Source organism: Ovis aries, chromosome 9, assembly GCF_016772045.2.
Source record: "Ovis aries strain OAR_USU_Benz2616 breed Rambouillet chromosome 9, ARS-UI_Ramb_v3.0, whole genome shotgun sequence".
Taxonomy (NCBI): domain Eukaryota; kingdom Metazoa; phylum Chordata; class Mammalia; order Artiodactyla; family Bovidae; genus Ovis; species Ovis aries.
In genome coordinates this window covers 50,640,902-51,217,617 of record NC_056062.1, presented here as the reverse complement: position 1 = coordinate 51,217,617, position 576,716 = coordinate 50,640,902, and the positions used below count along the sequence as shown (strand labels likewise).

The 576,716-nt window shown below is 38.5% G+C and overlaps 1 protein-coding gene and 1 long non-coding RNA gene across 3 annotated transcripts; one reads left to right on the top strand and one right to left on the bottom strand.

The window, feature by feature from the left end:
* Window positions 1-30,852: 30,852 nt before the first annotated feature.
* Window positions 30,853-67,027, bottom strand: PI15 (peptidase inhibitor 15). Of its 2 annotated transcripts, none has more exons than XM_012183887.4 (6): window positions 66,887-67,027; window positions 66,025-66,364; window positions 41,867-41,985; window positions 40,521-40,653; window positions 40,284-40,399; window positions 30,853-36,974 (listed from the first exon to the last, which is right to left on the bottom strand). In XM_012183887.4, the coding sequence occupies exons 2-6, from the start codon at window positions 66,295-66,297 to the stop codon at window positions 36,839-36,841; spliced, it is 777 nt and encodes a 258-aa protein (XP_012039277.1). In that variant the 5' UTR covers window positions 66,298-66,364; window positions 66,887-67,027; the 3' UTR covers window positions 30,853-36,838. The 2 variants fall into 2 exon arrangements, with proteins under 2 accessions (XP_012039277.1, XP_004011797.1); XM_004011748.5 differs by having other exon boundaries at window positions 66,025-66,337.
* A 162,814-nt stretch (window positions 67,028-229,841) lies between these two features.
* On the top strand, window positions 229,842-509,940 carry LOC132657221 (uncharacterized). The gene is made up of 4 exons (XR_009595070.1): window positions 229,842-229,879; window positions 233,852-233,904; window positions 469,181-469,263; window positions 509,101-509,940. It is a non-coding gene; the product is annotated as an uncharacterized LOC132657221 (long non-coding RNA).
* The last annotated feature ends 66,776 nt before the right edge of the window (window positions 509,941-576,716 follow it).

Below are 576,716 nucleotides of genomic sequence, written 5' to 3'. Positions count from 1 at the left end.
TGTCTGGGGAGGCCTTCCAAATAGCTGTGAAAAGAAGAGAGGCAAAAGCAAAGGAGAAAAGGAAAGATATAAGCATCTGAATGCAGAGTTCCAAGAACAGCAAGAAGAGATAAGAAAGCCTTCTTCAATAATCAATGCAAAGAAATAGAGGAAAAGAACAGAATGGGAAAGACTAGAGATCTCTTCAAGAAAATTAGAGATACCAAGGGAACATTTCATGCAAAGATGGGCTCGATAAAGGACAGATGGTATGGACCTAACAGAAGCAGAAGATATTAAGAAGAGGTGGCAAGAATACACGGAAGAACTGTACAAAAAAGATCTTCACGACCCAGATAATCATGATGATGTGATCACTAATCTAGAGCCAGACATCTTGGAATATGAAGTCAAGTGGGCCTGGGAAAGCATCACTACGAACAAAGCTAGTGGAGGTGATGGAATTCCAGTTGAGCTGTTTCAAATCCTGAAAGATGATGCTGTGAGAGTGCTGCACTCAATATGCCAGCAAATTTGGAAAACTCAGCAGTGGCCACAGGACTGGAAAAGGTCCGTTTTCATTCCAGTCCCAAAGAAAAGCAATGCTAAAAAATGCTCAAACTACCGCACAATTGCACTCATCTCACATGCTAGTAAAGTAATGCTCAAAATTCTCCAAGTCAGACTTCAGCAATACGTGAACCGTGAACTCCCTGATGTTCAAGCTGGTTTTAGAAAAGGCAGAGGAACCAGAGATCAAATTGCCAACATCCGCTGGGTCATGGACAAAGCAAGAGAGTTCCAGAAAAACATCTATTTCTGCTATATTGACTATGCCAAAGCCTTTGACTGTGTGGATCACAACAAACTGTGGAAAATTCTGAGAGAGATGGGAATATCAGACCACCTAACCTGCCTCTTGAGGAATCTGTATGCAGGTCAGGAAGCAACGGTTAGAACTGGACATGGAACAACAGACTGGTTCAAATAGGAAAAGGAGTACGTCAAGGCTGTATATTGTCACCCTGCTTATTTCACTTAGATGCAGAGTACATCATGAGAAATGCTGGGCTGGAAGAAGCACAAGCTGGAATCAAGAGTGCCGGGAGAAATCAATAACCTCAGATATGCAGATGACACCACCCTTATGGCAGAAAGTGAAGAGGAGCTAAAAGCCTCTTGATGAAAGTGAAAGAGGAGAGTGAAAAGTTGGCCTAAAGCTCAACATTCAGAAAATGAAGATCATGGCATCCAGTCCCATCACTTCATGGGAAATAGATGGGGAAACAGTGTCAGATTTTATTTTTGGGCTCCAAAATCACTGCAGATGGTGATTGCAGCCATGAAATTAAAAGATGATTACTCCTTGGAAGAAATGTTATGACCAACCTAGATAGTATATTCAAAAGCAGAGACATTACTTTGCTGACTAAGGTCCGTCTAGTCAAGGCTATGGTTTTTCCTGCAGTCATGTATGGATGTGAGAGTTGGACTGTGAAGAAGGCTCAGCACCGAAGAATTGATGCTTTTGAACTGTGGTGTTGGAGAAGACTCTTGAGAGTCCCTTGGACTGCAAGGAGATCCAACCAGTCCTTTCTGAAGGAGATCAACTCTGGGATTTCTTTGGAAGGAATGATGCTAAAGCTGAAACTCCAGTACTTTGGCCACCTTATGCGAAGAGTTGACTCATTGGAAAAGACTCTGATGCTGGGAGGGATTGGGGCAGGAGGAGAAGGGGACAACCGAGGATGAGATGGCTGGATGGCATCACGGACTCGATGGCTGTGAGTCTGTGTGAACTCCGGGAGATGGTGATGGACAGGGAGGCCTGATGTGCTGCGATTCATGGGGTCACAAAGAGTCGGACATGACTGAGTGACTGAACTGAACTGAACTGAACTGAACAACCATAAATTAACCAAACAGCTATGAAATTGAGAAGTAATCAGTTATGAGTAAGAAAGCTCTGTGTATAGGCTTTATTCTTCCTAATTATAAGCAGTGGACTTAAGATGCATGTTAATTTCCCATCTGTGGTGCAGGGAAGGTGAAAAGGAAGATGAGAGGCATGAGGGGCTATTAAAACATCACTGTCATTGTGATACACACTGTCACACACACACATACACAAATATAATTGTGTAATTCACAACGAACAAATAAGACATAAAAATGAGCATTTTTCTAGTTACTGTATTAAAGGTGACTCAAGATGACATTTGGGCTTCCCAGGTCATGCTAATGGTAAAGAACCCATCTCCCATACAGCGTATATAAGAGACTAAAGTTCAACCTCATGGTTGGGAAGATCCCCTGGAGGAGGGCATGGCAACGAATCCAGTATTCTTGCCTGGAGAATCCCATGGACAGAGGAGCCTGGTGGGCTACAGTCCATAGGGTCCCAAAGAGTCAGACACGACTGAAGCCACTTAGCATGCAGGCCCTCAAGATGACAATAAAATAATAAGTATCTATTACAGAGTAGAGAAGGCATTTTGAAAAACATTTTGGCTGTTTCTTACAAAAATAAACATGCTCTGATCATACAACCCAGTAATCACACTCTTAGATATTTGAAACTTATCCATGTAAGAAGCTACACACAAATGTTTATAGCAGCTTTATTTATAGGTGCCAAAAGTTGGAAGCAACCAAGAAATATTTCTCTGGGTAACTCTATACTTCTTTTGGCCATATTGCGTAGTATTTGGGATCTTAGTTCTCCAATCAGGGATTGAATTCATGCCCTCTGCATTGGAAGCACAGAGTCTTAACTACTGGACTGCCAGGGAAGTCTCCACTAAGTAACTAAGATGATGTTAACAAAGGCCTGAGAGATATCTCTTTGATTATTAAGAAAGATAGGCATCAAACCAGAATATGTTGAATACTTAGAACCTGACATTACTGTTGAGTCTCTAAGTGTGAAAAAACATATTTATTTTCTACACATTTTTAGGCATTTTAAAGGAATTATTTTTTTATTTCTTAATCCATTAGTTTTTTAAAGAGTTTGGTTTTAGACAGTTAAGATACCTTACAACTGACTACACTTCAGGTAATGAAACTGAAAAAGTGAGTGTTAGTAGCTCAGTCGTGTTCAACTCTTTGTGACCCCGTGGACTGTAGCCCTCCAGGCTCTCTCTCCATGCAATTCTCCAGGCAAAAATACTGTAAGGGGTTAACATTCCCTTCTCCAGGGGATGGGTCTTCCTGTCTCAGGGATCTAACCTGGTCTCCTGCATTGCAGGCAGATTCTTTACCATCTGAGGCACCATATTTCTCGTGGATGGGTACACAAATATCTTGTATGAAAATTCTGCTTTTATATACTTGAAAAATGAATGTTTTCATTATTTCATAACCAAAATACACTATGGGTTGCAGATTCAAACAAGGCCATATGGTCCATTGATAGGGTCCTCCAACAATGCCACTATAAAGCCCAATAGTCTACTGGCTTTCCAGTTTTAGATGCCACTTTTTTTTTTTTAAACTGGAGGATAATTAATTTAAAATGTTGTGGCAATCTCTGCCATACATCAATGTGAATCAGTCATAATTGTATGTATGTATATATATGCATATACATATACTCTCCCACTTGAGCCTCCCACCCCATCCCACCTCTCTAGGTCATCACAGAGGGCCAGCTGAGCTCCCTGTGTTGTATAGCAGCTTCCCACTAGCTATCTATTTTACACATGAGAGCATATATGTGTCAATTCTCTCTCAGTTCATCCCACCCTCTCCATCCCCCGCTGTGTCCACAAGTCCATTCTATATGTCTGCCTTTCCATTTCTTCTCTGTACTGGTTTCCATTTCTTCAGTACTGGTTTTCTAGATTCCATACATATACACATAAATATGGGATATTTGTTTTTCTCTTTCTAACTTACTTCACGCTGTATAACAGGCTCTAGGTTCATCCACCTCACTACAACTGACTCAGATGTGTTCCTTTTTATGTAGAAGCCACTTTAGCTTTGTTCAGTGTTAGAAGATATCTTGATCTTTGCTCTTTGGATGTAGTTAGATGTCAGTACATGACTTCCTCAGAGAGAAAACGGCTTTTGGCCATAAGATAACTCTTACCAAAGTCTTGATGAGTTAAACGTAAATGAATCAGGAATGTATTATATTTCCCTTGAATTACACAGGGATTTAAAAATTAAGGGAAAAAATCTTGGCAAAATGTGTTAGGAGGATGTGCCAAACCCCAAACATTTGATATTCTCAGAATCCGAACTGCCACCAATTGTGCTGGTCCTTAAGTTTTACAGAGTCTGACATTTATTCGTGGAATCTGGTAGAACAGTAGTGAAGATTTGTGGGGAAATGGGTTACAAACTAATTTCCATTTAGTCTGTAAAACTGTGTTCATTCTGACCTGGGTTCACATGCTGCTTCTTGCAGTTAGCAGCTGTTTGACCTTACCACAGGGTGACTTAACATCTCCATGACTCAAATTTCTTATCTTTAAAATGAACATAATTATACAATAGTGTTGTTAAGTTGCTCAGCAGTGTCTAACTCTTTTGCAACCCCATGAGCTGTAGTATGCTAGGCTTCTCTGTCCATGGGACTTCCCAGGCAAGAATACTGGAGTGAGTTACCATTTCCTATTCCAGGGGATCTTCCTGACCCAGGTTTTAAACCCACGTCTCCTGCATTGGCAGGCAGATTCTTTACCAGTGAGCAACCAGGAAGCCTGTACAATGTTACCTACATATATAATATATTTAAGAGCCTAGAAACATAAGAAGTATTCAATAAATATTAACAACTATCAGACATCACAACTGCTTTGGTTATTGAAGACAAGCCACTTAAAAACTTTGCTTTCTTAATTCCAGGGCTTTCCCTAGTAGCTCAAATAGTAAAGAGCCTGTCTCCAATGCAGGAGACCTGGGTTCAGTCCCTGGGTCAGGAAGATCCCCTGGAGAAAGGAATGGCAACCCACTCCAATATTCTTGCCTGGAGAATTTCATAAGCAGAGGAGCCTGGCAGGCTATGTATAGTCCATGGGGGTCACAAAGAGTCAGACACAATTGAGAGACTAACACTTGTCTTAATTTCTACTGAAATTATAGAAATTAAACATCCAGACTCTAGTTATGGTGTATGGCTTGAAGCCCTAATCCAGTTTTATTCTAAATTCTCCAGTTCCTTATCTCCACTGTATATTGACACTTTTCTGTGAGGTTGCTCTACCTTCTGTCTGCAGAGGAGGAGGTGTAGGCAGTTGGAATCAGGCACTGTTCCTCTGCTGGGCCATCTCATGGTTTACACTATTGCAACAGCTCCATTCCTGGTTTCTTCTAATGTTCTTTCTGGGAGGAGAGGTGCCATCACAAAACCTCCTCCTCTCCAATTCTTGACATCACCAATAGAAACATCAATACCAGAAAGAAAGTCAAAATCTTATCTTGAGGTGGTAGCTTTTCCCTGAGATGGTTCTCAAGACTGACCTTTTATCATTCATGCATTGAATCATCAAATATGTACTGAGGATGTAACAAATGGTTTGATCTATTTCAGAAACCACACTTCATGAAACACAGGTAAGTTATTGTATCATTGCCATTCAAAATGTGTGATCTAGTGAGGAGATGGCAAGTGGCAAGTGCTCCCTCAGTCATGCTGATTCTTTGTGATCCCATGGATGGTAGGCGTCCAGGCTTCTCTGTCCATGGGATCCTCCAGTCAAGAATACTGGAGTGGGTTGCCATGCCCTCCTCCAGGGGACCTTTCTGACCAAGGCATTGAACTCACATCTCCTGCATCTCCTGCATTGGCACATGGGCTCTTTACCACTGAGCCACCTGGGAAGATGATGGATCCATAAATCTTGATGTCACGGTGCAGACTACCTTTAAAGGTAGACTGAGGCGAACAGAACATAGTGCTGGAGAAGAGGACAGTGAAGGTGCGAGCTTTTTGAAAACTGAAGGGATCCAGAAAGGCCCTGGGAGACGTGAAACTTGAAAGCGAAATCATGTCAAATCAGACAGATATTAAATGGATTAAGGAAGGAAGCAAGGACATTCTGAGAGTCCAGAAGAAGCAAGCTGAGAATAAAGTCAGGGAGTTTACATGTGACAGTAATAAGACATAGCTGGAAAGAGTACAGTAAGAAAGTGTACATTAATGTTTTCTGAGGATGGTCGGCATATGCGGAATATCTATCTATCTATCTATCTATCTATCTATCTATATGTATATAAAGGGCTTTCTCAACGGCTCAAACATTGAGCCGTTGAGAAAGAATCTGCCAACAAAAGAGGAGACACAGGAAATGAGGATTTGATCTCTGAGTCGGCAAGATCCTCTGGAGGAGGCAATGGCAACCCTCTCCAGTATTCTTGCCTGCAGAATCTCATGGACAGATGAGCTTGGCGGGCTACAATCCATGGGGTCCCAAAGAACCAGACATGACTGAGTACGCACACATACATGCACACACATACACACACACACACATAACTTCCTAGTGAAATTGAATGTTCAAGACTCTTAATTTTGATGCTCTGATAGTCTGATCATTGACCTCAACTGTTCCGACATTTGTCACCCAGGGTACAGGGATGTTATGTGCAAACAAACTCCAAATGATCTATCTGACACACTGCAGTTCCCAAATTCAGTATATACTGCAAATACTGACTCCCTCCTGCTTCCTTCTCTTAAACTTCAAATACAGAGAATTTGCAAAAATGATCCTTGGCTCTTTCACAACTCTGGTTTCCAAAACAATTCTTAAACCCTATGAAAATGAATCTCTCGTTAACTATTTCGTATAGTTTCTGAAAGTTTGCTGATTTGAATTAAATTTTTATGGATCTCTTTTCACTAGGACACAATCAAGCCAGAAATTTTGCAATATATGCAATTAAATGCAGAGACGGAGCAAATGAAAAAGGTGGCTAAGGTCAGTTGTATATTGCCAACATTTCTAGGAGAAAGAATCTACTTTTATTAATGAAGAAGTGACATATATCAATTGATTAATAAAAATCAGTGACATGTATCACTTGATTAATAAAAATGCTCTTTAAAATTTTAGTGAGATAAATCAAAGTTGAAGAAATAATTGTTTTTTTAATTTAAACTTTTTATTTTGTATTGAAGTATAGCCTGTTAACAATGTAGTAATAGTTTCAGATGGACAGCAAAAGGACTTAGTGATACATATACATGTATCTATTCTCTCCTGAACTCCCCTCCCATCCTGGCTACCATATAACATTGAGCCGAGAACCCTGTGCTCTGTAGTACGACTTTGTTGATTAGTCATTTTAAATATAGCAGAGTGTACATGTTGATCCCAAACTCCCTAATCATCTCTTTTCCCCATCCTTCCACCTGGCAACCATAGGTATGTGCTCTAGAAGAAATTTTAACAAAGATTTTTCCAAGGTTTGTAAAAGTCCAAGAAGAATTGTATCACTAATCAAAAGAATGTGTTCTGTTAACTTTGCAAATGCATTTGTACACGTTATTTCTTAGTTCTGGAATGCCCTTCCCTTTAACTGGTGAAGTTCTTATCATTTGCAATTCATTTTATTATCTACCTTTTCTTCTCTGATAGCATGCCCATCTATAATTCAGTACAATTCTATGTTCTCATAAAACACTGAGATTTCCTCTGTTAAGGATGTTTTAAATCAGAAACATAACAACTGAAGTCTGACTTTCTCTTCACCTCTATTCTTCGTCACTGGTGGACAGTTTGTCTTGAAATCTGTATGTTTCTTAGCTACATGATAAGGGAGTCTTATTAGAGAGTCACCAATGTTTCCAGGCAGATATGGAAGTTTTAGGATTGGAAATTATGACCACCATCTTTAGACTGAGATATAGGTTGAGATGTAATATGGTCTTTAAGTAGAGATCACAAACGGATTATAAAAGCAACAAATCCAAGGGGAATAAATTAATTTATACATGCTTGCAATCAATCCTTCAGGTTTCGTGTAGTTACCCATACATTGAGATGTGTCAATAAGCAGAATTAAAAGTTATTATAATCACTTAAAAATTATCTAAACATATAATTTAGGAGAGTAGAATTGCCTGTCATTAAAGAATTTGAGAATTTTGGTCAGAATTCTCATGGAAAATCTGAGATCACTGAACAGAGATGAGGCATCTACAATGAAAACATAAAAATAATATTTTAATAGTTTGCTCAAGATGAAAAAGAACATTGCTCTTTCAGGCTTCCAATAGTTTTTCTCACTGGCAGGATTTTTACTAAGAATCTTGCAAGTCAGGTTCAATAATTTCCTATAAAAAGAAAGAAACTGACATTATATTTTTTAGTTTTCATTTATTCTCTTCTGAGATTTTTGGCTAAAGTTGAATTATAGAGTATTGAGTTGTTCTTACTATCACTTTTTAAGTAAGGTTATTAGACTATGAAGTCTTACTGAAATTTAAATGGTTAGATCTAAGACTTTGGGGAATTCACCCCATTGATTCAACCACTTGTTTCAGATTATAATTCCTTTTCCTCCCTAATGATACTGACTATGTCAAATTGGTCCCTGACTAGTGGCTTTCTATCTGGTGTTGCTAGTACAAATAGAATGAGACCTAGTTTTGTTAAGAAGCAAAAGAAAGCTTTACCCTTAAAAAAACACACTAATCTTTATTGGATATAGTTGCTTTACAATATTGTTAGTTTCTACTGCACAGTAAAGTGAATCAGCTATACGTATACATGTATCCCGTCTATTTTGGATGTTCTTCCCATTTAGGGTCACCGTAGAGTGAAGTCGCCTGAGCTATACAGAAGATTCTCAATAGTTATCTATTTTATGCATGTGTGCTAAGTCATTTCAATCCTGTCTGACTCTGTGACCCTATAGACCATAGCCCACTGGGCTCCTCTGTCCATGGGATTTGCCAGGCAAGAATGCTGGAGTGGGTTGCTATGTCCTCCTTCAGGGGATTTCCCAGCCCAGGGAGGGAACCTGCATCTTTTGTGGTTCCTGCACTGCAGGCAGATTCTAAACGCTGAGTCACCAAGGAAGCCCTGTCTATGTCATCCGTGCTATCAAACATGTATATGGGTTAATTCCAATCTTCCGATTCATTGAACCCTCCCTCTTTCTCCACTTGGTGTCTCTATGTTTGTTCTGTATATCTGTGTCTCTATTTCTGTTTTGCAAATAAAATCATCTATATTATATATGTGGAATGCAGAAAGCTTTCTTCTTGGATGAAAGATTGAAGAAGTGTGACCTTATGTTCTAGAGCAGTAGCCCACAACATTTTTGGCACCAGGGACCAGTTTCATGAAAGACAATTGTTCCACAGACCAGGGTTGCGATGGGGGTGGTTTGGGATGATTCAAGTGCGCTATGTCAATTGTGACTTTATTTCTGTCATTATTACACCAGGCTTCACTTGTGGCTCAGCTGGTAAAGAATCCACCTGCAATGTGGGAGACCTGGGCTCAATCTCCCGGTCTGGAAGATTCCCTGGAGAAGGCAATGGCAACCCGCTCCAGTACTTTTGCCTGGAAAATTCCATGGACAGAGCAGCAGGACAGGCACTTCCACAACTCCACCTCAGATCATCAAGCATTAGATCTCAGAGGTTGGGGACCCCTGCCCTAGAGCACACACTTCCCGCTCTCCCTGGCGAGACTGCTTTATACCGTCTTGTCATCCCAAGAGGGGGCGCAGTCTCGCGAGGCTGGCACTGCTGTGCTGCCCAAGGCTCCAGATCTCAGTGCCGGGTACGTTGTCTCTGCACGTGACCCGCCACTGCTATCTTGACTTGAGTGCCGTGTGCAGCGTTTCTGCACACAGCCCGCAAAGCTGAGGTGCTGACACGGCCACTTCCAACCTTCAATGCCAGTCTGAAGTGCCAGATTCAAGGCCTCTGCATATGACTCCCGGTGAGTAAGTGACATTCAGCTGAGCACAAAGGAAAACAAAAAAGACTTAATTTTATTACCCCAATTCTGTTTTTACTCCCAGGGAATTGTTAACAGGCTTTGCTGGTGACACTAACTTTGTAAAATTATTAGAATATTTTATTTTTTCAAAATTAATTGAGTTTACTAGACTAATGACCCTGTATGCAAGACAGGAAAAAAGACACAGATGTGTATAATGGACTTTTGGACTCAGAGGGAGAGGGAGAGGGTGGGATGATTTGAGAGAATGGGAATTCTAACATGTATACTATCATGTAAGAATTGAATCGCCAGGGTGCAGCATGCTTGGGACTGGTGCATGGGGATGACCCAGAGAGATGTTGTGGGGAGGGAGGTGGGAGGGGGGTTCATGTTTGGGAATGCATGCAAGAATTAAAGATTTTAAAATTTAAAAAATAAAAAAACTAATGGAAAAAAAAAAAGGTCTTCTCTTGATAAAACAGGCTTCCCAGGTAGCTCAAACGGTAAAGAATCTGCTTGCAGTGTAAGAGACCTGAGTTTGATCCCTGGATTGGAAGGTCCCCTGAAGGAGGGCATGGCAACCCTTTCCAGTATTCTTGCCTGGAGAATTCCATGGATAGCGGAGCCTGGCGGGCTACAGTCCATAGGGTTGCAGAGTCAGACAGGACTGAGCAACTAACACTTTCACTTTCACTTGGCCATTAGCTAGTTTCTGTATAATTGATATACATGAGGTTTTGCTAGTGACACTAACTTTGCAAAATTATTAGAATTTTTATTTTTTTCAAAATTAATGGACAGTTTACTAAACTAATTATAAGGTCTTCTTTTGATAAAACATGAACATAAATAGTACCATAAAACTCCCTGGATTGAAAAACTACTAAAAATATATTCTTTTCTTGTTTGGCTTTTTTCACTCGGCATAATTATTTTGAGATTCATCCTTGTCATGAATATCATGTATAGCATATAATTTATTTACATAAAACTCTACCAAAATACACACAGAAAGCCAATTATAGGCTGCTTAGGAACAAGAAGTTCAGAGGAACCCAGGATAGAGGAGCAGAGGGAACTTTGGGAGCAATGGATTCAGATGTTTCTTATCTTGATCATCCTGAGTGTATTATATATAGATGTCATTGTTGTTCAGTCACTAAGTCATATCTGACTCTTTGCAACCCCATGGACTGCAGCACACCAGGCTTTTCTGTCCTTCACTATCTCCTGGAGTTGGCTCAAACTCATGTCCATCGAGTCGGTGATGCCATCCATCCATCTCATCCCCTGTCATCTCCTTCTTTTGCCTTCAATCTTTCCCAGCATCAGGGTCTTTTCCAAGGAGTCGGCTCTTCACATCAGGTGGCCCAAGTATTGGAGCTTCAGTTTCAGCATCAGTCCTTCCAATGAATATTCAGGGTTGATTTCCTTTAGGTGTATTCATATGCTAAGTCATCTGCCCTGTAATTTAATTCTATGGTTTATTGTATGCTAATTACAGCACCAAAAAAGCTATTAGAATACTGTTTAAAACATGAAAAAAGTTTTCACACTTTTTAGATAAATTGCACCAATACTTCTTATGGTTCAAGTTCATTAAATTCATTAATGGTGATCTTGTTTTTAAAAATTTCGCCTCCCAGAACCTATAAAAACAATAAAATGCTATAGACAAAGTTTTCACTATTATATATGAGCAAACATGCATCCAGATGACAAAACCTCAGTCCAATTTATGGCTCATTTTTGAGCCATACCTATCATCTGAGCCAATATGGAAGCCATAGCTAATTGTATCCATACTTTGGAAAACATTTTTCAAGAGCAAGATTTAAATGTTGAATGAAATAATCTAAGTTTAAAAAAAAGTGTCCAGTGGCTCTATGTAAATTAACTATGTCATAATGGTAGTTAAGTAATATTTTTTACTGTTCCTTCTCAGCTGTGATAATGGAATTATCATAGCATATTTAGTATATATTTTAGTTATCTTTCTGGTATATGTAAACTGGCTCAGACAGTAAAGAATCTGCCTGCAACGCAGGAGACCCAGGTTTGATCCTTGGGTCGGGAAGATCCCTTTGAGAGGGGAGTGGCAACCCACTGCAGTATTCTTGCCTAGAGAATTCCATGGATGGAGGAGCCTGGCAGGCTACTGTCTGTGGAGTCGCAGAGTTGGACAAGACTGTGCAGCTGCTAACACTGCTAAATTCCTATTAGATTCTGTCCTTGTAAAGTGCGGGGCATGGGTGCTCAGTCATTTCAGTCGTGTCCCATTCTGTGCGACCTGATGCTGTAGCCTGCCAGGCTCCACTGTTCATGGGATTCTCCAGGCAAGAATACTGGCATGGGTTGCAGTTTCCTCCTCCTTTGGATCTTCCCAACCCAGGGATTGAACCTGCATCTTCTGCAACTCCTGCATTGCAGGAGAATTCTTTACCACTGAACCATCAAGCAAGTCCCTTATGCTTGCTGTGCGTGTGTGCAAAATTGCTTCAGTCTTGTCCGACTCTTTGCCACCCCATGGACTGTAGCCCACAAGGTTCCTCTGTCCATGGGATTTTCCAGGCAAGAATACTGGAGTCGGTTGCCTTTTCCTTCTGCATGGAATCTCCCCAATGAGATGAGTGTGGAAATGAGATGCATTTCCACACTTAGGGAAGAAGTTGCATCGATTATAGTGTGGCACCATCAATCCCAATTTTTCCTGGGTCAGGAATAGAAGTTCATTTGACAGTGGATCATATTCTACATAGTGACTTAGGTCTACTACAATGTGACATTGAATTTAAATTCAAGCTCAAGTGTAACAAAGTTAGAATTTGAAATTCAAAAAATCGACAAGATAATCAAATATTAAATCAATATAGAGCTGTTTGAGAAAAAGCCGATTAAACAGTGTTCTGAGGTTTTCCTGAATATCTACATTTCTCCAATTTCCCTCAAAGAAGCAAGTATAACATGGATGTTTCTTTTTTAAATTTTTGATGGTCTTGCAGCATTTCAATATGCATTCAATGTATATCAATATCTATCTGTCTAAAACTTAGTTTCTATTCTCATTAAATTTGCTATCCTGGGGAGGAAATAGACCAAAAAATGTTAACTAGCAAATTACTAAAATAGTAATAACTTGTGCTGTGAGGGGAAAAATAAGAGCAAATATAGAAAGTAGGCAGAAACAACTCTAGAAAGCAAGGCCAAGATGGGTCTAATTGACAAGGTACTGCTTAAGTGGAGTTCTGAACGATAAATGGTAATTCATGCAAAAGTCTGGGAAAAGAGTTCCAAGTTCACTGGATATAAATACAAAGGGGCTTATAAAGCCAGCATACCAATTAAAAGAGAAATACACACGAATATACAGAAACTGTGAATAAGGCATTTCACAGTCTGGTACTTAAAAGTACATCTATTTGTTAGTGGTAGCTTGAGCCAAAAAGCAAAGGAGAAAAGGAAAGATATAAGCATCTGAATGCAGAGTTCCAGAGAATGGCAAGAAGAGATAAGAAAGCCTTCTTCAGCAATCAATGCAAAGAAATAGAGGAAAAGAACAAAATGGAAAAGACTAGAGATCTCTTCAAGAAAATTAGAGATACCAAGGGAACATTTCATGCAAAGATGGGCTCAATAAAGGAGAGAAATGATCTGGACCTAACAGAAGCAGAAGATATTAAGAAGAGGTGGCAAGAATACACGGAAGAACTGTACAAAAAAGACCTTCACAACCCAGATAATCATGATGGTGTGATCACTAATCTAGAGCCAGACATCCTGGAATGTGAAGTCAAGTGGGCCTTGGAAAGCATCACTATGAACAAAGCTAGTGGAGGTGATGGAACTCCAGTTGAGCTGTTTCAAATCCTGAAAGATGATGCTGTGAAAGTGCTGCATTCAATATGCCAGCAAATTTGGAAAACTCAGCAGTGACCACAGGACTGGAAAAGGTCAGTTTTCATTCCAATCCCAAAGAAATGCAATGCCAAAAAATGCTCAAACTACCGCACAGTTTCACTCATCTCACATGCTAGTAAAGTAATGCTCAAAATTCTCCAAGTCAGACTTCAGCAATACGTGAACCGTGAACTCCCTGATGTTCAAGCTGGTTTTAGAAAAGACAGAGGAACCAGAGATCAAATTGCCAACATCCGCTGGATCATGGAAAAAGCAAGAGAGTTCCAGAAAAACATCTACTTCTGCTTTATTGACTATGCCAAAGCCTTTGACTGTGTGGATCACAATAAACTGTGGAAAATTCTGAGAGAGATGGGAATACAGACCACCTGACCTGCCTCTTGAGAAATCTGTATGCAGGTCAGGAAGCAACAGTTAGAACTGGACATGAAACAACAGACTGGTTCCAAATAGGAAAAGGAGTACGTCAAGGTTGTATATTGTCACCCTGCTTATTTAACTTATATGCAGAGTACATCATGAGAAACGCAGGACTGGAAGAAACACAAGCTGGAATCAAGATTGCCGGGAGAAATATCAATCACCTCAGATATGCAGATGACACCATCCTTATGGCAGAAAGTGAAGAGGAGCTAAAAGCCTCTTGATGAAAGTGAAAGAGGAGAGTGAAAAAGTTGGCCTAAAGCTCAACATTCAGAAAATGAAGATCATGGCATCCGGTCCCATCACTTCATGGGAAATAGATGGAGAAACAGTGGAAACAGTGTCAGACTCTACTATTTTGGGCTCCAAAATCACTGCAGATGGTGATTGCAGCCATGAAATTAAAAGATGCTTACTCCTTGGAAGAAAAGTTATGACCAACCTAGATAGCATATTCAAAAGCAGAGACATTTTGCCGACTAAGGTCTGTCTAGTCAAGGCTATGGTTTTTCCTGCGGTCATGTATGGATGTGAAAGTTGGACTGTGAAGAAGGCTGAGTGCCAAAGAATTTATGCTTTTGAACTGTGGTGTTGGAGAAGACTCTTGAGAGTCCCTTGGACTGCAAGGAGATCCAACCAGTCCATTCTGAAGGAGATCAACCCTGGGATTTCTTTGGAAGGAATGATGCTAAAGCTGAAACTCCGGTACTTTGGCCACCTCATGTGGAGAGTTGACTCATTGGAAAAGACTCTGATGCTGGGAGGAATTGGGGGCAGGAGGAAAAGGGGACAACAGAGGATGGGATGGCTGGATGGCATCACTGACTCGATGGACATGAGTCTAAGTGGACTCTGGGAGTTGGTGATGGACAGGGAGGCCTGGCATGCTGCAATTCATGGGGTCGCAAAGAGTCGGACACAACTGAGCGACTGAACTGAACTGAACTGAGCCAAAAAGGGTACAGAATCAATATGAGAGTTCAATTTTGATTCTATGTATATGGTTTCACATATTTTTTTCCAATTGATGATAGCTATAGTCATAAGATGGCTAGAGTTCAGAGATAGGATGTTTTTCAGAGGGCGAATTAGAAGAACCCAGTCAAAGGGGACCTAAGAACAAAGGGACAACCCATGAAAAAAGATGAGCTCAGATACTAGAGAACTGGAATACCAAGGTCCTAGACTAATCAGTAGTATTATGGAAGTTAACCTATTACAGGCATAAGTTTCTTTATTGTCTTCTTGCCTGGGTAGAAGACCTCAGACTTTAAGTATTAGTCTGTGTGTTAACTGACCAAATCTGAGAATCATGCAGTTAAAGACTAAAGAGCAGCTAACAGTATAGGGTACCAATGCAGAGGCTAGTCAATGAGTAAACGTATTTTGAGACCCACCATGTGCCAGGCAATGGATTACTTCCTTTGTGGCCATCTCCTCAGATAAGCCAGTGGAGGACAAAGGTACCCCTTAGACTCTTCTTGACTATTCCTCCCCAAACTGGGCTCTTATAAATGGGAAGATAAGTAGGCACAGAAACTACTTTACTTGCAAATAAACTACAACAACATTGTACACAACTTGTGCTTTCTGTCAGTTAGATCCTCCTGAATGGCTCTTAGCCAAAATTTTGAGAGTATAGAACAGTGACAGAACCAAGATGCATAAGAGCATTTGATAGTGCCAGAACAAGAGGTCATCACGATGTCTCATAAATCTTTCTCTTAACTCATCTCAACTCATATTCCAGAAATCTCCAGTCTATTCTGCTATCACCTTGGCCTGCTGTAGGGGTTGAATCTATGTGGAAAAAAGGACAATGCATTCAAGAAGACAGCTTTTCCCACTTATAGAGAAAATAAGTGTGGCTGACTCTGGAAACACTGCCCTGATTCTTCTTTATCCACAACATCCAAAGAGGCTATGTTTTGTGCTGTTATAAGCTGAAATTGCACAAAGTGCCACAAAGATGTCCCTGAGATAGTTGTATGTGCAAAAAGACAGATGATGAGGACAGGGTATTATTTGTAGTGTGTGGAAAATCTCATGTATTGTACTCCTTAGGAACAATTTGCCAAGACTGACAGTAACACCAAATGAAAAGGGAGACTGGGATAATCAAATCAATACTCCACTCAGGGCCTGAGCTCCACTGCAGCATCATGTTTAAGCTTAGAAACAGAGCAAATTATTTATGCACTGAAACCCATTTCCAATCACTCTTTCAATAAAGTAAATGTCTCCTTAAAGAACATGAAGAGCTCATGAAATTTTAGAGAGTAAATGCTGTCCAGTTTTCCATTCACTGTGATACAGAAAGTGAGGAAAAGGGGGCTAATATATTAAAATCAGGTGAGCCCACAGACATAGTTGCCTTGAGGGGTTGACGGAAAATCCCTTGCTCTTTAGGTTCTCAAATAATTAATGGACTACCAATTTGAATGCATAGAAGCATTATATGCAGGGCAAGTAAAGTGCAAACTTTTCCCCTCTAAGCTAGAAGCTGGTTTTCTACCTTTTGAAAAATTACCGAGTATGAGCAGGCACTAAGACCTCGGCTCAGGAACCAGCCAAACTGCAGGCCGTGGTTAGTAGAAATGCTTATTTGTTCTGGGAAGCAAAACTAGTGGGAGGAAAAAGGGCAACTTTAAAACAAAATACCAGAAAGAAACAGATCTGAGGAATCTGGTAAAACTGAAATTTTAAGTCCCAAAAAGATAATAATGACTGAATGGAAAATAATCTTCATACTCTCATATTTTAATTTAAAACATTGGAAATTCTTTTATGGTCTAAAATTACTGCCATTGTAGTGTATAATCGTGTTCCATAGATAGTTGTTTCTTGGAGTTTTTTCTTCTCTTAACCTCAGGTTAACTGATAGCAGCAGAAGAATTAGTTAAGGGAATTTACTTCAAAGATCATTGTTTCGAATGAGAGGCTGTCAACTCATAATGGTCTCCTTTTGGCTTCCAGTGGCAGAAGATCCTGTTATAAAGTAAGGAAGAAAACTAAGCATAGCATGAAGTGTCAGTTGCTCAGTTGTGTCTGACTCTTTGCAGCCCCATGGACTGTAGCCTGCCAGGCTCCTCTGTCCATGGAATTCTCCAGGCAAGAATATCAGAGTGGGTGTCATTCCCTCTCCAGAGGATCTTCCTGGCCGAGGAATTGAACCACGAATGTCTATCTCAGCTACTGATGGAGTCACATTGGCTATGTTTTAGGGGAAATATCAGTGTAAACATGTGTCCACTCATAATCCTTGTCCAAAAGCACCATGTTCTCGTTTTGGAAAACCCAGGTGGGAAAAAGATATATACTATGAATTAAAACTAGGAAGATAGACTTTCTAGCTTGTTGCTCATACCTGATGGTGATTCCTTGGTTGGATGTTTTTAAAACACCATGATGTGGTTATATATGTTAAGCATGAATTTTAATTTTTATCTAAAGCTCTGTCAATCCTCTATAGAAACATTGCAGACTTTTTTTTTTCAAAGTGAAAACCATAATTGAAAGCGTAATTAAAATTATATCCACATTTTAAAGTGAATTAATGTTTTGTAACTTGAAGTAATGGCAATAGGGGCTTCCCTGGTGGCTCAGATGGTAAAGAATCTGCCTGCAATGTAGGAGACCCAGGTTCAATCCAAGGGTCTGGAAGATCCGCTGGAGAAGGGAATGGTTACCCACTCCAGTATTCTTGCTAATAGCAATAAAGGTATCTTGTGTGATTTCCTTTCATTGTTTCATGAACTATTTGCTTTATCAAAGTATTTATTTGAATTATTCATCAATATAAAATGTAGTATCTCTAATGCCTGTGTGCCTGCGTGCCCAGTGTGCCTTACTCTTTGCAGTCCTATGGACTGTAGCCTGCGAGGCTCCTCTGTTCATGGGATTTTCAAGGCAAGAATACTGGACAGGGTTGCCATTTCCTTCTCCGTGGATCTTTCCTGCCCAGGGAACGTACCAGAATCTCCTACATCTCCTGATTGGCAGGTGGAGTGTCTCTAAGGCAAGTCTCAAATTCAACTCTTTCTTTAAGTAAGGGTGAGTCTGAGATAACCGGCAGAAAAATTATATTTCATCATGAAACAACAACAATAAAGTATTCTAGAAAGAATGTTAACCTATTTGGTGGAACGGGAGTAATTATAATAGCTTTTTATTATAAAAATTTTATACTTTATTGTTGTTGTTTGACTTTAATATTCCCCAACTCTGTCTACCCTTTGTGCAACAGCAGACATCCAGTTAGTCTTTTGGAATATCAATATAGCATTTAGCCAAAAAAACCTAAAGCTGCCTAAATTTTATGCTAATGTACTTAAATTAGATATTATTTCCATTTCTATGTTCTTATTGAAATCTGGTTAATTTCAGCATTTACAGTTGTAGATTGGGCAACTGTTTCTATTCTTTCAAAATTTTAGAATCAAAAAATATATTCAAAGCAACTGAAACCAAATTTTAGTTATGTGCTAAAGGTTTTTAAACTGACACAAATGCACTTTAATTATCATATTAAAGTATTGTGTATTGGGATTTTTTTCTCTACCATCAATCCATGAAAGCTCAAATTACTGGACCATAGAGCACTCTTTTAACCAGTGGAGAAAATCTCTCCTTGACAAGACTATTAAAAATTTGATGAGCTCTCTAAAAGGGAAAAGTGAACAGTAAAATTACCTACCAATATTGAAATGGAGAATGTAGGCAAGTTATGGTAATTTCATAAATGTTTTACAAAATTCAAATTGCCAAAATGAAAGATTTACTTTGACTTAGGAGGAGGAAAGTCAAAATGTAAAAGACATTTTATTCTACAAATAATATGAGTATGTAAGAAGTTAAATTATACATAGTGCCTAGTTTCAGGAAGGATCAAAAATATATCAATGCGTAAGTATTTGATGATTTACTGTCAGATGGTGGATCCAAAAGCAAGATCATTTTTCTTGATGCAATTTTGGGTGAACACATGCAAAATCCATCTAAGACATAGTTCCTTGGTTTTCTTCAAGTGCTTTCACATCTATAATCACTCACATGTTTTTACTTATGATAATTATTGCTATTATTTATAACCAGTTATTTGATCTTTATTAGAAATAATGCCATTGTTCCATATTTATCAACTTTCCACTAATTCATTAGTAATCATGTCAAGAAATCTATATACAAAATTGAGTAGTGGTTGAGAACACAATCTGGAGTTAACTTGTCTGGGTTCAAATCCTGGCTTTGCCACTTACTGGCTGAAGATCCCCTTGCTCATGTTGTGTAACTATTGGTTCAAATCCTATTCAGATTATGCAAAGTTACGACTCTGTTTCTAATAGTGTGGTAAAAGACGTGCTTTGAAAACCCCTCATACTATTAAAATCTTGCATAGAAAATTTATTTGTCTTAATTCATTACTCAGCTGACACAAAAGGAAAAAATAATATGAGGAATGTTATAATAAAAGAGGAAGCAGTTTGTCTCATAGGGGACTTCGCATAAAGCTGGACCCCATAGGTCGGTGTAAGAGAGAAGTGAGAAATGAAACCACCACACAGAAGGGGACAGCTGAAAACCTTGCCTGACTTGATCTTGGCGCTAGGTGATAAGAAAATAAAATCCTCCTTGAGAATTTGTAACCACAACCTAGCCCTTACAGGACAGATGTTTCTAGTCCAAATCCATTCTGTCTTTGTGGTTTGAAAAATCTGAATCAAGGAACTTCATTTAAAGTAGTTTCAGATTGGTAGTATCCCTGTGGGACTAACTGGAGTAAAGAAACTCATCTTAGTGGGACTGGGCTTCAGCCCAGGCGTCAATAATCTACAGATAACCTTCCTGGTTATGTGAGGTGGGGGGAAGGGAAAGAGAGCTTTGTCAACCTCACCTCAAAAACAAACCAGTGAGAAATTCAGATATTCGAATTAGCAGATATAGAGTCTAAGATAACTATATTTAATTTCTTTAAGAAATAAAAGCCTATAAATAAATAAAGGGAATAAGATGTTATAAACACTGACTAAGCAATTTTGAATAAAAACCAATTACATCTTGAAAAACAAAAATACAAAATATATCATCATTTTTTAGTATTATGTCTGTCTTTTTCTAATTGATTTATTCAATAATTCTGGATATAAAAACTTTCAGAAGTGCATTATAGACTGTTTCTTCCAGTTCATGCTTTGCCTGTTCTTTTTTTTAATAATTGAAGTTGATTTACAGTATTATATTAGTTTCAGGTATAAAACATAGTGTTTCAATATTTTAGATTACATTCCATTTAAAGTTTTTACAGTATAATAGCTGTATTTCCCTATGTTGTACAATATATCTCCATAGCTTATATATTTGATACCTAGTAGTTTGTACCCCTAATCCCCAGTAGCTATTTTGCCCCTCCCTCATTTCCTGTCTCCACTGGTGATCACTGGTTGTTCTCCATAAGTCTCTTTCTGTTTTGTTATGTATGTGTGTGTGTTAGTCACTCAGTCATGTCTGACTCTTTGTGACCCCATGGACTGTAGCTCACCAGGCTCCACTGTCCATGGAATTCTCCAGGCAAGAATACCAGAGTGGGTTGCCGTTTCCTTCTCCAGGGGATCTTTCCAATCCAGGGATTGAAGCCCTGTCTCCTGCATTGCAGACAAATTCTTTACCATCTGAGCCATCTTGTTGTGTGTGTGTGTGTGTGTGTGTGTATATATATATATATATATATATATATATATATGTTTGTTTTATTTTTTAGTTCCCACATATAAATGATAACATACTCTATTTATCTTCCTTTGTCTGACATTTCACTAAGCATAGTACCTTCCAGGTCCTTCTGTGCTGTTTGTTGCAAGTGGGAAAATTTCATTCTCTTTTATGGCTGAGTGTTATTCCATATTAAATACATATATATTGAATAATAATATATAATAATTGAATAATAACTGAATAATATATGTTATATATATATTATATATATTTAATTCTTTATTCATTCATTTATTGATGGACCCTTGGCTTGTTTCCATATCTTGGCTATTATAAGTAATGCTGCTATGAATATTAAGGTGCATGTATCTTTTCAAATTAGTGTTTTTGCTTTTTTCAGATGTATACCCAGGGGTGGAATTGCTGGATCATACAGTAGTTCTATTTTTAGCTTTTTGAGGAACTTCCATAGTGGATTCACCAATTTGTTGTACAGTCCCATCAATAGTGTTCAGAGGTTCCCATTCTCTACATCCTTCTCAATATTTGTCATTTGTAGGCTTTTTGCTGATAGCCATCCTGACAGTTGTGAAGTGGTATCTTGTGGCTTTGATTTTCAGACCTCTAATCATTAGTCATATTAAGCATCTTTTCATGTGCTTTTTAGCCATCTGTATGTCTTCCTTGGAAAATATGTCTATCCAAGTCTTTTGTCCATTTTTCAGTTGGATTGCTCGTGGTTTTTTTTTTTTTTATTGAGTTGTATGAGCTATTTATATATTTTGGGTTTTAAGCTTTTGATATCATTTGTAAATATTTTCTCCCATTTCATAGGTTAACTTTTCATCTTGTCAGTGATTCCATTGCGATGCAAAATATTTTAAGTTTATATGTCCCACATGTTTATTTTAACTTTTATTTCTTTTGCTTTACAAGACAGATCCATAAAAAAACCTGACTGTGGTTTATGTCAGAGTGTTCTGCATATGTTCTCTTCTAGGAGCTTAATAGTTTCAGTCCTTACATTTAGGTCTTTAATCCATTTGGGGTTTATTTTCTATGTGGTGTGAGGAAATGTTCTAATGCCATTCTTTCATGTGTAGCTGTCCACCTTTTCCAGCACAATTTATTGAAAAGACTGTCTTTGTCCTTTGCCTTTTCATTCTCTTGATGCCATCTTTTGATAAGAAAGTCTTACTTTTAATGAAATTCAATTTATTAATCTATCGTTTTAGGTTTAACATTTATTGTGCCATGTTTAAGAAATGTTGGTCTACCCCAAAGTCATGAAGATACTATAATAGATTTTCTTCTAGAAAGTTTATTGTTATGCTTTCCGCTTATGTATCTATGAATCTATCTCAAATTAATTTTTGTGTATTGTGTAAGGTAGGGTTTAGTATGTTTTCAAATGGATTTCAGTTTGACAAGGAGCCACTTATAGAAAATATCAACCTTTCCCTAGTGAACTGCAGTGGTGCCTATGTCATACATCAGGAACCATACAAGTTCCTGGATACTCCATTCATTTTGATTTGTGTATCCTTATGCCAGAATCACTCTGACTTTAGAATAGTTGTAAAATTAGTCCTGAGATTTGGCAATGTATTTCCTCCATGTCATTGCTTCTGCATGCATTCAAGAGTTTCTTGAGTATTCCGGATTTTTTGCTTTTTCATATAAATTTTCAATTCAGCTGATAGACTTTCACAGAAAAACACACTGGAACTTTAATAGGGATTGCATTGAATTTCTAGATCAATTTGGAGGGTATCGGCATCTTTAAAACATTAAGTTTTTCAATACATGAAAAAGACATTTACCTTTCAATCAATGATTGAATCAAACTTTGTTCAGCATTTGTTTTATGTATTTTTTTTTACACTAAAGGTCTTACGCATGTTTCATTAAATTTATAGCTACCTAGTATTTTGGTACAATTATAAGTAACTTTTAAAATTTCATTTAGTTTTTGTTGCTAATAAGAAATTCTCACTGTCATTAATATATTATATATTATAATATGTTACATTATAATAAAATGGTATTTAATGGTATGTTGTTGTTGTTGCCCTCAATGGTATTTAAATACTACAGTTGAATAAGATATAATTATTTATATTATGAAGTTATATTTTGCCAAAAATCATTAAATTTACTTAAGGGGACCAACTCTTACATTACAATCAGTTTCTAAATTTTTACTAAATAAAAATTACCTATATCTGATTCAGCTTTAAAAATACTTCTTAGTAAACAGAAAGTATAACAGGGGTTACGTATGGTTGTAGGAGCTGAACCTTAAGAAGGCAGAACGCCAGGGAATTGATGCCTTTGAACTGTGATGCTGGAGAATACTCCTGAGAGCCCCTTGGATGGCAAGGAGATCAAACCAGTCAATCCTAAGGGAAATCAACCCTGAGTACTTGATGGAAGGACTGATGCTGTAGCTGAAGCTCCATTCAGTATTTTGGGGTCATCTGATGTAAATAGATGGCTCATTAGAAAAGTTCCTGATGCTGGGGAAGATTGAGGGCAGAAGGAGAAGAGGGCGTCAGAGGATGAGATGGCTGGATGGCATCACCGATGCAATGGACATGACCTTGGGCAAACTTCGGGAGATGGTGAGGCACAAGAAGGCCTGGTGTGCTGCAGTCCATGGGGTTGCAAAGAGTTGGACATGACTGGGTGACTGAACAACAACAATGTAGCTTTGAGCCATTTTTAATATTCAGAATTCTATGTCAATATTCAAAGTCTTAATTAGTCAGTGTTTCTCTTCAACTTTATTCTGAAATATCTTTCAGAAAATTGCCACCCACTTGCCAGTACACCTGAAGAATGAATTGCATTACTTTCTCAAAGGTTGGGAAACCTAAAATCATTCACAGAGTTTCTGTAACACGCCCTGACTGTCACTTCTGTATTTAATACAAGTAATGCAAGAGAAATACTAGTTGTTCCTATGATATAAGCCTTCTAAGTTCCTGTAAGTTTTCTACAGAAGTGTGCTGCTACAGATAGTTACAAGAGTGGCCTCTGTTGGTCACTCATGTACCTGCGGATCTGTGACTACAGCAGAAATACTGTGGCAATTGACTTGACCACAGCCTTGCTTAAAAGCATTGACTACTTCATGAGTGAATACAAAGGTGACCCTAGCATGGACCTAGGAGTAAAATGAAAAGTTTTTTAGAAGGTTTATAAATATACAGCAAGGGAGGGTAGGAGGTTAAGTGCAACAATAGAAATACAGATCAAGTGCTGCTGCTGCTGCTAAGTCGCTTCAGTCGTGTCCGACTCTGTGTGACCCCAGAGACGGCAGCCCACCAGGCTCCCCCGTCCCTGGGATTCTCCAGGCAAGAACACTGGAGTGGGTTGCCATTTCCTTCTCCAATGCAGAAAGTGAGAAGTGAAAGTGAAATCACTCAGTCGTGTCCGACTCCTAGCGACCCCATGGACTGCAGCCTACCAGGCTCTTCCGTCCATGGGATTTGCCAGGCAAGAGTACTGGAGTGGGGTGCCATTCAAGTGCTATTGGTGCTCAAAAGAGACAGTACAAGGTTTCAACTGTGGGAAACCAAAGATCTCCAAACGAGGTAACATTAAAGCCATTTGAGAAGAGTTTGTGTTACGAAGGACACACATATAACACACATACATACGCATCCAGACAATGTAAACCGCCTAAAACCAGAAAGCAATGTTGGCAAGTGTAGGTTAGGGTATGAGTGATGTCCCTTAGAAAAGGTGTGTAAAACATAGCAGGAAAAAACTGTAAATATAAACCTTCTCCTCTGCATAAGAGAAGTTAAATGAAGGAAATGTTGTTTGCATTTATTCGATAATGGGTAAGATGCAAAGGAAAGTATTCTAACAGGGGAGTTACATGTCAAGGCTGGCCTCAGAAAGACTCAGAATTGAAAGAGACACATGTACCCCAATGTTCATCGCAGCACTGTTTATAATAGCCAGGACATGGAAACAACCTAGATGTCCATCAGCAGATGAATGGATAAGAAAGCTGTGGTACATATACACAATGGAGTATTACTCAGCCGTTAAAAGAATTCATTTGAATCAGTTCTGATGAGATGGATGAAACTGGAGCCGATTATACAGAGTGAAGTAAGCCAGAAAGAAAAACACCAATACAGTATACTAACACATATATATGGAATTTAGGAAGATGGCAATGACGACCCTGTATGCAAGACAGGGAAAGAGACACAGATGTGTATAACGGACTTTTGGACTCAGAGGGAGAGGGAGAGGGTGGGATGATTTGGGAGAATGGCATTCTAACATGTATACTATCATGTGAATTGAATCGCCAGTCTATGTCTGACGCAGGATGCAGCATGCTTGGGGCTGGTGCATGGGGATGACCCAGAAAGATGTTATGGGGAGGGAGGTGGGAGGGGGGTTCATGTTTGGGAATGCATGTAAGAATTAAAGATTTTAAAATTTAAAAATAAAAAAAAAAGAAAGACTCATTTAGTAATAAATTTTATTTTATAAACTCAGTTTAGAACTTCATTATTTCTCAACTGAACCACTGAACATCCCATTCTGTACTCTCCTTGGCCATTCTGTACTTCTCGTCTGGCCTCAGAACCCGAAGAGAAGAGATTTAAAAAATGGAATGAATTACTGTTTTGGATGCAGCAGAAACGTTGTAGAAAATAAGTGCTAGCTATTTTTCAATAACTGTATCACAGAAATCTTCCCCAGGCAGTTTCATCTGATGAAGAACAGACATCATTATTGTACTTCCTCACATTTCACCTCCTCAGTGAGGCCTTTCCTGACCATCATTATCTAAAAACATCTCCATCCTCTCCCTCCTTCCCCTGTTTATTTTTCTTCACAATAATTATCTCCACTGGGATTTTAATTGTGTATTTATTGGTTTGTTTCTTTTTCCCCTTGTCACTGCAATGTAAGCTTCTGGTGTGCGGAACTTAGTCTGACATTTACCTTTAATAGTATCTGACATGTAAAATGTGCCTGATAAATATTTGTGAAATAAATGAATTAAAAGACCTCAAGCATTAAGTCTAGGCTTTCCTGGTGACTCAGATGGTAAAAGAATCTGCCTGCAATGCAGGAGACTTGGGTTTGATCCCTGGATTGGGAAGATCCCATGGAGAAGGGAATGACTACCCACTCCAGTATTCTTGCCTGAAGAATTCCATGGACAGAGGAGCCTAGTGGGCTACAGTCCATGGGGTTGCAAAGAGTTGGACACAATTGCCTGACTAACACTTTTCTTTCGAGGATTAAGTGGATAACCAGAATCTGAAGTCAGTGAATATAAATGGCATATTTATGATTCTGAGTAATGAGGGTCTAAAAAGTGATAAGACAGTGACTGTTGTGTTATCCTGGGCTTGGAACAAGAACGAAAATACAAGAGAAAGAAAGGATGAATGTTCTCTCTGTCTCTCTGACTCTATATGGCTTATTCAAACATAGTAGCCAGAGAGGTCCTTCTGAATGTGTCAGATTATGACACTGTCAATGACTTTCCATTTCATTCAGAATAAAAACTAAAGCCCTTGCAGTGATCTGGCCCACTGAACCAGGGATTCCATGACCTCTTTGCCCTCCTTCCAATACGGCTTTCTTTTTTTACTCCATTGAGTCTGTAGACCAAGCAGGCCTCAGGGCTCCCTTCTTTCCCTGCCTGGAAACTTTTCCCACAGAGGTCCACATAGTATGTGCCCAGGAATAGATTCCACATGGCTATCTCCCTCAAATCTTTTACATTTTTGCTTAAATGTTACCATAGTTGGGCCTTTCCAGACCCCATATGTGAAACTGAGTCCCCTCTCTTCCCACATTTTCCATGCCTCACCCTGCCTGCTCTTTTCTCCAAAGCATTTATTGACCTCTGATAACATTCCATGTCTTATGTATTTGCTCATTATTGATCCTCCTCTCCAGAATGTAAACTGCATAAGGCATGGATTTTTATCTCTTTTGTTCAGTGCATAGCTCCCAAAGAGTATGACGCATAGTTGAAAAGAAAATATACCATGAAGAAAATGCGTGACTGTGCATAATTACAACATACAGGAATGAGCAGCCTATATAGGAGTTTGATGCATCAGTAAGACTTGCTTGGTTTTGATTTTTCACTCATGAATGTCTCTATCAATGATTCTTACTTAGGGGTATTACTCCACCCTTACACCTCCAGGAAGGTGCTTAAGAATGTATACAGGTAATTTGGTTGTCACATTTTGTGAAAACTGGAGAAGATTCTAAAAGGCATTTTGTATTTTGAGGATTCAGGCATGGTAAATGCCTATTGGGAATGGGAGTCCCTCAGGACAAAATATTTTCCCACCCAAATGTCAACATCATTTCTATTGAGAAGCACTACAGAAAAATCATGTTTCCTTATCCATAAAGATAACAGAAGTCTACCTGTTACTATTATGAGGCTGCTTTTTAATAACTAGGAAAAATATTAAAATACATAGACATTATATTTATGAATTATTTATAATTTACCTGAAAGCATTAATATAAATATTATTTATATCATAATTATACTATGTAATAGTATGTCATTTTGTTTTCTATCTCCAAAAAGGCATCTCATGTTCTTAGATTTTTCTTTTCTATATGCCTGTTTAAATTGGTTTAATGTCTTAAGTTCATGAATCCAGTTGAAATAGAATTCTTACTTCCTCTGTGTTATGTGCTCAGCACCTCTTTAAAGCTACAGGGAAAAGACCCAGATTTCAAACACAGAAATCAGTTCTATTATTTCCTGATTTGATGCAAATGGAGTCACTGAGCAAATGCAGCCCTTCACATACTTCTCACTTGTTCTTTTCTTTTTTTCCTCTCTGGCCTACCCTCATTCTTCAGCACAAATGATGGGGGAAAGGCTGAAGAACTCCTTGCTCTTTTCTCAAAACCTGCATAATTTGCCTCATTCCTCTTCAAATAAAAACGAAGCCTTATCTATTTCTGCAATGTAGAAGTTGCCACATTCATTTGACATAGGAGGGTGAAATCAGGGGCCAACATAAAGATGTCTCTTCAAGCAATCCATACCTTAAGTTAACCATTTAGACTGCATGGACCTAATCTTCAAAAGACATTAATTCTGATTTTAGCTTCAGACTTTTAAAAAAGTCATTTAAAGGATAAAAAATACTGCTTTTCTGAGAAAATAGGGTTGTTTAATTGTTTTTGTGGTAAACTAATTGTGTTAGCACATACTCTCTAGGGATAGAGAGCCCATGGATCCCTTGTCATATTTAAGAACACCATGAAAAAATTATAGTGTTGGTAAAAATAATGATTTTTTTTGTTTATTCCTGATCAAGCAGAGTGTGCCTGCAGTGCTTTACATAATTACTTCATTTAACCTTTACAACTGCGTTCATTCATTGGTCTGCCTAACAAATATTTACTGGGCCCTTACCTACTCATTGGAAAAGACTCTGATGCTGGGAGGGATTGGGGGCAGGAGGAGAAGGGGACGACAGAGGATGAGATGGCTGGATGGCATCACCAACTTGATGGACGTGAGTCTGAGTGAACTCCGGGAGTTGGTGATGGACAGGGAGGCCTGGCCTGCTGTGATTCATGGGGTCGCAAAGAGTCAGACACGACTGAGCGACTGAACTGAACTGAACTGAACCTAGGGTCTGGACATGCATCAGTAAATACAGCAATAAGGAAGCAAGTTTCCTTCCTTCAAGAGGCTTTCATTCTAGTGGGAGAGATATGGAGGGCAGAAAAGTGTCAGTTGGAAGGGGGCCCATGTTGAAGTGAGAGAGAAAGAAATCCTTGTGTCTGTCTGGCAGAATAATGTCCCAGTCTGTTTGTAGAACAAGAGAGAAGTCTGAGGTGGGGATGAACTTGGCAAAAGGGAAGAAGGGAGGTCGGTGCAGAGTGAGCTGCAGGGAGAATAGGAAAGAAGGATGTTGGAGAAAGAGGTAGAAGCCAGCCACACCATAAGTGGTGATAAAGCAATGTGTTTTATTAAATGCTTGGGGATGTCTTTGGAAGGTGTTGTGTAGGAAAGTCATTAGATGTGCTTTATTTTCAAAAAGAGCAATGCAGATGCCATATTGTGGTGGGCTTATCAGAGAGAAAGGTGGAAGCAGAGAAACATGCTGGGAGGCTGCCAGCCTTTAGACCTCTTTCCTCCAAACTGTTTGGTTGTGCACCTTTATTTGTAGAAAGTTCTGGATCTTGCACTCCCACTATATACAATATAAACATACCACATGCTAATAGACACTAGACAGTTGTCTATGCACTAGTATGTGTGCACTATGAAACAGAGATAAGTAAAATATTTAAACAAATGCAGGAACTGGAAATCAAATTGCCAACATTCGCTGTACCATGGAGAAAGCAAAGGAATTCCAGAAAAACTCTACTTCTGCTTTATTGACTACACTGAAGCCTTTGATTGTGTGGATCACAACAAATTGTGGAAAATTCTTAAAGAGATGGGAATGCCCGATCGCTTTACCTATCTCCTGAGAAATCTATATGTGGATCAAGAAGCAACAGTTAGAACTGAACATGGAACAACTGGTTCAAAATTGGGAAAGAGTACAACAAGATTGTGTACTGTCGCCCTGTTTATTAAGAACTTATATGCAAAGTACATCATGTGAAATGCTGGGCTGGATTAATCATGAATCACAAGCTGCAATTAAGATTGCTGGGAGAGATAACCACCTCAGATATGCAGATGATACTATTCTAATGGCAGAAAGTGAAGAGGACCTAAAGAGCCTCTTCATGAGGGTGAAAGAGGGAAGTGGAAAACCTAGCTTAAAATTCATCATTCAAAAAACTAAGATCATAGCATCCGGTCCTACCACTTCAAGGCAAATAGAAGGGGAAAAAGTGGAAGCAGTGACAGATTTTATTGTCTTAGACTCTGAAATCTCTGTGGATGTTGACTGTGGCCATAAAATTAACACACTTGCTCCTTGGAAGGAAAGCGAGGACAAACCTAGACAGCATATTAAGAAGCAGAGACATCACTTTGCTGACAGAGGTCCAAATAGTCTAAGCTATGGTTTTCCCAGTATCATGTATGGATGTGAGTGTTGGACCATAAAGAAGGTTGAGCTCTGAAAATTTGATGCCTTCAAACTGTGGAGCTGGAGAAAACTCCTGAGAGTCCCTTGGACTGCAAGGAGATCAAACCAGTCAATCCTAAAGGAAATCAACCTGAATAATCATTGAAAGGACTGATGCTGAAGCCTAAGCTCAAATACTTTGACCACCTGATGAGAAGTGCCAACTCGTTGGAAAAGACTCTGATGCTGGGAAAGATTGAGGGCAAGAGGAGAAGGGGGCGGCAGAGGATGAGATGAGTAGATAGCTTCACTGACTTGATGAACCTGAGTTAGAGCAAACTCCGGGAGATAGTGAAGGGCAGGGAAGCCTGTCATGCTACAGTTCAGGTTGCAGACTTAGCAACTGAACATCAACGGTGAACTGGCCTGGGAGCTCTCCCGTCTCACAAGAGGGAAAATTTGCCTGCTGCAAGGCAGAACCATCTGTAAAACAGCAGCCTTCTTGGTCCAACTAGTGACCAGACATGGTGCATCCCCCACAGGAATGCCTATGGTTTCTCTTCTTGCCCTCAGTATGAAACATGGAAACATTTATGTTTAACTACTGCAGTTTTTCTCAGCCAGAACTTCTTAACATAGTGTTCTGCTCCTCTTTCTCCATGGAAATGTCTTTTGCATTGGGGTCTCAAAATATTTTGTGGAATTAAATAAAAAAAGAAGGGAAGAAGGAAGGAAGGAGGCAGGGAAGGCAAGAAAGTTTTACTATTGTAAAACTATCGAAAATCAGGAAATAATTAAATTCATCATTATGAATTAAAATCTTAAACACAAAACAATTCATTATAATATTTTATTGAAGGAAAAATAATATAGTGGGGCTCAAAAAGCTACACTTGTTATGCTTTATAAAGTCAGAGGTTTACACAGGTTTAATGTATGTACACATTCATGACATTATATCACAACATCAAAGGCACCTTTTACTGCCACAGTATTAGGTAATGAATAAAAAATATCAAATTAATCTTTTAAAAAATCTAAAATGATACAATCAATTTTAGGATTATGTACATATTTGAAACATTCAGATATTTTTAAACATGTTCTATGTGCATCACAATTATCTCTAATTCTCAAAATATTATGGTACCAAAATTCTGTTTGTCAAATAACAAAGCACAAGATACTGTAATCTATAACCAAGCACCAGTTAAAATCAGTGTTAAATGCTCCATCAATTAGTTTGACTTCTAACACATGCAAAGTGAAGTGGGTATTTAAGAATTTAAGATAACCATTGCAAAACTTTTAGGGTCTCCATTTTTTTTGTCTTTAATTAGTTGATTTCTTTGAGAAAATGGGGAGAACTGGATGACTTTGATCAATGTCTTCCTAGTGGTTTTATGGAATCCTAGGCCTCTTAGAAGAAACTTCCAAGGCACTGGAGAAGGTTTTGTCCACGTTATGCATATTATATATTGGAGCTTTGTATAGGGTTGAGATCATACAAAGGGTTTATTGCTTTAAAATAAATTTGAAAATACTAACATGGGAAACTGCTTTAAAATATATTTCATTTGGTTATGCTAACACAGTTTAAGAAATATCTTTGTTGAAACAGATTATCACACTTAGTCAACTGCACAACTCAAGTGAGAGGTTATCTAAAAATGTTGATTTCATTAGTTACAGGGGATATAATCCTAAATTTTTATGTATATTTTTAAGTCCAGAAGGAATTTGAATACAACAATAAAATGTCATCATTAGCTCAATAGTATGACCAAAGAGCATTATCAAATTATAGATCAACAAGTAAAAATGGAGAGAGAATCTTTTGATATATGAAATTGTTTCAATATATAAAAATAAATGATCACTTCTGAAAGTGAAACACAGAGTTCTGTTCACTAGTTTTAACTCTTACCGTATTTATGATGTAAAAAAATTAAAAATATATTTTATTAATACCTACTTCAAAAAAAGAACACTGTTAATAAGCACCTCAGGACTAGAATGCCATAAAAAATTATTATTATTTAGGAAAATGGATGTCAAGATATATGTATTACCCTCCTAAAATTATGTAAATAGAATCAAGCATACTTAATTGCATCAGAGTTACAGAGTATCCAAGAATTTAATATTATGCAACTTCGTTTTTCATTGAACTGAAGAAGTGGTTTTATTGGCAGGCCAAGTTGCCTTCGAGAATTTGTTCTTACAACCACCAGAGGGCGCCAGTGCCTGAAGCACGGTTGGTGTAGATGTACTCTAGTTGATAACTTGAATTTTACATTCCAAGTTTAAAAATGCTTTTTAAAAAGATAGATAACTTCTAAGAAATATATTTACATTCTGTAACACCCAAATAATGTTGGATTATTATATAAAAATAGAGCACACTGGCTTATTTTGATTAAGATTCATTTAACAGGGCATTATTAATATTTCTTAATCAGGAATTGAAAGGACATCATTTGTAACTATGAATAAAAAGAGACTTCTTAACCTGCTAACACTAACAATTCATTTAGCACCACATATATAGCACCAGACTAGATACTGATAGTTCACACTTATTAAAAACCTTAATTGCAAAGAAACTTCAAAATTAAAGCAAGTATATGGTGGTTGTAATGAATTTTCAGCACCATTAATGAGTGAACTGTGTAACTTTCTAAGTTGTTGACTGGCCTCTTATAAGTCAAAGTTAGAAGATGACAGAATTTTAAAAAATCATTTTGCATGTGTTTAAATGTCTTCCCTCACACATATAACAATACAAAAAAATGCAAATATAAAACAAAGATAATATTAGACATTGATAGAAATCTATTTTAGTCTCCCTAAACACTTCCATAGGAAACGGCTTCCTTCTATCCAAGATTGGTGTCCTATGCTACTGCAGAACATTGGGAATGTTGTTATACAAGGGGGAGAAAACAGACCCCAGTTTAAGCATGACTTTTCCTTCCTGAACACATTCAAATGATCTGTTTAACTTATGTATTCACTTAATAAGCAGGATATGAACACAGAACACTTGAACTGGCCTAAAGCGATTTATGGGGTCACAAAGAGTCGGACACAACTGAGCGACTGAACTGAAATATGTTTTTGATTGCTTATGTAGATGTTATAAATTGATCTAACACAAGCATATACTAATGAGAAAAATATATATTGCTTCAATTCAAATATTCTGAGTAAATTATACTGATTGAATTTTCCCTACTGTTTGATCAGCTCTGTGCTAAAACTTCATGGAACTTTCAAATGAGTATCTCCACAAAAGTTTCAAATGAACTGCCAAGTGAACTTGGTAGGGAAGTCCTAACAGACCACGGAAGTGATGCTGCTTAGACTACTGGACAGGGAAAAACAAAACATGATAACAATGAAAATTGTTTCTGCCACATTTTAAAAGCAAACTTACCTACCATAGCCAGGAACATTAAGAGTGTGCCTACACAACTCAAATACAATTCTGTAAAGGAATCCATCAGTTTAATAGATCAACTTGTAATTTTTCCAGTCTTTTGATAACATGGAAGCCAAAAGAATTGATGTTATGACAGAATTTTTAAAAAATTTTTCTACTGAATAAAGGATGTAATGAAAAATCCATACCAAAGATAAAATTCAATGCTGTAGAATATGTATGCCAATCACCATTTCGAATGAAACCTATTGAAATGAAAACCTCAATACTACTTAAAGCTGCTCTCATGAAATAGCTTATGCCCAGACCCTCTTTCCCTCTGGGAGTTACAGTGAGAAATAGCTATCCTAGCACCATTGTTGCATGCTGTGAAAAGTATGACACTCTGGGTTGATTTCAAGCAAATGTTCATTTGGTTTAGCCTAGAAAATAAAACATTTCACATGGCCACTTTATATTACTAACTTTAAGAAACACAGATAGAATAACAAATATACCCGTTACATTTTCAGCTCAGTTGTTAAGTTATAAATAAACTTATATTTGGAAAGGACTGTTGTATACAAGTTTATGAGTACGTCGTTCCTAGTCTTAATCTGATATATTTGGTGCTTTATCTGGATTGTTGATGCACTCAAAGCTTTGTATTTAAGACATTTTTGTCTTAATGAAACATGGAAAGGTGAGGTTCCTCTAATTCTTGCAATACTAGACTGTTGAATTAATTCTAAAAACCCATTCATATAAAAACTTATTATACTATAGCCATTATATAAGAAGCTGGTATAAACACACAAAGATAAGACAGAATTTCTGCCAAAGAGGAGCTCATGAAAGACTTAATTTTATCTCAAATAAAAGCTTCACAACATTAATGATACCTTTAATATTCATGATTTTCTATTAATATGGTAATTTACCTTCAAATGAACTTCTGTGAATCACATGGCAAATATCATTATTCTTTTTGAGACCTGAGAAATCAAGCCACACGAGTAAACCAGCAATAGGATGGAACTGATTATAGCCTTTTTTTGGTTTAATAGTTATTTTACTACTTCTGTAGAACTAGTTTAGGAAACTGAAGAAAGACTATCTAGATAAAGCAAACAAACATCCCACTAATGAGCTTTCTCTCCAATTGCCTGTGTTTATTAGCTAAAAGTTGATTTGAGACCTGACTCTTCCTGTTATTTCTGTTCTTCATATTAGTCTCCAAAAATATTTATTTTTAATAAAGATTATATATGTTCCCACAAAAGCAAAGTCGTTTGATAGGAAAACATTTGGTCAGATCCAGTATGTGAAAGAAATCTGGCCAATTATTTGTCATCATGAAAACCTGAACTCCAGATGCTGGATAATCCCCCATTGGATTTAATTAACTGTCATCTTTCAATGAATCTACGCTAAAAAAACTGCAAATGTGTAGGGAATTTTAAACAAGTAGCTTCCTTCTGTTATTTGTACTCTGGAACTGTGTTTACTGATTCTGTAATTCTACTGCAGCATTATATAATTTGAACCACACACACATACACACACACACACACACACATGCATGCACATGTAAAATGTAATGTGTTGTCTTGATCCATGTGTTGAATTTCTCCTCTCTGAAAGTGATTTGGGAATAAATATTTCCAAAATCACATGAGGGAAATTTTCACAGTGATTTGCTTTCCACCATGCTTCACTTTTGGGGCTTCCCAGTTTGTTCAGTGGTAAAGAATCCACCTGCCAATGCAGGAGACACAGGAGATGCAAGTTCAACCCCTAATCCAGGAAGATCCCCTGGAGAAGGAAATGGCAACTCACTCCAGTATTCTTGCCTGGAGAATCCTATGGACAAAGGAGGCTGGTGGGCTACAGTCCACAGGGTTGCAAAGAGTCAGACAGTACTGAAGCGACTGCGCATGCGCACACGCAAACTTAATGGAGAACTGAAAGATATTCTTCTACTTAGATATGGTAATAGAATTTGGTAATTAGTGCTTAGAAAATCATCTGAAGAGGCCCCTTTCACAAAACCATCGCTGTCTGTGTGTGTACATGAGATTTTCCACATGATGCTCAAGGACCATCATGCTGAATAGACTGGAGAGCAGATAATACACTTAGCACCTGCGTGTTTCTTTCTGGTATCTTTCACCTCCTGCTCACAGGCTTCAAGGTATATTAAACCTTCAGGCTGTGCCTTTCTGAGGCTCTCCGTGTGTATGTGTGTGTGTGCGCACGCGTGCACAGTAACCCTATTTCCGTGGGTTTGCATGCCTGTCTCCTGATTCTTACTTTTCTTGGACCTCGTCAGTTCACTTAGGTCTTGCTTTCCACCTTCCGAATCAACTATTTACACTCACAGTTGTTCATTCTTCCCTGCCTCATTTAGTTCCAAGTACTATAGCTACATTTTCATGCTAAGCAGGAGACTTCTATTACACGGTGTGGCCTATCACCTATTCCACCTACATGTGAACATCGTTGGGTTCACTTCCTCAAGTTTACATGAAAAATCAATTTGTTAACAAATAACATTTTTACAGCAAGATATTGAGTTAGCCAAAAAGTTCGTTTCCCCGTAATATCACAGAAAAATCCGAACAAACTTTTTGGACAACCCATAATTACGCTGCATTATTTCCTGAATATTTTTGTGAGCTTCTTGAAGACAGGAATTATGTCTTATTACCCTAGCATGATCAGAACATAACTAGCAGAGTGCCTTGCCCATCATAACCACTCCACACATGATTACTGGTACAGTAAAAGAGGTTAAGCAAAATAAATGTGTTCAACCTTACATAAATTGAGAATATCTTTTGGTGGACCCAAATAAAATACTTCCATAATGAAATCTGTGGTTCTTAATTATTATATCTAGATATCATGGAGTTATATTAGTAGTTTGCAAATGATCAGTTTTGGGATATTAAAGAAATGGGTGCAGGAGATGTCCTATCACCTAACATATTGTTTCGAATAGGATTTTTAAAAAATTCCTCCAAGTTAACTGCAAAATCAAATTATCTATGTATTACATCGTCTATGTATGTGTATTTATAGGCCAAATATATGTTCTATTTGTTAGGAATGTGACATAATTTCTTTGGAAAACAAGCTTTGGAACTGGATGCATCAACTATGTCAATACTACCTACACAGTATTTTAGTTTAGACTTAGAGGTCAGAAAATAGAAATGGATGTTTGATTACCTCTAAGGATTAAACAAACATACAAGATAAACATTAATCTTTACAATGAATAATAAAAGGAAAACAAGATTATGATAAAATATGTATAATATGTGCAAAACTCAATATATATATATGCCTATGATTCCCAGAAACCATTATATTTCCTGGAGGAAAAGATAAACTTATTTAAACCAATACAGGTAGTTTGACGTTACACCTGGAAAGCAGAGATTGTCAGTACAAGACCCTCCATAACTTGGAGGGCAAGCTGAACATGGTACCCCTACTTTATATGGTGCTTCTCCGATCCAGTTGCCCCTAGGAAAAAAAAAAGAAGAGAGCATAAGTGTTACTTGCTCATTTTAAAAAATCTGATTGTCCTTAAGTACATAATCACACATTGACGTGTGATGACGTTTTCAGAAGTGTGTCATTTTTAGAAAAGCGCTGAAAGTTACATCCATTTCTTATTTCTGTAGCAATTTATTCTATATATCTTACTTTAAAAATGCTTTCTGAGTAAGTTAATATCATGTTAATTTACAATAATTTACAATGCACGGTGACATTATTAGTCAACCCACATCTGACTTGATGCTTTGTCTATCACCACAGCTGCCTCTTTCCTACTGCAGCTTTCCAGAACACATACGCTGTGTCCTCCTAAATGTATTTTTTAAAAACTCATGCTAATGCTATTATAAAGATAGTAAAATATATACAAATACATACATATGTATATATATACACACATATATAAGGGTGTATGTGCTCAGTCGCTCAGTTGTGTTCAGTTCTTTAGGACCCCATGGACTGTAGCCCACTAGGCTCCTCAGTCCATGAGATTTTCCAGGCAAGAAAACTGGAATAGGTTGTCATTTCCTTCTCCAGGGGATCTTCCCGATCCAGGGATTAAACCCTCCTCTCATGTTTCTTGCATTGGCAGGTGGGTTTTTTACCACTAGGGCCACCTGGGAAGCCCATATACAGTATATATACAATTTGGGGAGGCTTAGAAATGGTGACATGAGCAAGAAGTTGTCATAAGCACAAAAAATAGATTTTAAGAGTTCAAAGGATTTCTTTCTAAAGTTGAATAGTTTAGATTGTCAGTATTCATAAAATGAGACACGGAAAACTCAGTAAGAGAATAATGGTTTACTGTGAAGAAGGCTGAGCACCGAAGAATTGATGCTTTTGAACTGTGGTGTTGGAGAAGACTCTTGAGAGTCCCTTGAACTGCAAGGAGATCCAACCAGTCCATTCTGAAGGAGATCAGCCCTGGGATTTCTTTGGAAGGAATGATGCTAAAGCTGAAACTCCAGTACTTTGGCCACCTCATGCGAAGAGTTGACTCACTGGAAAAGACTCTGATGCTGGGAGGGATTGGGGGCAGGAGGAGAAGGGGACGACAGAGGATGAGATGGCTGGATGGCATCACTGACTGGATGGACGCGAGTCTGAGTGAACTCCGGGAGATGGTGATGGACAGGGAGGCCTGGCGTGCTGCAATTCATAGGGTCGCAAAGAGTCGGACATGACTGAGCGACTGAACTGAACTGAAGCAGCCACTAAAGATGATTCCAAAACATTTTCCCATATGTAAACTCACAGTTATAATTTTTAGCAATACTGTTAATTTTTTGAAATAATGCTGAACACATTTAACTGAATGTTGTCAATATTTTCCTTCATCTTGATGGCCATAATGATACACCAAATTCAGCATTTAGGATAAAGACAGTCACAACGTCTTACTGTTACTAAGCTCTTTTAGCTATGACGGAGGAAGCAATGAATTTATTTACAGTAGCATGGTGATTATAACTACAGTACTAACATAACCACAGAGCCAGAAGTGTGAAGGAAACTGAATGGTCAGGAGAAAATGTGGTGTGTTGAAGTCAGGGTTGAAGGAACGCATGTACGTGTGTGGTGGATTCATGTCAATGTAAGGCAAAACCAATACAGTATTGTAAAGTAAAATAAAGTAAAAACAAAAACAACAAAAAAAAAAACAAACAAAAAAAACAGCGGAAAAGCTAAAATATTGAGCCATTGGGGAAGCCCCATATTCAATAGTAAACCAGTCAATGGAAAAACATAATTTACTTTTTATCCTTTCAGGCTAATTCATTTTCATTCTCTCATTTCTCTCTCTTTCTCTTCAACCCCCTCCACCGCACCCCGCCCCCACCACCCAACCCTGTGTTTCATTTTTCCCTGAAAAACAAGTAGGCTTGAGATAACTCCAGGCTGGTATTCAACTATCAGTCAGAATTTTTAAACTTTCTTCACTGCCTGTTTCAAAAAATGCTTCTCTGTCACAGCAAATATACCATACTAACACAATATCTTAATCTCTTAGACATAAAACAATCAGACATCTCATCAATAATATTGCAAAAATCCCATCATTGGCCAAAAACAGAATAGCCAAATGAATGTAATAAAAACCTCTTTCACTAGAGAACTGCCTGGCCTATTTATGTCAGAAAGAAGAGTTAGAGTCTTAATAGGGAAATATAAGGTGCATAACTGAAAATATCAAACAAATGCACAGTTTTAATGCTTTTCATGATGCAGTCACATTTTACTTTCCAAATCTTACTATTCTAATAACTGTGGAGAGGGGACCATTGGGAAAATCGCTATTTTTCTAACTTTGCAAAAACACTGCCCCTGGCATAAGACCATATAAATGAGTAATGCAGTTATTTGTGAAACGTTTTCTCATTCCCTCCCCATACTGGCAAAGCTGGAGAAAAATCTTTGTTTGGGACTTACTTTGGAAGACACCAGGCGTGTCATAAATCCTTTGCACATTTTAGTATTTACTCCAAAAGGGAAAAGACTCATGTATAAATACTGGAACACTTTATCCAAAGAGTCATTGTTATCAAAAAGGCATTTTATCAAATGTTAACAAATGTTTATTTATCCTCATAATACAAAAGAATGCTCATAAATATAAAATACAACTATATTTTACAATATTTGATCAATTTTCACAATATGAAATATACAATTTTATGTGTGCCATAGGATGAAATTACTGAATTTTTTATACTGAAGTTTAAATAATGGCACAGCTTTCATTAAAAAGATGTCATAGCATTTAAATTTTCCCTTCTGATTCTGAATGTCTCCTTAACCACCTATGGAAAAAATAAACTGTGATTTTTAATTCTACCCTTAAAAGAAAGAAGAAGGGCTTGTTTTCTTTTCCTAGTGAAAAAGTTAAGCCAACATTATAGGAATGATTGATGAGAATACTGTGGTGTTGATAAATTCCCTAGAAGATCCTTGTCTGAGACTTTTATATAACCTATCAAAAGCCTGGAAGCATATGTTTATTTTATAATTACCAGGTCTAAAGAAAGATGAGGAGGAGAATTTAGTGAATCTCCAAATCACAAATTGTCTTGCCCAAAATTTTAATCTAGAATCCTCGTGAAATCTTTCAGCTTTTAACTTTTCTAATATATGAGAAGACGGAAGATTTGAGGATCTGAGCTTGTTAGTTAAGTCTTACTCATATTATTTACCTGTTAAAAATATCTATCAGACTGAAGATATTTAACATCATTAAGGATTTCAGGAAGTAGAAGCCAACCAGATACTTACTTTGGGGCATAGTTGCATACCAAATAAACTGCACGGCGCCATAGAGCTCCCCAAACATTCATGTTTTGACAAGTATGAATTGCACATCCTATTCGATTGGAGGTGGCCCAAACCATCTGAGAAAATAAACCGATATATCATTATTAGAATCAGGAGTTAAGAAAATGCAGGTTCACCAAAATAGAAAGAGCATTTTTTTTAAAAAGAATGAATCAGAGCTGAACAAGACAAAATAACCTGTGTATAATGTGTGCACATGGGGCCGAAACATCTCATAGGACATCGGGGATTGCAATCCTGGGGATATGGAAAGGCATAGTCTTTCACTTCATCATACCACGGCTTGACCAACTGGAGAATAGAGCGGTATCTAAACATCAAGAAACACAATGAGAACTCACAGTACAGCGGTGGCAATATATAGTGGGCTCACATTAAATTACAAGTTAATTGTTCTTTTGCAGGCTATTAGTGGCAAATCAAGAGCATATCCACCCCTTCACAATAACCATCACCACCCAGCAGAATCCTCTATTCCTCCCAATAGAGCCAAATAGGATAATGTTCAGGCCTGGAGCAAGTGATCCTGTATTTGTTTAAGTATGAGTCTGGTTGTTTCAAAAAGAGAAATGCAAATCTTTCAGGAATTATCATCTTTACCTTGTTTTTACCAATGTCAGAAATGTCTTCCACTGGAATCTTATACATAATTAAAAAATAGATTAAAAAAAAAAAACTGTGATACTAGACTCAGAGTGTTTTTTCCCCTTAAAGTTGTATCATTTTAATTTAATGAGAATATACCCAGTTTTTCTCCCCTGTATGGAAGGAAGGGAATGAATCTTTGAATGCTGGATGATGACCTCTCACAGTGTAGAAAAATTATCCTGTTGCTGGAAGCAGCTTTATTCACAGTTGCACATACTTGCATATACATATATGTGCATATGTATATATGCATATATGTGTAAACACATTGAATTTGTATAACACGTACATAGGAATATGCAAACATGGGAAAGCTGCATACACAATAATGGCTTCTGCCACTATCAAGGGTTTTTTCTGAGCTAGAAGAGAGAGGATAAGGATACAACCTGATTCTTTCAAAGATTCTGTGAGATTAGTGTAGAATTCACTTTTCACTTTCATGCATTGGAGAAGGAAATGGCAACCCACTCCAGTGCTCTTGCCTAGAGAATCCCAGGGACAGGGGAGGCTGGTGGGCTGCCATCTATGGGGTCACACAGAGTTGGACATGACTGAAGCAACTTAGCAGCAACAGCAGCAGCAGTGTAGCATAGATTAACGGATGGTGTTCCAAGGGTGAACGCTGGGGGTTTTTTTAGAAAAAAATTTAAAATTTTTTAAAATTTAAAAATTTTCTTTTAAAAATTTAAATAATTTTTGAAGACATCTAAAACAGTCATAGGCCAAGCATCAGTGACTGACATATAGTGAGTTCTCAATAAATACTTGTAGATATTACTTGAAATTGGTGCTACTAACACTTGGAGTCCATAGGCAATAAAATTATCAGTAAGGTTATCTGGATAAACAGTATCAGTGAAACTATTTCTTACCTTCCAGTTCGTACAGATAGATTTTGACCTAAAAATCTCAATAAGTAAGAAGGTCCGTGGTCCCAAATGCAGGTAGCTGCCCAAGCCTCTGCAGACTTTGCAAGATTTTCATCCCAAACCTGTGTAAGGGAAAAAACCCCTTCAGCTTACTGGGTTTGCTAGTAACAAACAAAAAGAGGCAAGAAAGGATGCTGCCATTTCCTAAAGTTCTTTCTCTTCTACTTCCTGACTAAAAGAAAGCAAGATTAGACCATTGTTATTTAAAGTTCTACAATACAGTATGGTTATTCCTCACAAATCTTTATTGTTTTAACAGTGTCATCTAGACCCAAAGTCCAGACAAAATATCGTGTCTAGATATAACTTGGAGACAACTACTGACCACTAAAGTTTGAGTCTACCACAGTCAAATGATTTCCCTGGAGTTTATTCAGAGCTATTAATATATCTCAAAAATTAATATGATCAAATTTATTCAAATAATGAACCAAAACTGACAATGTATAATATTATAACTTTTATTGAGATAGAATTGATATGTAACAATATATATTTCAAATGTACAACTTAATGATTTTTATATATGTATATATTGTGAAATTATCATCACAAGAAGTCTAATTAACATTCATCACCACAAATTTCTTTTCTTGTGAAGAGAACTTTTAAATTCTATTTTTTAGCAACATTCAAATATATAATACAGTACTATAAATATAGTCACTATACTGTATATTACATCCCCAGGAATTATTTTATAACTGAAAGTTTGTACCTTTCACCCACCCCAAGCTCATCTCTGGCAACCACCAATCTGTTCTCTAGATCTATGAATTCAGTGTTGTTTTTGTTGTCGCTGTTTTTAGATTTCACATTTATGTGACATCATATGTTGTCTTTTTCTGATTTATTTCACTTAGCATAATGCCTTTAAGTTCCATTGATGCTGTCACAACGGCAAGATTTCCTTGTTTCTTATAGCTGAATAATAATCCATTTATCCCCTTATCTGTTGATGATAATTTAGGCTGCTTCCATGTCTTGGCTATTGTAAACAGTGCCACTGTGAACACTGGGGTGAATGTATCCTTTTGAGTTAGTATTTTAGTTTCCTTCAGATGAATACCTAGAGGTAGAATTGCTATATCATATAGTAGTTCTATTTTTATTTTGGGGGAGTCATTCTATATTGTTTTCCACAGTGTTGGCACCAATTTCCATTTCCATCTACAGTGCTCAAGACTCCCTTTCTCCATATCCTCTCCAACATTTTTTATGTCTTGAGTCTTTGACAATAGCCATCCTAACAGGTATGAGATGATGTCTCATTGTAGGTTGGATTTGCACTTATGCCAACTTTTAAAGGTCAAACTACATTGTGTCATTTGAATATTTTATAGTAATGATAATATTAGAATTATCATGAACTGGAAACACAGATGTATTTAATATAGCAATGAATTTAACTGAAAGGAAATTAATTTAGTGACTTTGAAATAGGAAAAACAATAACTGATGAACCCTTCAAGAGACACCTTCATCCTAGGAAACCATGGCACCCACCCTCAAAAAAGATTTGTGAGTTCAAAAATTGTCTTAAATTAGAAAAATGAAGTTATGTTACATAAATCTATCTAGAATTATACTAAAATATATTCACTCACAAAGTTACGTAAATCAGAACTGTCGAGAGAGGATCTGGAGCAATTCTAGGGTGACAGTGGCCACATCTCCACTGTCTATGTAGAAAGAAAGATCATTCAGAGAGAATTTTCTTTTAATTATCTAGAATATAATCTTCCCATTTAAGGATTAAGTTAAATATGGCAAGATAACACATAATACCCTTTTAATACTTTGGCTACCTGATGGGAAGAGCCAACTCATTCAAAAAGATGCTGATGCTGGGAAAGATTGAGGGCAGGAGGAGAAGGGGGCAACAAAAGATGACATGATTGGATGGCATCACCGACTCAATGGACCTGAGTTAGCAAACTCTGAGAGAGAGTGAAGGACAGGGAATCTTGGTGTGCTGCTATTCATTGGGTGGCAAAGAGTCAGACATGATTTAGTGACTGAAAAACAACCTTTTAATAGATGAATAATCAATGTTACAGACTACCTGATGAACTATGGATGGAGGCTCGTGACATTGTACTAGAGGCTCGTGACATTGTACTGGAAGCAGTGATCAAGACCATCCCCAAGAAAAAGAAACGCAAAAAGGCAAAATGGCTGCCTGAGGAGGCCTTACAAATAGGTGTGAAAAGAAGAGAAGTGAAAAACACAGGAGAAAAGGAAAGATATACCTATTTGAATGCAGAGTTCCAACAAGTAGCAAAGAGAGATAAGAAAGCCTTCCTCAGTAATCAGTGCAAAGAAATAGAAGAAAACAATAGAATGGGAAAGACTAGAGATCTCTTCAAGAAAATTAAGAGATACCAAGGGAACATTTTATGCAAAGATGGGCTCAATAAAGGACAGAAATGGTATGGACCTAACAGAAGCAAAAGATACTAAGAAGAGGTGGCAAGAATACATGGAAGAACTATACAAAAAAGATCTTCATGACCCAGATAATCACGATGGTGTGATCACTCACCTAGAGTCACATATCCTGGAATGTGAAGTCAAGTGGGCCTTAGGAAGCATCACTATGAACAAAGTTATTGGAGGTGATGGAATTCCAGTGGAGCTGTTTCAAATCCTGAAAGATGATGCTGTGAAAGTGCTGCACTCAATATGCCAGCAAGTTTGGAAAACTCAGCAGTGGTCACAGGACTGGAAAAGGTCAGTTTTCATTCCAATTCCAAAGGAAGGCAATGCCAAAGAATGCTCAAACTACTGCACAATTGCACTCATCTCACATGCTAGTAAATAATGCTCAAAATTGCTGAAGCCAGGTTTCAACAATATGTGAACCGTGAACTTCCTGATGTTCAAGTGGGATTTAGAAAAGGCAGAGAAGCCAAAGATCAAATTGCCAACATCCGCTGGATCATGGAAAAAGCAAGAGAGTTCCAGAAAAACATCTATTTCTGCTTTATTGACTATGCCAAAGCCTTTGACTGCGTGGATCACAGCAAACTGTGGAAAATTCTGAGAGAGATAGGAATACCAGACCACCTGACCTGCTTCTTGAGAAATCTGTATGCAGGTCAGGAAGCAACAGTTAGAACTGTTAGAACATGGAATAACAGACTGGTTCCAAATTGGGGAAGGGGTACATCACCCTGCTTATTTAACTTATATGCAGAGTACATCAGGAGAAACGCTGGGCTGGAGGAAGCACAAGCTGGAATCAAGATTGCCAGTAGAAATATCAGTAACCTCAGATATGCAGATGATACCACCCTTATGGCAGAAAGCAAAGAAGAACTAAAGAGCTTCTTGATGAAAGTGAAAGAGGAGAGTGAAAAAGTTGGCTTAAAACTCAACATTCAGAAAACTAAGATCATGGCATCCAGTCCCATCACTTCATGGGAAATAGATGGGGAAAAAGTGGAAACCGAGGCAGACTTTATTTTGGGGGGCTCCAAAATCACTGCAGAATGGTGACTGCAGCTTTGAAATTAAAAGATGTGTACCCCTTGGAAGGAAAGTTATGACCCACCTAGACAGCATATTAAAAAGCAGAGAGATTACTTTGCCAACAAAGGTCCATCTAGTCAAGGCTATGGTTTTTCCAGTAGTCTATGGATGTGAGAGTTGGACTGTAAAGAAAGCTGAGTGCTGAAGAATTGATGCTTTTGAACTGTGGTGTTGGAGAAGACTCTTGAGAGTCCCTTGGACTACAAGGAGATCCAACCAGTCCATCCTAAAGGAGATCAGTCTTGACTGTTCATTGGAAGGACCAATGTTGAAGCTGAAACTCCAGTACTTTGGCCACCTGATGCAAAGAACTGACTCACTTGAAAAGACCCTGATGCTGGGAAAGATTGAAGGTGGGAGGAGAAGGGGACAACAGAGGATGAGATGGTTAGATGACATCACTGACTCAATGGACATGAGTTTCAGTAGACTCCAGGAGTTGGTGATGAATAGGGATCCCTGGTGTGCTAGAGTCCATAAGGTCACAAAGAGCTGGACGTGACTAAACTGAACTGAATCTATGTTAAGGCTCCCTAGGCGGCTTGGTGCTAAAGAATATGTCTGCCAATGCAGGAGATGCAGGTTCAATCCCTGAGTCAGGAAGATCCCCTGCAAAAGTAAATGTCAACCCAATCCCGCATTCTTGCCTGGGAAATCCTAAGGACAGAGGAGCCTGACAGGCTACAGTCCATGGGGTTGGAAAAGAATTGGAGACAACTTAGTGACTAAACACATACATACAATCAATGTTAAATATGGTATATTAAATGGAACACACTCATTCTATAATATTTTAATAAAAAGTTAGTGTCTGTTTTTTTATATAGTTGGTTTTTCAATGAATTGATATAACATTCTTTCACAATTATGAAAAATATTTTGTATTATGTTTTTCACAGTTATTTAGCTCTGTAAATTATTATAAAGACCCTGATGCTGGGAAAGATTGAAGGCAGGAGAAGGGGATGACAGAGGATGAGATGGTTGGATGGCATCACTGAAGCAATGGACATGAGTTTGAGTAGGCTCCAGGAGTTGGTGATGAACAGGGAAGCCTGGTGTGCTGCAGTCCATGAGGTCGCAGAGTTGGACATGATTGAGCAACTGAACTGAACTGAACTGATAAATTATTACTTCAAACTTCTTTGTTTTATCTGCAAAAATCTGCACAAAATATCAATAATACAAAGTAAATTTATATTGAAAATCATAGTATTCTAGGACTGAAATTAACTTTTAAAAGTATTTTGTTTCTCTAATAAAGGATTCAAGTATTTATTCTTCTGATATTTTTAATGAAATATGAATTTATAAAATTTGGATTACAGTTCATCAAAATGCAAAATAGCACAATTACCTCACAAATGAATTATAAATGGAATAGCATCAACAAATCATGTCCCATGAACTAATTATAATGAGTTTTGGGGAAAAAAAACACATGTAAGTATTATTTACACATTGAAGTATACTGTATTCAGGATAATAACTGCCAAAAACACAGTTTTTCTGTGTTTTTATACAGTCATTTGAGAAATAATCTTTCTTACAGTCTTTCTTTTTAAGGATTTTTTTTCATGTGGACAATTTTTTTTTTAGTCTTTATTTAATTTGTTGTAATATTGTTTCTGTTTTATGTTAGGATTTTTTTGGCCTTGAGTCATGTGGAAGCTTAACTCCCTGAGAGAGATTGAGCCCATGTTCCCTATAGTGTGGAAGGTGGAGTCTTAACCACTGGACTGCCAGGAAAGTCCCTTTCTTATAGTCTTGTCTAAAATATCAGAACTACATAGCACAAATAATACTGAAAAAGAAAATATTCTGCATTCTAATTTTAAGTCTACTGTTAAGACCATCTGCAACTGAGGACATATCAGTTATTCTGTCTCCCAGTTAGTTATAGACATATAACTGTCTCCCAGTTAACTCATCTATAAATAAGGAGATTAGATGAAGCCATCTCTACAGTCTCTTTCCTCTTCAGCATCTTACGATTTAATATACCTGAGTAGCCCCAGCATCAGGACCAGGAAGATCTATTATATTGGCCTATGAATTATTCAGTTCTAGCCTTTTCCACATCACAGAGAGAATAAAGCTAGATTCTTCACAAAATAATTCAAAATATTTAAGGTAGTGAACAAATTTAATTTAGCATATAATAATTCTATGTGCTTACTTCACATACTTAAAATGTACATATCAGAGATAAATGAAAGAGTTAATGCCTCAAAAATAACTTACATGAGCACCATTTTTAAATTATTATAAAGGATTTTAATAGGAAGACCATGTATTTGGCATTAGTGATGCCTACATTTTTATATGTTTCTATGTACAGATGTCATAATTAAAAGTTTTGAGATGATAGTTGTGAGGGAAGAGGGATAACCATGTTTTTTCATGTTTGCTTTTAGGGATGGGAAGGATTTCTGTCTGCCCCTAAAGGAAGATGCTGGAGAGCCTGGCAGACTGGCCAGGTCCCACACAGAAAATGGGGTCACTTTGCCTTTCCATGGGAGATTAATCATCTATCTGAGGCCCGCTACAGAGATGCCCACCTCTCACATTCATTCTGAGAGAAATGAAGATCCATGTCTTCAACTTAAGAACTACTTATCTACTGTATTTTACTGTCTCTTTGTCCATTGGTTACAACTCCCAGGAGAATATGGGTAAGCGATGTATCCCTTCAATCTACATTGGCAGTTAAATTTATTAATATAATGAGAGGTCTTTGAGTTTGGAAGACAGCAAATCAAGATAGCCTCTTTCCTATCCAGAGGCTCTAAACTGTGATTAATGTTGTCGGTTTAATCATATGAAAGAATTCTAACAACTTATGTAAGTTTCAGGAATGAAGTTGCAATCATCTAAGCATTTGAGTAATATGTACATTTCTGGATGCTAAATGGGTAATCAATCTGCTGAATTTCATTAAGCATCTGTGATATTTATTTGAAATAATTTTAGTATCATACCCTACAAATGTTGCAAAAGAAAAAAAAGGTCACAAGTGAGCACTTTTTTAACATTCTATGAAATAACTAGCAAATATGCAATATGTGATTATCAGGTGTTAAACTAAACACCTGGTATTTATTTAGCTTTTATGGAGCCAGCCTCAATTTCTGTATTTCTAGGTCTTGTCCCTCTGAAAGTGAATGTATCAGTCTCTTGGCATTGTCTGACTCTTTGTGACCCATGGACTGTAGACCACCAGGCTCCTCTGTCCATGGAATTCTCCAGGCAAGAATACTGAAGTGGGTTGCCATACCCTCTTCCGGGGGATCTTCCTGACCCAGGGATTAAACTTGGGTCTCCCGCATTGCAGGCATTTTCTTTACCATCTGTGCCACCAGGAGAAACCTTTGTCCCTCTAAATGGATAAAATAATGTCATAGATAACTGAGTTGCCAACACTTAAACTGTTATCTTGCCTTCTAAAAATGAGGCAAAAATTAAGAAAATTATGCATGGAGACACAAAAACATTTACAGGAGCTAGTAGAAGTTAGATATTATGATTAAATAATTCACAAAGTAAAGATGGCTTGAAACAGTGTCAGAGCATGCACAAGCGTCTATATACAGGCACTACTGCCCTGCATGGCTTTCTTCCATTCTTTGTGTTACAAGCTATTTAGTTGGTCAGCTTGTAAATTGATTGATATAGCTTTGAACTAAAATGTTTACCATAAGCTACTGTGCTTATAAATAAATTTAGCACCTTGTCTGTGGAAACCACATAGTCTGATTAAGCCAGGAGAGACATCCAGATTTCAAATTGATGTTATTTAATTGCTAGGAGAGTGTGGCTCTAAGAGATAGGAGAGACATGAAAAGAATGCAGATCCTCATCAGTCCAGGGTTCTTCAGAGCTTGGGTCAAAGAAATACAAAATTGAGTCAAAGAATATCTCAGCATGAGACACTGACTTTCATAAACACGAGAATTAGAGAATGATATGATCCAGCCCAAAGATGGGGTTGTTTTATAAGCCATTATCTTAAGTTTTGGTACTCATGACACAGTGGCCACCAGGACATCCAAAGCTCCCTCCTTAAACCCCAGTCACTATTGCTATACATTAAGAAACGTAGACCAACTGAAAGACAACCCTAAAAATTACTTCAGAATGTATACCCAACATTGTTTGAGATACTATATTTTTTCAAGTAGGTAATATATTTTAATTCCAAGCATAAGAACTGAATGTAGAAGCATTTGAAAGAGTTAGATATAAGTTGCTAAAAAGAATAACTATTTCTGGGTAAGGAATCTATACGTATTTGATATTATTTATAGTGGTTAAAAGAAATGTGGCAACAGGTTATTAAAGCAACTAGTTAGCCTTGTAATTGCAATATAAAATGTATTCATGAATAATTATTTATATTTGTGGTTTTAAGTTAAAAATTGTAAGACTATCTTGATATAATTTTTAAGCAGTATTGCAAAATTTAGAACTTAAAAGTCATCGAATGTTCTAGCCTCTTAAGACTTTTAAATATATGGAAATTATTTTCAATAAACCAAGTGAAATACTAAAGGTCAAATATGTTAAATCTATAAATGTAGCTTAACATTTAAATTAATTAGATCTGTAAATAGTAATGAACGTTAAACAAGTGTTATTGCCAAAACTTGCTAGATTTATGCATAGAACAAAAATATGTATAAGTGAAGCTAAAATAGAAAACCATAAATAGTAAATTTGAAAATGACCTCTTTAAAAATCTGTTCTGCACATGGAAACCATCTTCAAAGACATAAAATACTAAAAATAAAAATATCACACTGAAGTTTTGAAGACATATTTCTAAATCAGTTATTGTCAAGGATACTATGATAGCAACAACACTGGAAACAGTATGGCATGTCCTACAGATACTTGTTTTCTTGGACTTTTAAGCGGTTATTTCTCATTTATTTAGATAAAACATAAAGGCAGTTTAGATAGAGAAGCTTTTGGTGTTTAAAAATAATTCAGCTGGGTTTCTTTGTTCTTTTCCTGGGTTAGATTGGGAAAGGAGAAGTGACTTACAGAAGTGAGGAAGAGCCATTGGAAAGATATTAAGTGATGAAAAAATTATTTTCCCTGAGGGCGGCCAAAAGCTTTTAAAAAACACTTCATGGGCATGGTTGCGGTTCTGTTTTAAGTTGATGGGTTTATTCCCCTTAGGTGGAAATGCTTGTGAGGCGGCCAATAAAGGAAACTGTGACCCAGTGTTAAGAATGAGCCTTGGTAAACCTGGACGGGGTGGAGTGGGCAGAGGAAGAGAAAAGGCTTTCACGTGGGGAATTTTTGGCACTAGTTAAATTAATTAAATGCTATTAAACTGATTGAACTTTAAAAGAGAAGTAGTTAAAGGAACTTGATTTAAAAAAAATTCCCTCAAGCCTCAAAAATGAACACAGATATGGGATGGCATTATAACATAAAATATCAAAGTGGGGTCCTGAGTGTTTTTTAAGTGTTTAAACAAGGATAATAAGGACTTTCCTCAGGTAAGATGAGTGCTACCTTTCACATAGGTTGGGAAGGTAAATTTCTATGAAGAGATGATGTAAAAGTATACTTTTTTAGAAGAACTCTGAGGCGATCATTGGCAGCAGCATAAATTTCTTAAAAACTAACAAAAAAGGCCTTTTCTTGACTCCTCTTCATCTTCAGATTCCAATGTATCATTCCTCTTCTTCCTCTCACAATGAAATTTCTTGAGTGTTGTCTTAACAGAGAATTCTCGATTTTTGCTCTTCCACACTCAAGCCCACACCCAAAGGCAGGTTTCCCTTTGTGTCCACTCTGCTCAAACTGATCTCATCAATATCATCAATGTCGTTTCCCAGTCACCATCTTATATGGTTAATCAGCAGCTTTTTAGACTATCTAGCCACTGCTCCGTCTGGACTCACTTCCATTCCTTGGTTTCATGACTCCACACTTGCCTTGTTCTCTGACTGCTGTGTCTCCGTATCTTTGCTGCTGCTTCCTCATCTCCCTGACCTCTACATGCTGAAGGATTCCCAGGGCTCAAGCCATGTCCCTCTCTTGTCTCGCTCTCTGTCTCTCTCCACCTCTCTTCCCTGTTTCATCTACATGCACTGCTTAGCTAATCACATCCAGTCTCATGCATTGAAATACTATTTATAAGCTAGTGGTATTATCCCAAATTATATCTTTATCCTTCTCCACTGAATTCCAAACTAATCTATCCATCTACCCACTTTAAATCTTTACTTAACAAGCCCAAAACTGAGTTCCAATATTTTCAGTCCTACCACTACTCCCTACTCCCTAACCAACCCAGGCAGTCTTCCTCCCATCAGTGAATGGCATAACCCTATTTCTTTCAGTTCAGGGATCACCAAATCTGAACCATTGTTTGCTTATATATTATCTATGCTGTTTCTGTGTTATAGTGGCAGCATAGACCACAAGGGCTACAAAGTTAAACATATTTATTTTCCAGTCCTTTACAGAAAAAGTTTACCAACTGCTGTTATAGTTGCTCAGGCCGAAAAATCCATAGCTGTCTTTACTCTTTGTTTGCTTAATAATCTTTATATGCTCTGTCAGCAAATCTTGTTGATCTTACCATCAAGATCCTGTCTATCCAGATTATACCCACTGATTATTACCATTATTGGCACCACCTTGAGTGAAGCCACCATCATTTTGTTATCTGAATTATTGAAAAAGACTCCTAGCTCAGAGAATGTTTCATATACATAAAACCTTAATATATAAATTAATGAAGGCATGGATAAAATAAAAATATTCAGAATTTGAGGTAAGACTACTTAAACAGGATTGGTGATTAGGAAATAAACGAAGAAATTTTTCAGGGCTTTAATTTATGCATGGCTCATTCTATACTTCAGTCAAGTGCTTTGAAAATGCCAAAGTGCTGTTTAAATGTAATCAACCTCAGTGATTGGTTTCAGGGTTGTTCTAGTAATGAAAATGAGTAAAGAAATGTTGGGTATAAGATGAAAAAGTACAACTGTTGCCTGACATCTGGATGATTATTTGAAAAAGAAAGAGACTTGGAAATGAGTGAATTTTCCTATACCCAAAGATGCTATTCTTTTTAACCGGATGCTGACACGTAGAGAGAGGGCATAATGGCTATAAATGTTGCAGCTTTCCAGGATAATGTAGAAATCCTGATGTGTATATGAAATGTACCCACCTCTGTGCTGCACTTAGTCACTAAGTTGTGTTCAACTCTGGGATCCCATGGACTGTTGCCCGACAGGCTCCTCTGTCCGTGGGGATTTTCCAGGCAAGAATTATGGAATGGGTTGCCATGCCCTCCTTCAGGTGATCTTCCCAACCCAGGGATTAAACCCAGGCCTCCCACATTGCAGGTGGATTCTTGTTCCCGAATAGCTTTTTTAAATGTAAAATTCTCTACAGTTCAACAGTTGCAGAGCAAGTTAAACATGACTACTAATTGGAATGGTTGATGGGCCTATAGTTTGTGAACTCCAATGGGAATTATCATTGTCACCAACACACTTCTGTAGATAAGTGATCTTAGTACACATGAATGGTGGCAAGAAACAGTCACCTTGGAGATACCTTGGCCCCAAACCTCCTTATACCAAACTTCCCAGATGGGGATGCTGTTTTTTTATCAACAGTGGAAAATGTAAGAAATGCAAATTTCCAGATCAACCAATAGTATTAGTTGCTCAGTCATGTCCAACTCTTTGCAACTTCATGGACTGTAGCCCACAAGGCTCCTCTGTCCATGGGATTTCCCAGGCAAGAATACTGGAGTGGGTTGCCATTTCCTTCTCCAGGGAATCTTCCCAACCCAGGGAATGAAACCAGATCTCCCACATTGCAGGCAGACACTGTACTGTCTGAGCCAAGATTCATTAATCTAGGCAGCTAGTAACTGAATATTTATTGGGAGGCACTGGGTATTGTGAATTCAACAGTCAGCAAGACTGATATGGACTCTGCCTTATAGTTTAGGGAAGAGATAGACAAGTTAAAGAATTACTTGTTGTTTAGTTTCTAAGTTGTGTCCAACTCTTTTTAACCCCATGGACTGTAGCCTGCCAGGCTCCTCTGTCCATGGAATTCCCCAGGCAAGAATACTAGAGTGGGTTGCCATTTCCTATTACAGGGGATCTTCCCGACCCAGAGATTAAATCTACATCTCCTGTGTCTCCTGCATTGACAGACAGATTCTTTACCACTAAGCCACCTGGGAAGCCCTACCAAACAAATAAGTGAAAAATCATAAATTACAATACATTATATAAATTAATTAGTATGTAATATAATACATTACCCATTATCCATATACAATGTATGTTATAAAGCCACTTCCAAAAAATGTGCTACTTAAAAGTCTGCTTCTTTAGAAGCATCCTTAGTCAATCATGTATATTCCCAAATAAGTGTCATTCCACACTGCAGACATCTGTAGCTCACCCACAGTGATCACAGGATGTCTTATGAAAATGAGTGCTGAGTGAGTATTCAAGTGAAATTTTGTGATAATATAGAAATTATCACTGGAATAATTCTTTTGGTTTAGCATATTCATTCTTCTAGTCTCTTGATAAATAAATGGATATTTGAACCACAAAATATTTTTCTCAGCTCAGTTTTATGTCCTAAATCATGATCTCGGATATTTTCTCTCACCTGGGAAATCACTCCAGGGTCTCCAATGGAAACTTTTTGAAAAAGCAGATCCCCAGCCCAATCCTGGACTCAATGAATCAACATTTCCGAGTTGGAGACCTTGAATGTGTGCTTACAAAGTTGTTCTGTGTTCTTCCGGTTAGAAATGATAGTTTAAAGCTTATCCAGTGGAGTGTCATTCTGATTGCCGAGGACTTTGGGCCTCCCCTTTTCTATCCCACTCCTACTCACCGCATCCTGCTCCTGCACCCCCATACATACACCACAGAAGAGGTTTGGGAAAAGGGGGACATTTCTAGAAGTTAGTTTTCATTTAAAAGGACTTAGAACAGTGTCCTTCCTCTCTTTGCAACTCCATGAACTATACAGTCCATGGAATTCTCCAGGCCAGAATACTAAAGTGGATAGCCTTTCCCTTCTCTGGGGTTCTTCCCAACCCCAGGATCGAACCCAGGTCTCCCACATTGCAGGTGGACTCTTTACCAACTGAACCACAAGGGAAGCCCAAGAATACTGGAGTGAGTATCCTATCCCTTCTCCAGCAGATCTTCCTCACCCAGGAATCGAACTGGGGTCTCTCGCACTGCAGGTGGATTCTTTACCAACTGAGCTATGAGGGAAGCCCTCCTTCCACTCAGCTCTTGGATGTTATTAATCCAAGATTTGATCAAAAAAAAATAAACATAGCCTTTCATCAGGAAAATGACTGGTTGTCACTGATACTGACTGCTAAGCTCTGTGAGGCGGTTTGCTCTGTACCTTCATGAAAGACAGAATTACGAATAAGAGAGGTAATGAAACCATCCCGTTTGCTGCTATGCAAATAAGACAACATCATTTATTCTGAGCATGACAGTTCCAGGAGGAGGGAACATAGTCCGTGGTGACAAGGATATGAACAGAGAGAACAGATGAGGCTCATGTGGCTTATTCGGAATCAAAGGGAACTCTAAATGCCTTTATTAAATGATATATCAGATGTGACACACACATAACATTCTGAGAGTCCCAAATCTTAGAGAAAGAACAGATAAAACATTTTAAAGGTAAGGCGATCCTTTTCCATGATAATAATGTTGACTCTGTATTTAAAAGACACATTTAATCTATAAGCAGTTTAGTTCGTGAGAATATGAGATGACTCAGCAGGAGCATGTTCTACCTCATCTGCCAGCCTAATGTGAAAGGATGCAGCCACAGAAGTAGAATGAATGGAGACTAACTTGTCATCACTACTCTATGCCGGTCAGGCCATGTCATTTCTATGCACCTCACTGCCAGAAGAGCACACAACATTGTAAAGCAACTGTGCTCCAATAAAAACTAATTTAAAAATAAGTAAACCAAAAGAAAGTCAACCGTCATGAAAAAGGCCAACTATTTATTCAGACATGTTTATTATGCAAATAGATACATCTCTTACAGAAAAAATAGAGAACACACATGTTGGAACCCAACCAAGGACAACAGCCTAGTAAAAGGCATTCCTTGCTCAGAGCCAAGCTGCTTGCAGACCCCAAGATGATCTAACTGGCAGCATTCCTGTGTGTATGTGTAATGTAAGGGGTGGAGGGGAGCGGGGGAGACTTGATTTTCCATTTCCTTAATGGCACAACTTTTTACCTTTTCCAGGATTTTCAAAAGGCAAATATCTTTATGCCACCTTCCCTATGCTGGCCATACTCGGGGTGAAAGAGATAGTGTGTATAGGTATTTAGCACAAAAAGCCTGGAGGGTTAGAAAGAGCTAGGTGATTGGGGGTCAAGGTCTAATGCATGGATGCTCATAACCTTCAAAGACTTGAAAGACTATCATAATACAGTTTTCCTATGTGGCTGCCAAGGTTAGAAAGAGTACAGGAAGCAAGATTTGATTCCACATGAAGAAATACTTTCTAATATTCAGTGATGTCCTCAGATAAAATGCATGTGGAGACATTCCCAAGCCAGTGGGCTCAAGAGCAGGAGATGAACACATGGAGGGGAGTGTGTACTGTATAGTCTCTTAAAGCATGGGCTTTGCTGTCAGACAGAACTGCGCTCTCATCATTTTGGTTTACTTGCTCTGTGACCTTGGGGAAGCTACTTACGCTGCCCAAACTTCAAATTTCCTGTCTCTAAATGAAGAAAATTGTTCCCATTTCACAAGACTGCTCTGAAGGTTAGGCGAGATAGTGACTAAAAAGAATTTAGCACAGTTTTAGCAGGGCAGGTTGTACAGAATGGTAAATATTATTATCGGAAGACCAGACACTGGAAGAGTTGTGGTCTGTGAGCTAGAAAGCTGCCTAAAATGGGAGACAAGGTGAGGTGCATTTTCAATCACGATATCTGGCAGCCTGAAGTTTAAGAGACATCAAACTTTAAATTTAGCAAGCAATCAGATAAGGTGAAAACAGATAAACCCTGAAGCAACTAACTAATCAGAAACAGAACTGTATATAGATAATAAGGACCTTGCTTCCAGGAAAATAACATCAAACAGTGGAAGATAAAAATTAGAGAACATTTCAGAGTTTTAAAATGTAATAACTCCCTTCCTTAAATCCCTCTTTAACGTATGATTTATCTTTAAATTTTAAGACCACTCATTGATGGATTCTAGCAATAGTCCTCCTTTTGCAGGAAGTTACTACCTACCAGCTATCATTTAATACTGTACTTATATGCCAGGAAGACATTTTCATGTGTGGTTAATTTTTTTTTCCAACTCAGTGTTACAGTCATCTAAAACCTGACTTCTTCATTGTTAAACTGTCTTATGATACTCACGTAAACCCTGTATCTTGCTATTGCCCACTTAGTTAGAATTCAAATGCCTTTCCGCCTACCTACTGCTTGCTGAAAACATGCTCTCCCTGGAATGCAGAGGCAGATTGGGTAGAACACTCATATTTAATGAAATTATGAAATGTGAATTTGATGCACTTTGTAGGATAAAAAAAAAGATTGTGCCCTTAAGCAACATTTCTGGACTGTTTCAGTTGGGAGTATGTGATGTGAAATTTTAAGAGTTATGAAAAGTCTAGTCTAAACACACAACTTCGGGGGCATTCTTCCATATTTGTGTCAAAAAATATGCTTTTGGATGCTAAAATCTATCTGATTTTAGACACTATGGGTAACATGGACTGGAAACATTCAAATCATATCCCTCCAAACCTCAGTCCATAATGTATTTTATGCCAGACATTTCTCTTGACCACTTTAAACTGTTAGTCTTTATCTTCCCTGACTTCCTCCCACACCATTCTTTAGAAATTCTCATAGACAATTAAACACCTCAAGTCCATAACTATTTAATGGTCATTGACTGACTATTAAATCATTTTCAGATACATTAAATTCAGTACACCAGACTAGCCAGACTAGTCAACTTCTATTTTTCTGAAGTCCTTTGATTAATTTCCCCCCAAAACCTTATGCTGAGTAAGTCAGAAAGACTAGATGGACCTGGCGCTATCCAGCCCTCCGAAATAGATTTGGATTCATGTTGATGTAAGGCTCAGCACTGATTCTAAAAAACAAACAAATAAATAAATAAAGATACATGAAACTTTCTTGCAAAAATTCTTGAGTAGATTCCCAGACATAAAATCATCCATCCATGCTGCCTCCATGACACTACCCCATTATGTAAAGTGGTCCATTCTGATTACCAAAGCATAACTCCCATCCCAAATTCTTTGTTTTGAAAGAATGTTCCCTCCCACACACTAGCTACTATTTTCAACCTCTCTAGATGTGCATCCTGGATGATAAAACTTCAGCTACCTAATGACTACCAGAAACCTGCACTTTATTTTGTTTTCTCCAACTCAGGGAAACTTAATTATCTTAGTCAAAAACAGAGGTATCCTCCATGGCTGCCCCCCAATATAAACCCTCATGCCACTTCTTCATATAAATCCCTCACCCCTACTGATTCAAGGCCCAAATTCATTTTGTCCCTATGACCTTAAGCATCACTAAGGCCAATTCTTCCCCCCCCGCCCCCAGGCGATTATAATGGTCTCTTGAGTATGCTGTTACTTCTGCCTCTCTCCAATCCCTCTTCCAACCTAAAGCCAGAATGACCCTTCTGAAAGGCAAATTAATTCCATAACTTAAAACCCTCAACCACTTGCCTTGATCTTTGAATAAAATTCAAATTTCTGCTTACCTTCCCAGCCCCATCAAATATCACTTTTTCTTTTATCCTCTACATCCAAGCCACACTGAATTTTATCCTTCAAAGTATGTTCACCTTCTCAGAACACCCTTCCTCACCTACCACCCATTGCCTTTTTCCAACTCCTGCCTGCACAACTTTTATTTATTTTCATATTTAATACTTGAAATCATTTCCTCTTGGAAGTCTTCCCTGCCTCTCTAGCCCAGTCCAAGTTTGGGCTAGGTATGTGCCTTGTGATCCCAAAGTACCCTTTATTTATTCTACTTTAGCACTCAGCTCGCTGCTTTGCCCACTTGCTTGTCTGTTTTCACAGTACTTCCTATAAAAAAGTGTCTTTTTGCTCCCCATTGAATCCCTCAGCCTGTCAGGCACATAAAAACATATCGTGGATGAGGGACTGAATACTGAGTGACTCCTGCCCAGCAGAGTGGAGCGCCATACTTACATGCTCTTTACATGGAATGCCCAGCAAAAGTTAGAAGATGTCATTCAGTTGTTCCACAGGTTTTGACTGAGTGTTCTCTATGGGACAGAAATGATTCTAGGTTCTACAAATAGTCAAAAGGCAAAAGGAGAAGGGAGCAGCAGAGGATGAAGTGTTTAGATAGAATCACCGACTCAATGGACATGAACCTGAGCAAACCTCAGGAGGTAGTGAAGGGCAGAGGAGGGTGGCATGCTATAGTCCATGGGGTCGCAAAGAGTCAGACACAACTTAGCGACTGAACAACACCAACGAATAGCAGAAATATAATAAAATCATTTCCTATACCGTGGCATGTGGTCAAATATTATTTGCCACCAGAAAAAGCAGTGTTGAGTACTAGGAAATATGGTCCACACATATGTAGCCTATATGTGATTCTAAGCTCTTCTACCAAGCATGATGAGGCTCTGAATCACATCATGATAACGTTTTCACATTTGCACTTCTTGGAGCCTGTATTTAAAACAATCACAAACAAAAATGTCCTTGCCTTCAGCTGGCTACACAAGTGCAGAGCTGTACATTCATATATAAGCAATATTAACTTAGAAACGCTACACAACGTGTACCTGGGGAGAAAATTCCTGTAAAATGTGCCTGGTCTCCATTTGAAGCCAAGACACTTAAAAGGTTCTACATGTAGGAGAACAGGAATGTGGAGTTTCAAATGTGCTGGAGAAATGCCTTCCTGTCAGCAGTCTTTCTCACTTCCCTGTTGGCTGGCAACATTCTCAGGAGGCTTTCTAGTGGTCAGAAAAGCATTCATTGAAAAAAAAAAATTGGTTAGACACATCAAGTTACTCATGTTTATAAAGGGGAAATTGAGTTATCCTTCCCAAATGGGAGAAAATGTGCCATCTAGTACAGTATATGATTTCATTAAAAAAGAAAAAAAAAGATAAGGATAGACATCACAGATGTTTAGTCAACTATTGAATAAAGGGAAAAAAGTCATTTATATTATCTACATTTTCTTCCACATGAAGCCCAAATAAACAAAACTTGAGTTTTTCCTTATTCTCAAGACATAAATTACTGTAGGCCAATACTTTATTGTGCTGTTTCTGAGGACAGATTAATCTCTTCTCCATTCACTCATTTGAGTCATGCTTTCTGTAACTTTACCACCTGCTGTGACTTGGAAACTAGTATTTTTCTCTTCTCCAGAAAAATATAGGAAGACTTATTCCCTTAGCTCTGCAAGTAATATTTGCAGGCGCCAAACAAACAAAATTGGCCATATTATCAATTTAGCAACTTTGGCTTCTTGAAATTACATTATGCTTTTTTTAGTTTTAAGGTTTTAGCTTATATCCATCATTATCTTCATGCTGTCCCCTACCTGTCTTTCCACCATTCTCTACCATCTATGAAGACTGCTCCCTGGTGGCTCAGTGGTAAAGAATTCACCTGCTAAGGCAGGATACACAGGTTCGATCAGGAAAATCAGGAAGGTCAGGAAAATCCCCTGGAGAAGGAGATTGTAGCCCACTTCAGTATTATTCTTGCTTGGGAAATCCCATGGACAGAAGAGCCTGGCAGATTACAGACCATGGGGTTGCAAAAGAATCCTGCACCACTTAGTGACTAAAACAACAGCAAAGGAGAAGCCAGACACCTACATCTACACACTTTGACAGGTATGAACAGCTAATGGAAGTAGTTCATAGGCACAGCTCCTCCTTACTAAAAGAATGGCCCCACTGATTCAATGGTTGCTAATTATTGGCTAATCTTCACAGCCAATATAAACTCTCTCAATTGCCAGGTGCCACGTTTCTCTGCACCTTTGACCCAGATATAAGGCCTCCATGGCCTCCCTAATTGCTCTTGTATTAAGTGATCCCCAATCTGTTTTCAAAATCCTTGACAACATGGATAATGTGCTATGCTTTATCTCTCCTGGTGATTTTGTTCATGTATTGATTTACTTACTGTAACAGTCAATCCTGCCCCTTCCTGAGCATCTATTTCAAATACCCTTCCTCCAAAGAGCCTTTCATGATTTTGCAACTATAGATTACCTCTTCTTTCTGTGACTTCTCCATGGTATTTTGGTATTTGTCTGTACTGTTTTATTACATCAATCTTACACAGCAGTGTCTTACACTGATGGCTCAGAGGTTAAAGCGTCTGCCTGGAATGTGGGAGACCTGGGTTCGATCACTGGGTCAGGAAGATCCCCTGGAGAAGGAAATGGCAACCCACTCCAGTACTCTTGCCTGGAGAATCCCATGGAGGGAGGAGCCTGGTAGGCTACAGTCCACGGGGTCGCAAAGAGTCAGACATGACTGAGCGACTTCACTTCACTTCACTTAGTATTGCGTCTTACAGTGTGCTTAGGGTTTTCTTTTTTTTTTTTTTTCCTCCCTGCTTGTTTTTCCTGTTTTGTTTATACTTTAAATACAAAGATTTCTGTTATCTTTGGCTCTTATCCTCTCACAAAAGGACTTCACATTTTAAAAAATTCATTCAATTGACTTAAATTCAAGAAATATCCTACAAATTTTACTCCATGTGTGAGTCTTGTAATCTTATTCTTTTAAGGATGATTCGTATTCTGAGAAACTAGTGTGGTTTGTGGTTTAGAGTCATAGTTTAAGTTGCCCTTAGGAAGAATGAGAAACAGCTGGTGTCCAAGAAGCTCTGGAAATTTGTCAAGAAACTAATTGTAGAGTAGAAGCCAAGAGTTTGACTTGCATATCTTAAACTCTATCTATTATTTTTTGACAGGATACAGTGTTTGGAAAATTAAATATTTCTGAGTATGTGCTTTTCACTAAAATCATGGCCAATATACCCAAAGAAAATATTATACACTATAATATGAATGTCACCAATCTCATGTTCAAATTGTGTCCACTTAATTGACTCAAGTATATATGAACATAATCAACTACTTGAAGAAGATAAAATCAGTTAATTTAAGGGGATTTCTTTTTTCAAATTTTGAAAAACTTTTGTATTTTAGATGCACAAGATAAAATATTATTATAAATGATGAGTGAACTTTAATTATAAATAATAATATCAAAATTGATCCAAGTTATAAGCATATAACAATTCATAGCAATTTCAAATAAATTCACCAAATAATGCTTGATTACTGTTTGTACACAAGAAATGTACCAAGAAAATAAAAGCTTAAAATTAGGAAGTTTGCAGGAAATACACAAATAACTATAAATTGGACCTGATTTTGATGACAGCAGTATGATAGACATAATAGGTTACAGTGACTCAAAGGAGAGATCAAATATGGCTGTGAATATAGGAAGTGTCAATAAAGAACAAATCATTCTTAAAGAACACAGGAGATTTGGGTTTGATTCCTGGGTCAGTAAGATCCCCTGAAGAAGGAAATGGCCACCCACTCCAGTATTCTTACCTGGGAAACCCCATGGACAGAGGAGTCTGGTAAGCTACAGTGTATAGGGTTGCAAAGAGAAGGACACAGCTGAGCACACACAAGTTAAGGAGAAGACAGTAGAAGGTGAGGAAATAGCACGGGAAAGTCTTAGAAAAGTTGTGAATGAAGGTGATTTCAGATCAGGCTGGTGCAATTAGAATGGGACATGAGCTGAAGAACATCCTCTGTGAGGGTCCCACGGTACTATCACCCACCGAGGGGGACAGTTGGAACACAGAGTTTGGAGCAACCGTGAGATAAGTATCCTCAGTTTCTGAGGCCTATATTTGAGGTTAGGAATGGAACGTACTTCCAAATTGTTCACAATCCAAAGCAATGTTAAACAAATTAAAAGTAGCCTTGTTCAACTGAGATTTGTATTTTTCACCTGACCTGGGGGTTAAAGTCGATTACGTTCCTGCTCTGACCTCAAAGTTTTACTTCCCACAAAGTTTCTCTGAGTCTGCATGAGGGATCCAGTGAATTATTTCAGCTGGTCCATTTATTCATAGAGACTTTTGTTGTTATTTATTTGCTAAGTCATGTCTGATTGTTTTGCAACTCCATGGACTGTAGCCCACCAGGCTCCTCTGCTTATGGGATTTTCCAGGCAAGAGTACTGGAGTGGGTTGCCATTTCCTTCTCCAGGGGATCTTCCTGACCCAAGGATCAAGCCCATATCTCCTGTGTTGGCAGTGGATTCTTTAACACTGAGCCCCCTGGGTAGCCCCACAGAGACAGAAATTCACTAAACTGACCATGTTTTTCTAACTGAACTAATCTGCTCCCCTCCCCCCAACCTTGGAGGCTTTACCCATGCTCTTCCTTCTGTCTGGAAGAGTCTTCCCTCATCTATCCTTGTGGCTCCCTCCCTCCCCTTACTCTAGGACATTCTAAGGGAGCCCTTCATGATCACACTATGAAATATCCAAACCTCAACCTGCTTTATTTTTCTTCATAAACTTATCACTTTCTGACATACTATGTAATTTGTTGATCTTGTTTATTGTCTGAATCCTCACCCAGGAGCCAAGGAGTATCTATTTTATTCACAAATTTATCCTGGGTGTTTAGAATAGTGTCTCACATATAGTAAATGCTCAATAAACAAGTAAGTGAATAAATATATGTGTGATGAACTATACGGAGTATTTACATGACAACTTGAGACAATGTTACTTTACTTTATGGTATAGTACTATACTACTGTTTTTCATTCTTTACTAAGTGAAGAGGAAGTGGAAGTGGAAGTGTTAGTCTCTCAGTTGTGTCTGATTCTTTGTAGCCCTTTGGTAGACTATAGCCCACCAGGCTCCTCTGTCCATGGAATTCTTCAGGCAAGAATACTGGAGTGGGTTGCCATTCCCTCTCCAGAGGCTCTTCCCAGTCCAGGGATCGAACATGGGTCTCCTGCATTGCAGGCAGATTCTTTACCATCTGAGGCACCAGGGGCACCCTTACTAAGTGGAGGAAGATTTACAAAGCATTTACTATACAACTAGCATTGTATCTGGTTCTTTAAATCATATATAGTGGCTCCCCTAGTTCAAAAGCAAATAATAATAAAGGAATGTCAAACCAAGTACGAAAACTATATGATTTCAGCTGGCACCATAAAGGAAGAAACAGATATCCTAGCACCTCCAGCAGTTCCCCCAATGTAGTATTTGCTCAATCTAACAAATGGAAAGATGCCCCCCAGTACAAGCATAGGCTTTGAAACTGCACAGACCTAAATTATAATTCTGGTGATACTATTCATTTTCCAAACCACCTTTGCCTAGTCATTAACTTTTCTGGGCCTAAATGATCTCATTTGTAAAATGAGGATCATAATCTTACCCTCATAGGGAGACTGTGAGCTATCAAATGAGATCATCTATGGAAACAATTAACCAAATCTTCGGCTTATAGAAGCAATTTAATAATTGCATGTGGAATCAATTTGTGATCAGCGGGGGAAAACATAACTGGAAAAATATGGCTTTTTAAATGCATTTCCACTGTGTTGTACCTTACATATTATTCATGATCATCCCTCTTGAAATAATAAATGACACTACATATTGATTGGCTATTGTATAAATTGTTGTTCCCGTTTTACAGAGAAGGAACTTCAGTCTTATGTATATTAAGCAACTTGCACAAGGCCACAAATCAAGCAGCACAGTTAGGATTTCAACCAAAATGAGTTTCTCTTCGAAGCCAGTTCATTTGTCTTGATCCTCGCCTTAGTCTGCATAGTGACGTGATCGCCGTCAAGTAGTACTCCCTAAACCTGCAGTCTGGAGAGCACACCTTTCTGAGCTTGCACAGAATCTTATGCATCGTAAAATGTGTGATGCTTGAAAACACGTTTATTCCTCTCCTTCCTGTATCTGGACATCACTTCTAGAAACACCTGTTCAATGTGAGTAACTGCTCCTATTTTTAGATCTTGAACAGGTTTTCACTGGGCACGTTTCTCAGTAAGTTTGCAGGCACCCATAAAAACTAATGTTTCTTGAACATTATTTTTCTGTAGGATCTAGTCTAATTGTTCTACCCCTCAGCTCATACATTCCCCATAATAATCCCTTGTGGCAGATAATACTTTTATCTTCACATTAGAGATGATGAAAATAAACCAGAATTAGGTAATGAACTCATTCAACTTATAATTCCAGGACTGAGGTTCGAACCCAAGCATTTAGATTTCGGGCTCCACAGTCTTAATTATGAGACTACATTGCCCCTCACATACAAGGAATGATATCTTCTTTTCCACTTTCATTAAGAAATCCTAGAAAAATGCCTTTGAGTAAAGTCTGAATCGTATTTCTATGAACCATGACTCTCTTACATTTGGCAAGTCTTTATTTTTCTTGTGACAATGATATCTACAATTAAAAAGCTTAATTAAATACAAGAAAGAAATTTAAAAACTGACAGAAATCCCTAAATTTAGGTCAGCACTTATGAAAAGTTGTTAGTGATACCACCTCCCCCACCCCAGCTTAGAAATACCATATTGGTGGTCTTCATTGCCTTAAACAGGATCCAAGCTCTGTTCTTGGGAGGTGCTGGAAGTTTAACCATAACCTTGTATAAATTCAAAACCAAATATTAAGAAACTTTAAAAAGACATCTACTCTTTTAATATCAACTCAAAAAAAAAACTTTCTAAGTAAAACAATTTAAACACAGAGAACCTATTTTTTGTTTTGTGTTTTGTTTTGTTTTTAAGAGAGAGCAAAGAATGTGTTCAAGGCAAGTTGGAACAGTGCACAAATGTGCTGGCTTCGCCGTTATCTGAACGACAAAGCATTAAATCACAGGGAGGAAAAAGTCAGCATGTTCTCTGAGAATACAAATAGATTAGTGTCAGAAGCAGCTTTGTCCAAGAAAGGGAAGAGACACCTACCCAGAGAATAAATCATGCACACAAAACCTATAATTTAAAAAAATTATTTTCAAGAAATATTTTAGTTGATAAATATGACTATTAGACCAACAAAGCACAGAAAAAGTTCCCTGTGACTTTTTTTTTTTTTTAAGGAGGACCTTCCAAATGTGATCAGTCATCATACCCCACTCTATCTCTTTCTCATATAAGACCTGTTTCATCAAGGTTTATGGAACTCACACAAAAATATTAGATACTTTTCCTCCCTTTTAATTCTGTGATAGAACAGTCTTCAATTTACCAGGCACTTCAGAACCTCCCCTAAGATAAAAGGTACAAAAAGCCCCATATCCTTTAACACACAAACTCTAAATCCTCTCAACATACACCTTAAACAAGGCGTCCTCCCTCAGAATTCAAAGAAAACACATTTCTCTTACCATATATTCCATGTTTGCTGCCGGTGGGAACACTTTGCCCCGAACTTGGTTATGATAATCAAGAATGGCGATCATGTCATTCTGCGAAATGTAGCGCTTCCGCCTGGTTTTGGGGATATCCGCAGAGTCTAGTTGTGCTTCCAGGGCTGCTTCAATATCAGTGAAATTATTGGTTGGCGGGGATGAGTCAGTGGAATTGAGTAAGACGACTGCACTGGCTTCACAGAGAAGGGAGAACAGGAGTGCACTGCTGACGGCAGAGATTGCTATCATTTTGAGAGGTGGAGAGGAAGAGGCCACCAGTTTACTTTGCCTTAAAGCAGAAAAGTAGAGTTAGGCTCTGTAAAAGGAGAAAACAGAACAAAACAACAATAGGGCCAGAGGGTATGAATTTACAAAATCAGTGCTTGATTTGACTGTCTTCAAAAAATCCAAACAAATGTTGAAGCCAAGCCTAGGAGACAACCTGTAGTGGTCTCTATACATTTTACTTGGTGTTATGAGGCAACCCCCTAAGAGGAACTTCCTATAGCTAGAGAAGAATTAACAGCATGGCTACTCACCCTAAACTGAATGTGAGCCATTTACCCCAAATGCCTGAGTCACAGAATGCATTACTGCATATTTATTTTCAGAGGGAAAACTTAAGGAATTGAAACTCATCTTGAGAGTGAAAGGAAAACTGCATCACAGGTAATAACAGAGAATGTGCTGATAATGTCCCCCAAACATATATGGACACCAAGTAATAGAATAGATACAAAAAGTTATAATAACCCAATCTCACTTCTAAAAAAGTAAAAATGTGAGCTACTTTAAAAGCAATGCATGCAAAATAAACTTGTTGAGCTAAATAGCTTACCTCTGCACAAAGCCAAAATGAATATAGTATTCTTCCAAAAATGTAAAGTTCTTTGCTAGGTTGTAGCATGAACTCTTGTGAGAGGAGTGTGTCTTATTACAAATCTCAGAGAGCAAAACTCTACAAGGTTTGAGTGCTGCTGGCTACAGGAGCAGCTAACAGCTTTTATATGTCACAGTCTGCAGCAGTCCAGAAAGGGCAGTCTTTCTTAGGGTCTCTCCTAGCCAAAATCAAAGGGGAGGGGTTTTGGATAGAAAAAACAGTGATTGGGTGGCAACCTTTTTATGTGGGTGGTGAGGAAATTGAGTCACACCCACAGCTTACCAAGTACAAACCATAAAAGACAAGCCTTTTTTTCTCTGGGCTTCCACCTTTTCTGAGTGGTTAATTTTCCTCATTTAATGCTTTCTAGTTCCTGGTTCCCATACAAAAAGGAGAAAAAAAAAAGGGACTGTGAGTTCTTGAAAACACAGAAGGTTGAGTAACAAGCAGTACATTTCTTTTAAAAACAGTAAATGACATGGGAGCTGAAAAGAGCAAGCTGATATTAAATCAAAAGAACAGCTCACAGAGTTAATCTGGGTGGCCACAAATATGATTCAAAAGAGATGCCAGGCAAGTCGGTAGTAGCCAGACTATAGCATATGATATTAGGATAATAGATGCTCAAGTGGTTGTACTTTTCTGTCTCCATGTGGCTTTATTCCTCTAATTTATATATTTAGTCTCTCTCTATCTCTTTCTCTTGTTTCACTCTCTCTCCCTTTTTTCCTTCCTCTATAGAGTGAGGCAACAAATTACCTGCCTTTTATCTATCTTGTATATAATACAAAGAGAGACGCTCATGACAAATGACAGCAGCCAAGATAACATCTGTTTCAGGTTTAGAAGCATATAGTTGAAATTTTAAGCTAAGAGTAGCTTAGCTTCTCAGGAAACATATTGGAGGGCACAGCTTAGAGGCCATGAAGAATTGAAATGCAGCAGTAGCTGCTGCCAACAGTCAGTAGTGCCTTCTTAGAAAGATGCCATTGGAGCAAAATCTATGTCTGGCGAGACAAGAGCCAAGAATGTGACTGTTAAGGCAATTTGTTTTAAAAAGACCCTCACAAATACCCTGTGTCATGATAACATTAACAAAATGTGGGCCATTCAGTCCATGGCAACAGGAATCTTGTAAACCGCACTTTGTTCAGTTAAGAAATCTGCTTAACATACACTGACTCATCTACTTTGCCAACGTGTGTTATCTCCTGCATGTTTCAGCAGGAGGAGTACGATGTGAACTTATATTTGTCAGAAATGATGGTCATGTGGTAAGAAGCACACCAAGACTGTGAGCCAGTTTTCCTGGGCTATACTCCCAGTTGGGTCTCTAATAGTACGTGTGGCCTGATGCACATAGTTTAACTCTTCATGGGTGCATCTAAAAATGGGAGAGCAAAGGTGTGCATCCAATGGTGAGATGAACTTCATCACATTCCTTACGAGAGCAGTACAGTGTTAGAAACTGGAAGTGCTTCTGAAGTTCAAAATTCAGTGGTGAGATATAGTCTTTGACGTTGATAGCATGAGTCAAAGTTCAGGTTTTGCTCTATGTTGGTATTAAGTTCCTAATTAAAGTTGAGTAATTTGAGAAGACTTTAAGGTGCAATACTAAAAGCAGTAAATAGGAATTAACACGGCAAAATTGAAAAGACGAGGACATCTGAAACGAGCACAGAAGGTGAGAGCAGGAATAGTATGAAACATCAGAGCAGCTTCAGGAAATGCTCATGACTGCTCCCAGCTGCAGAAGTTTAACAACTGGAGCTGTCCAGCTAGGATCTCACCCCTACAGAAAGTACTCGTGGCACCTTGACTGAATCTCAAAGATGCTGTGTTAAGGATTCCTAAATCAAATAGGAGGTTAAGCAACATATTTTCTGTGGGCCATCCAACTCAAAGATTCCCAAGACCTTTTCAGAAATTAGTACCACCAATGATTAGTCTATCCTTTTCAACATATCTCTTATAGCTATCTGGCAAAGAGGAAGATAAAGGACTTTCAATGCCTAAGTCCCTCGATGGCTCATTAATAACCAATCCACCTGCAATGCAGGAGATAAAGGAGTCATGGGTTCAATTCCTTGGTGGGGAAGACCCCTGGAGGAGGAAACGGCAGCCCACTCCAGTATTCTTGCCTGGAAAATCCTACGGACAGAGGAGCCTTGTGGGCTACAGACCATAGAGTGACAAAGAGTCAGACATGACTGAGCATGCATGTACCCACACAATGCCTAAGTAGCAGACAGGAGATTTTCTTTCTCCAGGGTGACTGAGTTCTTGCTTAGAATCTCATAAAAATCAATCATTGCTTTCAAGGTTACTTCTTTGTCATGTATACAAAGAGCTATTGTTCATCCATTGAAGTTTGACTTGAGGTACTTCCACAGAGATAAAAATGTGTCCTTTGAAAAACTTGTCTGAACCATAAATGGATTTCCTATAAGAGAAAGCAGAAGGAGAAAGAGAAAGAAGGAATTTCTGAGATGGACCTAAGCGTGCCCAATTACATGAGGACAGAGCTGATAGTTGCTTAATTCTGAGACCCTGAGGCATGTCAATGATTTCAGATGTCTTTCAACACACATGAATTATATTGTGGAATTCAGACTATTAAGAGAACCCACAAGGCTATGGAATCATAAAAGAAGAGACCTGTGGGAAGAGAGTTAGAATTCTGCTTCCAAGCAGATGTTATTGCCAGAAGTATTTGAAATGCTTTGGAAGTAATTTTAATTTTAAAATACTTGCAAAATTAAGAGGCATATGTCCAAGTTGTCAGTAAAAGAACTACTAATGAACAACTAACAATGAGGTGGTTCTTTATGGAGCTCTTCTTGAAAAAAGATCATTGATGTGTTTAGAAACCTTTAGGGGAATGCTTGCCAACACAGACAGAAATGGAATGCACTTATATTACTGAGAATAAACACATATACAATTGGCAGCAACTATTATCTACCTTGAAACCTGTGCAAAAATGGTTGCTGTTTTAAAATTGAAATCAGATATATTATGTGTCCCCAAATGGCACAACTGCTTAAGCACTTTGAGTAAGTGTGTGGGGTACAGATACACATATGGCTTTAGTATAAAACATTTCTAATTAAAATGTATTCCATGGACTAGTAGCATTGACATCACAGGGAGCTTGTTAGAAATGCAGGATTTGGGGCTCAATCCAAGAGCTGTTGAGTTAGAATCTGTACTTTATCAGGATCCTCAGGTGGCTCATACACTCAAAGTCTCAGAAGTACTATCTAAATTACTTTTTCCAGACACACGGAGGCTCAACCCACTATACACATACCCACTGAATAAACTGTTTTAAAAATCCATTTATGCCCACTGAATAAACTTTTTTAAAAATCCATCTGTGTATAATAGTAACATGGGGAGAATCAAAGATAGATATAGACAAGTATGTTTAAAAAGGCAAACACAAATCAACTTCTACTTTATCAGGAGAAAAAGTTGACTAGGAAAAACTAAATAAAGTGTCTTCACAAAGAAATGATTTAGTAGTGGTTAGGATCTTTTTAACATTGCTATACTAACCCTACTTGCTATTTAATACATATTAATTTATCACAAGGTATTTGAAATAACTGACTGCACTACACACGAGTTTTGTAAATTATGGCATGCCATATAAATAGAAATTATAGCTTTATTCTATCATCCCCAGGACAGAACCCCAAATCACCCTTTCCTTATTCATTCTCACCTTGCATTGCACATCCACTAGCTTTACAAAACATGTGGATTTTTTATCCCTGAAAGGTCTTGCCAATATATTCCCCTTTTATCATTATTATGTCTGCTTGAAGTTAATTCCACAGTCTTTCCCTAGTATTACTCTAGTGTCCCTCCTATTGTTCATTATCCACTTTGCCTTCTTAAAAATTGAACTGAATCATTTCATCCATTTGCGTGCAACTGTCTCTTTGTTCTCATTGCCCACAGAATCAAGTTTTAAGTGACTTGATCTGCCTCACCAGGGTCTTGAGAATATAAATCAGTTTACCTTTTTAGCTTTATTTTCTTCAATCAATGGTTTCTATTTCTGTACCCTGACCACACTTTATGTCCCAACTACACTCAACCACTGTTGTTGTTGTTGTTGTTTTTTCCTGTTGGCTTCAGTAAGTTAATGCTGTGTGACTCTGCCATGAATAATTATATATACATAATGTGGACAATGAATAGTGTTATAAAAAGGAAGAAAGAAGTGTGAATTTGTATGTTTATAGGGAAGGAGGTTGGGGCTTGAAGGAGAGCTAAGCATTCACTTTGTATTACAGTAAATATGTAACATCAACTACTGCAAAACAAGTTATTCCAAAGCTTAGATATTAAAACAACAGTAAATATTTACGGTCTCATACAGTTTCCGTGGGTCAGGAATTTGAGAATAGCTTAGTTATTGTTCTAGCTCAGGGTTTCTCATAAAGTTTTAGTCAAAATATTGGGACTAAATGTAGTCAAATGTGGCTGGAAGACTTAAATGGGGCTGGAGGATTAACATCCAAAGGGGCTCATTCACTTGGCTGGCAGGTTGGTGCTATTGGCAGGAGGCCAGCATGTATGGACCTCACCACATGGACCACTGCACAGAGCTGCCTGAATGTCCTCACAGCACTGAAGCTGGTTTCCTCATAGTGAGTGATCCCTGAGTGAGCAAGGTAGAAGATCCAGTGTGTTTTACAACCTATCTATGGCACTCCCACACCAACATTTCCATGATGCCCTGCTGGTTACATGAGCTACTCAGACCTCTTCAAGGATGAAGGAGACTATACAAGACCCTGACCCAGTAGATGAGAATTATTGAGGGTTGTCTTGAAGGCTAGCTACCACAGGAAAATTTTGGAAAATATCTATTTATTTTAATCAAGGAGTATGTATATTAATTGAAAATATGGAGTAAACTATCAAGAAGAAACTATTAAAAGTGGTGAATGTGGGAAGCAACCTAAATGTCCATCAACAGATGAATGGAAAAATAAGTGGTTCATATATACAATAGAATATTGCTTGGCCATAAAATAAAATGAAATAGTGCCATTTGCAGCAGCATAAACATGGAGATCATCATACTAAGTGAAGCAAGTCAGAGAGAGAAAGACAAATATTACATTTTATCACTTGTATGTGGAATCTAAAAAAAATGGTACAGATGAATTTATTTAAAAAACAGAAGCAGACCCACAGACATAGAAAACTTACAGTTTTCAAACTTATGGTTACTAAAGGTGAAACGTAGAGGGGCGGGGAGGGATAAATTAGGAGTTTGAGATTAACATATGAAAAGTGAGAGTGTTAGTCTCTCAGTCATGTCCAACTCTGTGAGATCCCATGGACAATAGCCCACTGGGCTCCTCTGTCAATGGAATTCACCTGGCAAGAATACTGGAGTGGGTAGCCGTTCCCTTCTCCAGGGCATCTTCCCAAACCAGAGACTGAACCCAGGTCTCTTTCTTTGCAGGCAGATTCTTTACTGTCTAAGCCACTAGGGAAGTTCACTATATATTAAATAGGTCATCAACAAGGACCTACCATACAGCAGGGGGAACTCCACTCAATATGCTATAGTAATGGGTATGGGAAAAGAATATAAAAAGGATTGGATGTATGTGTAACAGAACTACTTGCTATATGCTTGGAACTAACATGACATTATAAATCAACTATACCTCAATATAAAAGAAAAATTAAATTAAAAAATAATAAGAGAGGTGAAAGTGGTTGCTTCTGGGGAGCAGAAATATACCAGAAGTGAGGTACTGAGACTAATGCATTTTTATTTTAACTTTATAGAACTATTAGACTTTTTTAAAGTATATACATTTATAACCTAAAGTAAACATTAATTGATTAATACAAATTAATTTGGTAAAGAGTGCAGATTAAAGTATACCTACTGAGCAAATAAACAGATGACAAAAGTGAAGATGGAGATCAAAGTGAAACCACATTTGAGTTTGCTGGGCTCTCTCTCTGGATTTGGTTATGTTACAGGAGCTTCTAACTTACTGAACCCCTTTATCTTGATAACTTAGTAGTGCCACTCCTCAAATACCTCGCCTGTAGGTCCTTGTCTAACTTCTTGTCTGAGTTTGAGGCCGTGTTTTTGTCTTTCTTTGTTTTAATGCAGAAAATGAGGCCCTGAAAAAACATATATGTAGTAGTTGCTTCTGTGCATGTTTCATGGCCCTGGATAAAGAGGAGGCAACAGTAACTCTCATCTCAGGGAATGTGGTGTCATTTTAAAACAAAGTGTGTGAACACTAGTCCTTGGTTTCTCTAGTTAGTGAGTTAGTTCAGCCGCTCAGTCGTGTCCCATGAATCGCAGCACGCCAGGCCTCCCTGTCCATCACCAGCTCCCGGAGTTCACTCAAACTCACGTCCATCGAGTCAGTAATGCTATCCAGCCATCTCATCCTCTGTCATCCCCTTCTCCTCCTGCCCCCAATCCCTCCCATCATCAGTCTTTTCCAATGAGTCAACTCTTCGCCATGAGGTGGCCAAAGTACTGGAGTTTCAGCTTCAGCATCATTCCTTCCAAAGAAATCCCAGGGCTGATCTCCTTCAGAATGGACTGGTTGGATCTCCTTGCAGTCCAAGGGACTCTCAAGAGTCTTCTCCAACACCACAGTTCAAAAGCATCAATTCTTCGGCGCTCAGCCTTCTTCACAGTCCAACTCTCACATCCATACATGACCACAGGAAAAACCATAGTCTTGACTAGATGGACCTTTGTTGGCAAAGTAATGTCTCTGCTTTTGAATATGCTATCTAGGTTGGTCATAACTTTTCTTCCAAGGAGTAAGCGTCTTTTAATTTCATGGCTGCAGTCACCATCTGCAGTGATTTTGGAGCCCCCCAAAATTAAAGTGTGACACTGTTTCCACTGTTTCCCCATCTCTTTGCCGTGAAGTTTCTCTAGGGTCAGTACAAAAGGAAGGCACCCCTTCATTTTCTAATCAGTCCTTGAAATGGGTGCATATTTTTCTCTACCTCCTCTAGATATCCTTCAGAAATCTTGAGTAATAATCTCAAGATTCTTAAGCCCAAAGTGTCTGGTGAATCAAGAAGAATATCATAGCTTAGCTATACTACATCAATTTAGAGACTTGGAAAGCCACATGGGAAGCCCTAGGGTATGAGCACTGGTTATTTAATGAAAGAAAAAAATGACTTGAATATTTGGATCATCCAGAAATTGTGTGCTTATCATATAGAGATGAAAAACTCTTAAACTTCTATTCTATTCTCTCTCTCTCTCTATATATATATATACATACATACATACATACATATATATACATATATATGCACACACATATATATATATATATATTTCTCCCTAATGTTTAATATAAAGTTGATTCTAGAAAAAAAAGAATAGCACAGTGACTAAATGGCAGGCCATTTATTTCCATGTGCCAAGAATATATCAAAATAAAGGCCAGAAGGTCTGTCTGTGCTGTGGGTCAAGTACACTGAGAGATTTTAATGTACTTATTCATGCCATAATTTCAGACTTTGCCTATAGTTGGCATTCGAAAGATGTTTGTTAAATTTGATAAACAAATGCTATATCAGCATGGTCTTTTCCTAATCCAGGACCTCAGCACACAGCCAGAAAAAACTTGCACTCTCCAAAAGCCATCTGCACTCTGGCCAGAGTCATCAATTCTGTTTGGTCCTTTCACTGTGAAGAAGGTCTGGATAAACTTTGTGGGAAAGTCTCATTAGTTGCCCAGTAAAAATTTAGAAATGAGCATATGAGATGGTGGTATTAGGATGCCTTGAGTCATTAGGCAGATTATATATCACAAAGCCCATCATTTGTCATTCACAATGACCATGATTAGAGGTGTACATGATTAGAGGCCCTTGTGAAGGGCAATGGTAAGAGCATTTAAATTATGTCTTGAGCATGTGCCATTCCAGACATTTGATAGTAACCTTCTCAGACTATCCGGTAATCAACAGTCATGAAAAATTCTGTTGAGTAAAATTATGCATAATGGGTTAATATTCTGAAAATAATAAACTGAAATCATTATTATGCTTCCCATAAATCATGTTCTCACAAGAAAAACAAATATTGTATATTAACAGATATATGTGGAATCTAGAAAAATGGTACAGATGAACCTATTTCCAGGGCAGAAATACAGATGCAGACATAGAGAACAGGTATGTGGACACAGCAGTGAAGGGATGGGGGGGGGTGAATTGGGGGATTGGCATTGACATAAAGACATTGCCATGTGTTAAACAGAGAGTGAGTGGGAACCTGCTGTGTAACACAGGGAGCTCAGCTCATTCCTCTGTGATTACCTAGAGGGGTGGGATAAGGGAGTGGAGGAAGGGGCAAGAGGGAGGGGATCTATGTATACATGTAGCTGATTCACTCTGTTGTACAGCAGAAACTAACGCAACATTGTAAAGCAATTACATTCCAATAAAAATAAATAAATCATATCTTCACAAAGTCCGATTGCCACAATGGCCCCAAGGAAAGGAATGGGTTAATGATACCTCAGGGATGAAGATCTTATCACATAGCACAAGTCCCTTCTTGACAGAAGAGGAAGAAAAAGAAAGGATTCCTTGTTCGAGAGAATATAATAAGAGAAACAGGAAGATGGATACAATAGCAGTAACTCATCTTTCCAGGTGACAGTCTTAGAAAATGAAGCATGAGTGGCAAAGGCTGGATAGTTCATGTATACCAAGCAGAGAGAATCACAAGTAGATTACTTACTACTAACTTACTTCTAAACAAGGTTTCTAGGAGGAGAACCACTGCAGGGTACTCCATACCATTATGCCACTCCTACAGCTGAATGGAGCAGTGGCATTGGCAACATGGCATATTTGAGCAGAGAAAAGAGCAGATACAGTATAGCCGGATCTCTCCCTGATCACAGGTATCTCAGAAAGCAATCTTCAGCATGCGTCAGTGGAGAAGATTGGGGACAGAAAGGCAATAACAAAGAGTGAGGTAACCTTTGTAGTAGAGGCTGCAGATGGAGGGCGGGCCCAAAGAAAGATTGGGGAAGAACACCCTGATTGAAAGTCAGAAGCCCTGGAGTGCCGGTGAGAGCGGAGCCAGGGCATGCCAGCAAGGGAGGGCCACTGGATTCTCACTATCCTAAGTGAGAGACTCTGAGTTTCAGCACTGCAATTTCAAGGGCAGATGTTAACATAGTGCCTACCTACAGGACACTACAGAGAGTATTGACACTCGAGCAAATTAACATCCAGGGGTGATAGGCACAATTAAAAAGCTCTATCCTCATGAAACTAGCCAAGATTTTCTCCACCCTCTAGTGTCATCTTGAGAAGGAGGGTGAAGGCGAAATCTGAACTACTGGATATTTGCCGTAGACAGATTGAGTTGAGATTCCCTCTTTTGGAATTTCTTTTGTTCTTGGAATATTTTGTTCCTTTATTAATTAAAAAAAAAATTGAACTAAGTTCATTTACTATATTGTGTTAGTTTCAGTGTACAACAGTGACTCAGATAAGAATATGTTCACCTCCAAATCCCAGCTTCCCAGGTGGCGCTAGTTTCCTGCTAGAAACTGCCTGCAGGAGACACAAGAGATGCGGGTTTGATCCCTGGGTTGGCAAGAGGCCCTGGAGGAGGAAATGGCAGCCCACTCCAGTGTTCCAGAAAATTCCATGGACAGAGGAGCCTAGCAGGCTATAGTCCCTTTTGGGGTCACAAAGAGTCAGTTATTACTTACAGCCAGAGCTTACATGTACATCAAAGTCCAACTAGCTGTGTGTGGGCTCCTGAACTGTGATGTATCAACTTTCTGATACACTATAGATGTTTACATAGGGTTGTTTGGAGGACCTATCTAGATTGCTTAGGTGTTATCTCTGCTGCTGCTGCTGCTAAGTCACTTCAGTCATGTCCGACTCTGTGAAACCCCATAGATGGCAGCCCACCAGGCTCCCCCGTCCCTGGGATTCTCCAGGCAAGAACACTGGAGGGTTGCCATTTCCTTCTCCAATGCATGAAAGTGAAAAGGGAAAGTGAAGTCGCTCAGTCGTGCCTGACCCTTAGTGACCTCATGGACTGCAGCCCACCAGGCTCCTCTGTCCGTGGGATTTTCCAGGCAAGAGTACTGGAGTGGGGTGCCATTGCCTTCTCTGGGTGTTATCTCTGCTTTAAGCCAAATGGGAACAGAAAGCCACACTTTCGGACAACATTTCTTTTAGTGCTACAAGAATGCGTTCACTGTCTTGTGCATTGATACTGTGCCTCACATGTGGAGTGGTGCTGGTTCAGTAATTCCAGGGATATTGTTAAGGGTTTTCCACATCACTTAGTGTTTCCACTTAGAAGTCTGAGTATGAAAAATTTATTTCCTACAGGTAATAGGAAAAGCTTCATTTCTCTACCAGAATTTGTATCTTCTTCCTTTATGGCCATTTCCAACCTTATAACTGATTGTGTTTTCTTTTTAGCTGTGGTTAACAGAACCCAGATAGTCAATCTCAGTGTCCATTGTTGACTGCAGGTTTGCATAACTACAAATTCATCTGATTTTATGTTCCTTACCTATTTGTGTTTTTGGTGGCCATGATTTTAAGTTAATATTTTTCCTTTAATATTGTTCTGTTTCTTTTTTTTTTTACTTCTTGTTTTATATTGGAATATAGTTGACTAACTAACAATGTTGTGATAATTTCAGTTGGACAGCAATTATACATATACATGTATCTATTCTTTTTCAAATTCTTTTCCCATTAGGGTTGTTACATAATATTGGGCAGAGTTTCCTTTGTTATACAGCAGGTTCTTGTTGGTTATCCATTTGAAATATAGCAGTGTGTATATGTCAATCTGTGTATATGTCAATCCTATTTTAAAATGTCACTGAATATTTTTTAATGACAACAAATGATAAAAATAATAGTTGTCATGATATATTGAGACTTTCTATGATAAGAACTTTTCTAAGATAAAATTTAATTAGGTAACTTAATTATGATTTCTCAGTTAGAATGGAAGGATGGATCCACACTCAAAGCTAGATCTTCTGGTATCTATGGATGTATGGTTTTTTCTAGTAGTATACTCCATATTGTGTGCTCCTTGAAAAGCACTAAAAGTAAATGAATAAATAAGTGACTGGGTGAATAAATGAACAAATGGATAAAACTAAAGATGCAAACAGCTTTGGAAACATTAAAAGATAGTTCTGCAAGTTGTAAACTATATCTTGAAAGAAAAATAAGATGCAAATCTTAATTTCTACATAAAAATAAGGTACTTGTCAACTCAAAAAAATTGTCACAGCAAATGATAACCTTTGAGAAAGTTTCCACACATCTCTATTTTACTGTAAAGAAAATAGGCTTATTCGATTAGGCAATTTACTTAAGTATTAAGCTAGAAAAGCTTGAGATACAAACCTATATTTTTCTGAAGACAAAGCATGATTTCTTAGTTGCTGTAGTACACAATCATTTTGGAGTAAAGTGAGATTTATATAAATATATATCATTTATGAAAAAATTATTATAAATTTACTCAATTTTCTATCCTCTGTTGGGGCACTAAAGATAACAATGGAAATATTAATAAAAGCTCAATGACCCTGTGATCTTAAATGTCTTAAATGTCAGTGGCAGAAATAAGACATATGTACTGAATTGTTTAAAATTATAGAAAAACATATCTGGAAAATTTTAAAGAGAAATCTGCAAATGTTAACTGTGGATTTCTTATCAAAAGATGAAAATTAGGCTGAGTATTAAGGATGACTAAGAATACATTGATGTCGGTGAAAACAGAGACTTCCACATTAAAAGAATATAAATTAGACACAGAGATAAAAATAAATATAGCACTCTTATAGGACAGAGCAATTATATACAGTCAAGGAATAGGGTTTAACAAGTAGATCAGTAATAAAACTTAAATGTCCCAAAAGTTCTAATCCTAGAAGCTTGGGAAAAAAAAAAAAACAAAAAAACCTCTGCCCAAGAATTTGTTAAGAAAATCCCATCTGGGGAGTAAAATGAAAAGCTTAATTTGCATGTGTTGAGTTTGAAATGCTATTCGGAAATATCATGCTGTGGAGTTGGAGACATAGTACTGGGAATTTGGTAATGGTCAGGATTTATGGCACTGGGACAAATGGGAGTAGGATTTAGAATATATTGCGGGTCAGGTTCTGTCCAGAAACCAATCAACACTAGAGAATTAGTTAATATGTGATTAAGTACTCTAGTGTAACTTCTTATTTCAGGCAAGGAAGCAGGAATAAAGTTTAATAAGTCAATATAAATGAGAGGAAAAAGTCAAAATAAATCTAGGGGGGAAAATGCAAAATCAGAATATACAAGCTCTGGTGTGAGGTCCCATTATATGTTGCTAGCTATAGATGGGTGGTTAAATTACAGTGTGTTCATTTGGAACTAAATGAAGACTGAGTCCCATGAGACTTAGTAGGCTATCATTATATTAAAAAAAAAAAGTATTACTAACCTTCAAAAATATTCTTAGGAGACTAGAAATAAATACAATCTTCAAAATCTAGATGTGAGTGAAATACGTGAAAATATACTAGCTCTTTAAGGTAGTGATGGTAAAGGGAAAAAAATATACAGTTCAGGAAATAGTCCTTGGAAAATGACAGGTGTTAGGAAGTAAAAGGGGGAAAGTCAAAGAGTAGAGATGAGGAATGGTTAAGACAACAGGAAGAAGGAACTATCCTGGGATGCTTTTAACTCTGGTTATACACATTATGTTTCACCCTAAATTATCTGCATTTAAAGATTACATGAACATGAGTAAGTATAAGCTATAATATTGCTGTTGTTTAGTCACCAGGTTATGTCCAACTCTTTGCAACCCCATGGATGGTAGCCCACCAGGCTCCTCTGTCCATGGGATTCTCCAGGCAAGAATACTGGAGTGAGTTGCCATTTCCTTCTCCAGGAGATCTTCCCAACCCAGGGATCAAATCTGCATTTCCTGCATTAGCAGGTGGATTATTTACTGCTGAGTCACTGCTGCTGCTGCTGCTGCTGCTGCTAAGTTGCTTCAGTTGTGTCTGACTCTGCGTCCCCATAGACGGCAGCCCACCAAGCTCCCCTGTCCCTGGGATTCTCCAGGCAAGAACACTGGAGTGGGTTGCCATTTCCTTCTCCAATGCATGAAAGTGAAAAGTGAAAGTGAAGTCGCTCAGTCATGTCTGACTCTTTGAGACCCCCTGGACTGCAGCCTACCAGGTTCCTCCATCCATGGGATTTTCCAGGCAAGAGTACAGGAGTGGGTTGCCATTGCCTTCTCCGTCAGTAAGTCTTGTGAAGTCACTCAGTTGTGTCCAACTCTTTGCGACCCATGGACTCTAGCCCACCAAGCTCCTCCGTCCATGGGATTCTCCAGGCAAGAAAGAATACTGGAGTGGGTTGCCATTTCCTTCTCCAGAGGATCTTCCCGACCCAGGGATCGAACCCAGGTCTCCCACATTGCAGGCAGACGCTTTAACCTCTGCACCACCAGGGAAGCCTTTAAATACAAGAATCCAAGTACTAACATCAAAGATTTTAAGGGAGGAAAGGAAGCCAGGTTGAAAGAAGTAGGGGGAGGAGGTGGAAGAGGTGGGGTGAAAGGGGTGGCCTTACAGATGTCTCCTGCCACCTACAGATACCCAGGCGTTATGGGACTTTTCCCTGGGCCTCCAAAGAAGGGAGGACTGAAACTCGGCCCTACCAGAAATCAGACCAGACCAGAACCAGAATTCGAGTTCTCTGCCAAAAGGAGGTGATCAGTCTCCAATCCTCAGCTCAGGCTGAGGGCCCTTCGACCAGATTCCTGCGTCCAGGACTGAGGGACTAGAAAAACAGGGAAGGATAGGAAGGGTAAAGGAGAGGAAAGAGAGAGGGAAGGGGAGAGAGGTCAATAAAGTCTCTTGTTACTTACCGGTCGGGGCACTCTGGCCAGTTGTCCACGTCAGGAGGAGACCAGGGACAAAAGGGTCCCAGTTGCGGCTGCTGGGTCTGGTCCATTGGCAGGCAAGCTGGCCCCTAAGTCTTAGTGGTGTTTTATTAAGTTCAGTTTAGTTCAGTCGCCTAGTCATGTCTGACTCTTTGCAACCCCATGGACTGCAGCACACCAGGCCTCCCTGTCCATCACGCTGTCCATATGCAATCTAATGCAATAGAAAATAAAGGCCTTGACTAATCTGAAGATATCACTGGGTAGGGCTAGATTTCTATGAACATATAGAGACTGATTATAGTACATTTTGAAGAAATTTTAAGGCTTTGCTTATCACTTAATTTCCCCACTCTCTACTTCAGGGTAACCTCTTGGCTGTTCTGATAATACCCAAACTAAGGTTGCTAACAAACTAGGTAACAAATATGAGGCAAATGTCTCCATAGGCCCTGGTAACATGCCTTTATGATACCTAAAAACAACATTTAACCTTCTTTCCCAATCAGCACACTCATACAGTAGGCTGATTTTGCTAGATAATCCTTGAGAGATGTAGATTTTCTGCCACAAGGACCTCTCAACTCTCACTGCATCCTACCCCTGGCATGTAATTTGCATATTCCTAATTTTCTCAGAACGGAGGCTCTCAAACTTCAGCAATATTATAGAATCACCCAGAAGGCAGGTTAAACCACAGAATATTGGGACAGAGTTTCTTAGGACAACTGGAATAGGCTCAAAAATTCGCTTTTTTAATATATTCTCAAGTCATAGTGATTCTGCCTTTCGGGGGAACCACTGACTTAGAATATTGTAGGCATTTGTATAATTAGAGTTGCTAGTTAATTTCATGTTGAGCTTTCTCACAGGGTAATGAGGTAAGGGGAGGACTGTCTCTGGTTCATCTCTGCACTCCCACTGGGCTGGCATCCTACCCAGTACAATAACAAACATGGACTGAATGGACCAATTCAGCCTCTCTATTCATAAATTTTGATTACTCCATCTTAGACACTCATGATATGGATGCTCAAATACACGCTTAACTACCTCACTTAAGGTTTTCCTAATGCCTATATAACTAGATCATTGTTTACCAGAATTTTATAAACATTCTTATTTATTATTATTATTAATTTCACAAATATTCCTATCTTATTATTCACCTATTTACAATTACAAAAGCCCTTTATCCTAGGAATATAAATCTGTCTTTCTCCTTTGTACTATCTATTCCTATTCACCATTAGCATTTTGTTAGTGAAGCCAGTTGCTTCCTTATGAAATGATGCTGTGTTTATTGCAGATTTGCTCAGAATTTGTCCCCAGTGGCATAAACTCACTCCCTCGTTACCTCTAAAGATCCTGTCTATAGGCTTTCTAGAGTACTTCAGCAAATTGTCTCAGATCCTTCCAGAGACAAGATAAAGAAGTACAAGCTAACATTTACCTCACCTATAACTGATTCCATTTTTATTCTGTATTAGATCATCTCTTTCATTATTCCTTCTGTGTCTAACATACATGAGTCTTCTAACTACCACACGATCATAAATTCCTTATGGGCAAGGACTTATCATCTGTAGCCCCAGAATACCTAGAAAAATAATTTGTACTGAACCAATTTTTTTGGCTGCTGAGTTATTTGGGCATGTGAAAGTCAAGGAGCATGTGCCTCCATGGTAAAGAATCCGCCTGCAATGTAGGAGACACAGTTTCCATCCCTGGGTTGGGAAGATCCCCTGGAGGAGGGCATGGCAGCCCACTCCAGTATTCTTGCCTGGAGAATCCCATGGACAGAGGAGCCTGGTGTGCTACAGTCCATATGGTTGCTGAAGGTCAGACACTACTGAAGTGACTGAGCATTAAGCACATAAAAGTAAAGAAGAATATGTCTTACCTTAAAGAAAATTACAGATCTTACTATGAGTGGAGGAAAAAACTGTGTAAAATATTTTAAATTGTGATGAATATACACCCTTAAAAACCAAAAAGTTATCTTTCTTTTTTAAGTGACTTCCCTCTAATATTTGAAATGAAATTGTCTTGCACAAACTACTATGTGCAATCCCTATCTCTGACTAACAGTAACTAAAACAAAAAGGACAATTTCCCAACATTGTGGTGGGAAAATTATCCCATAATACCCACTTTTTCTGCAATTTTCTGTTGTTTATTAAACAGGTTTTTTTTTTTTTTTTGATGTGTACATACTCCGACTACAGTATAACGTCAGCCATGTAATCTCTTAACTCCTCCAAGTTCATGTTCTTGGCCTAGGGCCACATCTTCAAGCCAAATTTTCAAAGATCTGAAAAGTAACAAGTGGTACTCAGAGTTGGAAAGCCCTGTGACACAGAAAATTATATTTTACTGTTCCAGAAAGTGGTGGGAATTAATTAGTAAGACAGGCAGCAAGGCTTCTTCCTTTTTATCTTTTCCTATTCAAGACTAAAAACCTCAACCTTGTACAATGCTCACATTTACCACAAGTTTTCCATATATTGTGAGGGGAAAAACTAGACAATACAGTGGGCAGTTGAGAGCATACAGTCTAGAAATACAGAGCCACACTCTGGGAGACATCCTGTTGTACAACTTCCTGGCTCTAGGATTGTCAGCCAAATACCTAATCTTTCCTAAGACTTTCTCCTTAAGGAGGGATAATAATCTACCTTACAGGGTTGTTATGAGAATTAAAAGAAGAAATCTATTGAAAGCATTTAACACACAATTTTATACACATGCACACACACATATACCATAGGATATTTAGGGCATTTCTGCTTACGCCCAAGAACCTTGAGAAGAGGGAGTGGGCAAGCGGAGAGGACAAGGGAGGAAAGGAAGGAGAAAACCCAAACTGTGGATTAAAAGAAAAAAGAATCATCTCTAATAGTTTTTTTTTTTAATCTCTTCAAATAGTATGGAGTTGAGAAGACAATAATAAAAGGTATAATAGAATTAAAGCTTGAGTTGAATGTGTATGACTATAAAATGTGAATTTAATGCAAGAAAAGAAAAACGGTCCAAAGGATACAGTTATAACTAAGGAACACAGTCTCCCACAGCTGTTCGTGAGAGTGATTCTCAGCTTCAGAATGAGGTACTCAGACCAGCTGCCAATGAAGCATGTGCCAAATATCAAGAAAGACTGAGATGGGAAAGGTAAAGATAGAACTAATAGGCAGAAAGTGAGCAGGAATGTGTAGTAATGGGCAGTGATACAATTCATCGGGACGTCTGGGAAAAGCCTGGATGGCTGAACACATGACAGAAGGCTTGATGTCACACTCTCTCAGCACATTGAGTAACAGCTAGGACAGGACAGATTCAGATGTCCTTTGGATTTTCCCCTTGTTCTATTTTCCCATCATAGTGATTGTCTGTGTGCTTACCGAATATCTGTGCATCATCCGAGCTACATGAGTCCATTGAATGATGCACTTGTTCAGAAAGAGATACATGTGACTGTCCAAATGTTTGGGCCAACTTTAGAGGGCGCCAAGCAAGATCCACTTCAACAGATCATAATTTATACTGGCAGCTGGACAAACAAAAGCAGAGTGACGCATGAACCAGCTTAAGAAAATTGCCAACCCTCCACCAACTGCCTGTTATATTACTCTTAAACATTTCTAAATAGGTCAGTTAGAATAACATCATGTGGGCCATAGTAAGTCAGAAGAAAATAAATGGCACTTTTAGCAAGTTGAATTCTATCTCTAACTGCCTTCTCTTTGGTCCTTTTATTTAACCATCATCTGGCAAAGGGTAGAAAACAAAATTGTCATGGCTTTGTAGTGGTCAGCACTTCTAGAGATTCACATTTCAACATGGCCCAGTGACAACTGTGGGTCTTTTCCAGGTGGTTTTTGGCATCACCTACATGGTTGGTCACACGCTGTATTTTGCCTTGGAGACTGGAAGAATAATAACAATGACCCCATCTCTCGGAGAATCACAGCCTCACTCTGGCAGAGATTCTGAGCCAAAAGCTCTGACATTGTGAGCTCTAGGATAGTAAGGAGTTCCAGAGTCTTGGATCACCCAAACTCTCCTTCCTCAATATTCAAAGGACAAGATAATCCCTGGAAGCATCCCAAATTAGTTCTTCTGGCTGAGGTTGGGTCTCATGTTAGAAGTGATCTCGAATAAGATTTTTAGCCAAATGGAGTTCAGTTGATGGTTAAGCACATCTGGAAATGCAAGCAGAGGAAATCTGTCAGCATGATAGCTCTAAAGGGCAGCTGACTTCTTTTTGCTTGTCTGTGATATTGGGGGCAGGAAATTACCAGCGTCCATCTTGGAGGTAAGGAAATGGAAAAGCTGAAAAGGAGGAAAGAAGACTTGAAGTGTCATTTTTTTTTTCTTTTGATGTATTAAGATGGTGTATGGTAATCATGCCCTCTTTTCAATGTGGGAAGACAGTGCTCTTTAACCATTCCTGAATACCACTAACTCAAAAGTTTTACCAACAGTTGTTAAGTGCCAGTTTTCACAGTGTAAACTTTTTTATTCTGTAGTCTATATTTTTGCTAAAAATTCATATGTAAACAAGAGCTAATATAAACCTATAGAATTAATGTAAAACTATGCCTTGTGGCCCCCCCATTGCCTTAACTATAGTATAGCAAGCAATATCAATAGTGCAATAGACTAGGAATAATTTGTCCTTCACAGAGCCTTTTAGGTCAAGCCAAACTTATTAGTGTATCTGCTTTTCAATAGAAAAGCTGTTCTCCACTATATTTCTGATCAAAAGCTTAATGAATATTGAGAATTGGATACTTTTGAACAGTAATTGGAAGTCTATCAGCAAACATGCACTGATAGTCTTCTATAAATCATAAATAAGTACTGACCACTCAAGGTACCCTTGTGGATAGACCCAGGCTATTCTTTTAAGATACTTATACTCTAATAAAGCAAAAGATTGTAACACTGTAGTCAAGCAGAGGTCAGTGTATGAACCAGTAAAAGTACTAACCTAACGTTACCAAAAATATGAGTGACAATTTCTGACTAGGACAGTAGGGATAGTTCATAAGAAAGAAGAATTTGATCTGAATCTTGAGAGAAAAGTAGAATTACAACAAGTAGGTGTGTATACCAATGGCATTAACAAAGGTAAGAGGCTTTAAAGAAGTTGCAGTGTTCTGGGCATAGAGAGTAGAATTATGTGATTAGAATGTAAGGTATATATAAAAGGAGAAGGTAGGAAGCTGAGACTGGAAAGTTGTAACAGGTCCAAATCACAGAGGAACTTTTTCTTTCTCTAAGACATTTTAACTGTATTCTCTACTAAATGAGGAGCCACTGATGGTTTTCAGGAAATGGCATGATGACAGTCATGTTAAAAGAAGATAATTCATGTGACAACATGAACAATGGATTGAGAGAAAGACAAGCAAGAAGACATTTTAAAAAATTATTGTAATAGTCTGGGTGACAGATCATAAATGATTGAACCAAGAAAGTGAGAATGTGCTGTTCAGAGGGACAAAGTCCAAAAAATTTGGTTAACAGTAGATTTGATATAACAAAAAGTTATCTGAATGAATGAAATGAAAATGAAGGAAGAGTTCAAGGAATAGCTGAGTGAGAAGAAAGTACTTCTTAGGTGAAATGCAGGAGAAGCCAGTTTGGGCAGGGGCATCAGAATTTGGCTTTGATCCAGTTGGGTAAGATTTTTAAAAGACAGTTGTGCTTAGAAATAGCATCAGTGAATTAGTGGACAAAAACTAGACTGCAGTGAGTACAAAAAATGAAGAAAAGACGTCAAGACAACAGATGTAGGCTTCTTTTGAGAGATGTACAAGTAACTGGTCTGGTACTGCACTCTCAGACCTGCTTGTCAAATATATTTTGCACTGTTTATAATGACCAAGACATGGAAGCAACCTAAATGTTCATCAGCAGAGGAATGGATAAAGATGTGGTACATATATACAATGGAGTATTAGTCATTAAAAAGAATGAAAAATGTCCTTTGCAGCAGCATGGATGGACTTGTCATACTGAGTGACTTACTTCATACTGAGTAAGTCACTGAAGTAAGTCACTCAGTGTGAAGTAAGAAGTATCATATGACATTCCTTATGTGTGGAATCTAAAAAGAAATGCTACAAATGAACGTACCTGCAGGACAGAAAGAGATACAGATTTAGAGAATGCACTTATGGTTGTTGGGGGGAAAGGGTAACTAGGGACTTTGGGAAGGTCATGTATGCACTGCTAGGTTGAAATGGGTAACTGTTGGGAACCTATTTTATAGCACATGGAACGCTATTGAGTGTTATGTGCCACCCTGGATAGGAGAGGAGTTTGGGGGAGAATGGATACATATATACATCTATATATATATGGCTGAATCCTCCCACTGTTCACCTGAAACTACCACAACATTGTTGATTGGCTATTTGTTGTTGCTGTTTAGTCTCTCAGTTGTGTCTGACCCTTTGTGATCACACAGAAAGCAGCACGCCAGGTTTCCCTGTCTTTCACTTTCTCGTGGAGTTTCCTCAAACTCATGTCCATTGAGTTGGTGATGCCATCCAGCCATCTCATCCTCTGCCATCCCCTTCTCCTCCTGATCAGCTATACTCCAATACAAAATAAATACTTTAAAGTTTGATAAAACAAAAAAGAATAATACAAATATATTTTATATTCTTTTATCTTAAAATTATTTTGAATTGGTTTTATAGGGAATAAGTCCAATAAAATATTAGAAAAAACAATGAGGTTAAATAAAAAGAAGGAAACAGACAAAATTAGTTGAGGATATATATGTATAGCTTAGGAAAATGGTGATATCAAAGTCATAACTGCTTAGCTAATGCTCCTGAACTTGCTTACATGAAATTAGGAATGGAAAAGCATTGTCCTCTCAGAGAAAAGGAAAGGAAACCTACTTTGCATTATCCTTAAACATTTACATGTGAGAACTGGAAATTCAGTTCAGTCGCTCAGTCGTGTCTGACTCCTCGTGACTTCATGAACCACAGCACGCCAGGCCTCACTGTCCATCACCAACTCCCAGAGTCCACCCAAACTCATGTCCATTGAGTCGGTGATCCCATCCAACCATCTCATCCTCTGTCGTCCCCATCTCCTCCTGTCCTCAATCTTTCCCAGCATCAGGGTCTTTTCTAATGAGTCAGCTCTTCACATCAGGTGGCCAAAGTATTGGAGTTTCAGCTTCAACATCAGTCCTTCCAATGAACACTCAGGACTGATCTCCCTTAGAATGGACTGGTTGGATCTCCTTGCAGTCCAAGGGACTCTCAAGAGTCTTCTCCAACACTACAGTTCAAAAGCATCAATTCTTCTGTGCTCAGCTTTCTTCACAGTCCAACTCTCACATCCATACATGACCACTGGAAAAACCATAGCCTTGACTAGACCGACCTTTGTTGGCAAAGTAGTGTCTCTGCTTTTGAATATGCTGTCTAGGTTGGTCTAACTTTCCTTCCAAGGAGTAAGCGTCTTTTAATTTCATGGCTGCAATCACCATCTGCAGTGATTTTGGAGCCCAGAAATATAAAGTCAGAGAAATTACTCCAGCTCATCTTACTTGGGAAACCTGAGGTGAACAAACATCTCTACCCAATGCAATGTAAATTTCTCTTCATAATATAAAAGAAGTACGTGTAATACATGCTCAATAAATGTTAATAAATAGGAAAAATCAATGACACGGAAGTTGCTGAAGATTTGTTCTACTTTTACCTATAGATTGGATAAAGTGACAAGAAGACAATCAGACTTGTGCTGTATCTTATGGGGAGAGAAGAAAACTAAAGATCCAGTTATACACTCCAAAAAAGCAGCAGCTTCAGACAAAACGGTATGACTTGAGAAAATGAGAAATCAAGATACTGAAAGGAAACTACAGTAATTTGGATGACCAGAATTTGTTTGATATCATATGGTGCTGAAGTTTAGTCTAGGAATATTTTAATAAGGATGTTAATTTACATATAGTTTAGATTAATGAATTAGGGATGATTTAGTAATAGGTTAAGGAGACATTCCATACAAGAAGATGGAATGTTTATGGCAAAGGTGGATGGAAAAGGTGAATACTGAGCACTCTTAGTTCTAGATTAGAGTGTGGAATAGAATGTTATAAGATGAAAAGAAATGATTGCTCTAGTGTCAGCATATAGAAAGTTGCTAAGCGTACTATTGGGTTAAAATTGGATATGAAAGTTGCTCATAAATTTTCAACAGAATCATGCTTTTTAATATAAAATCATGGTGAAGGTGGAAATCTGCTGAGTGTGAAAGGCTGCAGAGGAAATTAGTATAAGACAAAGGAAATGTTCTATCAGTTCAGTTCAGTTCAGTCGCTCAGTCGTGTCCGACTCTTTGCAACCCCATGAATCGCAGCACGCTGGGCCTCCCTGTCCATCACCAACAGGCAAAACTAGAAAAGTATCTCACTCTCCAAGGAATCCCCAAAAGCAATTAGAATAAGTCACTTAATAAAGAAACTATTGAAAGCTAATGATAAAAAATGCATTTGATATAAAGACCAAGAAATCTTGACTTCCCCCAGCATCACTGTCATGTTCTGGCCTTCTATCAAGTCACCATCATATACTGAGAAATTGGTACCTGATTTATCATCTTTCTTTCCATTCAAATTTCTGATATATATCCTAGGAGAGTCTGTCATCTTCATAGAAAATTTGTCCCAGTATTTTTGCTTTGTAAAGCATCTTCACTAAATCTAGTGTCTTTACTCCTTGATGTTAGTATCTTTCACCCTTATTTCACATTCCGTCACCTCCCAGTCCCAGAGTCATATTTGAGTCTTGTCATCAAGAGTAACTGTTGCCTGTCAAAAATCATGATCTCCAAATATCATTTTGTGACAACTGTTCACATAGTAAAAACCTGCAAATGTGTGAAACAGAGGGGTTTCTGGAAAAACAATGTTGAAACAATTCTAGATTGCACTGTGAATAAAATGATACACAGACTAAGAAACATAATAGCTTCAACTATTCAGCAATAAAATTATTATCATTTTGTTTGCTGCTGATGATGGGAAAGATCGAAGGCAAAAGGTAAGGGGTGGCAGAGGATGAGATGGTTAGATAGCATCACCAACTCAATGGACATGAATTTGAGCAAACTTCGGGAGATAGTGGAGGACAGAGAAGCCTGATAGCAAACTGTCCATGGGGTCACAAAGAGTCAGACACGACTTAGCGACTGAACAACAACAAGTCATTTAGTTTTATTATGGGACTTATGAAACTAGATTTTTAAGAATTGAAGTTTAGTTTACTTATACTTTTGTATTAGTTTCAGATGTAAAGCATAGTAATTCTATATTTTTATCGATTATACTTCTATTTTTATAGAAAGTATAAAAAGTCATTATAAAATATAGACTATATTCCCTGTGCTGTACGTTACATGTTTGAAACTTATTTCATACCTAGTAGTTTTGTACCTCTTAATCCCTTCACTTATTTTGCCCCTTCCCCCCAACACTCCCATCTCTCTCGTCTGGTAACCACTATTTTGTTTTCTATACATGTGAATCTGTTTCTATTTTTTTATAATTATTTATTTTTTAGACTTCATTATATAAAACACAGTATTTGTATTTCTAAATCCGATTTATTTCACTAAGCACTATACTCTCCAGGTTCATCCATGTTGTCCAAATGGCAGGATTTTCTTCTTTTTTAAGCCTAAGGAATACTCATTATAAGTATATATCACATCTTCTCTATTATTCATCTGTTGATGGACACTTAGGTTGCTCCTATATCTTGGCTATTACAAATAACACTGCTGTGAATATTGGGGTGCATGTATCTTCCCTTTTTGTACTTTAATTTCCTTTGGATAAATACCTAGGACTGGCATTGCTGGATTATATGGTAGTTCTATTTTTAATTTTTCAAGGAACCTCAATACTGTGTTCCCTAGTGGCTACATCACTTTAGATTCCTACCAACAGTGCATGAGGATTCCCTTTTGCCACGTCCTCACTAGCACTTTTTTTTTTTTCCCTATCATTTGAAGATAGCCATTCTGCCGTGTGTGAGGTAATATCTCATTGTGGTTTTGATTGCGTCTCCCTGATGATTAGTAATGTCGACCAAGAACCTAGATTTTTATGGCTAATTCTGGGAAACATTTTGGTACTAACAACATCCCACTGATTATCTAGAGGAGGGGACCAAAATGGTTAGAATGTACTTTGAAAGAGCCACAACCTCAAAGAGCCTCAAGGATGAATATAAAAAGAACCACACATAGTCATAACATAAACTGATGAGAACAAAGATAGGGAGAAAAGTCTTAAAATCAGTCAGAGAGAGAGAGGGGAAAAGACAGTATTACTTAAAGGGAAAATGACAACACTAACAGACCAAAAGAGAAGCAAATGATATCTTTAAAGTGCTGGGGGTGGGGTGGGGATTTATCAACCCAGGATTCTATATTTAATAAAATAATTCTTCAAATATAAATAGGAAAACATATTCAAATCAAAGATACAAGAAAATAAAACACTAGTAGACCTACACTATAAGCAATACTAAAATAAATTATTCAACATAAGAGGAAATAATACCTGATGGAAGCTCAGATTTATAGGAAGGGATAAAAAGCAATGGAAACACAACATTGTAATTCAACTATACTTCAATAAAAAAATAAATAAAAGCAATGGAAATATTCAATAGGGTTCCTGAAGTCTAAGGTCTTGTGATCAGCAATGGTAGAAAAATCATAACATTATAAAGTAATTATCCTTGGAGTGTAGAGTTGGGAAGATTTCTCTTATGGATAGATTACTTAACTAATAAATTTTATATGCAGATGTTCCACAAAAATAACTATGAGATTTAAAAACAGATATTGAAAGTCTGTGGGAATTTCTTTCTACACAGATTGAGACAAAGCCAATCAAAATGATTCAGAAGCTCAACAAGGTCAGGTTAAAGAGGATTTGACTGTTGCCTTCTTAATTTTTGTATGGATAATATTCAAGCTTTCAGAATTCAAGCAACCACAGGAAATGGTTTATACATTATGCCAATGTCAAGGACCATAAAATATCTTATTTTGTGGTGTTTGGACAACAAGATTAACCTAAGTGACCATCTAGAGTCTATAGGAAAAGCCCAGTTTCTAGTACAGAAACAATAGCAACTATGTGTGCTTTGAAATGAGTGCAAAAGATGCCAGAAAATGTTACAATGACCTTTAAGGAAGCCAACTTGAAGAGTTCCTGATACTTAGAGCAAGTAGTATTTGGTAGACTGTTCACACTAGGACCACAGCCTTGTCTAACTCAATGAAACCAAGCCACGCCCGCGGGGCAACCCAAGACGGGTGGGTATGGTGGGAAAAACTGACAGAATGTGGTCCACTGGAGAAGGGAATGGCAAACCACTTCAGTATTCTTGCCTTGAGAACCCCATGAACAGTATGAAAAGGCAAAATGATAGGATACTGAAAGAGGTACTCCCCAGGTCAGTAGGTGCCCAATATGCTACTGGAGATCAGCGGAGAAATAACTCCAGAAAGAATGAGGGGATAAAGCCAAAGCAAAAACAATACCCAGCTATGGATGTGACTGGTGAGAGAAGCAAGGTCTGATGCTGTAAAGAGCAATATTGCATAGGAACCTGGAATGTCAGGTCCATGAATCAAGGCAAATTGGAAGTGGTCAAACAAGAGATGGCAAGAGTGAAGGTCAACATTCTAGGAATCAGCGAACTAAAATGGACTGGAATAGGTGATTTGAACTCAGATGACCATTATATCTACTACTGCAGGCAGGAATCCCTCAGAAGAAATGGAGTCGCCATCATGGTCAACAAAAGAGTCTAAAATGCAGTACTTGGATGCAATCTCAAAAATGACACAATGATCTCTGTTCATCTCCAAGGCAAACCATTCAATATCACAGTTATCCAAATCTATGCCCCAACCAGTAACACTGAAGAAGCTGAAGTTGAATGGTTTTATGAAGACCTACAAGACCTTTTAGAACTAACACCCAAAAAAGATGTCCTTTTCATTATAGGGGACTGGAATGCAAAAGTAGGAAGTCAAGAAACACCTGGAGTAATAGGCAAATTTGGCCTTGTAATGGGGAATGAAGCAGGGCAAAGACTAATAGAGTTTTGCCAAGAAAATGCACTGGTCATAGCAAACACACTCTTCCAACAACACAAGAGAAGACTATATACATGGACATCACCAGATGGTCAACACCGAAATCAGATTGATTCTATTCTTTGCAGCCAAAGATGGAGAAGCTCTATACAGTCAACAAAAACAAGACCAGGAGCAGACTGTGGCTCAGATCATGAACTCCTTATTACCAAATTCAGACTCAAATTGAAGCGAGTAGGGAAAACCACTAGACTATTCAGGTATGACCTCAATCAAATCCATTATGATTATACAGTGGAAGTGAGAAATAGATTTAAGGGCCTAGATCTGATAGATAGAGTGCCTGATGAACTATGGAATGAGGTTTGTGACATTGTACAGGAGACAGGGATCAAGACCATCCCCATGGAAAAGAAATGCAAAAAGCAAAATGGCTGTCTGGGGAGGCCTTACAAACAGCTGTGAAAAGAAGAGAAGCGAAAAGCCAAGGAGAAAAGGAAAGATATAAGCATCTGAATACAGAGTTCCAGAGAATAGCAAGAAGAGATAAGAAAGCCTTCTTCAGCGATCAGTGCAAAGAAATAGAGGAAAAGAACAGAATGGGAAAGACTAGAGATCTCTTCAAGAAAATTAGAGATACCAAGGGAATATTTCATGCAAAGATGGGCTCGATAAAGGACAGAAATGATCTGGTCCTAACAGAAGCAGAAGATATTAAGAAGAGGTGGCAAGAATACACAGAAGAACTGTACAAAAAAGATCTTCACGACCCAGATAATCATGATGGTGTGATCACTGATCTAGAGCCAGACATCCTGGAATGTGAAGTCAAGTGGGCCTTGGAAAGCATCGCTACGAACAAAGCTAGTGGAGGTGATGGAATTCCAGTTGAGCTGTTTCAAATCCTGAAAGACGATGCTGTGAAAGTGCTGCACTCAATATGCCAGCAAATTTGGAAAACTCAGCAGTGGCCACAGGACTGGAAAAAGGTCAGTTTTCATTCCTATTCCAAAGAAAGGCAATGCCAAAGAATGCTCAAACTACTGCACAATTGCACTCATCTCACATGGTAGTAAAGTAATGCTCAAAATTCTCCAGGCCAGGCTTCAGCGATACATGAACCGTGAACTTCCTGATGTTCAAGCTGGTTTAGAAAAGGCAGAGGAACCAGAGATCAAATTGCCAACATCCGCTGGATCATGGAAAAAGCAAGAGAGTTCCAGGAAAACATCTATTTCTGCTTTATTGACTATGCCAAAAGCTTTGTCTGTGTGGATCACAATCAACTGTGGAAAATTCTTCAAGAGATGGGAATACCAGACCACCTGACCTGCCTCTTGAGAAACCTGTATGCGGGCTAGGAAGCAGCAGTTAGAACTGGACATAGAACAACAGACTGGTTCCAAATAGGAAAAGGAGTAGGTCAAGGCTGTATATTGTCACCCTGCTTATTTAACTTCTATGCAGAGTACATCATGAGAAACACTGGGCTGGAAGAAGCACAAGCTGGAATTAAGATTGCTGGGAGAAATATCAATCACCTCAGATATGCAGATGACACCACCCTTATGGCAGAAAGTGAAGAGGAGCTAAAAAGCCTCTTGATGAAAGTGAAAGAGGAGATTGAAAAAGTTGGCCTAAAGCTCAACATTCAGAAAACAAAGATCATGGCATCTGGTCCCATCACTTCATGGGAAATAGATGGAGAAACAGTAGAAACAGTGTCAGACCTCATTTTTGGGGGGCTCCAAAATCACTGCAGAAGGTGATTGCAGCCATGAAATTAAAAGACACTTACTCCTTGGAAGAAAAGTTATGACCAACCTAGATAATATATTCAAAAGCAGAGACATTACTTTGCCGACTAAGGTCCGTCTAGTCAAGGCTATGGGTTTTCCTGTGGTCATGTATGGATGTGAGAGTTGGACTGTGAAGAAGGCTGAGCGCCGAAGAATTGATGCTTTTGAACTGTGGTGTTGGAGAAGACTCTTGAGAGTCCCTTGGACTGCAAGGAGATCCAACCAGTCCATTCTGAAGGAGATCAACCCTGGAATTTCTTTGGAAGGAATGATGCTAAAGCTGAAACTCCAGTACTTTGGCCACCTCATGCGAAGTGTTGACTCATTGGAAAACACTCTGATGCTGGGAGAGATTGGGGGCAGGAGGAGAAGGGGACGACAGAGGATGAGATGGCTGAATGGCATCACCGACTTGATGGACGTGAGTCTGAGTGAACTCCGGGAGTTGGTGATGGACTGGGAGGCCTGGCGTGCTGCAATTCATGGGTCGCAAAGAGCCAGACACGACTGAGCGACTGAACTGAACTGAATCTACTGAATCCTAAACCCAGTTTATCATATATATTGACTTTACAGTGTATTCTAACCAATTCACACATACATGCCATGTCCCTATGAAAGGGGATTGTAGACTCCAATCTGAAGAAATGTGCAATTTACTAATATAAATTAGCTAAATTATATTGCAGCTTCACTCATGGGTGGGAAAGAGAAAATCAGCTTACTGAATAATCTATTTATTGAATGACAGAACTTCATATTGAGAAATTTTAAAGAGTGTCAATATGGCAATAACTCTTTAATTGTCTGATTAGAGAGTTAATAATAATAGAGATAACCAAAAACTTAATTATTACTTAAAAAACTAATATCCTAGAAAAGATAAAAAGAAAGAAACCACAGCACACTCACTTTTAACAGAGAAAGGAAACGTTATGTTTGAATTTTGTTTAGATGATTTAACAGAAAGGTCATTGCTGGGTGCGAAGGCTCATACTGGATTTTAGCAAGCCTATCAGGGCCGGTGGTTTTCATAATGCAATAATTTCCAGAGAAACTCACAGCTCACTTGCTAATTATCTCTTTCAATTTAAGTGAAAAACCTTCAGGCTACTCCCACGAGTCTAATCCACTAGTGGGAGTTCATGATCATCTTTGTTTGCATTGCTTATACTTTTGAATCACTTCATAAATTGATCATTTGGAAAATTTTTAGAATGTGAAATATAGGGTAAACACCTCGGATGTATCACACTGGTTAAGAATATGTTTATTATGTGCTACTCTAGTTCATCTCAACAACTAGGAGGGGAAAATAGAACGCACACAGGTGTAGTTTTCTGCCCCACCGTCCTTCTCTGCTTCACTTGCTAACTTAATCCCTAATGTTGATATTTAGTCTTGCCTTCCCTCCACTGGGAAATTACCTCATGCCTTTTCTGACTCATGAGCTAGTACACAGATACTATAGGTTATTTTCTCCTAAAGTATTTTATTTTGAGAGCAGAATACTAAAAGGTTTAAAATAACACAAGTACGATAGTCCAAAAGTCCGAAATTATCCTTGGAAAAGTCTGTGATATTTTATATTGCAAAAGTAGAGTGAGCGCATTTACTCAAGACTCATGTTAAATGTTTACGTCTACTATTAAGTGTAGTGCATAAACATTGTATGTAAGAGGAGAAAAGCTACCAAACACAAAATAATAATGCAGTGTTGTTCAGTCACTGTAAGTCATGTCTGACTCTTTGCGACCCTATGGACTGCAAAATGCCAGGCCTCCCTGTCCTTCACTCTCTGCTTGAGTTTGCTCAGATTCATGTCCACAGGGCTTCCCTAGTGGCTCAGTTGGTAAAGAATCTGCCTGCAATATGGGAGACCTGGGTTCGATCGCCACGTGGGGAAGATCCCTGGAGAAGGAAATGGCAACCCACTCCAGTACTCTTGCCTGAAGAATTCCATGGACGGAGGAGTGGAACAGGCTGCAGTCCATGGAATCACAAAGAGTCGGACATGACTGTGCAAATAACTTTCACTTTTCTTTTCATGTACACTAGGAAATATATGACCAAGGGCCAAGTGAGCCAGATTATGAATGTAATGAAAATTCGGATGTGCCTGAGAATCTAAGTACTCAAAGTTTTCTTTGAGTAAGAGAGAGGCTGGCTTTAAGTAAAGGTGAAAGTTAAAGTGGATATAATTTTTGAAATTGGAATTAAAGAGGAAGGACATGGCCAGAAAGTGGTTTCAACAATGACATGGGCAGAAAATCACATAGTGGGGGTAGAAAGAGAAGCTGAGAGAAAAATTGTGAAGACTGTATTAAAAGTTTAAGTATGGAAAGAAGAAAGGATAACCAAGATCTGGTTTTAGAGAAACTCAAAAAAATGTAATGAAAAGATTAGACATGCTATGATGGGTCAGTATGAACCTTTTGCACTTCCTGGAGCCAAAAGACCACAAGAGAGAATTAACTGAAATGTAAATAGATTGGAAATGAAAGAAAATAATGACATAAGGTTGAATTTGGCTGTTGTTGCAATAATCCAGATATAGAATTACAAAACTGTGACCCAATATGATGGAAGTGTAAATAAGTGAGTAAATACAATAGACTTTGAAAAGTAAACCTTAACTGATTGGTTGCTGAGATAATAAGATTACTAGTGTGTGATGTCAGAGGAGTTTGTAAAGCCAGCAAGATAAAATGTTGTGTTGTGTTAGTCACTCTGTCATGTCCGATTCTTTGCGACCCCATGGACTGTACCCCTCTAGGCTCTTCTGTCCATGGAATTCTCCAGGCAAGAATACTGGAGTGGGTTGCCATGCCCTTCTCCAAGGGATCTTCCCCACTCTGGGATCAAACCTGGGTTTCCCACATGGCAGGCAGATTCTTTACAGAGTGAGCCACCAGGGAAGCCCCAATAGTGGCACAGATAAAGACACTGACATGGAATGGAAAGTGATTCCAACATTTGTATTCTTTTTATTTAAACATAAGGAACTTATGGTGAACAAAGAATGTGCACAAAGAGGTGTTTTATAGGAAGTAAAGAATATAAGATTGAAAATGGAGTAAGAAATCAGGGCTGCTGATGTTGATTTGAGCATCATTCCCTGATAGCTCAGTTGGTAAACAATCTGCCTGCAATGCGGGAGACCTGGGTTCAATCCCTGGGTTGGGAAGATCCCCTGGAGAAGGGAAATGCTACCCACTCCAGTATTCTGGTCTGGAGAATTCCAGGGACAGTATCGTCCATGGGATTGCAAAGAGTTGGACATGACTGAACAACTTTCACACACACTACCCAAAACTAATTCTGGTAAACAATTCTCTTCCCTGGTGGCTTAGATGATAAAGACTCTGCCTGAAATGCAGGAGCCTCAGGTTTGACCCCTGGGTCAGGAAGATCCCCTGGAGAAAGAGAATGACTAACCACTCCAGTATTCTTGCCTGGAGAATTCCACAGACAGAGGAGCCTGGCAGACTACAGTCCATGGGGTCGCAGAAGAGTCAGACATGACTGAGTGACAAATACTTTTTACTTTAATATTGGATGATACTCCTTAGCTCATGCCGCATTTCTCCCTATAATGTGGTGTGATGGTTAATTTTATTGTCAACTTGACTGGCCCATGTGGTATCCAGACATTTGTGGGTATGTCTATGAAGGATTCTCTTAATGAGGTTATTACTGGAATTAGTAGATTGAGTAAAACAGATTGCTCTTGCTAACAGAGGGGAAACTCATCCAAATCAGTTGAAGGCCTGAATTGAATGAGAGACTGTCCCTCCTCCTGCTAATGAAAACTCCTCCTGCCTGACTGCTTTGAACTAGGACATCAGTTTTTCCTGCCTTTGGACTCTTTGAAACTTTGGCTTTTCCTGGGCTTTGAGCCTGAGGGCATTTAGACTAGACTTATACCATCAGTGCTCTTACATCTCCAGCTTGCTAACTGCAGATCTAGTGACTTGTCAGGCTTCCTAATCATATGAATCAATTCTTTATAATAAATTAACCTCTCTCTATCATTGCTTAGCATACAAGTTAATGTTATTTTATATAAAATATATAGAAAGAAATGATATATTTTATATACATGTATATATGTATATTGAGAGAATATTTGTATATATATATATTCAGTTATTTGGGTAAGATATTTTAATTTCCCTATTGGGCTATAAAACATTGATAAAATCTCTTAATCTTGTGGTCTCTGACATTGCTTAGCATAATAGTAATAACAAATGATCAAGCCAGGTTTAGAAAATAAGTCAGCCAATGAAGACCCAAAGTTGAGTGAGTCCTAAGGAATGGATGGAATGTAAATAAAGATAATATAAATGTGCTATAAAAGTCAGTACAATATAGAAAGTTCTGTGTATTTATTTTTGAAAAATTAGAAGAAACATGAAATTAACAAGAAGGAGAAGGGCAGAGAATAATAAGGCTGGTTGACTATTGGCTTCCTTACAATTGTTCGTTTCATTGAGTTCAGAGGAATAATACTGCAGGTTTTGAAACAAAGGAAGGGAATGGGGGAAATGTGTGAAGAGGAAAAATTAAATATTTGGATACACATTAAAGTCATTAACATTTTCCCATTTGCATTTTAGGCAGGGCTGGATCTAAGGACTTCTTTTAAAATGGGTATTCCTTCTTTTTAGTCTCAGTAAATAAAATTGCCCTGGAGGCTGTCATGATTCCCACTTTATAATGTCATATAACTATCTTATTAATAATAGTCCTTTTTTCTTCTGTTGACATCGCAGATGGAAGAAAAAGAAATTATTTAAAAGCTTCTGGAATTCTGGAAAAGGTAATGGAAAGGTTTAAAACAATAGAGATACTTAGTCATCTATCCAAAACCCATGGGTTTAGATAAAGATCAAACAAATGTTCACTATCCTTAATTTTCCAAACCAAACACGAATAAGTGTTAATTTTGGAATCAAAACAACTTGGAGTATGTTTATATTTATTAAACTTAATATTCCAGATGACTCAAAGTAAAGAATCATACTGCACAAAAAATGAGATTGTGTAATGTCAATCTTATTGGTTATTTCCATATCAATTTGGCATCAGCCTAAGATTTAACTACCACATATTGTGTATCTAATGGAATGTGTTGAAAATTCCCCTTTAAGGAAAGTATTGTTATCCTATATTTACACTCTAATATTCTAAGGTTTAAAAAGGTAAATTAACTTGTCATAGATTAAATATGCTAATAAGTTTGAAGCTGGGACTTCAGCCAAGTTCTTTTGACTCCAAGTTCAGTGCTTTTTCTGATTGTACTTTGCTGGATTGGGTATAACTGGAAAACTATTGTAGATAGCTAGGTCTTTTGTGATGCCAGAAAATGAGATCGTTTTGATATGTTTTAGATAAAGTATGAGAACTTTGCCTGCTAATGTATTCCAAAAAACATCTTTAGAACTCTGCACATTAATAATCCTAAATCTCTACCATCGGGAAGCAACATCTCCCAACTGGGATTTTTGCCTGTGAACACTGATATAAGCAACAGCAGGGTTACAGCATACCGGTTGCCCCTAGACAAACTGTTGGTCAAAGGACAGTTAATTATTTGACAAATAATTCTGGCCAGCTTTCAAAAATATAAGTAAGTTATGAAGTATTGACAATATTTGCAATTAATTTATAACTAAAATGTCTGCATAAGCTTAATTGTACAGGGGTTTAGAAATAAAATATTAAGGACAAACATTTACAATTTGTAGGGACTAACTGTACCAACTTTACAAAATGGTGTAAAGGAAGACTTTTCTTCTTGGGTCTTTTATAGAATTGATTGTCATTATATTCAACAAAATCTGTAAGAGTAATGAGATCAGTGTTCAAAAAGCAGACATGATGAATAGGACACCAGTACCTGAAGATTCCCTAACAGACAATCAGAACAATCAAGCTTATCATAGTTGTTTGTGTGTGTGCATGCTGTGGCTTCAGTTGTGTCCGACTCTGTGCAATTCTATGGATCCTGTAGCCTGACAGGCTTCTCTGTCCATGGGAATCTCCAGGCAAGAATACTAAAGTGGGTTGCCTTGCCCTCCTCCAGGGGATCTTCCCGACCCAGGGATCAAACCTGCATCTCATGTCTCCTGTGTTGGCAGGTGGGTTCTTTACCACTAGCACCACCTGGGAAGTCCCCATAGCTGTTTTGATATGTCAAATTAATCAATTCAAGTTGTTTTTCTGTAGATTCTATTGAGAAAACTAAGTTGGCTGTTTAAAAAATTCAACTCAGGGGCTATAGGAATAAATGACTCTGGGAAAATAAATGGTTGACAGATAAATGTCTCTTTACTTTTAAAACCATCTTCACATATGAATGACCAAATGATTAAATTCTTAAAAACAAGCAAAAACCCTAATGAAACAGATAAGACCAACACTACATTTTGTTTAAAAAATAAAACAAAAAAAAACCTGTTCTACATTTTTAAAATTGGAATATAATTGTTTTACAATGTTGTGTTAGTTTCTGGTGTATGATGGAGTGAATTAGTTATATGTATACACATATCCCCTCTCTTGGACGTCCTTCTCACCCCACCTCATCCCACCCATCTAGGTCATCATAGGAGCTGAACCCCCTGTGCTGTACAGCAGGTCCCCACTAGTTGTCTCCTTTACACAGGGTAGTATGTGTGTGTGTGTGTGTGTGTGTGTGTGTGTGTGTGTGTGTGCTCAGTCATGTCCAGCTTTTTGTGACCCTGTGAACTGTAGCCCGCCAGGCCTCTCTGTCTATGGAACTTTCCAGGCAAGAACACTGGAGTGGGTTTCCATCGCCTACTCCAGGGGATCTTCTTAACCCAGGTATTGAACCCACATCACTTGCATCTCCTGCACTGGCGGGTGGATTCTTTACCACTGTGCCACTGGGGAAGCCCAGCCGTGTATATGGCTATCCTAATCTCCCAGTTTGTTCCATCCTCACCTTCCCTCTCTGTCCACATGTCTTTTGTCTACATCTGCATCTCTATTCCTGCCCTGCGAATAGGTTCATCTGTATCATTTCTGTAGATTCTGCATATATGAGTTAAATGATATTTGTTTTTTCTTTCTGATTTACTTCACTCTGTATGACAGACAAAAATTCATGTTCTACTAATGCAAATCCATTAATGATATGACCATTACATTATTTGAGTATTGAAATTTTCCCTGTATCAGTCTCCTTTAACCTTTTTCTTGGATTCTCTTCCCTCTCTCTCTCTTTCCCTTCAATTGACTTTCTTCTTGACACTGTCTGCTGACAGTGCTTTCTGCCAGCACTTGGGGAAAGCCACATTTCTTCTATACAAAAGCCAATCAGGCAACATTAGGAATTCTCCCTCTAAGAGAGAGTTTCTTCAAATACATGTGACTAAATAAAGGGTGATACCACCCTTAAGGCAGGAAGTGAAGAAAAACTAAAGAGCCTCTTGATGAAAGAGAAAGAGGAGACTGAAAGGTTTGGCTTAAAGCTCAACATTCAGAAAACGAAGATCATGGCATCCGGTCCCATCACTTCATGGCAAATAGATGGGGAAACAGTGGAAACAGTGGCTGACTTTATTCTTTGGGGCTCCAAAATCACTGCAGATGGTGACTGCAGCCATGAAATTAAAAGATGCTTACTCCTTGGAAGGAAAGTTAGACCAACCTAGACAGCATATTAAAAAACAGAGACATTGCTTTGCCAACAAAGATACTTCTAGCCAAGGCTATGGTTTTTCCAGTGGTCATGTATGGATGTGAGAGTTGGACTGTGAAGAAGGCTGAGCACAGAAGAATTGATGCTTTTGAACAGTGGTGTTGGAGAAGACTCTTGAGAGTCCCTTGGACTGCAAGGAGATCCAACCAGTCCATCCTAAAGGAGATCAGTCCTGGGTGTTCGTTGGAAGGGCTGATGTTGAAGCTGAAACTCCAATACTTTGGCGACCTCATGCAAAGAGCTGACTCATTGGAAAAGATCCTGATGCTGGGAAAGATTGAGGGCAGGAGGAGAAGGGGACAACAGAGGATGAGATGGTTGGATGGCATCACCAACTCGATGGACATGGGTTTGGCTGAACTCTGGGAGTTAGTGATGGACAGGGAGGCCTGGTGTGCTGCAGTTCATGGGGTCACAGAGAGTCGGACACAACTGAGCAACTAAACTGAACTGAAATAAAGAGTTTCAGGTGGACACTTTTTCCTAAGGGGAGAATCATATATTTCATTAATTTGAAGGTAAAGTAGAGATATAATTCAATATACTTAATTCTGAAATATTCATATAAAAGAATTGAGCTATAGGATAGCTAAGTCAGGCTTCTCAGGTGGCATCTGTAAAGAATTCACCTGCCAGTGAAGGAGATGCAAGAGAGGTGGGTTCAATCCCTGGATCAGGAAGATCCCCTGAAGTAGAATATGGCTACCCACTCTAGTATTCTTGCCTGGAAACTTTCATGGACAGAGGATCCTGGTGGGCTACAGTCCACAGGGCCACAGAGAGTCAGACACAACCAGCGACTGATCAAGTAGAGTAAATAGTTAACCCAAACAGTGACTAGTACAAAAATAATCTACACTGAGCTAATAATTGACATTTGTTTTTAGTTTGCGGGTTTTATTGTCAAAGTTTATTTTATCATTTCTTATTTCTTATGCAAGTAATTAAAATTCATGTTCACTTCCTGAATGAGGATTAGTTCAATAAAAATTAAGATTTTTCCTGCACAAGAATTTATCCAGTGAGTAACTTCACATACTGGAGTTGAATGTGAAACTTCAATGTCACGGTGCTTGCAGAAGCTCTCAAGAGCAAGTCCTAACATTAGGAGAAGCATTCAAAGACAAAGCCAAAGAAGACCTGTAACCTGTAAAGCGAGGATAACAGAGTCAAGTACTTAATGAGACTATATGAAACTTCAAGGAATAATCAAAATTAGAGACTCATAAGAAAAACCACGAATTTGTAAATATTTTCAAAATCTAGCATGCTCAACTTCTCCTGAGCATTATTGAAAATACACAGAAGATTTATGAGGGGAGAAATGATTCATTCTTTTAGTTCTGTTACTTATCATAAATGGATTAGCAATGTACATGGGAAACTTTGTAGACTTTAAGAGTCAGAACCAGAGTCTATCCATCTACAGACTCCTGATGACAAGATGGGAAAACTCCCTTGGATCTTAGAGTGGTCTCCTTCTCAGCCTTTCAAGGTTACTCATAACCAGGAAATTACACTAGTTTTCTTTTTGTTGCTAAAACTTGGCCTTTAGTCAGAGTTAAGGATAATGTTAGGTGTAAATCACAAGTGCATTTGGTCCAACTAAAATATTATTTTTGAACTGGGCCTTAGACTAGACCTTCATATATATCAGCTGTTCCCAGGCAGAGTAGCAAAAAACATCTGTTTAAAACACATTGTTTATTCTATCCTATCTCCTAATTTTGTCCTTAACAATGATTACAACAATACTGGGGGAAAGATCAGCTTCTCTGTTTTGCATTCATGTCAGGGAATTCTTTAAATAATAAAGCAAAGAAACATAGGATCAAAAGCAGTTCTATTACTTAATCTCTAGGAGTTCTGTACTTTTAGTTTCAGGGACAGGTGGTCTCTGGTATAAGCTGTCCCTTATCTATGAACTTCCTAGGTCTGTTTCCTACTTCCTCTTCATTGTCCCCCACCCTTCGCCCTCCCCCCAACTTTCCCCCAACCCTCCCCATCCCCCGCCTTGCAATGTATCCTTTCCTTTTGCACAGCCGGGTCCCTTCAGTAGGATCTGTCTTTAAACTTGTTCTATCTATGTGCCCAGCTGTATTCCAGACTGGGGCTTTAAGGACGGATGTCAGAAGCCTCACATTTCATATCTAACAAATCTTGACATCGGACCTTGTTGTCTTTAATGGTGAATTCTAGTTACCGACTCTCTCCTTGGGTCTCAGGATTCTGGATGATGTCTCTCCATACCCCTGTGAACCAGGGCACAGTTTCTGTCTTGTGCTCTGATTGACAAGCTCATTCCCCTTAAGGAATGAAAACATCTTGAATGCAGACTGTTTCTAGTTTCGTTAGCCTCCTTCCCTGACAGGCTGGATTCTGTGTCTTGTTTCTCTTCTTATGAGTAGATGGAGTTCCACCATCACCATGAGTGCAACTGGCTGCCTCTGCAAGTGTGCCTGTACATCAGTGCTCTTCCATGGTCTCTGATCTCACCTATATTCATGAAAACTTGAACTAGGTCTGAAACACCTACTCAATGTACTCTGTGCAATTGATCATCCTACTGCTCTTATTAGGACCAGTCCCTTAGATAGGGCAGTTTTTCTGAACCCGCAAGTCTGGCTTCTTCTTTCCTTCCTTCTCACTTCTCTCTACAAACTGAATTACTGATGCCTCATTTGCCAGGAAATGGCAACCCACTCCAGTATTTTTGTCTGGAAAATTCCATGGACGGAGGAGCCTGGCAGGTTACAGTCCATGGGGCTGCAAAGAGCATGCACACCCACTTTCTATAACTTATTCCTTCACGTTCCTGTTAACATATCTACAACTTGAACCATTGATGGTACTGTACAAATATTCATACCTGTATTTGGATAACACATGCTTTATATTGCAGTCCTGCCTCTCCTGCTCCAAATTCAAACAGAATATTTTTCTTTCCAAAGTCAATCAATGATCATAAAGAAAAAGAATTCTTTTTTTGCTCATTTCTTTGTGCTCAATTTCTCTATCACCCACAACAGCAACACACAGTGTCACCTCCCTGCCACCAAGAAGTACAAGCTCTATGTGCTGTGCTTAGTTGCTCAGTCATGTCTGACTCTTTGTGACCCCACACACTGTAACCCACCAGGCTCCTCTGTCCATGGGGATTCTCCAGGCAAGAATACTGGAGTGGGTTGCCATACCCTCTTCCATGGGATTTTCCCAACCCAGGGATTGAATCCAGGTCTCCCATATTGCAGGTGGATTCTTTACCATCTGAGCCACCAGGGAAGAACTATGCAGATAGTCAAATAAATAAATAAATAAGAGAGTCTTAAGGGAGGCCAGAGCAGCTGCAACAAAGAAAAAACAGAACTGGAACTGAGTTTAGGGATTCACAGTGAGGCCAAATAGCCTAAACATCTTAAACCACAGAAATAAGGTGACATATAACTTGTTGCCCAAACAGGATCCATTTGAGAATGGAAAGAAACAGCAATAATTTTACCAGGAAAATTATATAAACTGAGACTACAAAAGACTGATTGGAATATATGGTCAACTTATAAATAAGGGAATTTTGTCTCTAGTCCAAGAATAAGGAAGCAATTGAAGTGTTTCAGACTTGTGCATAATTTGATGTGCATTTCAAGAATGCATCTATGAGAAAAGGGTCAGTCCACCGGAGTCATACATGACTGAGCGACTAAGCGCACGCACACACCCACCAGCCTCTCTCTACAAAATTAATCTTTACCATGGGACAGTCTCTTGGTAATTATCACTGCCACCAACATGCCTGCTCCAAGTTGGGCTACAGTATGTATGAAGTCGCTCAGTCGTGTACGACTCTTTGCGACCCTATGGACTATAGCGAACCAGTCTTCTCTGTCCATGGGATTTTCCAGGCAAGAGTACTGGAGTGGGTTGCCTTTTCCTTGTCTAAGGGATCTTCCTGACCCAGGGATCGAACCCAGGTCTCCCGCATTGCGGGCAGACGCTTTACCCTCTGAGCCACCAGGAAAGCCCCAAGTTGGGCTACTACCTGGTTAATATTCCAGGACCACCAGTGGTATGTGATTTTTTTCCCTTCACACTTCATGGGGCAATTGAGTTAAACCTGAACCACCTAAAGGTGGTATAATGGCAGTATCTTGCATGCATGTATGCTTAGTCACTTCAGTTGTGTCCAGCTCTTTGTGACCCTGTGGGCTGTAGCCTGCCAAGCTCCTCTGTTCATGGGGTCCTCCAGGCAGGAATACTGGAGTGGGTTGCCATGCCCTCCTTAAATGTGTCTTCCCAACCTAAGGATCAAACTGTGTCTCCTACATCTCCTGCATTGCTGGTGGATCCTGTACCTCTGAGTCACCGGGGAAGCCCCAATGACAGGATCTTAACAGTATTTAATTTTCAAGTGAAAAATTATGTATTAAAAAAAATAATTATCATGTTTTTCCTTAAACACTACATACATGTTAAAAGAACTTTTAAAATACAATAATTATAAATATAGTTTGTGACCCTTTTTCACATTACATCACTTTCATTTTCCCATGTCATTAAAATATCTTGGCAAATATTATTTTAATTTTTGCATACTATGCCATCACATGAAGATAACGTATCTTAATTTCTCAATTGTTGAGCATGTTGATAAAAACTTTGGCAAATATATGTATCCATAGTTCAGAACATTGCTTTATAATGGATTCCCAGAAGTAGAATTAGTCTGTAAATGGATAAAATCATGTTGAAACCTCTTGCTGTATATTACTAAACTGCTTTTCAGAAAATTTAAAGTGATATGATTCACAATCATATCTGTATTGTATTAGAAAACCCAAGTCATCACAGTTTTGCCATCATTGATTATGCAGTTATTATGCTTTTTAAGAAAATGCATGGCATATCATTACTGGCATAATTTGAATTTTCTTAATTTGTGGTAAGTTAAAACAGGATCTCAAATATATTAGTTATTTGCCTTTTCTCTTTTGTAAATCATATATTCACAATGCTTATCCATTTACTGTTTTTTTATTAAAGTTATATTTCTTTTGTAATTAATTTGTGTGGGTTTCAGATAAACATTTTCATGAACTTCCCTTTCTTTTGTTTTATACTATTTTTCTAGATCATTGAATAATTTAAAAAATTAGATGGTTTCAAACATAAAAATCTTACCTTATAGTTAAAATATGCACTGTAGTGCATGCTCAGTGAAAACAGTTGAAAATATGGAAGAAAGAATTGAAACCCTCCCCTTATTTTTCTATTTTAGGAATAAAATTATTTAAGATTATAATTTGCTTTCTATGTGAAGCTTTGAGGTGTGGTATTTCCTTGTTATTAATGTGCCATTAGAACTTAATTTAGTCTTTGAGCTAATAATCATTTAAGGTAGTGTTATTTTGTAAAACTTCTCATACTGTTAAATTTATTTGTTTTCTAGTTTTGCTACTTGGTCAGAAACAGTGGCCTTTATCATAACTGCTTTGTGGATTTTGCTGTGGTTTTCTTATGCTTTAGTATGTAATCTAGCTTTGTAAATTTCCCATGAACAATAGAAAATATATTTTTAAAAATTTCCAACTTATAGGAAAAAGCTTATTTCCACCAACCTATCAACTTTATTACATATATGTTTTAAAACTTCAATGATGTCATTCACCTTGTTCTGCAGTAAACTGAAAATAGGATCCATTTTGGCTCTTTGACCACTAGTAAATTAAAAATGCACTCTAAAATCTTCTACCAGAACAAATGTCAGTTTTTCTCATATTTCAGATGACCTTTGATTTGTTCTTGTTTAGGATCTCCTCTAGGGAACATGGACATGATCGTGAGTCTTGAGTCTTCATTAGGAATTTTACCCTTTAACAGTAAAAATATTTCACGTCTATTTTAACAGATATTAATGTTTCTTAATTATTTCACATATCTTTGACTATTTAAATTTTTCCTTAATGTTTCAACTTTATTTAACAGCTTCAAGTTCATTTAACTGGTTCATGCAGCAATATAACACCAGATTTAACTTAACACAATCTGACACTCTTTTACTTAATAATTTGATCCTTTCATATGTACTATCATAATTTTCATTCATGTTTCTATCACTTTGTATCATATTCTCTTTATTAATATTTTCTTTCTCTTCTGTAATTTTTAAATTTCGGTGTGTGCACACATCCAAACTCTTAATTGCATAGCTTGTTCAAAAACATTTAAAATATGTATTTAAACTAAATGTCAAAGTCTATAAAATATTAATTTTTAAATTCCCTTTTAAAGTGGGAGTTTCAATATTTTGTTTTCGTCTCTCTCCTTTACTGGATTTTGTTAATTCAATTAGAGTTGTAAATGCTACCGATTTTCTTTGAAAAATAGTGTTACTTTTTTTAAAGAAAAAGAAAAGCTACCTTTTTGTGTTACTTATCTATAAGTGGTCAATTGCTTCAGTGCTCAGTAAAACCATCTCAAGCATGACTGTCTCATACTTCTGTTCCTCAGTTTCATTTGCTCATCATCTGCCACCACCAGAAACTCATCACCAGTCCAGATCTTCAGGCTGAAACTTGAGAAATAAAATGAGGTTTACCTCTTAACCCATTTAAAATCCACATCTCTCCTGTGGTTTACTGCCCCAGGCTAATGCTAAGAATACATACTTGCTTTAGAAGACATCTCAGTTCAGTTCAGTTCAGTCGCTCAGTCGTGTCCTACTCTTTGTGACCCCAAGAATCGCAGCATGCCAGGCCTCCCTGTCCATCACCAACTCCTGGAGTTCCCTCAAACTCACGTCCATCGAGTCCGTGATGCCATCCAGCCATCTCATCCTCTGTCGTCCCCTTCTCCTCCTGCCCCAATCCCTCCCAGCATCAGAGTCTTTTCCAGTGAGTCAACTCTTCGCATGAGGTGGCCAAAGTACTGGAGTTTCAGCTTTAGCATCATTCCTTCCAAAGAAATCCCAGGGCTGATCTCCTTCAGAATGGACTGGTTGGATCTCCTTGCAGTCCAAGGGACTCTCAAGAGTCTTCTCCAATACCACAGTTCAAAAGCATCAATTCTTCTGTGCTCAGCTTTCTTTATAGTCCAACTCTTACATCCATACATGACCTCTGGAAAAACCATAGCCTTGACTAGATGGACCTTTGTTGACAAAGTAATGTCTCTGCTTTTTAATGTGCTATCTAGGTTGGTCATAACTTTCCTTCCAAGAAGTAAGAGTCTTTTAATTTCATGGCTGCAATCACCATCTGCAGTGATTTTGGAGCCCCCCAAAATAAAGTCTAACACTGTTTCCACTGTTTCCCCGTCTATTTGCCATGAAGTGATGGTTCTGGATGCCATGATCTTCGTTTTCTGAATGTTGAGCTTTAAGCCAACTTTTTCTCTCTCCACTTTCATTTTCATCAAGAGGCTTTTGAGTTCGTCTTCACTTTCTGCCATAAGGGTGGTGTCATCTGCATTTCTGAGGTGATTGATATTTCTCCCGGCAATCTTGATTCCAGCTTGTGTTTCTTCCAGCCCAGTGTTTCTCATGATATACTCTGCATATAAGTTAAATAAGCAGGGCGACAATATACAGCCTTGACCTACTCCTTTTCCTATTTGGAACCAGACTGTTGTTCCACGTCCAGTTCTAACTGTTGCTTCCTGACCTGCATATAGGTTTCTCAAGAGCAGGTCAGGTGGTCTGGTATTCCCATCTCTTTCAGAATTTTCCACAGTTTATTGTGATCCACACAGTCAAAGGCTATGGTATAGTCAATAAAGGAGAAATAGATGTTTTTCTGGAACTCTCTTGCTTTTTCAATGATCTAGTGGATGTTTGGAATTTGATCTCTGGTTCCTCTGCCTTTTCTAAAACCAGCTTGAACATCTGGAAGTTCACGGTTCACATATTGCTGAAGCCTGGCTTGGAGGATTTCCTTTATTCCTTCCAAGGGTGTGACAGAACCCCTAAGAACTCCTAGGGCTGTGATAAGGTGCTGTTTTTATTTTAGTTTTTAATTTTTGCTTAGAGCTAGAAGTATAATGCACACATACAGTTAGAATACAGATTGATACATTTCTTTTGGATTAGAAAAATATTCTCTTCTCCTGAATGCTGTTTTCCTTCCGCTGTTTCTTTCATTTGTATATTGGGTCTTAGGTTGAGCCTTCCACACTCATTAAAATTTTAATCCTATTATTTTAGTTTTTGTTCTAGAAAAACAGCTGAATTTGTCTTCTTGTTTGCTAGTATTATTCTTCACTGTGTCTAATCTGATCCACTGTTTTTTTTATCAATTAACCACTCCATTATTCATATTTCATGTTCATATTTCTCACCTTTCATTGTATCTAATTTTATTATATATTCTTGTTGAGATTTCCATTGCTTTGTTACTGTTTTTTTTAATCTTTTTAAAAACTATTTCTAACACGAAATTCACTTTCCATCTTCTAAAATCTGAAGTCAAAGCCTTTAGACACTAAATGAGCAATGCTGTGCCAGGCTCTAGCTGTGTTTCTTAGGAAATCCTGTTATCTCCAAAGAGAGATCTGCTTTCACATTATTCATTCTTTTGTTCTGAACCTAGAGGTACCTCCTTGACTAGGGTCTTCCCCAGAGGTGTAGAGTTCTGTTAGTCTGCAGTCCCTAACAGGACTCAGCACATTTCCTGTGAAACTTTAAGTACAGATTGAAGATTCATAGATAGATTTCCTTCTTTAAGCATTAAAAAATAAAATATAATCAGCAATATACACCTCTCATGAGAATAGAATTCATTCAAAATGGCCTCTTGCAGTACACAGTTCCCTGCTCAGTGTTGGCAAAATTGCCAGTAGAACACATTAAGACATTAATGTATTGCTGGGTGGCATGAAGTCTAGATGGTGTCTATGTTTTGAGTCCCCTGCTTGATTTGATACATCCTTATCCTTAACGTTGGTCACCCTGACTTAGAGGGGAACTAGCGGGGATTGCTCAACTCCCATTCTTTTTCAGGAGTGCCAGAGTCATTTATCAGTCTTGCAGGGTGATTCTTTCCATCCATCTAATACCATCTGTGATAGTTAAATTTATGTGTTAACATTGCTTGGCTATGGTGGTTTGGTCAAACACTAGTTTAGCTGTTGCTGTCAAATGTACTTTTTAAATGTAACTAACACGATCAATCAACTTTAAATAAAGCTAATTACACTTTGAAGTGTGAGTCTCATTCAATCAGGTGCAAGCCTAAAGAACAAAGACTGAGGTTTCCCAAAGAAGAAGGAATTCTCCCTCCTACTGCAACGTAGAAATTCTACCTGACCTCCCAGCTTGCTTATCTAATTTTAGCATTGCAGGCTCAACTCTGCAACATCAATCCTAAATTTCTAGCCTAGACAACGGCACCCCACTCCAGTACTCTTGCCTGGAAAATCCCATGGACGGAGGAGCCTGGTGGGCTGCAGTCCGTGGGGTCGCTAGGAGTCGGACACAACTGAGCGACTTCACTTTCATGCATTGGAGAAGGAAATGGCAACCCACTCCAGTGTTCTTGCGTGGAGAATCCCAGGGACGGGGGAGCCTGGTGGGTTTCTGTCTATGGGATCTCACAGAGTTGGGCACGACTGAAGCGACTTAGCAGCAGCAGCAGCAGGCTGATTTACAGGTTTTAGATTTCCAAGTCTCCCAAATTATATTAAAATAAAGCCGACTTGTTAAAATACATCTCTCTCTCTCCCTTTCTCTCTCTTCACATACACACGTGCATGTGAATATGCACATATATGTGTAAATGTTTGTGTAACATATTTATAATATAATGCCATATTTAATATAATATGGTAGAAACATGTTATAAAAATATAATATAAACTATATAAATATCATTTATAGTATAATATATGTAGTAGAAATATGTGTATGTAAACATCCTATTCTCTCTGTTTCTCTGAAGAACAATGACAAATACAGACTGCAGAGTGCTGCCCTACTTTCAAGTGCTGAGACTGATACAGATTTTCATCCTAATTCTATACAGTATTGGATGTCTCAGTGGGAATTCGGGAGAGAAGAAATAATTATGGTACCATGCTGATTTATTAGGGCTTCCCTGAAGGTTCAGATGTTAAAGAATCTGCCTGCAATGCAGGAGACCCGGGTTCAATCACTGGTGAAGGGAATGGCTTCCCACGTCATGTTTACCTGAAGAATTCCATGTTACATGCTGTATGCTTGGCACTTCTATGCCATTTTAAAAATTTGCTTCCTTTTGTCAGCATTCAAATATTTATTTTGATCTCTGCGAAAACCAAGTCAGTGGGGATCATAATAAATTAATAGCACCAATATTCTCATTTTGTAGCCAGAGATGTCAGTCTCACACAAGTTAGGCGTGTCCCTAAGAAAATACCCTGCTAATAAAAATCAATGCCAAGCTTAGAAGCTGTATCCATCTGACTCTAAAACTGGTTTATTGTTTTTCTGCCACTTTCCACTATAACATGCCACCTCAACTTGTGCTTAGAATTGAATGTATGATAGCTCATCTCAAAGAACAAGATTAATTTTCCATTTCCTGTACCCCCTCCCTATTTCAGGTTATTATCCCTCTACCTCTGGACATCCCACCTGTCTCTGCGAGTGTCCAGTGTAATTATCACTGCCTTTTGAACTTTTCCTTATCTCCCCATCATCCCTAACCCAGCAGTCATCTCTGAACCTTAATCACAGAGACTGGCCACACCAGTAACTTGGCTGGATGTTTCATAACTAATTTCACGTGCATTAGCACAAATGCTTAACTCTCCTGCTTGATGGTAAGTCCTGGGAATTTCAGGCTTTATGCACCAGTGAAGATACCTTTGGTTATGGAAACATTGCCCCATATGAGGCCTTATCTGATGGAAGGGAACGTGTGAATACAGACAGTGACAATATAAGGTGTTAACTCCTTAGAGCTGGAAAACAGTGGCCCTTCTGCACCTTCAAGAATACCTCACATATAAACAGGCAGTCAGTAACTACTTTTTGAACACAGAGATTAAAACATCCGAGTATTTATTCATGAGATAATTTCTGATAAGTTTCTTGAGAGGAATGCATTTTAAAGGTTGCCACTGGGTGACTCAGACAGTAAAGAAGCCACCTTCAATACAGAAGAACCAGGTTCGATCCCTGGGTTGGGAAGATCCCCTGGAGAAGGAAGTGGCTACTTCTTTTCCAGTATTCATGCCTGGGAAATCCCATGAACAGAGGAGCCTGGCAGGCTGCAGTCCATGGGGTCCCAAAGAGTTGAACACAACTTAGCGACTAAGCCACTACATGCACTTTAAAAATTCAAAATGTGACATGTTTAATTTTAAAAACACGGAGAGACATTACCTTAAACTTTCCTTGTGGGAAAGCAGGAATCGGCTGTGCTTATACTTTCCTTCTTCAGAGGTCTAGATTTGAGATTACCATAAAGTTGGCCTTCATTCTGTTTGCATTTTCCATGCCACTAGAAACAGCATTTTCCTGGTATTTCTATTGAAAATAGTTTTGGCTCATGTTATTTGGCTCTCTGGCCACAGGGTGTATGCATGGAGAGCAGGGGGAGAAAAGGGGTAACTCTACAGACTGGCAACAGAATTCTAGAGGAGAATGCTTTCAAACAAACCACACATGGTATTTTCCCAAGCCCCCAAGTGCCTGGATTTCACCTCAGCTGAGAGTAGGGAAATAAAGACAAATGTCAACACTGCTTGCCTTTAGAAAACAGAGCTTCTTGGTGGTCTCAGTGTAAAGAGTTTGCTTCTAATGCCTTTAGAAAGCATCATTGTAAATAAATACTTTCAAAGGCCCTCCTTGAAAACATTTAGTAACTATACCCATTTATTTTTAAGGAGAGCATTTTAGCCTTACTGACCAGTTTCCAAGATACTAGTTCTTCTAAAAATTTGGCAGAGAAAAAAGAATGTACAGCCAGAAAGACCTTTGTTATCCAAGGTCTTTTTATACTAAACGATGCAGAGCAGAGCACATGGAATGTAGACATCCTTTCCTTCACTATTCAAAAGATTCTTACGTGGCTGGAGAAATATGCGCACGATTCTCAACCCTTTTCTCAGCTTTTGGAACCTGTTCTCTCTCAGCGTATGTTTTCCCCTTGGCCTTGGTTTGTCCTTTAATTTGACAGCAACTCTCAGCCAACAATTTGAAATAGTTTTAAATATTATTTGGTGACAACTTGTTCCATTTTTGAAAACTTGAAAAAAACCTAAAATCAGAGATATAAAAAGATCATATGGTAAGTTACCATCAGAACTAAAGTGTTCATCTGTCTCTAGTATATTATGCCATAACACTGTATATAAATATTATATACACATGTATGAATATGTATATATATTCCTATACATTTAGATATTGAGCTTCCCCAGTGGCTTAGTCGGTAAAGAATCCGCCTGCAGTGCAGGAGATACAGAAGATACAAGTTTGATCCCTGGGTTGGGAAGATCCCCTGGAGGAGGAAATGGCAACCTATTCTAGTATACTTGCCTGAAAAATCCCATGGATGGAGGAGCCTGGCAGGTTACAGTCCATGGGGTCACAAAGAGTCAGGCACAACTGAGCACAGCACAGCAGAAACATATGTACATTTGTATTCAAACAGAGCTGTGGCAAGATAGCATAACCATATAAGATAGATACGGTATTGAGTCTTAGCTCCATTACTTACCACTTGAGCAAGAAATTAACCTTGGAGCCTCACCTTCCTCATCTGTGAAATTTGCATAATAATATTCACCTGTTATTATTAGGATAAAATTTAGTAACAGGTATACTTACCTATCAGAAAACTTGATTCAAATCAATATTATTGTTAATGTTGCTTTTGTTAAAGGTCCCAGACTTACCTAAGAAGGTAACTGTAAAGGTTACCCTAGTTCAACAGCCCAAAAGGATATGAATGTTTTCCTGGTAACGTTCCAATAATTTTTTTTTTTTAATTCTTTCCCTTCCCTTGCTTTGACTTCATTGTGCTCACCACCAGTATGATTCCAAATCAAAAGATAGTTGGTCGGCTGGACACCAGGAGAATAAGCATTACTTCATTGGTTAAGTAATGGCTTTGTCCCAATGTTACTCCTCATGTCTCCCTATATCATGGTCTTTGGTTTTAAAAACCCATCTCAACATTTAGTTAAATCAGTAAGTGAGCAAATCAATCCCATTTTTAAAATCATCAATTCTATTGCTTTACAAAATTATGTCTGTATTTTTTTCATTCCCTTTGGACTAATCAACTAGGTTCTAATAATACACTTCATGCTGCTCCATTACACTAAATTTCTCTACCATTTTCTGTCAAAACAAAAACAGTATTCTTTATTTGACAACTATTAAGAACTATTTTCTTCACTAGTTTGGTTTCCTAGTAACACAGAAATCATGATTAAAGTGTTCAAAAGAGTGACTTGATTTTAAGCAATTATTACTGTGGTAATATCACCAAGCATGAGTTTTGTGTGGACTCACCATCATCTTTCAGTAGCAGTGCAAAGAGCATTTAGGGATTATCTTTTCCTATAGGAACCTGGTCTTTTTTGTTTCAGCTATAGATTTAGGTAATGTGAAAGCTCTTGCCAGTTTATTTTAGTGACAAGGGGTTAGAGGTTTACTCAGCTTTTCACATTTGAGAGGAAGATGTTGGCATGGGTGTTTCCCAGACTTGTGGAATGCTTTGATAAGGACTGGCCCATTAACAAAGTAAAATATTTGCCAAGACAGTGTATATCTCTATGTTTACCTTGTATTATAGGCCTCTTTAAGAATTTTTCCAACACTCCATATTTAATCTACGCTTTGGAAACCTAAAATTCTCATTACTTTTGAGGTCATTGCTTTTGCTCTGTCTATAATCTCTCCACTCTAAATTCAGTGTGTGAGTTTAAAGTTTGTACCTAGAAATCACATGCATTTCTGTGGTTTATTCCAATGGCCTATGGCCAATCAACACAAAGATTAGGCTTGAAATGTAACTTTTTTCCCCTCATTAGCATAATTGGATATGCTCTGAGGGTGGCACTAAATTTCCTTACCTTCCCAGGTTTTTCTTGGAAGAATAAACTTACTAAATACATTAGACAAAATTTAGTAATTGTGCCAGCATTGTTGCTCATGTTATTTCAGTGAGAAAATGCTACCCTTGAGGAAGACTATTTCCAGGAATGGCCAGAAAAAAATAATTAAAATGCTCCTGGTTTTTAGCTGACTTAATTGGGTAATACCAGTAATTCTTTTTGTTCCTCTGTAATATACAAATAATTTCCTTTCTATATCATATGTCATGATGGATGGCACAATACAGGCTTAATTTTTTTGATATTTTCTTGATATTTGGCCGTACTTTCCTGATGTGCTCAGTCACTCAGTCATGTTCAACTCTTTGTGACCCTATGCACTGTAGCCTACCAGGCTGCTCTGTCCATGGGATTTTCCAGGCAAGAATACTAGAGTAGGCTGCCATTTCCTCTTCCAGATGCTTTCTTGATACTCGCATGTAATAAACATTATCCCTCACAATAATGAGGTCTGAGAATCTCTTGATTAAAAACTGATGCCTCCCAGTCATACCTAAAATACAGTGATGAAGGTCATTTCATAATGATATTAGCTGGGATAGAAGTGGGGATTAGTGAGGGAATATTATAAAAATTTTATCATCCTTCGTAGTTGATATTTCCACACTGTGTATCTCTTACTAGGCTATTCCCCACAATCACTAAAAACAATAAGATATCCAAAGAATATCAACAGCCACTCCTTTTTTAAGACTTCTCTTTGGTCTTTTGATGGTGCAAGTCAATGCGGAATCTTGGAAGCCATCTAAAGACTGCCTACCACAGTCTGCTATTCAGTGTCCAAGGTGTCAGTCATCCAACCCTGGAAAGGTGACTAAGAATTCATATAACATCCTAGGGAATTCTGCTTCTTTAATTTAATAAAATTCAGGCAGGAAATTTAAGTAAAATACTTTTATACGTGATTTTCTAAGAGGCTGAAATGGGAGATCCTTTTGAATTTGAGTAGTTAAGGAAATTTTCATGATTGTAATAAGGTATATTTGTAATAAGGTATATTAATGTAATAAGGTATATTAACACTTCTGGCCACATTACTATCTATTAAGCTTAATTTCTACAGTTTGCAAGAGTCCTTTGCATATACTTTTTTTTTTAATATAATCGCACTTTAGCAAATGGTATGTCCTTAGTTATGTGACAATTGATAGCATGTGTGCTCAGTCACTTCAATCATGTCCAACTCTTTGCAACCCTATGAATGTACTCAACCAGGCTCCTCTGTCCATGGGATTTTCCAGGCAAGTGGGTTGCCATGCCCTCCTTTCAGCAGATCTCCCTGACCCAGGGATTGAACCCACGTCTCCTGCATTGCATGCAGATTCTTTACCCCTGAGCCACCAGGGAAGCCCGATACTTGGCTAAAGTTCTTATAATTAGAGCAACAGTTCTTTTTTTTTTTTTTTTTTGTATTGGGGAATAGCCAACTAACAAACAATGTTGTGTTAGTTTTAGGTGAATAGCAAAGGGATTCGGCTATACATATACATGTATCCATTCTCTTCCCAACTGCCATCCCTTCCCCGACAAGCCCCCAAGATGAAACGCTGTTGCTGACCCACTAAAAGATGCCAGGATTCTTGGCTTCTGGAAGAGAAGAATTTAATCTGGGGCCAGAGACGAGGCTTGATCGCTCAGAGCTTTTGTGCAATAGAGTTTTATTAAAGTGTAAAAGGGATAGAGGAAGCTTTTGACACCGACATCAGAAGGGAGCAGAAAGAGTGCCCCCCTGCTAATGTTAGCAATGGAGTTATAAACCTTTTAATTAGCTATTACAATGAATCAAAAGAATGTCTCAAGTTTGTAAAAATTTTACCAGACCTACTCCCACAATTTACATTTTAGGATAACAAGATTAGAATTTAACAATAGAAAGACCCACTCCCATAATATACATTCTAAAATATCAGGATTAGTCAGAAGGTTTTCAAGAAGGAAAAACTGTCCTCCAGCCAGATACTTTGTTGTTGTATAATCCCTAGTACAGAGTTTAAACTGAGTTGGGTAATTGACTAAGGCTAAAGATTGGGGGCAGGAGGAGAAGGGGATGACGGAGGATGAGATGGCTGGATGGCATCACTGACTTGATGGACATGAGTCTGAGTGAACTCCGGGAGTTGGTGATGGACAGGGAGGCCTGGCGTGCTGCAATTCATGGGGTCGCAAAGAGTCAGACACAACTGAGCGACTGAACTGAACTGAACTGAACTGAAGGATTGTAGAGAAAAAAAAAAAAACAACAACTGTTTGTCCTTTTCTCCTCCTTGAGAATTCCAGAGCCCCAATCTCCACTTTGAGAGCCCCAGACCCATTTCTGTTCCTTGGGGACCCCGAACTTCTTATCAATCTGCCTAGGAATTGACTCTCTCACGCTCCAGGCTGCCACAAAACATTAAGCAGAGTGCCCTGTGCTATACAGTATGTCCCTGTTGGTTATCCATTTACAATATAGCAGGGTGTACATGTCAATCCCAAACTCCCTATCTATCCCTTCCCACATTCCTTCTCCCCTCAGGCCTCCTTGGCAACCATAAATAGACTAGCAGTTCTTAACTAGGTTGATATTTTTCTCCCCTACTCCCTGTTCCACTCCAATCCAAGACATTTGGCAAGGTCTGAAAATACTCTGAGCCACAATCAGCTCCTCGTCCTGTTTTTGCTGACTGTATAGAGCTTCTCCATCTTTGGCTGCAAAGAATATGATCAGTCTGATTTTGGTGTTGACCATCTGGTGATGTCCATGTATAGAGTCTTCTCTTGTGATTTTGGAAGAGGGTGTTTGCTGTGACCAGTGCATTCTCTTGACAAAACTCTATTTGCCTTTGCCCTGCTTCATTCTGTACTCCAAGGCCAAATTTGCCTGTTACTCCAGGTGTTTCTTGATTTCCTACTTTTGCATTCCATTCCCCCAAATACCTGTGAAAAGAAGAGAAGCAAAAAGCAAAGTAGAAAAGGAAAGATATAACCATCTGAATGCAGAGTTCCAAAAGAATAGCAAGGAGAGATAAGAAAGCCTTCCTCAGTGATCAATGCAAAGAAATAGAGGAAAACAATAGAATGGGAAAGACTAGAGATCTCTTCAAGAAAATTAGAGATACCAAGGGAACATTTCATGCAAAGATGAGCTCAATAAAGGACAGAAATGGTATGGACCTAACAGAAGCAAAAGATACTAAGAAGAGGTGGCAAGAATACACAGAAGAACTGTACAAAAAAGATCTTCACAACCCATATAATCACGATGTTGTGATCACTCACCTAGTTAGATATCCTGGAATGTGAAGTCAGATTCACAGGCCTTAGGAAGCATCACTATGAACAAAGCTAGTGGAGGTGATGGAATTTCACTTGAGCTATTTCAAATTCTAAAAGATGATGCTGTGAAAGTGCTGCTCTCAATATGTCAGCAAATTTGAAAAACTCAGCAGTGGCCACAGGACTGGAAAAGGTCAGTTTTCATTCCAATTTCAAAGAAAGGAAATGCCAAAGAATGCTCAAACTACTGCACAATTGCACTCATCTCACGTGCTAGTAAAGTAATGCTCAAAATTCTCCAGGCCAGGCTTCAGCAATACGTGAACTATGAACTTCCAGATGTTCAAGCTGGTTTTAGAAAAGGCAGAGGAACCAGAGATCAAATTGCCAACATCTGCTGGATCATTGAAAAAGAAAGAAAATTCCAGAAAAACATCTGTTTCTGCTTTATTGACTATGCCAAAACCTTTGACCGTGTGGATCACAATCAACTGTGGAAAATTCTGAAAGAGATGGGAATACAGACCACCTGACCTGCCTCTTGAGAAATCTGTATGCAGGTCAGGAAGCAACAGTTAGAACTGGACATGGAACAACAGGCTGGTTCCAAACAGGAAAAGGAGTACGTCAAGGGTATATGTTGTCACCCTGCTTATTTAACTTATATGCAGAGTACATCATGAGAAACGCTGGACTGGAAGAAGTACAAGCTGGAATCAAGATTGCTGGGAGAAATACCAATAACCTCAGATATGCAGATGACACCACCCTTATGGCAGAAAGCAAAGAAGAACTAAAGAATCTCTTGATGGAAATGAAAGAGGAGTGAAAAAGTTGGCTTAAAGCTCAACATTCAGAAAACTAAGATCATGGCATCTGGTCCCATCACTTCATGGGAAATAGATGAGGAAAAGTGGAAACAATAGATGACTTTTACTTTTTTGGGCTCCAAAATCACTGCATATGGTGACTGCAGCCATGAAATTAAAGATGCTTACTCCTGGAAGGAAAGTTGTGACCAACCTAGATAACATATTAAAAAGCAGAGACATTGCTTTGTCAACAAAGGTCCATCTAGTCAAGGCTATGGTTTTTCCAGTAGTCATGTATGGATGTGAGAGTTGGACTATAAAGAAAGCTGAGCACTGAAGAATTGATGCTTTTGAACTGTGGTGTTGGAGAAGACTCTTGAGAGTCCCTTGGACTGCAAGGAGATTCAACCAGTCCATCCTAAAGGAGATCAGTCCTGGGTGTTCATTGGAAGGACTGATGTTGAAGCTGAAACTCCAGTACTTTGGCCACCTAATGTGAACAGCTGACTCATTTGAAAAGACCCTGATGCTGGGAAAGATTGAGGGCAGGAGGAGAAGGGGAGGACAGAGGATGAAATGGTTGGATGGTATCACTGACTCAATGGAAATGAGTTTGGGTGGGGTGAACTCTGGGAGTTGGTGATGGACAGGGAGGCCTGGCGAGCTGCAGTTCATGGGGTCGCAAAGAGTCAGACATGACTGAGCAACTGAACTGACTGAAGATACTCTGGTTGTTGCAACTGGGAGGAGCAATATTTCAGTCATTCAGTGAGTAGAATCCAGAAATGTTGCTAAACATCCTACAATGCATAAGACACACACACACGCACGCACGTGCACACACACACGTATCCAGCCCAAATGGCAATAGTATTGATATTGAGAAGCTTAGAGTTAACATAAAACAATAGTATTGATATTGAGAAGCAATAGTATTGATATTGAGAAGCTTAGAGTTAACATAAAACATGGTTAGGTAGTAGAAGAAGTCTTCCTTCCTAAAATTATTTCACTCGATTGCAATTTCACAGTCTCAATATAACCAATGTTCACACTATTCATTGGTTTTATATTATTCCTTTAACAAGATATTTTAGGGAAACTCTACTGTTCCCAGGCCATTTAATGATGAACAAATATGGACTGTGTCCATGCTCTTATGGAGTTAAAGTCTGGGTGAAGAGTCAGATCAAATTATGACACTAATGAATAAGCCATTGCAAACAGGAACCTTTAAAGGAATGAAATTTGATTCTATGAGAGTATTTTAACCTAGGAAATGCAAATCTGTATTGCCAGTGAAAGCCTCCTTATGGAAATGGTGATGAAGCTGAGACCTGAAGACTGAACTGGGGAAACAAGGGGAGAAATATTTCATTTTGGTGACTAGAACACAGAGAAAAGAGGGAGAGGGTCCACAGGAAGTACAAAAAGCCTAGGTAGGCAGTACCTCACTGTGAGCCACGTTAAGGATGTGATCTTTATATGAAGAACAAGGACAGACCAAACAGTTTTTATGCAGGATTCTGGCAAGATCAGGCTTATTTTAAGATCAGTGGTATTTAGAAATAGTTTTCAGTGACCCAATATCAACCTTGAAGAAAGACTGATGAAATGTCACATTGCTTTGTTGCAGTCTTTTCCTATTCAATAATTTACCAGTAAATTGGATGAAAATATAGATGGGCCAAGCAAATTAATAGGTGGACCAATCCTGGGGAAAAAATTCTACTATCATAGACAATAAAATGTTTAAAACCCCAAATTATTTCAACAAACCAGATCATTGAACTAAAACTAGGCAGATGAAAGCTGGAGAGATACAAGTAAAAATGTCAATTTGGTCTTCTAAATAATTGAGTTTAGAGATTCAGTTATAGGGCTGGATTTGGTAGCAGTTCATGTGAAAATATCTAAATGTTTTAACATACTACAAGTTATAATTATGCCATGATTACAGGAAAGAGCCAACCGAAACTTAAGTTAAAATAGGAAAATCAATAGCCTCTGCATTTGCCAGCCCATGTGGAGAATACTGTAGTCATGTCTGAGTACCACATCAAAAGCAGGACATTCAGATACTACAATACATCCAGATAAAGACAAACTGTATGGTGAAGGGAACTGGAAAAATAAAAAAGATATTACTGAAAACCATAACAACATTTTTTGAGCGAGAATTGTGGAGGATTAGAACATATTACCTGGTGGTGTGAAAAGTTCTCCATCATTTGAGAATTCAAGCAGAAGCTAAAAGCTTATTTTGATTGTTTTCCAGAGCCCTCTAAAGGAAACTTCTTAGTTGGAAGGGAGGTTAAACTAAATAGATGCGTTTGGCACTTTTTTCCAATTTGGACAATCACTGAAGTCCATGAGAGTGAATCCTCAGGTTCACTAGTATCTCTGGCTGCCAAGCATCTCAACTCTATGCGTGCGCACGTGTGCTCCCTCACTTAAGTAGTGTCTGACTCTGCGATCTATGGACGGTAGCCCACCAAGTTGCTCTGTCCATGGAATTCTCCAAGCAAGAATACTGGGGTGGGTCACCATGTCCTCCTCTAGGGAATTTTCCCAACCCAAAGATCTCCTGTGGCTCCTGCATTGCAGGTGGATTCTTCACCACTGAGCCACTGGGGAAGCCTGAACCCTCTCTATACATGTGGTAAATGTCTCACTTAATGAATCTTGGTGGGAAACAGAGCCTTCCTCTCACTAAAGAAACTGAAAGTGGCAAGTCCTTGCTTTCACAGCTTCCCTAGCATGGAGGACATAGAGTTCATAGTTTCACTTGAGTCAGTCAGAGCTACCTACACTGGGCTTTGCAGAGTGAGCTGGCAAAGCAAAAGAAGAATCTCTCGGGGGGGTGGGGGGGCTCCATCAGATCGGAAGCCATCACAGCAGCTGAGCCATGGGCAGTGACAGAGGTGCTGGTCTCATCTGAAGCCTCCTTTATGGCCCTGGCTGCAGCCCAGCCTCCCTGGCTCTTGACTGTTTTCCAAGCCCATTTCTGCGCTTTGTCTAAGATTCTGTGATTTTCCCAATATGACTTTAACAAATATCTTTTTTAGCTTAAATCATCCAGATTTGGTTTCTGTTCCTCACAATGGCAAACTTTAATTGGTATAACCTCCAATGTGTATTTTGCTTAATGTTAAAATCAATTTTTATGAGGTACAGAAAGACATGTCAGATTCTATAGTGAGGCCCCCCCAGTCATTACATTCAGTTTTACAAAGAGAATGGACCCCAGGCCTTCTCCCTGACTCTGGGAACCCTAAGCCAGATCAATAACACAGATATAAAACAGAGAGGAGAGGGATAGGTGAGAATATTGTTGAATATATTTACAGTTGATTCTTATTATTCATGAATCTTGTATTTGCAAACTTGTCTACTCACTACAATTTATTTGTAACCTCTAAACCAAGAGTTGCTTCACCTTTGAAATCATTCCTCAAGAAATGTAGAACAGCAAAAAATTTGAGTCAGTTTATGAGCCCATCCCCAGCTGAACTCAAACAAGGCAATGCTCTGCCTTCTTATTTTAACTCTCATACTGTAAACAAGTGTTCTTTTCATATCTAGTGCCATGATTTTCTTTTTTGTGTGCCTTTTGTAGTTGATTTCATTATTTTTTAATTTAAATTTATTTTTAATTGGAGGATAATTGCTTGACAATATTGTATTGTTTTCTGCCATAAATCAACATGAATCAGCTACAGGACAAATATGCCCCCTCCCTCTTGAACCCCCCTATCACTTCTCACCCCATCTGACCCCTCTAGGTTGTCGCAGAGCACCAGATATTTTAGCTCCCTGCATCAGACAGCAAATTTCCATTGGCTATCTAATTTTACATATGGCAATTAAACATTTTAGTGCTTCTCTCTCAATTCATCCCACCGTCTACTTCCCTCTCTACACCCATGTCCATAAGTCTGGTCTGTGTCTCCTCTGCTTCCCTGCAGACAGGTTCATCACTACCATCTTTCCAGATTGCATATGAGATTCCATAAAATGATGGGAGGCATAGCACCAAAGTGCTGTTCATTTTTCTAAGCAGAGGCTATGATGTGCTTTATGGAGAAAATACATGTGTTAGATAAGCTTTCTTCAGGTACCTGTTGGTGGTGAGTTCGACATTAAGGAATCAACGGCATTAAATAAGGGGTCTTTAAACAGAAAAACAAATAAAACAAGTTTATATATTGATGGGTTCATGAAATGTTGTAACAAGAGATTCAGGAACCTAATTCCATATTTCCCCAAGTCTTTGTGCCGTCTTTGTGGAGTGAACACAACCACCACAAAAAATGAGAATTGGCTATATGTATAGACAATATTTTCTGTGCTGTGAGTTCTCATCACACCACCGGGTAAGAGGGAAAGGTGGACTTCTCTCATCTCAAGCCTAGGGAGGGGTCCCTCGTAAGGCTGCCTGAGAGTTAGTTGCGTGTTTCCCAGATCTCTGGGCATGATGAACTGGGGTCTGACCCCAGGACATCAAGACAATAGAGAAGGAGGGCTGGTGACTGCAATGGTGACATGCAGGTGTTGCTGGTTACTGCCTGGTTGGCAAAGCATAGAATAAGTGGGGGTTTCCTTGGAGAAGGAAATGGCAACTCACTCCAGGACCCTTGCCTGGAAAATCCCATGGACAGAGGAGCCTGGTATGCTACAGTTCATGGGGTCCCAAGCAGTCGGACATGACTGAGTGACTTCACTCACTCACTCCTTGTGGGTGGGCGGTGGGCACACTCTAGAGAGAGCTTGCCAGAACGCATCTACCTTAGGTCCTGTCCAGTAAAATTATCTCGGGAATTAAAGAGCTTCTGCAGGAAAAGGGTAAATGTACACTGCCAGCTAGCCCAGGAGCTACAGTGCCCACCAGAATTTAAAACCTACAGGAGAGAGACAGCACAAAACTGCCGGAAGATCCACAAGGTGTCCTTGGACAGAAAGAGTCAGTTTACCAAGTCCAGATAACATCAAGCTCTACTGTAGCAGAAAGGCTTATTCTGTCACTTTCTATTTTCTCCCTCTTCTCCCCTGGCTTCAAATATGGTGGGAGTTTGGAAAAACAGATAGCAAGAGACAGCCAGGAAGCTCAAACGGGGAAGCAGAAAAGCCAATGTAACTTCCTGTTCCCTTAAAATCTCCAGCCCACAGGAGAATTGAGCTGGGGTGGTGTGGTTTAAGACCAAATCTGCAGTTCAGTTTTTCACATGCATGGAAGTAGGCATTTAAATGTCTGAATCAAGATCACGTTTTTGATTTAATGTGTCATTAGAGCTCGCATAGACCTGCCAGAACTTTAATACAGGAACACCTCAGTTGAATGGGATTGGTTAGGAAACAAGGATTGAATTGTGGTTTAAGTTGGGCTTTCCTGGTGGCTCAGTAAAGAATCTGCCTGCAACGCAGGAGACCCGGGTCTGATCCCTGGGTCAGGAAGATCCCCTGGAGAAAAGAATGGCACCCACTCCACCATTCTTGCTTAGAGAATCTCATGGAGAGAGGAGCCTGGTGGGCTACAGTCCATGGGGTCGTGAAAAGTTGTACTTGACTGAGTGAATAACACTTCAAATGTTACAAGTTCATGCCTGTGTAATGAGTTATCTGCTCATTCAAGGCTTTGCTGCTGCACTGTGAGATACCTGAGTGCTGGCTCTAGTGCTGGGTTTGAATTCTGTTTCACCCCATGATCACTGTGGCTAAAGTTTGGTGTGATTAAACACCTCACTAAACTTGAATTTGGTCACAAATGAAGTGGAGATTTTAGAAATAGAGATTTGTTAAGCATTGTCTTCAGACCAAACCCAGACAAAAGGACAGTGGCATGCCTGGAATCTGGCTGTCCTCTCAGATCTTACAGGATATGGTCCGCATGAACAATATCACCAGAAACAACATGCTCTTTAGGGAAGTAAGATCCAAGTCAAGTCAAGATAGAGCCTTCCTTCCTGTGTGGTGCCCTGTTATCAACAGGCTTCTGTGTTCTTGCAAAGTAAAAGGGGGCACTTCCCTGTTGGGCCAGGGGCTAAGATTCCACAATCCCAATGCACAGCATTTGGGTTTGATTCTTGGTCAGAGAACTAGATTCCAGAAGCCCTAACTAAGAGTTCACAAGCCACAGCTAAAAGATCCCACATGCTGTAACTAAGACCTGGTGCTGCCAAATAAATAAATATATATATATTTTTTAATGTAAAAGGAGAATTCAATCTGCACTAACCATGGATTTGTATGGAGTCTCTGCCCAAGAAACCATGACCCCCCTGAGCTGTTGCAAAAAAGCACTCCCTAGGTTAGTGTGAGGATCCAATAAAATAGAAATAATGCATACCAACTTCTTCATTTGCATTTTATGCATTTATTCAAATGCATTTGGCATATAATAAATAACTGAAAGTTAATCTAAAATTATCAATATAATTAATATGATTTTCATATGTTTTACGTCCAGTGGTTAATTCATTTAAGTCCTTTTTCCAGGTCAACTGGTTATCAGAAAATACAGATGAAAGGGGCATGTAAGAACTATTTTTAATAACCTCCCTCCCCATGGCCAAGTTAATTCTCCAACCATCAAAGATTTTCACATTTTATAGTTTACTGTTATTAGTAGTTTTACAGCAATGTTCCTTAATTCTGCCCTTGGATAGCATGAGAAGATATTTCTTATGTCTACCAAATTTTCTCTCAATACAATTTTAATGTGTTACTTTTTAATGCTTATAGGGATATAAAATTGTAAAGCAATGGAAAGATAGGGGCTTACCTCTCCCCACATGCCATTATCTAGACTCTTATGTATGAGCTGCTACTAAGTTGCCGCAATTCTTATTCAGGCTAAGAAACCTACTTCACATGCATGGAAGTAGGCATTTTACTTTACTGATTTTCCATCAGTCTATCCTTTCATTATTCCAGTCTTTTCACTTTTAATTTATAATGTTTTGCCAAACTTGGATATAATACTTTAGAAGTTTTGACCACTGTAAAGGATAATGAAAGAATTATTTCTCAGCATTTAAATAATGTATTGTACTTATTTTATATCTTCTGTATAATAATTGTTAATAGTATTATATGTATTGTAAAATGTTATATTAAATATCATATTTTTAAAAGCAAACATCCCTTTAGCAATCATTAGCTGGCCACACATTCACATGGGTTTCATTAGCTCAAGTCTGAGTTTATCAATATAATGTGTTACACTGAATTGAATATTTAACTTGAATGTTTAATTTTCACTTTAATGGAGTCTACAATTAGGATCCAAAACAAAAAGCATAAACAAAAGAGAAATTTAAAACGCAGTTAAATGATTGAGAAGAAATCAAAATTGTAAATGAGAAAGTATCCAAATTTCACTGTAACAACCTAGATCCAAGAAGGAAGAGAAATGAAATGGGAAAGCATTCATCTTGATTTCTCTGACGTGTGGCAATTCTCTGGAGAGAGAAGCTGTTTAAAGGAATTCAAACATCAAAACACGTGATTTACCCAACATTTAGGTACAATAGGAAAATAACCTTAGTTAAAAGGGAACCAACTTTGACCTTTTGGCTGATCTAAGGGCAATTTAATTTTATAAATGCATTTTTAGTTACAAAAGTTTTAATTCTCCCCAAATTATCTTTTATCTCTTACAAAAATGGAGAATCAAAGTAAATCATAGTTCCTAAGAATATGAGTCTTAGTTCTAATGAAATTTGTATCTGAGACTTGAACTGTCATATGAACTCAGGGAGCCTCCTGTAGTCTGCAAAATCTAATCATCTCCTGGAAAAATAAATGCATTCAGGATTACTTTTTTTAAGTCAAAATTTGAGGTGGATGAAAAAAGAAAAATTCCAAATACTCCCAGTAATCATAGAAACAAATCTCAAGATACTTTAGAAACATTTTTTTAAACTTGCAATGTAGTCCCAGGTCACTAAGGGAACAAAATAACACCGCTGTGTTTTACTATTTAATTGTTCAAAGGCATTGGAAAAAAATGTCTTATATACTCCACAGGCTCACCTCATTCCCCTTTGCATTGGCAGATCAAATACACAAGACAATGACTACATCACACACAGTCAGAGACTGGGTTAAGATTCTTGAAGATGCTATTAAAGAAAAAGAAAGGAATGTTGAGATAAATTTGTAACCAGATCGAAACAGCAAGAAATATCTAAAATTCTTCCATAGTGAAAATGAATGGGTATTTGATATATGGCCAAGGAAAAAAGCTCATCACAAATTTTAATACTGACTTGCAGAAGGGCACAGTATAGTCGGGGCCTCCCTGGTGGCTCAGAGAGTGAGGCGTCTGCCTGCAATGTGGGACACCGGGTTTGATCCCTGGGTCGGGAAGATCTGGAGAAGGAAATGGCAACCCACTCCAGTACTCTCGCCTGGAAAATTCCACGGACAGAAGAGCCTGATACCCTACAGTCCATGAAATCACAAAGACTTGCACACGACTGAGCAACTTCACTTCACTGTATATCAGAGGAATGAAAATTTATTATTATGCATATTGAAGAATATTTCTCAGTGCTATAATTAAAAAGCAGTATTTCTTTATGTAATTCACCTTGTCATCCTCTTTATATAAGTACTGTCTGATAATGAAATCTCGAAAAGAGGTGTTTTGTATAATTCACCTTTTTATTTCTATTTTCTGAAATAGTATCTATCTCAATACATGCTTATTAAATTGACAGTAATATTTCATATTGATATCTGAAATTCTAAAGAGTGTAAATACATTAATATAGAAAAATAGGGAGACTTGAAGCCAGAAAGCCTGGGTTCTAACTTTTCAACAAATGAATTGTATGTCTGTTCTTTATTAAATAAGAATAATAAAAGAGAAATACAAAAAAAAGTAAATGGCTCAAAAAAAAAAAAGAGTGAAATGATAAATTAAAATGTGATGCACCTAGAATAGTAGCATGCAACTTCAAGAAGAATTACATAATAAGGAAGAAAATATAGTTATTTGTCTAAATTAGAAATAGACCATTTGTCATGAAAATATTTATTCTTTCTGGGCTGGAGTTTTGGGATACTTTCAGTTTGGAAATCTTGAGGGAACCTCTTATCACAAAGACCAGCCACGATAACCCAAATCGGCTGTTAGAAACATGAAAGCATGAAGAAAAGGGGTGAAATATAAAATACTGATAGCATCTTGCTTAAATTTTGCTACGGAAAGCTGTTTCTAATTGCCAGTCCAGGTTCAATGCATGATACTGGATGCTTGGGGCTGATGCACTGAGACGACCCAGAGGAATGGTACGAGGAGGGATGCGGGAGGGGGTTTCAGGATGGGGAACACGTGTATACCTGTGGCAGATTCGTGTTCATGTATGGCAAAACCAATACAATATTGTAAAGTAATTAACCTCCAATTAAAATAAATAAATTTATATTTAAAAAAAGAAAGGTAGGATTGTAGGTTCGTGGTTAATTTTTAAAAATTATTTTGTTTTGATTATCTATAATTTATAATTTCTCAATACTAACTACGTTACTTATTTAAAAAGCAAACACAAAGGCATTTGAATAGGGATAATTGTTGGAAGCACCTCCATCTGTAAAACAGAAGGACTTTATTGTTAAACAAGGAAAAGGCAGTGCTATGTAGACCATCTTTTCAGTATAGAGCATTAATATGTTAGGTGTGGATTTGCAGAGAGTTTTCTGGTATGGCAGAAATAACAACTATTTACCAGTATCCATGCCCTCCTCTTTTTCCAGATGTGTGGAAGAATCACACTTCCCCACCCTTTTGAAACTGAGCATGGCCATATGATTTGTTCTGGTGGATAAAATAAAAACAGAGGTCATAAGTGGCACCTCTGGATAGAAGCATTAAGAGCTGATGTGCAACTCTGCTTGTTCTCTTCCCCAGTTCCCGACAAAGAGGCCGAGTTTTGGACATGGTGTAGCATAAGAAGGCAGAGTGTCACTCAGCCTGGGTCACGAGATTGGTATGTAAAAGACTATCGGTCCCACAGCAGACGCAATGTGACCAAGAAATAAACCTTTGGTAGGTAAGCCACAAAATCATGGTGTTGTCTGTAACTGCATCACCTAGACTTATCTGATTAATGTAGCAGGCAGATGTCATAGCCCAAAATATAAAAGGTTTAAGTTTGGAATGAGACCTTTAAAAGTAGTTAAAGTGAAAAACCAATAGATAATCTATGGCAGGGATCAAGAGTAAAGGATTCTTGGCTTACCTGATAAAATGAGTTGTGAATCATATGGTACAGATCAGCCCACGTTTGAGTTCAAGCTTTGCTACTGGTCAGTGTAAGTAAGTGAAGTCGCTCAGTCGTGTCCGACTCTTCGTGACCCCGTGGACTGTAGCCTACCAGGCTCCTCTGTCCTTGGGATTCTCCAGGCAAGAATACTAGAGTGGGTTGCCATTTCCTTCTCCAGGGGGTCTTCCTGACCCAGGGATCAAACCCAGGTCTCCCGCATTGGAGGCAGACGCTTTAACCTCTGAGCCACCAGGGAAGCCTTACTGGTCAGGGTAGTTTTCAGCACGTTTATTTCACATCTCTCAGTCTATTATCCCACTTGTAAAATAGAAATAATAATCTAAGAATAGACTCGGGTTATGCCTCTCTTGAAATGATATCCAAAAAGTTGAGTACAGCTGATCCTCCATGCATTTTTCCTTCTTCCCATGTTTTCCTTCATTAATATGAGTACCTATCACATTCCAGGAAAGAAGAGGTAATATTCTAGGCTCTGAGCCTACAGCAATGAACAAAACAAAAAATCTCTGTCCATACACAGCAATGAGATGTAAAAAGCCACACATTCAATTAGAGGAATTATATATCAGTGATTTCCCTCTGGAGATATTCAATATGACCTTCCTTTAAAAGCTTTTTAACATTCAGTGTAATATGTAGACTAGACGAAAAATTTACCTTTGTTTGGTGGGAAGTAAGACCTCATGAGAAGAGTTGACTCATTGGAAAAGATTCTGATGCTGGGAGGGATTGGGGGCAGGAGCAGAAGGGGACGACAGAGGATGAGATGGCTGGATGGCATCACTAACTCAATGGACATGAGTTTGAGTGAACTCCGGGAGTTGGTGATGGACAGGGAGGCCTGGCGTGCTGTAATTCATGGGGTCGCAAAGAGTCGGACATGACTGAGCAACTGAACTGAATTGAACTGAACTGAAGACCAGACTGCCAGTTGTAGAAAATAAGAAACGGTACCTACACCCTCAGTTATATAGCTGTAGCCTCAGTTCCTGGCACAGAGCCTAACCAAAAGCAGAAATGCTCTAATGTCTTACTTAAGTATACACCAACACAGAGAAGAGAATAAAGTGTGACCATTGCAGCCTATGTTATTCCTCTTGTTCATGCACTCATGCATATAACAACATTCAAGCTCTGCTTTGGGTGTTGAAGGTAGAGCAGTGAATAAAAACAAGTCCTATCACCACGGAGCTTACTTATACTCTCTAGGTCATTAACATTCGTTTTGATGACAGGTTGGTGGGTGGGCCTATTTATGTTGTGAAAATCAGCCTGTTCAGTGATCCCACTTCAGTAGACTCTGGTAAATTGGAGTGTCATCAGAGATTAGTCTAAATACTTATAAAATAGTTGGGAGAATAGCACAAGATTTACTGTGTCTATGGTTTCATTTAAAAAAAAAAAAAAAGAGTGCTGAGATTTGCATTCAAACTACATTGCTACATCTGTCATTTGTTTCCACATTATTAGCCCATGTGTTAGTAATTAAGAATGCTTTGGCTGAAGAGGAAAAATGATTAATCAGGTTTGTTCTCATAACAGTGACTTAATCTTCTGCTTTTGTTGGAATAAACAATAACAAAAGCACAGAGTCAAACCTTAAAGTAAACTACCTGGTGCCTTGAAGGTAAACAAGTCAACTGTTTCAACATAAATTGTGTGGTGGGGGGTGGGGGTGGGGTGGTGGGAAGGAGTGATTTAACTGCATACACTTCATGTCCCACAAATAAGTGAGTTATTGTTCTGCCCTGGATGCTAGATATGGAACTTCCTGACAGGGTTTTGTTTGGCCCATATATTCTCATCTGCTTTGCAAAGATGGCAAAATACTGAGTATAAAAGCTATAGAGAAGGCAGACAGTTTCTACCCATTTTTACTCCAAAAGCATTGTAAAGAGTTAGTATAATATATAGAGTGACTTGGCCACTATTTCTACTAACTATTTTTAACATTTAAAAATTACATTTATATTGAAATAGAAGAGATCTAATCCAGACTTTAAAATATATTCATAAACATAAGATCTGCTAGATGCATGTAGCTAAAAGACTTTTGGCAAAGTGCCAAAACTCTGCATTTATGTAGTAACATTCCAAACACCAAAATATTGGGTTGGCCAAAAAGTTCATTTGTACTTTTCCGTAATAGATTATGGACAACTATGAATGAACATTTTGGCCAACCCAGTATTACTGAGAGATTAAGTAAGGTCCATGCTCAGTGTTTAGCACTGTTCATCACACAAAATGCATAGAACATTTTAAATAGATGTTAGCTATTTTTATGGTCATTAGGGTTCTCTTTAATTATAGGAGAAAGAATACACTAACAAATAAAGAAGTCATGTATCTTATCCGTGATCAGAAACTGAATAATTATAATCAGAGCTGAATTATCTTTTGATGACTCCTACAGCAATACACTAACATTAAGAACTTTTATTACTACTATTATAACAAAGTAAGCTTAGCAGTAATACTTATTTTGCCAATCATTAAATTCTAATCTCTAGTAATAAATGACTTTTAAAATATTCATCTTCTCACTCTGCATATGAAACATCACATTCCAATCTTCAGTCTTATTCTAGGGATGCTAAGTTTTCTGCTTTCACCATTGTTTTTTTTTTTTTTAATGTACAAGTGTAAACCTACTGTGGAACGGTGAGGGAAGCTGCCAGTCAATATCTTTCATATGAAAATTACATGGTTGGTGTCAGATTCTAAGTAATGTAATGGATGGGGGGCGCTAGAGGCTTCTCTACAAGCCTTGTCATCTCCAAAGCAAGGCTTCATGCCACAGAATCTAAGGATTAAAAATGAAAGTCAGTCATGTCAGACTCTTTGCGACCCCATGGATGGTAGCCCGCCAGGCTCCTCTGTCCATGGGATAAACCAGGCAAGAATACGGAGTGGGTAGACATTCACTTCTCCAGGGGATCTTCACTCATCCAGGTATGGGTCTCCTGCATTGCAGGCAGATTCTTTACCATCAGAGCCACCAGGGAAGCCCAGAAGAAAGCAAACCAAATCAATCCTGGGCAAGACTCCAGCATTGCTAGAGCCCAGAATCTTAAACTTTCTGGGTGCAGTAATACAGCACTGATAGCTTTAGATCGTTTGCCCAACTTGAGTGAGCCACTGTCTACCTGTCATATCTGTTGTAAAAGAAGGTGAAAACCTGAGCCCAGCATCAGCTTGACATGCTATCCTGATTTCCCCCTAACTGAGAAATACTACAGATTTGCTCAGTTATCTCTGGGGGTTGAAAATGGTATTTGCCAATGCATCAACTATAAGAATAGTCATTTACAAAGTTCTACTGTACAGAAGACTCAATCCCTGAAGATAAGAGAAATCAAAATTCAGAAGAAGCATGTGATATTGTGTCTGCCCATCAAAATGTATTTCAAATAAAACTTCAGCACTTAAGTACAAAGGGATTAAAGCAAGTTCTTGATGACTAGACTTCCGCAGAGTTAGGTCTGAAACATAATTCTCTACTTAAGCTCATTCATTATTGAAAAGCATCAGCAACCCTCAATAAATATTTCCCATGCCTGTGTTAAATAGGTACAATAAAGCAATAAGTAAGATATATGTTACGAAAGAAAATTGCAATGTCATTATCTAGATCCAGTGGAGACAGACTTCTATTAAAATGTTAACTTTAGCTTTGAAGATTGTTTCTAAATATTGTTAGGTCTGAAAAAATTATTATTTAGCCACAAACTATGTAGTAGCCTTGCCCACAGCTATAATGAGTATTATATGCCTCCCTAACCCTACCTCCCTCCATCTACCATCTGGATTTTCTTTACTCATTCCCCATATCAATATGTTAACCTAAATAGACAAGAGATCCTGCATTGCTATAGGTATTAATAGTTCTAATTTCAGACTGTTTCCCTCTTTATATTTTTCAAAATTAACACATTTTTTTTGCTATTCTGATATTTGATCCCCTTGTTTTCCCATCATTCATCCTCTTCTTTTCTTTTTATATTTGTTTTCTATATTTGCTCAATAAATTGCATTTACTTTCAGTTTCTGGCATTTCTTCTTTGTACCTTAAATTTTCCATTTTCCCATCTCATTCTCATAGGTTTTTTTCTGTGACTCACTTTCTCTAACTTGATCTCTGGATTTTGCATCCAACTGCTTTAGTTACCTAAGACCTTAAGACCCCAGTGAACACCTTGGAAATTCCATATCTCTAGTTTTTGCCATGTAGATAAAATGCGCCGATTTGGAATAACAAGAACACAAGCCTCTGTTCAGAGAGTTCAGTACCAACACTGACCAACCAAACACTGATCCAAAAGTACAGAAAACTTACTACATTTTTGTTAGTGTTTAGGCTGGTTTCCATTAGCACAGCTCTGCTTTCTTTTATGCTTTGCATATTTGGACCAGCAACTATTTTCATAAGTATACTAGCTGTTGCTTACTAAAATTAAATGCAAAAACCTATCACCCATATCTTGGTTTCTAATACTCTCTCCAATAAAAAGAACCAGAAATTCTTGAGGTGTGGGTTGCTTTTAAGGCTACAGTAAGAAACATAAAAAAGTGAGCCTGGACCATTTGTAGTGCCAGAAAATGAAAAAGAAAATCTAAATTAATGGTGCTATGTCAAAGGGACACAGAACCCAGCTAAAAGAGTTCCCAGTGGCCAATAAGAAAGAGCTGAGCAAAAAATAAAATAAGCAGTATTGGATTATAATCCAAAATGTAAAATAAGTATCCATGAGTTCATTGTTGCTGTACAGTCACTAAAATTTTGTCCAACTCTTTATGATCCCATGAACTGCAGCATGCCTCTGCTTCTCTGTCCTTTGCTATCTCCCAGAGTTTGCTCAGACTCATGTTCATTGAGTTGGTTATGGCATCCAACTATCTCATCCTCTGTCATCCCCTTCTCCTCTTGCCCTCAATCTTTCCTAGCATCAGGGTCTTTTCCAGTGAGTCAGCTCTTCGCATCAAGTGAGTCCATAAAAGATGGATTCATGTTGATGTATGGCAAAACCAATACAGTATTGTAAAGTAAAAAAATAAAATAAATTTTTAAAAGATGATAAATAAATGAGGAAAGACAAGTCTTCTATACACGAGAATCCCAAATAATTTATGTACATACTCTGTCCTCAAGGAGGAGGAGAATAACTCTCTGCTATTTAGGTATTAGCTGTGACTTCCTACCAAAGAGTGCAGTATGGAAAGAGGGGAGACAGAGGAACTTTACAATAGAGAAAAGTGACACACATTTCCTCAGCCAAGATCAACATCATTATCAACAGTGATGTTGTATTGTTATTAGCGTATACTCTTGACATGATGTGATGAAATAGGACTTCACCTTTATTGTCTTCTTCCATATATATATATATATATGTATATATATATATATATGATTCTAGTCTAATTGTGAAAAAAAAATCAGACAAATTCCAGTAGAAGGCCATTCTAAACAAACAAACAAAACCTGAACAGTACTCCTCAAAACCATCAAGGTCACCAAAAGGAAGGAAAATCTCAGACATTGTCACAGCCAAAGTGAACCCAGGAATCCAAGAAGACAAGATAAATATGATGTCCTGTATGGCATCTTGGAACAGAAAAGGGACATTAGGTAAAAACTAAGGAAATCTGAATAAGGTATAAATTTTAGGTAACAATCATGTATTAGCATCGATGCATTTATTATAACATACGTGCTGTATCAACACAGATGTTAAATATAGGGGAAACTCTGAGAGGGATGTATGACTGATGCTGTACTGTCTTCCAGATTTTTCTCTCATTCTAAACCTAATATAAATTTAAATCTAGAAAATAAATTCTATTTACAAATTGTTGCACTACCAATGAGGGGTGAAGAGAAGAAGCTTTTTAGGAGTTGTCACTGGGAGACAGTTCAGAACAGAAAAGAGGCATCTGCAACATAGGAGGGATCCCAGAGATGTCCCAGGAGTATGGGGCTGGTTTGCAGAGGGTCTGTACTTTAATGAAGAAGAGGTTAATGCCTGCCCTCTCCCATGGGAGGGCTGCATCGGGGCTGGCCTTCTGTCTACAGCACTCCCATGTCCTGCTTCACAGCTCAACATTACCTTCACATTCTCAGAGCAGCTTTTGCAGACCTTCACGTGAAGTTAGAGCTCCCATATTGCTCCTCAGCACCTTCTACCTCTCTTTCACAGCGTATTTTTAAAGGAATTGTTTAATAGCCTTTCCCATGAGGCTGTAAGCTCCATCAAGGCAGCTAGTACGGAGTTAGGTAAACACTAAACATTTAACACACTTCTGTGTTCACTGATAGATTAATAAGGTGAATTTAAAGGGAAGTCATGCCCATGTCGAAGATGAATGCCCTAGGGATAATCCCAGATTTAGATGTGTGAGGCACAGCAATTTCAAAATATTGGAAATCTCCATTTGGTTTGATTAACCAACCACGTGCTTTGTTTAGGATATGACATTTGTAGTGAAGAACACCTGCAAAAAATTATGGTAACCAGTCTTGGCTTGTCAGGAAAGTATTTGGACCTCAACAACGGGACAATTGGAATCTATGAAATTTTATAATAATAAAAATAATAGTGGCTATCACTTATTTAGTAGTTTATGTGGGCACTGTGTTAAGCACTTTGAAAGTTATTTTGTTTAATCTTCACAAAAACCCTGTGATGATAATAGCTAGAAAATATCCAGCACTTGCTCTTTTTTAAGCACTTTATACATATTAGCTCATTCAATCATCCCCAAGATCCTATGAGATCAGCATTATTATAATTGCTATGTAATAGTGGATGATACCAAAGTACATAAAAGTATAATGACTAACCCAAAGTAACAGAAAGCCACAGAGCCTGGATTTAAAAACAGAAGAGAAAGAAAGGGAATCTTGGTTCTTAATCAGTTTCCTATGCTGCCTTACCATTCATTGCTAGACTAACTTTTATTTTCTGAATTTTTCAGATTAAAAGAAAAGCAAACTGAATTTCAGGGATACTAAGTTATTTGCAACAAATCACATCAGAAGTAACCCCAACCCAAACTCCAGGCCCTGTCTGTCAGGTTCTTAATCATGTACTTCATAATATCTTGATATTATAGTTTTTTGCAACACAAGATATCCACATACTTACCATATATTGTATAAGTCATTCCTTTGACTGCGTATTCTAAATTTACCTCATTCAAGTTTTAATCAGTGTCTCCTACTTAAGAGTCCTAAATAGGGTCAATACACCTTACTGAACAATAAGCTTTACTTTATTCACAGCCATTGGACTCTTCAAAGAATAAGTTAATGGTTTTCTTAGTCTTCTCCTTTCAGGACTTGTGTTCTACTAGTACTAATTACCATTGTATTTATCCCTTTCATCCTTTGTATTTACCAGAGCCTGGATTACTCTGGTGGTTCTAGTTTGTCCTATAAGAAAATGAAGTAGGTCAGACAGAGAAGTGTCATATGACTTCCCTTATATGTGGAACCTAAAAAGAAGTGATACAAATGAACTTACAGGACAGAAAGAGATTCAGAGACTTAGAAAATGAATTTATTGTCACCAGCAGAGAAGGGATAGTTAGGGAGTTTAGGATGGTCATGTACACCCTGCTGTGTTTAATATGGAAAACCAAAAGAACTTATTGTATAGCACATTGAAACTCTGCTCAATGTTATGTGGTAGCTTGGATGGCAGCAGAGTTTGGGGGAGAATGGATACATGTCTATGTATGGGTGGGTCCCTTCGCTATTCACCTCAAACTATAAAGTGAAGTGAAATGAAGTGAAAGTCACTCAGTCGAGTCTGACTCTTTGCAACCCCATGAACTATACAGTCCATGACACATTGTTAATTGGCTATACCCCAATACAAAATAAAAAATTCAAAAAAAGTAAAAAGCGGAAAACAAGAGAATGATATAGAATCATATGCTATATTCAAATCACCCTTGATATATGGCTTTGATAAAAGTACAAACTTATGGTCAGTTTTATTTCCCATGCATTTTCATTTTAGACCCACCAATGGCTAAATGTCTCAGGAAAAAATGTTTTTTCTGTCCCGTAAAACCTTTCACTTGTACTAATACTAGGCAGTCTTGTATAGGCTCATTTTTCTTCAAACTTTTAGAGTGAAAGAGGAATTTCTGTTTATTTTTGTATTATTCATAGTGTCTAGTACCATGCCTGGTATGCTGTAGGTGTTCAGTGAAAGTCTACTTTATGAAAGATGTTTAAAGATTGCTGAGGAGAGAGTCCTTCCTCTTATTGATGGATGGCTCCATGGTATACACTCGAGTGACCTCCATGTTCCTTTCCTTAGCTTAGCACCATATAAAAGATGGTAGCAGTGGGTAAATGTCCAGCAAAATGAATCAGCTGTATGTATACCATATAACCCCTCCCTTTTGGATTTCCTTCCCATTCAGGTCACCACAGAGCATTAAGTAGAGTTCCCTGTGCCATATAGTATGCTCTCATTAGTTATCTATTTAATACATAGTATCAATTATACTATTTATGATTATTGAGTTGAATAAACTGTTGCCTCAAATGATTTGCTGATGCTTTTTTTGTGCAATCCATTGTCACGCAATATACATGGTATTCAACTTAACAAACATTTGACAAAAGAAAAGAAAATAGATAATCCCACTTTCCTTCTCATCTCTATCACTTGATATATAACATTAGAGAAAATAATTAGCCTCTCTGAGTCTCAGTCCCTTCACCTTTAAAATGAAGAGAATAAGATTAGTCACTTTACAGAATCACTGTGAGGACTGTATAAGATAATCAGTATAAATTACTTAGCACTGTGTCTGGCACATAAGTTCTCAATAAGTGTTTCTTAAATTATTTTAATGCTAGGTATTAAGCAATATAAAGATATCACATTTAGAAACTATGGACAAGTAGATCTACATTGGCTGTTGATAATATACATTGGAAGGACTGATGCTGAAGCTGATGCTCCAATACTTTGGCCACCTGATGTGAAGAGCTGACTTAGTGGAAAAGACTGTGATGCTAGGAAAGATTGAAAGCAGGAGGAGAAGGGAGCAACAGAGGATGAGTGAGATTGTTGGATAGCATCACTGACTCAATGGATATGAGTTTGAGCAAACTGCACGTGATAGTGAAGGACAGGGAAGCCTGGCCTTCTGCAGTCCATGGGGCTGCAAAGAGTCAAATACAACTGAGTGACTGAACAAAAATAATACACATATGGATCTATTGACAGTGATTCTGTTGATGATGGCACAGGAAACTCACAGGTCTAGGGAAATGAGAGGAAGACTGCACCAGAAAAGAGCAAATAAGAATTCCTATATAAGATCATTTATTGGCATACAGTGTTAACATCTGTGTCCTGAAAAGGCTTCCAAAGTCAGGTAATGCCCATAGGAGACCTCTGAATTCCTCTCCTCTCTTGCTCACTAAACCTTCCCCTTGGCCTCCTCCACCTTGGCTTCCTGGCCTACTGCATACGATACGAATTCTTTTTTAGAATGGTGTGGGCTTGTTTGTTCAGGCTTAATTCTTAGGTAAGAAATTCCAAATATGTTGCACTTTTCAAGCAATCTGTAGACACTCAAATAATAGAAAGGACTGTGTTGTTCAGCCAAAGAATAGCTTTTTCTTTTGCTTTTATCCATCAAAGAATGAATACCATCTGAGCTGAACTGAATGCCTGAGTCACTGTTAAGTCACACATTCTAAGCATTTTTCCAGGGCCATGAAGGAAGACATGACTGCTGACTTAGAAAAAGCAAGGGGAAATTAGACGCTGTTAAAAATACGAAAACATTTCTTCAGCAATTCTTGTTGTTGTTGAGCATGGACATGTCTGATTAGGTAGATCTTTACCATGTTTATAGAACATTTATTTCTATGGCATAAACATGCAATATAGAATATTACACATTTAAAAATTAAAATATGAGAAAACTATATTTAATGATGTGAAAAATGATATTTTTGAGTCAAAAGTTTCAGTGGGGTTTTTATTTTGTATTTTTTCAAATTGTCAACAACAAACATGTATTGAATGCAAATACTATGCTACTTTGACTGTTGTTCTCTGTCACTTTGACTTTTGTTCAAAAGAAAAACTAAATGAGAAATTGTGAAAGAAATGACAAAACTTAGTCATGCCCAGAGGGGAAGAAAAAATTCAAAATTTAGGCTTTATTGAGGATGGCCAATACATTAATGCCATCTCTAAAATGTGTATAAAGGTAAACTAAATTTCTTGGTAATTGAGCTGAAATAAGTGCAGGCTAACTCTAACTAATGGAAAAGAAGTGTTCTGGGGTAAAAAAAGTTTTTAAGGAAGAGAAAGTATCTGTGTATTGTAGGTTGCTCTCCCCATTGGTTTTCTGTATGCAAGGGAGACATATGAGGAACATTTTATTCAACCGAAATTTTTCTAGCAAGGAAACTACTTTTTCTTGGGAGAGATAACTTGATAGATGAAAGGATATACTTTGAAGAGCCTGCTATGTACCAAAGTCTCCATTAAACTGAAAACAAAGGGAAGAAGTGAAAAGGGGACACAGAAATAAACATGGTAGAAATCTTCTGGCCTGCAATTTGACACTGAAACATCAATTACCAATGATAGTAATAGTAATAACATGTGCATGCGCAGTCAATTCAGTCATGTCCAACTCTATAACCTCAAGTACTGTACCCCGCCAGGGCTGCATGGGATTCTCCAGGCAAGAATTCTGGAGTGGGTTGCCATCCAATCCTCCAGGAGATCTTCCTGAGCCAGCGCCCCCTGCGTCTCCTGCCCTGCAGGTGAATTCTTTACCACTGAGCCACCAGGAAGCCCACGTGCCAGGCTTCATACTAAGTCCACTATGTATGCTAAATCATTTAATTCTCCTAGCTACTATAGACTATTGGATTTACTAACCCTTGTTCTGAGGGGTTAGTATTTTGGATTTTTTGTGTAGATGCAGGTACCTGGACATAGACATAAATATGGGGAAAGAAGCCTGGTGACCACAGACAACCAGGGGAGATCCCTGAAATGTTACACATTTGGGATTGCTGCTGCTGCTGCTAAGTCACTTCAGTCGTGTCCGACTCTGTGTGACCCCATAGATGGCAGCCCACCAGGCTCCCCCGCCCCTGGGATTCTCCAGGCAAGAACACTGGAGTGGGATGCCATTTCTATCTCCAATGCATGAAAGTGAAAAGTGAAAGTGAAGTCGCTCAGTCGTGTCTGACTCTTCACGACCCCATGGACTGCACCCCACCAGGCTCCTCCATCCATGGGATTTTCCAGGCAAGAGTACTGGAGTGGGGTGCAATTGCCTTCTACAACATTTGGGATTAGTTGGATCTAAAAGAGGAAGGAGGTTCAAACCGATATGAGGGATGCACTTATTTGAAAGAAAATCCTGGCTGGAGAATAACCAAAGGAGAAATTTGGCCCAGTTTTCCCACTAGGAGAGACAAAGGGGTCTGCTGAAAAGAATATTGGCTTTGGAGGCAAACATGCATTCCAGTGTTTACTCTGTCCTCCACTGTGTGACCTTGGGCAAATCACTTAACTTCTTTAAACATCAGTTTACCTACATGTGGGTCTGGCTTTGTGTGCATACTCTCTGTGTAATGACAGAGGACCTGTGTTTCAAAGGACCCCTCCCTTGGTTTAATGCTCTACTATCATCCTCTTGAAATTTTTAATAATTTTGAACAAAGGTTTGCACATTTTCTGTTCGCATTAGCCATGCAAGTTTGGTAGACATCCTGACTATCTACAAAATGAGAATGGTAATCCAGCCTCACTGATTAGCATGAAATGACCTGTACTTAAGACCCATCAAGGAACCTGGCATACAGAACTCAGAGTTACTATTTTAAATTTAAGCCACAGAACAACAAAGACCAATGGACTTGTAGGCCCCAGGTTATACTTTGTCAGAAAAACTGATGAGAGGAGAGAGAAAAGAAGAAAAAGACCATGATTATGGTTGCTCAGCTGAACACTTCTGTTCAGCTATAGAAATGGGGATATTCCTCTAGGTACTCAGATCATATGACCAAACACTCCATAAATAAAATATTACAGTATTGCAGAGATTTATTTTCTGAACTACAAACTCTATACCAGGAGAATTTTGCAAATGATGATTACATAAATCCTACTCCTACCCAAGGTTATGGAAACATAGTATCCAAAATCATACTTGTTAATGGGGCCTTGAGAATTGAAGAAGCATTAGGTAGGTCAACCCAACTCAAATCACTTAATTCGTCAAATCTACTTTTAAAATTTATTTTTTTTTTTTTTTTAAATTTTAGTTTTTTTATTTTTAAATTTTAAAATCTTTTAATCTCAATCTGTTATTCTGGAGAAATGCATAGTGAATGGAGATGAAAGAAAATAAGTCAAGAATATGATAACTTTAAAAAAATGGGTGGGAACCTAGAGAGAACTTTGTGTGTCCTGACTTTACACTGTCCAGAGAGCTAAAAACACTTACTTTCAGCAATGTAACTAGTTAGGGACAGGTTAGAAACTAGGATCCACATCTTTTTGCCAACCCAGCTCTCTTTGGTGAGTCTTAGCAGGTCATCCAACGTAGTACAGAATGACCTTGAACAAAAGAGAGAGGCAGTCACTCCACTGTGCGTTATTCAATGGTATGCTCTAAAGAGCTCACACTCAGAAGGTTACAAGAGTTCCCAAAGTCTGATGCAATTTGCCATTCCCTGGTGGCTCACCTGGTAAAGAATCCACCTGCAATGTGGAAGACCTGGGTTCGATCCCTGGGTGGGAATGATCCCCTGGAGAAGGGAATAGCTATCCGTGTCAGTATTCTCACCTGGAGAATTCCATGGACTGTATAGTCCATGGGGTCGCAGAGTCAGACACTACTGAGCAACTTTGACTTCACTTCACTCACTGTATGTGAATACCAATCCTTCTAGAAATAAACCTTATCAATTCTATAACAGGAACAAAAATGTAGGGAAAAAGTGCAGCTTTATTTTCACAAGGGTTTGAATTGGTCACATCCTTTTTTATTGAAGATGGGATATAGTATATTGACTAAATCTAGGACTTGAGATGGTAAGGGTGAGGTTGAGGAAACTTATCCACTCACCTCTTGGTAACTCTACTTCTTTTTCTGTAAATTAGTGACAAAAATATAACAATAACTGGAAGCAAAGAATGATATTCTCTATGTAAAGTATTTAACCTAATGTTAGGTTTTTAACCTAATACCTAAATACCTTTATACCTAAATACCTAATACCTAAAGAATTTAACCTAATGCTCCACAGTAAGCTCTCAATAAATGGAAAAACATATAGTATTACCTTTATTACTCTCACCAATAATGGCAGCTGTGAGAGTAGCTGAAGCATTATAGATCTGGAGAGTCCTGGTAAACAGAAAACCATCCAGAGATTTAACTCCATGTGGGTAGTTAAGATAACTCAAGCTACATAAACAAAGAACGCCCTATATTCCAAGGAAGAACCAGGTATTATGACCATTAAACTTAAATAATTCATTGTGTTCAAGTTTCTCTCTGCAGTTTATTTTACCCTCCTGTCTGGATCTGAAACATGACTAACCATTGTATGTTTAATGGATTTTTAAAGCAACTAATAGTATTCAGACATATGTCTTCTACAATGTAAATATAAATGCAGCCAATGGCAGTTTGAAAAATTCTGTACTGTTTGGGTAGCTGAGAATACCATCAATCTCTCACTAATTTTAATATTTAACTCAAAATTCAGGAATAATGAGGGCACTGGGATGTTTATAAAAGGGTTGAAATTCATTCAATGTTTTCATACTGTTTTTAAAATTTTCTAAAATGCAAGATCATGAAAATGAGTGAAGTTTAGACGATAGTAGAGTATCAAATTCTCTTTCCTAATTTTAATAACTTTACTCTGGTTAAAAAATATATTCTAAATTATTTAAGGGCAACAGTCATCACCCCTGCAATTGACTCCAAAAGAGATCAGAAAAAAAAAAATGTGTACTCACAGAGAACAAAGCAGGTTAACAAGGTAAAATGTTGACATGGGAAATTTAGGTGAAGGGAACATAGACTCTTTGAATTCTTCTTACAGTTTTTCTTTAAGTCTGATTTAAGGTTGAATTAAAAAGCTAAACAAACAAAGAGAATTGACACCAATGGTCTAGGTAGAATGTTATCAAGTAGACAAAGGGAAAAGAACTCAATGGAAGTAAAAGCAAATATCAGGGACCAGGAGCATCTAGAAATATAAGTAGTACAGAAGTCCTTGAATAGTGGGTCAGTGAAAGTTAAGATCAGAAAGAGAAATGTCTCATGGGAAGCTAATTTAGGATGATATAAGCTGAGGAGTGAGAGAAGACGTTTTAGAAATATCACACTAGCAGAAGTTGAACCATTCAGGATGGAAGTCAGGAAAGTCAGTAATTACTAAAACAGTGTAAAGGATGAATATTAGGCTCTGAATCAGTGTAGCAGTCTTATGGATAAAATAGCAAATATCATAAAATGTAGTAGTTGAGAGCACAGGCTCTGGTTTCAAATCCCAGTTTTTGCGTTTCCTAGCTCTGTCATTTTTTATAAGTTATTTATCCTCCCTGAGCTTTGTTTTTTCTCATCCACAAGATAACAAAATAGTAGATAACGGCATTAGGATTAACAAAAGTGATAAACAAATATAAAATACTTAAGAGTCACATACAAAGCACTCATAAATTAAAAGAATGCACATAAAAATGTTATCATAGGCATTATCAAGATCCACTGACTAATTAGTTGGGTTTCCATTCTAGGAGAATGGCAGTACCATTCTCCTGATAGTGCCGTTTCTCAACATGTGTATTATAGGTTATTTAGCATCCTAGCCTCTACCCACTAGATACCAGTAGCTGACTTCCAGTTATGAGTATCAAAATGTATCCAGATACTGTCAAATAGCCCCTGGGGAAAAAGTCATCCCTTGTGAATGAGAACCAGTGACCTAGAGGATGAGTAAAGGAGGAAATGGGGCAAGTTTGGCATAAGACTCAAGCAACAGGATCTTCCACTGAGATCAGCATGTACAGTGTTGAGCTAGAGAAGAATTACTACCCAGAACATTCCTCCTATCTAAGCTACCCAGAATGACTCTCCTAAATAGTGCAGGGGTTAGGTGAATAACAGTCTTCCACTAGGAAACTGCAGCTATGGACAAAAAGAGTGCTTTGCTAAGTTGCCATAGAAGTAACATTTTTAAAAGAATGTTCAAAAATATAGAAAATGAAGAAGGCAAAATATATACAAATAAATGCAGGCATGGAAAAAGAATGGTAGGGTATACAATGACATTTTAATTGTTATTTCCGGGTAATTTTTATTTTTTCACTACAGTATTCAGGATTCATTCATTAAACTGAGGAAGAAAATCTACAAGAGATGTCATTTTTAAGCTGCAAGAGAAATGGAACTTTAAGATATTGGACCATAAAGCGTCTGTCTACAATGCAGGAGACCTAAGTTCGATCCCTGGGTTGGGAAGATCCCCTGGAGAAGGAAATGGCAATCCACTCCAGTACTATTGCCTGGAAAATCTCATGGACGTAGGAGCCTGGTAGGCTACAGTCCATGGGGTCGCAAAGAGTCGGACACGACTGAGCGACTTCACTTTCAAGCAACTTCACTTTCAAGCGACCTCACTTTCAAGTAACTTCACTTTCAAGCGACCTCACTTTCACACAGTAAAGTGAAATATAATTTCTTATGTTTCAGAGTATCACATACTTAAAAGGGGTAGAGTCAGAATTGCATTTTAATGAATCTTAAGCCCCCAAAAGTTGACTCTCTGACCCATGACTGTTTCCTTTGGAAAGGTGAATTTAGTATAAAGCTTTGCTGCTTTATTTGTAATAGACTTAATTAACTGAAAAGTTTATATAAAAATCAGTAGGCCCAGTTATAGATGTATCAGTGTTTATGACACAGTCCCTATCTTGTTATATATTCTTAGTGGTGTCGCTATGTGGATCTTATATCAGATTGTCTAAACATTTGACAAATTTCTCAGAAGGTTGGGCTGACATTTCTCAGTATTTTGGAGAAAGAGGAATAACCTTTCCTTTCTTTCCCAAAGGAACTAGAGAGCTAAAAGTCAGAACCTATTTTAAAAGACACTGAACTACAAAGTAAAAATAACCCTAACCCTGCCTAAGCAAGTACTGGTTAATGGTAATAAAAACTAAGAGTTCTTAAATATTTGTATCAGTTCTTTCTCTGAATGTTCTAACATTCTTACTGAAGAATGGGACCGTTGATCAGATATAGTTTAAAGTTTTAAGACTGCTCATCAGTAGTTATTTGACTTTGGGCAACCGATTATTGTCCCCAAGTCTCACTTGCCCTATCTGTAATAAAGGGACGAAATTGTTTCCCATGATTCAGTTAGGACTTCCCTCGTGGCTCAGACGGTAAAGTGTCTGCTTACAACACGGGAGACCTGGTCTCCCGTGTTTGATCCCTGGGTCTGGAAGATCCCCTGGAGAAGGAAATGGCAACCCTCTCCGGTACTCTTGCCTAGAAAATCCCATTGACAGAGGAACCTGGTAGGCTACAGTTCAGTTCAGTTCAGTCGCTCAGTTGTGTCTGACTCTTTGCGACCCCATGAACTGCAGCACACCAGGACAATAAGTGGTCCATCACCAACTCCCAGAGTTTACCCAAACCCATGTCCAACGAGTCAGTGATGCTATCCAACCATCTCATCCTCTGTCCTCCCCTTCTCCTCCTGCCCTCAGTCTTTCCCAGCATCAGGGTTTTTTCAAATGAGTCAGCTCTTCACATCAGGTGGCCAAAGTATTGGAGTTTCAGCTTCAACATCAGTCCTTCCAATGAACACCCAGGACTGATCTCCTTTAGGATGGACTGGTTGGATCTCCTTGCAGTCCAAGGGACTTTCAAGAGTCTTCTCCAACACCACAGTTCAAAAGCATCAGTTCTTCGGCACTCAGCTTTCTTTATAGTTCAACTTTCACATCCATACATGACTACTGGAAAAACCATAGCCTTGACTAGATGGACCTTTGTTGACAAAGTAATGTCTGCTTTTTAATATGCTGTCTAGGTTGGTCATAGCTTTCCTTCCCTGGAGTAAGCATCTTTTAATTTCATGGCTGCAATCACCAGGCTACAGTTCATAGGATAGCAAAGACTCAGACACAACTGAGTGACTTCACATTCTCCCACCCATGATTAGGTTATTATGTGGATTAAATGAGATAACTCAAGTAAAGGACTCATGCCGTGCTGTGCTCAGTCGCTATGTTGTGTCCAACTCTTTGTGACCCCATGGACTGTAACTCACCAGCCTCCTCTGTCCATGGAATTCTCCAGGAAAGAATACTGGAGTGAGTTGCCATACCTTCCTTCAGGGGATCTTTCCAACCCAGGGATCAAAGGCAGGTCTCCCGCATTGCAGGCAGATTCTTTATCATCTGAGCCACCAGGGAAGCCCAAGAATACTAGAGTGGGCAGCCTAGCCCTTCTTCAGGAGGTTTTCCCAACCCAGTAATGGAGCTGGGGTCACCTTCATGGTAGGCAGATCCTTTACCAGCTGAGGTGCCAAGGAAACCCAAAGGTCTCTTAGACCTTAATAATTATTACTTTTCCCATTATTGTCACATAGAGAGAAAAAAAAAGCTGCCTCTTAGGGCAAGGAACTATTATAACAAAAAGGCTGTTGGAGAGAAGAAATAGTCTGAAAATGAAGATGCCAGGGGGAGTAGCAGTAACTCCTAGGGAGTGGCAGAACTCTCATGATAGCCAAAGAATCTATGTGAAGCAGGACAAGAACTCGTAATAAAGCCAGCTGTCTTTGTCAGCAGTGAGCAAGCTTGTAGGTAATCTTCTCCATCTTTTTTCTTTTTCAAGCCTCATGATTCTGAAGGAGGCAAGGTGAAGAAGAGGATATTATTGAGTCAATGATGCTCATACAGGTATGAGATGCTTGTAAGAGCATCAGAATCTCTAAGTGACCTCCAGAGACCTAAACTATATGCTCTTTCTCTGCCACACAGTCCTCATATTTATGCCTATGATTCCAGCTTCACTCAACCTGAACCCCAAAGTTGTTCATCTTGTCTATAACAGAACTACCAACTTCAAATGCTTCATGCTTTGGAGTCTCTGTACATCCTAGCTTGCCAGGCCCCAATCTCCTCAGTTCATTCTAGGACTGACAACTATTGCTTTAGCTGGATTCATTTGCTCATTTGATAAATACTAAAACTCAACATTCAGAAAACTAAGATCACGGCATCTGGTCCCATCACTTCATGGCAAATAGATGGGGAAATAATGGATACAGTGAGAGACTATTTTGGGGGGCTCCAAAATCACTGCAGATGGTGACTGCAGCCGTGAAATTTAAAGACCCTTGCTCTGTGTAAGAAAAGCTATGATCAACTTAGACAGCATATTAAAAAGCAGAGACATTACTTTGTCAACAAAGGTCCATCTAGTCAAAGCTATGGTTTTTCCAATAGTCATGTATGGATGTGAGAGTTGGACTATAAAGAAAGCTGAGCACCAAACAATTAATGCTTTTGAACTGTGGTGTTGGAGAAGACTCTTGAGAGTCCCTTGGACTGCAAGGCGATCCAACCAGTCCATCCTAAAGGAATTCAGTCCTGAATATTCATTGGAAAGATTGATGTTGAAGCTGAGACTCCCAATACTTTGGCCACCTGATGCAAAGAACTGACTCATTTGAAAAAATCCTGATGCTGGGAAAGATTGAAGGCAAGAAGAGAAGGGGATGGCAGAGGATGGGATGGTTGGATGGCATCATTGACTCAATGGACATGAGTTTGAGTAAGCTCCAGGAGTTGGTGACGGACAGGAAAGTCTGGCGTGCTGCAGCCCATGGGGTTGCAAAGAGTCGGAGACGACTGAGCGACTGAACTGAACTGAATATCTAGAGGGAGTTGGGGTGTACTAGGTGCCTGGCGGAAAGCAACCATCAGTACAGTTACAACATACTCTTTCTTTCAAAACTGATGGACTACCAGGGGAAAATAGACATTAAACAAGTCATTGTAAGTGTGCTTATCTGTCAGTGTGTAAGCATTGTTCATCTGTTTTTCTTTAGAGTAGCAGGGAAAGCATAGCTCTTGAGGTGGACATCGATGGAATCAAATGCTCTTGCATTTGAACTTAGCACGTGATACTACATTTCTCATCTTCAGTTTCCTAATGTTTAAGGTGGATGAAAAAAAAAAGACCTATTGTATGAGATTTGTGTAAACCTAAGTAAGACAGTGCAGGTGAGGAGCTGTGTATAATCAAGATTTTGCCTGTTTTTCCCTCCTCCCCCTGCCAAGGGACAAAACCCTTGGGATTTCCAGAGTGATAGGAATGTCACTGTGGTGAGCCTCTAGAGAGCTTCAGGACAAAGCTGATCTCTAGAAAGGCTAACCACAAAGTTAGGAGTTGGGACTTTCTAGGGAGGAGAAGGAGACTGGAGAATGAGTTCAATCACCTGGCTGATAGTTCAGTTAATCATGGCAACATAATAAATGCTCAATAAAAAGTATAAACACAGAACTCAGTAGGGCTTCCTGGTTGATGAACACATTATTTGCCAGGAGGGTAACAGACCCTAATTTCACAAAGAGGTGACACATAAGCTTTGTATTCCCTCTCAGACCTCATCCTATGTATCTCTTTATTTGACGGTTACTCCTGATTTGTAATCTCTGTAATGAGTTATCATTGTAATTATAGTAATTTTTTGAATTCTGTGAGTCACTCTAGCAAATTATTGAACACGAAGCAGTTGTGGAAACCTTCAAAGCTATAGCCAGTGATTCCAAAGTATATGTGGCCTGGAAACCCCCAGATATGGCTAGTGTTTGAAGTAGAGCAGTCTTTTTGAGGGCCAAGCCCTTTAGCTTGTGGGGTCTGAGCTAGCTTCAAGTGGTTTGTGCCAGAACTGAACTGTTATGCATCCAGTTGGGGCTGAAAAGGAATAGAGACTTAGACCAAGCCACACAGTTGGTCCTTACTAAATGTCAGTTACCTTATGACATCATTCCAGTTCATCAGTGTCCCCCTCCATCCCTATTTCCATTATCTTTTATCTCAAATAGCTCCTTGCAGAGTTCTCAAACAGAATGGCACTGATAGGAAACGTGCTTTATGAGCACTCTATCTTAGTGCATGAGCCAAGAAAGGGAAACAGATGGACAGAATGCTGGGAGACAGTGCATCTGAATGTTTAACTCTGTTTTTTAATTTATTTATTTTAATTGGAGGATATGTGCTTTACAATATTGTGTTGGTTTCTGCCATATATCAACATGAATCAGCCATAGGCAGATATATGCCCCCTCTATGTTGAAAACTCCCTACCACCCCACCCCATCTCCCCCTATCTAGGTTGTCACAGAGCATCAGGGATTTGAGTTCCCTGTACCATACAGCAAATTTCCACTGACTATATGAATGCTTAATTCTTAAAAGTGCCAAAAAAAAGCTTAGAGGCTAGAATGAACAGAACATTTTGTGACTTTTTAATTAACTGTTTAATGTAGAGAAAATCTGCACTGTCAACTGTATCCATCCTATAAATTCAACCATAGTCCTACAAATACTTCATATTGGCCTGTAACCAAAGTATGACTTTCCCAGAGCCAGTGTTAACTACAATGGCTAATATGCTCAGAGACAAATAAATCTTCTGTACTGAAACCATGTATTTGTGGTTAACAGTTTAATCTTTTTAGGAGTCTTTTGGCATTGTTTATCTTCAACTCTGCCAGTGTACGCATAAGCCATCACTTCAAAGATTATTCTACTGCTGTTTCAGCAGCAGATGAATTGTAAATATATAAACGTCATTGTAAAGACTAAAATAAAATTGGGTTTGAATTTTTTTAATCAATTGTATTTTGGAAGACATCTTCAATCTCTACAAATCTTTTTGTAGAAATTATTTATCTCTACAAAATTTATCTCTACATAATTTAGATTATCTCTACATAATTATTTTCTCTTGGGGTCTATTATGATTTAGAAGACGTAGGGGTTAGAGTGGGAATTAGGGACTGTTAGTTCTCATGCTGATTTAGCTGTGAATCCCTGGATGACCTCACTCAAGCTCCTTTATTCCTCTGGTTGTCTTAGAAAGTGGAATAACTAATCACAACATGTCACGCTCGGACATTATGAGAATGAAGAACAGCCGAATTAAAGATAGCAATGGCTCATAAAATTAACAGATAACCCATATCAGTTTAGTTCAGTCGCTCAGTCATGTCTGACGCTTTGCAACCCCATGAATCGCAGCACGCCAGGCCTCCCTGTCCATCACCAACTCCCGGAGTTCACTCAGACCCACATCCATCGAGTCAGTGATGCCACCCAACCATCTCATCCTCTGTCCTCCTCTCCTCCTCCTCCTCCTGCCCGCAATCCCTCCTAGCATCAGAGTCTTTTCCAACAAGTCAACTCTTTGCATGAGGTGGCCATAGTACTGGAATTTCAGCTTTAGCATCATTCCTTCCAAAGAACACCCAGGGCTGATCTCCTTCAGAATGGACTGGTTGGATCTCCTTGCAGTCCAAGGGACTCTCAAGAGTCTTGTCCAACACCACAGTTCAAAACCATCAATTCTTCCGCACTCAGCTTTCTTCACAGTCCAGCTCTCACATCCGTACATGACCACAGGAGAAACCATAGCCTTGACTAGACAGATCTTTGTTGGCAAAGTAATGTCTCTGCTTTTCAATGTGCTATCTAGGTTGGTCATAACTTTTCTTCCAAGGAGTAAACATCTTTTAATTTCATGGCTGCAGTCACCATCTGCAGTGATTTTGGAGCTGCACTCTGACACTGAAAGTCTGACACTCTTTCCACTGTTTCCCCATCTATTTCCCATAAAGTGATGGGAACAGATGCCATGATCTTCGTTTTCTGAATGTTGAGCTTTAAGCCAACTTTTTCACTCTCCACTTTCACTTTCATCAAGAGTTTTTAGTTCCTCTTCACTTTCTGCCATAAGGGTGGTGTCATCTGCATTTTTCTCATGATGTACTCTGCATATAAGTTAATAAGCAAGATGACAATATACAGCCTTGACGTACTCCTTTTCCTATTTGGAACCAGTCTGTTGTTCCATGTCCAGTTCTAACTGTTGCTTCCTGACCTGCATACAGATTTCTCAAGAGGCAGGTCAGGTGGTCTGTATTCCCATCTCTTTCAGAATTTTCCACAGTTTATTGTGATCCACACAGACAAAGGCTTTGGCATAGTCAATAAAGCAGAAATAGATGTTTTTCTGGAACTCTCTTGCTTTTTCGATGATCCAGCAGATGTTGGCAATTTGATCTCTGGTTCCTCTGCCTTTTCTAAAACCAGCTTGAACATCTGGAAGTTCACGATTCACGTATTGCTGAAACCTGGCTTGGAGAATTTTGAGCATTACTTTACTAGCGTGTGAGATGAGTGCAATTGTGCCATATACATTACTTTAAAGATACTTCTGATTATATACATATATTCTTCATTCTCCCACCTGACCTTCTAACAAGTATAAATGTAGCGTGTTAATATTTATTTCTTTAGCTTAGTCTGTGGTAGAGTTGCTGACAATAAAAACTCTTCGGTGGCCAAGACAGAGGCAATGAATAAAATAAATATAAATAATCCAGGTAATTATGGCTTTTTAGCAATTGAAAATATCCTTAATCCAGTACCTCTCCTTTCTTTTCCATGGCCTACTAACTTCAAGGGATCCCCCAAGGACACCCAGCCCACAATTGTCTTTCAGGGTTTCATCATTCATCCTCACCTCAGGATATAAAACCATTCTAAAACAATACCTTTATAGGCTGTAAACCTCTTCAACTCCAATTCACCACCTCTCCACCTCAATCCCCATTCCCACAGATTCTATTTTTGTAATGCTCTCTAAACTCTCAAAATTCTGTGTCCTAAATTTATACCTCCAGTTCACCCTTGATGTATGTCTCTGCCGAATCGGAGCCTGCCATTAGAAATTTCAGTTAAACAGTAAATGCTGAACAACATTCTCAATACCCCATAACTTCCATTGTTTCTTCCAGTTCACTTGCCAGGCTGTACAATTTTACCATGTGAAAGATTTTCTATGGGTGTTATCAACAATAATAAATGCTGCTGAGAGGCTGACAGAGGAAAAAAAGAATGTGGCTCAGGTAAAGAATCTACTTGTAGTGCAGGAGACCTGCGTTCAGTCCCTGAGTTGGGAAGATCCTCTGGAGAAGTAAATGGCAACCCACCCCAGTATTCTTGCCTGGGAAATCCCATGGACAGAGGGGCCTGGCAGGCCACAGTCCATGGGATCGCAAAGAGTTGGACATGACTGAGGGACTAACACACACAATGATCCTATGAAATTGATAGTATTATGTTCTTCATTTTACAGATCAGGAAACTGCAGCAGGCATAAGAAATTGGCCTGAGGTCCTGCAGAAAATAACAGTTTTAAAACACGGGCTGATTCAGAGCCTCTATTGTTAAATCTGAGCTGCTGCTTCTTTGATTAGGCAATTATATTAACTATTTTTTTTTCCAGACAGAAATTTCAACAGAATGAAAATAGATAGAACCTTAAAGTAAAAGGGAAATACTGATAGGCCCAACATTAGAGTTTTATGTCAATAAATTTCTTGTTGTGTGAAAGGAAATACATTAAAAGAAGAGCTTCTTTAGGCAGAAGTTAAGTCAGTAGATACAGATGGAAATTACAAGAAGACAATGAAGAGCTATTGGAATGAAGTTTTAGAAAAAATGAATACATGAGATGACTGAACCCAGATAGAGGAAAAGGGGTGTGGGATGTTGCTTATTCAGCACTTGCAAAAAGGGCTTTTGTTTAATTCTGAGTAAGAAGGATGAGAAAAAGATTGGTTATAGTGGAAAATGTAAGGAGGAGTCCATTCAGTGACAGATGACTAAAAGTATCATGAAGCCAAGACAGGCTCTGTGTGATTAGAATGCACTTCAGTCAGTTTAGTGTAGTCCCTCAGCTCCTTCCAGAAACATTCCTCAATTTTACTATGAAATCGGAAAAGCTCTATGGTATTTTTGTTGTTCAGTAACTCAGTTGTGTCCAAATCATTGTGACCCCATAGACTGCTGCACGCCAGGCTTCCCAATCCATCACCATCTCCCAGAGCTTGCTCAAACTCATGTCCATTGAGTCGATGATGCCATCCAACCATCTCATCCTCTGTCATCCCCTCCTCCTCCTGCCTTCAATCTTTCTCAGCATCAGGGGCTTTTAAATGAGTCAGTTCTTCACATCAGGTGGCCAAAGTATCGGAGCTTCAGCTTCAGCATCAGTCCTTTCAGTGAATATCCAGGACTGATTTCCTTTAGGATTAGCTGGTTGGATCTCCTTGCAGTCCAAGGGACTCTCAAGACTCTTCTCCAACAACATAGTTCAAAAGCATCAATTCTTTGGCTCTCAGCCTTCTTTATGGTCCAAATCTCACATCTGTACGTGACTACTGGAAAAACCAGAGCTTTGACTATGTGGACCCTTGTCAGCAAAGTAATGTCTCTGCTTTTCAATATGCTGTCTAGGTTGGGCATAGCTTTTCTTCCAAGGAGCAAGTGTCTTTTAATTTCATGGCTGCAGTCATCATCTGCAGTGATTTTGGAGCCCGAGAAAACAAAGTCTCTCACTGTTTCCATTGTTTCCCCATCTACTTGTCATGAAGTGTTGGAACTGGATACCATGATCTTAGTTTTTTGAATGTTGAGTTTAAAGTAAGCTTTTTCACTCTCCTCTTTCACCTTCATCAAGAGGCTCTTTACTTCCTTTTCGCTTTCTCCCATAAGGCTAGTGTCATCTGCATATCTGAGCTTATTGATATTTCTCCTGGCAATCTTGATTCCAGCTTGTGCTTCATCCAGCCAGGCATTTCTCATGATGTACTCTGCATATAAGTTAAATAAGCAGGGTGATGATATACAGCCTTGATGTTCTCCTTTCCCAGTTTGGAGCCAGTCCATTGTTCTAGGTCCGATTCTAATGTTGCTTACGGACCTGCATACAGATTTCTCAGGAGGCAGCTAAAGGTGGTCTGGAATTCCCATCTCTTGAAGAATTTTCCAGAGTTTGTTGTGATCCACGCAGTCAAAGACTTTAACACAGTCAGTGAAGCAGAAGAAGATGTATTGGTGGAATTTCTCGCTTTTTCTATGATCCAACAGATGTTGGCAATTTGATCTCTGGTTCCTCTGCCTGTTCTAAATGCAGCTTGAACATCCGGAAGTTCTTGGTTCATGTACTGTTAAAGCCTGGCTTGGAGAATTTTGAACATTACTTTGCCAGCATGTGAGATGAGTGCAATTGTGTGGTAGTTTCAACATTTTTTGGCATTGCCTTTCTTTGGGATTAAAATGAAAACTGACCTTTTCCAGTCCTGTGACTACTACTGAGTTTTCTAAATTTGCTGGTATGTTGAATGCAGCACTTTCACAGTGGTCTTTTAGGATTTGATATGGCTTAACTGGAATTCCATCACCTCCACTAGTTTTGTTCATAATGATGTATCCTATGGCCCACCTGACTTCACACTCCAGGAATGTCTGGCTCTAGGTGAGTGATCACACCATTGTGGTTCCGGGTATTTAACACTTCTCAAATATTGATACATTTATTTTATGATCAAAGATCCTTGAGGTAAACCAAATGAAGATAACTTATATACGATTTACAGGAATAAAAGATAAAAGCTAATGTAGACTCAGCAATAAATACTGAAAACTATATCTATGAACTCACCTACACAGCAATTCATTTCTATATTAAAAGGCAGAGTCATTAAGTTTAGTTAACACAATCACTTTGACTTTCACTTGAGTGCTCAGTTGTGTCTGACTCTTTGCTACCCCATCATCTGTTGCCTACCAGGCTCCTCTGTCCATGGAATTTTCCAGGCAAGAATACTGGAATAGGTTGCCATTTCCTACTTCAGGGCATCTTCCCAACCCAGAGATCAAATCCATATCTCTTGTATCTCCTGCATTGGCAGGTGGATTCTTTACCACTGTGCCACCTGGGAAGCCTGACTTTTACTTAGAAACTTATTTATCTAGATCCTATACTGGACCGCATACTATTAATACTTGGAATTATTTTACTTCATTATTGTTGCTGTCCTTCAGTCACTAATTCATGTCTGATTCTTTGCAACCCCATGGACTTCAGCAAGCCAGACTCCTCTTTGCTCCATATTCTCCCAGAGTTTGCTCAAATTTATGTCCACTGAGTTGGTGATGCTATCTAACCATTTCATCTTCTGCCTTCCTCTTCTTTTTTTACCTTCAATCTTTCCCGACATCAGGGTCTTTTCCAATGAGTTGGATCATTGCATCAGGTGGCCAACATATTGGGCTTCAGCTCCTGTATCAGTTTTTCCAATGAATATTCAGGGTTGATTTCCTTTAGGATTGACTGGTTTGGTCTCCCTGCAATCCAAGAGACTCTCATGTGTCTTCTATAGCACAATTTGAAAGCATCAATTCTCTGGCACTCAAGCCTTCTTTTTTTGACTTTAGGTTACTGTAATTTTAGATTATCTAGTAAAGCAAACCCAATAAACTCAGGTTTCTAAATGTCTTTTAACACTTTTCTGTGTTTAAACAATGTATTTCTTCTGATGAGTTTCATAGATGGAAACTCATTTCTCTCATTCAACAAGTGTTGTAATACAACATGGCAATTCTTTCAGTCTTTGAAGCTACATATTCTCTTGCATAAAGCTGTCATTTCAGGAAATCATGTAAGTGAATATAAGATCCTCAAGGACAGTCTTCAAAGCCAAATAAAATTGATCCAATTTTAACTGAAATTTTTTTCGGCTGCCACATGTTATGAAAATTATGTCTGTTAAACTTTAGTCCTGGCCCGTAGCCAAGAAAAAATTAATCATTGACTTATTCCAATATCATTCGTAAACGACAAGAAAAGGCTGTTGTTGTCTTTCTTATTTACCAACAATCTACCATTTCCTAGCATATACAATCAAAATACATGTTTTTAAAAATGCAACACAAATATAATCAAATGCTTATAGAAGTGGCTCAGGCACTTAAACCACAGTACATAAATACAGAGAAGAGCTAAAAAGTCAGAAAGAAAACATCTTTCCCACTTACTTTCAGATGAACTCTTGAGGAACTCTGTGTAGCCTTTCAAAATTTAATGAGTTTAAAGAATGTGTTGATCTGGTAGCTGGATTGAATCCTGGCCCAGTGCATGAAATTCACCTGACAGAAGATGAAAAACACTCCCAAGCTGAGCCAATGGTGAGGATTACCAGATTCCCTCCGTTGAAAACTATAGTTTTGAATTTCACAATTGAAAATTGATCTTTGAAAATCTTAGATTATTTTTAATAGTAGTTTTTGAAAAGTCTGCTCAGTATATTTGAATTGGGTGAGCCTTTGAAAGATAAGACAGATACAGTAACAAAGATATTAATGATATCATATTTAGTTGAATTAAATCTCTCAATGTATCAGCCCTTTTCATGATATCTCTACAGTGTTCTGTTTATACAGTGTCTCTAAGTAAACTAACAATGATTGCATGTTTCTCAATTACAATTGAGAAACATTTATATCCAAGCAATTGTTTCAGTTCATTTTATCATGATATAAGACATATTTTTGCTTGCATCTGTGAATTACTTGTGGGAAAATATGGCATGCAAGAAGCCTATGGTTTGTGTTTGTGATGTAGTCGATTCTTGTTTTTCACAGCATTTCTCTTCTATGAAGTTACCACAAACACTGACTTAGTGAATTCTGAACCTTTGTAACTAGGAAAATAGAAAGTTAGGTTGCTGAAACCTCCAGTTACAACAATTCCATCAACTGATCAATACATAAGCTCATTTTATGTACATCTCTGTTTAAAGACCCCTTATTTAATACATGTTTTTGATTCATTAATGTTGAACTCATGTCCAACAATGCTATAACTTGTGTCTCAACAAAGCTACCTAACAAATATATTTTCTCTGTAAGGCACATTACAGCTTTCTTGCTGTTAGTAACACTAGACAGCACCTCAGTACTATGTTTTCATGCCATTTTAAGGAGCAGAATCACCAACGAAAAGCACAAAAATAAGGAAATCATAGCACAAAATAGATAGCCAAAAGGATATTTGTTTACAGTTTAAGAGCTGAAACTACCTCATTTCACCACAGCTGAGAACATACCTATCAGGTAACTCACATTTTTTGCCACTTCGGACATATGCATGTCCACGGAGACTACGAAAGCCTCACAAATATTGGTTTGAGGACTGCAAACAAACTTTAGAAAAAGGCAATGGCACCCCACTCCAGTACTCTTGCCTGGAAAACCCCATGGATGGAGGGGCCTGGTGGGCTACAGTCCATGGAGTCGCGAAGAGTCAGACACAACTGAGTGACTTCACTTTCACTTTTCACTTTCATGCATTGGAGAAGGCAATGGCAACCCACTCCAGTGTTCATGCCTGGAGAATCCCAGGGATGGCAGAGCCTGGTGGGCTGCCATCTGTGCAGTCGCACAGAGTTGGACACGACTGAAGCAACTTAGCAGCAGCAGCAGCAACAAACTTTTAACGAGTAGACAAATTTGCAAACACAGAACTCATGAATAATGAGGACAGACTCTATTTATTAAATTGTATCTTGAATATTAGAATTCTTGATAGAAATTCAATAATGTCACCGTGTATAATTTGGAAGAGAAAAAGTCTGTCTTTTTTCTCATTTCTGGAGACAGTATGTATGAGGACTTCCCTGGTGGCTCAGAGGGTTAAGTGTTTGCCTTCAATGCAGGAGACATGGGTTTGATCCCTGGGTGGGGAAGATCCCCTGGAGAAGGAAATGGCAACCCACTCCAGGATTCTTGCCTGGAAAACCCCATGGATGGAGAAGCCTGGTGGGCTACAGTCCATGGGTATGTATAGTACTAGATTAATTTTGCTACTTTAAAAAATTGTTTTAGTACATTAAATTTGTTCATAGAGCCATTCTAAAAATGTACAATTTTTCCTTTTTTTTAAACAAATTATAATGAAACAAAAATTCCCCAAACAGAATACCTGATATTTACAATTCAAAATCAAATTAGCAGAATATTAAATATTTACAAAACTCTATCTTTTAGAAATATTTATAAAATTACATGCAATATTGTAGAGCTGACATAAAAGAATGGCTCAAAAATGGGAGAATTTTCCTTCATTCCTAAAAAAAAAAATTATGTCCAGTAGAAGTTGTAAAGATTCTTAAGTACCTGAAGTCTTCAGTTTTAGTACCAAAGCCTGTCTTTGTGCATCTAAGAACTTTACACACATGAGGAGCTCCTTACAACACTGGGATAGACTGATCTGTGCTCCCCTCCTTCCAATAATGGTGTAGTAACATTTACCTTTGACCTCACCCAGCACAGTACATAGTTTGTGAGTGTTGGTTAGAGTACTCACTTTGGTGGGTAATTGCTTTACAATATTGTATTGGTTTCTGCCATACATCAACATGAATCAGCCATAAGTATACATTTGTCCCTCCCTCTTATAAATTAAGACCAAAAAAAGATACTTACTTTGATTCAGATCCTCAGGACTTCAGTAATTGAACCTCTGCAGAACCATGACAGTAATTATCACCTGCCTCATTCTTTAAAAGTCATCTATGCAAGGAGATCCAACCAGTCCATTCTGAAGGAGATCAACCCTGGGATTTCTTTGGAAGGAATAATGCTAAAGCTGAAACTCCAGTACTTTGGCCACCTCATGCGAAGAGTTGACTCATTGGAAAAGACTCTGATGCTGGGAGGGACTGGGGGCAGGAGGAGAAGGAGATGACAGAGGATGAGATGGCGGGATGCCATCACTGACTCAATGGACATGAGTCTGAGTGAAGTCCGGGAGTTGGTGATGGACAGGGAGGCCTGGCGTGCTGTGATTCATGGGGTCGCAAAGAGTCGGACACGACTGAGTGACTGAACTGAACTGAACTAATGCTTTAGAAAACGTGGCCAACACACTCAGGTGCCACAGGCCTATCCACTGGACAAGCTGAAGAGGGTCACAGTTTCTATTACCACCTTTAAGATTCTTCAAAACATAACATCACCAGTTATCACTGCATAAAACTAGCCAGGCATCAAATAAGCCACCACAGAAGCAAGAATAGTGACAATGACAAGGAGCAAGGAGAGTATAAAGGAAAGACATATCCATCTGAATGCAGAGCTCCAAAATAGAGCAAGGAGAGATAAGAAAGCCTTCCTAAGTGATCATTGCAAAGAAATAGAGGAAAACAAAAGAATGGGAAAGACTAGAGATCTCTTCAAGAAAATTAGAGATACCAAGGGAACACTTCATACAAAGATGTACACAATAAAGGACAGAAACGATATGGATCTAACCAAAGCAGAAATATTAAGAAGAGGTGGCAAGAATACACAAAAGAACTATTCAAAAAAGATCTTCATGACCCAGATAACCAGGATGGTGTAATCACTCACCTAGAGCCAGACATTCCTGGAATGCCAAGTCAAGTGGGCCTTAGGAATCATCACTATGAAGAAAGCTAGTGGAAGTGATGGAATTCCAGCTGAGCTATTTCAAATCCTAAAAGATGATGCTGTGAAAGTGCTGCACTCAACATACCAGCAAATTTAGAAAACTCAGTAGTAGTCACAGGACTGGAAAAGGTCAGTTTTCATTTTAATCCCAAAGAAAGGCAATGCCAAAAAATGTTGAAACTACCACACAATTGCACTCATCTCACATGCTGGCAAAGTAATGTTCAAAATTCTCCAAGCCAGGCTTTAACAGTACATGAACCAAGAACTTCCGGATGTTCAAGCTGCATTTAGAACAGGCAGAGGAACCAGAGATCAAATTGCCAACATCTGTTGGATCATAGAAAAAGCGAGAAATTCCACCAATACATCTTCTTCTGCTTCACTGACCGTGTTAAAGTCTTTGACTGCGTGGATCACAACAAACTCTGGAAAATTCTTCAAGAGATGGGAATTCCAGACCACCTTTAGCTGCCTCTTGAGAAATCTGTATGCAGGTCCGTAAGCAACATTAGAATCGGACCTAGAACAATGGATTGGCTCCAAACTGGGAAAGGAGAACATCAAGGCTGTATATCATCACCCTACTTATTTAACTTATATGCAGAGTACATCATGAGAAATGCCTGGCTGGATGAAGCACAAGCTGGAATCAAGATTGCCAGGAGAAATATCAATAACCTCAGATATGCAGATGACACTAGCCTTATGGGAGAAAGCGAAAAGGAAGTAAAGAGCCTCTTGATGAAGGTGAAAGAGGAGAGTGAAAAAGCTTACTTTAAACTCAACATTCAAAAAACTAAGATCATGGTATCCAGTTCCAACACTTCATGACAAGTAGATGGGGAAACAATGGAAACAGTGAGAGACTTTGTTTTCTTGGGCTCCAAAATCACTGCAGATGATGACTGCAGCCATGAAATTAAAAGACACTTGCTCCTTGGAAGAAAAGCTATGCCCAACCTAGACAGCATATTGAAAAGCAGAAACATTACTTTGCTGACAAAGGTCCACATAATCAAAGCTCTGGTTTTTCCAGTAGTCACGTACAGATGTGAGAGTTAGACCATAAAGAAGGCTGAGAGCCAAAGAATTGATGCTTTTGAACTATGTTGTTGGAGAAGAGTCTTGAGAGTCCCTTGGACTGCAAGGAGATCCAACCAGCTAATCCTAAAGGAAATCAGTCCTGGATATTCACTGAAAGGACTGATGCCGAAGCTGAAGCTCCAATACTTTGGCCACCTGATGTGAAGAACTGACTCATTTAAAAGCCCCTGATGCAGGAGGAGGAGGGGATGACAGAGGATGAGATGGTTGGATGGCATCATCGACTCAATGGACATGAGTTTGAGCAAGCTCTGGGAGATGGTGATGGTTTGGGAAGCCTGGCATGCCGCAGTCCATGGGGTCACAAAGTATTGGACACAACTCAGCCACTGAACTGACTGACTGACTGAAGAAGAGTGCAACCCAGTTCCAACTTGGCATGTTCTCACTAACAAACTGCACTGAATGGACAGATGCAAGCCTTGGTCAGCCTGTGCTCAGATGGGAATGCATTTAGCTATGCAACTTTAGGCAAAGTTACTACCTACTCTGCACCTGTGTACAGTGTGCCATATAAACTATGTGGACTTCTTGGGATAATGGACTTATAATTCTAAGTAGTGAATTGAAATACTGGACCTACTAACTACTATATGAACAAGCTTACTTGTGTAATGTTTTGGAGATTATAAATGATTCCAGTTTTTTGAAACACCCAGTCACATATCTGCTTTCAATAAAATAGTTTTGTCTTTATTATTCTAATTGTTACCTCTCATTTTCTCATTGCTCTTTAGCAATCAGGTTTTTAACATGTCTGCATTCTCCAATTTTTGATACTATCATAAAATAAAAATTAGAACATAAAGTATAAAATTGAATGTTCTACTTTAAACAACAGCAACAAAAGACTAGTCCTTTACCCCAACATTGCATTCTGCTTCAGTCTGTACCAGCAGGAAGCCCTGTATTATACTTCAATCTGTATATTCCACTTTCCCCATTCTTAGAGATGCAAATGGGGTTAGAAACGTTAAAATATGACAGATTACACAGAGCAAAGTGGCGGGTGCTGTAGCATTTGGAAACTGAGTCCACGATTTCAGGAAAATGACGAGTTGAAAGGGTCAGTCTGATCTGTGTTTCTAGCTGATGGGGACGTCCTCTGAGGAAATGCCAAGTTCTCTTCAGGCTCACTAACTGTGGTTGCTTCTGGAGAGAAATTTCATCAGAGAGAATACGTCTAGCAAATATTCCCAAGTTCAAGTATGGGACTCACTTGGGAAGAGGTCTCACGGATTGGTAGCTGAATGCTTTGTGTCCTGTTGGCTAGTGTTTATGCTTTACCATTTCCAACTCAGAATGGCCTCACTGGAGGCCACGCTCCACACACGTACTTTCAAAGACAGCTGGAAGTTTCTCTAAGATCTTTGATGACAGGAGCACAGCCACAAAATGTCTGAATCTATTTCCCTCAAATTGAGTGTCATAGTTCAAATCAAAGCTTTTTAAATTTTTTGTTGTATAGAACACTAACCTGTAATATTTATCAAAATAGTTATAAGGGCTCATTCCTTCTCTGATCCTGTGAAACTACCGTCTCTGTTTGCATAATGGCATGTTGAAGCATAATTGACAGCAAAGGCCTTACAGACTCAGCTCACTTTATCTACTAAAAGCGAGCTTTATCTGTATCCTTAAAGAAGTATAAAGTCATATATAAGAACAAGTTGCAATTGTCCTATGTCTTTGAAACTGTGGGAAGAAACTTTTCTCACACTCAATTTGACATTAGGTGCTCTTTCTAAGACAAAAACTCAGACAGTTTGCCCAAGGCTCTGAAAACACAACATAACTCCTCCTGCTGATGACTGCTTACATATATATATTACACTTAATAGTACTTGACATTATAATCTGACATATCTATCTCTAACCTTACACTTACAAGTCTTTTTCTTACTTTATCCAAGCAAGTATAATATACAGGTTTAGGATTTGCTTATGGCTGTAAAATCTACTATTACAATGTGTCTCAAACGCTGAATCTTTCAGAGAAAGAGAGAAAAATTAGACTTTGAGAAAGTGAAAGCTTTTCATTTGGCCTTATACAACTGAACTATTATCTTCCTTAGGGAATAGAACTTGCTAGCGAAAGTTCTAATTACAGCCTTGATCTTTATTTAGTTATTTAATGGATTACAAAGAAGGCATATAAGACCAAGCTACTTGCTTGGTATAAAATATTATACCACCTCAAAATTTTCAGATACTTATTTCTGAGAATGTTTTGAAACTGATATTATACCCAAAATGAAACAACTATCTTCCACTGTAACATAAGAATAATTTGACAAGCTTGTTTCAACAAAGTAAAATGTCAAGCTGACCGTCCGCTGGGATCTGTGACTCTAAGAGAAAAGGAGAACTAGAACTGGCTTCCATTGTAACTTACAAAGTCTAGGCAGTATAAGAAGGGCATTCTCTGGAATGAGTTTGGTATGGACTATTCAGAAACATTTGAAAATGCTTGTCACAGCTACTCCAAATATAGCCTACAATGCTTATTTAATGTCTTGTTCACTTTATGACATCTAACCTGATAATTATCTTGAGACAATTTCTCCAGCTGGGGAGTCATTTATTTTGAAAATAACTTAACAGCTGGCTTTCATTAGAATTCTACTTCAACCTAAAAGGCACTACATATTTTTTTTACATGGTGATCAAAAGTGATACCATGGTGATTCCCATCTGAGATCCTCCAGAATAGTGATAGATCTTTATGCCCATAATGCAGCTTATGGAGCTTTTAGTCATAAAAGAGAGTCTAAGTAAATCATAGACACTACAAATATTGTTTCATCATTTGGGATTTTTATAGACATGTTTGCTGATTTATCATACTATGCTGCAACTTTAAATCATCTTGTATATGTATTTATTCTAATACATTTCAATATCTCATGTAAATTATATAAATCTTTTCTTTTCTACAGATACATTTATCATGATACAAATTTTATACAATCATCATAGCTCTCAAAAAAGCAAAGCCGTTGAAAATAACATCCAATTGGCATACACAGTTTAGAAAAATTATTCTCCCATGCTTCACGGTTAATGCAGAAAGGACAAACTAACTCATCAGATTTGTAATGTTTTAAAACTCAACAAACCTGATTCACTCCATCTCTCTATAATTAAAACATAATTATACTCTCCACAGAAGAACTTCATATATATGGCTTTTAGAAACTCATGAAAGTGGTAGAAAGGCACCATCCAAATATTTATCATTGCAGAATCTACATAAGAGTCTTCCATGGTAAAAAAAAAAAAAAATTTACATTTAGCCAAATGTAGTGGGTATAGCCAAAGAATGAAAAGAGGAAAAAATCAGGGAAACCATCTCTGGCTAGTCCCTAGGTTGCTGATTTTCTATTCAAGAAGGTATTTTGTAATGTGTTCTTAAGCCCCAAGAGATAGAAGAGTCAAGCTGGCCTTGAACTGCAGCACTTGGTTATATAGTTCCTGCAATCTACAAAGCCATCATAACATGAACATGCGAGTGGAAAAATATTTGATACATTCTAGTGAAGTGGGTGAACTTAGAGCCTGTTAAACAGAGTGCAGGAAGTCATAAAGAGAAAAACAGATTTTGTATATTAACACATATATGTGGAATCTAGAAAAACGGTAGTGAGGAACCTATTTGCAGGGCAGGAATAGAGACACAGACATAGAGAGCAGACTTGTGAACAGAGCAGGGGAAGGAGAGTGTGGGACAAACTGAGCGCGTAGCATGGAAACAGATACCTTATCATATGTAAAACAGGTAGCTGTTTGGAAGTTGCTGTATAACACAGGGAGCTCAGCTCAATACTCTGTGACAACCTAGACGGGTGTGATGAGGTAGGCTGGGGCAATGAATCCTCCAATTAAAAGTAAGTTTTAAAAAATTATTTAAGGAAAAAGAAATTGGTACAAATCCACGAATTGTAACATAGGTACGTTGTGTTTGTCCTTGTTCTTTGTCTCCACTAGTGGTTTTCAACAAGAAAGATTGAAAACACCTACTCCTTCCAGCTCTTCATTGCTTTCAACCCATTTATGGACAGAGCCAGTGCTCATGGACTTTTACCAAACCAGGAACACTGTTTTCTGAACTTACTCTTCTACTATGTTTGATATAGTTGGAATCTGTTTTTCCTCAAAAGTTATTTAACAGGTCCACCAAGTCACAGGCAAAACGCCAACTTCTGACTGAGTTTCTGCTCTTGGATTTTGGCTTCTATTCCAATCTTTCATCACGGGACAATTGGGAGAGTGTACCTCTGAACACTGAAAAAAAAAAAAAGCATAAAAATTTTAATAGACATCGTTGCCTTCTATCAAATTCTAAGTTTAAGAATCATAGAAATAACTTTGACAATGAGATAAAACAGCAAAACTGGTCATGTGTATAAGAATTTGAAATATATACATAGATTTTATATTATATCACATGATAACTATGAAGAACACATATTGTGAGAAAAGTTTCCAGGAGAGGATGAATCTGTAGGACTTGACTGCATCCCAACATAATAGGAAGATAAATTATAGACTAAAGAGAACATAGAACTGAATGGAATCCATTTGGCTCATTTTAAATGCTTTCTCCCTCTTAATATATTATCTTCCAAATTAGAAATAAAAATCTCTTTAAAATTTGCTAAAATTTAGCTTCTGGATGAGGTCTACTTATTTTATTTTATTTTAATTAATTAATTAATTTATTTATTTATTTTTAAAAAATCTTTAATTCTTACATGCGTTCCCAAACATGAACCCCCCTCCCAACTCCCTCCCCACAACATCTCTCTGGGTTATCCCCATGCACCAGCCCCAAGCATGCTGCACCCTGCGTCAGACATAGACTAGCGATTCAATTCTTACATGATAGTATACATGTTAGAATGCCATTCTCCCAAATCATCCCACCCTCTCCCTCTCCCTCTGAGTCCAAAAGTCCGTTATACACATCTGTGTCTTTTTTCCTATCTTGCATACAGGGTCGTCATTGCCATTTTCCTAAATTCCATATATATGTGTTAGTATACTGTATTGGTGTTTTTCTTTCTGGCTTACTTCACTCTGTATAATCGGCTCCAGTTTCATCCATCTCATCAGAACTGATTCAAATGAATTATTTTTAACGGCTGAGTAATACTCCATAGTGTATATGTACCACAGCTTTCTTATCCATTCATCTGCTGATGGACATCTAGGTATGGTACTGGCACAAAGACAGACATATAGATCAATGGAACAAAATAGAAAGCCCAGAGATAAATCCACACACATACGGACACCTTATCTTTGACAAAGGAGGCAAGAATATACAATGGAGTAAAGACAATCTCTTTAACAAGTGGTGCTGGGAAAACTGGTCAACCACTTGTAAAAGAATGAAACTGGATCACTTTCTAACACCACACACAAAAATAAACTCAAAATGGATTAAAGATCTAAATGTAAGATCAGAAACTATAAAACTCCTAGAGGAGAACATAGGCAAAACACTCTCAGACATAAATCACAGCAGGATCCTCTATGATCCACCTCCCAGAATTCTGGAAATAAAAGCAAAAATAAACAAATGGGATCTAATTAAAATTAAAAGCTTCTGCACAACAAAGGAAAATATAAGCAAGGTGAAAAGACAGCCTTCTGAATGGGAGAAAATAATAGCAAATGAAGCAACTGACAAACAACTAATCTCAAAAATACACAAGCAACTTATGCAGCTCAATTCCAGAAAAATAAACGACCCAATCAAAAAATGGGCCAAAGAACTAAATAGACATTTCTCCAAAGAAGACATACGGATGGCTAACAAACACATGAAAAGATGCTCAACATCACTCATTATCAGAGAAATGCAAATCAAAACCACAATGAGGTACCACTTCACACCAGTCAGAATGGCTGCGATCCAAAACTCTGCAAGCAATAAATGCTGGAGAGGGTGTGGAGAAAAGGGAACCCTCCTACACTGTTGGTGGGAATGCAAACTAGTACAGCCACTATGGAGAACAGTGTGGAGATTCCTTAAAAAATTGCAAATAGAACTACCTTATGACCCAGCAATGCCACTGCTGGGCATACACACCGAGGAAACCAGAACTGAAAGAGACACATGTACCCCAATGGTCTACTTATTTTAGACATGCCCAGCTTTTAGCCAAAGATGTCCATCTGCACTTTTCATCTGATTCTTCCATGTACACATTGGTCAAGTAAGTAAAGAAAAAAGATACTCTGAAATAAATTTTCAAAAAAGTAGCATGATTCATTAGTATACTTGCAGCTCTTTAGGATTTCTTGTTATATAAGGACTTGCTGCATTTCTGAAGCTAATGTCCTTTAACTCGTAAAGAAACTTCTATTGTCCTTTAACTGGTAAAAACTTCTATTGGGAGTTTCTCAATCTGTTTTCCAAGTTTTACAGATGAGGGATGGAAGACATAGAGAAATTAATTAACTTCCCAAGTGTCATAAAGCTCATTCAGTGGTTGAGCCAGGATTTGAACTGAGGCTGAACTGAAATATTTTCTTTCCATGAATATGGGCCCATCAGCATAAGTATCTAGATTTCAACATCTGGATTATATGTGGACCAAATTCAAAACCAGATTAACGACTCTTAACGGCATTACTAAAGATCACTTTATTCTTTGGCAATATTTTCCATGTGATTAATAAAAATTTAAAAAAAAAACTCATACAACACAGCTTGGGTGGTAAAGTAGAAAATTTCAAGATCACAGTAATTATTTTCTTAATATTCTCCTTCCCTAGTCTCTTTCCCCCCTTCAATTTAGCTTTTAATTAATACCAAAGCTGGCTGTTTAAGACATAGCTTGGTCATGCCATTCCCTTTTTAAGACTTCCCATTTCTCCTTGCTTCAAACATGATGAAATTTAAAGATTCATCTTGGGCAATAATGCCTTCATAAGCCTTGGTCCTAAATCAAACTCCCCCATGACTTTCTTTTCCTTTGTTCATTTTCTCCTCTCTGCCCAAAACCCCATTAACCATCTTACCCCTGTTTTCCCTACTCTATCCTCACACTTCTTTCTGATTTGCATAAATATACTCTCAATCTCTATCCCTGTCTCTCTGTATCTTGTTTTCCTCTTTGTCTCTCTTTCTCTCTCTCACTCTCTCTCTCTCTCACTCATTAATACCTAAAAGAATTAATTATTTTACAACTTTCCATCTGCATCCCATGGCACTGTAAGTCTCTGTTTGTTACAATAGATCATCTTTTTTTGAAGCTATTTATTTATGAAATTTACCCCTTTCACTGAGATGACAACCCAGAAGTCTAGGGCTGGATTATTTATCTGTCTCTGTCTACCAGCTAGGGCTTGGTATATATTAATAGAAAATGCTTAATCAGTGTAGTTGCATTAAACTAAACTGACCAGTCGAACTGAAACAATTTTATTCCAAGTTCATGAGAGAATTAGAGACCATGCACAGCTCTGATGCTTGAACTGTTTCTACTAGAAATGGATTTCAGTCATTTCATTCCTTTGCATCTTGCACAGTGCTTTTCAGTGCACCATAAACGTAGTATCTGATTTATTTTGAGCAATTAAGCATATCTCTCAGATCTAGCCAATATCTACAGCAAAGTCAAGAATAAACCCAGTTTTTTCAAGAGGCCATGACATGGAGTTCACATGGACTTTGAGGCCAGTCTGCTGTGGTTTGCCTTCTTACTCACTTACAACCTGTGTGACCTTGAGGGAGTTAACCAAGTGCCTTATTTTCTTCATCTGTAGGATGAAAATTACATGAGTGCTAACTTAGAGGAATTATTGGGAGAATTAAATAAGCTTATACATGCAAAGTTCTTAAAAATGTTCCTGGAATATCATGATATTGGCAAAAGGGTTAGCTAAGATTATTGTTTGCTGGGATTTCCACTTTTTTATACCTAACTCTGTACCCCTTTGTATCTACTGCAAGACACTCTCAAGAAAATAGTTGCTTTACCATACAAGGAAACGCCAGAGTAGTCAGAATCATCCATATACAGTGCTTTTATTCCTTAAATTTGAAAGAAAACCTCAAGCATATATTCTTGAATTCCCTCAATGTCCTAGAACACATTTGATTTTCTTTGTTTCCTCTAGTTTTGTTTATTGTAATACTTTTCCAGTGCAAAAAACACTATAATCTAAAAAAGTAAAAACATGATCTGACCTCATACATGAAACTCCTGTTTCTCTAAATCAAAATCTGTTTTATAGTGAGCTAAATAAATATGCAAAATAATTTAAAATGCTAGGCGTTTAATGGTGTCATATTTAACACACAATACTAACATAAGATTTATCATGAAAATATAGTAGCAATATTTCATTTCCATTAGTGCTATTATTTCCTTGTAATAAAGTCTTAAACTACTGAACTTTTCACTTTCCACATCTTAAATTTCTAACACATTTCTAATAGACGTAGAAGCTAACCTATATTTCTCTTTCTCACCTCACTGTTGCTTGTTTGAACTTTTTCGAATTCTCTTTCATTTCCTGACTGGATTGCCTTTCTTTTCTGGTGCAATAGGATTTTCATTATAGTTTTTGGATGGCTACTTGTGACATAGAACCAAACCCAAAAAGATTCATCACGTATCCAAATAAATCTGACTTTCTCAACTTTTCCTCTTAGCTTCTGCATAGAAGACAGCTGTGGATTTCTTTCTTATTTGCAAGCACTCAATATAAGTTGAGACTGTAGATTCTAAGAGTAGGGTATGTGAGCTATTTGTGCTAATATGGTTTTTCTTTTTTAAATGTTTTTATTTAAAACACATTTACTTCTAATCTCTTTCAGACTGTACTAGTATTTTAAGTTTTATGGCATTAATTCATCTACTTGTCAAACCTGCCGACTCTTCCTTATGGTGATTTTCTTGTGAGGTTTGCAGTTTGTTAGAGCGAACTTATTCTTAGCTTGGTTTTTAAAATCATGTTGGAGTTACAAAATGCCCTTTGCTTTGAAATGATGGTTCACAGTTTTTCGCTTTTGCTTGAGACACAGGAGAGTCAGTGATTTTGGACTAGGTTTTAAGGTTAATTTCTTAAATCTTGTTACCTGCACCCCCTAGGTAGTACAATTTAGATCCTGCATCAGCAATGATTCATACTTAATATTTTAATTTCTCATAGTGCTTCAAACACAAGTCCCAGATAAATGGCAAGTTTGTTTACATTTTCCCCAGTTAATTGTTTGAATTTTTCTAGGCTATTAAACTACAAGTCATTGGAGATTTTGTGTTTTATATAAGACTCTTGGATGAAGCTTCTCTTTTTATTGGCATTTGGAATGCCAGTGAAATGACCATTTCTCTAGTCTCCTTTTTATTAAAACGTGTCTCCAGTTAAGAAGGCCTATGTCCTTTCTGAAAGACAAAGTGAAATAACTTGGTATCAGCTTTCTGTGAACTCTCTCACTTTGATTCCTTTCTTTCATGTTCTTATAACACCTGGTGGTTTCTGTCTTTAAAGTCAATTGTAATGTATCATCCAATATTTTAGATTATTTTTAGTTGACTCTCATAAGCTTATTCCATCATGGGGCCAGAAGTCTCATTGCTATGTGTTGTAATTCTGTAGACTTCCTAGCCATCTGTTGGTCATTTTTCTTAGAGCTGAGGGTGCCCTCCATCCTCTCCTGCTGTACCTTGTTCAGCTGCTTGAATCATGTCTCATTTTCTGCCATGATAAAATTTTATACCTTGACACCAGAGGGATTCCAGACCAATGCATGGGCTTTATTACAGCTCAGTCACTGAATAAAATATCTATCCAAACCTCTTCCACTTTGGTCAGATCTTATGGATTTGACAATTGTTTGTCTATAATAGCCAGAAAAAAATTATATTACCAATACCTCGAGATAAGATGACCATAGCATCAAAAGAACCACAGCAAAGACATTGAGAAGAGCTAACATGAAAGCGATTTGTCGAAGAAAGAGGCAGCACACCTAGGGGAGAGCATCATGATGTCAGTGCTTCCACTGTAGATGGAGAGGAGGTGGAGCAACTTCCTCATTAGAAAAGAGATTTGCAGAAATGACCATGAATGACTGCGAGACAAAACTGTAAAACTTATTTATATCTAACATGATTTGGCACATCACCCAGTGATAGCTTTGTGATCTGATTATTTTCAACATTCCTCCAAAGATCAAACAAACAAAAAACCAAGAAAAACCTAACCAGTTATGGCTCTTCATAGGTTCTGATATCAAATATGAAAAGAAAAGTCACCAGCCCCAAACATCCTGTATCCTGTATCGAACCTAGACTGGAGATTCGTTTTTTACATGATAGTATACATGTTTCAATGCCATTCTCCCAAATCATCCCACCCTCTACCTCTCCCACAGAGTCCAAACAACTGTTCTATACATCTGTGTCTCTTTTGCTGTCTCGCATACAGGGTCATCATTACCATCTTTCTAAATTCCATATATATGTGTTAGTATACTGTATTGGCGTTTTTCTTTCTGGCTTACTTCACTCTGTATAATCGGCTCCAGTTTCATCCACCTCATTAGAACTGATTCAAATGTATTCTTTTTAATGGCTGAGTAATACTGCATTGTGTATATGTACCACAGCTTTCTTATCCATTCGTCTGCCGATGGACATCTAGGTTGCTTCCCTGTCCTGGCTATTATAAACAGTTCTGCGATGAACATTGGGGCACACATGTCTCTCAATTTTGGTTTCCTCGGTGTGTATGCCCAGCAGTGGGATTGCTGGGTCATAAGGCAGTTCTATTTGCAGTTTTTAAGGAATCTCCACACTGTTCTCCATAGTGGCTGTACTAGTTTGCATTCCCACCAACAGTGTAAGAGGGTTCCCTTTTCTCCACACCCTCTCCAGCATTCATTGCTTGTAAACTTTTGGATCACAGCCATTCTGACTGGTGTGTATGGCAAAACCAATACAGTATTGTAAAGTAAAAAAAAAAAATAAAAAAATAAAGAGCACAAAATAAAAAAATAAAAAAATAAAATGACATCAAAAAAAGAACAGTCAATAACATATTCAGTATTAGCCTATAACATATTATTGTGAAAATATAATTGATTGACTACTTAGAGGTGAGATATTACAGAGAATATCACTAGATATGGACATCTATATTATCGTTGATCTATCTGAAATATTAAGGTCCCAGTAGAAAAGGTAAGAGTGCATTCTTGACAAAGGAATGGTGGTGGTGGTGGTTTAGTCGCTAAGTCATGTCTGACTCTTACAACTCCATGGACTGCTGCCTGCCAGGCTTCTCTGTCCATGGGATTCTCCAGGCAAGAATACTGGAGTGGTTTGCCATTTCTTTCTCCAGGGAGTTTTCCTGACTCAGGGATCGGACCCACCTCTCCTGTGTCTCCTGCATTGGCAGGTGAATTCTTCACCAGTGAGCCACCTGGGAAGCCCCAATTATCAGTTGGAACCCTGGAAATCAGCATGGCAATTAGAAGACAGGAAGTGACTAGAAAAGGCAGGGTTTCTAATTTATATACAGTGATCCTCATCATCTATGGCTTCCATATCAACAAATTCTCCTACTTTCTAAATTCTGTTTCTAAGTCCCAAATCAATACTAGCAGCACCTTTATGACTATTGACAGAGTAGATTGCCTGTCATGCATGTTCCCAGATGAGGTCAAATAAGGCAACACTCTTCATTCTTGTTTCAGCTCTCAAAATATAAACAAATGTCCTTTTGTGGTCTATTCAGTGCCACATTTTTACATTTTTGTGCTTTTTTGTTGGTGAATTTGCTGTTTAAAGTGGCCTCCAAATGTAGTGCCAAAGTTCTGTCTAGTATTCCTAAGTGCAAGAATGTTGCTGTATGCCTCACGGAGAAAATATGTATGCTAGGTAAGCATTGCTCAAGCATGAATTCAAGCCATGGCTTGTTGGCCATGGTTCAAGGTAAATGAACCCACAATACAATAGATCCATAGACAAGAAGAGGAAATTCGCTGATCTGCATATGTGCATCTGCTCTGGAAAGTGCTAAAGTAACATCTGTAGTGCATGACAAAAGTATAAACTGTCAAAGGTGTGAAAAAGAAGTTGAATTTGTATTTATGACATGGCTACCAATTTAAAAATGGCAGAGTGGACAGCAGTGTTGTGAACTGAAATCCAAAAAAGTTTATAGTTATGTTTCCCAGAGTCAAGAATATGTAACAGGGGTGTCCCTGGTGGCTCAGTGGTAAAGAATCCGCTTGCCAATTCAGGAGACATGGCTTCAATCCCTGCTCTCGGAAGATCTCACATGCCACTGGGCAACTAAGCCCTTGCTCCATAACTACTGAAACTGTGCTCAAGAGCATGCAGGCTGAAACTACTGAAACCCCAGTGCCGTAGAGTCTGTGCTCTGCAACAAGAGAAGCCCCCACAATGAGAAGGCCCCACACCACGATTAGAGAGTAACCCTGCTCACTGCAACTAGAGAAAGCCTTGCACACAGCCACAAAGACCCGGCATAGCCAAATAAAATAAATAAATAAATAAATAATTTTTAAAAAAGAATATGTAATGTCCTTCCAGTCAGTCAGTCAGTTCAGTCGCTCAGTCGTGTCTGACTCTTTGCGACCCCATGAATTGCAGCACGCCAGGCCTCCCTGTCCATCACCAACTCCTGGAGTTCCCTCAGACTCACGCCCATCGAGTCAGTGATGCCATCCCGGCATCTCATCCTCTGTCGTCCCCTTCTCCTCCTGCCCCCAATCCCTCCCAGCATCAGAGTCTTTTCCAATGAGTCAACTCTTCACATGAGGTGGCTAAAGTACTGGAGTTTCAGCTTTAGCATCATTCCTTCTAAAGAACACCCAGGGCTGATCTCCTTTAGAATGGACTGGTTGGATCTCCTTGCAGTCCAAGGGACTCTCAAGAGTCTTCTCCAGCACCACAATTCTTGGGCACTCAGCCTTCTTCACAGTCCAATTCTCACATCCATACATGACTACTGGAAACTAGTGCTGATTACTTTGTGCATTTCAAGAGGCACTATTGAATGGAAAATGCTAAATTTGCAGGCAAGGCAGAGTCTACAGAGAAGTAAGGTTCAGTAAAATTCTTTAATATCTATTAAGTGTTACAAAAGAAAAAGATTATCTGGAAGAGCAGATTTACAATGTGATAAGACTAAATTGTTTCATGAAAACACCAGGAAAGAAATCTATATAAAACCAATGGTCTTCAAAGCCATGAAAAGACCATGAAATTATGGTCTTTCATTCAAAGACCATGAAATTATTTATGATATAGATAGTAACTAAGGAGTCCATCAACAGAGGCACACCTAAAACAAGGTTATATATTGACCATCTGACAGGCATCTAACTCCATATTTCCCCAAGAGCAGTGGTTCTGAATGTCCTAAGTGCTTATAGCAACTTTATAGAATATTACTGTGAATAATGAGAATTGACTATAATGCAGATATTTAATCTGAATTGTTATAACAGTTCAGGAATAGTAAGTTAATATTTTGTTAATTACACTAAATAAATACCTGAAGTATATATTTAGTGTAATAATATATTTAGTGGAAATAATATATCTGAATGTTAAAACCAAACCACAGATTTGAGAAAAATGCCAATATACCTAACTACCAGGTATCTGGAGACCGTGTCATCTACTTGCTAAAAGCAATCAGACTATTTTCTAAAAAGAGTTGATCATATTTTCAGCTTTTCCTCTGATATCTGACATCCAGTGTATCTCATCTACATATTATCATTTATTTCATGAACTATCAATATTTAATAACTTAATTTTACTTAACTGTCTATTGTAACAGATACAGAACTTTATTTTACTTATATCCTTTATGTCTGTTTTTTTTTTTCATATTAAACTATGAGCTTCTCAAAGGCAGGATCCATGTCTTATCTCTTTAATTTCTTTGATGCCTAACACAATGTATGGTACATAAGAACTGCTGAACACATACTCATTGACATAAATCCAGCAAGATCCTCTGTGACACACCTCCTAGAATAATGGAAATAAAAACAAAAATAAACAATTGGGACCTAATTAAACTTAAAAGATTTTTCACAGCAAAGAAAACTGTAAACAAGGTGAAAAGACAACCCTGAGAATGGGAGAAAATAATAGCAAATAAAACTACTGAAAAGGGATTAGTGTTCAAAATACACAAGCAGCTCACAAAGCTTGATACCAGTAAAACAGACAACTATCAAAAAGCAGGCAGAAAACCTAAACAGATGTTTCTCCAAACAAGACATACATGTGGCTAATATTCACATGAAAAGATGCTCAACATTGCTTATTATTAGAGAAATGCAAATCAAAACTACAATGAGATATTACCTCTTACCATCAGAATGGCCACCATCAAAAAAATCTACAAACAATAAAAGCTGGGAAAAGTGTGGAGAAAAGGGAACCCACTTGCACTGTTGGTGGGGATGCAAATTGATACAGCCACTATGGAGAACAGTATGTGTGTGTTAGTCATTCAGTCATGTCTGACTCTTTGCAACCTGATGAACTGCAGCACGCCAGGCCTCCCTGTCCATCACCAGCTCCTGGAGTTCACCCAAACCCATGTCCATTGAGTCAGCGATGCCATCCAACCATCTCATCCTCTGTCGTCCCCTTCTCCTCCTGCCCTTAGTCTTTCCTAGCATCAGGGTCTTTTCAAATAAGTCAGCTCTTCACATTAAGTGGCCAAAGTATTAGAGTTTCAGCTTCAACATCAGTCCTTTCAATGAACACCCAGGACTGATCTCCTTTAGGATGGAGAACAGTACGGAGATTCCTTTAAAAACTAGGAATAAAACTACCCTATGAGCCAGCAGTCTCACTACTGGGCCCATACCCCAAGGAAACCATAACTGAAAAAGACACACGTACCCCAGTGTTCACTGCAGCAATATTTACAATAACCAGGACATGGAAGCAACTGAGATGTCAATAGATGAATGGATAAAGAAGTTATGGTACATATACACAGTGGAATATTATTCATCCATAAAAGAGAAACATTTGAGTCAGTTTTAATGAGGTGGATGAACCTAGAGCCTACTATACACAGTGAAGCAAGTCAGAAAGAGAAGAAATTTCATATATTAACACATATATATGGAATCTAAAAAGATGGTACTGATGAACCTATTTTACAGGGCAGCAATCAAGACTCAGACAACAGACTCAGTCTGTTCTCTATAGAACAGACTTGACACAATGAGTAAGAGAGAGCAAGGGATGAATTGAAAGAATAACTGAAACATATACATTCAGTTCAGTTCAGTCGCTCAGTCGTGTCCAACTCTTTGTGACCCCATGAATCACAGCGTGCCAGGCCTCCCTGTCCATCACCAACTCCTGGAGTTCACTCAAACTAACATCCATTGAGTCGGTGACGCCATCCAGGCATCTCATCCTCTGTTGTCCCCTTCTCCTCCTGCCCCCAATCCCTCCTAGCATCAGAGTCTTTTCCAATGAGTCAACTCTTCGCATGAGGTGGCTAAAGTACTGGAGTTTCAGCTTTAGCATCATTCCTTCCAAAGAACACCCAGGGCTGATCTCCTTCAGAATGGACTGGTTGGATCTCCTTGCAGTCCAAAGGACTCTCAAGAGTCTTCTCCAACACCACAGTTCAAAAGCATCTGTTCTTCGGTGCTCCGCATTCTTCACAGTCCAACTCTCGCATCCATACATGACCATTGGAAAAACCATAGCCTTGACTAGATGGACCTTTGTTGGCAAAGTAATGCCTCTGCTTTTCAATATATACATTACCATATGTAAAATATATAGCCAATGGGAATTTGCTGCATGAGGCAGGGAGCTCAAACCTGGTGCTCTTTGACAACCTGGAGGAATGGATGGGGCAGGAGGCAAGAGGGAGGAGGCACACGTATACCTATGGCTGATTCATGTAAACTGACACAATATCGTAAATCAATCATCCTCCAGTTAGATATATAATAAAAAAGAAAGCACTGAATAAATGTTTATTGAATGTAAGTAATCAACATGAGGGTCTCAGTGGTTAAGAATCAGCCTGCCACTGCAGAAGTTGCAGGTGATGCAGTTTTGATCCCTGGATTGGGAAGATCCCCTGGAGAAGGAAATGGCAACCCACTCCAGGACTCTTGCTGGGATATTCCCAAGGACAGAGGAGCCTGGCAGCTACAGTCCATGCAGTCACAAAGAGTCAGACACGACTGAGTGACTTAAGCACAAGGACAATGAGGACTCAATAAAAACAAAAATGAAATTAAAAATATCAGTAAGTGATAATAATAGATTTTTAAAAACCATGTTCAGAGTTCAATTCAAATTTCTCAGAATTAAGAGTTGGACTGTGAAGAAGGCTGAGCACCGAAGAATTGATGCTTTTGAACTGTGGTGTTGGAGAAGACTCTTGAGAGTCCCTTGGACTGCAAGGAGATCCAACCAGTCCATTCTGAAGGAGATCAGCCCTGGGATTTCTTTGGAAGGAATGATGCTAAAGCTGAAACTCCAGTACTTTGGCCACCTCATGCGAAGAGTTGACTCATTGGAAAAGACTCTGATGCTGGGAGGGATTGGGGGCAGGAGGAGAAGGGGACGACCGAGGATGAGATGGATGGATGGCATCACTGACTCGATGGATGTGAATCTGAGTGAACTCCAGGAGTTGGTGATGGACAGGGAGGCCTGGAGTGCTGAAATTCATGGGGTCGCAAAGAGTCGGACACGATTGAGTGACTGAACTGAACTGAACTGAATTCCGGATAATCCTGTAATATGTGTTTTTAAGTTATTTTAATTATGTACATAATACATGGCTGCATAATTGTATTAAAAAACTAAATATTAAATTTATGTCATAATGAAAATGAAAGTGTGGAATCATTTGTCAGTCTCCCCATCTTACTCCCCCTCCCCATTTTTATATGCTAATTGAGAAAGTATGCAATATCCAAAAGATAAAATTTTACTTTGAGGCATATCTCCCAAGATAATCTATAAATATATTACTTCTGTGCTGTACACTCTCTCTGCAATCTACTCAACCTAAAATGTGTATGATATTAAGTTTTCCTAATCAGTGAAGACATTATTATGACTGTATTTACCTGACCTTTGCATTCCCCATTTCCTGAGAAGTTTCTGGGGGAGTTCATGAATCTGTCATTTCAGTACACTCTAAAATATTTGCTCCAAAGAAAATGTAATTTTATCACCCAAGAAATCTTCAAATTAGAAATAAAAGGTAGATACTTATCACAACTCAGAAGTTGTCAATAAAGTGCATCCAGAGTTTAAAGAGGCTTAGAGAAACCCTGGGGAACAATTCCTATGGCAAAATTTCCACCCACCAGAAGGCTGAAAAGAGCAGCTTATAGTTCATATCTCAGCTTGGAAACAAAGCAGTAAAAAGATCATCTGAAATGCAGAGCTAATGCCAACAAAAGATGTCACCATCATGTTAGCCACACAGAAAAATAAGGAAACATCCCGTGATGCCTTTACAGCTGCTTATAAAGTCTAGCACATCATCACTTGCTGTTACTAACAGCAAAAGAAACACACACTGCTCAAATTTCTTTTTAAAGTTTGGCTTCAAATGTTTGCCACTTTTTCTTATTGACTTCTTCCTTCCTTTATAGTTTTGAAAATTTTATAACCTCAATACTTTTCTATCATATTCATTATTATGCAGGAGGGAAAAAACGTAAACTAGGTCACTTGGCCTTCTTTCATATTGTTTCCTCCAAATTCAATATAATTTTCATCCCTTAATGGTCAACATCCTCTCAGATCAGAGTTAGGCTGAATTCAAGCAAACCTCTGGAGAAGGCATGCATTGGAGAAGGAAATGGCAACGCACTCCAGTGTTCTTGCTTGGAGAATCCCAGGGGTGGGGGAGCCTGGTGGGCTGCCGTCTATGGGGTCGCACAGAGTCAGACACGACTGAAGTGTCTTAGCAGCAGCAGCGAGCAAACCTCTGCACAATTTTCTGTGTGGTTTTAGCCTTCTTCCAGACACTTACCTGTGTCTATCCACTGTAAGAAGCTACTCTACTTTCAATCAAAAACTCCTCTTTTCCCTGAGCTTAAAGTGAACTTATCTTTGGAGTTGATGAGTTTGGGGATAATTCACCATTTTTGTGGAAATAATTTCTGTGTATGGTTCCCAGGTGGCTCAGGTGGCTCAGATGGCAAAGAATCTGCCTGTAACTCAGGAGACCTGGGTTTGATCCCTGGGTCAAGAAGATCCTCTGCAGAAGGGAATGGCAACCCACTCCAATATTCTTGTCTGGAAAATCCCATGGACAGAGGAGCCTGGTGGGCCACAGTCCACGAAGTCATAAGAATTGGACACAACTGAGCAACTAACACTTTCACTTTCATGGAGAACAAGATTTTTAATGTAATCATTCCTTCAACAAAGCTTATTAAGTACCAACTCTGTTGTGAGTATACAATAGATAAATGATGTGAATACCAAAAAAAAAAAAAAAAAAAAAAAGGTGAGATCAGTTCCTTCTACTAAAATGGTTTCTAAATGTAGAGGTCAAACTGTTCTAGGTAGTACTTATTAAAAGGATTAAGTAATTACAGAGAATAAGTACCACCAGAGATTGGGAGACAGGTCATGAGGAATCTAGATATTTGTGGATGCCTGTATGGAAAAGGAAGGATCAGATTCTGCCCTTGAAAGGATGTTAGGAATAAGATTCATGAAAAGCAGATGGATAAAAGGCATGGGAGGCCTTCTGAGTCAGGGGCAGTGAGGATTCCATGACTACTGCTATGATGAATGGAACTATCCTTGTTGAAGAGGAGAGTTGGTAGAAAGAAGAGAAAGGGAAATTATGGTAGACGCAGGAAGGAGGAGGAAGATTGTGGACCCTGGATGTCAAGTGCCTGCCAACTTTTTGATAGATAGATAAACGATATTCACTCCTTTCTTCATTACGTGTGTGCTGTGCTTAGTCGCTTCAGTCGTATCCAACTCTTTGCGACCCCGTGGACTGTAGCCCACCAGGCTCCTCTGTCCCTGGGATTCTCCAGGCAAGAATACTGGAATCAGTTGCCATTTCGTCCTCCTGATGGTCTCCGCGACCCAGGGGTTGAACCCGTGTTTTTTTCATCTCCTTCATTGGCAGGTGGGTTCTTTACCACTAGTGCCACCTGGGAAGCCCCTATTCACTATACCCAACAGAATATTTTTGAACACTCACCAGACTGGCATTCCATAAGTAAGCCTGATTCACTTGGATTGGGAAAAATAGGACAGAACTAAACAGGAAGGGCCAGGAGAACAAGTAGAAAAACCATGAATTTGAAAACAACCACAACAACCAACCCTGAAGATTTTGTTGTTCAAGATAGTTAACAAAAGAGTATTGACCAAATTTAAGAAGGAGAGGTCAAAATCTGGGTGGCTGGAGTGTACGTTCCTGAACAGCAGGCCAGGAAAATGAAGGGTCAGAGTTTGGGCTGTAAGTGATAAGGTCATTAAACCAAAAAGTGTGGGAGCCAAGAGATATGAGGAGGTATGGGTAACAGCTAAGAGGCACTGATGACTTCATACACACAAAGCTCCTACTCTGTCTTAGAATTAGCGCCCGAGGGCCCTACACAGCCTCTGCCTTGGTCAGGTTTGAACCTCCAGGTACAGAAAATGAAGGACCCTGGATGGAGAGAGGAGTCAGCAAGCCGAGATCAAGGTAGTTCCAAATCCAAACATCCAGAAATCTTCTGGAATTTTTGCCATGTATCCAGATATTCTGATGTCTTGTGGATGCATTCAGACTCAGAAAAAAGACCAGCTATGGGACACTTGGGCAATTGTCTTCTTAACAATAATGATTCCCAGTTCTGCTCTTGATTACAAAGTGCAGATCCCATGACTTTCAGGGCCTTCCCTGAGAAAAGCATACACTTTTCTGGGAACTGAAGCTTACCCGTGTAATAAACCTGCATATATTTCTTGTTTGCTTAGCAAATTGCTGCAAGTCGTAGCAAGTTTTTCTTTTTTCCTACCCTACACTTCCCCCCCACCACACACAAAATCTTAGTAATGTTATAAATGGAATTTCATATGATGCTTTCAAACTATTACATTATCATATTATAATAGTGCCTTTCAGACATATGTACACAGCATTTAGAGATCCATAGATAGAAAGAACAAATATTTCTTCCATGAATAGAGAAATCTGTACTATTGGGTCTGTTTTAAATAAATGTAAGAGTGCAATGGAAAAAGAAAAAGACCAAAAGATTATTTTGGGAATCAAGGGACTCAGGGACTGTGTTTCTAAAACTGGTAAAGTTTCACAAATCAAAAGACCTTAATCAGCTAGTGGGTTTGTGAATCTAGATTACCAACTTGGAGTTCCCCACCCCTTTGCTACTTATTAATTATTCATACTGTCTCAGGCTATAAAATTAAAAGATATTCTCAATTATTTAAAATAGCAAAAATACCATTAAATTTTTATGCTAGAATGTGCTTGTTATTCACTACTTGTTTAAAACAGGAAGTGAAGTGAACTTTGGTGTCTAAGGGGCAAGCCTATTACCCACTGTGTCAAATGTTCGCCTTATACTATGAGAGATGCTATAAACTTCATTCTAAACGCAGGGTATGTACTAAACTAGCAATATTCTCTTTTATTTCACAAGCAAAATTTGGAAAGAATATCAGTCATTTGAATCTTGGCCAAATATTTCTAAGTTCCCAGAATTTGAAAGGGTCACCCGGAACTTTTAGTTTTAATAAGTCAAGGAAGTTATGTTTAAGGTCAGTGCAACAAATGGGCCACGCTTTATCATGAATTTCATGAAGCAAAGGAAAAATATTCTTTTTGTGAAACTTCACTGTTAGGTTTCAGACATTGTCCCACTGCTTTTGAACAACAGCTGAGCAGTAGGCTGTGAGACAGCGTGGTACCAGCGGATACATGGGAGCCAGGGAGGCATGTTTCCTTCTAGTGTCTGTGGGATGTTGGCTAATTCATCTGCACTCAGTGGACTGCTTTTCCCTTATTAGGAAATAATGGTTGGGGACTGAATAGTTTCTGAGATCCCTTTCTGTTTTAAAACCTGTGAGATAATAAATCCTTCAAGTAAGAGACCAACAACTTCTTAAGGAGCAGGGTTCTCTCTTATCCTTGTCTATACCCAGCAGTGAGAATGGTCCCTGACAGTCAGATGAAAGGACCCCAGGACACACAAGGGAGAACACACAAACATTTACTATGTGTGTTCCATGTCTGTGGCCAACAACTGGACTATGTATTCATTTTAAACTTAACATTGTGTTTCATCCTCACAACCATCTTTATCTGTAGTGTTTTGATTGCAGTGTTATAGCTACTTCATATATGGGTAAATCGGGGCAGTGTGATGTCAATTAAAGGATCTGAGTTTACACAGTAAGGGACAAAGATATGATATGAACAAAAATATAGATCCAATGGTACCCTTTGCTGTCCAGACACTGACAAGTATACTTTATATAGTATTATTTTGCTCCAAAATAATTTATTTGAGAACTGAACACATACACACCTACACTGGAAAAAAGAAACTAAAATGAGTTGAGAGGATGGATGTGGTTTTCAACTAGGCCCTAAACTTTTGCTCTCTCTTGGATCTCCTCTAAAACCACAGTAAATCAATCATCTGGCATCCTTGCAGGTCTCTCATGGGTCAGTAGGGGCTCCTGTACAGCTGTGTGTTTCTGGCGCAAGACAATAGCAGCTGCTCTGCCGTGGCCTCAGACCTGCTGCTGTAGCTGTGGATGTCACTGCGCCAGTACAAGTCTCCTTTACCTCCTTTGCAACTTGAGATGTTCTAAAATCATACTCTGCTTCATAAGCTTTCATGACCCACAGTTGAGAGGAAGGAGGAGAAAGTGGAAATAATGGCTTTGTTTTGATATCCTCTTTGCAGTGTATCCTAAGCCAAATCTGATCTTGGATATCAGAAAAAGCCAATCCGCACTGGATTTCCCAGAAACTGGTACTCTCTAGTGGATATCACAGCCTTCTTATAGTATACTTTTTAGTAAAGTTACAGACCCATTTGAGAATTATGGAAATACTCTAAAATAATCTTATACAGACACACACACACACACATATATACTTTTCAAAATTTGCCCTTACTAGGGCACATGAAAATTTTTTCTAATTTATTTTTTGAATAATTTTTTCAAAATTGTTATAACTTTTATTGGACTATAATTGATTTACAATGTTGTGCTAGTTTCTGTCACACAGCAAAGTGAATCAGTTATATATATATATGTATATATATATATATATATATAATGAATATATAAAGAAATGTCTGTTTAGATCTTCTCCCCATTTCTTGATTGGGTTGTTTTTCTTTATTTGACATAGAACTACATGAGCTGTTTATATACTTTGGAGATCAATCCTTGTTGGTTGCTTCATTTGCAAATATTTCCTCCCATTCTGTATGATTGCTTTTCATTTTGTTTATGGTTTCCTTTGATGTGTAAAATCTCTTAGTTTTAATGATCAGTGACTTGCACTATTGTATTAAGTTTACACTGGAGAAAACGTTCCCTCTCAGATTAATTGTGGCTTTGATAAATACCAGAAAACAAGTTACCTCTAGGATCATCCTGATGATGCCTTTGGTCTGCTAAAATATTAACCTGCTAAAAATTATCAAAGGCTTTTAAGTTGAATTAGGTTCTTGATAGTTTCCAGCAAGTTGATACCTTAGCCCACCTAAGGATCTTCAAGATGATCCCAGAGATTACTTATTTTCTAGTGTTTGTAGGAGCCGTATCTAATCATACAGGGAACTTTCCCCCTCATTTGAACCTCTAACACTGTGATACAAACCACTGACCGTTATCTCTCAGCCTCGAATCAAGCAGGAGTCACTTAACTGATCCCTTGCTGTGGTCTGTTCTCCAAAACAGCGATCAGAGTGCTTTCTATAAAATGTAAATCATATTGTATCCTTCTCATGTGCAGAGTTCCCTAGGGACTTTTCAGCTTATTTAGGATAAACCCAAGCTCCAGACCAGAACCTACAGAGCCTCTTACCACCCTTCAACTCCATCTTCTGCAACTGTTGCCCATGCATCTCTCTCCCCAGTAGTTTCTTGCTGTTCCTTGAGTGGAATAAGTTCATTTCCTTCAGCAGAGCTTTGTAATTATATCCCCTCTGCATTTTCCCTCTTGCCTTGGTAGTAACATAACACTTTCCCCCACTTTATTCGGGTCACTACAAATTGCATCTACTCGCAGAGAGTTTCTTAATAGCCTGCCCAAAATGACATCACTCCTCCATTCTTCTACCACGTATTCTCTTTCTTCAGCTTTAGTTTTATTCATAAAACTTCCCTTTACCTGGACTTTTTTTAACATAAATTTATAATCTGTATCCCTACAATAAAAAGTAAGTTCTGTGAGGACAGGAATGTGTCTGTCTCATAAATCAGTCTATCCTGAGACCCTTGAAGAGGTTTATTTTTTTTCACCTGAGACATTAAGTAAGAATGTAAAATGTACTTTTTTACATAAGTTCAACATAAAATGTACCATTACCAACACTAAAGAAATATTAATCTTCTTGACATCATTTTCTCTTTTTAAAAATTATAATTACTTTTCAGCTAAAATGAATTCAAACTTGGCTACACTGGTAGTGTAACATACCAAGTAATACGTATGTGTGTGTTCAGTCACTTCAGTTATGCCCAGCTCTTTGCAATCTTATGAACTGGCTTCTCTGTCTGTGGGATTTTTCAGGCAAGAATACTGGAGTGGGTTGCCATTTCCTCCTCCAGGGGATCTTCCTGATCCAGGGACCAAACTCACAACTCTTATGTCTCCCACGTTGATAGGCAGATTCTTTACCACTGTGCCACCTAGGAAGCCATAGAATCGCATGCCTCTCTATCACATATTCCATAATTTCCCATATAGTAATCCTAGCTGAGGCTCTATGGTGGGAAAGGTGAATTCATACCCAGCAAATACCTATGCCTGTAATGGTGAGTTGACAGCCCTTCCATTATGAAAGGGGCCCAATGTATTCAACTTTCACTGAGTATCTGGTTGGTCTCCTGGATTAATAGTGCCATGTCTAGGGCTTAGTGTTGGTCCATGCTGCTGCTGCTGCTGCTGCTAGGTCACTTCAGTCTTGTCCGACTCTGTGCGACCCCATAGATGGCAGCCCACCAGGCTCCCCCGTCCCTGGGATTCTCCAGGCAAGAACACTGGAATGGGTTGCCATTTCCTTCTCCAATGCATGAAAGTGAAAAAGGAAAGTGAAGTCGCTCTTGCCTGATTCTTCACGACCCCCTGGACTGCAGCCCACCAGGCTCCTCCGTCCATGGGATTTTCCAGGCAAGAGTACTGGAGTGGGGTGCCATTGCCTTCTCCCGTTGGTCAGTGCTACTGGCTTGCAAAGGCAATTGTATTGAGCTTGGTAAGGGGGAGTCCCTATGACTTGGCTCACAGATGGTCTTTTTTCTATCACCATGGTCGCTCCATTCATGTATCTATCATTCCAATTTAAGGAGTGCTAATGGCAAAGATGAGAGGGAAAAAGTTGGCTTAAAGCTCAACATTCAGAAAACGAAGATCATGGCATCTGGTCCCAGCACTTCATGGGAAATAGATGGGGAAACAGTGGAAACAGTGTCAGACTCTTTTTTTGGGTTCCAAAATCCCTGCAGATGGTGATTGCAGCCATGAAATTAAAAGACGCTTACTTGTTGGAAGGAAAGTTATGACCAACCTAGATAGCATATTCAAAAGCAGAGACATTACTTTGCCAATGAAGGTCCATCTAGTCAAGGCTATGGTTTTTCCAGTAGTCATGTATAGATGTGAAAGTTGGACTGTGAAGAAAGCTGAGGGCCAAAGAATTGATGCTTTTGAACTGTGGTGTTGGAGAAGACTCTTGAGAGTCCCTTGGACTGCAAAGAGTTACAACCAGTCCATTCTAAAGGATATCAGTCCTGGGTGTTCTGATGCTAGGAATGGTGCTAAAGCTGAAACTCCAGTACTTTGGCCACCTCATGCGAAGAGTTGACTCATTGGAAAAGACTCTGATGCTGGGAGGGATTGGGGGCAGGAGGAAAAGGGGACGACAGAGGATGAGATGGCTGGATGGCATCACTGACTCGATGGGCATGAGTCTGAGTGAACTCCGGGAGTTGGTGATGGACAGGGAGGCCTGGCGTGCTGCAATTCATAGGATCACAAAGAGTTGGACACAACTGAGCAACTGAACTGAGCTGAATGGCAAAGCCTGAGTGATGTCAATTGGCCACGTCATCTAATCTACTCAGTTCTTGATGGTCTCTTCATGGTGCATACTTTCCAGTTGTGTTGATAGGTGATATAAAATTTTTCACACTCTGCACCTACTCCCATTTGTCCATTCCTATGCTTGTAGCCCAGACCTCCTTATCTCTAATCCCCTATGCCTTTTCCTTCTCAGGCCCTTGAGAAGATAGTCAGACCATTGACCATGGCCCAGGAATCTGTATTTATTTTCACCTTGGGCCACTTCTCCTGTCGCACAAGGTCTAAATTCAGATGCACTGCTCACAGCTCCATTCATGAGACAACCCTGTTGTCTTTCAGATCCACTCCTGAATGTGGTAGCATTCAATTGCTGTCCATTTCCAGCTTGGACCAGCACTCTAATAGAAGGGCCATGATCAATGTCACTCAGATGTTGAGTCTGATAGGCTGGAAACAGCTGATTTTTCCTCCTTTCCAGGTGTACAATCACTTGAGCTAATGGGTTCTGGGTCCCTTTGGAAGGACTGAGGGAACTCTTATAGTATATATTTGCCACAGGGTTGCAAATTCTTTCTTCCTTCAGTGAAAATATTCTAGATCTGAACATTAGCTCAGATCTCAAAACTTGATAACCGCATACTGACTTTTGATTGGGGTGATAACTCTAAGCCTCCTGCTTGACTATTATTTCTTATTGTCTCTTTTCTTTTTAATCATAAATGCTAAATAGCACCCTTTCCCCCTAAAGTCTCTTCTATTTATAATCTCCATAGTTTCCCATAGGTTAAGGCCCATTGGTTGTTCCTTCAACCTTGCTGGTCACAAAAGTGATTGCAGTGTTCTGAATTCTGCTGGTTCACAACTGCCACTTGAATTGCCTCTAATATTTGGAGGACATATCATCTTTAAGGATGCTAAAAAGCCCAGCTGTGTGGATTGGCTAACTTTCTGTCATCTCTTGCCTATAGAGGGGGCCATAACCAATATTCTTAGTGATGCTGGTACCTCTCTCTGGAAGAATCAGATCACTATGTAATTGTGACCCTGAGTGAAGCAGAGAAGGGGGCAAGTTTGAGTGGAAGTGCACTAGACTGCTGTGTCATCTAGTAAATGACATCACGGCCATTGGAAAATTTTCAAGCCAAAGCTAGACAACAGAACAATTCCTGTCTCCCAGGAATAAATCTGCCTCCACATCTTTACCGCCCTTAATCACTGGCTGGGAGGAACCCAAGGAAGCATAGCCTTGGTACAGATACACTGATGAACTTTGGAGCATAGCAACTGGGACTCTGGGTCAATTTTGGTCCCTATAGTCAGAAGTATGTGAGCTGGATTCCCATGACCACCATATAACCTAAGTGTTTATCAGCAATAACAGGTATGAATAAACTGTGATACATTAGTTCGGTGGAATACTACACAGCAAGTTACTGCTACACACAACACCATGGATGGATCTCACAAACAGAATGTTGAATGAAAATGGTGGCGCTAGTGGTCGAGAACCTGCCTGTCAATGGAGACATAAGAGATGCCAGTTCAATCCCTGAGTTGGGAAGATCCCCTGGAGGAAAGCATGGCAATCCACTCCAGTATTCTTGCCTAGAGAATCCCATGGACAGAGGAGCCTGGTGAGCTACAGTCCATGCAGTTGCAAAGAGGCAGATACAACTAAAGAGACCTAGCAGCAGCAGCAGCAAGGGAAAAAAAAACACATAGTATATGATTTCATTTATGTGTTCAACAAACAGAACAGATCCTTAATGTTAGAAGCCAGCATTAGTGGCTACTTCTGAAGGAAATAGTAGAGTAGTGACAGGGATTGAGTACATGGGGGTCTTTTGAATTCCTGGTACTTTCCTATTTCTTAATCTACAAAATAATTGAACAGATATGTTCATCATTTTGTGATATTTGCCAAGCTGAATATCTATGATATGAGCTCTTTTTTATGTTATACTTCAACAGAAATTTTATTTAAATAAGATAATTACTTAAATATATCACAACCTCTCAGTTTTAGCTTTAATAACTTTGCTTCAGTGATTATCCTTAGACATATATCCATGTGAACTTGTATGAATGTATCTGCTGATAGATTTCTAAAAGTAGATTTGCTGATCAAAGTGAAGTTTTAAATTCCAATATTAAATATTAAGGTACCCCCCAAAATTCTATACCAACACCTATCTACTTGTAACCACACCTTGACTAATATTGAATATTGTCAACCATTTTAACTTTTTGCTGATCTTAGAGGTAAAATGGGGTCTGGTCAAAGTATACAGTATACTTTAATGATTACTAGCCAAATTAAACATATTTTCATGTGCCCATTGGAAATTCATATTTCTTCATCTGTGAACTGCCTGCTCTTTCTCTGTGTGCATTTTTGCATAGGGTTGTCTTTTTCTCTTGTGAACAGTTAGGAGTTCTTTCCCTATTAGAACTATTTTTCTAAATAATTTTGTTTATTTATTTAACTTTTTTGCTATGCTGGGTCTTCATTGCTGCTCAGGCATTTCTCTAGTTGTAGTGAGCGGTGGCTACTCTTCATTGAGGTGCACAGGATTCTCCTTGCAGTGGCTTCTCTTGTTGCGTAGCACAGGTTCTAGGGCATGTGGTCTTCAGCAGTCGCAGCTCCTGGGCTCTAGAGCACAGGTTCAATAATTGTGGCACATGGGCTTAGTTGCTTCGTGACTTGTGGGATTTTCCCAGACCAAGGATTGAACCCATGTCTCCTGCATTGGTAGGAGGATTCTTTATCACTGAGCCATCAGGGAAGCCCCCCTGTTAGAACTATTTACATTTCATCTCATTTGTCTCCTAACAGCACCCTAATTAATAGTATTGCATTTTTTATAGTCTAACAACAAGGAGGAATACTATCTCTTGCTGCAACATCCAGAGAGCATGTGTCTGAATCTTCTAAAAGTATTTAATAGTATCAGATTAATAAGGAAAAGTAAAAGATAACAGTGGCAGAGGAATAAATCATAGCCTTGGTTTTATACCACTTGAAACTACAACATTTTCTTCTTCCAGGAGTCCTCTACCATCTTGATTTTTGCAGTGATATTAAAGAGATTTTAGGTAGTAACTTTAGAAGGCAGGATGGCCATTAGGCCTTGCACTATTACTACTTAACTTGTCTTTTGCTTAAGAAGCTAGTTCATTTTTTTTGTCATTCGTGCTTGCCTAGTCATGTCCAACTCTTTGCAACTCTTTGGACTGTAGCCCACCAGGCTCCTCTGTCCATGGGATTTTCCAGGCAAGAATACTGGAGTGGGTTGCCATTTCCTCCTCCAAGGGATCTTTCTGACTCAGGGATTGAGCCCATGTCTCCAGAGTCCCCTGTATTGCAGGCAAATTCTTTACTTGCTTAACCATCCAGGAAGCCTCAAGAGGCAAATAATAGAAAATAAAATAAAGTAGAAAATAAAGTAAAATAGAAAATAAAATAAGAGGCTAGTAATAGAAAATAAATCTTATTTGCATTTTTCATTTTTGGTTACTCTTACACCATTTTCCCAAAATTTCTCACCAATTCTTTACTTTCTTACAACCACTTCTCCATAACTGTTAACCTTATACATTTATGACTGTGGAGCACAGAAATCTGTTGGAGTGCTGAAGTTCAAGGAGAATTTAATTTAATGAGATTGTATGACACTACTTGGCAGAGCTAAGAGGAAACTGAAGATGCATGTATCACATTTCCTTACCCATATTGTTATTCGCAGACTTAGTGTTTAGCAAAATTCCTTTAGGTAATGGCCCTTTAATGTTCCAAATGCTCAAAAACTGGGATGTACATTTTAATATCTAATTTTCTATTTTTCTATCGTGTTCCTTCCAACACATAGAATCTGAAACACAAAGGGTCTGACCTAATTTTCTCTTTTTCTTCTTGATTTTTTAAAAATTATATAGATCAACCTCTCCATAGAAATATTTACCATTGTTGACCATAATTCTTCAATTCTATGATACACATTATTTCACATTTTAATATTGCTGAAATTTGAGGATGTCTAACTGTTTGCACATCATCATTGAAATGATAGTTTTTTATTTATTTTGTTTTTAATGTTACATAAAATAACAGTACACTTTACAATTGATACTTGTAAATCTTAAATATGATAACGTTCAGTAATAGCATTTTTTAAATAAAATCCTTGAACTTTAGTTCAAGTTCAGCCTTTCTGTCTAACTTTTGCTCTCGTGATTTGATTTGGGGCATGAAAACAAAAACTTAGAGTCTGTCTAGCAATCAAGTCAAAGGAGCTTAGCTGTTGAAGTTTCTTTGTGGGGTTGTTAAATGCCTGTCTGAAATGTGTGAACAATTATAGAGATGTGATTGTTGGAGCCAGTTATTCGTTTGCAACTTGGGAAAGTATTATTAAAGTAATGATAATATTTTTCTCTTTAATACTTAGAGGGTTTTAAGCCAAATAATCCCTTGAATGTTTTACAGACTCTACAGATTAGAACTATATCTGCTCCTAATAAAATCCATTTACCTTCAGTGACTATTTATAACTACCATAGGCAACACTATATAGTTAGAATAAGTATGCAATAAGGGTTAATTCTGACTAAAACAATAAGAAAAACTGGGAAGAAAATATATATTTGTTATTGGAACTTAACCAGGACAGCATAGCAGAGTTTTATTCTTGACTATTATATCTAGGTTTTTGCAAAACTAAACTCTCTGACTTGAGTATTCTGTTTCTTTCTCCTTTTGTCTCACCTCTTTCGCTTCTTGCATACATGCATGCTCAGTTGCTTCCGTTGTGTCTGTCTGTTTGCAACCCTAGGGACTGTAGCCTGCCAGGCTCCTCTGTCCGTGGGATTCTCTAAGCAAGAATACTAAAGTGGGTTGCCATGCCTTCCTCCATGGGATCTTCCCGGCCCAGAGATTGAACCCACATCTTCTGCATCTCCTGCACTGCAGGTGGATTCTTTACCCACTGACCACCTGGAAAGCTCTTTCACTTGTTAGTTACTGCCGTTTGTCTCAAGTTAACTCTCATTTCTTCTGGATAACCTCCCCAGTTTCTCCCAATCTGTCAACTGCCCCAGTTAAATATTCTCTGGCCTCCTGCACTCAATCTTCAGCAAACTGTGTTGTAATTGTGTGTGTTGCTTTCTTTGTATTCCCCGCTAGACCACGAACTTTCTAACGACAAGGGAGTGCTGCATGGTACCACTGTGAATCTCTTGTCTAGTGCAGACCTGGCCCATATAGATTCTTAATAAATAGTTATGGAATGAGGGAATAAAGTGCATGACTAGCCATCTGATCTGGAGTTCCTTTCCAAAAAAACAAAGAAAAAAAATCTACAACTAACCCTTTTGGACAGTCTTAGATGCTTGAAGCTATATCCACACAGGTCAAGGCAAGGAAAGCAGACCAGGTCGGTTTATCTCAACCTAGCCTCAGTAACCTTAGAGAGTCTTGTAAAGGTAGGCGCTACCTAAAGGTAGCTGACAACACCATCAACCTTTTTCAAACCTTGAGCAAATATTTGGCTTGTTATGACACTGTAAATAAATAACCACCCTAGCAAATGTCAAATGCACTGTTTTCCTCCTACTGATTCTATTACAAAACTCATTCCAAGGAAAGCCCCCTCAAAACCAAGTTTGTATTGCCTAAGCCCCTGCCTAATAGAACAACTGAGAGTGTGCAAGTATAACAAATATAAAAGAAGGATCCAAATCTATTAGTTGGCACTTTATAGGTGAGTAGCTTGTGAGAAAGTTCCTTCTACAATACAGTGAACTCCTGGTAACAGCTGAGGTGAAATGCCATAAGCTGAACATCATAGAAATATAGAACAAGGTCCTTGATAAAACCATGGAGAGAAGCCAGTAAGCATCACCACACCCGGGAATCATAACATTAAAATAATCCAAACACACCCCAGTGCTCTTTAATTTATTGTTTTGTTTTTAGTATTTGCTCTCAGTTTAAAAGAGTCTTTTCTTTTCTTTTTTTTTGGTGTTTTATTTTTTTCAGTTTTACTGAAGTACTATTGACAAATAAAATTTTAAGATGTTTAAAGGTGGTGACTTCATACATGTATATATTATGAAAAGATTCTTACCATCTAGTTAATGAACACAGCTATGATCTCACATATTTTTACTTACATATTTATTTATTTTTGGTGAGAACATTAACATTCTACTTTTTAGCAAATCTCAATTGTATAATACAGTATTATTAATAATCATCACATTTTTCATTAGATGCTCAGATTTTATTCATTGTATAGGTGAAAGTTTTTATCCTTTTACCAATCTCTTCCTATTTCCCCCAACCCCCAGTTCCTGGCAACCACTTTCCTTCTCTGTTTCTGGAAGTCTGACTTTTGTTTAGATTTCACATATAAGTAATACTATTCAGTATTTGTCTTTCTCTCTCTGGTTTATTTCACTTAGCATAATGCCCTCAAGATCCATCCATATTATTGCAAGTAGCAGAATTTTCCTCTTCATGGCTGTGTAATACTATATATTATATTAATAATATTATATATAATATCTTTATCCACTCATCCTTTGATAGACACTTACAATGTTTCCATATCTTTGCTATTGTGAATGAAATAGTTAAAAGGATTCTTGATTTCAGCAGTTAAACAAGCCAGTAGACGCATACTGTTATTAAGTAAAATATTTTTAATATTCAAAACTCCAACACATTAACTTGCCTTTTGTTGTGATAATTGTTCCCAAACCAAAATTCCAAAATTGCCCACATGTGGCAAAACAAATATCTGAACCCAGTGTCTTTAGTAACTTTAGGTTACAAAGTATGTGACTTTGTACAGCATTTTTGATCTTTAGATCTGTTGAGTCATAAAATTAATTAATGTACAATCCTGAAAATAACTGTGATCAAGGATCCATACAAATCCACTATTTAGACATGGCTTCGGTGCTTTCCCCATGAGACTTTCTCAATCAGTATAATGATGACTAATCGGCTGATTGTCACAGAATAATTAAATTCTTGCCAAACATTCAGCACAAGAATATGCTTATGCAAATCACTATTCTTGTTGTATACTCAATAGTTTTACCTTAAAACTTAAAGGAGTGTGTGTGTGTGTGTCTAAGATCGGGGTGGGAGCAATGTTTTATTCCTAACAAAAGGTGTAAAACTTGAAACGACACTTTTTAATAGACATCATCTGTCTCTTCCCTTGGCATCTTGGTTGAATTTGTCCATACGGGCTGGACTTTTTCCCAAGGACGAAGTAACAAGCTGATGTAATGTTCATTTTCAATTCGAACTTGGCATTGGAAGGATAACAAAGTGAAAGCCAGATTCTTCCAAAAACTAATAAAAACATGAGCTGTGCCAAATACCCCTAAAATATACTGGGCAGCCCAAGGACACTGTCACTTAGTGCTATCAACATAGGGCAGATTTTGCCCCTGCTCCTCAACAAGACTCTCTATTTATAGGAAACCTAGGAGGTCCCATCATACACAGTACAGCTCACACAAGCCATACCATCTAACGTCCACTTTTCCTGGTCCACAAATGAAGACAGCAACACTTTGAAGTTTAAAGTCTAAATCATCATGGTATAGGAATGCTATTGTAAATAAATCCAGTCCTATGTGTTTCCTCTACCAAGTTACTGGTTATGCCTTGTATTTTCATCGCATGTATTTTTGTGGCTCTCCACCCCCAACTATTAAATAAAGATTGCTAGACGGAAATCTTGAAATGACACCTGTCTGAGGAGATCTGCCTTAGAACTGAGAGATGAGATTTTTAAGAATCTGGGAAAATGTACTTTGAGAGGCCAGGTTGAGGGGTGAGGACTCCAACCAATTGCCTGGTACTTGCACAACCAGTGATTTAGAAACAATGTTTTTGATCTCAAAGTTATGAAGTTAAAATAATGGGCAATCACACCTTTGAATCTATTTTAGTTTTAACAATATTGAACAAGCTCTAGATGCTCAGAAGGAAAGTGTGGGCTCTGTCCAAAGATGTGTTGAACTAAGTTTGCAAATGTGGTTTAGAGCTTAATTTTTAAAGCAAATTAGAGTCATGGTTTTGGTGGCTCAGATGGTAAAGAATCTGCCTGCAACACAGGAGATCTGCATTCGCTCCCTGGGTCGGGAAGAACCACTGAAGAAAGGGGCTACCCACTCCAGTATTCTTGCCTGGAGAATTCCATGGATAGAAGAGCCTGGTGGGCTACAGTCCATGGGGTGGCAAAGATTTGGACATGACTGAGCAACTTTCACTTTCACACTTTTGGATTGTGTTGATTGTGATTATCAAGATTAAACTTACAGAGAGAATCAGTAAGTAGCTGTCTACTTATTTTTCTCCCCTTGCAACAGCCCAATTGATTCCCATGCTAAGAGGAAGTACTACTTACCCCACCCCCCTGGCTTGAACGAGCATTCCAGGTAAATGAGAATAATACAAAAGACAGGCACGTCATCTAAAATGCACTTTGCAATAAATGCTGGAGAGAGTGTGGAGAAAAGGGAACCCTCTTACACTGTTGGTAGGAATGCAAACTAGTACAACCACTATGGAGAACAATGTGGAGATTCCTTAAAAAACTGGAAATAGAACTGCCTTATGACCCAGCAATCCCACTGCTGGGCATACACACTGAAGAAACCAAAATTGAAAGAGACACGTGTACCCCAATGTTCATCGCAGCACTGTTTATAATAGCCAGGACATGGAAACACCCTAGATGTCCATCAGCAGATGAATGGATAAGAAAGCTGTGGTACATATACACAATGGAGTATTACTCAGCCATTAAAAAGAATACATTTGAATCAGTTCTAATGAGGTGGATGAAACTGGAGCCGATTATACAGAGTGAAGTAAGCCAGAAAGAAAAATACCAATACAGTATACTAATGCATATATATGGAATTTAGAAAGATGGTAATGATAACCCTGTATGCTGCTGCTGCTGCTGCTGCTGCTAAGTCACTTCAGTTGTGTCCGACTCTGTGCAACCCCATAGACAGAAGCCCACCAGGCTCCCCTGTCTCTGGTATTCTCTGGGCAAGAACACTGGAGTGGGTTGCCATTTCCTTCTGCAATGCATGAAAGTGAAAAGTGAAAGGGAAGTCGCTCAGTCGTGTCCGATTCTTAGTGTGTGCGAGACAGCAAAAGAGACACGGATGTATAGAAGATTCTTTTGGACTTTGTGGGAGAGGGAGAAGGTGGGATGATTTGGGAGAATGGCATTGAAACATGTATAATAACACATAAGAAATGAATCACCAGTCCAGGTTCGATGCATGATACAGGATGCTTGGGGCTGGTGCACTGGGATGATCCAGAGGGATGGTACGGGGAGGGAGGTGGGAGGGGGGTTCAGGATGGGTAACATGTGTACACCCGTGGCAGATTCATGTTGATGTATGGCAAAACCAATACGATATTGTCAAGTAATTAGCCTCCAGTTAAAATAAATAAATTTAAATTAAAAAACAAGAGAAAATAAAATGCACTTTGGCCAGTGTGGGCTATCAGAACAACATCAATACAATATTGTAAAGTAATTAACCTCCAATTAAAATAAATAAATTTATTTTAAAAAATAAAAAAAGAAAATAAATACATTAATTTTTAAAAAGGACCTTTTATACCCTTCCAACCTTTAAAACAACTTCTGATGTGCTTAGCATATTAGTAAGTTCAAATGTGGGAACCCTGGGTGGATCTAGTAAATAAGAGGCTTGAGGAAGTTAAGAGGGGCAGGAGAGAGTCTAGCACCCAGCAGACCAGGAACACATGACTACATCAGAATTCCAATGTTTGCTGTTTAGGCAAAGCACCTAAATTGATAGGGTTACGAAAAGATGGTCAGCTCTGTTAAGTATGTTCTCTATCACTATCATTCATTCCAGATTAGCACAATGAGGAAAGTTTATGGCATCAATCTCTCACTTTATTAATGGTGAACTCAAGGCAAAACAGTTATGTGACAGTCATCCAAGGTTGCAGGTTACCAAGAAGGAGAGTAGTAAGTAGGTCTCAGGACTCCTAGAGCCCAAGGTGATGATTTTGTACTCCATTCTTCCTCTCTGTTACCAGGAGCCAGCTGTGAATAGAGGGTCAAAGCTACAAGGGCCAGTAATGAATAAGACAGGATGGTGTGGTTTCGTACCCTCATCATTACAGACAGGAAAACCCTGTTGGTTGATTCCTACATGGATGTGCTTGTTTTTTTTGGTATATTTGTTTTACATATATGTATGCTGTGTATGTATGCTAAATGAAATGTTAGTCACTCAGTTGTGTCCAACTCTTGCAACCCTATGAACCGTAGCCCACCAGGCTCCTCTGTCCATGGAATTCTCCAGGCAACAATACTGGAGTGGGTAACCCTGCCCTTCTCCAAGGGATTTTCCCAACCCAGGGATCGAACTCAGGTCTCCCACGTTGCAGGCAGATTCTTTACCATCTGAGCCACCAGGGAAGCTGGTGTGTGTGTGTGTGTGTGTGTGTGTGTGTGTGTGTGTGTGTGTGTGTGTGTGTATACCTTTACCTACCTGTGAGGTTGGTAGAAACGTTTCTCTTTCACATTCTTCTGTTGTTTTTCCATTCTTGCACCAGGGGATTTAAAATGACTTCTCATAAATGTCATCTACACAGAAGGGAACTTTGAAAATGATCTGGGTATTCTTACCACAGAGAATTACACCTACCTCCATGAAAAATACAGTTTCTAATCTGGACTTACGGTTTCCATGCTTTCCAACAGAAATAAGAAAGCTGAGAGGAGTGGTCCGGGCAATACTAATGCCAACTAAAGTTGAAAGAGGGAAAAAATCCACAATATCATTGTAACACGAGGGGACAGATATGATATTAGAATCTTGAATGTATTTTCATTTTTAAGTCAAAGTCTTGACAGTTCACTTAATCCAAATAAAGAATCAATATAAGAGGAAGTAACTTTAAAAGCAAGAACTAAAAAAACTAGACATTGAGAAATTGGCTCACTAGAACAAGAAATATAAAATTTTGGAGAATTTTAAATTTGTATAGCCTTACAAATTAAATTCTGTGATATATTTTAAGGATTTACCAAAATAACAAAAATGAGATGTTCAGAGAGTTCATCTGTGTCACCACCACATCAATACAGAAGGTGTCACGACATTACCTTTTTGTGGTGCTATTATTCTCTCTGAAAATTAAATGCAATAAGTGCTTAAGTTCTCATATTTAATTCAGATTTCTGTACATGGAATCTCCCTGGCAAAGGAAGATAAGTAAACACCATAAATGAGCCACTGAGAGTGCCACAGATAGCACTTTAAATTAAAGTTCCTTGTGCTAGTGTTCCCTATTATCTCAGGGAAAATGTTGCAAGTGATAGGAAGATATTAAGCAACTGTTCCATTCTGCACCCACTAAAATATATGTTTCTGTTTTTAACTTAATTCTCTTGCTAAATCAAATCTGTTTCACAAATATGGAAAATGGCAAGTCTTGTCTTACTTAACAGTTTATTAGACAATATTTGGAGTTGAGAAATAACTTTTAAAGTGAAACAAGAACAAACCCATAATTTTTATTTAACGTGAACATATTAGAACACAGTAAGGCATAATTAAGACAATGAATGAGAACAGACTGTAAAGAACACAAACTCATCAAAATTTAATTGCTGAACAGTAAAATACCCATAAAAGTTTAAGTGGCACAGAGTCTTAAAATCAACTGGATGCTGAATGAGAAAATGCTAGTATCAATAAATCCACCTTCCAATAAAAATAAGAAAATTACCCCATTCTTTTAATTATTGTTTAGAAATAAGATTCCTAGTAAGCCAAATTCAGGTCTCATTTTATTGAGGCAGATATGAGTCCTCTCTCCATGGTATTATCCAGGCAAGAATACTAAAGTGGGTTGTCATACCCTCCTCCAAAATCTCCAAAGATAGTCCCCAGCAATTCCTTCCCTCCATGTATATGCATGTTACCCCTCCCATCAAAGCTGAAGCCTATTTCCCCTCCCCTTGGATCTGGGTTGAACTTGTGAAATGCTCTGATCAAAATGTATGGCAGAAAGGATGCTATGCAGTTCTAGGCCTAGTCCTTAAGGGTTCTGGCAGCTACCCATTTCATTCTCTTAGAATCCAGTTATTATGCTATAATAAAGCTCTTCTTTAGGAGAGAGAAGCCTCATGAGAAGGCCTTAAAAGATGAGTGCCTTGTGGAAAGAGAGGGTTCGTGGGTGAGAACTAAGGCACTGATTAACAGCACCAATGCCTAGATAATCTGAGAGGACTTTTGGACCTTCCAGCCCAGCCCAACTGCCTGCTGAAAGCAGCTACAGCATTAACCAAGTCAGTACCATATGGAGCCTCCAAAATGCCCAGTTGATTCATAAAAACACAAGCAAATAAATACTCTCATTTTAGCACATTGTTTTGAGGTTATTTGTTACACGGCAATAGGTAAGTGAAACACAGAATAAAGATTATGCTTTGTAGCATTCTTTGCAGCTTGTTTCTGTTGCTTAGTCGCTAAGTTGTGTCCAGCTCTGCAACTCCATGGACTGTAGCCTACCAGGCTCCTCCCTCCATGGGATTCTTCAGGCAAGAATACTGGAGTGGGTTGCCATTGCCTTCTCCAGAGCATCTTCCTGATCCAGTGATCGAACCTGTGTCTCTTGCATTGGCAAGTAGATTCTTAACTGATGAGCCACCAGCGAAGCCCTCTTTGCAGCTGCTGCTGCTGCTAAGTCACTTCAGTCGTGTCCGACTCTGTGTGACCCCATAGACGGCAACCCACCAGGCTCCCCCATCCCTGGGATTCTCCAGGCAAGAACACTGGAGTGGGTTGCCATTTCCATCTCCAATGCATGAAAGTGAAAAGTGAAATTCACTTCGAGACCCCATGGACTGCAGCCTACCAGGCTCCTCCGTCCATGGGATTTTCCAGGCAAGAGTACTGGAGTGGGTGGCCATTGCCTTCTCCCTCTTTGCAGCTAGGTGTAGGCATATGACAAAGTCAGGCTAAAGGGAAACAAATAGAAATAAAGTGTTCATCTTCTGGGACTACTTCCCTTCCCACTGACTGGAGGACATGTTTTAGGGTAAAGTATCCTGCCTAGGCTGACCAGAGCAGCTCCCTTAGGCAAACCACCTGCCATGTGATCTCTGGACTGCTCCATAACATTTTATTTTAATTCAACTACCATTATTTTTGCTCTTTGCTGTAAGAGCCAAGGGCTTCCCTGGTGGCTCAGATGGTAAGGAATCTACCGGCAATGCAGGAGACCCAAGTTTGATCCCTGGGTCTGGAATATCCCCTGCAGGAGAGAAGAATGGCAACCCACTCCAGTATTCTTGCCTGGGAAAGTCACATGGACAGAGGAGCCTGGCAGACTACAGTCCATGGGGTTGCAAAGAGTCAGACACGACAGAGTGACTAACTATAACAGCCAAACCTATATAATAACTAATGTGAATTTTGTCCCCAAAGTAAGATACTTCTACTAAGGTGGATACTTAGCACTGTACTAGCAGTCAGTATGGGGACAGAAATGACACAAACAATGTAAGCTGGAATACAACTCTCCATGGCAAAACATTTGGCAAATACGTCACTTGCAATAACATGATGCTGCTGCTGCTGCTGAGTCGCTTCAGTCATATCCGACTCTGTGCCACCCTATAGACGGCAGCCCCCCAGGCTCCTCTGTCCCTGGGATTCTCCAGGTGAGAATGCTGGAGTGGGTTACCATTTCCTTCTCCAATGCATGAAAGTGAAAAGTGAAGAACTTATCGTCTGTTTACTAACTTTATAATTTTAAGGGAGATAATTGGGAAATTTTCAAACTATGTTGCGTATTGGCTCCAATTTGCCACTTTCAGTGAAGTCTTATGAGAGAGACGAGTTGGCAAAGTCTGGCCAGTCTGTAGGCAGACATTGCAGACAACACCGAGCTGCAGAGTGACTCATCTACTGTGGCCTTAAATAAGCAATCAAAGTTGACTGAGAGTTCAGTAACTTGAAATCTCACAGGATTAACAAAGTCTAACATACTTCTACACACAAATGTAAGAAGATATAAGAAGGGACATGAAAGAAGCAGCCTTATAAGGACTTACGACTGGGATGTGAAGTTTTTCTCAAGAACCTCCTGCTAAGGGTTCGCCATCACATGATAAGAACCAGCTCAGAGATCAAAATGAGACTAAAAATATTGCCTTCAAACGCAAACTTGTTTTTTTTTTTTTTAAGGACCTCAAAGTAGCCACTATTAAGTGGAAGAAGAGGAGGGCTAGGCTAAGTACAGAGGCAAATAAATAAAAGATCAGTGATTTCAGGCTTAAAACTGGTATCTAGAAACTGTAATTGGCTGTGCTTGCTGGTACTTGATAGGGATCAGAAGCAAGTCTGAAGTTGATTTGGTTTTGATGGAAACTGCAGTGCTGAAAGCCACCCAGAGCTCCAATCTATCCAAGCAGAATATGGGATACAAGAGATGTACAGTCTTGAGAACAGTATTCTCTCCATACCCAGTTTAGACATGGCCTGGGAATAAGAATAAGCAACAGAGAACTTCCTCGGGAATAATGTCAGGGACCAGGAGAGACGATTATTCATCCATCATAAAATAATGAGCCAAATTAACCTAAGTGAAAGTGAATGTCACTCAGTTGGAATACTGGAGTGGGTAGCCTTTCCCTTCTCCAGGGGATCTTCCCAACCCAGGTACTGAACCCAGGTCTCCCACATTGTAGGCAGATTCTTTACCAGCTGAGCCACCAGGGAAGCCCAAGAATATGGGAGAGGATAGCCTATCCCTTCTCCAGAAGATTTTCCTTTTCCCAACCTGGGAATCGAACTGTGGTTTCCTGTATTGCAGGAGGATTCGTTACCAACTGAGCTATCAGAGAATGGATTAATCCTTTATACTGGTATACTAGTCTATAAAGGGCCCACCTGTCTATATTTCCATGATGGATTTAAATCTTGCTTTCAAGCCAACTTCTGTCTCATGATGATAAACAATTGTAGCAGCCACTGAGGATAACCTTTATCATATCCAACCAGTTTCCTCACTTCCAGAACACACTCAGAACTTTTAATTGCAAGCACCCATTTCCCTCTGTGTGAGGGACTTGTTTGGTGTATATGGCTTTCATTGCAGGGTAGGCCAAGGGTGTTGGAACATTGGAACCCTCAGGTGTAGCCAGAGCCCACAGCAGGTGGGAGAGGAGACTACCAACTTCTTAAGTGCCTATGAGGTATGCTGTTCACTGTCTTCCAGAGATAACCTGGTGAACATGAGCCCCAGCTGTGCATAGCAGTAATTTGCTTACTAACACATCCTGTATTGGTCTCATTTCCACATTCTCCTACCAGAGAATCCAGGAATCATTTATAAAAACTATGTGTGTTAGATTTCTTTTCTCAGTGTCTGTTTACGGAGGGACCCTACCTAATACCCCAGCATTCAAAAACTCTTTAAAGTTGACAAACCAATTTTGTGTACATTTCTAATATAAACCCATTAGTGGAAGAACTGGAGGACATCATTTCAAAGACTGGGACCAGAGAATTTAAGTGATTTAATTACAACTGTTCACACTAGTTTTACTGGCAGATGGAAAGATTATCTATTCAGAACAATGGGCTATGTTTTTTGCAAGTTGTTTTTGTGGGGTTTTGCAATTTTTACATCTCTCTGGAAGATGAGTTTTATTTTATTTTATTTTTAATTTTATTTTACTTTACAATACTGTATTGGTTTTGGGATACATCAACATGAATCTGCCATGGGTGTACATGTGTTCCCCATCCTGAACCCCCCTCCCACCTCCCTCCCCATATCATCTCTCTGGGTCATCCCAGTGCACCAGCCCCAAGCATCCTGTATCCTGCATCAAACCTAGACTGGCGATTCATTTCACATATGATATTATACATGTTTCAATACCATTCTCCCAAATCATCTCACCCTCTCCCTCTCCCAGAGTCCAAAAGACTGTTCTATACATCTGTGTCTCTTTTACTGTTTCACATACAGGGTTATCATTACCATCTTTCTAAATTCCATATATATGTGTTAGTATACTGTATTGGTATTTTTCTTTCTGGCTTTACTTCACTCTGTATAATCGGCTCCAATTTCATCCACCTCATTAGAACTGATTCAAATGTATTCTTTTTAATGGCTGAGTAATACTGCATTGTGTATATGTACCACAGCTTTCTTATCCATTCATCTGCTGATGGACATCTAGGTTGTTTCCATGTCCTGGCTATTAGAAACAGTGCTGTGATGAACATTGGGGGTACACATGTCTCTTTCAATTCTGGTTGGAAGATGAGTTTTATAATAACAGAAATAATAGAAAATAAAAAGGAGGCCTCCAAAGAGGAGACTTTTATTGGTAACAAATTATTCTAGAATAACCGTCCCAGTCTTCACCTCCTAAAATCCAAGCGCATGCAATTGCAGAAACTTTAAAGGAGTAAAACAAAGACAATGGAAAATCACACTAGCTTTAAACCATAGTAGCCCTTTAGCCATTACCTGTCTTTTTTAATCCTTTAATATAGAGCTGAATTTATTGAGAAGACCCATATAACTTGTATTAACAATCTGTGCTATGTTTTTAAAAATTATTTTCCTCTCTTTTGTAAGCAAGTAAAACCCATGCAAGGATACTATCATACAAAGATGCACACATATATGAACACACACACATGTAATTGTTAATCTTACAACAAGCTAGCATTTGGCAAATACAATTTCTGATTCATGAGATTGTGTTAAGGACCACCCAAGTTTATACTGATACAGTAACCACCCTTTCTCACTGGAAAAAAGAGAAAATTTTACAATCCCTCCACCCTGATGGTGCTCTCTGCCAAGGAAACTTTCCAATTACAGACTCATCCTAGTTGATCCTCAATAAACTCTTATTGAAGTTAATTAACCCAAAATAGTGACTCAATTTTAATCCTTAGAATTCAATTTAAGAATATGATAGAATCTTCAGTTATTGAATGAAAAGGTAAAGCAGATTTCACTATATCTCCTAGGAATTCATAAATTTTAATTAACATTTCAAAAATATACTTTCTTATTATTAACTGTATTCTTTTTATCTCTTCTCCCTGAGTAAAAATTTAGGAGATCTTAAACTTTTGACATTTTGAACTCAAGTTTGATCAATTTAATATGGCTTTTATTTAGGATGAGGCATTTCTCAAAATAGGTCCTAAGAGTGAGTTCACATAAGAATTACCTTGAAAAACATTTTATTTAACAAGGTTGGATTAGAAAACATGCAAACTTTACAACTTAGTATTTATAAGGCTCTACCAAGTAAAAACCAACCAACAAACAAAAGTCAGCTTTGACTTTATCTTTTCCAAAACTATCTTAGGGTAAAACCATTTTTCTTTTTTTAAGTCTTTATTGAATTTGTTACAACATTGTTCTGTTTTATGTTTTGTGTGGGTTTTTTTTTTTTTTTTTTTGCTAAAAGGCTTATAGAATCTTAGCTCTCTGAGCAGGGATCAAAGCTGCACACCCTGCATTGGAAGATGAAGTCTTAACCACTGGACCACCAGGGAGGTCCCCCATTTTCCTATGTAATAAGAATCACACGTTAGCATTCCACAGCATAAGTATCTATGCACTGTGTACAGTGACTTTAGAAAAGGTAGAAGGAGGAGATGAAAGAAGAGAAGAGAGAAAGAAAGAGAGATTATGGAGTAAAGAAAAAGTGAGAGAAAGATGAAGGAAGAAGGGAGAGAAGGAAAAGGAAGAAAGGAAATAGAAGACATGAAGATAAGGGATGTGGGAAGAAGCCACAACATGCAGGGTGTTACAGCCATTAAGAAAACTGCTGCTGCTGCTAAGCCACTTCAGTCGTGTCCGACTCTGTGTGACCCCATTGATGGCAGCCCTCCAGGCTTCCCCATCCCTGGGATTCCCCAGGCAAGAACGCTGGAGTGGGCTGCCATTTCCTACTCCAATGCATGAAAGTAAAATTGAAAGTGAAGTCGTTCAGTCGTGTCTGACTCTTAGAGACCCCATGGACTGCAGCCTACCAGGCTCCTCCATCCATGGATTTTCCAGGCAAGAGTACTGGAGTGGGGTGCCATTGCCTTCTCTGATTAAGAAAACTAGAGGCTTCTAAATAAACTGAGAAACCATTGTGAGTTCTAAGCAGGAAGTTACATTCATTCCATCATTTAATAAATGAATTCTGACTACTGTGTGGGTAAGTCTCCTACTGTGGTAAGAGACAGCGGGCATGGGGGCAAATGGGGACATGACAAATTGTTGAGAAGAGAGATGGTAGTGGCCCTGAAGATGGGAGAGTGAGCCATTTTAAGAAACATTTTTAAACATTTGTATTCAAAATTGATACCATTTTAGTAATGCTACATTTCTTTGTTGTTTGTTAGCATACACAAAGTTCTTAAAACAGCGCTTGACATATAATAAGTATCCATTCATGTGAGCTCTTTAGTATTAATAATGGGTAACTCCTAAACTCAGAGTTTATTTCTAGTGCTTAACACATCCTAACTATTTATTAAACATGGATCAAAAAACATGGGCTACAAAACATATCAAGTAACAACGCTATTCATCCAGTAGTTACTGAAGTACATTTGAATGACCAGAATAAATAGATTTATAAAAGAAGAAAGACAGAAAAATTTAAGTTTTGAATCTGAAGCCAATTGCAGAGCAGTAGCCAAATAGTGAGTATGAAAGCCCTGGACTAGATTTCAGGACAAGTAGGTTCTCATCCCTCATCTGCTGCTTATAGACCATTTGATCTCGGTCACATCACTTAAGTTCTTATCTAATTCCTTCTTTTGATTAAGAGAAATATATATCAGTATTTCTCTTTCTTGCTTATAAGACAGATATTATAACTAAATATGGTAATAATATCGGTGAAACAACTTTGGCACTACAGGTTCCAACCATTATTATTTCCTGCAAATAGTTGAGAAATATAGATTACCCTGAATTCCTTCCTATTTTTCCATTTCTTTAGCCAGAATAATGAGCATTTGGAAATCATGTTCGTCTTATTTGCTTAGTGTTGGCCTGTCACTGTCCAAGTTCCATGCTCTGTGATAGTCATAAGAAAACAATATTTCCTGAACATTTACTCTAGCAAACTCTTCTACACACTTTGCCTGCAATAACTAATTTAACTTCACAATAACTCTTTGCAGAGGGTACCATCACCATCTCTCCTTTAGAGGTAAAGAGAGTTGAAAACACATGAAAAGATGCTCAACATCACTCATTATTAGAGAAATGCAAATCAAAACCACAATGAGGTACCACTTCACACCAGTCAGAATGTCTGCGATCCAAAAATCTGCAAGCAATAAATGCTGGAGAGGGTGTGGAGAAAAGGGAACCCTCCCACACTGTTGGTGGGAATGCAAACTAGTACAGCCACTTTGGAGAACAGTGTGGAGATTCCTTAAAAAAAATTGCAAATAGAACTACCTTATGACCCAGCAATGCCACTGCTGGGCATACACACTGAGGAAACCAGAATTGAAAGAGACACATGTACCCCAATGTTCATCACAGCACGGTTTATAATAGCCAGGACATGGAAACAACCTAGATGTCCATCAGCAGATGAATGGATAAGAAAGCTGTGGTACATATACACAATGGAGTATTACTCAGCCATTAAAAAGAATACATTTGAATCAGTTCTGATGAGATGGATGAAACTGGAGCCGATTATACAGAGTGAAGTACGCCAGAAAGAAAAACACCAATACAGTATACTAACACATATATATGGAATTTAGAAAGATGGCAATGACGACCCTGTATGCAAGACAGCAAAAAAGACACAGATGTGTATAGCGGACTTTTGGACTCAGAGGGAGAGGGAGAGGGTGGGATGATTTGGGAGAATTGCATTGTAACATGTATACTATCATGTAAGAATCAAATCGCCAGTCTATGTCCAACGCAGGATACAGCATACTTGGGGCTGGTGCACGGTGATGACCCAGAGAGATGTTATGGGGAGGGAGGTGGGAGGGGGTTCATGTTTGGGAACGCATGTGCACCCGTGGTGGATTCATGTCAATGTATGGCAAAACCAATACAGTATTGTAAAGTAAAATAAGGTAAAAATAAAAAAGAGGTAAAGAGAGTTGAGGCCCAGAAAGTTCAATCAACTTGCTCAGAAAAAAATAAATAATAAATAAATAAATAATAAGTGACAGGTGTGGGCTTTGAATTCATGTAGTCTGGTTTCAGGATGTCTGCCCCCTAAATCATCTTCCCATAATAGTCCGTGCATGCTAAGTCACTCAGTGGTGTCCGATTCTGTGCGACCCCATGGACTCTAGCCCACCAGGTTCCTCTGTCCATGGGATTCCCCAGCAAGAATACTGGAGTGGGTTGCATGCCCTCCTCCAGGGGATCTTCCTAATCCAGGGATCAAATCCACGTATCTTATGTCACCTGCATTGGCAGGCGGGTTCTTTACCACTAGCGCCACCTGAGGGACCACCAACATGAGACACAGTGAGCTTTTGTGAAACCCTCTGATCTGCAAATTCCAGCTGTAAGCATTATGCAGTGCATTCAGTGCCATTTCAAAAGGCATTCACAGGAGTTCAGCCAATTTCCTTCACATGTTTGCTACACGCCCAAATGGGTTTATAGTTATGGTTATAATTTCCACTTTAATTTAACCAAAGGCAGTCTGAATTTTCAGAAGCAAAGGAGATTATTTTCATCCTTTTAATTTCCTCTAACATCTAGCCATTACTCCATTTGGTTAGCATGTACAAATGTGAAGGCAGATTAACGTGGTCTGGAATAAAGCAAATCCTATGAGCACTCACTGACCTAATACCACATTTGGGAGGAGGGCCTTGTTGTTATTGGAAACTAGCAACAGCCCTATACAAATGTTGAAAAGAAGTTGCTTCCCCACGGAACCGTCACTGGGACTGAACTTCCCACCATTATGCCTCAAAATTCACTTTGAGGAAAGGTCTTATACTGACTTGAGGCATTATTCAAGTCAACATTTATCAAGCCCTTACTACTTTATACCCTATATACCAGCTGCAATTCTATTTATTCCTTAGTGCAAAGATTAACGTCATTATACATGTGCCAGGCATTGTATTAGAAAATAGTTTGAGTTAATGAAACACTACCGCAATTGGCATACCTGGAATTTCTCATTACAAACATGGAGAATTTGACAACATGAGTGACATGGAATACTGTTGGCTCCAAACCATTCCTTGAGGAAAATAAAGATTTCTGATAACCGTAAAAACATGTGGAATGCGGATTGCAGCATTTTTAATTTACCATTGATAGGAAAATATGCACTGCTTCTATAAAAATGTAAGATCCAAAAAATTATTCTTCCCCCCAAAATAAATGGACAGATCTGTCCAGAAATGAAAGGTTCTGTCTTATGCCCAGAGCTCAGCCCAGGTCATTAAGCACACCACACGTGAAATGTTTGAGGAACAAATAAACATCTTCTAAATAATTATCCTAGTTAAGTCAGGCTGCTGTAACAGACCATCATAAAATAGGTACTTTATGAACATCAGAAATTTATTTCTCACAGGTCTTGAGGCTGGGAAATCCAAGATTAAGGTGGCAACATACTCAGCATCTGTGAATAGCCTGCTTTCTGGTTCATAGATGGCCATCTTCTCACTTTGTCCTTGGCAGAAGGGAGAGTTCTCTGGGGTCTCTTTTTTAAGAACACTAGTCACATTCATGAAGGCTATGCCCTCATGATCTAATCACCTCTCCAAACCCCCATCTCCTAATGTCATCCTACTGGAGGTTAGGGTTTCAACACATGAATTTTGAAGAGACAGAGACATTTAGTCCATAGCAATAAGTGGGACACATGAACAAATTCCCTGATTAATCCCTAATGAATCAGATGATTGCTTTTGTTGTTATTTAGTTATTCAGTCATGTCTGACTCTTTGTGACCCCCTGGACTGTAGCCCACCAAGCTCCTCTGTCTATGGGATTCTCCAGGCAAGAACACTGGAGTGGGTTGTCATTGCTTTCTCTGGGGATCTTCCAGACCCAGGAATCAAACCTGGATCTCAGGCAGTTTCTTGAATTGCAGGTGGATTATTTACCACTGAGCCACCAGGTACCCAGTTAATCAGATGACTGTTTGCAACCCCATGGACTATACAGCCCATAGAATTCTCCAGGCCAGAATACTGGAGTGGATAGCCTTTCCTTTCTCCAGGGGATCTTCCCAACCCGGGGATAGAATCCAGGCCTCCTACATTGCAGGCAGATTCTTTACCAGCTGAGCCACAAGGGAAGCCCAATTAATCTGATGCACTAGATTAAATAATAAGGAGAAGGAAATGGCAACCCACTCCAGTATTCTTGCCTGAAGAATACTGTGGAAAGAGGAGCCTGGTGGGCTGCTGTCCATAGGGTCACACAGAGTTGGACACGACTGAAGCGACATAGCATGCATGCATGCATTGGAGAGGGAAATGGCAACCCACTCCAGTATTCTTGCCTGGAGAATCCCGGGGACGGAGGAGCCTGGTGGGCTGCCATCTACGGGGTCCCACAGAGTCGGACACGACTGAAACAACTTAGCAGCAGCAGCAGCAGATTAAATAATAAGATGAGGAAATTTGAGATAACATAGATGTGATTCTACATCTTATCCCAATGCTGCAATGTGATATGCAATAAAAACTAAAGCAAATGAACAATTGAAAATAGAGTTGACTCTTGGTTGCCCGTGCTCTTGGAAGCAAATAACAAGTAATAGGAAAGGAGTAACACTTTCTTCTTTTCCAAAAACTATTTTTGTACATGTAGTACCACCCACACAACCAACAACAACAAAATCAAAGTTTACATGCTGCTGTTTTTAGGGTAAATTTTGTATATCCTGACTTTATAGACTCTGCAAAAGTGGGTCCCTAAACTTTATGTTAGCCTCTCTGAAAGGAACTCTCCATGATATCATTTGGTCTGCTTTCTGACTTCTCCACACATCTTGAGCTTTTCTTCCTCCACATATTCACTTATGCCTCCATGACTTGAGTGCTCTACAATTCACTTTCCAAAATTCTGACCACTTTCAAGCCCCAGCTCAGATCACATACCCTCCACAAATTTATCCTTCCATGCTGGCCAGAACTGACACTTCCATCCTTATTTAACACAGTAATTCAACACTTAGCAAGCATCACTTTATATTGCTGGTCATTTCTTATATGAGAAGGAACACATCATATTTAAATTAAAGAATTTTAGATCTGTAAGAATTTATAAGTCAATTGGGTCAATACTCTCATTATACAGTTAGAGAGATGAAGCTACTAATCTAAACTAATTAGTGAAAAAGTCAGAACTAAACTCAGTATTGCATCTTCAGTTCAGTAAACTTCCCAATATACCATGCATCTTAAAATTAAATACTTAAATTTTAAGCATTAATTTTATTTAAAAAAATTAAAACTTTTTAATATGTTACATACACATCACTACATAATTAACCCAAAATTCTCATTTTGAAAAACTTAAGTTGTCATATAATAGATTTAAATGTTCATCTAAGCTTTGTTTAGCCTAATAATAAAATGTGCTTTCACTTAACAAGTGAGAGAAACAAAAAGGGGTGGGTCCAAGAGTGATGAGGAAGAGACCTCTTGGGATTGAAATCTTGCTGTAAATATTCAACAATCTAGATAATCCACAGAGAGACTGGGAAATTAATCTGTTCCTTTAGAAGCCCCATCTCCTTCTCATCTTCTTGAAAGCTGGCGATTTGGATTCATAGACAAGTGGTGCAGAGCACGCGGGTTTGGTTCTTATGAGGAAGGTTTTCATCTGTTGGACTGGAATGCCCCACTATTTCTAGGAACTGTGTCTGGAACAAAATACTTCCTTGTGATGCATCTAAAATTAGTCATTCTTATTAGACGAAGGGAAAATTTTGCAAAGGTTTTTCCCATTCAGATGATGACTCCCCTGGCAGAGAAGGTTAAGATCCTGTGAGTGGGTTGAGTTGAATGCCAACTCCTGGTGCCAGATCACAGGGTCTCTTCGTAAAATTTATGGTTGGATATATCTCCTGGAGCAAAGTGGTCCATGGATCAAGAGAGCCAAGATCTCTCTATTGAAGAATTTTCCTAGGTCTCCCTAGTTTTTTTGTTTGTTTGTTTTGTTTTGTTTTTTTGCTTTTTTGGGGGATTTCCATTCCTGTTTGGAACCTAAGCAAAGTTCTTTCATCTCATCTTCTTCCAAGGGAAGTTCTCTTCACTGCTGGCATCCTGATGACATTAATCATCGGGAATATCATGATTACCTTCTACACTCATCTAACTCTTTTCAAGACTATTTAGCTTAAGAAATCTATCCTTGACTTCAGCTGATTTCTTTAGCATTAAATTAAGTATCAAATAATCATTTGACTCTTCTAATTGTCCATTGTTTCTCCATTATTCTTTTAGGCCAACTTCTATCTTCTGTAAGCAACAAGAACCACTCAACAGTTTATATTGAGGTTACAGACAAGACTTAATAAGCAGACAATGCCTCATACAGAAAAACACTCCAGCTATATCTGGCCAGAAGTTTTGTCCAGTTAAGTGACAGCCTATGAAATGTAGCACAATAAATGAAGTTGCAGTTAAAAAAAAAAATCTAAAGAATCCAAAGAGTTACATGCTATGAAGACATCACACAAAGCTATGAACCTAGTTGCAAGATCAAGGCTAGACAAAGAATATTTTTGAGTGGCTAAATAAAAAAACAGTTTTGGTTATTTACTTTATCTGAGCATGTAGTTTTCTTGATACCTTTAAGACTCTACCACACCAAAATTACTATTCAAATTGCTCATACATATTTAATTTTTCCTTCTGTTGTTTTATAACAGTGGCTACCTCCATGTCAGCATAAGTATATTTTGAGTAAGATTTCAAGTCTCACTAGGGAAGAAGTGTCACTTAGACTCAATGGATTTTAAGATTCTTTCCAAATTCAAATATCACAGTTTACCTGAACAAGCTTTACATGGTGTCTATCAGGGTATCTTTTACATATTTATGTTAGATAATAAGTGCCTAAAGGTAATGATAGATATTTTTGTTGTTCAGTCACTAAGTTGCATTACAGCTTTTTGCAACCCTGTGGACTGAGGCCAGGCTTCCCTGTCCTTCATTATCTCTTAGGCTTTTCCCACACTCATATCCATTGAGTCAGTGATGCTATCCAACAATCTCATCCTCTGGTATCCCCTTCTCCTTCTGCCCTCAATCTTTCCCAACATCAGGGTCTTCTCCAAGGAGTCAACTCTTCACATCAAATGGCCAAATTATTGGAGCTTTAGCTCCAGCATCAGTCCTTCCAATGAATAGTCAGAGTTGATTTCCTTTAGGATTGACTGGTTTGACCTCCTTTCAGTCCAAGGGACTCTCAAGAATCTTCTCCAGCTGCACAATTAGGAAGCATCAATTCTTCAGCACTCAGCCTTCTTTATGGTCCAACTCTCACATCTATACATGACTGCTGGAAAAACCGTAGCTTTGACTAGACAGACTTTTGTTGGCAAAGTAATGTCTCCACTTTTTAATATGCTGTCTAGATTTGTTATAGATAAATATTTAAATCCAAGCAAATTATGATTCACAATTTCTCTAACTTAAATACTGACTGAAAATTTATAGGCCTTGAGCATAGTTATTTTATAAATACTATTGCGTTTTCACTGGTTATACTGACAATACCATATTGAAAATGCAACAACGTGATGTGTTGAAAAAGCGGCTATATGATATTCTTTATGTTATTTTCTATTCAATACATTTTGGAAAAGTGCACCTGACTTAAAATAGGCTTGCCTCCCTGATATCTGCCCACTTGAAGCTCTCACACTCCCCCTGAGACTTCCTTTCTGCCTAGAACCAGAATATGCCCTCCCTGCCAACAATTTTGGGAAGAAAAAAATTTAAGAGAATTTTCCAGTCCATACAGTAAGGAATCATTTTCCATTTTTTACGTGTATAAATAGATTACTAATTCTTTTCAGGTTTTTCTTGTTTTTACAATTGCTTAAGCATGGATTTTGCTGTCTGCACATCTTTAAGAAGTCATCTTTTAAACTACACAAACAATATGGTTTTCTTTACCTGCTCCAGCTGCCAGCAAGCGTAACCATGATACAAGACGACTGAAGAACAAGGAGGCCCCTGGCGCTCTGGTTTCAGCAAGAACCAACATTGCATGTAATCTCTAGAGTTGGACTAAAATTCCATGTTGTGCAGCTCCAGAAATTCTCTATAGAAAGGACTGAGTGGTGAAAATGTTTTTGGAAGTGGATTCTAATTGGTTTGTCTTAAACCTACTTTGAAGAGCAAGCACACTGAATTTTACTTAGGTTGCTTAGATTGTGCATTTATTAGAGGTGACTTGGAGGAGATTGTGCATGGAAATTTACGATGGGGTCAAACCCTTCTCCCCAAGTGCTACACCTTGGCAATGCCACTGCTAAAGCTCTCAGAAGTACAGCTACTCAAAGTCAGTGTTTATTTAATAAATGAGAGTCAGGTCAAATCCATTGGCCACCCACATGGTTCTGCAATTTCATATTTCCCTGTGAAATGACTTGGAGGTTCAAGCTGGATCCTACCCTGACTCTGACGCCAGACAATAATACTTCCTGTTCAAACCTCTTACTGAGTACAGAGCAGAGCTGCTTTGCTGAAAGTTAACACATGTGATGGAGAGAGTGATTCTGTATTTTGTTTTGATAGACGATCGCTTTCTATGACCCTGCCTTTTCAGTGAGTCATCTTTTAAGACATCATTTCCTTCTAATGCAGTTTTTCTCATGATTTCTTCTTAGTCCTATGGATAAAAATTGCATATGGTGAAATTTTTGCCTGAACATTTTAAAAGCTTAGCTTGTTGTTAGTTTCTGCTTGCTCCTCATGGGCCTAGTTTTCTCTGTAAATATATTTTTATTTGGACTCGATTACATTAGAATCTGCTTCTCTGTAATGGAAAGGAGTTAGTCGACTGTGAACTAAACTTGTTTTGATAGCTGGTAACTTTGAACTAAAGGGACATTACTGTTATCAAAACAGCAACTAGCTTTTCTTGGAAGTAGAAACTGACGTGGTCTTTTTTCCCAGATTTTTTGCCTGAGGTCGTATCCCTTAACTACAGACACACTCTCTGTGCTTTACTAAGTCTCCTCTCTTTCAAATCTCATAGACCAACTATAGAAAGATCTGACTCAGGCAGAGTCCTCAAAAGGAAACAGTCTAGGGCATCAAAAGACCATAAATTCAACCAGGGTCGTGATATTTGGAAACAAACTTAAGTCCTAATCTTGGAAGGAAAATATCTGAATTTCAGATCCAGTCCAATTTTTGAGGCTCTTTGCTTTTTAGATAGGGTGGAGAGATAGGGCTAGTCCATACACTTTCAACTCAAATCATATGGGAGAACATTAAGTTCTTTTAGTTTTACTAGGAAAAAAATGTCTGCAAAAGTATTTTAACTGAGTTATAGCAAACATAAAAACCCAGTTAAATTTTTCCTATGAAGCTTTTGGCATGCCTACATTCTAGATTTTTTTGTAATGTTGTCAGAATTAGAAATTGAAATTGGGTCAGACATTAATAATAGCCAATCAAACTCTGATAAAAATGTAGTCTCATTAACCTTAACAACGTCCATTAAAAAAAAAAGTGGATGAGGGCACTGCAGAATGGAGCCACTATACCATCATCAGCAGTGGAGATGTTTTATTTATGATGTGGTCCTGTGCTTTAGAGTACAGTGATATTATTCACAGTCAAATTCTAAACACATTAACAATTAAATCATTGTGCTTGCTTATCATAGTTTAATAAAAAGAGAACGGCTTGTGAGGATCACAATGCTGAATCTGAAATGTTGACAAGATGTATTTATCTTCTATTCCTCTTGCCCATCTTCCCATATAGCATTAAAGAAATGCAAAGTGTATCAAGTAAAAAATGATAAGGCCTGTAGGAGACCTCAGTGGAGGAGGAAACATTTTAAATAAATTTTTAGTTCAGTTTAGTCGCTCAGTCGGGTCCGACTCTTTGCAACCCCATGAATCGCAGCACGCCAGGCCTCCCTGTCCATCACCATCTCCTGGAGTTCACTCAGACTCACGTTCATCGAGTCCGTGATGCCATCCAGCCATCTCATCCTCTGTCGTCCCCTTCTCCTCCTGCCCACAATCCCTCCCAGCATCAGAGTCTTTTCCAATGAGTCAACTCTTCTCATGAGGTGGCCAAAGTACTGGAGTTTCAGCTTCAGCATCATTCCTTCCAAAGAAATCCCAGGGCTGATCTCCTTCAGAATGGACTGGTTGGATCTCCTTGCAGTCCAAGGAACTCTCAAGAGTCTTCTCCAACACCACAGTTCAAAAGCATCAATTCTTTGGCACTCAGCCTTCTTCACAGTCCAACTCTCACATCCATACAGGACCACAGGAAAAACCATAGCCTTAAAGAAATATAGAAGAGTGATTAGTGAGGTAGCTGAATGCAGGAGCAATAACTGAAAGCTCAATTTTCTGCACTTTCAGTTAGGATACCCAAAAAAATCAAGTTGATTTACTCTGTGGGGAAAAAAATAAAAACAGTATGTAAGTACCAGAGTTGACAGAAGGACAAGTAGAGTGAGGCTCAGAGCTGGGGTCAGGGACAATGAAAGTCTATAAGAAAAATAAAATAAAATAAAATTGTCTATATGATTAGATAAATTCCACTTTCCCAACAATTCTGAGGAAACCAAGTTCTAATTTCTAGTACTTCAGTTCATCAGTTCAGTTGCTCAGTCATGTCCGACTATTTGTGACCCCATGGACTGCAGCATACCGGGCTTCCCTGGCCATCACCAACTGCTGAAGCTTGCTCAAACTCATGTCCATCGAGTCAGTGATGCCATCCAACCATCTCATCCTCTGTCGCTCTCTTCTCCTGCCTTCAGTGTTTCCCAGAATCAAGGTCTTTTCCAATGAGTCAGTTCTTTGCATCAGGTAGCCAAAGTACTGAAGTTTCCACCTCAGCATCAGTCCTTTCAATGAACATTCAGGACTGTTTTCCCTTAGGATGAACTGGTTGGATCTCCTTGCAGTCCAAGAGACTCTCAAGAGTCTTCTCCAACATCACAGTGCAAAAGCATCAATTCTTTGGTGCTCAACTTACTTTATAGCCCAACTCTCACATCCATACATGACTACTGGAAAAGCTACAGCTTTGACTAGACAGACCTTTGTCAGCAAAGTAATGTCTCTGCTTTTTAATATGCTATCTAGGTTGGTCATAGATTTTCTTCCAAGGAGCAAGCATCTTTTAATTTCATGGCTGCGGTCACCATCTGCACTGATTTTGGAGCCCAAGGAAATAAAGTCTCTCACTGTTTCCATTGTTTCCCCCATCTATTTGCCATGAAGTGATGGGACTGGATGCCAGGATCTTAGTTTTCTGAATGTTGAGCTTTAAGCCAGCTTTTTCACACTCCTCTTTCACTTTCACCAGTGTGGATCTTTAGTTCTTCATTTTCTGCCATAAGGATGGTGTCATCTACATAACTGAGGTTACTGATATTTCTCTCAACAATCTTGATTCCAGCTTGTGCTTCTTCCAGCCTGGCATTTTGCATGATATATCCTGAATATAAGTTAAATATGTGGGGTGAAAATATACAACCTTGACATACTCCTTTTCCTATTTGGAACCAGTCTGTTGTTTCATGTCCAGTTCTAACTGTTGCTTCTTGACCTGCATACAGATTTCTCAGGAGGCAAGTAAGGTGGTCTGGTATTCCCATGTCTGGAAGAATTTTCCACAGTTTATTGTGATCCACACAGTCAAAGGCTTTGGTTTAGTCAACAAAGCAGAAGTAGATGTTTTTTTGGAACTCTCTTGCTTTTTCCATGATCCAGCAGATGTTGGCAATTTGATCTCTGGTTGCTCTGCCTTTTCTAAATCCAGCTTGAACATCTAGAAGTTCAGAGTTCATGCACTGTTGAAGCCTGGCTTGGAGAATTTTGAGCATTACTTTGCTAGCATGTGAGATGAGTGCAATTGTGTAGTAGTTTGAACATTCTTTGGCATTGCCTTTCTTTGGGATTGGAATGAAAACTGACTTTTTCCAGTCCTGTGGCCACTGCTGCATTTTCCAAATTTGCTGGCATATTGAGTACAGCACTTTCACAGCATCATCTTCTAAGATATGAAAGAGTTCAACTGTAATTCCATCACCTCCACTAGCTTTGTTCTTAGTGATGATTTCTAAGGCCCACTTGACTTCACATTCCAGGATGTCTGGCTCTAGGTGAGTGATCATACCATCATGGTAATCTGGGTCATGAAGATTTTTTTTTTATAATTCTGTGTATTCTTGCCACCTCTTCTTAATAATGTCCATACCATTTCTGTCCTTTATGGTGCCCACCTTTGCATGAAATGTTCCTTGGTATCTCTGATTTTCTTGAAGAAATCTCTTTCCCATTCTCTTTTTTTCCTCTATTTCTTTGCATTGATCACAGAGGAAGGCTTTCTTATCTCTCCATGCTATTCTTATCTCTCCATGATATTCTTTGGAACTCTGCATTCAAATAGGTATATCTTTCCTTTTCTCCCTTGCCTTTCACTTCTCTTCTTTTTGCAGCTATTTGTAAGGCCTCCTCAGACAGCCATTTTGCCTTTATGCATTTCTTTTTCTTGGGGATATTCTTGATCCCTGTCTCCTGCACAATGTCACAAACCTCTGTCCATAGATCTTCAGGCATTCTATCAGATCTAATCCCTTGAATCTATTTCTCACTTCTACTGTATAATCACAGGGATTTGACTTAGGTCATACCTGAATGGTCTAGTACTTTCTTCAATTTAAGTCTGAGTTTGGCAATAAGTAGTTCATGATCTGAGCCACAGTCAGCTCCTGGCCTTGTTTTCGCTGACTGTATAGAGCTTCTCCATCTTTGGCTGCAAAGGGTATAATCAATCTGATTTTGGTATTGAACATCTGGTGATGTCCATGTGTAGAGTCTTCTCGTGTGTTGTTGGAAGGGGGTGTTTTCTTAGAAAGGCTTTATCTATCCTAGGACTCTCACAAGACTTCAGTGCGTTAAGAGACAGGAAACTACTGTATGTCCTTGGGTCACTTCCCCGAGATGCATTGTCCCTGAACACATGTCAGTGCTTTCATTACCAAGAAGTAAACAGAGAAAATCATGGCATCCAGTCCCATCACTTCATGGCAAATATATAGGGGAAAAAAGACAGACTTCATTTTCTTGAGCTCCAAAATCATTGTTGACAGTGACTGCAGCCATGAAATTAAGATGCTTGCTCCTTGGAAGAAAAGCTATGACAAATGTAGACAGCGTATTAAATAGCAGAGACATCACTTTCCAGAAAAGGTCCATATAGTCAAAGCTATGCTTTTTCCCGTAGTCATGCATGGATGTGAGTTGGACCATAAAGAAGGCTGAGCACTGAGGGAATTGATGCTTTGAACTGTGGTGCTGGAGCAGACTCTTGAGAGTTCTTTGGACAGCAAGGAGATCAAATCAGTCAACTTAAAGGAAATCAACCCTGACTATTCATTGGAAGGACTGATGCTGAAGCTGAGGCTCCAATACATTGGCCACTTGATGCAAAGGGCTGACTCATTGGAAAAGACCCTGATGCTTGGAAAGACTGAGGGCAGGAGGAGAAGAGGGTGACAGAGGATAAGATGCTTGGAGTGTAAGCCAACTAAGGGAGATAGTGAAGGACAGGGAAGCCTGATGTGCTGCAGTGCATGAGGTCACAAAGTCAGACACGACTGAGCAACTGAACAACAACAACAACAAAACAGAGGAAATATTTGTCTCCATAAGGTTTTGTTAGTGGATAAAGGGGCCTGCTTTCCACTGACTCCTACACATTGAGGGATTCCTGAAAACAGAGGCTAAAACACACCCATGTCTACACTTTTAGTTGCCATTATCCATATGTTCCCTTTTTCCTCTTCTTACCTTTCCCTCAAAATCTTACCGGTCTGTATAATTCAAATACCCTCTTACACCCTAGACCTTACTGAAAGGATCCAATCCCAAGTCTGTTAAACTACTGAATTGCTTCAAGTCTAGGATTTCCTATTGTCTTAAGCAGGCAGAACTTAATAAAGCTTCTTATCCCATAGGAAGCACATATTTATTTTTCTAAGGGAATGGAAGTATGGTCAGCCTGAATATACTCTATCAGGTTGTATTAGTTGTCAACAAACTTTTACTGGAGATGTGATAGTATGAGAAGAAACCCCAAGAGAAAACTTATGAGCCTCCATCTGTACTTCTTTCAGAACCCCCAGTATAGCGTAAATTCTACTCACCCTTGATGAACAAGGTCAGTCACTCCAGAATATACCCTGCACAATTTTCCTGTTTTCCAGTAACATGAAACAGGCAACTTGGAAAACAGCTACTGGATGTAGCTGAGGTATTATTTGTCCTACCATGAAGAGGGTATTGGTGGCACTGCCATTCATCGCCAGATCCACTTGTCATCTATGCCCTGCTCTTACCAGTGCTGTACAGGGTCCTCTGACTGCCCAGGAGTTACTTTTTGCTCAGGGCCTATATCCGATAGGTTCTGAAAACATTTGTGTACTTCCTGATCATGAGTACATAATTATTCGGTAAAGAGTTACAGGCTTTTTTTTTTTTTTTTTGAGAAAGACTAGAATGAAAATTCATACCATGTACTAAAGCATCCTTCCATAAGTGTATGTTTATTCTTGGAGCTCTTGGTCTGGGAATTGACTTTGATCTGGGAATTGCATTCTCAGAATTAGCAGCATTCTAGGCATCCTAAAGTTGAGTTGCCCAAGTTACCACCAGTAATATCTGAGAGCAAAGCCCTTTTCATTCCCTATTATGGTAGCTACATCCACTTTTCCTCTGATTGCTAAGACTCCTTAGGTGTCTTCTGTACCCTAGAATGTTTCCACTTCACTGATATCAGGAAGCTCACTTCAACTGCAGAATTTCCTCCATCTGAAACACTGCAGGACTTTTCAGAAAACTTGGCACCCCTTCACCAGTATATTTATCAAGACTTGGTAAAGAGAATATCTGTTTTTTTAAATTTATTTTTTATTGAAGGATAATTGCTTTAAAGAATTTTGTTGTTTCCTGTCAAACCTCAACATGAATCAGCCATAGGTATATTGAACCCTCTTAGCAAACATGATTGTGATGGTGACTGTATTAGAAAGGAAACCTTATTCCAGTAATTCTATCACTCAGAACCTTTGGATCTTTTCCTATGCATTATGCCAAGGAATTTTTGGCCTCTCAACTTTATTTAACATAACCCACCTCTTGATCCAGGTTTTAGCCATTTAGCCAAGAATGCATTCTGATTGAACTGATTGCTAAATTCAACCTGATTTAATGTTATTCCTTTCTTGGTACCTCAGAATCTTCCCATACATCCCTCACAAAATGTTGTTAAAAGGAATTTCCTGATCTAACAATTCCTTTGAGGTTAAAATCTTCTCCTTTCAGTTTAACATTGAATTTGACCTCCATTTACATCACATTCCCAAATTCTGGTAATAAGTTTGCAAACATTAAGGTCCAGAGAAGACTTCAGAAGAAATGGCTTCCTTTGCAAGATTTTTCTCCCTAAAAAATAACTCCATCTTCAAATCAGGGGTGAAACAAGCTTATCAGACGTGGATGATGAGACAGCTATAGCCAGCATGGAAAACCAGTGGGAGTTAGGGTTTGGGGTCCATCATGTCCTTCGCTTCTTTCCGTATCATCCAATATATTCTATTCATATTCTTTCATTTCTTCTTAATAAAAACTCACTATCACATGGGAAATCTGGCATTGCCATGAACTCAGATAAATGAATTTGATAATCTGCATTTTCAAATTTTAATTTGATTACAACACTGCACGTTAAAAAATTATTTTAGCGTGGTGGCAAACTTCCCAAGTTTTCATTCATATCTTGAGCCAACGACTGTGAACCTTAACCTATTCCTCTCTGTCTTTACTCATATCCATTAAAAACAAACATCCTTCCCTGAATCCTTGAATTTACTTGACTTTAATTCTGTTTTATTATGGCATCAATATGAAAATCACAAAGATTTGCTTTTAATAGACATTTTATTAATGATAACCACAGATAAAATGATAAAATAAATATTTTCATAAATGATAAAAAAATTAATGGTAATTAATTGCTTTGCCATTGAATGCCATAAGTTACCAGACATCAAGTGGGCATTAACTGGATTTTGTATCACCTTCAACCCAAGCTGAATCAAAGGTAAGATTCAGATTGCCCTCAGGCTTTGAGGCCGATAACCCCCTTTCTGGTACCAATTTCTATAGACACTGGTAAAGAATATAAATAGTATATAAATAGGCATATTCTTGGTTGTAAATACCTGAAACTGACTTTGGCTAATTGGTTCCAAAATCAGATTAATTTTTAGACTAATAGTAGTTTGGAGAACCAAAAGATTGCTGGAGAATCAGGCTCAGAAAATGCAGGAGGCAAGAGAGACTTGGCAGCCAAGGACAAAACCAAGGTTGAAATTCAGAAAGTCTGGTTAGGATGCCACAACTGGTACCACAAACAATGGACACCATCCATGAAGTTTCTAGGCTCTACCTTGACTAAGCAGCTTATAAGTCCAAATCTTGTCTGGTCAGGAGGATAAAGGAGAAATATTTCTTTTGGACTCATAAGCCCCACACAATGAAGTCCCTTCATATAGAAATGGTATTTTGAATAGTGGATATCCCTGAATAACTAATATTTACTACATTTTAATAAAAGTGAATACTCATAATGTGTAAATAATTATTCCAATACAGTTCTTTTCCTACAACCTCCTTTACTATTTCTATTGGGTAATTAACCAAGTTTAAAATTTGATAATAAAATAGTATTTAATACATACACACTGCTTGTGTCACTTTAAATTTTAAACATACTAAAAACTGAGAATATGTCAAAACTAGAGTTTATGGAAGATGCTAAATATTTACCACTTCCATTTGACAAAGCCTCAAACTTCATTACTTTCAAACAATGGCAACTATTTTCTAAGTCCTAAGTAACTGTGTCTTATCCTCAGGTTTAGTTGGTTTGAAATAAGTAAAGAAAAAAAAAGTACCCATACCTTGTATTTATTTGTAACATTATGGAAACAAATCTCTCATCACATTTTGTTATACATACTTGTGTATTTGTCTGTCTTTCCTCTAGCCTACTTTATGAGCTATATCTGTGAAAGAATTATTTCATAACTGTATCTATAGTTGGCATATAGTGAAAGAAAGTGAAGTCATTCAGTCATGTCCGACTCTTTGTGGCCCCATGAACTGTAGCCAATGACTACACCAGACTCCTCCATCCATGGAATTTTCCAGGCAAGTAGTTGGCATATAGGAGACAATCAATACATATTTGCTGAATTTGAATAATTGATAACTATTCTCCTTTGGAATATAGTTGGATAGAACATGTCTCTAGTGAAGATATGATTATGGGGTGGAAAGAGATATTGTTTCTGGAAAAAATGGAAGAGAAATTCATTATTTATTTTTTCAAGGATTGTACATAAAATACAACTCACTATCTCAAATATTACATTCTTCTAACACAAGGCTGATGAATCATAAGTGCAGGTTGCCTAAAGCAACTCAACAATATCAAAAGTGAAAACTTTTTAAAGATATAATTGACATATAATATTAGTTTCGGTGTATAGCATAATGAGTTAATTTGTATATATTGCAAAAAAATCACCACAATATGTCTAGCTAACATCCATCATCATATACAGCTAAAAGAATTTTTCTTGCAATGAGAACTCTTAAGCTCTATTCCCTTAAGCTTTCAAACATGCAAAATAATATTGCTAACTATGATCACCATGCTGTACATTACATCCCCATGACTTATTTATTTTATAATGGAAGATTTGTATCTTTAGATGCCCTTGACTTGTTTTGCCCACCCTTCACCACCCCTGGCAACCACCAATCTGTTCTCTGTATCTATAAGCTCAATTTTGTATTGTTTTGGTTTGGTTTTGGTTTTTAGATTTCACATATAAGTGAGACCATATGATATTTCTCTTTGTCTGCCCAACATACTTCATTTAGCATGATGACCTCAAGTTCCATCTGTGTTGTCCCAAATGACAAGATTTCTTTCTTTTTCACATGTGAATAAAATTACTCTGAATGCAGAGAGTTTGCACCATGTTTTCTTCACTCATTCATCAATCAATGGACATTTAGGTTGTTTATGTATTTTGGCTATTATAAATAATGCTACAATGAACACGGAGATACATTTATATCTCTGAGATACTATTTTTAATTTTTTTAGGTTAAATACCCGAAGTAGAAATGCTGGATCATATGGTAGCTTCATTTTTTATTTTTGAGAAACCTCCGTACTGTTTCTCACCAACAGTGCACAAAAGTTCCCTTTTCTCCACATCCTCACTTACCCTTGGTATTTCCTGTCTTTTGGGTAATAGCCATTGTAATAGGCTAGGCGTGAGGTGATAACTCATTATAGATTTGATTTGCATTTCCCTAACGATTAGTGATACTGAGTACCTTTTAATGTCATTTTGACTATCTGTGTGTTTTCTTTGGAAAAATGTCTACTCAGGTTCTCTGCCCACTTTTAAATCATACTGTTTGGTGGGTTTTGTGTTTTATTTTGTTTTTTATTGTTATTTTGTGGGGAGGGGTTTGTTTGCATATATGTGTTTTGTTTGTTTTGCTACTGAAGTGAAACTTTAACACTAAAAATCTAGCCTTGATTTTTAAAAATAGGCCAGTGATTTAATTTTTCTATGAATTCTGTTTTCCTCATGCCTGCAAGGGAAATAAGAATTAAAATCACTTGATATACCCATATTGTTACCAAAATTAATTTCAACTGTTTCTTTTGCTCTTCCAATGTAGCTATTACGAAATTTAAAATTACATGCGTGGTTCTCATTATATTTCTATTGGAAATCACTGCTCTGGAGGATCAAACATGGTGTTCTGCACAAAGAAGATTACTTCCAAATACAACACTTTGAAAGAAAGAATGTTAGTCTAGATGCTTATTAACTTCAGTTACACACACCTTCAATGTCTGTAGCTACATAATTTTCTGATGATCAAGTTTTCCTCTTGTACATATTTACTTATGCATGTCTGTGTGTATATTAAGCATGCACAACACATGTTCATGCGTTAACTCCATCCTTGTCAGTCTATACATATGTAATAATATAGGATAATGCTAAGTGTTAGTAGTATATGCTCTAAAGACATAAAGGTATTATCTGCCACTCAATAGATCTTTGAGAGTTATTTTGTTTTTCTAATTATATTTAAGTTCCCTTATCTGTAAAATGGACAAAATGATTTTACCTTCACCCTAGGGTTGTTAGAATTAAATGAAATTATTCTCGACACAGTGGTTGAGAGCAAACACTTAATGAATTACAGCTAAGCAACTACAAAACACAAAGTATTCTAATATTGAAGTCTATTGTTCTAATCATAGGTTGTTTCAAAGCAGAAATATTTGGAGGATAAGCATTACATGAACTAAGAATACAGTTACAACAAGAAATTGTATTCTTTCAATTTTATTGAGATAAAAATAAAACAGGACATAGAGTTACTCATGGTCAGCTTATCAATCTGCATTTCCTGATGATATATCACATGATTTTGCCACTATATTTTAAAGTCTTTTTTCCACAGATAAAATGTGCACCCTCTCAGGTTTGGAAAACTTTCCCTACTTGAATCAAAGTCTTTCTAATATTCCAAGATATATTTTCATTTTTATATGCTATACTTTCTTTTGACCAAGTCATACCCTAGACAGGAAAATATTTCACTCTTGACTTTCTGGCAGTCTTGACAGCTTTCTGGGGTCATAAGACCTTGGCAGATTTGACCCAATAGTTAGAGGTATTCAAGCAATGTTTTCTTAGGTTAAGGCAATAGAAATAAAAGCAAAAATAAACAATGGACATAGTCAAACATAAGCTTTTGCATAGCAAAGGAAATTATAAGGAAAATAAAAAGACAACCTATGGACTGAGAGAAAATATTTGCAAACAATGTGACAGACAAAGATTTGATTTTAAAAATATATAAACAACTCAAAACAAAACAAAAAAATGGACAGAAATCTAAATAGATATTCCTCCAAAGAATATATATAGTTATTCTTTATATATATATGTATATATAATAAATACATATAATAAGACAAAGAATGCATATAATAATGGTCAACAAAAACATGACAAGATACTCAGCATCACTAATTATTAGCTACTTGCAAACCAAAATCACAATGCAGAATAACCTCATATCAGTAAGAATGGCCATCATCAAAACTCTACAAATAATAAATGCTGGAGAAGGTATAGAGAAAAGGGGCCCCGCCCCCCCCCCCCCCACCGCCCCCCCCCCCCAATGGTGGGAACGTAAATTGGTGCAGCCACCATGGAGAACAGCATGGAGGTTTGTGAAAACTAAAAGTAGAGTTACCACATGACTTAGAAATCCCACACCTGGGCATATATCCAGAGGAAACCATTCTTCAAAAAGATACATGCAGGGCAATGTTCAGACCAGCACTATTTAGAAGAGCAAAGACAAATAAGCAACCTAAATGCCTATCCACAATTGGATGGATAAAGAAGATGCATATGGCATACACACACACACACACACACACACACACACACACACACACACACAACAGACTACTACTCAGCCATGAAAAGGAGTGAAATAATGCCATTTGCAGCAACATGTATGTGCCTAGAGATTATCATACTAAGTGAAGTAAGTCAGAGAAAGACAAATATCATATGATATTATTATTTGTGAAATCTTTTTAAAAATTAAAGAAATGAATTTATTTACATAACAGAAAGAGACTCACAGACTTTGGAAACAAATTTATGGTTACCAAAGGGGAAAGATGAAGGCAGAAATAAATTAGGAATTTGGGAATAACATATACACACTGCCATATATAAAATAAATAAACAAGGATGAACTATATAGCACTAGGAACTATATCAATATTTTGTAATAACCTATATGGGAAAAGAATCTAAAAAAGAATATATATAAATATATGTATAACTAAATCACTTTGCTGTATACCAGAAGCTAGAACAACATTATAAATTAACTATACTTCAATTTAAAAGAAAGTTGAGGGCATTCATTTAGAATATGGTCAGAAAGACATCTTACAAATTCAAAGTTTCACTAAGGCAGAAATATTACCTGAACTTCCAAGTCTAAGGTAGGCATGTTACAAAACAGCATGAGTTTACAGGGTAGAAACAACATGCAACTTATCTTTTCTCTGATGTGTAATTGGAAAAAACAAACTCTGAGAAAACTTATGTAAAGAGGTGATGCCAAAAGCTCAACTTAGAGTTTTGAGTGAAGTTGAAAATAGCTTCGTTGCTTTGCCAGTCAAAGCAACAGCAGGCTCAGACACAGCAGGCTCATATTCTCAAAACTGTGTATCCCAACCTGGGGAGGATTTGGTGGGGAGTTATATAGTAATAGGCTTCCCTGATGGCTCAGCAGGTAAAGAGTCTGCCTGCAATGCAGGAGGCACACGAGACTCATGTTCAATCCCTGGGTTGGGAAGATCCCCTGGAGGAGGAAATGGCAACCCAACACAGTATCCTTGCCTGGAGAATCCCATTTTATAGCAATGGTGCAAGGGTAGGGTTGCTGGTAAGGATCAGTGTGTGTGCTGGGCCAGCACATCCTCTGTCGTCCCCTTCTCCTCCTGCCTTCAATCTTTCCCAGCATCAGGGCCTTTTCCAATGAGTCAGTTCTTCGCATCAGGTGGCCAAAGTATTGGAGCTTCAGTTTCAGCATCAGTCCTTCCAGTGAATATTCAGGACTGATTTCCTTTAAGATGGACTGGTTTGATCAAGTAGTTAACATCATCCATTTGTTGGGGGTTTTAGTTCTGCAGAAGAGAACCTCTCCCAAGGCTACACAAGTGTTTCTCGACTGCTCCCCCCTTTTCTCTGCATCCACTCCCTTCTCTGATTAGCAACTATTTGAACCTGCCCCTTGGAACTCTGGGAAGGTCATGGAGGCTGAAGCTTACTTCCTACAAACAAGAAATGGGGACACAGAAAGGCTTCTAAGCCCAGGAGCCCCACAGGGTCCTGCTCAGTTTCAAAGGGAAAGTGTTTTAACAAAAGGCCCAGGAAATAAGCCAAATAAATATATAAATACAAATGGGCTCTAGTAGTTGTGTTTCAGTAATGTACTGAATGTTCAGTATGTAATGTACTAATAATCCATGACATGGAAGTTATGCCGTAGTCTCAAAAGCTCTTCCACACATTTCTACCTTGCAGATTCTGCTTCATTGACACCATTCTCTTCTTTCCATTACTACTGATTCCATTTTAGAAACACATCATCCCTTCCCTGGACTGTATAATTCAAAACGTTTGGATCAAATCCTACTCAGGGCTCAATGATGGCACCGTGGGAGGTACAGACAAGAGTAGATGGCTATTGCCTCAAAAGAATTCAGAGTCAATAGGGAGATACACAGACTCAACTACTAATGATATAAAGTCAGATTGTAATTGGACCCAAAGTAAAATTATAACCAAAGTGTGGAGCCCTGTACCAGAGTCACAGGACAAAATTCTCTGGAACTGACCGAGCCCCACAGCAACTGTTGCCGTGAACCTCCAGATCTAAACCGGCCAGTTCCCTGACCCAATAGTAGGCAAAATGCTAACCCTACTACCCACCCTATAGCAATAGCATCCTAACCAGTCATCTAATGTGACCATTCTAGTAGGAATTTCCTGTCTTGCGGTTATAACAATTGGCTACCAGCCTGCAAAAGGTTTCAGCTCTCCCTTGAGCCAACCCTCCCCCATTCTAACAGTGCCTCCCACTCTAATAAACTTATATTTTCTTTTTATTCTGCCTCATGTCTCAAAACTATTTTCCACTCTGCACAGAGAGCACAACAAAAAGGGCTATGGAAGAACGTAGAGAAAAGACTGTTCTGCTTGGGGAGATTTGGGAAAACTTCTCACAGGTTTGAGTTGGGCCTTAACAGCTACAATAGCCTCCAAACTAATACTTGCACTTGCCAGCCTCTATCACCTTGCCAAATTGCCCATTACATTGCTACAGAAATAACTTTCTTAAATCAAAATCAATGTATGCCGCCTTACCTTCTTAAAAGCTTTCTATCACTATCTACAGCCTACAGCTGAAAAACTAAGGGGGAGCACTTCAGCATGGAGTTGGGTTTCCACCTGCCATCTTGGTTTCCTCTGGAGTGAATAGTTGCTTATAGCTCCAGACTGTATCCATCACTGGAAATCAGCCTCAAGCTGCAGGCAACTGGCTCCCCCAAGGATACACCGCTTCCAGGAGATTCTCAGCTGCTAATAATTGACTGATGCCAAGATACAAAGGTCAGTCCCAATTACTTCAATTAAGCCCATTAATAAAAGAGCTGCCCAGCTCCAAATGCTCTCCGTAGACACAACCAAGTCCTCAGTGCGGATGTATCACAGGTTAGTTCTCGTTCTTTCTCTTCTTTTTATTTCTAAAGAGCTACCCTATAAATCTTCTGCATGCAACTTTCCATCTCAAAACGTGTTTCCAGGGAATTTCATTTAAGAAAGGCCACAAAGAACCAAAACCAGAGGGAAAAACGCTTCCTGGACTGTAAGCTGTGAAGTAGGCCTGCCTATGTCCAAATCCTTTCTAAATCACTCTGTTCAGAATGAATTACTTCTTTCTGTACACATTGTGTGTCCTCTAGCTCAGAATTTCCTTATACTGCTTAAATTACTGTGAGTTAATATATTTGCCTTCCTTTAGACCAAAGCCTATTATTTATTTCCTCCTTACCTAGTAACATGAGGGTATAAGGTACTTCATTTCTAAACAAATTTAGGGATTCAATAAGTAAACATCATACATACCTTTACACACATTTCTGAAACTGCTAGAAATAAACTTCATACCAGTTTCCCTGTGCTTAGCCTTTATCACTCACTTCTGGGTATCTCTCTGACACCTTGGCCTAAGAACGAGGTGGTGGTGGTTGTTGAGTTGCTGTCGTGTCCAACTCTTTGCGACCCATGAACTGTAGCCCACTAGGCTCCTCTGTCCATGGGATTTCCCAGGCGAGAATATTGGAGTGGGTTGCTATCTCTTTCTCCAGGGGATCTTCTCAACCCAGGAATTGAACCCATGTTTCCAGCATTGGCCGGTGGATAGTTTACTGCTGAGTCACCAGGGAAACCCAAGAACTGGGTATCTCCCCTTTATTTTCTCCGATATTAAAGTTTGCTTTTAAGATAAGGCCTGGATTCTTTATTAAATGTTTACAAGGCCTTTCAAGACCTGAAAAAATGCTTTTCTTGGCTTCACACTCTTTCATCTCAAAATCTAGCCTCGTAGGACTATTCACTGTGTGCTGAAGGCCTATACTTTCCTGCCTCAGTAAACGAGTTCACACTGGTTCCTCTGTCAGGAATCCTCTCCTGAAATATTAGAAATCCTTCATGAAGAACTTGGCTCAAATGACGCCTCTCCTCATGAAGCTAATCCTGATGATACCAAGGAGAATTAATTTCTTTTTATATATTCTCATTTCTTCTGTCACATTCAACAAATCGTTTCTCACCAAGCAGCATTACCTGTGCTACAGAATATTGCCTATATTTACATGGTACATAATAAAACTCAAATTTCTGATTATTAAATAGGATGATGGCTGTGCTTTCTCTTGGCCTCTGCTTCCTCCTTCTGTAATGTCCTGTCTACATTTCTATCAGGGCTCTTATCATGAAGCTTAGTCATTGCTTAATTTATGACCCATCTTCTTCATTAAACTGTCAGCACCTGAGGCAGGATCCTCTGTCTCTGGTTTTAAAGTGTTTGGCCCATAGCAAAGGCTCATAATTTCTTGGTAAATATCTGTCAGCCCCACCAAAACTGTGAGGCCACATAACGTGCCTGCTTTCTTCATGGCCGTATCCCAAGAATCTCACATAATGCTCAGAACATGGCAGACAAGTCACACGTGTTTGTCTAAGGGATGAGTAAATCCTAGCTTTTTGTCAATTCTCTGTGTTTTAGATATTGTTCACATTTAATTCTCTTTTCTACTTGGAAAATTACTTACATGCAAGAATTGTGACTCCTTTAAATTTCCTACCCTGAATATATTATAGGCTTTTAATACAGAAGTGTTCAATTAAAGAGTGTTGGTTTTCTACACAAAACAAACCAATGTCCAAAGATTATAGTATAAATCTTAAAGGAATTAAATTCTGATAAGATTTTTCAGACTTAGCAAGCTAATACTTTGAGGCAGAGAAAAAGAAGATTTCAATATTATCACTTAGGGACTTCGCTGGTGGTCCAGTGGTTAAGACGTCACCTTCCAAAGCGGGGTGGGTACAGGTTCAATCTCTGGTAGGGGAGCCAAGATCCCACATACCTCATGGCCAAAAAACCAAAACATAAAACAGAAGCAATACATTCAATTTATTTGAATTAAAGATAACAATTTCAATAAAGGTAACAAATTCAATAAAGACTTTCAAATTGTTCATATAAAAAATTCTTTAAAAAAAATTGGGTAACTAAAATGATTTTCTGAAATAAAAGGGTTTATTACTGCTGATTAATAGAGTTTCACAATCAGACCAAACTAAATTGGCAAGAAGGGAGAGGAGAATCACACAATTCATGGTATAATGAAAATCATATTTTTTCTCTAATTACTTGGTTGTTTTTTATGACTTAAGAACTGATTTCTCAGAAAATTGCAAATAAGAGATGACTTTTCCCATTCTAGTGGTCTTTTTTTCTCCCTACTATTGAAAACCCTCTTCCTGTGAGACAACCCAAGCATACATCATCTAAGACTTTTTTCAGACTATGCAAATATCTGTGGTTGTGTCTACACAGCATCAAAAGAATGAAATAAGCAAGTGAAAAAATCAGTTAATTTAGAAAAGTCTTTCAAGTTCAAAGCAGAGATAATAGCCCATTGACAATATTTAAAAAAATTTTTTTTGATAATATGAGAAACCAATCTTTATTAGCTTCCTCATTTTCAAAAGCAAGATCCAAACTAGTATCCTTCAGCTGTGCAAGGCATGTTGTCCATATTACACAGCATCTACTGAAACAGAGGAAAACTCAATGACCATAAAACACTGCAAAGAGTGCACATTCTCTTGGGCTCTGCTCAGTTCTTAATGCTCTGTATATACGTCTGCTGGGGCTTCCCTAGTGACTCAGAGGTAAAGAATGCGCCCACCAATGCAGAAAACCTGGGTTCCATCCCTGGGTTGGGAAGATCCCCTGGAGAAGAAAATGGCAACCCACTCCAGTATCCTTGCCTAGAGACTCCCGTGGAGAGGGAAGCCTAGCAAGCTACAGTGCATAGGGTCTTAAAAGAGTCAGACATGATTTAGCCAGTAAATAACAACAATATACCTCTTCTAGTATTATCATATATTTAGTAAAGGTTTGTCTCTGAAGAAGAATATGAAGTTCTTCATGTTCCTTGAAGACATGAACTGTCTTCTACATTTGTATCTTGTATATCACTATCCTAAGTGCCTAGTCTATAAGAATAATTGTTAATTTAATAAATTAAATAATGGTTTGTTCTATAGTGTATACAAATATGGTGATACATTTGGATCATGAGGATAGATCTTGATTAATAACTTAAACCATGTTAGTTCTGCCAAAGCACACGCAGCTGAATACTACTAGGCTGTTACTGTTAAAATATTATCATTAGGATGTAAGATTGCTTAAACATAAGGTGAAGAGTTTTAAATATATGGCAGTTAAGTGAAGACCCAGTATGCAGCTCTTAATCCAAAATGTCCTCTAAGCCCCAGAAGCTATAGTGAGCCTTTATGAAGAACACTGGAGTGGGTTGCCATTTCCTTCTCCAATGCATGAAAGTGAAAGTAAAGTCAGTTACATTTTCTAGCTCTGATACAGGGCATACTATAATAAGTGACCCCTTGTAAGTCAGAACTGTAATATGACTCTGACCTTTGAAGTCTATCAAAGAGATCCTATAAATAAGAACCAGATAATTATGAATCTTTTAATTCGTTTTCTGATGTTTGTGACTACTTTTCAATATGAACTCTCCCTCTTGTTTTTTATACTGGGTAGGCCATCTAGTATTGGAGAAGGAAATGGCAACCCACTCCAGTGTTCTTGCCTGGAGAATCCCAGGGATGGGGGAGCCTGGTGGGCTGCCGTCTATGGGGTCACACAGAGTCGGACACAACTGAAGCGACTTAGCAGCAGCAGCAGGCCATCTAGTGAAGGCCAAAGACCAGGACAGGAGTGGTGAGTAGATAGGTCTAAGGGCACAGAACTGTTATGCTTTACAGAATAATCTATGGACCCTCTAAGCAACCTATGTGTATACATTATTTAATTCACAAAACAGGTCTATGACATAGGGTACTATTGTTGTTCTCATTTTACAGATGAGAAAATTGAAGGACACAGTTCAAGGAACTTGACCAAGGTAACGCAAACCGTAAGTAGCAAAGCCTGGATCCAAGTGCTGACAGGCTGGCTTTCTGATCTCTTTTTCTGTCTTCTGGGGCTTAGCAGAATGTCTGAATGTAACTGGTGCTCAGTGGATGGAAGGAAGAAATAATGGATAGATGGATGAAAGGATGGGTAGATAGAAGTTTTGATGTGCGGAAGCTAGAAAGTCCTGTAAATAATGCTATCAAGTCAGAAAAAACATGATTTGGGATTTCCTGAAATAGTATTTTGATTCCAAAATTATAAGTCGTCAGAGGCCAGTACTATTTTACTAGGAAGAGGAGGAGTCAATATCAAGGAGTAAGATAGTAGGAATCAGGGTTGGAATTAGTAGACTGTAGAATACAAAATTCACAAAGTGCCCTACAAGGAGATACAGATATGAAGTTCAGCTTTGAGAATGTTATAATCAAAATATAGACAAAAGAATCAGGGAAAAGTTTAAGTAACCAGTTTTTTGTTTCTTTTTGTTGTTTAAACTAGAAAGGGAAAAGCGTCTAAGAATTAAGTTTGTTTATAAGTTTCTTTCTAGAATCACTTTTTTTTTTTTCCACTTTTCTTCATAAGGGATTGACAGGGCAAGGAAATAGGTGTCTGATGTCAACCCACATCACCTGACTAGCTTAAAAGCTAGTTTGAATGTCTTTAAACCAAACAATTCAAATCATTTAAAAATTGGCAAAATTCATCTGGCCATTTGGAAATTGGTATGTTTTTCTGTATATTGATTTATATATATTTTATTATGCTTATAAAGTCAATGGTTATAAAGTTCATTTGATGACCATAAGCTCACGTGGTCATTCATGTAAAAACTAATTTATATTAATTTTTTGTTTCCTTACTATTCATGAGTGATCTGGCTTTGTGAATTCTTCTAATCCACGAGCAATTACTATGTTTGAAGTCTTGCTGTGTAGACACATTATGGTATGTGGGTTTTTCACACTGAAATTATACAAGTGGAAGACTATAACCAAGATTTGAACAGTTATATGACCCAAACCAAATGCTAGAGAACTGTATAAATTTCCAGAGTGGAAGCAAAAGATAAATGCCAGATTCCAACCACACATGGTTGTGAAAATTTTCAAAGGAAAATTCCAAGAAGCCAAAATTCTACTGTTCCCTTTGTAGTTGTTTGAAAATAAAGCAACCAGCTGGGATCCCTTTATTTGCACATCTGAAAGTATGCAGCAGTGTGGCAAATGGTTTTCTGAAATGGATAAATAAGGTCCTTTTTGGAATCGTTGATTTATAGACTTTGAAGTGTTCTTAGGAGGATATCATCCTATTTCAAGTGAAATTACACTTTAGCCATTTTAGAGGAAAGAAATCCTGTTTTAAAATAAATCCGAATAGGTATAAAATATTCTTTAGAGAACATCAGAAATGTTTCCAGAATGATAACTGTGACTTCTTGAGTGTCAACTTTCAGATACCATGTTAAGCATTTGCACATTTGTTCAATGATATCTCAAGAATGATACTGTCACCATTTTACAGACTAGAATATGAGTCTTAGAGGATCTAAGCAATTTGCCTGCTCAAACCTGCCAATTATTAGGGGCCAGAGTTCCAAACCAGTTACATCTGGTTTCACAGTTAGAGCTTTTCCCCCCACATTACCACTGACCTTCACTCATTAGATAGACCTCAAATTCATCATGCTGCATTTTGGATTACCTTCTACTATGATCAAAATGAAGGAGAATATATTTTGTGTATTGTCACATCTACATTATATGATAATTTAACCTCATTTGAACATAATATTCCTTCTGATGTCTATGCAAATTGAGAGAACCAACTGATATCTATAATCTTAGTGATGGTTTCTAACTAATGTAAAATGAGCTTGAAAGTTGTAACTAAGCAGGAAAAGATAAAAATCTTTCATATTTACTCTTAGAGCTTCATTTTAATCTATTTGATTTTGTATCATATAATGAGTGTTTTTGGTGAACTGGATAATTGTTCTCATTTCTTCACTCACCCATGTGATCTTTGTGGTGTGTTAGAACAGGAAGAGAATATGCCCTCCACATGCACACATATGCCATTGGTGTTGGGTTTTACTGTATAAACTGCTTTAGTGAGTGGAATGTAAGTGACCATGACTATAGCAAAGGCCATAAATGTGTGTGGTTTGGTTTGACTCATTTATACTCTTGTGATCTGCCATGAAAAGAAAAGGCCCAAAGTAATCTCTGATCCAAGAAGAATATGAAGACGTACAGGGCTAAGCTGCTGAATTTGTGGGCTTTTACATGGCATCCTTGTGGCAGTGGCTACCTAATGTGTTCATGATGTAATCTAGCTGGTTGCATTGCTCAGGGACACTGGTACCACTGGACAAGCCACAAGTAGTCCCATTTACACAAGGACCTATAGAATAAAATTTTGAAAGGGTGGGGAATAACTGATTTTCTTACTCCTGAAAACTCAAGAGAAGGAAATGAAGGCTTGCACATAAGGGCACAGCAGGTGCTAACTTAGAAGGCCCCGTGAAGGCCAGGATATCTTGAGGCAGGAGTGAGTTGTCAGGAGACAGTGGTCATAACAGAATCACTGAAATAAGACAAGAAACCCCTAAGTACTGCATAGGAGGAGAGCTGGAACAGCCACAATTTATGATAGGAAAGGACTGTACAAGCTACAGTTGGAGTCCCACAGTAATTTAACCAAAGATAAAAGTATCACACTGATTATAGCACAGTCCTTAGGCATTAGTACCTTGGTTACTGTGGCCTATAGAAAGAAGAGATACAGATAGAAGATGAAAGACACATCAAGATACAGAGAATAGCAACAGCATTCTTTTTCAGCCTAAAGGAACATTAGAGATCCACATGCTAATTTCATAAGTGGGTAAAATAAATCCAAGGAAATCAGGCAAGCTGTCTGAATATTTTCAGGATCCTGACATAAAGATAGACTGAACCCACTAAGCTGATTATTCAGTCCAGTTCTCCTATTACTCCTCATGAGTAAGTAGGTATTTCAAGAACCTCACAATTGTTTGTATTATGTAACTTAAAGTTTGTGTTCAGTTAGAGATAGCATTCAGTCAGAGATCATGTTAGTGAATTCAATTTCCATGGTATTAATGAAATTTCATGGTATCAGTGAAATTCAGGAAGACGAAGTGGGGTGAAAATATCAGTCATCTTCAAAATTATTACCTACATTACTAAATCTTCATTTTCAATTGTTTCTTAAAACTGTTATTTTAAATAATAAATATTTTAGATTATTTTATAAATATTATTTTATAAGTAAAGATATATATGTACCTATTGTGAAGCTAATGGGGTTCCTTCCCAACCCCTCCGCTATTCTAAATTTTGTGTTTTTCAAGCCTTTTTACACTTTTATTGCACATGCATATGTGAACCAATATTTAATAGCGCTTACCTTTGAACTTCACAGAAGTGATATACTGTACACAATCTTCTAAAATTCCTTTTCATTTCTATTAATAAATGGTTATAGGTGGCACAGTGGTAAAGAATCTGCCAGTGCAGGAGATGCAAGAGATGTGGGTTCGATCCCTGGGTAGAGAAGATCCCCTGGAGAAGAAAATGGCAACCTACTTCAGTATTCTTGCATGGAGAATCCCATGGACAGAGGAGCCTGGAAGGCTACAATCCATTCGGTCACAAAGAGTTGGACACAACTAAATGACTGAACAAACATATTTAACCATTTTCATATTCTATGTGTGGTTGTGGTTCTTTGATTTTTTAACCACTGTATACAACTGTATCGTGTGAAGGAAAGGGAAACTGTCAGTCGCTCAGTGGTGTCCAACTCTTTGTGATCCTATGGACTGTAACCCACCAGGCTCCTCTGTCTATGGAAGGCAAGAATACTGGAGTGGGTTGCCATTTCCTTCTCCGGGGAATCTTCCTGAACCAGGGATTGAAGCTGGGTCTCCTTTATTCTCCCATCTATGAATAATTGCGTTTAGTTATGTTTTGTCCAGTCATACTCCTGTACACTTCTCTTGGTGAACATAAATGAGAGTTTCTCAGATTTATACGAATAGAAAGTTGCAGAACATGCAAAATAAAAAGCATATTCTATGTGGTTGCACCAATACAGTCTCCAGCAGTATGTAAGAATTCAAAACACCTGACATCATTTGACTTACTAAACTTTTAGCAATGTGTGGGTGTTGTATCTCATGTGGGTTTTATTTGCACTTTCCTGATTTTTAATCAGATTGGGCATATTTTCATAAGTTTTTTATTTTCCTATGTTTTATATTTTTCCTTTGTTGAAAGGTCTGTTGATATCTCTTGATCATTTCACTATTGGGAATTTTTTTAATTTTTAGTAATTTGTAGCATTTCTCTAGTCTTGAGGCAAATTCACTGTTATATTTCTTAAAAATATGTTCTTTAGGTTTTGATTTGCTTTCACTCTTTTCATGATGTAGTTTGATAAAAAGTTATTAATTTTAAAGCAGTTAAATTTCTCAATCTTTTCTCTATTTTTAGAGATTTTTGCATCTTATTTAAAATCCCTCCATATCCTGAACTCATGATAGTCAACTTTATGTTATCCTCTAAACATTAGAAATTTTCCTTTCTTATTTTAAATTTTTAATCCATTTGGAAATGATTTTGTGTAAACAGTACAGTCAGTTCCTCTGCATAGATAACCAAATGCTTCAGCACCATATATTGAGTATGCATAACTTTCCTCAGTGATCTGTAAAGACATTACTATCAAATAGAAAATTACCATAAATTTATGGGTCTATCTCTTATTCCTATACACTGTTCCATTGCTCAATATTCCTATCACTGTATTAAAACCAAACTCTTAATTATTATTACTTTTAAAATGTCTCATTTTCTGGTGAGAAAATTATTATTTTTATTTTTTATCAGAAATGGCTTGGCTGACTTTTGACCCTGCTCTTCCATATATTTTCCAATAAATATATGAAGTGTTTTAATTTTTTTAAAATAAATACTTTTATTGAATTGCATTGTAACTAAAGATAAATTTTCAGAAAATTGACACTTTGACATTGGTCTTTCTATTCATTGACATGGTTTCACTCTTCCTTTGATTTAGATCTCTTTAATGTTTGTCATGAAAATGTATAACTGTCTCCACAAAAGCCTGAAGTATCCATTTTGGGGTTTATTCCTGGATCTATATTTAGTTCTATGGTGAATGATACACTTCTATAAATTACATTTCCTATTTGTTACAAATGCAGCTTGCTTCTGTACATAGATCTTACTGCATGATACCAGCATTCTAAACTTCTTTATGAATTCTAATAGCTTGTCTACAGATATATTGGGGTTTTTCAAATTAATAGTACCATGATCTGGAAATGAAAGTTTTGTACCTATCTTCCAGTATCTATATACCTTATGCTTTTTTCTTTTTTTGTTTGTTTGTTTACCAAATGGAAAAGTTCATGGTATATCCAGATTTACCATGACAGGCTTCCCACATCTTGAGAGACCATTCTGGGGACTTAGTATCAAAAGAATCAGGTTTAGGCCGAAGGGTGTACTGATTTTGCATTCTACTCTCAGCATACAAACCTGCATGGAAGCTGAATGGCCTAAGTAATTGTCTAGCCAGAGACCAGCCCATGGGACGTGGATCTCATCCAGATGTTGGCAATTGAAAGAATGTGAGTTAGAAAAGCTGCAAAGCGCTATGGTGATAATTCTCAGCCATACCTTCACTTAAGTCTTATGCAGAAGGTCTTAAAAATGTTATTACCAGGGCACTATCTCAGAAAAATTAAAGCAGAATCTCTGGTAGTGGGACCTAGGGATTAGTACTTTGTTTTTATTTAAGCTAAAAACAGACAAAAGCAGTTCACCCATTTCTCCCACCTCCCACTTTCGGCGGTTACCAATCTGTTCCGTATCTATGAGCTTGATTTTGTTATTTGTTTATAGATTCCACATAGGAGATCATACAGTATTTGTCTTTTTCTGCTTGACTTATTTCACTTAGTATAGCACCCTCAAGGTTCACTGATGCTGTGGCAAATTCATTTCATTTTTCATTTCACTTTGTATAGATTTGGGTATCATTTTTATAGCTGAATAATATTTCATTGTGTGTATGTATGTCTATCACAACATTTTTATCCACTCATCCATCAGTGGATACTTAGGTTGCTTCTGTATCTCGACTATTGTAAATAATACTTCAGTGAACGTGGGGGTACATGTATCTTTTTGAGTTAGTGCTTTTATTTTCTTTTGATAAATACCCAGAAGTGGAACTGCTGGGTAGTTCTAGTTTTAATTTTTTTAAAGAAACTCCCCACTATTTTCCATAGTGGCTTTACCAATTTACATTCCCATCAATAATGCTCAAGGGTTCCCTTTTCTCTATATCCTTGTCCATGCTTGTTCTTTCTTATCTTTTTGATAATAGCTATTCTTATAAATGCGAGGTGATATCTCATTGTTTTTTTTTAATTTTATTTGCATTTTCCTGATGATTAATGATGATTATCTTTTCATGTTTGTGTTGGCTATCACTGTATCTTCTTTGGAAAAGTGTCTGTTCAAAATTTCTGCCCATGTTTAATCAGATTGTTTACTTTTGGTTCTGTTATTGAGTTGTCTGAGTTCTTTCTATATACTGGATACTAGCCCCTTATCAGTTTTATCATGTGCAAATATTTTCTCCCATTTAGTCAGTAGCCTTTTCATTTTGCTAATGGTTTTCTTGCCATGCAGGAGCTTTATAGTTTGATGTAGTCCCACTTGTATGTTTTTGCCCTTGTTGCTCTTGGCTTTGGGATAAGATTAAAAATCATTCCCAAAACTTAGGCTAAGGAGCTTACTAATTTTTCTTCTAAGAGTTTTACAGTTTCAGGTCTTACACTCAAGTCTTTAATTCACTTTGAGTTAATTTTTATATATGGTTCAGTTCAGTTCAGTTGTTCAGTCATGTCCAACCCTTCGGGACCCCATGGACTGCAGGATGCCAGGCCTCCCTGTCCATCACCAACTCCTGGAATTTATTCAAACTCATGTCCATTGAGTCAGTGATGCCATCCAACCATCTATCCTCTGTCGTCCCCTTCTCCTCCTACCTTCAATCCTTCCCAGCATCAGGGTATTTTCAAATGACTCAATTCTTCACATCAGGTGGCCAAAGTATTGGAGCTTCAGCATCAGTCCTTCCAGTAAATATTCAGGACTGATTTTCTTTAAGATGGACTGGTTGGATCTTCTTGCAGTCCAAGGGACTTTCAAGAGGCTTCTCCAACACCACAGTTCAAAAGCATCAATTGTTTGGTGCTCAGCTTTCTTTATAGTCCAACTCTCACATCCATACACGACTACTGAAAAAACCATAACTTTGACTAGATGGACTTTTGTTGGCAAAGTAATGTCTGCTTTTTAATATGCTGTTTAGGTTGGTCATAACTTTTCTTCCAAGGAGCAAGTTTCTTTTAATTTCATGGCTGTAGTCACCATCTGCAGTGATTTTGGAGCCAAAAAAAAATAAAATCTCTACTGTTTCCATTGTTTCCCCCCCCCTTCCCCCATCTATTTGCCATGAAGTGATGGGACCAAATGCCATGATCTTAGTTTTCTGAATGTAGAGTTTTAAGCCAAATTTTCCACACTCCTCTTTCACTTTCATCAAGAGGCTCTTTAGTTCCTCTTTGCTTTCTGCCATAAGGGTGGTGTCATCTGCATATCTGAGGTTATTGATATTTCTCCTGGAAATCTTGGTTCCAGCTTGTTCTTCATCCAGCCCAGCATTTCTCATGATGTACTCTACACATAACTAAGCAGGGTGACAATATACAGCCTTGATGTACTCCTTTCCTGATTTGGAACCATTCTGTTCCATTGATCTATGTGTCCATTTTTATACCAATATCATACTGTTTTAATTACTATAACTTTGTTATGTATTTTGAAATCCTAGCATCATGCATCTAGCTTTGTTTTATCTTAAGATTGTTTTGACAATTTGCAGTCTTTTGTGGTCCATACAATTTTGAAGCATTGTTTGTTCTATTTCTGTGAAAAATGCTATTGGAATTTTGACAATATTGCATTGAATTTATAGATGGCTTTGGGTAGCATGGACATATAAACAGTATTAATTCTTCCAGTCTATGAACATAAAATATCTTTCCATTTATTTGTGTCGTCTTTAATTTTCATCATTAATGTCTTATAAGTTTCAGTAGACAGACCTTTTACCTCCTCGATTAAATTTACTTACAGATATTCTTTTTGTTGTAACTGCAATTAGGATTTTCTTAATTTTGCTTTCCAATAGTTTTCTGTTAGTGTATAGAATTGTGACAGGATTTTGTGTATTGTCTTTGTAGTCTGCAAATTTGCTGAATTCATTTATTCTAAATTTTTAGTGGAGTATTTAGAGTTTTCTGTATAAGTCATCTTCAAATAGTGAAATTCTTATTTTTCCTTTCCAATTTGGATAATTTTTTATTCTTGCCTAATTGCTCTGGCTAGGACTTCTCAATAGTATGTTGAATAAAAGTGGTGAAAGTGGGCATCTTGGTCTTATTCTGGATCTTAAAGAAAAAGTTTTAGCTTTAACAATTGAGAATAATGCTAGCTTTGGGCTTGTCATATATGGCCTTTACTATGTTGAAGAACATTCCCTCTATTTCATTTTGCTGGGAGTTTTCATCATTAATCTTGAATTTTGTCAAAAGGTTTTCCTGCATCCACTGAGATAATCATATGATTTATTCCCCTGGTTAAATCTCACTTGATCAGTATATGATCTTTTAATGCAGGGACATTGATCTGTACTTTGACATCTATTTCTTATCTTACTCTACTGGATAGGACCTACATTAAACTACTAAAAAGAAGAGGTTATATTAAATTCTGCTGTCTTGCTCCTGATTTCAGAGGAAAAACTTACAACATTTAACCATTAAAAACTATATTTGTCATAGGCTATTGGTGGGTTTTGGTAAAGATTTTCTCTTCTATTTCAAGTTTGATAAGAATTTTATCATCATGGAATGTTGAAAGTTATGGAGTACTTTACTCCAGTGATTGAAAGAATTATATAGTTTTAGTGTTTATTCTCATAAATGGTGAGTGAAATTTATAGGTTCATTACTATTTTTAAAACATGTATTTTTTTCATTTGTCTTAGTAACCTTGATCATCATTAGTTGTCTTTTTACATGACTTGTCAGATTTTTATCTATATTCTTAAATGAAATTGAAATGTGCTCTCTCATAATGTCCTTTTCTAACTTTGGTATCAAGGTTATACTGACTTCACTAAATGACTTGGGAATTGCTAACATTCTTTCAGATCTCTGGAAAATATGTGAGAATTATTATCTCTTCATTGAAAATTTAGTAGAACTGCTATATAAAATATTCAAGGTGGTTGTTTCCTTTGTGGGAAGATTATTGATTATAGGTTTAATTACTAATTTTAGGACAATTCACGCTTTCTATTTCCCCTTCATTTGGTTTCAGTATTGTATGTTTTCTAAGAATTCATCTATTTTGTTGGTACCGTAAACATTTTCTATTTTCCTGTTGAACTAGTAAATGATCCCATACATATGTATTGATTTATTAATTTTTTAATACATATGTATGGAATCATTTACTTATTATAAGAGAATATAATCTTATTGCTATTTACTCCTAACCTAATTGGACTGAGATGGGCAGTGTGACACCAGTGTGATGTGTTTTGCATATCAGGTGTTTGAAGTTTGCTGAGACTTATAAATTTTATAAGTTAATAATACATACACACATTCCTTGCTGGCTCAGTTTGTAAAGAATTCGCCTGCAATGCAGAAAACCTGGGTTCAGGAAATGGCAACACACTCCAGCATTCTTGCCTGGAGAATCCCATGGACAGAGAAATCTGGCAGGGTCACACAGAGGCAGACACAACTTAGCAATTAAACCACCACCAAGACTTACACAGTCAATTAATGTTTGTATGTGTTTGAGAAGAATGTATAATCTCTTATAATAAGTAAATGATTCCATATATACCTATTGATTTAAATTTATTGATTTTGTGGCTCAACTCTTACAATTATATTTTATTTGTGTGACCTTTGGTAAAGAAGAGTATATAAGCTCTTCATAATGGTGATGTGCTTATTTATCCCTCTGTAAATTTCTTGCAAATATATTGAGGTGATTTTTATTAGGTGCATGTTAGTTTAGAATGACAGTATCTTCCTGATGAACTGAGCTTTTTAAATTGAACTTTTAACATTGTGTGATTACCTTTTCTACTTATTTTGGGGGGTTTTAAGTTATTTTATGTTATTAACATAGTCAAACCATTTCTTAACATCCCTTCATTTTTCACTTTCCCAAGTTACACTTTTCTCTTTATTCTTGGATTTTAAGTTAAAAAAATTTTTTTTAATTTAAGGATAATTGCTTTACAGAATTATGTGGTTTTCTGTCATACATCAACAAAAATCAGCCATAAGTACACCCATGTCCCCTCCCTCCCATCTCCCTCCCCACCCCACCCTTCAGCCTGTCACAGAGCCCCTGTTTGAGTTCCCTGAGTCATAGAGAAAATTCCCATTGGTTATCTGTTTTACACATGGTATTGTACATTTCTATGTTACTCTCTCCATACATCTCCCCTTCTCCCTCCTCTCCTCTCACCTTGTCCATAGGTCTGTTCTCTATGTCTGTTTCTCCACTGCTGCCCTAAAAATAAATTCATCAGTGCCATCTCTTCAGATTCCATATATATGTGTCCATATGATATTTATATTTCTCCTTCTGATTTACTTCACTCTGTATACTGGGCTCTAGCTTTGCCCACCTGCTTAGAACAGATTCAAATGCATTCCTTTTAATGACCGAGTAGTATTCCATTGTATATATGTACCACAGCTTCTTTATCCATCCATCTGTCAATGGACATCTAGGTTGCTTCTTTGTTCTAGCTACTGTAAATAGTGCTGCAGTAAACAATGGGGTACATATGTCTTTTTCAATTTTTATTTCCTCAGTGTATAAACCTAGGAGTGGGATTGCTGGGTCATATGGTGGTTTTATTCCTAACTTTTTAAGGAGTCTCCATTACCGTCTTCCATAGTGGCTGTATCAGTTTACATTCCCACCAGCAATGCAAGAATGTTCCCTTTTCTCCATACCCTCTCCAGACTTTTTGATGAGGGCCATTCTGACTGGTGTGAGGCAGTATCTCATTGTAGTTTGATTTGTATTTCTCTGATAATGAGTGATATTTATAATCTTTTTGTGTCCTTGTTAGCCATCTGTATGTCTGATTTGGAAAAATGTCTCTTCAGGTCCTTTTCCCTCTTTTTGATTAGGTGGTTTGCTTTTCTGGTATTGAGTTGTATAAGCTGCTTGCATATTTTGGAACTTAATTCTTTATCAGTTGTTTCCCTTGCAATTATTATCTCTCATTCTGAGGGTTGTCTTTTCACCTTGTTTGCAGTTTCCTTTGCTGTGCAAAAGCTTTTAAGTTTATTTAGGCCCCGCTTGTTTACTTTTGTTTTTATTTCCATTACTATAGGAGGTGGATCATAGAAGATCTTGTTTTGATTTATGTCATCAAGTGTTCTGCCTATGTTCTCCTCTAAGAGTTTAATAGTTTCTGGTCTTACATTTAGGTCCTTAATTGATTTTGAGTTTATCTTTGTGTATGGCTTTAGGTAATGATCTAACCTCATTCTTTTGCATGCAGCTGTCCAGTTTTCCTAGCACCATTTATTGAAGAGGCTGTCTTTGCCCCATTGTATATTCTTGCCTCCTTTGCCAAAAATAAGGTACCCATAGGTGCATGGGTTTATCTCTGAGTTCTCTATCTTGTTCCATTTGTCTATATTTCTGTTTTTGTGGCAGTACCATACTGTCTGGATGACTGTAGCTTTGCAGTATAATCTGAAGTCAGGAAGGTTGATTCCTCCAGCTCCATTCTTCTTTCTCAAGACTGCTTTGGCTATTCAGGGTCTTTTGTGTTTCCATATGAATTGTGAAAATTATGTTCTAGTTCTGTGAAAAAAAAAAAAAACCATTGGTAATTTGATAGGGATTGTGTTGAACCTGTAGATTGCATTGGATTTTAACTTTTAAGCCAGTTGAAAATTCTGCTTAGTGTGATTATTAATACATTTGAAATATTTTATCAACATTTTTGTGTAGTGTCACAACTTTTCCTATGCTTTCTCTTTACTCTTGTCTTTTTTGGACTACTTATTTTTGCTTGTTTTCCTTTTTTTTTTTTTTTTCTACTGTTCAGAACTTATATATTCTGTTTCTAAAATATTGAAATATTACCATGCAAAAGTTTAATATGTCAATCTATCACATGAATAATACAAGAATCTTATATAATTTTGACTATAATAAAACTAATGCCAATCTATTGGCTAATTTTACATATATTTCCATTATTTTTTATTTTAATCAGAAAAAAATGGACATTTTTATCATTTTATAAAATATTTGTTTATTCCTTTGTTCCTTTGTGCATGTATATTTTCTATTTAAAATCACTTTTCTTTAAAAAAAATGTTGCAGAAACCATTTCCCTGAGTTCACAATTCTTAGTTGAAGTTTATTTTTCTTAACACTTGGAAGATATTATTCCACAGTCTTCTGATTTTAATATTGCTCTTGAGAGATCTTGTATCTGAATAAATGATCTTCAGAGGTGATTTTTTTCTCTCTGGCTGTTAAAAAATAGTGCCTTTTGTTGAGGATATAACTTTTTTATTTACAAGTTAAAATATTATAAAATTTTAGAGGTTCGTCAAATAGACATGAATGACACTTAAGAAGCATTTACTATTGGGGAATGTTTTCCATGTAGAAGGATCATTAAATGATATGATGACAGTCATTCAGACTGTTTCCCTCCTCCCCAAATGCTCTTTTATCTTTTATTCTAAAATTCTACTTAGGTTAAAGTTGTGTTTTTCATAAAATTGTATGTGGCAGAATCTTTATTTTCACTCAGATACTTTTAAAGTCATTCTCCAGAAAGGTCTTTCCTAATCATTTCATCTGGAGTAATTATTCACTGATTACTCATTCTAATTTAGTTGGCCATTCATCACCATATACCCTAACTTAATTCTTTGAACTGTACTCACCACTATCTGATATTTTCTGTTTGCTGTCTTTTCACAGTAAAACATAGGACCTGTGAGGACCAAACTGTTACTCATCACTGCAGCCCTACAGTTTAGAAAAGTATCCGGTACACAAGAAGTTTTCAATATATTTGCTAAATTTCTGAATGAAATACATGTAACATGTATATACTTTCGAAAGATATAATACTTATAATACTTATCTACTACACTTAGTGAGTGAAGTGAAAGTCGCTCAGTCATGTCTGACACTTTGTGACCCTATGCACTGTAGCCTGCCAGGCTCCTCTCTCCCTGTCTATGGAATTCTACAGGCAGGGATCCTGGAGTGGATGGCAGTTCTCTTCTCCAGGGGATCTTCCCAACCCAGTGATTGAACCTAGGTCTCCTGCATTGCAAGCAGATACTTTACCAGCTGAACCACTAGGGAAGCCCTGATACCTGTTAATAGTTCATTCACCAAAATGAATGAACCCTTTAATTATTGTCTAAGATATGTTTTAGTAGCCAGAAGATGAGAAATATAGGGAGGACGGTATTTAAAATATCACTGAAAGATCTGGCTTCCCTGATTGCCCAACAGTAAAGAATTTGCCTGCAATGCTGGAGCCACAGGAGATGTGGGTTCAGTCCCTAGGTTGGGAAGATATCTTGGAGGAGGAATTGACAACCCACTCCAAGTATTCTTGCCTGGAAAATGTCCCGAGGACAGAAAAGTGTGGTGGGCTACAGTCCAGGGTGTCTCAAAGTGTCAGACACAATTGAGCAACTGAGAACCAGCTATGATCTATTGGAAGATCACAAAATGGGGAACACTAAAAACAAACTTGTCCAAATTCTCTCATAATGCTTTAATCTTTGGGAGGGAAAAGTCATTCTGAGAACAAGTTGTTAAAAAACAAGAAATTCACATCTTTCAATATTATGTTAATGTAAAATTCCTTCTCCTGTTTTCTTGCTTTGTTATTTAGAGCTCTAGTTTTTTAAACACTTATTTAATACTTAGTTTTTATTTAATAAGTAAATTGTTACAACTCAATGGTGAGAAGTGTGGCAAATGAGGAATGGAAGTGAACCAGTGTTAGAAATGACTACTCTAGTTTGGGAGTAGCAAATATATAGCTCTTACTACAACTGATACCCATGAAGTCATAACTAATCAATTGTGCACTCAGGCATGGTTAGTGGAGGAGAAAGGGATGACAGAATGAGATGGTTGGATGGAATCACCGTCTCAATAGACATGAGTTTGAGTAAATTCCGGGAGTTGGTGATGGACAGGGAAGCCTGGTGTGCTGCAGTCCTTGGGGTTGCAAAGAGTCAGACAAAACTGAGTGACTGAACTGAACTGATGAAAGTGACCAGTAAGCTATGAAGCTAGTTTTGATAGCCCATCATGGCAGTCCACTTTGGGAGTTGGAGAGATCAGGTAGCAAATCAGATCTATCTGATCACTGTCAGAAGCATCTGAGAAGGCGATTACTGAATACAGGAAGAAAAGAGCAATTTTGTCCCTCCAAGCTCTCCTGAGCTGTTGATCTACTCCCCAGGGACTCATTAAACCAGCAGAGAGGGATTTGAAAGAGAAATGGATTCCACACATTCTTCCATTTCCTTATGGTTATTGCGATCGTAGTTACCCTTCAGACTGGGAGGCCTTGGCAAACATCTGTTACATTCATGTTTAAGAACTTCTACTCTTTTTAATAATACATAATGATTCAAACAGCTGGAGTTCCTTCCTTTCAATAAAAGCCACATTCATTTTTGGTCTCTTCTTCCTTTACTAATTGTCTCATTATTTGATGAGAAGTGTCATTAGTGGGTTGAAAAAAGACATCATCCATCTTGCAGCTGTTTGCCTAATCTCTGTTCTCAGTGATGTTTGTTGACCAAGAAACATCAACCAAGAGGGCTGTCCAACAGAGCATAAAACTTATCCACCAAACTCTGAATAATTAAACTCATTTTGGGAAAAGATAATCTTTTGTTAATGCGATAAACCTACAGCTAAAATGTTTCTGTTTTACTGAGATATAATTGACATTCAGCACTGTGTAAGGTGTTCAGCATAATGATTAGACTTTATGTGTTGTTACATAATCACCACAATACATTTAGTTAACATCATCATCTCATATATTAGATACCAAAATTTTTTTTCTTTCCTTATGCTGAGAACTCTTAGGACCTTCTCTTAGCACTGCTATATGGTATGTTAGAAGGATATTAAGCATAATAATCACATTTTACCCCTAGTGAAGTGAAAGTCACTCAGTTGTGTATGACTTTTTGCAACCCCGTGGACTATACAGTCCATGGAATTCTCTAGGCCAAAATACTGAAGTGGGTAGCCTTTCCCTTCTCCCGGGGATCCTCCCATACCAGGGATCAAACTCAGGTCTCCCACATTGCAGACTGATTCTTTACCAATTGAGCTACCAGGGAAGACCTATATCCCTCCTAATACTCATCTTATAACTGGAAGTTTGTAGCTTTTGACCACCTTTGCTCAGTTCTCGCCTCCTCCCAATTCCCACTTCAGTTCAGTTCAGTCGCTCAGTCGTGGCTGACTCTTTGCGACCCCATGAATCGCAGCACGCTGGGCCTCCCTGTCCATCAACTCCCGGAGTTCACTCAGACTCACGTCCATCAAGTCAGTGATGCCATCCAGCCATCTCATCCTCTGTCGTCCCCTTCTCCTCCTGCCCCCAATCCCTCCCAGCATCAAAGTGTTTTCCAATGAGTCAACACTTCGCATGAGGTGGCCAAAGTACTGGAGTTTCAGCTTTAGCATCATTCCTTCCAAAGAAATCCCAGGTTTGATCTCCTTCAGAATGGACTGGTTGGATCTCTTTGCAGTCCAAGGGACTCTTGAGAATCTTCCCCAACACCACAGTTTCAAAAGCATCAATTCTTCGGTGCTCAGCCTTCTTCACAGTCCAACTCTCACATCCATACATGACTACTGGAAAAACCATAGCCTTGACTAGACGGACCTTAGTCGGCAAAGTAATGTCTCTGCTTTTGAATATGCCATCTAGGTTGATCATAACTTTTTTTCCAAGGAGCAAGCGTCTTTTAAATTTCATGGCTGCAGTCACCATTTGCAGTGATTTTGGAGCCCCCAAAAATAGTCTGACACTGTTTCCACTGTTTCCCCATTTATTTCCTATGAAGTGATGGGACCGGATGCCATGATCTTCGTTTTCTGAATGTTGAGCTTTAAGCCAACTTTTTCACTCTCCTCTTTCACTTTCATCAAGAGGCTTTTTAGTTCTTCTTCACTTTCTGCCATAAGGGTGGTGTCATCTGCATATCTGAGGTTATTGATATTTCTCCCAGCAATCTTGAATCCAGCTTGTGTTTCTTCCAGTCCAGCGTTTCTCATGATGTACTCTGCACAGAAGTTAAATAAGCAGTGTGACAATATATAGCCTTGACGTACTCCTTTTCCTATTTGGAACCAGTCTGTTGTTCCATGTCCAGTTCTAACTGTTGCTTCCTGACCTGCATACAGATTTATCAAAAGGCAGGTCAGGTGGTCTGTATTCCCATCTCTTGAAGAATTTTCCACAGTTTATTGTGATCATGGACAGTGGAACCTGGTGGGCTACAGTCCACGAGGTCGCAAAGAGTCGGACGCGACTGAGTGACCTCACTTTCACTTTCATTTTCACTTTATTGTGATCCACACAATCAAAGGCTTTGGCATAGTCAATAAAGCAGCAATAGATGTTTTTTCTGGAACTCTCTTGCCTTTTCAATGATCCAGCGGATGTTGGCAATTTGATCTCTGGTTTCTCTGCCTTTTCTAAAACCAGCTTGAACATCTGAAAGTTCATGGTTCACGTATTGCTGAAGCCTGGCTTGGAGAATTTTGAGCATTACTTTACTAGCATGTGAGATGAGTACAATTGTGCAGTAGTTTGAGCATTCTTTGGCATTGCCTTTCTTTGGGATTGGAATGAAAACTGACTTTTCCAGTCCTGTGGCCACTGCTGCCTTTTCCAAATTTGCTGGCATATTGAGTTCAGCACTTTCACGGCATCATCTTTCAGGATTTCAAATAGCTCAACTGGAATTTCATCACCTCCACTAGCTTTGTTTGTAGTGATGCTTTCTAAGGCCCACTTGACTTCACATTCCAGGATGTCTGGCTCTAGATGAGTGATCACACCATCGTGATTATCTGGGTCATGAAGATCTTTTTTGTACAGTTCTTTCGTGTATTCTTGCCACCTCTTCTTAATATCTTCTGCTTCTGTTAGGTCCAGACCATTTCTGTCCTTTATCGAGCCCATCTTTGCATGAAATATTCCCTTGGTATCTCTAATTTTCTGGAAGAGATCTCTAGTCTTTCCCATTCTGTTGTTTTCCTCTATTTCTTTGCATTAATCACTGAGGAAGGCTTTTTTTTAATCTCTTCTTGCTATTCTTTGGAACTCTGCATTCAGATGCTTATATCTTTCCTTTTCTCCTTTGCTTTCCATCTCTCTTCTTTTCACAGTTATTATAAGGCCTCCCCAGGCAGCCATTTTGCTTTTTTCATTTCTTTTCCATGGGGATGGTCTTGATCCCTGTCTCCTGTACAGTGTCACAAACCTCATTCCATAGTTTATCAGGCACTCTATCTATCAGATCTAGGCCCTTAAATCTATTTCTCACTTCCACTGTATAATCATAAGGGATTTGATTTAAGTCATACCTGAATGGTCTAGCGGTTTTCCCTACTTTTTTCAATTTCAGTCTGAATTTGGTAATAAGTTCATGATATAAGCCACAGTCAGCTCCTGGTCTTGTTTTTGTTGACTGTATAGAGCTTCTCCATCTTTGGCTGCAAAGAATATAATCAATCTGATTTCGGTGTTGACCATCTGGTGATGTCCATGTGTAGAGTCTTCTCTTGTGTTGTTGGAAGAGGGTGTTTGCTACGACCAGTGCATTTTCTTAGCAAAACTCTATTAGTCTTTGCCCTGCTTCATTCCACATTCCAAGGACAAATTTGCCTGTTACTCCAGTTGTTTCTTAACTTCCTATTTTTGCATTCCAGTCCCTTATAGTGAAAAGGACATCTTTTTTGGGTGTTAGTTCTAAAAGGTCTTGTAGATCTTCATAGAACCATTCCACTTCAGCTTCTTCAGCATTACTGGTTGGGTCATAGACTTGGATTACCATGATATTGAATGGTTTGCCTTGGAGACGAACAGAGATCATTCTGTCATTTTTGAGATTGCTCCAAGTACTGCATTTTGGACTCTTGTTGACCATGATGGCTATTCCACTTCTTCTGAGGGATTCCTGCCCGCAGTAGTAGATATAACAGCCATCTGAGTTAAATTCACCCATTCCAGTCCATTTTAGTTAGCTGATTCCTAGAATGTTGACGTATACTCATGCCATCTCTTGTTTGACCACTTCCAATTTGCCTTGATTCATGGACCTGACATTCCAGGTTCCTATGCAATATTGCTTTTTACAGCATCAGACCTTGCTTCTATCACCAGTCACATCCATAGCTGGGTATTGTTTTTGCTTTGGCTCCATCCCTTCATTCTTTCTGGAGTTATTTCTCCACTGATCTCCAGTAGCATATTGGGCACCTACTTACCTAGGGAGTTCCTCTTTCAGTATCCTATCATTTTGCCTTTTCATACTGTTCATGGGGTTCTCAAGGCAAGAATACTGAAGTGGTTTGCCATTCCCTTCTCCAGTGTACCACATTCTGTCAGACCTCACCACCATGACCTGCCTGTCTTGGGTTTCCCTGCGGGCATGGCTTAGTTTGATTGAGTTAGACAAGCCTGTGGCCCTAGTGTGATTAGATTGACTAGTTTTCTGTGAGTATGGTTTCACTGTGTCTGCTCCCTGATGCCCTTTTGCAACACCTACCATCTTACTTGGGTTTCTATTACCTTGTGTGTGGAGGATCTCTTCACGGCTGCTCCAGCAAAGTGCAGCCGCTGTTCCTTGCCTTGGATGAGTGGTATTCCCACTTCAACTATCCACAAATCGGATCTTCTTTTTTTTTAATCAGTTTGAGATTTTAAAAAAATTTTTTTAGATTCCACCTGTGAGATCAAACAGTGTACCTTTCCCTTTCTGACTTATTTTACTTATCATAATGCTCTCAAGGTCAAACCGTGTTTCTGCAAATGGCAGGGTCTTCTTTTCATGACTTAATAATATTCCATCACACATATAAACATACTCACATACACCACAAATTCTTCATCCATTCATCCATCATCATGCCCTTAGATTGCTTCCATGTCTTGGCTATTGTAAATAACACTGCTATGAACATAGGGATGTAGATATCTCTTCAACAAAGTTTTCATTTCCTTCAGATATATATTCAGAAGTAGAATTGCTGGAATATATGAAAGTTTCTATTTTAAATTTTTTAAAGACTATCCATGCTGTTTTTCATAGTGGCTGCACCAATTTACAGTCTTGCTGAGAATACACAAGTCTTCCCTTTTCTCTGTTTCCTCAGTTACACTTGTTATCCCTTGTCTTTTTAATGCTGAGCATTCTAATAGACCAGAAATGATATCTCACTGTAGCTTTTGATTTACATTTCCTTTTTGATTAGTGATGTTGAGTACCTTTTCATGTACCTTCTGGCCATCTGAATTTATCTGTTCAGGTCTTTTGCCCATCTTTTTTTTAATTTGACTTTTTATTTTTGCTTAGTTCTCTGAGTTCGTAATATTTTGGCTATTAACTCCTTATCAGATAAATGATTTGCAAATGTTTTTCCATAATGTAGCGTGTCTTTTCATTTTGTTTATGTTTTTTGCATTTTATTTTTCTATACAGAAAGAAGCTTTTTAGTTTGTAATCACACCTGTTCATCTTCCATTTTGTTGCTTCTGCTTTAGGTGGCAAATTAAAAATATATATATCATTACTAAGACCCATATGAAGAACCTTTTGTCATGTGTTTTCTTCTAGGGATTTATGATTTCTGGTTTTACATTTAAATCTTTGCTTCTGTGCATGCTAAGGCACTACCATTTCAAATTAATTTTGTGAGTGTTAAGGATCTAGACATTATTTGAGGAGAGAAAAAGATGATGGAGGAGTAGGTGGATGTGAAGTACATCTCCCTCCACGGATACATCAGGAATACACCTTCAGACACAAAAGTGCATCCGGAACACCAGCTGAGAGTGGACAGGAGTACCTGACCACTGGCAAATAATATGTATAACCACGCAAAACTAGAAGGATGAAGGAAATAGGGGGGAAAACAGGAGTGTTAGTAGTATTGGACCTGCCCTCAGCAGGTGGCAGAACTGAAGCAGGGATCCCATCCCCACAGTGGGGCAGTTGTCTGAGTCAAAGGAGAAACATTTAAGGCTGAGAGTGAAACAGCTGATCTGTGGCAGCCTAGATGGAATGAGAATCGGACAGTCCTTGCTGAAGCCATACATACCCCGGACAGGAATGCTGGCCCCTTGGAAGGCACAGCAGCTGAGAGCTGGCGTTTAGGGATTGTGGAGCAATCCCAGGCCGAGGGCTGCTGTTGACGGTGGAGAGACCAAGAGGATGTGGGGCTGGAGATGGTGGTGGGAAATGCCTATGGAGGAAAGCCGGGCCGCCGCGAAAGCAAGGCAGTACTACTGAGTCTCACATAGAGGGTGGAGCCATCACCATAACCTCCCTGTCCCAGCATGCCAGCATCCACAGCTGAATAACAGAGACTGGCCCATCAAATGCCTGACGCACTGAACTACAGGGTAGGACCCCACCTCAGGCACCCCTTTAAGTGCCTGACATGCCTATATACACAGCGGAACCCCAGCCAGGGGGCCCCTCCATGTGCCTAACGTACCAAACAACAGAGAAGGACCCCAGGCAAAGGAGCCCTCTAAGTGCCTGAACAGGCGGAGCTGCAGAGAAAGACTGGCCAAAGAGGCCTTTTGATCGCCAGCTACAAGAGGCTTGAAAAAAGACTCTGATAGGGCCATAACTCCTCAGTGGAGGCAGTCTGTGTCCCTGCACACTTGGTGCCTCCAGGGTCCCCACAAGCCAAGCAGCTATGCCAACTTCATGCTCAACTCTCACTGGGTAGATCTGCACAGGCAAAAAAAAAAAAAAAATGTCTTGCATCTGTGTGCACAGGGTTGCTTTGGTCGTGTCCAGCTCTTTTTGACCCTGTAGACTGTGGCCTGCCAGGGTTCTCTGTCAGAAAGGTTCTCCAGGCAAGAATACTGGAGTGTATTGGCCAATACTGGTTACCATTCTCTTCTAGAGCACTGTATTTCCTGTTGCCCTAGCTGCCAGCACCCCTGAGTACCTGGTGCTGCCAGAACCCCTGTGACCCAAGCAGCTGTACCACCTCCACAGCTGGCCCTCACAGGGGCAAACTCAAGCCCTCCAAGGCAGCCTCAGGAGCAAAACCCCATTTGACAACCCACATGTGGTGGTAGAAATAAAACCACAATTGAAACCCAGGGGCAATGTGGCTAAGGAAGACTCAAAACCTTCCCACGAGCTGTACAAGCTGCAGATTAAATCCACACAATCAACTCAGCAGACTCTGTCTATGGAATATATAAGAGGCCACTGAGAGCTCCCCCAAAAGAAAATGCACTAGCTCTGACAGCTGTGGACATTGGAGGCAAGAACACACAGGAATAGAACCAGATTAGAATCTGAGCTGTCCCCATAGCAGGTCGAGAGATCAGCAGGGTTGGAAGGCATCTTAGGGAGGTGAGGTGGACTGTGACACCCAATGAGGGAAAGGACTCTGACAGCAGTGACTTAAGAAAAACATTTATTACTCATTTTTTGACAGTTCTGTAGATTCTTTTAGATTCTTTTTTCTTTTTTCCCCTCTGTTGTAGTTGTTGATTTTATTGGCATTAACAAATCCAATTAAGCTTTTGAGATTCTTTTTTTCTCAGTCACATTTTTTATTATCATAAACCTCTGCTTCTAGGTTGGGCTTTTGGGGTTCTGTGGAGTTTTCTTTTTCTTTTCTTTTCTGTTTTTAATTGCAATTTTTAATTTTTTAAACCTATTATTTTTCTACATTTAGTCCTTTGTTTGCTTTTCCTACTGTTCTTTTCCACTTGCAGTTAATCTTTAACATATATAAATCCTCTTTATCTACCTCTATTTAACTTTGCATATCTATTCTTTCTTTTCTTTCTCTCCTTTCCTCTCAGCATTTGTTAGTTTTATTTTCATTGCTTTATTCCCCAATTGGCACCTTGCTTTAGTTTTGTTTTCCAGTTTGTGCTTTAATTTTGTTCTGGTAGATATAACTTTTGGTTTCCGTTGTCAGGTCAATATATTGTACTTTATTTTTGTTGGGCTGTTTTGGTTTTGCTTATGGGTGTATATGTGTATATTTAGTCACACTTTCTATTGATATAAACCTGTCTGTACATTGGGTTTTTGCAGTTCTGCAGAGTTTTCCTTATTTTCCCTTTTTTTCTTTCTTCTGTATTTTTTCTTTTCTTTAAAATTTTAATTTTTAATTTTTTTAACCTATTATATTTTTTCTATATTTATTCCTTTGTTTGCCTTTCCTACTGTTCTTTTCCCCTTGCAGTTAATCTTTAATGTATATAAACCTTCATCTACCTCTATTTAACTTTGCTTACCTATTCTTTCTTTTCTTCCTCTCCTTTCCTCTCAACATATTTGTTACTTTTGTCTTCATTGCTTTATTCCCCACTTGGCACCTTGCTTTAGTTTTGTTTTCCAGTTTGCACTTAAGTTAGTTTTGTTATTAACTGATAAATATAATTTTTTTATTTCCTTTGTTCACCAGATCAATCTACCATACTTTATTTTTGTTGGACTGTTTTCACTTTGCTCATGAATGTGTATAATGTGTGTGTGTGTGTGTGTGTTTCATTGTTTTAATTATTACTTGCCTGATTTTGTAACTTCCATTTGCCTGGGATTCATCTTTGGTTCCTTGTTCTTTGAGATCTATTTTAATCTCACCTAATGCCATAACAAACCACAAGATTCTTGTGGAATCTTAAAAAGAGAGAGAGAGAGAGAGATCAAGCCCTGAGCCTTTGGAGTGGGAGCACTGACTCCAAGACCCTAAGCTACCAGAGAACTAACGCTGCTGCTGCTGCTGCTGCTGCTGCTGCGTCGCTTTAGTCGTGTCCAACTCTATGCGACCCCATAGACGGCAGCCCACTAGGTTCCCCCGTCCCTGGGATTGTCCAGGAAAGAAGACTGGAGTGGGTTGCCATTCCCTTCTCCAATGCATGAAAGTGAAAAGTGAAAGTGAAGTCGCTCAGTCGTGTCTGACTCTTAGCGACCCCATAGACTGCAGCCAACCAGGCTCCTTCGTCCATGGGATTTTCCAGGCAAGAGTACTGGAGTGGGGTGCCATAACGTTAGGGAGTATCAAATGGTGAGAACTCACACAAAGGAAGCCACTTGAATACAAGACCCGGCATCACCCAACCACCAGTAGCACCCTGTGCAGAACACCTCATCTAAACAACAAGCAAAACAAAAATATAAACCCAGTCATCAGCAGACAGGATTACCATCTCACTTAGCCTTGGCCAACAGAGGAAAAACAAACAAACGACCAAAAACTCAGCACAAATCTCATGCTATACAAAGCTCACACAAACCACTGGACCAACCTTAGGAGGGCAGAAGCCAAAAGGAAGAAAGAATTCAATCTTATTCAAGGAAAGAATTCAACTTTCCTTGAAGCTTGGGAAAAAGAGACCTCAAACACAATATCTTTAAAAAAAATTAAAATGCAGAGAAATACTGCACAAATAAAGGAACAAACTAGAAGCACAGAAGTCCAAATAAATGAAGAAGAAATAGGCAAACTACCTGAAAAAGAATTCAGAATAATGATAGTAAAGATGACCAAAAATTTTGAAAACAAAATGGAGAAAATGCAAGAATCAACTAACAAAGACCTAGATGAATGAAAGAATAAACATACAGAGACAACACAATTACTTACATTAAAAATACTCTAGAAGGAATCAGCAGCAGAATATCTGAAACAGAATGAGTCAGTGAGCTGGAAGATAAAATGGTGGAAATGACTTATGAAGAGCAGAATAAAGTAAAAAGAATGAAAAGAGCTGTCTCTGAGGACCATATCAAATGCACCAACATTCGAATTATAGGGATCCCAGAAGAAGAGAAAAAAGAAATGGTATGAGAAAATTTTTGAAGAGATTATAGTTGAAAATTTCTCGAACATGAAGAAGGTAGTAGTCAATCCAAGTCCAAGAGGCACAAAGAGTCCCAAACAGGATAAACCCAAGGAGAAACATGCCAAGACACATACTAATCAAACTAACAAAGACTAAACACAAAGAATATTAAAAGCAGCAAGAGAGAAACAACGTGTAACATACAAAGGAAACCCCATACATTTAACAGCTGATCTTTCAGCAGAAACTCTGCAGGCTAGAAGGGAGTGGCAGGATATATTTAAAGTACATAAGGGAAAAATCCACAACCAAGATTACTGTGCCCATCAAGGATCTCATTCAAAATTGATGGAGAAATAAAAAGCTTTTCAGACGAGCAAAAGTTAAGAGAATTCAGTGCCCCAAAACCAGCTTTACAACAAATGTTAAAGGGACTTATAGGCAAGAAATACAGCAAAAGAAAAAATATCTACAAAATCAACCCCAAACAATTAAGAAAATGGCAATAGGAACATATATTCCAATAATTACTTTAAGTGTAAATGGATTAAATGCTCCAACCAAAAGACACAGACTGACTGAATGGATACAAAAACAAGACCCATATATATGCTGTCTATAAGAAACCCACTTCAGACCTCAAGACACATATAGACTGAAAGTGAGAGAATGGAAAAATATATTCTATGCAAATGAGAAGCAAAGGAAAGCTAGAGTAACAATCCTCATATCAGACAAAATAGACCTTAAAATAAAGATTACAATAAATAAGGAAGGACACTACATAATGATCAAGGGATCGGTCCAAGAGGAAGACATAACAATTGTAAATATCTATGCACCCAACATAGGAGCACCTCAATACATAAGACAAACACTAACAGACATAAAAGCCGAAATTGACAGTAACACAATAATAGTTGGAGATTTTAACACCCCACTCACACCAATGGACAGATCATCAAAACAGAAAATAAGCAAACATAAATCTTAAATGATACATTAGATGAGATCTCATTGATATCTTCAGGACATTCCATCCAAATGCAGAAGAATAAACCTTCTCAAGTGCATATGGAACATTCTCCAGGATAGACCACATCTTGGGTCACAAATCAAACCTCAGTAAATTGAAGAAAATTGAAATTTTATCAAGCATCTTCTCTGACCAAATGCTATTGAGACTAGATGTCAATTACAAGGAAAAAGTGTAAGAAACACAAACACATGGGGACTAAACAAGTTTCTAAGTAACCAACAGTTTACTGAAAAAAATCAAAACAGAAATAAACTTTCTAGAAACAAATGACAATGAAAACATGACAACTCAAAACCTATGGGTTGCAGTGAAAGCAGTTCTTAAGAGCAAAGTTTATAGCAATACATTCCTACCTCAAGAAACAAGAAAAACATTGAATAGACAACCTAACTTTACACATAAAACAACTGGAAAAGAACAACAACAAAAACACCAAAATTAGTAAAAGGAAAGAAGTCATAAAGATCAGAGCAGAAATAAATGAAAAGAAATGAAAGAAACAATAATAAAGACTAATAAAACTAAAAGCTGGCTCTTTCTTTGAGAGGATAAACAAAATTGACAAACCTTTAGCCAGACTCATCAAGGGAAAAAAAATGAAAAAGGAAAAGTTACATAAGACAGTGAAGAAATACAAAGGATTATAGGAGACTGTTATAAACAACTATATGGCAATAAAATGGATAATCTGGAAGAAATGGACAGATTCTTAGAAAAGTTCAATCTTCCAAGACTAAACCAGGAAGAAATAGAAACTATGAACAACCCAGTTACAAGCACTGAAACTGAAGCTGTGATCAAAAATCTCCCAAAAAGCAAAAGCCCAGGACCAGATGGCTTCACAGAATTCTATCAAATATTTAGATAAGAGCTAATGCTTATCCTTCTAAAACTCTCAGAAAATTGCAGAAGGAACACTTCCAAATTCATTCTATGAGGCCACCATCACCCTGATACCAAAACCAAACAAAGACAACCCCAAAAAAGAAAACTAGAGACCAATAGCACTGATGAACATAGATGCAAAATTCCTCAACAAAATTTTAGCAAACAAATCAGCAATACATCAAAAAGCTCATACACCATAATCAAGTTGGGTTTATTCTAAGAATGTAAGGATTCTTCAATATATGCAAATCAATCAATGTGATATACTATATTAACAAATTGAAAGATAAAAACCATATGATAATCTCAATAGATGCAGAAAAAGCCTTGACAAAAGTCAGTACCCTTTTATGATTAAAAATCTTCAAGAAATGGGGATAGAAGGAACCTACCTCAGCTTAGTAAAAACCATATAAGCCTACGGCAAGCATTATTCTCAATGATGAAAACCTGAAAGCATTCCCCCTAAGATCAGGAACAAGACAATGGTGTCCACTTTCATCACTATTCAACATAGTTCTGGAAGTCCTAGCTGCAGCAATCTGAAGAAAAAGGAAAAGAATTCGGATCAGAAAAGAAGTAAAGCTCTCACTGTTTGCAGATGACATGACACTCTACATGAAAAGAAAAGAAAGTGAAAGTGAAGTCGCTCAGTCATGTCCAACTCTTTGTAACCCCGTGGACTGTAGCCCTAATAGGCTCCTCCATCCATGGGATTCTCCAGGCAAGAGTACTGGAGTGGTTTTCCATTTCCTTCTCCAGGGGATCTTCCTGACAGAGGGATCGAACCCGGGTCTCCACATTGGAGACAAATGCTTTACTGTCTGAGCCACCAAGGAAGTCCAGGATACTCTACATAGAAAACCCTAAAGACAGTATCAGAAAATTACTAGAGCTAATCAGGGGACTTAGCAAAGCTGCAGGATACAAAATCAATACACAGAAATCACTTGTGTTTCTACATACTAACAATGAAAAATCAGAAAAAGAAATTAAGGAATCCCATTCACCATTGCAACAAAAAGAATTGAATATCTAGGAATAAGCTTACCTAAGGAGACAAAAGAACTGTACACAGAAAATTATAACACACTAATGAAAGAAATCAAAGATGACATAAACAGATGGAAAGATATTCCATGTCCCTGGGTAGGAAGAATCAATACTGTGAAAATGACTATACTACCAAATGCAATCTACAGATTCAATGAGATCCTTATCAAATTACCAATGGCATTTTTCAGAGAACTAGAACAAAAAATTTCACAATTCATATGGAAACACAAACGACCCTGAATAGCCAAAGCAGTCCTGAGAAAGAAGAATGGAGCTGAAGAAATCAACCTTCCTGACTTTAGATTAGACTACAAAGCTACAGTCATCAAGTCAATATGGTACTGGCAAAAAAAAAAAAAAAAAAAAAAAAACAGAAATATAGACCAATGGAACAAGATAGAAAGCCCAGAAATAAATCCATGCACCTATGGGTATCTTATTTCTGGCAAAAGAGGCAAGACTATACAATGGGCAAAGACAGCCTCTTCAATAAATGGTGCTGGGAAAACTGGATAGCTACATGTAAAGTGTTCTAATCCCATACAAAAATAACACTTCCTAACACCATACACAAAGATAAACTCAAAATGGATTAAAGATCTAAATGTAAGACCAAAAACTATTAAACTCTTAGAGGAAAACATAAGCAGAACACTTGATCACATAAATCAAAGCAAGATCCTCTGTGACCCACCTCCTATAGTAATGGAAATAAAAACAAAAGTAAACAAGTGGGACCTGATTAAACTTAAAAGCTTTTGCGCAGCAAAGGAAACTATAAGCAAGATGAAAAGACAACCCTCAGAATGGGAGAAAATAATAGCAAATGAAACAAGGACAAAGGATTACTTTCCAAAATATACAAACAGCTCATTCAACTCAATACCAGAAAAACAAACAACCCAATCAAAAAGTGGGAAAAAGACCTAAACAGACATTTCTCCAGATAAGACATACAGATAGCTAACAAGCACATAAAAAGATGCTCAACATCCCTCATTATTAGAGAAATGCAAATCAAAACCACAATGAGATATCACCTCACATTGGTCAGAATGGCCCTCATCAAAAAGTCTACAAACAATAAATGCTGGAGAGGGTGTGAAGAAAAAGGAATGCTTTTGCACCTTTTGTGGGAATGTAAATTGATACAGCCACTATGGAGGATGGTATGGAGATTCCTTAAAAAACTAGGAATAAAACCACCATATGACCCAGCAATCCCACTCCTAGGCGTATAACCTGAGGAAACCAAAATTGAAAAAGACACATGTATCTCATTGTTCATTGCAGCATTATTTACAATAGCTAGAACATGGAAGCAACCTAGGTGTCCATTAACAGATGAAAGGATGAAGAATTTGTGGTACATATACAAAATGGAATATTACTCAGCCATAAAAAGGAGCACATTTGAGTCAGTTCTAATGAGGTGGATGAACCTAGAACCTATTATTCAAAGTGAAGTGAGTCAGAAAGAAAAAGATAAATGCTGTATTCCAACACGTATATACAGAAGCTAAAAAAATGGTACTGAAGAATTTATTTACAGGGCAGCAGTAGAGAAACAGATATAGAGAATAAACTTATAGACGTGAAGAGAGGGGAGGAGAGGGTGAGATGTATGGAAAGAGTAACATGGAAACTTACATTACTGTATGTAAAATAGATAGCCAACAGGAATTTGCTGTATGGCTCAGGAAACTCAAACAAGGGCTCTGTATCAACCGAGAGGGGTGGGACAGGGAGGGAGATGGGAGGGAAGTTCGAAGGGAGGGGATATATGTATACCTATTCCAGTAGTCACGTATGGATATGAGAGTTGGACTGTGAAGAAAGGCTGAGCGCCGAAGAATTGATGCTTTTGAACTGTGGTGTTGGAGAAGACTCTTGAGAGTCCCTTGGCCTGCAAGGAGATCAACCCTGGGATTTCTTTGGAAGGAATGATACTAAAGCTGAAACTCCAGTACTTTGGCCACCTCATGCGAAGAGTTGACTCATTGGAAAAGACTCTGATGCTGGGAGGGATTGGGGGCAGGAGGAGAAGGGGATGACAGAGGATGAGATGGCTGGATGGCATCACTGACTCGATGGACATGAGTTTGAGTGAACTCCGGGAGTTGGTGATGGACAGGGAGGCCTGGTGTGCTGCGATTCATGGGGTCGCAAAGAGTCAGACAAAACTGAGCGACTGAACTGAACTAAACTGATGGCTGATTCATTTTGAGGTTTGACAGAAAATAGCAAAATTCTGTAAAGTAATTATCCTTCAATAAAAAATTTTAAAAAGATATGGGTCTAGTTCATTTAATTATACTTTAAAGCAATATTTATCAGGATACAAGAAGAATTCAGCATATAATAAGGTATCAAAAATTGTGTTTTAAAGGATCTCCGTAATATTAAGATGATATTTGTATGAATTCACAAATTCTAGAATGATATTTATACCTTGCTGACTGTGATGGTTCTCCTCTCATCCTCTGTGAACCTGTACTGGACATAGCCCCTGACTTCATTTTCCCTTATTGCAGAGCAATTACATATCTGAGAAGCAGTCAACAGCCAAGGCCCCTGAAAACCTATTTAACTATCATGACGTCATCCATTTTAGTACTATTTATGCTTCACCTCTAAAATATCCTAACAGTCCATCCTGTCACCATCACTCTGATATCTTATTGTTCCCATTCACTGGCATGTCTTCCTAATATTATACTGAGCTCCAACGGGCCAACAAAATGCCTTCACAGCAACATAACTGCATTCCTATGCTTTTCTCTGAGTTCTGTGGATGCTAGATTTGCAAAACTCAGAGAACACTGTTAGATAACATATGTGGTATTTTCTAACATCTTTAGGAAAATGTGATACACAAAAGGTCAAGAAATATAAGAAAAGGGGAATTATAAGGATGTTGCTTAATACATATATTAATGTGTGGATAAAGTGGTAATCTTTGCTACCTACTCACATACCACCAAGGCAATTTGGTGTTAAAATTAGCAGGGATTATAGAAGAAGATTGATAGTGCTGTTGACTTAAAATTCATCTATAAAAAGATATTCTACTTAGTGATATTTTTCTCTTTGTGCAGTAATAATCATTTTGAGAGAGATCATTTTTCTTCTCCTGAGTTGACCTGCAAATGTTTGGTTTGGTAGGCCACTGAAGCCATAAAGTGCACTCCTCTTAGTGGGTTTTAGTTAATGGGGATTGAATCTTTGAGCAAGAAAATGATAAAATTCAACCTTAGTGAGCAGATCAGAAAATACAAAGAGTTGATATTGTGCAGAGCACGACTAAATGTTTGTTATCTTTGACCATGAAAGACCATGATTAAGTAAACCTCAACCACCACGCAGTGTACTACTCAAATAGTTCATTTTCAGTCCTCAGTGTTACCAGCAAATTCCTCTTCAAACAGCCCCACATTCTAACTTTGACCAGTTGGACCTTAAGAACATTTTTATATTTCCAAATGGGAAAGAATATAAATTCTACTTTTTGTTACTCAGCTTTTTAAGTGAGAGTAAAAGTACCTAAAGTAGTTGTTTCACTAAACTCAAATCTACCACTTCACTAGAAAATAACCTATCTATTAAGACCAGAATTCGACTTGCAAGAACTACAAAGCAAAAGAAGCTATACTTAGAACATGTATAAAAATACCTCAGATAAAAATTAGTTCTGGTCAACCATAAATAACAGTCTTTATGTGATATACTTAAACCATAGCAAACAAAATACATAGGAGTCTTTTCTAGATACCCCAGAGATAACTGACAGCAAAAGGAAGTAATAGACTTTAAATGCAAATGCCAGAACCATACAGACCTTCTTTCTTCCTGACATAGCCTGAGATATGGTCAGCCTTCAAAACGTGGAGCTTTGAGAAATTTGGATGTGATTCTTGCAGGAGGAAATCAATCAAATTAGGAAATGGACAAGATATCACTTAAGTATCAGATAGGTGAAAGCTCTCTGGCTCTAGTGGAAGACACACTCAGAGGGGCTGAGGGGAGACAAATACATTTTTGGTACTATAGAGTACCATAGTACACAACTGGTCGTAGTATAGATAGGGCTCGGAGAAGGCAATGGCACCCCACTCCAGTACTCTTGCCTGGAAAATTCCACGGATGGAGGAGACTGGTAGGCTGCAGTCCATGGGGTCGCTAAGAGTCGGACATGACTGAGCGACTCTGATTTCACTTTTCACTTTCATACATTGGAGAAGGAAATGGCAACCCACTCCAGTGTTCTTGCCTGGAGAATCCCAGGGATTGGGGAGCCTGGTGGGCTGCCTTCTATGGGGTCGCACAGAGTCGGACACGACTGAAGCGACTAAGCAGCAGCAGCAGCAGCATAGCAGTGGAAATGGTGAGAGGTGATTAGATTTGGGATACCTTGAGGAGAGAGGACTGAGGAGATGTTGGTCAATAGGCTGTGGGTTGTGAGAAAGAGACCAGAGTCGAGGACAATGGTTAGGTCTGAGATAGAAGTATCTAGGTGGCTGGCAGTGACATTCATTGAGTAGGACAGTTCTGATAAGAGGAGTGGTTTTTAGGGACTCAGTTCTGAATATGTTAAGTTTTGAGATGACTTTAAGAAATGTAAGCAGGAATGCTGATTTAACAGTTTGATTTATGAATCTGAATCTCAAGGAAAGGTAAGGTTTGTTGTTGATGTGCAGTCACTAAGTTGTGTCCAACTCTTTGCGACCCAATGGACTGCAGCACTCCAGGCTTCCCTGTCCTTCACTATCTCCAGGAGTTTGCTCAAATTCATGTTCATTGAGTAGGTGATGCCATCCAACCATCTTATCCTCTATTGTCCCCTTCTCCTCCTGCCCTCAATCTTTCCCAGCATCGGGGTCTTTCCCAACGAGTCAGTTCTTTGCATCAGGTGGCCGAAGAATTGGAGCTTCAACTTCTGCATCAGTCCTTCCAGTGAATATTAGAGTTAATTTCCTTTAGGATTGATTGGTTTGATCTCCTTGCTGACCAAGGGACTCTCAAGAGTCTTCTCCAGCACCACAGTTCAAAAGCATTAATTCTTTGGCACACAGCCTTCTTTATGGTCCAATTCTCACATCCGTACATAACTATTGGAAAAACCTTAGCTTTGACTATATGGAATTTTGTTGGCAGTGATGTCTCTGCTTCTTAATATACTGTCTAGATTTGTCAGAGCTTTCCTTCCAAGAAGCAAGCATCTTTTAATTTCATGGTTGCATCCACCATCTGCAGTGACTTTGGAGCCCAAGAAAGATAAAGTTAGAGACGTGAATATAAGAATGGTGCTGGTTGAGTTCTCCAGGAAGCAGATTCTTAGATTTAGTGTGTACAAGGTTATCATGAATGCTTTCCAATCAACTCCTGTAGAAGGGAAAAGAAGAGAAAAGTCTTAGGCAGAAAAAGAGGTTGAACTAAAATTTAAGATCATCAGAAGAGTCCTGAGAATTGAATGATCCTCCAGACGCCTCAGTCCTGGATTCTATAATCAGAAAGACCAAAATACTGCCTCCTAGTAGGTCCTTCTATTTTCTAAATTCATGGCAAACAAATAATCCTTGTATCCTTTTCTGGTATCCCTGAGCAGAGAGAGTTTAAAAGTGGGGGAAATCTTCTTGGCACGTGTAGTTTTAAAAAGTAAAAATTTCAAAATATTTTCTATTCTTATATTTCATGTATAATAGAAATGGGTATCATTTATAAAGAAATTTTAAAAAATTTGACAAAAGCATTCTTTTACAAGTGGTTGACCAGTTTTCCCAGCACCACTTGTTAAAGAGATTGTCTTTACTCCATTGTATATTCTTGCCTCCTTTGTCAAAGATAAGGTGTCCATATGTGTGTGGATTTATCTCTGGGCTTTCTATTTTGTTCCATTGATCTATATGTCTGTCTTTGTGCCAGTACCATACTGTCTTGATGACTGTGGCTTTGTAGTAGAGCCTGAAGTCAGGCAAGTTGATTCCTCCAGTTCCATTCTTCTTTCTCAAGATTGCTTTGGCTATTCGAGGTTTTTTGTATTTCCATACAAATCTTGAAATTATTTGTTCTAGTTCTGTGAAAAATGTGGCTGGTAGCTTGATAGGGATTGCATTGAATTTGTAAATTGCTTTGGGTAGTATACTCATTTTCATTATATTGATTCTTCCAATCCATGAACATGGTATATTTCTCCATCTATTCGTGTCCTCTTTGATTTCTTTCATCAGTGTTTTATAGTTTTCTATATACAGGTCTTTAGTTTCTTTAGGTAGATATATTCCTAAGTATTGAAACTAGATCACTTTCTAACACCGCACACAAAAATAAACTCAAAATGGATTAAAGATCTAAATGTAAGATCAGAAACTATAAAACTTCTAGAGGAGAACATAGGCAAAACACTCTCAGACATAAATCACAGCAGGATCCTCTATGATCCACCTCCCAGAATTCTGGAAATAAAAGCAAAAATAAACAAATGGGATCTAATTAAAATTAAAAGCTTCTGCACAACAAAGGAAACTATAAGCAAGGTGAAAAGACAGCCTTCTGAATGGGAGAAAATAATAGCAAATGAAGCAACTGACAAACAACTAATCTCAAAAATATACAAGCAACTTATGCAGCTCAATTCCAGAAAAATAAACGACCCAATCAAAAAATGGGCCAAAGAACTAAATAGACATTTCTCCAAAGAAGACATACGGATGGCTAACAAACACATGAAAAGATGCTCAACATCACTCATTATTAGAGAAATGCAAATCAAAACCACAATGAGGTACCACTTCACACCAGTCAGAATGGCTGCGATCCAAAAATCTGCAAGCAATAAATGCTGGAGAGGGTGTGGAGAAAAGGGAACCCTCCTACACTGTTGGTGGGAATGCAAACTAGTACAGCCACTATGGAGAACGGTGTGGAGATTCCTTAAAAAATTGCAAATAGAACTACCTTATGACCCAGCAATCCCACTGCTGGGCATACACACCGAGGAAACCAGAATTGAAAGAGACACATGTACCCCAATGTTCATCGCAGCACTGTTTATAATAGCCAGGACATGGAAACAACCTAGATGTCCATCAGCAGATGAATGGATAAGAAAGCTGTGGTACATATACACAATGGAGTATTACTCAGCCGTTAAAAAGAATTCATTTGAATCAGTTCTGATGAGATGGATGAAACTGGAGCCGATTATACAGAGTGAAGTAAGCCAGAAAGAAAAACACCAATACAGTATACTAACACATATATATGGAATTTAGGAAGATGGCAATGACGACCCTGTATGCAAGATAGGGAAAGAGACACAGATGTGTATAACGGACTTTTGGACTCAGAGGGAGAGGGAGAGGGTGGGATGATTTGGGAGAATGACATTCTAACATGTATACTATCATGTGAATTGAATCGCCAGTCTATGTCTGACGCAGGATGCAGCATGCTTGGGGCTGGTGCATGGGGATGACCCAGAAAGTTGTTATGGGGAGGGAGGTGGGAGGGGGTTCATGTTTGGGAATGCATGTAAGAATTAAAGATTTTAAAATTTAAAAAATAAAAAACTAAAATTAAAAAAAAAAAAGAAAAAAAAAATAAAAAGAGAGAAATAAATGCTTTCCAAAAAAAAAAAAAAAATTTGACAAAAGCAAAGCATTGACATCCTAGCAGCACTCAATTCTGTAAAACAACATCAGTGTCCCTCTTTTTGCCTTTATTAACACCTAGAATGAAAGAATTTGTCTGCAGCCACAATAATCCCCATCTCAGCCTACCCAGCTACTCCTGCAAGGGATGTTACTGAGTTTCCTTTTTTTCCATTTCTGTCATTCTCTTTGAACACCTACATCTCATTTGGATTGCTTTCCAGATTCACTAATCTTCTTGCCAGACAATATCTAGACTTGTTGCCCCAATAATGTGTCATACCAATCACAATAAAACCAAACCCAGCATTATGTCAAACCTTAATGCAAAACCATCATTCCCCTTTTGGGGGTCAGAGAGTCCATTTTAAGCCTCCTAGAGGGTTTCAAATCACAATCACGGGGGGATGGTTCTCCTAACTTACCATGTCCACCATTAATGGAGTGCTGCAGCAGCTAAAGCTATGGCTTGAGTACTCAGTAATAAACACAAGAGGCCAGTTTATCTACCAGGGTTTCAATATTATTCCACAAGTTTTAAAAGGAGGACTTCAGAAAAAAACACAATGTCAAAAACAGATCATGAGGATTCCATCCATGCTTGTGGATTTCTGCAGCAGCATGAATGAGATGGAAGATACTTTTAAAATGGAATTTAAAATACCTAGTTAAAATAAAATTCTAAAATAATGATAGGATTTGGGCCTGGTTATAAAATTAAACTTTAAAAAATAATATCATGTTCATATACATTCCCTTTGAATAATAAACAGAACTCCTAGATTATTAGAAGCCAGATAAATTTCAAGAGATCTGTTTTTACATTAATTTTATTCATTGTCTCTTCTCATACCTGTTTCTTTTCTGACTTTGTATTTTATGGTAATGCTCTCCCATGGAACTGGGAATTCTGGTTCAAAACCCAGGTGTCCTCTTTGGCTGTTATCCCTTCCCCCTAGTCCTCTTGTTTAACTTGAACCTGCCTGTGGTACCTAGGCTCCAAAGATGCCTACAAACACGACTAACCCTCCAGCCACTCCTCCCTTGAATCTGGACTGAGCTCTCATTACTTTTACTGAGAGAAAGCAGAGGCAGTGACATTACACAAGCTCCAAGGGCAAGCATTAAGAATGCCTGGCAATTTCTCCTTTCATGAGATTTTTTGAGATCCTTAGCAGTCATGAAAGAGGTCCAACTTCCTGCTGGAGAGACACATAGAGGCATGGAGAGCAAAGATCCTGAGATGAACTCTAGCCCAGATGTTAGGTGAGCCTCCAGATGACTCAAGCATCTGTCTAAATACAGCCTCACAAGAAACCCCAAGCAAGACTAGCTGAAGAACTGCCAGCTTGAGTCTCATCCATTAACACACAGAACCAGCAGGGACAATAGATAGTTTTAATATCCAACTTGAGCAAAAATGTGACTAGTAGTCACTTTCTTATACTATGAAAGAGAGGAAATAATCTGTGGTATTTTCATGGATGGTAGCTTGATATTGTCTTTCAGAATTTTTAAATATAACTTTGAGCAGTCACAGGATACTAGGAATTTAAAGATGCATTCTTTCCTTTTTGGGGAGCAATCAGATATTACTTACCATGAGATCTACTCTCAACAAATTTAAAGTGTATAATACTGTGTTGTCAACTGTAAGTACAGTGTTGTACAGTGTATCTCTAGAACTTATTCATCTTGCTTAACTTTTGCCCATTGATTAGCAACTCTCCATTTCTCCCTACCCGCAGCCTCTGGCACCAACCACTCCATTCCTTCATTGTTTGAATTTGCCTATTTTAGACATCTCATGTTGAGTGTAATTATACAGTATATTTCCTTCTGTGGCTGACTTAGCAAAATGTCCTCAGGTTTCAGCCATTTTGTCAGATATTGCAGGCTTTTTCTTTTCAGGGCTGAACAATATTCCTTTATATGTATATAGTACATTATCCTTATTCATCCATTAGTGGACATTTTGTTTGTTTCCACATCTTGGCTGTCATAAATGATGCTGCAATGAACATGGGAGTGCTAATATCTCTTTAGCATTGAGATCCTGAATCCAATTCTTTTGAAAAAAATTACAGACAGAAAAAACTCAGACCTACAAGTGGCCTCTCTCTCACTTAATGGAGAAACTATCTCAAGTACATCCAAACTTTCATCCTGGCTTACCAGCTGTTTCCTAACTGTGAAATCAATTTTAGTTTTAATATCAGTAGGTTTTACAGATTTGGATAGGTAAAACTTCAACAAACAGTTCAAAATACGGTGTTCTTAAGTTACAGACCCCTTTTTAATATTCATGCCATGTACATCAAATACTCAAAGTCAGAATTATTTATTATAATTATGCCAGTATAAACCCAGTAAACTTTATCATTACTCTAGCTATGGTATGATGTTGATTTTTCTATTCTGGGCAAAATAAGCTGATATCATTTACATCTTCTGGTTACTTTCATTTCATCTAATTTGTGTTTATCATATTGGCACTTCCATGTCACCAAAAGTCATTATAAATAACACTGAAGTAGCTTCATTTGCTATTATTTTCTCCCATTCAGAAGGCTGTCTTTTCACCTTGCTTATAGTTTCCTTTGTTGTGCAGAAGCTTTTAATTTTAATTAGATCCCATTTGTTTACAACTAATCTCAAAAATATACAAGCAACTTATGCAGCTCAATTCCAGAAAAATAAATGACCCAATCAAAAAATGGGCCAAAGAACTAAATAGACATTTCTCCAAAAAAGACATACGGATGGCTAACAAACATATGAAAAGATGCTCAACATCACTCATTATCAGAGAAATGCAAATCAAAACCACAATGAGGTACCATTTCACACCAGTCAGAATGGCAGTGATCCAAAAGTCTACAAGCAATAAATGCTGGAGAGGGTGTGGAGAAAAGGGAACCCTCTTACACTGTTGGTGGGAATGCAAACTAGTACAGCCACTATGGAGAACAGTGTGGAGATTCCTTAAAAAATTGCAAATAGAACTGCCTTATGACCCAGCAATCCCACTGCTTGGCATACACACTGAGGAAACCAGAATTGAAAGAGACACATGTACCCCAATGTTCATCACAGCACTGTTTATAATAGCCAGGACATGGAAACAACCTAGATGTCCATCAGCAGATGAATGGATAAGAAAGCTGTGGTATATATACGCAATGGAGTATTACTCAGCCATTAAAAAGAATACATTTGAATCAGTTCTAATGAGGTGGATGAAACTGGAGCCTATAATACAGAGTGAAGTAATCCAGAAAGAAAAACACCAATACAGTATACTAACACACATATATGGAATTTAGAAAGATGGTAAGGATAACCCTGTATGCGAGACAGCAAAAGAGACACAGATGTTTAGAACGGACTTTTGGACTCAGAGGGAGAGGGAGAGGGTGGGATGATTTGGGAGAATGGCATTGAAACATGTATACTATTATGTAAGAAATGAATCTCCAGTCTGTGTTTGATACAGGACATAGGATGCTTGGGGCTGGTGCACAGGAATGATCCAGAGAGATGATATGGGGTTGGAGGTGGGAGGGGGGTTCAGGACTGGGAACTCATGTACACCCGTGGCTGATTCATGTCAATGTATGGCAAAACCAATACAGTATTATAAAGCAAAATAAAGTAAAAATAAAAATTAAAAAAAAAGAATAAGATGTTAGAAAAAATACACTACCAAATCATAATAAAAGATAACTAGAGAAGCTAAAAAAAGTAAATAACACTGAAGTATTTGTGATCATGTTTTATGGTTTATTAATTCAAGATTAAAATAAGATGTATCTTTGCGTTACTTTATAATATTGCTTGTCACATTTGAGACTAGCATAGCAAAAGTATGTGGTACAATTATGCAGCCTAAACAAGTATGTCTTCCAAAATACTATATAGTGTATAAAATTATATCTGATACATATAAAAAGTGAGTCATTTCTAGAAGGGAAAAGGGGCCTTTTCCACATCTCTCCCTGATTAGAGACTAAAAGTGGCTTGCACTGCTCTAAGCCCCTCCTATTATGAAAGCAACTATGGTAATAAGCTCATTCCTTACTAAGATGTTAAGGTGTTTTCCATTCTATAAGTATCTGGGTCCTTTATAAAAAGCCAAAGAGAAAAATTCTTAATCTATGGAACAATGATCCTAGGACATGGAAATCGTCTCGTATTTCTCAAACACTCAAATTATACCCTGCAAAGGGCTGCCTCTTATAGGGAAGGCTGGCTCTGCTGGGGATCTGCTGTTTCTTCCAGAGACTGAGATTTTACAGTGTCTTTGGAATATCTAAATAGGCAAATATTCAGTGGATATATTTACAGAACTGAACTGATGCCTGTGGTTGAGATTATTGTGGGAGAGCAAATGACTACTCAAGTCAACTACTAAGAAACTGAAACAGGCTCTACTAATACAATCTTGATTCTGAGAGCCATGAAGAAATGCTAATGTTACTGACTGCTTTCAGGGAATTTCTGCTTCAAATTGATACTATCTCACAATGCTGGATTTGCTGTGAGGAAACATCCTTTTCTTAGAATGAATGGGAATAATTATCTCAAAGGTAGGGTACAGTTTTTTATCTATCTATTTTTTAAAGGTTTATATTCATTTAGGACTCAATGGATAAATGTTTCTTTTTGTCACTGGCAATATTTGCCCCCTTTTCCCCCTCACAATTAGTCTCAAGCCTTGGTTTGTTTGTTTTCATTAAGTAACAGTCATCCAGATAGAGTGAGCTTGCATCTCTTTTTTGGATAATAGTTCGTATTCAACATGTGGGTGCATCCGGTTCTATTTTTCTCGGTTAGGGCATAAAATTGTTCCTAACTCGGTTTCTCAATTATAAGCTCAAACTTTGCCATCCGAATCAGATTTTCCATTTTTTAAGTATGAATTAAAGCCATCACATGAGAGAGAGAACTTTAAATTCTGGGTTGAACATAACCCAAGATGTGGGAGAATCCTAGTTTTTTTTAATAAACTTCTACATGAATGTATCTATTCGATAGGACAAAAGGGAAGCGGAAGAATCCTTAGAGTGTTACTTTTCAGAGATGTACAATGAACCGCTCGCACAGCCAAGCCCAGTGGCCATGGATGTCCCTCATCTGAACTGAAGTGTTGGGAAGGACCTGTGTTGGCATGCAGTCCAACATTTTCACATTACCAGGGAACCAAGGCAGCTCAGCTAGTACTGGCAAAGCCAAGGGCAGAACTCAGGTCTGCCTGTCAATTTCCTTTGGTATACTTTCCTATGCTGGTTATTATCTCCTTTTTATGGGTTTTCTAAACTCCAGTCACTGACGCAGCAGATTTTTGTCAAAATCCTACATAAGAATTATATATTATTTAAAATTATTGTTTCTTCTCTCTTCTATTAATAACCTCCTGGCAAAATAAAACCTTTTCCAATTACTATCGAGTTTTCATTGGATCTCCTCCAAGTTTTCCAAGTCTGTCTTAGCTATTTTTCCCCTAATGTAAAGCTTGTTAGGAGACTAATATGTACCAAATCAAAGATGAGTTTTTCAAGGAACATATCAGAAATCATGGGAAAATAGAGTATAACTATATTTAAAACAGAGCAATAAACTATCTCCAATAACACATCCCTAAGTGGGCATGTAGCTAATATTACTGTTGTTTTCTTAAAATCCAAACAGATTAGATAGAATTCTGTACTTTGAAAGCCATCCACACCCTTTCCAATTTTGGCATCCTAAATTTAAAATCTAAAATATTTCAATTCTTGAAAAGAGAATCAAGTAATATTTTATTTCCCAAAGAATATACCTTGCCAAAATATTTTGCTGGAAATTATTTTCCTGCTGGTAAATCGTGAGGTCTGTATTTATCACACTTAAACCTGAGCCACCAATCTTGACACCTATTCCTTCTTGCACAGAAAACCTGGGTTTCTCAGCCACATCAGATTGTACCAGACAGCCCAGACATAGCAGTAAGTGATCAGCAACCTCGTTCAAAATTTGAGCTGGGCTGATCAGAATCTTCTCTCAGGATCTGATGCTATAGTGTCTAAGGCAGGCAGTTGTTGCACCTGAGCTAAAAGATTACAAAGTGACCCAGAGCCACTATGGGTCATTTGAAGCTGAACCTGAATTTACAAAGTCAGTAATCAGCAAAATGAGGTTAAATAGTTCAGATGAACAGAGAGAAGTCACTAGCAAAACTTCATGAGAAAGATCAGCCATTAGCCATTTCTAGTGACTTTCAAATTCCATTTGGCACGATGCTGTGTTATAAAGATTCTCGTGTATGCAGCCATGCTCAAGTATGAGAATGTCTTCCAGTCTCTATATTGTTATAGAAAGCCTATTTCTTGAGCTAGTCTGCGTGCACCTCAGTTCCTTGTAACCAAAAAGATACTAAACAAAACACTAAAACAAAGCTAATGTTTTGTTATCCCTTATATTAGAAGAAAATGTGAGTAAGTTTAGACTATCTTGACTATGTTATTAAAATATTTACCTTGGTTCAGAATTGAGAGATTAGAGCAATTTGATTATCCTGCAAATGTTATGAAGAGGAAGTTTATAAATAGGAAACATTTGCTATCAAAAAGCACATTAGAAACATGATCTTTGAGTCAAAAAATGATAAAAACTAGAAAAGTTTTAAACTATACACGTTATTTTTGTATCTGAGGACACAAAGCACACGTGTTTCACTTGTTTTTCAGATGTGTGGGTCTCAATGGCTATGTAATCCATCTGTTTCTGATTTACTTACACTTAACTCATCGAAATGCTGTTTTATAAAAATTAGTTGTTGTCCAAGAAGCCCTTTGAGTCTCTTCTATGAGCATATTTAGCCTTTCTTAGAAACAGTTCTGTTTGCCAAGAGCCAGTGAGCTCGTACATCAAAACATTCAAATTTGGATAGAAAACAAAAATAAAAAGATCAGGTTAGTTTCTTTGGGGAAAAGGGCAGGACACATAACTTTCAGACACTAGTCTTAATAAAATTGTTAACTGAATCTTTTTGTGTTTCCTTAGATTCTCAGGAGAGAAATTCATTTGGGTAAGTCTGAAAGAATAGTTTTAAATAGGGCTTCCTTCACAGGAACTGTGAGATGAGTTAAAGCTCATATTCTTCAGTGAGAATAACTTTCATATTTTGTTCAGTGGCCTTCTTGGTGAAAACATAAATGCCAATAAAATAATGTCAGTGATTTTGCCTGCCTTATTTATGTGAAGCACTTAGAGAAATTGGTAGTTTCTGAAGTTTTAAATAGTTCATTCTACACACTCATTCAACACATGTATTAAGCAGGTATTATTCTATGAGCTAAGGAAGCATCAGTAGGCAAAACAGACAAAAACTCCAGCCATTGGGAATTATATGCTCAGGACATCAGACAATAAAATGTAATAAGTAAATCCTACAGTATATTAAAAGGTACTGAATATGTACCTTTAAATGTAATTTTAAATCAGACCTCATTTTAAGTTGACCTCGTGAAGAGGAATAAAGGCAAAGGAGAGCAGAGTGTACAGATACTTGGGGAGGAGCATTCAAGGAAGAAATAGTGTTAAAACTCTGAGGCAAGAATGAGCCTGGTGTGTTGAAGAACCACTGTGACTGATACAGAAAAATTGAGAGTCTCGGTAGATGAGTTATGAGAGATAACTAGGGCGAGGTGTTTCTAAGTCAGTACTTTTCAGACTTTAATGAGCATGTGAACCACCTGCTCACAAGACTCAGACTTAGTAGGTCCGACATGGGACTTGAGAGTCAACAGTTCTAATAGGTTTCCCAGGCGATGCTGATGCTGCTAACCCATAGACCATTTTTTGAGTTGCAGGGCTGTAGTCCATGGAAAGGCATTGGCTCTCACTGAGAGAGGAATGAAAAACTGCTGAAGGGTTATTGATAGAGGAGTGATGGGAAATGATGTAGTACACAAAATAACATTCTCAGCTTTGTTTATAGATTACCTTCTCACCCACCAGCCTGGTGCTGCTGCAGTGGGAAGCTCACAGCTGGGAAAAGGAATAAGGTTGGCTTCTTTTCTCTTGACTCAGATAGCCCCTCCTTATCTATTACTTCCCTAAGGAAAACTGATGTTAAAGCAGTAGCATTGACGGGGTCAATGGCACCAGGGTAACTGGCCCCCTCCTTATGTGGTTTAGTGATTGGGCCAGAATTTGTCGATTTACATCCTTGCACGGCCCCACTGAGGAGCACCGAAGTGTTTGCACTTCTCTCGCCTGCTTGTGTGATGCTATGCCTCTAGGTAGAGAGCAAAGAGAGGTTTTACTTTATTGACAGTTTTCAGCTGGCACTGGTATCCTTTAGGATTATCAAGTGTATAGAGCTGATTACCTCTGAACTTGATGGATTGAGCTGATTCTTTTTCTTGGATGTCCATAAAAATTCCCCCACCCCCAGCCACTTAAGATCTCCCAAACACAGTTTCCTTGGTTTGCAGAATGTTTCTCTCCACCATTTGCTTTTATCCTATCCCTCAGCCCAGAAGCAAGCAGCCTTTGGTGGGGTTACCTTGCCCTTCCAGAATATTCTCTTGAGCAGGATAAAAGGTGATCCTTCAGTCTAACAATATCACACAGTCCTCATCTGCTCAATGGAAACATGCATCCTTTGTCTTACTGCAAACATTGAGGCCCATCTTCTTTCCTCCCTAAACTGAGCAGCCAGCTAGTTATAGTCTCCTGTAGATCTCTCATGAGAAGTGTGGTATTAGCCCACTGAGATCCCCAAACTGAGGATTATGCACTGAGCTCTCTCAAGCCTTTCATTTAAAACTTTCTAGAACCTGACTTAAGATGGAGGAAACACACACACACATGTACACTGCTCCTCTGTAGAGCCAACAGTAATTATCTCAATAGAAATGCTTCTGTCTCTAGCTGTAAGACTCCTGGTGGAGTTTATAAAAGCTGGTTTTGAGATACTGCTATTGCATGTGTAATATTGCATTATTACTAAAAGTATGTCTTTGTTTAGTAGTTTGGGATAATCAGAATTTAGCCTAATCTTCAAAGAAAACCATCCTCAACTGATTTTAATTATTTGTTGATGATTCTGTTTGTCTTTTTGATTTGAAGTTAATGATCATATTGTGGTATTATGAGATTGTGTATTAAATAGATACATTTAATTTAATTATCTCCCATGAGGAATCAAAAAACGCTTCATTGTATACTTACCACTGTATTTAGTTCTACTGAAAAATTCCAATTTGTTTCACACTGAGACAGACTTCATCTCTTTGGATAAGCAGTTTGTAAATTCCAAAGTGGCAATTGTATTTGCAAAAAGAAATACAAGAAAACAGGCAAAAAGAAAAAAGTCAAGTATAGAGACAGAGTAAGGTAAAGACCAATATGAGTAGTGAATTGGGAATGCTACTAACCAAATGGAATATGTTATGCCTTGCTAACTAGATTACTTGCAGTTTCTCTGTTTTGAAGTTACCATTTAAGTTTGGCTGTCAATCATGCTGTACTCACCTACCTACTCTATCTAGGTTTTAATTCCTTCTCACTTTACCACCAAAATATACTTGCCTGCAACCAATTCATGTAAACTCTGATCTCTACTGGGTAATCTGACATGCATGAGTATGAAAGGCCAATTTTACTTTGAATTAGGTGTGTGTATGACCAATACAGGGCTTCCCTGATGGCTTAGAGGATAAAGCGTCACTGCAATGCGGGAGACCTGGGTTCAATCCCTGAGTTGGGAAGATCTCCTGGAGAAGGAAATGGCAACCCACTCCAGTACTCCTGCCTGGAAAATCCCGTGAATGGAGGAGTCTGGGAGGCTGCAGTCCATGGGGTCACAAAGGGTCGGACACGACTGAGAGACTTCACTTCACTATGATCAGTACATATTTTATTTGGAGCCCTTTCTCATCCCTACCAACTCCAGAGAAATCTATTCTTCAAATGATGAGATTCCACACTTATTTTTTAAATGAATTAGTTTATTTGGCTGTGCTGGGTCTTATTTGTGGCATGCAGAATCTTCGATATTTGTTGCAGCTTGTGGAATCTTTTAGCTGCCATGCCAGATCTTTAGTTGCAGCTTGTGGGATCTTTAGTCCTGAGATCTTACAATTATACTCAAGTCACAATATATTTGATTGTTCAGTCCTTTTTGAAGAACTAAGAAATGGTGAATGAGTCAGAGTTAGTATATGCTGCTGCTAAGTCACTTCAGTCGTGTCCGACTCTGTGTGACTCCATAGACGGCAGCCCACCAGGCTCCTCCTTCCATGGGATTTTCCAGGCAAGAGTACTGAAGTGGGTTGCCATCGCCTTCTCCGGAGTTAGTATATATGCTATATTAACTCGAAAAATCTCAGCAATAAATTAATTCTCATATATGAATATTTACTGTAGATTAACAACTGGTTTTGTTCCACATGGTCGTCACTCCAGGTCCTAGGCTGATGGAACTCCCTTTTAATGTATACTTCCATGATTGCAGAAGCAATGGCTCTGCTCAGAAAAATGCATCACTTCCACTCACATTTTATTGGCAAAGTGAGTTACATGGCAGCAACTAAACCCAACAGTGCAGAATGCAGAGTGCTACCACAGGTACGGGTACCAAATGGTTTAAACAATAAGACAGCTTTTCTTGCTGACAATTGAGTACAGGGGACCACCTGCAAAAGGAAGTATTTTAGCAACTAATTAGAGATGACACTTGAGCTACAGCCTATACCAATATACCTCCTGATACCTACCATGAGTTGGAGTCTCAGAGGGGTTCCAATAAAGGGCACCTGGTTTCCCATATGGATTCTGAGTCAACTTAGAGATGGACAAAAGAGTCAGCAACTGAAACCAAAGTGTCACTGTTATTAATAATGAAACTAGATAAAAGATGAGGTTCCCCAGTGGCTCAGTGGTAAAGAATCCACCTGCTACAGCAGAAGAAGCAGGTTCAATCAATGGGTCTGAAAGATCCCTTGGAGGAGAAAATGGCAACCCACTCTAGTATTCTTGCCTGGGAAATCCCATGGACAGAGGAGCCTGGAGGGCTACAGTCCATGGGTGTCTCAAACAGTCGGTCATGACTTAGAGCCTAAACAACAACAGGAAACAGTAGAATATACAGCTCAGTAAGAGAACCCAAGTGGGCTTACACTCTTCCTCCCCTCCAATCAAACCTTAGGACACACCCCCACCCAAGAGAAACTCAGAGTCCATCTTTGTGACTATCTTTACCAAAATCTCTGCTTCCCACCAGCCCAGAAAGAGGAGAAAAACCATAATGCCTGTGCTCAAATTCTGTGTTATTTTCATTCTGTCTAAATAAGAAGTAAGGAATAATGATAAATACTTAGAAGCAAAGTAGCTCACTTCATGTCTTTGCAAAGTAGAAACAGGAAGGACTCCAGGAACACTCTTTTCATATGAAAGAAAAAGTCAGGATAGGGAAGAAGTGATTCCTCTCAACTTGAATCTATTTTCTCTTCCATAACATTGTAGACTCTCCTTATAAAACAAGTGTCTTGTTGTAAAATTCCATAATCAAAGCCAGAAATATACTTGTTAAATGCTATACTTATTTTGTGGAAAAAAAAAGACTTCAAAATCATTTGTATTTGTATTGAGTGAAGATAGCTACCTTAACTCACAGAAGAATTCAATATAGGCTTCTATTATCTGTCAAACAGAATTATTCATTTTATAACTTAGTGAAACTCCATCTTTAAAAGTAAAATAAATATTCTTGAAAAGAATTAAAGCTTTTTGACAATGTTATACATGATTAAAAGTAGTTCCCAACAAATCTGGTGGCCTTGAATAATATAGAATTGAAGGTATGCTGAGGGAAAAAATGAGCAAAAGAAGTGCATTTCTGACCCACTCCAAAGATAAGAAAAGAAGAAAGAAACACACAGTCACAATTTCCAACTCAGAAAGGAAACAAAAGTATTTTTATCCAAGATATGAGGGATGACATAGAATGCAATAAAATAGATTTATGATGAGACATGTTAAGATGGAAGTATTTGAATTACCAAACTGAAACCAACACACTTTAATATTTCACTTTATGAAAAGGAAAATATTTCAGTACAATAAAACCAGGGCTTATATATTCTAAATCTGTGCTGATAGCTGACCATATTGAGACCTCAAATAAAGTTTACCTTTGTCTCTTCAGTAAAGAACTTTTTTTAAGTCACATGCTAATTCATAACTTAAAACTAATACCCACCACTCAAACCATCAAACCAGTCAGTCCTAAAGGAAATTCAGTCCTGAATATTCATTGGAAGGACTGATGCTGAAGCTGAAACTCTAATACTTTGGCCACCTGATGCGAAGAACTGACTCATTGGAAAAGACCCTGGGAAAGATTGAAGGCAGGAGGAGAAGGGGACGACAGAGAACGAGATGGTTGGACGGCATCACTGGCTCGATGGACATGAGTTTGAGCAAGTTTTGGGAGTTGGTGATGGACAGGGAAGCCTGTCGTGCTGGAATCCATGGGGTAGCAAAGAGTCGGACATGACTAAGTGACTGAGCTGAATACCCACCAAAATAATTAAAATTAAAATGACTGACAATACCAAGTGTTGTTGAGGATATGAAACCCCTGCATTACTGACAGAATGCAAAGTGGTAGAACCACTTTTGGTAACGTCTCACCTACCACACTGTATATTTTATACACCTGTCATACAACCTAGAAATTCCACCAGTGAGATAAAAAACTTGTCTACAAAAATATTTGTATTATAAATGTACATTCTGACATTATTTGTGTCTGACAAATCAGTTGTGTCTGACTTCTTTGTGACCCCCACGGGTTGTAGCCCCCAGGCTCCTCTGTCCATGGGTTTCTCCAGGCAAGAATACTGGAGCAGGTTGGCATTTCCTACTCCAGAGGATCTTCCCCACCCAGGGATCACACTCACATCTCTTATGTCTCCTGTATTAGTAGGCAGATTCTTTACCACTAGTGCCACCTGGGAAGCCCCTAACTCTGTACAACTGTAATAGTTCATCAGCCTCTACACTTAATGAGTGAGCTTTCTTGTGTATAAATTATTTGTCGGTAACACTGGGAGAAAATGTCACTAATAAAATCAAATGTATAACAATGTAGTCTACAGTAGAAATACATTTTATGTCGTGAAACTAATTGCTAACTTAGATGAGCATATTAACCATACTACAAAAGGTAAATCATATTTCCAAGTATATACAATATAAGAAACATCTAGTGAAAATCATAAAGAATAATGAAGCATAGGAACAGGACCAAAAGGTGGAGAATGACTGATATTATAGATTTCTTTGAGAAAAGCTGAAGGATTATATAAACATACTGGAACATATAAATATAGCAGAACACATCACTTGAACCTAAAAATTCTGTATTGCTGAAATTTGCATTTCTCCAAACTTTGCACATTCATCCCCCATACTACCAATAGGAAACTTACCTAATGTATTTTTGCAAACATAAAATATTTAAAAATGAATTACAGAATGGAAATATTTTTAAAACACATAAAACTAAGGGATTTCTTTTTCTAGAAGATATCATTTTTATTGAAGTATAATTGACCTACAATTATTATATTAGCTTCAAGTGTACAACATGCTGATTCAATATTTTTATACAATACAAAATTATCACTATGATAAGTCTAGTTATCATTCGTCACCGTATAGTTATTACAATATGATCGACTATTTTCTCTATGCTATACATCACATCCCCATGACATTATATAACTGGAAGTTTGAATCTCTTAATCTCCTGTTCTTATGTCATCTATCTTCTACCCTTTTCCCTCTGGAAACCACTAGTTATATGTAGCCTTGAGTTTGATTGTGTTTGTTTGTTTGCTTTTATTTTTTAGATTCCACATATAAATGAAATCATGTATTTCTTTCTCTGACTTATTTTGCTTAGCATAATACCCTCAAGTTCCATCCATGTTGTTACAAATGGCAAGATCTTATTCTTTTTTGTGGCTGAGTTATATTCTATTGTCTGTGAGTATCTATGTATTTACACATACCACATCTTCTTTATCCATTCATCTATCAGTGGACACTAACGTTGCTTCCATATCTTGGCTATTGTAAATAATGCTGCAAAATGAACATTGGGGTGCATACACCTTTTCAAATTAGTATTTTCATTTTCTCCAGTTAAACACCCAGAAGTAGAATTGCTGAATTGTATGGTAATTCTATTTTTAATTTTTTAAGCAACTGACATACTGTTTTTCATAATACCTGCACAAATTTACATTCCCACAAACAGTATACAATGGTTCTTTCTTCCACACATTCCCACCTACACTTGCTATTTTTTGTCTTTCTGATACTGAGATGATATCTCATTGTGATTTTGAGTTGAATTTCCCTAGTGATTAGTGTCATTGAGCATCTTTTTATGTGTCTTTTGCCCATCTGTATGGGCATTTTTTAAATAACCAATAGGAATGACTGATAATAAACTTTATGTGTATATGTTTGTATCATATTCATCTTGGAAATACCATGATCAACATTTTTTTTTCCCTTGAAAGTTTATACACCCAGGATCTCCTTTAAAGTTTTTTTCCCATAATTTTTCCTCTTAATCCTTAAAACCCACTACCTAAATCTAAACACTACTTTTGAAAAATATTTTTAAGTATCAGTAAGTAACCCACCAAAAAAAAAAAAAAAACTCCACATCAATGGATATGATAAGAAAAAATGTACTCAAGGTGTTATTTCCATGAAATATTCCAGACCACATATTCAGAGCTTGGAGAAACCTATCTCAGTGCCTTGGAAATATGCATGAGATTTTTCATTCCTGTTTGTTCTTTCTTAAAAATGGATATTAATCATTATCAACTTTATCTTAAATTATCAGAAGCAAGCTAAGTAATGAATAGGAGCCCAATAGCTGGTAGGACCCTGAAAGTGCACCCTGTTGATTTCTATGATTTCATTATGATTTATTTACTGATGATAGCAACATTTGACTCTCTAGCATCATACACAGATGCCCAGCCACCTACAGTACACATCTTTTTTGTTGTCTCATAGGTAACTCAAATTTACCATGTCCTAAACCAAAGTAATAATCTCCTCACTTTCGCTCCCCTGTATTTGCTCTCTGTTTGGCTTCACTGTCTACTCAATTGCCCAGGCCAAAAATCTGAGCATCATTCCCCAAACTACCTTCTCCCTCATATCCAAAGACTAGGGTAGCTTGTACTTCTTATCTCCAAAAACTGTCCTCTTTTCTCTACTTCTCTATGCAGATCATCCCTTTTTTAAACAATTTATTTATTTTAATTGGAGGCTAATTACTTTACAATATTGTGGGGGGTTTTGCCACACATTGACATGAATCTGCCATGGTGCACGTGTCCCCCCATCCTGAGCCCCCCTCCCGCTTCCTTCCCCACACCATCCCTTGAACCTAAACATAGTGCTCTGGGTTGTCCCAGAGCACTGGCTTTGAGTCCCCTGTCATACATGGAACTTGCACTGGTCATTTATTTTACATGGTAATATACATGTTTCAACGATATTCTCTGAAATCATCCCACCCTTGCCTTCTCCCACAGAGTCTAAAGGTCTGTTCTTTCCATCTGTGTCTCTTTTGCTGTCTTGCATATAGAGTTGTCATTATCATCTTTCTAATTTCCATATATATGAGTTAATATACCGTCTTTCTAATTTCCATATATATATAAGTTAATATACTTTGAGTAATAGGCTCCAGTGCATCCCTTTTTGTCCAGATGACTACTTTGGAATTCTAATGACTTCTGCCTCTACTTCCCTCCCACCAACCCACTCTTCACATTGTAACTGAAGTATTTTGGTAAAGACTTAATGTAAGCATCTTCCTTCCTCCAGGAAATCTTCCCAGAATCCTCATATCTGGGTAAGGGCACATACCCTCTTCTGTGCACCTATGGCATTCTATACTTTCCTAGTTATTAAACTAATCATACTATATTTTATGGACTGGATTTTTTTTGCATACTCCACTAGACAATAAGTTGCATGGGACAAAGACTCAGACACTTTTACTACCTTTTGTATTCCTAATGATTAGTACAAAGCTTTACGCATAGTAGCTTCACATTAAATGTTTGGCAAATAAATGAAGAACAAATGAATAATTTCCATTGATGGTCACTGGTGAATAAACAGGTTAAGAGGCAGTAAAAGTCAGAACATACTTCAAGGACACCATAGACTTGGAGTGTGAAACACATTCAGGATTAAGAGGAATGTTTTCTCACAGATAAAGCTGGAAATGGCCCACTTTAGTACCACAGATTAATTGGGGTGAGACATACTCCCCTGGTATCCAACAGTAGCATTTGGTCTGTTTAATAGACCATAGACTGAGACTATAGCCTCAGTCATTCTGGATAATTCTCACAGCATTAAACCCACTGGTCTTTAAGAGCCAAGCTCTTATCTCTGCTCTGGCTCACAAGTGTCAACATTGAGGTGTCTACCAGTAAATTTTCACTATGTTCCAGGTAAGATTAGGTTTCATTAGGATTTATTCTTCCATGAACTCAGTAGTGCTTCCTCACTTAGAACTCACTTTCTTATTTACTGGGTTCACCTTTCTCCCTAACTCTGGAACTGAATTTGTGACAATATTCTGGTATCTTGGGTGGAAAGTCCATCTGTATCTTTTTACCGCATAGTACATTTCCCCTTGGCTTCCCAGGTGGCGCTAGTGGTAAAGAGCCTGCCTGCCAATGCAGGAGATGTAAGAGGCGTGGGTTTGATCCCTAGGTCAGGAAGATCCCTTGGAGGAGGGCGTGGCAACCCACTCCAATATTCTTACCTGGAGAATCCCATGGACAGAGGAGTCTGGTGGGCTGGAGTCCATGGAGTTGCAAAGAGTCAGACACAACTGAGTGACTAAGCATGCGCGCGCATATTTCCCTTTACTTAGCAAAGTAATACAAAGAAGTCCAGAAAATGCAAGTCTATGCTACTGGGAAAAATCTTCTTATAAATAACTCTTCAGTCTAATTAACCCCAACGTGTTACTTCTATATACAGAGGATCCAAAATAAAGGCATTAGACTCAGAGACGAGCAGTTTTTCTACAGGATACCTGTGTTTCCGGGGGGGGGGGGGGGGGAGTCGCCACTTAAATATAGGTAAAAATAGATTAATTACACGTACAAATCAAAGTTCCCAAAATCTTCCTAAAGTTCCTCCAGGCTTAAAAAAAAGAAAAAACCTTTGACACAATCCCATCTTCATGAAGTAACCCACTGTTTAGAAGCAGCCGAGTGTCACACAATAACTAAATCTGCTCTAAACGTAGCAGAAAAATATTTGAACTTTGGAGTCAGGAGAAACAATATACAGATCCCAACTCCAACTTACCAATTTGAGATCCTGAGCAAGTTTATGGACCCCAGTGTCTTTATATTTTAAATGGAGATGATAAAATGTTTCACATTATAAAAGAGATGCTTGATTAATGTAACATTTGAAATTTTCTCAACATATATTACAACACCAATCACTCACACCACCACCATCCATCACTATCTTTCCTACCCCCTTGACGGCCTCATCAGCACCACTCGCCCTGTAACCCTATGGGTCATCAGGCATCTCTACCAGACTTTGTCCTCCTCCTTCCTCTGCTCAGTGTTGACTGAGCAAATAAATTGGGCCAATGAGCAGCACAAGAAGTGCCTAAATGTTACCACTCTCAAAACATTATTAGTGTCCTTCTGATTAAAAGATATGCTTTGGGTAGTTATAAACTACTGGTATTTTACTTTCTGTTTCAATTTGTTAAAAGGGATGCAGATGAATAGATTTGGGTATCTTGATGCAGAATTATTCACAAACAAATGTTGTTATATTGGCTTGTCTTTTGCATATAGAACAAAACACGGACTATCTTCTCACTTTTTCTGTTTTTATACTGATGAGAAAATTGAGCCACAATCTACTCTATTTTGCTTCCTTACCAGTCATAATACAAGTAACATTCAAGAAAAAAATATCAATACAATTTCCTTACTTTACCAGAGAGAAAACATTTTACAAGATTAAAAAGTTTCTTTTGTCTTTAATCAAAGTAAATGGAAGAAGTAGTGGACATTTCAGCTCAAAATAATAAGTCAACCTATAATGATTTGAAAATGATTTTGCCTTTATGGCTTTAGCAGGTTGTTCTTACAGCCTTGAATTCACCAGATAATTATGCAACTCTTCATGTCTTTTTGGCTATATGGACACGGCCACTAATATATCCAAGATAAATGTGAAGGCCTTTTAAAACTCAATTTGAAAAAAACAAAACAAAACACCACAACCTCTAAAGAAAAGGCCTTTAGAATATAAAATCCCTCATTTATCTGACAGGATAATAGTAAGGGTGTTTTTATTTTCAGCAATTCACAAGTATAAATATATTAGCAGATATATAAATATAGCAAATATATAAATATTTCTTACACAGACTATCTTCATTATAAACACAACTTTGTAATTATCACAGTCACCCTTTTCATCTTGTTTATACTTAACACCATTAAAAAGAACCCATTTCAGTGCTGTTGGCCACTAGAAAGTCTGTGACCTAAGCAAAACTTCGGTTCACTCCAAGAACAGGATGGCTCTGCTCTAAGTCTTTTGGCAAAGACCAGGATTTTAATGACCTTAAACAAGCAGAGCGGGCAGTCACATTGCCTGAGAACTCCAGAGCTTTTGAACAGTTTATTCTTGTTGAGGCAAGCTCAGGGAAAAGCCTTGGCAGCAAGCTGAACATGGGGGCAAAGGGTTTCAAGTGGTTATTTTTCTGCATGTAACTCTTTATGGCTGGGTAGAAAAAGGAGAGTGTTTATAGAGAGCTTTGCCTAGGGATACTGTCAGATCTCTTTCTCTGGATGTGTTGCAAAGGAAAGAGTCCTCAGCTGGCATTTAGTTTCCCTAATTTGTACCTAAGTCCTTATAAGAACATGAAGAGCAAGTGGATGTGTATTGGGGGTAGGGTATAACTACTGGCTAAATCTCTTTCTCCTTGAGGAGAGCTGGTGATCTATTTCTCTTTTTCCTTGGATTCCTTTCAGAAGTTAGAAGTGAGGGCAGAGAGAGAATTATTGCCTACCCCTAACCCCCAAAACTGAAATCTTGGTAACATTGACTTCTCTGTCTCTGGTGTCTCCATTACCCACCCCCAAGAAATCCTTAAATGTGAAGTTATCTTCTCTCATGTGAAAGTATCTTTTCCATTCCCATCACTCTCATCCAAAGCACCACCATGTTTTACCCAAGTGGTTTCAAGACCTGGTCTCTGAACTCTAGTTCCATCCCCTTTACGTCATCCTCCATCCTGCAGCAAAATAATGTAAAATGTAGTTATTCATGGCATTTTCCTGTGTTAAACCCTTCAGTGCTTTTTCCATTATATTTAGCTTGTTCATGTACATCAATAGAGCATACAAATCCTTCTGCTAACTGCCCCTGCCTAACTCTCATTTCTCACCATTTTCCCTCTCATACTCTAAGGTCAAGCATGTTGCATTTCCAACAGTTTTTTGAAGATGATACATTCTCACTGGTCTATGACATTTCACTTTTTGTGTGGTGTTCTCCCTCCATCTTTCTCCATCCGTTCCTACTCTTGCCACATACTCTGGTTAATTTCCTTTATTTCTTCAGATCTTAGCTCAAATGTCATTTCCTCAGGACTGTCTATACTAGTTCCCAGTTGGTGATGGGCAGGGAAGCCTGGTGTGCTGCAGTCCATAGGGTCACAAAGAATCAGACACGACTGAGCAACTGAACTGACTGAAGTACGATCCCTGTGATTTTACATACTTTTGTAACACTCATGACAATCAGCCCCATAATATTATAGCTCCTTTAAGTTAGATTACAAGGTCTACTTTGTTCAAAACTGTTTCCTCTGAGTAAAGCACGTACTCTGGCACAGAAGGCATTGTATGCATTTCTTATTCAATAGTAATGGATAAATATTTCAGTTGGATGGTAAATGGAACATTGAGAGAAAACACACTAAGAGAGCTGCTAGAGGGCTTCCCTGGTGGCTTAGTGGTGAAGAATCTGTCTGCCCATGCAGGAGACATGGGTTTGATCCCTAATCCAGAAAGATCCCACATGCTGTGGAGCAACTAAGCCTGTGTGCCGCAACTACTGAGCCTGTGCTCCAGAACCCAGGAGCCACAACTATTGACCCACATGCCACAGATACTGAAGCCCTCGCAGCCTAGAGCTTGTGCTCCACAGCAACAGAGAAGCCGCCACCATGAGAAACCCACACACTGCAATTAAGACGTAGACCCTGCTCGCTGCAACTAGACAAAACCCCACGCAGCAACAAAGACCCAGCACAGCCAAAAATGCACAAATTTATTTTTTAAAAGAGAGATCTACTAGAATGATTAGTTGGAGCCAAATCATAAAGAACCATTAATGCCATATTAAAAAATGTAGGTCTTGACTGGAAATAGTGGAGACTCACTGGAGAATGTGACAGATTTGAAGCACTCTTCCTAGAAGAATCTCAAAAAGCTTATGTGTGCTTGACAAAGTGATATTCATGAAAGTTCTTCTAAGAGTACTATTTATATATCCATTACAGACTCCCAAGTTACAAAGTTAAAATGTGGCTTAAGGACAAAAATTCAGTTAAAATTGACTATGTTTGTTCTGAAGATAAAGTTGATTTCTAGCCTACAAACACCTAAATGTGCTTGTATATGTGTACTGGTAGAGATAAACTAAACTTGCTCTCTTTCTGGTCCTAACTCCAACCTCTTTTCAATGTGCAACTTATGTCCCACCCATAAGAATTCCATGGAATCCTGTGAATTCTGACATATACCCCTTTTGTCTATTATATCCTTCATGCCTGCTATAGCCCTGTCCGTCTTCATAGACCCAGTTTTATTACACCTCCTCTACTCTGAGACCTTCCTGAACTTCTACTCTTCACAAAATGAATGCCTCCTTCTCTGTGTTCTCAATGAAATACGTGTATCACTATTTTCAAATTGCTTCATATTTGTTTTTCATGTGCCCCCACAATGCTTCCAATAATGCTCCCATGTTTATCTTGAGTTACTTTAGTAAAGGAGATATCAAAGAGGGTTGCTATTCAAAGTGTGCCCCCCCAACCAGTATACTTGTGATCTTGATAAAGACCACAACCCAAACTTCTAAATCTGCATCATATTTCCCAGTTTATTTTTATCACATCAGAGTTCTAAAAGTACTGCCATAAAATATCTAATGTGGTTAATACATAAAAGATGTTCAGTACAGTCTGGCTTAATGGATGGATAAGCATAGACAATCAGAGTGAGGCATTTAATGTATTATCAGTATACAGATGTGGTTTTGGAATTTATCTCAGGGTACACCATAGATAACCTGAATAATAGATTAAATTTATGTGCCATGAAACATCACCGAGAGCCATAAAATGATAAAAGACCCTGATGCATACCTGGAGTTTTTGGCAGGGAATGTGGTAAAGTATTCTGCAAGTTGAAGATCTTTTTAAAAGTCACTATACCTCGACATATTTTGGCTTAGAACTACTTCACTGCATTCCAATATTTGTTTTCATTCCTGGATATTTTCTTCTGCCTTTCCTTCCTGCATCAATTCATACATGGAAGTTAGTTAACTCAGACTGTCAGCTGGTAAAACTGTCTTCAGAGAAAAACGTGAACATGTACTAAATTCAAGGACAAGAATCTGCAGGATTGTTGGGCTTATTGGGGCACCCCACAGTAAGGAACACACTATAGCTGTAACTCCAGCAGGACTTGGAACAAGGTTAAAACTACAGAAAGGTGGAAGAACAGAAGTCAACCTGTAAACCTTCCAGATTCTTCCTCTAGAAAAAATAAAATTACTCCCAATTATTTTCAGTCCATGTGGCCAAGAGAGTCTTACTAAAGTTCCAAAATGGTGTCTCACTCCTCATGGAAATCAGAAAAGCACTGAATCAGAGGCAGCTGAGGACATCTCAAAGGATAAGACATGAACAAGCAAGGGGGCCTGTCACAGCAAAAGAGATAAGGAAAGAAATGATGAGTTTGTTTTCTTTTTCTGTGAAAGTTTTAATTCCCACATTTCCATTACTTAATGTGTCATTATTTCACTTTTCAGCAGTTGGCAAACAAACAACATTTCACCATTTATTTTAAAATTGGTAGTCAACACACAATACATCAGAATTTTATATTCTCTCAAAGGAAAATTCTCAAAAGAATCAAATCTGGAGCTTTCCTAGAGATTTCCCTTGGGAAGTTGACCTTCAAGTTCTTAGATATCAGTTATATACTCCTAACCAAAGGTTTAATTTCAGAGATTATGGGGACAGAGACTAAAAAGATCTGTCATGGACATTCCAGCCATAAATATGTGTAAAAACTGATGGGGAAGACTTTTCATTGCCTTTTAAAGGCCAAATTCCCAACCCAGAATTGAGGGTCATTTTGATGTGGCCCGTTTCAATTTCTAATCTTATTTCTACCATGTCTGTCTACTCTAGCCAAGTAGAACAAGTTGTGTTTTGTATATACCCTTTAATTTACGGTTTTTGAGATTCTGCTTACAGTTCTTTTCACTTATAATTCCCTTGCTTCCCATATCTCTTGATCAAAATCTATCCCATGGCTAAGACCCAGTGCAAATGACACTTGAAGTGAGGCTCCAAAATCCCCAATAACTGAAAATGCGCTCTTTCAAATATCTCAGAGACACATGAGTTTCATTTAACAATATACTTACTCATATGCATGTTGAATGTAACTTACTAGACTGAAAGTTTCCTGACAGTTGGAAATTAACCCATCTTTGTGTTCTTTTATTGTACTTGATATAGTGATTTGCACATATGGAATGATTGAAGTATTCAGTGAAATGATGAGACAATTATAATCGTTATTAGCCCTCAAGTTTTCTAAAGTCCTAATTCAGTTGTCCCTTGAAAAACATGAGTTTGAACTGCATAAGTCCACTTATATGTAGTTTTCATTAATAGTTAATACAGTAGTACATGACCTACAGTTGGTTGAATTCTCATACATGGACCTGTGTATAGCGAGAAACTCAGTACAGGGAAGGCGGACTATATTTTTTCAGCTATAATTTACCTGTTTATTTGTGTCACAAGATCTTTTCATTTTCTTTCAGATGACTTATGCATTCTTCTGTTTCATTTGGTCTTCTATTCAGTCATTTTATTGTGTTATTTCAGTTATTAAATTCTTCATTTCTAATTGGATCTTTTTTTATATTGTCTAGTTCCTTATTAAAATTCTCATCATGTTCATTTATTGTTTTCAAAACTCAGTTACCATCCTTATAAATAATGTTTCAGATTCTTCATCATTTATAAATATAAATTATTTATAATTCATTATTTCTTTCAGGAGCTTTCTCTTGCTCTTTCAATTAAGACCAATTCTTTCAGACTTTCATTTTGTTAGGTTTTCTCTGCCTGTATGAATTTAGGTGAAACAGTTACCTACTGAGGTCTTGAAGGTGTGTCCTTATGTTAGAGTCTTCATATACAGACTGCATGTGCACAGGTCCTTTGATGGGTGAGCTGGATTTGACATGAGTATATATCATATCTTTCTGCTGGGTATGCTAGGAGCTCTCATCTTGGTAGAAGATTGAGCAGGACATGGAGAGGCTAGAGCTGGAGCCAGATGTGAGCAGGGGATCCCGCTCTGCTCAGTGGTCATTACTGCCCTGTCAGGGGTAGGGTGTGATCCCAAGTTGTTTAAACAAAAGCCCTGAAGATCAGATCCAACCTTGTTCTGGTGTCCCATTAAATGTGTGTTTCACCCTGCCCAGTGCTAAGATGTTTGCTTCAGAATGGAGTAGTGCTGAAGTAAGGCAACCCATGTGGGCTGTTGACTCATGCCAGCCACAAAATTCTGAGCTTTCTCAGATGTACTGCCTGTGTTCATGAAGATCAGGAAGATCCCCTGGAGAAGGGAATGGCAACACACTGCAGTATTCTCACCTGGAAAATTTCATGGACAGTGAAGCCTGGTGGGCTAAATCCATGAAGTTGCAAAGAGTTGGACGATTGAGCAAATAACACTTTCTTTTAACTTTTTCATGTTCCTTCTATGCCTAATTTGTTGAAAGAGTTTTCTCAATCTACTTATTTGATCATATGATTTTTATCCTTCTTTCAATTAATGCTGTGCAACACATTGATTAATATGTGGTGTTGAACTGTCTTTGCATCTCACAAATAAGTTCAACTTTACCATGGTGTATGATCCTTTTACTATGCTGATAAATTCAGTTTGCTAATATTTTGTTGTGGAAAAGGAAATGGCAACCCACTCCAATATTATTGCCTGGAGAATCCCATGGATAGTGGAGCCTGGTGGGCTCCACAGGGTCACAAAGAGTCAGACATGACTGAAGTGACTTAGCACAATATTTTGTTGAAAATTTTTACATCTATATTCACTGGGGACATTGGCTTGTAAATATCTTTTCCTGTAGTGTCCTTATTTGGTTTTGGTATCAGCATAATTTTGGCTTTGTGATATTAGTTTGAATGTATTTCCTCTCTTATTTTTAGAGTTTAAGAAGAATTGGCATTAATTCTTTAAATGTTTGGTAGAATTCACCAATGAAGCCATCTCTTTTAGGGCTTTGCTTTGTCTGGAATTTTGATTATTATGCAATCTCCTTTCTAATTATTCATCTGTTAATATTTTCTATTTCTTCCTGATTTAATCTTGGTAGTTTGTATATTATAATTTATCAATTTCTTCTGTGCTATCCAATTTGATGGTGTATACATTTGCTCATATCAGCTTCTTGTGATCTTTTTGATTTCCGAGGTGTCAGCTTTACTATCTCCTCTTTCATTTGTAGTTTTATTTAGTTAAGTCCTCTCTCTTTTTCTTTTATAGCTAAGTTTGTCAACTGCATTTATAGTTTCATGAAACCAACTTTGCTTCATTGATTTATTTTCTATTGTCTTTCTAGACTCTGTTTCTGCTCTATTCTTTATTTCCTTCTTTCTACTTTGTGCTTAGATTGTTCTTTTCTAATTCCATAACATGTGAAGTTAGTTTTCTAATTGCCGGGGTCCAGCCCCAGTGGATCCAGGGTAATTTGAAGTAAGGACGGAGTTGGCCATTAGGACAGAATTATTTAATTAGAGATATGGAGAGAGATTAGAAAAGAATAGTGTAGTAGGAAAATTAGTGGAGAAAAGAGGCTGAATAACTTGGTTTACACGGAGAACCAATAAAACCCTGAGACAAGGGGTTTGCACTGTCTACGTAGGCCGCCGGTGCCTGCTTGACTAGCGGGGGGTGCCCCACCTTGGGCTCCCTCTCGCGTGGATCTTAGAAGCCAGGGCAAGTAAGTAGACAGGGTGACCCTCGGCACTCCAGATGGGAATTCAGCCAGAAAACGAGAAAAGATGACAAGGGGGAAACCAGTCTTTCCAGGAACTGGTCCATTTCTTTATTTTCCAGGTCCACTTTTATACTTTGAGTTATACATAGAGATAAATGGAAAATACAAAGTCAAGCGGGGTCAGCAGTCCTGACCCTTATTGAAACCACGCTTTCTTTCTGCATTCCTTCTGATATACAAAGTTCTCAGGTGATTTACATCATCTTCTGGCCAAGAGGCCTGCTAACATTTTATGACCCTTTCTGACGATGATTAGTCAACCAGAAAACTTATTTTCTCCAAAGGTGATTTTTCTTAAGTCAGGCACCACCCTCCGAAGGCACCAGATAAAGTTGCATTCCTACAGGGCAAAGGTGCAGTGGGCTATAATCAAGAAAAGAATTTTTTTCCCTAAGGTCTAATGTGATTAATATCAAGGTTAATACTTATTTCTCCTATATGCTAGTTATATCAATTAGTGTGTATAAGGGACAAGGGATATGTAGGCTTAGCAGCAAATATTGGCTCAACAATGAATCCCTCCACTGGTATAATTTCTAACTAACTTGCTAATACCATACTAATAATTTTCTAACTTCTCAAAAGAATCTGTATTTAGAAAGTTTATGGCATCTCGTGCCTCTCACGGTTGGGAGGCTGTGAACAATCACATGTGGCCGGATAAACCTGTTAGGCAGCCTAGAGAGCCATCAGAGGAGGTTTTGGACTAAAACTCTTGTTACACCCAGGAGATTTATTAACTGGAGCTCTAAGTTAGCTCCTTTTCAGAGAGAGATAGTGGAGGATAGCCCCCCATAATGTCAGAAGTGTAGGTGAAAGCATAATGCAGTAAGGTAGGCAGACTCTGGTTTGGGAGGTAGATGCTCGAGAATGTCCAGGGGGACCTTTGAGGCCTGATCCCTCCTTTGCATATGTCAGGCCTCCTTCCTCATGACCTTTGCCACAGGTGGGATTCCTCACGCTGGCTCCCAGCATTTAATATCTTTCTTTTCATAATATAGGCATTCCTCACTATAAATATTCCTCCTAAGACTGCTTTTGCTGCATCATATAAGCTTTCTTATGTTGTAGTTTTGTTTTTGTTTGTTTTAAGATACTTCATGATTTCCCTTTTTATTCTTCTTTAACCCATTGGTGGTTCAAGAGTGTTGTTGTTTAATTTCCACATATCTGTGATGTTTTAAAATTTTTCTTATTGTTATTAATTTGTTTAATACCACTGTGGTCAGAAAAGATACTTGATATGACTTCAACTTCTTTTATGCTTCTTTTTTTTTTTCCCATAAGTATGTGAAAGACATCTTTGACTATAGTATTTTTCTTTAGTTTATCCTTATTTGTAATTTTTCTTGTGTTAAAAATTTTCAGTTTTAGTCCAGATGTAGAATAAAGGGAGTTATTCATCATGTTGCAATATTTGCATAAATTTGTCTTTGAGTTATAATTGACCTTTAACTTTATATTAATTTCAGGTATAATTTTTAGGTATAATTTTAATTATAAATGTCTTAGTATATGTATATATTGTGAAAGGATTACCACAATAAAGTCTAGATAACATTTTCACCATACATAGTTACAAACATTTTTCTTGGGATAAGGATTTTTAAGGTCTATTCTTTAGCAACTTTCAAATATGTAATACATCTAGGTTGGAAACAACCTAGATGTCCATCAGCAGATGAATGGATAAGAAAGCTGTGGTACATATACACAATGGAGTATTACTCAGCCGTTAAAAAGAATTCATTTGAATCAGTTCTGATGAGATGGATGAAACTGGAGCCGATTATACAGAGTGAAGTAAGCCAGAAAGAAAAACACCAATACAGTATACTAACACATATATATGGAATTTAGGAAGATGGCAATGACGACCCTGTATGCAAGACAGGGAAAGAGACACAGATGTGTATAACGGACTTTTGGACACAGAGGGAGAGGGAGAGGGTGGGATGATTTGGGAGAATGACATTCTAACATGTATACTATCATGTGAATTGAATCGCCAGTCTATGTCTGACGCAGGATACAGCATGCTTGGGGCTGGTGCATGGGGATGACCCAGAAAGATGTTATGGGGAGGGGAGGTGGGAGGGGGGTTCATGTTTGGGAATGCATGTAAGAATTAAAGATTTTAAAATTTAAAAAATAAAAAAAAATAAAAAAAAAACAAATATGTAATACAGTATTATTAACTATAGTCACCATGCTGTGTATTGCATAACCATGACTTATTTATTTTATGACTGGAAGTTTCTACCTTTGATTTCCTTTACCCATTTTCCCACACCCCACCCTCTACCTCTGGCAATCACCAATCTGTTCTTTGTATCAATGAGCTTAGGGTTTTAGATTCCATATATAAGGGAGATTGATGGGGAAACAGTGGAAACAGTGTCAGACTTTATTTTTGGGGGGCTCCAAAATCACTGCAGATGGTGATTGCAGCCATGAAATTAAAAGACACTTACTCCCTGGAAGAAAAGTTATGACCAACCTAGATAGCATATTCAAAAGGAGAGACATCACTTTGCCGACTAAGGTCCATCTAGTCAAGGCTATGGCTTTTCCTGTGGTTATGTATGGGTGTAAGAGTTGGACTGTGAAGAAGACTGAGCGCCGAAGAATCAATGCTTTTGAACTGTGGTGTTGGAGAAGACTCTTGAGAGTCTCTTGGACTGCAAGGAGATCCAACCAGTCCATTCTGAAGGAGATCAGGCCTGGGATTTCTTTGGAAGGACTGATGCTAAAGCTGAAACCCCAGTACTTTGGCCACCTCATGCGAAGAGTTGACTCATTGGAAAAGACTCTGATGCTGGGAGGGATTGGGAGCAGGAGGAGAAGGGGATGACAGAGGATGAGATGGCTGGATGGCATCACGGACTCAATGGGCATGAGTCTGAGTGAACTCCGGGAGTTGGTGATGGACAGGGAGGCCTGGTGTGCTGCGATTCATGGGGTCGCAAAGGGTCTGACACGACTGAGAGACTGAACTGAACTGAACTGATAAGGGAGATCATTTGATATTTGTTCTTCTCTGTCTGACTTTATTTCATGGATAGTGCCCTCAGTGTGCACCTGTGTTGTCACAAATGGCAATTATGTCAGTCCTTTCACTGCTGAAGAGTATTCTATTATATATATGTGTATGTATTTTGTGTACTTGCATGTGCATGTGTGTGTGTGTGTATCCATTTATCTTAAGATTTTATTTTTCTCAAATTTGTTAAGGCTTGCTTTTTGACGAAACATCTATTCTGGAGACTGTTACATGTGCACTTGAAAATAATGTGTATTCATATGCTGTTTGTTAGAATAACTTACATATTTCTGTTAGGTTCATTTGTTTTGTAGTGTTATTCAGAGACACTGTTTCTTTGGTGATTTACTCTCTGAATTCAACATCTCTCCAGTTTTGAAAGTGGATATTAAAATCTCCTACTATTATTGTATTGAGGCCTATTTTTACACTCAGTTCAGTTGGTATTTGTTTTAAATATATAGACATTCCAATGGTGAGTTCATGCATTTAAAAGTATTAAGATCCCCAGGAGAGGGCAATGGAAACCCACTCCAGTATTCTTGGCTGGAGAATCCCATGAACAGAGGAGCCTGGCAGGCTATTTAGTCCATGGAGTTGCAAGGATCAGACATGACTTAGGGACTAAAGCACTACCAAAGACTTATTGTCATTTTTTAAATAAGCAATTTAAACCTATTATTGTCATTGTTTTCTGACTGGCTTTTAAATTCCTGTGTTCCTTTCTTCTTTTCTTACTGTTTTCTTTTATAGTTTCCTTTGTGGTATGCTTTAATACCTTTCTCTTTTATCTTTAGTGTATTTACTATATGTTTTCTTTGAGGTTTCCAGGAAGCTACATAAAATGTCTTATATTTATAATGGCCTGTTTGAAGACAAAAGTAGCTTATCTTCAGCTGCCTATAAAAACTACACTTTTACTTTTCCTCTCTCCACATTTTATACTACTTTACATCGTTTATATTGTGCATCAATTAACAAATTATTGTAGTTATTATTATTTTTAATACAATGGTGTTTTAACTATTATACCAGAAATAAAAGCAATTTACACATCACCATTACAGTATTAGGGTTTCTTGAACTAGGCTATGTATTTAATTTTACCAGTGAGTTTTATATTTTTATATGTTTTATGTTATTACTTTGTCTCCTTTCATATTAAACTTGAAGTATCCTCTTTAGTATTTCTTATAAGTTCTGTTTAATGGTGATAGATTACCTTACTTTTATTTGTCTCGGAATGATTTTGTCTCTTTATTTCCCAAAGAGAGATTTGCCAGATACACTCTTGAATGGCAATTCTTTTTCTTTCAGCATTTTGAATTTATTATCCCATTCCCTCATGGCCTTACAAATTTCCTACATAGAAATTTGCTAATAGATTTATAGGGGTTTTCTTCTAATATGAAGAGCTGTTTTACTCTTTCATAATTCTCTTTGTCTTTAACTTTTAATATTTTGATTATAGGGCATCTCTGCATCTTCTTTGAACTGATCTTTCTTTGGGTCCTTTGAGCTTCCTACACCTTAATATCCAAATTTGTACCAAGACTTGGGAAGTTTTCAGCTCAGTTCAGTTCAGTCACTCAGTGGTGTCCACTCCTTGTGACCTCATGAATCGCAGCACACCAGGCCTGCCTATTCATCACCAACTCCCGGAGTTCACCAAAACTCATGTGTATTGAGTTGGTAATGCTATCCAACCATCTTATCCTCTGCCGTCCCCTTCTTCTCCTGCCCCCAATCCCTCCCAGCATCAGGGTCTTTTCCAATGAGTCAGCTGTTTGTATGAGGTGGCCAAAGTATTGGAGTTTCAGACTCAGCATCAGTCCTTCCAATGAACACCAGGACTCATCTCCTTTAGGATGGACTGGTTGGATCTCCTTACAGTCCACTCTCAATGGACTCTCAAGAGTCTTCTCCAACACCACAGTTCAAAAGTATCAATTCTTCACAGTCCAACTTTCTTCACACTCAGTTTTCTTCACAATCCAACTCTCACATCCATACATGACCACTGGAAAAACCATAGCCTTGACTAGATGGACCTTTGCTGGCAAAGTAATGTCTCTGCTTTTGAATATGCTATCTAGGTTGGTCATAACTTTCCTTCCAAGGAGTAAGCATCTTTTACTTTCATGGCTGCAATCACCATCTGCAGTTATTTTGGAGCCCCCCAAAATAAAGTCTGAGACTGTTTCCACTGACCCCATCTATTTCCCATGAAGTGATGGGACTGGATGCCATGATCTTCATTTTCTAAATGTTGAGCTTTAAGCCAACTTTTTCACTCTCCTCTTTCACTTTCATCAAGAGGCTTTTTAGATCACAGACATTCTGACTGGTGTGAAGTGGTACCTCATTGTGGTTTTGATTTGCATTTCTCTAATAATGAGTGATGTTGAGCATCTTTTCATGTGTTTGTTAGCCATTCTTATGTCTTCTTTGGAGAAATGTCTATTTAGTTCTTTGGCCCATTTTTTGATTGGGTCATTTATTTTTCTGGAATTGAGCTGCATAAGTTGCTTGTATATTTTTGAGATTAGTTGTTTGTCAGTTGCTTCATTTGCTATTATTTTCTCCCATTCAGAAGGCTGTCTTTTCACCTTGCTTATATTTTCCTTTGTTGTGCAGAAGCTTTTAATTTTAATTAGATCCCATTTATTTTTGCTTTAATTTCCAGAATTCTGGGAGGTGGAGCAAAGAGGATCCTGCTGTGATTTATGTCTGAGAGTGTTTTGCCTATGTTCTCCTCTAGGAGTTTTATAGTTTCTGATCTTACATTTAGATCTTTAATCCATTTTGAGTTTATTTTTGTGTGTGGTGTTAGAAAGTGATCCAGTTTCATTCTTTTACAAGTGGTTGACCAGTTTTCCCAGCACCACTTGTTAAGGAGATTGTCTTTACTCCATTGTATATTCTTGCCTCCTTTGTCAAAGATAAGGTGTCCATATGTGTGTGGATTTATCTCTGGGCTTTCTATTTTGTTCCATTGATCTATATGTCTGTCTTTGTGCCAGTACCATACTGTCTTGATGACTGTGGCTTTGTAGTAGAGCCTGAAGTCAGGCAAGTTGATTCCTCCAGTTCCATTCTTCTTTCTCAAGATTGCTTTGGCTATTCGAGGTTTTTTGTATTTCCATACAAATCTTGAAATTATTTGTTCTAGTTCTGTGAAAAATGTGGCTGGTAGCTTGATAGGGATTGCATTGAATCTGTAGATTGCTTTGGGTAGTATACTCATTTTCACTATATTGATTCTTCCAATCCATGAACATGGTATATTTCTCCATCTATTAGTGTCCTCTTTGATTTCTTTCATCAGTGTTTTATAGTTTTCTATATATAGGCCTTTAGTTTCTTTAGGTAGATATATTCCTAAGTATTTTATTCTTTTCGTTGCAATGGTGAATGGAATTGTTTCCTTAATTTCTTTTTCTACTTTCTCATTATTCGTGTATAGGAATGCAAGGGATTTCTGTGTGTTGATTTTATATCCTGCAACTTTACTATATTCATTGATTAGCTCTAGTAATTTTCTGGTGGAGTCTTTAGGGTTTTCCATGTAGAGGATCATGTCATCTGCAAACAGTGAGAGTTTTACTTCTTCTTTTCCAATTTGGATTCCTTTTATTTCTTTTTCTGCTCTGATTGCTGTGGCCAAAACTTCCAGAACTATGTTGAATAGTAGCGGTGAAAGTGGACACCCTTGTCTTGTTCCTGACTTTAGGGCAAAAATCTGCAAGCAATAAATGCTGGAGAGGGTGTGGAGAAAAGGGAACCCTCCTACACTGTTGGTGGGAATGCAAACTAGTACAGCCACTATGGAGAACAGTGTGGAGATTCCTTAAAAAATTGCAAATAGAACTACCTTATGACCCAGCAATCCCACTGATGGGCATACACACCAAGGAAACCAGAATGGAAAGAGACACATGTACCCCAATGTTCATTGCAGCAATGTTTATAATAGCCAGGACATGGAAACAACCTAGATGTCCATCAGCAGATGAATGGATAAGAAAGCTGTGGTACATATACACAATGGAGTATTACTCAGCCGTTAAAAAGAATTCATTTGAATCAGTTCTGATGAGATGGATGAAACTGGAGCCGATTACACAGAGTGAAGTAAGCCAGAAAGAAAAACACCAATACAGTATACTAACACATATATATGGAATTTAGGAAGATGGCAATGACGACCCTGTATGCAAGACAGGAAAAAAGACACAGATGTGTATAACGGACTTTTGGACTCAGAGGGAGAGGGAGAGGGTGGGATGATTTGGGAGAATGGCATTCTAACATGTATACTATCATGTAAGAATTGAATCGCCAGTCTATGTCTGACGCAGGATACAGCATGCTTGGGGCTGGTGCATGGGGATGACCCAGAGAGATGTTATGGGGAGGGAGGTGGGAGGGGGGGTCATGTTTGGGAACGCATGTAAGAATTAAAGATTTTCAAATTTAAAAAATAAAAAAATAAAATAAATAAATAAATAAATAAAAATTTAAAAAAGAGGCTTTTTAGCTCCTCTTCACTTTCTACTATAAGGGTGGTGTCATCTGCATATCTGAGGTGATTGATATTTTCCCAGCAATCTTGATTCCAGCTTGTGCTTCTTCCAGCCCAGCGTTTCTCATGATGTACTCTGCATAGAAGTTAAATAAGCAGGGTGACATTATACAGCCTTGACGTACTCCTTTTCCTATTTGGAACCAGTCTGTTGTTCCATGTCCAGTTCTAACTGTTGCTTCATGACCTGCATGTAGGTTTATCTAGAGGCAGGTCAGGTGGTCTGGTATTCCCATCTCTCTTAGAATTTTCCACAGTTTATTGTGATCCACACACTCAAAGGCTCTGACATAGTGAATAAAGCAGAAATAGATGTTTTTCTGGAACTCTCTTGCTTTTTCCATGATCCAGCGGATGTTGGCAATTTGATCTCTGGTTCCTCTGCCTTTTCTAACCAGCTTGAACATCTGGAAGTTCATAGTTCACGGTTTGCTGAAGCCTTGCATGGAGAATTTTGAGCATTACTTTACTAGCATGTGAGATGAGTGCAATTGTGCGGTAGTTTGAGCATTCTTTGGCATTGCCTTTCTTTGGGATTGGAATGAAAACTGACCTTTTCCAGTCCTGTGGCCACTGTTGAGTTTTCCAAACTTGCTGGCATATTGACAGTTTCACAGCATCATCTTTCAGGATTTGAAATAGCTCAACTGGAATTCCATCACCTCCACCAGCTTTGTTCATAGTGATGCTTTCTAAGGCCCACTTGACTTCACATTCCAGGATGTCTGGCTCTGGGTGAGTGATCACACTATCGTGATTATCTGGATCATGAAGACCTTTTTTGTACAGTTCTTATGTGTATTCTTGCCACCTCTTCTTAATATCTTCTGATTCTGTTAGGTCCAGACCATTTCTGTCCCTTATTGAGCCCATCTTTGCATGACATGTTCCCTTGGTATCTCTAATTTTCTTGAAGAGATCTCTAGTCTTTCCCATTCTGTTCTTTTCCTCTATTCCTTTGCATTGATCACTGAGGAAGGCTTCCTTATCTCTCCTTGCTATTCTTTGGAACTCTGCATTCAAATGGGAATATCTTTCCTTTTCTCCTTTGCTTTTCACTTCTCTTCTTTTCACAGCTGTGTAAGGCCTCCCCAGACAGCCATTTTGCTTTTTTGCATTTCTTTTCCATGGGGATGGTCTTGATCCCTGTCTCCTGTACAATGTCATGAACCTCTGTCCATAGTTCATCAGGTACTCTGCCTATCAGATATAGTCCCTTATATCTATTTCTCACTTCGACTGTATAATCATAAGAGACTTTACTTAGGTCATACCTGAATGGTCTAGCGGTTTTCCCTACTATCTTCAATTTAATTCTGAATTTGGCAATAAGGAGTTCATGATATAAGCCACAGTCAGCTCCTGGTCTTGTTTTTGCTGACTGTATAGAGCTTCTCCATCTTTGGCTGCAAAGAATATAATCAATCTGATTTCGGTGTTGACCATCTGGTGATGTCCATGTGTAGAGTCTTCTCTTGTGTTGTTGGAAGAGGGTGTTTGCTATGACCAGTGCATTTTCTTGGCAAAACTATTAGTCTTTGCCCTGCTTCATTTCACATTCCAAGGCCAAATTTGCCTGTTACTCCAGGTGTTTCTTGATTTCCTACTTTTGCATTCCAGTCCCCTATAATGAAAATGACATCTTTTTTGAATGTTAGTTCTAAAAGGTCCTGTAGGTCTTCATAGAACCATTCCACTTCAGCTTCTTCAGCGTTACTGGTTGGGGCATAGGCTTGGATCACCGTGATACTGAATGTTTTGCCTTGGAAATGAACAGAGATCATTCTGTTGTTTTTGAGATTGCATCCAAGTGCTGCATTTTGGACTCTTTTGTTGACCATGATGGCTACTCCATTTCTTCTAAGGTATTCCTGCTCCCAGTAGTAGATATAATGGTCCTCTGAGTTACATTCACCCATTCCAGTCCATTGTAGTTCGCTGATTCCTAGAATGTCGACATTCACCCTTGCCGTCTCTTGTTTGACCACTTCCAATTTGCTTGATTCATGGACATAACATTCCAGGTTCCTATGCAATGTTGCTCTTAAATCATCGGACCTTGCTTCTATCACCAATCACACCCACAACTGGGTATTGTTTTTGCTTTGGCTCCATCCCTTCATTCTTTCTGGAGTTATTTCTCCACTGATCTCCAGTAGCATATTGGGCACCTACCAACCTAGGGAGCTCCTCTTTCAGTATTCTATCATTTTGCCTTTTCATACTGTTAATGGGGTTTTCAAGGCAAGAGTACTGAAGTGGTTTGCCATTCCCTTCTCCAGTGGACCACATTCTGTCAGACCTCTCCACCATGACCCATCCGTCTTGGATGGCCCCACCTGGCATGGCTTAGTTTCATTGAGTTAGACAAGTCTGTGGTCCATGTGATCAGATTGGCCAGTTTTCTGTGATTATGGTTTCAATGTGTCTGCCCTCTGATGCTCTCTCACAACACTCACCATCTTACTTGGGTTTCACTTGCCTTGGACATGGGGTATCTCTTCACAGCTTCCCCAGCAAAGCACAGCCGTTGCTCCTTACCTTGGATGAGGTCACCTCTCCTGACCTTGAACACAGAGTAGCTCCTCTTGGCCCTCCTGCGTCTGTGCAGCCACAGTTCCTTGGACGTGGTGTTGCTCCACTTGGTCACTGCCCTTGACCTCTGAAAATGCTAGTTTTCAGCTAGCATTTCTTAAAATAAGATTCCTTCCCCTTTCTGTCTCCTGGGATCCCACAATGTAAATACTCATTCACTTTATGCTCTCCTTTAATCACATAGACTTTCTTCACAGTTTGTTCTTATACTTGGTGTTCCTCTAATTTCAAATGATCTGCCTTCAAGTTTTCTGATCCTCTCTTCTACATAATAAAGTCTTTTGCTGAAGCTCTATTAAAATTTTCAGTTTTGCATTGCATTCTTCAGCTCTAGTATTTCTGTTTTGTTCTTTTCATGATTTCTTCTTTATTAAACTGATTTTGTTCATGCATTGTTTTATTATTTCATTTAGTTATCTGTGTTCTCACATTTCATTGAGTTTCTTTAATATTATTTTGAATTCATTGTGAGGCAAGTCAGATTTCAATTTCCTTGGGTTCAACTATTCGAGCTTTATTAGTTCCCTTTGGGGCATCATGTTTGCTTAACTTTTCATAATGCATGCTACCTTGCATTGGTGTCTGTGCATATGAAGGAACAAACACCTCTTCCAATATTGTCATTATGGTTTTGGGAGATAAGGACCTCCTTTCAGTTCTCCAGGCTGATGGGATTACCTCCAAAGTTGCAGTTGTGCTGAGCTGGAGCCAATTTCAAGGCTATCTCTTGGTCTGCTGTGGAGTACACAATTGACAGACTTCTTATCAAGTGTTTGATTGGGTGTGGATCCTGTCTGGTCCCTCAGTAGATGTGACCATCTCCAGAATCTTATTAAGTATGATGGCACTGGGACAAGGATATGGCTTCAGAATACACACTTTGGTCCTCATGGGTTCTATTACCAAGTACACAGGTAGATATAGCTCCCACAAGATCCCTGGCAGTAGTTTCACTGGGTTGTTGGGTGGACCCCTGAGTAAAGAGGACTGGCACTGGACTGTGGCTGAGATGAGCTGGAACCAATCACCAGGGATGTTTTTGGTTCCATAGCCCAGATTAGGTCTGCAGATCTGGACCTGGAGGCATTAAGAGCATTTCTCCCACCATATCTCTTGGCCTCGACTGCACCAGGGTATCACAATTTGGATCCCAAAGTTCCCATAAGACACTTTTTGAATGAATGTCAAATTATTGTTGTTCACAGGGAACATGAGAGGAAGATCTCTTACCTGACATCTTGCTGATGCCAGCTTCCTAAGTAGTCCTATAAAGCAGATAAATGCATGCAGAAAATATACTGTTGCTTCCTGAAACATCATGTCCTGTAACCAGTCATAATGGTGGAAGTGTAGGTTTTACTATATTGAACCAGATAAGTCTTCAGTGGGATTTAGTCCCAAGAGTAAGCACTGAGTAAATGTTACACGAGTTGCCAAACTACTTGAACTCAAAAAAACTTGAAAATATATTAAGATTATTTTCTAAGAGCTCCAGATTATTTTTGACAGAATATCAGCACCAAGATATGTTATAAACTGTCAAATACTACATATTAGCAACAGATTACTCTTACCTATGGCTCAGCTATGACTTTATGCACAGATTGTGGTATACAAATTTTTACATTGTTTTCTATGCCTAATGATAATGAACATGAACATGATAATGATAATACTGGTAATTTGGGCCTTCTGATTCTGGAAATTGGCCATTCTTGTCAATCCTTGTGCCTTCTCAAATCTGTAGACCCTTAGCTGAACACTGACTCCAGATAGTATTAGTCCCTGATGTCTCCAATACCATACTCTTCCAACCTTTTAGAAAACTTAAATGTAAAAAGCAAGTTGTTGTTGTTCAGTTGCTAAGTCATGTCCCAATCTCTGCGACCCCATGGACTGCAGTGTGCCAGGCTTCCCTGTCCTTCACTGTCTCCAGGAGTTTCCTCAAACTCATGTCCATTAAATCAGTAAACCCATACAACCATCTCATCCTCTGTCACCCAGTTCTCCTCCTGCCCTCAGTCTTTCCCAGCATTAGGGCCTTTTCCAATGAGTTGGCTCTTCAGATCAGGTGGCCAAAGTATTGGAGCTTCAACATCAGCCCTTCCAAAGAATACTCAGGGTCAAATACTACATTACATGGCAAAATGTCAGTCAAGCTTACTACACCTTCAGTTCAGTTCAGTTAAGTGGCTCAGTCGTGTCTGACTCTTTGCGACCCCATGAATCGCAGCACGCCAGGCCTCCCTGTCCATCACCAACTCCCAGAGTTCACCCAAACTCATGTCCATCGAGTCAGTGATACCATCCAGCCATCTCCTCTGTCATCCCCTTCTCCTCCTGCCCCCAATCCCTCCCAGCATCAGAGTCTTTTCCAATGAGTCAACTCTTCGCATGAGGTGGCCAAAGTACTGGAGTTTCAGCTTTAGCATCAGTCCTTCCAATGAACACCCAGGGCTGATCTCCTTCAGAATGGACTGGTTGGATCTCCTTGCAGTCCAAGGGACTCTCAAGAGTCTTCTCCAACAACAAGTTCAAAACCATCAATTATTCGGTGCTCAGCTTTCTTCATAGTCCAACATTCATATCCATACATGACCACAGGAAAAACCATAGTCTTGACTAGACAGACCTTTGTTGGCAAAGTAATATCTCTGCTTTTGAATATGCTATCTAGGTTGGTCATAACTTTCCTTCCACGGAGTAAGCATCCTTTAATTTCATGGCTGCAGTCACCATCTTCAGTGATTTTGGAGCCCCCCGAAATAAAGTCTGACACTGTTTCCACTGTTTTCCTATCTATTTTCCATGAAGTAATGGGGCCTAATAAAATGATTTATATACTGTCTCTCCCATTAGACTTCTAGATCAAGAAAGGAAGTGTCTGTTAATAATTATTTGCCCCCGCCAACTTATTTAAAGGGACATGGCACATCCAAGATTTTTGATTTCTGGATGAATGAATTAATGAGTAGCTACATTAACCAGCTTATAAATATACAAATCATCTGTAAGTTTACAGAACATCATCTCTCCATTATGTTCTTTATTCTTCAAGGCTTGTACTCACATCTCCATGTCATTTATGTATGATCTTGTGTATTTCTTTATATTTCCAATGGGGCTATCAGGATAATCAATAAGAGAAGCCTAAAACAAATTTATTCCCATTAGTAAGTAGAACCCCAATGGGCAGTACATGTGCAATCACATATCCAGAAAGATACAAGAAAATCAGCATACTCTGGACCCAGGAAACAAGTTTTCTAAAATATGTCTGACAAGTCAGAATGCCTAAGTAATTCCACTAGGGTTATCACAATGAATAGTAATATGAAGATGGCCCCAGAGGAAGATATATCAAAGTTGAGCCCAGATTGCACAAATTAATGTTGGGAAAAGGTAAGAGCCAGGCAACAGATCAAAGAACTGGAGAGTAATTGGTTGCCTCCAAAAACAGACTATTTTTCTAGATTCCACATATATGCATTAATATACAATCTTTTTTTTTCTTTCTGACTTACTTCACTCTAAATAACAGGTCTAGGTTCATCAGCCTCACTAGAACTGACTCAAATTCATTCTTTTTCACCGCTGAGTAATATTCCATTGTATATATGTACCAAATTATGTTGATAATTTGCAGGGAAGAAATGGAGATGCAGATGGAGAGAACAGGCTTGTGGACACAGTGGGGGAAAGAGAGAGTGGGACAAATGGAGAGAGTAGCATCAAGATGTACACATTGCTGCTGCTGCTGCTAAGTGACTTCAGTCATGTCCAACTCTGTGCAACCCCATAGATGGCAGCCCACCAGGCTCCCCCGTCCCTGGGATTCTCCAGGCAAGAACACTGGAGTGGGTTGCCATTGCCTTCTCCAATGCATGAAACTGAAAAGTGAAATCGAAGTCGCTCAGTCATGTCCGACTCTTAGCAACCCCATGGACTGTAGCCTACTAGGCTCCTCTGTCCATGGGATTTTTTCCAGGCAAGAATACTGGAGTGGGTTGCCATTGCCTTCTCTGGATGTATACACTACCATTTGTAAAATAGATAGCTAGTGGGAGTTGCCAAGAAGGTGATGACACCCACTCCAGTACTCTTGCCTGGAAAATTCTATAGAAAGAAGAGCCTGGTGGACTGTGGGATCACAAAAAATTGGACACAACTGAGCACACACATATTTTGCTTTAGGTGTACCTGTTTACTTTTATTTTTTCTTTATTAAATTATTCCTTTATATTGAGGTATAGCTAATTTACTTTTTTTCATTTTTTATTGGTGTATAGTTTATTTATAATGTATTAGTTTCAGGTGTACAGCAAAATTGTACAGTTATACATGTAGCCATTCTTTTTTAGACTCTTTTCCCATATAGGTTACTACAGAATATTGAATAGAATTTCCTGTGCAATATGGAAGGTCTTTGTGGATTATCTATTGCATATATACTAGTATGTGTATGTTAATCCCAACCTCCTAATTTATCCCTCCCCAACTTTTCCCCTTTGATAAATATAAATTTCCTTCTGAAATCTGTGAGTCTGGTTACTTTTGAATATAGATGAAAGAATATGAGTAAGTATATGAACTCGAGAAAAATCACTGAATCTCTGAGCCCATTTTCTCATCTTTGATTGATCAAATGAGGTGTTGTACATAAAGTGCCTCACAGAATGGCTGACTTATAAATGCCACCAAATGATAATACCACAACATTCTCCATTCTTATTTGTCAACTGTTGGCGTAAGACAAAATAGAGCAGGTTCCTAAGAAGATACAGATGGCTGTCTTTTCACCTTGCTTATAGTTTCCTTTGTTGTGCAGAAGCTTTTAAGCTTAATTAGGTCCCATTTGTTTATTTTTGCTTTTATTTCAATATTCTGGGAGATGCGTGATAGAGGATCCTCTGTGCTTTATGTCGGAGAGTGTTTTGCCTATGTTCTCCTCTAGGACTTTTATAGTTTCTGGTCTTAAGTTTAGATCTTTAATCCATTTTGAGTTTATTTTTGTGTATGGTGTTAGAAAGTGTTTCAGTTTCATTCTTTCACAAGTGGTTGGCCAGTTTTCCCAGCACCACTTGTTAAAAAGATTGTCTTTAATCCATTGTATATTCTTCCCTCCTTTGTCAAGGATAAGGTGTCCATTCAGTTCAGTTCAGTCGCTCAGTCGTGTCCGACTATTTGCGACCCCACGAATCGCAGCACGCCAGGCCTCCCTGTCCATCACCATCTCCCAGAGTTCACTAAGACTCACATCCATCAAGTCCATGATGCCATCCAGCCATCTCATCCTCGGTCGTCCCCTTCTCCTCCTGCCCACAATCCCTCCCAGCATCAGAGTCTTTTCCAATGAGTCAACTCTTAGCATGAGGTGGCCAAAGCATTGGAGTTTCAGCTTTAGCATCATTCCTTCCAAAGAAATCCTAGGGTTGATCTCCTTCAGAATGGACTGGTTGGATCTCCTAGCAGTCCAAGGAACTCTCAAGAGTCTTCTCCAACATCACAGTTCAAACGCATCAATTCGTCGGTGCTCAGCCTTCTTCACAGTCCAACTCTCACATCCATACATGACCACAGGAAAAACCATAGCCTTGACTAAACGGACCTTAGTCAGCAAAGTAATGTCTCTGCTTTTGAATATGCTGTCTAGGTTGGTCATAACTTTTCTTCCAAGGAGCAAGCATCTTTTAATTTCATGGCTCCAGTCACCATCTGCAGTGATTTTGGAGCCCCCAAAAATAAAGTCTGACACTGTTTCCACTGTTTCCCATCTATTTCCCATGAAATGATGGGACCAGATGCCATGATATTCGTTTTTTGAATGTTGAGCTTTAAGCCAAATTTTTCACTCTCCTCTTTCACTTTCATCAAGAGGCTTTTTAGCTCCTCTTCACTTTCTGCCATAAGGGTGGTGTCATCTGCATATCTGAGGTGATTGATATTTTTCCTGGCAATCTTGATTCCAGCTTGTGTTTCTTCCAGTCCAGCGTTTCTCATGATGTACTCTGCATAGAAGTTAAATAAGCAGGGGGACAATATACAGCCTTGACGTACTCCTTTTCCTATTTGGAACCAGTCTGTTGTTCCATGTCCAGTTCTAACTGCTGCTTCCTAACCCGCATACAGATTTCTCAAGAGGCAGGTCAGGTGGTCTGGTATTCCCATCTCTCTTGGAATTTTCCACAGTTAATTGTGATCAACAGAGTCAAAGGCTTTGGCACCAGAAATAGATGTTTTCCTGGAACTCTCTTCCTTTTTAGATGATCCAGTGGACATTGGCAATTTGATCTCTGGTTCCTCTGCCTTTTCTAAAACCGTCTTGAACATCAGGGAGTTCATGGTTCATGTATTGCTGAAGTCTGGCTTGGAGAATTTTGAGCTTTACTTTACTAGCATGTGAGATGAGTGCAATTGTGCAGTAGTTTGAGCATTCTTTGGCATTGCCTTTCTTTGGGATTGGAATGAAAACTGACCTTTTCCAGTCCTGTGGCCACTGCTGAGTTTTCCAAATTAGCTGGCATATTGAGTGCAGCACGTTCACAGCATCATCTTTCAGGATTTGAAACAGCTCAACTGGAATTCCATCACCTCCACTAGCTTTGTTCGTAGTGATGCTTTCTAAGGCCCACTTGACTTCACATTCCAAGATGTCTGGCTCTAGATTAGTGATCACATCATCATGATTATCTGGGTCGTGAAGATCTTTTTTGTACAGTTCTTCCGTGTATTCTTGCCACCTCTTCTTAATATCTTCTGCTTCTGTTAGGTCCAGACCATTTCTGTCCTTTATCAAACCCATATTTGCATGAAATGTTCCCTTGGTATCTCTAATTTTCTTGAAGAGATCTCTAGTCTTTCCCATTCTGTTCTTTCCCTCTATGTCTTTGCATTGATCACTGAAGAAGGCTTTCTTATCTCTTCTTGCTATTCTTTGGAACTCTGCATTCAGATGCTTATATCTTTCCTTTTCTCCTTTGCTTTTTTCCTCTCTTCCTTTCACAGCTGTTTGTAAGGCCTCCCCAGGCAGCCATTTTGCTGTTTTGCATTTCTTTTCCATGGGGATGGTCTTGATCCCTGTCTCCTGGACAATGTCACAAACCTCATTCCATAGTTCATCTCTATCTGTCAGATCTAGACCCTTAAATCTATTTCTCACTTCCACTGTATAATCATAAGGGATTTGATTTAGGTCATACCTGAATGGTCTAGCGGTTTTCCCTACTTTCTTCAAGTCTGAATTTGGCAATAAGGAGTTCATGATCTGAGCCACAGTCAGCTCCCGGTCTTGTTTTGTTGACTGTTTTGAGCTTCTCCATCTTTGGCTGCAAATAATATAATCAGTCTGATTTTGGTGTTGACCATCTGGTGATGTCCCTGTGTAGAGTCTTCTCTTGTGTTGTTGGAAGAGGGTGTTTGCTATGACCAGTGCATTTTCTTGGCAAAACTCTATTAGTTCATAGGTACATGGATTTATCTCTGGGCTTTCTATTTTGTTCCATTGATCTATATTTCTGTCTTTGTGCCAGTACCATACTGTTTTGATGACTGTGGCTTTGTAGTAGAGCCTGAAGTCAGGCAGGTTGATTCCTCCAGTTCCATTCTTCTTTCTCAAGATTGCTTTGGCTATTCAAGGTTTTTTGTATTTCCATAGAAATTGTGAAATTATTTGTTCTAGCTCTGCCTTATGACCCAGCAATCCCACCGCTGGGCATACACACCGAATTGAAAGAGACACATGTGCCCCAGTGTTCATCACAGCACTGTTTATAATAGCCAGGACATGCAAGCAACCAAGATGTCCATCGGCAGATGAATGAATAAGAAAGCTGCGGTACATATACACAATGGAGTGTTCAGTTCAGTTCAGTTGCTCAGTCGTGTCCGACTCTGCAACCCCATGAATCGCAGCATGCCAGGCCTCCCTGTCCATCACCATCTCCCGGAGTTCACTCAGACTCACGTCCATTGAGTCCGTGATGCCATCCAGCCATCTCATCCTGGGTCATCCCCTTCTCCTCCTGCCCACAATCCCTCCCAGCATCACAGTCTTTCCCAATGAGTCAACTCTTCTCATGAGGTGGCCAAAGTACTGGAGCTTTAGCTTTAGCATCATTCCTTCCAAAGAAATCCTAGGGTTGATCTCCTTCAGAATGGACTGGTTGGATCTCCTTGCAATCCAAGGGACTCTCAAGAATCTTCTCCAACACCCCAGTTCAAAAGCATCACTTCTTCAGGACTCCGCCTTCTTCACAGTCCAACTCTCACATCCATACATGACCACAGGAAAAACCATAGCCTTGACTAGACGGACCTTAGTCAGCAAAGTAATGTCTCTGCTTTTGAATATACTATCTATGTTGGTCATAACTTTTCTCCAAGGAGTAAGCGTCTTTTAATTTCATGGCTGCAATCACCATCTACAGCGATTTTGGAGCCCCAAAAAATAAAGTCTGACACTTTTTCTACTGTTTCCCCATCTATTTCCCATGAAGTGATGAGACTGAATGCCATGATCTTTGTTTTCTGAATGTTGAGCTTACTCACCCATTAAAAAGAATACATTTGAATCAGTTCTAATGAGATGGATGAAACTGGAGCCTATTATACAAAGTGAAGTAAGCCAGAAAGAAAAACACCAATACAGTATACTAACGCATATATATGGAATTTAGAAAGATGGTAACGATAACCCTGTATGCGAGATGGCAAAAGAGACACAAATGTATAGAACAGTCTTTTGGACTCTATGGGAGAGAGAGAGGGTGGGATGATTTAGCAGAATGGCATTGAAACATCATATGTGAAACATCATATCATATATGAAACAAATCGACAGTCCAGGTTCAATCATGATACTGGATGCTTGGGGCTGGTACACTGAGACGACCCAGAGGGATGGTACGGGGACAGAGGAGGGAGGGGGGTTCAGGATGGGGAACACGTGTATATCTGTAGCTGATTCATGTTGATGTATGGCAAAACCAGTACAACATTGTAAAGTAATTAACCTCCAATTAAATAAATTTATATTTTTAAAAAAAGAAGAAGATGCAGATGCTATGATACGTTCTCCATAACTCATTGCCAGAAATTTTCAGCTGACATTTTCTCCTTTCATTTCCAGGCTGCTTGTTTCTGAAAGCTAAGTTGTTTGTTTTCTCTAGCTTTCTATCCCTAGAGGATTGCTTATCATCAAGGCTTGTAAGCCGAAATGTCCTTCGTTTTTTCCTCCTAAGAAAAATAGCTTTTACACATTTGTCCTCTCTCTAAAGATTCCTCCCTCTTTTTGCAAAGCAAAGGCTTGACCAGGTTTTCTTAACCACTTCCTCTCAGCTCCTCCCCTTCTCTGTGCATGGACTGAAAGGTGGACATTGGCAGATATCAGGATATCCTGACTTGTCCCTGCCCCTACCAACCAGAGCCAGCAGCAGTCTACTGCCTGAAGGAGAAAAGGGGAACTTGACTTTCTGTCAGTTAATTTATCTCTTGGAAACAAAATGGGTAGGGAGGAGAGGGTTCTTGAGGGCTTATCTAGATTGTCCATTTTGAGCTGTGCAGGACAAAAAATAACTGTTTTGATTTATACTAAAAAATTAATGTGTTAATTATTACTATCAGATACAACCAGAACATTTCACCTTTTTATCATCCTGATCAGATTAGAACTGCCAGTATAAATTTATTGCCCCAGCTTATCCTCCCTTCCTTCATGCCTCTAAACAATTTCTTTCCTCTGCCTATAATGTGCTTTTCCTCCTCCTTCAGCTGGATAAATCCTAGTACATTTATTCACTCAACAAGCCTTTATTCAGGGAGTTGCCTGGCTGGATGTGTGGGTGTGTGAATCTCCAGGACACAGAAGGTGGTGATGAGTTACAGCTGAGAATAGCAGACATCGCCTGGAGAGAAATGTCAGTTGTGAGAACGAGACCCAGGATGTTTCCTGGGAAACATCCTTATTCAGGCTTCTTGAAAGAGAGGTCAACACTTGATGTCTCTATTACTCATCTCCCTGCACCCCTGTGGTCAACTGATACTGACTTTGCGCATCAGCCAGACCGCCTCCTCCAGGCCAGCGCACTAGCCCTGGATTCTGTGTGTGTTGGCTGCTGAAAGCTCACAGCTGCTTCCATTTTCCAAAGAACTGCCCCGCAACCGACAGGAGTCACTTTGCTCCCTGGGGTTTAAACTGACACCCTCAAGGAGAAGCCCACATCCTATGACTGATGCTACACAAAAGCTTGGCCTCCTTTCAGTTCCATGTTTCCAGTCCTTTTTTTAAACTCTCTCATCTTCCTAGACCTACCTTCACCACTCCCCATCCACCCTGGTATCACAGCTAGAGAACACATTCCTGAAAAGGAACTTAGCCACCGAGGCTAAGTTCCCCCTTCTTGTTCCTTGGCGCCCTTCTCTCCCATCTTCTCTCATTTCTCTATGTTGCAATTATCTCATCATGGGTTTGTTTCTATATTAACGTGGATGTGCCTTGATGGCAGGAAAGTGTGATTCACCTTGGAATCCCTAAGTCAGGAATACTTCATGGCTCATGCCTTTTGTTTAATCAAAAATTGCCAATGGCACCAGCCCTAAACCCCTCCCCAGCTGCCCTGAGACCCAGTCCCACATATCAGCAGGCCAGCAGCTGCCGCAAAAGGCAGAGTCTATCTGTCAGAAAACTGGGTTGGGGGCCAGACCTGGCTACCAGCATACTCGCAGTAGTTGCCTCCTCCATAGCAAGGGCCTACACAGTCCTAACAGGGCACCACTAGAGCACACAGCCTTGGTGATCAGGGGAATGTGCTTCATTCCCCATAGCATGTTTCTACATAATGCTACTTCTCCAAGATCAGGAAATGTAACTAATCTTCCTAATACATATTTTTAAAAAACCTCAAAAAATTAGGCAAAATTGGGAGACATGGGAATATGTTTCAAATGAAAGTGTTAACTGCTTAGTCATGTCCAACTCTTTGTGACCCCATGGACTGTAACACACCAGGCTACTCTGTCTATAGGATTTTCCAGGCAAGAATACTGGAGTTGATTGCCATTTCCTCTTCCAGGGATCTTCCCAACCCAAGGATCGAATCTGCATTTCATGCATTGGCAGGTAGATTCTTTGCCACTGAGCCATTTAGGAAGCCTGATATAGGATGAACAGCATAGGGAATATAATCAATAATATTGTAATAAGTTTGTGGGGTGACATATGATAACTAGACTTATCATGGTAATCATTTTGTAATGTAAAAATAAATGTCAATTCATTGTTTTACACCTGAAACCAATATAATATTGTATGTCAATTATACATCAAAAAATTTGCTGAGTCAGGAATGAGGAAATAAGTGATTCTTTGCTAAAGTGCTGCGTATGTATTTAGTAGCTTGCTGCTACTGCTGCTAAGTCGCTTCGGTCATGTCCGACTCTGTAAGACCCCATAGACGGCAGCCCACCAGGCTCTGCTATCCCTGGGATTCTCCAGGCAGGAACACTGGAGTGGGTTGCCATTTCATTCTCTACTGCATGAAAGTGAAAAGTGAAAGTGAAGTCACTGAGTCCTGTCCAACTCTCAGCGATCTCATGGACTGCAGCCTACCAGCCTCCTCTGTCCACGGGATTTTCCAGGCAAAAGTACTGGAGTAGGGTGCCATTGCCTTCTCCATTTAGTAGCTTACTTTGGCCTAAAACACACAGAGTCTCTATCATTAGATAAAGTTCTTGACAACATCTTTAATTTTTTAATGTTTATGTGATGTTTAAACGAAAGAACATGCTAAGGCAGTAAATTAATTTAATGAGAAAATGCATATGATCACAATGAAGATACTGGCTGGCATAAGAACTCAGTGTCAGTTGAATAAATCACTGAACGGGAGGTGATTGCCCATAAAAATCTTTCACAGAATTTTTTTTCAATTAAAATATCTGTGGGATTATTGGAAAATTATGTAGCCCCTTCCTATATCATCAAATAAGATACACATTTTTTTTCTTTCCCACAAATTCTTTGCTTCTTGGGTATCCATAGTCTACACTGTACATAATTGAGACAGTTTTTAGAGAGAAATCATCACCAAAGATTCTATCACATTTATACATTGCCACCATCCCTGAATTGTGCCTTATGCTTCTCTAACTATAACTGTACTGAAGCAACTTTCTTATCTCACTACTGAACTCCTCGAAAGAAACTTCCATTCTTATAGAGCTGATAATCCTTAATCATCACCCAAGACTCAAAAATACCTTCTAAGCATTTTGGAACCAGAATTGTAGAGATTGAGACAGTGAGGAGATTTGCTGATACTGAACACCTTTCATGTTGTTGTTTAGTTGCTTCAGTTCAGTTCAATTCAGTTCACTCGCTCAGTGGTGCCCAACTCTTTGGGACCCCATGAATTGCAGCACGCCAGGCCTCCCTGTCCATCACCAAGTCCCAGAGTTCACTCAAACTCATGTCCATCAAGTCGGTGATGCCATCCAGCCATCTCATCCTCTATCGTCCCCTTCTCCTCCTGCCCCCAATCCCTCCCAGCATCAGAGTCTTTTCCAATGAGTCAACTCTTCGCATGAGGTGGCCAAAGTACTGGAGTTTCAGCTTCAGCATCAGTCCTGCCAAAAAACACCCAGGACTGATCTCCTTTAGAATGGACTGGTTGGATCTCCTTGCAGTCCAAGGGACTCTCAAGAGTCTTCTCCAACACCACAGTTCAAAAGCATCAATCCTTTAGCACTCAGCTTTCTTCACAATCCAACTCTCAAATCCATACATGACCTCTGGGAAAACCATAGCCTTGACCAGACGGACCTTTGTTGGCAAAATAATGTCTCTGCTTTTGAGTATGCTATCTAGGTTGGTCATAACTTTCCATTCCAAGGAGTAAGCATCTTTTAAGTTCATGGCTGCAGTCACCATCTGCAGTGATTTTGGAGCCCCCCAAAAATAAAGTCTGCCACTGTTTCCACTGTTTCCCCATCTATTCGCCATGAAGTGATGGGACCAGATGCCATGATCGTTTTCTGAATGTTGAGCTTTAAGCCAACTTTTTCACTCTCCTCTTTCACTTTCATCAAGAGGCTTTTTAGTTCCTCTTCCCTTTCTGCCATGAGGGTGGTGTCATCTGCATATCTGAGGTGATTGATATTAGTCATGTCCAACTCTGCGACCCCATGGGCTGTAGCTCCACCAGGCTCCTTTGTCCAGGACATTTCTCAGGCAAGAATACTGGAGTGGATTGCCATCTCCTTCTCCAGGGAATCTTCCCAACCCAGGGATTGAACCTCTGTTGACTGCATTGGCAGGCAGATTCTTTACCACTGAGCAACCAGGGAAGCCTAGCTTTCACTTTAAAAGATCCGCAAAATGGAAACAACTAAATGCAGACTTTCTCTGACCCAAGCAGTTCACAGAGCTAGGTTGACAAGAGGTTCCCTCTACCATTTCAACATTTCACATCCACTAGTTTTTGACAAAATATTTTTTAATTCTGACTTTCATCTGAGCCACGTGAACAAACCTTTATATTTTAACCTTCATTAAGAGAATATCATGTTTCCCTTCCTCTCATTTCTCAAAGTAGTTCAGTTTTATTACTTTGGACCATCCAAGTCCTTAAACAAGTGTTTAGTTTTACTTTCCTACAAAGGCCATTGTCAAAAAAAGAGTTCTTGTGTTCTCCAGATGCCTTATTTCCTTTGGTTTTATGTATCCATCATCTCTTCTTTCTCCAGTGCCCCAAGGCCAAATCTTTTGTAATAGATTCATTCTAATTTTTAACTTATCATTAATTCAAGCATGAGTTATTCTCTTTCTCTTTGACTGGCAACAATGATAACAAGCGAAACAAGGCAACTTGAAGGCATTACTCTCCCTTTACCAAGAGTCACATAAATCCTGCTCTAATGGACAGGAAGGGAGCAGTCCTTCTCACCATGTGGAAATTTAAGCCAGCAATCAACTCAATCTCTTGGCAAAGTTGCATGGCTATTAAACTTGATAGATCTAACCTTAAAGGCTTTTCAAATCCTTCAGATCCCTGATTGTAATCATGTTAACATGTAAACAGATCACTAGGAAATTGGAGATTTAATAGTTTTACTGAGGGTTTTAATTTTTTAAATGCTTATTCCGTACTTTAATTACATTCAGATGACATGGTGGATTTCTAGTGTACTCAGACATGCCTGAAACAGCAAACACAAAAACACTCAGTTACATCGACACTCATAATGGTAAATGAAGAACTGAAACATTTTTCAGGTAGTACTGAACAAATTCACCTTCACCTCTCCCTGTCACTGGGGCTTCCCTGGTAGCTCAGACGGTAAAGAATCCTCCTTTAATGCAGGAGACCCAGGTTTGATCCTGGGTTGGGAAGATCCCCTGGAGAAGGGAATGGCTACCAGCTCCAGTATTCTTGCCTGGAGAATCCCATGGTCAGAGGAGCCTGGTGGGCTGTGGTCCATTGGGTCGCAAAGAGTCAGACATGACTGAGTGACTAACACTTTTCTCTGTGTCATTAACTATGTCATGTAAAATTAGAATATGACTTTTTTGAAATCTGTGATCTGAATTACCCAAGTAATAGCTTCAATTTTCATTTTTGAAATCTGACCCCAAAACAAAGGTGTTTATTCAAGTTTTCAAATAGTCATTAAATACACGTTCTACTGGCTTCCCTTGTGGCTCAGCTGGTAAAGAATCTGCCTGCAATGCGGGAGACCTGGGTTAGATCCCTGGGTGGGGGAGCTCCCCTGGACAAGGGAAAGGCTACCCACTCCAGTATTCTGGCCTGGAGAATTCCATGGACTGCACAGAGTCACAAAGAGTCAACATAACAGAAGAACTTTCACTTCATTCTACTGGCATTTTTTCAGGATTCTTCTGGAATATCCAAATTATTTATATAATAATTCATTCTGGTGGACATTTTGTGAACCTGTATTCTCAGTTATTCAACAACATTCACCAGCCACTGGTAAGGTTATATATAAGTGCCAGTTCTAGAGATAGAATGATGAGTAAAAAGAAGAAATTCTCTTGTTCTCATGCAGTTTGAGTAGAGAGTGGGAGACAAATAATAAATGTATGATGACATAAATTAATGTATACTGATCAACTGCGATGTTTCCTGAAGAAAAGGCATGTGTCTTCTTCAAGATATAAAACAGAGGAACCTGACTAAATTGGGGATTTTTCTAACATGGCATTTGTTCTGAATTCTAAAAGATGCATGAGAATTTAACAGACAGTGGGTTGGGACTTCCCTGGTCATCCAGTGGGTAAGACACTGAGCTCCCAACACAAGGGGCCTGGGTTCAATCCCTAGGCAGGGAACTAGATCCCACATGCCACAAAGAAGCCCCAGTGCAGCCAAATAAGTAAGAACAAATAAATATTTTAAAAGGGAACTGTGGGTGAAGGGAGAGGCAAAAGGGGGGAGCAGGTCATAAAATTAAAAAATTTTAAAAGGCCTGACAGACCACTGTGGCTATAGAACAAAGAGAAAGAAGAGTGGAATGTGTTTAGCAAAAACTGAAATGTAAAGACCTTAAAGCCATGTCAGTATCTGTACAAGATCTGGCTAGCTGCAGTGTAGAAAATGTGTTGGGTTGCAGGGTAAGATTTGGGATTTGGGTCTGTCAGTGTGTGAAATGATGGTGACCTTGGCCTCATTAGCAAGACTCGAAAATACTGATGACTCAAAAAATATGGATGGGGATGTCTCCAGATGGTGACAAGACCTTTCCTATCATGGGCAGACAGTGGTAGTATGAGTAGTTGATAGAAAGAGAAAAGTACCTCACATCAGTGCTTAGAACCCTGAGACTCAAACTTATATTCTGGAACATTTGTAATAAATCTGAATCCTGTTTTCCATTCTGTAACCTGAAGACATTCTCTACACTCTCAAGGAAACTATACAACTTTGCAGGCACTTTGCCTGGGAATCTTCTTCATTTCCATCTACAGAGGAGGTATTCCTAATTGGGAATGGCCAGTATCTGTAGTCTAGCAAACTAGTGTGCCATGAATGAGTTATAGTCTGTTGCAAGGAAATGATCCACTCAGCCCTTCCTGGCCAAACCAGGATCTGGAAGGGTGAGAAGTAAGGGCAAAATCATGTTGATGCTAGCACTCTCATCTGATGGTCTTATGGGAGCACCCAAAAGGGGTGGTTTTAAAGGGGTGGTTTTAAAGGGGTGTCTAATGATTCCTGCTAACAGCAAAGTGGAAGCAAAGTCCAGCACTTGCTGCTTCATGTTAAGGTTCTGAGTGAACCAAAATCTGCTGTTCTACCTGGGCACCCATTTCAGCAGCCAGCTGCTCAGTACTGCCATTGCGTACAAGGGGTCATGAAGTTGCTGGAGAAGTTCCTCTTCCAGGTGCCCAAGGAATATGCATACAGCCCAAGAAGCATTAGTCTGAGGCTAGGCAGAATGAAGGAAGCCTCATTTGGCCCCCTGTAACAATGATTATGGGCTTCTCTGGTGGCTCAGACAGTAAAGAATCAGCCTGCAATGCGGGAGAACCAGGTTTGATTCCAGGATCAGGAAGATCCCCTGAGAAGGGAATGACTCTCTACTCCAGTATTCCTTTCCTGGAGAATCCCATGGATAGAGGAGCCTGGTAGTCTACAGTCCATGATGTCTCAAAGCATCAGACATGACTGAGAGAGAAATGGTTATAGGAGGTGGACCCAAATATGTATCTTTGCATTTTATCTAATTTTAGTATTTAAAGTCATCCAAGGCTGATGTAGGGTAACTGTTCTATAATATCTGTGTGAAAATTATGAATTCATCACTAATTTGAAATACTTGATATAGAAGAGGTCAACTGGACCCCAAATCAATTTGTATTAATACAAGAATCTTTAACATGGTGTTCATCAATGGAAGGAAAAGAAGTTATAATAACAGGTAAAATATAGCATCAGGTTTTTTTAATTTTTAGATGATTCCAAGAAAATTTTTTGTATGTTAACTGATTTTGCAAACTGTTTTTCAATACTGATATCATTGTAGAGATAATCACTGAAATATAAATTATCTATTTAAAATATCTAAATGGTCTATATAACCTATCTAAAATTTAAATAGAAGAAAGCTCAATTTTCTCCAAAATTTGTGATGTTTTATCAAAATCTCATAGTCACATGTTCCTTAAAATTTGTAATTATTTTTATAATTATATGTCAGTCAGTTCAGTCACTCAGTCATGTCTGACTCTTTGTAACCCTGTGGACTGTAGCATGCCTGGCTTCCCTGTCCATGACCAACTCCCAGAGCTTGCTCAAAGTCATGTCCATTGAGTTGGTGATGCCATCCAACCATCTCATCCTGTCATCCCCTTCCCTCCTGTCTTCAATCTTTCCCAGCATCAGGGTCTTTTCCAATAAGTCAGTTCTTCACATTAGGTGGCCAAAGTATTGGAGTTTCAGTTTCAGCATCACTCCTTCCAGCGAATATTCAGGATTGATTTCCTTTCAGTTCAGTTCAGTTCAGTCGCTCAGTCGTGGCCAACTCTTTGCGACCCCATGAATCACAGCATGCCAGGCCTCCCTGTCCATCACCAACTCCCGGAGTTCACTCAGACTCACGTCCATTGAGTCAGTAATGCTATTCAGCCATCTCATCCTCTGTTATCCCCTTCTCCTCCTGCCCCAATCCCTCCCAGCATCAGACTCTTTTCCAATGAGTCAACTGTTGAGGTGGCCAAAGTACTGGAGTTTCAGCTTCAGCATCATTCCTTCCAAAGAAACCCCAGGGCTGATCTCCTTCGGAATGGACTGGTTGGATCTCCTTGTAGTCCAAGCGACTCTCAAGAGTCATTTCCAACACCACAGTTCAAAAGCATCAATTCTTCAGCGCTTAGCTTTTTTCACAGTCCAACTCTCACATCCATACATGACTGCTGGAAAAACCATAGCCTTGACTAGGTGGACCTTTTTTGGAAAAGTAATATCTCTGCTTTTGAATATGCTATCTAGGTTGGTCAACTTTTCTTCCAAGGAGTAAGCGTCTTTTAATTTCATGGCTGCAGTCACCATCTGTAGTGATTTTGGAGCCCAAAAAAATAAAGTCTGACACTGTTTCCACTGTTTCCCCATCTATTTCCCATGAAGTGATGGAACCAGAAGCCATGATCTTCGTTTTCCTTTAGGAACAACTCAGACAGTAAAGCGCCTGTCTACAATGCGGGAGACCCGGGTTTGACCCCTGGGTTGGGAAGATCCCCTGGAGAAGGAAATGGCAATCCACTCCAGGACTATTGCCTGGAAAATCCCATAGACAGAGGAGCCTGGTAGGCTACAGTCCATGGGGTTGCAAAGAGTCAGACACGACTGAGCGACTTCACTTCACTTCAAACACTATATAGAGGCCTCAAATCTCTTTCAGCTTACCTCAATGTGCTCTATCATTTTATGCACTTCCAAAAGTTTGTTTAGATCCCTTAATGGAAGATGGTAAGGTAAAACAAACAAACAAAAACCAGTTTTTATTCCTGGACCCATATAGTTTGAAAATACATGTATTTGTCTTTGCTACTTCCATCTATGCTCACCCAACGTTTGTCGATTTCCTTCCATAGGTCCCTTAAACTCCAAAAAGAGTTTAAACTCCATAGCTTAAACCCCAAAAAGAGAATTATACTTCGATCTTCCTTAACATTTCTGATCAAATTATATTTTAGTGATTGAGAAAATGTATGAAATCCCATTGGCAGCTACAATCAGAATTGAAGTCAGAAATATATAACACAAATGCAATGCAAATACAAAAGTTTCATGATGGCTACAAAGGAATTTTTAAGGGAAAATGCTTTATAAATGTGAGTCTAAAAAAAGAAATATCAAGAGATTATTAATATGCCTTTACTAACATTTTTGTGAATGAATAAATAATAGTTTTCAATATAAATATTGGAGTTTGTCAAGTATACAAGCTCAAGAAAATTCGTCACTCTTACAGAAGTTCAGGTAGGAAATAGCTGGAGATCTGAATTCTAAAAAAATATAAGTGAAGAGCCAGTTGTGTCCTTAATAGGACACAACTCATTAGTACCAAATACTTCATTTCAATAACAGACAGGTTCCACAAAAGTACTCCAGTCATTTAAAGTGAGCCAATTTAATCACACCATACTGGTTGCCCAGTAAGAAAGATCAAGAACGCGACTGAAGTGAAATCAACCTCTCTTGGAACTTTGGTCAAAGTGACATAAGCCCAGGAATTTGGCTGTGGCAACAATGATGTTGAAAAGAATGATATGCTTTCAATGTGAAGAGAAACATTTGGCCATTGGGTGGTACCCTAGAAACTATATAAAATGTTTGTGGCTAATTGTTCCCAGAACAAAATGGAAAATCAGTTGGACCAAAATGTTCATGATTTTCCTCTTTGCCAAAGTTCAAGTATATATTAGTTCTCTACTAAACATTGCCAATTAGTCACAAGCTGGATCTTTTGGGTAGTGCTGTAAATAGTTTTTGGAAAGGTAATACAGCCAGAGTGCCAAACATAATGAGTATAACCAGAGCAGGCAAGGCTTGGCTCTGGTGCTTCTGAGGTGGTTGAAAGGAAGTGCTATTCTAATTTTATTATTGGAAATTGTACTTTTCTAATTTGATAACTCAAGCAACCTTGAGCAAGACTTCTCTTTCCCTGGCTTGATCAATGTTCATATAGATCACCAAGCAGTTCGTTTAGCAGTTGAGATAAATCTCTCCTATAAAGAATTCTTGGAGAAGGAAATGGCAACCCACTCCAATATTTTTGCCTAGAGAATCCCATGTATAGAGGAGACTGGCTGGCCACAGTCAGTGGGGTCACAAGAGTCAGACATGATTTAGTGACTACACCACCACCACCACCACCACCACCACCATAAAGAATTCTATTCCAAGACCCAAAATATATGAGTCACAGACCCAATTTATTTCTTTTCACATATTTGTGCTGTTAACAACAATCCCTAACTTCCCTCAAGTCTTTGATTACTTATCACGTGTAAAGTATGTTGGCCACAATCCTAGAGATATGGCAAGTTTTATGTTAGTACCTAACTTCAATGAAGGATATGATGTGTATAAGGTCCTAAAAGATGAGGAAAATTGTGATGTGCAGAAATGTAGAAGAAAGTTATTCTTAAAGGAAGCTTTGAAACTTATGAACACAAATGGTGAGAAAAGAACCAGTGGTCTTGCTTGGTTCTGTTGGATCAGAAGACTTTGTCTTTTCCAAGAAAAAATTAAGAAGTGAAGATGGAAAAGGAGGATAAAGCTGTTTTGAACCAAGTTCTAAAATCACCAGGCTAAGGAATTCATTCTTTAGGCTTTGAGAGATAGTTTTTACATAAAAATTAACAATGATTAAATCATATTTAAAAGGTTGATTTGGCATAGATATGTAGGATAAATAAAAAGATAAACTAAAATCAAGAATTTAAGTCAGAATGTGTTCTTTAAAAATCCTAATGTGATACAATGAAAGTATAAATTAGAATAGTATAAAGACTAGAGAACAAACATTGGTTGCAGAAGAGATTTGAAGTAAGAAAATGAACAGGATGTAGCAACTGATTGGATAAGATGAAGACATAAAGAATAAAGCATGATAGGTATTCAGCCTCAGAAGCTGGGAAATTGGTGAAACCATTAACGCAATAAGGAAAATCAAGGGATCTGGTTTGGGAGATATTAACAAGGTGATGACTCTTCTAGAGACTCTAAGTTGAAGGTGTCAGTGCTCTTTGAAGGTGCTTAGTAGGTAGCTAGATATTTATACCTGTAGCTCAGAAAAATGATTCTGCTGCATTAAGGTGGTGATCACTGTTTTGAAGTGGAAGGGATCCCTCAAGGATACAGCCTTGACAAGCATGTATTTGGATCAGGAAAAAGTAGAGCTATGGAACATTACAGAGACACTGTGATCAGAAAAGATGCAGAATTCACTGTAGCAACACCTATAAATTCAAGAGGTAATGGACTGAATGGTGAGGAAGCCAGATAGCATGAGGCTAAGCTTAGGTGTGTACCAGAGAGTAATGAAAAATCCCAGATATAGACTTCTCCTTCTAGAAGTTTGGAAAAGGGAAAAACTTGGGATAGGGCAAGGTTTGAGAAGACAGCAAGTAAGTGAAAAAGTTTTGGAGTGATTTTTTGGAGAAAGAGAAAGAAATAAGGATTGAGAGATATTTTATCATATATCCCCAAAAAAGAGTTGAGAATGTCCAAAATAGACATTCATGGGTAGCTCCATCACCTTGTAAGCAGGTACTTCCCTCCATCACTCTGTGAGCCCTGTCATTTTGTGTAACTCCTGTCTCAATGAAGGTGAACGTGAAGTCGCTCAGTCGTGTCCTATTCTTTGTGACCCCATGGACTGTAGCCTACCAGGCTCCTCCATCCAGGGGATTCTCCAGGCAAGAATACTGGACTGGGTTGCCATTCCCTTCTCCAGGGGATCTTTCCGACCCAGGGATCGAACCCAGGTCTCCTGCATTGCAGGCAGACGCTTTAACCTCTGAGCCACCAGGGAAGCCAAAAACCTAGTAGTCATTATTGGTATTTCTCCCTCGTTCATGTCACATATCTAACTCCTTACTGTCACATATACCTCTTAGATAGCTCTCAGATTCATCTATTTCTCTTTTTCATCACACATCCCAGTCTCTATGATCATAATTTTTCTTCTAGACCATCTCAGTATTGTCTTAAATAGTTTCCCTATGTTCATTTCTATCCATCTCTAGTTTGTTCTGTATACATCAGTCAGAGAAAACATGAAATCCAACTCTAACTGTGTCACTCAGATGCTTAAGATACCTAAATAGATTAAGCTTTAGAATAAATTCTAAAATTAACATCTTTCATCTACAAAGTCCTGAGTAGTGCATCTTCTTGCCTGTCTCTTAGTCGCATCCCATTCTCCTCTCCCCAACACCCTGTGTGCTCCAGCTACATGGGCCTATCTTCTGTTATTCATATTGATCGTTCCTTTTCTTGCCATATGGCCTTTGCACATCTCACTGTGTAGAATGCCCCCAGTTTGCCTAGTTGTTGCCTCTCCATCCTCAATTTAATTATCATTCCTTCAGGGAAATTTCACTGATCTTTCCAAGTCAAACATAACTTTTATAGTACCAGAAGCCTCTCCCTTCTGGCCCTTATTGATTATTCATTCTTCCAACAAATCTCTACAGAGTGCCTAATATTACCAAGTGCAATTCTGAGGACTTGGGACTTAACAGTGAACAAAACAGAGTCCCTGTCCTCCTAGAGCTTTTATTCTGATAGGAGATAGAAATTAATAAATTGGCAAATCACTATGTAAGAAGAGATAATGCTTAAAAAAAGCTATGAAAAAATAATAATAGAGTCAAAGGATGAAAAATGATAGGAGCGCTTTTGGGTAGAGCGGTCAAGGAATACTAACTGATAAGACACAGTTGAGAGAACTCTGAGGGAAGTGTCTAGATAGTACTCTAAGATATAGGACTGTGTTATATCGCCTGTTAAATAGATGCAGATGAAGGAACAGAGAAGAGGCCCCTAAGGAATAAAAACTAAGGCCCTCTTCTGCTTAGAAATGGAGAACATGAATCTTGAGCAGCAAGTGAAATTGACAAACAGAAAGGCAGGAGAAACAAAGTCATATTCCAGGAGCAAGAATTAATAAGACAGTATAATCGACTGTTTCAAATAATTCTTATGTAATGCAAACTCCATAAGGGCAGGAATTTATTATCTCTGTTTACTTTTCTAGCCCCAGTCTTGAAATGGAGCTGGCACATGGAATTTTGCTCAATAACATTTGTGAAATGATAAACCATCAATAGGATGAAAACTGAGATAAGGCCATTGGATTTAGCAACGTGGAGGTCAGGTCATGTATGATCAGGTCAAGTGCACTTTAGGTAGTGTAGTAGGATCAAAAGCCTAAATGGAATGAGTCTGAGACACCTTGGGAGGGAAGAAAGCAGAGAAATTGTCTTTATCTGTGATCTTCAATGTGTTTTTCCTTCCTTAATTACACAAAGGCTTGCCATGTATTCACAGTGCCTGGCACATAATAGGCATTAGATTATATTGATATTTTTATATGAATCAAGTACAAAACCCAGAAACAGGGACAGAAAAGAAGACAATTCTGCACTTACATAAGCATAAAATACTCAGAACATATGGGAAGGTGGCAATGAAAAAGAAAGAAAAGTAAAATATGGTATAAGCAAATAACTTAGCAGACATGGTAGATAATTATGTATATGAAGAAAAACATAATAGAGGACATATGAGAATTACGAAGTCAATAACATGAAAAAGTGTAAATGAGAAGCTGGTTATTACAGAAAACATAAATTATGTGTTGAATCACTGAGTTTAATTGATGCCATAGATGTGATTTTAAAAAGAGCATGGGACCAGTTGAAGAGAGGCCCAGCTCTGTCATTAATTTGCTGTTTGACTTTAGAACAAACATTCTGCCAGACCTCAGGTTTCATCATCTATAACATATGGTGAGGTAGGGTGGAATCTGCTTCTTCTTGCTGCAATTATCTTTGATTCTATGTGTATGTAAGATGACCTACTCTCAGGCAAAGCTAGTGCTAGAGTGTAAATGTGGGTATAATTATCAGGAAGGTAATAGTTGGAGTTCAGAGACTGAGTTTGGATGGTGGATAGAGCTCCCTGTGTCATTCACTGGCTCCACATGGAGGTCCAGCCACACCCTAGGCTTCCTTCCCATTGTTCTCTGACCTATTCACTTGGCCGGTGCTGACAAAGAGGAAGCCCATGGTCAGAGAGCAGCTGTTGTCAGGAGGGGTGGGGAGACCACAGCAACGACTGAAGGAAGTAAGGGAATAGGGAATGAACACTATACCTAAAAAGAAGTAACATCGAAAATGGTTCTCCCTTGAAAGATTTGAGCTATAGAGGAATTTTTAAACCTTAAGAAGAACTTAATAAGAATATTTAGCCTATGGCAAAAATCATATTCAATCTGTTCCCCCAAAAGATGAAAATATCTTTTCTGTATGTGTGTCATTGAGATACTCATAGGATTTTCTATTACAGAGAATTTGTGGATCTTGGTTTGATATATATTTCTGTGACTGAAAAGGATGTATATTGAAATTTGATGAACACAGATATAGACTAGAAAATTTTTCAGGTTGTAGCAGCCTGGTTTTCTATCAATAATTGAAACCCAGCTAGTGAGTAAAATGAGCAGTAAAATGACCAAAAGAAATGAGGACAATAACAAGGATAGAAAGGAAGGGAGATGTAGAGAACACCCTTGGAATAACTAAGGATTTCCTGCGTTACATGACTCCTGACAGTGCATGTTCTCCAGTTCACTGTGTTCCATTAGTAATTATGTTTATGTATTGAAAATGGAAATAACCAGCTGATAGATAATTGTAACTATTCACCAAAGTATATTTTAATAAATTATATTTTTCATATATTTTATATATATATAGCTTTGATGTTCCACATTCAGAGAAGCAGAACCAGTAGAAATAAAAAGGAATAGAAAGCTTCTCTGGGAAATATGTCATGTAATTGATTTTTTTTTTTTTTTTAGGAAAAAACTATTGAGTATCTACTCTATGGGAGGTGTGTGAAAGATGTTTGTGGGAATTAATATAACAAACTCCATCCCAAAACATTACCTGCACATATACATAACTGGAAACAGTCACTTGCAATGAGGTTATTGAACAAGATGAGCAGCCAGGAGCTTTCCCTATTACAACTTTTATTATACTAAATTAATAACTCACTGGGATTCCCTGCTAGCCCAGCTGATGAAGAATCCACCTGAAATGTAGGAGTTCAGTTCGGTTCAGTCGCTCAGTCGTGTCCAACTCTTTGTGACCCCATGAATCGCAGCACACCAGGCCTCCCTGTCCATCACCAACTCCCGGAGTTCACTCAGACTCATGTCCATCTAGGTGATGCCATCCAGCCATCTCATCCTCTGTCGTCCCCTTCTCCTCCTGTCCCCAATCCCTCCAAGCATCAGAGTCTTTTCCAATGAGTCAACTCTTTGCATGAGGTGGCCAAAGTACTGGAGTTTCAGCAATGTAGGAGACCCCGGTTCAATTCCTGGGTTGGGAATATCCCCTGGAGAAGGGATAGGCTACCATCTTCAGTATTCTTGGGCTTCCTTGGTGGCCCAGTTGATAAAGAATCTGCCTGCAATGGGAGAGACCTGGGTTCAATCCTTGGATTGGGAAGATCCCCTGGAGAAAAGAACAGCTACCCACTCCAGTATTCTGGCCCAGAGAATTCCATGGACAGAGGAGCCTGGCAGGCTACAGAGTGACTTTCACTATAAAAAGGGCTTCCTAGGTGGCACTAGTGGTAAAGAACCTGCCTGCCAACAAGAGGTATAAGAGACTTGAGTTGGATCCTCAGTCAGGGATCCCCCTGGAGGAGGAAATGGCAACCCCTTCAGTATTCTTGCCTGGAGAATCTCTATGGACTAGGGAGCCTGGTGAGCTATACAGTCCATGAGTCGCAAAGAGTCAGACATGACTGAGAGAGTAAGCACAGTAGCTTATAACTACAAAAATTATAGTAAAATGATTAAAATTCAAATGATTATTAAGATTAAAGAGAAATTTTGAAAAATACAGAAATGAGACTAGAGAGAGCACTGAGAAACAAAGTTATTCATGAAAAGTAAAGATATCAGGATAAAAGAGAGCATGGGAAGATTACAGTTCACCCCAACATCTCTCTTTATTCAGCAAACATTTATTAAACATATATTAAGTTCTAACCTCTGGCTAGAGGCTGAAGTTGTAAAGATGAACAAGATACAAGTTCTATATTAAGGAAAATAAGATTTGGTACCTATACTGAGTACAGCCTCAAAAATATTGCTAAGATAGAATTGAGAAGCCCTAGAGAAAGGCAACCACTGTCAATCTTTTTGGACACAGAAGAAAAATCCGGATACTTATAGATTTAAGAACTGAAGATTGACTTCTGAGTAGAATTGGCAGAGTGAATCTGGGTCAGAGAAACTCCTCCCAAGAGCTACTGAAAACTTAAACAAAGCTGTCAAAATCCACAAGCAGTTTCTAAACAGTGAGAAGGTCAGAGTCATAGTCTTTGGAGAGTCATAGTCTTGGAGAGAGATGAAAGAGCTTCAGCTCCTTACCCAGCACCTATCACTTTGAAGAAACACTGGAGAGAGAAAGTGAATTGACAAGATTGAGACGTTTCACCCATCCCCTCTATCTGAAAGAAAACTAACGGTTTGAGTAGAGAACAGCAATGTTGGGAAGAAATATTGAAAAAACATCATGAGAATAGAAATATCTATGAATCATTCTGGAATCTCAGCAAAGGCAGGAAGGGTACAATGCCTGGATTTCATTTTCCAGGGCGCTATATTAAACTGAGAGAATTTGTCAAAGCCAGTGAGAGTGGGTTATACCCCACCTTCAGGGAGTGGATCTTGAATATAAAACATTTGAAAGGATCCCATGAGTGATCAGACAAGGACCTTCTCAGTGGGCTCACTCCACACCCCCAGAGATGTGATATGTATAGTCTCGAACCTTAGTGTGCCCTGGTGTACCTTGACTTCCTTGAGAGCAGAGATTTTGTCTCTACTTTTTGTTGTACTTGTATTCAGTTAGCCTGTTGAATATCACCCCTAGAGTCAAGAAATAGTTACCTACACCATGTTGAAACAAATAGTTGGTCTGGAGAATTCCCATTCTTAAAATATGGTAGATTTTTTTAAGTGATGTATATTTTATGCACGGAAAAGAAAAGACATGAAAGAAAAGAATAGGAATCAGAATAGGAATAAGGAAAAGGCATAGAAATAAAGGAAAACACTGCAGAAAGAATGGAAGCACTGCACCGTGCAGAAAAATTACCCAAGAAATAGAAGAAACTTGCCCTTGAGAAGTTCAAGCTATAAATAAACTTAATGAAAGTGAATTCAATAAATCTGAACTCAGATATATTATTTTTAAAATGATAGGATGATAAATTGAGCATTTAAAAGTACCATTATGTATCAAGTAAATCAATTAGAACAGCAAAGAGCAAGATATCCCATAAAAACTTAAATTACTGCCTTGGATAATAGGTGAAAGATGGTAATTGTGAATGTGGAGAAAAAACACAAAATGATCAAAATCATTAGAGAAAAATGATAGACATAAAATGCCAAGAAAGATTATCTGGCAGTACAATTGATGTTTTTATGGTATAGAGCCCAGTTGCTAGATAAGAAAAAAGATTCAATGATAAAACACATAGTTCTCTTAAAGTTATATGCACCAGTTTTGAAGCCAAAGAAGATAAAAAAGTAATTTAAAATGTTAGGCAATTCAGTAAAGGCACAAAACTTAAATCATTGGAACACCTATTTCAATTCTCTATTTCACTTTGAAGAAAATAGGAAATTATTTGTTTAGACGTATCCAACGCTTTCGCGACCCCATGGACTGTAGCCCACCAAGGTCCTCTGTCCATGGGATTTCCCAGGTAAGAATATTGGAGTGGGTTACCATTTTCTTCCCCAAGGGATCTTCGTGACCCAGGGATCCAACCCATGTCTCCTGCATTGGCAAGGAGATTACCACTATCCACCTGGGAAGCCCAATTATTTTTTAGGATGTCTCAAATTAGAACAAAAAATTAGATGATAAAGATTGAAGACCAACTATCTAAAACTACTGTCTCCATCAACAAAATGTAAATATCTAAAATTCAGTGACTAACCAGTACATACTTAATCACAGGCTGGAACTACTGAATAGATCTGACCAATAGATTTTTTTTTTTAAACCTTCAAAACCAGATCAAATCCTGTTAATGGCTTGAAAATCAGATCACTGCCATCAAGTCTCTATCCCTCACCTCTTTCCATTCAGCCTAGTGTCCCATATAGATGAGAAACATAGTCATTGCTGCTAACCTAAGCACATGTCCTTTCTCTTCATGAATGTTAAGGAATTGTCTGTGCTTAAAATAAATGAACACAAAATAATATTATTAATCATCATTTTATTTCTTACAGCTCTTGAATACTAAACTGAGATTAATGGCTTTCTACAATACTATGTAGAATTCATATAGTGAAAGTCTCTCAGTCATGTCTGACTCTTTGCAACCCCATGGACTATACAGTCCATGGACTTCCCCAGGCCAGAAGACTGGAGTGGGTAGCCTTTCCCTTCTCCAGGGGACCTTCCCAACCCAAGGGTCAAACACAGGTCTCCCACATTGGAGGTGGATTCTTTACCAGCTGAGCCACAAGGAAAGCCCAAGAATACTGGAGTGGGTAGCTTATCCCTTCTCCAGGGGATCCTCCTGACCCTGAAATCAAACTGGAATCTCCTGAAGTGTAGGCAGATTCTTTACCACCTGAGCCATCAGGGAAGTCATATAATACCAGTTATTAAAAAGTTGCTTAAGTGTATTGTGAGACCCAGGAGAAATACAGTTGCTATATTTGAAGATCTCAGTCTCCCGTCCCTCAAATATCAAACTAACAGTTTCCATCTAAGCTTTCACAGACCTCTGAACTGAACTTTTACTCAAGAAACCAGCCATAGCCTGTTTCATCAGCAGTGGTCTCCTTTGGCTCCCTTTTCTGAGATTTTGCCATCTGATTCCAACAGCTGTTTGTCCTTTATGAGACTTTCCTTCCCACACAGCTCAGCTGGCTCCCAGATCTTTCCAACCTTCTGCCCCAGCTCTGAATCTTTCTCTTGGCTCTCCACTGGATCCAAAGTCTGCACCTGTGTCTTTGGACCTTGGGATCTCACAGGAACTGAAGGGGAACATTTTATTTTTAATAAATACATCTTAAATTATTTTCCTGCTTCTTTTATTCCATTGCATGGGAAAAAATAACAAAGCCATGTCAAGAGAAATATGTTTTAATACCTTGAAATGACTCAATACTTAGGTAGAACTAATAATTAGATCATTTAGACAAACCGTTTCTTTTCCAAACTTTCTAAAGGGCAAAGAGGTTAAGAAGAAATGCTTCTCTTTTATGGCTAGCCAGAGCATCATTCATGCTTACAACTGCATGTTAGTTTTTCCAGACCAATTTATGTATTGTATGTATATAATACATATATCACCTAGTAGTGAGCATGACCTGTGTCCACATAGAAGATAATTTATTAGAGGAGATCACTCATCTACCCAACTACCCAATTCTCAAAACCCAAGCTAAGGTGTTTCAGCTCACCATTAGAACCCCAGCCCTCTCTCTTCAGAGTAAGCTTAGACAGGAATGGCAGAGCCAAAGGCAATAAAATGCAGTGATAGGAGAAATGCTGAAACAGACACCTCAAGAAATATCTTCTATTGGCTGTCAAAATTAGTTGAAAGTCCATCAACGCTTCCTAAATTTTCCTAGTTTTTGATGATTCTATCAAAACAGCATATATGAAAATATGAATACACAATTTTTAATTTTACTGATTTGAGAAACCCAAGACTGGTGAACTGATTTTGAATCAAATTTTATCAGGCATAAGAACTACCTGGAAGGATTTTTTTCCCTTTCTTACACTTCTATTGAGATATAACTGACAAACATTGGCATGTTTAAAGTGTGCAATTATGCTCATGTATGTATAGATTTACCCATATATGAATACATGTACATATATATATATACATACTTACATATATGTGTCTATGCTGTGTTGTGCTTTGCCTGACTCTGTGGACTCAGCCCAGCATAGACATATATACACATATATATATATTGTGTGTGTGTATATATATGTGTGTGTGTGCGTGTATATATATATATGTGGCAACCCACTACAGTATTTGTGCCTGGAAAATTCCATAGACAGAGGAGTCTGGTGGGCTGCAGACCATGTGGTCGTAAAGAATTGAACACAACTGAGCACTCACACATATTTTACATTCCTACCTGTGATATATGAAATTTCCACTCTTCCACCTCCTTTCCAGTACTTTACATGATCAATCTTAATACTGGACATCTGTAATAGATATGTAGTGGTATCTCATAGTGTTTTTATTTTGCATTTACCTAATGATAATTGACATTTAGTATTTTAATATGTTTATTTGCCACCAATAGATCTTCTTTGGTAGTGTATATTCAAATATTTTGCTCATTTTTAAATATTTTTGAGTTTTGAAAGTTTTTTTATATGTATTGAATATAAATCTTTTATCAGATGTGTAATTTGCAAAAACTTTCTCCCAGTGTGTGCTTGTCATGTCCTTTGAGTCTCTTAAATAGTGTCTTTCTAAGAGCTTCATTCTTCATTTTGTTGAAGTCCAACTTACCAATTTTTTTTTCATGGAGCCTGTCTTTGGAGTTGTGTTTAGGAAATCTTTCACTTAACATAATGTTTTCTTCTAGAAATTTTAAAATTTTAGGTTTATACTTTGATCTATTCTCCATTTTGAGTTAATTTTTGTACATGCTATAAGGTAGACATTGAAGTATTTGGATTGTTTGCAAAAGAATAGCCCAATTGTTAGTCAACACTTATTGAAGAAACTATCCATTCATTGAATTGTCTTTGCATCTTCGTCAAAAATCAGTTAACTATGCATATGCGTGTCTGTTTTTGGACTCATCTTTTTTTATCCTGATGCCAATACCACACTGTTTTGATTGCTATGGTTTTATAAAAATTACTGAAGACAGGAAGTGTCAGTCCTTCAACCTTGCTTCTCCTTTTTAAAGTTGCTTTTGGGTATTCCAGCTTGTTTGCATTTTCATATGAATAGAATAAACATGCAAATTTCTATTTTAAAAAAAAAAGTCCTTCTGGGATTTTGATAGTGATCACACTGAATTTATAGATTAAACAAAAAAGACATCTGAAAAATATTAAGTCTTCCAAACTATGAACATGATGAAGGTGGCTATCCAAAAAGTTTGTCTGGGTTTTTCTGAAAGATCTTATGGAAAACCCAAATGAACTTCTGGCCAACCTAATATCTCTCCATTTTTAAGTTTTCTAAAATTTTTCTCTCAGCAATACTTTATAGTTTTCATGGTAAAGATCTTAATTTACAAATATTGGTTCTGAGCATATAGAAATTCAATTAAAATTTGTATATTAATCTTGTGTCATGCAAACTTGCTAAACTTGCTAACTAACACTAGTGTCTTTTGTAGATTGTATAGAATTTTTGGTGTTTATTTTGTCTGCAAATAAAAACAGGTTTACAACTACTTTTTCAACCTTAGCACCTATTATTTTTTTTGTTTTAGTATGCCAGCTAAAACTCAGTACAATGTTGACTATAAATGGTGAGAGTAAATGTTCTCACCTTTTTCCTGATCTTATGAAGAAAGAATTCAATCTTTTACTGTTAGAAATCATGTTACCAGTAAGTTTCTCATAGATGTCCAGAGCAAGTTGAAGATGTTTCTTTCTCGTCCCACTTGATGAGAATTTTTACTCAGGAAAAGACTGTATTTGTCAAATGTCTTTTCGCATATAGTAAGAGACTATATTGTTCTTTTTTTGTCTGATTATTTGATAAATTAGATTGATTTTCAAATTTTAAACTAACCATACATGCTTGGGATAAACTGTATGTGCCCTCTATGTATTATCAGTGTTACAAGTTGTTGAATTTGATTACAATATTCTTAACATTTGTTTTATCCATGAGGAATATTGGTATGCAATTTTTTCCTTGTAATGTCTTTGTCTAGTTTCAATGTCAGAATAATGTTAAAATTGTGGAACATATTGGAAAACTTTCTCTTTTTTAAAAAACTTCTGGAAGGATATTTACACTACTCGTATTATTTCTTCCTTACATGTCTGACAGGATCCATAGTGAAGCCATCTGGGTCAGGAGTTCCTGTGTGGGAAGTATTTTAACTTCAAATTCAACTCTGCCGCTATTTTTCAGTCACTAAATCATATCTGATTCTTTTGCAACCCCATGGACTAAATTCAGTTACTTTACTCATTTTGGGACTATTCAAGTTATCTATTTCTTCTTGAGTAAACTTTTGTAGTTTTGTCTTTGCAGATATTTATTCAGTTCCTGTAATTCGTTAAATCTATTAACATACTTTTAAGATAATACTCCTTTATAACACTTTTAACATGGATAAATTCTGTGGTGACGTCATTTCTCTCATCTTGATGCTGGTAATTTGTATCTTCACTCTAATTTTCCTGATGATCCTCGTAAAATTTAATTTTCCTCATCTGATACAATCAGCCTCTGGTCCCTGGGTCAGGAAGATCTCCTGGTGAAGGGAATGGCAACCCACTCCAGTATTCTTGCCTAGAGAATCCCATGGACAGAGGAGCCTGGCAGGCTATAGTCCATGGTGTTCAAAGAGTCAGACATGACTGAGTAACTAACACACACACACGTTTTAATTTTTTCATTCTTTTATTTTTGCTCGTCTTTATTACTTATATTTCATAGCATAAACAGTACTTAAATCAGTTTTATTTTCTTCTATTCTTCCATTTTCTTAAAATTAAGCCTGAGATCATTGATTTGTGTTCTTTATTCTCTCTAATATAGGTAGATAGTACCATAAATTTCCCATTTAGTATTGCTTTAACTGAATTCCACAAGGTATGACACACTGCATTTTCATTTTCATTCAGTTAATAACACTTTCTAGTTTCCACTGTCTTTTTCATTGACACACACTTTTTTGAAAACTGTTTTAAATTTCCAAATATTCAAAGGTTTTTAGAGATTTTTTTTCATGATTGATATCTAATTGCGGTCTGACAACATATGCTGTTATGACTTTAATCCTTTAAACCTATTGAATCTTGACTTATGGCTCTTGAAAAGAAGGTTTACACTGATTTTTTTTTTTTTTTTTTACATGGAGTACTCTATAAGTGTCAGTTAGGTTGACCTGCTTGATAATTTCATTAAGACTCTGTATTCTTACAGATTTCCTTTTGTCTCTTTATTCCATGAAAATAAAGGAGAAGAATCAAATCCCTGAAAGAAATTGTGAATTTGCCTATCTCCTTGATATTCTGTCAACTATGGCTTTCTATATTTTGAAATTCTGTTATTAGGCACATAAATATTTAGGATTATTATGCCCTCCTGAAGAATTTACTCTCTTTATCATTGTTATATAGTGATCTTATCCCTGGTATTATTCTTATGCTCTGAGTCTTCTTTGTCTGATATTAATATAGCCACTCCAGCTTTCTTTTTATTAGTGTTAACAGGATAAACATTTTTCCCTTTTAATCTACTTTGATCATGATATTTAAAGAAATCATGATAGACTGTATATAATTGAGTTTTGCTTTTTTAATCCATTTTTTTGCCTTTAATTGGGATTTTTAGGCCATTTACTTTTACTGAAATTATTGAAGTTCAGTTCAGTTCAGCCGCTTAGTCATATCCAACCCATAGACTGCAGCACATCAGGCTTCCCTATCCATCACCATCTCCCAGAGCTACTCAAACTCATGTCCATCGCGTCAGTGATGCATCCAACCATCTCATCCTCTGTCATTCCCTTTGATCAAGTTTAAATACATCCTTTCACTATTTGTTTTCTTATTGTCCCATCTGTTGTTAATTTTTCCTATTTTTCACTTTCTTTAGGATTGATTGAGGATTTTCTTTTTAATGATTTTATTGAATCTCTCTTTTGTTCCAAGTAGCTATATTCTTTGTAATTTCAGGGGTTGCTTTAGAATTTATGATATAAATTTTTAACTTATCACATTGTACCTTCAAGGGATATTATACTAATTCACATATAACATAAGAACCTTAAAATAGCATTCTTTCACTGTTCCCCTTTTGACCTCTGTGCTTGTTGTCACACATTGTATTACTATATCTTTTATGAGTGGCACAATACACTAATACAATTTATTCAAACAATCGATTATCCTTAAATGGATATAAATATTTAAAAAGTAACTTTATATAATTTACTCTCATTGCTACAATTTTCAGAGCTCTTTTCTTTGAGTGAGTCCAGCTTGTGATTCATTCAAATCTTAGTTTTTGACTCTTAAAAATGTTTTTTTGTTGTTGTTGTTGGAGCTCTCTTTTGGTACAAATTACTTAATTATTTACAAAGTACCAAAATATTTTCTTCCAAAGTCATGTTGCAGCTATTTTCTTCAGCATGGCTTCCCCAAAACAAAGATGTTATTTTCAAACTGTCTTATTTCCAATTGTTTTCTTCTCAAATAGCCCTACTTTAGATTTCCTTATAAAATTCATGGAGAAATCATACTTATAAAATTAGAGGGGAAACTCTTAAATAGGAAACTCACAAGCCTATTTCTCTCCCAAATGTCACAAGACCACAACAAATGGGAAATATTTCAATGATTCATTGTGAAATGCCCTAAGGAATCAAAGCAGTAAGCAGTGATGTTATGCATTCCCCTGCTTAGCTCCAGGTTAACTCCCATCTTTCTTCTTAGTCTGTATTTTGCCAGTAATTTTGAAGTGAAGTTCTTGTTTCAGATTACAGGTTTCCTCCCTCATCAAACTTTGCTGCGTCTCTGCCGTATCATCAGTAATTAATATTAAAATCCTGTCTGATTGTATAGTATCTAGTCAATTAAAAATAGTATATGTCATGGTAATTGAAAATGTAGACTATGTATCTTTAGAGAGTAGAGAAATAAGGCCCTAAGGGACCCAAAAGGAAGAATTGTCCTCCAGAGCAATAAAATTAGGATGCAACAAGTGTTTCATTTGAGTGAAGATCAGGAGAATCAGAATGTGGGTATTAAGTCAAGGTGACCAAAAAGACACACTGGTTTCAAATGTGAACTCAGGAAAAGGTATAAAAGCAAAAGTTTCAAAATACAGGTATTCATTTGTGATCAGTCTGCTTTTTACGTAGTTAGTGGATGAGAATATGCTGAGATTTATTTATTTAAATATGATTAATAATGCTCCTGAGTAATACAAGAGAAGTCAGTCAGAACCAAGTCAGAGTTCATATAGCCAGCTAATGCCAGGTTGCAACCAAATCACACATTAAACATATGCTTTCTTCGGCATTTTGCTATGTCCCAAGGGACACAGAAATTATAGTTGAGCTTAGTAGATTAAAAAAAAAAAAAAAGGTCTTATGCATATTGTTGTTGTTCAGTTACCCAATCACGTCCAACTCTTTGCAACCCCATGGACTGTAGCATGCCAGGCCTCCCTGTCTCTCACCATCTCCTGAAGTTTGCCCAAGTTCATGTCCATTGCATCAGTGATGCCATCCAGCCATCTCATCCTCTGATGCCCTCTTCTCCTTCTGCCCTCTATCTTTCCCAGCATCAGGGACTTTTCCAATGAGTCAGCTGTTCGCATCAGATAACCAAAATACTGGAGTTTCAGCTTCAGTATCGGCCCTTTCAATAACTATTCAGGGTTGCTTTCCCTTAAGACTGACTGATTTGATCACCTTACTGTCCAAGGGAATTTCAGGAGCCTTTTCCAGCACAACTCAAAGGCATCAGTTCTTTGACATTCTGCCTTCTTTACGGTCCAGCTCTCACATTGGTACATGACCACTGGGAAAACCATACAGACCTTTGTCAGCAAAGCAATGTTTCTGCCTTTCAACACACTGTCTAGGTTTGTCATAGTTTTCCTGCCAAGAACCAATTGTCTTCTGATTTCAAGGCTGCAGTCATCATCCACAGTGATTTTAGAGCCCAAGAAGAGGAAATCTGTCTCTACTTCCACCTTTTCCCCTCTATTTGCCAGGAAAATATAGCAGGAGTTAAATGTTTGTCAAAAACTTTAATCAATGTTAGCCAATTTTAGTGTAATACAAATTTAGATCAATATCATATCAGAAGATTTATGGGGAAAAAGAAGTGATAGAGATTTTTTCCAATTGAAAGCACTAAAGTGAATTTCCTGAAGGATATTGAAATGTGGGGTGATTTCACATGTGTCAAAATAGATGAGGCAGTAGGAGAAAGGCAGATGCCTACCCTTCACAGCCAACATTGTGTCGTGGGCGCTCTCTACTGTATAGAACAGCAAGAACAATGGCTCCAAAACGAGAACAGGAAGAACAGTTTCCAGGAATGGGGAAATCACAGTTGGAATCCTTTGAGACATTATAAAGTTAATAAAGCTCGAATGATTGATTACAGTTGAACAGTAGTAGATTATGAATTTAAGATGAAAAGATTGAGCCTCTACTCTAAAGAAGCTTCAGTTCAGCTCAGTCGCTCAGTCGTGTCCAACTCTTTGCGACCCCATGAATCACAGCACACCAGGCCTCCCTGTCCATTACCAACTCCCGGAGTTCACTCAAACTCATGTCCATCGAGTTGGTGATGCCATCCAGCCATCTCATCCTCTATCGTCCCCTTCTCCTCCTGACCCCAGTCCCTCCCAGCATCAGAGTCTTCTCCAATGAGTCCACTCTTCCCATGAGGTGGCCAGAGTATGGGAGTTTCAGCTTTAGCATCATTCCTTCCAAAGAACACCCATGACTGATCTCCTTTAGAATGGACTGGTTGGATATCCTTGCAGTCCAAGGGACTCTTAAGAGTATTCTCCAACACCACAGTTCAAAAGCATCAATTCTTCGGCACTCAGCCTTCTTCACAGTCCAACTCTCACATCCATACATGACTACTGGAAAAATCATAGCCTTGACTAGACAGACCTTTGTTGGCAAAGTAATGTCTCTGCTTTTTAATATGCTGTCTAGGTTGGTCATAAGTTTCCTTCCAAGGAGCAAGCATCTTTTAATTTCATGGCTCCAGTCACCATCTGCAGTGATTTTGGAGCCCAAAAAAATAAAGTCTGACACTGTTTCCACTGGAAGTGGAAACATCTATTTCCCAGAAGTGGTGGGACCGGAAGCCATGATCTTTATTTTCTGAATGTTGAGCTTTAGGCCAACTTTTTCACTCTCCTCTTTCACTTTCATCAAGAGGCTTTTTAGTTCCTCTTCATTTTCTTCCATAAGGGTGGTGTCATCTGCATATCTGAGGTTATTGATATTTCTCCTGGCAATCCTGATTCCAGCTTGTGTTTCTTCCAGTCCAGCGTTTCTCATGATGTACTCTGCATAGAAGTTAAATAAGCAGGGTGACAATATACAGCCTTGACGTACTCCTTTTCCTATTTGGAACCAGTCAGTTGTTCCATGTCCAGTTCTAACTGTTGCTTCATGACCTGCATATAGGTTTCTCTAGAGGCAGGTCAGGTGGTCTGGTATTCCCATGTCTGAAGAATTTTCCACAGTTTAGCCTAGACTAAATGCAATTCTGGCTCTCATTATCAAACTTTAAAAGGAAGACCCACGAGGACCAGATCATTTCTAAGTAGCCTAACTATATATGTATGTATGCTAAGTCACTTCAGTCATGTCTGATTCTTTGTGACCCCATGGACTGTAACATGCCAGGCACCTCTGTCCATGGGACTCTCCAGGCAAGAATACTGGAGTAGGTTGCCATGCCCTCCTCTGAGGATCTACCTGACCTAGGGATAGAACCCATGTCTCTTAAATATCTCCTGCATTGGCAGGCACATTTTTTTACCACTAGTGCCACTTGGGAAGCCCCAGGTATTTAGAGCAAAGCTTGGGATATATGTAAGAATACAAAAGTATCTAGCACCCAGAAAGATATTAGTAAAAGTCATAGTATGAATAAAATCAGAGATTATCATGTTTATTCTTAATTTTTTAATGAAATTTCTGTTTTTGATAATTACCATTCATATGAATTTTATGTTGTGCTGACCTCATCTTAAAATGTGTTTAAAGTCTTAAACTTTCTGAAATTAGTGATAGTTTTTTTTTAATAATTCTCATCTCTCCTTTTCTTTATGATGTCTTTCATTGCTCTATAGTTCTTTTGTCCAAAAATTCCTCTTTAGAGGTATCCATTACTTTGCAAGTGTTTTCAAAAATTTTGTTTCTATCAATAACTTTGCCTGTCTTACTAACTTCGTACAATAACTTCTTATTATTTAGTTGTCTAAATCACAGAATGATATAGTAGAAGCTATAACAATCTCATGCTCACATCAAACACAAATTCCATTCTTAAAGCAATTGACCCACCACAGTGGTTCCCAAACTGGACTTCACACTAGAATCACTTGAAGAACCTCTTACAATATGCAGATATTGACACTCTACTCCAGATCAATTAAATCTGAATATTTTGGAGTAATTGTGTCATATTTTTTTAAAGTTCCAAGGCAATGTCCAATACTGATTAAGATTTCTGAGCCCTAATTCTCTAGTTCTCATTTCAGGATAATAGAAGTGATAATACCTGTTCACTTTTTCATAAGGATCAAAAGATAGAATATATGTCATGCCTCAAAACATTTAAAAGCATTTCTCATGACAAGTTTCTTGAAAAAGAGAAAACCTTTGGGAATAAGTCATTCCTCTATTTGACAAAAGACATGAATTTTCCTCTTGTCTCCTAAAAAACATTCAAGTATGTCTAAGAATAGCCAAAGCAGTGATTAATCCTTGAGAGGTGGCAGAAAACTGATAGATTGGACAGGCAGTAAGTAGTTTGGACAGCAGAGATCCAGTTGAGAATCTGGGAAAACCTCTGGATGTTTTTTCAGAAAAAATACATGGACACACACAACAAACCTTGGCCTATGCTTCTGGGGTGTTCACACATGCCCTGAAGCCCAGCTACGGTGCAGAGCAAAAAACTTTACCCTGGATTCCAAAGTTGTGATAGCAAATCTTGTTTTGATCTTTTTGCTTCCTGAAGGCCTGAACACCTAAGGCAAATATTAAGACTTCAGGGAATTTTTCACACTTCTTTTATGGTTATTGGAATGTCGCTCAAACTAAGCTATTCATAGAATGCCTCTTTCTCTGGTAAACAAGCTCATTCCTGATGAAAAGAATTAATAAAGCATTCCTTCTCATCAGCCAGAAGGAACAAGAAATGACCTACAGAACACAGCGCTTTGCTTCTAGGGATTCCCTTAAGCTCTAGTCTTGCAATCTGTGCTGTTTTAAGTATGAGCTCTAGTCCGTGAGGAGAGTGAGCAATTCATCATACAGAAGCTTGCCCTCTGCCTTCTCTAGTCATAAAGCACACCATGCAGGCAGTTCCTTCAGAAGAAGCAACTAACAGTAGCTCATTCCCTCTCCCCCAAGACTAGCAGCAATGTGAACTATGTGTTGGCAGACCTATAGGCTTTTATGACAAGCTGTTCATGTACCACAATAACTACTGCTCTTTACTCATGGTTAAAACTTGTCATATGCTCCTTACTTAGATTTTTCTATCATGTCGATGTATGCCACACCACCAGTGTTAACCTCTTTTCAATTTTGTGTTTAGTGCAATAGAAGACACTTTATGACTTTTATCTCACCTAATAAAATGTTCTTATTTTCAACCAACTTGAGAAGGCAATGGCACCCCACTCCAGTACTCTTGCCTGGAAAATCCCAGGGATGGAGGAGCCTGGTGGGCTACAGTCCATGGGGTCGCTAAGAGTCGGACACGACTGAGCAACTTCACTTTCACTTTTCACTCTCATGCATTGGAGAAGGAAATGGCAACCCACTCCAGTGTTGTTGCCTTGAGAATCCCAGGAATGAGGGAGCCTGGTGGGCTGCCATCTATGGGGTCGCACAGAGTCAGACACGACTGAAGTGACTTAGTAGTAGTAGTAGTATGTCTAATTAAGTATTAAGAGTCTCCTTCAAAAGAGTAAAAGCTGTATCAACACCTAATGACATAAAATGAATAATGCTGAGCATCTGGTATTCAAGGCCAGATGGATCTAGCAGTATGTTGGCAAATGTTTAACAACCAGCTTTCTGGATGAACCATCTCTAGCCCTGACTTGTAGCACTTGACAATTTCCATGGTGTAAATACTTCCTCCATCATGGCTGAGTTTAAGCCACCAAAATGATGTCAGCTGTTTAATAAAATTTTCAAAAATTCAGCGGCTCTCTCAAGCCAATACCAGCCAACTCAAGCACATCATTGTATTAATCGAATCCAGTCTCCTACCTCATCTGCCCATATTTGCTTGAAGAATTTTTCCATTTATCCCCCTCTGGAGAATTCCATGAAATTCTTTTGCCTATTCTGCTTTGCCCATTCCACTTATGCAACTAGAAATCCTACTTGTCTCATCATCAAGACATTGTTTTATGCTTCCAGGTGAATTGAAATCCTCTCTGTTCTGATGTCACCTTACATTTTATGTTACATTTCATTATCCATTTGCATTAGTTTTATTGGTACAAATCTTATTTTCCCTAAATGCTGTGTACACTTTGACAGCAGGATCCATGTCTAATTAATCTGCAGAGTTCTTAAAATACCTAGAAAATTGTCTTGTTCATAATAGATGCAACACATATCTTTGTGGTTTTTTTAAATTTACTGTGTATTTTATTGTATTTTTTTAGTCTCATTTTGTATTAGGATATAGCCAATTAACAATGCTGTGGTAGTTTCAGGTTAACAGCCATACATATACATGTATCCATTCTCCCCCTAATCCACCTCCCATCCGGGCTGGCACATAACATTAGATAGAGCTCCCTGTGCTATACAAAAGATCACTGTTGGTTATCCATTTTGAATATAGCAGTGTGTACGTGACCTTCCCAAACTCCCTAACTATCCCTTCCCCCTAGCAAGCATAAGTTTGTTTTCTAAGTCTGTGAGTCTCTTTCTGTTTCATAAGTTCATTTGTATTATTTCTTTTTAGGTTCCACATATGAAGGAAATAATATGATATTTCTCCTTTTCTGTCTAACTTAATGACACTCTCTGGGTCCATTCATGTGGCTGCGAATGGCATTATTTAATTCTCTTTAATGGCTGAGCAACATCCCACCGTATATCTGTACCATATCTTCTTTATCCAGGCCTCTTTCAATGGACATTTAGGTTGCTTCCATGTCTTAGCCATTGTAAACCGTGCTGCAATGAGCACTGGGGTGCATGTATCCTTTCGGATCATGTTTTTTTCCAGATATATGCCTAGGAGTGGTATTGCAGGGTCATATGGTAGCTCTATTTTTAATTTTTTAAGGAACCTCCATACCTTTCTCATGGTGACTGTACCAATTTACATTCCCACCAAGAGTGTAGGAGGGTTCCCTTCTCTCCACAGCCTCTTAAGCATTTGTTGGTGGATTTTTTTGATGATAACCATTCTGACCTGTGTGAGGTGATATCCTACTGTAGTTTTCATTTGCATTTCTCTAATAACTAGAGATGTTGAACATCTTTTCATGTGCCTATTGGCCATCTGTATATCCCCTTTGGAGAAATGTCAGTTCAGGTCTTCTGCCCATTTTTGAGCAAAGTGTTTGTTCTAAGGCTGTTAAGCATCATAAGCTGTTTATAAATTTTGGAGACTAATCCTTTATTGGTCACATCATTTGCAAATATTTTCTCCCAGTCCATATGTTGTCTTTTAATTTTGTTTATTGTTTCCTTTGCTGAGTTTAGGTAGGTCCCATTTGTTTATTTTTGTTTTTATTTCCATTATTCTGGGAGATAGATTTTTAAAAAAACCACATATATTTCTTAAACAAGCATAAGTAGGCAAACTTTTCCTGGAGGAGGGCATGACAACGTATTCTGGTATTCTTGCCTGGAGAATCCCGATGGACAGAGGAGCCTGGTGGGCTACAGTCCATGGGGTTGAAAAGAGTCAAATATGACTGAGCAATTAAGCAGAGCACATGCAAAATTTTAACTACTGTGAGACATGGTAAAAAATATAACATTGCCAATTTTGAACATTAAATATAAGCTAAAATTGTGAAGTTTAATCATATAGGATAAATTGAAGTCTAATGAATCCTGAGTAAGATAAAACTGAAACTGTGTTGTTATACCATTTGACTAACTAGAAAAATAATAAAACCTACTCAAATAATTTTTAAAAATATAAAACTTTGGTATAAAAAATAATATCAGTGTGAAACGCCAAAATGAAAGTAGTCAGCACAAAATACAATAAATATACTAAGGAACTAAAAAATGAGACTTTGTCTTTTCATTTCATTCAATATTATATATTATATATAAAATATTTAAATAAATGATGCATAAATATTTGTATAAATTATATATTTCCTGAAAATTCCTATTTCAACAATTAAAATGCCAAATACATTTGGAAAGAGGTTATATAATTTTGTCAAAAAAGTTCAAATTAAATTTAACTGAATTTTAGAAAGTCAACTTATGTAGAAAACTCTCGCATTTTTAGTAATAGGTTAATCAAGTCTCTTGTTTCTGTTCTTTTTATTTCTTCTGTATTACCTTCAACAAAATTGATTTTTCACTTTTGAAAAATCTACTTTGTTGAAATCAAAGTTAAAACTCTTACCAAGATCCAGTCAAATTAATTTTGCTCCTTTGAATCTTATTATAACAAGAGTTTAGACTGATGGCATTAGCTAAAACAGAAAATAATTTTTCACCATAACAACCACTGAAATGTTGAGAAGAGAAAACAAAGCAAACAAAAACCTTGGAAACAAATATTTCATCCAGAAGAAATGTTGATTTGGCCAATGATGAAAATATTATATTTTTATATTATATATTAATTCAGCATATTAATATTTTGAGCCTAGACAATCTATATTAAGCCCTATAATGCTGCCTTTCAATAAAGGGTTAAATTCCAAGGCAATGATCCTAATGTAGTTAAAAGACTTAAAGTTGGAGCATTTCAGAAGAGATGATTTACAATGTTTGAAATGTCTTTGTGAAAAATATTTTGTGTACACTTCAGGCATTTCCAAGAATTCTCTTTTGCATAGCTTATTTGAGGAAAATTTCAGCCATCTAGTAGATATTTGGGCCTCTGAATTATTTATTGGTTTACATTTATCTGGAAAGAAAAGTTTACAGTTTTAATGTATTTATTATGCTACATTTACTTTTCCTCTTTTGGATTTACATCTTTGAAATTCAGTACCCTTTTTTAAAAAAATGTTGTTTCTAGAGTTTTTGAGATATACTTGGCATATAGTATTATATAAGCCTCAGGTATACAACACAATGATTTAATATATGAATATACTACAAAATGATTACCCCAGTAAGTCTGATTAACATCCATCATTTCATAAGATCTACTCTCTTAGCAACTTTTTAAAATAAGTGAATGTGTGTGGTGTTAGAAAGTGATCTAGTTTCATTTTTTTACAAGTGGTTGACCAGTTTTCCCAGCACCACTCGTTAAAGAGATTGTCTTTACTCCATTGCATATTCTTGCCTCCTTTGTCAAAGATAAGGTGTCCATATGCGTGTGGATTTATCTCTGGGCTTTCTATTTTGTTCCATTGATCTATATTTCTGTCTTTGTGCCAATACCATACTGTCTTCATGACTGTGGCTTTGTAGTAGAGCCTGAAGTCAGGCAAGCTGATTCCTCCAGTTCCAGTCTTCTTTCTCAAGATTGCTTTGGCTATTCGAGGTTTTCTGTATTTCCATACAAGTCTTGAAATTATTTGTTCTAATTCTGTGAAAAATATCGCTGGTAGCTTGAGAGGGATTTCATTGAATTTGTAGATTGCTTTGGGTAGTATACTCTTTTTCACTATATTGATTCTTTCTAACACCACACACAAAAATAAACTCAAAATGGATTAAAGATCTAAATGTAAGACCAGATACTATAAAACGCCTAGCGGAGAACATAGGTAAAACACTCTCTGACATAAATCACAGCAGGATCCTCTCTGATCCACCCCCCAGAATTCTGGAAATAAAAGCAAAAATAAACAAATGGGATCTAATTAAAATTAAAAGCTTCTGCTCAACAAAGGAAACTATAAGCAAGGTGAAAAGACAACCTTCTGAATGGGAGAAAATAATAGCAAATGAAGCAACTGACAAACAGCTAATCTCAAAAATATACAAGCAATTTATGCAGCTCAATTCCAGAAAAATAAATGACCCTATCAAAAAATGGGCCAAAGAACTAAATAGACATTTCTCCAAAGAAGACATACGGATGGCTAGCAAACACATGAAAAGATGCTCAACATCACTCATTATCAGAGAAATGCAAATCAAAACCACAATGAGGTACCAATTCACACCAGTCAGAATGTTTGCGATCCAAAAATCTGCAAGCAATAAATGCTGGAGAGGGTGTGAAGAAAAGGGAACCCTCCTACACTGTTGGTGGGAATGCAAACTAGTACAGCCACTATGGAGAACAGTGTGGAGATTCCTTTAAAAATTGCAAATAGAACTGCCTTATGACCCAGCAATCCCACTGCTGGGCATACTGACCCAGGAAACCAGAATTGAAAGAGACACATGTACCCCAATGATCATTGCAGCACTGTTTATAATAGCCAGGAAATGGAAACAACCTAGATGTCCATCAGCAGATGAATGGATAAGAAAGCTGTGGTACATATACACAATGGAGTATTACTCAGCCATTAAAAAGAATACATTTGAATCAGTTCTAATGAGATGGGTGAAACTGGAGCCGATTATACAGAGTGAAGTAAGCCAGAAAGAAAAACACCAATACAGTATACTAACACATATATATGGAATTTAGAAAGATGGCAATGATGACCCTGTATGCGAGACAGCAAAAGAGACACAGATGTGTAGAGTGGACTTTTGGACTCTGAGGGAGAGGGAGAGGGTGGGATAATTTGGGAGAATGGCATTGAAACATGTATACTATCATGTAAGAAATGAATCGCTAGTCTATGTTCGATGCAGGATACAGGATGCTTGGGTCTGGTGCACAGGGATGACCCAGGGAGATGTTATGGGGAGGGAGGTGGGAGGGGAGTTCATATTTGGGAACGCATGTACACCCGTGGTGGATTCATGTCAATATATGGCAAAACCAATACAGTATTGTAAAAGTAAAATAAAGTAAAAATAAAAATTCAATAAAAAATAAGTGAATGATGTATATCTTTACTTTGTTACTTATCTGGATATTGCTATGTGTGTGAAAGTCACTCAATCATGTCCAACTCTACAATCCCATGGACTATAGCCTGCTATGCTCCTCTGTCCATAAAATTCTCCAGGCAAGAATATACTGGAGTGGATTACCATTCCCTTCTCCAGGGTATCTTCCTGACCCAGGGAATGAACCCAGGTCTCCTGCATTGCAGGCAGATTCTTTACCCTCTGAACCACTACGGAAAACTACACTTTGCCATACCATCAACCAAACAGGCCCTCCGTAATAATATTTGTGTCTTTGATATTTTATTGATTTGCAGTCATAGAAAAATCAGTTTTGTGCATGCTAAGTCACTTCAGTCACGTCTGACTCGTTGCGACGCTATGGACTATAGCGGTATTTTAAAATTTCATTAGATAAACGTATCAAAGTAGAAAGACAGAATATGTTTTACTTGACAGTTTGTTTGATTTGATTGATTGCTTCTTACTATTTAGACATTCAGAGACTGGAGCTCCACTTGTGATTTTGCCCTGGGCCCCACCCATATTGGGGTTGGGCCTGTTACTATGGAGGCTGAGGGAATTGAAGAGCATCTTGAGTCTGCACACTAAAGGAACAACAGCCAGTCTAGCAAGTATTCTGATATTTTGATCAGGCCTGGGCCTGGCATGCTGCGATTCATAGGGTCGCAAAGAGTCAGACACGACTGAGCGACTGAACTGAACTGAGCTTTAAATCTGAAATAAGAAATAGAAATAGCATAAAGTCAAGTTAGAAGTTTCCCAGAAACAATTCTAAACATTGTTCCATCATTGGAAAAGAGCACCCTGCCATACTGCTAAGTATTAAGTGGAGGGATTCGGAAAATGCAGGGTCAGCATGGCCATGGCAGGGAGAAGATCCTGGCCACAGGATCTTCTTATTCTGACTATTAGAACATGAAATCAATGGACTCTGAGCTCCCACTCTGGAGAAAAATGTAGTGGCCCTCTCCAGTGGGGTTGCATCCTCCTTCTTAGTACAATGTTGTACTACTCTGATTTTGAAAAGGGCCACACAACATAATGGTGTCTGTCCTGTAGTTCCCATTTCTGATTAGCAATGAACCAAGACCCTTCAAGAGTATGTCTACAGAAAGTTACAGACAAAACATGGAGACCACCTGCCTACATTGAGCTTCCCTTGTGGCTCAGCTGGTAAAGGATCTTCTGCGATGCAGGAGACTTGGGTGCGATCCCTGGGTTTCGAAGATCCCTTGGAGAAGGGAAAGGCTACCCACTCCACTATTCTGGCCTGGAGAATTCCATGGACTGTGTAGTCCATTGGGTCACAAAGAGTTGGACACGACTGAGTGACTTTCACTTTCACCTGCCTAGGTTAATGATATTATTCAAGTGGGTACTGAAAATCAGCTGAGTAAAGATGAAACCTTAGGGAACACAGAAAGTAACCTAGGTTCTACTTCCAGTTTCTAGTTTCTATATTAACCAGCTGTATAACATTCGATTATTTCTTTTTACACCCCTAAACTTTTATTTTTTTATATTTATATATTGTGAAATGATCACCAAAGTAATTCTAGTTAACATCTGTCACAATATGCAGTTAGGGAATTTTTTTTCTTGTGATGAGAACTTTTAAAATCTACCTTCTTTCACAGGCAGCATAGTATTGTCACTGTAAGGCAAGTGAGTGCAGAGTAAAAGAGAGCAAGCCAGGCAGTCAGGTGAAAAAAGAAATTTATTAGAGGGAAATGTGAGGGTGACTGGCCCTTAAGGAGAACCAGTGTCCTCCCTTTCTGACAGGGGTCTCTCTTGTACCCCGCCAATGAAAAGTTCTCTGAGTTCAGTTCAGTTCACTCAGTTGTGCCCAACTCTTTGTGACTCCAGGAGCTGCAGCATGCCAGGCCTCCCTGTCCAATGCCAACTCACACCCAAACTCATGTCCATTGAGACGATGATGCCATCCAACCATCTCATCCTCTGTCATCCCCTTCTCCTCCTGCTCTCAATCTTTCCCAGCATCAGGGTCTTTTCAAATGAGTCAGCTCTTCTCATCAGGTGGCCAAAATACTGGAGTTTTAGCTTCAATATCAGTCCTTCCAGTGAACACCCCAGGACTGATCTCCTTGCAGTCCAAGGGACTCTCAAGAGTCTTCTCCAACACCACAGTTCAAAAGCATCAATTCTTCAGGGCTCAGCCTTCTTCACAATCCAACTCTCACATCCATACATGACTACTGGAAAAACCATAGCCTTGACTAGATGGACTTTTGTGGCAAGCTAATGTCTCTGCTTTTGAATATGCTGTCTAGGTTGTTCATAACTTTCCTTCCAAGGAGTAAGCATCTTTTAATTTCATGGCTGCAGTCATCATCTGCAGTGATTTTGGAGTCCCTAAAAATAAAGTCTGACACTGTTTGCACTGTTTCCCCATCTATTTCCCATGAAGTGATGGGACCAGATGCCATGATCTTCATTTTCTGAATGTTGAGCTTTAAGCCAGCCTTTTCACTCTCCTGACTTTCATCAAGAGGCTCTTTAGTTCTTCTTCACTTTCTGCCATAAGGGTGGTGTCATCTGCATATCTGAGGTTATTGATATTTCTCTCAGCAATCTTGATTCCAGCTTGTGCCTCTTCCAGCCCAGCGTTTCTCATGATATACTCTGCATAGAAGTTAAATAAGCAGGGTGACGACATACAGCCTTGATGTACTCCTTTTCCTATTTGGAACCAGTCTGTTGTTGCATGTCCAGTTCTAACTGTTGCTTCCTGACCTGCATACAGGTTTTTCAAGTTCTCTGAAGAGATGGTTAATTTTTAGCCTGTAGTTGAGTCCTGCCGTCACATAGCTGGAGGTCTGGAATCTGGTGGTCTCATAGCCTTGAGAAGGTAGACACCAGTGAGAAAACAGAATGTTGCTTGGGCAGTTTGGTCAGTCTCAAGGGTCACTGTGGTTTTATTCTTTGTTTGCGGGTCAACATAATGAGCCATTTATACTATGAGCCCCTATCTAGGCCCTATCAGTCATCATGCTGCAAATTACATCCCCAAGACTTTATTATTTTATAACTGGAAGTTTGTACCTTCACACTTTCTTTACTCATTTCACCCATACCACACTGCCTTGCCTCTTGTGCCTGATTGCTAAGTCACTTCAGTCATGTCCAAGTCTTCGCCACCCCATGGACTGTAGCCTGTCAGGCTACATGCAAGAATACTGGAGTGGGTTGCCATACCCTCCTCTAGGGCATCTTCCCAACTCAAGGATCTAACCCACATCTCTTGTATTCTCCTACGTTGGCAGGTGGGTTCTTTATCACAAGCATTACCTGGGAAGCACCCCCTGCATCTAGAAACCACCAATTTCTTCTCTGTGCCTGTGAGCTTGTTGACTGTTGGGGGTTTTGTTTTTTGTTTTTTTTTTTTTTTAATCCGGATATTGAGATTGTATATTTGTCTTTCTTTATCAGACTTTTTTCCCTGGTGGCTCAGACGGTTAAGCATCTGCCTACAATGCGGGAGACCTGGGTTCGATCCCTGGGTTGGGAAGATCCCCTGGAGAAGGAAATGGCAACCCACTCCAGTATTCTTGCCTGGAGAATCCCATGGATAGAGGATCCTGGTGGGGTTCATGGGGTTGCAAAGAGTCGGACACGACTGAGCAGAAACTTTATCAGACTTTTTTCACTTAGCATAATGCCCTCAAGGTCCATTCACGCTGTCATGATAGGATTGTCTTTTTTTTTGATATTCAAAATATCAAATGGAATATTTGATAATATTCTATTACATGTGTATGTATATGTATACACACACCCCACATTTTTTTTTTAATCTGTTCATCCCTCTATGGACACAAGTTGTTTCCATGGCTTGGCTATTGTAAATAAAGCTACAATGAAGATGGAGGGAGGTGTTATAGATATCTTTTCAAGTTAGTGTTTTCATTTTTTCAGAAAAATACTCAAAAGTAGAGCTGCTGGATCATATGATCCTCCTGTTTTTTTTATTTTTTGAGGTGCTTCCATACTGTTTTCCTTAGTGGCTGTATCAATTCACATTTCCACCAATAAAGCTCAAGAGTTTCCTTACTCCACATCCTCCCCAGCTCTCGTTACCTCTTGTCTCTTTGATGCTAGCCATTTTCACAGTTGTGTGGTGCTATCTCATTATGGTTTTGATTTGCATTTCCCTGATGATTGGTGATTCATGTACAGTAATATCTGTGTGCAAAAATGTCCCCTCAGACACTCTGTTAATTTTTAATTAGATTGTGGAGACAGAGAATTGTTTTGTTTTGTTTTGCCATTAAGTCCTATGAGTTCTTTATATATTTTGGATATCAACCACTTACCAGATAAATGCTTTGCAAATATTTTCTCCCATTAAGTAGATTGCCTTTTCATTTTGTTGATGATTTGCTTTGCTGTGAAGAAATATTTTGGTTTGATGTAGTCTCAGTTGTTCATTTTTGTTTTTGTTACCTTTGCTTTTGATGCCAGATCCCCCCCCAAAAAATTTATATATATATATATATATATATATAATCATCAAAAATTACAGCTTATGATTCCAACAAGCTTACTGCTTATGTTTTCTTCTAAAAGTTTTATGGTTTCAGGCCTTAAATTCAAACCTTTAATCCACTTTCAGTTAATTAAGTTACCAGTATCATTCTTCTGTATATGGTTGTCCTGTTTCTCTACTTGTGGAATAACCCACCCTTTCTCCATTGTATATTCTTGCCTCCTTTGTCATAAGTTAATTGGCGATATATTCATGTGTTTCTTTCTGAGCTCTCTATTCTGTTTCATTTATCTATTTTTATGCAAATGCCATAATGCTTTGGTGACTGTAGCTTTGTAATTCAGTCGAAAATCAGGGAATGTGATACCTCCAGCCTTGTTGTTCTTTCTCAAGATTGCTTTGGCTATTGGGGATCTTTTGTATTTCCATACAAATTTTTGGGTTGTCCTATTTCTGTGAAAAATGGCATTGGAATTTTGGTAGAGATTTTTATTGATTCTATCAGTAGATTGCTTTGGTTAGTATAGGCATTTGAAAAATATGAATCGTCCCAATTCATAAGCATGAAACATCTTTCCATTTATGTATTCTTTAATTTCCATCATTAATGTCTTACAGTTTTCAATATGGAGATCATTTTTACCTCCTTGATCAAATTCACTTCTATTATGCTATTCTTTTGTCGCAATTAAAAATGGTTTTTTTTCTTAATTTCTCTCTCTGATAGTTTATTAGTGTATAGAAATGTGACAGATTTCTGGGCATTGAGATTGTATCCTGTAGGTTTGCTGAATTCATTTATAAGTTCTAACAGTTTCTGATAGATCCTTACCTATCAAATAGATAATTATCAGGCGTTATATTATCATGATATAATATCAGATATTATCTGACACACTATCATGGCATGATAATAATATCAGATATTATCTGACATGATAATATCTTGTCATCTAAAAATAATGACAGTTTTACTTATTCCTTTCCAATTTGGATGCCTTTTTTTTTCTTTTTCTTGCCCAGTTGCTCTGACTAGGACTTTCAATAGTGATGGATAAAAGTGATGAGAGTGGACATTTTTGTCTTGTTCTGGAACAATTTTTCCCCATTGAGTATGTGTTATCTGTGGGATAATCATATCTGGCTTTCACTATGTTGAAGTACATTCAGTCAATACTCACTTTGTTGAGAGTTTTTATTATAGATAGGTGTTGAACTTTGTCAAAACCTTTTTCTTTATCTATTGAAATAATCTTAAATTTTTTGCTTTCATTTTGGTAATGTGGTGTATCACATTGACTGATTTGGAGATGTTGAACCATTCTTACATCCCTGGAGTAAATCTCACTTGATCATGTTTTATGATCTTCTTAATGTATTGTTAAATTCAGTTTGGTAGTATTTTATAGAGGATTTTTGCATCTATGTTCATCAGGGATATTGGTCTATAATTTCTTTTTGTTGTGGAGGCCTATCTGGTTTTGATATAAAGGTAATGCTGGCCTGGTAAAGTGAGTTTGAAACTGTTTCTTCTTTTCAGTTTTTTGGAAGAGTTAGAGATGGATTGATATTTATTCTTCACTGAGTGTTTGGTGGAACTCACCAGTGATGCCATCTGGTTCTAGACTTTTATTTCTGGGAATGTTAATTGAAGTATGGTTAATTTACAATGCTGTGTTAGTTCTGGTGTATAGAAAAGTGATTCATTTATACATATTTTATATATATTCTTTTTCAGATTCTTTTCCTATATAAGTTGTTACAAAATATTGAGTATAGTTCCCTGTGCTATATATTAGGTCCTTGTTGCTTATCTATTTTATATATAGTAGTATATATGTGTTATTCCCAGATTCCTAATTTATCCCTACCCTCTTTCCCCTTTGATAACTATAATTTTGCTTTCTAAGTCTGTTTCTTATTTAAAATAAGTTTATCTGTATTATTTTTTTAAGATTCCACGTATAAAGTGATACACATATTTTTCTCTCTGATTGACTTCACTCAATATGATCATCTCTAGATCCCCCCATGTTGCTGCAAAAGGCAATATTTCATTCTTTTTATGGCTGAGTAATACTCCATTTTGTGTGTGTTTGTGTGCATTTGTGTGTGTATATATTACATCTTTATCCATTCATCCATTGATGGACACTTTGGGTTTTGTCTATATCTTGGCTATTGTAAACAATGCTAAATAAACATTGAGGTGCATATATCTTTTTAAAGAAATGTTTTCATTTTCTTCAGGTAGATACCCAACAGTGGAATTGCTGAATCATGTAGTAGCTATGTTTTTAATTTTTTGAGGAAACTCCATACTGTTTTCAGTGGTGGCTGTACCAATTTACATTCCCAGTGTTGATTTGAAACAAATAGATTGCCAGATATTTATCCAGCAAAGAAGGGTTTACTGGGAATCAGCAGAGAATTGTAATTCAGGGTCTGCAATCATGGCCAGCTACATGCACATCCCCACATGCCAAAGGAAGCAGAGAATTTTTATAGAAAGGAATAGGATATTGGGAGAGTTATACTAAATAAGGAGTTCATGGCTTATCATTGGCTGAGTCCTTGTCAGGAGAAGAGAAGATTGTCTTATCACAGGACATGAAAGCTCCCCATTCTGATCTCCAAATGCTATTTAATTTAAATTTCTGTTTATTAATATTTTATACCGCCAACAGTACAGGGGAGTTTTCTTTTCCCCACATACACTGAAAAAGAATGGAAAAAAAATAAATGAAAGAGAGAAAGAATAAGGCAGCATGCATCAGCTTAGTAAGTCAAAAGAAAAGTATAGAAGATGGTGCCTGCTGACTGGAACATAAAAAAAAAAAAATAGTATCTGCCAGAGAGGGAAACAAAAGTACCTGCCAGCTTCAGGAAGGGAGAGGGAGATCAGGATGATGGTGCCCACCAGCTTCCATCACAGAGATTATCCCAGCAGGCCTCTGCCACTCAACACCTTAGAATTAACAAATGAGTCTCTTTCCTGTAAAGTCCGGGCACTATTAAAAGGGCTGTTTCTAGCAGGGCCCTGGGGTGGGTGAGTCTACAAACAAGCCCTTTAAAGAGTTCTCAGTTTGCACAGTGCTGCAGTTCTCATGGGCAGAAGTTCCATTGATCTTTAAATCAGATGTGTTAGAGGCTCATCCTTAAGTGCCAGTTTGGCACCTAAGTAGTGGTGGCTAATGTGAGGTAGCCCTCACTTCTTAGGGAGAAGCTCTGATTTTGAGTTTCTTCTAGATTGTGGGTTACTGCAGCAGGAGTTGGGTTTATGGCTGTGTCCTAGTCTTGCCTAGCCACTATATGTGGTTTCCCTCTTAAGTGTCCAGTGTGAAGGGGTTCCATGACAATTCTTAGGTTCCTTCAGAAGATACTGTTCCATACATAGCTATAGATTCAGTCTGTGAGAGGATAAGTTCAGGATTTTTCTACATTTCCATCTTGAATCAGAACTATAAACTTTCATGGATACAACACAGTAGTGTTAACTATTGCCATGTTGTACATTACACCCCCAGAACTTATTTATTATACAGAGAAGATTGTACCTTTTGACCACCTTCACCAAATTCCGCTACTTCCTTCAACCACACATCTGAGCTTTGTTTTATGATATAGATTTTAGATTTCACATATAAATAAGATCATACAGTACTTGCTTTTCTGTTTGACTTTTTTGACTAGGCATAATTGCCTCAAGGTCCACCTGTATAGCAGGACTTCCTTCTTTATATGAATAGGTGTATATCACATTTTCTTTAACCATTCATCCATTGATGAACACTTAGGATTGTATGTCTTGGGTACTATAAATAATGGTGTAGTGAACTTAGAGGTGCAGATATTGGGGACAGAGATTTTATTTCCTCCAAATATATTCTCAGGAATGAAATTGCTGTATCATATGGTAGTTCTATTTTTAATTTTTTAGGAACCTCCATTTTATCCTCCATAGTAGCTGTACCAATTTACATTCACACCAACAATGAACAAATGTTCCTTTTTCTTCACATGCTCAGCATTTGTTATCCTTGTCTTTTGATGACAGCCATTTAACAGGTGTTAAGTGTTGTCTCTCATGAAGCCTTCTCTTTTATACCTAAATTCTAGATTATCTACAGTATTTTATCATTGGAATTTTTCACAGAATAACATAATTAGCTCTGTACTCCTGGCATGGGAAATCATGAAAGGCTGGAGCAGACATTTTCGGTAATGTACACAATTATAAAACCCAGACTGACTGAAGGGTAAAAGAAATTGAGGCAAAAAAAGTAGAGAAGAGCAGTTATAAATAATCATGTCACGGAGAAAGTAACTTCGATTCTTGACAGCCTCCAGTTCCTAATGCCAATCCTTTGTGAAACAGATGGTCTTTCTTGAGTCTGATGAGGTCGTTCTCTTGAATAAATCTTTGCCTCTCCCCTCAATTAAAAAAAAAATGTTTAAGCCAATCTGAACAAATTTCTGTGATTTACAAGAAGTTCAGTGTGGCAAATATATCAAAATTATTACATATATATAACATAATCAAAGTTCTAAAATAATTTTCAAAAATTAATTTCCAAAGAACATTCGAAATAGATCTTAATATATTTAGAGAAACTGTAATTACCACTTAACAAAATCCTCATTTTTGAGGTACTTTACCTCTATCCTTATCTCCAAAAGGCTAACAAAATAAAGTAATAAAATTTGAAAGACTAAATCCTTAGTGAGAACTTGACCTTACCCGTTAAGAAAATGACACATTTCCTCTCTCAATTAGTTTTTCTAATGATGGTTCTGTTTTCAATATGATATTTAAGGAAAGGACGTAAGTTAGTGACTCAATTCTAAGTGACTAAAGTCCAAGTTAGATGAAAATTGGACACATGACAAAGTGACCCAAACAAGTAGAAAGCCATGGGAAAGAAACAGAAAGAATGAGCTGAGAGAGCTAGCAGTAATAGAATGGAAGCATAAAGTAGGTGGATATGTGATCATAAGGAGGGAATGGAGAATTCTTAGGGAATATTCAAAACTCAGGGGACAAATTAGAATGAATATTTTTCTGGAAAAGAAGATCAAAAACACAGATGGTAGACAAGACGGTCTTGTTTCTTTGAGAAATGGACTCTGGTTTAATATATAGAATCCTCTGAGACTTGGGGGGAAAATTAGTAGAATGGGAAATACACAGTTAACACAGGCAGGGATTTTAAGTAAAATGTCTGCCACCTGTTACATGATGCAGCTTAACAAGATTTCATGGGACTTTTTTCAGACATCAAGCAAAGACATTCTATTTGAACTGTTTCATGGGAGCTACCATGAGCAGCCTCACAACGAGAAAGCATTCTTCATAGTAGTTGAAATTCATTTTTGGTAATTTAAGTATTTTTTCTGAAAAATCCATAGTTTTTCACATGCATGTGCTGTGTTCTTAGTTGCTCAGTTGCATCTGATTCTTTGCAACCCAATAGAGTGTAGCCAGACTACTCTGTTGATGGGATTCTCCAGGTAGGAATACTGGAGTGGGCTGCCATACCCTCCTCCAGGGGATCTTCCCAACCCAAGGACCAAACCCAGGTCTCCCACATTTCAGGTGGATTCTTTACCATCTGAGCCATCAGGGAAGCCCTTTCACATATATATATTCTATGGAAAATTAATACCTTAAAAATAATTTTAGTTCAGCTCAGTTCAGTCGCTCAGTCATGTCTGACTCTGCAACCCCATGAACCACAGCACGCCAGGTATCCCTGTACATCACCAACTCCCGGAGTTCACCCAAACCCATGTTCATTGAGTTGGTGATGCCATCCAACCATCTCATCCTCTGTCATCCCCTTTTCCTCCCACCCTCAATCTTTCCCAGCATCAGGGTCTTTTCAAAAGAGTCAGCTCTTTGCATCAGGTGGCCAAAGTATTGGAGCTTCAGCTTCAACATCAGTCCTTCCAATGAACACCCAGGACTGATTTCCTTTAGGATGGACTGATTGGATCTCCTTGAAGTCCAAGGGACCCTCAAGAGTCTTCTCCAACACCACCGTTCAAAATAATCAATTTTTAGGTACTCAGCTTTCTTGATAGTCCAACTCTCACGTCCATACATGACCACTGGAAAAACCATAGCTTTGACTAGACAGAACTTTGTTGGGCAAGTAATGTCTCTGCTTTTTAATATGCTGTCTAGATTGGTCATAACTTTCCTTCCAAGGAATAAGCGTCTTTTAATTTCATGGCTGCAGTCACCATCTGCCGTGATTTTGGAGCCCCAAAAAATAAAGTCAGCCACTGGCTGTTTCCACTGTTTCCCCATCTATTAGCCATGAAGTGATGGGACTAGATGCCATGATCTTCGTTTTCTGAATGTTGAGCTTTAAGCCAACTTTTCACTCTCCTCTTTCACTTTCATCAAGAGGCTTTTGAGTTCCTCTTCACTTTCTGCCATAAGGGTGGTGTCATCTGCATATCTGACGTTATTGACATTTCTCCCAGCAATCTTGATTCCAGCTTGTACTTCTTCCAGCCCAGCATTTCTCATAATGTACTCTGCATATAAGTTAAATAAACAGGGTGACGATATACAGCCTTGACATACTCCTTTTCCTATTTGGAACCAGTCTGTTGTTCCATATCCAGTTCTAACTGTTGCTTCCTGACCTGCATACAGGTTTCTCAAGAAGCAGGTCAATAAAGCAGAAATAAAGCAATAAAAGCAGAAATAGATGTTTTTCTGGAACTCTCTTGCTTTTTCAATGATCCAGCGGATGTTGGGAATTTGATCTCTGGTTCCTCTGTCTTTCCTAAAACCAGCTTGAACATCTGGAAGTTCACAGTTCACATATTGCTGAAGCCTGGGTTGGAGAATTTTGAGCATTACATCTTTTATACATCAAAGCAGTCTTAAGAGACCCTGCCCATAACTTCTTACCATATCATGAAATTTATTCCAAATCTCTCTTTACACTATTGGTTGCCATTCAGAATATATCCAGAGAAGTTAACTTAAAATCAGTATACCCTATGTGTGCTCATAAAGAATTCATTACCCACAGATATTTTTCCTTAATCTTATCACCAAATCTATTTATGGGAGCTTTCCCAGTGGCTCAGACAGTAAAGAATCTGCCTGCAATGTAGGAGCCCTGGGTTCGATCCCTGGATCAGGAAGATCCCTTGGAGAAGGGAACAGCTACCCACTCCAGTATTTTTACTTGAAAATGGTATGGACAGAGGAGCCTAACAGGGTACAGTCCATGGGATCTCAGAGAGTCGGACATGACTGAGTAACTAACACTTTCACTTTTCACTTTTCATCTGTTTATTCAGTTCAGTTTACTTGCTCAGTCATGTCCGACTCTTTGCAACCCCATGAACCTCAGCACGCCAGGCCTCCCTGTCCATCACCAACTCCTGGAGTCCACTCAAACCCATGTCCATTGAGTCAGTGATGCCATCCAACCATCTCATCCTCTGTCGTCCCCTTCTCCTCCTGCCCTCAATCTTTCCCAACATCAGGATCTTTTCACTGGGCACCTACTGACCTGGGGAGTTCATCTTTCAGTGTCCTATCTTTTTGCTTTTTCATACAGTTCATGGGGTTCTCGAGGCAAGAATACTGAAGTGGTTTGCCATTCCCTTCTCCACTGGATCACATTCTGTCAGACCTCTCCACCATGACCCATCATCTTGGGTGGCCCCACATGGCATGGCTTAGTTTTGTATCTGATACAAATTAGTCAAGAACAGAAAACCTACATGTGCAGTTTTGTACTTCTTCTAATGAACTATGTCATTTCATGCGTATATACCTTTGTTTATAAGATTATGCTTATAGAAGAATCTCTATCAACACCACCTTCATTTCCTTCTGTCTGGTAACAACACCTACTCAGATCACTTTCTTTAGAAATTCTTTCCTGTCTTCTACAACTGAATGATCACTTAATGCCTCCTTGGTTAATTGTATCCTTTTCACACACATTTGCAGTAGGTTGCTTTTTACATGTTTATTTCCATATACACAGACCATATAAAATCATAAACTTTTAGAAGGCAGATATATTACTTACATTTGTTTATACTAAGTCTGTTAATACTAGCACAGTGCTTCATAGATGTTCTACAAATGCTATAACTTCATGATTTGTCAAACACATCATCACATTTTGACCTATAATACAGCTAACTAGGAAAGATACTTTTCATGTTGACAGAGAAATGAAAGCTCAAAGTGTTATCTCCTGTCCAAGGTCCCAGGGTTAATATGAAGCGTTTTGCAATTATCCCAATGCAAACTCCCTCCCTCCCTCTCTCTCAGTTCAGTTCAGTTCAGTTCAGTGGCTTAGTCATGTTCAACTCTTTGCGACCCCATGAATCGCAGCACACCAGGCCTCCCTGTCCATCACCCTCTCTCTCACACACACACAAATTGTTTCTCATTGTTCTAAACCACCTCTCATTGGAGGGTTACATACTTTTTTAAGTTGTCTTTCTTTTCATTGCAAATGGTTTGGACACAGCTGGCTGTATATTATCTCCTACATACATTTTGATCTGTAAACATGCCTTTTAACCCTACATTTAAAGTAAGCCTTGCAGGTTCCAACCAGTCACATGTCCATGAATTAATCTCCATATAACTTTGCATGCTACATTATCTCATATATATGAAGGATGCATACTCCAACCCAAAATGCTTCATCTGCTTTGACTTTTGGTTTGTTTAGAATTTGCAACAGATGGTTTCTTTGTTTCCACTCTAAGTTGAATTCCATGTGCCATATAAGAGAAAAGAGATCCCAAGACATGGTTCTTAGTTTTATTAACAGACCCAGCACAAAATGAACAAAGTTCATATTCCTGAATCAGAGCTTAAGCTTTGACCAAAGGCTGTGTCTTAAGTAATGAAGATTTGTTTTAGAAAGTAATAAATAAGAAATGTCTCAACATATGAAAACCATTCCATTATATAAGTGGAAGTGAAACTGTGCTTCACCCAAATAAATGTATGCCATACTGACCTTAACTGATTGTGATGGGTACACAGAGAGGGAATCATTAGCAAATTACTTTGAAAGAAAAAAAGTTCTTTATGACAACTTTCTCCCTAGAACCTGGTGTAATTTGTCCCATGAGAATGAAGAGATAAAGAACAAATCTTGGATTTGCTGATCCAAGTAATATACTGTAGATTTGTGTTTAGAGGCAAATTCCCAACTAACAACCCAAGATTATCAGAAGTGTTTAGTTGTCTGAAATTTAAGGCTGAAGCACGAACTAGAAAACTTAATATGAAAGGGTTCATTTGTTATTTTCTCCTTTTAAATGTTTTCTCTGCTTAAACCTCACCCTAAGACATGCAACTGATAATGGGAAAGAGAAAAAGTAAAAAGCAAAAAGAGTGGATAAATATGCCTCAAATTAAGAATATCCAATTCAAAAAATTGGTGGGAAAGCATTCAAAACAGGTAAATTAGAGGGCTTGATTTACTTTTCAAGTAAATTTTCTTTTTTACTCTGTTAAATACTTTAATTGGAGGAGAATTGCTTTACAATGTTGTATTAGTTTCTGCTGTACAACAATGCAATTCAGCCACAATTATACATATATCACCTCTTTCTTGAGCCTCCCTTCTCTCCCCCAACAAGTGAATTTTCTAAAGAATTAATCCTTAAATTACTATTCCTCTAGTAGATTTAAACACAAAGTTCTATTGACTTAGGGTTTTTGGTATAGGAATATACTCATTGAATAACGTGAAATCCGTAGAGAATATGAGCAAAGAAGCAAGAATAACGGCAACAATTTAGAAATTTTATGGACATGAATTGCTAATGCTCCCATATGTTTCTGTCATTTATCTACCCCAAGTATGAAAGCATATTACAAAGAAAAAAATACCTACTCAAAAAATTTCTCATCTGTGGGCCTTCCCTGGTGATTGAGAGATTAAGAATCTGCATGCCAGATGGGTTCGATCCCTGGTGTGAGAAGATCCCGCACGCCATGGAGTGATAAGCCCATGCACCCACAACTACAGAAGCCCATGTGCCTACAGCCTGAGCTCTGTAACAGGAGAAGACACCCCAGTGAGAAGCCCCCCTCACTACAGCTAGAGAAAGCCCACGTGGAGCAACGAAGACCCAGCACAGCCAAAAACTAAAAACAAATAAAAAGATCTCCCAGTTGAGACAGCTTAGATAATAAATCCAAAAACAAAATATGAAAAAAATATTTGCACTTAAGAATTTCCTTAAATAAGTGGCACCCTAGATCCATGATCTTGCTGAGAGAAACCAAAATCCATGCTAGGATGCTTGGCCTTTAAAATAAAACAAAAACACCCAAAATCCACTTATCCCTGAAACATTAGTTTCTTTAAAAGTATATTGCCCCCCCCCCCGCAAAAAAAAGGTCTGAAATAAATACTAAGCTGAAATAAAATTACTAGGCTGTCTGTCAGTTTCTCTCTTCCTTCCCTTCCCTCCAGTCTTAGAAACTGTATTTCCAAATGGAGCCTAGACCATGTACTGTGTGCCCTTCATCTTTCTATCAGATTCTTCTGTGGTAACAATTTAATTACCATCTCTCATACATAAAATCATGAAACTCTTCCCCAGACACTGATTTATCTTTATAACTACTATATTTCCTTTATGATCGCTAACCATTCTTTTTACCTTTATCCAAAGATCAATAACCTATGACCAGTAGCCTGAATTCTACCTTCTATCTCTTTGTACATGAAGTCTTACAGAAACACAGGCTGGGCTGTTGGTTCATGGATTTTCTATGGCTTATTTCACACAACAATGGCAGAGTTAAATAGTTTCAGCAAGGACTTTGTAGCCCACAAGGTCTAAAATATTTTCTATCTAGTCCTTCACAGGATAGTCTTGAGCCCTTAGAAATCAAACATCCTGAAAGAGTGGGCTAGACACTGGTCCTACTTCTGTACCTCTCATCAGTCTTCCACCCACTGTGCCCTGGTTTCCATGACAACCCTTCAAAAGTAACACTACATTAAAAACATCAATACCCTTCTTCTTGAGACTCTCCAGAACTAAATCCTCTTGTTTCTGAACCTAAATTTTAAGCACCCTTTTATCTCTGGCTTCTCTTATTCTTCTCATTCCTCAGTGCCATTATTTTCTTTTTTTGTGGGGGAGGGGGCACATGCCACAGGGCATGTAGGATCTTAGTTCTTGGACCAGGGATCGAACCCACACCCCCTGCATTGGAAGCACAGAGCCTCAACCACTGGTCGGCCAGGGAAGTTCATCAGTGTCATTATTTTATTTTATTTTTTTCTGTTGCTGTCTTCTTTCTGTACATTCTAGTTCTGGTCAATCTTATCTATTTTAATGACTTTGATTGTTGAGTCTATGTGGACAATTTCAAATTACTCTCAGCCCTGATCTGCCTCTCAAGCTCAACTTTGGTTAAGTCAACAGGACACTGAACATCACATGGAAAATTCTAAATGTCAAACAGAACATTTTGTTCTTTTGTAATCCCTACTTCCTCTTAATGATGTTACCGATCGCCTAGTTCCCAAGGCTAGAAATTTTGGAAATATCATGCTCTTTCATTCTGACCATCTAAATGCTTACTAAACACCATGACACTGATCTATTCTGCATGCACAACTGCTTTTACTCCTATTGCCCCTTTCCTTCCCACAGCCTCGCCTGCAGCTTTTCCCGGGGTGGTTGTGGAGTCTCCTTATGGTCTCATGCCTCCTCTAAGTCTATGTGTGCTTCCCATTCTAGTCTTCCTATAACACAGTTTAGTTTACAGCCCTCTCCTGACACTTTTTTTGTTGCCTAATAAATGAAATCCCAAGTCCTTAACTGCATTAGTCAGAGTCCCAGCAGGAAATAGATGACACAAACTGAGGAGAGTTCTAAAAAATTTTACTAAGTGTGGAAGGAATGTAAGGAAACCAACCAAGTGTAATGTAGAATCTTAAACCTAGCAAGAATGGAAAACCTCATTGTTTCTAATCCTGAAAAGGCAAGAGGAAGGAGAAATTACCAGAACCTAGACTTAGTAATATGTACAAAGGGCTGCTTTACACATGACCTTTTGTAGAGAGACTCAACCTGTAGGGAAGGAACCCAGAGAATAAATCCCTGACATCACTCCCCTCCCCCATGCTCATCACCCCCAGTGCTTCCTGTTGGCTGAACCCAAATAGAACCCAGAGACCAGAACAGAACAATCCATACACTGCAGCTTCCAGGGGCAAAGAATAAACAAAAGCAGAATGTGGATTTGGAGGGAAAATATCCAGCACATTATCTTAATATCAGATGGCATTCTGATCTAGCCATTTTACTTTATTCACCATCGATCCCCTTTATACTTTCTTTAATGAAGACAAACTATCTTCTCTAAATATTGAGGGTTTTTTCCCCTCTGTAGCTTTTCTCCTTAAGTTCAAATTTTAAAATCAAATTCTATCATCTTCCCATATCACCAGAAACTTAGATGCCATTAGATGTGAATTTCCTTACAGCCTAACAGCTCTGCTTCCAAATTTGCCCATCATTTTGGTATGTTGTATTGATGGGGTCAGTTCTTCACCGCCTCCACATCTCTGTGGTGCCCTTGTTCTCTGATACTGGGCTAGACATGTGACCCATATGGGGGCAATAGAATAAGGTAGAAGCGGCAATGCCCCACTACCTGTGTATCTTGTTTGTGCTTATGTGCCTCTACTATGTCACTGTGAGAAGGACTTGCCTGGTCTTTCCTACTACCACGAAGAAACCAAGACAAGAGTGGAGGAGAGCCAACACGCAGACACGTGACTGGGCCAACTGAGCCACAGATGCAGGAGAGAGCCAGGCCAAAACTAGCTGGACCCTGCAGCTGCATGAAAAATAATTGGGTTTTTTTTTGTTTGTTTGTTTTTTATGCACCACAAGTTTTGAGGCTGTTTGCTAAACATCAAGTAATATAGTGAATATATGTTCTAACCACCTTTTCTACTGTCTTAGAAATGTCTCTGCTCCTCCCCAGTGTTAACCCATCCAGCTCTGTCCTCAGTCCCATGTGTAACCATTTCTTTTCTAGCCATTACACTAGAAAAAAAAAAATTCATCTTTGTTTTCTATTGTCTTTAACGTCTCCTTCTCCACTGGTTATTTTCTCCTTAACCTTCAAAGATAGCAACCTAACCCACACAAAACTTAAACTTCTGAACTGTGACAGGCAGAATTTCTAAGATGAACTCTAATGTCCCAAGCTTTTTGTATAATCTCCCATCTGTGTATGGAAGAGACCTGTGACCTGTGGACCAAGGATCCATTTATGTTATACAGTTGACTTTAAGAAAGGAAGATTATCCTTGGTGGGCATGACCTAATCAGATGAGCTTTTAAAATTAAGGGAGCTCTTCCATGAAAAAGGGATTTGAAGTGAGAGAGATCTAATGTATGAATTCTCTATTACTGGCTCTGAAGATGGAGAAGACCACATAGCTAGGAGCTAAGAATGGCCCCTGACTAATAGCCAACAAGACAAGAAGGACCTTAGTCCTTCAACCACGAGGACTTCAATTCTGACAACCTGAGTGACCTTAGAAGTAGATCCTTCTCCAGAGCATCCAGAAAGAAATGCAACCCAGCCAATGCCCTGATTCACAATTGAAAGAAAGAATAGAAAGCTCATTCAAGCTCCACCTTGCCTCCTGACTTTCAGAACTGTGAGATAAGTGCGGCAATTAAAAACTAATACACTTCTCAACTTTCCAGGTTTAAAATGCGATCATGAGAACTGCTAACATTTTTACATGCAACACTTAACTACAGACCAGGTACAATTCTGTTTTTTACATACAAAATAATACGTTATTTCTCATAACCATGACTACTGCCATTTTCCAGATGTGAAATTTGAAGTTCAAAGGGGTTACTAACTTGCCCAAGGACACAGCTACCAAATGCAGAGCAGAGATTCAAATCTAGGCATTCTGGTTTTTAAATCTATACTCAAAACCCTTATATTCCTCTCTCTCCTTCCCCGCTTAACTATTTACACATGTACCACCAGATTGAGAGAAGGAAATGGCAGCTCACTCTGGTGTTCTTGCCTGGAGAATCCCAGGGATGGAGGAGCCTGGTGGGTTGCCATCTATGGGGTCGCACAGAGTCAGACACGACTGAAGTGACTTAGCATCATCAGCACCACCACCACCAGACTGCAGATTTTGCCTTCAAATTTCTACTGAAATTTATCTGGCAGAAACATAGGATATCACTTTCAAATAAAAAATAATACTTCTCATCCATTATCTTAAGTTCCTCATGGTATTTAGCATTGTTTATCACTTTCTCCTTTCTAAAACTGTAAATTTTGATTGTCTTCGTGTCGTGGAAACGCTTTGTGTCTGACACCACTTCCATTACTCACCTGGTAAGTGCTGCTGTTACTCATGTTTATCCCTCAGGAATTTCTTGAATGCCTCAACTTCTTTCCTGACCTTAGCTGCTGTTTTGTACCTGTGGTAGCTACCTAGTATGTCTTTCTCTCCAGAATTCAGGGCTCACTTTTCCAGGAAGCATTTTAGACAAACATAATTTGATGTACCAGCCAAAACACATGATATTCAAGATACCCAAAAGCCCCTTATATCTACCCAAACGTCACTCTCATCCACACCACTTCATCTTGCATCGTTCCCCAGCCCCCTCCTTTTGAACCTATGGATTTCCTGTCTTTTCATGACTCAGTTTTTTCTCAGAACCTGTTCTGTTCTTGTCTCCGAATGATGGCCCACTTCAAAACTCCAACTTCCCCAGAATAATTTCCCCAAGATGTATCTTCAAGACCCTTAATTCTATTAGGTGAGTGTCTATAAAACATTCAGATAAACCAATTTCTTCAAAAATGATACATATTATCATTAGCTACACATTAAGAAAATAATAAAATTCAGCCTTCCCATTAAACATCCCAGAGAAAGAAAAAGGATGCTAAGTTTTAATAAAGTAGAGATGTATTTGCGGAGACAAAGAATCTTTAGTATGTGGTTCTGAAATCAACCTCAGTGATTCATTTGCAGCTTGCCTTATCCAACAATCCGGCAAGACTAAGCAGTCTAGAGCTTGGAATTCAGCTTCAGATATGCCCATGTGTGCTAAGTTGCCTCAGTCTTATCTGACTCTTTGCAACCCTATGGACTGTAGCCCGCCAGGCTCCTCTGTCCATGGGATTTCCCAGGCAAGAATAGTGGAGTGGGTTGCTGTAACTTCTCCTCGGGATCTTCTCGATCCATAGATTGGACCTGTGTCTCTTACGTCTCCTGCTTTGGCAGGTGGGTTCTTTACCACTAGAGCCACCTGAGAAAACCTAGATATCCCCAGATCCCTGATCTCTTTTATCTTGTTACAGCCACTATGAAGAAGGCTAACTGAGATGAGTTAAACCCAAACTTATGTCTATTGCCACCTGGTAATAAAAGTTTGAAATCACTTTTTCCATTTGTAGTTCCAGAGACATCTCTGCCCTCTCAGAATTCTCTATGTCTGGTATCAGGCCTAAAAGCATATATCTAATTTTTTAAATGAAATTACTTGAGATGTGATTCAAGTTATTTTCTCAGTGCTCAGATATGCCACTGTGATAAATGCAGTGAAGTCATTGCTTTTACTTCTGGCCTTCCCCCAGTGCACCCACATGCTCATTCTATACTGCCAAAGGAAGAGAATCCACATCCTCCCATAACAGCAAACTCTTGGCAGCTCAGAATCCTTGGACTGTGGCTGCATGTCTCAAGTGAATGCTGCCCCTCAAGATACATAACAAACTGAAACCAATATTGGTGTGTGCTATGCTAAGCCACCTCAGTCATATCTTTGCAATCCCATGGACTATAGCCTGCCAGGCTCCCTTGTCCAAGGGATTCTCCAGGCAAGAATACTGGAGCGGGTTGCCATGCCCTCCTCCAGGGGTTCTTCCTAACCCAGGGTTCAAAGCCAAGTCTCTTACATGACCGGCACTGGCAGGTGGGTTCTTTACCACTAGCACCACCTGAGAAGTCCCATATTGGCTCCTGCACTTTTAATACTACCACTACTAATAATAATATTGGTGAAAGTAGTATTAAAAGTGCAGGAACCCAAATTAGTAAACCGTGGACATAAACTGGTGTAAGCTCATTCATTCTTTCAGAGCCTCAGGTGAGCACTTGGTATATAACAACACATTGACCAATGAATAAAATTTTTTTAAACAATTATTAAAGATTATAATTGTGCAGTATTGAGAAGTATAGAACAAAATGCAATTATCGGAGGACAATTCCTCTACAATATCATGTTGGCCTCTGCCACACATCACAATGTGAATTAAATGTTAACCAGATGCTTTCAAAGGACTCTAAATCACTACTTGACTCTAAGAAATTTCCAACTCTGTAGGAAGTAGGCTAAGGAACTACAGGCTGAGGATTCTGATCGATAATCTGTCCTTACTGAAAAATTATAATATTTAGATTCTTTTTTCATTTTCTCTCACAAACATCTTTTTGAAGTACAGTAAAAAAGGGAGAGAGGGAACAACTAAAATAAGTATATAAGACAAGCCAAGATATTGTAATGAGGTTGCCTTAGAATTCAGAAAACATATTTTCTTTATTGTAATCAAAATGAAGTACTGGATTCTAGTCCTATGTCTATTATTTATTAGCCCAGTGATCTCATCCATAAAATAAGCCCCATCTATTAAAACAGATTGATAATAAGAGTTCACAGTCTTACTAGGAAAAAATGAGGTCATGGAAGTGAGAACATTTTAATCCTCTGTAAAGCACTCTACAAATGAAAGGCATTATTATTATTATTGGTTAACCCAAATGCAATATAATCTGTGTACCTGTCAAAAGTTAAGAACTACAGAACAGTCCTGTTGTACTACCCAAGAACAACACAAACTAGAGTGATTATGGCTGGGCAAGTTTGATTTTTTACATCAGTGGGAAAGATTTTTAAAGTCAGATTTCCTTTCCACTTCATCAAAGTATAGCTGAATTCAATGGTAATGGAGTAGTTAATTCTTTTCTTCGTTTGTTCGTTTGTGTTTGTTTTAAATTTTTATTTTTACTTTATTTTACTTTACAACACTGTATTGGTTTTGCCATACATTGACATGAATCCACCATGGATGTACATGAGTTCCCAATCTTGAACCCCCCTCCCACTTCCCACCCCATATCATCTCTCTGGATCATCCCCGTGCACCAGCCCCAAGCATCCTGTATCCTGCATCAAACATAGACTGGCGATTCGTTTCTTACATGATAGTATCCAGGTTTCAATGCCATTCTCCCAAATCATCCCACCCTCTCCCTCTCCCTCAGAGTCCAAAAGTCTGCTATACATATCTGTGTCTCTTTTGCTCTCTTGCATACAGGGTCATCATCACCATCTTTCTAAAGTCCATATATATGTGTTAGTATACTGTACTGGTGTTTTTCTTTCTGGCTTACTTCACTCTGTATAATCGGCTCCAGCTTCATCCATCTCATTAGAACTGATTCAAATATATTCTTTTTAATGGCTGGAGTAGTTAATTCTAATCCACACTTTAAGTTACTGCCTAACTGAGGTCAGTTGTAATAATACTCTTGAATGTACAGATAGGAAATTTTGGTTTCTGAGTTGATGTTGCCTGCACACCTTGTTTAAGCCTCCATTCCTGTCTCTCAGTCCCCTACTTGCCACATAAACATCTCCCACTTTAGAAGGGACTAAAATCAGAAGCACTTTCTATGTTCACAGCAAGCCTAAAACCATCTGAGAAGCTCAGTACTCATCTTCACAGTTTCACTTTCAATTTGACCTTCAGTCCTCCTGGGCACCCATCCTCAATTATGCTTCAGACTGTTTTCCCCATTTTTTACCTAGATCACCTGTCCAGGTCAATTCTGACCTCAGAATCCCTTCATAGCACATGCCAGTTGGCAATGGCCTTCCTTCCAGATGACAGCAGACTCGAGAGTGAACCTGAGCAGGTCAGCCAAGCTACATGAATGGTGTTGCTAAGTGGTACTCATGGTTTTCACGAGAAAACTCATCTTATTCAGTCTCACCTACCCCAACTTCTGGGTTTCCCAGTTAGCTCAGTGGTTAAAAGAAAAAAAAAAAATCCACTGCCAATGTAGGAGAGATGCAGTTCGTTTCTTGGGTCAGGAAGGTCCCCTGGAGAAGGAAACGGCAACCCACTCCAATATTGCCTGGGAAATCCCATGGATAGAGGAGCCTAGTGGGGCTATAGCCCAAGGGGTCGCAAAAAGTCAGACACGACTTAGCAACGACAATGAAAACAACACCCCAACTTCTGCTTCCCTGTGCTTTTCCCAGGCCTCTGTATGCACTTGTTGCATACACACTGTTACAGCCAAAGTACACAGGTGGCCACAGAATTTCCCTCTGTTGACGTGGGCTTTCTGCAAGCTTAACCCCAAGGCCAATGTCTATCTGCCAAAACACTGTAAAGCCTCCAAGCTAAGGGTGAGGTCATAACTCTCTTTTGTTTCCCTTATGAGATAAACCACATCAAGCCTTCCTGACCCGCCCTTTTGGCCTACACTTGTAAGTTACATTCAGGCTTCTCTCTGCCAGAGGTATTGGTGTCAGATGCTGGCTTGGGGAGAGTGGATCCTGTAAGCTTGCCTCATCAGTAGGCTTTGAGGAATTACCCCAGGGAGCCAGATATTTACTTGCTGCTAGCTTGTTTTTCACAATTATTGTCCTCCTGAGAACATCCAGGATTTCAGCCTCAGAGATAAGACAGCTCTGACTCTCACTGGCTGCACTCAGTGCTGACAGTCCTAGGGAAAGCAGAGGACAGTATGGCCATGCCCTCCACCACCTACTAGTCACCTGAGGCAATGCTTCTAAGTGATGCCTGAAAATCTAAAGGGAACTCTTCTGTTTTAATGACTATCTTTTATTGTGATTTATATTGTTAACTTATTATTGTGGGCAATTCTGTCACAAGCTTTCTCTTTTTCCTGATTTCTTTACTGCCCTGCCTTGGGTTCACCATTGTTAAGTATTGCTGTTGTCAGAACAGGGAACATTCCTGTGCTTTGAATGAATGGATGTGATCTCACCCCAGTTCACCTGTGATCTGATGTACCAAGTTCATAACATGGGGCCTGAGTACACTGAGGTCACTCAGAGGCACTTGGACGCAAAATATATACCTCGATGGCTCTTGTAGTTCCAAACCAGCACAATCCTCCGAGAGATTAAATGCTGCTTCAAATAGTACTGCATGTCCAGAGACTTTTGTTTTCTTTGGAAAGTAATTTGAAGAGGTTCTGGATATATTCCCTGCTTAATACACTGGCTTAGGGCAGAATCTGTTAGTTTAGAGAGAGCCCCAAATAAATATTTAGGTTTCTTAAAGAAGTAATGTTCCCCAGTTAATAAAAGGAAATGACAAGGGCTCCTCGGTAATCCAGATTTAGCTTAATTCCCAGTTAAACATTTACAGAGGTTCTAGAACTCCTTTGTATAACAATATTTATGGAATTTTTATCATGTGCTAGACATTGTTTTACATGTATTACCTCATTTAATTCTCAAAAAAATCCTCTTAAGTTACCATAACAGTTTTAATGGATAGGTACTGCCATTGCTCCATTTTACAGATGAGAAAACTGAGAAGTTGGGTTAAATAAGGGGTCAACTTACATACTTAGCAAATATGAAATCAGGATTTGAATTACAGAAAGGCTGAGTCAAGAGTTAGCCCACTTAACTAAGCCATGCCTTTGCTCATTCCATTTACTTTTCATACCAGTCCCTCTGCTAACAGTGGAGTACCAGATGGCATAGATTTTTCTTCCTTGAGGCCAAAGATAACCCACTGGATTCAGAAATATTAATAGTAGGGAAGCAAGATTCTTTCCATAGTCCAATCAATGAATGCCATGGATGCTAAAAATAGGAGAAACCGATAGGTATGGTTTTATATTTAGTAGAAATTTATAAACTCAAAATTTATCATAGCACCTAGACATAATTGCCATTTTCTTCATATGAAAAAAAAAAAAAACCCAACTTCTTTCACTTTACCCCAACAATGTTTAAATATCACAATCCCTATAGTAAAATATCTTTACTCTCAGCTTCAGATTGTTTCTATATTATTCACCAAGACTAAAATTACCAGGCTGGAGATCAAAGGAGGGCACAGTGTGTGCCTCACACAAGCTGAGAAGACCAGAGCTCAAGAACCCTCCTAAAACAGTCAGAGGGTATTGATTTCCACCAACAGGGCCTGCTAGCTCAGTTGGTAAAGAATCTGCCTGCAACGCAGGAGACCCCGATTCGATTCCTGGGTCAGGAAGATCCCCTGGAAAAGGGAAAGGCTACCCACTCCAGTATTCTTGGGCTTCCCTTGTGGCTCAGCTGGTAAAGAATCTGCCTGCAATGCTGGAGATCTGGGTTCAATCCCTGGGTTGGGAAGTTCCCCTGGAGAAAGGAAAGGCTACCCCACTTCAGTATTCTGGCCTGGAGAATTCCATGGACTCTATAGTCCATGGGGTCACAAAGAGTCAGACATGGCTGAGCAACTTTCACTTCACTTTCCACCAACGAATATCCTCAGAGTTCCTTCACAAATAAAAGACTGTCTCCCAGGAGTGGTGAAGAGGATCCCAAGCAGTCTTTACTCTCTCACTTCGTTCATTTCTTTAATTTAGTTCATTTTTTAACTTAGAGTATAGCTCATATACAATATTGTATTAGTTTCTGCTGTACAGCAGTGAGTCAGTTACACGTACAGCCACTGTTTCTATTCCCAATATAGGTCATTACAGTGTACTGCCTAGAGTTCCCTGTACTATACAGTAGGTTCTTATTAGTTCTCTATTTTATACATAGTAGTGTATATATCAGTCCCAGTCTTCCAGTTTATCCCTCCTACTTCCCCTCGCTTTCCCCTCTGGTACCCATAAGTTTGTTTTTACATCTGACTCTCAGTCCATTCTTTTTTTTTTTTTTTTTTAACTTTTTATTTTTACTTTATTGTACTTTACAATACTGTATTGGTTTTGCCATATATTGACATGAATCCACCACGGGTGTGCATGTGTTCCCAAACATGAACCCCCCTCCCACCTCCCCTCCCCATAACATCTCTCCGGGTCATCCCCGTGTACCAGCCCCAAGCATCCTATATCCTGCATTGGACATAGACTGGTGATTCGATTCTTACATGATAGTATACATGTTTCAATGCCATTCTCCCAAATCATCCCACCCTCTCCCTCTCCCTCTGAGTCCAAAAGTCCGCTATACACATCTGTGTCTTTTTTGCTGTCTTGCATACAGGGTCATCATTGCCATCTTTCTAAATTCCATATATATGTGTTAGTATACTGTATTGGTGTTTTTCTTTCTGGCTTACTTTGTATAATCAGCTCCAGTTTCACCCATATCATCAGAACTGATTCAAATGGATTCTTTTTAATGGCTGAGTAATACTCCATTGTGTATATGTACCACAGCTTTCTTATCCATTCATCTGCTGATGGACATCTAGGTTGTTTCCATGTCCTGGCTATTATAAACAGTGCTGCGATGAACATTGGGGTACATGTGTCTCTTTCCATTCTGGTTTCCTCGGTGTGTATGCCCAGCAGTGGCATTGCTGGGTCATATGGCAGTTCTATTTGCAATTTTTTAAGGAATCTCCACACTGTTTTCCATAGTGGTTGTACTAGTTTGCATTCCCACCAACAGTGTAGGAGGGTTCCCTTTTCTCCACACCCTCTCCAGCATTTATTGCTTGCAGATTTTTGGATCGCAGCCATTCTGACTGGTGTGAAGTGGTACCTCATTGTGGTTTTGATTTGCATTTCTCTAATAATGAGTGATGTTGAGCATCTTTTCATGTGTTTGTTAGCCATCTGTATGTCTTCTTTGGAGAAATGTCTACTTAGTTCTTTGGCCCATTTTTTGATTGGGTCGTTTATTTTTCTGGAATTGAGTTGCATAAGTTGCTTGTATATTTTTGAGATTAGTTGTTTGTCAGTTGTTTCATTTGCTATTATTTTCTCCCATTCAGAAGGCTGTCTTTTCACCTTGCTTATAGTTTCCTTTGTTGTGCAGAAGCTTTTAATTTTAATTAGATCCCATTTGTTTATTTTCTCCATTCTTGAAGAGATCCATCACATGTGACAGAGGCAGGGAGAATGGGATACTTTGTTTGGGTGAAAGTGTAAAATTTGTTACTGTACGAAATCCTAGGACAATCCTAAGAAAAGAATTATCATATTGTGATCTAAAGTTATTAGGAATTCTTTTTTAATCTTTTGTGGTATGCTGGTTTTATGCCAGGTACTGGGCATACCTAAGAATATGTAAACAAATCCCAAAAAGTATTTTTATTGTATATTATATGTATTGAAACGTTCAGCATCAGCTTCTTCAGCATTATTTGTCAGGGTATAGACTTGGATTACTGTGATATTGAATGGTTTGCCTTGGAAATGAACAGAGATCATTCTGTCATTCTTGAGATTGCATCCAAGCACTGTGTTTCACACTCTTTTGTTGACTATGATGGCTGCTTCATTTCTTCTAAGGAATTCTTGCCCACAGTAGTAGATATGATCATCTGAGTTAAATCCCATTCCAGTCCATTTTATTTCGCTGATTTCTAAAATATCGATGTTCACGCTTTTCATCTCCTGTTTGACCACTTCCAATTTGCCTTGATTCATGAACCTAACTTCCTATGCAATATTTCTCTTTAGAGCATCAGATTTTACTTCCATCACCAGTCACATCCACAACTGGGTATTGTTTTTGTTCTGGCGTCATCTCTTCATTCTTTCTGGAGTTAGTTCTCCATTGATCTCCAGTAGCATATTGAGCACCACTGACCTGGGGAGTTCATCATTCAGTGTCCTATCTTTTTGTCTTTTCATACTGTTCACGGGGTTCTCAAGGCAAAAATACTGAAGTGGCTTGCCATTCCCTTCTCCAGTGGACCATTTGCTAAAATCTCCACCATGACCTGTCTATCTTGGGTGGCCCTACACGGCATGGCAGCTAGTTTCCTTGAGTTAGACAAAGCTGTGGTGCATGTGATCAGATTGGTGCAGTTCAGTTCAGTTCAGTCACTCAGTCGTGTCCAACTCTTTGCGACCCCATGAATCGCAGCATGCCAGGCCTCCCTGTCCATCACCATCTCCAGGAGTTCACTCAAACTCACGTCCATCGAGTCAGTGATGCCATCCAGCCATCTCATCCTCTGTCGTCCCCTTCTCCTCCTGCCCACAATCCCTCCCAGCATCACAGTCTTTTCCAATGAGTCAACTCTTCACATGAGATAGCCAAAGTACTGGAGTTTCAGCTTTAGCATCATTCCCTCCAAAGAAATCCCAGGGCTGATCTCCTTCAGAATGGACTGGTTGGATCTCCTTGCAGTCCAAGGGACTCTCAAGAGTCTTCTCCAACACCACAGTTCAAAAGCATCAGTGCTTCGGTGCTCAGCCTTCTTCACAGTCCAACTCTCACATCCATACATGACTACTCGAAAAACCATAGCCTGGACCAGACAGACATTTGTTGGCAAAGTAATGTTTCTGCTTTTGAATATGCTGTCTAGGTTGATCATAACTTTTCTTCCAAGGAGTAAGCATCTTTTAATTTCATGGCTGCAGTCACCATCTGCAGTGATTTTAGAGCCCCCCAAAAATAAAGTCTGACACTGTTTCCACTGTTTCCCCATCTATTTCCCATGAAGTGATGGGACCGGATGCCATGATCTTCGTTTTCTGAATGTTGAGCTTTAGGCCAACTTTATCACTCTCGTCTTTCACTTTCATCAAGAGGCTTTTTAGTTCCTCTTCCCTTCCTGCCATAAGGGTGGTGTCATCTGCATATCTGAGGTTATTGATATTTCTCCCAGCAATCTTGATTCCAGCTTGTGTTTCTTCCAGTCCAGCGTTTCTCATGATGTACTCTGCATAGAAGTTAAATAAGCACAGTGACAATATACAGCCTTGACGTACTCCTTTTCCTATTTGGAACCAGTATGTTGTTCCATGTCCAGTTCTAACTGTTTCTTCCTGACCTGTTAACAGATTTCTGAAGAAGCAGGTCAGGTGGTCTGGTATTCCCATCTCTTTCAGAATTTTCCACAGTTTCTTGTGATCCACACAGTCAAAGGCTTTGGCATAGTCATTAAAGTAGAAATCGATGTTTTTCTGGAACTCTCTTGCTTTTTCCATGATCCAGTGGATGTTGGCAATTTGATCTCTGGTTCCTCTGCCTTTTCTAAAACCAGCTTGAACATCTGGAAGTTCACGGTTCATGTATTGCTGAAGCCTGGCTTGGAGAATTTTGAGCATTACTTTACTAGCCTGTGAGATGGGTGCAATTGTGCAGTAGTTTGAGCATTCTTTTGCATTGCCTTTCTTTGGGATTGGAATGAAAACTGACCTTTTCCAGTCCTGTGGCCACTGCTGAGTTTTCCAAATTTGCCTGCATATTGAGTGCAGCACTTTCACAGCATCATCTTTCAGGATTTGAAACAGCTCAACTGGAATTCCATCACCTCCACTAGCTTTGTTCGTAGTGTTGCTTTCTAGGGCCCACTTGACTTCACAGTCCAGGATATCTGGTTCTAGATGAGTGATCACATCATCGTGATTATCCAGGTCGTGAAGATCTATTTTGTACAGTTCTTCTGTGTATTCTTGCCACCTCTTCTTAATATCTTCTGCTTCTGTTAGGTCCAGACCATTTCTGTCCTTTATTGAGCCCATCTTTGCATGAAATGTTCCCTTGGTATCTCTAATTTTCTTGAAGAGATCTCTAGTCTTTCCCATTCTGTTGTTTTCCTCTATTTCTTTGCATTGATCACTGAAGAAGGCTTTCTTATCTCTTCTTGCTATTCTTTGAAATTCTGCATTCAGATGCTTATATCTTTCCTTTGTTCCTTTGCTTTTTGCTTCTCTTCTTTTCACAGCTATTTGTAAGGCCTCCCCAGACAGCTATTTTGCTTTTTGCATTTCTTTTCCATGGGGATGGTCTTGATCCCTGTCTCCTCTACAATGTCATAAACCTCATTCCATAGTTCATCAGGCACTTCATCTATCAGATCTAGTCCCTTAAATCTATTTCTCACTTCCAGTGTATAATCATAAGGGATTTGACTTAGGTCATACCTGAATGGTCTAGCGGTTTTCCCTACTTTCTTCAATTTAGAACTCCAGCCTTGGCTCAGAGGTTAAAGCATCTGCCTCCAGTGCGGGAAACCAGGGTTTGATCCCTGGGTTGGGAAGATCCCCTGGAGAAGGAAATGGCAACCCACTCCAGTATTCTTGCCTGGAGAATCCCATGGACAGAGGAGCTTGGTAGCCCTCTGGTGGAGAAGGATAAGAGGCTTATGGAAGCTTCCTGATGGGAGAGACTGAGGGTCATATTCTGATGGGCAGGGCCATGCTCAGTAAATTTTTTTTTTTTTACATTTTTAGAAATATATTATTAAATATTGGTGAAATATTTTGTAAAGTACAAGATTATCCTTGATATGGGTTTTTTTTTTTTTAGCTTTTTATTGTTCTAAAAAACCCAAACATGAACCCCCCTCCCACCTCCCTCCCCATAACATCTCTCTGGGTCCACACCGTGCACCAGCTCCAAGCATGCTGTATCCTGTGTCGGACGTAGACTGGCGATTCGATTCTTACATGATAGTATACGTGTTTCAATGCCATTCTCCCAAATCATCCCACCCTCTCCCTCTCCCTCTGAGTCCAAAAGTCCGTTATACACATTTGTGTCTCTTTTGCTGTCTTGCATACAGGATCGTCATTGCCATCTTTCTAAATTCCATATATATGTGTTAGTATACTGTATTGGTGTTTTTCTTTCTGGCTTACTTCACTCTGTATAATCGGCTCCAGTTTCATCCATCTCATCAGAACTGATTCAAATGTATTCTTTTTAATGGCTGAGTAATACTCCATTGTGTATATGTACACAGCTTTCTTATCCATTCATCTGCTGATGGACATCTAGGTTGTTTCCATGTCCTGGCTATTATAAACAGTGCTGCGATGAACATTGGGGTACATGTGTCTCTTTCCATTCTGGTTTCCTCGGTGTGTATGCCCAGCAGTGGCATTGCTGGGTCATATGGCAGTTCTATTTGCAATTTTTTAAGGAATCTCCACACTGTTTTCCATAGTGGTTGTACTAGTTTGCATTCCCACCAACAGTGTAGGAGGGTTCCCTTTTCTCCACACCCTCTCCAGCATTTATTGCTTGCAGATTTTTGGATCGCAGCCATTCTGACTGGTGTGAAGTGGTACCTCATTGTGGTTTTGATTTGCATTTCTCTAATAATGAGTGATGTTGAGCATCTTTTCATGTGTTTTTTTTTTTATTATTATTTTTTTAATTTTAAAATCTTTAATTCTTACATGCATTCCCAAACATGAACCCCCCTCCCACCTCCCTCCCCATAACATCTTTCTGGGTCATCCCCATGCACCAGCCCCAAGCATGCTGCATCCTGCGTCAGACATAGACTGGCGATTCAATTCACATGATAGTATACATGTTAGAATGTCATTCTCCCAAATCATCCCACCCTCTCCCTCTCCCTCTGAGTCCAAAAGTCCGTTATACACATCTGTGTCTCTTTCCCTGTCTTGCATACAGGGTCGTCATTGCCATCTTCCTAAATTCCATATATATGTGTTAGTATACTGTATTGGTGTTTTTCTTTCTGGCTTACTTCACTCTGTATAATCGGCTCCAGTTTCATCCATCTCATCAGAACTGATTCAAATGAATTCTTTTTAACGGCTGAGTAATACTCCATTGTGTATATGTACCACAGCTTTCTTATCCATTCATCTGCTGATGGACATCTAGGTTGTTTCCATGTCCTGGCTATTATAAACAGTGCTGCGATGAACATTGGGGGTACATGTGTCTCTTTCAATTCTGGTTTCCTCGGTGTGTATGCCCAGAAGTGGGATTGCTGGGTCATAAGGTAGTTCTATTTGCAATTTTTTAAGGAATCTCCACACTGTTCTCCATAGTGGCTGTACTAGTTTGCATTCCCACCAACAGTGTAGGAGGGTTCCCTTTTCTCCACACCCTCTCCAGCATTTATTGCTTGCAGATTTTTGGATCGCAGCCATTCTGACTGGTGTGAAGTGGTACCTCATTGTGGTTTTGATTTGCATTTCTCTAATAATGAGTGATGTTGAGCATCTTTTCATGTGTTTGTTAGCCATCCGTATGTCTTCTTTGGAGAAATGTCTATTTAGTTCTTTGGCCCATTTTTTGATTGGGTCATTTATTTTTCTGGAATTGAGCTGCATAAGTTGCTTATATATTTTTGAGATTAGTTGTTTGTCAGTTGCTTCATTTGCTATTATTTTCTCCCATTCAGAAGGCTGTCTTTTCACCTTGCTTATATTTTCCTTTGTTGTGCAGAGCTCTTAATTTTAATTAGATCCCATTTGTTTATTTTTGCTTTTATTTCCAGTATTCTGGGAGGTGGATCAAAGAGGATCCTGCTGTGATTTATGTTGGAGAGTGTTTTGCCTATGTTCTCCTCTAGGAGTTTTATAGTTTCTGGTCTTACATTTAGATCTTTAATCCATTTTGAGTTTATTTTTGTGTGTGGTGTTAGAAAGTGATCCAGTTTCATTCTTTTACAAGTGGTTGACCAGTTTTCCCAGCACCACTTGTTAAAGAGATTGTCTTTACTCCATTGTATATTCTTGCCTCCTTTGTCAAAGATTAGGTGTCCATATGTGTGTGGATTTATCTCTGGGCTTCCTATTTTGTTCCATTGATCTATATTTCTGTCTTTGTGCCAGTACCATACTGTCTTGATGACTGTGGCTTTGTAGTAGAGCCTGACGTCAGGCAAGTTGATTCCTCCAGTTCCATTCTTCTTTCTCAAGATTGCTTTGGCTATTCAAGGTTTTTTGTATTTCCATACAAATCTTGAAATTATTTGTTCTAGTTCTGTGAAAAATATGGCTGGTAGCTTGATAGGGATTGCATTGAATTTGTAGATTGCTTTGGGTAGTATACTCATTTTCACTATATTGATTCTTCCTATCCATAAACATGGTATATTTCTTCATCTATTAGTGGCCACTTTGATTTCTTTCATCAGTGTTTTATAGTTTTCTGTATATAGGTCTTTAGTTTCTTTAGGTAGATATATTCCTAAGTATTTTATTCTTTTCGTTGCAATGGTGAATGGAATTGTTTCCTTATTTTCTTTTTCTACGTTCTCATTATTAGTGTATAGGAATGCAAGGGATTTCTGTGTGTTGATTTTATATCCTGCAACTTTACTGTATTCATTGATTAGCTCTAGTAATTTTCTGGTGGAGTCTTTAGGGTTCTCTATGTAGAGGATCATGTCATCTGCAAACAGTGAAAGTTTTACTTCTTCTTTTCCAATTTGGGTTCCTTTTATTTCTTTTCCTGCTCTGATTGCTGTGGCCAAAACTTCCAGAACTATGTTGAATAGTAGTGGTGAAAGTGGGCACCCTTGTCTTGTTCCTGACTTTAGGGGAAATGCTTTCAATTTTTCACCATTGAGGATAATGTTTGCTGTGGGTTTGTCATAGATAGCTTTTATTATGTTGAGGTATGTTCCTTCTATTCCTGCTTTCTGGAGAGTTTTTATCATAAATGGATGTTGAATTTTGTCAAATGCTTTCTCTGCATCTATTGAGATAATCATATGGCTTTTATTTTTCAATTCATTAATGTGGTGAATTACATTGATTGATTTGTGGATATTGAAGAATCCTTGCATCCCTGGGATAAAGCCCACTTGGTCATGGTGTATGATCTTTTTAATGTGTTGTTGGATTCTGATTGCTAGAATTTTGTTGAGGATTTTTGCATCTATGTTCATCAGTGATATTGGCCTGTAGTTTTCTATTTTTGTGGCATCTTTGTCAGGTTTTGGTATTAGGGTGATGATGGCCTCATAGAATGAGTTTGGTAGTTTACCTTCCTCTGCAATTTTCTGGAAGAGTTTGAGTAGGATAGGTGTTAGCTCTTCTCGAAATTTTTGGTAGAATTCAGCTGTGAAGCCGTCTGGACCTGGGCTTTTGTTTGCTGGAAGATTTCTGATTACAGTTTCAATTTCCGTGCTTGTGATGGGTCTGTTAAGATTTTCTATTTCTTCCTGGTTCAGTTTTGGAAAATTGTACTTTTCTAAGAATTTGTCCATTTCTTCCACGTTGTCCATTTTATTGGCATATAATTGCTGATAGTAGTCTCTTATGATCCTTTGTATTTCTGTGTTGTCTGTTGTGATCTCTCCATTTTTCATTTCTAATTTTATTGATTTGATTTTTCTCTCTTTGTTTCTTGATGAGTCTGGCTAATGGTTTGTCAATTTTATTTATCCTTTCAAAGAACCAGCTTTTGGCTTTGTTGATTTTTGCTATGGTCTCTTTTGTTTCTTTTGCATTTATTTCTGCCCTAATTTTTAAGATTTCTTTCCTTCTACTAACTCTGGGGTTCTCCAATTCTTCCTTTTCTAGTTGCTTTAGGTGTAGAGTTAGGTTATTTATTTGACTTTTTCTTGTTTCTTGAGGTATGCCTGTGTTGCTATGAACTTTCCTCTTAGCACTGCTTTTATAGTGTCCCACAGATTTTGTATTGTTGTGTTTTCATTTTCATTAGTTTCTATGCATATTTCGATTTCTTTTTTGATTTCTTCTGCGATTTGTTGGTTATTCAGAAGTGTGTTGTTCAACCTCCATATGTTGGAATTTTTAATAGTTTTTCTCCTGTAATTGAGATCTAATCTTAATGCATTACGGTCAGAAAAGATGTTTGGAATGATTTTGATTTTTTTTAATTTATCAAGGCTAGATTTATGGCCCAGGATGTGATCTATCCTGGAGAAGGTTCCATGAGCACTTGAAAAAAAGGTGAAATTCATTGTTTTGGGGTGAAATGTCCTATAGATATCAATTAGGTCTAACTGGTCTAATGTATCATTTAAAGTTTGCATTTCTTTGTTGATTTTCTGTTTAGTTAATCTGTCCATAGGTGTGAGTGGGGTATTAAAGTCTCCCACTATTATTGTGTTATTGTTGATTTCCCCTTTCATACTTGTTAGCATTTGTCTTACATATTGTGGTGCTCCTATATTGGGTGCATATATATATTTATAATTGTTATATCTTCATCTTGGATTGATCCTTTGATCATTATGTAGTGGCCTTCTTTGTCTCTTTTCACAGCCTTTGTTTTAAAGTCTATTTTATCTGATATGAGTATTGCCACTCCTGCTTTCTTTTGGTCTCTATTTGCATGGTATATCTTTTCCAGCCCTTCACTTTCAGTCTGTATGTGTCCCTTGTTTTGAGGTGGGTCTCTTGTAAGCAGCATATAGAGGGGTCTTGTTTTTGTATCCATTCGGCCAGTCTTTGCCTTTTGGTTGGGGCATTCAACCCATTTACATTTAAGGTAATTATTGATAAGTATGATCCTGTTACCATTTACTTTATTGTTTTGGGTTCGGGTTTATACACCCTTTTGTGTTTCCTGTCTAGAGAATATCCTTTAGAATTTGTTGGACAGCTGGTTTGGTGATGCTGAATTCTCTCAGTTTTTGCTTGTCTGTAAAGCTTTTGATTTCTCCTTCGTATTTGAATGAGATCCTTGCTGGGTACAGTAATCTGGGCTGTAGGTTATTTTCTTTCATCACTTTAAGTATGTCCTGCCATTCCCTCCTGGCCTGAAGAGTTTCTATTGAAAGATCAGCTGTTATCCTTATGGGAATCCCCTTGTGTGTTATTTGTTGTTTTTCCCTTGCTGCTTTTAATATTTGTTCTTTGTGTTTGATCTTTGTTAATTTGATTAATATGTGTCTTGGGGTGTTTTGCCTTGGGTTTATCCTATTTGGGACTCTCTGTGTTTCTTGGACTTGGGTGATTATTTCCTTCCCCATTTTAGGGAAGTTTTCAACTATTATCTCCTCAAGGATTTTCTCATGGTCTTTCTTTTTGTCTTCTTCTTCTGGGACTCCTATAATTCGAATGTTGGAGCGTTTAATATCGTCCTGGAGGTCTCTGAAATTGTCCTCATTTCTTTTAATTCGTTTTTCTTGTTTCCTCTCTGATTCATTTATTTCTACCATTCTATCTTCTATTTCACTAATCCTATCTTCTGCCTCTAATCCTATTATTCTGCTATTTGTTGCCTCTAGAGTGTTTCTGATCTCATTTATTGCGTTATTCATTATATATTGAATATATATATATTTTTTCATTATATATTGACTCATTTTTATTTCTTCTAGGTCCTTGTTAAACCTTTCTTGCATCTTCTCAATCCTTGTCTCTAGGCTATTTATCTGTGATTCCATTTTGATTTCAAGATTTTGGATCATTTTCACTATCAATATTCGGAATTCTTTCTCAGGTAGATTCCCTACCTCTTCCTCTTTTGTTTGGTTTGGTGGGCAACTCTCCTGTTCCTTTACCTGCTGAGTATTCCTCTCTCTCTTCATCTTGGTTATATTGCTGCGTTTGGGGTGGCCTTTTAATATTCTGGTAATTTGTGGAGTTCTCTTTATCATGGAGCTTCCTCACTGTGGGTGGGGTTGTATCAGTGGCTTGTCTAGGTTTCCTGGTTAGGGAGGCTTGTGTTGGAGTTCTGGTGGGTGGAGCTGGGTTTCTTCTCTCTGGAGTGCAGTGGAGTGACCAGTAATGGGTTATGAGAAGTCAAAGGTTTTGGAATAACTTTGAGCTGCCTGTATATTGAAGCTCAGGGGTGTGTTCCTTTGTTGCTGGAGAATTTGTGTGGTATGTCTTGTTCTGGAACTTGTTGGTCCTTGCGTGGAGCTTGGTTTCAGTGTAGGTATGGAGGCATTTGATGAGCTCCTATTGCTTAATGTTCCCTGAATTCAGGAGTTTTCTGATGTTTTCAGGCTTTGGACTTAAGCCTCCTGCTTCTGGTTTTCAGTTTTATTTTTACAGTAGCCTCTAGACTTCTCCATCTATACAGCACCGATGATAAAACATCTAGGTTAAAGATGAAAAGTTTCTCCATATTGAGGGACACTCAGAGAGGTTCACTGAGTTACAAGGAGAAGAGAAGAGGGAGGGGGTAGTTAGAGGTGACTGGAATGAGATGTGGTGAGATCAAAAGAGGAGAGAGCAAGCTAGCCAGTAGTCACTTCCTTATGTGCGTTCCATAGTCTGGACCGCTCAGAGGTATTTACGGAGTTATACAGGGAAGAGGAGAGGGAGGAAGTAGACAGAGGTGGCTAGGAGGATAAGAGAGAGGAATGAGAAGGAGAGAGACAAATCCTGCCAGTAATGAGTTCCTTAGGTGTTCTCCACCGTCTGGAACACACAGAGATTCACAGAGTTGGATAGAGAAGAGATTGGGGGAGAAAAGAGACAGAGGCCACCTGGTGGAGAAAAAGGGGAGTCCAAAGGGGGAGAGAGTGGTCAAGCCACTAATCTCGCTTTCAGGTAAAATTGGGTATTGAAGTTTGGGTTTTTAAATGTACAAAATTGACAACAAAAACCAAAGAGCAAAGATTAAAAATCTGTTTTTGAAGACAATGGTCTGCTTTTCTGGTTGCCTGATGTCCTCTGCCAGCCTACAGAAGTTGTTTTGTGGAGTTTGCTCAGCATTGAAATGTTCTTTTGAGGAATTTGTGAGGGAGAAAGTGGTCTTCCCTTCCTATTCCTCCGCCATCTTAGGACCGCCTCGGTAAATTTTTAATCCAATATTCTGTTAAAGGGCAGGGCTGTGTTCCCTCCCTGTTATTTGACCTGAGGCCGAACACTATGGTGAGGTAGTGAAGATAATGGTGGCCTCCTTCAAAAGGTCCCATACATGCACTGCTGCACTCAGTGCTCCCAGCCCTGCAGCAGGCCACCACCAACCCATGCCTCCACTGGAGACTCCTGGACACTCACAGGCGAGTCTGAGTCAGTCTCTTGTGGGCTCACTGCTCCTTTCTCTTGGGTCCTGGTGCACACAAGGTTCTGTTTGGGCCCTCCCAGAGTCTTTTTCCCCGGTCCTGTGTAAGTTCTGGTGGCTCTACGGTGGGTTAATGGCAATCTTCTCCAAGAGGGCTTATGCCATACCCAGGTCTACTGTACCCAGAGCCCCTGCCCCTGCAGCAGTCCACTGCTGACACGTACCTCCTCAGGAGACACCCAGACACAGTTCTGTCTTGGTCTCTGTGGGGTCTCTGAGTCCTGGTGTGCATAAGGTATGTATGAGCCCTCTGAGCCTCACTAGTGGGTATGGGGTTTTATTCTAAATGCTTTTTCCAACCTCCTACCATCTTGCTGGGGCTTCTCCTTTGCCCTTGGATGTGGGGTATCTCCTCAAAGTCACTCCAGCACCAAGCAGCTGCCATTCCAGTGCCTACCATCTTGCTGGGGCTTCTCTGCCCTTGGACATGGGGAATCTCCTCAAAGTTGCTCCAACGCCATGCAGCCACTGCTCCAGTACCACTTTTTCATTATAGGGGACTAGAATGCAAAGGTAGGAAGTCAAGAAATACCTGGAGTAATGGGCAAATTTGGCCTTGGAGTATAGAATGAAGCACGACCAAGGCTAACAGTTTTGCCAAGAGAACGCACTGGTGACAGCAAATAGGCTCTTCCAACAACATGGGAAAAGACTACACATGGACATTCCCAGATGGTCAACACCAAAATCAGATTGATTATATTGTTTGCAGCCAAAGATGGAGAAGCTCTATACAGTCAGCAAAAAACAAGACTGGGAGCTGATTATGGCTCAGATCATGAACTACTTATTGCCAAATTCAGACTTAAATTGAAGAAAGTAGGGAAAACCACTAGGCCATTTAGTATGACCTAAATCAAATCCCTGACTATACACTAGCAGTGACAAATAGATTCAAGGAATTAGATCTGATAGAGTGCCTGAAGAACTATGAACAGAGATTCTTGACATTGTACAGGAGGCAGGGATTAAGCCCATCCACAAGATAAAGAAATGCAAAAGGGCAAAATGGTTGTCTGAGGAGGCCTTACAAATAGCTGTGAAAAGAAGAGAAGTGAAAGGCAAAGGAGAAAAGGAAAGATACACTCATTTGAATGCAGAGTTCCAAAGAAGAGCATGGAGAGATAAGAAAGCCTTCCTCAGTGATCAAAGAAATAGAGGAAAACAATAGAATGGAAAAGAGTATAGATCTCTTCAAGAAAATCAGAGATACCAAGGGAACATTTCATGCAAAGATGGGCACAATAAAGGACAGAAATTATATATATGGACCTAACAGAAGCAGAAGATATTAAAAAGAGGTGACAAGAATCCAAAGATCTATACAAAAAAGATCTTCACAATCCAGATAATCACGATGGTGTGATCACTCACCTAGAGCCAGACATTCTGGAATGTAAAGTCCAGTGGGCCTTAGAAAGCATCACTACAAACAAAGCTAGTGGAGGTAATGGAATCCCCGTTGAGCTATTTCAAATCCTAAAAGATGATGCTGTGAAAATGCTGCACTCAATATGCCAGAAAATTGGGAAAAGGCAGCAGTGGCCACAGGACTGAAAAAGGTCAGGTTTCGTTCCAATCCCAAAGAAAGGCAATGCCAAAGAATGCTAGACTACTGTACAATTGTACTCATCTCACAAGGTAGCAAAGTAATGCTCAAAATTCTCCAAGCCAGGCTTCAGCATTACATGAACCATAAACTTCTAGATGTTCAATCTGGATTATCTGTTGGATCATTGAAAAAGCAAGAGAGTTCCAGAAACACATGTACGTCTGCTTTATTGACTATGCCAAAGCCTTTGACTGTGTGGATCACAACAAACTGTGGGAAATTCTTCAAGAGACGGGAATACCAGACCACCTGACCTGCCTTCTGAGAAATCTGTATGCAGGTCAAGAAGCAACAGTTAGAACTGGGACATGGAACAACAGACTGGTTTGGAAAAGGAGTACGTCAAGGCTATGTATTTTCACACTGCTTATTTAACTTATATGCAGAGTACATCATGAGAAATGCTGGACTGGATGAAGTACAAGCTAAAATCAAGATTGCTTGGAGAAATATCAATAACCTCAGATACACAGATGACACCACCCTTATGGCAGAAAGTGAAGAAGAACTAAAGAGCCTCTTGATGAAAGTGAAAGAGGAGAGTGAAAAAGTTGGCTTAAAACTCAACTTCAGAAAACTAAGATCATGGCATCTGGTTCCATCACTTCATGGCAAATAGAAGGGGAAACAGTGGAAACAATGACAGACTTTATTTTGGGGGCTCCAAAATCACTGCAGATGGTGATTGCAGCCATGAAATTAAGATACTTGCTCCTTGGAAGGAAAGTTATGACAAACCTAGATAGCTTATTAAAAAGCAGAGACATTACTTTGCCAATAAAGGTCTGTCTAGTCAAGGCTATGGTTTTTCCAGTGGTCATGTATAGGTGTGAAAGTTGGACTATAAATAAAGCTGAGCAATGAAGAATTGATGCTTTTGAACTGTGGTGTTGGAGAAGACTCTTGAGAGTCCCTTGGACTGCAAGGAGATTCAACCAGTCCATCCTAAAGGAAATCAGTCCTGAATATTCATTGGAAGGACTGATGCTGAAGCTGAAACTCTAGTACTTTGGCCCCATGATGTGAAAGGCTGACTCATTTGAAAAGACCCTGATGCTGGGACAGAGTCAAGACAGGAGAAGAAGAGGATGATAGAGGATGAGATGGTTTGACATCATAACCGACTCAATAGACATGAGTTTGAGTAAGCTTCAGGAGCTGGTGTTGGACAGGGAGGCCTGGCTGCAGTCTATGGGGTCACAAAGATGCAGACACAGCTGAGCATCTGAACTGAACTGATATGTATAGAATATTTTATTCAATTTATTAATTGAATATATGTATTGAATTGAATATATAATATATATTATATATTTTATTTTCATTGATGAAAAATATATTTTTTCATTTTGTTGATGGTTTCCTTCACTGTGCAGAAGATTATAATTTGGTGTAGTTCCACTCATTTGCTTTTGCTGTTCTTTTTTGTGTCAGATTCAAATATCAAAACCTACATCAAGGAGTTTACTGCTTCCTTTTCCTTTGAGAAATTTAAAGGTTTCATGTTTTACTCTCAAGTCTTTAATCCACCTTGAGTTAATGTTTAGGTATGGCGTAGAATGGTCCAGTTTTATTCCTTTGCATGTGGCTGTCCAATTTTCCCAATACCACTTATTATTGGCTCCTTTGCCATAAATTAATTGACCATATATGGGTGGATTTATTTCTGGGCTCTCTATTCTGTTCCACTGATCTCTATGTCTGTGTTATGCCAGTCCTATACTGTTTGAATTTCTATGTTGTTCAGCTGCTCAGTTGTGTCTGACTATTCGAAACCCCATGGACTGCAGCATACCAGGCTTCCCTGTCCTTCGCCACCTACCAGAGCTTGCTCAAACTCATGTCCATTGAATTGGTGATACCATCCAACCATCTCATCCTCTGTCATCCCCTTCTCCTCTTGCCTTCAATCTTTCCCAGCATCAGAGTCTTTTCTTATGAGTTGGCTCTTAGAATTGCTATCAGTTCAGTTCAGTTCAGTTCAGTCACTCAGTCATGTCCGACTCTTTGCGACCCCATGAATCACAGCACGCTAGGCCTCCCTATCCAACACCAACTCCCAGAGTTCACTCAGATTCACGTCCATCGAGTCAGTGATGACATCCAGCTGTATCATCCTCTGTCATCCCCTTCTCCTCCTGCCCCCAATCCCCCCCAGCAACAGAGTCTTTTCCAATGAGTCAACTCTTCACATGAGGTGGCCAAAGTACTGGAGTGTCAGCTTTAGCATCAATCCTTCCAAGGTACACCCAGGACTGATCTCCTTTAGAATGGACTGGTTGGATCTCCTTGCAGTCCAAGGGACTCTCAAGAGGCTTCTCCAACACCACAGTTCAAAAGCATCAATTCTTCAGTGCTCAGCTTTCTTCACAGTCCAATTCTCACATCCATACATGACTACTGGGAAAACCATAGCCTTGACTAGATGGACATTTGTTGGCAAATGTCTCTGCTTTTGAATATGTTATCTAGGTTAGTCATAAGTTTCCTTCCAAGGAGCAAGCGTCTTTTAATTTCATGGCTGCAATCACCATCTGCAGTGATTTTGGAGCCCCCCAAATTAAAGTCTGACACTGTTTCCACTGTTTCCCCATCTATTTCCATGACGTGATGGGACCAGATGCCATGATCTTCGTTTTCTGAATGTTGAGCTTTAGGCCAACTTTTTCACTCTCCTCTTTCACTTTCATCAAGAGGCTTTTGAGTTCCTCTTCACTTTCTGCCATAAGGGTGGTGTCATCTGCATATCTGAGGTTATTGTAATATAGTTTAAAATCGTAAAGCATGATGCCATGAATCTTCTTTCCCAAAACTGCTTCAGCTCTTCAGGGTCTTATCTGGTTTCATTGTTGTTTTTTGGTCACTAAGTCATGTCTGACTCTTTGCAACCCAATGGCCTGCAGCATGCCAAGCTTCCCTGTCCTTCACCATCTCCCAGAGTTTGCTCAAACTCATGTCCATTAAGTCAGTGATGCCATCCAACCGTGTAGTCCTCTGTCACCCCTTTCTCCTCTTGCTCTCAACCTTTCCCAGCATCAGGGTCTTTTCCAATAGTTGGTTCTATGTATCAGGTGGCCAAAGTATTGGAGCTTCAGCTTCAGCACCACACTTTCCAATGAATATTCAGAGTTGATTTCCTTTAGGATTGACTGGTTTGATATCCTTGCTGTCCAAATGCAAATTTTATAATTTTTTTAAATTCTACTTCTCTGAAGTGTCATTAGCACTTTGATGGAGATTGCATTGAATCTGTAGATGGTTTGAGTACATTGAACATGTTAACAACATTGTTTCTTCCAATCTGTGAGAATGGAATATCTATTGACTTGTATTTCACTTAATTTTAATCATTAACGTCTTGTAGTTTTCAATATGCAAGTGTTTCACCACTTTGGTTAAACTATTTCTAGGTATTTTTTGAATGCTGTTATAAATGGGATTGTTTTCTTGATTTCTCTTTCTGAAGGTTTGTTAGTTTATGGAAGCATGACAGATTTTTGTGTATTGATCTTGTAGCCTGCCACTTTACTGAATTTATTTATTATTTCTAACAGTTTTTGATGGGGTCTTTAAGGTTTTCTATATGTAATTTCATTTCATCTGCAAATAGTAATAGTTTTATTATGTTTTTATAAATGAAATGAGATTGAAATAACAGATAAATTTGTATACAAAGTGGGTTAGGTACTATCCCATTCCTGACTGTTTCTAAAGCCATTTGCACTTCACATATCCTCTATCTTCTGTTGTTTATTATATTTCCCACTAAACTCTTAAGCAGGGGGGCCTGTTCATCTCTGAGTACTAGACTTTGCATAACATTCAGCATCTAGTGAGTGCTCAGAAAACATTTTGTAATGACATGTTTGTGTCCCCCCAAAATTCATATAATTGAATCCTTAACCCCTAATGAAATGGTATTTGGAAGTGGGACCTTTGGGATGTAATTTAGGTTTATATGAGGTCATGAGGGTGGGGTCCTCTGATAGGATTAGAGTCTTTATAAGAAGATGAGACATCATTTTCCTGCTTCCCTCTCCCCTCTTCCTTCTCTCCACCATTTGAGGGTACAACAAGAAGAATGCGGTCTGTAAGCCAGGAAAAGGGTCCATACCAGGACTCTAATAGGCTGGTACCTTGATCTTGGATTTCTTATTCTCTAGAATTGTGAGAAATAACTGTTTTATGTTTAAGTCCCAGTCTATGGTATTTTGCTATAGCAGCCCCATCAGGCTGCATCTGTATTCACTTATTGTCAATGAATGAATAAACAGTAGCTTCTGAAGAGCTAGGTGAAAAATGGAGATGAAGATAACTATCATTATTTCTAAATGATGGCCAGGGAAATGCTTCAGATCCTTGCTCCTGCTTCTCTACCCTGAAAATAATACTATATGCATCCTTTGAAATACTGAATTGTAGGAAAGAAAGTGTCCAATCTGAATTTTAAAAGAATCTTCAAAGTAGTCATTCATATAAAGAAGAAAATGGTGGCGGGTGTTTAGGACAAGATGTAATGAAATGGTAACATTTATTTACAAGTTCATCAGTCTTTGTTTAGTCTAAGCCAAAACATTTTTCTGTTTTATTTTCAAATGGATCCCTTTTGTTAACTAAACATTTTAAATAACTTTGAAAAATTACTTTGAGTCTGCTTATTCATGAGATTTGTTCCTCATGAACCAGCCTGATAGTTATTGCATCTAGGGACCTACTAACAAGAACCACACATCAAATGGACAGAGGAGAGTGAGCACATGGCTCTACTGTTTATTGTAGATGAAAAGCATCTGATTTGTTTACTTTGATTAATCAGTATATTATAGCTTTCCATAGAGTTGTGCAGAGTGGTCATTCCCAATGTACAGGCAGTGATGAAAAAATATTTAAGTGACTTAGGGTCATACACTGTGATGCCCAGTCAACATATATTTATTGCTTTAAATGTTTTTCTTACTCTTAAATTAACTAAAAACAGTTTTGGAAAAAAAAAAAAAAACCCTCCAGAGACACTTTCTGGCTCATCAGCACAAGGGCAGCCTAGGACCTACTGTCAGAAATGTCATAGGAAGTTTATATTCATTGTTCTGTAATTTGGATCAACTAACTAGAATAACACAGTGGACTTTTTCAAATAGGATAGAATGGCCAAAGCTATCTGTTGAGTAGAGAATTTTAGAATTCATGTTTATCATGTTGAATAGAGAATAATTTCCCTTTGGAGTTAAAATAACACAAATAAAGAGACCTTGTTTCCAAGTTGAACTCAGATCTGCTCATCTGACATACAGCAAAGCCAACCTACTGACACTGGGTGAAAAAAAAGTACAGTGTTTATTGCAGTGTGCCAGGCAAGAAGAACGGGCAGCTCACACTCAAAAGACCTGAACTCCTCAATGGCTTCCAGTTCTAAGACATTGTTAAGACAGAAGGTTGTAGGTTGCATGATTAGCTCATGAAGAATTTTATGATTGGTTAGTGGTGAGGTAGCAGGGTGCTATTTCAGGAATCTTGATCATCAATCTTCTGATTCCTATCAGTCTAGGGCCTGCATGTTTGAGGTGAGCAGTTTTTATTTGGTTGGGATCTAATTCCCACATAAACAAGTTCAGAATGCATGTCAGACATAGTTATCTGTTTTCCTCAAGAAGAAATGGGGTCTTACAACCCTATCCACAGTTTGACTTGTTGCTTTTTTATCTCTTTCCTTGTTGGATTGCCTCTTTTTTCCTATTTCTCCCTCTTAGTAAATGATTAACTGGTTGAACTTGTCCTTTGGAACTCAAGAGAGGCCTAGGAGACTAAAGCTTTTTTCACTAATGAAGAGATAGGAGACAGAGAGGGGTTTGTTCTTGGGTGTCCCACAGGGCCCTGCTTGGTTTTGCCTTCAGAGTACAAGAGGAAAAAACCCTGTTCCAGTGCCCTGCTCTTTCCTCCCCTGAAAGTAGGAAGATAGCTTGCTTGAAAAATAAATGAATGAATGAAGAACTAACCTGAAGCTAGAAACTTCTGGAGCCATAGGTAATGAAACACCTTATCTCTTTCTTAAATCAACCCAAGAAAACAGACTTAAGAAATTAGTTAAATGAAGGGGACAGGACAATCAGTTGAGATAGTGCACAAAAGGAAGAACTATGTCAGACATGCTTTCTCTTTCATCATCATTTTGGTCCTTTTTACCCTTGAAGAGAATTTTCTCCCCATCAGTGATTTTTACTCTATGCACTGAGTCAGGAAGTATTGCAAGTAAGGTGAATAGACTATTGGTAAGATGATGATTATTTCCATTATTAACAATGGAAAGTCACATAGAAGGAAGGAAATATAATGTCTTTTTATGAGCTTAAGTATATATGATGCAGCTATTCAACAAATCTATGTGATTTAATGTTTAAATTTTTGAAGGCATTATTCCAGAGTGAAACACTGCCAGGCTATTATCCAACACCGTGAAAAATGAAACGGACAGATTTCTATTTGAACTGTGGTGTTGGAGAAGACTCTTGAGAGTCCCTTGGACTGCAAGGAGATCCAACCAGTCCATTCTAAAGGAGATCAGTCCTGGGTGTTCTTTGGAAGGACTGATGCTAAAGCTGACACTCCAGTACTTTAGTCACCTTATGCGAAGAGTTGACTCATTGGAAAAGACTCTGATGCTGGTAGGGATTGGGGGCAGGAGGAGAAAGGGATGACAGAGGATGAGATGGCTGGATGGCATCACCGACTCAATAGACGTGAGTCTGAGTGGACTCTGGGAGTTGGTGATGGACAGGGAGGCCTGGCGTGCTGCGATTCATGGGGTTACAAAGAGTCGGACACGACTGAGCAACTGAACTGAACTGAACTGAAACAAGGTGTAACATAATGTATGTATATTTTCATAATAACAGGATGCTACATGTAGTGGAATAATGCCTCTGACACTTTGCAAAGCCAGAGGAGTGATTTATGTTCATGTTACCTTATACCTGGTACCTAGGCCCTCAGTCAAACGTATCATCTGTTTAAAAATAAGAGGGGCACATAAGTGGGAAGAATTCTCTCCTCCCTCTTCTTTGATCTTCATTTCGTTTCATTCCACAAGTCAGCAGCCATTTAAGAATTCACTGTACTAAGAACGAGGGAGAGTTAAAATGGAAAGTGAAGGTTCAGTTTTTCCCAAAGGAGTTTAAAAATAATGGAATTAAAAGGACAAATGTAAATGCAGCATTTTTGCTTTCATCATCTAAGCAACTACAAAGACAACTGTACAGGTAGAAAAAGCAGCAAGCACCTGCAAAAGAACAGATGAGAACTGAACTGCTGAAGAAAACCTTCTCAAGGTGGGGAGAAAAAGGCAAAGAGAGAAGAGATTAAGTTGACTCTTTTGAGTCTGGATTCAATAAGGAACTATGCAACTATATCAAATGGATGTCACAGGTTCTTGCATGTGTTAGGCACTCAATAAATAATATAGACTATAAATGCTGTGTTATCAACTTCTCAGTTACTCCACTACACCACTCAGATAGCCTCAGACTGCTATGATTGTTGACTCATACTGCCATCCACTGGAGCACTTGACTCACCTTAACTCCCATGCTAGTTTCAAGGTCTGCTCCGTGGTGCCATGCAAAGTCAGTCTATTTTTCACTACACGATAATAACTCCATTATATCTTATTGTCAGTCTTCCTACACTTCAGCAGAAGAATTTAGTCTCCTTTGTCCACTGATGTATCCTAAGCACATGGAACAGTGACCAGCAGTCACAGTTCTCAACCAGGGTAACTTGCTTGGTCAGTGAAGCAACCACCTTGATCAAACTCTCCTGTGAAGAGTACATCTCACAGTCAAATATACAGTGATGATGCATGTTGAATAACTTAATGTTTAAATAGTGAAGATTACAAGGATAAGATAAAAAGGAACCCATAAGTCACATCCTCCTTAGACCATGATTGTTAGATGCATTGTAAATAAACACTCTCTGCCCCTTCAGGATCCACAAATAGTTACTAGCCCTACGCTTACAGCATGTAAAGTTAATTCACTTTCTTCATGCACATGATTAGTCAATCATGAGGTAAGAACCTTAACTCCATTCCCAGAGCCTCAAAAAAATTTATTCTTTAAACTATTTAATAATAATGTTTTAAGCAAAAATAATCATGTACTCCTCTATAATGGAAAGGCAGTTTGCCACCATCTGTCTTTAAGAGTGCTGATAAAAATTAACACCAGAAAATACCTATCCCACTCTATACATCACAGATTCCTCCAGTGGGCAAAAACCTAAAGAAAAGAAATTTTTTACACTATTATCCATCATTTTAAGGAATATCAGTACATGCTGAGCACATAAAGAATGTAACTTCACTCTGTTTGCTAGATGATGTTTTTGGGAGGGGGGTGGTGCTGTTCCTTATACAAATTAACAAAAAAGATTCTAAGGAAAGAAACTGATCATTAATTAGAACAAAGGGATATCATAAGAGAAGTATTTGCTCACAATGTGTTAATTCTAAATGTCCACTGTTTAATTTTTGCCAGCCTTGTAGACCATTAGTTTGTATTCCTCCATTGTTTAACATGGGTTTTCCTGGTGGCTCAGAGGGTGATGAATCCACCTATAATGCAGGAGACCCAGGTTTGATCCCTGAATCAAGAAGATGCCCTGGAGAAGGAAATGGCAACCCACTCCAGTATTCTTACCTGGGGAAATCCCATGGACAGAGAAGCCTAGCAAGCTATAGTCCATAAGAGTGCAAAGAGTTGGACACCCTGGGTGACTAACACTTTCACTTTCTTCACATATTTTTTAATATGTCACAAGTTTTTATTTCATACTCAGTGGCACATACAACTATTGATAACCTAGTTACAATAAAAGTTCTGATATCTGTGCTGAGTCCTGAACTGACTCAACCTAATGCATTTATGACTTTCAAAATTCCAGATCATTTAGACTCGTTATCGTTGGGCCTGTAGAGGTGCCTGAACATAATCAAGAATTAGCAAGATCATTATTTCCTGCTACAGGTATGACTGCTCTAAGAATGGAAATGTCACTTTCTCTGAGTTCTTACAGATTCTGACTCCACGAATTCACCCTCTCTTTTCCTTCTCACTATTGCTTTCTGAAGGGTTTCCCAGGTGGCACTAGTGGTAAAGAATCCACTTTTAAATGCAGGAGACACAAGAGACTTGGATTCATTCCCTAGGTTGGGAAGATCCCCCAGAGGAAGACATGGCAACCCACTCCAGTATTCTTGCCTGGGAAAGCCTATAGACAGAGGAGCCTGATGGGCTACAGTCCATGGGATTGCAAAGAGTCAGACACAACTGAGCTGACTGAGCACGCACACCTCTTTCCTAATTCAAACCACCATCATCTCTTGCCTAGAACACTGCAACCACTTGTAACATATTCTCCTTGTTTCTAGTCTTGTGCCTTCAAAACGTTCTCTACGTTGCAACCAGAGAAATATTTCTAAGAGAAAAACCTGACCCTCTCCCTTACTTAAATTCCTTCAAATTCTTCCTACTCTAAGCCCCTCAAGTAGCTGGCATGGCCCTGGATGATTAGGTCCCTGCTTGTTAGCCCCACTGCCTTTATGCTGCGGTCCATAGACTACCAGTTCCTAAAAATCCTGCGCTTCTTTTTGTCTCCAGATCACCATTCAAGTAATTCTCTCTACCTAGACCATCTTCTCCCTGCCTCAACCTAATCATCCCCCTTTAAGAGTTAATCCCTACTCTGCCTTTAGCTCTCAGCTGGTTCTTCATTTTCTCCTGACCATCTCAGGTCTGAGTTCAATTGCCCACTTCTACATTCTCAAGAATATCCCAAACTTCTATGATCACAGTGCATTTTATATTTTCAACGTTCACTTCTCTGTATCTTGCACTAGATCTTGAGCTCCATGGAGGAAAATGTTATTTCTATTTCACCATGAAACCTGTAGAGCTTAGCAATGTACTTAATAATATTTGTTGAGAGAATCAATGATGGATGAAAAAATAGAAAAAAAAGGAAGTCCAATTTCACGGGACTCACAAAGTACCCTGCCATTCAAACTCAGGTCTGTTTGCCCCCAAACTTATGCTGCTTTTCACTGTACCATAGTACTGAAATCAATCATCAGTCCATCCACTGGGATGGGACTAGCTATTAGGAGTAGATCAATCTTCAAGCTTTGAGAATAGGAAATCCACTGAGCAGATAGGGGAAGGGTAGCCTCTAGAGCAGGTGGTGGTATCTGAGTTTTCAGTCCATGGGAAAGAAAAAGGTCCTGAAAAATGGCCAAAGCCAGAATGTTAAAGGGTCCCAAAAGTCTGAGGTTCTGGTTGGAGGTTATATTTGGAAATATCTTACATGCATGTGGGATGGTAGGACCTCCTCTTCTAGCTTGGAGCCAGAATCCAAGCTACAGATCCAGCTATAGAGCCAGGCTGAGTTGCAGTGTCTCCTCTTTCATATATAATTCTATTGATTTGACTACCTCCTTTTTCTCTATGTTAGCCTATCTAATTGTTTGTCAGTGTCTTAGGGGAGAGCAATGCATGGATCCAATCTTAAAGGAGCCAGAATGACAGGCAATCCTTTGAAAGAGAAATGGGGGAACAGAGGAACAAGGCAGAGACCCAGAGGTGAGAATTTATAAAGAAACTAAGGATTTGATAACTAGAACAATACCTTTCCTTTCTTCTGTTTACAGTTAATATTTTCTCTACACTGTATCCCCACTGAATATCAGATATGCCTGTATTAGAATACTTTTAATTTCATCATAGTTTAAGCAATTATCATCATTATTGATATTCCTGCTTATAGACTTTATATACTCTAAGTCTTTAAAAGCATATATGTATGTATAAACATATACACACTGTCCATGTTAAAAATTTCAATAACCCTACCACAACAACCCACTAGTCCCATCTTGTTAGTTGCTTAATCATGTCCTACTCTTTGTGACCCCATGACTGTAGCCCGCCAGGCTCCTCTGTCCATGGGAATCTCCAGGCAAAAATATTGGAGTGGGTTGCCATTTCCTTCTCCAGGGGATCTTCCCAACGCAGGGATTGAACCCAGGTCTTCTGCACTGCAGGCAGATTCTCTACTATCTGAGGCACCAGGGTTCAGTCCCTTCTTAGGTAAACACTACTCAGAAATTTTTCCATGAGATATGATCCTTTTAATGTGCTGCTGAATTCAGTGTGCTAGTATTTTGTTGAGAACTTTTGCATCTACATTCATCAGGGATATTGATTGGTCTATAAATTTCTTGTAGTATCTTTACCTGGCTTTATTATTTAGGGTAATGCTATCCTTGTAAAATAAGTTTGGGGATGTTCCCCCCTCTTTGATTTTTTTTAAATGAGTTTAAGAGAGACTGGCATTAATTTATCTTCAAATAGTTGATAAAATTTACCAGCAAAGCCATGTGGTCCTGAGATTTTCTTTGTTGGGAGATTTTTGATTAGTGATACAATCTTGTTACTAGTAATTGGTCTGTTCAGATTTTCTATTTCTACCTGATTCCATTTTGATAGGTTATATGTTTCTTAAGAACTTATTCCTTTCTTATGGTTTGTAGGCATACTAGCTGCTTATGATCCTTTTATCTCTTTGGGTATCATTTGCAATGTCTCCTCTTTCATTTAGTTTTATTGACTTGACTACTTCCTTTTTTTTCTTTGTTAGTCTAGTTAATTGTCAATATCATCTTTTCAGAGAACCAACTCTTAATTCTGTTAATATTTTCTTTGTTTTCATGCTTTCTATTTCATTTATTTCCAGTTCTAATCTTTATCATTTTCTTTCTTCTGAATTTGGAGTTTTTTTCTACTTACTTGAGGTGTAAAGTTCAGTTCAGTTCAGTCACTCAGTTGTGTCTGACTCTTTGCGACCCCATGAACCGCAGCACGCCAGGCCTCCCTGTCCATCACCATCACCCGGAGTTCACTCAAACTCACATCCATCGAGTCAGTGATGCCATCCAGCCATCTCATCCTCTGTCATCCCCTTCTCCTCCTGCCCCCAATCCCTCCCAGCATCAGAGTCTTTTCCAATGAGTCAACTCTTCACACGAGGTGGCCAAAGTACTGGAGTGTCAGCTTTAGCATCAGTCCTTCCAAAGAAATCCCAGGGTTGATCTCCTTTAGAATGGACTGGTTGGATCTCCTTGCAGTCCAAAGGACTCTCAAGAGTCTTCTCCAACACCACAGTTCAAAAGCATCAATTCTTTGGCGCTCAGCTTTCTTCACAGTCCAACTTTCACATCCATACATGACCACTGGAAAACCATAGCCTTGACTAGACAGACCTTTGTTGACAAAGTAATGTCTCTGCTTTTGAATAGGCTATCTAGGTTGGTCATAACTTTTCTTCCAAGGAATAAGCATCTTTTAATTTTATGGCTGCAGTCACCATCTGCAGTGATTTTGGAGCCCCAAAAAATAAAGTCTGACACTGTTTCCTCTTTCACTTTCACCAAGAGGCTTTTTAGCTCCTCTTCACTTTTTTGCCATAAGGGTGGTGTCATCTGCATATCTGAGGTTATTGATATTTCTCCAGGCAAAACGAAGATCATGGCATCCGCTCCTATCACTTCATGGGAAATAGATGGGGAAACAGTGGACACAGTGTCAGACTATTTTTTGGGCTCCAAAATCACTGCAGATGGTGATTGCAGCCATGAAATTAAAAGACGCTTACTCCTTGGAAGAAAAGTTATGACCAACCTAGATAGTATATTCAAAAGCAGAGACATTACTTTGCCGACTAAGGTCCGTCTAGTCAAGGCTATGGTTTTCCTGTGGTCATGTATGGATGTGAGAGTTGGACTGTAAAGAAGGCTGAGCCCCGAAGAATTGATGCTTTTGAACTGTGGTGTTGGAGAAGACTCTTGAGAGTCCCCTTGGACTGCAAGGAGATCCAACCAGTCCTTTCTGAAGATCAACCCTGGGATTTCTTTGGAAGGAATGATGCTAAAGCTGAAGCTCCACTACTTTGGCCACCTCGTGTGAAGAGTTGACTCATTGGAAAAGACTCTGATGCTGGGAGAGATTGGGGGCAAGAGAAGAAGGGGACAACTGAGGATGAGATGGCTGGATGGCATCACTGACTCGATGGATGTGAGTCTGGGTGAACTCCGGGAGATGGTGATGAACAGGGGGGCCTGGCATGCTGCGATTCATGGGGTCGCAAATAGTTGGACACAACTGAGCGACTGAACTGAACTGACACTGTTTCCACTGTTTTGCCATCTATTTCCCATGAAGTGATGGGACCAGATGCCATGATCTTAGTTTTCTGAATGTTGAGCTTTAAGCCAACTTTCTCACTCTCCTCTTTCACTTTCATCAAGAGGCTTTTGAGTTCCTCTTCACTTTCTGCCATAAGGGTGGTGTTATCTGCATATCTGAGGTTATTGATATTTCTCCTGGCAATCTTGATTCCAGCTTGTGCTTCTTCCAGCCCAGCGTTATTTCTAATTTCTTAATGTATTAATTTAGAGCTCTAAAATTCCCTCTTAAACAGCTTTCTCTGCATTTCATAATTTTTGGTAAATCTTGTTTCCAATTCCCTTGTCTCAAGATAACTTTTATGTCCACTTTTAATTCCTTTTTTTGATCCACTGGTTTTTTCAGAAGAGTGCTATCTAATTTTCATGGATTTATGAACCGTCTAGCTTTCTTCCTATCGTTGAATTCCAGTTTCACACCACTGTAAATAAGCTTCTCAGGTGAGGTGACTCAGTGGTAAAGAATTTACCTGCCAAAGAAGGAGCTGCAAGAGATGGCTTTGATCCTTGAGTCAGGAAGATCCCTGAAGGAGGAAAAAGCAACTCATTCCAGTGTTTGCTGGGATAATCCCCTTGGACAGAGGAACCTGGCAGACTATATATAGTCCATGGGGTAGCAAAGAGTCAGACACAGCTTAGCACACAAGCACACACCATTGTAAGTACACTCAGTATGACTTCAAATCCTTGATTCCTTACATTGATATCTGCGCCTTTGAGCAAGCAGTCTCCTCTTCCAGACTTTACAGGCTTGCTTTGGCAGAGTCAGTTCTTTACCAGTCAGCTCAGCTTTGGATTCTAAAGGTCAGTAGGCACTGCCCTTGGAAAGGACACTGAGCTCACTATCACAGGCTCTGGTTTTGGGTGAGGCCTCTGCCTGAGTTCTGACATGGGCTGGGAGTGGCACTAGCTGGAAACAGCTGTAAGAGACTGGTGGCTTAGCTCCCTGCCTAAGCAAAGCTGTAGGATGGGTTCAACTGTTGTCCAGACTCTCTGGTCAGGCTTCACCAATGATCAGAACTGGGCACTATGCTCAGCAGTAGGCAGAGCTGTGCCTGCATGAGGCAGCAGAAACATCCCCAAGGCCAGAAAGGCTCATGTTTGTGGACTCAAATCACAACTGCACACCGAAAGCACGCTAAATTTCCTGTCCTGATGGGACCACTCATTTTGTCCTGCAAATGGGGAGAACCACTAGCTTTACTCTCTGCTCAAGCACCACTGTGAGTGGGTCTATAGAATAGGGTACACGGCTTCCCTGGTACTCTAATTAGGTTCCCTGTTCAGGCAGGCTGAGGGCTGGATTCAACCATGGGCAGAACTACAAATCAGTTTCTCTGCCTGGTAGAATCAGGTCTGATTCTGAAGGCTGTGCTCCCAAGCTCTATGCCATAATGCCTCAGGCCATAATAAATATAAAATAAATAAACATTAACTTGTGCAAATTCATGTTTAAAACCAAGTATCATGTCTTGCATGAAACCTTTATGAGAGTGAAAAGTCATTCAACAAAGAGAAAAAAATGACAAAGGCCATAGAACTGAGAAAGTACCGCAGAGGATAGATAATAAAAGGCAGGTGGGGGGAGAGGTGGGGAAGGCGACTAGAAAGGCAGGTTCTACTCAGGTCACAGGGACCATGAGGGTCAGTATAAAAAGGAATACATTGGTTGGAAATCACTATGGGCTGTGATTATAGCATGACATCAGCATGTCCTTAGGAAGAAGCAGTGGGGAATAGAGTAGAAAGAGATGTCAGTGTAGATAAGAGCTATTTTGCCATGATCCCAAAGAAAGGAAATTTAGAACTAAGCAAGATAAAGACATTAAGAGTAAAGATTCAGCCTGGGGGATGATTGGAAATAAACTGAGGAGTTCAACTGCTGGGGAGTTGTGAGAAATAGAAAGCAGTCTAAAATGATGGCAAGGGTTAGAATCTGACTGACAGACAGAATGTGAGGCTATAAACCAGGAAGACCAAAAAGCAGAAAGGGATCAAAAGGAAGATAATGAGTTCAATTTTGGAAACTTCTATTTAAAGTATGAAAATACAAGTGGATTGCAGTGGTGAAGTCTAGGATAGTCACCAACATACCATCTCTTATTACAGCAGGAGATAAATAGAAAATAAGAATAATTAAAGATGCAAATATTTAATGCCTACTCTGTGTCAGTCCTCTGTTAGGTACTTAAAGCCTATGATAAAAACTGGCACAAGCTGAAGTTCATGGTAATTGCTAAAGGTGACAATGAGAGCTAAGAGGAATGAACATTAATTGATTTCCATCACTCTTGATGTCTCCATAAAGACGTTTGGAGAAAAGTACCAGAGAAGAGCTCAGTGTTACTTAACTCTCCAGGCTTCTCATGGTGTCAGAATGCCCTGACCCTGTCTCACTTCCGTTCAACTTTGTTATCAAAAACTAAGATAAAGGCATTGACAACAGCTTATCAAATATGGAGCAAATATAAAATTCCTTAGTTCGGGAGAGTGGGTTGGCAAAACCAGAATTCAGAAGTATCTCAAGTGACCAAAATAACAGAAGCCCAAGAGATATTGTTAAATGATAAGTGTTTGGAAACTTGGTAATATTTCACTTGAAAAATAGACCTGAGGTTTTCACTGAACCCTAAATTCAATAAAAAATCAATGTGTAAACCTGGGCCACATTAATAAAAGTCAAGTTTCAAAATCTTGGCAGAAAAAAAAATCCATCATTGTTTTTACTGGTCAGGCCACATCTGAGTAGTTGACTAAACTTTAGATATTAGATTTTTAAAGAGAAACTGGGAAACAAGCAAAATAAAGAGAATAGCAAGAAAAAGGAAGTGTGTGAAAAATTATAGCATGTGTAAAAAGAGCTAGAGAACAAAGTATATTCTCCTAGAAAAGGCTCAAAGGGGAGAAGGGACTTAGTATTGTCTTCAAGGATTTTATGGATGGTGATGTGGAAGGGTAGGTGAGCATTGGTCAAACTGACCCAGAAAGCAGAACTAGATGAAATCAGCTGGTACATTTCACTTTGTTTAAGAACAAACTTCCTAAAAAGTACAACTGTTAGATAAAATGGGCTCCGGTGCAAGCAACTCTACTGCCATTGTCCTGCATGTATCTCTGGTGTGGAGGGAAGCCAGATACCATGTGGGAGTTTGGTTACAACAACCTTGTGTGTAAGACAATGGCCCTGCACCTTCCAGAAAATTTTAGGAATCATGACTTTCTGCAAGTGAAGGGGTGTATTGAATTTGTACAATGAAGTGAAAGAAAATTCAGAGTTTAGAATCTTGGACTTGAGTCTTGATTTTGAGAATTTAAGCTGTGTTATTTTACAAGACTCCGTTTCCTCATGTAAAATGATATGATGACAGTGCCTGCCTAACTTTATTCTTATGAGAGGATTAGATGAGACAGTGTATGCGAAGTACCCTGCATTGTTTTTGAAAAGATGTGATAAATTGCTAGTTTTAATTTTAAATAACTGTCCAAAATTAGTCTCAAATCTCCTAATTGGGAAATTGAAACCATTCTGCCCTCATTAAACTTATATTCCAGAGAAAAATGGGTTTCTTCTGCTCTGTTCAAACCAAACATCTTTTAAAAAATCAAGTAAATAACATGATTTCAGGCAGTAATTAAAACCTTGTGTAAATGATTTTTTCCCATAAGTCATTGAGGACCCAGTTCTGGATTTTTCCTACTGCTATACATCTTATCTCACTATAACTTACAAATTGCTACCCAAAAAAGGAACAATAGTTGAATATCTTTATGTGCACGAGAAGAGTTTATATGTAGAATCTATTTTTCTGTTACCATAAGTACCACATTTTTCCATTTAGTCAGTTTTGGCATTGATGTTTTATAATGTGCTTATAAAGATCAGGTCTCAGACACAGTGCTGACTTGAAGTCATTCTGCTTTTCCCTCTTTCCCTTAGAATTACCTTGCTTCTTTAATGTTTTCCAGACTGAAGTAGCTTTTCAAAAAAAGGGAGTAAGGGCTCCAATACTGGTTTGCTCATAGCAGATCCCATACTAAGACAAGCTGTCGAGCCAGCAATGGGTGCCAAGACTGTGATGCAAGATCTTTGCATATACTTTCTCCAGCAAATTCCAACTCCTTTTCTGCTGTTTCCAGTGCACAAGTCGCTTGCCAAATGTTTCTAATATACTGCTGTCTTGTTTATCTGTCAATTGGAGATAGCTGTATTTTACCATAGGGGGCAATGGGTGACCTCAAACTCCAAAGTTAAACAAGTATTTAATCTTCTAGTTGAAAGATACAGAATTAAAATGCAATTTGAGAGTATACTGTCAGCATCAACCAAATACCCAGATGCATTAATGCCCTTTCAAATGGCAGAGGTAATCATTCATGTTTACATTTAGTCCTATGATTATAAATAGCAAGAGGAGTAAAATTATCATCAAAATACTAACTAAAATCAAGAGAAGTTAAGTTGCTCAGTGGTGTCCGACTCTTTGCGACCCCATGGACTGTAGCCCACCAGGCTCCTCCGTCCATGGGATTCTCCAGGCAAGAATACTGGAGTGAGTTGCCATTTCCTTCTCCAGATACTAGTACATAATCTCTTTCCAGGAAGCGCAGTTAGGTGTTGTGTTGTTTTGCTTTGCTTTGCTGTGGACTTCATCATTCATCTTGGAATTAAAAAGAGAGAGAGAGAGAGAGAGATAAATGTGAAACTATTATATTCTTCCAAATATCTAGCAACTATCTAATTTTTTTCCAGTCAGTGCAAGCTTTCAAAGTTTCTATCCTTTAGGGAATTAACTTGGTTTAATGGAATGATGAATTCCATTCATAGGAGTCTATATACCTGTATTCTATATACCTGTATTCTTGGAGAAGGCAGTGGCACCCCACTCCAGTACTCTTGCCTGGGAAATCCGATAGATGGAGGAGCCTGGTGGGCTACAGTCCATGGGGTCGCTAAGAGTCAGACACGACTGAGTGACTTCACTTTCACTTTTCACTTTCATGCATTGGAGAAGGAAATGGAAACCCACTCTAGTGTTCTTGCCTGGAGAATCTCAGGGACAGAGGAGCCTGGTGGGCTTCCGTCTATGGGGTCGCACAGAGTCGGACATGACTGACGCAACTTAGCAGCAGTAGCAGTAGCATACCTGTATTCTATTCCAAAGTCTGTTCAGTAACTGTGTAAATGTGTGTAAGTACCTTGATCCCTCTATGAATAAATTTCTCATCTATATAATGAGGGAGTAGGTTAGTTTATTTACAAACTCCACACCAGCTTAAATGGTCTAGGGTTTCTCTCTTTGGGATTTCTTGATAACCTGCTGAAAATAAAAATTGAAGTGATTATTTCAAATTAATACCCGTTATCTAAATAAGCCAAATTTGACAGCAAGGAGAAAAAATCTTTTGCAGTTGGTACAGGTCAAAATGAAGCCAAATACAGAGAATTTAAACCATATAGGCATCAAATAAAATAAACAGTATCCAGTATTCAGCAGAAGCTTGTCTGTCTACCTAACTACTTAAGTGAATGAGATAACATACAGAGTACATCTCTTCCTAAGAGAACTAGATTCACAACTGAAATCAGATTGATTATATTCTTTGCAGCCAAAGATGGAGAAGCTCTATACAGTCAACAAAAACAAGACCAGGAGCTGACTGTGGCTCAGATCATGAACTCCTTATTGCCAAATTCAAACTGAAATTGAAGAAAGTAGGGAAAACCGCTAGACCATTCAGGTATGACCTAAGTCAAATCCCTTATGATTATACACTGGAAGTAAGAAATAGATTTAAGGGCTTAGATCTGATAGATAGAGTGCCTGATGAACTATGGAATGAGGTTTATGACATTGTAGAGGAGACAGGGATCAAGACCATCCCCATGGAAAAGAAATACAAAAAAGCAAAATGTCTGTCTGGGGAGGCCTTACAAATAGCTGTGAAAAGAAGAGAAGCAAAAAGCAAAGGAACAAAGGAAAGATATAAGCATCTGAATGCAGAGTTCCAGAGAATAGCAAGAAGAGATAAGAAAGACTTCTTCAATGATCAACGCAAAGAAATAGAGGAAAAGAACAGAATGGGAAAGACTAGAGATCTCTTCAAGAAAATTAGAGATACCAAGGGAATATTTCATGTAAAGATGGGCTCGATAAAGGACAGAAATGGTCTGGACCTAACAGAAGCAGAAGATATTAAGAAGAGGTGGCAAGAATACACAGAAGAACTGTACAAAAAAGATCTTCATGACCCGGATAATCATGATGGTGTGATCACTCATCTAGAGCCAGACATCTTGGAATGTGAAGTCAAGTGGACCTTAGAAAGCATCACTTCACACAAAGCTAGTAGAGGTGATGGAATTCCAGTTGAGCTGTTTCAAATCCTGAAAGATGATGCTGTGAAAGTGCTGCACTCAATATGCCAGCAAATTTGGAAAACTCAGCAGTGGCCACAGGACTGGAAAAGGTCAGTTTTCATTCCAATCCCAGAGAAAGGCAATGCCAAAGAATGCTCAAACTACTGCACAATTGCATTCATCTCACATGCTAGTAAAGTAATGCTCAAAATTCTCCAAGCCAGACTTCAGCAATACATGAACCATGAACTCCCTGATGTTCAAGCTGGTTTTAGAAAAGGCAGAGGAACCAGAGATCAAATTGCCAACATCCACTGGATCATGGAAAAAGCAAGAGAGTCCCAGAAAAACATCTATTTCTGCTTTATTGACTATGCCAAAGCCTTTGACTGTGTGGATCACAATAAACTGTGGAAAATTCTGAAAGAGATGGGAATACGAGACCACCTGACCTGCCTCTTGAGGAATCTGTATGCAGGCCAGGAAGCAACAGTTAGAACTGGACATGGAACAACAGACTGGTTCCAAATAGGAAAAGGAGTACGCCAAGGCTGTATATTGTCACTGTACTTATTTAACTTCTATGCAGAGTGCCTCATGAGAAACGCTGGGCTGGAAGAAACACAAGCTGGAATCAAGATTGCCGGGAGAAATATCAATCACCTCAGATATGCAGATAACACCACCCTTATGGCAGAAAGTGAAGAGGAACTAAAAAGCCTCTTGATGAAAGTGAAAGAGGAGAGTGAAAAGTTGGCTTAAAGCTGAACATTCAGAAAATGAAGATCATGGCGTCCGGTCCCATCACTTCATGGGAAATAGATGGGGAAACAGTGTCAGACTTTATTTTGGGGGGCTCCAAAATCACTGCAGATGGTGACTGCAGCCATGAAATTAAAAGATGCTTACTCCTTGGAAGAAAAGTTATGACCAACCTAGATAGCATATTCAAAAGCAGAGACATTACTTTGCCAACAAAAGTCCGTCTAGTCAAGGCTATGGTTTTTCCAGTGGTCATGTATGGATGTGAGAGTTGGACTGTGAAGAAGGCTGAGCACCAAAGAATTGATGTTTTTGAATTGTGGTGTTGGAGAAGACTCTTGAGAGTCCCTTGGACTGCAAGGAGATCCAACCAGTCCATTCTGAAGGAGATCAACCCTGGGATTTCTTTGGAAGGAATGATGCTAAAGCTGAAACTCCAATACTCTGGCCACCTCATGGGAAGAGTTGACTCATTGGAAAAGACTCTGATGCTGGGAAGGATTGGGGGCAGGAGGAGAAGGGGACGACAGGGGATGAGATGGCTGGATGGCATCACTGACTTGATGGACATGAGTCTAAGTGAAATCTGGGAGTTGGTGATGGACAGGGAGGCCTGTCATGCTGGGATTCATGGGGTTGCAAAGAATCGGACCCGACTGAGCGACTGAACTGAACTGACATGATACTTACCTTAAATGATGCTATTTAAATAATCCTCCAAAATAGCTCTCTTTCATGCATATTATGAAGGAAGCATCTACCAAGATTTTCCCGACTGCCATATCTTTTAAAACACCAATTATATCTTCATCTGAATAGCACTTTCTGTTTTATAAAGAGCTTGGCTACATATGAGGGCTTCCCTGGTGGCTCAGTGATAAAGAATCTGCCTGCAATGCAGGAGATGCAGGATGGATCCCTGGGTCAGGGAAGATCCCCTGGAGTCCATGGGGTCGCAAGAGTAGGACACTACTGGGCAGTTAAACAGCCACAGCAACTTGCTACATATTACATCATTATTCACAGTGACCATCCAGTGAAGTAAGTTGTCTTATCAACCCCACTTGCCAGCTGAGGAATTTGAGATTCAGAGAAATTAAGAACAATAGGGTATGAATAGCAAACCTTTGAATATCTTGAGGTTTCAGGCTCTTCAGGAAGTATGTTGCTTCCTTAATGCTCCCCCTTTCTTTCTTCCTAATATCTTCCATATAAAATCTTTCAACAATATGTATTGAGTGCCTATGAATTGGGCATTGTATCAGGTGATGGGTTGGTAAAAAAGAAAATAATATATGAACCCAACCGCATAACATTATGAGGGCTTCCCTGGTGGTGCAGAGGTTAAAGCATCTGCCTGCAATGTGGATGGTTTAATAGTTTCAGTGAGCATCAGAAAACATCTCCCTACTCCATTCTTGATTTGGGGGCAGTAACTATGCATCCTTTCTTCCTACCCACCTCCATCATACATAATTCAAGAATTTTAAGCAACTATTTTGCTAACGAAATTAACTAGCATATTTCATTGAAAACCTCTGAAATATTTGGTTTCTTTGTTACTTCAACCTAAAAGATTGAGGCAATCAAATGATTTGGACATCATCTAGCATCTTGATTTTGTGTCTCTGTTCAATCTACAACTATGAATTGGTTGGTAGATAATCAAACTGTTATCATTTAGCCAGTGGTATTATCTATAATTATCTCATTCTGTTAAATAAATCAACAAATACTTATTGGGAATGTGGGATTAAGACAACAGGTGAAGTACAGATATTTATTCAATGTTTACTTAAGTTGAAGCCCATGATGTTTCCCTTACCTCTGAAAATAAGTTCTTTGCTCTTTGTTCACTATTAATCAAATAATCAGTTCATTTTTAAGCTGTTGACTAATTTACACTATTTTGGTGAGGGGAAATAGTAGTGTTCAGAAAGTATTTATTATACAAGATAGCACACATTTTTAAATGTTAGTGATTAAACAATAACTTCAAAGATGTTATAAGATTTCTGGCCTCATCATCTTTCTGTATATCTGGAGCTAGTGTTTCAGATAGAATTATGTTTCTTGTTTACAGTGTGTAGACTCTTTGGAGAAAATCTAGCCCCTTGAAGAAACAAAACTAGAACAGGTTATTTTCTTAATACAACCAAATGGGCCAAAAATGACCTAATTTCTCCATTAGAGAGTCCAATAGTAATAACTTCCAAAAGATTTGCTTGCCAAAAAAGAGTTTTGGTTTTTAAAAACTTTTCTTAATATTATCTTCTCTGAATATATCTAAAATATAAATTGATTTATAGCCAGTAAGTGTAGAATTTGTCTATAATCTAAATCTAACTTCAAGGGCTGGAAAAGTTTTGAATAACAGTATTTTTTGATAGATCTAAAATATTTTTCCCTCCAACAGTACACATCCATTTACTAAAATAGTCACATCAGCATAACTTACTAGTCTAAGGCTTGAGTTACTCAAGCCAGTAACAACAAAAGTCAATTTTATTCCAAATAGAACTGTTGTCACCATAAAGGAAGTTGTGCATGTGAGTGATAAGCCATGGTTCAGTCAATGCTACCTGCTCTTAGAGATAAAACAATAGAAAGGGCTTATTATTTTTATGTAACTTTGAATCTGTTAATTATTTCTGAAATGAGAAGTCACCATAATTTATGAGACGATTATCTTTTAGCATCTTCAGAATAGGCTATGGTATAAAAGTTCACTCTGATAATCAAGTTGTTGTATCAAGGAAATATTTACATCATCTTTTAATGCCTTTTACTCTTCACAGCAAAAACTTGACTTCTAAGCTAAGTATATTCAATTGAAATAAAAGGTAGAGTGGGAAAGAAAAAGGATGGCATCCTTAATTATTAATATATTTGATCCTAAAAAAAAAAAAAAGGCCAACCTACCACACCATGTATTCGCCAGTTCTTCCAAATCCAAAAGCATTAGATCAGAATATGACCGTTTAGGCAGTCTGGTTCATGGAAAGACATTGTAACAGCCCTTCATCAGAAGAGTCCACTCCTGATTACTGATTATAAGCCAGCAACAAATAGGAAAATGAGCAAATTTCAGTGTCTAGGCTCTATGAAGCAAACAGAATTTCAAGAGACTGTTACTAGGCCTGGCTCCCTCATCAGTCCTTACCTTAGTCAGTCAATGGTCTTGCCCAGCTCTAACTATGACAGTTGGCACAGGTGGTTCTATTTGACACTTTTTTTGGCCAACTTCTAAATATAATTCCAAAATAAATAGACACTGAGAATGTGTTCACTTTTAAACTACTCAGAGATAGTATTTCAGCTAATCAATAATTTTTAGCACTCTCCAGAACCTTCCTCGTATTTTGGTTATGTAAGCATTACATACATGTCATTATTCAGGTAGTAAAAGTGAGAAAGTTGTCCAAACTGTAACTTGAAGCTTACGAACGGAAATGTTTTCAGGGTAAGAATATGGAAGACATTCACTGAATTACAGTAAATATACAGCTAGGTATTTGGGAGTTTTGTTTAATTTTCAGAAAAAAAAAAATTAGAACATTCTAGAAGTGTTTATTTTCTCCTGTCTTTCACCTCCACTTCTTTTAAGTATGAGAGCCTGGTGAGGTAGGACACCTCATTTGTGTACTCTGATGGTCTGTATCATATGCATCACCACAATTCCCAAGTAAAAGTTTATCTGAGATTTCAAAGCAAAAGTTTACATAACCCAGCCCTTCTTTTCTAACTTAATGGAAAGAAAACCCTCTCTGTCAATGTTCAAAAACTTCCCCAGGTGAAAGTTATGCCAGAATTAGTAAATGTTAATCATCTTGAGAACAGGGGCTATATCGTGTCTGTGTGTGTATCTCAGGGCCTTGTCTAATGCCTGCCACCTTGTAAATACTCAGGAAATATTTACAATTGAATAGACAGATAAACATTCAGTTCAGTTCAGTTCAGTCGCTTAGTCGTGTCTGACTCTTTGCGACCCCATGAAACGCAGCACGCCAGGCCTCCCTGTCCATCACCAACTCCCAGAGTTCACTCAGATTCACGTCCATCGAGTCAGTGATGCCATCAAGCCATCTCATCCTCTGTCATCCTCTTCTCCTGCCCCCGATCCTTCCAGCATCAAAGTCTTTTCCAGTGAGTCAACTCTTCTCATGAGGTGGCCAGAGTACTGGAGTTTCAGCTTTAGCATCATTCCCTCCAAAGAAATCCCAGAGCTGATCTCCTTCAGAATGGACTGGTTGGATCTCCTTGCAGTCCAAGGGACTATCAAGAGTATTCTCCAACACCACAGTTCAAAAGCATCAATTCTTTGGCACTCAGCTTTCTTCACAGTCCAACTCTCACATCCATACATGACCACAGGAAAAACCATAGCCTTGACTAGATGGACCTTTGTTGGCAAAGTAATGTCTCTGCTTTTGAATATACTATCTAGGTTGGTCATAACTTTTCTTCCAAGGAGTAAGCATCTTTTAATTTCATGGCTGCAATCACCATCTGCAGTGATTTTGGGGCCCCAAAAAATAAAGTTTGACACTGTTTCCACTGTTTCCCCTTCTATATCCCATGAAGTGATGGGACTGGACGCCATGATCTTCATTTTCTGAATGTTGAGCTTTAAGCCAACTTTTTCACTCTCCTCTTTCACTTTCATCAAGAGGCTTTTGAGTTCCTCTTCACTTTCTGCCATAAGGGTGGTGTTATCTGCATATCTGAGGTGATTGATATTTCTCCTGGAAATCTTGATTCCAGCTTGTGTTTCTTCCAGTCCAGCATTTCTCATGATGTACTCTGCATAGAAGGTAAATAAGCAGGGTGACAATATACAGCCTTGACGTACTCCTTTTCCTATTTGGAACCAGTCTGTTGTTCCATGTCAAGTTCTAACTGTTGCTTCCTGGCCTGCATACAGATTTCTCAAGAGGCAGGTCAGGTGGTCTGGTATTCCCATCTCTTGAAGAATTTTCCACAGTTCATTGTGATCCACACAGTCAAAGGCTTTGGCATAGTCAATAAAGCAGAAATAGATGTTTTTCTGGAACTCTCTTGCTTTTTCCATGATCCAGCGGATGTTGGCAATTTGATCTCTGGTTCCTCTGCCTTTTCTAAAACCAGCTTGAACATCTGAAAGTTCACGTTTCACGTGTTGCTGAAGCCTGGCTTGGAGAATTTTGAGCATTACTTTACTAGCATGTGAGATGAATGCAATTGTGCAGTAGTTTGAGCATTCTTTGGCATTGCCTTTCTTCAGGATATAGAAGATTTGGAGGAGGAAAAATAGCCTACAATCCCTGACTTAGTGAGATTAAAGCAATGCTTAGAACACACATGTGAAGTCTATGTATGTGGAGGTCAGTCTCCTCAGAAAGGATGCCTTTTAGTGAAAAGAGAACAGTACTACTGTATTTTGAGTCAGAAAGCTGAGTGTTCACACCAGATTGCCATTTCCTATCATTGTAACCTTGTATAAATCATGTCAGCTCTCTGAGTCTTACTTTCATTACCTATAAAATAGGAAGGACGATAACACCCTGAGTACTTCACAGCTTCTCCTGAGTATCAAGTGAGATGCTCTGTGTGTGGAAGACGACACCGCCGTCATGACATGTACAGCATAGTAATGTGTGTGCTCACTCTTTCTTCAGAAAAATAGCTGCTGGTCCTGCGAGCTTCTTTTAAAATAACTTTATTTAGTTAGTTTTGGCTGGGCTCAGTCTTCATTGCTGCACGAGCTTTTCTCTAGTTGCAGGACACGGAGGCTACTCTGTTGGGGTGTGCAGGCCTCTCATTGCGGTGGCTTCTTGTTGTGGGGCATGGGCTCTAGAATGGATGGGCTTTAGTAGTTGCAGCTCCCAGGCTCTAGAGCACAGACTCAATAGTTGTGTCCCATAGGCTTAGTTGCTCCATGGCATGTGGGATCTTCCCAGATCAGAGATCAAAGCCACGTCTCCTGCATTAGCAGGTGGATTCTTTACCACTGAGCCACCAGGGGAGCCACTGTTAGATTCTTTTTTTTTTTTGGTTGGAGGCTAATTACTTTACAATATTGTAGTGGTTTTGCCATACATTGATATGAATCAGCAATGGGTTTACATGTGTTCCCCATCCTGAACCCCCTTCCCACCTCCCTCCCCATCCCATCCCTCAGGGTCATCCCAGTGCACCAGCCCTAAGCATCCTGTCTCATGCATCAAACCTGGACTGGTAATCTGTTTCATATATGATAATACATGTTTCAATGCTATTCTCTCAGATCATCCCACCCTTGCCTTCTCCCACAGAGTCCAAAAGACTTGATACATCTGTGTCTCTTTTGCTGTCTTGCATATAGAGTTATACTTACCATCTTTCTAAATATCATATATATGTGTTAGTATACTGCGTTGATGTTTTTCTTTCTGGCTTACTTCACTCTGTATAATAGGCTCCAGTTTCATCTACCTCATTAGAACTGATTCAAATGTATTATTTTTAATGGCTGAGTAATATTCTATTGTGTATATGTACCACAGCTTTCTTATCCGTCCGTCAGCCGATGGACATCTAGGTTGCTTCCATGTCCTGGCTATTGTAAACAGTGCTGCAATGAACATTGGGGTACATGTGTCTCTTTCAATTCTGGTTTCCTCAGTGTGTATGCCCAGAAGTGGGATTGCTGGGTCATATGGCAGTTCTATTTCCAGTTTTTTAAGGAATCTCCACACTGTTCTCCATAGTGGCTGTACTAGTTTGCATTTCCACCAACAGTGGCTGTACTAGTTTGCATTCCCACCAACCTTTTCTCCACATCCTCTCCAGCATTTATTGTTTGTAGATTTTTAGATAGCAGCCATTCTGACTGTCATGAGATGGTTAGATTCTTAAATTATCAATTTAACTAATGTTATCATGGTATGCTAAACTAATGCCAGATGAAAATAGTAATTCTGTGAATTTTTATCACAGAGTTTGGAATAAAAAATGGTTTACTGGAATTATAAAGATCAGTTCTTAAGAAATACTATTCTAACTCTATTTTCAAGGAAAAATTTTAATGTTACTTTCTATTTAAGTAGAAACCTGGCAAAACACTATGAGAAACTAATATGATGCAGCCTAAATAAAAGAACATTTGACTGCCTTAGTATTTTTAGCCAAAGCACATTTTACACACAGAATCCCTCCTTGGAAGAATAACTTAGATCCTCACTGGGAATGCTGTTGGCAGATGGCCTTCCAACTGTCAGTTCACCTTGGTCGAGGTCATGCCTCCTTCCCGGGAGAGCCCACATCCAAGTACTGATTGACGCAAAGCCCTTTACCCCACCTTGCAAACTCTAAAGAATCACCCCAGCTTCAAAGCTCCTCACTGTGTTATCTGAGGCCTCCATGGAGACGATTTCACTGGTCAGCTCCTCACTCAGCCTAGTCCTGCTTCTTTCCTTTCCATGGTGTGACCCCAAGAGCACTCCCCAATAAACCTTCAGCATGCTAATTTCCTCCTTACAATCTGTTGGGATTCTCATGGAGCCCAACCTACAGCAACTCTTATAATAAATGTAGTAACTTTTGCAAACAGAAATTACTGCATATTCCCTAGACTGCCCAGTAGAAGCTAAACTATAGTCTTACCTTCTTTTTGTACAGCACTTCAACATCCGCAAAGCATTTGTACCTTCCTGCTCTAGTGTGGTCCCTCAACAACCCTTGGTAGAAGTCAGGGCTTATAGAATAACTCACATACTAAATATGAGGACTTGAAGACAGAGAAGCTGAAAACCTTAACTGGGGTAACTTCAATATATAAGTAGGTAGGTGCATAGGTAGCTAGTCAATCATTCAGTAAGTGATAAACTTGGATTCTAATCTTAATTTTTGGATTTCTCATCCAGGCCTTACTTGTCCATCCATTGTTTTTCCTCATGAAAACTTACATGTCTGTGGTTCTTATCCTGTGTTAACTGGTATTTAATGATTCAACCATGGACAGTTTTAGGACACTTTAAAAATATCTCAAAACCCCTGTCAAATCTGCTGGCATCCTGAAGTATCAAGATCGTTGAATTGGGAATAAGTGTTCTAAGATTTGAAATAATTATTTTCCATGTTTTTTATTGTTGGAAAAATCTTGAAATTGTTTTATTTCCTAAGCATTACCCATGATAAAGTGCTTGTCACATATAGGGTGTGTTTCTAAAATGAAAACTAATATTAATTTTTCATTTTGTGAAAGATTAACCTGTGTTCTCAACTTGTACATATGATTATTTGGCTTCCAAGTAATCTCATATTTGCTGTCCTAATCATATAAGCAGTGTCCTAATCTGTATCTGACACACACACTTTTCTTTAGAGAAAATAATCAGTCTTTTTATTTCTTCAAATTCCCTTAAGAATCTAAGCCAATTGGAGGTTCTGTTTGTTTGTTTAGGGGCTTTGTTTTTGTTTTTTAATGGTCTTTCTGGAGTATCCGTTAGGAGGAGGTAGCCAACCAAATAACAGCTTTTCAAAACTAAAAATTAATCTCAGTGGTACAACAACAAAATGACCTGGCCTAAAATTCTTCATTCAATGATTAGAATCAAAAGTGAATTATCTTCTCCAGCAGATATCCTGTGGCAAGAACTATTTTAAAGATAGAATTATCTTGTTTTTGTGAGATTCAGCAGGGAATCTTTTTTCCAGAACTATTTTTCAGACACAAAACTTTGACTTGTTTTTCAATTTCCAAAAGTCTCAATCTTTCTGAGTAATTCAATCCACAATGGAATATTGTGTATCCCTTTTAAGAGAGGAAAAAAAGTGGGACAACAAAGAATCATGGTGGTGTGGATAAGTAAAGTCACTCATTATCCTGTAACTAATTTAGTAAACATAAGTTGGAGATATCCAGGGAGTATGAGGACACTAGCTGGCTGGTGATACAAGAGAATGTGAGGTGTTTATAGAGACTGAAATGATGTGATCAGATTGAGATGTTCCACACCTTTTTCCAATAATGACACAATTAAAAGTCATTATAAAATTAAAACTGGTTTCCCAGGCAAAGTCTAAATATCTTAGACTGAAAGTGTTCATTTTCTGACTGTTTTATGAGACCTAGGCAGGTAGCCTCCGTCTACATAAGACACAGTTTAAAAACAAACTTCATTCATTGTTTCAGTGCCTAAAAGTTCATTTCCAAAGAAAATATCTCATTTTAAATGATGTCATTTGTCTTACATTTAGTCTGTTAGTTTATAATCATTTGCTGGAAGATCTTGATAGAGTTAATTTCTATAATCATCTGAGGCTAAGCAAGTTTTTTATGTTAATGACAACATTCCTAAAATGACAGTTCCTAAAATCCAAGATAGTCAGCAAGGTTAAATAATTTTCCCTGTATCACAAGAGGCCAAAAAGTGTTAAGACAAATGCAAACTTACAAAAGCTTGGGTCTTTGCTCAGTGCATAAGGTCCTTGCTACTCAAAGCGCAGTCCGTGGACCAGAAGCTTGACTTGGGGAGCTTATTAGAAATGTAGAACCTCAGGCCCCAATCCAGACTCACTGAATCAGAATCTGCATTCTACCAAACTCCCCAAATGATCTGCATGCACATTCAAGTCAGGAATCCCTTCAGTAGGCCATTTGTTTCATAATACCCATTACATATGACTCAGTTAAGTGTTCACATAGTCCCTGTATCATAGATTGGTCTCCTGTAAAAGTGTGTTAAAATCATATTGTCAACATGATTTGGTGCATCTTAATCACAGATATTCCACAAGCCTGAGACTTCAATTTATAGTCATTGTTTGTGAGATGCTTAAGTCCTAATAACTACATCTGCCCCTACCCCGAGATTTCCCATCAAAAAGAGCCATAAATATAAATAGAATCTGATATTTCAGGAACTTAAAACTGGTCAAGTACACTTTCTCATGTTCATTTCTCACTTCCTCCTAAGAGTTTTATAATCTAATGACAACAGCTTTCTACCATTTCCTCTGAAAGTCTTGTATTACTGTGCCACTGGGCCTTTTACTCATGCTATATCCTTCACCTGGGATGATGGTTATTGTTTGATGAAATCTAATTCATCCTTTAAAGGCTAGATTCTGTGTCACCTGTAAAGTGAACCTGCTCCTGCCAAGTAAAATTAATCCCTCTTCTCTAGTTCACAGCGTTTAGATTAGACTTGTCATTTAAACAACTGTTGAACTGTGCAGTTAATTACTTAGGCCATTCTCTTCCATGAAACTGTGTATTTCCTAAAGACACAGAACATGCCTTACTTATGCTTATAAATGCAAAGTCTACTTTAATCATAGATACTACTTATGGTTTTCTTAAAATTACTTGAAATCTTCTGACTCTAAACTCAAAGGAACTGTCAAACTCTATTACTATCTCAGCAGTTAGTTGTGATAAAATTTTCCCAAAACTAATGTATAGCCTGTTATCTGGAGATTTTTAGGATTATGAAATTTTGGGTGAATAGATGGCATCAAGACATATAATGGAGGCCATTAGGTTTTATACTAAAGGAGTAGGTTGTATAGAGAAGGGGTAAACTCCCATGACGTCACCAACTTGACCTTCTCTGTTGAGAGGCACAGAAGTAGGACCATGATCCCCAATGCACTTGTGAAGAGGCACATTATCCTGAGTAATTTATCAAAGCCGTAAACCACAGATTCTCTCCAGAAGGAAGCCTGGGGTTTGGGGAAGTATATGGAATTTAGAGTCAGAAGGTCTGCATGACTTTGGAACTTTTTTTTAAACTTTGGCAGGAAATGGTCTGTCACTGTGCCTCCCACCTACATAAACTAACAATGATGATACTAATACCAGTCTCACCTATTTCATAGAGATTTTATACAAACTAAAAGAGGTTGCATGCAAAATCACTTTGAAAAATATAACCAACAATTGTTTAATGAGTGATTGCAAAAACACAACTTTGTCCTAAGTGAAATCATGCCTAAAAGTGAACAGTTTTCTCACCACTAGAAAAGTTGCCTCAAATTGTTAACACAAATGTAGAAAGGAAATGCTTTTGCTAGCCTCTCTAGGGAGATGATTATTTAAAGTGTATGTATTCTAGACCTGAAAAAATGTTTTATGTGTTCAGATATCTTAAATGCATGCCTAAGGATTTACTAGCTTTCACAGCAAGTAGTTAGAGAAAGGCCTGTAAAGTGCACCAGCATTTCTTGAAGACTTACAGTGTGCCAAGAACCAGGAATACAACAGTGAACAAAATAATTCACTCTATCTTCAGGAAGTTTTATAGAATAGTGGGGACACAAACAAGTAAATAGAATTTTTAAATCCCTGAATTTCCTGTTTTAATTTTACTGAAAAAGAATGAGTGATTAAATATTGGTAGTCCATATATTTTTAAATTAACAATTAAAGATGCATGAAAAAAATCAGAGATGGCAGCCAGGATTATAAATTATGTCCAAAGGAAAATTTGGAGATCAAGGTCAGCCAGAGGTGACCATTATTGATTTTGAGTGTAGCATTCTGAGAAAACCCTGTACTTCAAACATCATTTCCTGTCTTACTTTTTACCTGCTTTATGAATGTTTTCCACTCAACATGTTTATTTGGAAATGCTCAAGAAAAGAAAACAAACAGGAATAAGCATCCACTGTATATTTTCTTTAAGTCCTAGATCTGACTCTAACTAGATATGGGACTTTCAGCTAATCACATAACTTCTCTGATCCTCAGTTTGCTCTCTGAAAAATAGGGTTTTGGGCTAAATATACTTTTATGTCCTCTTGTTTTTAATGCCTCATCATCTCTCTCATTTAAATCAAGGAAAATGTTATCAAAGAATTAGAAGAAAAAATATTAAATACTAAAATAAATACCTGGGAGGCCTAGAACCCACCAAAGATAACTTTTTAACACAATTATCAAGATACTGAAAATATTATTTCTCAGAAATGTTTCTCTCATCTGTTTGTCTTATAATTACCAAAATGTTATATTTATGGTTCCACAGCACATCACCTCCAACAGCATACTGTACATATGTACATATTATCCCCCGATAATATGAAAATATGTTTTTCACCCCTTTACTGGAACTCCGGGGATAAATTTAATTAAGATGTTTTAAGGTAGATAAGTTCAAAATAAGTTAAAATAGACAGCTATAAGCAGAGCCTAAGGAGAAACTTTGAGATTACCTACTTATTTCAAGTCATGGAAACATCCTATTCCAGATGAAAAGGGACACCTGGTACCCACTGCCAGTTACATCCCACTCTTCTCTAGAATTCCTTTGCAGGTGACTTTCTTCCTTCTAAGACACACGGTACTTGGATCTCTTTAGATGGTACAGATGATATTTGGTCCCTAGATTAGATTTTATACTCACACATATTAAGAACTTAGAGCCAAGCAAGAAAACCCTCTCAGATCCTCTCCCTTGAGCCTTCCCTCACCACCACTGTTAGCACTGCTCCCTTGCTTATTTTTCTTTTAGGATCTATTTGACCACATGCTTTTGGGGAAACCTACTAGCCAATATTTACTACTCATTCATGGGTATGTGTAATATTGTCTGTTTGCCACTTTAGCTTCCTTTTGCTTAAGTGAATGAAGTCACTTCGGACCTCTATGTAAACCGGGCTCCTCATTTGAGAGCTTGACTAAAAAAGAGATGTACAACTTGACAGTTGTGAGTTAAGTATTATTTGGAGCAGAATGAGGACTGCAGCCAAGGAGGCAGCATCTCAGATAGCGCTGAGAGACTGCTCCAAAGCAGCAGTGGGGGAAAGTCAATATATAAGGTTTTAGTGAAGGAGGAGTTCAGTGCCATGACTCACTCATTTTACAAAAGGTTTTTGTTTGTCATGAGGATCTGAAGGGAAGTCACCATGAAGGGATTTAGTGCTTCTCTAGATAGAGGAGATGCAATGGCTGTCTGGGGAGGCCTTACCAATAGCTGTGAAAAGAAGAGAAGCAAAGAGCAAAGGAGAAAAGGAAAGATATAAGCATATGAATGCAGAATTTTAAAGAATAGCAAGAAGAGATAAGAAAGCCTTCTTCAGCGATCAATGCAAAGAAATAGAGGAAAAGAACAGAATGGGAAAGACTAGAGATCTCTTCAAGAAAATGAGTGATACCAAGGAAACATTTCATGCAAAGATGGGCTCAATAAAGGACAGAAATGGTATGGACCTAACAGAAGCAGAAGATATTAAGAAGAAGTGGCAAGAATACACAGAAGAACTGTACAAAAAAAATCTTCACGACCCAGATAATCATGATGATGTGATCACTAATCTAGAGCCAGACATCTTGGAATGTGAAGTCAAGTGGGCCTTAGAAAGCATCACTACGAACAAAGCTAGTGGAGGTGATGGAATTCCAGTTGAGCTGTTTCAAATCCTGAAAGATGATGCTGTGAAAGTACTGCACTCAATATGCCAGCAAATTTGGAAAACTCAGCAGTGGTCACAGGACTGGAAAAGGTCAGTTTTCATTCCAATCCCAAAGAAAGGCAATGCAAAAGAATGCTCAAACTACTGCACAATTGCATTCATCTCACATGCTAGTAAAGTAGTGCTCAAAATTCTCCAAGCCAGGCTTCAGCAATACGTGAACCATGAACTCTCTGATGTTCAAGCTGGTTTTAGAAAAGGCAGAGGAACCAGAGATCAAATTGCCAACATCCACTGGATCATGGAAAAAGCAAGAGAGTCCCAGAAAAACATCTATTTCTACTTTATTGACTATGCCAAAGCCTTTGACTGTGTGGATCACAAGAAACTGTGGAAAATTCTGAAAGAGATGGGAATACAGACCACCTGACCTGCCTCTTGAGAAATCTGTATGCAGGTCAGGAAGCAACAGTTAGAACTGGACATGGAACAACAGACTGGTTCCAAATAGGAAAAGGAGTACGCCAAGGCTGTATATTGTCACCCTGCTTATTTAACTTCTATGCAGAGTACATCATGAGAAATGCTGGAAGAAACACAAGCTGGAATCAAGATTGCTGGGAGAAATATCAATAACCTCAGATATGCAGATGACACCACCCTTATGGCAGAAAGTGAAGAGGAGCTAAAAGCCTCTTGATGAAAGTGAAAGAGGAGGGTGAAAAAGTTGGCTTAAATCTCAACATTCAGAAAATGAAGATCATGGCATCTGGTCCCATCACTTCATGGGAAATAGATGGAGAAACAGTGGAAACAATGTCAGACTTTATTTTTGGGGCTCCAAAATCACTGCAGATGGTGACTGCAGCCATGAAATTAAAAGACGCTTACTCCTTGGAAGAAAAGTTATGACCAATCTAGATAGTATATTCAAAAGCAGAGACATTACTTTGCCTACTAAGGTCCATCTAGTCAAGGCTATGGTTTTTCCAGTGGTCATGTATGGATAGGAGAGTTGAACTGTGAAGAAGGCTGAGCACCGAAGAATTGATGCTTTTGAACTGTGGTGTTGGAGAAGACTCTTGATAGTCCCTTGGACTGCAAGGAGATCCAACCAGTCCATTCTGAAGGAGATCAGCCCTGGGATTTCTTTGGAAGGAATGATGCTAAAGCTGAAACTCCAACGCTTTGGCCACCTCATGCTAAGAGTTGACTCATTGGAAAAGACTCTGATGCTGGGAGGGATTGGGGGCAGGAGGAGAAGGGGACGACCGAGGATGAGATGGCTGGATGGCATCACGGACCCGATGGACGTGAGTCTGAGTGAACTCCGGGAGATAGTGATGGACAGGGAGGCCTGGCGTGCTGCAATTCATGGGGCTGCAAAGAGTCGGACACGACTGAGCGACTGAACTGAACTGAAGGATTGAGATCATAAAATCTGTTCCTAAAAACATCCAGCTATCTAAAGACCTGTCCCACCAGATTCCCTGGAGCAAAAATTGGTGGCTCATTGTAAAAAAAAAAAAAAAAGCTGCAAGTTTATAACTAGAACATCTTTGAGAACTGAGGCTGATTTGGGATCACAGAATAATACCACAAATGTAATCAAAACCACTAGCCAAGGGGCTATAATCAGGCTTCTAAATAGGAAGACTCAACTTCAAAAAAACTATATAAAAAATTTACATGTCATAATGTCATATTTTACCTGAGTTTCTTTTGCACAAGATAATGTATCCTGACATCCCTAATGGTTAGCTGTTTCCTACTGTTAAAAACAAAACATATAAATAGCAAAGTTCCATAAAATTGGTGAAACATTTAAAAGTGTATTTGACTGCCAAGGCAAGTCTCTTAATATCACTAAGCCTCAGTTTCCTAACTGTCTAGAAGGACTGGCAAAATCTGCTCCAGAAACTTTACAAAGCAAGTTGTGAGAAATAAATGATAATATATAAAATTATTTGAGAACAATCAATTCAGTTCAGTTGCTCAGTTGTGTCTGACTCTTTGCAACCCCATGGACTGCAGCACACCGGTCTTCCCTGTCCTTCACCAATTCCAGGAGCTTGCTCAAACTCATGTCCATCCAGTCAGTGATGCTATCCAACCATCTCATCCTCTGTCATCCCCTTCTCCTCCTGCCTTCAATCCTTCCCAGCATCAGGGTCTTTTCCAATGAGTCAGTGCTTTGCATTAGGTGGTATTGGAGTTTCAGCTTCAGCATCAGTCCTTCCAGTGAATATTCAAGACAGATTTCCTTTGGGATTTCCTGGTTTGCTCTCCTTGCAGTCCAAGGGACTCAAGAGTCTTCTCCAACACCACAGTTCAAAAACATCAATTTGTTGGCACTCAGCTTTCTTTATAGTCCAACTCTCATATCTATACATGACTACTGGAAAAACCATAGCTTTGACTAGACGGACCTTTGTTGACAAAGTAATGTCTCTGCTTTTTAACATGCTGTCTTAGCTTTTCTTCCAAGGAGCAAGTGTCTTTTAATTTCATGGCTGCAGTCACCATCTGCAGTGATTTTGTAGCCCAAGAAAATAAATAATGAGAACAATAAATCATGATAAACACAGACTTGTCACATCCATTGCTCCAGTCAAATCATGCTTCAAAGATTAAAGTAGTTCAAAAGGGAAACCAGGATTTTCAGTTTTTAAAAACTTCTCCCCCGAGAACACTGTTAAATAGATAGCTTGTAAAGGGACTGAAGGTTGAGGAAAATGGGAGGAGCTGTTTGAGCTTTATGAGCTGTCTCCAAGAAGAATGAAAACTAAAAGGGTTATGTCTCATTAGCCCTGGGTCTCGACTGGAGAGCAGCGAAGGGACAGCTTCTTCTCTAGACAGCAGCATTTGCTGAACAACGTATCAGTGGTGCAGCTGCAGGTGAATGGTCACCAGCACTCCCCAAGAGCTCTTGGTTTGCTTTCGATTCCTCCAAAGGTGGCTCAAGCAGCCCAAACACCGAGGGTGCAGCCAGGGCTGCCAGCGGCGGGCTCAGTGTCCAGTGCGCATGCCTCCACTGCACGCATGCTAATAAGGAGCCGCGGGAGGAGCAAAAGGCTAGAGGGCCGAAAGATGTTTCCTCTTAAATGAGTGAGTAACCCAGTCGGTGTATATATATGCAATTCATTGGCTACTTAGAAACAGTTCTTTGCCCGAAATAACAGTTTATAATCATGAAAATGTGACTAAAACGTGAAACATTAAAAGCACATGAGAAAAGGCTGTGTCCATTCCACTTTCCAAGTGTTATCCCTTCTCTTCAATGTTTTGGCCCTGAGAATAACTGCTGAAGACAGAATTGAGTGCATTTAGAACACTCCTCCTGATTCGCTGGAATAATCAAGCACCCTTCCATAATTTCAGTCTTAGTAACTAAATAAGATGGGGTGCGTAGCAAATCGATTGACAGCTCAGTCAGTTCTGAAACCAACTTGCTGCTGTCTGCAGTGAGTGGCTTAGTGCCTCCAGAAGGCAGTTAGCTTATAGAAGAAAGGAAAAAGTAGCAATTTTTAAGGGGATTAAACTTGATCGGGCACTGAGTATTATTTAAACAAGTTCCCGCTGTTACTTGTTAAACAAGGAAAGGGATGGAAGCTTCTATTTGTTAATATCATTCAGACATCTGCTATAGACATTCTACTGGTTGGGCTGCGAGTCAGAGGACTAAGTTGTGAATGCCGGTAACAGTCAAAGGGGCCCAATAAATTGTCTGGAGGAAATGTCCTGCCACAAACATCTGTAGTTTTTCTTCCGTTGAAAAGTCAGTATTTCTGGGGCTGCTGGGTTCCACTAAGACCGTGGTCCAGAGCCCCAGCTGTGCCCAGAATTCACCTAGGAGCTTTAAAAAAGTGCTAACATCTCACCCCATACCCCCCGAAGATGGCATTTCATTGTTCTGGGGTGTGCACTGGCCATCAGGTGCCTTGATTTTTAACCACCTCTCCTCACCCCCAGGTAGTTCTCATCTTCAGTCTGGCTTGAGAATGCCTGTTCTAAACTGACAGGACTTGACAGCTGGAAGATGTGAACACAGAGCTTCCCGTTATGATTTAATTAGCACAGCAAATTTAGACTCCTTTTTTCTGGTGAGTTCAAACCGTTCTCTGGGCAACGGAAAATTTCTCACCAATCCACCGCCCTTTTGCCTCCAGCCTACCATTACTTTTCAAACATATCATTCCCTTTTGTTACAGCCAATAACTTTCTGTACATGCAAACATTCTTTTTCATGCCTTCGGGGAGAATACCATCATATTTGATATGATTTCCTTCACATTTTAGTTTGGCTTCGTTGATATTTTTTTTCCTCATGTTCTTTCTTTGAAAAGTGTTTCTTGGACGGTCCTTATTCTGCTAGATTCAGATCATTTGCTAACGCTGTGCACAGTATCACTTTAGGGAGAAGGAGGGCAGAGGAAGCAGAGCAATCTTATTTTCTCCAGGCCCCCGCCCCTTCCCACACCTCCCAGGGTCACTAGACTTCAAATATGAAAAGCATTAACCAGTTCCGCCTGTTCTGTGGACAGCAGCGTGAGAGAAAGTCAGCCTCTGGCCCCTCTGTTTTCATCCATCTGAGCATGCACAGTGTACACCACATGAGGTATTATTTAGACTTTGATGTGATACTTGGCAGTAAAGGAGGAAACACATATCATTTGTTAGATAATAATCTGGCACAGAAGTACATACAAAGTCAATTAGGAGATTAAAAACCTGATTCTAGTGCCCATTTTCAATATACCCAACGCCCTGCTTGAGTGTACACACTGGTATCCACTTTAACAAGTACAGAGCTGAGCTGGGTGTTTTACTGGTCTTTTTATAAGGACCTGGGGTGCAAAGGTTGATTTCAGACCACTAATTGCATGTGGGACCCAGCAAGCTCAGGATCAGAGCCCTGGCAAGGAAATAACAGAAAGAGATTAGGCCTTAGACACAGGAAGGGGCCCTTTTTCTGTTGTTTTTACCTTCACTTGCACTTGAACAAAAGTTGTTTATTGTTTCAATAAAACTAGACTCACAAATGTTGCCATGGCACGGACTCTGTCAGCATTTCCATTGTAACCTTTGCTTTTAGGGGGTTTTAACTCAGCCATAAAACTTCCTCTGGGTTAAAATCTGGCACCAAAAATAACTTGGAATCTCTCAGTCACAGGCATGAAGGAAATAGTTGTGTGTGAGTGTGTGTTTATGTACCTTTAAAAAGAAACTCATTTGACAGTTCTTAAAGAGACACTGTAAAATATGTTCCCTCTGATTTGTGTTCTTTTTAACTTGAAATTTCACCCCCATTAAGGTGAACTCATTTAAAATACTTGACCTATCCAGTGTAGTATAAAGATATCTTTACCTATTTATCTCTTTTCCAGCTTCTTCATAAATATACTTATTAAACAGATTGCTACTTTTTTTTTAGTTTTTTATTTTTTAAATTTTAAAATCTTTAATTCTTACATGCGTTCCCAAACATGAACCCCCCTCCCACCTCCCTCCCCACAACATCTCTCTGTGTCATCCCCATGCACCAGCCCCAAGCATGCTGCACCCTGCGTCAGACATAGACTGGCGATTCAATTCTTACATGATAGTATACATGTTAGATGCACTACTCTGTGTCAACAGCTTATCTTTTGTGTAACACAAACTAACTGTTTATCTAGTAGTATCCTTAACAATGTGGGCTTTCCCAGCGTAAAGAAACTGCCAGTTAATACAAGAGATGCAAGAGACATGAGTTCAATCCATGGGTCAGGAAGATTCCTCTGGTGTAGGAAATGGCAACGCAATTCAGTATTCTTGCCTGGGAAATTCTATAGACTGAGGAGCCTGGTGGGTCTACAGTCCATGAGGTCACAAAGAGACACAACTGAGCGACTGAATGCACGCATACATCCATAACATAAACCATAAAATGGCACTGGCTTTTAAAACCTACCATCTGTTCATCTTTGCACTTAAACATCTGTAAAAAGCATGAATTAAGTCAATGAAGGAAAAGTCTTCAAGGGATTCTGGAGATGGGACACAGTGAAAATTGGAAATAATCTGAAAACAATAGACTTATTTTTTCCCCACTAACTTTATGTGAAATCTTTAGCAAATTTTATAACATCTCCAGAATTTACATTTTTCATTTATCACAAGGATGCATCTTTGAACTATATGGCCTTTTATTGCCTATCACCTATGTAAGACTTAAGAGTGTAATGACACGTCATTTTGGACTATCCAGTACCAACATCCAAATACCTCTCCTATTGTGGGGAATTCCAAACAAGTAGAAGGCATACCTTGAAGGAAGGGTACTTTCAGCAACAAGAGGAAGGATTCTTATCTCAGTGAATCAATGTCTCAAGCCTACAACTTTGAATCTATTTAGAGAATAAGGCAAAAGTTCAAAGCCAAAGGTTATCTCCCAATATATGACAGCCAAGAATCTAACACCACTAAGGGGAGAGTCTAGCAGAGCTGGTCTTAGCAGTACAGTCCTGGGCAGATGGTCCCTGAGATGATCTTGACCATGCCTTTTTGAATCCTGCTCATTTTCTTGAATACATTTCTCTAGCATCTCCACTGATCAGTTCAATCACTCAGTCATGTCCGACTCTGCAACCCCATGAACCGCAGCATGCCAGGCCTCCCTGTCCATCACCAACTCCTGGAGTCTACCCAAACCCATGTCCATTGAATTGGTGATGCCATCCAACCATCTCATCCTCTGTCATCCCCTTCTCCTGCCCTTAATCTTTCCCAGCATCAGGGTCTTTTTCAAATGAGTCAGCTCTTCGCATCAGGTGGCCAAAGTATTGGAGTTTAAGCTTCAACATCAGTCCTTCCAGTGAACACCCAGAACCTTTCTCCTTTAGGATGGACTGGGTGGATCTCCTCGCAGTCCAAGGGACTCTCAAGAGTCCTCTCCAACACCACAGTTCAAAAGCATCAATTCTTCGGCACTCAGCTTTCTTTATAGTCCAACTCTCACATCCATACATGACCACTGGAAAAACCATAGCCTTGACTAGATGGACTTTTGTTGACAAAGTAATGTCTCTGCTTTTTAATATGCTGTCTAGGTTGGTCATAACTTCCATTCCAAGGAGTAAGCGTCTTTTAAGTTCATGGCTGCAGTCACCATCTGCCGTGATTTTGGAACCCAGAAAAATTAAGTCTGACACTGTTTCCACTGTTTCCCCATCTATTTCCCATGAAGTTATGGGACCAGATGCCATGATCTTAGTTTCCTGAATGTTGAGCTTTAAGCCAACTTTTTCACTCTCCTCTTTCACTTTCATCAAGAGGCTCTTTAGTTCTTCTTCACTTTCTGCCCTAAGGCTATTGTCCTCTGCATATCTGAGGTTATTGATACCCTTCTAAGAAATCCCTTAACATTACCAGAGTTATGTTGCCACTGTTTGTAGTGAAGTACCCTAACTGGAATCAATGAAACTTCATAGGAACAAATTACTTTCTTTAGAAGGTACATCAGAGCTTACTTTTTAGAATGTGGCCCTTAGACTAGAAGCACTGGCATCGCCTAGGAGCTGGTTAGAAATATCAGGCCCTAGCCCCAGAACTATTGAATCAGAACCTGCATTTTAACAAGATCCCCAGACGGTTCATAAGTACATCAATGTTTGAGAAGCATTAACATAGTGCAGCCCTCTATTTGAAGCATAAAACTAAGTTCAGCATGCGCAGACTGAATTATAGATTATCATTCTGTCAGATATATTTGTTGTTGTTTAGTCACTAAGTTGTGGGCAAGTCTTTTGTGACCCCATGGACTGCAGCCCGCCAGGCTCCTCTATCCTTGGAATTTCCCAGGCAAGAATACTGGCATGGTTTGCATTCCCTTCTCCAGGGCATCTTCCCGGCCCAGGGATTGAACCGCCATCTCCTGCATCTGCATTGGCAGGTGGATTCTTTATTGCTGAGCCACAAGGGAAGCCCCTGTCAAATATTTCTGCCTCAAAAAGTTGTTTCCGTTTAATGTAACGCCTAGACTCTAGGAAAATGGAACAATGTTATTATAACATTCTTGAGGGGATACCCAGATATTATTTATTTTTGTATCCTAGTATCTAGACACTAAAGAGGAATTCAATATTCTCTTAGTACATTGCTTAGAATTCACAAATTATTTTCATATACAGCAACTTAAAGTACAGAATTGTTAACTATCAACCACTTGTCCTATATTTGAGTTATTTTTTCTTGATTTTGGATTATATCTTGTTTCTTCATATAATCATGCAATTTACTTGAACTTCTTGCTATAGTGTATCTAAAGCTAAATAAATTATCTGTAGGCTAATATGTATTAGAGTTTTAGTCACAGCCAAATTAGTTCATTTTAGAAGAGCTTAATCTCTAATTTCAAACATACCCTTATGTAATTTCTCTAATTAGTCTGGAAAAGTCTACCAAAGTAAACCAAATTCATCTATTTTATATATATATATATATATATCCTTTCTAATTTATGTTCTCATTACCAATAACTGGGAGGAAAAGCAAATACTCTGCAAATGTTACTTTCAGACTTTATCTCAGCATTATTTGCTACCACTTTATATATGTTTCCAAATGATTCATCTATTTTTTTTATTCTAGACTCTACCCTATCTTTCTTTTCTTAACAAATACAAATAAATATCTACCCGCTGAACATCCCTAACACTATAGTGCACAAAAAAAGACCTAGAGTTAGTGTTAAAGTAGATTTTCACTTTGGGAATAGAAAATTTAATTGTTCTTAATTATCCTTTCTCTTATGTAAATTATTATTAGCATTAGAGATCTTATTTTTTTATCATTTGAAAAATATTAAAAATATACAAAGATCCTTTCCTGGAGGAAGAGAAGAAGTTCTCCAATCCAATCCCTTTAGCATACAATCGACTTTATAGTGCCTAATCTGATTCCCTACAGTTACCTATCTTTCCTCTTTCAACAACTGACCTTTGTTTTATAAAAAAAAAAAAAAAAAATGCCTGAGAACAGTAAAGAATGCAGTGTAAGTAGGGACCATCACTGAATATCAAGGCCAATGACCATGATATACAAATCCACATTTGATGGCAAAGTTCCTCATGAACCAGTCTTCTGGCTCATTTGTTTTCTTTCCATTTAATCTCTGTCATGAAACTTCCTCTACTTTTTTTCCAATTTTGTCTTTATCTCAAATTAGTGGGAACATCAGACTTTCTAAGTTTAGGATCTCACATTTCATTCAGCCTTTCATACACAGTCCTCACTGTGAAGAGAGAGTAGAATGGGTCGTTTCCTTGGACTTTTTGACTTTAGGCAAATAGCCAGGACTAGGAAACTGCCACCTGGCGCTCCACAGCGCCTCCTGTAGAGCTGGAGACAGCCTGACCTGCTCCCAGGCGTGCATTTGCCTCCTTCTCCTCCTGCACTCCAGAGAAAATGGAGAAAATGGAGAAAATTCTTTTTCTCCATTTCTCCTGCCACCATTCTGAATTGCGTTCACATGGTGTCTTCCATCTCACACTGTTACTCTGTCAAACTCACACTTTCATCCTTAACCAATGTGATGAGTCTTTTTCCCAATGTATAATCTATCTGCTGTCTTTCCTTGAAAAGGGGTCTGTACAGATAATCAGAAGCTATGCTGATTGGTTCTGCTTTCTAAACTTTTTTTTTTTTTTTTGCTCCTGCCTTTCTGGTTCTAAATCTGAGCAACTAGAGCAAAGATTGCCTTCCTTACCAAATTACCCAGCGTATTTAAATTCTACCTATATGTGTGTCTTACTAGATGCTTTCTAGGGCCAACATAGCAATAAACTTGAGGTGCTCAATAAATGTGTTGAGTAAATAATATATTTTTCACTCACAATGGGTATATAACTGCCTCTACTACGCCAGAAAAGTATTCTGCTGCTGCTGCTGCGTCACTTCAGTCATGTCCGACTCTGTGCGACACCATAGACAGCAGCCCACCAGGCTCCTCTGTCCCTGGGATTCTCCAGGCAAGAACACTGGAGTGGGTTGCCATTTCCTTTTCCGATGTATGAAAGTGAAAGTGAAGTCGCTCAGTCATGCCCGACTCTTAGTGACCCCATGGACTGCAGCCTACCAGGCTCCTCTGTCCATGGGATTTTCCAGGCAAGAGTACTGGAGTGGGTTGCCATTGCCTTCTCCGAAAAGTATTCTAGGCAATAGCAAAAGATTTGGATCTAGTCCCTCTGACTCTCTCACATTTACCTTCACACCTAAAATTTGCCAATATGTTACTCAACTGAATTGTAATACTTAATTCTTCTATTAGTGAAGCCATCTCAAGCAGCCACTGAATTTCTGGATGGTGCAGTTTCCTCCCTTGGCCTGCAGAGACATATTATTTCAAAGTAAGCCATCTGTTCTCAATTCCATTCCACATTTTTTTTTCCATATACAGCATCCATTGTTTCAATCCTAAAGTTTACATCATTTACTTCATTCCTGACACCTGCCTCATCTCATATGAAGCCATCCCCTGTGCATCTCGTTGGCTAGCAAGCAGTCCCTGGTATGGTTTTCAGTCTTTCCTTTTTACCTGTGACTGTTCTGTATGGTCTGTTCCTCTTTGAGACTTCCTTTACTTTTTCTGATTACTTAGAAAAATGTAATATATAACCAGATACTAAAATGTTCTTCCTCAACATATGATTTTAATTCCAATGCTAAGGAAGCCCATATGCTTTATTTTTATTTTTTTAATTTCTTAAATTTATTTATTTACTTTACTTTACAATATTGTTGGTTTTGCCATACATTGACTTGAATCCACCATGGGTGTACATGTGTTCCCCATCCTGAACCCCCTCCCACCTCCCTCCCCATCTCATCCCACTGGGTCATCCCAGTGCACCAGCCCCGAGCACCCTATATTACGCATCGAACCTGGAGTGGCTATTCGTTTCACATATGATAATTTACATGTTTCAATGCCATTCTCCCATATCATCCCAGCCTCACCTTCTCCCTCAGAGTCCAAAAGACTGTTCAATACATCTGTATCTCTTTTGCTGTCTCACATACAGGGTTATCGTTACCATCTTTCTAAATTCCATATATATGTGTTAGTATACTATATTGGTGTTTTTCTTTCTGGCTTACTTCACTCTATATAATAGGCTCCAGTTTCATCCACCTCATTAGAACTGATTCAAATGTATTCTTTTTAATGGCTGAGTAATATTCCATTGTGTATATGTACCACAGCTTCCTTATCCATTCGTCTGCCGATGGACATCTAGGTTGCTTCCATGTCCTGGCTATTATAAACAGTGCTCCAACGAACATTGGGGTACATGTGTCTCTTTCAATTCTGGTTTCCTCAGTGTGTATGCCCAGCGGTGGGATTGCTGGGTTGTATGGCAGTTCTATTTCCAGTTTTCCCATATGCTTTAAATAAGATCAGGTGAGACAATATATGTAATAGAACAATTGACTGTAATGTGCTACAAAACAATGTTATAGTTATTACCTGTTGAGAAAAAACCAAAACTTAGAACCTCGAGTCTTTCTTCAGGAAACATGGTAGGAGTAGTAGTTTCCTCTAACACACTAGCATCAGGAACACCCACTACAATTACCTCTTATCTAGTGGAGTTGTTGTTCAGTCACTAAGTCATGTCTGACTCTGTGATCCCATGGACTGCAGCACACCAGGCTTCCCTGTCCTTCACTATCTCCCGGAGTTTGCTCAAATTCAAATCCCCTGAGTCATTGATGCCATCCAACCATCTCATCCGCTATTGCCCCCATCTTCTCCTGCCCTCAATATTTCCAGCATCGGGATCTTTTCATCAGTGAGTCAGCTCTTTGCATCAGGTGGCCAAACTACAGGAGCTTCAGCATCAGTTCCTCCAATGAATATTCAGATGGAGAGCAAGAGCTTATTATAATCTACCATTCATTGAGTATTTACTCACTATCAGGCACTCCTAATTCATATATTTTTTTCTTGTTTACTCCTCCACAAAACCCCAAGATACAGGTGTAATTTCCATTTTATAGTTAGATAAACTTAGGATTAGGGAAGTGACTTGCTTAACATCCTGGAACAGTTAAATGATGAAACTAAAACTTGCTCACAGGTCTGTGTCTAAATATGGCACCTATTAAACCCTTACTCTTAACTACTGTGTTATGATACTTGAAATTTTTTTAATCTGTTGATTAAATTTTAAGGAGTAAAGAAGAAGAATAGAGAGATTGAGCAACTAGAAGGCACCAGGTTCCTGGGGATCAGGGACAACCTTACAGACTTGGAAAACTTCATATTCCCATATATAGATCCACTAATCATGGTGTTTTTTTGGTTTTGTTTTCTCTAAAATTAAAACATCAATTTTGATATCCATCAGTGAAAGCGCTTCGTTGGGTGAGTTGGTCTTTTGCTCTGTGCTTACAGACATTATATTTGAAGAACAGAAGGAAAACAACTCATCGGAAAAATGCAGTTCACTGAATAACTACAAACTTTTTTGACAGAGTTCTTATTAGATGTTAAAAAAAAGACACCACAACAAATTTGGAGTAGCATGTATTCACAAGTTGGCTAGAGTATAAAATGTTATATGGAGAAGAGAGAAACCCTATAAAATCTTATCTTCAAATGGCTGCTGCTACTAAGTTGCTTCAGTCATGCCCGACTCTTCGTGACCCCATGGACTGAAGCCCACCAGGCTTCTCCGTCCATGGGATTTTCCAGGCAAGAGTACTGGAGTGGGTTGCCATCGCCTTCTCCACTTCAAATGGCTAAAGCATGTAAAATGACTATTCTTGTTCTTTTTACAAAACCTCATTGTTCCACAATAGCTCTGTGAAATAAGATACAATGTCTGGATATTAAAGTAGACATCCAAATCCTGACTCAAAAGAAAGAATTAACATAACCTTGCCTCTAGTAACTGCTTACCTTAGAGGTACTTCATTGTTGTCTGCATTTTATGTATTTTGAACTCACTGGACTCTGAAGACAGTACAGGTATATTACTTTTTGCTAGGGATATGTAATTCTTCCCTGGAGAAGGGCATGGCAACCCACTCCAGTATTCGTGTTGGAGAACCCCATGGACAGAGGAGCCTGGTGGGCTAAAATCCATGGGGTTGCAAACAGTCGGACATGACTGAGCAACTTAAGTAAGTAGTATGTAATTCTTGCTACAGTAAGTTTTCATCCAACCACAAAGGCATCATGAGTAACTTTTAAATGAAGATTGCAAGGAATACTGTTTCCAAAGTCAAGATTTAATATTATCTTCTACCTATGTTAACCCAGAAGCCTTCAACCCATGTGAAATTCCAATTCATAATTTAGAAAACAAAGGTTTAGTTGAAATATCCTTTTCCAGAGTCATTAACCTTACAAGCATAATTTACAAAAGTAAGAATAAGGTCCTCTCTTGTGGAAACAGTAGCTCATTTTTCCAAGAAAGTTGACTCTGTCTTGTAGTATTCTAATTATCTGTCCCTTCTAGTCATATTGAACTAGGGAGTATGTCTCTTTTCTAATGACATTCTTTAGTTTCTTTATCTTGAGCAAAAGAAGTAATTTGAACACACTGAACCAGCAGAAGAAAATTTTAAAGAAAATTGTATTTCATTTATTTAACCCTTGCTATGTCTTAAACTGAAGCAGTCAAATATGAGAGAACTGGCTGGACATTACGCCTTGAACTGCAAAAACAACAGCTTCCATTTTAATTACTTTACTCATAAACTTTATTATATCTTCTCAAGTACCTACAATTTAAAAGCAAATAACCACTGACTTACTGATTTCTTTTTATTATTGTTCATTATTTTCCTTAGTGATTTCTTGTGCTTCAATTCCTTGGCAGCCTTTTAAAAACATGTGTTAAAAATCTCCTTACCAAACTACACAGTGTTATTTTATACCTTTCTAGTTGGGGTAATAGTCCTTAGCAGCAACTTTACATAAAAATTAGCCTGTTCCGTATAGAAAGACCTATTATGGTATGGCTGGAGCATGTTTTAAAATAACTTTCTTCCAAGTTTGTCTTTTTACCTGTGTTCAGTTCAAGAGATGGAATTCCCACACACATACGTAACTAGGCAAATGAGTTTCTGCCCTGAGCCCAGACACAGTAACTTTTATTTCAGTCATGTCTGCACACCTAAATTGTGCTATCACCTATCCCTATATGCTTTCTTTTTCTCACCTCCTTATTAGCCAAATCAATTCATAAACAAATCCTTTCACTTCTACCGCTAAAGCATGAAGTCAGGGGCAAAAAATCACATCTTTATTTTCAGTATCTTCTAGTGGAAATTTAACATTTCCTTCCACTATGAAGGTGGTCAGCATAGAGCAGTGTCTTTGATTTTATCACCCACAGAAATAATAGATATTTTCATGTCACATTATTAATATATCCGTTATGTCACATTAATGTTTATGTATACCACTATTTTGAAATTATGTGGATATCAGATTCACTACCAATTCTTATCATTTAATGTAGGACTAAAGCTGTACCATATATCAGTATTTCACAAATTAATTTTTAAATGTTTTGATGACTATGTTTAATACAGCTTATTTCCTTTATGTTGTATATTATGCATTTTAAACCATTATTCTGAAATGTACTTATTAGCTTCACCAGACTGCTAAAAGGAGAAAGCTATCTTTTTTTTATGAAATCAGAACTATATAATTTGGCAGCTACTGTTTAACTTATTTTTAATCGAAGGATAATTGATTTGTAATAATGCGTTGGTTTCTGCCATACATCAACATGAATCAGCCATAGGTATCCATATGCTCCTCCTTCCTGAACCTCCCTCCCACCCCAAGAAAGCAACCTTGAATATCAAGCTTTTTCACCTTCTCTACCTCAACCAGCCCACCGTCATCTCCAGTCTGGACTGCTGTGAGAGTAGGCTATGCTCCCTAGAGAGTCTGTTTCTCATAGAATAGCCAGATTCACATTTTAAAAATATAAGTTGAATGACATCACTCTACTATTTAAAACTTCAAATAACTTCCCAATGCACCTTACCATGATGTCCAGGCCCTATAGTGACCTGCCCCCTGCCTGTCTCTTCCACTTAATTTTAATCCTCTTCAAATTCATTCACCTCTTTTGAGAGGTTCACCCTATCACAGCACCCATGCCATCACCCACAGAGATGGTATCGCACTATGGTATTCTCTTCTGTGAAACACTTGTCTCTATCTGCATTTAAATTCACTTGTTTATTATTTGGCTCCACAAAAAGCATATAAACCAAATCCTCCATGAAAGCAGAAATTCTTGCGTGTCTCTCTTTCTTTTCTCGTGTACATCAACATGGTGTGAACTCCATACGTGTGTGTGTTACAGTAAGAACAAAATGAGGATATCCTGGCTGTAAGCTTTTAGAAGCAGTACAGAATTCTAGAACAATAAATGCACAGAGCAGATTGTGGCTATAAGACATGACACTCTAAAAGGTAGGCATCTGAAATATAATCTGTGTGCATCTGTTAATATGCTTTACTTCTGTGTCTGTTAGTCGCTCAGTCATGTCTGACTCTTGCAGCGCCACGGACTGCAGCCCAGCAGGCTCCTCCATCCATGGAATTCTCCAGGCAAGAACACTGGAGTGGCCATTCCCTTCTCCAGAGGATCTTCTTGACCCAGGGATCAAAGATCCTGGGATCGGGTTCTCCTGCACTGCAGGCAGATTCTTTACTGTCTAATGATACCCATAAACTCTAAAAGCAACATCTTCTGCTAGGTCTTCTCTTCCAACCCACATGTTGGTGCACCAAAAGCATGAACCAGAAGGGGGCAAGCTAGGACAGGCTGCAGTTATAAAAATAAAACTCATTGTGTGGCCAGCAACACAGGAAGCTATGGGATGAAGATCAGCCCTGCACAGGCTCAGATTCAAAAATTCAAAGTAAGTGGAATTGCTAAAATAGATCTATAATATTATATGCTTTATTTTCTTTTAACTGGCTTAAACCATGCCTCTGTACTTTTCTCGTTCAAAGTGTTTTCATAATATGAATAAATATATAAAATATCTTTGAAAATCAATTTTACAAAGCCACCAAAGTGTGGCATATAATTTAAATAGAGATTTCTCAGTTGTCTATCCTCATTAGGTAAAGTGTTGGGCCAATATGTAAACCTCATGTATATAGTTCTTTACAGTGGATGACATTCTAAATGGAGGGATTGTAACAGATTTATTTTCCCAAGAAAATTCCATTTAAACCAATATTATAATTCCATTTAAACCTATATATTAAAATGTTATTATATTCCCAGCCAGTGCACAAATAGGCATTGGCTGAGGGAGAAGGTATGTAAATAATTTCAGATAAAATGCTAGACTTTTACTTAATAATTCTCAATTATAAATTTTTTGATTCTCACAAATCCATGGAACATAGATAATTATGATTATCAGAGACTCATGTAAATTAAGTAACTTGCTCAGGCTAATGCTAACCCTTGGGAAAGCTGAGATTCATATTCAATCTACCTATTCTTCCCACTACAGCATATAAAAATACTGAGGTCCACTGAATTTCAGACACATAGAAGCACTGGCTAGTTGTAGTATTAATAACATGAAAATTGAAATGAGAGGGAAAGGATGTAATTTACAGTTGATTTAAACCAGAGACTGTAAATAAGTGGCAACAAATAATCTCCCTTTTCCATGCCTTTTTCAAATATGGCTAATCATTCACAACACTTCCCTACCCCACCCGCAAATCTAGATACACCCTCAAAATCTTCCAGAATGTACCATGCAAAATAACACATTACTGGAAGGTGACAAAGAAAACTGAAATATTCACCATGTATTTTCTAGGTAGCAGTTATGCAGCTGAATAAAACTGCATTGCAATTGACTAAAGATCACCTGTTTACAAACAAAAATTGGACATGCCTAACACACACCTCACACACACAGTGGAACTCACTGGCACTTCACCCAGTGCTGACTGTTTTTCACCAACACTTCAAATGCTTTATCTCATTCAACTTGCAGGAAAAGCCCCAGATTTGTAATTAAACCATTTAATGAAATATAAAGTTAAAGTAATTGCCTTTTCTTTTTAAATGTATGGGCTTCCCTAGTGGCTCATCTGGTAAAGAATCTGCCTGCAATGCAGGAGACCTGGGGTTGGGAGGATCCCCTGGAGAAAGGAACAGCTACCCACTCCAATATTCTGGCCTGGAGAATTCCATGGACTGTATAGTCCATGGGGTTGCAAAGAGTCAGACATGACTGAGTGACTTTCACTTTAAATGTATAGTTCTATTTATTCCCAGTCCAATAAACAAGTTGTCTAGCATTCTGGAGAATCTAAGTACTTAATAAAAATGTATTCTCCAAAAATCAAAGGTCTATAATTTTAAGGACCAATATTTAAGTTATTGAAAGTCATGATTATAAAATGTATTATATGTTACCAATTTATTTAACAGGATGTACTGAATACACTTTGTGTTCTTCGTGTTGAAACTAATCAGTACTATAAATTGCATATTTCACATGTGTGTATGCACAACATCTTTTGATTTTGTTACCATTTATCCATTAGCCATCAGGTCTCTCTCTCTTTTTTTGGCTGTGCTGGGCCTTCCATGCTGTGTGAACTCGATAGTTGTGGAGAGTGGGGGCTACTCCCTGGTCACACGCGTGATCTTCTCATTGTGGCGGCTTCTCTTGTTGTGGAGCACAGGCTCTAGGCCGCGTGGGCTTCAGTAGCTGTATCTCCCGGGCTCTGGAGCACAGACTCAGTAGTTGCGTCACAAGGGCCTAGTTGCTCCACGGCATCAGTGTCATCTTCCTGGGTCAGGGATAGAACACGTGTCTCCTGCACTGGCAGTCAGGTTCTTTACCACTGAGTCACCAGGGTAGCCCAGATACCAGGTCTTACTATTACTGTTGTTTCTACCTCTATCTCTACAAGGTGAATGCCTCTAACTGGCTTATTAAGAACTGTATTATTTTTTCAATAGTTAGTGGAAAGTTACTATATAACATAGGGAGCCCAGCCTGTCACTATATGATGACCTAGATGGGTAGGATGGGAGGAGGAGAGGGAAGTTCAGGAGGAAAGGGATATATTATATATATATATATATAATTGGAGCTTCCCTGGTGGTTCAGTCAGTAAATAATCTGCTTGCAATGCAGGAGACCCGGGTTTGATCCCTGGGCCAGGGAAGATCCCCTGGAGAAGGAATTGGCAACCCACTCCAGTATTCTTGCCTGGAGAATCCCTGGGCAGAGGAGCCTGGTGGATCTCATGGGGAAGTTGCTATATACTCAGGGAGCCCAGCCTGGCACTCCTTGATGACATAGAGGAGTAGAATGGGAGGAGGGGAGGGACGTTCAGGAGGAGAAGGGGATGACAGAGAATGAGGTGGTTGGATGGCATCACCAACCGGATGGGCATGAGTTTGAGCAGGCTGCAGGAGTTCGTGATGGACAGGTAAGTCTGGCATGCTCCAGTGCATGGGGTGCAAAGAGTTGTACACAACTAAGCAACTGAACTGAACTGATAGTCAGCCCCTAGTGTATGGAAACAGTTTGTACTTGACTATAAGAAAAGCATAGAGTGTACAGTCCTGTCAAGTGAGTGGAGTTTTGGAGAGCAAGTCCCTTCCCATGGTTAAACTGGAATTTCAATTTGAATTGACAAGCAGTTTAAAAATAGTTATATAGAGAAACCACTTTTCCTGATATGAAAGCTGGATTTAAAAAAAAATACATTTTACAGAGAGGAAATTTTAGACAGAACCTCAAGTTTGATCAAAAGTATTTAATAAAATTAGTGAATGAAGAGCTTACTTTTTAGGGAGATTATGGAAAAAGAATTTACTTTCAACACAGGCTTAACAGGTGGTAAAAGAAAAATTGACACATTGTTTCCAAATAAAACTTTAAATATTAACATAAAACACCTTTTTGTTTTTGATCCAGCTAATAAATAGCATCATTAGACCATTAGCATCAGTCAATAACATGTCCTCTAGAAACCCTCTAAAGGCCAGGGGAGCAACAGGAGCCTTTAAGGAAACCAGGAATCCATAGACATGCTTTAAATTCTACCAGATATCACTGAATCAGCAAGAGCAGTAGGTTGAGAAAATATTTATGTTGTCCAGAGCTATATTGCCCAGGACTAGGTTCTTTTCCAACCTTTCTTTTTATTTGTTATGTTGTTTAGTCTCTGTCATGTATGACTCTTCGTGAACCCATGGACTGCAGCACCCCAGGCTTCCCTGTCCTTCACTATTTCCCGGAGCTTGCTCAAACTCATGTCTATTGAGTCAGTGATGCCATCCAACCATCTCATTGTCTGCCTCCCTCTTCTCTTGCCTTCAGTCTTTACCAGCATCAGGGTCTTTTCCAGTGAGTCGGCCCTTTGCTTCACATGGCCAAAGCATTGGAGCTTCAGCTACAGCATCAGTCCTTCCAATGAATATTCAGGACTGATTTCCTTTAGGATTGACTGGTTCGATCTCTTTGCTGTACAGGGAACTAGCAAGAGTCTTCTCCAGCACCACAGTTCGAAAGCATTAATTCTTTGGCGCTAAGCCTTTTTTATGGTCCAATTCTCACATCCATACATGACTACTTGAAAAACCATAGCTTTGACTAGATGGGCCTTTGTCGGAAAGGGACGTCTCTGCTTTTTAATATGATGTCTAGATTTGTTGTAGCTTTTCTTCCAAGGAGCAAGCATCTTTTAATTTCATGGCTGCAGTCACTGTCTGCAGTGATTTTGGAGCCCAAGAAATTTAAGTCTGTCACTGTTTCCATTGTTTCCCCATCTATTTGCCACAGAGTCTTAGGACTGGATGCCAGATCTTAGTTTTTTAAATGTTGGGTGTTAAGCCAGCTTTTTCACTCTCATCTTTCACCCTCATCAAGAGGCTCTTTAATTCCTCTTTGCTTTCTGCCATTAGGGAGGTGTCATCTGCTGGATTTCCAGTGAATGGACTGATTGATAGACTTGTAACTGTTCCACTTGTAGTTATGTTTGGCATAAGTCTGTGCTTTCCTATAAGGTATACCATTAAGCTAATCTCTCATTGTTGTTGTTTAGTTGCTAAGTTCTGTCCTACTTTTTGTGACCCAGTGGACTGTAGCCCCCCAGGCTCCTTGGTCCATGGGATTTCCCAAGCAAGAATACTGAAGTGGGTTGCCATTTTCTTGCCAAAGTCAATCTCTAACCTTACCCAAAACCATAACAAGGAAAGGAATCCTGCCTAGAATCATGCATTCAAATAAAGGTCTTAATTCTAATATACATACCAGTATATATTTGGCATCCTAAAGGATGCTGCCCCATCCCCACATAGTTTCCTTCAAGCTGTGCTCCAGCAGTGCTTTCAGCAAACCATTACAAACCTCTAAACTGCTGACAACTTCTGGATGGTAGGGTATGTGATATAACAAGTGAATTTCATGGTCAAGAGTCAACTTCACTCCTGTACCTGTGCTTTTGTAAAGTGGGTCTCTTGGTCCAAAGCAATATTCTCTGGGAGTCCATGCTGGTGGATCAAGTACTCTGTAACCCTTCAGTTAACAGTGCAGCAAAGATAACTCCACACCTCAGTGTGCCTCTTTCTGGGAGAACAAATCCCTAACTCTTCCAAGCTAAAGGCTCTGTTGTAGTCAACTTCTCATCAGGGGTCAACTGGTCTCCTCAAGAAATGCTGCCATACTGGTGACTGAGGAAGATCTCTGCTGCCAGCAACTTGACTATTTCATAATAGCAGCAGCTAGTCAGTCTTGGTAACTGAGAGTTGGAGAAAGAAATGGCAACCCACTCCAGTATTCTTGCTCAAACTACCGCACAATTGCACTCATCTCACACGCTAGTAAAGTAATGCTCAAAATTCTCCAAGCCAGGCTTCAGCAATGAACTGTGAACTCCCTGACGTTCAGGCTGGTTTTAGAAAAGGCAGAGGAACCAGAGATCAAATTGCCAACATCCGCTGGATCATTGAAAAAGCAAGAGAGTTCCAGAAAAACATCTATTTCTGCTTTATTGACTATGCCAAAGCCTTTGACTGTGTGGATCACAATAAACTGTGGACAATTCTGAAAGAGATGGGAATACAAGACCACCTGACCTGCCTCTTGAGAAATCTGTATGCAGGTCAGGAAGCAACAGTTAGAACTTGACATGGAACAACAGACTGGTTCCAAATAGGAAAAGGAGTGCGTCAAGGCTGTATACTGTCACCCTGCTTATTTAACTTCTATGCAGAGTACATCCTGAGAAACGCTGGACTGGAAGAAACACAAGCTGGAATCAAAATTGCCAGGAGAAATATCAATCACCTCAGATATGCAGATGATACCACCCTTATGGCAGAAAGTGAAGAGGAGCTAAAAGCCTCTTGATGAAAGTGAAAGAGGAGAGCGAAAAAGTTGGCCTAAAGCTCAACATTCAGAAAACGAAGATCATGGCATCTGGTCCCATCACATCACGGGAAATAGATGGGGAAACAGTGGAAACAGTGTCAGACTTAATTTTGGGGGGCTCCAAAATCACTGCAGATGTTGACTGCAGCCATGAAATTAAAAGACGCTTACTCCTTGGAAGAAAAGTTATGATCAACCTAGATAGCATATACAAAAGCAGAGACATTACTTTGCCGACTAAGGTCCGTCTAGTCAAGGCTATGGTTTTTCCTGTGGTCATGTACGGATGTGAGAGTTGGACTGTGAAGAAGGCTGAGCACCGAAGCACTGATGCTTTTGAACTGTGGTGTTGGAGAAGACTCTTGAGAGTCCCTTGGACTGCAAGGAGATCCAACCAGTCCATTCTGAAGGAGATCAGCCCTGGGATTTCTTTGGAAGGAATGATGCTAAAGCTGAAATTCCAGTACTTTGGCCACCTCATGTGAAGAGTTGACTCATTGGAAAAGACTCTGATGCTGGGAGGGATTGGGGGCAGGAGGAGAAGGGGGCGACAGAGGATGAGATGGCTGGATGGCATCACGGACTCGATGGACGTGAGTCTGGGTGAACTCTGGGAGATGGTGATAGACAGGGAGGCCGGCGTGCTGTGATTCATGGGGTTGCAAAGAGTCAGACATGACTGAGCGACTGAACTGAACTGAACTGGACTGAAGTGCCTGGGGGACTACAGTCCATGAGGTTGCAAGAGTTGGAGATGCCTAAATGACTAAACCACTGCCACCACTGGGAGTGTGTGCTGCTGGGCCAGCTCTCTCCTCCATGTCTGCCATCTCAGCCTCCTATTTCATGAGCCCATCCTGACAGCACTAGGTGGCCAATTATGGAGGCTGGCGAACACCAGTTAGTCAGGTGATTTTTATCTGCTTTATTGGTGACTGCCTCTTCCAAGAAGGATGTTCTCTGGTGGGTGTAACATACAAAGATCTCCACACTTTGTGCCCACTCCCATATGTTAATCCACTTGCCTTTACTCCAGACTTCCTTGGCCTTCATCTTTCCTTTTTTCCCCTTCCAGATCCCTAACCAGACATCTATATATCTTCTAATCTCCAACTATTTTTCTTTCCCCACAAAGTGGTTCACCAGGAGGATTTTTCCTTACCACCATCTTTAAGACCACCCTGAAGCCTTAGTGCAGCTGCCGTTTATTTTCATCTTATACCCACGCATTAAGCCAGCCCTTCTGTAAAATTAAGCTCAGGCTTTTTACTCCTGTGGCCAGGACTCCTCATATGGCCATAGGCCCAAGCTGAAGAAAGGGCACTGGTGCAACCAAGGTGGATGACATCTGGGCTCTCTGCTCATGCAGCTTACTTCCAACCCAAAAGAGTTTGTGCCCATTCTTCATGGGAAAAGGATCAAGACACACTAATTTGTCATTTATTTCTGCAGATATGTCCTGTCATGACCCCCCCCACCACCCTGCAGATATCTAAACATTTTTCAGAAATGGATGGCCCCTGAGTCTGAAATATTTATCTTCCCACTTTCTGGAGCTCATGTTTCCTCTCAAGGCTTCCCATGTGGCTACCATTTGCTCATCTCACTAATCAGCATAACTAATCATCAATACAATGAATGGATATGATGATCTGCAGGATGCTAAGATGCTCCAACTAAGTTTGGACTTCAAGAAGATCCCCTGTAGAAGGGAATGTCAACCCACTCCAGGATTCTTGCCTGGAGAATTCCATGGACAGAGAAGCCTGGCAGGGTATAGTCCATGGGGTCACAAAGAGCCAGACACAACTGAGTGACTAACACATGTTACAACAGAGGGTAGAAGACAGCCCTAAGGCAAACATGCAAATGTATATTGTACATTCATCCATTTGAACACAGTTTTCTGATTCTGATTTAACAAACAAAATAGCATGTATTTGCTCAAATCAGTGGCTACATGGCACTGCCTGATGTCCTATTAATCTATGCTAGCTAAGACACCAGTCATGTCTGAGAGGACTGATCAGAGCTATAACTTGGTTGATCTTGCTGTAGTTTGCAGTCGACCTATAGGATCCATTCACTGCTGGAGGGGTCAATCAGGTGAAGTAAATAAATGTGATGGGACCACCACCCCTTCTTCCTTTAGATAAGGAGACAATGACCTTTGGCTATGAAGACTCAGATGGCAATTATTTTAGATTTTTCAGACCATGCATGGACTCTGTGACATATTTTTATTTTTAACAACACCTTAAAAATAGAAAAGCCATAATTAGCTTGCAGACTGTACAAAAACTGACCACACACAAATTTTGCCCAGATGCTAGTTTTTCAACCCCTTCTTCAGATCCTTAAGGTGGCACTAATATCTGCTACTCTTTCACACTCAGGTGTAATACAGTATGTTATTGATTTTTCACCTTAGTTCTGGTAGTGGGTAGTTTCAGAGGTTTTCTCTCTGTCACCTTCCCATCTATGATAGATTTTATCACTCAGATCAAGACCCAGCATGGGGATTTTGCCAATTGCCAAGCATATTAATCCCAATTACACATTTATTCGAGGACTAGAGAAATGGATCTCTGGGAAGGTCTTCAGATTCACTGAACTCTGTCCAAGTTTCCATTTATTATCTGATCCCATGATTTATTAGCCTTGTACACTATTTTATTTTTAGTTTACGATTTTGTATTTTTTTTTCAAGTCACTCAGTCGTGTCCAACTCTTTGTGACCCCATGGACTATATAGTCCATTGAATTCTCCAGGCCAGAATACTAGAGTGGGTAGCCTTTCCCTTCTCCAGGGGATCTTTCCAATCCAGGGATTGAACCCAAGTATCCTGCATTGCAGGCAGATTCTTTACCAGCTGAACCACAAGGGAAGCCCAAGAATACTGGAGTGGGTAGCCTAACCCTTCTCCAGCAGATCTTCCTGACCAAGGAATCAAACCGGGATCTCCTGCATTACAGGTGGATTCTATAGCAACTGAGCTATGAGAGAAGAATTTTGCATAACTCTGATAAAAAATAAAAATTAAGGCAAGATTCCATCTTGTCTTTCAGTCAATATTTGGCAAACAAGAAGTTAATGAGCAAAAATGCTGTATAGGATAAATAAAATATTTTTTTGTAAACTCAAAAAGAAGGAAAGGAAAAGAAATCTACAGGTGCTGGAATGAAGATGCTCTCAGTGTCAGAGTCATAAGAAAAAGTTTAAATAACTGAAATGCAAATAAGTAGACTCTATGTGACCACATGGAACCACCCAATAAGTATAGGACCTGGATATAAATAGTGAAAGTGAAAGTCACTCATTTATGTCTGACTCTTTGCTACCCCATGGGCTATACAGTCCATGGAATTCTCCAGGCCAGAATACTAGGTAGCCTTTCCCTTCTCCAGGGGATCTTCCCAACCCAGGGATCGAACCCAGGTCTCCCGCATTGCGGGTGGATTCTTTACCAGCTGAGCCACAAGGGAAGCCCAAGAATACTAGAGTCGGTAGCCTATTGCTTTTCCGGTGGATCTTCCCAACCCAGGAATCGAATTGGGGTCTCCTGCATTGCAGGCGGATTCTTTACCAACTGAGCTATGAGGGAAGCCTGATGTAAATATTAGGTGTTGCCAATTTGGATTTTTTATTGGTTTGTAACATTATACATTTCATGTGAACAATATTATATTTTGATGTCTGTATACACTACAGTATGTTCACCATCAAAGGTCTAGTTTCCATCTGTCATCATACAGTTGACCACCTTCACTCATTTCCCCTCTTTTCTACCCTGCTTCCCCTCTGGTAAGCATGACTCAGTTCTTTGTGTCTACATTTGTTTCTGTTTGGTTTGCTTTATTCATTTATTTTTTCTGTTTTTAGAAAGGAAACCATATGCTATCTGTCATTCTCCATATGACTCAGCATAATACCTTCAAGGTCCACTCGTGTTGTTGCAAATGGCAAGAGTTTATCTATTTTTACGGCTGAGAAGTAGCCCAATGTATGTATACAACACATCTTCTTTTTCGCTTCGAAAGACACTTAGGCTGTTTTCATATCTTGACTATTATAAATAATGCTGCGATGAACATAGGATTGCCAATATTTTTTGGCATTAGTATTTCTCATATTCTTCAGATAATACCCGGAAGTGGAATAGCTGAATACTATGGTAGTTCTATTTTTAATTTGTTGAGGACTCTCCACATTATTTTCCATAGCAGCCACACCAATTTACATTCCCACCAGTGGGACTATACCAACAGTGTATTAAGGGTTCCTTTTGGAGAAAAGGATCATCCTCTCCAACACTTATTTCTTGCCTTTTTGCTACTAGCTATCCCAATGGCATGAGGGGATATCTCACTGTGGTTTTTATTTGCAGTTCCCTAATAACTAATGATGTTGAACATCTTGTCATGTACTTATTGGCCATCTACATGTTTTCTTTGGGAAAATGTCTATTCAGCTCCTCTGTCCATGTTTTTTTGTTGTATGAGTTTCTATATATATTTTGGATATTAACCACTTTTCAGATATATCCTTTGCAAATTTCTTCTCCTGTTCAGTATTTTGTCTTTTTGTTGTATTATGGTTTCTCTTGCTGTGCAGAAGATTCTAGTTTGATATAGTCATATTTATTTATTTTTTTCTTTTGTTTTCCTTGCCTGAAGAGACAGACTAACATCACAGAGTATACTTCCTATGTTTTCCACTAGGAGTTTTGTAGTTTCAGGTCTTATATTTGATTTGATTTTTATGTATGGTTGTAAGATAGTGATCTAATTTTATTATTTTTCATGTGACTATCCAAGTTTCCCAAAACCATTTATGGAAGAGATTATCTTGTCTTTTTATGTTCTTCACTCCTTGGTCATAAATTAAGTAACCATATATTTGTAGTTTTATTTCTGGGCTCTCAATTCTGTCCCATTAATCTAAGTATCTGTTTTCCTGCCGATACTCTGCTGTTTTGATTGCTACGTTGTTGTTGTTTAATCACCAAGTCATGTCCAGCTCTTTGTGACCCCCATGGACTGTAACCTGCCAGGCCCCTCTGTACATCGGATTCCCCAAGCAAGAATACTGGAGTAGGTTGCCATGCCCTCCTCCAGGGGATCTTCCCGACCCAGGGATCAAATCTGTGTCTCCTGCATTACAGATGGATTCTATACTGCTGCACCACCAAGGAAGCCCCTTAGCTTGTAATCTTTTGTTGTTGTCCTTGTCTGGTTTTGGTATCAATTTTTGCTTCCTAAAATGACTTAAGAGGCATTCCCTCCTCTTCAATTTGTTTGGAAGCATTTGAGAAGGATAGGTTCTAAAATTAACTATTCTTTGAATGTTTAGTGAAATTCACCAGTGAAGACTTCTGGTCCCAGATGTTTTGCGAGATTTTTATTATTATTTTAATCTTGTTACTAGTGATCAGTCTATTCAGATTTTCCATTTCATCCTGGTTCAGTTCGGAAGGTTGTATGTTTTTAAAAATTTATTCTTTTCTTCTGGATTGTTCTATTTGTTGTCATATAACTGTTTATGTCTCATAATCTTTTGTATTTCTGTGATATCTGATGCTATTTCTCCTCTTTCATTCCTGATTTTATTTATCAGAGCATTCTCTCTTTTTCCCCTAATGAATCTAACTAAAGTTTTGTCCTTTTTAAAGACCTAGCTATTAGTTTCATCCATTTTAAATTGTCTTTTAAATTTCTATATCACTTATTTTCACTCTGATCTTTATTATTTTCTTTCCTCTTCTGACTTTGGGCTTGTTTGTTCTTCTTTTTCTAGTTTCCTTAAATGTAAATTTATATTGTTTATTTGAGATTTTTCTTGTTTCTTGAGGTAGACCTGTATTGCCATAAACTTCCTTCTTAGTACCACTTTTACTGCATTTGACAGATCTTGGCGTATTTTTATTTTCATTTGTCTTCAGGTATTTTTTAATTTGTCCTATGATTTCTTCATTGACCCAATAGTTGTTCAGTAACATGTTGCTTGTCTCCACATATTTGTGATTATTCCAGCCTTCTTTTTAGTAAATCTCTAGTTTCATATTACTGTGATTGGGAAGGATGCTTAATATAATCTGTCTTCTTAAATTTATTGACTTCTTTTGTGTCCCAGCACATGCTCTCTCCTCGAAATTATTCCATGTATACTTGAAAAGAATATATATTCTGCTGCACTTGGATTGAAATATTCTTTATAAATCTTTCAAGTCCACTGGTCTAAAGTTTGTTTAAGGCTGCTCTTTCCTTGCTGACTTTCTGTCTGGATGAGCTATCCATTGATGTAAGTGAGGTGTTAAAGTTTCCTGCTAGTATTGTGTTACATTGATTTCTCTTGCTAGTGTTGTTAATGTTATGCCCAGAGTCCAAGTCCCCAAAACTGAGAGAATAAGATGTCCACAGCAATGCAAAAGCATAAAGGGGTTTTATTGCCAGCTCGAGCCAGGGCTCCCATCTCATCCAGCACAGTGGAGTCTTGACAAGAACCCCGAGCCCAGATTTACAATAGTATTTATAAGTTTAGAACAAAGACGGGGAGTTGGCAAGGGTTGATTGGCTGCAGGGGTTTCCTGGTATTTACTGATTGGCCAGTCATGATCCCTCTGATTGGCCAGAGTTATCATCTCTCTGATTGGCCAGAGTTACCATCCCCGGAAGCCCCGGAAGCATGACTCAGGGATTATGTTTGGCCTAGTGCACCTCTCTGAGCCTGTCATGGCTCTGGTGAGGTTGTAACAGTTAATAATTGCTTTATACCTTTTGATGCTCCTATATTAGGTGCATATGTATTATTTACTATTAAGCTTTTTTGATTAATTGTCCCCTTTATCATTATATAGTATCCATCTTTGTCTCTTATTATATTTTTGGCTTGAAGTCTGTTTTTTCTGATATGAGTATGCCTACCGTCTCTTTCTTTGGGCAGCAGTTTGCTTGGAAATTCTTCTTCCATTCCTTCACTTGGAGCCTATGCTTGTCTGTAGAGTTGAGATGAGTCTTCTGGAGTTAGCATATAGTTACGTCTTGTCTTTTAATTCATCCAGCACTGTGTGTCTTTTGATTAGTGGATTCAATCCACTTACATCTAGGGTGATTATTGATAAATGAGGACTCAGTCCTGCCGTTTTATGTTTAGTTTTTGTGTTGTTCTATACCACCATTGATTCTTTTCCTTTGTATTTCCATCGGCCATTTTAGTTTGGTGGTCTTCTGTAATATTTTTCTTTCCTCTTTTTTTTAATATTTCATATCTTTGTTCTAAATTTATGTTTTATGGCTACCATAAAGTTTGTATAAAATATCTCATAGGTAAAATAGTCCTCTTTATACTGATAGCATCTGTTCTTCATTTGCCTATAAAAGTTCTATCTTTTTCTTCTTTGTCTCAAATTATCCCATTTTATGTTGTGAATTTGTTATCTAATTGAAGTAGCTATAGTTATTTTTACTGCTTTTTTCCCCTATAATCTAAAGCTATAATTGTTCAACAACCTATGCTGATCTAGAGTTGTAACTTCTATCTTTTAATCACCATACTCAAAATTTTGTGTACTTCTGCCTTTTAATTTCATGTAGAACACTTCCTGTCAACATTTCTTGTAAAGCAGGTTTAGCAGTGATGAACTCTCCCAGCTCATGCTTGTCTGGTTACAGCTTTATTTCTTCTTTTTATCTGAATGATAACTTTGCTGGATAAAGTATTCTTGGCTGACAGTTTTTACCTCTCAACATTTCAAGTATGTCATTCCACTCTCTTTCAGCCTGTAGAGTTTCTGCTGAGAAATCTGCTGATAGTTTACTGGAGAGTCCCTTGTAGGTTATTATTCTTTATCCCCCACTGCTTTTAAAATTCTTCCTTTGTCCTCGACTTTAGACGGTTGTAATATATGTGTCTTCAAGAAGGTCTTTTGGCATTGAAGTAATTAGGTGTTCTCTTAGCACCATGGATCTGTATATACAGTTCCTTCTCCAGGTTTGGGAAGTTCTGAGCTATTATTTCTTTAAATGAGTTCTCTCCTGCCTTCTCCCTCTTTTCTTCTTCTAGAATACTCATTATCTAATAGTGCCCTTCCTACTAGAATTTGGATAATTCCTGTAGAATTTCTTTATTTTTTAGATCTTAATCCTCTCCTCTTCTACCTGTATCATTTCTAGGTTCCTATCTTTCAGCTCATTCATTCTGTCTTTCATATGTGCTCTGTTTCCAGTATTTTCTAATACATTCTTCATCTCATTTATTCGACTTCAGAATTTCTATTTGGATCTTGGAGTTTTAATCATTTGTTAAAGTATTCATTCTGTTCACTAACTTTATTCCTGATTTCACTAAACAGCCTTTCTGAGTTTTCTTGCAGCACCTTCCATTTCTTCATGACAGCTATTTTTAATTCTCTAGCAGTTAGATTGTAACACCCGATGAGTTTAGTTTGATTTCTGGAGAATGATACTGTGTTACTGTGGTTCTTCGTAGAGCTTGATGAGTTTCTCCTCCTTTGGTGCATTTGAAGTAGCAAACACCTTTAAGCAAAGCTTTTTTCATATTCTAATGATTCAGTTCAGTTCAGTTCACTTCAGTCGCTCAGTCGTGTCCGACTCTTTGCTGCTAAGTCACTTCAGTCGTGTCCGACTCTGTGCGACCCCATAGACCCCATAGCTCTCCCGTCCCTGGGATTCTCCACGCAAGAACGCTGGAGTGGGTTGCCATTTCGTTCTTTTGCGACCCCATAAATTGTAGCACGTAAACTGAGGCCTAATGATTCAATGGGTTAGTAATTAGAAACCTTTATTTTCCAGTAGGTGGCGCTATAGAAGCAGTTTTTTTGTTGTTGTTTTTCTTTTACCTGAGTTGCCTCTGGTTGTATTTGAGTCAGCACTTTCTACCCTCCACCACCTCTGACAGAGGCTTCACCCACCTTAGCTGCCATCGCTTGTGCCTCTGGGGTTATTGGTGCCTCTCTGCTGTCTCTGTCTGAAGCACACGGATGAGAGTCACTTCCACTGTGTCTGGGGTCTCCTGGGTGACAGACTCTGCTATGTAAGGAAAGAGCTGGTTCTAGCAGAGCCCTTGGGTGGGTGAATCTGTGTACAAGGGCTCTAAGAGTTCTTACTCTTTCACAGTCCCACAGGTCTCATGGCAGGAGTCCTATTGATCGATAAAGCCAGACATTTGGGGGCAGGCTTGTGTTTAAGTATCAGTCTTAAAAATTGTGGTGGTTGATAAGGGGTATAAACCCTTTGATCCTTGCAGAGAAGTTTTGGAGCTTGGGTTCCCTCCCAGGTGTGAATTGCCATGCCAGAGGCAGGGTTTATAGCAAGTCTGCGTCTCAGCCTCTCCTATCCACTTTATTGTGGTTTCCCTTTTATTTACCTAATGAGAAGGGATTGCTTTGTCAGTTTTTAGGGTTTTCTTAGGGGCTTCCCAAGGTGGCACAATGGTAAAGAATCAGTCTCCCACAGGAGATGCGAATTCAATCCATTGGTCTGGAAGTCCCCTGGAGGAGGAAGTGGCAACCCACTCCACTATTCTTGCTTGGAAATTTCCATGGACAGGAACCTGATGGGCTACAGTCCTTGGGATCTCAAAGAGTTAGACAAACAACTGAACAACTGAGCGTGCAAAGGATCAGAGCCAAGCTTGACTGATTTAACAACCAGACTAGGGCATAAGGCAAAGATGGCTCACAACAGGTAGGACAGCCATGCCGCATGGAGGGTCAGCTGTCACTCCCAACCCCAAGCTTCAGCAAGCTGGTTAACGCCTCTGCATTAGAGCCATTTCATAGAAATGACGATCAGCCTGGCCATGTTTCCAGGGAGAATGGGGGTGTCTACCTCCTCAGCTCTCAGTTAGAATCAGGATTTTTTCTGAGGAAGTTATAGTATATATAGATACAGATTCCACGTGTCCATGGGCAGAGTCTTCTTACGTCATCATCTTGAATCAGAACAGAACTTATTTATCTTATTAATCCCTTCCCTGATGTAGCAGGTTCCCCATTATCACTTGATCGCACAACACCTTTCCAGGCTCTAACATGGATCACAAAATTATCGTTAACTTACAGAATCTCAACTCTGAGACAGGGTTATAGTGATGAAGAGGCAGAAAGTCTTCAGATGTTTCTCCCCCATAAATGCATGGGATGGTTCTCACCCATCTCATGTGCCTGAATCTGCTGACACATACATGTCTTTCTAGACTGTATACCACTGATATTATACAACCTTTAACTGTCATTTGACAAAAGCATTTTGCCAACTGCTTTTCTGCTTTCTCTCATGTCATAGACATTGGCATTATTTTTGTGGCATATTTTAAAGTTTTCTCAGAAATGGTATCTTTAAAATCAGATTTTTCCATGCATGTATTAGTCACTCAGTCATATGTGACTCTTTGTGACCCCGTGGACTGTAGCCCACCAGGTTCCTCTGTCCATGAGGATTTTCCAGGCAATACTGAAGTGGGTTGTCATGCCTTCCCACAGGGGATTTTCCTAATCTAGAGATCGAACCCAAGTCTCCGTATTGCAGACAGAGTCTTTATCATTTGAGCCACTAGAGAAGCGCTTTGCCATGGTGAATATAATTATGGCTACTTGGAAGGTTTGGGGCTCATCACTACCTTTAGCAACAAAGTTTATGCATTTCTTACTGCAAATCAATGATTTGTATTTGTTTTGGACTAGAGAATCCATCCTACCTTGGTTTATAATTATGCAAAGGCTTCCAATACATTATTCCTGTATCTGACAAAATTTATAACAGCACTCAGAGAACAAGGGTCTCCTGCTGTAACAATATCTCATTTTTAGGTGTCTACCATGCATCCTATTTACATTGTTTTGTGCAAAACAGTAACACTTGCAGATCTACTCCAGTGTATAAATATTCATATTTACTATGGATATCAAAATCTGTTTACTTATATAATGTTTAAATAATGTTTAAAACTTATTAATCATAGGGATTGCTATTTTTATCATTACTTTCACACCTTAATGAACAGCTTTTGAGCCACCGATTCATTTTTGTGGATAAGGACTATCATAAAAATAATACTAATAATAATATATATGCAAACATAGCTAATAAACATGAGTATATTACATGAAAATAATAGGTAAAATAAAGTGACTGGTATGATCTTTATAGTAGATAGGCATCTTAAAAATGAAATGATTAAGACTATTATAATTTTTCTGGAAAATATGCATTCCTATGTTTCAAATATGGGTAGCATATATGACTAAAATTATATAATCACCTGTTGCTCTAAAACTGCTAAGTTTCTTGAGGAACATATAATACATATATCACAGGCAAGAACCCCAGTAGTGTCCAGACCACACTGAGCAATACAATATTAGAGAACAGGAGAACAAGATGATTTTTTTAAGTGTCTGTGAAAAGGACATTCTACAGCTGAATTTATAAAACTGTTTAATAGAGGCAGTGATGTTACCAAAGAATTTCTGTAATTCAAATGTTTACATTCATCTAAGAAATACATATTCAGCCTACATTCTTTGCCACACTATGGAGTTAGAGATGAATGAATAGCCATTATGATCTAATAAGACAGCAAGTATGGAAATGAATGGTTTGAGTGAATATACCTCAATGGAAATTATTGTTTGGAAGTTGGATCTTATTTAGTAATCAAACCAAGTAGAGGTCATTTAATACATGTGCTTATAAGGACTTAAAAATCCAGAACTTTAAAGGACATTTGGAGATCATGTGACTGTTACATATCTATGCTCTCCTTTAAAAACTCCCAAGTAATCATGGAAATGCCTCCTGAAGCAGCCTAGTATAGTTTTAGACAAATCTGATTTTCAAGAAATAAAATTAAACATCCATATCACCTAGTACAAAGTATTTCTTTATATAAAGATAAATATCAGTCTCTACCTCTAATGTCCTCTGTTGATCACAATCAACTATCCAAGTGCAGGCTATATCTGTTCTAACTTCTGTATGGCAGCCCTCGAAATATTTAAAAACAATTATTTAGTCTTTCTATCTACAGGTTAGTCATAGTTGCCAAGCCTTGCTCGTCTAGTCTTCATCCTCCAAACGCACTCTACTCTGTCAGTATCCCACTTAAGCCATGATAGCTGAAGTGAGCAGATTCAAGAGTGGTCTTAACTTCACTTAGCAAAATGGGAATATCCCTTGCCTTTTTCAGGACAAAAATGTTTTCATTAACCTGTTTAGGATTGCACTTTTCTGATACAGCCACATCATACTGGTGACTCTGAGTTTTCAGCTAGCTATAACCTTTTTCACATACACGGCTGGTAAACCACATCTTCTCCAGATGGATAAGGAAACCTATACCCTTTTATATTCACGCAAAAGTAAAAACATGTACATCCAAAATGACCACTGCATACATGTTTTGGACATATATGTTTTTACTTCTGCATGAGTATAAAAAGGTATAGAATTTCCTCCTTAAATGTAATTCTAAACATTTCACCCTCTCATTTCATGCTCATAAGAACTCTCAGGATTCTGATTCTGACATTGGCTGTAATACACCCACAATTTTGTGTCATCTGAGTACAGTAAAAGATCAATTCTTATTCCATATAATTATCTAAGCAAAAATAATCATGATATGAAAATATACCATAATGATGCTGCAAAAATATAATGAATATGAATGCTCAGAAAATGTCTACAGAGATCTTCCTCCCAGTTAACATAAGTTTATCAGCACTTTTCCATAGCATCTATTCAATAGAAACTAATATGCCTTACTATCCCATTAGCTAATTGTTTCTTGTCTTACAAGAGGTCATGGGAGATGCTGACAGAGCATTGTTATAAAATCCAGCTATTCTGAATCTACCTCATTCCCTAATTCAGTGAATTGATAACACTGGTGAAAATATGGTTTTCTAGACTGTAGAAAAACATAGTTCTTCACTAAGCTGATGAATGAGCTCAAAGAAAGTTTGAGAGTACCTTAAAATCATAATATAGATGGTAAACTTATTTCATTAAAATAAAAGAGAAAATGAAATTCTTATGAATCAATTCAAAGAATTAATTGAAACTGTGATTGTGACCAGCAGGCAATGCCCTGGCTGGACTTGCAGACAGCTTACTTTTCCTATACTTTAGAGATATAGTTGGCTGGAATTTGGAGTTTTTAACAAAGAAAGATAAGAGTTTGCCAGTTCTGAAAGGGCACTGTTTGTTGTTTTTTGTTTTTGTTTTTTTTTACTGTATATGTCTGGTTTCTCTCACTTGCATAATGAAATCCAGGTCCATCCATGTTCTCCCAATTGGAATAATTTCCAATTGGAATGATTTCCTTCCTTTACATAGATGAGTAATAGTCCATATTTTATATATATATATATATATATACATATACATATACACACACACACACACACACACACATACATGAACATATGTATCACACTTTCTTTATCCATTCATCCATCGATAGACATTTACGTTGTTTTCTTGTCTTGGCTGTTGTGAATAATGCTGCAATGAACAATGGGAATTCAGCTATCTCTTCAAGATAATTCCTTGAATTATTCCTTAAATTCCTTTGGGAAAATACCCAGAAGTGAGAATTCTGGATCACATGGTAGCTCTATATTTAATTTTTGAGAAACTTCCATAGTGGCTGTAGCATTTTCATCCCCATGAGCAGTGTACAGGGTTCCCTTTTCTCCACATCTTTACCAACACTTGTCATTTTTTATTTTATTTAATATGGTCATCCTAGCAGGTGTGTAGGTACTATTGTACTATCTCATTGTGATTTTGATTTATATTTCCCTAATGATTAGTGATGTTGAGCACCTTTTCATGTATTTTTTATGTCTTCTTTGGAAAAGTATATATTTAGGTTCTTTGCCCATTTTAAAATTGCATTATTTGTTATATTGCTGTTGAACTCTAAGAATCCTTATATAGTTTGGATATTAACTCCTTAGCAGATACATGGTTTGCAAATATTTTCTCCTGTTCTTAGGTTGCCTTTTCATTTGGTTTATTGTTCCCTGAAAAGGTACTTTCTGTTTCACACAGCAGGTGTGGAAGTGGCATTCAAACTACAATATCTTTCTATAATTAAAAGTATGTATTGTCTTTTGACTGTCTCATATCTGTGTTATCCAGTCTAATTTTTAGTTGACTCCTACAGCCCCTACCTTTTTTACACTGAAACTCTATTTAAGCCTTGGCAGAGGTCTCAAAGTTTAGATGATGTTGAACCATTAAAGAGTGGCCCATTCTTTCCCCTGTCACCCTAGCTTTCAGCACAAAGCACACACAACAGAACAAGAGAGCTTTAAGAAGCCACCAGGAATCACAAGATTGAATGACAAGCTGGTAACATAAATGAAGAAGACAGGTTAGGAAACTGGAGAATAAAACCTCCCACTAAACTAGAGTGTTTACACAGATCTGCCAGCTAGTGCCGCATAGGATCACAGGCTTAACATTACCAAGTCTTTTGATTATTTTTAAGACAAGTCAGAAATCGATGTTTTTATGTGCTAGGTACCACTGCCAGATGTAGCACCAAAAAGTATAACAGACAGCTGAGTGCTGAGGATTTGCTCTAAGTACTAAGTCATAGGGAGTGCTAAGTCACTTCAGCTGTGTCTGACTCTTTGTGACCCCATGGACTATAGCCCATTGGGTTTCTGTGTCCGTGAGATTTCCCGAGCAAGAATACTGGAGTGAGTTCCCAGCGCTCCTCCAGGGGATCTTCCCAACCCAGAGATAAAACCTGCCTCTCTCATGTCTCCTGGCAGGCAGGTTCTTTACCACTTGCGCTACCTGGAAAGCCCAAGTCCTAGGGAGAGGGGATAGAAAACCATGGTTTCCCGTGCTATGGGCTTGGCTAATAACCACAGTTCTCCAAGGTCAGATGAGGCAAAAACTCAGACTGGTAGTACAGAGTATGAGATTAACTGAGAGTTGTGCTTAGTTGCTAAGTCGTATCTGACCCTTTGCGACCCCATGGGACTGCAGCCCTCCAGACTCCTGTGTCCATGGGGATTCTCCAGACAAGAATACTGGAGTGGGCTGCCATGCCCTCCTCCAGGGAATCTTCCCAACCCAGGGATCGAAGCCAGGTCTCCCACATTGCAGGCAGATTCTTTACCGTCTGAGCCACCAGGGAAGCTCCTAGTACAGCTCACAGTTTAGTAAGAAGTTAGAAAATAAACACAACAAGATATGAATAGTGATACTTGTGCACATGAATTTGGAAATTAAATTTCCTGTGGGAGTTTTTGAATGTCAATATTATGTATTCATTTTAAAATAATCATGCTGAAATCATAGTAATATTTGAATATTTATATCAAGCAGTTTACTTGGTCCTAGCCTTTTCCTCTCAAGTATTTCATCCATAGAGTATTTTCCTCTCTTCCTACTATTGGTACACTCTTATTCTTCATTTCCAATTATTAGTCACTTTGCTATATTTTGTGTGCCATGTTCAGCCACCGTAAATCATATTCTGAAAAAAAGTAGATTGTACAAGTGAGTAAATGAGGGGAGACTGGTGAAAGGAAGAGAAATAGAGAACAAAAAAATAAAACATGTCCTTTTACTTCTTGCAGTGGCCCTTTGAGAAGCAAAATAGATTTGATAAAAATCTGTCTTTTTCTCCCACTTACATTATGTGTGGTTTCCTGAATTGGTAAGGAGATATTAAAGGATTCTTCTTTCAGGGAAATACTTGTTCTCCCCTAAGAGAGTTCCTCTTAAATAAGTCAGTAGAGAGTAGACAGCCTTACTAGAGTAACTGGTGAAAAGTTCATACTAGGTAGAAAGGATTTAGAAAACTTCACAAAAATGGCCAGACAAACAAGTATCATGAGTCATTTAAATGCTCTGGTTAGAACTATTACGTAAAAAGAGAAATGTTGAGAAGTGTTGAAAAATTGTTTCATGAACCCAGAGGCATGATGACTGAAATAATACAGACAGACTTGGATGAAGAGCTCTGTTTTCTTCCCAGAACTATCTTGATATACTTGGAGATCTGAGATGGGTTCTAAATGAAAATGAGATTTCTTTATGGAAAAATTAAGAAAATTTCTTAATGGAGAAGGCTTACAGGACTGATTCAAAGCATGTGCCTATTTGTCAATGATGGTATAATTTTTCACAATTGTTTATTCAACTGTCCACTGAGACAGACAATAATGATGACAGAGAAAGGCATAACTAGGCAGTGAAAAGAGTGCATCAGTTCAGTTAAAAGGCAGGTTCAAGGCCCAAGACTGTCACCTAGAACTATCTGGGTGACTTTGGAAAGGTCATTTCACTTTTATAAGCCCCGTTTCTCAATCTTTAAAACAAGGATGATAACAATAACTAGAATTTTGGATGGCTACAATGATCAAATGATATAAAAAGGTATAAAAGTAATACAAAGAATGGTAGTGAACATATTTCCACAGTGTCAAATTAGTCAATGAAACGATCGTTTGTTTGGGGTCCTATCATGGTTATCATAAGAGAATATAAAAAGATTATATCAACCTTTTTATATTGTCTGTATCTTAATTCTATCCCTGTGAAACTATTAAGTTTTAATAAAAGTAGATTCAGCAGTAGTGGTTGTTCTCACCATGATAAAAAGCTGTTTTCTAATACCCTAAAATTAGTACAGGATTAATATCTGAAATGTTTCTGGTGTGGGAAGAGCAATTTCTTTTCTGTCAGCTGCACATAATAAATAAGTGTGTATAAATGTGTATTTGTTTATCAGATACAAGGTATGTGGTTTGATAAAATCTGTCTTTTCCTTCCGCTTACATTGTGTGGTTTACTGAATTGGTAAGGAGATATTGCAGGGAAATATTTGTTCTCCCCTTTGAGAGTTCCTCTTAAATAAGTCAGTAGAGAGTAGATAGCCTTACTTAAGTAATGGATGAAAAGTTCATACTAGGTAGACAAGATTTAGAAAAGTTTACAAAGATGGCCAAACAAATATGAATCATTTAAATTCCTTGGTTATAAATATTATGTATAAAGAGAAATGTACTGTACCACAACCTGAAGCATTGTTCTGTTGTCAAAAAAAGATGCTTAGCGTGGCCTGGCATAGTCTTATGAAGACTTAGAGCCTCTGTGATTGCGTGTGTTTAAATGTGTCAGGACAATGCATCACTCGGTAGATGTAGGTCTCTACTGAGAAGCAAACTATCCGGTCAATATCCCTCAAGTTATGTGTTTTACTACCACTATTTCTCCTGAGCCAAACTGTTTCAGTTTGAATTTATCATATATTTGGCAAGTCCAAATAACCAAGCTTTTATGCTTGAGCTCATTGACTTCCTACTCAACTTTCAAAATTACATCCATAACTCTCTCTTTTGGAATTCTCCAGGCAAGAATACTAGAGTGGGTAACCATTGCCTTCTCCAGGGGATCTTCCTGACCTGGGAATAAAACCTGGGTCTCCTGCACTGCAGGCAGATTCTTTACCACCTGAGCCACCAGAGAAGCCCAATTAAATAATACAGTTCGATTCAGTTGTGAAGATTCATTGATTACTTTACTTTGAAAACACTAATGTGAGATCAGAAAGACAGGAAAATTTCACACAATGCTGATTACATAAAATAAGATAGAGGGAGAGGAAAGCTCCCAACCTATTTATTCACCATTGGCTAATAACATTTTAATAATGGATTTGCTGAACTGAACCCAACCATCAGTTGCCAGATCAGCTCTCTTGTAAATGCACTGTCAAAGCCATCAGCTCTGCCAAGTCCTCCGTTATCTTTGGCTCCAGGTGAGATGTTCTTCTATTGGTATACTGGATGTAAGAAACTGGGAGTAGAAAGCAAATAAATCAGTTGGATAACTGCATCAAAATAAATCATGGTTTTCAAACATCTAATTAAATAGTTGGTAACCAAAATACAACTCAATATGTACTGTGTCAGTAGCAACTAACTCATTCTGTCCACAGAATTGCTATTACAAACCATAGCCATGGTGACTTTATTGAAGTCCAAGAAACATCCTCCTTGTACCCAAGTATGAGTAGAGAGTTACACTAAAAACTGATGAGTATAGGACATTTCCCAAACTCCAGTGGGCGGGGGGTGGGGGGAGAAGTTCCTAGCAATTCTATTTCTTAAGAGCTTGACAAAAATTCAACAGTCATGTGTCTGTGTGGATACACATACATATCTATACATATACACACATATACACGTACATATACATGTATGCCTTGAGTTAACACCATATATTCTTTATAATAGTCTTCTCAGGCAGCTCTAGTGATAAAGAACCTACCTGCCATTGCAGGAGGCATAAAAGACTCAAGTTCAATCCCTGGGTCAGGAAGATCCTCTGGAGGAGGGCATGGCAATCCACTCGAGTATTCTTACCTGGAAAATCCCATGGACAGAGAAGCCTGGTAGGCTACTGTCCATAGGGTCACAAATTGTTGGACATGACTGAAGCAGCTTAGCACAGCACATTCTTTACAATAACTTCTGGAGAGAAAGTAAAACCTCTTTTGATTATTAATTGTTCAAAATATTTGTGGATCATGGTAGAGGAATGAATGAGTTAAATAATTTTAAAGTAAAATAATTAGATCCTATGCTTCTTTTTCTAATTTTACCAATAGAATCGCTACAATGACAAGAAATGGAATATATGTTGTAAAAACTGCTGCAAAAGCAGTACATTTCAAAGGAGTATTCTCTCTGTACTAGTGCTGAAATGAAAATGACCTAAGTGAGGATTGGCATATTTCACAAGTTCACTGAGTTTGGATGAGTTATTTGGCACACAAATCCCCACTGTTATCCAAGACCCTGGTGTGTTTGGATCAAGATGGAACTTCTTAGAAAAGTCCCAGGCAAGTGTAACTTGCAGTGATGCCTCCCAGCTTATAGTCCATGTCCTGCAGTGAAGATGTACTTTCTTCCTTTCAATGCACCTCAAAGTTTAGTCCAGACTTGATTCCTAGATCCTAAGATGAAGTTAAAGAGGCAAGTCTAATGTATATTGTTTGGGCTAAATGACCCACTAATGACCTACTGTACCTCTCTGCCACTTGAAATCCCCAGAAAATAGTTCATAACCACAGTACTTCTCACTCTCGGACCCAGTGAAACATATGGACCTCACATTTGGCTTCAGGCTTTCAGATCTACCTCTAGCAAATCTATCATATTTAGTAAGTATTAAATATTCCGTTTTCCCCTTTTCTCATTTATAGTAAGCCAAGCAGCTATCTAGGTCTAGAGGACTTGCCCACATTTGCCAAATGAGACAGAGAAGTCCTAATTCCATGCAGTCAGTATATCCTGGCTCCATGAGATACTGGAAGCCAGAATGGAAGAAAAAAGTTCTAAGAATTAATGTTTTAGAAAACTAAGAACATATCTTAGTTTTCCTGCCTTTCCCCACCCTTGAATTTACATTTATTTTCCTTAAGGTATATTTTTGCATTGTTTCCTTCATTTTTAATGCCACATTTCTAGAACAGATAAGAGAGATTTTTTTGGAAAAGTCTGTCTTCATAAATAGTATCAACACCATAGCTAACATTAATTGAGGACTTACTGTATGCCAGGTACTATACAGGATTCTTTTTTTCAAGCTTTATTGAGATACAACTGACATACAATGTTGTGTAAGTTTAAGGTATACGAAACGATGATTCGATGTATGTATATATTGTGAAATGATTACTACAGTAAGGTTAGTTAACACATCCATCACCTCTGATAGTTATCATTTGTGTATGTGTGTGTGTGCGTGTATGTGGTGAGACTTTTTAAGATATACTCTCTTATCAACTTTCAAGTGTATATTATGGTGTTGTGAACTGTAGTCAATATGTGGGTTCATTACAGCCCAGAACTTACTCCTCTTTTAAGTTTATACCATTTGACCATCTTCACCCATTTCTCTAAACACCCACCCCAACCCCTGGCAACCCCCAATCTAATATCTGTTTCTGTTCTTTTTGTTTCCACATTCCACACATAAGTGAGATAATACAGTATTTGTCTTTTTCTATCATACTTAATTCCCTTAGCAAAATACCCTCATAGTTCCCTATGTTGTTGCAAATTACAAGATCTCATTTTTTATTGTTGAATAATATTCTATTATATATATAAAGCAACTTAGATTGCTTCCATGCTTAGTCACTCAGTTGTGTCTGATTTTTGCAACCCCATGGACTGTAGCTCGCCAGACTCCTCTTAGCATGGGATTTTCCAGGCAAGAACACTGGAGTGGGTTGCCATTTCCTTCTTCAGGGGATTTTCCCAACCCAGGGATCATACCCAGGTCCCCTGCATTGCCGGTGACAGGCAGATTCTTTACCGTCTTAGCAACCAGGGAAGCCCAGCTTGCTTCCATGTCTTGACTATTGTAAATAATGCTGCAATCAATGTGGGGGTGCAATATTTCTTCAACATGGTGATTTCATTTCCTTCCAGTGTATACCCAGAAGTGGGATTGCTAGGTCATATCGTAATACTATTTTTAAGTTTTTGAGGGACTCCATACTCTTCATAGTATCTGTGCCAGTCTATATCCCCACAAAGAGTACACACGGATTTCCTTTCTCCAACACTTGGTATATCCTATCTTTCTAATTCTAGCCATTCTAACAGGTGTGAGGTGATATCTCATTGTGGTTTTGTTTTGCATTTCCTAATGATTACAGACGTTAACCACCTTTTTGTGTAACTATTAGCCATCTGAATATCTTTGAAAAAATGTTTATTCAGCTGTTTTTAAAAGTTTTGGGTTTGGGGGTTTTTTTTATTATAGAGTTGTATGAGTTATTTCTATATTTTGGATATTAACACCTTATCAGATATATGATGTATAAAGATCTTCCGTTCTGTAGACTGTCTTTCACTTAGTTGTATCTTTTGCCATGCAATAGCTTTTTAGCTTGATGTAGTCCCATTTGTATATATTTGCTTTCTTTGAGTGTGCTTTAGAGAGCTTCCCAGATGGCGCTAGTAGTAAAGAACCTGCTTGCCAATGCAGGAGACATAAGGGATGTGAGTTTGATCCCTGGGCTGTGAAGATCCCCTGGAGAAGGAAATGGCCACCCACTCCAGTATTCTTGCCTGGAGAATCCCATGGACAGAGGAGACTTGCAGGCTATAGTCCATAGGGTCGCACAGAGTCAGACATGACTGAAGCAAATTAACACATATGTTAGAGCCATATCCATTAACTCATTAACAAAACTAATATCAAGGAGGCTTTTCCTTTGGTTTTTTTCAAAGGTTTTATGGTTTCAGGAATTACATTCAAGTCTTTAATCCATTTTGAGTTCATTTTTATAAGTGGTATAAGACAGTGACTATCTTTCTTTAGCATATAATATAGTTTCATTCTTTAGCATATATTTATCCAGTTTTCCCAACACCATTTATTGAAGAGACTCATCTTTTCTCCACTCAGTATTCTTGGCTTCTTTTTATGGCTAAGTATCATTAGATTTTCAGTTCATTTCAGTTCAGTTCAGTCTCTCAGTCATGTCTGACTCTTTGCGACCCCATGGACTGCAGCACGCCAGGCCTCCCTTTCCATCACCAACTCCCAGAGTTTACCCAAACTCATGTCCATTGAGTAGGTGATGCATCCAACCATCTCATCCTCTGTCATCCCCTTCTCCTCCTGCCTTCAATCTTTTCCAGCATCAGAGTCTTATCAAATGAGTCAGTTCTTCATATCAGGTGGCCAAAATATTGGAGTTTCAGCTTCAGCATCAGTCCTTCCAATGAATATTCAGGACTGATTTCCTTTAGGGTGGACTGATTGGATCTCCTTGCAGTCCAAGGGACTCTCAAGAATCTTCTCCAACACCACAATTCAAAAGCATCAATTCTTCTTTATAGTCCAACTCTCACATCCATACATGACTACTGGAAAAACCATAGCTTTGACTAGACAAACCTTTGTTGGTAAAGTAATGTCTCTGCTTTTTAATATGCTGTCTAGGTTGGTCATAACTCCATAGTGGCTGTGTTAATTTACGTTCTTACAAACAGTGTAGGAGTGTTCCCTTTTCTCCACATCCTCTCTAGCCTATATTGTTTGTAGACATTTTAATGATGATTGTTCTGACTGGTATCAGGTGATAACTCATTGTAGTTTTGCATTTCTCTAATAATGAGTTATGTTGAGCATCTTTTCACATGTTTGTTGGTCATCTGTATGTCTTCTTTGAAAAAACGTTTAGAGAAATGCAAATCAAAACCACAATGAGGTACCACTTCAAACCAGTCAGAATGGCTGCGATCCAAAAATCTGCAAGCAATAATTGCTGGAGAGGGTGTGGAGAAAAGGGAACCCTCCTACACTGTTGGTGGGAATGCAAACTAGTACAGCCACTATGGAGAACAGTGTGGAGATTCCTTAAAAAATTGCAAATAGAACTACCTTATGACCCAGCAATCCCACTGCTGGGCATATACCCCGAGGAAACCAGAATTGAAAGAGACACATGTACCCCAATGTTCATCGCAGCACTGTTTATAATAGCCAGGACATGGAAACAACCTAGATGTCCATCAGCAGATGAATGGATAAGAAAGCTGTGGCACATATACACAATGGAGTATTACTCAGCCGTTAAAAAGAATTCATTTGAATCAGTTCTGATGAGATGGATGAAACTGGAGCCGATTATACAGAGTGAAGTAAGCCAGAAAGAAAAATACCAATACAGTATACTAACACATATATATGGAATTTAGGAAGATGGCAATGACGACCCTGTATGCAAGACAGGGAAAGAGACACAGATGTGTATAGCGGACTTTTAGACTCAGAGGGAGAGGGAGAGGGTGGGATGATTTGGGAGAATGACATTCTAACATGTATACTATCATGTGAATTGAATCGCCAGTCTATGTCTGACGCAGGATGCAGCATGCTTGGGGCTGGTGCATGGGGATGACCCAGAAAGATGTTATGGGGAGGGAGGTGCATGGGGATGACCCAGAAAGATGTTATGGGGAGGGAGGTGGGAGGGGGGTTCATGTTTGGGAATGCATGTAAGAATTAAAGATTTTAAAATTAAAAAAAAAAAAAAAAGAATTAAAGATTTTAAAATTTAAAAACTAAAAAAATAAATAAATAAATAAATAAAAAGAAAAAACGTTTAAGTCTTTGCCCATTTTTTTGATCGGATTGTTTTTCTGATACTGAACTTCATGAACTGCTTGTATATTTTAGAGATTAATCCTTTGTCAGCTGCTTTGTTTGTAATTATTTTCTCCCATTCTGAGGATTGCCTTTTCACCTTGTTTACAATTTCCTTTGCTGTGAAAACGTTTTTAAACTTAATTAGGTCCCATTTGTTTATTTTTGTTTTTATTTCCATTACTCTAGGAGAGGGGTCAGAGAGGATCTTGCTGTGATTTATGTCAGAGTGTTCTGCCTATGTTTTCCTCTAAGAGTTTCAGAGTTTCTAGCCTTACAAAAATTTATTTTTCATCCTTCACCATATAGTGACTACTCTTTACCCATTTGCCCTCCCCTCGCCTCTAGTAAGCACTGTTCTATTCTATTCTATTTGTTATAGTTTAATTTAGTTTGTTTTGGGGCTTTTTTTGTTTATTAGCTTTTTATATCCCGCATATGAGTAAAATCAAACTATTTGTCTTTCACCATCTGACTTATTTCATTTAACATAGTACCCTCAAGATTCATCCATATTGCCACAAATAGCAAAAGTTTTATCCTTTTTATGACTGAGTAATATTCCATTACATTTATATACCATATCTTTTTTACTCATTCATCTATCCATTGAAGGGCACCTAGGCTATTTTCATATCTAGGTTATTGTAAATAAATCTACAAAGACTATAAGGATGATATATCTTTATGGGATTGTATTCTAATATTCTATGGATAAATACACAGAAGAGGGATAGATCAAATGATATTTATATTTTTAATTTTTTGAGAAATCTCCATTCTGTCTTCCATAGTGGCTGCACCAATTTACATTCCCATCAACAATTCTCCACATCCTCACCAACACTTGTTAATTCTTGTCTTTTTGATAATAGCCATTCTGACAGGTATGAGGTGATATCTCACTGTGGTTTTAATTTTCATTTCCCTGATAAGTAGTGATGAAAATCTTTTCATGTGCCTGTGGCCATCTGTATGTCCACACTGGAAAACATGTCTATTCAGCTCTTCTACCCATTTTTTAGTCAGGTTGCTTTGCTATTGCTGTGTTATATGAGTTCTTAATATATTCTGGATGTTAGCTCTTTATCAGACATATCATTTGCAAATATTTTCTCCCATTAGTAAACTGTATTTTTGTTTTATTGCTGGTTTCCTTTGCTGTGCAGATGTTTTTTAGTTGGATACAATTTCATTTGTTTATATTTGCTTTTGTTTACTTGCCTGAAGAGAGATATCTAGAAAGATATTTCTAACATTAATGTCGAAGAATGTATACTTACGTTTTCCTCTAGGGATTTTTTTATTTCAAGTCTTAAATCTTTAACCATTTTTTAGTTAATTGTTATGTGTGGTCTAATTTTATTTTTTGCATATGTTTGTTCCATTTTCCCAACACTGATTATTGATGAGATTACTCTTTCTCCATTGTACATTGTTTGCCTTTATTTTAAATCGTCATATAAGCATGGGTTTGTGTCTGGATTCTCAGTTACGTCCTATTGATCTATGTATGTAGTTTTCTGCCAATACCACATCGTTTTCATTATTATGGCTTTGTATTATAATTTAAAATCAGGAAGTATGATACCATCAAAATTTCAAATGACCTATCCTAAGTTCATTGATTTTCCTCTGCTTGTTTGAATCTGCTGTTTACCTCTCAGTTGAATTTTTCAGTATAGTCATTGTTTTCTTCAGCTGTAGTATTTCTATTTGATTTTTTTATTAATGGATTCTATTTCTTTGTTGAACCTGTTTTGTTCATGTATTATTCTCTTAATTTGGTTTAGTTGCTCGTCTGTGTATTCTTACTGAACTTCTTTAAGAGGACTATTCTGAATTCAGACATCTCATAGATCTCCATTTCTTTAGGATCAGTTATTGGGCCTTTATTAGTTTCCTTTGATGGTATTATGCTTACTTGATTCTTTGTGATCCTTGTATCCTTGCAATGACCTATGCATTTTAGCAATTTCTTCTTCCTGATTTTACAGGTTTGCTACAGCAGGGAAAGACTTTGCCTTCACTGGTCAACTCAGATAAGCGTATTGGATGGATCAGCTGGTGGCATCCAAAAGTAGGTGTAGTTTTATATAAGGGTCTCTGGTTGGGGGAGGCCACTGCCTGTGTTCTGAGGATGAGGGTGTAATCTAATGCTATTGTCTGGGTGCCGTGCTTGATTGGGCCTGATGGTTGGGCTCCATGTTCCAGCGGGGCCACTGGATGGACTCTCTGATTTGGTAGGGCTGCTGGTTGTGTTCTATAGTCAGTTCTGTAGGGCCACTTGTGGATTCCAAATTCGCCTCTTATTGGGTGAGATGGCAGACTGTGTTTCCTGGCAGGGCAGTGCCATGGGCTAGAATTGGATAAGGATACAGGTTGGACTCCACATTTGCTCTTGATTAGGTGGAGTCTTAGGTTCTGCTGCCAAACTGAATGGTACCACTGGCTGGACTCTGTTCATGCAGGGCCAGGCATGGTCAGGGCTTTGTCATCAGACAGAGCCTCAGACTGTGCTCTCTGATCAAACAGGGTAACAGACTGTGACCCAAACTTGGGTGGGGCCACAGCCTTTGCTTTGAGATCAGATAGGCCACTGGTTTTGCTCTGTTGTAAGGCAAGATCACTGACTAGGCGCTCTGTTCAGATGGGGCCTCCAGCTGTATCCCACAGTTAGGTGGGGCTACAGACTGTGCTCTGCAGTTGGGCAGGGTCAGTCAAGGCTCCCTGGTTGGATGGAGCCATGACTGGAGGCTGGGGGAATCACTGGCTAGGCTCCTTGCCTGGGCAAGGCCATAGGCTATGTTCAGCAATCAAATAGGGCCATTGGTTGAGCTCCACTGCTGGGGACCACTGTAGCCTGGACTCCATAACTAAACAATACCATAGGCTGGACTTTCAGGCTCCTGTTGTCACTGTTTAGGTTCCCTAGTTATGCAGGGATAGAATGTAAGCTCAACCATTAGATATGGCTGGCTCTTGACTGGGGACTCAATCAAGGAGAATTGTCAACCAAGCTCTCTGACCTGATGGGCATACCAGCTCAGCTCAACACTGGGGCAGAGCTGGAATCTCTGCTTAGGCACAACGGCAAGCAGGAATGCTGACCAAAATATGAGTCCTGATTGCTATAAGCCCCACCCCCCTTTTCCATCTCTAGCTGGTCCCCAGTGGTTGAGTCTTGCATATTCCCCCTCTGATCATGATACCAGAAAAGCTTTATCAAGTCCAAGCTCTTTTTCAACTTGTCAAGAAGAATCTGGGCAAGGAATACAAAGAGAGAGACATACACACACACACACACACACACACACACACACACACACACACACACACACACACACACACACACACACACACACACACACACACACACACACACACACACACATACAAGCTGAGGAGCAAAGAGAAGAATAAGGTAGTTTATTTAGGGAAGACATGAAAGGACACAAAGAATGTGGGTGTCCTTCCTACTAAGGGGCATGCAGCAGAGCTTTTTGATTCTTCTTTTATCTTTAGTCCTTTGAATGGGTGGGGTCTTTTGATTAGGGGTAAAATATTCATTGAGGGGGTGGAATATTCACTGAGGGGATGGCGGAGGGTGGCCTGGATTGTACCAAGTTGCCTCAATTCCCAGTCCTATGCATTTGTCTCCTGAAGCCGACAGCATAGTAAGAGCTGTTTTCCCTTCAATTTCTCCTTACTAGTCAAGCCCCACACAGCAAAGGTTGTACAGTGTCATCAGCAACCTTTGCACTTTTGTTGAGTCTCCTCCAGTTTTCACGGTTAGAGTTTCTTGTTCAGAAGTTACAGAGTTTCTCTTTTTGATGCCCTTCTTCATGTGTCGTGGCCTCATTAAGTGCCAAACAAGGAGGTGGCTTTGCCTTCTGCCTATGCACAAGGAGGCTGTCCTTGGGCCCGGCCCTGTATTTCCTGCCTCAACTGCTATGAAGCAAAACCTGAACAGGCCTCCCAGGAAGTGTCCCACAAGGACCAGTAAGCTAAGTGTCCACCCTGGGCTCTCTTTTCCCACTGGAGAAGCCATAAACCCAGAGAGATCCCCTGGATGAGGCACTGTGCTGGCCTGAGGGAGGGCAATGCACTCAAAGTGAGACCACCCCCCCCTTACCTTTTTACTGCAGTCCTTCTAGGTCCCCGTGTCCCAGGGTGGCATTTCACCCTTACCCCTCAGTTCTGGGATTTTTGCAGTGGTGGCTTGTCTGGATAGTTGCTAGTGTAATCTCCTTGTGAGGGGGACTAAAATCAGGAGTAACCTATGTCACCATCTTAATGATGTCACCTCCTTAAATATTCTTTTAAATACATACGTCATTTAATAATGACAACAACCCTGTGAGAATATGTTCTACTGCTATCCCTATTTTAAGGAATAAAAATGGAGGCTTGGAGAAAAGAAAGAACCTATAAATGGTCACACCACTAGTTAGCAAAATAGAGTAATTTAAGCCAGGTCCATCTGACACCTGTTAAGGTTCCTGACACAACTATGGAGAAGGCAATGGCAACCCACTCCAGTGTTCTTGCCTGGGAAACCCCATGGATGGAGAAGCCTGGCAGGCTACAGTCCATGGGGTCGCGAAGAGTCAGACACAACTGAGTGACTTCACTTTCATTTTTCACTTTCATGCACTAGAGAAGGAAATGGCAACCCACTCCAGTATTCTTGCCTGGGGAATTCCAGGGACAGGAGCCTGATGGGCTGCCGTCTATGGGGTCACACAGAGTCAGACACGACTGACGTGACTTAGCAGCAGCAGCAGAAACACAACTATCTGTGATCTTACTGCTCTAATTAGCAATAGAAGGCATTAAGGATGTGCCATAAAGGACAAATTGTATATCTGTCAGGTTGGTTTATTTCTCTCCCTCGGTTCTTGTCTGATAACAATAAAAATTTCAAACTACAGGGGGACTTCCCTGGTGGTCCAGGGGTTAAGAATTCACCTCTCAATGCAGGACTTGCAGGTTCAATCCCTGGTCGGGGAGCTAAGACCCCACATACCTTGTGGCCAAAGAGCCAAGACAGAAAACAGAAACAATATGATAACAAACTCCATAAAGACTTTCAAAATGGTCCACATCAAAAAAATCTTAAAAAAAAATTTAGAACTGCAGACTAAACAACAGGCAGGTTACAGCTCAGTTATAGCTCAAGCAGACAGGTCTTTTATTAAACAGACACTCCTAAGACATGGGAGCAGACTGACCACAAAAGAGTCATTATAATGATCCCTCTTGGTTCCCCCCTCTTATACTTCCCGTCACCTCCTTTTGGTTGTACCCTGGGCAAAATAGACAACAATCAAGAAAGGGAATGCAAATGGGTATACGCTAAAGACTGATTGACAGTTGCAGGTTATATAACAACAGGCTCTATTGTGCATGTATTCCCATAATTCAATCTGTTATAATCAGATGTATATATGTATAGAATATTTATGAACCCTTAATGGGCTCCTGGCTGCCTATGGTTACTTGAGGAAACCCCTGTGGTTAGTCTGTATCCACTGTGTGCCCAGGGCATATGTGCAGGAGTTTAAAAGTCTCTGTGGTTATTTTTCTAGCCTATCTGTGAGCTCTCCTAGGCATGTCTGAGGTAGGGTTTAGAGATCAGCTTGCATCCTTTTGGCTAGGCCACCCCTCATTTGTCATGCCTAACTTCCTACCTAATGTATCTAAATGTTAATATTTATTGATTGCTAATTTAGGTAGTATTAGAAACTAATATTATAAGAAAGAGTAAAAGAAAAAGCAGAAAGAGTAAAATACATTAACATCTAAGCAAGGACCATTATGCATCTTTAGTTGAGAGGAAAGATGTCTTATGATTATCAACCATAAATGATAATATCATATACACTCAAGTTAATATCAAAACCACAGCAGCCTGCATTAAACAGGGAAGCCATCCATGTTTCTTGATTATGCTTAGCCCTCAGGAACACACTGCACTTCTTTCTCTGGCTCTTTTTTTTTTTTTTTTTGGTTCTTTTTTCATTTTTTGAGGACCTTTTAACTTCTTTGAGTGAAAAATGAATTATCTAAACAGAAATTCTAGCATCATCTACATATTCACTAATTTATTCATAAATACATTATGCAAAACACTGAGGATAAAATATTATTAAAATGAGACCCTGACTACACAGAATTTGCAATGGGAGCTAGAAGAATAAAAGAAGCATTTGCCATGTGTGTGATAAGTGTGCAAAATACAGCCAAGGCAAGGAAATAAACTGATATTCTGTAGTGCATTATAGAACATAGCAGTAAGCTCTGGGAACCAGTCTGATGTTTCCTGTCCAGTTCTAACTGTTGCTTCTTGACCTGCATACAGGTTTCTCAGGAGATAGTTAAAGTGGTCTGGCATTCCTCTCTCTTTAAGAACTTTCCAGTTTCTTGTGATCCACACATTAATTTCTGACAATAATTAACATTAATAGAGCTTTAACTACCTGTCCAGCAGAATGCTAGTTCCCTAAACTCATTGATCTATTGTTACCAATGTCATGAAATAGGTGACATGTCATTTTCATTTCAAGATTAAGATACCGAGACTTAGACCAGGTAAGTAACTTGTTCAGGTCACACAGTCAGGAAATGGCAGAACAATTCAAGCCCAGGCATTCTGACTGCAAATTCCATTCTTTTAAGTATCACAACATACTGAGTTTATGAGTATTTATTAAACTAGAAGAAAGAGCACAATCATGCTACCAGCAGTATTTTTCACAGAACTAGAACAAATAATTTCAAGATTTGTATGGAAATACAAAAAACCTCGAATAGCCAAAGCAATCTTGAGAAAAAAGAAAGGAACTGGAGGAATCAACTTGCCTGACTTCAGACTCTACTACAAAGCCACAGTCATTAAGACAGTATGGTACTGGCACAAAGTCAGAAATACAGATCAATGGAACAAAATAGAAAGCCCAGAGATAAATCCACACACCTATGGACACCTTATCTTCGACAAAGGAGGCAAGAATATACAATGGAGTAAAGACAATCTCTTTAACAAGTGGTGCTGGGAAAACTGGTCAACCACTTGTAAAAGAATGAAACTAGATCACTTTCTAACACTACACACAAAAATAAACTCAAAATGGATTAAAGATCTAAACGTAAGACCAGAAACTATAAAACTCCTAGAGGAGAACATAGGCAAAACACTCTCCGACAAAAATCACAGCAGGGTCCTCTATGATCCACCTCCCAGAATTCTGGAAATAAAAGCAAAAATAAACAAATGGGATCTAATTAAAATTAAAAGCTTCTGCACAACAAAGGAAACTATAAGCAAGGTGAAAAGACAGCCTTCTGAATGGGAAAAAACAATAGCAAATGAAACAACTGACAAACAACTAATCTCAAAAATATACAAGCAACTTATGCAGCTCAACTCCAGAAAAATAAACGACCCAATCAAAAAATGGGCCAAAGAACTAAACAGACATTTCATCAAAGAAGACATATGGATGGCTAACAAACACATGAAAAGATACTCAACATCACTCATTATCAGAGAAATGCAAATCAAGACCACAATGAGGTACCATTTCACACCAGTCAGAATGGCTGCGATCCAAGTCTGCAAGCAGTAAATGCTGGAGAGGATCTGGAGAAAAGGGAACCCTCTTACACTGTTGGTGGGAATGCAAACTAGTACAGCCACTATGCAAAACTGTGGAGAGTCCTTAAAAAATTGCAAATATAGCTGCCTTATGACCCAGCAATCCCACTGCTGGGCATATACCCCGAGGAAACCAGAATTGAAAGAGACACATGTACCCCAATGTTCATTGCAGCACTGTTTATAATAGCCAGGACATGGAAGCAACCTAGATGTCCATCAGCAGATGAATGGATATGAAAGCTGTGGTACATATACACAATGGAATATTACTCAGCCATTAAAAAGAATACATTTGAATCAGTTCTAATGAGGTGGATGAAACTGGAGCCGATTATACAGAGTGAAGTAAGCCAGAAAGAAAAACACCAATACAGTATACTGACACATATATACGGACTTTAGAAAGATGGTAATGATGACCCTGTATGCGAGACAGCAAAAGAGACACAGATGTATAGAACGGACTTTTGGACTTTGAGGGAGAGGGAGAGGGTGGGATGATTTGGGAGAATGGCATTGAAACATGTATGCTATCATGTAAGAAATGAAGTGCCAGTCTATGTTCGATACAGGATATAGGATGCCTGGGGCTGGTGCATGGGGATGATCCAGAGAGATGATGTGGGGTGGGAGGTGGGAGGGGGATTCAGGATTGGGAACTTGTATACACCCATGGTGGATTCATGTCAATGTATGGCAAAACCAATACAGTATTGTAAACTAAAATAAAGTAAAAATAAAAAAATTTTTTTTAACTTTTTATTTTTTAAATTTTAATATCTTTAATTCTTACATGCGTTCCCAAACATGAACCCCCTCCCACCTCCCTCCCCATAAAAGACAGCCTTCTGAATGGGAGAAAATAATAGCAAATGAAGCAACTGACAAACAACTAATCTCAAAAATATACAAGCAACTTATGCAGCTCAATTCCAGAAAAATAAACGACCCAATCAAAAAATGGGCCAAAGAACTAAATAGACATTTCTCCAAAGAAGACATATGGATGGCTAACAAACACATGAGAAGATGCTCAACATCACTCATTATTAGAGAAATGCAAATCAAAACCACAATGAGGTACCACTTCACACCAGTCAGAATGGCTGCGATCCAAAACTCTGCAAGCAAAAAAATTTTTTTAAAACGCATGGAGTACTTACTTGTAGTCACAGCATGCAGGAGAACAGCTGGTTGTGATGAAAAGTGGATCATCTCAAACCAAAGTTCTGTTAAGAGTTGGCCCTGCCCAGCGGCACAGTCCCAGAGATATTACTCTGTTCTGTGAGATCATCTTTCTCAGGATGAAAGAGAGGCCACCATATGCACATGTTGTAGAGAGAGAGATCTTGAAACCATACTCACAAAGGAGAAACTTTGCGAAGACGGAAGAAAAATTAAGCCAGATAGTATTTTTGGATGTATACCTATTAAAGGGATATTCATTCATCTAAATTATTTTTTTTCATTTTGCAACCATGCCTCATAACACATTTTAATACGTAAGTCATTGATGCCCTGTCCATCCACAGACAGAATCTGGAATACAGTGTGAAAATAAGTAAATGAAACAAAACCCCAGTGACTCTTCAGGAACAAGAGAGGAAATGTGGGGAGGAGTGGATGTGCCTCTGGAAAACCTATTGGATTGCTGCTTACAGATAATTTGCTAACATATTCACGGAGGCCAAATATCACGGAAGTATTTCTAGTCAGGTGGGCTCTGCCACTTTTATCCAAAGGGATCCTGGCCTCCAAAAGTTTGATGTTGCAGTTGAGAACCACTTAAAAATACAAGACAAATAGTATCAATATGAAGAAGCTTGATCCTGGAACAAAAGATCGTTCCCAGTACACCTCAGTTTAGTCTGAGAAACACCTGGAAAATCTAATGAAAATTCCCTTCACCTCCACCCCTATCCTGCCCCTTTTTTCCCCTTTCACCACTTGATAAACAAAATACAACCTCCATGACACTAACTTTCTTTTCTAGGCTCCCCTGATAGAGATCGACCTCCCATGTTTAAATCCCCATTGTTTTGTTCCTTTTTATAGTTTGTTTGAAACAAATGATAGCAAGTTATATAATCAGTTTCCACCACCAAACATAACAAACAAAAGATTGGATTTTTATCCAGCACTTTTCAAGCTTTCTTTTTTCTCTTCTCCTTATTGTGCATTCATGTTTTGTATTATTGAAAGAACAATTATTCAAAAGAAGAAAAGCTTATTTTATTTAATAGTATGCTAAGGAGCCAATTTCTAGTTTCTGCCTCCAGAATAATGAGCAGATCTGAACTGTGGCCTAAATATAATCCGACCAAAACAAAGCCACAGGGGTGAGCAACTTATTAGAAAAAAAAATGTTATTGCCCAGAATGAATGTTTGTTTGGAGAATAACAACACAGACACACACACACACACACACATACACACACAGAATTAGAGATAAAAAGACAGAAATTTTTTAAACTGGTACAGGTGGATAATCATTTTTAGTTAAGAAAAATACCTCAAATAAGGCATGAACTTTACCGGGTAAGGCTGACATAGTCAACAAGTAGATTTTCTTATTACTTATTTACCTTTGGCTGCTCTGAATCTTCATTATTGTATGCAGGCTTTCTCTAGTTGCAGCAAGCAGAGGTGACTCTCTCCTTGTGGTGTGTGGGCTGCTTCAGCTGCCACTCAATCCATCAGCTTGTTGCAGAAGAGACCCCCAGCAGCATCAGCTGAACTGGCCCAGACAAGAATCAACCAACTGACCCACAGAATGGAGAACTAAACAAATAATGGTTGTTTTAAGGCACTAGTTTTTAAGGTAATTTGCTCTGAGGCTAAAAAGAATAAATGGAGATTCCATGCAATGCTTTAAAAATTGCACATAATAATATCAATCAACATGGAAGCAACACTTCATAAAGGAGAAATTGTAAAAGATACAAAGATAAACAGAAACACTTACAAATAGGAGATTTTAATTTCCCTTCTCTATCCATGAAAGCCAAGTAGGGGAAAAAAGGGCATAAAATATCACCTAAGTAACATAATTACAAACAAAGCTAGTGGAGGTGATGGAATTCCAGTTGAGCTGTTTCAAATCCTGAAAGATGCTGTGAAAGTGCTGCACTCAATATGCCAACAAATTTGGAAAACTCAGCAGTGGCCACAGGACTGGAAAAGGTCAGTTTTCATTCCAATCCCTAAGAAAGGCAATGCCAAAGAATGCTCAAACTACCGCACAATTGCACTCATCTCACATGCTAGTAAAGTAATGCTCAAAATTCTCCAAGCCAGGCTTCAGCAATACGTGAACCGTGAACTTCCTGATGTTCAAGCTGGTTTTAGAAAAGGCAGAGGAACCAGAGATCAAATTGCCAACATCCGCTGGATCATTGAAAAAGCAAGAGAGTTCCAGAAAAACATCTATTTCTGCTTTATTGACTATGACAAAGCCTTTGACTGTGTGGATCACAATCAACTGTGGAAAATTCTGAGAGAGATGGGAATACCAGACCACCTGACCTGCCTCTTGAGAAATCTGTATGCAGGCCAGAAAGCAACAGTTAGAACTGGATATGGAACAACAGACTGGTTCCAAATAGGAAAAGGAGTACGTCAAGGCTGTATACTGTCACCCTGCTTATTTAACTTCTATGCAGAGTGCATCATGAGAAACGCTGGACTGGAAGAAACACAAGCTGGAATCAAGATTGCCAGGAGAAATATCAATCACCTCAGATATGCAGATGACACCACCCTTATGGCAGAAAGTGAAGAGGAACTCAAAAGCCTCTTGATGAAAGTGAAAGAGGAGAGTGAAAAAGTTGGCTTAAAGCTCAACATTCAGAAAACAAAGATCATGGCATTCGGTCCCATCACTTCATGGGAAATAGATGGGGAAACAGTGGAAACAGTGTCAGACTTTATTTTTTTTTTTGGCTCCAAAATCACTGCAGATGGTGATTGCAGCCATGAAATTAAAAGACGCTTACTCCTTGGAAGAAGTTATGAGCAACCTAGACAGTATATTCAAAAGCAGAGACATTACTTTGCCAACTAAGGTCCGTCTAGTCAAGGCTATGGTTTTTCCAGTAGTCATGTATGGATGTGAGAGTTGGACTGTGAAGAAGGCTGAGTGCCGAAGAATTGATGCTTTTGAACTGTGGTGTTGGAGAAGATTCTTGAGAGTCCCTTGGACTGCAAGGAGATCCAACCAGTCCATTTTGAAGGAGATTGACCCTGAGATTTCTTTGGAAGGAATGATGCTAAAGCTGAAACTCCAGTACTTAGGCCACATCATGTGAAGAGTTGACTTATTAGAAAAGACTCTGATGCTGGGAGGGATTGGGGGCAAGAGAAGAAGGGGACGACAGAGGATGAGGTGGCTGGATGGCATCACTGACTCGAAGGACGTGAGTCTGAGTGAACTCTGGGAGATGGTGATGGACAGGGAGGCCTGGCGTGCTGCGATTCATGGGGTCGCAAAGAGTCAGACACGACTGAGTGACTGAACTGAACATAATTATAAGGTAGACTTGATTAATATATACTGAATTCTTCACCTTAAAAACAGAGAATACACCAGGACTTTCCTAGAGGTTCAGTGATTAATATTCCGCACTGCCAATGTAGGGAGCAGAGTTTTGATCCCTGGTTAGGGAACTAAGATCCCCCATACCCTGTGGTACAGCCAAAAGACTTTTTTAAAAAATAGAGAATACACCTTGTTTCAAATGCAAAGAAGAAAATTAAATACAAAGTAAAATAATGGAAGGCTTTTCTACCTTAAAAATGTAAAATTCAGAATTTCTAGAAAGCAATGAAAATAAAAACACTATAAATCAAGTCTATGAAATGCATCTAAAACATTTTTTAGAGGAAATTTTCGTGATTAGGAATTTATGCCAGTGAAAAATAAATTGAAAATCTCACTCAAACGTTCAGGAAAAGGATATCAGAATAAACCAAAAAAGCAGAAGGAAAAAAATTAATAAAAATAAAAGGATTTACTCTGAGCTAGGAAACAAAAATGATTTAAAAATAATCTTAAAATATCAATAAATAAACTACTAGCAAAGATAATCAGGAAAAAGATGAACTGAAAATATTGTTAAATGAAATTATAAGGAGTAAAACTATAAAATCATTGAAAACAGAAGAAATTAAAAGAATTTTAATAAACTACTCAACACTAGGCAAATAAATTTTAAAACTTGAATGAAATGAATAATTTTCTAGGAAAGCATAATTTCTTCACAATTGGAGAAAAATCCTAAACGGATAATATCTATAGAACAAATAAAGATGAGAGCTAAAAGCTATCTGCAACCCCCTCAAATAAAGCTCAAAAGGGTTCCCAGGAGAATTCTAACAAATCATCAAGACCAAATAATCTAAATGACACAAACTGTTTCAGAGGATTAAAAAGGAAGAATATTCCAAGGATTTTTTAAATGAAACAAATATAACATTGATACCTAAACCTACTTCCCAGGTGGTGTAGTGGTAAAGAATCTGCCTGCCGATGCAGGAGGAACAGGTTTGATCCCTGGGGCAGGAAGATCTCTTGGAGGAGGACATGGCAACCCACTCCAATATTCTTGCCTGGAAAATCCCATGGACAGAGGACCCTGGCAGGCTCAGTTCATCAGGTCACAAAAAGTTGGACATGACTGAGCAAACATATACAGCAAAATCTGGAAGATACTACAAAAAAGAAAAGAAAAAGGATTAAACTTCCTTATGAATATAATAAAATTACCTATGTAATATATTAATAGCATATGAAAAGCAGTACACTTAAAAGAGTGATAAGGCAGGATGTTAATTCCAGTAATGTAAGAATGGTTCAGAATTAGAGAAATCTGTTAATATAATTCACCTAGTAATATAATTTATCATATTAATGTATCTGGGGAGAAATTCTTTAGAATCATCTCCTGGAATACTAAAAAATGAAATTCAAAACTATCCTTGGTTCTTAATAATTCATAAGTATAGATGAGAATTTTTTTTTTTGCCTAAACCCAGCATTATGCTTAACTGTGTTCCCATTAAAGACAAGAGCAAGAGAAATATAATGAGCATGTCTATTTTTTAACATTGTAGTTGAATTAGCAGCCACTGCAATTAGATATAAGAACAATATGGAGAAATATAAAATTTGGAAAAAAGGAGATAAACTTAGTTTTTCAAAGTACATTATTATTATATACCTTGAAATGGTCTTCCCAGTTGGTGTTAGTAGTAAAGAACCCACCTGCCAAAGCAGGAAACGTAAGAGACAGGTTCAATCCCTCCTCCAGGAAGATCCCCTGGAGGAGGGTATGGCAACCCACTGCAGTATTCTTGCCTGGGCGATCCCATGGACAGAGGAGCCTGGTGGCTTAAAGTCCATAGGGTCATCAAGATTCGGACACGACTGAAGCAACTTAGCACGCACACACATACCTTGAAATACATGGGAATCAACTAAAAATTATTACTACAAAAAGAGAATTGATTAAAGTAGCTGGGTAAAAAATTCATATATGGTAATTAATTGTTTTTCACATTTGCAAAAGCCAACCAGTTAGAATATATAATGAGTAAAACAACCACAGTCACATTAGCAACAAAAAAATGTAAAATTACTTAATATAAATTTAACAAAAAATTTATCAGGCCTATGCTGTTAAACTAGTGCATCAGCAAGGGCCACAAATGGACATGTTAAACAAGAAGACTCAAAATCATAAAGATGTCAATTATTCATAATTTACAAGCATAACACAACTGCATTTAAAATACTAATAGTTTTCTAAAATAGATAAATTCCAAAGTATATATGTAAATATATGTAAGAATAGCAGGAAATCACTGAAACAGAAGAGCAGTGAGAGTGGGTAGGTTAGCTTCAACAGATATTAAATAATAATAATTTAATTTAATTCAATAATTTAAATAATACTGTACTAGTATATAAACAGACCCAAAGACTATAATAGAATAGTTATTTCCAAAAGTAGGCCCAAATACAGATGTAATTTTAATATATGATAAAGGTGTTAAATCAATGGTAAAAGGACTGTTCAATAAATGACATTAGGGCAACTAGGTATGTGTCTGGAAAAACTAAGTATTGTCTCAAAATCATTTTTCAAAAAAAAATCCTAAAAGATGAAATAATTCAGTGTAGAAAATGAAATCTTAAAAGTAACAGAAGAAAGCATAGAATTGCCTTTATAACAGTGGAATGCAAAAGGCCTTTCTAAGAATGGCCCAAAAAAGCCAGAGATCGTAAAAGCAAAACTGATCATCCCAACACCCTGATTTTGCAGCTGCCTGACTGCCCCTCTTCTAAATTCCCTAGCTTAGCTATTCACTCCATGGATATACTTCTACCTTGTAATTGTCAATAACTGCAAATTTTCCATAATCTCCATTTCAATCCGACCAGAAATACCTCTAGTAACCTTTACTCCAACAACTCTTTGAACCCATCAGGTCCTACAAACTATTGATTCTACCTCTTTTCATTGATCCTTACCTCCCTAATGTCTTCACTAGCCTTATTAACCAGCTTAAAATTATAATCACAAACCTAGAACTGGTCATTATAATTGCTGCCTTAGATAAACCCTCAATTCCCTTGACCTCTTTTTCCTCATCATGCTTTAAAAAATACACACAACATTGGTTATATCTAGCTGTCTATCTGTCTAGCTGTCTACTCCAGATTTATACCAGGGAAGCTGAACCTGGCTCAGAAAACTCTACAACCCTGCTTAATGTTCTCATTTTAATTCATGATCACAAACCTCCAGTAGACCATTAATATTCCCCGGCAAGGCAACTTGACCTATATTATTTGTTGTTCCACTCTCTTATAAAGCTGTTCCATAACTTCTCTCTCCTCAAACTTCCAACTCAGTTCCCACCGTTACTCTCAGCTGATGACTTTGCTTATATTTTTTCTGAAAGATAAGAACAATAGAAAGAGAGCTCTTCTAGTCTTCATATATAACCACACTTTTGTTTATCCATAAACAAAAGTGTCTTTCCTCTTCAGCTGAAATCCAATTTATCAGCCACTCTTGTAAGTTCATATCGTAAATATGTCTAAACTCCTCATCACCTCCGCTGTCACCACTCCAGTCTAATTTCCACACTATTAGCTCTCAATCACTGCAGTACTACTCACTGGTCATGCTTCTGCCTTTGTTCCTTCGGTATGTTCTCTACAGTAACCAGAGGGATTCTACTAAAATGTAAGTCAAATCGGGTCACTCTTCTGCTCAAACCCTCTAGAGCCATGGTTTCCAAACTGTGTGCCAAGGCACCCTGGAGCACCACAGTGAAGTCACTAGGGTGCTCTAAGATAGCTTATATTTTAGAGAGAGGAATACAGAGATATTCAGCATTTGGGAGACACAAGGGGAGCTACTAATTCTAAGTAGTTGATAATTTTAGTATGAAATCATGCTACACTTCTTTTCATGATGTGATATCTTTTTTAAAGCAGAATTACAGAATTTTCAGCACTCTCTACAATAAAAAGCAAATACCACATAGAAACCAATGTGGATGAGAAAACAAGTGTGGCAGTATTTAATCTGATTCCAAAGTTTGAGTATTTGTGCTATGGGCAAATGGTACAGACATCCCACTCATAATAATTATGGTTAAGAATTTTCTTTTTTTCTTTGAATTTGCTTTTCCTTTTATATTTAGTTATTTTTGCGCGCACTGTGTCTTCATTACTGCGCAGACTTTTCTCCAGTTGTGGCGAGCGGGGAGTACTCTTCATTGTGGTGCACAGGCTTCTGGTTGTGGTGGCTTCACTTTTTGCAGAGCACATGCTCTAGAACATGGGCTCAGTAGTGGTACATGGGCCTCGCTGCTTCGTGTCATGTGGGATCCTCTTGGATCAAAAATTGAACCCATGTCCCCTGCATTTGCAGGCAGACTCCTGACACTGGACCACCAAAGAACTCCTGATTTACTCTTTTTTAAGTAGCTACTAAGTTGTTAGGACATGAATAGTTGTCAAGTTCTTTGGCTATAACTACTTAATAAACAAAATTGTCAGGTCTTCCTTTTGGCCCAGAAGTATGGTGCAAAAATTAGGCACAGAATACAATAGCCTTAAGTTGAGAAAAAAAAAAAAATGGTATGGTTAAAGAACTGGAAAAAAACAAACAAACAAGCCAGTGAGGCTGAAGCATGGTTAACATGGGAGAAAATGGTCAAAAATCACCCTGGAGAGGCAGATAAGGCCCAAGTCATGCAGAAGATCGTAGGCTATACTGAGAAACTCAACTTTAAGAGCAATGAAAGATCTTTGAAGTTATTTGAAACAGATGAGTAATTTGATCTGATATACAGTTTTACAAGATCAAGCTGCTCCATGGAGAACAGGTTAGGAAAGGAGAAGAAGTGGAGAACTTGACAGGCAGTCATCTGCTTGAACCAGAGATGCAGCCAAGATAGAGATGCACGGAGACCAGGAGTATTTTGTAGGAAAAATTAATAAAGTTTGGTGATGGACTGAATGCAAGAGCTAAGGGAGATAGCAGTATCAAAGGCGGCTTTTAAATTGCTGGCTTGAGCAACTAGGTGCCTGAAATGACAATAAGGAGGAACTAGTCTGAAGGAGGGAGAAGGCAATGGCACCCCACTCCAGTACTCTTGCCTGGAAAATCCCATGGACAGAGGAGCCTGGTAGGCTGCAGTCCATGGGGTCGCTAAGAGTCGGACATGACTGAAGCGACTTAGCAGCAGCAGCAGTCTGAAGGAGAATATTGAAACTTAGATTTAGATATTTTCGACTTAAGGTGTTTATAAAACAAGCAATCAGTGACTGTAGGCTGACATTTGGGTTTGAATGTGAAATCAGTATCCCTTTCCCTAAATGTGGCCTGGTTCTTCATTCTTCATTTTACTGAGTTCTTAACTATCGACACTAAATACCCTTAGGATATACAGTCTCATCCAAACTCAACTTGAATGCATCCTGCCAAGGCAGGCAGTACATTAAGGGTCTCCATCTGTTAGTGTGCACAAAATACAGTTTTGCTGCCATAAAACCAGTATTTGGGTGCTTAGATGGAAGCAAAGAGAAACATATGCTTTTTAATCTCCAGACTTTTCCTTGAAAACAAACTTGCTTTACTTGGCTGTTAGCAGCCTTCTAAGCCCTTCCAATTGTTTCCCCTTAGGGTTGAACATTATCCTTATTACATAACCAATGCTGGGGATCCCACGGCAAACTAATCAAACCACCATAATATGAAGCAACAATTTCCTGAGTTTGAATTTTACTGAAGCCTGAGTCCCTCTACTGTAATGATTTGTTGTTACTGATATTGTTCCCTAAGTCGTGTCTGACTCTTTGTGACCCCTTGGACTGCAGCACGCCAGGCTTCCCTGTCCTTCACTATTTCCCAGTTTGCTCAAACTCAAGTTCATTGAATCGGTGATGCCATCCAACCAGCTCATCCTCTATTGCCCCCTTCTCTTCCTGCCCTCAACCTTTCCCAGCATCAGGGTGTTTTCCAATGAGTCAGCTCTTTGCATCGCGTGGCCAGAGTATTGGAGCTTCAGCCTCAGCGTTACTCCTTCCAATGAGTATTCAAGGTTGATTTCCTTTAGGATTGACTGGTTTGATCTCCTTGATGTCCAAGAGATTCTCAAGAATCTTCTCCAGCACCACAATTTGAAATCATCAATTTTTCAGGGCTCAGCCTTCTTCATGGTCCAACTCTTACATCCATAGCTTTGACTATATGGACTTTTGTTGGCAAAGTGATGTCTGTTTTTAATATGCTGTCTAGGTTTCTCATAGCTTTTATTCCAAGGAGGAAGCATCTTTTAATTTTGTAGCCGCTTACCAATTCAAATTTGGATCTCAGTATCTTAAATTAAACTGAAGTTTGACACTCCTCTATTGTCACTGTATTTTGTGCTATCTACCCCTTTAAGGGTTCTTCATATATGGGGTTTCAGAATGCATCCACCAAGCCTGTTTTGTTTATCAGAGCCTCCTTATCTTTGTACCAGGTTTATCCTCGTCCTCCCTGGAAGAGTTCAACTCCACACTAGAACTGAAGATTTGCTCCGTGTTGCCTTTAGTTATTTTGTGATGTTCCTGTCACTGTAGCAGTCAACATAGATGTTTATGGATTTTCCCTTTTCACTCAATCTTTCAATAATTCAGTCTCTACTGACTGAAGCAAACAGCCACATTTGGCCATTTGTATTGATCTGTACCTATGCACCGCAGATTCTAGTTGTATAAGTGAATGAAGCACTAGGAAAGTTTTGCTTACTCTTACAATTACTGAAGTGGTTTCTTATCATTGGGAATAGCAGCCGTTTTAATGTTGATGCTCCTATTTCTACACTTGTTTAGTCCTTCTCCAAGAGCTACATTTTTCTTATGCTTATTTCTGTTAAATAGGACAGTTGGTGGAAGGGAGGGGACGATTTCAGCTGCTTTATTAAAACTATTTTGTAGCAGAATATACATCTCTGCAGCAATGGTACTTTGATCTGCTCTGGGTGCATGCCAGTACACGACCACCTAGCAGTTCACTTCTGAAATACTTTTAAAGTTATGCTTACTGTACTACATTAATTTGTCCCAGTCCCCAACTGAGGATCAATCTAAGAAATATTATTTACTCATTTGCCACAATTTACTGTCTTAATTACGTACCGGTTGCAATTACATTCGTCCTTCAGTATCTGCAAAGAGTCGGATCCAGGATCCCTCTCCCCAAGGGAACCAAATTCCATAGATGCTCAGGTCCCTTATATAAAAGGACCTAGATACAGTCACACCTCTGATTCCACCCAGGGTTGATTGAATCCATGGATGTGGAACCTGTGGCTAGGGAGGGCTGGTGGACTGTACTAGTTATCTGCCACATAGATGAGCTGTCACCTGTTATAATGCAGGTCTTTTCCTCAATGTATCAGAACACATCAATATTTATGGATTTTCCCCTTTGCATTTGATCTTTTAATAATTTGATCCCTTCTTAATGAATCAATCCATCAACTTATCATTTGTATTGATTTATACTTGTCACACTTTTAGTACTTATAACACTCAAATGCTTGCTAATTTACTAGAATTCTTGAAGACTTTTTTTAATATTGATATATGATTTGAAACCATTCAAGTATAACAGAAATTTTGCAATCCTCATTCTTTACTTTTATTTTGCTCTATTTTCTCCTTAATGGTTTCTGTATCATATAGAAGCAGGAAGAATTAAATTTTCTTAAATATTCCTTATTTCTATGCTTTTTCCTTAAGGATATATCAGTAACATTCTCAAAATATTAATAATGGATCGTTAATTTCTATTTAGTAGGTACCATTTCATCCCTACAGTGTATTCTTTATCAAATTTCTTGCTTCAGCACAATATTCTCTGACTTCGTCAATTGAAATGTAAGGCTTTTCCCCTCTTCAACTCTATGTCCCCATAATACTAAGGCACGTGTTCTTCAAATGAGAACAGCTCAGTCAATATTTCTTGAATTAAGTCATTAGACATATTGAAGAAAAGTCTTACAAGCCCAAGTCTCTTTTAATGTGAATATCTCTTTGTGGTAGCTCTCTGGAACCTAAATTGATCTGTTTTCCCAGTTTTCTATTATAGCTCCATATAGAGCACACAATCAATTTAAAATGAATAGCACAGTCAAGCTGGGAAATACTTGACAAAAAACTTAATTCTAGGCAAAAAGATTTCAAAGAATCACTATTTATCGTAAAATTTAGCCAGCCATTCTCCTAGTTCTTCTAAATCTTGATGTGCCAAACTAACAAAGTATGTTTAGATACAATTTAAATGAAAGATTAAAAAAAAATCATCCTCTAGATCTGCCTTAAAGAAAGCAGTCAAGTTTTTATGTTTATTCTCAGTGATAATATGATTTCATGTATTTTTATTGTTCATTTGCTGGAATAAAGAAAGGAAAATTTTATTTCTTGGGATGAAATGCTTTCTGTTGGAACAGAATTGTTTTTCTTATTCAAATCTTTTAGTACTTTGAGATTAGAAGCAATGAAATATCTGCACCTGCATTTTTGTGGGACTAGAAAAATGAGTGAAATTAAACTGTCTTCATGGGGATCAAATGGGGAAAAGCCATTTGACACCATTAGTTGTGGGGTCCCAAGAGAGCACATGAAACACGTTTCATTTCCCTATCTGAAAACATAACCAGAGTCTGCCTATACATGCCAAACATACGGAATATGAACAGCCCAAGCAGTCACATAACAATCTGCATGATGCCAAACATCTGGATCTTTGGAAACTTCCAAATGAATGAGTGAATTTTTCAGCTTTCTTCTGAATTGTTTTGGCAGCATGTGAACACAGTCAAGTGTGGCACTTATGACTGTGTTGTTCCTTCTAAGTGTCAAGTTCTAAAATGTCTTAAAAGACCTAGCCATTCAATATCCAAAAAAAAAAAAAAAACCTATTTAGAATACAATTTTTTGTGATTCATGTTGAAAAATAACTTGTATTTAACACTTATCATGGCAAAAATATCAAGGCCCATTAAGTCAATTTATATATTGAGTCAATAGATTTTAGAAAGCATAGCAGTAATGTGCTACTCTCCAGGGAAAATATCCATATTGAGGTCATCTGTCTTCAGCTTCTTATTTTGAATTCATTGTGTTATTGTGCCTCCTCTAATCCCTCCCTTACTGTCTGAGAAGTTTCTCAGGGATGTGGGAAAGAAACATACTTTGTGACTGGGAGCAGAAGAATGAAAATTTTAAGGGTCTGACATCAGAGGCCAAAATGAAACAAAGCTTTGGCAACAACCTGAGATGCAGAGGGAAAAGAAATAACATCAAGGTGCTGGTCGGAGATGCTCTTTAGGGGAAGTCAGAAAGGATGGGGATACCCTCCCTTGATACAAGGACCACGTGGAAGCCATGTTGGAAACCCATCAAGAACTTAGATCAACTTAAAGGAAAGAAGAAGAGACAAGTGTCTGTGACTAGAAATTTCAAAACTGCTACCCGAATTCTTTCTTTTTCTTCTCCTTCCTCCACTTCCTTCTCTCTCTCCTTCTCCTTCCACTCCTTTCATTGTCCCCTTTCCGCCTTTTCTGTATATTCGTATCCCTGAATTTAAAAATGCAATCCGTGATTCTACAGACAGAATTTTTTCATGTAATAATAACTACCCCTCTTTCTAACCACCACTCCACCTCTTCCTTCTTCCCGACTAAATACCTCTGAACCATCAGTCTTCTGTAAGCTCTCCACTGCCTGTCCACCAGATACCTCTTCTTTGCGCCCTACAAGTCAGCTTCGGTACCTGTTAGTGTTAGAGCTTCCATTAAGCTAATAAAGCTCAAGCTTCAGAACTTCTATTTTATTATCCAGTGCCCTGGGAGTGGCCCTAGCAATATGTTCAGATAGGCATATGCTTTGATAAAATTTGCAGCGTGAAGTTGCAGGGCCAGAACTTGTATTGCAATATGGCATCTGACACCAGAAATATGTTGATGTGAAAGAGAAGCAGAAGTTAGTCTGTGGGAGGTTACAAATGGAAAATAAATTCAGTTCTCACTGATACTTAGTCAGAATGTTCTCTTTTGTCAAAAAGTTCTTGATGACTATAAGAAATACAATAATACACTATATATTTTTCCTTTTTAATGCAGGTCATAACGAATGAAATTAATCAAACTTTCCATTTGTTAGGCATACATATATAGCAGAACTACAAATAGCCAATGTGTCTGTTTAAATTAATGTGATCTATGTATCCCATGTTATTAAATAGCATCTTACCATATCTGATAATCTTATCCTGATAAAAGACTAGGTATTCCACTCAAAGCTATGCATAAAATTGCCAGCAACACAGAGGAACTGACTGAAAAGACATTTGTTCCAAAGACAAAATTCCTACACATGTACATTGGGAAGTCATCCAATCCAACTGTGGTATAAAAGCAATTTGTTCACAATTTTTGGCTCAAACTGATTTTCAAATGTATTTAAGTGGCTCTTAAGCAGCTTTAATTTTAAATTTTGCACATTTTATAGAATCAGTAACAATATTAAAAATCAAATATCTTTGAAGAAGTATGCTAATAGGAAGCCAAACATATAAACTAAAGAAAACTGATAGAAGCTCCAAAATGTCTTTAAAGTTTGAGATAATTATAATATTTAAAATGTGTAACTAATTATTTCTTTTCTGATTATTCTATCAATAAATATTGCCTTTCTCCCAATTTGGTATTTATAATTTTATATTCTTTTTGTTAAAAAAAAAAAAAAGCTCCCAAATTATATTAGTTTCAGGTTTCACAAACCCTGGATTTTCTCCTGACCTAGGGCTTCTCTGGTGGCTCAGTGGTAAAGAATCCACTTGTGATGCAAAAGATGCAGGTTTGATCCCTGAGTGAGGAAGATCCCATGGAGAAAGAAATGGCAACCCACTCCAGTATTCTTGCCTGGAAAATTCCATGAACAGAGGAGCCTGGTGGGCTATAGTCCATGGGAATGCAAGAGTCAGACACGAATTAGCGACTAAACCACCACCATCACCACTTTAGCATCATTTCATAAAGTCCAAGAAGTTCTTGCCTCAGAATCACCCATTAAAATGCAGAGTCATGGACTCAACTCTCCATCTGAAGAATCAGCACCTCAGAAAAGTGACTCCAGGACTTACATTTTTAACAAAGTCTATGCATGATCCTTTTGCATATTCAAGATTGACAAATGGTTTTAGAAATGTTTTCTTGGAAGTCTAATAACCTACTTCTTGTCTACCCCATTTTTCTAGCTCTCATCTCCTCATCCTTTTCCATTACATTTGACGTCCTTTTCTTGAAAAGTAGAGCTCGTCTGGATTATCTCTGGAACTTCCTGATTTATCTCTTCTCCCTCATTTGGACTTATGTCCCCTAAATGTTGGCATATCCAACAAGGTTCTCATCTTAGCCCTCCACTTTTATTTACACTTCTTTTTTCCATTAGTGGTTCAATTTTCTACCAGACCCAGTGATCACCTGTATGAATTTTCTAGGGTAGGTGTAACGAATTACCGTAAACAAGGTGGCTTGAATCAACTAAAATTTGTCATCTGGAAGCCAAAAGTCTGAAATCAACATATCATCTAGAGGCTTTGAAGAATATGGTAAATGCTTCTCTCCTGTATTCTATTGACTCCCAGGCATCCTCTTCATGCAATCTTTCACGCTTTCGCTTATAGATACATCACTATAATTGCTGCCTCCGTCTTCACATGGCATTTTCCCCTGTGTGTATCTAAATTTCACTCTTTTTACAAGACGGATGTCAGTCGTACTGGACTTAGGACCACTCTAATCCAGTAAGACCTCATCTGCACTTCATTATATCTGCAAAGATCCTATTTCCAAATGAGGTCATATCCAAAGTTCCTGGCTTGGAGGGTAGGAGGAAGGAGGTGGAGCTACTATTTGAGCCAGTATATCATCTCAGAGCCACTGGTTCTCTGTGCAGTTTGAGAACTAGTCTTTGAAATTTCACAGTGGCCCATTAAATTCAAGGTAACCAGTTTAATTCATCAAGCTATCTTCTTTCAAGTCACCCCATAAAATAGCTCCTTAAGTAGTGACTGGACTTTGTACTTCTTCCTCACTTAGACCCCGTCTGTCTCATCATGGTCAGATCAATCAGGAATCAGGATAGTCACTCTATCCTAATGACAAAGTGTATACATGTAACTGTGTCATGGGGCCAACCACTGTAAACACTGTACTCACTTTGCATGTATCATTTGTAATGGCATTGCAAAGTTAGGTAGAGTGCTATGGCCTTAAAATGATCTAGCCATGATCACTTCTCATAGTTTAAAGACTAATATTGAGAATGGTTACCTGCACAATGCCTTCTTTTAGGACTTGCTTGTGGATGTCACCAGTGGCTTCCCTGGTGGCTCAGATGGTAAAGCTTCTGCCTGCAATGAGGGAGACCAGGGTTCGATTCCTGGGTTGGGAAGATCCCCTGGAGAAGGAAGTGGCAATCCACTCTAGTACTCTTGCCTGGAAAATCCCAAGAACGGAGGAGCCTGATAGGCTACAGTCCATGGGGTCACAAAGAGTCGGACACAACTGAGCAACTTCACTTTGTGTATGTCAAAGAGACGAGCAGTAAAGTTGTCCCTTTTGATGGTGCTGGAAGAGGAAGCAGAGTATTTTCTAGGCTACGTGGGACATTAATGACCAAGGATTTCCATTGTTTCCTGAATCCTCTCTAGGTCTACTGGCCCAAACTTGAATACCCACACCAACCCCATAAAGAACAGTAGTTTAGAACACAGCTCTTGAGCCAGATGACCTGAGCTCTCCCACTCACTACTAGGCAACCTCAGACAGTCACTTCATCTCTATGTTTCAGTTTGGTCATCTGAAAAAGGAAGAGAAATATAAATTTCTAACATAGCATTATTGTTGTTTAGTTTCTGGGTCATATCCAACTTTTATAACCCCATGGGCTTTAGCCCCACAGGGTCCTCTGTCCATGGGATTCTCCAGGTAGGAATGCTGGAGTGGGTTGTCATTTCCTTCTCTAGGGATCAAACTCACATCTCCTGCACTGGCAGGTGGATTCTTTACCACTGAGCTCCCTGGGAAGACCAACATAGAGTTGCAGTGAAGAGTAAATGAGATATTACATGTATAGAACTGAACATAGAGTGTGGCCCCAAGAAGAGTTCAAAACTAGCATACACCATGACCATTCTGTAGTTGGTAAGCTTTCTAGGTGACCTAACATTAACTCTCTATAGCTTCCGCTACATTCTGATATCTCCCAGGACAAGTCCTATCTACCTCTTTCTTGGCAACCTCAGATTAGAAGACAGCAGTTACACCTGGTGCCTCAAAAGATTTTTCTGACTCGAGCTAACTATCTCCATTTTTTTCTTCAATGAGTCCTCATAGGAAGCCTTCCTTATCTGGGTCAGATACCCGGGTATGCATAGCACGATGGACCTCTCCTGTATAGTGCTGACTGCAGTTATAATTTTCCATTTTATTTGTATAATGGTTAGTGTCATCTCTCCTGTTTGACATGAGAGTGGGGACCATGCCTGTGTTGGCTCATGCTCATGGGCAAGTGACCTGCTGTGACATGGGACATGAGGTAGAACCCATCAGTATGGTTTTCTAGAGCCTTAGGAAGAGACACGCACAGGTAAATAACTTGTTGCCTCTCGAGATTTAGGCATGAATCTCTGCATGTCTACTCAAGCCTGACTCTCAGGCTCACCTTGTTATAGGATCCCCATTGAGCCCATGGAGCTCAGGCCTGCCCTGAAGTTCCTCCGCTCCCCATCAGCTCTCTCAGGGGGTCTCCCAGGCCCTGGTAAAGAGGAGAAATACCAGCTTGGCTTCTGCCTCTAACAAAATTGAGACACATTTGTGTTTTTTTGAAGAGATGCTCCCCTTCAACCCCAGGGCCTAGGCTATATTCCAGCTGTGATCCTGGCGTTTTCTCCCTTATAAGCTAGGGTTTGTGTGTATTTTGGAGGAAAAGGTAATAACAAAGGCAGGGGTTGCAGCATTGGGCTACAGGGAAAGTCTCACATGTAACTGCAGCTTCAAGGTAAAAGTCATAAATCAGGCTGCTCATATTTCCCCACAGTCCAGAGTCACGGGTACAAAATCCAGGCCTATCCCAAGAAAGACCTGAGGAAAATGTACTGGAGAAGTTTGTACACTCATGATTCAGTGGATTTTTAGCTCCAAGTCAATGGTTTCTGGGGGCTTCCCTGGTAAACCTCAGCTGGTGAAGAGCCCGCCTGTAATGCAGGAGACTCCAGTTCGATCCCTGGGTTGGAGAGGGGGAGGGCTACCCACCCCAGTGTTCTGGACTGGAGAATTCCATGGACTATTCCATGGGGTCACAAAGAGTTGGACACGACTGAGCAACTTTCATTTCACTTCACGTTAATGGTTTCCAAACTTCTTACCATTATGAACCTTTCTCCTATTCACCATCACACCAAATTGCACATGTTAAAGATTTTGTATTTAACAAAATAAAATGTTTTTGATAAATTAAGACTAATATGTCAATATTATAACATAATTTAATCTATATTGTGGATTAAATTGCCAAGGTATAGTTATTCATTTGAATTTACCATCTCAATAAACAGTTCAAAATGCATTAATAGAGCTATTTTAATAAAAAAAAATATAAGCATATGAGTCCCTTGGATTTCAAGGAGATCAAACCAGTTAATCTTTTTTTTTTTTTTTTTTTTGATTTGGGATCTCTCTTTTTTTTTTTTTTAGTTTTTTATTTTTTAAATTTTAAAATCTTTAATTCTTACATGCGTTCCCAAACATGAACCCCCCTCCCACCTCCCTCCCCACAACATCTCTCTGGGTCATCAAACCAGTTAATCTTAAAGGAAGTCAACCCTAAATATTCACTGGAAGGACTGATGCGGAAGCTGAAGCTCCAATACTTTGACCACCTTATGTGAAGAGCCCACTCACTGGAAAAGATCCTGATGCTGGGACAGAACGAAGGCAGGAGAAAAAGGCAACAACGGAGGATGAGATGGTTGAATGGCATCATTGACTTAATAGACATGATTTTGAATAAACTCCAGAAGACAGTGAAGGACAGGGAAGCCTGATGTGCTGCACTTCATGGGATCACAAAGAGTTAGGCCCAATTTAGGGACTGAGCAACAGCAATGAGCATGTGACATCAATATTATGTTTATTATCTCTGCTTAAAACTGTAGGGATATTTTCAACTCCATATTTTAGAGATAATAGGAGCAGTTCATTTAGGGACAGTGGTCAGTTAATTTTTTAATGAAAATGGATGGTACCATATGAAGAAGGAATTCAGTTCAGTCACTCAGTCGTGTCCGACTCTTTGCGACCCATGAATCGCAGCACACCAGGCCTCCTTGTCCATCACCAACTCCCAGAGTTCACCTAAACTCATGTGCATTGAGCTGGTGATGCCATCCAGCCATGTCACCCTCTATTGTCCCCTTCTCCTCCTGCCCCCAATCCTTCCCAGCATCAGGGTCTTTTCCAATGAGTCAACTCTTCACATGAGGTGGCCAAAGTATTAGCGTTTCAGCTTCAGCATTAGTCCTTCCAATGAACACCCAGGACTGGTCTCCTTTAGGATGGACTGGTTGGATCTCCTTGCAGTTCAAGGGACTCTCAAGAGTCTTCTCCAACACCACAGTTCAAAAGCGTCAATTCTTCGGTGCTCAGCTTTCTTCACAGTCCAACTCTCACATCCATACATGACCACTGGAAAAACCACAGCCTTGACTAGACGGGCCTTTGTTGGCAAAGTAGTGTCTCTGCTTTTTAATATGCTGTCTGCTGCTTAGTCACTTCAGTCATGTCTGACTCTGTACGACCCCATAGATGGCAGCCCACCAGGCTCCCCCGTCCCTGGAATTCTCCAGGCAAGGACATTGGAGTGGGTTGCCATTTCCTTCTCCAATGAATGAAAGTGAAAAGTGAAAAGTGAAAGTGAACCTCAGTCATGTCTGACTCTTCACGACCCCATGGACGACAGCCTACCAGGCTCCTCTAGGTTGGTCATAACTTTCCTTCCAAGGAGTAAGCGTCTTTTAATTTCATGGCTGCAGTCACCATCTGCAGTGATTTTGGAGCCCCCCAAAATAAAGTCTGACACTGTTTCTACTGTTTCCCCATCTATTTCCCATGAAGTGATGGGACCAGATGCCATGATCTTTGTTTTCTGAATGTTGAGCTTTAAGCCAACTTTTTCACTCTCCTCTTTCACTTTCATCAAGAGGCTTTTTAGTTCCTTTTCACTTTCTGCCATAAGGGTGGTGTCATCTGCATATCTGAGGTTATTGTTCTCCTGGCAAGAAGGAATTACCATAATTCAAATAAGTAGCATATTACTTCCAAGGACTACATAGGATTTTACAGACAATCTGGTGGTAATCATTATTACATGTTTAGAAGAATAAATATGAAGAGATTGATAACTTCAGATATTTGTTTCTAATCCCTGAGGTATAATGCCTTTTAGCCAAAACACTACTCAGAATCAAAGTGAACCTAAGTTATTATGGTCATTCACTAAACACTTTTGTCAATCGCCAAGTAGCCATAAATTTCCCCTGAGTCTATTTTGGGAAAGAAACAAAACAAAAATCTCTATAAAATTATTTAAATATTATTTGTTTTAAAAACTAAAGATGTTTAGCATATATCCTATGCTTTCCTATTTCCATCAAGCAGAATACTATAACCACATCATTAATCATTATATCTGTTGAAATCAATTTTTATTCGCATTCATGAATTGAATGATGTGATAAATTCTAGAAACAATATGATAACATTCTGAAATCATGATTTTTTTCTCTCTATACAAACAGAGAATTTAAGAGGAAAACTGGAATTATCCAAGGTTAAATCACTGAATCTTAGTTCAAAACTTGAAATACTATGGCCTTTAATATTATGGTTGAATAGGTGCCCCTTATAAATCATTACTATATCTAAGCAGCAATAGTGCAAGCAGTTACAGAGTTACAAGGCCACTCATTCACTGGTCACAATATTAGAAATAAGGTATTTGCACAGGTAATTAAAATGGATTGTGGACTCATCAAAGCTTGTTTTAAAATGGACTGTGGAAAGGGCACAGTGTTCTGTCACTCACTTAGAAATTATTGCCCTAGACACTGGCCAGTTGTCATTGTTTAAGGCAATCCAAGAGACAGGAAGGGTCTCAGATATAATGTTAAGACATAAAGAAGAATTATAGCATAAATTTACAATGAACAAATTGTCCTGGGCTCCCAAATTGTGCTATTTGTAACTTGAACACAGAAGCCAGGGGGTAGCCATATGGCAGAGGCCACCCTTCTCCAATACAAAAAGTTATTAAATCTCCTGGAGTTGGCTAAAGGAAACCATAATTATTTGCAAATGGAAAAAAAAGCCACAAATTTCCTTCCCCTCCTTGCAGATCATTTTCTTATCCCAAGTTACATATTTTCAGCTTCATCACACATCAGAATGTCAAATCAAACCCCGTATCCTAAGCATATTAAAATTCTTTCCTACTCCTGACCCTGTGGCACAAGCAATACCACTATTTCAGAATCATCATTATTTTGTTTTATAATTGTGTTGTAGTTATCCTATTAGTTGTTTTTCAGTGTTAATGTGCACAGTTGACAGCAAATATACTATTCATTTTAACTCTCTCCAAGAAACAGCTAAGGCTGTTTCCCATTTATGTCTATTAATATTTTCATAAAACATTATAAGTGATTCTCTACTATCTCTGATGAGGTGTTAACACCATCCAAAGAAGACATTTAAAAATGAAGGGGCCAAAAAAAACAAAAAAAAAGAAGGGGCCAAAGTGAGTTTTTCTAGTGTGGGTCATTACCCAGTTTTCTCAATCCAGATCTTAATTTCATTTAACCTAAAATGCACTGCTTCTTTGTACTTGTACAATGGATACTAAGCAGTGGGGAAATTTAAGTATTGATGAAGAGCTATTTTATGTTTCTGGTAGAGAAATGTTCTTAGTTCAGTGAAGCCTCACTATAACAGTCTACTAGCACATGGGCTTTTCAAGTACAAGGGAAATTGCTTTATAAAAAATTCCAAAACTACCTCTTTATCAACCACCTATTCCCCCAGTGATAGAATTTTTATAAACTTCAAGTTGATTTCTTTGTATTTTGCAATGCCAAAAACTGTAATTGTACTAAGGAATTTGAAAATCAACACAAGACCAATAAAATGCCTGTCACTAGGGTGAAATACCAAAGTGAAATAGTGATGAGAAATGTTCAAGGATTGAGCTTAAGGAAAAGATTGCCTTGCTTTCTAAAGAATATGACAGAGATTTCTAAAGAATTTTAGCAACTCTTTTTGAGAAATATGTAAGGGGATATTTAGGGTAAACAGAAATTTGAATTTATCTTTCCTATTTATGATCCCTAAGCATATCCCCTGTTACACTTTGGCTTATCAGAAAGAACACTATACTTGTGAATGCATCAAGCAGCACTAGGTCCCCCTTGCCAAACGTTAAGAGGCATATCACACATTATAGTGAGTTTCCACTTGGCTATTTGTACCTGGAGCTGTGAATGGTTGAAACTCTAGAATGGTAATTAGCAAAGCCAAACATATAGGTATCAAATGAGAAATACCTTCAAAATGTGAAGAAAATTTTGCACTAGGAAATGAATGAAGAATATGGGATATAATTTTATGGATCACTCAGAAACTCTTCAAAGCCTGGACTCAGGTACTTTGTACAATGAATAAGTATTCAGGAAGAATACTTATTAATGAATAATCATTAATTATGTGTTAAATGAATTAATTGTCTTTATGCAAATGATACACTGTATTTCACAGATACTTACGGTCATATCCATATGTTTTCATATATTAAAAATTCTGATATTAGGATGTGCCGTATTACTGATGGCATGAATAATTACTTGATATGTTTTCTAGGTTTTCTAGTTTAGTCGTATCTAAAACAATAGGTTGTCTTACATCAATAGAGACCTATTTTCATCATGACTTTCCTGTTTCATTTTTTAGATGCCCTCAGACTGTTCTGAAGAAGCTGCAGCTTGAATTTAAATATCATAGACTCATTTTTTTTAAACAAAGGGATTTATATAGGGTTATTTATCAATTTTCATTTTTCCAAGAAAGGTGATTAAAAATACACATACCAATACTATCTCTTCTTTCTCCAAAAAGATAGTCTAAAAGTGAAAATATAGAGAGATCTTAATCTTAGAATTAAGGTTAATCCTTTACTTTTAGTAAAATTAAGTATGGAAAATACACATTGTCCTTATTTTCCCCCCTTTTGTGGATTTGTATCAATCTATGATCCACAATTTTGGAATCACTTTTCTAGGATATTGTTGCACAAACATTCACACTCATTCACACCTCTGTTCCTAATAGACATTAGGAGCAAAAACATGGCAATTATATTATCTAGAGAATGTAGAGACATTTGCAGAATACTTTTTTCTTGATTTCAAGCATTAAAAAACCTTCTATCCCAGCTTCTTTTAAGAAGGCAGATGTGTTAGATTGGATCTGAATAGTATCCACTTAAACTAAACTTCATTCACATCACTATTTTAAGGCCCAGAGCAATGGCTGAGCACTGGCCTTTGGTTGTGGTCACTTTTGTATCTGATCTTTCTGTTTAAATGTATCCTGAGCTGGCCAGGAATGAGTTTGGTAATATTATCCTGTGGATCTTTTCCATCTCTAATGTCTACAATCTAAACTTAGCTTGCTTCTGGCTTTAAATCCTCACACTTTGGCTCCTTCTCTTCAACCTGGCCCCTCTCTTCTGCAAACACTGGAAGCCAAACCCCAGTTATGCACACTTTTGATCCACAGAGCATACACTTCCATTTCTGATTCTCCTGCCCCCAACCCTACTTCCTTTCTCACTACTCTGAACTCCTCCCAGGTGAGCACATTTGGAAAGTGTTAAGATACAATTCTGTAGTTCATATTTGGCAAACCTTTCCCCTCATCCAACTCTTATTTAAAAACAACAACAACAACAGTTTAACCACAGGCCCAAATGCCAAGTAAATATTTGGTAAATCACAGGACAAAAACAGAATTAGCTGATTAACTCCAGTAATTCTTACTCACATACTGCACTTAATAAATATCTTGTTTTCCAGGTTTGGCTCTAGAAGGCATTTTCCCTGAGATTTTAGAACAGTTCCTTACGCATGTATTTTCTTCATATGAGTAGATAGTAAGATAACAAGGACTGTCTACACTGACTGCAATCCGTATAATCTAACTTCTCCATTAACATCTTGGTAGGGGTGCAGGGCTAAAATAGTTTCTACATGTGGGACTACTTCAATTTTTAGAAAATAATCAGACTGTATTCACCTATTATAATGCTCTCAGTTTATAAATGGGAAACAGAAATGAAAAGAGGAAATGGCTTGTCATGAAATATACTGAGGAGAGGAGAAAGTGCTAAACCTGGAACTAAAACATCTCTTGACTTCAATTTAGCTGGATGGAGGGAAGTAAATACATTGGACAACTGACTTGAAATGGCCTAGACTCCACTGAAAAGCTAAAACTATAAAGCTTCTAGAAGAAAATAAAACAAGAAAATCTTTGCCACCATGAGATAGTCAAAGATTATTTAGCACTGAACATTTTTTCATTGCTAATTTGGACTTAATAAAAATTAACGTCTTTACTCATCAAAAGATAGAATTAAAAATATGAAAAGGCAAGCTACATGTTGAAGAAGACATTTATTATACATATATCTAACAAAGAAATTGATCTCGAATATATGCAGAACTTCTACAAATAAATAACAAGACAGATTGTTAAACTGAGCAAAAGACATGAAAAGCCACTTCATGTGGCTAATAAGTACATTGAAAGATACTAAAAATTTAAAAAGAGATATTAAAAATCATTAGTCATTGGGAAAATGAAAAGTAAAACCATAAATTAAGTATCATTTCATACCCACTAGTTCGGCTAGAATAAGTAAGACAGGCAAAACTAAGTGTTAGTGAGGATATGGAATAACTAGAACACTCGGTCACTATGCTGGTAAGATTGTAAGTTCATATAACACTTTGCAGAATCGTGAATAGCTTTATCATAAATACCCAAAGAAATGAAAACATATTCACAAAAAGACTTGTACTGAAGTATAATAGTTCTTAAAAAATCGTTAAAACTTGTCCAAATGTCCATTAATAGGAGAAAGATTAGCAAATTATGACATGTTCATTTAATAAAATACCCCTTCAGTTCAGTTCAGTTCAGTTCATTTCAGTCGCTCAGTCATGTCCAACTCTTAAAAAAAAATGAACTACTGATACATAGAACAACTGGGGAAAATCTCAGAAATATTATGTGGAACAAAATAAGCCAGACATAAAAAAGAACATATTGTACATCCATCTACACAAAATTCAAAACTAGGAAAAACAAATCTACAGTGACAAATCAGAACAGTGGTTGCCTATGAAAGAGAATGATTGGTTGGGAAATTTCTAAGGTGAAGGAAGTAATTTTAAGATCTGTGCATTTCTCTGAAAAAATCTTATCTTTATTATAAAAAAATGCAGGAAAGTAAAGTATACTCCAAGTTACTTAGGAAAATAATGCTTTTCCCAAATAGGTAATACCTTTATTTCTACAGAAATTTTCACATAAACATAAAGGTACAAGCAATAGAAAAGGGACTCCATTTACCCATTTCTCAACTTGAATAGTTATGAACTTTATGCCAATTTCATAAAATAACTGTGTTAAGGAGAAAGACATACTGGCACCTGTAACAAAATTATTACATTATTTGAAGACTATAATTGGAAGACACAAGGCAAAAAGTGTTTTTATAAAATGTTGGTGTGTTTTACCCTCATGATAATTATCTTAGTCTAGCATGTATTTAAGTAATTAATTTATATGTTAATCACCTATAAGAGATATTTAAATTCTTAAAGACATAGCTCCTTTCTGGTCCAATCTTTTTCCATTCCAGCTAATTTATTTAGTAGTGTGAAAGAAGACCCAAGTAGAAAAGTTGTATTCACATTTTTAAGTGTGGAATTCAGTGGTTGTTAGTATGTTCACAAGTTTGCACTGTCATCACCATTAATTCCAGAAATTTTCTATCATTTCCCCAAAATCCCAGCACTCATTAGTAGTCACTCCCTACTCCCCCTCCCCCCAGCTTCTTGCTATTACTAACCTACTTTCTGTCTCTATGGATTTGCCTATTCTTGGCATTTCATACAAATGGAATCATTTAATATGTGGTCTTTTGTGTCTGGTTTCTTTCACTTAACATAATGCTTTGAAGCATAGTCCATGTTGTAGTATATATAGTACTTCATTCCATTTTATGAATGAATAATGTTCCATTATACAAAAATACTACATTTATGTGAGCCTGACACAGAATAGTTGCTCAGTTTACACTACCTTCCTTCTTCATTTTTTAACCAAAAGAGAAATTTGAAAGCTTTTCTAAAATTGTAACTTGGAAAATACAGGATTGTACTTTGATCTTTTTAATTGAAGTATAATTAAGTTACAATGTTAAATTCGTATCAAGTGTACAACATAGTGATCCAATATTTTTATAGATTATATTCCATTTAAAGTCATTACTAATAAAGACTATATTTCCCTGTGCTGTACAACATATCCTTATTGCTTATCTATCTTTTACATACTAGTTTGTATTTCTTAATCCCATACCCCAATCTTACCTCTTCCTCCTTCCCTCTCTCCGCTAGTAATCACTAGTTTGCTCTTTATATCTCTGATTCTGGGTTCTGCTGTTATGTACACTGATTTGTTTTATAGAATCCACTTAAAAGTCATAATGCAAAATATTTATCTTTGCCATTTCTCCAAGGTTAATACTCTCTAGGTCCATCCATGTTGTTGCAAATGACAGAATTTAATTCATTTTGTGGATTGTGGGCTTCCCTGGTGGCTCAGTGGTAAAGAATCTGCCTGCCAATGAAGGAGACTCAAGTTCCAGCCCTGGGTCAGGAAGATCCCCTAGAGAAGGAAATGGCAACCCACTCCAGTATTCTTGCCTGGGAAATCCCATAGACAGAGGAGCCTGGTGGGCTACAGTCCATGGGATCACGAGAGAGTCAGACATGACTTAGTAACTAAACAATAACAATATTATATTGTGTGTATATATATACATACATTTTTTATCCCTTCATCTGTTGATGGGCATTTAGGTTGTTTCCATATCTTGGCTATTTTAAATAATACTTCAGTGAGCAATGGAATACATGTATCTTTTCAAATTAGTGTTTTCATATTCTTTGGATATATACCCAGAGTGGGATTACTAGATCATATGGTAGTCCTTAGCGGAAAATTCTTAAAGAGATGGGAGTACCAGACTGCCTGACCTGCCTCCTGAGAAGTCTGCATGCAGGTCAAGAAGCAGCAGTTAGAACTGGACATGGAACGACAGACTGGTTCCAAATTGGGAAAGGAGTACGTCAAGGCTGTATGTTGTCATCCTGCTTATTTAACTTATATGCAGAGTACATCATGAGAAATGCTGGACTGGAGGAAGCACAAGCTGGAATCAAGATTGCCGGGAGAAATATCAATAACCTCAAATATACAGATGACACCACCCTTATGGCAGAAAGTGAAGAAGAACTAAAGAGCCTCTTGATGAAAGTTAAAGAGGAGAGTGAAAAAGTTGGCTTAAAGCTCAACATTCAGAAAATTAAGATCATGGCATCTGTTCCCATCACTTCATGGCAAATAGATGGGAAAACAGTGTCAGAATTTATTTGAGGGGGGGGCTCCAAAATCACTGCAGATGGTGACTGCAGCCATAAAATTAAAAGATGCTTACTCCTCAGAAGAAAAGTTATGACCAACCTAGACAACATATTAAAAAGCAGAGACAGTACTTTGCCAACAAAGGTCCATCTAGTCAAAGCTTTGGTTTTTCCAGTGGTCATGTATGGATGTAAGAGTTGGACTATTAAGAAAGCTGAGTGCCAAAGAATTGGTGCTTTTGAACTGAGGTGTTGAAGAAGACTCTTGAGAGTCCCTTGGGCAGCAGGGAGATCCAACCAGTCAATCCTAAAGGAAATCCTGAATATTCATTGGAAGGACTGATGCTGAAGCTGAAACGCCAATACTTTGGCCACCTGATGTGAAAAACTGACTCGTTTGGAAAGACCCTGATGCTGGGAAAGATTGAAGTCAGGAGGAGAAAGAGACAACAGAGGATGAGATGGTTGGATGGCATCACCAACTCAATGGACATTAGTTTGGGTGAACTCCAGGGGTTGGTGATGGACAGGGAAGCCTGGCATGCTGCAGTCCATGGGTTCACAGAGTCGGACACAACTGAGTGACTGAACTGAACTGATGGTAGTCCTATTTTTAGTTTATCCTTGCTGTCTTCCATAGTGGCTGTAATTTGTAACCAACAGTGTATGAGGATTCCATTTTCTTACATCTTTGCCAACATTTGTTATTTGTAGTCTTTTTGATGATAACCATTCTGACAGGTGTCATGTGATATCTCATTATGATTTTGATTTGCATTTCTTTGATGATTACTGATGTTGAACATATTTTACTGTGCCTATTGACCATTTGTATGTCTTCTTTGGAAAAATGTTTATTCAGATCTGCCTATTTTTTAATCAGGTTGCTTTATTGTCGTTGAGTTGTATAAGCTGTTTATATATATTGGATATTAATCTTATTGGTCACATTATTTGCAAATATTTTCTGTCATTCAGTAGGTTGCCTTTTCATTTTTGCTTTCATTTCTCTTGCCTTAAGAAACAGATCCCAAAAGAAAGTACTGCAATGATCTGTGTCATAGAGTATTTTGCCTGTGTTCTCCTTTAGAAGTTTTATGGTTTCAGGTTTTACATTTAGGTCTTTAATATATGGTGTGAGGAAATGTGCTAATTTCATTCTTTTACATGTAGCTATCCAATTTCCCAGCACAACAGATTGATGGGACTGTCTTTTCTCCATTGTATATTATTGACTCCTTCTCTGTGAATTAATTGATCATAGGGTATAGGTTTACTTCTGGGCTTCTTAATCAGTCCCTCTGAGCTATGTGTCTTTTTTGTGCCAGTACTGTGCTGTTTTGATTACTGTAGTTTTGTAGTATAGTCTGAATTCAGGGAACATGATACCTCCAGCTTTGTTCTTTTTTCTCAGGATCATTTTGGCAATTTGGCATCTTTTGTGGTTCCATTTTAAGTTTCGTATTATGAGTTCTACTTTTGTGAACAATGTCATGGGTATTTTGATAGGGATTGCATTGAATTTATGAATTGCTTTGAGTAGTATGGACATTTTAACAAAAGTTTTCTAGTCCAAGAATACAGATTATTGTTCCATTTCTTTGTATCATTTTTAAATTTCATTAATTTTTATAGATTTCAGTGAGTTTTCACCTCCTTAATTTTATTCCTAGGTATTTTCTTCCTTTCGATACAATTTTAAATATGATTGTCTTATTGTTTCTCTTTCTGATAGTTCATTATTCAGGAACAGAAATGCAACAGATTTCTGTATATTAATATTATATCCTGCATCTTAACTGAATTTATCTATTCCAATAGTTTTTTGGTGCAGGCTTTAGGATTTTCTGTATAGAATATCACATCATCTGCAAATAGTAACAATTTTACTTCTTGCCTTCCAGTTTTCCCTTCCAAAAGAATGCCTTTTGCTTCTTTTCTTCTTGATTGCTGATTAGGACTTCTAATATGATGTTAAATAGAAATGGTGAAAGTGAGCCACCTTGCCTTTTCCCTAATTTTAGAGGAAAGACATTCAGCTTTTCACCATTGAATATGATGTTAGCTGTATCATAAATGGCCTTTGTTTCATTGAGGTATGTTCTCTCTCATATCAACTATCATGATAGCTTTCATCCTGAATGAGTAAAAGCTATGCCTTTTCTATCAAGATTGTATAATTTTTGCTATTGCTTTTGTTAATGTGGCATATATATTGATTGATTTCTGGATATTGAACAGTCTAAATCCCACTTGATCATGGTGTATGATTCTTTTTATACATTGTTGAATTTGGCTTGCTAATATTTAGTTAAGGATTTTTGCATTTATATTCATCAGAGATATTTGCCTATAAGCTTCTTTCCTGTAATGTCTTTGTCTGATAAATTGTTTCTGTTTCATTATTTATTTTTTAAGGTGTTTCCTCTTGCTCTTTCAACTGAGACAAATCCTTCTGTCTTCATTTTGCTTAACTTTCACTATCTCTATGGTAAGCAGTTACCTCTTGTGGTCTTAAAGGGATATCCTTATGTGGAAGTGTCTCTATACAGTCTACAGATGTCCAGTGGCTTTGGTGGGAGACCTGGATATGATGTAAACACAAGTCAGGTCTTTCTCAGGGTGTACCAGCAACTATCACCTTGGTAGGAGATGGTGCTAAGGATGGAGAGTCTAGGGCTGCAACCAGGTGTGAGCTGGGGCTTCCCTTTAAATGTGTGCTCTCCCTCTCCCTGACCAGCATCCTTGCCCCAGAGGAGAGCAGTGCTGGAACAAGAGGTGCTGGTATGAGCACTAGGTGTGTGTTGGGGCCTAGGCTGTGGTTTTCCAGTTGTGGACAGAGATCTGCTTCTGATGTACTGCCTGTGTCAGTGCCAGCGGTGGCAGTCCCCACCCTCCTTGGATGACGCTTCAGGTCTGAGTTGCCCCTGTGTCTCACAGACAAGCTCTCAAGTGGAGCTAAAGAATTTGCTTGGTTCAGCTTGGGGCAGGCACTGGGGCAGACACAAAAAGGCCAACCAGTCACTCTGGTTTTCAATCCACCCTCTCACCCTGCTTCAGGTGTGAGCAAGCATGCATGTGTGCCTCACAAGTAGAGGCCAGACTTTCCACAGCCCTCCTATTAGTTCTACAGGCCCTCCAATCAGCCAAAAGGGCCTATATTCCCTATGTAGGACTCCAGGGCTGGGGCACCCCATATGTGACTTGAACTACTCAGTCCCCAAGGAGGATCTCTGTCTGCATAATGTCCCTTTTCGCCTGAGTCCCCTCCTAGGGGCATAGGTCCTGAACTGATTGTTTCTCTTCCCTTCCTACCTGATTCCATGTGAATCCTTCCTATAGCCTTGGTTGTAGGAAGGATTTCTGCCAGTCTTCAGTTAGTTTTCAGTGAGAATTATTCCAGATGTAGATAGGTTTTTAATGAGGCTATAACTTTGATCTATAAAGCAGGTACTCTAATGTCAATTTTCAGGAAATTTTACATGACAAGCTAAACTCTTTCTAAGAGAAGTTTCCTCAGAATAAATTCTATCAAATGATGCTTTGTGGTCTGAAAAAGTAGATACTTCATGCTCTCTGGCATGAAGCACCCATCACAGAGAGTTCAGCATTTCTACATTACAAATTCCAGATCCCTGGACTCTACCAGCTGCCAAGAAGTGCATCACAATAGAGGGGGAAAATTGATTGTTTTTTTTCCATTGTCTTATTATTTCTCTGTTACCCTAAGAAATACCCTAGAAAAAAGTGAGGGCTAGTTTTCATGTTATTTACATATCAAAGCATTTTAAAAAAGAAGAAATTACTTCTTTGAAAGTCTCCAGGACATTGGTGTTGTAATCATCTGTCTTAATCCACTACTTGGGTCACGGTCTTCTTACAGTAATGGACCTATCCAGGGTCGGACCAGCAGGAGACTTATTTCAGTCATTCAAGTCAGATGGGTTTTTGACATTTTTTTGGAACAAATTGATTAGAAATTTAAAGTTCTTGTGAATCTAAAAACCAGCATCTTTCCTCTAAAGGGTAATGGATAAAAGTTGCTTTTAAAATTGGTCTTAATACCTCTGTTTCATTCAACATAACTGAATGTGATACTCATGTTGAAATGTCACACTGAAAAGACTCTGACACTCAAGACTGTCTTTGATTCAGAATAGTATCTGATTTAGTGTCTTCTTAAACTGTAGTGACGACAAAGTATCTTGTAGTCTATATAGATCTACTTGTATAATGTTCAGTTTCTGTGGGTTATAGCAAATGGTATATGTCCTTAGTTACTCTTCTCAATCAATTTCTCTTTTAGAGAAAATGAAAATATTAAAGAGGTAACTGGAATGATGGAGAAAATTTTTTTAGTCTTTTTTTTTAATGGTGTAAATTAGCATGTTTGTATAGGATCAGTACCTAGGAAAAATTATAAACTATCTAAAGGAAAACTGACTATATATAGATAAGAATGTGGACTGTTCAACTACAGCAATGATCATATGGGTTTTAGGCAGTTAGTACTGGCTTGGCTGAAGACGCTAGGACATTGTCTTACTAAATGGACTGCTAAGAAGCACCCAAGCTAATATGTTAACTCTTAAAGACTTAGTTTGCAAAGGAAATCAAACAACTTCACCTATTTTTTATTTGTTAATATTGATTATTTAAAAAAAAGATTATAAGAGATTCAACAATAACAATTTATGATAAATATTTCAAAATCATCTATTCTAGATTATTTTATTTTCTTCCTTCAGATTTTATAAACAGGGTAAAGCACAATTCTTAAATCTTGCCTGGAAGTTAAGGATAGGATCAAATTACCTTTAGATGCCCTTTCAACCTTATGATTCTATGATTCATTGCAGCTTAATGTAGATCCCCAAAAGACGTGTATATTGACTTTGACACCCTAAAATACATTGAACTTGACATCCCAAAATACACAAAGGCAAATAAGGGAGATAAATTTTCTTATGACACAATAGAGAAATTTGTCAATATGTCAGTTCTCTGGAAATCTAGAACCACAGAAGCAAACTAATCATTTTATTATTCCTTGACTAGAAATGGCAATTTGTGCTTTCTGATAAGAGTAATCAGTAGAAGCCTTTTAAAAACAGGGGGAATGGACTATGTATTTATCCCTTAAGGATATCCTCAAATATTTCCAATCCTTAACACTAATTTAATTTGCAATCTAATTTAAGTATTTTTCTACTTCAAGTCTTAAAGAAGAAATGCCGCTCATCTAAAATATATCATTTAGCACTTTTAATTTCAAAATAGTTCATGCAAAATCATAACCCAACATATGTTTTATTTCTTGGGGTTTTTTTCCCTTCAGTTTTGGCTGAGTTTTTCTAACACTGTGTAGAGCTGGAAATTATACAGATCTTTAATTGAAATAAATGTGACCAAAATTCAAGTCTGAAGTTATTTAGTTGTATAATCACCATTCTCTAATTCTTCTTTTCAATTCTTACCCATCAACTGAGCACAGCTGTTAGTATTGGCTTACTAGAAACTTCTTCTGGACTTGTAATACCCTAGAACTGAAAGAAGAAGTTCAATGAGTACTGCCAACCCCGAGTTCTCATGTAGATTTCATCCCTCATCTCAAGAAATTTTCTGGCAGTTTTATTCAAAGACCAGACTGTGCTAAGTACCACATGCTGCATCTATGCTTAATATATCTTCAATTAAAGGTGAAAATAACCTTGTGTCAGCAGAGAGGGAAAGGGCATCGATATGCTTAAGTGTGTGTGTATGTTTGATAAGAATCTTGGCTATAAACTCAAGAATGCAAGAAGCGGAGCTTCCCTGGTAGCTCAGTGATAAAGAATCTGCCTTCCAATGCAGGACCCATGGGTTCCATACCTAATGTAGGAGGATCCAGCATGCTGCGGAGCAACTAAGTCCATGCACCACAACTCTTGAGCCTGTGCTCCAGAGCCCGGGAGCTGCAAATGCTGAGCCCATGTGCCACAACTACTGAAGCCCATGCACCTACAGCCTACGCTCTGTAGCAAGAGAAGCCATTGCAATGAGAAGCCCACACACAGCAACTAGAGAGCAGCCCTACTCACCACAACTAGAGAAAAGCCCACCTGAGCAACAGTGAAAGCCCAGCACAGCCAAAAGTCAGCCCGAACTGGTGAAATCTGCTAGGGTTGTCTGCAGAGCAAGTCACTGTGAACCGTGATCCCTCCTGCTATGCAAGTGCTCTTGGTAGCCCCTGCTTTTCTTCCTTGTTCCTAGCTCTCTATGTCTCAACTTTGCTGGTCTGGGTGGGGTGAACGAAAATGAGACCTTCGTGCAGTACTTCTTTCTTACTTTCCTGGTGAGGGGAAGTCATTCTAGCTGGGAAATTCCTTCCTTCTGCTGAGCAATTCTGATTTTGAGGATGGGGTGATAAAGTTGATGAAGTTGCAAAATGGAGTTGTCTTTTTTTTTTTCTTATGCAGTTATTCTCAGGGTTTTTTTATTCCTCTGTGTTGCTAAAATTTCTCTCCAGTTTGCTCAGAGCTGTTTTTATTTGTGGGTAGCTAATTGTTGATTTTCATCGGAAGACAGAGACTAGGTCTCCTATATTCCCATTTTGATGATACTACTCTTCTCAAAAATCTTTTTTAAACTACCTATCACCATTGTCTTTTAAAAAGTAGAAGAGACAGACCTATTACCAATGGAAGGGCGGGGGTGGAAAGACAGTTCCTTAAATTGACTTAGTTCACTGTACTGAAGCTCTCACTGCACTAGTCTAACAAAAAGTTCATTACAATCTGCCCTTTGCCCAAACTCAACACTTAAAAACCCAGCCTTCAATAATCCACTCATTATTCTAAGATTGTTCTTGACTTGGCAGGCAAAGATTCCAGGCTCACTAGGCTTTTTTCTTCTTCCTATACCACTAAACCTCTCCCTGGTCCCCCAGTCCACATAGGAAATCACCCTATTTCTCTATAAATAAATCAACCCCTCCTTTCATGTTTATAAACTGGCCCTAAGCCCTTGAAGAGGAAAAATACCTTTTTAAAACAAATGTCTGGCAGAGATCCAGATCAAATGAGGTGTTCTGTTTGCTTCAGTGGATGAATGGACAATGAAAGGATGACAGAACAGGTAGAATCCTAGAGTTTTGATGACCACATGCTAATTGCAACCCTATACACCACTTGCCACATTAGTGCTTGGATAATCTGAAAAATGCACACATTTTGAACTTTTGACTCTGCATGTTTGCATACAACCTTCCTTTGCTGGTGGCTCAGAGGTTAAAGCGTCTGCCTCCAATGTGGGAGACCTGGGTTCGATCCCTGGGTCGGGAAGATCCCCTGGAGAAGGAAATGGCAATCCACTCCAGTATTCTTGCCTGGAAGATCCCATAGACAGAGGAGCCTGGCGGGCTACAGTCCATGGGGTCGCAAAGAGTCAGACACAACTGAGCAACTTCACTTCACTTCCTTTGCTACTGCTCCTCCAATGGCTTTAGGCTCTTCTTCCTTTATTTTACCTTTACATTACCTCTCCTGTGCTCATGTCTGTTCTTTTCACAACCTCGAATATTTCAGTTATAATCACCAGAGAACTCACTGTTTTAAGAAGTCTCTCTCAGTTTATTCTCTAAATAAATAATCATGCCCAAAGGTTTGGGGCAGTGGGTTCTGCTTGGACTCCACATATTGAAATTGTGTAGTGATACACTGGAGACTAATTCAAATTATGCTTAGTTTCTGTTGACTGAAAAATAAGTCACAACCTGAAAGCAAAGAGTATTTAATTCAATGGGAATGTTTAGGACTTCAAACCTGGGAGGCAGTATCTCAGGTAGCCCTAAGAAACTACTCCGAGGGAGGGAGTCACAGGATATGGACATTTGTAACAAAGGGGGACAGACAGTTTCAACAGAAGAGATTACTGCTAATGAGTGGGGGTGGCTCAGACGATAAAGAGCCTGCCTGCAAGGCGGGAGACCCAGGTTCTAGTCCTCGGTCAGGAAGATCCCCTGAAGAAGGGCATGGCAACCCACTCTTCTTGCCTGGAGTATCCCATGGACAGAGGATCCTGGCGGGCTGTAGTCCATGGGGTCACAAAGAGTCAAACAGGAAGGAAGGACTAACACTAAGGAAAACCAGAGAGCTCAAGTTAAGGAATTTAGTGCTCTTCTATGCATATGTATGGAATTACGGAAGAGTCTGGATTATTGAAGTCATTCCTGTCATATGCATCTCAGCTATCTGCAGCCAGCATCCTGGTTTTTTTTGGTTTGTGTTTTTTTTTTTTTTTCTCATATCCTCTCCCCATCCCACCCTCCCCACCCCCCAGCAATCCCTGGGGTGGGGAGAGAGGGGCATGGTGCCAGTATCTGCTGGATCCTGGGTATTATTTTCCCTTTGGGGAGCCCTCATTTACACTTGGAGACCCCAAATCACTGATGGCTGTTACATCCTTATTTATTGAGAAGGCAGAAGATATTCCATTTCACATTTAAGAAATCAATTAGTGAAAAGTTTGGGTCCTCAATCAAGCTGTGGCCTCAGGAATGGAATTGGCAAGTCAAACATTAAGCAAACTGAGCAGTAAAAATGCTGAAGTTCAATACTGGACTACTCACTGGAGTTAAAGTGAGAGAAAAACCTAAATATGAAGCTCTGCATGTCATTGACTCCTCAGTAGAGCAAATGTAGAGGGAGAGGAAGGCACCACAGCATAAGACTGGAAAGGGAAAACTGGATGAAGCACATAGCTAAGAGTAGAACTAAGACTTTGAATAGCCACAGAATGCCCTGCATCCCTTCAAAAGTGCCTGGCTCCCCCCATTCAGACTCATCCTTTGTGATTACTGTGGGCATCACCATTTGTATTTTGAAATGCAGCTATCCTAACCGGAGGTAACGCATTATTATGAAAATGATCCTTTAACTAATTTTGCTCAGTTTTGTTTTTTGTTTTTTTTAATCTGTAACATAAGTTTTAAAATGGTAGCATGAAATTACAGGACATGATGAAGGAACTTGAACAAAAAGAAAGAACTCTAAAATTTTAAATAGGAAAGTATACTTCTACTACTTCTTCATATTTCAACCTGATAAATCAAGATACGGTGGGTGGGTGTGAAAGTGTATGAGTTTCAATAGCAGTTACATCTATGAATGAAGGTAACACAACTGAAAGATTGTTAAACAGTGATATTTTTCACAGTGAGTAAAATTCTCATAGCAAGCCTTAAATCGTTTAGAAAGATTCATAATTCCCCATCAACAGAAATCCTACTTTAGAACATATAACTTTAGCTTCAATTCTTGTATTAAAATTTAAATTATGAGTCCCTAAAAACTATGATAAGGATAATTCCAACCTGGGGTTAGAATAACAAAATGTAGAAATTGTGATGTTTCGATGGGAAACATTTAGAGTAAGAACTATTACAAAGTTTGTGCCAATTTTGTTTTTATAATGAGCCCCATCTCATTAATCTTTTCAAATTACTTCCATTCATTAGCACATGGCCATAATGTTCACATAGCTCTTTCATTCAATCTTTTTGTTTTATGTCCCAGTAGTTCAAAGATTAGAACAAAAGGAAACCAAAAGTGAGCCAGCCTATTTATCAGCTGCTAAATGCATATGCTCTTCATCAACAGCTTGATATCCACCAGTTCAGTTCAGTTCAGTTCAGTCATTCAGTCCTGTCTGACTCTTTGAGGCCCCCTGGACTGCAGCATGCCAGGCTTCCCTGTATATCCACGATACACCCTTATTAAATGAAACTCAAGATAGACCTATAAAGCCATAAAATTATATATTCATAAATCTGCCACTTTCATAGCAAAATAAAAATAAACGAAAGACACATGTCCTAAAGACAAGTGGCCTAAGTCTTGCATTATTTCACTATTTGTAGTACATCACAGCAGTTTCCTTGCATCAAGTACCATACCTATTGAACTCAATTCCCAGACTTCTCAGGAAATGCAGACTAGTTGGCTTGAACTCTAGTAAAATATGAATTTAAAGTTAGAACAGTGCATGCATGCATACTTAGTCACTCAGTTGTATCCTACTCTTTGAGACCCTGTGGACTATAGCCCACCAGATTCCTCTGTCCATGGGATTTTCCAAGCAAGAATACTGGAGTAGGTAGCCATTCCCTTCTCTAAGGGATCTTCCTGACCCAGGGATCAAACCAGGTCTCCTGCATTGCTGGCAGATTCTTTAGCCTCTGAGCCACCAGAGAAGCCCAGCCTCTGTTCTATGTGATATAAATACAGTATGAAACAAGACAAAAATGATCCTGCCCATCATAGAACTATTTATCTAGTGCAGTTGGGAGAAGGGGCAGAAAAAACATCCAAGCAGAAACAAATAAACATAGTAATGCAAGACACTTGAAAATTCTACAGAGAAAATAACATAGTATAATATGATAGGGGTTCCAGGGTGAGGGTAGGGGCTAATTTAGGTAGGATGACCTTAAAGGCCTCTTTGAGAAAAAGTGAAAGTTGCTCAATCATGTCCGACTCTTTGCAACTATACAGCCCATGGAATTCTCCAGGCCAGAATACTAGAGTGGGTAGCCTTTCCATTCTCCAGGGGATCTTCCCAACCCAGGGATCAAACGCAGATCTCCCACATCTCAGGACAATTCTTTACCAGCTGAGCCACAAGGGAAGCCCAAGAATACTGGGGTGGGTAGCCTATCCCTTTTCCAGCGGATCTTCCTGACCCAGGGATCAAACCGAGGTCTCCTGCATTGCAGGCGGATTCTTTACCAACTTAACTATCAGGGCAGGTCTTTGAGAAAGGACCTTAGATAAATAATGTTACAATGAATGATGAGCAGAGACCAACCATAGGAAGATATGGAACCAGGGTCTCATAGGCAAATGACAATGGCTGATCAAGAGCAGGAAAGGCTGGGTTTTCTGAAAAACGTAAGTAAGGCCTATTAGACTGTGGCATATTGAGGGGAGACAATCATCTCTATGACATCAGAGAAGCTGGAAAAGAGCCACATTGTGTGAGCCTTTGTACACAAAAGTGATAGGGTGTTATTCCATATGTAAGGGGATCCATGATAGCATATAGGTTTCCCAGGTGGCACTAGTCATAAGAGCGCACCTGCCAACGTAAGAGACACAGGAGACTCCAGTTTAATCCCTGGGTCGGCAAGATCCCCAGAAGGAGGAAATGGCAACCCACTTCAGTATTCTTCCCTGAAGAACCCCCTTGGACAGAGGAGCCTGTCAGGCTAAAGTCCATGGGATCACACTCAGACATAACTGAAGCACCTTAGCATGCACACATGATATCACAGGAATTTTTTAAGCATCCCAACTTTTAAACTAACAATAATATTAATACCAAATTATCAGTGATGCATGCTATAGAAGGAGTAAAACAAAGATCTATAAAAGGTAAGACAGTCCTTCCAGTTCCTAATAAAGCAGTTTTCAGAGAAGAGTGACATTTGCAAAAGACCTTGAAAGATGAGAAGTCACTTATTAAATGGACAGGCAAGGTGTTCTATTTCAGGTGAGAGGCAGCCAAGCTTAGAGGCACAGAACTAGTATATTTAAGAACCTGGTAAAGAAAGAAGCCAATCAGCCCATCAGTTCAGTTCAGTCACTCAGCCGTGTCCGACTCTTTGCGACCCCATGAATCGTAGCACACCAGGCCTCCCTGTCCATCACCAACTCCCAGAGTTCACTCAGACTCACGTCCATCGAGTCCGTGATGCCATCCAGCCATCTCATCCTCTGTCATCCCCTTCTCCTCCTGCTCCCAATCCTTCCCAGCATCAGAGTCTTTTCCAATGAGTCAACACTTTGCATGAGGTAGCCAAAGTACTGGAGTTTCAGCTTTAGCATCATTCCTTTCAAAGAAATCCCAGGGTTGATCTCCTTCAGAATGGACTGGTTGGATATCCTTGCAGTCCAAGGGACTCTCAAGAGTCTTCTCCAACACCACAGTTCAAAAACATCAATTCTTCGGCGCTCAGCCTTCTTCACAGTCCAACTCTCACATCCATACATGACCACAGGAAAAACCATAGCCTTGACTAGATGGACCTTATTCGGCAAAGTAATGTCTCTGCTTTTGAATATGCTATCTAGATTGGTCATAACTTTTCTTTCAAGGAGTAAGTATCTTTTAATTTCATGGCTGCAATCACCATCTGCAGTGATTTTGGAGCCCAAAAAAATAAAGTCTGACACTGTTTCCACTATTTCCCATCTATTTCCCATGAAGTGATGGGACCGGATGCCATGATTTTCATTTTCTGAATGTTGAGCTTTAAGCCAACTTTTCGCTTTCCTCTTTCACTTTCACCAAGAGGCTTTTGAGTTCCTCTTCACTTTCTGCCATAAGGGTGGTGTCATCTGCATATCTGGCATTATTGATATTTCTCCTGGCAATCTTGATTCCAGATTGTGTTTCTTCCAGCCCAGCGTTTCTCATGATGTACTCTGCATAGAAGTTAAATAAGCAGGGTGACAGTATACAGCCTTGACGTACTCCTTTTCCTATTTGGAACCAGTCTGTTGTTCCATATCCAGTTCTAACTGTTGCTTCCTGACCTGCATACAGATATCTCAAGAGGCAGGTCAGGTGGTCTGGTATTCCCATCTTCTCTTTCAGAATTTTCCACAGTTGACTGTGATCCACACAGTCAAAGGCTTTGTCATAGTCAATAAAGCAGCAATAGATGTTTTTCTGAAACTCTCTTGCTTTTTTGATGATCCAGTGGATGTTGGCAATTTGATCTCTGGTTCCTCTGCCTTTTCTAAAACCAGCTTGAACATCAGGGAGTTCACAGTTCACGTATTGCTGAAGCCTGGCTTGGAGAATTTTGAGCATTACTTTACTAGCGTGTGAGATGAGTGCAATTGTGCGGTAGTTTGAGCATTCTTTGGCATTGCCTTTCTTTGGGATTGGAATGAAAACTGACCTATTCCAGTCCTCTGGCCACTGCTGAGTTTTCCAAATTTGCTGGCATATTGAGTGCAGCACTTTCACAGCTTCATCTTTCAGGATTCGAAATAGCTCAACTGGAATTCCATCACCTCCACTAGCTTTGCTCGTAGTGGTGCTTTCTAAGGCCCATTTGACTTCACATTCCAAGATGTCTGGCTCTAGGTTAGTGATCATATCATCATGATTATCTGGGTTGTGACGATCTTTTTTGTACAGTTCTTCTGTGTATTGTTGCCACCTCTTCTTAATATCTTCTGCTTCTGTTAGGTCCAGACCATTTCTGTCCTTTATCAAACCCATATTTGCATGAAATGTTCCCTTGCTATCTCTAATTTTCTTGAAGAGATCTCTAGTCTTTCCCATTCTGTTCTTTTCCTCTATTTCTTTGCATTGATCGCTGAAGAAGGCTTTCTTATCTCTTCTTGCTATTCTTTGGAACTCTGCATTCAGATGCTTATATCTTTCCTTTTCTCCTTTGCTTTTTGCCTCTCTTCTTTTCACAGCTATTTGTAAGGCCTCCCCAGACAGCCATTTTGCTTTTTTGCATTTCTTTTCCATGGGGATGGTCTTGATCCCTGTCTCCTGTACAATGTCACGAACCTCATTCCATAGTTCATTAGGCACTCTGTCTATCAGATCTAGGCCCTTAAATCTATTTCTCACTTCCACTGTATAATCATAAGGGATTTGATTTAGGTCATACCTGAATGGTCTAGCTGTTTTCCCTACTTTCTTCAATTTCAGTCTGAATTTGGTAATAAGGAGTTCATGATCTGAGCCACAGTCTGCTCCTGGTCTTGTTATTGTTGACTGTATAGAGCTTCGCCATCTTTGGCTGCAAAGAATATAATCAATCTGATTTCAGTGTTGACCATCTGGTGATGTCCATGTGTAGAGTCTTCTCTTGTGTTGTTGGAAGAGTGTGTTTTCTATGACCAGTGCATTTTCTTGGCAAAACTCTATTAGTCTTTGTCCTGCTTTATTCTGCATTCCAAGGCCAAATTTGTCTGTTACTCCAGGTCTTTCTTGACTTCCTACTTTAGCATTCCAGTCCCCTATAATGAATAGGACATCTTTTTTGGGTGTTAGTTCTAAAAGGTCTTGTAGATCTTCATAAAACCATTCCACTTCAGCTTCTTCAGCATTACTGGTTGGGGCATAGACTTGGATCACTGTGATATTGAATGGTTTGCCTTGGAAACGAACAGAGATCATTCTGTTGTTTTTGAGATTGCATCCAAGTACCGCATCTTGGACTCTTTTGTTGACCATGATGGCTACTCCATTTCTTCTGAGGGATTCCTGCCCACAGTAGTAGATATAATGGTCATCTGAGTTAAATTCACCCACTCCAGTCCATTTTAGTTTGCTGATTCCTAGAATGTCGACATTCACCCTTGCCATCTCTTGTTTGACCACTTCCAATTTGCCTTGATTCATGGACCTGACATTCCAGATTCCTATGCAATATTGCTCTTTATAGCATCGGATCTTGCTTCTATCACCAGTCACATCCACAACTGGGTATTTTTTTTTTGCTTTGGCTCCATCCCTTCATTCTTTCTGGAGTTATTTCTCCACTGATCTCCAGTAGCATATTGGGCACCTAATGGGGAGTTCCTCTTTCAGTATCCTATCATTATGCCTTTTCATACTGTTCATGGGGTTCTCAAGGCAAGAATACTGAAGTGGCTTGCCATTCCCTTCTCCAGTGGACCACATTCTGTCAGACTTCTCCACCATGACCCACCCATCTTGGGTTGCCCCGCAGGCATGGCTTGGTTTCACTGAGTTAGACAAGGCTGTGGTCCTAGTGTGATTAGATTGATTAGTTTTCTGTGAGTATGGCTTCAGGACTCGATGGACGTGAGTCTGAGTGAACTCTGGGAGATGGTGATGAACAGGGAGACCCGGCATGCTGCAATTCATGGGGTCACAAAGAGTCGGACACGACAGAGCGACTGAACTGAACTACCCTCTGATGCCCTCTTGCAACACCTACCATCTTACTTGGGTTTCTCTTACCTTGGGCATGGGGTATCTCTTCACGGCTGCTCCAGCAAAGCACAGCCGCTGCTCCTTACCTTGGACGAGGGGTATCTCCTTACCGCCGCCGTTCCTGACCTTCAGCATGGGATAGCTCCTCTAGGCCCTTCTGTGCCTGCGCAGCCACCACTCCTCAGGTTGCTTCTCCTGGCCACCAGCCCTGGCCTCGGGCATGGGTGGCTCCTCCCAGCCACCTCTCCTGGCCTCAGGCTCAGGGTGGCTACTCAGGGTCAATGCCCCTGACCGTCAGAAAGATGAAAAGTCTGGGAGAATAAAACATAAAGCTGGAAAAGTAGATTTGGACTAAGTCCAAAGAAAAATGTGGACTAAGTCAAAAAGGATGGAAAAGACCCTGATGCTGGGCAAGATTGAAGGCCGGAGCAGAAGGGGATGACAAAGGATGAGATGGTTGGATGGCATCACCAACTCGATGTACATGAGTTTGAGTAGGCTCCAGGAGTTGGTGATGGACAGGGAGGCCTGGCGTGCTGCAGTCCATGGGAGAGTCCATGAGAGAGTTGGACACGACTGAAAAAGGATGTTCAGTATCAGGCTGAATGGTTGGGTTTTACTTAATAAAAAATGGGTTTGGTTTTTGTTTTTTTTTTTTTTTTTTTTTTTTGGAGTGGCAGTTTCTATAAATAGCATGTGCTTTAGCTGATGGGTGGAACACTATGTAAGACATGTTAGAATGTATGGAAATGACCAGAATAACTTTATTTGCTAGTGTCAGAAACCCAACTGGAAGTGACTTAATTATTGCCCCAGTAAGTGTTAAGTCCAGGGGTACACCAGCTTCAGGAATGGCTAAACCCAGGTGCTCCAAGTGTGCTAAAGTGGCCCTGCCCACCCAGTGCCTCTGTTCCCCTCTGAACTGTGGCTCCCTCCACTGGAAAAATGTCTACCAGCAGCTCCAGGTTTATGTTACTCTCAAAACACATGACCTCAGAAGGAGAGACTCTGTCTCTCTCTCTCCCAGTTTTCAAATATTAAATCTTAGAGAAAATAATAATAGTTATGATGATTACTAAAATTTATTGCATACTTGCTATGTGCCAGAATATGTCCCAGTCACTTTAGGTGTATTGATACTATCTCATTTAATCAGATCAAAAATCCTATAAAGTAATAATACTATCAGCTCCAATTTTCAGATTATGAAACAAAAAGTTGACATGATTTACCCACAGCAACTTATTTACTAAGTGTTGGGGCCAGAATTCAAACCCAGATGAAGACTCTAGAGATAGAACTCTTAATGTAATTATTTATTATAAAGAAATTTGAACATATTCAGAATAAGTCAAACTAGTGTTGTTAGATTTATACCTATTCTTGGCTGAGCTCCCCCAGGCAATCCACAGATCAACTGCCCCCCATATTATTTTAAAGCGCATTTCAGACATTATATCATTTTCATTTGCTCTTTATATACCTCAGCATATATTTAACAAGACCACCCTAAACTATTACCCTAAAAAACAAGCAATAATTTCTTAATCTCGTCAAATAACCAGTCCATATTTGCTTTCCCAGTGGGTTCATAAATGTCATAAATCTTTATTTTTATATTATGGGACTGCAACAGCAAAATCTAGACTCTGAGGAAAACTGCAAGATAACCAGTGTTCAATAAGAGGGAAACTTTTTAAATTTAAAGGAGAAAAAGAAATGGAGGAGAAAATATAGATTGTTAGAGGCTTGAAAGACTTGTCAAACAGACAACGTGTGGAAACTTTTGTGGACACTAAGTGCTGAAAATGCTTTAAAATTCCTTTTTGTGCACCAGGGATGAACAGTAATATTACAGTATGTTAAAGCCATTTGGACTGGCTCTCCTCTGTGAAGTTATAAATGAAAGTGTTAGTCGCTCAATCATGTCCAACTCTTTACAACCCATGGACTGTAGCCTTCCAGGGTAAGATATGCAGGTTATTTAGGGATTGCTTTTTATATTTTTTGTTTAATAATTACGATAAAATATTTACACAGTTCAAAGGTTAAGATTACAAGACATATTCAAAAAGTCTAGTTCCTGTCTTTATTCTCTTTATGTCCCTCCCTCCCTTTTTAAGTAACTCTTCCATTTAACAGTTTACTCTTCCATTGTATATAGTTAGCTGCATCTTCCAGGGTTTGCATCAGCTATGTTTCCAGAGTAATTGCTTTATTCCTGTGGCTTTATCCACTTCTAATTTCTGTATCCCTCTAGTTTGTCCCATCCAACTATAATCAACCTTTATCATCTGGTTCTTTTTAAATGTATCTGATAAGTTGTTACAAGTTGCTGTAGAATATCTCTGTTGAACCCCAACTCCACAAAGCAAGACACAGTCACCATTATCAATCTTCACATTCTGATTTGAAGAAAGTTAAGGCTAATAGCAAGTATTTTCTGGAGCAAATAAAAGAGGAATAAGATACATATTATAAATGGTACTAATCCACAGCACCTTCAGAGGCCTCAATGCCCTGAGGCCAAGGCAAACTCAGGGAAAGAACCTGCGATGTGCTGTGCAATTTGCTCTGGGAGTTAATATGAGACTTTGTCAAGATCATACACAGAGCATCCTCCTGAGGACCCAAACCAAATTTGTATTCCTGCACGGAATATGCCATTTGACCTGCAGAGGATATTTCAGCTAGTTTGAACAGAATGCAGTTTTCCTTTAAAAAGAGAAGGATCCAAGAAACGAGTCAAGGATCCAGAGGCTCATTCTCATCATGCAGGGTAAAGAATTCTTAGAAGTATAAGACAATATAACAGAGAAGTTTAAAGATTTTGGATGCACATTGGAAATCTGTGGAACTGCAAACTCAGGATGTGTTAGTGTGTGGCATTGTCTAGGATATGCCAAGTAGACATTCATCGGTATAATCCACAATTTCCAATACCTAGACCAGACTCTAAACAATTTTTTTTTCCCATGGCCACCTCTGGCAATCTGGTGGAATCTACAAACATTTTCTCAGAATACTATGCATATAATGGAACACACTTAGTTACAAAGGCAACTAGCTATATTACAATACAGTTATCAAAATATAAACAAATGTGGTGCAGTAATGTATGCAACACCTATACAGTCTTTTATTGATGCTTTAAATAACAAGATCTTTGAACCTCTTTTAGCCCCATGTAAAAGGGGGTTAATAATACCTTAATAAAGAGCATAAATGAAGTTAAATATCTACAGCTACTTGTCAGGAAATGAATATATTTGTATTTTCTGCACAGTTAGGGTTTTCTGAGCAATGTTTACTGGAACCTAGATTAAAGGATAAACCTTGGAAGCTAAATGATGACTGAATAAACAGTGGAGAACCTTGGGGAAGTAATTTATCTTCTCAGAGATATGTGTTTACATTTCAAAGAGCGCTAAAATCTAGAATCATGAAAACATTTCAGAGATTATAACCCAGAGAGATCTATTTTATCTTCCCTCTGAGAATACAAATAGTATTCCAAATGGTAAGAACCGAGGGACCTTCCCCAATCTTCCCAAGGAGACTGTCTGCATTAGAGAAGTTAAAGGAGGGGAGGGGACAATGAGCACCTACACTTGTCATTTAGAGATTCCTCTTCTATGGTTTTCGAAGTCCCTTTTGCCCACAGAAAGTGTTTCTCTGGCACTCATCAATTTACGCTAGAAGGGGGAACAATTAAAGCATGGATAAAAAATGGAATTGTTGCATTACGAAACAACAGTAAGTCTGTCTTAATGAAGAAACTTCATTTTACATCCAAGATAATATAAATAAATGTAGATCAAAATCAAAACTTATCAAGTTTGTATTGGGTTGATAGAAATCAGAGAGGTTAGAAAAATGCAGAGTTAGGAATGAGTCAACACCAATCATAGCATCATCAATTCACTTATCAAACATTTATTGAATATATAATACATGTAGACACTATTAAGTGAAGTATATATTCCTGAGTAAAACAACCTTATCCCTGTCTTTTGTGACTATTACAAGTTGAGTGAGCCCAGGAAATGAGAAGTGAGAAATAAATAAGTAAATAAACTGTTTTTATAACACAGCAGATACCTAAAAGAGAAATGGTACCAATTGTTTTTAAAATTAAATAGAGAATAATAGGGTGAGAGCAAAAATCTGCCCAGATTGATAGTCAGGGATATATTTTTCCATTAATTAATATTTGCTGTATGGCTGGCTGCAAGGGCCAGGGAGGCTAGGAATGGTGCTAGCCCACTAGAGGGCAGGACCAGATCCCTGGCACTAATAGGCTAGAGGGAGGATTCTAAAGTGACATTTAGCAGTTGCTAATGTTTCCACTATAGGATACACTCCCCCAAATGGCCAGTGTCTCCGTCCTCAGAAGTCACAGTTGCCTCCTGCCGTTCTAAAAGGCTCTGTAGGATCATCAAGCAGGTCTTACTCAGGCTTCTTTCAAACTGCTCCGTCTGTGCTGGGACTCAGAGTTTGTGAGATTTTGTACATGACCTAAAAGAGTGAAATCTCTGTTTCCTCCAGCTCTTCAGCTTTCCCAAACATAAGTCTCTCTGGTTCTCTGAGCCAGATGTTCTGGGGCTTGTGGGGGAGGGTGCGGGGGCAGACGATATCTTCCCAGTGCAGTATCCCCCACTAGGGAGCCCAACGTGAGGTCCAGCCTCTCACTGCTTGAGGATGACCTCTCCGGTTGTGATATTTCTCCCATCTCTGGGCCACTGACCTCGGTGTGTGGGTTCTGATTCTATTGAGTCTCCATCCCTCTTACTCATCTCGTTTTTCACTTCCATAGTATGGAAAATCTTTCCTTCTTGTTCTCAGAGATAGTTTAATTTTGGTGTGTCCTTGGACATCTCCTAAGTTCAGAGTCTTTCTACTCTGCCATTTTGGCCACCTGCCCCAGGAAGAAATAGGTTTTAAGTATTGTAAAACTTTTTGTTTTTAATTTTCAAACACTCTTTAAAGAACTCAATAGGTAAAGAATAGCATGGTATATTTACCCAGATATATATTTTACTGCTACTTTTTTATCATTCTCATTATTTCAGGTTTCTCTCTGGTACAATTTCCCCTCTATATCTGACCAACTTTTTTAAGCAATTCTTTTAAAACCAATCTGCTTTCAACAAATTGCCTCAGTTTTTCTTCATCTAAAACTATTTTCTTCACTCCTGAAGAATATATTTGCTAGACGTAGAATTTTGGATTGATACAACAAAGGAGCCAAGAAAATATAATAGTCTCTTCAATAAAAGATGTTGGGAAAACTAGACAGCCATACGCAAAATAATAAAACTGGGTCTCTATCTTACACCATACACAAAGTTCAACTCTGAATGAATTACAGACATGAATGTAAGACCTGAAACCATAAAAATACCTAGAAGAAAACACAAGCAATAAGCTCCTGGACATCAGTCTTAACAATAATTTTTCAGATTTGACACCAAAAGCAAAAGTACAAAAAAAAAAAAAAAAAAAAAAACAAGTTCAACTACATGAAACTAAAAATTTTCTCCTTGGAAAAGAAAGCCATCAACAACATGAAACAGCAACCTGTGGAAGGGGAGAAAATATTTGTAAATTGTATATCTGGTAGGGGTTAATACTGAATAAGAATATACAACTCAGGAATTCCCTGATAGTCCAGTGGTTAGAACTCCACACTCATTCTGCTGAGGGCCTGGATTCAATCCTTGGTTGAAGAACTAAAATCCCACAAACTGCATGGCGTGGTCAAGAAAAAAGGAACACATGCAACTCAATGTGTGTGTGTTAGTCACTCAGTCATGTCTGACTCCTTGCGACCCCATGGACTGTAGCTTGCCAGGTTCCTCTGTCCAGGGAATTCTCCAGGCAAGAATACTGGAGTGGGTTGCCATTCCCTTCTTCAGAGAATCTTTCTGACCCAGCAATCAAACCTAGGTCTACCATATTGCAGGCAGATTTTTCTTTTTACCATCTGAATAGCAAAAAATAAGCAATTCCATTTTAAAAGGGCAGAGGAATTACATAGACATTTTTCAAACAAGACATTCAAATGGCTATTAGGTACATGAACTTTGTATCCCAGACATTTTTAATATTTCCTTAAAAGTCATTGGGCCTTATTTGAATCTTATGGGATAGTACTGAAATTTTTCTTTAAGCAGGAAATTGCCCAGTTGGATTCAGTCCACTAATTGGATTCGGACATTCAGTGGCTGAAGTGTCAGTTCAGTTTCCAAAGCCTTTCCTTAGCAGTGCTATTCTGGTCTCTCCTGTATGTGTGCTTGTCCTTGACTAGTCTTGGATTTTGGTAGTGGTCTGTATGCCATGGGCCAGTTATCAAAGTCTGTGTATGCTGTTTCAGATCCAGGCGTGTACAAACCAAGGGTGAGCCCAGGAATTAATAAATAGCTTAAAGGATCACTTTCTCAATGGCTTCCTTCTCTGAAATCTCCCCAGGACTTTCCTCCTCTCTCATGCACCCCTACCCCTGGTCTTCTGGCCAGAAAGTTAGGACTTTATTTACCCTAGTCTGCTGTGTATTTCCCATGAGTACACCTGCTTTGGGGCTAAATGGTGGCAGAACAGGAGGAAAAAGCAACAAGTGTTCAGCCAGCCATCTGGGAACTACCACTCCTCCAATCTCTAATCAGGGATAAAGGGCTCCCTGCTCAGGGCTTCAGATTTTAACTGGCCTCTTGTTGCTTAGGCTGCCACGACCATTGTGGAAATGCTTGGGGGGGTGTGGTGTGAGAGAACAGAGAAGCAAAATGCGTGACTTCTACACTCTCTCTAAGTACTGGGAGTTGTCCTCCCTACATCTCCAGTCATAACTAACAGAAGACCCAGTGTGCCCTTGTCTCTCCCCATCTCTGTGTCTGTTTGTCTCTCCCTCTGCCTCTCTCTCTGCCCCTTTTCCCTAGCAGTCCCGCTTTCGGGTTGGTGCTGCATTGAATCCAGGGTAGCAGAATAGAGGAGCCAGGGACCAGATTGGTAAATCCACCACCAGTCCAGCAACACTTCAATACTTGCCTTCTTCTCAAATCTGCCTGCTACTCATTACTTTTCAAAGTCCTCAAAAACTGCCCTGAGCATTCTATCCAGGTTTTATAGCTGCATTCAGTAGAAGAAAAGGAGGGAAGTGGGAGTGGCCTATTTTATCTTATCTTATCAACTGTTTTCAGTATACACACCTGCATTGAAAATCCCTGTAGTTTTGCCAAAAGAACACGCTGGTCATAACAAATACCCTCTTCCAACAACACGAGAGAACACTCTACACATGGATATCACCAGATGGCCAATGCCAAAAAGAGATTCATTATATTCTTTGCAGCCAAAGATGGAGAAGCTCTATACAGTCAGCAAAAACAAGACCAGAGCTGACTTATGGCTCAGATCATGAACACCTTACTGCCAAATTCAGACTTAAATTGAAGAAAGTGGGAGAAGCCACTAGACCATTCAGGTATGACCTAAATCAAATCCCTTATGATTATAGAGTGGAAGTGAGAAATAGATTTAAGGGACTAGATCTGATAGACAGTGCCTGATGAACATGGACAGAGGTTCATGACACTGTACAGGAGACAGGGATCACCACCATCCCCAAGAAAAAGAAATACAAAAAAGGAAATGGCTCTCTGAGGAGGCCTTACAAATAGCTGAGAAAAGAAAAAAAGTGAAAAGAAGAGGAGAGAAGGAAAGATATACCCATTTGAATGCAGAGTTCAAAAGAACAGCAAGGAGAGATAAGAAAGCCTTCCTCAGTGATCAGTGAAAAGAAAGAGAGGAAAATAATAGAATGGGAAAGACGAGAGATCTCTTCAAGAAAATTAGAGACACCAAGGGAACATTTCATGCAAAGATGGGCTTGATAAAGTACAGAAATGGTATGGACCTAAAAGAAGCAGGAGATATTAAGAAGAGGTGTCAAGAATACATAGAAGAGCTGTACACAAAAGATCTTCACAACCCAGATAATCACAATGGTGCGAGCACTCACCCAGAGCCAGACATCCTGGAATGTGAAGTCAAGTGGGCCTTAGGAAGCATCACTTCACACAAAGCTAGTGGAGGTGATAGCATTCCAGTTGAGCTATTTCAAATCCTGAAAGATGAAGCTGTGAAAGTGCTGCACTCAATATGCCAGCAAATCTGGAAAACTCAGCAGTGGCCACAGGACTGGAAAAGGTCAGTTTTCATTCCAATCCCAAAGAAAGGCAATGCAAAAGAATGCTCAAACTACCGCACAATTGCACTCATCTCACACGCTAGTAAAGTAATGCTCAAAATTCTCCAAGCCAGTCTTCAACAATACGTGAAATGTGAACTTCCAGATATTCAAGCTGGTTTTAGAAAAGGCAGAGGAACCAGAGATCAAATTGCCAACATCTGCTGCTGCTGCTTCTGCTAAGTCGCTTCAGTCGTGTCCAACTCTGTGTGACCCCATAGACAGCAGCCCACTAGTCTCCCCCGTCCCTGGGATTCTCAAGGCCAGAACACTGGAGTAGGTTGCCATTTCCTTCTCCAATGCATGAAAGTGAAAAGTGAAAGTGAAGTCACTCAGTCGTGTCCGACTCTTAGCCACCCCATGGACTGAAACCTGCCAGGCTCCTCCATCCATGGGATTTTCCAGGCAAGAATACTGGAGTGGGTTGCCATTGCCTTCTCCGACCAACATCTGCTGGATCATCAAAAAAGCAAGAGAGTTCCAGAAAAATAACTATTTCTGCTTTATTGACTATGCCAAAGCCTTTGACTGTGTGGATCACAATAAACTGTGGAAAATTCTGAAAGAGATGGGAATACCAGACCACCTGACCTGCCTCTTGAGAAACCTGTATGCAGGTCGGGAAGCAACAGTTAGAACTGGACATGGAACAACAGACCGGTTCCAAATCAGGAAAGGAGTATGTGAAGGTTGTATATTGTCACCCTGCTTATTTAACTTCTATGCAGAGTACATCATGAGAAACACTGGGCTGGAGGAAGCACAAGCTGGAATCAAGACTGCCAGGAGAAATATCAATAACCTCAGATATGCAGATGATACCACTCTTATGGCAGAAACTGAAGAAGAACTAAAGAGCCTCTTGATGAAAGTTAAAGAGGAGAGTGAAAAAGTTGGCTTAACGCTCAACATTCAGAAAACGAAGATCATGGCATCCAGTCCCATCACTTCATGGCAAATAGATGGGGAAAGAGTGGAAACAGTGTCAGACTTTATTTTGGGGGGCTCCAGAATCACTGCAGATGGTGACTGCAGCCATGAAATTAAAAGATGCTTACTCCTTGGAAGAAAAGTTATGACCAACCTAGATAGCCTATTCAAAAGCAGAGACATTACTTTGCCAACAAAGGTCCGTCTAGTCAAGGCTATGGTCATGTATGGATGTGACAGTTGGACTATAAAGAAAGCTGAGCACCAAAGAAGTGATGCTTTTGAACTGTGGTGTTGGAGAAGACTCTTGAGAGTCCCTTGGACTGCAAGGAGATCCAACCAGTTCATCCTAAAGGAGATCAGTGCTGGGTGTTCATTGGAAGGACTGATGTTAAAGGTGAAATGCCAGTACTTTGGCCACCTGATGCAAAGAGCTGACTCATTTGAAAAGACCCTGATGCTGGGAAAGACTGAGGGCAGGCAGAGAAGGGTACGACAGAGGATGAGATGGTTGTATGGCATCACCAACTCGACAGACATAAGTTTGGGTAAACTCCGGGAGTTGGTGATGGACAGGGAGGCCTGGCATGCTATGGTCCATGGGGTCGCAAAGAGTTGGACACGACTGAGCAACTGAACTGATGGTCCATTGGACAGCAAGGAGATCAAACCAGTCAATCCTAAAGGAAATCAATCCTGAATATTCACTGGAAGGACTGATGCTGAAGCTGAAGCCCAAATACTTTGGCCACCTGATGCAAAGAACTGACTCAATGGAATAGACCCTGGTGCTGGGAAAGATTGAAGGCAGGAGGAGATGGGGACGACAGAGGATGAGACAACTGGATGGCATCACGGACTCAATGGACATGAGCTTGAGAAAATTCCAGGAAATAGTGAAGGAGAGGGAAGCCTGGCATGCTGCTCTCCATCCATAGGGTTGTAAAAAATCAGACATGACTTAACAACTGAACAACGAACAATATGGTTAATATATACAAGAGCTTCAGAAATCTTGATCTAGATCACCCCTCCCATCTTATATAATGTTTACCAGTGTTTATTTCATCTTGTTATGCTACCTTGCCATTCCTTTGCTCTTAGTTTTTGTTAGAATGAAAATTTGTTTTACCTTCAGTTTTAAATTCATGATTGACAATAATTTCTCTGTGTTTGAAGCTACTATTTTACTGTCATTTTCTATTTCCTTTTGTTGACATACCTGCTATCAGTTTAATTTTTCCCTTATGAATAACATGCTTTTCCCTATTTTTGCTCTTAAAACCTTATTCTGTCTTTAATTGAGACTTGCTGTGCTTCCTGAGGCTGAGAAAGTATCTTTAGTGTTTTCTGGACATTCAGAGTATTATCTTTTCCAATACTGCCCCTTCCCCACTCCTCTCTAGTGCTTCTAGAACTTCAAACTGACTTTTATATGATAGATTTCTTCACTCCATATTTCATACCTCTTTAATATTTCACATTTCTATGTATCTTTGTGTTACTTTTGCAGAATTATTCAGATATATTTTCCATTAATAATTTTCCCTTTAGCTAACTATAATCTGCTTTTCAATCTATTCAATGCGTATGACTCTGACACCTATTGTTATATTGTATAACTGCAGACTGTGAACTTACTGATGAAGTTTTACTTGTAGGAATCCTGAATGATAAAGAAAATACCCTGGATTTTATCTCAATTTTTTAATGCCTTTTAAAAAAAGGCACTCTCCTAGTGTTTCCAAATTCCTGACATATTATTATTTCAGATTCAGGAACGAAACACTTAAATTCTCAAAATCATAAATAGTCTTAAAATACTTTTAACATTTTCATGCTCTTCATTTACTTTGTGGCTATATTAAAACTGCTTTAATAATAATTTTACAAGGAACTGTAGCCTATAGAAAATGTTCTTGAATAGTGTTTTTATAATATAACATTTGGATCTCCTAATAGAGTTAGCAACACTACACAGAATCATAAGTCAAAAATTCCAATATGAGAACATATTTTGCTTCCCAATTTGTGATTTCTTAGAATACCATTCATAGGAGTTTTATAAAATATACTATGTATAAAAACATATTAATATTTAATTAATCTACAGGAATGGCTCACACACTTATAACACAGCTAGAAGCAAGCCTTATTCAGTCCTGACCACCTAACTGCCCCTGCCCTACATGCTTGCTCCCGCCCAGGTTCCTGCCCTTGTCCACCTTAACTCTGGGCTCTGAGTGTCTATATATTCTACTCTTACTTTTGACGTAACATCAGTGAATTTCTTTGAACCAGCATTGTTGCTCTTTTGCCTGTTAAACTATAATTCTTGCAGTGAATTACAATACATTGTCCCCTATTTTCCCCATTTCTCTACTGAGTTTTCTCAGGATTTAAAAAAAAAATAGATCATTTAACTATCCCAAGAAACTTTTAGAAGGAATTTCCACATGGAAACACTAATATAGAACTATAGATATATGTTTTAAATTTTATCTGGTCTAATATTTCATGATCATGGACTCTGAAAATCTGTCTTTAAATCTGACTTAGCACCCCAGTCTCCATTTCTGCTGACAGTAAGGGAATCGAACTTTGCCAGTTCAGTTCAGTTCAGTTCATTTCAGTCACTCAGTACTGTCCAACTCTTTATGACCCCATGGACTGCAGCATGCGAGGCCTCCCTGTCCATCACCAACTCCCGGAGTTTACTCAAACTCATCAAGGTATCCCAGTTACTTCTGGTCACAAATATGGACAAAATCAATCAATTCAGAATTTCCCCTTAATCTCTTTGCTCTCTTACCCCCACAGCTTTTTCACCAGGCTTCATAATTTCTTGGCTACATATTGAGGTCCTGGTGGCTAAGTTCATAAAAGAATTAATATCAGAATGTCCCACTGGTGACTGTGCATAACCAATTCAAGAGACAGGTAGATCTATCATGTGTCATACTCTTTCAATGACAATTTTCTCTTATATCTTTCCTTATTCACATCTCTGTAGTAATGTGGATACAAATACACAAAGTTGGGGATATATTTACTTTAGTAGATGAATCAAATATTAGAAGAGCAAAGGGAGATGGAACATTGAGCTAAACTAGCTAGTCATATCTGCTTCTAATTTTGCCTCCTGCACAAGGTTCAGAATTCTTGTTGCACATCAGAATTGCCTGTGAGACTTCTTTTTTTTTTTTTTACCATACATTTTCTAAGTTCCAATGCTGGAGATAAAGTAACTCTAGGATGAAGTCCAGAAATCTTCACATTTACAGCTTCCCCAAATGACTCTGATGCAGAGAACCTGGGTCCAAACATTATTCTTGAAGCTCTACAAGGGAACGCTCTCAATTCACCTGGTAAGAGCATCAGATAGGGATTACAGACCAAGTTTATAAGTAAGCAAGTGAAGTCACGAAGTCATGTCCAACTCTTTGCGACCCCATGGGCTATAGTCTTCCAGGCTCCTCTGTCCATAGGATTCTTCAGGTAAGAATACTGGAATGGGTTGCCATTTACTTCTCCAAGGGAACTTCCCAACCAGGGATCAAACCTGGGTCTCCAACTTTGCAGGCAGACTCTTTATTATCTGAGCCACCAGGGAAGCCCAAATATATAGCCAGTAATAAAGGGTGCATCTGCTTAGTGCCTGTACTGTGTATCCCTCATGATCCTACTGGTGTCACCCATGGCCGCCTTAGAAGGAGTCAGGAGTTGGGGTTCCATGCTGGCCTTTTGTTCGAGATGACACTAACAAACAAGTCCTGAAATCAAGACAGGGAACAGAACTTAGAGAACGATTCTAACCTTCACCCACCTCCACTAGGAGACACCCTGAGAGAATTAAATAATATTCAGTGCAGAGGGCATTACAAACCACCATCAGAATGCAAACCAACATTGTCCATATGTAATAAAGATTTTTTTTTAAGTCTATCTTCCAAGAAGAGAAAGAAGCAAAGACAAAAAATAACAAAGGTTGGCAAGGATGTGGAGAAAAAAGAACCCTAGTACATTTTTGGTGGGAATGTAACCTGTTGCATTGACTACAAAAAAACAGTATAGAGGTTCCTCAAAAAAGTAAAAGAAGAGTTACTATATGATCCAGCAATCCCACTTCTGGACATATATCCAAAGAAAACAAAACATTCAAAAACATACTTGAACCCCAGTGTCCATGGCAATGTTAGTTATGATACCCAAGATATAAAAATAACCTAAGTGTCCATCAACAGATGAACAGATAAAGAAGATGTGGTAGGTGTGTGTACATACACACACATACACATACACACACACACTATATACATATATAATTTATATATATATACACTACATATAATGATATATACATATTATGTGTACATATTGTGTATATATAAATTGTGTATTTATATGTATATATTGCATATATATACACACACGCAAAGCGATATTACTTAGCCATAAAAAAGAATGAATGAAATTTTGCCATTTGCGATCAAATGGATGGAACTGGAGGGTATTATACTTAGTGAACGGCTTCTGCTTTGGCTCAGCTTGTAAAGAATTCTTCTGCAATGCGGGAGACCTGGGTTCAGTCCCTGCATTGGGAAGATCCCCTGGAGAGGGGAAAGGCTACCCACTTCAGTATCTGGCCTGGAGAATTCCATGGACTGTATAGTCCATGGGGTCTCAAAGAGTCAGACACGACTGAGCAACTTTCACTTACACACATTTATGCTTAGTGAAACTGGCCAGATAGAGAAAGACAAATACTGTATATTTTCACTTATATATGAAATCTAAAAAGCAAAACAAATGTATATAATAAAACAGAAACAGATTCACAGATACAAAGAACAAAATATTAGTCACCAGTGGGGAGATGGAAGGGCTGAGGGGCAAAAGAGGAATATGGGATAAGAGGGACAAACTACTAAGTATAAAATAAAAAAGATACAAGCATGTAATGTAGAGCACAGGGAATTCAGCTAATACTTTATAATTAACTTTATACGGAGCATAATCTGTAAAAATACTAAATCAGTGTTATACTCCTGAAAGTAATATCATGTTGTAAGTTAACTATACTTCAATGTAAAAAAAATAAAGAAGCAGATATATTCCCCTCCCTTCCCATCTTGTCTTATTTTGAAGCATCACAGGCCTAGACTATAAGTGATTTGAGTTGCTCAGACTTGTAAAAGGATTCAAAATAAGGATACTTAGTAGTTCAGTTCAGTTCAGTTCAGTCACTCAGTCATGTCCAAGTCTTTGCAACTCCATGAACCTCAGCACACCAGGCCTCCCTGTCCATCAACAACTCCAGGAGTTCACCCAAACCCATGATCATTAAGTCGATGATGCCATCCAACCATCTCATCCTCCATCATCCCCTTCTTTTCCTGCCCTCAATCTTTCCCAGAATCAGGGTCTTTTCCAATGAGTCAGCTCTTTGCATCAGGTGGCAAAAGTATTGGAGTTTCAGCTTCAACATCAGTCCTTCCAATGAACACCCAGGACTGATCTCTTTTAGGATGGACTGGTTGGATCTCCTTGCAGTCCAAGGGACTCTCAAGAGTCTTCTCCAACACCACAGTTCAAAGGCATCAATTCTTTGGGGCTCAGTTTCTTTATAGTCCAACTCTCACATCCATACATGACCATAGCCTTGACTAGATGGACCTTTGTTGACAAAGTAGTGTCTTTGCTTTTCAATATCCTGTCTAGGTTGATCATAACTTTCCTTCCAAGGAGTTCAGGTCAGTCACTCAGTCAAGTCCAACTCTTTGTGACCCCATGAACCACAGCATGCCAGGCTTCCCTGTCCATCACCAACTCCCAGAGTTCACCCAAACCCATGTCCGTTGAGTCAGCAATGCCATCCAACCATCTCATCCTCTGCTGTACCCTTCTCCTCCTGCCCTCAATCCTTCCCAGCATCAGGGGAATGAGTCAAATGAGTCAGCTTTTTACATCAGGTGACCAAAGTATTGGAGTTTCAGTTTCAACATCAGTCCTTCCAATGAACACCCAGGACTGATCTCTTTTAGAATGAACTGGTTGGATCTCCTTGCAGCCCAAGGGACTTACAAGAGTCTTCTCCAAGACCACAGTTCAAAAGCATCAATTCTTCTGTGCTCAGCTTTATACTCCAACTTTATAGTCCAACTCTCACATCCATACATGACTACTGGAAAAACCATAGCTTTCATTAGACAGACCTTTGTTGGCAAAGTAATGTCTCTGCTTTTTAATATGCCATCTAGGTTGGTCATAACTTTCCTTCCAAGGAGTAAAGCATTTTTCATCGCTGCAATCACCATCTGCAGTGATTTTGGAGCCCCAAAAAATAAAGTCAGCCACTGTTTCCCCATCTATTTGTCATGAAGTGATGGAACCAGATGCCATGATCTTAGTTTTCCGAATGTTGAGCTTTAAGCCAACTTTTTCACTCTCCTCTTACACTTTCATCAAGAGGGTCTTTAGTTCTTCTTCACTTTCTGCCATAAGGGGTGGCGTCATCTGCATATCTGAGGTTATTGATATTTCTCCTGGCAATCTTAATTCCAGCTTGTGCTTCCTCCAGCCCAGCGTTTCTCATGATGTACTCTGCATAGAAGTTAAATAAGCAGGGTAACAGTATACAGCCTTGATGTACTCCTTTTTCTATTTGGAACCAGAACTGTTGTTCCAGTTCTAACTGTTACTTCCCAACCTGCATACAGGTTTCTCAAGAAGCAGGTCAGATGGTCTGGTATTCCCATCTCTTTCAGAATTTTCCACAGTTTATTGTGATCCACACAGTCAAAGGCTTTGGCATAGTCAATAAAGCAGAAATAGATGTTTTTTTGGAACTCTCTTGCTTTTTTGATGATCCGGCGGATGTTGGCAATTTGATCTTTGGTTCCTCTGTCTTTTCTAAAACCAGCTTGAATATCTGGAAGTTCACGGTTCACATATTGCTGAAGCCTGGCTTGGAGAATTTTGAGTGTTACTTTACTAGTGTGTGAGATGAGTGCAATTGTGTGGTAGTCTGATCATTCTTTGGCATTACCTTTCCTTGGGATTGATATAAGCATCTTTTAATTTCATGGCTGCAATTACCATTTGCAGTGATTTTAGTAGGGTGTGTCTGAATGGACTTGGGGAAGTCCATTTGATTCTGGAAAGCTTAGAAAGTTGCTAAGGCTCAAATCCAGAGGAACCATAGAAGCTTTTCAGCAATCAGTTCTGATTTTAAGGAAAGAGGTAAAGAGAGAAGTACTTTTCTTATTATAGCCACCAACTTGCCAGCAGAATAAAGGAACAGGGAAGGAAGGCAGAAGTTGTTCCTGGGGATAAAAACTCCATTGGCCCGGGTGTCACCATTGAAGTTGCTCTAGAAAGATATTTCTGAGAGCCACAATTTCTCTGATTGAATGGAATATAGGCACTTTTCCTTGGTATTTTCTATTGATCAAAGCCTTAAAATGTCATGACACAAGAGGAACTGATACAGAAGTTTTCTCTTAATTATGACAGTGGCAATTAAGCATTACATCAGCAGACAAAATTATATTATGAAGACTATGAATAAGCAGCCAAGAGACCTGGTGATCAACAGTCATGATTCTAATCAAAACTTTCCTTATAAATTAATTGCACACAATTACCAACTGGTACTTTATGAAAACCCTGCTATAGCTTTGAAACATGAATTATCTCACAGTGAGTTAACTTCTTGACTTCATGAGTACCAGTTTGGACAATTATTGGTCAAAGTCACAGTTCATTATGAGAATCAGCAGTAGATCTAAAGGACGAAGTGGTATTGAATTATTGTGAAAAGTTCTCCACCATTTATAACCTTCACCAAGTTGAAAAGTAATTAGGAGATGGACAATGCACTCTATCTTCCATCTGAGATATAGTTGCAGAAGTTATTAAGCAATCTAAAGAGTATACCTAATATAGAAACTCTTGAAATCAGGCTGCTGCTGTAAGGAGAATTTCCCATGGTTTCTTATAATAAGAAGTGAAGGGAGCTGTTCATCTAAGGAAAGGCTGATGTTTCAAACCAGACTTTCTTGGTATCACAGAATATTATGTTAATGCCAGTCCTGTGCGAAGTGCATATCTGTTTACAGGACCCACCCCAAAATAAAGTCTCAAGGACAGAAAATAAACATTGTTACTGAGTCACTGTTTATGTATCATTACTAACAGAAAATCCATTAAATGGCACTGACTGTCCTAAATTTTAATTTGAGCCATAAATATTCTCAATGTATTGCCATGTTGCTGAAAAGACATGTGCTCCACACATTTTTACCTCATCTGCCTTTCAGCATCTAAGAATTGCAACTCAGTGGTGATTAAAAACAGGATTTCAACTAAGACAAGGTCAGGTGAGTGTCTTGGATGATACAAGGCATATGAAACTGGCTAAGCAATCAGCTCTGTTTATGCCAAGGGCTTTATATTCCTACACTAAAACGGTTTAAAAGCCTGTGTAAGCAATTGACATTTATTGATTCCAATATATTTTTGGCTCCTTGGAAAGTATCCCATGTGTAAATTTTCACAGTTTGGAATTCCTCCTCAGACATCTTTGCCAGATATTCTTTGCCAGAACACACCATCTTGTACCCCAACAGCTCCTTCTAATGTTCTCCATGTCAAATTCATGACTGGCCTCCAGAGCTGAAATGTTAAAATTACATTCCTTTGGGTAGATTTTTGCCATTAAGAGGCTCACTCATGTTTTATTCCTTCAATCTCTTCCCTTTTCAATGTCAGGATTTACTAAAATACTTCAGCTTTGCTCTATCAATCAAGATTGGTATAGCAATTTTTAAAATAATGTGACTATTTACTTTAAAAGAATAGCATTTGAAAATTCACAGCAATGAAGTCCACATACCACAATAGCCAACACTGGTAAATGAAGATATTAAGGACATGAAAAGCATAAAAAAAGGCTCCAAGGCCACCATGGGCAATAGTAAACTTTTTAAAATAAAATTCCTTTTTTATTTTAATTTTATTGGGATAGAATTGATTTTCAATGTTGTGTTAGTTTCAGGTGTACAGCAAAGTGATTCAATTATACATGTACATATATTCATATATACAAATATATGAAACTGAATTATTTTGCTATACACATGAAACAGTATTATAAGTCAACTGTATGTCAGTTAAAAAAAAGAAATGGCCATTGTCACATTTGTTGATCACAAATTAATATCTCATTGTCTCCTAATCTTCATAAAGATTTACATTCTTAGTAATTTATACTGTATAAACTCCAAACACTCACTATCTCTTTTTCTTTTTTAAAATGGTTCATATTTAAAGATTGCTCACTGTAAATTTTTATTTTTTTTTAATTTTTATTTTTACTTTATTTTATTTTACAATACTGTATTGGTTTTGCCATACATTGACATGAATCCACCATGGGTGTACATGAGTTCCCAAACATGAACCCTCCTCCCAACCTCCCTCCCCATAACATTTCTCTGGGTCATCCCCGTGCATCAGCCCCAAGCATCCTGTATCCTGCATCGGACATAGACTGGTGATTCATTTCTTACATGACAGTATACATGTTTCAATGCCATTCTCCCAAATTATCCCACCCTCTCCCTCTCCATCAGAGTCCAAAAGTCCACTCTACACATCTGTGTCTCTTTTGCTGTCTTGCATACGGGTCATCATTGCCATCTTTCTAAATTCCATATATATGTGTTAGTATACTGTATTGGGTTTTTCTTTCTGGCTTACTTCACTCTGTATAATAGGCTCCAGATTCATCCACCTCATTAGAACTGATTCAAATGTATTCTTTTTAACGGCTGAGTAATACTCCATTGTGTATATGTACCACAGCTTTCTTATCCATTCATCTGCTGATGGACATCTAGCTTGTTTCCATGTCCTGGCTATTACAAACAGTGCTGCGATGAACATTGGGGTACATGTGTCTCTTTCAATTCTGGTTTCCTCGGTGTGTATGTCCAGCAGTGGGATTGCTGGGTCATAAGGCAGCTATATTTGCAATTTTTTAAGGAATCTCCACACTGTTTTCCATAGTAGCTGTACTAGTTTGCATTCCCACCAACAGTGTAGGAGGGTTCCCTTTTCTCCACACCCTCTCCAGCATTTATTGCTTGCAGACATTTGGATCGCAGACATTCTGACTTGTTTGAAGTAGTACCTCATTGTGGTTTTGATTTCCATTTCTCTAATAATGAGTGATGTTGAGCATCTTTTCATGTGTTTGTTAGCCATCCATATGTCTTCTTTGGAGAAATGTCTATTTAGTTCTTTGGCCCATTTTTTGATTGGGTCTTTTTTTTTTTTTCTGGAATTGAGCTGCATAAGTTGCTTGTATATTTTTGAGATTAGTTGTTTGTCAGTTGCTTCATTTGCTATTATTTTCTCCCATTCAGAAGGCTGTCTTTTCACCTTGCTTATATTTTCCTTTGTTGTGCAGAAGCTTTTAATTTTAATTAGATCCCATTTGTTTATTTTTGCTTTTATTTCCAGAATTCTGGGAGGTGGATCATAGAGGATCCTGCTGTGATTTATGTCTGAGAGTGTTTTGCCTATGTTCTCCTCTAGGAGTTTTATAGTTTCTGGTCTTACATTTAGATCTTTAATCCATTTTGAGTTTATTTTTGTGTGTGGTGTTAGAAAGTGATCCAGTTTCATTCTTTTACAAGTGGTTGACCAGTTTTCCCAGCACCACTTGTTAAAGAGATTGTCTTTACTCCATTGTATATTCTTGCCTCCTTTGTCAAAGATAAGGTGTCCATAGGTGTGTGGATTTATCTCTGGGCTTTCTATTTTGTTCCATTGATCTATATTTCTGTCTTTGTGCCAGTACCATACTGTTTTGATGACTGTGGCTTTGTAGTAGAGCCTGAAGTCAGGCAAGCTGATTCCTCCAGTTCCATTCTTCTTTCTCAAGATTGCTTTGGCAATTCGAGGTTTTTGTATTTCCATACAAATCTTGAAATTATTTGTTCTAGTTCTGTGGAAAATATGGCTGGTAGCTTGATAGGGATTGCATTGAATTTGTAAATTGCTTTGGGTAGTATACTCATTTTCACTATATTGATTCTTCCGATCCATGAACATGGTATATTTCTCCATCTATTAGTGTCCTCTTTGATTTCTTTCATCAGTGTTTTATAGTTTTCTATATATAGGTCTTTAGTTTCTTTAGGTAGATATATTCCTAAGTATTTTATTCTTTTCGATGCAATGGTGAATGGAATTGTCTCCTTAATTTCTTTTTCTACTTTCTCATTATTCGTGTATAGGAATGCAAGGGATTGCTGTGTGTTGATTTTATATCCTGCAACTTTACTATATTCATTGATTAGCTCTAGTACTTTTCTGGTGGAGTCCTTAGGGTTTTCTATGTAGAGGATCATGTCATCTGCAAACAGTGAGAGTTTTACTTCTTCTTTTCCAATTTGGATTCCTTTTATTTCTTTTTCTGCTCTGATTGATGTGGCCCAAACTTCCAGAACTATGTTGAATAGTAGTGGTGAAAGTGGGCACCCTTGTCTTGTTCCTGACTTTAGGGGAAATGCTTTCAATTTTTCACCATTGAGGATAATGTTTGCTGTGGGTTTGTCATAGATAGCTTTTATTATGTTGAGGTATGTTCCTTCTATTCCTGCTTTCTGGAGAGTTTTTATCATAAATGGATGTTGAATTTTGCCAAAGGCCTTCTCTGCATCTATTGAGATAATCATATGGCTTTTATTTTTCAATTTGTTAATGTGGTGAATTACATTGATTGATTTGTGGATATTGAAGAATCCTTGCATCCCTGGGATAAAGCCCACTTGGTCATGGTGTATGATCTTTTTAATGTGTTGTTGGGTTCTGATTGCTAGAATTTTGTTGAGGATTTTTGCATCTATGTTCATCAGTGATATTGGCCTGTAGTTTTCTTTTTTTGTGGCATCTTTGTCAGGTTTTGGTATTAGGGTGATGGTGGCCTCATAGAATGAGTTTGGAAGTTTACCTTCCTCTGCAATTTCTGAAAGAGTTTGAGTAGGATAGATGTTAGCTCTTCTCGAAATTTTTGGTAGAATTCAGCTGTGAAGCCGTCTGGACCTGGGCTTTTGTTTGCTGGTAGATTTCTGATTACAGTTCCAATTTCCGTGCTTGTGATGGGTCTGTTAAGATTTTCTATTTCTTCCTGGTTCAGTTTTGGAAAGTTGTACTTTTCTAAGAATTTGTCCATTTCTTCCACATTTTCCATTTTATTGGCATATAACTGCTGATAGTAGTCTCTTATGATCCTTTGTATTTCTGTGTTGTCTGTTGTGATCTCTCCATTTTCATTTCTAATTTTATTGATCTGATTTTTCTCTCTTTGCTTCTTGATGAGTCTGGCTAATGGTTTGTCAATTTTATTTATCCTTTCAAAGAACCAGCTTTTGGCTTTGTTGATTTTTGCTATGGTCTCTTTTGTTTCTTCTGCATTTATTTCTGTCCTAATTTTTAAGATTTCTTTCCTTCTACTAACTCTGGGGTTCTCCATTTCTTCCTTTTCTAGTTGCTTTAGGTGTAGAGTTAGGTTATTTATTTGACTTTTTCTTATTTCTTGAGGTATGCCTGTATTGCTATGAACTTTCTTCTTAGCACTACTTTTATAGTGTCCCACAGGTTTTGGGTTGTTGTGTTTTCATTTTCCTTAGTTTCTATGCATATTTTGATTTCTTTTTGATTTCTTCTGTGATTTGTTGGTTATTCAGAAGCATGTTCTTCAGCCTCCATATGTTGGAATTTTTAATAGTTTTTCTCCTGTAATTGAGGTCTAATCTTAATGTATTATGGTCAGAAAAGATGCTTGGAATGATTTTGATTTTTTTGAATTTATCAAGTTTAGATTTATGGCCCAGGATGTGATCTATCCTGGAGAAGGTTCTGTGAGCACTTGAGAAAAAGGTGAAATTCATTGTTTTGGGGTGAAATGCCCTATAGATATCAATTAGGTCTAACTGGTCTATTGTATCATTTAAAGTTTGTGTTTCTTTGTTAATTTTCTGTTTAGTTGATCTGTCCATAGGTGTGAGTGGGGTATTAAAGTCTCCCGCTATTATTGTGTTATTGTTAATTTCCCCTTTCATACTTGTTAGCATTTGTCTTACATATTGCGGTGCTCCTATATTGGGTGCATATATATTTATAATTGTTATATCTTCTTCTTGGATTGATCCTTTGATCATTATGTAGTGGCCTTCTTTGTCTCTTTTCACAGCCTTTGTTTTAAAGTCTATTTTATCCGATATGAGTATTGCCACTCCTGCTTTCTTTTGGTCTCTATTTGCATGGTATATCTTTTCCAGCCCTTCACTTTCAGTCTGTATGTGTCCCTTGTTTTGAGGTGAGTCTCTTGTAAGCAGCATATAGAGGGGTCTTGTTTTTGTATCTATTCAGCCAGTCCTTGCCTTTTGATTGGGGCATTCAACCCATTTATGTTTAAGGTAATTATTGATAAGTATGATCCCATTACCATTTACTTTATTGTTTTGGGTTCGGGTTTATACACCCTTTTTGTTTCCTGTCTAGAGAATATCCTTTAGCATTTGTTGGAGAGCTGGTTTGGTGGTGCTAAATTCTCTCAGCTTTTGCTTGTCCGTAAAGCTTTTGATTTCTCCTTCGTATTTGAATGAGATCCTTGCTGGGTACAGTAATCTGGGCTCTAGGTTATTTTCTTTCATCACTTTAAGTATGTCTTGCCATTCCCTCCTGGCCTGAAGAGTTTCTATTGAAAGATCAGCTGTTATCCTTATGGGAATCCCCTTGTGTGCTGTTTGTTGTTTTTCCCTTGCTGCTTTTAATATTTGTTCTTTGTGTTTGATCTTTGTTAATTTGATTAATATGTGTCTTAGGGTGTTTCACCTTGGGTTTATCCTATTTGGAACTCTCTGTGTTTCTTGGACTTGGGTGATTATTTCCTTCCCCATTTTAGGGAAGTTTTCAACTATTATCTCCTCAAGGATTTTCTCATGGTCTTTCTTTCTGTCTTCTTCTGGGACTCCTATAATTCGAATGTTGGAGCGTTTCATATTGTCCTGGAGGTCTCTGTGATTGTCTCATTTCTTTTAATTCGTTTTTCTTTTTCCTCTCTGATTCATTTATTTCTACCATTCTATCTTCTATTTCACTAATCCTATCTTGTGCCTCCATTATTCTACTATTTGTTGCCTCCAGAGTGTTTCTGATCTCATTTATTGCATTATTCATTATATATTGACTCTTTTTTATTTCTTCTAGGTCCTTGTTAAACCTTTCTTGCATCTTCTCAATCCTCAATATTTAAAGATTGCTCATTGTAAATTTTTAATAAAGAGACTAAAAATCAAAATTTTCCAGGTATCATAGGTCTTAAAACCTTATACATAGCACCACGTTAGTTAAGGTGTTGAGTTGTTAAATCTCAGTTAAATTTGAATTAAAAAGCAGCTCCATCAGGGTTTATGTTTAAACATAGGCTGTGCCAGTCAGTTCATCCTGACTCTTCTATCCGGTGGTCCCTAAGAGTTACTCAAGCATACACAGCAGAGAGCTGCAACTTGGGAAACTCGCCCAAATGTCTTACCCAAATCCTGCTAACCATAATCCATGTATTTTTACTGGACGTTCTGGTGAAATTCAGTGGATATGCTTCATCGGCAAAAGCTAAAATGTAATCATGTAAAACATAAGTATTTGGCAGCCTTGTTTAGTAGGAAAATTCCATTCTCTGGGTTCGTTTGCAGCTTTAACCCTCTCCCAAGTAGAATGGTAGACCAAGAAAGTCACCCAAACAAAACATGTAAACATGCCCTGTCCTTTTCCTGACTGAATGGGAAAAAATTAAGAATTAAACTTTTAAATCTATTTGTAATGTTTCACTTTCTGAATGCAAATGAAGCAACTGAAAATATTAAAATTGCAAAATAGAACTACCTTATGGCAATGGCTTGGTAAGAATTCTGCCTGCAATACAGGAGACATGGAAGACACAGGTTTGATCCCTGAGTTGGGAAGATCCGTTAGAGGAAGAAATGACAACCCACTCCAGTATTTTTGCAAAGAAAGTTCCATGAACAGAGGAGCCTGGCAGAAAATCCACGGGGTCTCAAGAGATGGACAAGACTGAGTGACTAAGCATGCATATGTATCATTAAAAAATACCTACATGCAACCAAATTTAAAATATTCAAATGTTTCTGATAAACAATAGATACTCAGTAAATGACTCTCTCCCACGATTTCAAGGAATAAAATGTCTTATATTTTAATACATTCTTTGCTAGTATGGTCATATATGTATTAATATTTGTAATGAAAATGTCTATCACTATATTATAGAGGTTTCTCTATTCATATAAATTTCTACATATTTTATTAACTCTTTTTTCCATGAGCTTTTGAAGAATCCTATACATTCCGACCAAAACTTTCTTTACTTAAACCAAGCTCAATCAAAAAAAAAAAAAAAGAATAAGGAAAAGACAGTGTATCCTTTCAGATATGTTTTGATAGACAATTTTATGGCAGATTGATTTCTATTAAATTAAAAGGTTTAAAGATTAATTTCAAGACATTCCATTGCAGAACTCATTTGTATTTTTGAGGAAAAATTATTTTGGCTTTTAGCACAAAAACGAAAAGTCTTTTTTTAATTCTGTGAGAGAATTTTACATTGAAATTGTGAAAACCAATAATTGCATGGATTTTGTTTCAATTTGATATTTTAAAAGATCTTCTTAGGAATTTCAACAATAAATGCCTGGATAGAGAGTCTTTAGTACCCAAAATATTGTCATGTATTGTAAATTCTAGGGTTTCTATAGCAGAACCCCTTAAGCAGTGATTCCTAAACTCTTTTGATTATGATATACACTGAAGAATCTTACATTATGACCCAGTGCACACAGGCATGCATATGTGGAAAAAATATTCCAGAAAACAACATTTCTCCTTATGACCTAGGAGGCTTTCTGTTTATTCTTCTGTTTTATTCTATACGGTTTCCTTTCTTTTTCAATGCCAATCACATTCTAGTGAATTAATAAATTTCACTATTCAGTACTAGGTTGTTACCACTGGCTTGAAAATGCTGCCTTACTGAACTAAGTCTTTTAGTTCTTTTAAGCTATTTCTCTATCACTATAAAACTTAAAACAGTGTGGTACATATATAGATGCTGTGTTCATGTGTGCATATATAGTTTTTTAAACAAACTTTAAATAAGCTTAAGACTGAATGACTAGAGATACAAGTACAGGCATGGTAAAAAAAAAAATTGCTTTAGTTAGGCTTGACTGAAGATGCAATTAAACCCACTGCAGTGGTCAAAGTACTGGAGTCTTATGCCCACATGCAATATGGCATCAGGAAATTACCAAAGGCAATGTACCAGTATCATTCATTGGAAAACAGGATTATGTGACCGTGCCATCCACACTTTCAACAACATGGTCTTAGGACTTGCTGCACAGTGAAACTCTTGTGTACAAAAGAGATTAATTTTTTCTCCTCACCCATTTCAGTCATTGCTCTGTGAAAGAAGGGAGGACATAAAATTAAGATTCCTGTCTTCTCTGCATTTAATCTACCTCTGACTTTGGATGCTTCACTGACACATACTGGTGCCTTTACATAAACATTGTTCTTCAGTTGCTCAGTCTTGTCTGACTTTTTGCAACCCCATGGACTGCAGCAAGCCAGGCTTCCCTGTCCTTCACCATCTCCTGGAGTTTGCTCAGACTTATGTCCATTGTGTCAGTGGTGCCATCCAACCATCTCATCTTCTGTCCCCCCTTAGATACAGTACTTATAAGGCAAAATTGGATCCCTGTACTTAAGTAAGATTGGAAGTCACAAAGTTGCACCACATTCTAACTAAAGTATCACTGAAACCATGTCCATGCTCACTAACATGCTTAAAAGCTTTGATCAACCTCTAGGTGTATCACCTGTAAAATAAGCACTGTGAACTGAAGATGCAGTAGAATTTCACAGGCTAGCAGAAAAGACGTGTGATCAAAGGACTCCCAACAGGGATGAACCAAGAAGCAAAGCCTAATTAAGCAATATCTGGACCCCATGCATGCGTTTTCTCTGCAACTGATAAAACTTCAGGGATTGTTCCATTATGGGTTTCATGATTTTACTTCCTGACCTGACCCTATTACCATGACAGCTCCTCCAGGTTTGCACATTCTTTGAATCCCTGTTTCCAGATGAAATTGGGCTCTTTTGTCGTCTGGCTCTTCGCCAGCAGTATCAGTTCTGGTCCCCAGCTCAGCTCAACTCTACCGACCTCTTAGTGTTCTCTCTGAGCCATCACCTCATTTGTAACCAATCCTCCAGCCAACATCAATGCATATGTGGGAGTGTGTGGGTAATAGAGGTAAGAATCAAATGGTTTAGGGACTTCCCTAGTGGTCCAATGGTTAAGATTCCTCACTCCCAATGCAGGGGGCCTGGGTTCGAGCCCTGGTCAGGGAACTAGATCCTACATGCCACAACTAAGACCCGGCGCAGCCAAGTAAATATATGAATATTTTTTTTTTAAAGAAAAGAATCAAACACTATAGAAACAGAAGAAGGAATGATTAACTCTGCCTGGAAAAATCAAAGTGTGCAGTTAACCTGAACAATGAGGCTGAGGAAAAGAGGACCTGTAAGAAGACATACTGCAGGAACAAAGATAAGAAGATTCTATCTAGACTAGTTGATTAACTCACATCATTCAAGGCGAACATTCACATGAGGATTATATCAGAATGTGCTATGGAAAAAGCACAGTCATAGAAGAGTGAGGGAGAAGGGGGAATGCAAGGAGGAGAAAAATAGACTTCAAAATATCCAATAGTGTGATCACCACTTGATGGTTCTAACTTTCTTCAGGTACATCTCTCAGTAGCTAAAGAGTTATTTCACACTTGCATCTTGTTGAATGACTTTAGCCCCCATTTAATTGCACTTGTGTTAATTGAGAAGGTTATAATAATTTTTAAATGATTGGTGATGGCAATATTTAATGATCTATTTTTTGTTGACAGGAGTTTACTTTTTAAATCAAAATACATTTTGTTATTTCCTAGATCAATAGATACTTGAACAGTCAAAATACATGGAAATTTGTTTTTTATTTCAGCCCCATATTTTTTTCTTTCTTTGGTACTAATAAAAAGACCTAAAATAGTCTGAACCATATTTCTAGGCTGTTCAGGACATTTTAATCCAGAATATTTCACATAGTTTATACGCATTAAACAAAAACTGGGGGCCAAAGTTTTTCATCTACAATTTCCTGAGGCCTTTTATTCATCCCTTATGGCCATTACCCCTTGTCCCTAACTTACTCAGTTCACACAGCAAAAAAGAGGGAAACAACAAGGCAAGTTTTTAAAGCAAGTAGTGGAGAAAGTGGAGAGTAGGGGTAAAAAAATAGGTTTTCTCTCACTTTTTGTCTAAGACAGTAAGTTGTAGTTTTTCTTTCATGTTTTTGTCAGGCTCTTTACTAGAAAGCAGCCATTACTTAAGTTGTTTAAATTATACAGCTCCAACTAGGATATCTAAAGATGAACTAGGATATCTAAAGATGGTCTGGGCACTATAATTCTCATGGTTAAAAATACTACATTAGATGATGCAACTCTAAGATACTGCTGATTATATTACACTTTCTCCCTAAAAATTTAAAGTTCTGTTTAATGCCTTAATATTTTTGGTATGCTAAAAATAACTCACATAAAGACTGAGTGTCAAAATACCTTCTGTATTAGTAAAAATAAGGCTAACATCTGCAACAAAAGTGAAAAGAAAGAAGGAAAGTGAAGTGTCTCAGTCGTGTCCAACTCTTTGCGACCCCATGGACTGCAGCCTCCCAGGCTCCTCCATCCATGTGATTTTCCAAGCAAGAGTACTGGAGTGCGTTGCCATTTCCTTCTCCAGGGTATCTTCCCAACTCAGGGATTGAACCCGGGTCTCCTGCATTGTGGGCAGATGCTTTACCCTTTAAGCCACCAGGGAAGCCTCTGCAATAAAGAAACACCCAAATGTTCAAGTCTTAAACCTGTAGATTTTTCTTGCTAATAAGTTCAGTGTGGGTGTCCTGATCAGCAGCAAATTTCCTCCAGCCTGCTCGTCTCCTCCTGTCTTTTGACTCTGTGATTCTCTGAGCTTTTAACATCTGTGTCTGTTCCAGTGAGAGGAGAAAGGATGTGGGAAGGATCAAGGAAGATTTGTGAAGGCCAAGTCTCTTTGTGGCATATGTCACTTGTATTTGGTAATATCTAACCTACCTGGCTTAGAGGGTAAAGCATCTGCCTGCAATGCGGGAGACCCAGGTTCAGTCTCTGAGTTGGGAAGATCCCCTGGAGAAGGAAATGGCAACCCACTCCAGTACTCTTGTTTGGAAAATCCCATGGATGGAGGAGCCTGGGAGGCTGCAGTCCATGGGGTCGCAAAGAGTCAGACACAACTGAGAGATTTCACTTTCACAACCTACCTGCAGAAGAAGTACCATGGTAAAAACCAAACAATCCCTTTTACTTCTGTGATTCTAGATCTTTTGAAAGTTGATAGATTAATATTTAGCTAGTTAGCACCCATGGGTTTCCCAGGTGGCTCAGTGGTAAAGAATCCGCCTGCAATGCAGAAAACATGTTTGATCCCTGGATCAGGAAGATCCCTTGGAGAAGGAAATAGCAACTCATTCTAGTATTCTTGCCTGAAAAATCCCATAGACAGAGGAGCCTGGCTGACTTCAGACATGACTAAGCAACTAAACAACAAAAATGAGCATCCGTATCACTTGTCTTTCTAGATCTAATCATTCAACTATGGTTTAGAATAGATCCACATCCATATAATGCTGTTCTTTAGTACTCTGTTTTGTGTAATTTCAAGATGTAAAGTCAATATTTGAATTTTATCTACAAATAAAATGTGCATAGTTGCATTTACTTCAAAACATAAAGAGGACTTCATTCAAGACTTAAAGACATAAATTAGTACCAGTATGCAGTGATATGTAAGCATGGCATTTTGCTGGAAACAGATCACTTCATCTAGTATTGCTTAGTGCTTTTTTAACACAGTTATATTAGATTTTTGTACTGAAACTTGAAACCAAATGAAACTTTCTTGATGCGGGGTTTGGTTTCTAAAGGTTTGGGTTTTTCTATAAACTCCAAATCCATGTGTGGTTCATAGAAAATGTTGGTAAGATGCAATCAACTTTCAGAAAACCTGGATAAAATTTCAAGCCAATTAGGGACAAGAGAATAAATATGCTTTGTTTACTTTAGGCCAAATTCTGTGGCTTTTGAATTTTGAATTGAACAATTGGGCTTTAAGTTCCATTCATTCACAGGGAAATCATGACTTCCTAGTGGAAAGACCTGGAGAAAACAACTTTTACTTTGGAAAATATAAAAACTGTTCATGCATGGGCTCTGAAACAAAACATTGTGGTTGAAAAGAGGTTGCTTGAAAGGAATTTAAAGAAATTCTGTAATACCGTATGTTACCACTGGTTGTTATGCTCACTACTGAAATGAATTCCCAGAAGCTATAAGAGGTGTTGACACACATAATCTTGAGCAAGAAAATGTTAACATAAGTCATACCATTAATAGACAAAATTCAACAAGTTGCTTTTAAAGTAAGTAGAATGTTTTGAAAAGCAGTTATCAGTGCATTGTCTGAATTCAGCTGGTTGTATTCCAAATAATAAATTCCTGGGAGGTAAATAAATGAAATAATTATTCTCATCATTTCAAAGACAGGAAATCTGCTACTTTGTGTTAAGGGTTGAATTTGTGTATACTATGTGATAATGTGAACCTTACAACCTTATTGCTCAGACAACAACTACTACCACGATCTGGGTTGATTCACATGGTTGAAGAAAACTTATATTTGTGAGGTTATGCTTTTCCTTTTGGCTTTTTAGAGATTTTGATTAGAAAGCTTCATGGAAGAAGTGAATTTTTAAAAGGTATAGCTGAAAAAAACTGGTAAACTGGAAAACTAAGAGAAAAAAATAACTGCTTCCAATTATATGCAAAGAGTGTGGAAACAAGGTACGGATCATGAATGTCAGAGGATATAGCTAAAGGGTGCATTAAGCTCCCCCGCCTGGGGAAGAGGAAGAGACAGACTTAGACATGAGAAGACTTCTGTCATGGCTTATCCACTACTGTGTTCTGTGTTGTCTTGCGCCAGCAAAACAGATTTTTAAACTAAGAATGGAAATAGCTGTTAAAAAGGCTTCTCTGTCCATGAGATTCTCCAGGCAAGAATACTGGAGTGGGTTGCCATCTCCTTTTCCAGGGGATCTTCCTGACCCAGGAAGTGAACCCCAGTCTCCTGCATTGCAGGCAGACTCTCTACCGAATGAGCTATGAGGGAAACTCCAAAAATTCAAAAACGGGCTATTAAATCTAAAATTTCTGAAATCAGTTCTACTCCTCGAGATTCAATCAGATTCTTGTCTCCCAAGAGGAAAAAAAAAAAAGAGAGAGAGAGAGAGAGATTTCTAGAGATACATTTTGGACCTGGGCTGCAATTTGAATGAGATCCATTTGGAACAAGCTCAGGTCAGTTCTAAAGGTAGTGCATTTGGCTTTCAAATAAAGCTGGACTGGGTTAAAGGCAGGGATGAAAGCCATCAGAAACCTGCAAACAGGTGAAATTTAACAAAATAAGCTAATTTGAATTGATTTTTAAGATTTCCCCTGATTCAGTTTTGGAAGGACTAGCCTAAGTAGTAAATGTTTTTTGTGGATTTGGGTTTGTTTAAATAAGTTTGTATGCAAATACCCAGGGAAACAAACTGCCGTGTTTTGTGAAACTTTGCTTTATTTGAAAGCCATATCCTGAAAAGACCCAGGCTTAATCCAGGTTTGTAAAAGGCAGGTTTTACATTTTGTGAACTGATTGATTTTTAAGCAAATTGAGGAAGAAGCCTATTTTTGTTTTTTTTTTTAGTTTAAATGTAAGTTTAAATCTAAATGGAATTTAGATTTCATAAATTCTAAGTCTTTAATTCAGTAACTGGGAGTGAAAAGCTTAGAACTGCTGGAAAGAAGAGATTACAAATAGAGAATAATTCAAATAAAAAGTAAGCAGATTTAAGAGATTGAGTAAAGATGGCGGAGGAATAGGACGGGAAGACCACTTTCTCCCTCACAAATTCCTCAAAAGAACATTTCAACGCCGAGCTAACTCCACAAAACAACTTCTGTAGGCTGGCAGAGGACATCAGGCAACCAGAAAAGCAGACCATTGTCTTCAAAAACAGGTAGGAAAAAATATAAAAGACGAAAAAGGAGACAAAGGAGGTGGGGAGGGAGCTCCGTCCCGGGAAGGGAAGCCCGTCCCGGGAAGGGAATTTTAAGAAGAGAAGTTTCCAAACACCAGGAAACACTCTCCCTGCCGAGTCTGTGGCGAGCCTTGGAAACACAGAGGGCAACATAACAGGAAGGAAAAATAAAGAAATAATTAAAACCAAGAGATTACAAGCCCAGGTAACTCCCCCAGCAGAAAAGCAGCGCAGACGCCTGCATCCGCCATTGGGAAGTGGGGGCAGGGCAGGGACGCGCGGGAGGCGCGGGCTGCAGTGCTTTGTAAGAATCAGGCAGGAACGCCCCACGAGCAACCAGAACGATCTAACTTGGGCTAGCAAACCAGACTGTGGGATAGCTACCACGCGAAAAGCTCGAACATAAGACACCGCCAGGACCGAGCACAGAACAAAGGACGGAATGGAAAAAGCCGGCTGCAGACCATCCCCCGCCGGGGACAGGCAGCCAGAGCCGTAAGGACTGGAAAGGGGCAATTGCAGACCCGGAGAGACTTTACTTACCTAACTGCAAGCAGGCTCCTTTGCTAAGACTTCTGGGGGTGCTGGACAGTCACAATCTGCCTCACGGGGTGCACCAGTGGTCCACCCAGAAAGCTGAGCAGCAGCGGCAGAAAAGGTGACAAGCCGTGGCGATCGCGCTCGCCAAACTCCTGAGCTACTCGGACCTGGGAAGGGCACAAAGCGCAGTCCCAGCCGAATCTGTGCCTCTGAGGGCTGCCTGAGCGCCGAACCTGAGTGGCTTGGACCAGGGAAGCGCACGCAGCCTAGGGCCGGCCCCAGACGGTTCCCGGCTGAGCATCGTAGAGCCAGAGCGGTTTGTGCGCCGCGAGAAGGGACAGGTCAAGCAGGGCTGAGACCCTGTGTGCACACGGCAGTGCTATTTGCTTGCAGCATCCCCCCTCCCCACAGCGCGACTGAACTAGTGAGCCTAAAAAACCAGCAAACAGAAGAAGTTAAACAGAGGGAACCACCTTGGAAGTGATCCCACACGGCCCACAACATCAGAGAAGGGCTAGATATATTATTACTATTTTTAAAATCATTCCTTTTTGTTTGTTTGTTTTTTGTTGTTGTTTGTTTTTTTCTAACTTTTTTAATTGTTAAGTCTTCTATTTCTCCTCTAATTTTTATTTCTATAACCTACTATTACTATTTTTTAAAAAAAAAGACTTTCTTTTTTTTTAAGGCAAACACCATATATAGTCTTTGGATGGTTGTTGGTGGTTTTTTTGGTTTTGTTTTTGGTTTTTTGGTTTTTTTTTTTTTATTTTGTTGTTGTGGGGTTTTTTTTGTTTTGTTTTAATAATTCTTGTTATCTTTTTTCTTTCCTCCTTTTTCCTTCTGCTTCTTTTCTTTAATATTGTATTTTTGAAAATCCAACCTCTACTCTAGATTTTTAATCTTTGCTCTTAGGTTTTTGTTGTCAATTTTGTACATTTAAAAACCCAAACTTCACTACCCAAGTTTACCTGAGAGCGAGATTACTGGCTTGACCACTCTCTCCCCCTTTGGACTCTCCTTTTTCTCCACCAGGTGGCCTCTGTCTCTTTTCTCCCCCATCTCTTCTCTATCCAACTCTGTGAATCGCTGTGTATTCCAGACGGTGGAGAACACCTAAGGAACTGGTTACTGGCAGGATTTGTTTCTCTCCTTCTCATTCCTCTCTCTTATCCTCCTGGTCACCTCTGTCTACTTCCTCCCTCTTCTCTTCCCCGTATAACTCCGTAAATACCTCTGAGCAGTCCAGACTATAGAGCGCATATAGGGAAGTGACTACTGGCTAGCTTGCTCTCTGCTCTTTTGATCTCACCGCATCTCATTCCAGTTACCTCTAACTACCCCCTCCATCTTCTCTTCTCCTTGTAACTCAGTGAACCTCTCTGAGTGTCCCTCAATGTGGAGAAACTTTTCATCTTTAACCTAGATGTTTTATCATTGGTGCTGTATAGATGGAGAAGTCTAGAGGCTACTGTAAAAATAAAACTGAAAACCAGAAGCAGGAGGCTTAAATCCAAAGCCTGAAAACATTAGAGAACTCTTAAATTCAGGGAACATTAAGCAATAGGAGCCCATCTAATGCCTTCATACCTACATTGAAACCAAGCTCCACCCAAGGGCCAACAAGTTCCAAAACAAGACATACCACTCAAATTCTCCAGCAACACAGGAACACTCCCCTGAGCTTCAATATACAGGCAGCTCAAAATTATTCCAAAACCTTTGATGTCTCATAACCCATTACTGGTCACTCCACTGCACTCCAGAGAGAAGAAACCCAGCTCCACCCACCAGAACTCCAACACAAGCCTCCCTAACCAGGAAACCTTGACAAGCCACTGATAGAACCCCACCCACAGTGAGGAAGCTCCATAATAAAGAGAACTCCACAAATTACCAGAATATAAAAAGGCTACCCCAAACGCAGCAATATAACCAAGATGAAGAGACAGAGGAATACTCAGCAGGTAAAGGAACAGGAAAGTTGCCCACCAAACCAAACAAAAGAGGAAGAAGTAGGGAATCTACCGGAGAAGGAATTCCGAATATTGATAGTGAAACTGATCCAAAATCTTGAAATCAAAATGGAATCACAGATAAATAGCCTAGAGACAAGGATTGAGAAGATGCAAGAAAGGTTTAACAAGCACCTAGAAGAAATAAAAAAGAGTCAAAATATAATGAATAATGCAATAAATGAGATCAGAAATACTCTGGAGGCAACAAATAGTAGAATAACGGAGGCAGAAGATAGGATTAGTGAAATAGAAGATAGAATGGTAGAAATAAATGAATCAGAGAGGAAACAAGAAAAACGAATTAAAAGAAACGAGGACAATCTCAGAGACCTCCAGGACAATATGAAACGCTCCAACATTCGAATTATAGGAGTCCCAGAAGAAGACAGAAAGAAAGATCATCAGAAAATCCTTGAGGAGATAATAGTTGAAAACTTCCCTAAAATGGGGAAGGAAATAATCACCCAAGTCCAAGAAACACAGAGAGTTCCAAATAGGATAAACCTAAGGTGAAACACTCCAAGACACATATTAATCAAATTAACAAAGATCAAACACAAAGAACAAATATTAAAAGCAGCAAGGGAAAAACAACAAATAGCACACAAGGGGATTCCCATAAGGATAACAGCTGATCTTACAATAGAAACTCTTCAGGCCAGGAGGGAATGGCAAGACATACTTAAAGTGATGAAAGAAAATAACCTACAGTCCAGATTCCTGTACCGGGCAACGATCTCATTCAAATACGAAGGAGAAATCAAAAGCTTTACAGACAAGCAAAAGCTGAGAGAATTCAGCACCACCAAACCAGCTCTCCAACAAATTCTAAAGGACATTCTCTAGACAGGAAACACGAAAAAGGTGTATAAACCCGAACCCAAAACAATAAAGTAAATGGTAATGGGATCATACTTATCAATAATTACCTTAAACATAAATGGGTTGAACACCCCAACCAAAAGGCAAAGAGTGGCCGAATGGATACAAAAACAAGACCCCTGTATGTGCTGCTTACAAGAGACCCACCTCAAAACAAGGGACACATACAGACTGAAAGTGAAGGGCTGGAAAAAGATATACCATGCAAATAGAGACCAAAAGAAAGCAGGAGTGGCAATACTCATATCAGATAAAATAGACTTTAAAACAAAGGCTGTGAAAAGAGACAAAGAAGGCCACTACATAATGATCAAAGGATCAATCCAAGAAGAAGATATAACAATTATAAATATATATGCACCCAATATAGGAGCACCGCAATATGTAAGACAAATGCTAACAAGTATGAAAGGGGAAATTAACAATAACACAAGAATAGTGGGAGACTTTAATACCCCACTCACACCTATGGACAGATCAACTAAACAGAAAATTAACAAAGAAACACAAACTTTAAGTGATACATTAGATCAGTTAGACCTAATTGATATCTATAGGACATTTCACCCCAAAACAATGAATTTCACCTTTTTTTCAAGTGCTCATGGAACCTTCTCCAGGATAGATCACATCCTGGGCCATAAATCTAAACTTGATAAATTCAAAAAAATCAAAATCATTCCAAGCATCTTTTCTGACCATAATGCATTAAGATTAGACCTCAATTACAGGAGAAAAACTATTAAAAATTCCAACATATGGAGGTTGAACAACACGCTTCTGAATAACCAACAAATCACAGAAGAAATCAAAAAAGAAATCAAAATATGCATAGAAACTAATGAAAATGAAAACACAACAACCCAAAACCTGTGGGACACTATAAAAGCAGTGCTAAGAGGAAAGTTCATAGCAACACAGGCATACCTCAAGAAATAAGAAAAAAGTCAAATAAGTAACCTAACTCTACAACTAAAGCAACTAGAAAAGGAAGAATTGGAGAACCCCAGAGTTAGTAGAAGGAAAGAAATCTTAAAAATTAGGACAGAAATAAATGCAGAAGAAACAAAAGAGACCATAGCAAAAATCAACAAAGCCAAAAGCTGGTTCTTTGAAAGGATAAATAAAATTGACAAACCATTAGCCAGACTCATCAAGAAGCAAAGAGAGAAAAATCAGATCAATAAAATTAGAAATGAAAATGGAGAGATCACAACAGACAACACAGAAATACAAAGGATCATAAGAGACTACTATCAGCAGTTGTATGCCAATAAAATGGACAATGTGGAAGAAATGGACAAATTCTTAGAAAAGTACAACTTTCCAAAACGGAACCAGGAAGAAATAGAAAATCTTAACAGACCCATCACAAGCACGGAAATTGGAACTGTAATCAGAAATCTTCCAGCAAACAAAAGCCCAGGTCCAGACGGCTTCACAGCTGAATTCTACCAAAAATTTCGAGAAGAGCTAACACCTATCCTACTCAAACTCTTCCAGAAATTGCAGAGGAAGGTAAACTTCCAAACTCATTCTATGAGGCCACCATCACCCTAATACCAAAACCTGACAAAGATGCCACAAAAAAAGAAAACTACAGGCCAATATCACTGATGAACATAGATGCAAAAATCCTCAACAAAATTCTAGCAATCAGAACCCAACAACACATTAAAAAGATCATACACCATGACCAAGTGGGCTTTATCCCAGGGATGCAAGGATTCTTCAATATCCGCAAATCAATCAATGTAATTCACCACATTAACAAATTGAAAAATAAAAACCATATGATTATCTCAATAGATGCAGAGAAGGCCTTTGACAAAATTCAACATCCATTTATGATAAAAAAACTCTACAGAAAGCAGGAATAGAAGGAACATACCTCAACATAATAAAAGCTATCTATGACAAACCCACAGCAAACATTATCCTCAATGGTGAAAAATTGAAAGCATTTCCCCTAAAGTCAGGAACAAGACAAGGGTGCCCACTTTCACCACTACTATTCAACATAGTTCTGGAAGTTTTGGCCACAGCAATCAGAGCAGAAAAAGAAATAAAAGGAATCCAAATTGGAAAAGAAGAAGTAAAACTCTCACTGTTTGCAGATGACATGATCCTCTACATGGAAAACCCTAAAGACTCCACCAGAAAATTACTAGAGCTAATCAATGAATATAGTAAAGTTGCAGGATATAAAATCAACACACAGCAATCCCTTGCATTCCTATACACTAATAACGAGAAAGTAGAAAAAGAAATTAAGGAGACAATTCCATTCACCATTGCATCGAAAAGAATAAAATACTTAGGAATATATCTACCTAAAGAAACTAAAGACCTATATATAGAAAACTATAAAACACTGATGAAAGAAATCAAAGAGGACACTAATAGATGGAGAAATATACCATGTTCATGGATCAGAAGAATCAATATAGTGAAAATGAGTATACTACCCAAAGCAATTTACAAATTCAATGCAATCCCTATCAAGCTACCAGCCATATTTTCCACAGAACTAGAACAAATAATTTCAAGATTTGTATGGAAATACAAAAACCTCGAATTGCCAAAGCAATCTTGAGAAAGAAGAATGGAACTGGAGGAATCAGCTTGCCTGACTTCAGGCTCTACTACAAAGCCACAGTCATCAAGACAGTATGGTACTGGCACAAAGACAGACATATAGATCAATGGAACAAAATAGAAAGCCCAGAGATAAATCCACACACATATGGACACCTTATCTTCGACAAAGGAGGCAAGAATATACAATGGAGTAAAGACAATCTCTTTAACAAGTGGTGCTGGGAAAACTGGTCAACCACTTGTAAAAGAGTGAAACTAGATCACTTTCTAACACCGCACACAAAAATAAACTCAAAATGGATTAAAGATCTAAATGTAAGATCAGAAACTATAAAACTCCTAGAGGAGAACATAGGCAAAACACTCTCCGACATAAATCACAGCAGGATCCTCTATGATCCACCTCCCAGAATTCTGGAAATAAAAGCAAAAATAAACAAATGGGATCTAATTAAAATTAAAAGCTTCTGCACAACAAAGGAAACTATAAGCAAGGTGAAAAGACAGCCTTCGAATGGGAGAAAATAATAGCAAATGAAGCAACTGACAAACAACTAATCTCAAAAATATACAAGCAACTTATGCAGCTCAATTCCAGAAAAAAAAAAAAAGACCCAATCAAAAAATGGGCCAAAGAACTAAATAGACATTTCTCCAAAGAAGACATATGGATGGCTAACAAACACATGAAAAGATGCTCAACATCACTCATTATTAGAGAAATGGAAATCAAAACCACAATGAGGTACCATTTCACACCACTCAGAATGGCTGCGATCCAAAAATCTGCAAGCAATAAATGCTGGAGAGGGTGTGGAGAAAAGGGAACCCTCCTACACTGTTGGTGGGAATACAAACTAGTACAACCACTATGGAGAACAGTGTGGAGATTCCTTAAAAAATTGCAAATAGAACTACCTTATGACCCAGCAATCCCACTGCTGGGCATACACACCGAGGAAACCAGAATTGAAAGAGACACATGTACCCCAATGTTCATCGCAGCACTGTTTGTAATAGCCAGGACATGGAAACAAGCTAGATGTCCATCAGCAGATGAATGGATAAGAAAGCTGTGGTACATATACACAATGGAATATTACTCAGCCGTTAAAAAGAATTCATTTGAATCAGTTCTGATGAGATGGATGAAACTGGAGCCGATTATACAGAGTGAAGTAAGCCAGAAAGAAAAACACCAATACAGTATACTGACACATATATATGGAATTTAGAAAGATGGCAATGACGACCCTGTATGCAAGACAGGAAAAAAGACACAGCTGTGTATAACGGACTTTTGGACTCAGAGGGAGAGGGAGAGGGTGGGATGATTTGGGAGAATGGCATTCTAACATGTATACTATCATGTAAGAATTGAATCGCCAGTCTATGTCTGACGCAGGATACAGCATGCTTGGGGCTGGTGCATGGGGATGACCCACAGAGATGTTATGGGGAGGGAGGTGGGAGGGGGACTCATGTTTGGGAACACATGTAAGAATTAAAGATTTTTAAAAAAAAAAGTAAGCAGAATTAATAATTTAAAAATTCTCCACTTGTATAATTCAATCTTCTAAGCAGATACATACATAGAAGAAAATAATAGAATTCTAGACAGAAAATATTTGTTACAATTTATCTAGATTATTGATAACAAAAATCCAACATGTCATTTTCCCCTCATTAATTATTTTTCTAATTAAATCATTATATAACTATCTGAACCCAGCACTGATAAAGAGAACTCAAAAGCTATATTCATCTATTTAAAAAAAGGATAATTTAGGATTAATACAAAGCATGTTATTCAACATTTTTAAATTCCTAGGCAGAATCAGTAAACTCCTATTAAACTGTAAACTTATTGAAGATATTTTTGAAGTACTCACGATATCTAACAAGGTGTTAGCAAGATACCAAATCCTAAATGGACTTCATACCTTTAGAACATACCAAGTTCTGTCCACTGAAAAGATCTAGGAAAAAAAATGTCAATCCAATGGCAATAACCAACTCTCACATCAATTTATTATTAACAGGATCTATGACTTTAAAAAAAAAATAAAAGGCTGATTCCATATCTGGGGCAGGAAATGTAAAACATGTACTTGAAGCATTTTATCATGCCACAAATCAAGGGAACTATCACATTATACTATACTCATAAGAACTCAGAAGCCAACTTGAATAGGTTTACAGCGGCCAATGACAGAACAATATGAGCATTAGTAAGATAATAAAGGCAATTAATTAAAATCCATGTAATATGTTTAAACACCTACATAATATTACCAAAATCCTTCATTGTTCATCTTTGGAGAATACTAGGAAACAAATCCACTATTTTGAAAACTGGAAAATAATTAAGAACCAAGCTTTTAGTTGTTAATATGCACTCCAGCAGGGTAGCCAATATTAGGATATGAAGGGACAAGCAGAGAATAGAGATCTCAAAGATAAGCAAGCTACTGATATAAAATACAGAAGGTAAAGTAAAAAGTGTAAGTCCTCTCCCTCACCTCTGTCTGTTAGTCACTCATTCCTGCCCAACTCTTTGCGACCTCATGGACTGCAGCCCACCAGGCTCCCCGGTCCATGGGATTTTCCAGGCAAGGATACTGGAGTGGTTTGCAATTTCCTTCTTAATCTCCCTCACATATGCTTTCACAATTCCAATTACCTCTGCAGATTCAATCACTATTAAGAGCTTTAGTATTAATTTTTTCATGTGTGCTTACATACTTCTGTACATAAATGGAATCACACAGTAATATACATATACTAATCTTCAGTTTACTCGAGTATCCTTCCACTCATACTATTACAGATGTGCCATAATTTGTTTACTAATTCTCTTATTGATAATCAAGATTGTTTTCAGTCCTTTTAAAGACTGTTTAAAGACATCAAACTCTGCTATGATGCAAAACCTTATTCATACGTCTCTGTATTCATATGCAATTGTTTTAATAAAATGGACTCTTAAAAGTAAAATAATTGGGTTAGGTGATACATGCAATAGCTTTTTGATAGCCTTTTTTGGATATAATTAATATAAATAAATATACAGTGTAATAATTTTTGACATAAGAATACCCTTATGAAGTCATCAATGCCCACAAACAAAACACATGCCTAACATATACATCACTCCCATGTTTTCTCATGCCCCTTGGTCATCCCTCTCTTTCATGCCTTCCCCAGTGCCCAAGTGGTAACTATTTGCTTTCTGTCACTTGTCAAATGAAATTGCATCAGACTGAGTTAAACAAGCTAGGAAGGCTTTATTCAAGAGTATTGCAATAGAGGCAAAAATTATTTCAGTAGTGAAGACAGATTAAACACAACCCCACTGAAAAAGGCAGGTTAGTTTTTTAAACATTGGTGTGAGTTGTAGAAAAAATACTAAGGATCAGGGGAGGCTGGTTAATATGATTAGTCTGTCTGTGTTTAAGTGGTGCTTACCCAATCCAGGCTTCTACCCTCCTATAAGGACTGGGAGATAAAGCCCTGTCTTTTTTTTTTTTTTTTTAACTGGAGGAGGATTGCTTTACAATGTTGTGTTGGTTTCTACCACACAACAATGTGAATCAGCATAAATATATATATCTCCTCCCTCTTAAGCCTCCCTCCACTCCTGCAGTCCCACCCATTTCCATGATAGTGTGTATGTGTCAATGTTACTTTTCCATTCATCCCACCCTCTTCCTCCTCCACTGGGTCCACAAGTCCATTCTCTACATCTGAGTCTCCATTCCTTCCCTGCAAATAGGTACATCAATACCATTTCTCTAGATTCCATATATATGTGTTAATATACAATATTTGTTTTTCTCTTTCTAACTTACTTCACTCTGTATAACAAGCTCTAGCTTCATTGACCTCACTACCACTGACTCAAATTTGTTCCTTTTTATGGCTGAGTAATATTTCTTTGTATGTATATCCTACATCTTCTTTATCCATTCATCTGTAAATGGCTGTTGTAAATAGCTTCTATATACTAGCTATCGTAAATACTGCTACAGTAAACATTGGGGTACATGTGTCTTTTAGAATTGTGGTTTTCTCAGGGTACATGCTCAGTAGTGGGATTGCTGGGTCATATGGTAGTTTTATTCCCAGTTTTTTAAGGAATCTCCATACTGTTTCCCATAATGGCTGTTATCAGATTATATTCCCACCAACAGTACAAAAGGGTTCCCTTTTCTCCACATTCTTTACAGCATTTATTATCTGTAGATTTTTTGATACTTCATTGTAGTTTTAATTTGCATTTCTCTAATAACTAATGATGTTGAACATCTTTTCATGTGCCTCTTGGCCATCTGTATCTATTCTTTGGAGAAATGTCTGTTTACGTTTTCTGCCCATTTTTTGATTGGGCTGTTTGTTTTTCTAATATTGAGCTATATGCACTGCTTATACATTTTGAAGCCTAATCCTTTGTCAGTTGTTCCATTTGCAATTATCAAACCGATGCATCTATGGGCATCTTATTTGACAAACGAGGCCAAAATATACAATGGAGAAAAGACAACCTCTTCAATAAGTGGTGCTGGGAAAACGGGACAGTTATATGTAAAAGAATGAAGCCAGAATACTTTCTAACTCCATACACAAAAATAAAATGAATTAAAGATTTAAATGTAAGGCCAGAAACTATAAAGCTCTTAGAGGAAAACATAGGCAGTGCATTCTTTGACATAAATCACAAGATCCTCTTGGACTCACCTCTTAAATAAATACAAAAATAAACAAATGGGACCTAACTAAACTTAAAAGCTCTTGTACAGTAAAGGAAGCAATAAACAAGATTCAAAGATACCCCTCAGCCCTGTCTGTCTTGATGATTATATTTCAAAGAGGTGGCACCCAGGTCTTTGAGAGATAGTTAATCCTGGGTTGTAAAACTGATGAAAGGCTGGGAGAAGATTTATATCCCAAAGAGGGAAAAAAATGTTTTTTAATTACAAGTTTTCTACAGTATGTTGTTCAGTTACTCAGTCGTGTCCAGCTCTCTGCAACCCCATCGACTGCAGCACGCCAGGCTTCCCTGTCCTTCACTATCTTCTCCAGAAAAAGGAGGGTCAGGAGCCTATTATGAGGAAGAAATCTGTCTAAAAGTTTCATCATACTGAGAGGAAACATTAAGGCCATCTTGGCCATGCTATAGATTAGTCTGAGTTTTCTAGAATTTTATATAAATGGAATCATAAAGGAAGTAAACTTTTTCTTTGGTGGCTTTTACTCAGCTTAAATATTTTATATGCATCCATGTTGCTGCATGCATTGATAATTTGTCCCTTTATATTACTGAGTAGCATTGTATTGTAACCCCCCCACATAACAATTTGTTTATCCATTCATCTACTGATGAACATTTAGATCTTTTCTGGTTTGGGGCTATTATTACATATAAAGCTGCTATAAACAAGTCTTTGTATAGAATATACTTTAACAACTTCATCACCATTTGGTATTATCAGTCTTTTTAATTTTAGACATTCCAGTAGTTGTGTAAGAGTATCTTATCGTGGCTTTACTTTGCATTTCCTTTAAGACTAATGACATTGAACACCTTTTTGTGTAGTTATTTATCATCCATATATCTTCTTTGATAAAATGTCAGTTAAAATCTTTTATTTTTGTTGGACTGTTTTCCCATTTAAAACTTTGAATATTTAGGATAGAAATCCTTTACAAGATATGAGAGTTGCAAATATTTTCCCAGTTTGGGTCTTATTTCTCCATTCTGATATAAATATTTTAAAAATTTTAAACATTTTAGAATATTTATGTATTTGACTGCACTGGGTCTTGGCTGCAGCATGTGAGATCTTCCATCTTCATTGCAGTATGAAAGATCTTTTAGTTACGGCTTATGAACTCTTCATTGCTGCATGTGGAATCTAGTTCCCTCACCAGGGATAGAACCTGAATTGGGAGTGCAGCATCTTAGCCAGTGGACCACCAAGGAAGTCTCTAAAAGTATTTTTTTTAAAGCAGTTCTTGATTGGATGAAGTCTAATTTATCAACTGTTCTGTTACAGATTGTGCTTCGGATAGTTGTTAATACTAAGAAATCTTTACCAAATACAATGTCACAAGGATTTTCTGTTGTGTTTTCTTCTAGCAGTTGTATAGTTTTAGCTTGTATATTCAGGAATATAAACTATTTTGAGCTGATTTTTTTATATGTATCAGGTTTGGAGCAAAGTGCTTTCTTTGCATAGATATCCACTATTCCAGCATCGCTTGTTGAAAGACTACATTGCCACTGAATTACTTCTGAATGTTTGTCTAAAATCAACTGGCTACATATGTTAGTGGGTGAGGAAATGTAGTGTTGCATTCTCAAGTCTGTGATGCATTTGCTGAGAAAAACAGTGGAAAAATAAGAGATTCTAATTGGCAATTATTTAAAGTAATTACATCAAGTGTAGTTGATATAAACCCATTGTCTCAGATGGGTTTTTGCACACTTCTTTGAGTTCTCTCCCAGTCTTTTTCATTCCTTTCGTTATGAACAGACTGAGAATTTCCCAAGTGTTTAAAGTCTGTTTCCTTTCTGATTAACAATTACATCTTTAGGTCTTTTCTCTCTTCTCTCACTTTACTGTAAGCAGTCAAGAGAAGCCAAGACACACCTTCAACACTGGGCCTAGAAATTTCCTCACGCAAATAACCATTTTCATTGCTCACAAGTTCCACCTTCTAAAAACTATGAGAACCCAAACATAATCCAGCCAGGTTCTTGGCTGTTTTATAATGAGGATGGCCTTTCCTCCACTGTCCAATAAGGCACCCCTCATTTCCACCTTGGAGAAAGGAATGGCAACCCACTCCAGTATTCTTGCCTGGAGAATCCCATGGACAGAGGAGCCTGGTGGGCTACAGTCCATAGGGTTGCAAAGAGTCAGACATGACTGAAGTGACTTAGCACCTTAGCACATTTCCACCTGGACCTCATCGCAGTGGTCTTCACTGTCCATATGCCTACAAAAAAACCTGTTAAGATTACTTAGGTATTCTCTAAGACTGTCTACAGCCTTCCTCTTCTATTTCTGGGCTCTCACTAAAATTGCCCTCTATAGTCTGTTCACAGCAATAGAGGCTTTTCCTATTATGTACCTCAAAACTCTTCCAACCTCTATCCATTATCCAGGTTCAAAGCCTCTTCCACATTTTTAGGTATTTGTTACAGCAACACCTCAACTTCTCAGCACCAGTTTCTGCCTTAATCCATTCAGGCTGCTATAACAAAACATTGTAGCCTGGATGGCTTGTGAACAACAGAAATTTATTTCTTATAGTTTGGGGGGCTGGGAAGTCCAAGATCAAGGCACTAACATACTCAATGACTAATGAGAGTCCATTTCTTCATTGAAGACTATCTTCTCATTGTAACTTCACAAGGTAGAAGGGACAAGGAAGCTCTCTCAGGCCTTTTTATAAGGGCGCTAATCCCACTCATAAGGACTCTGCCCTCATGACCAAATCACCTCCTCAATGCCCCGCCTCCTAATACCACCACACTGGGGTTAGGATTTCAGTGTATGAACTTAGGGAGGGATACAGACAATTCGTCTGTAGCACCTGTTAAGAGAAAACCTTAAGAAGAAAAATACATTCAAATGTATGAAACAAATGTAATACTTAGAATAGAAAATTTGTGCTATGTATTTTATCTTGATTATATGAAATCATAAATCACCTTACTTTTTAAATTTTTATTTAAAAATTAAATATACCTGGGGTATAGTGATTCACAATGTTGTGTTAGTTTCAGCTATATACCAAAATGATTCAGTTATACATATACAAGTATGCTTTTTCAAATTCTTTTCCCATTTAGGTTATTATAGAATATTGAGCAGAGTTCCCTGTGCTATACAGTAGGTCCTTGTTCTTATTTTATCTTTTGAACAATATCAAATGACTTTAAACTTTGACTACCAAAAAAAGGAAGTAAACTGTAATAAACTGAAGTACTTAAACACTTTCTAAGAAGCATGGACCTTGACCCAACAGCTACCATTTGCATACTTGCTCTATACTATTTGTGTGTGAGTGTGTAAGTTGCTCCAGCCACGTCCAACTCTTTGCCACCCTATAGACTGTAGCCCACCAGGCTCCTCTGTCCATGGGATTCTCCAGGCAAGAATACTGAAGTGGGTTGCCATGCTTTCCTCCAGGGGATCTTCCCAAACCAGGGATAGAACCCGCTCCTCTTATGTCTTCTTCATTGCTGCTGCTGCTGCTAAGTCGCTTCAGTCGTGTCCGACTCTGTGCAACCCCATAGACAGCAGCCCACCAGGCTCCCCCATCCCTGGGATTCTAGGCGAGTTCTTTACCACTAGCACCATCTATATTTCTATACCATTTTTGTAAGGAAAGAAGTAGGCCTGGCCACAGGTCCCAAAATATTTATCATGTACTCTTAAGGTGAAACTGCAAATTTCTTTCTTAAAGGACCATAGCATCTGCTTCACATACAAACTCTGGTTCTGAGGATTTCTTTACCTATGGAATCTAAGTGAAAGGCCATGATTTTCTACTACAATAGCTGTTAGACTTTTCACCAGCTCTCAATTTTTTCTAGTTGTACAAGCAAAGTGACCCCCTAGTGGGCTTCCCTTAGAGTATCCTCTGGGAACACATGGTCTATTTGCTGCACAACAGATCCTTGTGGGTCAACAGCTGTGATCCCAAATTGCTCCCCATTTTGGTGATTATGTATGCCTTTTCCCCTATTGGTTAAATGCTACCACCTAGCCTCTGTTGGTTCAGAATCCTTTGGATTGATACAAATTTGAGGACACTGTGATAGTTTGATGGCAGTCTCTTCAAAATACTGTAAAGCCTTATCAATCAAGGATAGCCACTCCTGAAATTCTCACATCTTATCAGCATTGCCCTTAAACACAAGCAAGAAGTCTGGGTACCTCAGGGTACAGCGCAGGGACAGCCTGCACTTTAAGGGGGTTTCTTCAGATTTTTCTGAGTTCTCCTCAAGTGCCTGTACTGGCTATGGCCAGCAGCTTCATACAGGTGGAGCCTCCCGCTTGGAGCTGGACTTATATCCCTCTTTCTCCTGTTCCAGGACACTCTCCAACCACCTACTCTACATGTAGGACCACTAGATGCCCTGAGAAGCCCCATAATCCAGACCTATGAGACTTTCCAGGGCCGATCCCAGTTCTAGGAGAGGGGCCTACAAGGCCAGTGGCCCCCACTGACCAGTACAGTTCTTCTTCCACGGGATCACTTGAGGTCGGGTCATCAGGATAGTGCTGACACAATGACTTGGGGTGACCCTCACTCACGTCAGACGCAGGACAAGTTCAGGGCTCTTGGCCAGTGATGGTTACTCTTCGGTTAAGTCGCAAGTGTGAGCCCATGCCTTCTTTCACATAGTGTGATTCTGAGATCATCTATGTTAGTGTATGTATCAGTTCATTCTTTTTATTAATGAATTATATTCTGGTGTGTGAATACAGCACAGTTTATCCGTCTATGACATCTGTTTCAGTGGTTTCCCATAATTGGCTAGGATTATCAAAGCTGCTATAAACAGTGTGTAGGCCTTGTACATAAATCTGGATGTGTGCATGCATGCATGCTTAGTGGCTTCAGTCATGTCTGACTCTTTGGGACCCCGTGGACTGTAGCCCACCAGGCTCCTCTGTCCATGGGATTCTCCAGGCAAGAATACTGAAGTGGGTTGCTATTTCCTCCTCCAAGAGGTCTTCCCAACTCAGCGATCAAACTCACATCTCCTGCACTGGCAGGTAGATTCTTTACCACTGAGCCACCTGGGACCCCCTACATAAACGTGGATATTGGTTGTCGTTTCATTGGGATAAATACCTAAGAGAGGAATTGTTAGATATGTAAAGTGCATGTTTAATATATAAGATACTATGAAACTGTTTTCCAAAGTGGATGTAAAATTTACCTCCAAATTATAATTTATAAAAGTTGCTCCATATCCTTGCCAAGAATCAGTATCATCAGTCTTCTTAATTTTGGTCCTTCTAGAGGATATGAAGTAGTACCTCCTTGTGATTTTAATTTGGATTTGGCTTAGACTGTAAAATGTTAATAGTTTCTATATATTAGTATAATGGCATAATTGGTATAATAATTGGTTTATTTCCAATTGAATCCAACTATCTCATTGGATTTTATGACATTATGTTGAGCATCTTTTCATGTGCTTATTGACCATTCATGTATTTTTTTATGAAGTATTTTTTCAATTATTTTCAAATTGAACTATTTGCTGCTATTGCATTGTAAGAATTCTTTATATATTCTTGCTTTAAGTCTTTTCTTAGATACAAATATTGTGAATATTTTCTTCCATTTTGTAGTTTGCCTTTTTTTTTTTTTTCTTAATGGTATCTTTTGGAAAGCAGGCAGTTTTAGCTTTGATTAAGTCTAATGTATCACTTTTTATGATGAGTGTTCTATGTCCTCTTTCTCTCTCTCATGAGTCTTTGCCCATCCCAAAGTAGCAAAAGTTTTCTCTTGTATCTTTCTCTAGAAGAGTCATAGTTTGTAGCTTCTATATTTAGGTCTGTGATATATTGGAAAGTAATTTTTGTGTACTGTTTGAGATTCAGTTCAGTTCAGTCGCTCAGTCATGTCCGACTCTTTGCAACCCCATGAATCACAGCACACCAGGCCTCCCTGTCCATCACCAACTCCTGGAGTTCACTCAGAGTCGCGTCCATTGAGTTGGTGATGGCATCCAGCCATCTCATCCTCGGTCGTCCCCTTCTCCTCCTGCCCTCAATCCCTCCCAGCATCAAAGTCTTCTCCAATGAGTCAACTCTTCACATGAGGTGGCCAAAATACTGGAGTTTCAGCTTTAGCATCAATCCTTCCAAAGAAATCCCAGGGTTGATCTCCAGAATGGACTGGTTGGATCTCCTTGCTGTCCAAGGGACCCTCAAGAGTCTTCTCCAACACCACAGTTCAAAAGCATCAATTCTTCGGTGCTCAGCCTTCTTCACAGTCCAACTCTCTTAGTGTTGAAGTATATATTTTATATACTTATCTAGATATTCCAGCATCATTTTTGAAGAGACTGTTTTTCCTCCATTGAAAAGTGTTGGCTCCTATGTTTAAAAAAAAAAAAAAAGTTGGCCATACATGAAAGTATCTTCTGGATTCTCTACACTGTGTCACTGATCTGTATTCCTACCTTTATGCCAACACCACACTAAGTTGAAGCTGTACTTTTCTCATCATTTCTGAAAAAGATAATGTAAGTTCTCCCTTCAAATTTGTTCTATCTCAAAATTGTTTTGGTTCTTCTGGGTCCTTTACATTTTTGTACAAATTTTAGAGTAAGATTATCGATTCCCTTTTAACAGGGGAGAAAGGTTACTGGGAGGTCAGTTGGTACTCCATTGAACCTATAGACAAATCTAGGGAGAATGGACTTCTTAACAATATTGAATGAGATCTTCATAACTTTTCTTATCAAATATTTGAGGCTTTCAGTGTAGCTGTTTGCACATCTTCTGTTAAACCTAAGTATTTTATCTTTTAGACATATTATAAAAGGAATTTTTATTCCATTTTCAAATGTATAGTACATGTAAATAAAACTGAGTTTTTCATATTAATCTTGCATTCTATGACCTTGATAACTTCACTTAATATTTTTAATTTTTTTAGATGAATCTTAGGAATTTCTATATAGACAATCATTATCCATTGCAAACAGAAGCAAGATTTTTCCTTCCCTTCCAGTTTTATGCCTTTTATTTCATTTAGAAGTTGTCTTATTGCACTGGCTATTATTCCAGTAGGATAATGAATAGAAATGATGGCAGTGACATATTTAGTTTATTTCTATTTCTGATCTAAGAGAAAAAATATCAATTTTTCACCATTAAATGATATTAACTTGGATTCTTTGTAGATGCCTTTTTCAGAGTGAGAAAGTTTCCTTCTCTTTCTACTAGGCTGAATGTTTTTATCTTGAATATGTATTGAGTTATACCAAAATCTTTTTCCATATTTACTGAGATGACCATATAATGTTTCATCTTTATTCAGTTAATGCGGTTAGCTATGTTGGGTGATTTTCAAACATTAAAACAAGCTTGCATTCCTGAAACCCTACTTGGCCATAATGTAGATGTATCCTTTTGTGTATATAATGGGTTTATTTATGATTTTGAACTGTGGTGTTGGAGAAGACTCTTGAGAGTCCCTTGGACTGCAAGGAGATCCAACAAATCCATCCTAAAGGAGATCAGTTCTAGGTGTTCATTGGAGGGACTGATGCTGAAGCTGAAACTCCAATACTTTGGCTGCCTGATGCAGAGAGCTGACTCATTTGAAAAGACCCTGATGCTGGGAAAGATTGAGGGCAGGAGAAGGGGACGACAGAGGATGAGATGGTTAGATGGCATCACCGACACAATGGACATGGGTTTGGGTGGACTCCGGGAATTGGTGATGGACAGGGAGGCCTGGCATGCTGTGGTTCATGGGGTCGCAAAGAGTCAGACAACGACTGAGTGACTGAATTGAACTGGGTTTATTTGCTACTACTTGGTTGAGGATTTTTTAATCTGTGTCCATGAGGGATACTTGTCTCTTATTCAATTCAGGTTGCTGTAAAAGACCATAGACTAGTGGCTTATATACAACAGAAATTTACTTCTCACAGTTCTGGAGGCTGAAAGTTCAAGGTCAAGATGTCAGATGGTTGAGTTCTGGTGAGAGCCCTCTTACCTTTGCAGAGTGCCAACTTCTTCTTGTATCCTCATGTGGTGGAAAGCAGAAATTATGCAAACTCTGACCCCTTTCCTGACCTCATCTAATCCTAATCAACTCCCAAAGGCCACCTTCTAGTACCATCACATCAGGAGTATAAGCTTTCAACACATGAATCTGAACAGAGAATGGAGAAGGACCGTCTGTCCATTATAGTCTCTGGCCTCTTCTCTTATAAACCTTTGTCCAATCTTGGTATTAGGATTATAGTGATCATGTAAAATGACTTGGGAAGCATTCCTCTCTCTACATTCTGAAGGAGAGTTTATACATTATTGTTATTATTTCTTACTTTGTGCATTATGTAATTTAACAGTGAAACTATCTAGCCTTGAGTTTTGTGAAAAGTTCTTTGATTACTATTATAAATTCAATGTATTGAATAGTTATATGGCTATTCCAGTTGTCCACTTCTTTTTGAGTCACTTTTGAAAAGATTTGCTTTTAAAAAACTTATTTATTTCATCTACTTGCCAAATCTGTTGGCACCATTTGTTCCTAATCTTTTATTTTCCTATTAAAATCATTAAGGTTTGTAATAGTATTTCTTCTTTTATTTGTAATATTGGTAATTTATATTTATCTAATTCTTGGTTTGTCCTGTTGGAGCTTACTGATTTTATTAATCTTTCAAAGAATGTACCACAGCTTTCTTATCCATTCATCTGCTGATGGACATCTAGGTTGTTTCCATGTCCTGGCTATTATAAACAGTGCTGCGATGAACATTGGGGTACATGTGTCTCTTTCAATTCTGGTTTCCTCGGTGTGTATGCCCAGCAGTGGGATTGCTGGGTCATAAGGTAGTTCTATGTGCAATTTTTTAAGGAATCTCCACACTGTTCTCCAAAGTGGCTGTACTAGTTTGCATTCCCACCAACAGTGTAGGAGGGTTCCCTTTTCTCCACACCCTCTCCAGCATTTATTGCTTGCAGATTTTTGGATCGCAGACATTCTGACTGGTGTGAAGTGGTACCTCATTGTGGTTTTGATTTGCATTTCTCTAATAATGAGTGATGTTGAGCATCTTTTCATGTGTTTGTTAGCCATCCGTATGTCTTCTTTGGAGAAATGTCTATTTAGTTCTTTGGCCCATTTTTTGATTGGGTCGTTTATTTTTCTGGAGTTGAGCTGCATAAGTTGCTTGTATATTTTTGAGATTAGTTGTTTGTCAGTTGCTTCATTTGCTATTATTTTCTCCCATTCAGAAAGCTGTCTTTTCACCTTGCTTATAGTTTCCTTTGTTGTGCAGAAGCTTTTAATTTTAATTAGATCCCATTTGTTTATTTTTGCTTTTATTTCCAGAATTCTGGGAGGTGGATCATAGAGGATCCTGCTGTGATTTATTTCTGAGAGTGTTTTGCCTATATTCTCCTCTAGGAGTTTTATAGTTTCTGATCTTACATTTAGATCTTTAATCCATTTTGAGTTTATTTTTGTGTGCGGTGTTAGAAAGTGATCTAGTTTCATTCTTTTACAAGTGGTTGACCAGTTTTCCCAGCACCACTTGTTAAAGAGATTGTCTTTACTCCATTGTATATTCTTGCCTCCTTTGTCAAATGAGATTTGAGCTATATACATTTTTCTGTTTCTAAATCATAAAGTTCTGTACTGACTCGATTATTTTTTCTTTTTTGGTGTTGTTGTTCAACCCATGGCAGTTTTATTCATATTGTTGCACACATTTTTTCCATTTTTGTTGCATGGGAGCTTTTCAAATTAGCTTCTAGTCTTTTTGACATAAATCGACCAGTCTTTGAAAGCAGCTCAGTTTTTTGCAGTAGCAAGATATTCCAGAGTCATCTTATAAATTCCCTGCCCAAAACTCTGAAACACCTGTTTGTCCAAAGAGTCTTGATTCCTTTTAGTGAGAAAGGGCATTTAGAGACCATAATCTGAGCACTAGAGATGCTATTGCTGCTGGGTTGGTTATTGGTTTCAAGCCTTTTTGGTGGACAGAGTTGGGAAATATTTTTTGAAAACATACATCATAAATTCATATGGTTGCTTCAGAATTTTTTAACTTAACCTTACCAAACTTATTTTAGGTTTAATTTACTTTTTCTTTACCCCTTAAAATGGAAACTTATGTCAATTTTTAAACTTTTTCCTCTCTTCCATTATAAATTTTTAAAGCTATAAATTTCCCTCTAAAGCACTGCATTTCCTGTATCCCACAAATTTTGATGTTTTATTTTTATTATCGTTCAACTCAAAACATTTTATTATTCTCATGTGATTTCATCTTTGAGACATGGGTTATTTAGACATGTACTATTTAATGACCGGATGTTTGGACATTGTCTAAATATTTTTGTTATTGATTTCTGATACAGTTCTATTATGATCACAGAATACAATCTGTAATACACAAATCTTTGGAAATGTATTGAGATTTCTTTTATGATCTCGTATGTCTACTCTGATGAACGTTCCACATGCACTTGAATGTTTATTCCAGTTGAGTAAAATGTTTTGTAAATGTCAATTAGTTCAAGATAGTGTGCTCAGATCTTCTATATCCAACTAATTTTTGTCTACTTGTTTACTAATCACTGAGAAAGTGGTGTTCCACACTCCCATGATTTTCCATTTGTTCTGTAAAATTTTTGCTTCATGAATTTTAAGCTTTGTGAGTAGATGTATACATCTATGATTATGTCTTCCAAATGAATTGGTCCTCTTTTGATTTGTGAATGTCTCTTTTATCTCGTCTTGACAAAATACTTTGTCTTAAAGTCTACTTTTTCTAAAATTAACATAGCTGTACCACCTTTCTTATGCCATTTGGTTGGCATATTGCTTTTTGTGTTTTTATGTTTAAGTTATATATATTTTTAAATGTAAAATGTATATTTAATAGATGCATATACTTGTGTCTTTCATTCTTATCTAATCTGACAGTCTTTGACCTTCAGTGGAAATTAGATGTAATGTAATTTACACTACATTTACATTTAATATAATTATTGCTGCTAAGTCACGTCAGTCGTGTCCGACTCTGTGCGACCCCATAGACGGCAGCCCACCAGGCTCTCCCGTCCCTGGGATTCTCCAGGCAAGAACACTGGAGTGGGTTGCCATTTCCTTCTCCAATGCATGAAAGTGAAATGTGAAAGTGAAGTCGCTCAGTGGTGTCCGACTCTTTGTGACCCCATGGACTGCAGCCTACCAGGCTCCTCCATCCATGGGATTTCCTAGGCAAGAGTACTGGAGTGGGGTGCCATTGCCTTCTCTGCTACAGTGCATTTAAGTTAGTGCTGTGCTGCGCTCAGTCACTCAGTTATGTCTGATTCTTTTGTGACCCTGCGGACTGTAGCCCACCAGGATCCTTTGTCCATAGGATTCCCTGGCAAGAATACTGGAGTGAGTTGTCATTTCCTGCTCCAGTCTACACCTTGCTATTTATTTTCTATTTCTCTCTTTTATTTTTTCATTTTGTTTCTCATTTCATTGATATTTTGTTTTTATTCCTACTGGTTTCTTAGCTCTTTTTACAAATTTTTAGTATTCTTTCAGGGCTAACAATGCATTCTAATAGAGTCTGGTTAGAATCAAAATTGTGCAATTTCACCCATTACACTTGACAGCACTTCCTTCTTCACACTGCCCACTTGTTCCTTGACACTTGAAATATCCCTCTTCCCACTTCATACTTCACACTCCACAAATCTAATAGCCTTACAATGATACAATTCCATTTATCCATCACTCCAAAATAGTTTGCTTTTTTGTCATATATTTACTTCTACCCATACTGTAAAGTCCACCTTAGGATGTTGTCATTTTTGGATGTTACCTCTTAAGGAAATTAGGAAGTGATAAAAATGATCTTTTATTGGGACATAGTTTTCCTGCCTTGCATAGATTTAGATTTTCATTCTGATGTCATTCCCTCATCAGTCTCAAGAATGCCTTTCAAATCTTTTTATCTAGCAGGGCTGCTAGATCCAGTTCCCTCAGCTTCCATTTATCTGAAAGTGTCTTTATTTCACTCAATTTTTTAGAAATTTTTCTCTGGGTATAGAATTCTGAACGTTTTCTCCCCATTTGCACTTTAAGGACATTTCTACTCTCTTCTGACTTCCAGAGTTTCTGATAAAAACTAGGCAGACATTCTTATTGCTGTTCACTTGTATATCGTATGTCCTTTTTCCCCTCTGACTGCTTTCAAGATTTTATTTTTGTGTTTCGTTTTCAGCAGTCCTTCATGATGTGTCCAGGTGCAGGTTTCTTGGTATTTATCTTCCATAGTGTTCCATTTTCTTAGATTGTCAGTAAATGTTTTCAATCAAATTTGGGAAAATTTGGCATTATTTTAATTATATATTTTTCCTGCCTCATCCTTACCTTCTTCTCTTTCTAGGACTTGAATAACACACATATTAGACCAGCTGATATTATCCATCTGTCCCTGAAATTCTGTCCCTTTGTCTTTCCTTTACAATCTCCTATTTGCTTGTGAAGCTTATCCAGTGAATTTTTTCACATCAGTTATAGCACTTTTCTATTTTAGAGCTTCCATTTGGTCCTTTTTATGTTTTTTATTTCTCTACTATGATTCCTTATCTATTGACTCAAACAGACTATGCATGTGTCTGCTTCGTCACTTCAGTAGTGTCCAATTCTTTGAGACCCTATGGACTATAGCCCACCAAAATCCTCATTCTGTGGGATTCTCCAGGCAAGAATACTGGAGTGGGTTGCCATGCCATCCTCCAGGGGATCTTCCCAATCCAGGGATCAAACTTGCATCTCCTGCATTACAGGCAGATTCTTTACCACTGAACCATCATTCTCCTTTAATTCCATTAAAAGAATTAAGCATGTATTGGTCTTTAGCTGCTTTAAAATCTTTGCTAACTCTAACATTTGAGTCACATCACATTGTTTCTATTTACAATTACTTTTTTTTGATTGACTATATAGGCCTTATTTTCCTGATTTTTGCATGTCTGGTACTTTTTTTTTTTTTTTCTGTGCACTGGACGTTGTTAGTGATACATTATAGACTCTGGATCTTTTCTGTTATGTTTCCTTTAAAGGACTTTGACTTGTTCTAGTAGGCAGTTCATTTACTGGCTAATAACCTTTATATTCTATAGGTTCAGTGTAATGCTTTGTTACAGGGCAGCAGTCCCCAACCTTTTAGGCACCAGGATCCAGTTTCACAGAAGACAGCTTTTCCATGGACCGGGCGCTGGTAGGAGGGTGTGGATGGTTTTAGGATGATTCTCATAAGGAGCACGTAACCTGGATCCCTCGCATGTGCAGTTCACAGTAGGGCTTGTGCTCGTATGAGAATCTAATGCCACTGCTGATCTGCCAAGAGGCGGGGCTCAGGCAGTAATGCAAGCGAGAGGGAGCAACTCTATATAGAGAGGAAGCTTCACTTGGCTTGCTCACCGGCCACTCATCTCCCACTTTGTGGCCCAGTTGATAACAGGCCACGGACCAGTACAAGTCCATGGCCCGGGGGGTTGGGGACTCCTGTTATAGTGGATAAGTGGAAACCCATGATGTTCCCCAAGCACCTCTAACGTGACAAGACTCAACCTCCAAAACCTGTCTTCCCTGCAGGTCTTGTCAAGGCTTGGTTTTGGACTTTGTCAGGGTGGGTGTGGGGCTTCCCCAGTGGCTCAGCAGGAAAGAATCTGCCTGCAATGCAGGAGCCACAGGAGACGCGGGTTTGATCCCTGGGTCAAGAAGATCCCCTGGAGGAGGGCAGGAAATCCCACTCCAGTAGTCTTGCTTGGAGAATCCCATGGACTCTAGAGGAGCCTAGGGGGCTAACGTCCACAGGGTTGCAAAGAGACATGACTGAAGTGATTTAGCACACACGCACACAGGGTGGGTATAGAGCAGCGGCCTCTGTCAGGAGGTGACTTTCCCCCCAGATGACACATGGAAATACCTGAAAACAGTTTTGGTTGACACAGCTGGGGAGCAAAGGGGAGTTACCGGCATTTAGTGGATAGAGGTCAGGGAGAGTGCTAAACAGCCTACAACACTGAAACAGGTCTAACAAGGATGATCCATCCTGCACATCAATAGTGCCAAGACTGAAAAGCCCAGGCCTACCTCAGGGCTTTCACTAGGGCATGGTCTGCCTAGTAACGAGGTGTTCAGGAGACCTGCCACTCTGCCTGGAATGGACCTCCAGTGACTTTATTCACTACTTGACATCTAATATCTCTGGTAGGTTACTCTCTGGTAAGCTGTTAATAGTCATGCTCTGCAGATGCTATCTTTGAAGGGAAGACTGAAAGGAAATGAGTAGAGAAATGAAAAGAATTTGTGACTATTTCTACAACATAGCTACCTCTGCTTTTACTGCTAATAAATTTTAGTTCACTTAATTTTCTAAATGCAAACCTTTACTTTGTTTTGAGCACTGAACTTAGTAAATACAGATTTTCTGAAATTATATCTTCATTATATTTTTAATAGGATGCATATTTGATGATGTGTTTGTGTGACTTTATTGAATATCAGAAACTTATATTCAAAGGACAGGTTAATCTCATAATACAAAGACTTATACATGCTGCCCATATGCTTGAAAAATTACCTGACCCTTTGAACTACATTGCATTAACATCTCTATATTTTTACCCATATTATTGGTTTCTCTTAGTAAGGGAATTCAAAGACAGTACATTGTAATTAAGTAGCCAATATATAAATAATGAATAAAGTAAAGGCTTTGGGCTTCCATTATAGCTCAGTTGGTAAAGAGTCTGCCTGCAATGCAGGAGACCCTGGTTCAAGTCCTGGGTTGGGACGATCTGCTGGAGAAGAGATAGGTTACCCACTCCAGTATTCTTGGGCTTCCCTTGTGGCTCAGCTGGTGAAGAATCCACCTGCAATGCGGGAGACCTGGGTTCAGTCCCTGAATTGGGAAGATCCCCTGGAGAAGGAAAAGGCTACCAACTCCAGCATTCTGGCCTGGAGAATTCCATGGACTGCATAGGCCATGGGGTTGCAAAGAGTTGGACACAACTGAGCTACTTTCACTTTCACTTTTCAAAGTAAAGGCTTAAGACAAAAAAAAGTCTATCCTTCCCAAAGGAGTTTTATGTCAAGGTACCATGGATGAGATATGCCACCTTACTTGACTCAGAGGATATTAAGGTCCATGGTGGGCATGAGATGTCTCAAATGCTACGTGGTGGTGTCGCCTTGCACCTCATAGCCTGCTGTGCCCCATGGCCTCCTGACACATATGTCAATCTTCCAAAACAAAATCGAGGGCTCAACTCAGGCACAAGGAAGACGGTATACTGTTTTCATCAGTGTGCTGCCTTCCTAACCTATAACATGAGTTCTCCTGTCTCCCTCTCTTCACTTTCATAATGTAATACACAATTTAAAACAAAACTATTATCCCCTCTTGGAAATTATACTTCATCACTTGATTTGGAATCTACTATCCTACTTAGTAACCCACTGCAGTATTCTTGCCTGAAGAATCCTATTGACAGAAGAGCCTAGCAGGTTACACTCCACAGGGTCGCGAAGAGTTGGACATGACTGAAGTGACTTAGCATGCAGATATGCACGCAGGTACCCTACTGAGCAAATCACTGGTGTTCTGCAAAATTAGAAAATCAAGACATTCTGGTAGGACTAAGTAGAAAACAACAGTATAAACAGGCCAAATATTTAGCACAACAAGATGAAGATTATGTCTAAATACTAATTTATTCATTGTATTAATTTGACTTTTCTGTCCTTACAGTGTTTTTTTCTTTTCTGAGCAGACTATAGAGTGGTATATGCATCTGACATTCCATGACATTCAAGATTGTTGCCTTTTATTTGCAAACTCAGGGAAAATGAGGTCAATTTGATTCTTCTTCAGTTGGTTTTGTTCAATGTAAAACAAAAGTAGCACTCAACTTCTATTTAATGATTAGAATAATGGCTAAACTCAACAAGATTAGAAATATGGATAGTAATCTGAATTATTCATAATCCATGATTCAATAAAAGGAATACGTAAATATCATAAAAAGAGTTATATTTGAAAGACAATAAACATGTGACTTCCCAGGTATAAAGACTTCACCTGCCAGTGCAGGAGACACAAGAGATGCGGGTTTGACCCATGAGTCAGGAAGACTCCCTAGAAATGGCA

Coding starts and splice junctions, on each gene's coding strand:
- PI15 (XM_012183887.4), bottom strand. CDS start 66,297: ATGATAGCAATCTCTGCCGTCAGCAGTGCACTCCTGTTCTCCCTTCTC. Junction 41,986..66,024: donor CAGCAAACATGGAATATATG/GTAAGAGAAATG, acceptor TCCCTTACACAG/GTTTGGGATGAAAATCTTGC. Junction 40,654..41,866: donor CTATCTGTACGAACTGGAAG/GTAAGAAATAGT, acceptor CTTGATGTTTAG/ATACCGCTCTATTCTCCAGT.